This window comes from Microplitis mediator, chromosome 6 (genome assembly GCF_029852145.1).
Source record: "Microplitis mediator isolate UGA2020A chromosome 6, iyMicMedi2.1, whole genome shotgun sequence".
In the NCBI taxonomy this organism is placed as follows: Eukaryota; Metazoa; Arthropoda; class Insecta; order Hymenoptera; family Braconidae; genus Microplitis; species Microplitis mediator.
In genome coordinates, this window is record NC_079974.1 from 15,067,407 (window position 1) to 15,636,175 (window position 568,769).

A 568,769-nucleotide genomic window follows, 5' to 3' on the forward strand; every position below is an offset into this window, starting at 1 on the left:
TTATTAAATTATTAATTATAATAAATATAATTATAATAAGCTAATAGTAATAAAAAACGATTAATAATATATATAAATATTTAAATAATTAATAATGTAATATAGCAAAATTCATTAAGAGGAAAATCGAACAGTTTAAATTCATCACTTATTTTCTAATTACATTTGACATTTATAATATATAAGGATTTGGACAAACAACTACACAATTATAACGATTATATATTTCAGCGGTGTTCAATTCATTACGTATATTTTTTAATTTCATTCTTAATTAATATTTATATATATATTTATTATTTTCTTTATATATTAACTCAAGTTCGAACATATGAATTTTAATTTAAAGCCAAGATCTAAGAGTACGCTCCAGTTTTTCTTTGCAGAAATTTTTTTTTCATTCCAACATTAGTATTCATTCATTTAAATATTTCTTCTCATATGCGTTACAGAAATATATATATATATATATATATATATATATATATATATTATATGTATTTACATGTAGATATGATAATTATATTTCATTTGATGAAGTAAAAAGTTATTTTGTCAATTAAAAAATAATAAACGATGGTGAGAACACAGCATTGGTTTGTTACGATGTGTAAATAGTGCCAAGTGTTAGTACACTTTAAGTAAAAAAAATTATAACAACTTATATAGTAATAACAATAATAATAGAGCTACCAAAAGCACCTAGAGGCATCACAAAACACGAAATACTACTAGTTAGATGATTAATTGTCTTCAAGACCAATTAGTCATCAGTAATAATAAAAATAATATTTAAAAAATTATAATATAAAAAAGAAAAAAACGCGATAAATTTAAATTTTTTTCTTGGAAGAGATCTTCAATGGACGTTAAATAATTATTAGATAAAATATGTTTCGTAAGACAGTCGTTTGACGAGCATGTCTATTATAATAATTAAAAATTGTATACATTCGTCGTGATTTCGATGATTAATTAATTCATTAGTTATGTAATTATAATCAATTATAAATATTTTATTTTCGCGGACGTATGATTATATTACCAGACTTTCTATAATAATTAAACTCTGTATTTTCCACAAAATAAATATTATTTATATTTATATGTATATATATATTATACTATTTCATTTTTCTATAGCGCAAATGTCAAAAATTATTACGAAATTTTGACTTTTAATACTTTAAAGAGCAAATTACAATAAAAGTTTATTTATTTAACGGCCAACAATAGATATTTCTAGAGACTGAATTCACTATCATTTAAAATATATACATATACATGCATATATCATAAATATATATATATATATATATATATATATATATATATATATATATATGCATATATATTTATTTATTTATTTTTTAACGTATTTTTATACTTAATAATTTTTATTATTTTTTTATATAATTTTTTCATCTCTCATGATTATAATCATTAATTAGTTTTAATTATAATTATTTTCACAGAGAGAAGAACTTGAGAAAAGTTTGCGGTGGTATTGGAACATGAAGAGATGATTGATCGACATCAGCAAGTTTTTCTTGAAATGCCGGATCTTGATCAGCAATACAAGGATGACCAAGTGAGCGCCAAAAGAGACAGCGGCAATTCCGACAGAGTTGAATCATTTCCGCGTACTCTTCACGTAATCCGAAAGACCTGTACATCCAGCACAAAAAAAATTCATTCACTTGCAATAAACAACTCAGGCAATTAAAAAATATAATTTATCATCAATTCATCACAGATTCTTATCCGTAAATATTTAATTGCACGTAAATTTAGACTTGTTTCCGATCAAAGATCGTTCGGTAATCTAGTCGTTGATCTTAAAACACGATGGAATAATTAAATTTATTTGATAAAAGATAAAAGTAAAAATTGTTTTTCATTTTTTATACCTTCGTGCAATAGTGAATAAAGTCTTCCAATCTTTTCCTGGGTTGTTTTGCATGGTCGTGGCTATTTGCTGAGGAGTAAAGTGATACTGAGCAAGCTCTCGCCAAATTCTTTGCTCCTGTGCGAGTGCTGCCAGATGCTCACAAGCTTCTGACGAAGCCTCGATGTCTCTTGGATCACTCAAACGTAAAAGAACTTCACGTCTGCATTCTGCTGGAAGATCAGACCACTGCGGATGCTGCTCTTCATCAGGCTAAAAACACACGAGTCAACACATCAATCATAATCATTACTGCCGATATTAATTAACTATAGACATATTGTGACACCAGTGTACAGCAAAGCTCACCTGAGTGATCGTGATAGATGAAGCTATTTGCAGTATTCTATCCAAAGCAGCCTTGTGTTTCTCCCAGAGGACAACTGAACCCAGAGGTCGTCCGCCCCAGCAGCAGCTAGCGCTGAAAGCCCTGACACGTTCAATCAGTCTACGGAGTCTTCCTGTTTGCTGCTGCGAACAAGAAACCTCCAGAGTAACTTCTTCCAGCATATTGAACAGCACACGCTGAGCGCATCCACTGAGACCACCCATTGTGTGGCTGACCAACAGATCCAACAGCCGCACGATGTAGTTGAAACGTCGACAATCGTGAACCGCTGACAAAAAGTCCAGTCTCTTGAGTGCATCACTCAGTCCGTTGAATCCGGCGATCTACAAATTTAGAACATAAGAATAATTGCCATTGGCTTGCTCGCGCATTTCCATCCCATCTTTTTTTCTCTAATGCTCTTGTCTGCTTATTATTTTACTTTATTACTATTATGTTTTTTTTTTTTTTCTGTTTGAAAGAGAAAATCCGAGGGTATGCGTTGTGCGCGTGTGCATTGAAATGGGAAATCAACTATATTCACTTTCGTATCTATTTTAAATCTCGAGTTTCCTCTTGTCGCACATTTTTAATCCTCGTTATCCTGGCTGTTTGTTAAGCCAGAATAAGTTAAATATAGAATTCACGCCGGAAGAGTCACTCACCTCACGTGTACACTTCAGGGTAATGTGACAGTGAGGTTGGACGGCATTTTCTGAAAACACACAGGAAAAAAAGGGAAAATTTCCAAATATAATTAATTTTACTTGATGTATGTTTTTTTGTCAGCTTAAAAAAAAATTTTTTTTTAAGTGTTTCCAACCGGAAGTTACCTTTTTTCTTCTCTTTTTCTTTTTCCTTCTCACGAGCTTTGTCTCCATCTTTCTCGGTTCTAAAAAACCAGAAAAACGTATTATTATAACTTTTACGCAGTACATATTTACGAGAAAATTTTTTATTTTAAATGCTTCCAGCTCAGACGTTTTACCAAAACAATTTTAAAGAAACGCTGAAAAATTATAGACGTCTTTCAAATTATTTACTCATCCAATTAATTTGTTTTTTTTTTTAGTAATTAAAAAATTTCTAAGTTTTAATTAATAGTTCAAAGAAACCTTGCAATTTAAGTAAAAAAAATTCATGTTTAAATTATCCCACGCAAAAAAAAAAATAATTTACATAGCTGAGTAAAAAACCGTAGACATTACAAACCACAGAACGAGTCATGAAAATCATGGTCATGTTTTTATTATATATTTTTTTTTAATCTACAAAACAAAATGACGTCATTATTCTGGTTCATTGACTGGTTTACCCACGCGTGTTCTGCGTGAACAACAAATCAATGAGCTGATGATCAATTCTCATTAAAGCTCACTTTGATCTGTCCATATTGTATACAAAACCTAAGATACAATTTATTACTTTATAAAAGTAATTATTATTATTATAATTATAATTATTTTATTTTGTCGTCCAGAAGGTCTATAAAATTTTAAATAAAATTCTTATTCTCAATGTCAAATTATTATGGCGGAAGGGAACCTCGCAAAAGGTCACTAACTATCGAGGATGACCTTGGTTACTTCACTTACAGTTAACTCTAGGGAACCCCAAAGCATTTAAGTAGTTTAGTAGAGTATATATATATATAATGTATTATAAATTATTACTAATGCCATAGCATGCACACCAACACTAATTTGTGCATTAAAAATTACGCAACAACGAACGCTGACATTATCCGTCTCGACTCAATGATTTGTTTTGTCACATAATTATTTGCATATGCGATTACATTGAGAATCAATGGAGTAAAAGAAAATTTGAAAAAAAATAAAAAAATACACTGACATATATACAATTTTGCGGTTTCGTAGGTGGGATATTGCGCCATACGTGATACATTTAACATATGTAATATACGTAGTAAGCCAAGGGATAAATGTATAAAATAAATAGTAAAAAATGAGGAAAAATCTAAAAGTACAAGGAGTAATCCTAGAACTAGTGCAAAGCGAATTGTAGGTCATGACCTACTTTTTAATTTTAGGTCAAACCAATATCGGGCATCTCTCTTTGCTTTACATCAAGAAAATCGACAGCTAGTCGTCCAAGGTTCTGTCCCTCATCTTTCCCTTGTCTATGTTATTTTACTTCCATTATTATATTAAATAATAATGATGAAACAAACCATCAATCGATTAATAATGACATTAATGTATACACGTGTCGCCAGACCATAACGTGTTTATTTTTATTATTATTACTCTTAATTTTGCAGTCGATGTTGGAACTTGATGTAGGACAATCGTGAATTAAATCAAATAAATTTATTTTAAAAATGAAAATTATTTTTATTAAAAAGGTGTTCTAGGATATCGCGTCAGTAATTCCCAAAAGTTATATTTTAGTCACTAAGTTTAAAACCAAAAAGGTGTATAATATTTTTTTTTTTGGTAATCATATTGTAGACTTATTCAAAGCTGAAAATTTGAAAAAAATTTTTATTTTTAGAATAAGTTGACAGTGTAAAAAATTTGCGGTGTGAACGCGGATTAAATCCGGAGTGAATGTGAAGCGGATGACTGTTTATTTATTTAATCCCTTTGGAGTGAAATTTACTTCAAAGAGAAATTTATTTTAACATCAAACCTTCGAATCAGAGTGAATACGGATTTAAATAAAATCCAGATCGCTCCGGTGAAAAAACCAACTCCTTATTTACTCCGTATGCGGAGTGATTTTTTTTAAACTCCGGAACTCCAAGTAAATTCGGATTTGAATAAAGTCCGTAATCACTCCCAATTTTTTAGTGTACAATATGATTAGCAGTAAAAAAAAAATTTATACGCCTTTTTGATTTTAAACAGTAACTAAAGCCAAAAGGGCGTATAAAAATACGTCCTTTTGGAATTATTAACGCAATATGTTTTCACTCTGCAGATGTTTGTTGAAGACTAACTTATTCTTTTAATATTACTTCACACTGAGGTCTAACAACCTCTTCTATTTTCTACAAAAAACATGTCTAAGTTCCAAATATATATATATTTATATGAGTGCAATATGAAGAAAAACATATTGGCTTGCATTTATTTGGAACATGGTCCTCTCTCGTCGACCCAAGTACCTAAGGTCATAAAATTTCATCCATACTAGTATTCTTTTCCTCAAGTAAACATATACATATATGTAACAATATATATTGAATAATATTTCGAATAGAATATTTTAGGTAAGGAAATATTAAATAAAATACATGTTAGAATAAAGATGAATTTGTGTTTAGAAAATCCAACAATTGACAACTGAAATATTTTTACAATCTTCTATCGTATATCATTAAAAAATCTCATATTTGATTATAAATAATACGCGAGAAATTTAACTTTAGAAATTACTAGTTTGTACATGACTCCTTTATTTTTTTTATTATTTTACCTCAAGGCTAATAAACGTTCAACGAGATAGAAACGAATCTTGGTAGTCATTTCTCGGTTGTGAAAGCGTGACGAAACAACAACAAAAAAATATATAAAAAATAACAATTGTAATAACTGCCATTTGTTTTATTTACAAATAGCTCGTGTGTAATTGTCTGGACTGCTGGACTCTGATGTATAATTTACCTGACGGTCAAGTGCGGCTGTAGTTATAAATAAGTCAATAATTAATCTATTAAATAATTTAAACAAAGAGAGTACAGAGTAGTTGCAGTGAAGGGGAGAGTAATTGATCGATCTGACAGTTTACGCGCATTATTATTATAATAATGTATCAAAGGAAAGTTTACTCACGTTTAAACAAATACATACTTTACTTATGTATGTGTACTTTTATTAATCTTTATATATTTATATATGTATGCATGTATATCTATATATGTAGATGTACAGTAATTCAAATAGTAGACTTTTCCTTTTTCTCCTCTTTATATTCACAAGCTGCTACAGTATTAAATAAATTAAGTATCAGTACATATTGCAATATATATATACGAATGAAGAATATCATATATATAAATACGCGCAATATTTAGCGATGTTTTTGGAACGTATACAACTAACTGCGTCAGCCTAGACTGGAACAAAGGAATCGAATAATTTTTTAATTTAAATTGAAATTACGACATCACAAAACTCCAATACTGTAACTCACTGAGGGCCGCATTTAAATTTATTTAAATTTTCATTATCTATAAATAAATTTCAGGATTATTTAAACGTTAACATAAATGTGGAGGTGGATATGAACAAGAAAGAAGGAGGAAAAAGATGTAAACATTACGAGTTAGTAAACAAAGATGTCGACGATCGATTCAACAGCTGTATGCTGATATGTTGGAGTATATAAGCCAGTACTGAGTGGAAGACAAAGAAATTACATTGGAAATTAAAATCATGTTTACCGTGTACTTACATATTGTTTATTTTATTAGTATAGTTTTTTTATATTTAAATATGGTGACGTACCGTATTAATAATGACAGGGTTTTATTGTTAGCACACTCGAGAATTTTTTTCTTCTCCCATCCCTCGACGGTTTTAACCCATTCTTCACCAGGACTACGCCAGTCCTTGGAGATAAACGGCATAGTAATGGAGTTATTACTCTATCACAAGAGCCGTAATGAGCCCTTGGAGTTGAAGGCTGCACCGAGTTGATTTTATATTTTTTTTAAACCTGTCACCAACTCCAAGCAGTCTTCCAAACTCTGACAGCCAATTTTTATTTAAACTTTAAAGCAAAATTAAATTATTAAATTATAAACTTGACACCAAAGCTGATTTAAATTTAAAAAAAATGAAAACCGGTCAACACGAATAAAAATAAATATTTGTTAATTTAACTGGAGAAACTGTCACTGCAGTTGTATTTTTATGGCTGTCGAGTGTCTCTTGTGCATCACTCAGGGCTCAGGGTGTTCCAGCTTTGGTGTATGTTCTCACAAGTCTCGCGGGTCGCGGGCACTCCACAACTAAAAACAGTCTGCTGAGGATCTGGTATTGAAAGACTTGAAACTCTGTTGATATGGTACGCGCATGGCTTGCTGGTGTGACGTCACATCAGCTGGCGAGGTCGTGTTGTCTTTTCTCCAGTACTGTCAGTTGTTTAGCGCGCCATTATTTTGAATTTGTATATATTTTAACATTACTAAAATTGGTACATAAAATTACATATTTTAGTTTAAATGAATATAAATTTTATTTGATGTATGGATTTTATCATGTGCAGTTTGAAAAATAAATAACAAAAGTAAAAATACTAATGAGTGTGAATGTAGCAGATACATGACAATTTATAAATTTTAAATAAATAAATTAATTAATGTAAACAATGCGCGTACTGATTTTTCAAATATCTAAATACGTTTTTTTAACTTTTTATTCTAATTCGACTTACATTTTATTTATTTATTTATTTAAACATTTTAAAAATCGCCACTTGTCAGCTACGTTCACAGATAAAATATGAAAATATGAATGATCCTGAAGTTAGATGAGTGTGAATGTAGCATCCATAAGGCAAATTAAAAATCATTACAAAATTTTGAAAAAATGCGCATTTAAAAAAATTAATTAGTGCATTTTTATAATTATTATTTTTTAAATTATTTACTGTATTTATTTATAATTTTAAATTTGTCTGATGTCTGCTACATTCACACTCGTGAAGTTAGTAGACAATTAACAATTTTCAGATTTTTATTTCAAAAAACCAATGACAAAAAAAAAAATAATAAAAATATGCACATGTAGAAAATTTTTTAAACTACAGATGCAATTTTTTTTTTACAATTTATCGTTTAAAAAAAAATCCAAAAATTGTTAGACGTCGGCTAACTTAAGTTTCCTAAAATATGAAAATACAAGTAAGTTTTTAATTACCGTATCAAATAAGCCTGCAATTTAATAATACTGAAGATAGCCGACGTCTAATAATTTTTTAATTTTTTTAAAAACGATAAATCATAAAAAAAAAAAATTTTTAAATTGCATCTTTAGTTTTTTCGCATTTTCTACATTCGCATATTTTTAGTTTTTTTTTGCCATTGATTTGTTGAAAAAAAAATTCAAAAATTGTTAATTGTCTGCTAACTTCAGGATCATGATTTTTTTAATTTCAGATTAATAAAGTTTTGGATTTTAAAACTGCCCCTTAGTGTCTCAAATTTAAAATAGTTAAAGAAGAATTTGAATTTAACTTCTGTTGATAAAATGGTTTCTCTGATAAAAAAATAGTATCATAAAATTAATTCGAATGGTGAATATATAAAATTATATTAAATATTATAATTTTTTGGAATTAGAAGGCAAACCAATTTCAATATGACAGCTCATAACTCTATACGATAAATATCCATTAAAAATAACCAACTTCAGGTAACTGATGATCACCTGACATTAATTTCAAATGATTAAAAATAATAAATTACATAAAAAATTCTTATTTTATACTAATTTATTCTTATTCATTTGAATTTACCGCGTTCCCGGAGTTAGTTTTTTTTTTATTTTTCTTCTCGCGAAGTCTTCTGGTAAAAATTCCAACTAAAAAATTTTATCAAAAAAAAAAAAGGTTAGCGGTAAAAAATATCCACGTGTGTAGTCGAAGAAAAAAACTACCCATTTACTAAATAATTTTACAGTTCATTATAACAATTAATTACAAACAAGAAAATGTCCGAAGATGCAGACATCAAAACTTTTGAAGAAGCTGTGAAAGAAGTAGATGATATACTAAGATGTTTCAATGGATTAACTAGAAACGCAATAGTGTCTCATATTGTAACAACATGGTTGGCTGAAAGAATCGGTTCTATGCCAGGTTTGATATTTAATATCAATTAAAAATTCTTAATGACATTCAAATTAATCTGCAAGAATAAACACTTCAGGTTCATCGAATGCCGAGCAGAATCACTTGGAAGTCGCAAATGGCGCAGGCCAAGATGAAAATAACGACGATTCCGAAGTGTTGGATGACCCCATCATGGCTTTGGAACGCATCGTCGCTAGTTTGAAATCCAAAGTACCTCGAAGTGGAATTCTTCCATCAGAAACATTCATTACATCCAATAAACAAGAGGTTTATTATCAGTTATTATTTTTTAATTTAAATATTCATAGATTGTAATGTCTGCTATTTTTCTACAGAATTCTGGACCTGATTCTGATACGACAATTCATATTGACGGCTTTCTTTACGATGAGGAAGATCTAGAAACTCTTGAAGATGACGGAGATCTTGCTCGTTATTACTGCGAGGATTGCGGCTCTAAAAAAATTAAATTTTTGAGTAATTAATATTAATATACATAAAAAAAACCAACTTACTTGTAATTAATTACAATTACTATTTATTAACTTATTTTCTTCAGACATAATATCAAATTCAATGAATCGCGAGGAATTGTTTCATATCTTCAATGATTATCTCCCAACACTTGACGGGAAGATTGTTCTCGATGTTGGCTCACGTCTTGGTGCAGTTTTATACGGCGTTAGTAACAACTTTAATTACCCATCAGCATTACGTAACTCTAATTACATAAAATTACTTGTATTGTTTGTGTTTAGGCTTACGTATTCACCGATGCTGAAAAAATAATTGGCGTGGAAATGAACAAAGAATTTTGCGATATCCAAAACCAGATTGTCAAAGAATTCAAAATGATTAAAAGAGTTGAAGTTATTAACAAAGATATCAAGAATGCTGCAGACGTACTGAAATCAGCGGACGTTGTTGTCTTGAACAATGTCTTCGAATCTTATTTACCAGAAGATAAGCAAGCGGAGATGTGGAATTTTTTAAAAGAACACATCAAGAAAGGTGCTTTCATTGTGTCCCGTCCACATATTAAAGAAATATTGGATAAATTAGATGTCAATATTAATGTCGATGAGTGGGTAAAAAAAGTAGAGGGCACCGAGGGCAGTTGCCAGACCGAAATCAAATCAGTTACAGTAGAAATACCCTTGTCAAAAATAGCTTGCTATGTAGTTCTGTAGAGTGTGCTGTCAACTGATCCCAAAAATTTTATACTACAAGTGATCCCTACAAATTGATCCCCCTGACACCTGAATCCAGTGACATTCGGTTGAAAATGATAAAGATGAAAGTTTCGGAGATGGAGATAATGAAAATCTTGATGAAACTGATTAATTAGAAGATCAGTTGTCAATTGGATCTAGTTTGTGGGATCACTTGTCTGAGATTAGTTGTCATAGAACCCTGTTTTATAGAACTATCATTTATTTCAGTATATTTTTTAGAATGAATTATTTTTATTTACCTCATTATTATGTTACTCAATTAAAGAAGCATCTGGGTGGTATTTAATATAGTTAAAAATATCATAATAGCATCAACTATAAATATACGGAAGTCGCATAATAAGAGAAACTATTATTTTAATTAGCAGTGTCTGTGTGTGTCCAGCTGAGTGAAGTTAAATAATTATAATATTAATCCGTTATATATCTATACAACTGTTATATATGTATATATAGTATGCAATAGCATGGAGTCTTTATAAGTACCTAGACTGAAACGTCGAGCCCCTTCTCTGTATCCATGAGTAGGAGAAGTCACTGGCAATATGGTCAAGTTCAAATCACGGGTTCAGTCGCCAATTGACTCACTATGGAGCTTGCACTAAGTGTTTAATAATTATCATTTTTTTATTTTTCATTCCCTCAATTACGATATATTATTTTGTTAATTAATCAGCGCTAATACTTCAGAGACTAGAGCGGTTTTAAATTGTCCCTAGTGGTTGTGATAAAACGTTACAGTCAAAGTTTTAGGTAAGAATAATTTTTCTACCTGTTCAATAAAATTTTTTAAATAATTATTGTAAGATATTGAATTAAATTCAATTAAAAAATATGTACGTAATGTTATAAGTAGAGTTGGTTTAAATTAAATAAGTTTTTTTTTATAGCCAACTGTTGGCAGTTTATAAACTCATATCACTTGTTGTTCCGGTGGTGTAATTATGTCAAATGATGATAAACTAATTAACAGTTGTAATGATAAGTACAATCGTTTAACTGGAACACTAACTAAAGCATATATAAGTAACCTTCGAATTAACATTGACCCATTTACATTTTAACATCGGCCTCCACTTCATTAAATTTATCTAAGTTTAATTTAATTTTTTATATTTCATATTAATTTTTTTATTTAAAATAATCAAAAAAATTTTAATTAACTGCTGTACAGAGAACTAGATTTTAAATTTGCCAGCTTATAATATTTAAATAAAATATTGTGTTGTAATTTTTCGTAATTTATTGGGAATGACTTCTTGGCATTAAAGAGCAAGTGCGATAATTAATCATACTGATATTTATTGTCATAAAATGTCGGAAGATGAAAAGTTTAAAAAAAAAAATAAATAAATTACAAAGTTAAGGCAAAGAAAAATTATGATCATTAATTAAAATCACACGGTAAATGTACTTGAGAAAATATTGTACGCTCATCAGCGGACTGTCATGACAATGTATATTAATTGCATTGGTGAGAAAAGACGCATGTAGATATATATTTATATATATGCCATTTAAATTGATCACATTCGCTGTTATATTGATGCACGCGGATACCACACACTCCACGTGTTTGCTCACGATTACACAATACCATGGGGCTAAATGCAAACATTGCATACTTTAATTTATATTTATTTATACTTGGCATATATATACAAATAATTTATATCTTGAGCAACATTCTTTAGTGTGAAAAATAAACAAAGTAAAAATTTACGTGGGTCTTTGTCGGAAGGTTTTGCATTTAATTATCAGTTTTATCTGAAACTGTTTAAAATAAAACTGATTATTATTTAATTTACTGAATTCCTCAAGAAAAAATGAGTTCAAAAAAATTTTATTTTGTCAATACAATCAGTTATTTAAAACTAGGATTAAAAAATAAGTGCCTTATTAATATAAATATAAAAAGAAATGCCAAAACTTGTTCAGCCAAATGCTAATTATTAGAACTTGTCAATTTTGTACTGTGTAAAAAATAAAAATTATATAAATCATTATTGTTTTTGTCATTAAATTTGAATACAGTAATCGAGTAATGGAAAATTTTAATTAATTTTTCGATAAATAACAAAAAAACAATTACCAATTTAGACTAAATATTTAAAAGTAATCAAATTTGTATGATAATTAATTTTTTTTAGTCATACATCTAATTATCAAAGCAATAAACGAATAACAAAAAATATGAATGCTCAAAGTTAATTAACTAATAACTTGTTTACATTATACGTTAAAAATATATAACGTTATCTGTATAATTACAATTACAATATTATTTTTTTATTACACCTACAAGGACAGTTGTTATAATAAAGTTCTTATATTACTATTTTTCGTAATATATAATAAATATGTTTATATATATATACATATTAAAAAAAAAAATATTGATATTGATATCGACTTCTTCATTACATATATATATATATTTTATTAACATATGTGTGAATGATAATTAATAATATTAAATAAACATTAAAATTAAATAAGGAAATATGAATAAGTGACAATAATTAATGGATTATCATTACAATTTGTCAACACATGCCCGTTATAATAATTTACAACTAATGATCATCATTTAATTTATATATTTTTTTATAAATTTATATCAAATGTATATAATTACTTTCATTTTTTTGTTAATCTTGATATCATTGAGTGAGAGTTAATATTCAGGAAAAAAAATCTGAAAAACGGTTGACACTGGGCCAATTTCAAAACTTCCCGCTTTTTTTGAGCTCGAAAACGTCATTATTGATAAACTTTTGAGCTCTTCAAGCTCAAAAAATGGCCGGACAAAAGTAGGGTACCATTTTTGATCACTTTAAGCCCAGTTTTAGATACTTAAAAAATTTAAATAAAATAATTTTTTAAATACGCAATGACATAATTAATTTTAAAAATACTTACGAAGATACTTTTATTCTGTTGCAATGGAAATTTCGTTATTTAACGTAAAGTATTTCCTGTCCAAAAATGGAACAGTAGCCACAATTGGTAGTTCTACCCTAATTTTTGTCCGACGATATCTTCAAAACAAATCAATCCATTCACGTGTAGTTTTAATCAAACTTAGAAACAAATCGGTCGAGTAATTTACGAGTTATGCAACAAAAACTTGAAAAAAATGTTTATTTTTCGTATTTTTTGTAAACTACTCGACCAATCGACTCCAAAATCTAATCAGTTTAAGTCTTGGTAAGTCCTTTCGATTGCCGCCTTCTTTTTTAAATCGATTGATTCGTTCCAAAAATACTTTACATACACACACGCAGCCGTCCACCCGGAAATGATCAGAATAGTTCCCTAGGACATCAAAACGTCTGATGAAAACTCGATTTTCGAAAATCGGAACGAAACCAATAACTTCCTTTTTAAATTTTCGAAAATTTTAAATTTTTATGGCGGAAAATTTAAAAATTGATGTATTTCTTCATTCAGGACGACTAGATATTTAAATATATTGAATAGTCAGATTATATATGTATACATAATGATGATTTAAAGTGGTCAGAGGGCATTTGAATGGTTGAAATGATAATAGAGTGATTGTAAGTACTGATATTGCTGAATAAAGATAAAAAGAAAATGATAAATGATAGTGCACAATAGCCGCTCGAGTCGACATCATTCAATCAAAACTTTCTTGTTTCATAGTGCACTAGCACACATATAATATATATGGGTACAACATATAGTAAGTATAGTATCACGGTACTCTCTGACGCACGTATGACGTCAATGAAGTTGAGAGACAAGAAGTTTAGTTAGAGCATAGAGCGTGTACGGTTGATGATGATGATATGTCTCTTTTACTGAGTAGAATAACTTTAAATACAACTAACGACTCTTCTCTTTTTACTTAAAACATATATACATATACCTAAACACTTTAAGTATATATGTACGTACATGAATATGGACATAAAAACACTTCAAAGATTGTGTTGCCGTCCCCGTTTTTTTTTTATCTGTAATTTATCATCTTTATCTAGAGTTTGTGCGATTGAATTCATGTCTTCTTGAAAATTATCGAACCAATACATTAATAATTTCATATATATATATATACATATAAGCTAAAAAAAAAAATACTTTAACAAAGAAAATTAATCAGATCAGTCATTTGAATATTAAATAATATTTGTATATATTTAAAATAATAATACAAGTGTTACTCCAGATATCAAAGACCTAAATCACTTAGTCTTGATATACATAAAAATATATATATACATATATTTATTTTTTTTAAATCTACTGTGGAATTCAGCGAATTAGTCGTAGGTAAGACTCTTGTAGGTCACACGGATTTATTGTTTATGGTATTTTTAGATTTAGATTTAGATTAAAATAATATTTATCGTAATAATAATTAGAGGATTAAGAATGAGGAAAATTTAAAATAAACGGAAATAAAAATAAATAAATTTTAAGTAAATGTTAAATAATTTAAAATAAACATGATTACAGAAGCTGACAATAATCGGTATTGCGAATAAGAAGCTTATGAAAACCAGCACATGTGAATGTACTGCATATATATATATATATATATATATATATATATATGTATCTACAAAGGGGAGAGGCGTGAAAAATCCTGTGTAGTGCGGCGCTTGATGCCGCTGTTGCTGGTTTGCTCGCAATGGCTGCCATTGCCGGCTGGTTTAACTGTCATGACAGTAGTGCTGGCTCCTTGGTCTATAAATAAAAATAAAATAATACGGCATGTGGTTACATCAAACAATACACCAGCAACTAACACCAGAGTTGAGTACACAGACAATAAAATTAAATAAAAAAAAACCAGACGTCGATTCGTAGCGAACGGTGTCCAGTGAATTTTAGTCTGTTATATATTTAAATATTAAATTCTGCTGAACATTCTGCACCTAAATTATTTAATTATCGATGATAATACATTATTTATTTATTTAATTTATCAAAAATGTAATTTAACTTGGGATTATTGTGTAGTTAAATAGTGTGTGGAATAATAATAATAAAATAGTAAGTAGAGGTATAAGAATATGAAGTCGAAAACGACCTCAAAACCTCAAAGTGACATCAGTTGTGATTTGGATCCCAGCGAAGTTAACGAGAGCTACGATGAGTTCAATACAATAATGATACCGGCATCGAGAATTATCAACAAAAGTCCGTCTAATGACGAAGGCATTGAGCCGGATTCAGATCTAAAGTCACTGCATCAAGTCGGTGGATCCTGGAGCTTGGATTCCTCATCAGTTAATGGTGATGATGATTGTTGTAGACGTGACTGTAATCCCAATAACAGCCTGTGGCAAAGGCGTAGATCGAGAGCCCAAGTCACTCGCTGCTGTAGCTCTGATAGTGCTGTTATCAGTGATGATGATCAGAATCAGAATAAAGGTAAATATATATCTGCATGTTTTAAAAAAAAGATCATTGTTGTGTAATGTAACAGTATCGTGAGTGAATTATCTTATAAGGATGAGAAAAAAAATTATTTTTTATGATTTCGTTGGTTGAGATTTTGAAAATAAAATAAAAAAATATTTTTTTCCGCTGTTTTAGGATGGGATAGCTTGATAATTGGAGATAGAGGTGAGTGTGACTCGATGACGGACGAGAAGCCACGTTACTGGCGAACACCAAGTGTAGTAGTCAGTGATTATTCGGATTACTCGTATTTGGATGAGAAATATGAGCGCAATGAGTTTGATATTGAGGGAGGCACAAGTGATACACCTAGTCAGGCGAGCAGTTGTTCTTGTTTAGATTGCGACGAAATACGTGAATTTAATGATGATTTACATTCAAATTCTGTTGACAATCATCTTCTACGAGTATGCGGTCTTAGGCGACATTCTGATTCGTGCTGTGCGTGCTTGAGTACTCACAATAATATCAATTCCCGGTAAGCTTGTACTTTATTATCTTCATTTATTATATTTTTTTTTAAATTTACTAGGAAAAAATATTTACTGTTGATATATTTATCAATAAAAGCAACTATTTTTTCATTTTGTCAACGCCAATAGTTATGTAATATATGTATTATTATTTTTATAAAACAGAATTGATATCGAAAGCCGTAGGAATTCATGTCTCGCAGTGAGCAATTCACACTTTATAAAACTGGACACTAAAACGACAAGTACTTGTGCCGGTGAACGAGGATACGATAGTAGTATCGTTAATACTGAAGAAAATAAAACGACAATTGAACTTCTAGATATCCCGCCGATACGTAAAATCTCAAACTGTTCAACAAACTCGAGTCTGAGTGGGGACGACTTTGAGGTCACCGAACTGCAACCGTTAAAGAGGCCACAGGTGAGGATCATTTTTATTCTTTTTATTTACCTCTTTTTCTTCCTCAATTCTTTTATTATTATCATCGTTATTATTTATATTATTATTATTATTATTTTTATATTTATGAATTATTATTGCGGTAATCTTCCGCTTACATCATTAAATAATTACTTGTATTGCTTACAATCCTAGTCATTGATAGACAAGTTGTATGATGCATACATCTTGCCGGTATAATTACTCAACGCAATGTTTTTAATTCAAATGTGACCTCATTATTAAAGCTAATAATTGTATCTGTTATATTTAATCATCTGACGATTATCAACATTGCTAATTAATTCATTTGATAAGAATTAAATATACGCAAATCTTTACTTATTAATAAATTTAAACATTTTACTTTAATTACAAGTTAATTGTTAATTGTTAGAGCGTATTATTGTTCACATATATTTGTGTAAATATTTCATAACCGGATTTTAATTTTTCGTATGAACGAATGAAAAGACTGACCTGTAGAAACTCCGTTGACAAGCAAAGATTCTGTGCTTTAGTTCATTTCACGTAATTTTTTCTCGTGGTTGGTATCCGTAGCAGCCTATTCTCTTAGGGTTCTGTTCGGTATATTAAGACACACCTGTGCTAATATTCCAGGTGAATCAATCACACCATTGATTATTTTATTAAAAAAAAAAACGATCTATATATTTACAACGCAATTGTAAGTCCAGTAGCTTAAATAATTATAATCTTTGGACTTCATCCAAACTTCTTTTAATTCTTTTTCCTTGGATTGACTCCAACCTGTCAACTTGCGATGCATAGTAAGTTGACCAGATCACTGCCATATTCCAATAATGACCTCACCAAAGAGATACAATTTAACGGGCGTATCCTCTTGTGGAAAATCACCTCTCATTCTGATTATGTACCCCAGGTTCTTCTTGGCTTTCCTAACTACACTACTGATGTAGATTTTTTGGTTTTATCATCTAAAATTCGTTAAGGACTAATAGGATATTACACACCAAGGGAGGAAAGTAGGACATTCCAACCCAACAGTAGAATTACTTATAGAAAACACGCGCATTGGGACTTCCTACCTTCCCCTTAGAAAAATGTTTACAATTTTTCACCATACATGCACCGAAAGTTTAAATTCCTGCTCTGTTTAGAGGGAAGAAAGTCGTTCTTTTCTCTTATGAGAAAACTAATGATACCACAAACGGAGGCAAAAACTTAAACTTCCAGGTACAGATCTGGGAAAAAATTTTATGCACACCACGGAGGAAGGCAGGACGTCTCAATCCGCGTGTTTGTCGCCTTCGCCTTCGACTCTGGTAGACAATACTTTCCTCCCTTGATGTATAATATACTATTTCACCAGATCTGTACCTGAGAGTTTAAATTTTTGTCTCTGTTTATGGGAAGAATGGCGCATGTGCTAATTTTTATAATTCGTTTTCTTATAAAAGAAAACTACGACTTTCTTTCCTATAAACAGGGCAGGAATTTAAACTTTCAGCGCAGGTATAGTGAAAAAATATATTTTGTAAATTCAGTCCATCCATGGATGGGTTGTAAATAAATAATTACGTGTCCAATGATTATATCGTATTGTTTTAATGTCTACTGACTTCTGGCAATGACTCAATTGTCTCGCTTTCACCGTCTGCAAATTTAATACTACCAACTTTAGACTGATTAATAATCAATTTATAAATAAAAACAGACAAAAGACTTGAATTTATTTATATATTTATATAAATTTAATAGCTGCATAATTATTTTCTTTTATTGTCGGTTTGTTTTATTCTTTGCAATTAAAACTGCATTGTCACTTGACGTCATACACAAATGACCAGGGTATCGCACGACCACTCGTATTACTCGTCTAAATTTAATGTTGTCTTATTATTATAATAGTAATAATATAAGTACACTACAGTATACTCTGATGTTGAGATTTGATATGATTTATCAGTACGTTGTCAAAGTAATTTTATCATCGTGTTTAACTGCTTGAAAGCACTTGTAAAATGAGAATAATTGTAACCTGATATCTAAAGAGGACTTATTACATCAGACATTGTCAGTTTGTCAACGTACGAATATTTAATCAAAGCAACAAATAAAATAATAAGATTAATATTACATAATATATACAACCCAAGACATAGAAAAATAATTTGTCTTAAAAGCATTATAATTTTTTTAGCTAATGAGCAATTTATATGTCAAGAGTTTCGTAGTTTCTGTAGTAAAACATGACAATGTCAAGTAGAAGAAAATTAAAAAAAATATATACATGTATACTTTGTATACAGATCACTTGATAACTGGAAACAGACTTTTAAACAAGAAAATAGATGTTATAGAAACGTGAATCGCATTGCTGATGCTGAAGCATTGAAACAAATGTTGAACGAGTTTTTTTTTATGTACATTTTGATGTAATGACCAAATACCTAAGACGTTGGATAGTCAGCAGCCAGTGAACATAGTTTATTGGTCAGTTAGCTAGTAACTTTAGTAGTCAGTAAGTCAGTAAGTCAGTTAGTCAGTTAGTAAGTTAGTCGTGAGCATCGATTTATCCCCGCCGTAGTTCTGGTGTATTTACAACTGACAATCTCCAAGTCGTCGTAATAACTGTGGTGGGCCCCACGCCCACACCAGTCACTTAAAAATCTTAAAGTATAGTCTTGTTTAGGATATTGAAGTAGCAACATCCGTTTTTTTTTTAAATATTTAAAATATAATATATTATTTATTATGTTAATTTATTACATTTTATTTTATTTACACAAATACTTAAGTTAATTAACGACAACAACAATAGCCATTGTTATTATTAGATATATGTATATATGTATATATACGTGTTATTTAAATGATAATTAATTAATTATGGATGTGAATCATCTAAAAAAGGAAGTGCGGGTGTGATATAATTGATCTGCATTTGCGTATAACTTTTTGTAAAATGAAAAATTTTAATGAGCGCACGTCATTCATTACACGTTAAAATGAATGGTATAAAAATATAACGAAATTTAAAGCGAGAATATAAATAATTGAATTGAATTTTCTTAAATTTAAATAGAAAAGTTATATTTGTATAGAGATAAATTTGTTTAATTTAGTAACAACGTGTGGGGTAGAGAAGCGAATAGAAGTAGAGGATGAAACAAGTGGGGAAATTGAAATCTATAATAAGGTTTTAGTAATTTAATATAACACGGTGGCCCTCAAACGTTCAGTGTGAGTAATAATCCAGATGTGTTAACGTAATGTTTTATTATGAGAGGACAGTAGTCATGTGGTGAGATAACAAAATGTCGATAGAAGTGACGTGATTCTTAGTAACGGATGTTATGTGTATACTATAACTATTGATGGTATCCGTTTATGACAAATACAATACACGATTGTTGTTTTATTTTATCGGCAACTCTCTTTTTACGTTTTATGTTTCAATGAAATTGTGATAAAAAGTAGAAAGTTATATTTATTTTTTAATTGAAACGAAGACAATACAAATGAATAATGCCCGAAGGTAAAAAATAATGATTCATATTAACTATAAATTGTCTTGTTGATCTTTGAATAGTGAGTCAAAGCCGATACGTTTCTGATAACAAATAATTTATATGAATTGGCGATAATAAATTAATGACATCAAATAAATACTCACTAATTACTTGATTAATTAATAAAATAAAATAAAATTTTGTGAATCCCAGATTTCGAAAAACTATCTAATTATCGGTATCGATAATTAGTAATTAATTGATTGGATTTTTTTTTAAAACTTATCGAATATGGATAAGACTGACAATAAAATGGGCGACGAAAAAACTCCGAGGTCTTCACGGTCATCAAGTCAATCACTAACGACTTCTCCGAGTTTAAATCTAATGGAGCAACTGCTGTTAGCTAAAATGGAAATAATTAGTTTGACTGATCATGCTGATAATAACATTAACATTCACAATAGTAATAGTAATGTAAATGTAAATTCAAATAGTGCGGTATCAAAGAAGAAATCGTTAATGGTACGGGCTAATTCATTGGACAGTCAAACTAGTGCAAGTACATTATACTCAACATCGTCTGCGGATTCGCCTAATAGTAATCGTTACTGCAAATGTGATGATTGTTTACTTGGTATTGTCGACAAACATAAACGACTTATGCCTACTTCACTTAATCGTAAAAAGGTAATACCAATAAATAAATAAATAATAATAATAATTTGGCGAAACCGTTTCTATAAAAAATAACATCCTAGCATTAGATTCTATTCTATTAATGTATGGTATTGCGGTGCGTATATCGAATTGATATTCGCATGTAATCACTCATGCGAAGTATAGAATATATAATATTTTGTCAATTAAATAGATCAGGAAAGCCGTAATTCTTTTAATAACAAAAATAAAATAAACTAATCATTAAGTAAATTCACTATCAATAATAATAATTATTGACGCGATATCAAAAGACCAGGGTTCTATTCCTGGACTAAGTCACCATTTTTTCTCAGTTCCATTCTATTGTAACATTAAATTTACTCAGAATAAAAATTTATATGTAATGAAAATTATTATTAAATTGTCTTATAATTATATATGTTTATATATGATTTATATATATTTTTATCTATAGTAGTCCATAACTTTACCCCTTTTAGGAACAACTACACATATTATTACCATTTTTTGTTAGTTTTTACGTATTCTAGCAGAAAGAAACTTGAATATATATTATATTATATTCGTGAAGGTCCTGAGTGATTTTCTAATATAACAAAAATTTAATGAATAGTAGGTTATCTAAACCAAAAATATAAACATCATCATGACCATGCGCAATGCAAAAACAATAAATAAAAAAATAATAATAATTATAATTTGGGGTAAAACCGTTTCTATGAGAAAACAACATCCTTAAGAATTCGATTCTATTCTTTTATTGTATGGTATTACAGTGCATATATCGAATTGAAATTGATATTTACATGTAATCACTTATGCGAAGAATAGAATCTAAAATATTTTATCAAATAAGTAGATCAGGAAAACCGTAATTCCTTTAATAACAAAAAGAAAATAAACTGATTGTTAAGTAAATTCACCACCAACAACAACAACAATAATAATAATAATATTAATAATAATAATAATAATGAGCAACAACAATAAAAGGTTTTATGACCTTGCTTTCGCTTATTTATTCGTGTATTCAAATTAAAATTCTATTGTGAAATAATATTTATAAAAAAAATAATAATGATGATAATGATAATAATTATAATGATGATAATAATAAAAAATACAATAAAGCTAAAGATAGAACATGTCTTTTGGAGATTGTTTAATCAGTTACATATTTATATATATATATATATATATATATATATATATATATATATATATATATATATATATATATATATATATATATATATATATATATATATATATATATATATATATATATATATATATATATATATATATATATATATATATATTTTTGTGTGCGTGTTCATTTAAGATTAAAAAATTAATCGCAGTCAAGGAGAATGAGATTGACAACAATTGCCTTAAGGCTTATTATTAATTCTTTAGTTGAAATACTCATACAATGTTCAGTGTGAACTAAATTAGAAGTCATGTATATATAGATATGATTGACAGGTATATATTATTAATTACATTCGTGACTTATATTATTATTATTGATGTATAAAGTAATCAAATACTATTCACTTTACTTGGACGACGATTGAGTTTAGCTCTCGTATATTTTTTTCTCACAAGTTAACCAATCACCAATTAGCTGTCAATATTTTCTTTCCACATGTTGGACAATTTGCAGTCGTAAATGATACGAGCAGTAGAAAATTATTATTTTCTAATTGATAAATTTTATTAGACATTTACATTTGCAGGTAATGGATAATGGATAATTATATATTTATTTAGTTCAAAGTCGTAAATTTTTATTTATTCTGCAGTTAAAATTATATTCATTATTCATCGGACAATTTTTATTCCGCATTAGACAGGATACTTTTTTTATACAATTAAAAACTTTAAATTCACGCGATATATTTATATATATTGGATACTTGCCGTTCCAAATAAATTAAAAGACATTATTTTAACGACGAAGGTGACTGTGTAGAGATCAAGACGACGATTTACAAATTCGATTGCTATGTAATATCCGTGTGAGGTATATAATTGGTATATACGTCCATATGTGCAGCTCATTAAAAGTCTAGTGAGTTTGTTAAATCCCTGGAGGTAAAACTTTGGCGCATGTTACTTGAAGATACATTCATTATAGTTTAAATTTTTTAGTTTATTTATTTTTTATCCGTTTATTATACCCTGCCTCGCTACTGTGTTATTAGTGTCCCGGCAAAGTCAAAGCAGGTAAAAATTGATGTGCGTTTAAATTCCATGTCATTATTTATTGATAAAAAAATACATATAAATTTAAAATATGAATAAAATTTAATAAATGTTAATTAAAGGGACCGTAAATAATTATTTATCAATAACAGATGTCTTGTAAAAAGTTTTTTATAATTGATAAAAATTTTTTACTTTAATGCAAAAAGTTACTGAATATATGAAAAATTTATTGAATATTAATTATTAATTAATACAATTTCAATATTTTGTATATGGATAGAAAAATTTATCATTTTCCGTTTTTGTGGAATCAATAAAATTTTAAAACGTAAAATGATTGCAGTACGTACTCATTTACATTGTGAATGTAATGTAGGTTTGTTTTATTCTGCAATAATTAATCGTTGGCTGCTGGTATTTAAAACATAGAAAAAAAAAATAACCCACGTGTTGCTTTGGCTTAGAATTACGGCTTCACGAATAGTTAATTGGAAGTAATTAAATTAACTTAACGATTGTGATACAACAGTTTTTCGAAGAAATAGCGAAGTATTTAATTGAAATTCGACTAATTAAATGAGCAATTATAATTGGAGCAAATAATTATTTATTGGAACATCAATGTTACATATTTTCCAACGAAATTTTTTTTTTTCACTAAAATTTGAATAATATTTTTTTTTATTGAGTATAAAAAATTAGTGCCGATAATTTTTGAGTTTAAAAAAAAATTAAATCATCGTTTGCTTATTAAGAGATTGGGTTTAAAATTTTATAATAAAAATTAATCAGTACGAACCGTCTTTGAAATTAAACAGAGAAATTAGACTTGATATCTGACGGCACTAAAATTAACCGAAACGTTTTAAAAAATCTAATTGAAATTTTTTTAAATTAGCAGCACATTTGAAAGCGAAAGTTCTAAAAAAATTTATAGGGTTTAATTTCGCTCATTGTTGGCAAAAAAAGGAATTTCTACGCACAAAAAAGGCTTCTTGGCTCAAGAAAAATTTTGCACTATGAATTGAAGACAAAATTTTCTTAGAACTAGAAAAAATTTCTTGGCCCAAGAATTTTTTTCACCCAAAAAAATTTTCCTTTTCAATTTATAGTGCAAAAAATTTCTAAGGACAAGTAGAAATTTTCTTAGAGCGAGTAAAAATTTTTTGCGCCAAAAAAATTCTTTTCCTGCATGTTAGTCAAACCTCACAAACGGTTTGAAAAAAACTTTAGTAAGTACTCCCTCTTAATTACAAAAATTAACAAAATTTTAAACGCACGATCTAAGAAGTAACATATTATATGCTATCTTTGAACGCAGGTAGAAAATTTGTGCATCAATGCTAGTCAAAACGATTCATAGTTTGCATTCCAAAATGCGCTGCAGTAGCTGTAGCGCATTTTTTGACGTCATCCACAAGTCCTATGTACACTTAGTTCCATTAACCACCTGAACTCCTGTAGGGCCAGATCTACGTCACTCAAGGGTGTCTGACGTAAAAGATCTATGTAGCAAACCAAAAGCCTCCTCACTCAGTACCAAAACCTCTCTTGTACTGATCATAGAGAAAATAGTTTTCATTTCATCACATCCACTACAGCGGAAGTTTAAAATATTTAATTTAAAAATATTCGTAATAAGAATTTTATATCATCCGGCTTATATTCAGTTGATAGTTTAACTAGAATGTGTTTCACCGAGGTTATAGAAAAGGTAAAAAACAAAATATTATACAAACATCTATATTCTATATAAATTAACTCGTAACATGGATTGGATTTCACGTCAGCCATCAAAGGAATATCTATAGCATTAATTACATTAGTTGTAGAGTAATAGAGATTACATTAGTTAAGTAAAGTATAGAGTACTATCGAGTTGGCAATTGACTCATCTGTGTTCTCCATTAAAACTGATTACAACTTACACATACAAAAAACACCATAGCGGGAAAACCTGAATGAACCATATCAGTAATGTTGTCTTGCTAAATATAAATATTTTCCAGTATAATCCAGCACGTCACTAACTAATTTATATATCTCGCTTCCTCTTTAATAAAAAGCTAACTAAGCTCTCTATCAACCGCGATATAACTGGATTGACGTATTAGCGACAATTTCGGTAAATACATGTGCATGTACATGAGCTTATCGAGTTTTATTATAAGGACAGCTCCTTATACTAATATACGTGCATATATTTTTTTTTCTCCACCCATTTTGTTGTTGATTACTTATACCATCCGCACATGGAATCTGTCTAAGCTTTAATATATGTGATGTATTGATATATTTATAAAATAAATAAGAAAATACAAAATAAAGTTAAGTATATAAATATAACGAGTCCAAGTTGATAAACAGTTTTATGTATACACACTCTAGTTAATTACTTTTATTTGCCATTGGACACAATGACGCACTTCGGCCACTTCAATTACGTCAAATTAACCAGTTTATATTTATTAACAACAAAAGAATATCCTTATTGATGGTGAAAGTTTTTAAAATAATTACAATGACGTTCGATAGATAATTTTACCAAACCAGTTTGTGATACTGATATTAGCTGAGGTCTTGATAACTTTTTTTTTTTTTTTTAAAGCGATAAATTTATAAAAAAAAAAAAAATTTGAAAAATTGCACCTATAGCTTTTTTAATTTTGTACACGTGCATATAATTAGTTTTTTTTTAATTGATTTGTTGAAAAAACAATCCGAAAATTGTTAATTGTCTGCTAATTTATGATACTGACGTTATCCGACATCCAATAATTTTTTTGGATTTCCTCCGAACGATAAATTATTAAAAAAAAAATTGCACCTCTAGTTTTCTTTATTTTTTACATATGCGTATTTTTAGATTTTTTTTTTTTGTAATTGATTTGTTAAAAACAAAAATCCAAAAATTATTAATTGTCTGCTAATTTATGATACTTTAAGTTAGCTGACGTCTAAGAATTTTTGGATGTTTTTAAAGGAGGATAAATTATTAAAAAAAAAAAATTTGAAAAATTGCACTTATAGCTTTTTTAATTTTCTGCATGTGCATATATTTAGTTTTTTTTTTTTTTGACTAACTTTAAGGTCGTTCTAGTTTCCGGATCACAACCAGTTCACTAATTTCCCAATAAATTTTTTTTTTCCGTTAATTATAAAACTTAAAAATTATTTGTTATATATATAGCTCAGCAACATAAGCTGTTATATTGTTATATATTTATCTATCTAGTAATAATAATAACACTCGTTTCCATCATTGTATACCACAGCTGTCTAATTGCTAGTACGGGAAGTTACTCAAGTACGTCACTGATTAACTCATTAGCGTCAAGTGACTTAGATACTTATCTTTATTGCGAGAATTCTTAAATAAAAATCTATTTTTTTTATCTTCGTGCGTACATACATTTGTTCTTGGCTGGATTACTACCATTGGCTGAAGCTGATAAAATAAATACAAATAACTGAGATAGTAGATTCGTTATTTACGTAATAATTTAATGGTATCAACATATATATAAGTAAATGTATCGGGACAATTGTCATGACAAACGACTAGACCACGCACTTTTAGACTCGTGTAGTTAATATCGCTTTACAGTAATAGAAAATTCAAAATTGTTATTATATACGTACACAAAAGTCAGACAGTAGTATAAATATATATATAAAATACATGCATACATTATATACAGTTGAGTCAAGACAGGTCAAATCAAAAGTGGCACAACTGGCTTTCCACATCGTGAAATCCTGAAAAATAACGACAGACAATAATTATTATTATAATAAATAATAAATAAATAACAATAAAAAAAAAAAAATTATTAAAGAGGAAAAAATAATGAGTTGAAGATAAATCTTACAAGGTCATATATAACATGAACATCTTCACTTGACATATATATATATATATATATATATACGTGGGTGGGTGATGTCAATAAATATATATATCTATATACTTACGTATAGTTAAAATCAAATAAAAGTAATTTTCAATTGGTGAGAATCAGCAGCAGTAACATCATCGGAATAAGAGTAATAAAAATCGGAGTAAAAATAATGATGATGATAAATGATTGAAGTAGTAGTAGAGTGAAATGACTAAAAAAATATATAATACTATATACATACAGAGAATGATATAAAACGAAAAATAAAAAATAATTATGTGGTGGTTCTCAGATGTTGAGATATCGAGGAGACAGTGGGGATAAAATAAAATGCATATAAGCTAATATAAGTTTGGTATTGGTTGGTAGTTTGTTAATATATGTATGTGTGAGCGGTGGTGAGGACTGAGGAGGACAGTTATAATGTAAGTAAAAGACTAATAGCTCTTGATAGCAGCAGTCGCCGTCAGTGACTTCCGAGTTGAGCACGTGGCATACTTGTGGAATTAACGTGCTGGATTTTGTGTAATTGTTTAACGTTATTTAACTCTTGTTGTCAGTTTAAATATAGATATAGACATATAATCTGACTGGGTGACTACGTGATCTCGGTCAGTTAGCGATGCAAGACACTTGCGGTATGATGATTCCGACAATTGTCTATACGAAACCGAGTTTGAGTGACTGCAGTTACGACGAGGATAAGAGTAATGGAAGTGCTGCGGGTAGTGAGAGTAGTAAAAAATTTGTAAGACACAGGAGACCCTCGAGATCGCGAGTGAGACGAAATTCCCGCAGACTGTCGATTAATCGAGATGAATATTCATCATCTTCCTCGCGCAGTCCCTCGCCGTCTACCAATCACTATTTCAATGAAAGTTTAATTAAATTTTCTGGTGATGTTAATTTTGCTGATGATGAAGATGATGATGTTGGTAAAAATAAATCGGGTTGTAAAAATAATTCCACGGGGTATGGACAATATTTACAATTACTTCAAGTACCGCAGATTAATTCTTTAAATCTTGAGTGGGGCGAACCTAGTGGCGATGATCTTAGTTCTGAATGGGAGTCTGATTATTCTGAAGGCCAACATATTCAAATTATTGACACTAATCACACACTACCGAAGGTAAATTTCGTGAGAGTTTAAATTGCGTTTAATGTCAGGTCATAAAAAAAAAAAAAAGAAAAAAAAATAACATTTGTTGAACTTATCCCCGGCGATTAAACATTTGATTTTTTATTATTTAATAATTTTGTAATAAATGTGTGCTAACCCTGAGCCTTTTTTTGTTACAGAGCTCGGCATGGAAGAAGCTTAAGAATATCATACAGTGGGCCCCGTTTTTTCAGACCTACAAAAAAAAAAGTTATCCATGGGTAAGAATTGAATAATATTTCTTTTTTCTTTTTTTTTTTAATTTTTTCCTGTTGTTGAGACTTTGATTTTTAATTGTCTGATTTTTTTTTAAAATGGTAGATACAGTTAGCAGGACATCAAGGTAACTTTAGAGCCGGTCCAACACCTGGTACGATTCTAAAAAAATTGTGTCTACAAGAGGAAGCCTGTTTCCGTTTATTAATGAATGACGTATTAAGACCATACGTGCCGGAGTTCAAAGGTGTATTAGACGTAAGAGAAGAAGAGGGACATCAGAATCAAGAATCAGACATTAAAAGTCCCGATGACACAACTTGCAACAGCAACTCGATAGTGACATCGTATTTGCAGTTGCAAGACTTACTCGGTGACTTTGAGGAGCCCTGTGTGATGGACTGCAAGGTCGGTGTGCGAACTTACTTAGAGTCCGAGCTGGCAAAAGCCAAAGAGCACCCGAAGCTACGGAAAGACATGTACGAAAAAATGATCCAAATAGATCCTACGGCACCGAGTTTGGAGGAGAAGAGACTGCAGGGTGTTACTAAACCGAGATATATGGTCTGGCGCGAGACGATATCAAGTACTGCCACCCTTGGATTCCGAGTTGAAGGAGTTAAACTCACTCATGGTAGTTCATCCAAGGATTTCAAGACAACAAAAACTCGGGAACAAGTTACAGAAGCCCTGAAATATTTCGTTGAAAATCATCCGCATGCTGTTCCTAAATATTTGCAACGTCTCAAGGCCATAAGAGCGACCTTAAAAACTTCACCTTTCTTCGCAACACATGAAATTGTCGGATCAAGTCTTCTTTTTGTTCATGATTCTAAAAATGCCGGTGTATGGATGATTGATTTCGCAAAGACGCTGCCTCTACCATCGACGATGCCAAGTATTCGACACGACGCCGAGTGGGAAGTCGGTAATCACGAAGACGGTTATTTAATTGGTGTTAATAATTTGATAGACATTTTTGAAGACATTAAAAATTCAGAAAAGTTATAAATACAGTGATTATAAATGATAATTACTGACTAATTGACAAGAGAGACTTGAAATAAATAATATTTAATTTAAAACTCGAGGCTTTTTAAAATACAAAAGTCGATTGTGTGACATTTTTAGTTATCATTTAACGTTTTCGTGTTAATTAAATGATATATATTTAGCAATATAAAGAATATACGTAAACTCGTTAGTTCGATAGATTATTTATGATAGTTTACTTGAAAAAGTTGAGATTAAATAAATAAATAACCGAGAACATTTAAATTAATGAATAATTAAATGAAAAAAAAGTAAAATAAAAAACGGGATTTCAAGTTTCTCCTTCGAAAATAAATGTGACCTTATTAATTAACGCGGATCTGATATTTTATGCTAAATTACATAGATCCGAATGCACAGATAAGAGACCAAAGACGCGGTAGTTTGATTGCTACCTAGTAATTTTTTTTTTTTTTTTTTTTTTTTTTTTTATAATTAAATATCAGCTTCACAAGTACAGTAAAGCAATAATTTTTTATCGATAAATTTTTTTATACAATATCTATTAATAGAGTACTTTTGCTAGAGTAATTCATAACTTATTAAATTTTCTTAGTTAAAAAAAAATATAAATAAAACAACATAAAAATAAAGAAATAATGATTGATATAATAATAATAAATTTCAACAATCTCTTTTTACTAAGAGTGCAATAGTTAATTTAATAAACTATTTATACGTAAGATTTTATTTATACTTTTGAAATAATATTGCGAAATCGTCTCTGACCCGAGCGATAAAATGTATTTTATATTCACACAATGTACCACACACATTTGTAAATAAATTTTTTCATGTCATATTAAAAGAAAAAATTATTTTTTTATTCTAAACACTTTAAATCTTGATATTTAAAATTTCTCACACCCACTAATTGTCTCAATTGTTCATTATTTTTGGTTTTAATTGAATTGTTTACCACAATAATATATATTTATTATTTTAACTGGTAGCAAAATGATCTTAAAGCTCACTGAGCCTTACATTAAAAGGACACCTGGTCTACTGTATATGTACAATTATTTATAAACATAAATTTAATAATTATAAATTATTTTTATCACGGTGTGCTGTACGGATTTCTCGTCGTTTGTGTCGTCTGAATCGTTTGTTGCTGTTGCTGTTGCTGCTGTTGTTGCTGCTGTTGCTGCTGCTGCTGCTGCTGAAGATGTTGCTGCTGAGCAGTCGTCTGAGTGGCTGTGATAGACGTCGGGGCGATGACTCGGGCATACACAGCAGTGCCGGTAGTCTTAAGACCAGCGGGTGTCGGTATGACTTTCAAACCGTGCAGAGCTTTTAAGTTCAACATATGACTGGGTAAAATTATTGGCTGCTGTTGTCCTGCTTGCTGCGGCGACTGCTTTCCGAGCACGACACTGTTACCACTAGTTAGTCCCGTAACGACTCCTTTATTAGCACTCGCAAGGACAATCGGTTTACCCGCTAATTGAGCCGCAACCATTCGCACTGTCTGAGCACCCGGTGTTGAAGATTGCTGAGAACTCATAACTATTTTTGTTTGTCCTGGAGATCCTTGCGCTTGCGACACCATCTAGAACATTAAATAAATAATGATAATGACGTAGGTAATTACCAATTACTTATAATCAATTATCTATGAATAATGACAATAACTTAATGATGTCAACCGTTGATAGAGTGTAGATATGAGTCATTGATAAATTAAATGGAATTATATACGACAGTTGTGACGCACTTAAAACAAAATTATTTAAAATAGAAAGTATAAGAGTATTACCTGGTATTGGGTTTGAATCACTGGTTTACCCTGACGATTTAATTGCGTAGGAGAAGTTGTCGTCGCCAGCTTAAGGCCCTTCTGAGCGAGTAAACTTTCAACGGAGATGAGCTGTCCACTTCCGCTGCTCAATACTTTGGCAAGAATTTTTTGTTGCTGCTGTTGATGATGAGGTGACTGTTGAATTTGTACAGCTATGGGTTTACCGCCAATTTGGGCTATTATTCGTTGCATTCCTGGGCTCTGAATGGTCGCTTGTTGAGCCTGCGATTGTTGCTGTGATTGTTGGGTTTGCTGGTGCAACTGCACGTGCTGCTGCTGTTGTTGCTGTTGTTGGACTTGCTGCTGTTGCTGGATTTGTTGCTGCTGCTGTTGACTTATTACCAGTCGCTGTTGGAGCTGTTGATTTAATTGCCGCTGCTGCTGCTGCTAAAATATTAGTTTATAATTATATTTATTACGATTGTTTTAATATTACTTACCTTTAATTGCTGTATTTGCTGCGCGTGAGTGGCTGATGGTGATGATTGTTTGATAAATATTGTGGGACCTTGGAGACCATGGCTCGTCAATAACGATTTTATTTGTCCGGAGCTCACTAATTTTATTTGCGAAGCCAGCAAAGTTTTACCCGGCAATACATGCTGTTGTTGGGGCTGTTGTTGCTGCTGCTGCTTAATGTTGGCATTCTGAAGAATACTTTTGCCCGTTTGATTTGTCAAGACAGTCGGCTGAGATTGATTTTGAATTTTAGCCGTAGGAAATATCGCGGTAACACTCGGTGTCGACGTTCCCGCACTAGACGTCGTAGCCGATACAGTCTGTGCTGACTGAAGTACCGAAGGACCAGATAATCTGATAGTCTGTACACCAGCAGAAGTCGATACTTGAATTTGATGATGCGGAAAATGTTGATTCGATTGCAATAAACTCTGAGTAGCTGCGGTTTTCACAACAGTCACTGGCTTACTACTGATAGAACTTATTTTTTTAACCGTAGGAATTGGCGGTGCGGGTATTTGTGGTTTTATTTCAACTGCTGGAACAGTATCACGTTCAACTAACGGGCTCGGAAGTGGTGCAGGCGTAGAAAACACAACTGAAGGTACACTAGATGTTACCAAAGATGCAGTTGATGAAATAATTGCCGTAGGAATTGTACTTGTAACAGGTAGCTCAGTAGAAACTGATTGATCTATTCTAATTTTATCCTCCGGAATAACTCGTGGTTCCTTTTTAATAATCAACTGCGTTTGCACTGCAACCTTTTTCTCTTTTTTCGGAGTCAATTCTTTGATACCACTGGGCAATTGTTCTTTCCCATTCATTAATTTGTGACTCGGTTGCACAGCTTTATTACGTGAATTACCGCCGGGATTTTTCTTGGTCTTGGTCACTCCTTGTAGCTGCTGATGATACATTTCAAACTCAGACTCTGAACGCGCCCTATGTAAATACAACCATTCTTTACGTCGTGGGTAATAACGCACACAGGGATCAGTCTCATAATGAAGCCGATCAAGTGCACCAGACACCACCGAATTAAGATAATTATCTTTTTCATTACATTTCTCACCGTCACTTGGACTGTATTCTTTTATGTATTGCGAGTCTTTGAGTAACATACAGATATCAGCACGAGTACCTTCGCCATTAGGTAATCGGGCTGTCGCATCTCTAACTAGGGCAAGAATAGTAACGAAATTTGGACGATCCGCGACCAGTAACGAGTGTCCACGTGGTTTAGTGAGACCAGCACCGATATTATGCTGATAAATACCTTTAACTGGACCAACAACAGACTCGTAACCGTGCATTTTGTATGTAAATGCTTTGTGTGGTGATGCATAACGTAGTCTCTCCTGACGTTGAAATTCTTCACGCTCTTCTGGTGTCGATAGACGGACTTTCCAGTCAGTAGGACACAGTGCACGCGGTGGTTCTGATTCCGTCATAGCTGCCAGAGCCGCGGGATCTCCTATTGACTCAACAGCTGGACTGCCACTGCGTACACTATTCGTTCCACTGCCATTGCTATTATTGCCGTTGCCATACAGCGCAGGAACTGTCGTTGTCTTTACAGGAACAATCACTGGTGCAGTGTCAACAATTGACGGTAATTTAGGAGTACTGAGTACATTCCGATACAGTAAAAATTGAGTACAAAGAATTGATAATCGAGAGTCCGAATCTCTGCCAGCGCCAATCCATGCATAAATGGCTCGACCTTTGTTCTCTAAGTAAGGAACAAACTCTTGATCTTGTCCATGATCTAGTTCTTGACTGCAAACTAATTCACCAGCGAGAAATCCCAGAGCTGATGGAACTAACGCTGACCAAGAGTTTGACAGCGAGTACCAGTCATTCAATGGAGATATAGGATTATTTTGCCACAGTGTTACCGCATCTTTAACTTCATTTGTGTTCATCCGATACTCGCCTTTCGAAACAAACGCGTCTCTTAAAAGCGAAAAGAAACACGTGTGAGTTTCTTGCATTAAATCACCACTGCCATTTATTCTAATATCTTCTTCCTCAGCAGTGATCGATATGTTTTTATCCGGCAAACCTATAACACGATTGTCTTCGCACTGTACATCATCAAGAATATCAATGCCGTCACCCAGCTGTATTGGTATCTGCATCATATCAATATTCTCCAAGTCAAGTTCTTTCTTACTATGAAGATCTTCTTCTTCTTCACTTGGAATATTGGTATCATCCGGTAATATAAATTCTGACTTTATTTCCGTTCTCATATAATCCAGTTCTTCTAACTCTTTTTTTATTTCCGGAAGTGGCGGCAATGTTTCTGCTATCGATACCGGAGTTACAATTGTTGGCTTAATGTACTTTGGAGTGACAGCATTTACTTTTTTCTTAGGTGGTGACGGACTTATGTCATAAGAATCCGTAGGTTCTATTTTTACAGGCATGAAATTTGTTGAACGAACTATTTCTTGACATACTTTTGGCTCAATCTCTTTATTAAACACGTGATTATTGCCCTCGAGTGTATTATATATATAATTATTGCTATTATCAAGCTCAGTTTTAATTGGTGAGCTAGTTGGAATTAATTTATTGGGTATCACAGGCGGACACAAAGTTGGTTCAACTTTAACCCGTTTCTTGGACGAATTAATACGCACTGGATTACTAAATGTTAATTTATGTTTCTGTCCTACTTGAGCGCGCTGAGTTAATTCAGCCAGAACAATACCTTGAGTATTTAACTCTGGATGAACATCTTGCCGCGCTCTTCGTCGTTTATGAGCAATCAGCATATTGCGATACGAATCTTCATTTATTTCACGAACAAGAAATGAAGGATTGGGTGTAAATTCTTCACGCTGAAGCGTAGAAAAAACTGGCCGTATGTCTTCATCATCGTTATTTAAATGATTTGTACGCATCTGAGTTGCCTGAATTCCCGTACTCTTTCGTTTCTTCTTTTGCTTAGCATTCGGGGTTTGAAACTGATGATAACTTTCTTCATTCTCTGAGGTCGTATCTGCGAATCGCGCAATACCCAGCTCAGTTTTAACGGCATTCAATTCTTCTAAATAACGCATTTGAGTTTTTTCTTCCAGAATAGCTGGTGTCGGTTTACGCCAATGCAATTTTGACATTCGGTGCGACGTTGGTTGACTGAAACCCTGTTTGTAGGCATTAAGTAACAAATTTTCTCGTGATTTGAACAACTGGTTTGCCAACTCATATGTACGTTTACGTTCTTCAAATAGTAATCTTCTTTTCTGAGCTTTACGAACCAAACGTCTCATTCTTCTTATGTCTGGTCTGAAGTGACCGGACGAAAGATGAGTATGAAATGAGTCAAGTGGTGATACTCCAAACCTATAATTATATTTATTATTATATATTTAATTTATAACATCAATACACTGTAAAAAGTTAGCGGAGTGAACGCGGAATGGATGAGTTTTTATTGATTTAATTCCCTCGGAATGAATTTCATTCCAAAGGGGAGTTTCGGAAAATATTAATTATAAAAAAAATTACTAATTCATAGTGAGCTTAGGTCTTTGATATTTTTAAATTTATATTGAGTACGGAAATAATTACGAGCTCCCTTTCATATATTCGCGCGAAATGATTTTTAAAAATTACAAGCAGCTGATAATAAAACTTTAACTAATAAAATTCCACTGAGTCACAAACTGTCTTATGACTTACATCAACCCTACCACGAGATAACACTTCATATTGTACCGAAATATAAAATATTCCCATAAAAATTATGTCACTATAGCTATTCAATAATTTAATATTTTCACTATGTATTATACATATGAAATTATAATTTATTGAGTTGCTAAAACATTTTATAAACTAAAAACAATATTTCAAGTCTAATTATTAACATCTGAATGAATTATTTATTGAAATAATTATGTTTCTAATTAACAGCTGTTTTTATTAAGTATAAATTTATTTAGGTATTAAAACTCCAGGTTGGAGTGAATACAGATTGAAATAAAATCCACGTCACTCCGAAATCACTCCGCCCGTAAAAAAATTCCTATTCACTCCACATGCGGAGTGATTATTTTTACAACTCCGGAATTCCGAGGGAGTGAATTCGGATTGAAATAAAGTCCGTATTCGCTTCCGATTTTTGACAGTGTAATATTATTATTAATTAATAAAAAAATATTATTACCTGTTGATTTCTCTTTGAAATAACATTTTTAAAGTTTTTTCTTGCTCAGCCGCTACATCACAATCTTTAGGAAAAGTTGGCAAATACCGAGTCAGCGAATCACGTTGCTCTTGAGTTAAACAATCATGCCAAATATTAGGATAGTCGAGCAATTCATAAAAAATAGACGAATGCTCACAAAGATCTTGAGGTAATTTTATTTTACTTCTCGCAGCAATGCACGTTTCCCATCTCTAAAAATAAACAAACAAATAAATAACAGATAGAAAATATGTAGATAAATAAATTACATACAACTTCATCAACACTTTCATCTGGGATTTGATGAGAATTATCTTGATCATCGTCATCCTCATCTTCATCGTCCTCATCATCATCTTCTTCATCATCATCACCAGAACTATGTGTCTCAGAACCAGTAGTGTCATGATCATCGGCACTGTCATCAGTGTTGTCTGATGACGAACTGCTACCACTTGAACTACTAGTACATGTATTACTTCTTGATCCGTGATAAGACTCTTCATCTTCTTCTTCCTCAGCATTTGAATCACCACCAGCTGAACACTCATCATCAATCTGCAACAGACAAAATAATAATAATAATAAATAATTAATGAATTTATCATGCAGGAAAAAAATTATGAGTGTGAAGTAGCTGAAAATTGTCAATTTTTTTAAACTTTTGAATAAATATATAAAATGTAAAAATAATAAAAATTAAAAAATGCATATTTAGAAAAATGAAAAATCAGTATGCGCATTTTTTTAAATTTCATTGTTTTGACTATTTAATTTTTTTATATGTAATTAAAAAATTGTCGTATGTCTGTTACATTTACACTCGGATATTATTTATTCAAAATTTATAAGATTTCTCATGTCTGTTACATTGACACTCATAAAAAATTAATAAATAAAATATATAATTTCACCAACACAATTAATCAAAACTTATTTTTATTTTTATGTTTTGATTCAATGTTTTTATACAAACATTTACCTACTGGTGGTGGTTAATACTAGTATGAGTGTTATAAAAATAACACATGGTGATTACCAAAAATAATAATAATAATAGTTATAATAAAATAAAACCAACCTCCATAACTGACAAGTTATTTAATATGTTTTTTATCTTTTTGTTTTTTAATAAAGTACAATTTGCACGCGTTACTTTGGCGTTATTTCGTATCCACAATTAACCAACACTTGGACTTACACACAGACACAGACACGACACAAATACAACATTAAAATAAAAAATAATAATAACGTATACACAATCGTTGTCTTGTCAAGTTTATTATGAACAAGAGCTACAACATCCTGGGTAAGAAAATAACCTCGGATAATAATATTTATATACCAAATGATCTTTATTTTTTTATTGATCGAATTATTAGGTAATCTCACCGTTGGACGACCGACCTGTCACAGCCACAATACTCCTACTCCGTGAATTTTTCGTCATGGCGTGGAATGGAAAGTGTAAAGCAAACGAACCAACATTTAATGTTTAGTTATGTTGTAGGTATCTGTATTTGGTATCTGGTATATCGAATATTATACAGGAACATAAAGTGCGCACTCTCTACAAAACATTAACGAGACTCTTCGAACTAATTTTTACCGCGCGCTTTTATTACTTTTCATTTATTTTTGTTACAAACTTTTTTTTTCATGTACCCAATAAATAAATGTATTTTTTTTTGTGAAAAAAAGTCATATTTTACTTTTTTTAATTATTTAAAATTTAGACATTAAATATTTTAGAAAGTTATTGGTATTTTTAATTATTAAATTTTTGTGAGTGTGAACGTAACAGATATGAGACAAATTTTGAATTACGAATTAAAAAATTAAATACACGAAAATTAAAAAAATGCACATTGTACCGATTTTCAAATTATATAAATGCCCATTTTTAAAAATTTATTCGATTCACATTTTTGAAAAAGTCCATTCGATTTTGAAAAAGTCCAAAAATTATTAGTGACTTCAGTATCATAATTTTTATGAGTGTGAATGTAGCAGCTATGAGACGATTTTTAAGTTTTCAATAAATAAATAAATTAAATAATTAAAATAATGAAATTTAAAAGAATGCGCATACTAATTTTTATTTATAATAATACGCATTTTTAAATTTTTATTCTACTTGCTTAATATACTTATTGATTCAAAAATTCTAAAATTGACAGTTGTCAGCTCCATTACGCTTCTAAAATTTTTTAAACATTTGTTGATTCAAAAATTAAAATTTTTTTGAATCTGTTACTTTTAATATAATTTTTAAGCATAAATTGTACGTAAATTTTTTTCATGAAAGAAAAAAAAAAGGTTTTGATAAAAATTTCACCTCAAATAATTTAAAATAGTTTATTATTACTTGTAAAAAATAACTAGTCGTGAAATTAATTAATAAATTTGAAAAATTATTTATTTATTTCTTCGAATTATTTTCAAGTTGGCATAAAGTTGTTGATAAAAAGTTTTCCTTCCACAAATCCGTTCAATGAAAATATATCTTTAATTTGTATATTTTCATGGTTTAAATTTCATAACCTTTAACAACATCATGGCCAATAAGATAAATAGAAAAGTTGTAATTGGAAACTGATGTAATACAACTCAGTGTACATGAGTTCTTTTTTTTTTGGTACTGTAACGTAGTAGAGGGTAGAGGGCTAAATTTTAAGTGATGGTAAAATTAAAAATAGTTTTATAAGTAACGCAAAAATAGTTTTTTATTTTATTTAAGTGTAAAAAATAACTAGATGATTTTCTGATCATGTGCAGAAAATAGCAACGTTTTGTTATGGTCTTCCCCGGTCTTTCTGTAAACATCCCTGGAGAGAGTTTGACAGAGTGTGGAGGCAAATCCCGAAACGACACGTAATCCTCTTGAGAATGGGTATTGTTAAATACGGCATCGGCATGCTGCAGTCATTTGTATTCACTGGCAATCGGGAATAGTGAGAAATTGAGTACCTATAAAGTCCAAGTAAATATGGGGAAATAAGTCAGTACGAGATGGTGTTTTGAGAAGTGATATCGTCCGGACAAAAAAATCTATTGCGTCATCCTAAAAAAATTACAAAATATCAGTGTATTCATTTGTTTATTGGATTTATTCATCAAATTACCGAGGTAATAATTTGTTTATTTTTTTTTTCTCTATCAAAAATTATTTTTTTATTATGAAATTTTTACTTGCACTTTTTTTTTAAAGAAAATGATAATTTGATTATTTAAAAAAATTAAAATAAGTGTATTTGTTGTTTTTTATAATAAGATATTTTTTAAATTTAACAATTATTGGATTCATTTTTTTTTTTTTTTAATAAATTTAGAGATAAAAAATAATAGAACATTTAAATTGCACACCTCGAACGCGAAGCAGAGAAATAGTGCTCTATTGTCACCAAATTTGACACTTCAGCCATTTATGAATTTACTTGCTTAGTGGCATGTGGTCCAATCAGGACGATAGCCAAGAAGGAAGAAAAAAAAAGTTTACTTGCTTTTCAAATTTCATTATTTTTAGAGTAAAAGAAAAAGAAATTTTTTTGCTGTTTTCTAGACATTAAGAGATACTTTTTTTTTTTATATACATTTTTTTATTATGTTTTATGAGATAACACTATCTCTGGGTGAAAATTCTGAGAATTACTGAATTATACCACAGAGATTTGAATTCCTGATATATTTTGATTATTAGTTTGTTCATACTCACAGATATTATTTTCTCTCTAAAATAGACTCATAAAATTAATAATATTTATCTGGAGTAAACAGGCTTCAACATACTGACCATCAAAACACGTAGATAAGATTTTTTTTTTCTAAGGAATAGCGTTGATAAAAATAAAAGTTCAGTTACTCTTCCTTCAAATCTTTATAATAAAAATGATAAATTAAAAAAAAAAAATATTTCAAAAAATTGTACCTATAGTATTTAAAATTTCCTACATGTGCATATTTTTAGTTTTTTTTTTTTAATTGTTGCTAACTCCAAGATCATAAATTTTTAAAAGTAATCCAGAAGTTGCTCTGCATTCATTTCGAATTTTTAATCCGTTTCATAATTTAAATTTTAATTACTAGTCATTATTTATAAGTAAAATAATTAAAATTTTATTTTATTGCTCAACTGTTTTATTAAAAAGAGGAAGAAAATTATTAAGTAACTTGAGAATTTACCATTAAACTCGTAGCAATAATAATTTGAAAATTATTTTACGTAAAAATTTCGATTCAAAATTTAAAAATAACTTTCTAGCACAGTATTACAAATTCTATTTACTAAATTCCGTACTTAAATGTTTAAATTTTTTGTTACCCGTTCAGTAACAATTAAATTACTTTTATTCTACTTGATAAATTCAAATATTTGTTAGTAAGCAAGTAACTACACAAAAAACGCATTTTTTGACGCAAGAAAATTTTTCCTCGCTCCAAGAAAATTTTCGTTTTCAATTCATAATGCAAAAAATTTCTCCGGGAATAAAAATTTCCTTTGGGCAAGTAAAAATTTTTTGCGCCAAAAAATACTTTTATCTGTGTAGTAATTTAGTCAATAATGTAATTACTTAACATAAAATATTATTTATTAATTGAACATAAATTTCTGTTTGTTAAAACAGATGAGTACAAATCCGATTTCAATTCTGCAAGAATACTTGCAAAAAAATAACAATCCCCTACCGAAATATGATATGGTCAGCACTTCATTAGCTAATCACTCGTTCACATTTCGAGTGAGCTGCGATGTCAAAAAACAACCTTACACAGCTCTTGGTGAAGCTAATAGCAAACAAATTGCAAAGCATAGATCAGCTGAAAACATGATTATTTTGTTAAATCAAAACAATTGTGGAATAAAATATGGGCATTCTGAAGAATCATTTTCAACACCCGAGAGGAAATCCCTCGGGTCAACTGGCAGCCCATCTTCAAATTGTTCATCGGATTATTCACGGGAATTTAATCCTATTGGCGCATTACAAGTAATTTAATTAACAGTATTATTATTTAAAATATTTTAGTGATGCAATTAGTAGTTTGCAGTGTAAGCAGAAATTTTGAATAAAATCTAACTTGCATTGTTTTCGTTTTAAATTTAAATATTTGAAGAGTTTTAATAATTCATTCTATTTGATTCCAGGAAATTTGTGTGAAAAACAAATATGTACTACCGAGTTACAGTGAAGGTAGTTATGCTCAGGGTCACTCGAATTTCAAAATGACTTGTACTTTAGGGACTTACAAAGTTGAAGGTGCATCGAATGGTAAAAAAAAACAAGCCAAGTACGAATGCGCTAGAAAAATGTATGACGAATTAAAAAATATGTCAGAGGATGAAAAAAAAAAATATAAAATAGTAGGCGACAGCAGTGAAATGCAAGTTGTTAATGCAAATGATAGCAATAGTAAAAATACTAGCGCATGTAACTCGCGAGAATTATCGATCGATTCACCTGCTTCTACTCAACACGCGATTGAAAAAGCATTATCGTTATTTCCTAAATTAACTAAAAGTCACAGTATAATGTCCGATCCTAAAAAAATAAAACTCTCAAATTATCATTCTTATTTAAAAAGCTCTCTTGATCAAATTCAGCAAAGAAATTTTTTTGAATTTTATCAAACACTAGATCTACAAAAAATAAAAAATGATATTGATAAACTGTCAATTGTGCTTGATAAAATTTGTACTATTTTAAATATTGAAAAGGAAGAAGCTCTTGTTAAAACTTCGGATAATAAAAATTATGGAGTTGTAATTAAATTGAAAACTACTCCGGAGTTTTCAGATGTTGGCATAGGTAGTAATGCAAGAGAAGCTAGATTGTCTGCTTTATATCGTATCATCCGGACAATTTTTTATCTATTAATGTAATGTAGTAGATAATTTGGTGCTCTATCAAAGTCTTCATATCTATATTAATGTTTAAGTTTCTGCGATATTGATGTTAATTTTTGTTTTTTCTTCCAGTAAAGTAAGAAGTCCAATACCCGATCAGGGAACTAGTACCCGATCACTCATGTATTTGTGATCTTTCCTGAACGTGTAGTAGTTACTTGATCGGGTACTAGTTCTTCGATCAAGTATTAGTTTCCTGAACGTGTATTAGTTACTTGATCAGGTAATCGTTTTTTGATCGAGTACTAGGTTCGGGTATTAGGTCTTATACCTTACAAGTCTTAGTACTTGACGATAATTTATGAATTGAAGTTTTTAATGTCATAATAGACGTGATATAACAAATAATGTTTGGAAAATATTGCAGAACGTTAATTATCTATTATTTTGAAACAAAAATTTATTATTATTATTATTATTATTATTATTATTATTATTATTATTTTGTTTAAAATATTAACTGACTGAAAGATCATAGCAGCCTTTAAAATCAGCTTTTTGCCGACGTTTCGCAAACATTTCAGTTTGCATCTTCAGGGCTAGGTTTCCCCGATATTAATATCGGAGCAGTCTAGCCCTGAAGACGTCGACTGGAAAATTTGAGAAACGTCGGCAGAAAGCTGATTTCCGACGTTGCAATCATGCGGCAGAAATTATTACTTTAATTAATGTCGAATTTTTTGCACGATATTTTTCAATTTTTTAGTACAAGAATAATTAATGACGAGTTTGTGTTGTTGTTCAAAACTTTGAATCACTTTATAGACTAAATAAGCGATCAGATCAGACAATGAACTGCTGATCCCCACACTCGAACGTTAAATCTTGGGTATATTCTACTCTCTCTTGAAAATTTATTTGTTTTAATGTCCGAGACTTTTTGTTGATTTATAATGAAATGAACAATGTTAATTAGGAGCATAATATTTTAAAAAAAGCTAATAATTTATTTTAGTTTAAATTGGATGATTTTTTTTTTATGATATTTGACTCATACTTTTTGTTACTTTATGAATTATTAAATCTTATATATTAAGATTTTTTTATTTAAAGCATGACAAGGTCAAATTTAGAGATACTGAAATGAATTTTCAACGCTCAAAATTGGATAAAAAATAAAAAAAAAAACAATTCATCACTGTAATTTTAATAAAAATTTTTTTTAACAAATTAGATTTTTTTTTACTTTCATAGCAATAAACTGCTGATGTCTATTTTTTTTTTTTTTATTTTAAGTGAAATGAAATTTTGTTACTGCTGGTGTAGTATTGTTGACTAAATAATATTTAAGACCCATAAGTATCAAAGGAAAAAGTTTATTTAAAAGTTACGCCATTGATAATTTGATTGAAAAATAATAAACTTATTTCTGGCGGGAGTTTTACTTATGGGCCTTAAATTAAATGATATATTTTCGTTCAGAAAATTTCTTCTTCATTTTTTAATTACTATTATTAATACTACAGATTGCGTTTAGTTTCAGTCGAGTAGTTAGAGAAATTTCATGTTATTAAACATGTTTTAAACGCATTACTGAAATAACCAATGAAATATATTGACTTGAAAAAGTATGTGATTATGTATTTAAGAAATATTTATTAATATATCTATAATTAATAACAATGGAGATTGATTATGACGGTCAAAATATTTAAAAGTTTAAGTTTAAACTTCAATGAAATAAATAAATATATAATATAATGTATTGAATAAATATATGAACAACATATTACAGTTTTACATGATCATTATCTACTGGTCCATTATCATTTGACCTTACCATTGTCAACAATTAATGATCTGATAAAACTGTGATATATTTTACGATAGTTATACATATTTTATGTATTGAACGGTGAGAAAGCACAATTATTTTTTTATATAAACGTTTGAATATAAACGTTATGAGATTTAAGTTTAAAGAATATCGTGTTGGAAAATATATATTGATGTAAACGTTGAACCCAACTATGGGAAAATTAATGGAACGAATTTACAAGATGACAAATCAATTGATGTAATTTTATTTTGTGATGAAATTTAAAAAATTAAAAAACTTAAAAATGTTATTTATTGGATATTGTTTTTTATTTAAAATTTATACATTTAAATTATTATGGAAAAAAAAATTAATAAATGTGCACTTAGATAAGTGAAGAATCAGTACGCGCACTTTTTCAAATTTCATTATTTTAATTAATTCATGTATTTATATAAAATTTTCAAACTGTCTCATATCTGATACATTTACACTCATGATAAAATAATTTATGTAAAAGGTGCCAAATTTTTTAAAAGACCAGGACTTTATGAGTGTGAATGTAGAGAGGAGAGAAAGGAGAGAAGAATTAAAAATATAAAAATAGAAAAAACTCACATACTTATTTTCAAATTCTATACATGCGCATTTTTTAAATTTTATTCGATTTCAATTTAATTCACTTATTCGAAAATTTTTAAAACTGACAATTGTCAGCTACATTCATACCCATGACATTTAATTTTTTTTATTTTTATGATCCTGGAGTAAGCAGACAATTAATTATTTTTGGATTTTTTTTCCAAAAATCAGTTGCAAAAAAAATATGCGCACGTAGCAAATTTGAAAAACTACGCGCGATTTTTAAAAAACATTTTTTTTATAATTTATCAGTTTGAATAAAAATTAAATTATTATGAGTGTGAATGTAGAAGATATGAGATAATTTATAGATTTTGAATAAATAAATAAATCAACTGAAATAATGAAATTTAAAAAAATGCGTGAACTGGTTCTTCAATTCTCTAAGTACGCATTTTTAAATTTCCATTCTTCTTACATTTTATTTATTTATTTAAAATTTAAAAAATTGCCAATTTTCAGCTAATTTCACGCTCATAAAACTATAAGACGTCGGCTAACTTATGAGTGTGAATGTAGTAGACATCAAACAAATTTAAAATTACAAATAATTAAAAAAATAATATTTATAAAAATGCACTTATTAATTTTTAAATTTTTTAAACGCGCATTTTTTTTAAATTTAATTTTATTATTTTAATAATTTAAAATTTGTTTGATGTCTGCTACATTCACACTCATGACTAACTTCAGTGTCATTTATTATTTTTTTATAGTAAATAAAAATATCAATTGCCAGTAAAATAAATTTTCTCATTACCGACCAAGTTAATTGAAGTAAGTAACAAATGTAAAAAAAAAAAATATATAACATAACCAAACAACTTCAAAGGTATCTGATGTTTTCTGTTTGCGCGAAAACGTGTAAAGTAACTCTATAAATATATAGTTAAAAGGGAAATAAAAATCAACATCACAAATAACAAAATAATAATTTAAATAAATAAAATGGTGGTGATAAAATATATAAATTAATAAATAATAATTAAAAGTTAAGTGTAAATATGGCTGAAATAGCAAATTCCTCAGTATTTACAAACGGAGTTACTTGTAATACTACAGATTTACTTCAACGTGCATTCCAAGAAGTTATAAATGATGATGACCATGAATTCGTAACATTTTTAACTGATGGTGATGTTTCGCATACAATTCATCTCACCCAAGCCCAGGCTGCTGAATTGAATTTAAATTTCGAGGTTGATTCCTGTGCCGATGATCAATCTGATGATTTGAGTTATCAACCACCGCAACATCAGTATCAAAATAACGGACTAAATGAATACCACGATACCCATACTAATAATATTAAATCCACAGCATCACCAGAAACACCTGAAACGATTGATTACGAGACTGCGAGATGGTCAATTGATAACAAGTTGGACGGACATGATGCCGACAGTGCCAGCAAAATGATAACTATCAGCGATATCAATAGTCCAGGTGGTAAATCAATTGATTTAATTCATGAATTTGAAAATAATGCCCAGACAAATGTCCAGGCCTTGTTTGCTGATTCAGATTCTTCTAAAAAGTCGGATCTAGATCCTAACATAACAAATAATTTCAACGAAATTCAATTGACCGTTGATAGAAATAGTCAGAATTATCCGTCTCCAGTTACGTCATCTGCTCCTCAAGTTTTGCAAAAGCTACCAGTTGTATTCCCATCATCGCAATTTATTATAAAACCAGCTCAGACAATTTTGAAAACTGGTAAAAGTATACGATTAGTTTCTAATAAATTAAATACTAGTGGTAATACGTCTGGTAATTCTAATAGTAATCAACATCAACTTAATCAGAATTCAATTTTACTTCCTAAAGTATCAACACTACTTAATTCTCATATATTTAAAGGTACGTCTGTTGCTTCACAAATCGTACATAATAATTCATTGTCTGCACAGTTATTAACTCCGCAAATAATAACCTGCGATTCTTCAAATCAACGTATCAACAATTCCACTAGCTGTGCTAATAATAATAACATTAAAAATGGCAATAATTTAATAGCAAATGGTGCGAGATCACAAAATCTAGGCAACGCACAACAAATACGTTTGCTACCACGTGTTGCTGGTATCCAAGAAGATAATGCTCAGCAATTTACAGCAATTAGTAAAAGTACGGAAATAATAACTGGAAAATTGACGTCAGCTAATAGTTTAATCAGCAACAATAAAATATCTACGGGATTGTTTACATCCAAGTCGGTGCAGTTTTCTCCGCAAGTTTTAAAAGCCGGTGCTGGAAAACCGACGGCCCCGACGAAGCTGCCGATAAATTCAGCAAATTCGGGGGTGACTTTTCAAACTGGTACGCGTATTAAAACGCAGCAGACTTTCAAAACGATAAATCAGAGCGGATTGTTGCAACGAAATGGCACTTGTGTGTCTACACCGGTTTCGATACTTAAGCCACAGCCAAAAGTGGTGATTCCTAAGCAAAATATTGCAGCGATTAGCTCACAGAATATTTCTGGTGCATTAAATGGTGGTGATAATTTACAGAGAATTGTCAAAATGGTACCGCAGAGTTTGTCTATGAATAACATTAAGCGCGTGCAGAGTAATGATGCTGGTAAGAAACCAAATAACTCGGTATTGAATAAAGTAAATAATAAAAAGTCAAAAATTATGGGAACGTTTTCTTCAGTTACTGCTGGACAGTCTGATTTAGCTAAACCATTAGGTTCTAATGAAAATCCTATTCAAATTGTTCAACAAGGTCATACTTTTCATAGGTACATATATATATTTTTTTTTTACGATACTAAAGTTAGCAGACAACTAAACATTTTCGGATTTTTTTTTTTTTCAACAAATCAATTAGAAAAAAAAAAAATTTTAAATGAGCACACGTAGAAAATTTAAAAAACTGTAGGTGCAATTTTTTAAATATTTTTTTTTTTTTTTATAGCATGTTTGAAAAAAAAATTCAAAAATTATTAAACGTCGGCTAATTTCAGTATCATGTATTTTTTTTTTTTTTTTAATTAAGGTAAGAGACTCAGTACCTGATCAGGGAACTAGTACCCGATCACTCATGTATTTGTATATCTATACTTACTAAATTTGACTAAATATAGATATACAAATACATGAAGTGATCGAGTACTAGTTTCCTGATCGGGTACTAGTTCTCTGCCTTACATTCATTTGTTGATCAATTTAATTATTAAAATTTTATTTTTTAGCTCACAAAAATTAACACAGTCACAATTGAAACAAATTGCTCATGTATTACAGCAACGAAGTCAAGAGTCTTCTATTCCAAATGAAAAAATAGTCTATAGGTTTGTATTTGTCAAAAAAAAAAAAAAAAAAAAAAAAAAATTATTATTATAATAATGATAATTAATAATTAAAATAAATATTATCCGGGTTTTGTAGAGTCGTATTCCCAGAAGAATTAGATCTGAGGATTAGAAACCCCATGAATTTGTTAAAAACTCGTGGTGGTAAGCGAGGCAGACCTAAAAAGAAACCAACAAAATCTATAATAGTAGAAGACGACTCTGAGGAAGCAAAGGTAGAGTATTTAAAATATAGAATATTTATAAAAAATTATTGTTTGAATAAATAAAATAATAATAAGTGCAAATAATTTAGGACGAACGAAAGAAACACGTGGCGCGAACACGCTCTGGCCGGCTGTCCCGACCACCGAAGCATATCGTGCGTGACTACAAGCATCTCCATCATCTAGACTTTATGGAACCTGATTTAGATGATTCTGACGGTGGGTACAGCGACTACTGCGTCAGTACTGATAAGATTGACTCTGAAGAAGCCGCCAAGGATTTACTGACTGGCTACGAAGGTCCCAAACGTAAAATATCTGATCACTTCCGCTGCCCCACGTGTAGTAAAATTTATTTAGGAAGGACGCGGATGGCCAAGCACTTTGAGTTACACCCAGATCACGGTAGTCCTGAGCAACTTCCGCCGCTGACTGTGGAGCCCGAGCTAAAACAGTCGCCGCAATATCCCCAAGATCAGTTCAAACGCAAAGGCAAACGACGCGGTCCCTGGGCCTACATAACTCCGGAAGCTAAATCAGAAAGACGGCAAATAAAATTACAAGAAGCATTAGCTGCATGTGATAGTAAAGAGATACTTAAAATAGCTGCTAAACCAGTTTTAAATGCGCAATCATTATTTGATCTCATGGTTATTAAGTCAGACAATTGTTTGAAAACATTTCTCAGTGAATTAAAAAGTTTAGTTGATACTGCGCGTGAGAGAGTCAGCACAATGCTGTCACCGGAAAATGACGATGACGATAAAGATGAACACGTTCTTGAATTAAATGATGATTTGCTATGCGACACACTGGGATTAGTACCTGGTTATTACAACGTCAATGATGAAATATTTAAAAATTCCAATCAATTTTACAACACGTCATTTACAACTTCAACAGACGATGAACCTCCCGCTAAAATACCCAAATTAGACAACGATGACGGGAAAGAAAACATCGACGAGCGTCTAAATCACTTTGGCGACAACAATATTAATGTCAACGTTTCTAATTTTCTTACTGACCGTAAGTTCGAACCCGTCAGTACAAACTGCCCAGAAGTTCTCACTGCATTGACATTAATGCCCAGAAACTCAAGTCCCGTCAGCACATCAGACAGTATAAGCAAATCAAACAATGTGTCAACAAAATTACTTATATCGAATCCAGAAATTCAAAGTCAGATCTTAGATAATCCTGGGTTTCAAAAAATTCAGATAAATACTTCGAAGGATTCATTCAAAAAATTAGAACCCGCCAAAGATGGATTTACTCGTTTGAATGGCAGCAAACTGGACATCACCAACAGCCAATCATCAATGTCATCATTATCAACATTATCAACCTCATCATCAGTATCAACGTCATCAGATTTTACAAAATTAGATAATAATTACGAACAATCTAAACTAGATAATAATTTAACTCAAGCATTTATAAAATTAGAGCCAATTCAACAAATTGGTTTTGTTAAATTAGAAAACGGCAGTGTCGGTACTTATCAGCAGAAAAATTCAACACAAAGTTTTAAATTACAAGGTAATAATTACACTGATAATACAGCACAGAATAATTGTAACGAGAGTACTAGTAGTAATAGTAGTAGTACTAGTAGTAGCAGTACTAATACTAGTATCAGTACTAGTAGCAGTAATATTATAAATACCCAGACATTTACAAAAGGTTTTCAAAAGATAATACCCAAAATAATAACAGTGTCGTCGGCAAATGACAATACTGGTAATCAATGTAATAAAACAGAGGCATTTAATAGTAACGGTACTGATAATAAAGATATTCTTAGTAAATTTTCAAATTTACAAACGATAATAAATGAGAGCGTGGTACCGATAATGACAAATAATTGCGACGGTAATTTATTTGTTGGTACTGATAATATAGATATTAATAAAATAACAAATTATGATCTAGATTTACTTAGTAGTAATGGAGTTATTGATAAAAATTTAATGATTGATGAAAAATTAGTTGAACAATTGCAGCTGGTTGATCAGACACGTCTGGTTGATGAGCTGGTATCTGAAAGACTTAAAAATATAATGCCTGATAATATTTTAGATAGTAATTTAATAAGCAGTAATACTAATTTGGATACTGAACTTGATTTTGAGGCACTGAGCGAAGAATTTAACAGAAATACTAGAAGTTGATTTAAATACCTCGTATATATATCACATATTTTTTTATATTGTATACCTTCAAACTTATATATTTCTTACTCCATTGTACTTTATATGTAAACCATATAATTTATTATTATACAAGTGTTTTACTACGTCTTCAGTATAACGAGAAAAAATATAAGTATCTCATGCATTCGCAATATCATTTATTGTATTTATGAATAATATATTTATAAGTATGTAGGATTTATTTAAAAAAAAATACTAAACTTATATATTTTTCAATAGCTACTAATTTTATTTTGTAGAAATTAATGATAAGCGAGTGACTATTTTATAAGAAAAAAAAAAAAAAATTAGAACTAAGTTGTGGATTAATATTAATATTAACATAAATATCATTAATGATTAATAATCGATGAGGCAAATTTATGATACTGGAGTTAACCGATGTCTTATAATTTATGGATTTTTTTAAAAACGTCAAATTACAGAAAAAAAAATATTTTAAAAAATTGCACATGCAGTTTTTTAGATTTCCTACATGTGCATATTTTTAATTTTTTTTTTTGTAATTGACTTGTTAAAGAAAAAAAAAAATCTTAAAATTGCTAATTGTCTGTTAACTTCAGGATCATGAAAATTTAAATCTAAGAACTTGGAGCTACTGCTAATTCTGTAGATTTTTTTTGAGCTAGTCCTTAGCTGATACATGTGACAAATTATTAAATTTAAAAATTCATAAGTTAATCCTTCGTTATTATTATTATTATTATTTTTTATATTTAGATCTCAAATTAAATTATTGAGTTTAAACGAAATCTAAATTCGGAGTTTGACGAACTTCATTTTGGACAATAACTCATTTTCTGTGTATATATTTATTTATATACTTTATACTTTATAATGAATAGGATAGTTGTTAAAAAAAAAAAAATATGAATATATTTTTCCGAATTGTTAAGATAAAATTAATATTTATAAAAAAAAGTTCTGGTTATTTTTTATTTTTTTTGGAAATAGACACTACGTTGGTTTGAACTCACAAATACTTAAAATAATAATAGTGATGTTTATGGTAAAAATATAAATCAATGATTAAAAAAATATCTACATAAATTATTTAATTAGTATCAGAAAAGTGAGATTTTGTAGTTATTATTATTTATAAAATTTACTAGGCCTCAATTTATGACTTGAAAAAAAAGTTAAATGTAGACATATTTTCATACTAAGAAAATATTCCATCCATGTTATCTATCATGGTTTTAACAATAAGTTATTTGTAAATATTTTCATAAATTATAATTTAAAAAAAATACAAACGCTCAATGTTTAAAAAAAAAAAAATATATAAAACGTTTATGTATAAAATATGCTTACAGATGTAAAATGTCAATTCCATAAAATCTAACTTACAGGTGTTATAATTATAATTTAAACTGTCAACATGATTAAATAAAAAAAGTATGTTTTAATTATATATTTATTTTTATTTATGTAATTTTAAATAACTGGTCATACCTATGTAGCACACTCGGTTTTGTGAGATCTATAGGATAGAAATTTGAAGCTGTTTTTTGATGTACCTGAAGATAGTTTTGTTCCTCGGAACGTTTATCGAGGAACGAAAATATATAAGCCACCAAAATTTTGACAGCGATCAGAAATTTATGTCACCGAAAATAGTATATTGTACAACTAGTGCTGTAAGTTGTCGATTGCCCACGAGATCGAAGTTGAGCGCACGAACGAAGTGAGTGCGCTCATTCGCTCGAGTGAGTAATCGACAACACCGCACGAATTGAACACAGTTTTTTTTATCATTAATGCAATATAAGTACTATCTTAATGTTCGCGGTTTTATTCTCCAAGTAGCTTTTTGCTGATTCAACTGTTGCCGTGACATTTTTGTGGGTTAAACGATAATCTGCATGCGACAAGAAGTAAATTTTTTGAGTGCGACAAGTTTACTTGATAAAAAAAGGAAAAAAGAAAACGTAAATTCTCAATGAGTGCTTGAACCAACATCTGTATGATTTATTTACATAAAAACATTTGCCTTGAGACAAAAAAAAATTTATCTTGTCCTTTTAGAAGACATCTTTAAGACATCTTAAAGTTGTCTCTGTGCTACTTGGGTAATTAATTAATTATTACCTGTGGCCTGTTTCAACGAGTAAAGATTCTAGAGTAACATTTAAATTATGAGGTATCATTGGCTGATGGACCCAAGCCGCTAGATGTAACATTTTCCAGGAATCACTGTAACCATGAGCGACATTTTCTAATATTTTTCTTTTTAATCTAGCTTCTTCTCTATAGGCTTCGTAAATTTGTTCCACTGCTTTCTCTATTTAAATATTTAAATCATTTTATTAATATTAATACTTTAAATCCATTAGACTCGATAATTTATTAATAGAAAGTTATTTACCGAAATTTTGAGTTGTCCATATTATGAATAATTTATCATTACTGTTATGGATTAATGATACTGTTTTTATTTGAGATAATGCACGATTTAGTCTGACGACAGTCTCATCCTATAATTTAAAAAAACATTAGTTTTATAAATTTTGTAAGGTGATTTGATAATTTTCTAAATTAATCATTTAGTTTAAGTGATGAAATTATTTGAAGACTAATTTAATTATAATAATTATCAGTATTCGTAATTTGAATATTAAAAAAAAATAAAATTAGAGTGATGTTGTCGATATTAGTATTTAAATTTACCGCCAGTTTTTTATAATGATATATTATGCATAATTACAATATTATATTACAATATTACAATTACAATATTATATATATAAATGAATAATTAATAAAAAAAGAAAAATTTCCATGGGTAAAAAAATGTAATCAAATTTCATGATCTGCATTTTCATGGGAAATTATGACACGTAATATTATTGCTGGGAAATATTGACTTGGAAAATTCCGATATAAAAAAAATTCCAAATAAGTTCGACTTGAGGAACTTCAAAATTTGAAACAGATCAGAATTTCGAATAGAACTTTTTTTGAACTTTTGTAATTTTGATAGTAAAAAAAAAAGTTTGTCTAGGACTTTCTACAGGTGAATTTTAAATCAGAAAAAGAACGTTTTCAAAATATTTGTTTGAAAACGTATTTTTACTACATTTTACCCTCATTCTGTAAAAATTTCCATCAGAAGCCAATGGCCCCATGTCTCAAGTTTAGAAGTTCCACATGTTTAACTTTTTTGGAATATTTTTCGAAGGAATTTTTTTTACACGGGATTATGAGTGGATTTTTTTTTATGAGCCAACAATTTTATATAATATCAATATATATTTTGTTCTACTAAAATAATAAATTGATTACGATGCAGCTTAATATTGCAGCTGTTTCAATTTGCTTACTTTTTTTTTTAATAAATAAGGAAGAAAGATTTATTTATAAAATGCATCTTAATTTATTTTTCATTTGGCGGTCGTTCATGAATTAAAAAATAAACTGTATCCACACAATATTTTTTATTTACTTTTAAATATATAAGAAGTCTTGTGTTAAAATTTCCTTATACATTTTATCAAACGTAAAAAATTGAAATATTATTGACTGAAGCGGTTTGCCGTAAACTGGCCTCAGAAAATCTTAAAGTGATCCCTGATAGTTGATCCCATGACAACTAAACTTCTAATATATACTAATAAAATAATTGCTACTAAAATAGTGTCCTGGTCAGTGGGAGAAGTTATCAGATAACTTGTCGCGAATCAGTTGACATGGAACCAACTGAAGTTAATAATTATTTTTAGAAATAAGTCTTTGATTACAAAGATAAAAGTTACGTGCAATCCCTGATTAAAAAAATTCATTGAAAAGAATTGAAACTAATGTAATACTTCTGAATTTATTTTAATTCTCAATGTATTTACTGGTTGGAATTAATTGAGAAGAATTCGACGTCGTAAATTCATTTCAATTTTTTTTACTTCTAGACGAGACCAGAAATTTAGTTTTATTTACTGATTGAAATGAATTTAGAGAATTTTCAATATATTTAAAATTTTTTGAATTTTCTACGAGACCAGAAATCTGGTACCAGACTATTTGTTAAAAAACTGACAATAAAAATATTACCAATAGATTAATATCATTTTCTAACTGATCGCAAAGCTCTTGCAGCCCTTCTGGAAATGATTCATCAGTTTTAATTGCTGTTATTGATTTTATAATTGACAATCCGTGCAAATGAATTCCATTCCATGTTTGAATATCTCTATGAATATCAGCAGCTAAGTCCTTGATGATTCGTGGGTTTCCGGTTAAATTTTTCTGTGGAGATGCTTTGGGTGAAGCTAAAATATTTTTTTGTTTTTAATAAAAATGTAACGTTTATTTTAAAAATAAAAACTTACTTATAACTGGCAGAAATCGTTCCATGATTAAATTTTATTTTAAAATACTTTAAAAACAATAACATAACCTAATTTTTTCAAATTCTTTTCTATCAAAATATACAATAATAGTAATTAAATTTTGATTTTGTTAATTAATCATTTTTTAAATGCCAAAGTTTTAATAGAAATGATTTATAAAATAGTTAATAAATAATAATATAATAATAAACACTTTAAATTCTCCTCGATTAATATATTGAGTTCAGGTGGTTCGATAGTATCGATATTTTAGATTTAAAGTGCGCAATCGATTTAAAGCCCAAAAATCAAACACGAAAATTCTGTTTGTAAATGAAACCAAAAAAATTTATAAGTGAATCTAGCAGCCATGAGACATTTTATGAATTTAAAATAAATAATTAATTAATTAAGATAAAGCAATTTTAAAAAATACGAGTACCGTTTCTTCATGGATCTAAATACGCATTTTTTTATTTTTTTTCTACTAACATTTTATCTATTTGTTCAAAAATTTAAAAAATTTCCACTTGTCAGTTACGCTTATACTCATAAAAATTTACATAAAAATCGGGCTTACAAATTTTGAAAGGTTTTATTAATTAAATTTACGAATAATTGAAGGTAATTACGTTCAATTTTATTATTTACAAATAATTTCTGTACATTGATTTCATTTTTGATTTAATAATAATAATTTTTTTTGAGAATTTCATGAGTTTTGATAATTAATAATTTTTTATCAAAATTTTCTGAGAATCTTAATCGCAAAATTATAAAATTAAATTTTATACAAAAAAAAAAAAAACTTTAATTGTAATTACTTGAAATAATTAATAAAGTGTTCGGGAATTGATTCAAGACATTTTAAAATTAAAATCAATTAAATAAAATTTAGAAAGTAATTATTACTTTTGCGCATGATTAAAAAAATTCGATTGAGCGCAATCTGAATGTAATTTTTTAATTTCCGGTATTATTTTCCAATGTAATCTCATTCTTGATACTGAATATCCTTCAAAATAATGATCGGATGACTCGGTAATTTTTAATGAACGACAATCAAAAAACAATCATTAATTTAAATCCTTTTCAAAAATTATCATTCAATTTCCATAAAACAACATTCTTTTGAAAATTAAGGACAGAATAAATTAAAAATAATTTTTCAATCGTTAAAATCAGAGCTTTTGAACAAAAAGTTATTGAAAAGTGCAACATTTTTGAATCAGTTTTCCAACCGCGGAAAGTTTCCATTAGTTTTTTATTTGAATGTATATTTCCACTTATAATTCAAGTAGTTTTTGATGTTCAGATCATCAATTTGATATTTTAATAATTAATTATCAAGAATTACATTTACGTATTACAATAATTGCATTATCATTCGAAATGATAATTCTTGAAAGATTAATTTGTCTCGTTTGTTACAACCCTGGTTGAGAAATCCGATTCACCAATAGGATTTAATCGGAAATTTCTGATTGAATTTCATTGGAATGAATCGAAAATTTCCGAAAAATTTATCATTTTTCAATTGAAACCGATTGAATCCCATTCAAAATTTTTAATCAGAATGAATCGGTTCCAATCAGAAAATAATACGTAATAAAAATATTATTTTCCGATTGGAACCGATTCATTCCGATTAAAAATTTCTCATGGTATTCAATCGGAAAATATTATTTTTATTTTTATGCACTTTTTCCGATTAATTTCGATTAAACTCAGTCAGAATTCTTAACTAGGGAATTTGATAAATATTTATTTTAAAAAAGAGTGCGGTAATTTAAAAAAAACGGCCAATTTAAAAATACTGTAATTCAAAGAGTTTGCATGCGAAAAAAAAGTAAATCAGAGAAAACGTTAGTTAGTTCACATTGTGTATTGTATTGCTTTTGTTTGGAGAACGGTGATGTGTAAGAGAACAAGGTCACTTGGGTTTAATGCTGGCTGGTGTAGTCAGTGAACAAGTTGTCGAGGATCTCGTGGTACCGACTGTACTGACCGGTGCTACAGTTACATTTATCATTACTTCAATTTTAAAAAATAGAAAGATAAAAAAAAATATTAAAAAAAAAAAAAAAAGACAAAAAAAAATCCGCTTGAAAAATATTTTTCTACTTCACAAATCAAATAAAAAATTAATTGTCTCATAGATAAGTTATCAGCAGGTTTTAAATGATTTAAAGTGATAAGTTGTGAACAACAAAATAATTAAATAATAGCAAAAAAAGGGCAAATTATATTTAATAAGACAGTTTTGTTCAAGCTGGAGTATTTATACTGGAATTTTCTCATGACGCTCGGCCATGATCTGTAACTCACGTATGTCTGGTCAATTTCCCATCGTTTTAATTTGAAATTCCTTATAAATCTCATATTTTTATAGCAATAAATTATTATTACTTTATATATTATTATTATACAGTCATTTTGTTATACATTTATGTAAAAAGTTAAGTTATTAATTCACTGATATGATATATATTAAAATACTCAGTATAATAATTTATTAAGACAAATGTGTGACGTAACTAGAGTGATAAACGTTTTTGCGGTAAATGTTTTTTAGTTTGCCATCTGATAAAAAATATATATATGTATATGTACATGTATATATATTTAAAAAAATATTAAGTGTTTTGTATCTGATATTGAATCAGTTATAGCTTTACTAGCTGATAAAAACGTTTTAGTTGATTTAGATAATAAATTTTTTTAAAAATACAATAGACTTTTAAAATGAAGATGGAGGTACGTATTTATTTATCGATAATTAATTATTTATATTAATAATAATGATTATTTATTTTAATTGTTTATTCATTACATTTATTTATTTTAGGAAATTTAAATAAAATTTTTAAATAAAAATATTTTTTTTATTCAATACCTGGATAAATTGTCATGAACTATTGGCTTTCTGACCTTCGTATTATTGTAGACTATAATAAAAATATGACTTTATTTACATAAATTTTTTTTTCTATATGTAATGATCTAATGATAGATAGAAATAATTAATGCCTTTCAAAATAATAATGACATGTGTTATTAATTAAGAAATAAATAAATGATTTGTGTTATTGGTTTTTTTTTTTTTGCAATTTAATATTTAAAGGGAGAGGTTTAGAGTACAAGGTCCTTGTGCTCCTGATGCGCGACCAAGAATTACGATCGTTGAACCGACGTACATAATAAATAGTTTCAGTACTCGGTGGTTTATTGCTAGAAATATATATCTTATATTTAAATATTTAAAATCTGACGTTTAAAAAATTACTAAACATAAAAAAAAAGTTTAATGATTTACGTCATAAAATTAAATAATAATAATAATAATTCTGGGAAGTATTATCTTATCAATTGATAAATTTTGAAATATTGGCCGTCGAGTTCTCTGTAAAAATTAATTATAAACAATTATTTTTATTTCGGAAACGCGTACGTATCATTATAAAAACAGTTTCGTTCTCGATTGTGCCTATAATTGGATGACTTTCACCGGTTTTATCTTAAAAAATAAAATAACTTTGAAAAAGTAATGTATGTTATACGATTTCGAAGAAGAGTTTTACACTTTCGGCGGGGTTTTAAAATTACCAGGTAAAAAAAATTGAGGAGAACAGATGGTTCTTACATTTAAAGTATATATACATATATATGTTTATTATTCATGTATATATATATATATATATATGTGTAAGTAAATATTATATGGTGTAGGACATGTGTTTTTAGTATATGTGGATGTAGAAAGAGTGTCTGGCCCATTTTAGTTGGGAAGGTAACAGGCGCGAGTTACAGTTAGTTAGAGCGCGCGCTTCGTCGCATCTACACCACCGGCATTCCTGGACTCCAGTGGCCCGCGTCCATAGTTTGCTTTTTTATAAATAAATTTTATCCCCAAGACGCCAAACGTCTTTACTCCAAAGGTTTTATATTTACAATATTATAATAATAATTTAAATTTAAATGATCACTTACTATCGGTTATCGGTTATTAGTTAACGTTTTAGCAATTATTGATTATTGATTACTGATCATTGATCATTGATATTTATATTTAATCATCAGTACTTGGTTTTCAGTCTTTGTGAGTAATTTTTTGCATCAGTTATGGTCAGTCAAGTGACTCATGAACTTTATGATCGCGAGTGTGTTGGTATCCGCGGTGGGATTTTATGATTTAAATTTTTTTAACTCTTTTTTTTTAGTTTTCTTAAACATGAGAGTCAGTATGTTAAGGAGAGACTTTATGTGAACGTTAAAAAGAGTTATGGGTATTACAATAAACTTGCTAGAGTAATGCGTTGTATTGAGTCTGATTGAGAGTAAAAATGTATACTTCTTTTTGAGTTTAAGTTCAAGTAGTAAAATGATACTTTTTTATATTGCAGGTTGATCTTAGGAAGGAGCAGTTGAAGAAGGCTACAGACAGGATACAGCGTGAAATTGAAGAGGTCACTGAGCGTGAGCACGAGTTGAGAAACGTCGGAAGTATTAAAACAACATCACACGAAACTGTTGATTCTAAGGTAGAGAATAGTTTTTTTTTTCTATTTCTATTTTTATTACTGTGATATGAATAAGTACATACTGAGTATGTGGTATATTTGTACAGAGTAGTTTAGTTTTGTCTTGAGTGTATCGGGTAATTTGTATTGTAATTAATCTTAAAGTTTGCGTTGCATGATTTAGACAATTGACAATAGACGGATGTCTTAGCTAAATATTGACTATTTTCACTGGAATGTCATGTGAGATATTTTATTGTGAGAATGTTTTTTTTTTTGCTTAAGAAATTTATGGAGAGCGAAATGTTATTTATTTTGTCATGTAGAAATACTTGAGAAAAGAGTTATAAATAAGAAAACTAAACACGATTGTTTATATCTCGTGTAATTAAATTATATTTGATTAGACCTCAGTATTTTATACTCCAATTTTATCATTTTTTTAAACTCCACATAAATGTCTTTAGAAGTTTCTAATTAATAATTAACTACTTTGTCATTTTAAAAAATTTGATAAACTTAAAACACGTGGTCAGTTATTTATATTTTTAATTCTCGAGGTCACGTAGGATCGAGCCACGTAATAATCTATTAGAGTATTTACAGACTTGCCTCAGGTGTCCTCATGTCGATTCTTTACACGTAACATATGACAAATTTACAATATAGTTACAATGAGTAATCTTAGTCAATATAATATATATTTTTCTCACGTATTTAACGTTCATTGTACTCCAATCCTTGTAGTTCCATCATCACCATCATCATCATCACAGTAATTAACATAATTTTCATCAATTCATGGAATTGTTTCACCGGTCACCCGTAATTTATTTATCGTGATAAATAAAAATTTAAAAAACTAAATCTACATTGATAAATTTTAATTAGTGTCTTGTTCGATGAAAGCTATATCAATAATTGGTGAAAGTTTAAAAGCTAATTTAATAATATATATATATATATATATATATTTAAATAATTAATTTAACAGGTTCGTCGAATGCCACAAGCATTAATATCGGGAAAGTTAAAGAGAACAACGTCAACACCCCAGATATTGGAGCCGTCAGTGACACTGACGTCTAATAATAATAATAATATTAATAATAATAATAATAATCTCACACCCAAAATGACTAATGGAGTTATATCGGCACGTACGACACCGACACCACTGCGTTTTGCAACATCGCCAAGTCAAAAGGGACTGATGCACAGGTTTTTAGCGACACGTGGTAGAATTTTTAACAAAAATTCGTCACCACCTGCCGATTGTTTGACACCACCACCGACACCGACCATTGTCCTGAACCCTCAGAGTATTCGGGCTTTGAGTAAAAGTCTGGAAGTGAGAATAGAACCGGATGATGAGCCGAAAAAACCGCAAACTAGAAAAGGATACGTTCCGGTTGAAGAAAAAATTCAAAAAGAACTCAATGATATGAAAGAACGTGAAAATGAACTGAGGTATTTTTTTTAATATTAAATATTATTTACACTGTAAAAAAAACCGGGGTAAGTTCAGGCGGTGTAGGTGTTAAATTTCAACACCGGAAGCAGTGTTAAAATAACACCGCCGCCGGTGTAAATATTCTTTACCGGTGTTAAAAAAATTTCTTGGTGTTAAAATATTTTTTGGTATTGAAAATATTTTACTTTGTGAATATTTTTACTTACTCGATCACGAAAGATAAACAGTAATTTTATTAATTAATTAAATTATTGGTGATTGAAATGTTGGTCGTAAAATTGTGTAATTTTTAAACAAATTACGTATAACATAATTAATAATTTAAATAAGTACATAGCAAAATCGAAATTACCTCCAGATAATATTCATTAAATTTTTATATTTTTTTATGTATAATACATTTTTTTTTCTAATTTCTATATGTGGAATTTTTTTTTACACCGATTTAACACCGGTATTTTAACACCGCCAAATTACACTGCCTAGACCGGTGTTATTTCATTTTAACCGCGCGGTGTTAAATTGAGTACATTTTTAACACCGCTCTTTTTACATTGTATATATAAATAATTTAAAATATAAAATTTAATATAATAAATTAAATTTTTTAGGTTGATGAGGTCAAGGATGCTGGCTAAATCTCAACCAAACCTGATTGAAATTGGTAATGACAATGATTCAGATATTTACGATGGATCGAATTCACTGAGAAGTGGAACATCATCGAATACACTTAATGACGATGACTCAGATCGAGGAGAAAATAGAAGTGGGAAACACAAACCAAATCCGCGACGTCGTAGTACACTTATTGCTCAGTGGGAAAATCTCATAGCTGCAAATAAGGAGTCTTTGGAAAATGGAAATGAAAATGAAAATAATGTCTAACAATACATTATTGATATTTATTTATTAATTTTAATAATATCTATAATTTAGTACTCAAAAAATCAAGGGTAAAATATTTTTGGTATTTTTTCCAATATGGAAATTTATATACAGTATTAAATTATTATCCAATTATTCATCTTAATTACCTTGTTTTCCTGTAAAAAATTATTTTAACTGCTTCACGCTTGGTAATTAACTTCTTATTTTATTCTTTAAACTCTGCAACGACTTACAGAAAAAAAAAAAAAAAAAAAAAAAAAATGACGTTAGCGGGAGATAATTATTATTTATAATCAAAAATCGTGTGCAATCGTTAGTTAAAACGACTAAACATCGAAATTATTTTTTATATATCGATATACATTAGTCATAAATATAATTATTTCTATATATATATTAGGGTGGTCCTTATTTTTGACATTTTTGAATTTTTAAGTTCCCAGAGGCTTATGTGGTTCGAAATAAATAAAAAAAAATATCCTCAAAGTTTCAGGTCTCTATCTCAATTTTAACCCGTGCCGCAGAGCGATGTAAGTTTCCCCTTTAAATAACACGGGGTTTTTGGCATTGAACGATTAAATTTTTATTCCGGCTAAAGTATTTGTTCGAAAAATTTGAAACTCTGTAGACTTTATCCTCATATTAGCAGCTACTCCTCAGAATTTTTACAGATTTTCAGCTACTATAATTTTGGGGGTACAGCATGATGAAAAAAAAGAAAAAAATTATTTTTTTTATTTTTAGCTAAAATTTTTTTCAAATAATATATCAAATCAGTCTGCATCCTTATCAGAAGTTCTTACATTTTTTCATTCTCGCACCTAAGTGGGTGAACGGTATATCTTTGTTGCACTAATACAGTAATCAGGAACTTTGCATTAGTGTGCAGTAAAGGGTTCCTTGAAAGGATTTTTTAAATTTATTACGATTACCTCACAAACGGTTTCAATTACGGCAGAAATATTTCCTCAAAGTTTGAGCTCTTAACTCCAACGGAACCACGTGTCGCAAATTTTGTTTTTGTGATTTTTTAAGTTTATTATATTTATTTATAAAAGAGATCTATTTTATTAATAATTTATTATAGTTAGAAAATTGTAAACAAATAATTATTTCGATATTATAATGCACAAAACTATCAACCTTTTGTTTATTATTTATTGCTTAAAACAAATAATAAACTTAAAGGTGACCAACTTATTTAAGCAAATATTGAAAGAAATTTAATTTATTGATAATATTTATCAACTGTTAAACTGAGACATAATATGATTAGTGGCATTGATATACCGATCTCAGATATCAATTGAATGCATTATGTACTTTTGAAAAAGACACATTGTCAAATAACATAAACAAAAATATTTCTTGAAAAAATCACAAAAAAAATTTAGCGGTAACTCTTCCCGTTAGAATTAAGAGCTTAAACTTCAAGGGAATTTTTTCTGTTGTAATTGAAAAAAAATGCTCGTGATTACTGTATTAGTGCAACAAAGATATGCCGTTCACCCACTTGGGTGCGAGAATGAAAAAAAGGAAGAACTTCTGAAAAGGATGCAGGGTGATTTGATATGTTTTTAAAAAAAATTTTAGATAGAAATAAAAAAATTTTTTTTTTGTTTCTTTTCATCATGCTGTACCCCCAAAATTATAGTAGCTGAAAATCTGTAAAAATTCTGAGGAGTAACTGCTTATATTAGGATAAAGTCTACAGAGTTTCAAATTTTTCGAACAATTACTTTAGCCGGAATAAAAATTTAATCGTTCAATGCCAGAAACCCCGTGTTATTTAAATGGGAAACTTACATCGCTGTGCGGCACGGGTTAAAATTGAGATAGAGACCTGAAACTTTGAGGATATTTTTTTTTATTTATTTCGAACCACATAAGCCTCTGGGAGCATAAAAATTCGAAAATGTCCAAAATAAGGACCACCCTAATATATATAAATATATAAGTTATTTTAATATGAAACATCTGTAATTTCAATAATAAATTTCATGATAAAATAATTTAAATATCAATAAAAAAAATTTTAATTTTATTTATAATTATTAATTAAATACTTTAATTGGTAAAGTGATTTTTTAAAATGAATTTAATTAATAATAAGTGTAATTAATTATTAAAATAAATATAATTCCCGCTAAGCATGCGTAGAGTTTAAGAAAAAGCGCGTGGGTTGATGACGCGTGCGCTCTTTCAACGAATGATTAAATTACAATTGATAAAATTTTATCTAAAATATAATAATATAAGAAAAAAAAATATATAAATATAACTATTTGAAAATATTGATGTTTTATCTGTTAATTAAATTAAAAATTTTAAAAACTAACTTCCGTATTTTGAATTTTTAAAACTGAACTATTTATAGATTTTAAAGGAGATTACTAATGAATTATTATGAAACTAAGTTTGATGTTAACATAAAAGTAATTTTATTAAATTAATTGAATTATATATCGAGTTAACGTTTAGAGAAATAAATTTTTCTTAAATTAAACTGATAAGTGCAGCGAGGAATCGAATTTTTATCACATCTCCCTCTGTTATTTAAATCTCTCCTTATATTAAATTTTTTTTTTGTTAATTCGTCTCGTGAACGACGACGATGAGTATGTGCGCATTCTCCGTGAACGGATCGATGCTGGAAATAGCTCAGGCCGGAGTACGAGGTGAGTCGCCTTCGTCAAGAGCCCGAGCCTCCTTGGCTCTCTTTATTACGTGAAATATAAAAAATTAATTTACTAAAGGGCTCGATTTATTTTATTTAATAAAATAAATCTTAAGATAATAACCCAGCATTTAAATAATTAAATAAAAGAATACAATTGATGAAAAAATATATATAAAATTTAAAATCACAATATAAGTAAACCAAAGTGTACAGAAGATTTAAATTTATTTTTAACTGTCTATTTTAATTTTATTAATAATTTTATTGTGTCATTACTTTGACAATCGCTCGCTAATTTTTAATGCCGCTAATACTGTTTTGTGGACGATGATGTTAAGACAATGTGCAACTTATCAATGGGGCTCATGAGGCTTAATTTGTAAGTACTGATTTAAAAAAAAAAAAATTCATTATTTTTTCATTTTTTTTTTTTAATGGAGTTGATAAATTTTAATCAAATTTGAGTTTAAAAAAAAAAAAAATTAATGCCCTTGACTATCGTGAAGGTTTCCATCTTTTATGGGACACTTGCCAAGTTGTCAGTGACCCGATAATATGAAGAAATCGTTGAAATAGTCGCAGTTACAAATTTATCGTCTTACTCCTTTATATTACAGCGAATCGATTTCATTTTATTTAAATTTTCTAATCGGTATTTAGATATTCTTGAATAAAAAAAGTCATACACGCGACAATTGTTTCCCCTGTCATCTTTTTAAGCCACCCTCAAACTACATATTTTCATTGGCTTTGCGCACACACCCTGTCGCTTATCTTCGTGCTCAAACTCCGAACAGAATACGGGATCGATATTCTCGAAACAGCATGTTCGTAAATTTACCGAATGACGAAATGGGTCACTTTTAATTTTATCCATTATTACGATAACTTATTTTTTAACTCCAAATTTATTTTTACCCCCTATTCACTTTTTTCATTTTTACCTAAATATTAAAATCATTAATTAAAAGTACAAAAAGTTATAGCGTAAAAATTAATAATGCATCCGATACCTGATAATTAAATGTTTTATTTAATAGCTAATCCTCTGGTATTTGATATCGAGCTTTCTGCCGAACTGTTGCACCTTGTCCACCATCATGAGTAGAGTAAAAAAATATATATGTAGTAATTGATATTTATATTCTTCCTGTCATATATTTTTTATAAAGGATTTTTTTTTATTTTTATCGTAGGCGTTTATTTATTGTCTGCTGTGTCAATGGCTATTTTTTTTTTTTTTTTTTTTTTTCAAAATAATTTTTATTTTTGAATTTTCGCAGGCTTTGCAATTTTTATATTTATTATTTTAAAAAGTATGTCGTTATAATTATTTAAGTTACTTATAAAATATTGTCCAGTTTACGTACAATGTATTGAGTATATAATAAAAATATATAAATCTATATATGTATATTTATATTATATACTATAGAATAAATCGATTATGTTCTACTTTAGCTCAACAGGAATCCTTGACGATTGAGTAACAAAAGATGAAAAAAAAAACAAAAAAAAAAAAAAGAGAAGGAATTTTAATTGAATAGTTAATTATTTTTCAGAGGCCTCCCCCACGCCCTGGTAGCTTGTAGAGAATGCACAAGCTGATGCACAAGGGCTTAAAGAAGAAGAAGAAATCGAAGAAAGGAAAGAAAGGTGCCGAGGAGGAAGAGTTTGATCCCGAGGAGCTCGAACGTTACAGGCGAGAACGGGCGGAAGCCCTTGAAAAAGCAGCCGCCGAAGGTTCAACAGCAGCCGCCGGTTCCGACGAGTGGCAAAAATTTCAAGCTCTGACTGCTGGTGTCGATTCGATACTAAAGAAAACCCAGGGTGACTTAGATCGCATTAAATCGACGTCTTTTTTTCAACGCAAGGCGCCGGTCGTTGAGGAAAAAAAACCGGAAGTTGATCCGGAACTTGAAAAGGAACGGGCTAAACGCTTCATTGGTTTTGATAAGGACGGAAATCCTATTGAACAGGTCGCTGATAAAGAGGAGGGTAAAAAGAAAGAATTAACTGTCACTGAAAAGGGTTTCGTTGAGATACCAGATGATGATGACGAAGATGAAATCTCGGGAGATGAAGATATTTTTGATACAACGTACATCGATGTTCTGCAGAATACCGAAATCCAATTAGCTTACATACCAGACAGTCCGACTGAAGAAGAAGCTGGTGATGATCCATTTGATACGACAAATGCTGACAAAGTTCTAAAGACTGTTGACAAACACGGGAAAAAAGTTGTTAGTCTTGGTAACGCTGTTGAAGTACTTTCCGGTCGTGTTGATCAAGCCAGCGCTTGTAAAATATCAAGACCACGTAAAGTAAGAGTGCAAAATTTATTACTCGACGACGCTGAGGTAAGCGAACCAGTTCCTAGTGATGCTGGGGAACCTGGAGAGATTGTAAGTGAACCGATTCAAGTTGAAAGAACTTTGCTTGATGACGATTCAGATCTTCCGGATATACCTATCGATTTAACAAACTTACCGTCTATTTTACCGAGACCTGTAACGCCCGAAGTTAACGCGGGTGAGGGTGATAAGTTACTAGAAGGCCCTATAGATATATCGGAGTTTGAAGTCCTAAAGGAGAAGACTATTCTCGAAGAGATTCCTGATTTAGATGACGATTTTGATCTCGATGGACCGGTTGAGGCACCGGCTAGTTTAATTGAGGCCGATGACCCATTTGCTGAAAAAGAACCAGAGGCAATTCATGTTGAAGCTGAAATAATCGAAGCGAGCTTTGAAGTTGCAACTTTTGTTAACGAGGAAGATCCCTTTGATACGACATTTGCTGATAATTTAGTACCTGGTAAAACAGAGTTAAGATTTATTGAAAAGGAGCTTGAAGATTTACCAGAATCAGAGGTTACTATTTCGTTAACTGATCCGTCAGGTCTTCATCGCGATTACGAGACTGGTTTATTGAGTAAAAGAACAAACAAATCATTGGCAGCGACAACTGATTTACTCGGCGGTTCTTCGACAGATTTGACTCAACTTACTGAGCAGCCTATTGCTCCCGCTGAAGAATTTACTTACGCTGATCCATTTGATACCTCGGGTATCCAAGAACCGGCTCCTGGACACGTCGAGTTAAAATTCCTAGAAAAAGAACTTTTGGGAGATAAAAATAAATCCGTCGACAGTCTCGACGACGACGACTTTGATCCGCGTAAAGAAGAGACAGTTGTTAAGAAACCAGCAGCTGGGCCACCCCCACGTCCTCCAGCCTTTCATCCCCAAGTTTCAAACGTAAAAGTATCAGCAGTTAATTTTGAATCTGAAGAGGTAGCTGCGGTTGCTGCTAATCAAATACGCAAGCCTTCAAGACCAGAAATATTGGGTCTAGCTCCGGTTAAAAGTGTTTCCTTTGAATTACCGACTCCATCTCAGCGCCCAGACTTGTTGATTACCAGTGACGAGGAAAAATCAATACATTCTAAGCCACTGACACCGTATTATACACAAAAATCAATTGATGAAATTGCTCATGAAGAAATATTGCCCGATGAGGAGGGCAATGTTGATTTAGATCCATTCGACACAAGCTTCGTTGCCAAAGTAACTCCTGGTAAAACAGAGCTTAAATTAATAGAATCAGAGCTCTTGCAAAAACAGGAGACTAAATTAACTCACAGCACCAGCGAACACGACTTTAATCCACGGGAAGCTGGAAAAGTGTCAGCTGGTAGAAGACAAAGTGACTTTGGTGGCACTTCAGTGAGACCTAAGAGTCTTAAATTTGGTCAGGTTACTGAGTCGCTATTGGAAGACGGTACTGAGGTTAAAAGTGTTTATGAAATAAACGAAGCGGCGCATCGCAAAAAACCTGATCAACCCAAACGTCAAGAGAGTTTATTGGACGCTGAAGTTGATGTCAATACCAAAGCTCTGACACCGACTATTGAAAGCAAAGTATCTGAGGAAGACGAAGAAGAAATATCTTATGTTGATCCTTTTGATACGTCAATAGCAAGTAATATTCTGCCAGGTAAAGCTGAATTGAAATTACTTGAAAGTGAGTTAAGTAAAATACCAAATCAAGTTCAGCAAATTAAAATAAATCCAATTAGTGCTGATAAACTTTCACGAGCACCGCAATCAGCCACACTTGTAACTGAGGACGACGACTTTGATCCACGTGCTGGTGAAGTTAAAGTATCACAAGATTTCTTGTCATCTGACGTACAAGAGTCTGGTGATAAAGTTCTTACTCCTGTATTAAGTGAAGACTTTGAAGACGAGAGTATTGATCCATTTGACACAAGTTTTGCTAGCATTGGACCTGGCAAGACAGAACTCAGACTTTTGGAATCTGAATTAGTTGATAAATAATTAAATAATCAAATATTTAAATCACAGTTTAAAAATAAATAAATAAATAAATAAAAATGGATTCCAAAGGCGGAAATCCATTTCTGATGGATGATTATCCATCAGAACCAGTATCACAACAGTCAAATCCGTTTCTTCAAGACTTTGCTGCAGAATCTGCAGAACCAGCACCAGCACCAACAGTCGGCAGTGACAATCCATTTTTTAATTTCACCGCCGAGCAAAGTTATCAACCACCACAAGCTGACTCAACAAATCCATTTGCATTTTTTGAAGCCCCTGCTACTGAAGTTCAACCGCAGGAAGAATTCATCCCAGCAACAACAGCCGCTGACGTACAGGAAGCAAATCTTCTTGGTACAGATACACAAATAAATCTATTTACGGACCAAGTCCAGCCGGATTATCAACCACAAGAGCCAGCGGCAGTAGATTTTAGTTCACCCCCAAATGAAAAGGTCAAAGTTGAGCCGAGTAATGAAAAACCCACGCCCAAACGTCCTCCACCTCCACCAAGACCTGGGCCACCCCCAGCACCACCACGAAATACTAAAGATTTAATCCTTTCGGTGACTGACGCAATGGATGCTACTTCAAACCATTTACTGGACCGGCTCCAAGCAACACGTACGCCCAGTCCTACACTGATGCACTCACCCTCGCCCACGCCCGAGCACAGTTACGCTGATTTCCTTGATGTCGATAACAACATACCGGATTTAATGCCAGACGATACTCAACCAACCAACGGTAATCAAACGGAAAATATTCTCGATATATTTGATGGGCCTTCAGCTGAAATAACCGCAGCTTCTATTTTCTCAGCACCCAGCATGGGTATTGATACCAGTATTAGTCAACCTGCCACAGATATTTCGACATTCACTACAACAAATGCTAATCTAATGGCCGAGAATCCATTCGGTGAAGTAAATGAACCCAGTGTCGTTGATGTAGACGTTTCTTATGGCTCTGAAGCTGCTGTACCTGAAGATACTTTGGCAGAAAAGAGACAGTCAATTGATGTCGCGACTCCATTTACTGACATGACCACTGAAGATCCAACAACTGTTCCCGTTTCATCAGAAATTGACGAATCTCAATCAAATTTCTTTTCTGTAGGCCAATCCACTGTATCAGATATGACCAGCGCTCCTTTCTCAAGCACTCAGTCAGGTTTATTTGGCACGGAACCACTTTTTACAACAGCTTCAACTGCTGAAACAACTCAAGTACCCACCAGTACATCAACAAATATATTCACATCAGATTTACTCGGTGGTTTTGGTCAACCAGCTGACACAGTAGAAGAACTAACATCTTCGAGTCCTACACCGGCCTCAGAATTTCCCGTTATTGCCTATAAACCCGAGGAGTTGGACAGTTTTGCGGCGGCAACTGAACCAATTCAGAATAACTCCGATGCATTTGATGCATTTGCTAGTAAATTTGACAAAGCTGCTGAGCCTGAAGCTGGCGTTGATCCATTCATGGACGCTTTTGGGTCCGGACAGACTGCCATGGACACCTCGAGTGATGTCTGGGGTGACTCGTCAGCAGCCGGTTCCGAGGGGGCTGCTATCGGATTCGGCGAAAGCGAAGGCTTTGATTCTTTCCTAAGTATGACTGCTCCACCTCAAGAAGCTGGGGCGAGGATGAAACGTAACGATTCCGCGGATTCTGACGAGGCGCCCGATTTCAGTGTTTTTATAAAACCTAAAGAAGGCACTGAGGCATTCACCGAAGGCGGTCCAGTGCCTGTTTTAGCTCCTCCGCCTAAAAGTCCAATGAATTCGGCTTTCACCGACACATCCCCACGTTTCAATCCCTTTGATAAGTCTGCGGGTTTCGCTCAGGAAGCTGTTGTTCCTTCTGAAATGCCCCAGGTTCCTGAAATGACTCGTACTGATTCCCAAGTAAGTTATTTTACATAAATCTAAATTTATTTATTTACTTGCAATAGTAACTAATTAGTATGCAAATAAATTTACTTACTGATGTTGTTATTTTAGGAAACTCCACCGACTCCATTATTTGATGAAGATGTAAGTCAACCACTTGAAGATTTTCCCCGAGTAACTTATACTGGCGACGGCTGGGAAATGCACTTACGTCAACCGAATAAAAAAAAAATAACAGGCCAGCGTTTTTGGAAAAAAATATTTGTACGTTTAGTTTATCAAGGCGATGCACCTGTGCTTCAATTATTTAACAAAAGCGACGATAAAGATCCGTTTCAAGAGCTGCCATTGCTCACATGCTATTCAGTATCCGACATAGCAGCCCAGCAGTTTGATCAATATGGGAAAATATTTACCGTAAAACTTCAGTACATATTTTACAAAGAGCGACCGGGTGTCAGACCAGGGCAAGTTACTAAAGCCGAAAGACTTACGAATAAATTGAGCCAGTTTGCAGCGTATGCTATTCAGGGCGACTATCAAGGTGTGAAAGAATTCGGTAGCGATTTAAAGAAACTTGGGCTTCCTGTTGAACACGCACCGCAAATATCACAGCTATTTAAATTAGGGTCACTAAACTATGAGGATCTTAAGATGTTTTCTTGCGCTATTGAAGAAGCGCTTTTTAGGATACCCGCCCAACGCGATCGCGCGTTGACTTACAAAATGGAAGAGGTTCAAATAAATGTCGTTGATGAATTATACGTCGAGCAGAGTGCCGCTGGTCATGTGGATAAACAAATAGCGCGGGTGAGATTATTCTTCTTGGGTTTTCTTACCGGAATGCCGGATGTTGAATTGGGGATCAATGACATGTGGCGACAGGGTAAAGAAGTCGTTGGCAGACATGATATTATTCCGGTGGTTACCGAAGAATGGATCAGACTGGAAAGTGTTGAGTTCCACTCTTGTGTCCAGCCGGACGAGTATGAAAAATCTAGGATTATTAAGTACGTATACTTTGTAATAATATAATATATATTTTATTAATATTTTTAAATTAACAATATTTATTTTTAAATCCTTTTATTAATAAAAAATTAACACGTAGTTTTATGGATGTCTTTTTTTTCTAACTATTTTAAAAGGTTCAAACCACCCGATGCATGCTATATTGAACTAATGAGATTCCGGGTAAGGCCACCGAAGAATCGAGAGTTGCCACTTCAGCTAAAAGCTGTAATGTGTGTTACAGGAAATAAGGTAACGCTTTTTTCGTTTTTTTTTCTTTTAATTTAATTAATACTCACAACTATTCCTATTACTTTCTCACAATTTTTTTTTAACTGATGAACAAAATTTAAATAAATATATGAAAGAGTAATTAATTAATTAAATGAAATTTTGATTATCAGGTTGAATTACGTGCGGACATTTTGGTTCCGGGATTCGCGTCGCGTAAACTTGGGCAGATACCTTGCGAAGACGTGATGGTACGATTTCCGATACCCGAGTGCTGGATTTATCTATTTCGAGTGGAAAAACACTTCAGATATGGCTCAGTAAAGTCGGCTCATAGGAGAACAGGAAAAATAAAAGGTATTGAGAGATTTCTGGGTGCTGTTGATACTCTCGAGCCTCAACTGATGGAAGTAACATCTGGGCAAGCGAAATATGAACATCAGCATCGAGCTATTGTTTGGAGAATGCCTCGATTGCCTAAAGAAGGCCAAGGTATTATTATTTTTTTCAGATAATTATACATTTTAAATTTACTATAAAAAATTTGTGGAGTGAACGCGGATTAAATCCGGAGTGAATGTGAAATGGGGGACTGTTTATTTGTTAAATCTCTTCGAAGTGAAATTCACTCCGAAGAGGAGTTTTGCGGAGTGATTTTTTTTAAACTCCGGAACTCTGAGTGACGGAGTGAATTCGGATTTAAATAAAATTGGCTGAGTGCTTAGTAATTATTGGGTTTCTTATTTTTTTTTTTAGGCGCATATACGACACATGGACTTGTTTGTCGTATGTGCTTGACATCTTATGATCAGATACCAGAAAAGTTGGCGGAATATGCGTATGTTGAATTTACGATGCCTGCTACTCAAGTGTCACACACGACAGCAAGAAGTGTCAGTTTGCAAAATAGTGACAGTGATAATCCGCCAGAAAAATATGTGAGAAATCTCTCGAGACATGAATACAGGTATTTTTATGGATATTTATTTTAAATTTATCCTTTTTAATGAGACAAATATCTTTGAAATTATGCCCTGCATTCAAACAAAAATTGATTCTGATTTTTTTTTAATTCAAACAAAAATCTCGAGTTATTTTAATATATTAGGAAAATTTAAATAGAGCAAAAAAAGCAAACCGACCCCTGGACAAAAATAAAATGAAATTTCGTAATTTTCCTTAACTTTAAAAATTTTTTTAGGGATTCATCTTACCCCACATTAAAAATTTTCACGGCTGGGTTATACTTATAATTATTTGGGGACTAAATAAGAAGAAGTAGATAAAAAACTCACGCTATTGAAATTTTTTTCTTAAAGGGTCCACTTTACCCCTTCCCTTAAATTTACAGAAATCGAAAATTTTAAAAATAATAAAAAAATCGACTTCTATTTTTGTTTTTATATTTTTTTATGAATTTTTATTTTATACATAAATGTAATCTACGCATCCAGTCCTTGAAAAAGTCGTAGTCCCTTAGATAAAAATCTCAGAGTCATAAAACGTGAATAAATTATCGTAGAGCAATAAATCAGCATTAAAAACCAATATAAATTTATAATCTTTCAAATTTAAATTTTAAATTAATTATATGAGGATGTTAAACACAGAAAAGTACTTTGAGTTCATTCAAGATTTTGACAGTTCAAAAGTTAGCGGTCGTCTTAAGTAGTATACAGATTATTAATTATTCTATCCAATTACTAGGGTTGGCATTGAACACACGCAGGGAGAAGGACCAGGTGCTTACGTATCAGCGACTAAAAAAATTCCCGAAAGTACTCCAGAGACTCATGAAGAACCAGTTCACCCAGCGGCTGCTGAATCTGACTCTGATTCTTCAGAATAAATATTACTTTAAGTTACTAGGTATCATATAATAAATTAACAAATTATATATATACATATATAAATAAATATAATGATAATAAGTAAGGTAGATATCTAGGATAAAAAGAAATTATTATTTTTTCTCGTCAGTTTTAATGCTTGATAATGTAACAAGTAAAAGTACCAATTGCACACTCACTTATTGTTAGTAAATCAATTAATTAATTATTAATGCATAGGACAGTAATAATATTAAATTGAGTTGTGAAAAAAGTAAAAAATTAGTCAGTAAAAAGAAGACAATACACAGCTTTTTATGTTTATTTATTAGGGTGTGAACTTACGAACTATTCGATTCGAATTTTTTGAATTATTGGTGAGTTTTCGTAAATTTTTTTTTATAACTTATTAAAAATTGTTATATTTTTTCCAATAATTCAAATTTTTGTCAGCGATAAATAGAGCGTAGACTCGAATATACGACAAAATTAATTTTGGTTACTTTAAAAACTAAGCTCTCTATTAAATAAAAAGTTGAATATTAGAAAGCTGAGTGAAATTTTCTCCATTTGAATCGAGTGATTTTAAAAGTTACAAATAATTCGAAAAGTTACGAATAATTCAAAAATTCGAATTTCGAATCGAAGTTATATTCGATTTGATCCGAACGCGATTCGCACACCCGTATTATTTATAAAAAAAATTATTACCAGTGTTAAGTATCAATAAATCGTAATTTAATTTTCATAAAAGTTCATCAGAAATAATTAAAAGGAATTGATTTTAACTTTTTATTATCAATGTAAATGCATTTAAAATTGAATAATCCGGCCGCAATAATTTTAATTGTTTGCTAAAAAAAACAAAAAATATATTTCTTTTCACTTGCGTAACAAAAAGTATTATATTTATTCATAATTGTAGTAAATATAAATATCAATAAGTCATATCTTTGTTTTAAATTATGCAAAGTATATATTAAATGTTATTTAATTAATTTTATTGCTATATATTGTTGCTTGGTATGAAGTAATGAGAAATAATTATTTGATAAGTAGTCATAAATTTAAGTAATATATAAATAAATAAATATATATATATATATATATATATATAAATTAAACATTAATGAATTATTAAGATAGACTGTAACGAATTAATAATAAGTTTCATTTTTTAATATTATTTGACGCGTGTCACGTTACAAAGATTCTTGAAAGAACCCCAGCTAAGACCAAAGATGTGAATTGATGATAAGAATTCATTGTGTAATAAATACATAATGTAATTATATTAGTATAAATATTATTGCATTTATTTGGTGCTGTTTAAGTAATCAAATATATTGTTGTTAATTATTATATTATATTATATATTAAATGTCAAAGTATTATATTAATTAAGATATTTATAAAATAATCATTAATGTAATTAAACTACAAGTCATTAGTATATAAGTTTCAGTTACATTATTTTTTTTTTAACACTTTTATGTCCTCACTGAGGTCTCGGAGAGTGAACTCTAGTCAACCGTAATTATAATTAATATTAAGTAATATAATGTATAGAGTTAATATATAATTTTTTTTTAATGCTTAAAAGTTACTCTATCAAAAAAATCCATGTGAAATTGCATGGGAACCCATAGGAATTCATGTAGGAGTGTATGGATTTATATGAGAATCCATGTAGGGATCCACAGGTATCTAGATCTCCGTATGGGAACTTCACATAGGAAACTGGGTATTTAGATTCCATATAGAAACTAGGATAGATGGATTTCTTAGTAGGAAATTCATAAAGAAATCTGGATTTCTATATAAGCAATTTCTATAGAATTTAGGGTCTATCGTTTATATTGATACGCGCATGTGAATAAAAGAACAGATTGATATTCTATTGGCAGATATTTTTTTTTTCATCAATTTGTTTGTATCAATAACGTGACGCTTTTTGTTAATTTTTCTAATTCCTAATCCATACAAGATTCCCATATGGATTTTGACATGATACAGATTCCCATGGGAAATCATTGTAAAAATCCATATTAGATTCCCATATAGATTTGCCATGGTATGGATTTTCATAGGAACCCATGTGAGAATCTATACCGGGATCTATACTGGATTCCTATAAGAAACCATAGGCTGGATTCCCACATGGTTTTTTTTTATAGGGAACTGTGCAATTAATTACAAGAAATGAAATGAAATGAGCTTTTATGTTAAGAAAAAAAAAAGATACTTGACTCTGGTAATTAAATTATTTATAAAAAATTGGGCTTAAATAAGTGAGTGATTTATTTGAAAATAAAATGCTTGTTAAATAAAAATAAAAAAAAATGATTTTTGAAACTCGCTGCCATGACGGTGACGTTTTCAGCTCGTGATCTCAATATGTAATCGTACGTGAGAACAAAACCGCGTTGTATAGTTAAGATAAATTTATTAAATTAAATTGCATGAATAGAATTATTTATTAGAATATAAATATATATATATATATACATGAATTATTGATATTTATGTTTATTAAAATAAATATAAAACAACAAACAACAATCGAAGATAAAAAATATAAAAGGTGTTCTTATAAAAGTCTTCTGATTAAAATATGATACATGTATATTTAAATATTTAAAATGATAATATAAATTATTATTACTATTATGATTATGATAAATAATTATTCAAGTGTACGAAGAGTCTACCGATTGTTGTTATTCATATTAGACATCGACGTAATTATATAATTGCAATAATATTATAAAAATAAAATATATCATGCAATATATATACATATATATATATATTTTTTCTTTGCTGTAATAAATTTGAATGGAAATTTAAATATTCAATTAAAATATGTATACAGATAAAATTAATTTAACAAGTAAATGTATGTAATATAAATATACAAGTAATTATAGTATTTATCCGATAAAAATAAATAAAATCCAACGGTGAAGTTTCAATAACAAAAGTTACCACTCGTAGCTTCTTGTAAGAATGTTTTAATAGTTAATTAATTAATTAATTAATACAAATGTTTTGGTTTACTTTTTTTTTAATTTTAAATGACGAATTGAAGTGCAGACACGGCAATTTTTCGCCGGAAGACAACAATTTATTTTAAAAATTAAAATTACCAGTTCTGAAATTAGTAATTAAAATACATAAATCACATATGTGCGAAATAAATGTAAACAAGTAAATAAAAAATAATAAATTGTTGAGATAAGTAAAAAAAATATAAATTTAAATAAAAAATTGTAGAGTGTGAGTGTAAAAAATGTACTAATTATTTGTTGCATTTTTTTTTGGAATTTAAATCTGAGTGAGTTTGAAAATGTTTGAAAAAAAAAAAACTGGAAAATTATTGTTTAGCTTACGATTGAAAAGTCATGTATTTATGAACAATATGAAGTTGTTTAAGCAATTAAATTGTTTTATTTATTTGACTTAATGATAAAACGAAAAAAAAATTTAATTTAATTTAATTGAATGGAATATTTAAAAAATTAATAATAATTAGAAAGGATTTTTGTTTTATTTTCCGGCTTTCTCGTTTTAGTTTAATATTTACTTAATATATTAACCTGTTTTAACATTAAAACTTTCACATCCTGAATTAATCAAGATCAAATTTATCCTTTCTCAACAGTGCATCATTAAAAGTGTTTAATCGCAAACTTTTTATTATTTTAAATTAACATTAAAATAATATTACTCTTATTAAAACTATTACTTCTGGAACAAATTACATCATTAATAGATAAATTCTTAAAAATAATTAAATTATAAATTATCTTTCATATTTCCGTAATACTTTAATTCAGTGGATTACATCATTATTAATGTACTCGATAAATCTTTGAGAAAATTATTTCCTCATCTTTTTATCTCCTATTATATTCATTTATTTTATTTACTTGATCCTTTTTTTATAAATTAATCATGCAACCATATAGGTTTTTATTAAAACTTTTTTTATTACTGCCATCATAATCATTATTTTTATTTACCACTAAGTAGATTTGCCTTTTTTTCAATATCTCGTACACGTGCAGATAAATTGAATTTTTGTTGCACTCACATGAGTAATTGATAATTTCACAAGAGCTATTTTTAAACATAAATTTAAATTTTTAAATAAACGAAATTTAAATCAATAAATTATGAAACTTTAATTGTTTAATTAGTCATCAACTCATAAAAAAAATTAATGTAGGATTGTACGGTAACCCATAGGAATCTATCTAGGAAATCTCCCCTACTTCAGGAAAGTTTTATGGAAATATATACGCTTTTTATAGTAAGGTAAGAGACCCAATATTCGATCAGGGAACTAGTACCTGATTACTCATATATTTGTATATCTATATTTAGAAAAATTTAGTAAATATAGATATACAAATACATGGAGTGATCGGTACTAATTCCCTGATTGGGTACTAGGACCTTTATCTTATTTGTATCAATAACATAACGCTTTTTATCGTTAATTTTCCTAATTCCTAATCCATACAAGATTTACAAATGGATTTTGACATGGTGCAGATTTTCATGGGAAATCTCTGCGGGAATCCACATGGGAATTCATATCAGATTCCCATATGGATTAGGCATCGTGTGGATTCCCATAGGAACCCATGTGAGAATCCTTACCGGGATCTAAGTTGGATTCCCATATGGATTTATTTGATAGACCAGAAAATTTAATTTTTTTCAACTAGAAGCAAAAATTGATAAATTTTTTTCTCTTCTTTATCCTAAAAAAAATACTCCAACATACATGTCATATATTTTTGTTTAAAGTTCAATTTTTTTTATTAATTGACAAAAAAAAAATTTTTTCAAAGCATTGATCTTTTTCACTTAAAAAAATATTTTGAATGACTGAAAAAACTAAAAACTAAAATTTTTGACTGAAGACGTCAATATTGAATTTAAAAATTACAAGTTTTATCTGATAAATCACTAAAATTAAAAATTACCTGTTTCATTTTTTTTTAATTTTTAAATCAATTAATTTTTTTCGTTTTTTTTTTTTTCTATTCAAGTATACAACAGCCGGTAAAGATGAAACCGACATTAAACGTAATTTGCTACCACCTCCATGTTCTCGATATCACATGAAAGTTTTTTATAATCTAACTCGTAATAAAACCATCAGTTCAACTCAGCTGTTTCTGTTTACTAAACAAAGCGTCAGTTGAACGGTGGACGGCAAACTAAACGCTTTAATTTGTTCGTATCTCCGTTTTATTTATACTCTATAACACTTTATTAAATTTACAAAAACTAAACTATAAAATTTTTCCCAGCATTTAATTATACGTTTTTACATTTTATTTATCAAACGTCAAAAAGTAACCAGCAAATGTCAAGCTGCTGACATTTAAAAAAAAATAAATCTATTTAGAGCGCGATTTAAATCACATTTGAATTTTTTAAAAATTGTTATTCAGTTATATTAATATATTTAATATTAAATATATTAGTGTTGATATATAAAGTTACTAAATACAACGAGGGATATTTTTAAATCGTTATAAACAGTGAGTACTCATATATACATACATATATATTTATATTTTGTAAGAGTTAATATTTGGACTTTTAAAATCCTTGACCTGTCAGATTCAAAAAAAAATATTTATAATTATAGAAAGGTGATGTTTTTTTATAATAGATATATAAAATATATGAAGGTCTGTCTGTTCTTTTTCTCTATAAAAAATTTTATCGATTCTCGAACTCGAGAACAGTAACTTGGAGCTCGGTTCGATAGAGGGTAGTTTTCTTTGTTTCCTGGATAAAAAAAAAGTTAATAGTAATAATAATAAAATTACTATGCAAAGTATTTTTTATTTGTCGTTGTTGTTGTTGTATTCGAATTGTTAAGTTGTGTTGTAGGATTGACATGTGGTTATTATTTAAAATGTCTGAGAGCGCGTTAAATTAAAGTTTTGCATGAGTGATTACCACATACACCAAGTTCAGTGGAAAATATTGTTATGTAAGGTTACTGTGTGTGATTATTATCATTGTATTGTAATTTATAATCATTACACAGATTACTGTGGTATATTATTATACATTGGGTTATAGTATTGCGTTATTATATTGATAAAGGTGAGATTTCTACCCCTTACGTATTAAAATTAATTTATACTCGATTTCATTTATTATTATTATTATTATTGTTATTATTAATAATAATATTACTATTATTAATGATTGTGAATGTAGCTGACGATTTAAAATTTGAAAAATTTTGAAAAAAGTGAATTAAATTTTAATGTAAATCGAATAAAATTAAAAAAACGCGCATTTATGAAATTTGAAAATCAGTATGTGAATTTTTTTAATTTTTATATTTCTTATTGTTTTATTCCTTTATTTGTAATTTAAAATTTATCTCATATCTGCTACATTCACACTTATTATTATTAGTATTATTATTTAATGGTACCAAGAAATTTGATTAAAAAGAAAAAATAATATTTATTTAAAATTGTAGTTTGATTAGTACACTGCAAAAAATCCATGTGGGATTATATGGGAACCCATAGGAATCAATATAGAAGTGTATGGATTTATATAAGACTCCACATAGGAAACCATGGGTATCTGGATTCCCATAGGAAACTATGGGTACCTGGATTCCCATAAAGAAACTTGGATTTATGGATTTTTTAGTGGGAAATTTATATAGGAATCTGGGTTTCTATATAAGTAATTTCTATAGAATTCGGAGTATCAGGATTTCTATGTCTATCGTCGATTGATACAATTATATAAATCTATGCTGGATTGCTATAGGAAACTATATGGGAATCTATCCGAAGCCATGTGGAAACCCATATAGAAATCTAGGCTGGATTCCCTTATGAATTTTTTCGAAAGGGTAAATATATTTTTCCGAATATGAAACTGTAAATGTTACAGCCAATACTGGGATTATTAAAAGCTATGCAGTAAGAAACATAGTGCGGAATAACATAAAACAATGAGATTAAAATTTTAAAATGTAATTTTAATTCAATTGACTAAAAAATACTTAATTCAAAATTTAACACCGCGAAAAAAATGTAAGTTTTGTAGTTTCGTCAGAAAAAGTTGATACCCAAATTTTTAATTTTTTTTGACTAAATAAACGTAGATAATTTAAATAAATTTAAAAAAAAATAATAGTCTAATTAATAAGTTGGTTATTAACATAAATTATAAAAATTTATTTACTAACATATTTATTTATTTCGTCACGCAATTTAAAAATTTATTATTTGTAAAGAGAGATTTAGTTGTCAGTGCAGTAGTTGAATTGTACTTGTTTTTGTAATAATAAAATGAAAGTAATGAATTACGGCATTTATTCCTTTCTACTTCGTGTCAAATAGTTTCAATAAATAATAATTTAAATTTTGATTAGTCAAGACTTTGCGGTTTATTGTTTATGAATTTATTATTCATTGTTCTTTCATTTTGTTATTACAGTGCATTGCATTATATTTATTAAAAAAAAAAAAAAAAGGAATTTTTATTTTCATTGTTTTTAGTCGGCAAGCAAATAACTGATGTATATTTAAATTTAAATAAAAGTTAAAAAATGGGTGGATTCAAAAGAAGACTTAATATTTAATAATTATCGATATGGGTATTGAAGGATACGTATTTATACGGAGTAACCAGGATCAGTCGGCGTAACGGAGGACTCCCAAGGCCAATGGAGCATTGGCTTTCGTAAAACAACACCCGTATCTATCTATCGTTTCATTTTATTCTCGTGTGTGATATACATTTATGTCGAAAGCGCGCACTCAAATTACAATTGCTCGCCACGGTTATTTAGATGCAAGCACATATGAAAGCGAGAGTTTTAATGATATAAAAGTTATAAGACTAAAAAAAGAGGCCATTGCGCTCTGAAGAAATATATTTACAAATTTATTACTTAATTTATTTTTAATTATGATCCTGAAGATGAGTGTGAATGTAGCCTGCTACGCGGGCATCAGACAAATTTAAAATTATTAATAATAAATAGAGTAAATAATTAATAAAGTAAAATTGAAAAAAAAGGCGCATTTAAAAAATTTTGTAACTAATAAGTGCATTTCTTATAAATATTATTTTTCTAATTATTTACTCTATTTATTTGTAATTTTAAATTTGTCTGATGTCTACTACACCCGCACTCATTCTTGAAGTTAGAAGACAATTTACAATTTTCGGATTTTTTTTTCAACAAATCAATTACAAAGAAAAAAAAAACTAAAAATATGCATGTGTAGAAAATTTTAAAAACTACAGGTGCAATTTTTTTAAATATTTTTTTTTTTATAGTTTATCGTTTCTAAAACAAACCAAAAATTATTAAACGTCAATTTCATATTATCCTACGTCAATTTGAATACAATTTTTTTTTTTTTACTATAAAAATTAATTTTTCTTTAATAAGTAAGTAAATTAAAAAAAATTAATTCGTAATAATGAAATAAGAGATTTGATAGAAGATAAATCGCGTATAATATTTCCGGGTTTATTATTATTTTTATTCTTTGATTTACTCCGATATATTTCCCCACATCTTTGTACGCTATTACTACAAAACATACTGTTTTTTACCATATATATATATAGATGATATATCACCACACACATCTCTGCAATAAAAAATTCATATGCACGTTTATTTCTCAGGTTCATCGCGAATAAAATGAGCGAGCAAGAGACAGAATTAAGTATTTGTGTCGGTAAATTGAACAAAGGAACAGAATACGGTACGCAAGTTAAGAAAATATATATATACATATATAAATGTATATGTATGCATTTAAGTAATATAAAGAGAGAAAGATAATCTATAGCCTTGGAAATGAGTAACTCGAGTGTTGGTAATATTGTGCGCAGTAACTTCTATTCTGTATGAAATGTCCATACGTCACTCGTTTTCCGTACAATTTAACTTTTTTTGTATCTAAATGTATTTTTATCTTTTTTTATTAACTATCTCTATTTAGTATGAAAAAATAAATAATAAACATCAGCAGCAACAAAGAGCAATAAAATAACATTTTATTGCTCTGTAGTATTTGTAAATAAAAATGAATTAACGCAAACACACACACGATTATTTAGTGACTAGGTCACCAAATAACTTGTGTGCTGAATCGAGTTACGTATATAATTTGACACAAATAGGTCACTGTCTCCAGCTCTATTTCGACCAACAGTGACCTTGATGTTTATATAAAATTTGTTTCTTGAGTAGACAAATGTAGGTCAGCTAAATAATTTAAAATCTTATTAATTGGCGGGAAAAATAAAATAGAGTGGATATAAAATAATGATACTTAAGTTAGCCGACGTCTAATAATTTTTAGGTTTTTCGAAATATAAAAAAAATGTACTTATAGTTTTTTTAATTTTCTACATGTGCATATTTTTATTTATTTTTTTTTTTCGTAATTGATTTGTTCTCACTTCAGGATCATAATTTTAAATGATACTGAGGTTAGCCGACGACTTATAATTTTTGGATTTGTTTTTAAACAATAAATTATTAAAAAAAAAATATTTGAAAAAATTGCACCCATAGTGTTTTAAATTTTCTATATGTGCATATTTTTTTTTTTTCTTTTCGTAATTCATTTGCTGAAACGAAAATCCGAAAATTGTTAATTGCCTGCTCACTTCAGGATCATATAAAAAAATGTATAATTAATTTTGTTTAAATTATTTGATAAAGCCTTCACTGTTAACATCTCGGTGCATAGTTACATAGAATAGAGAGACAAGAGAGTGATTGGACTGGTTGGTAAGTTTTAGCTCGTTGGCTCGGGTATCTCGACCTTTGGGATGCAATGCAAGCAACCATGCAACCGACTAGTTGTTGCAATTAGACTTGAAGGCTTCTCTATTCTATCCCATCTATCCGTCAAGATTCGTCTGCTATACAGAGAATTGAGTAGAGTAAAACGTGTTGTGTTGGCGTTGATGATGTATGAGCTAAACTCATACCAGCTTCACATGTGAGATGCAGAAGCTGCTATTCAACTGACCTAGTCATGCTTACAATTATTTTATTTTTATATTCCGTAATGCAAATGCTTTTTTTTATTTATAATATTTATTATTCCATTCATTTTTTCGGAATTTTACATTTTAAAATCAATGGAATTTTTTTTTGTTCCGTTTTAAGTATCGATTAAAAAGAAATCCGATGATTAATTTTATATTTTCGACGCAATGGTTCATATAGATATAAATAACTGGCCCAATATCGTTTTTAAACGTTGTTACGTCGACGGTATTAATGTTTGTTTACTATACGATTGACTAAAAATAAAATAGACAGAAATAATTTATCAATTATTATTTTTTTTTTATATAAATGCTGCGACGCAAAAGATTGATAACGTTTTTTTTATCTATAATATAAAATAAAAAAAAAAAACGATTGTAAAAAGAACGATAAAGTCTGAGTTTATTGACTAGAAGGAAAAAAAAAAAGGTGGAACGAATGCTCGGTTAAAACAACAATAATAATAATCGCTGTGAAAAACAAAAAAAGTAATGATAGAATTTAATTATCAGTTGTATAGAGAACAGGAGAAAGAGAAATGTCGGTTGCATGACAGCTAATTGCATAAGTGGGCATCGATAAATCTCCCTATGGCAGCGTGGAAAATTGCTGATATCCGTTTTATACTTCAAAGCAACAAAAAATAAATAGATAAACAAATAATTAAATAGATACAACAGAAATGATAGAGGAAGAAACGCAGATGAGTAAAAAAAAAACAGAATAGTAAAAATCGACCGGAAAGTATACGGTCTAAAGTTTCTGTCAATTGGGAGTAAAAAAACTAGTGTGGGTTTTAGATTTTATACAGCGGCAATAGCCAGGAGTTGTCTGCACATGAGCATTTTGCTCGGGACACTAAATTCGCACATGTGAGGAAATAAATGCCCGATGAAGCGTAACGCGACGCACCTGTCGCCAATTTACGGGTACAAATGTTGATAATGATTAATTGACCGTTCAAATAATTATTTTATAGATTTACTCGCTGTTATAAAATGTACACTTTGTATTTTATTTTATTTATATTTTTCAAGGATGGGTTAAATAGATTTATTTTTAATTTTACAAACTCCCGATGATCTGTCGAGCCTATTTATAAATAATCAAATTAAAAATCGTGAACCTTGAAAAGTAAATTATAAAATATTTTTAGCATAATCCAGTCGGACCTCGTTATAAGACCATCATCATACCTTTTTCATAAATCAGGTATCACGATAGTTTGAGAGATCAACTAATAGTCTTATAACGAGGTCCTACTGTAAATAGTAATTGCTAAAATTTTTAAAAATATCAATGATCTTGAAGTAAGTATGAATGTAAATGTAGCAGAAAATTGTAAATTTTTGAAATTCTAGAAACAATGGAAAAAATGTAAGCAGAGTAAAAATAAAAAAATGCATTTTTAGATAAATGCAAAATCTGTTTGCGCATTTTTTTAAATTTAATTATTTTAATTAATTAATTTATTTATTTCAAATTTATAAATTGTCTTATGTCTGTTATATTCACACTCATAAGGTAGACAGTTATCAATTTTCGGTTTTTTTTCTGACTTCAATTATAAAAAAAAAAAAAGAAAAACTAAAAATATATGCACATGTAGAAAATTAAAAAATTCATAGGTGCATTTTTTATCGTTTCTAAAAAATTCAAAAATTATTAGACTTCGGTTTACTTCAGTATCATAAATATTAAAAAAAAATTACTATTTTTTCTAACGCTCCTACATTAATTACAAAATATAAACTTTGTCGATTAATTCCTTAATGGCGTAATTTATTTTAGTAAAAGTGGTTATATAAAATATAAATCTTTATGTATGTACATGTGTTATTAATATTTATTTATTTATAATTATTATAGACTTTTGTAAGCCTCAAGTCTTTATGACGATGTATACTTTCGCGTCACCCGATGCATTAAATGGCGCGCAGCATGAACAAGGAGTCGCTGTCACGATTCTAATGTGCCTATAACTCGGAGCAATGTACGCCACGGGTTCTCTTTACTTTAAAGTACAGAGCACAGAGGCTTCCTTCTTACATTACATTAGCTTCTCTATAGTTCTATACTATTATATTCAGCGATATGCTGCGCACTAGTATCTATAGATGCAACCAACTACAACTACATACTGCACTCTATATATATATATATGCAACTAGAAGTAGTTTTGCTATGCTAGTAGTATAAAATACTAAGAGTATGGTCATAGTGTTGTATACATTATAATAGTATACTACAGTAGTAAAGCAAAAGCAAAATGCCTGGAGAAAGTTAATTTCGCGTGGTATGGCCGTTGAACTGATTGCCCGACGTTACGTACAGACAGTTAAGTGTACGTGCATGTCGAGAGGTGCAAGTCACTAACTACCTTCACAATATTCTTTGTATGTGCATGCAAATATAATAAAAAAAAAGTAGTAGTAGTTTTTTTTATAACGATCGATAAAACAATGACCAGGTTGTCGAAGCTGAACGTACGGTATTGGACAATTAGGCCGATCACTGGACAATTAAATACACTCAGATAAAAAAAAGGATTTCTTGGTGCAAAAAATTTTTACTTGCCCTAAAAAAGTTTTCGCATTACGAATTGAAAACAAAAATTTTTTACGATAAGAAATTTTTTCGATGTTCTAGAAGTGGATCGATTGAATTTACTGTGAAAAAAATGAAATAAAAAAAATGTCAAACATAAGCCATTTTATAGTCAAAAGTAGGTGGATCCCCACTTCTCGATCAAAATTTTTCTTGCTCCAAAACATTCTATTTTTCTGTGGATTTTTTTAACTGTTAGATATTTAAAAACAAATGTGTAAATAAATAAATAAGAATGTTGGGTAAAATTTTTGTATAGATAAAAAATGAATACCGTTTCTATGTCTCGTTATATCAAAGGAAACGCCTCGTCTGGTATTCAACGACCTGGGAAATTTGAGAGAGGCTTTCCCTGGCGTTACTGAATAATCACACTGTGGAAAGTCCTCTCGATCCTCTTAAATAAGAAGCTGGAGATGTAAAAAATAAAATAAAAAGACGAAAGAATAAAAGAAAAAAAAGTTGTTACGACTAAACGAATTAAAGAAACGTAAATTACAGGCAACTTGCCAAAGTACGGTGGTAGATTAGTTTTGCTGGCGTGGTTTAACTCATCTGACGTAACACGGTTTAAAAACGTACGTCGAACTCTTAAATTTTTAAATAAAGTAATTTAACCACATGTTACTTTTATCTATTTCTGGTACAACGTCGCGATAGATCGCGCTCTTGAGTCTTGAGAGTAGAGTGGGTTACTGAATAAAATATTATAAAGATGCTTGGAATGAGAACAAAGAGCTAGAAAAATATGTATTTATGTATATTTAATTTAATAATCAATATATACATGTAACCTTGAAGATCTGAAAAGGATCGTGACCTCCTGGCCACATTGTTTTAAATCCTACAGGCGGTACCCACGATTTATTCCCACCCTGAATTTCATTTTTCACATTATTTACAACAACAATAACCATAGGATTAACATTCTTTATTAATTAGAATTGCGTTTTAATATTACACTTTTTTTCTTAAAAAATTATTTTATTTAAATTGATCCATATTCTGGTGATCCATGAGCCATCTCTACACACCAGCAAAGTGATTTATTGTAATTTTTTGTTGTAAACTGCCTAACATTGCAAGTATTAAAAAAAATAATAGTTAATTTATTCGTACACTGTAAAAAGAACCGGAGTAAGTCCAGGCGGTGTAGGTGTTAAAATTTTCGGTGTTAAATTTCAACACCGAAAGCGGTGTTAAAATAACACCGCCGCCGATGTAAATATTCTTTACGGGTGTTAAAAAATTTTTCGATGTTGAAAATATTTAACTTTGTGAATATTTTTACTTCCTCGTCCAAGAAAGTTAAACAGTATTTTTGTTAATTAATTAAATTATTGGTGATTGAAATGTTGGGCGTAAAAGTGTGTAAATTTTAAATAAATTACGTATAACATAAATAATTATTTAAATAAGTACATAGTAAAATTAAAGTTTCCTCCAGATAATATTCATTAATTTTTTATATTTTTTTATATGTAAGAGATTTTTTTTTTCATTTCGATTCGTGGAATTTTTTTTTACACCGATTTAACACCGCCAAATTACACCGCCTACACCGGTGTTATTTCTTTTTTACACTGCTCTTTTTACAGTGTATATGAAAGGAAAATAAATGTAAATATATTAAAAAATTATTATTATTATTATTAACAATAATAATAAATTGTTATGAAATATTATATTATTGAGCATTCACTGGCTGAATGACAAAGTTCGTTTATTTCTCAACCAGAATTATCCGGTTGGGATTTTCCTAGGCTTAGATTGTACATGTATGTATGTTAAGTCAACACACTGCAATAACTGATGTGTAGAAGTTTTCGCATGTCGCGTGGGCGCAAGACCCAGCCGGGATCACTCACACGTGCTTTATTCAATACTAGTAGAAGAATATGATGAGCTTGTGGTAGTGATACGATACGATAGTTGTATGTATGTATATATGTAGAGAACGAGTAAATAAGTAGTTGAATAGTCGTGGATGTAGTATTTTAGCTCAGCTAGATCAGCGAATAAGCTCGAGGGAACTGCTATACCGGTTTGTAACTGAAAAAAAAGACAATGCTCCGACCTTAGCCAATATGGTCAGACAAGATTCTGTATCTCTTTCATCTCGTTCTTTCTTTATACTTAATGTCTCCAATGTTGTTGCCCTCGACGTTTTACCATTTTATTTATTATTGTTTTTATTTTTCCTTCAAGTTCTGATGCTTGGAACAATTTATCCTTCAATTTCTATCAAGGGCATTTTCTTTGTTTATCATTTTTTTGATAGTTATATTTATGTGGAGGATTTTTAAAATTATCTCGGAATCTTTTTTTTTTTACAATGAAATTTTATTTTTAGTCGCCATTTGTAATTTAAATGTCAGCCATTTTGATTTTTGATATCCTCCATTTTGTTTGTAATAAAAACTTTTAATAAATGAATATATTTTAATAAAAATTTTGTGTAACATTTATTCAAAAATTTAAACAATTTATCAAAAAAATTGACTTAAATAGAGTTTTTTACATTAACGACGGATATTTGATTAATAAATTTTCTTTCTTTTTTTTTTAGAATGCTCTAAAGATGCCATCGCTCCTAGAGGCTCTGGAGTTGAAGTACGGGAGCACAGCTGGAGATTGCTCTGAATGTAGTTTGACAGATGAAGAAACAGAACTATCAGGATCACCAAAAAATGCAGCCCTATCTGTCAGTATATTTATTCCCAAAAAATCGCCGCGTCACACAGTACCAGCCTTACTAGTATTACAAGACTGCGATATCGAGTGCGCTGGTAATGACGCTGAAAAATTACGCAATAAATGCAAGAATGTCGAAGAACTAGATTTGGCCCAAAACAAATTATCACAATGGGATGAAGTGTTTGGTATACTAGAGCACATGCCAAAAATAAAATTCGTTAACTTGAGTTTTAATAGTTTAGCCGAGGCATTGGAAGTTAAACACGGCAGATATGAATCATTGCGTAATCTTGTACTAAATGGTACAAGAATTTCATGGGCAACTGTTCAAGATTTAGTTAGACTGCTTCTTAATTTGGAAGAATTACATTTATCATTAAATGAATTTAAGACTGTCGACTTGGAGCATCATAAGCCCGAAAATATAAATAAATCATTGAAAAAATTACATTTTACAGGCAATCCTGTTGAAAGTTGGTCAGAAATTTGCAAACTTGGTTACTCATTTCCAAATCTTGAAAGTCTTGTTCTTGCTGAGTGTCCTCTCAGATCACTGGCACTTGCCGAAGAAAATCGTAATTATGATGAAAGAAATTCGTCGTCTCAAGCAATACCAGCATTTGCCGAACAGTCTAAAGAAGACGAGAACGAAAATGTACCCACAGGATTTATGATGGAAAAAGAAACGGAACCTAAAGAAAATGGCGACAGATTAAAAACACCCGAAAAAATATTCGGTCAAGAAAATTGCACTTCGTACAACAGAAGTGAGAGTGAGTGTGAGAGTGGAAACAAAATTCCATCATCACATGATCCATTTAGAATGTTGAGATTCCTCAATGTCAATGGCACATTACTGTCAACTTGGGATGACGTTGAGCGACTCGCAAGATTTCCTGCTCTGAAATCTCTTAGAATGCAAGGCTGCCCACTTTTTGAGGTAAACAACAAACTTCAATTTATATCTTTACAATTAAAAGTTTGAAAGTTTATTACTTAATTATCTTTTACTCAGAGTCCTCGAGAGTACACAGAGCACGAGAGAAGGCAGCTGCTGATAGCACGACTTCCAAATGTAGAAACACTTAATGGCGGCGGGGTTATTTCCTCGCAGGAACGCGAGGACGCCGAGCGAGCATTTATTCGGTACTACATGGACAAACCGGAAGCGGATAGACCTGAAAGGTTTTTATTAATTGTTATAATTAAACAAGGCCATGTTGGTGTCGTATGATCAGTAATTAATGGCTGCTATTTTATTTTTATTTTTTCAAGGTATGCTGAGCTTGTCGGCATTCATGGGAAATTGGATCCGCTGGTTAATGTTGACCTCACACCAGAAAAACGTGTAAAAGTCAAGTTTACCTACGGCGATCTCGTTGAAGTTTGTTTATTATTTACTTACTACTAATTAATGTCGTTTCCAGTATTTTAATTATTTTATTATTTCAGGTCCGATGTGTTGATGTTTACAGAACTGTCTTTGAATTAAAGACAAAGTTGGAGTCAATGGTTAAAATTCCTGCCAATAGAATGAGACTTTTTTATGTTGATCAAGTAAATAATTTTTTTTTTAATAATCGGCGATTCAAAAAATACGTTCGCAATTATGGGGTAGGAGAGAGTGTCGCTTACTGTTACAAGGGGGTGGGGTGCGTCTAAGGAAACGTGACATTCGTAGCTCATAAAAAAAAAATTTTTTCTCGGTTTTTTTAAATTTTATTTTTGTGTTACGATAAAAAATCATTCATTTCCGTCATAATGGGAGGGGCGGTCTATTATTGACGCAATATTTACATGGGGATCGCAGAAAATGTGACATCGTGACAAAGGGAGGGAGAGAGTAAAAAAGATGAAATTTTGCGTAACGTATTTTATGAACGGCCTCTACACTGTAAAAAATCCGGAGTAATTACGGATTTCATTTAAATCCGCATTCATTCCGATTCAGAGTTAATATTAAAATAAACTCCCCGGAGTAAATTTCAATCGGAGGGGATCAAATAAATAAACAGTCATCCGCTTCGCATTCATTCCGGATTTAATCCGCAAATTTTTTACAGTGTAAGTTAAGATAAAAATAAAATAAAATAATTAATAATAAATAAAATAAATAGGTAATGAAATTACAATACGGGCCAGAGGAAATGCTGTATCCTAATAAGCAGCTGTACCGATACAACATAAGAAATGGGGATGAAATAATAATAGACAGCAAGCTGAACCGCTTTGTGTCTTCATCTTCGAGCACATCGTCCATACGGTCTTAGGATAAATAAAGTAAAGAAACTAAACAGCTGGATAAAGTTAACAAATATAATGTTCTGTCGTAATGAACATTATTTATCGTCAGCCGGTGTGATGACGATCGTACTTGCTGTGAAAAGCATAGCCGTTGTTTTCTCTTATGGACATTTAGGAGCACGGCAGTAAATTGATGATGATGGTGATGGTGATGATAAGAAACGTCAAAGCCAATAGTTTAGAATTATAGAAATTCTCAAGTGTTACGTTGGCTTTTGTATTTGTTACTCCGATATTATTGAAAATCGCATCAACTCTATATAAATAGATATTCATATATATATATATATATATATATATATATATATATATATATATATATATATATAAATATATAATATAACTGATACAAAGTTTAAGTTTCTCAAAATATATGAGACAAAAGATTTTGTCACACTTGTCCTCGAGTTTTATAATAATTTAAATACGAGTATTCTCGGCTGTCAATATTCTATTATATTGATATTGATTTATTAAAATATATAAAACTATTTTTGTATTATAATTATAGAAGCCATCCTACTAGACGCTATCGAACTAATTATAGTCGAGAATTGTCTGTCAGTTTATAAACTCGAGGATTTTTTTGAAAATTTTTTTCTGTCAATGTGTTAATTTTTTTTTTTTTTTTTTTTTTTTTAACTGTGGAATTGCAATCAGTTTATATCTAGATAATTGTAATTATAATCTGTTGCGTGTCCACGTGATTCCACTGGCTGTGACAAGTTTATTTAGTCAAAATGATTATAATAATCGCCGCCGCCAACAACGAATGTAATAACGTTTTATTATTATTATTATTACTATTATTTTTATTTAGAATTGATCGGTGTCGTAGGTCGTCTGGATATATTTATAAAAAGAAGTGTAAAAAAAACGTTGGATTAAATTAATTAAACCGCTTTCACGTCCGCGACAAATTACTGCCAGAAAAAAATAAACGCAGCAAATATTAATAATAATAATTAAATAAATGATAATGATAATTATTAACACATCTGTCGGGATGGGAACAAAGAAAGCGGTTTTAAATTTGAATAAAATCTATGGACAATCTATGATTTACTATTTACTATAAATAACAACGTAGTCACTACTTTTTGTGCCTAGAATTATTCAGACGTCTCTTAACGCTGCCCTGTAAATATAAAGTCGTCAGCCGTTTTTTTTCTCTTCTCTTTATAACAAAAATAAAACTGGGATAATTTAATGTGGACTTTGGAAGCAAGTGTAGGCGTATTTGGAAATTATCGGTACAGAAAAAAATGATTTTTTGGTGTAAAAAATTTTTACTCGCACTACGAAAATTTTTTGAATCATAAATTGGAAATAAAAATTTTTTTAGAGCAAGAAAAAATTATTTGGGACAACTAAAAAATTCTTTTGCTAAGAAATCCTTCTTTTCTGTGTTGCTGATTATCCCATACGAAAAAATATATATCCCGGCAAAATAGTATATATGCGGCTTATATACTTAGTATTGTATGTATGTTATTTTGCCGACATATATTCCCGGATATATACTTTTCCGCATGGGATAATAATGCCGCGAAAATAAAAAAATTTCAAAACTAAAATAATTTTATTTACTTTTTACTGGCAATTTTTTTAAACAATTACACGCATGCACATACGAACACTTGAATATCCTCTGGTAAATGTTAAAATAGCTTGAGAATTAATCAAAAATTTTAATTTTATGAAATAAAACTGAAATCAATAAAACTTTTTTTAAAATTTAAAATTTTTCATTGAAAATTAAAAGTAACAAAAATTAAAAATTTTAATATTTTCGCGCCATTGCGAAATTTAGCTTGAGAATTCCAAATGCACTACAATGATGATATTTAAAATTAACAATTAATCTCATAAAATTCTAAAACTAAATAGACTACGTAATTATATATGTACCCGTAATACGATTATTAACACGGAAACTAAAAGGTGTACGTTGATAATAGAGCAGGTGGAGTTTCAAGATACGATACAGGAAGTTCGCTCCCAGGTCTTATAAAATTGAATGAATTAAATTGAATTTTTTTTGTGCTGGCGCAATTGTACGTACTAACAATTAAATCATTTATAAGAATAAATATACAATAAGTATTGATAATTAATTACATGTTTTATTATTAACAATAGTGATAGTGATAATGATAATGATAATGATGATAAATAAATTTTTTTTTATGAATATTCAGGCTAGCAAAGTGTACTGGAGTGTATGGCTCCCTTGCGTAATAGTAGTACGTTGTCACATAACGTCAGGCGATGGTTTAGATAGTATGGTAGCTTTCGCTAGAGCATTATCATCACCCCTTGAAAAATACCACGAGCTACGAGGGTAAGTATATCCGGATCGATTGTCGAGCTTCAACCACTGGCGCCACATTCGAGCTCACGGCTGATAAAATGTCCAATATAGAATAACGTCGTGCTGGTTTAGCTTGCGCGTCGACTCCATGACCAACCACCCTATACATTCATTCTATATATATATATATATATATATGTACATGCTTTACTACACCCTCGCTTTACTTTTTTTCCAGTCGCGTACGAGCAGCGTGCGAGAGAGTGACGTGTGCGGAGTTACCACCGAGGGTACTCGCGCGTCGTTTAGTCGGAGGAAAGTGCTGATGCCCAAGTGCCTGATGATGAGTCTCTGGTCCTCGTAAAAATGTAAATAGAGTGGTCGTGTGAGAGGGGAGTGGGGCCTGGGGCTTTCATACTCTCTTATATTTTTTTTTTAAATCCACTGATATATTTGTTTAAAATAATTTATCTAAATGATATTGAACGGCATTGATTGTCGTTAGTAATCATAATCATAAATTATTTTTTTGTAACTGGAGCTAATTGTGAAGACTCGCTTATATATGAACAGACTAGATCGCACAGTATTTTGCGATAATAACGTAAACGAGGACGTTGTTGGATAAGAGATAATAATAATTTATAAAATAAAACATACAAAAAAGACAGATTGAGTCTGCGACAGCTATTAGGGCGAGCCGTGAGTCGTTTGTCGATGCACACATGGAAGGCATGGAATAGCCGATCGATTTAAAGTGCACCAGGAAGGGAGAATTAACGAGGGTAAGTTTAATCTCTGTACACTAATTTATGTTTTTACTTTAACATTGTATTTAAATACTATTATTTCAACTGTTTGTCTGTTTATTTATTTATATATTTCGATAATTTCATTGGTCGAATAGATTTTATTGTTTTCTTGGTTTGAGGGATTCGTTTCTCTGGATTTAAAAGTAGTCCTTTGATACTTATTTTTACAAGGACTCCCAAAGGAATACGTATGCATGTAGAATATGAGTAGAATGAGCAGGCGCGAATGCTGACCAAGGTATCATATCACAACTGAATGTTTCCTCGCGTGTGAACCCTCTTGATGTCACGCTTACACGGTACGGGTGGATTTTAAGTCAAGGGTGGCGCGAGAAGTTGACAGCCTTCGTCAGGCATCTGTTATCCTGTATGATTAACAATCCACGTAAACGCTGTTATATATTTTTTTATATATATAGGTAATTTTAAATTACGTTTGATTAACGTGGGCCAAATGTATTAATCGTAAGATCGATTACAATATCGTCGGATATGGAAATTGAGTTGTCGATGTCGACATCGTCGTCGTCTTGGTTGACTGACCTCATTTACACTTCGGTCAGGTCATGACGATCGACGTCACGAGCCAGGATTCAGGTCGACTGGAGGCTATTTCCTATATATGCCTCGGAGTTTCTGCTTTTTCTTCTTGGATAAATCCATTGATTTTTATTTATTTTATACTCTTAGTTTTTTTTTCTTTTTTTACGACGTTATTTATAATCTCAAAATTTAACTCGAGATTTTTCAAGGACAATTAATCCTATTAAATTCTCTAGCTCACTATAATTAATAGACAACCACTTTGTGTATGCATATAATTCTGGTTAATCTTTTTAATTATTTTTTAAATAATAATTTAATAGGCGCGTGCACTAGTTTAATTTTTTAATTAATATTAAAAGTGATTAGTAAATTTGTTTTGTATTTAAAAATTTGACGGTAATTTTTTTTTAAATATAAAATAATAAATAAGCTGCTTATTTTTGTTTTAAAAATATTATTATTATTTTTGTTGTTGTTGTGATGAAGCATTTAAAAATAATAGGGTAATTTTTATATGCAATTTTTAATAATTAAATGACTTAAGCCTTTTTTATCCCGGGTCTGGCAGCTGATTAGCTTTTTTAGTCTGAAATAGCAGTCGGAAACAGATAAAATTGAATGTGACATTTAAATTTAATTGTTGTTCAGGTAACAATCAAAACTAATTATATAAATAATAATTTTATTAAATTTACCAAGTGTACTAGTTGTTGAATTTAATTGTTTTAAACAAAATTGACTGCAAATTTAAATTCAATTGTTCTATTGAATTTTGTCTGGTTGATGCAAAACCATCAGGGACTAACGGACCAATCAAAAAAGAGAGAAGACCTATGGGTAAAAAGGGGCATATGAAAATTTGAAACTTTAGTTTTGCAGTATAGTAGTCTGCTATTATTGCAGTCCGGATTCATGAAATAAAAGTCGGTAAATTATTTTCGGAAATTTTGTTTTTAAAATAATATCACGATAGTTTTTTTCAATTATTTGTACATATATATTGTGTATATATACTTTACAGTGACAAAAATTTTCGGAGTGAACGCGGATTATATTTGGAGTAAATGCGGAGTAGAGATTTTTTTTTATTGGATTTCCTTGGAGTAAAATTCACTTTGACGGGGAGTTTATTTTAACCTTAAAACTCCAGATCGGAGTAGATGGGGATTTAAATAAAATTTACGTCACTCCGAAATATTTCCGCTAAAAAAAACTCCGTATGTGAAGTGATTTTTTTTTAAACTCCGGAAGTCCGAGTAACGGAGTGAATTCGAATTCTCTCTGTAGCTCGGAGTTTCGGTGTTTTTACAAAAATGAGAGTTTGTCTTTTCATCGGAGTGATTTGAATTTTATTTAAATCCGCATTTACTCCGATTCAGAGTTTTAATATTGAAATCAACTCCCTGGAGTAAATTTCACTCCGAGGGGATTAAATAAATAAACAGTCATCTGCTCCGCATTTACTCCGGATTTAAATCACGTTCATTCCCCAAATTTTTGACAGTGCAGTGTATTCAAAATCTATATAAAATTAATATCATGTGATATATTTTAAATTGGGTATTAATCAAGTTATAGTTAAATTGAAATTTAAATCAATGATTTTATATTTTTATGAAAAGTAAAAAAGGAAAATTTAGTCTAAAAAAAATTGAGTCAATAAAAAAGTGCATTAACATATAAAATTTCTCTATTTACATTTTTTTTATATTAGTTTTCCAAGTTTATATAATTTAAAAATTTTAAACTTGATATAGAACGTACGGGAGAACGAAGATTATTGACGTTAGATTCCGTACCTGTAACACAGAGCCCCGCGACCTTTTGGCAACTTTTTTATTGCTTTGCATGACCTTTCTTGTAAATTCTCTAAAAGTTTTATAAAAAAATGAAAGATAAGAAGTATCGAGGCTTCTTATTCTTATTCTCATTCTTGACTTTTGTTCGGTCAAGTTTGACAGTTTTTCAATGCACAAATTTAAAAAAAAATCAGGGATCTAATAGTATTCAAATTGTCAATTTGATTTATTTTTTTCCTATTTCCGCTAACAAACGAGGCCAATAGATTTTTTTTCGTGGTCCTTTTGTGTGCGACTGTATGTGTGTGTGTCATAAAATCGATCGCGATATGTCGATAGCCATTGACAATTTGATTATAAAATCATTACAAATGAAATTAAACAATTTGAAATATATGATTCATATATCAAAAATCAAATGCGCACTAAAAAAAAAAAATTTCGAGCCTCAACAAAATTTTTTCTCGTCCCAAGGAAATTTTGTTTTCAATTCATAATTCAGAAAATTTCTTGGGATGAGTAAAAATATTCTTAGGGCGAGTAAAAATATTTTACGTCAAGAAATCCTTTTTTTCTGAGCATAGTTATTTAATTAATGTTTTACGATTAATGATTGTATATTTTATTTTTAAAAATATTTCATCGCTACAATAACATGTTTATTTAAATCGTAATATTTACTAGCAACTAAAATTTACTTTCCTCAGTAAACATTAGACATAAAAATGTAAGACAATTTAAAACTTTTTCTGTAACTTTTGAACATACGAAAGTAAACAATTATTGTTATTGAAAATGTTTTGAATTGAATGTTGAATTACTTATTGCATACATATTAAAAAAATTTTATTTTACTCTGGACCTGAAGTACAAGAATATTATTTTTTAATTTAAAAAATGAGAGCATTTGAAATTCAAATCGTACATTGCCGCGATTTTTGAATTTTTTAAAATTTTTACTTTGAAATTTAAAATTTTAAAATCACGGCAGTGAATACTTTTAAAATTTTTTCTTTATACAATAATTATTTTCATAAAATATTTATTTAATAAAGTAATTGAATTTAGTCATCGGTGAAAAGCTCTCAAGAATCATCAAAATCGCTTCATTTAATAATTAATTAAGATTTTAATTAATGATATAAAACTTTCTCCTTTATATTGTTTTCAACTGTCTCAACTATCGCCGGGAATTCGTAATCAAGACTTTAAAAGTATCTCAAGACATTTATTTTTATTTCATTCTTCTTCCTCTACTTTTTCCATTATTATATTTTTCTATTCAATTATATTAATTTATTTTTTTTTATTTTTCTGTTTTCACAAAAAAAGAAAAAAAATTCTATTCAATATTCTAGAATATATAACGTCAAAGTTCTCTGCAAGCTTTTATATCCCTTCGCGATACTTGAAGTAATGTAAATATTATATAGTAGCTACACTGTACATATAATGAAATATAAATATTAAATATATATATATAGAAAAAAAAAAATCAGTTCAGATGAGAAAGAACAGCAAGCGCGTGCGTTCAAACTTTTATGTTTCCGTTCATGTTTAATCAAACATTTTTCGTTGCTACTTTTACATAATATAGATATATATAAATATATATGTACTTGTTACTATTATTAGAAAACTGTTTAGTGCACAGTAGAATTTTAAAACGCTAACGAAATGTGTTGTAAGTAGTCGGTCTTCATTTAACATTTAACAAAAATAGTTTAATATATATACATTAGAGGTGTGCGAATCGTATTTGAATCGAATTGAATAATTTAAATTATTCGTGACTTTTCGAATTATTTGATTTGAATCTGAAAAATTCTGAGCAGATTTCAAATATTTAATTTTTCTTTAATGGTGAGCTTAATTTTTTAAAGTAACTAAAACAATTGTCTTGTTAATTCGTGTGAGTTCTATTTACTTCTAGCAAAAATTTAAATTATTTTATGAGCAATGACTCATTGTACAGATAAACTCAGGATATATATTTGGAGGGACTTTAACGCTCTACAAAAGAAGTTTCTTATCCATTTTTTATAAATCCTTCTGTTCAAAAGTTCTTGAGGCTTGAAGTCAAATGTATAGTAAGTTTCGAGATCTTTTTACTTTTTCGAGGAAACTATCAGACTTATCACAAAATGTCACAGAATCTATTTTGTAGACAATTTATTCTCTACAAATTATCTTTGATAAAGTTTTTTCAAATTCCGCATAACTTTCTAGTTATTACCATATTAATGTCAAGCTCTTAAAAAAAATAGTGTTCTGATCGATTTCAAGAGCTTGACATTAAAATGGAAATAACTAGAAAACGATGCGGAATTTTAAAAAACTTTATCAGAGATAATTTGTAGGGAATAAAATTGTCTACAAAAGAGATTCCATAACATTTTGTGATAAGTCTGATAGTTTCCTCGAAAAAGTAAAAAGATCTCGAAACTTACTATACATTTGACTTCAAGCCCCAATAACTTTTGAACAGATGGATTTATCAAAATGGATAAGAAACTTCTTTTGTAGAGGGTTAAATTTCCCACAAAAATAGATCCTGAGCTTATCTGTACAATCAGCAAATGCCGAGGTATAAAATTCCAAGCTTAAAATTTTTTTTTTCCCAAGTTATTTAAATGAGAAATAGAAAATTGCGATGAGCGTCCTCTATTTTTTGATACACCCTAATATATATATAACATAGCTTTACGTGAGAAAATTTAAATACCACGTTGGTACTTAATTGTTTGAGCTTTGTTTCTTGTACTTTGTATTTTGTTTTCGTAATTTTTTCTATTGTCTTATTTTTCATTCTTATCTTAGTGAGTTTTAGTCAAGTGTTGAGCTTTTCCATGTTTCGCGAAGTCTCGAGGATTAATATACAAAAAGTAACAATGTAAATGTATACGTTTAAAAAAAAAAAATAACAACAATAGTGTCTCAAGTTATCTTTTCTATATTATTAGTGTCCTTTCATATTTTTTAATGAAAAAAAAATAGTAGTGAGCGTGTAATTAATTATAAAATAAGTCTAGAAGAGAGACAAGAATTTTTTAACAAAAAGATAAAAATAATAGGTGTTCATATTACTTAGTGTACTTAAAGTTAAATTATATTTTATATTTTACGCCGAGGTTCTAGGGATGTCGGGTTCAAAAAAATGCTTTAACATTTTTTTTTTAGCTTTAGACCTTTCAGCGTTAATTTAAACTGGTAAATTTTGTAATTGAAGTCAGATTCTGTTTAGAAGTTTAGAGTAATTATTGATATTTAGTGGTAATAAAGTGGAGTAATTATGCAGTAAGGTCTCATATATCCGTTGAAAAATTGAGGTACAAAAAATATCTTTATATATTTGTTATCATATCTCAATAATGTGACAATTGTAATAAATATTCAATTGACATTCAACAATGAAAACAACATAAATAATTAAATTTTTATATATTTTATATTCAAATTTTAATTGTTATTTTTTTGTCAGTCGTTTCATTTTGATTGTAATTGAAACAACAGCTATTTGGAACAAAAAAAAAAAACAAATAAAAAAAAATTTAATTCTTGAATTTTTAATTTTGAAATAAAGCTTGAGCTTTTGCTTTCCTCTTCAAAATTTTTGCAAACTAAAACCGAGGAAAGTTTTTTCCAAACAAGAACTTTTTAATTTTTTATATAAAAAATAAATGAGTGTGAATGTAGCAGACATCAGACAAATTTAAAATTATAAAGAAATAGGGTAAATAATTAAAAAAATAATATTTATAAAAAATGCACTTATTAATTTCAAGTTTTTTAAATGCGCATTTTTTAAAATTTTATTTTATTAATTATTTACTCTATTTATTAATAATTTTAAGTTTGTCTGATGTCTGCTACATTCACACTCATAAAATTAAATGAGTAATTTTGCATAATTGTCTAAAGTCGAATTATTTTCAAAAATAAGTAGTTTAGGTATATAAATTTACTATTTTTGCACACCTCAAGCGCGAAAGCACTGAGGATGCTTATGAACGGTTCTTTTTTCCGACTATTTTACTCACACAAAAATATTTCTACACTCTTTTAATTACACCAAAATGAATCGAATTATATACTATCATAGAGAGAATTTATAGGAACAATTTGAACCTAATATCAAGTCGATTCATTATTTTATTAGTTTAAAATAAATTATTTTAACTTAAGAAACCAGTGCTGTCAATTGTTACGTATAAAATTTCGTAAACACGATAACTCTCGATAGACACAATTAATCGGCCTAACTTTATTTTATTGTTTTTGTATTTTTTATCACAAGAACCCTTATCTAAATCCTCTTAATTTAATTGTAATTAATTAAAAACGTAAAACTGATTACTCACGGAAAATTTAGCTGCCATTTTTTTATTTTTACTGTCATTATTTTTGCCATTTTTTCTCTCCATCAACTACTGGCAGCTGCACTCAAGTAACAGTATAGGTTTGAAAAAAAAAGAGCGCCATCTAAGACAAAATGGCGGGATATTTAAAAAAAAAAATCGAATTGATATGACACTGAAATTAGCCGACGTCTAATAATTTTTTGATATTTTATGAAACCATAAATTTAAAAAAAAAAAAAAAGACTTCTAAAAATTGCACTTATGGTTTTTTAAATTTTCTACACGTGCATGTTTTTAGTTTTTTTTTTTTTAAATTAAATTGCTGAAAAAAAAATTCAAAAATTGTTGATTGTTTGCTAATTTTAGAATTATGAATTGATAATTTATAAGTTTAATAAAAAATTCATGATAAAAAAAATCAATAAATATTATAAAATAAAAGTAATAATTAAAAATAAAATGAGCGATTGAGGTGTGTACTTTTGGATTTTCCAACCTTTTTTTTTATGGATGAGTAATTAGTAAGGCGACCTTCGGATGTGATATTTCAGGTGCTAATACGATTGATGCTTTGAAATCTCTTGTAATTATCAAGAGACTAGTTCGTTGTATAACAGTATCGATTGTGTTTCAAGTAGTTTAAATTTATTTATTCAAATGTCTGATGATTTTTGCTGTTATCCATTTTTTTTTATAATTATCCATAGATGTCAATTAATAAATTTTTTTTTTAGATGCAATTTTTTCCCGTTTCATCAAAAATTTTATTTAATAAAAAAATAGTTAGTAAATGTCTAATTACTTATCGAAGTTTATCAAGTATTAAATTCCTCGTAAATTGAACATTGGGTAGAAAAATAAGTGTATTAGTGGAAGGAAAGTTTAAAAATGTAGTAAAAAAATTTAATTAAAGGTTTTTTCATCGAAGCACTTTAATAAAAATGCATTTAGTGTTTATATTTAATAGAAATTTTTAATTAAGGAATTATTTACTCTCCAGTGTAACGTAATTTATAAAATTCCGCATGAGATATTAAAGTCATTCCCTAGCATTAAAATTCTTAAAATTATTTGTCTAGTGTGAGGATAATTATGATAAAAAATTTATTGAATTTTCTTAGCGGGTATATTTAAAAAAAAAAAAAATAGATTGCATGTTTTAAATTTAGAAGATAATTACGTAATAATTAAGAATATTTAAGTAATTAAAATTTTTTTCTTCTATTATTACTTTTAGAATAATTAAAGTGACGAATTGAGAATGGCGTCAAGATTGCCAAGCAGTCATCAGAGGAAGCTGGGACCGGCGCCGATCGCATCGTTCGAGGATTTGTCCGACGAGGTGGAAAACGTGAGTTAAAGCTACAAAAAAAAAACTAACACACACAAAATGTATCAAGTCCTCACTGGCAATCACTTCTACCAGTCGCCTAAAAAATTCGCCGTGATGTCGTAGACGAAATCGGAAAAAAATCGAGAGTTTAATCCATAAATAATAACACGTCGGAGAGACAAATATGTACATATTGTAATAAAAAATTTCCGTCAAACTCGTCGGTCGATCGTCCAAGGATAAAAAGTTTAATAAATAAATCTATAAATCTTTATAGCATAAAAAGAACGCAGGGACAAAATTGAAAAAAAATAAAGAGAGAAAATATAAAGAGAGGGAGAGGGAAAGGGAGAGGGCGATAAAGGGAGGAGTTTGTAGCAGAGCCAAATGTGGAATTGAGGAATTATTCTTTAAATTGTAATGCAGGGAGAATCGACAACAGCACGAATGCCGGGGATTATTGAGGTGACGACTCCTATAACACCTGGTAGCTCACTCAAGACTCCCAGCACCCCGAGGATTGACATCAGTCGGGCCAGCAGTTCATCCCATCATGAGGACAGTAACAACTCAAGAGAATCTTCTCCCGAGAGAGAATTACTGGCAGGTCAGTTTGTTAAAAAAACATTTTTAATTACAGTCGACTACCCGTCATAAGCCTGGTCTAGGGGACGTAGGGGAAATTTTTCTTGGAATTTCAATCTCCCGCTACCATGCGTTTAGTTTTCTTCTCGACTACTCGTTATAAGCCTGTTTCATTTTATATAATTTTAAATGTCATATGTACGGTTTGTTACATACGTCAGTATCCCGATTTTTCTAGTGCTTATAGCGCTAAAATAAATACTTATCTTTTTACCCTAATAATAATTTTAAAGGAAAAAATTATAATGACAGCGGTATTAATTACAGTAATAATAATAATAATAATTGTTGTTATTGATCAACATAATGCTCAATAAAACTTGTAAATTGCAACAGAAGCTTCAATTGTAATTAATGATTACAATTATCAACAATAAATTATATTTTACTTAATATTGATTAAATTATCATCTGCGAAACATCGATAGTAAATTTTCATAATTAATTTTGATATGTTTTCCTATAGTTAGTTTATAATTTAGAGAATTTTAACGGCGGCTTATAACGGGATTTCTGGTACGAAACTCAAAAAAGTGGTTAAATGGGGGCTGTTTGGACTCGGTACCTGCTGATTGAGAGGAAGATGTTTATAACGGGTAGTCGACTGTATTGGATGAGACAAGCGACAGCAATTACGACTACGGAGTCATAAATTAAAAAACTTTTGGGTAAAAAGTCATTCAGTAAAAAGTAAAGATGACTTAAACCCGTATTTTTAATCCTTGGGAATTAAATCTTATCTTTTTTATCATGAATTATGCCAGATTTTAAAAATAACTCAGATGTTTTTACTGTAAACTTTGATATTATGTAATCCAGAAAGAAAATCAATAGGATTTTAATATTCAAATGGATTTTTAATGCACAGAAATTGCATATAAGATTTTTTTTTTTTTAGAAATTGCATTAACTTGATTTTTATTTTAGTTCTTAAATAAGAAATCGTGTAGTCTGGGTTCATTTATTTTTAGTTTATAAAAAAATTGCTGGAGCCTGGAGATATTAATTATCATAAATAGAATTTTATAAGAGCTAAAAAATGAATAGGAGCAGAGCCACCAGCCGGAACGACTCTGTCGTTGGGTTACAAAGAAGATGCCCAGGATTTGCGATCGTCTACAGAGGAACTGGACTTGCAGGATCCAGTTCACGCTCAAGATCTTAAAAGAGACTCAAAGAGAGCACGAAGGAAAAAAGAAGACGGCACACAATCAGAGTGTGGAATTAGTTTGAAACATGAACGGGAACGTAAAGATAGTAATTGTTCCGAGATTATTTTACTTAATATCAGTGGCAGAACGTCACGGCTGTCTTCCGTTGGGAGTCAAGGCTCCGGTGTATCCGGAAGACTCTCAGTTGTCTCTGCTACCTCTTCCAGGTAATATTCCAAGGATTTTACACTATTATCCTTGTATACATTAATTTTAAATTGCCATCGTGTTAAATAAATAAATTTATACTGACATCTTGTATTTCTAGATCACCCAGTCCGCACAAATGTCTCCTAGAGACGTCATTCTGTGGCAGCAAGCCCACGTTAGCGGAAACATCGATTGAAACTTCAAAACCAGAGACAGAAGACTTGGAGATTATGTTACTGAAGCGGGAGGCTGACACGACAAAAGCCCTTATTCCGGAGAGCATAAAGGTGCCAATGGTAGGCGGGAATCTAAAGCCTGATCCCCTGGATAAGCCAAGAAGACGGGGGTATGAAGAACGTAAAGAAATATTTAAACGTGAAGTCGAGATCACGAAGCGGGTCTTGGAAAAGGTCAACATTGAGGTATTTTTTTTTATTTTTTTATTTTCCTATCGCTGTCTTCAATTTAATCAATTAGCATTTAAATTAAAATTTTTCGACAATCAAAAAAATTTCTATATAAATTAGGATTCATAAATTTAAATAATAACTTTATTCATGTCATCTCTTCCATGTATAGAAGTAACTTTAATCGTGTAGTTAATTACTGTCCTGATCAATAAAGTAGATCACACATGAGTATTTTTTAATTATATTTGTAGATGTGATGAGGGAGTCAGCTATCTTCGTTAAGGCTTGAGGTTTGTAGAATTAACAGCAACAAAAATGAAACAAAAATAAAAAAAAGTTAAAACAATTATAAACAAAAATTACGTGCGTTTCTTTGTATATACATTTGTTTTTATTTGCAATTGTTCTTTGTTATTTTATTATATTTTTTTTTTTGTATCCCAGTTTATCCAGGCATCTCAGCACGTTTTTTTTTCTCTCATATACCTCCCGGCTCTTTGGTTTCATAGAGATGATTATTAAAATTAAAATTAATGTTCTGCTGCTGGTTTCACGTCATCCGTTTGTTTGGTTTTTTAAAAACTAAATAAATGAAATATAAAATAAAATAAAATATTAAAATTGAGAAAGAAGTGAAGCGTTTAATTAAAAGTTTATGCTTTTTTATAGGTTCCAATTATTAGGAAACCGCAGAAAGTTGAGGAACGAGATGTAAAAACGGGTGTTGAGGTACAGAAGCCAGTGACGCTTGACTTTAATGATAAGAGAAAAAAAGCTCAAAATTTTAAGGATGTGGTTCAGACAACTCCGAGCATCGGGAGTCTCAGTGGGAGTCCGAAACTCCCGCGGCATCAGAAAGTTCGGGAACTCGAAGGTTCGAGAACTCCAAGTCCTTCATCGGTTTCGAGAAAAAGTAGTTTTGCGTCTTTATTCAAAGTAAGTTTTCAAGTATATTCCGTAAGATGAATTGGTTTTTTTATTTTTTATGGGATTGTTTTTCTACAGACGCGGACGGAAGTTAATGCATTGAGTCCCGAGTCACCTTCGCCGACGCCGAGCGCGAAGCCTCGACGGAGCTTGACATCTAAGATTAAAGATACGACGGAAAGCTTGAGAAGTAGATCTAAATCCCGAGAGCGCACGTCTGTTGATAAAGGAAGTACGAAGAATAAAAATGTTTTTACGTCAACGCTGAGTATTTTCAAGAAACGTGAGAGGAAGAAAAGTATTCAGTATGACGGAGGCAGTACTCCGGACCATGAACTAATGGGTCATCCGTCGCTGGAGAGTATCGGGAATGTCGAGTTTAGATTCGAGGCGGATCGACCCAGTCGCAATGAAGATTCAATTTTTATAAGCTTGCATGCTGACTCGAGAAATTATGAGGAGGCTTTGCCGTCTGAGAGCGTGTCTATACCCATTGAGACGCCGACAAAATTGTTGGATGAGTACGAAAACGAACCACGGACAGGCAATATCGTGACTGAGGCATCGATCGAACATCAGGGCTCGGGGATAAGGATAAGAACTGAGGCGATGATTGAGTCGACGGGTCGCGAGGAAGTTCAGAGTCCCCTGCGGCCGAGCACGTCGAAAGATTCCCAGTTGTCAAAGAGTTCGTCGAAGGACTCGCGGGTCAGTATTCAAACGGCAAAACACATTGAGGTCCCGTCAAGACCTGGGTCTGCGGAGGTCGGGAAATCCAGCGACGCTAAGTCGGTCAGTGTTTCGAGTAGGGATTCCGTTGAAAGCAAGAGCAGGGTAGCTGGTGAACCCATCGTCAAGCCAAAGAGGAAAAGCAAAGAGAGTGTGTCAAGAGTTGAAAGTAAATCAAAAGTTGTCGAGAGTAAATCAAATGGTGATAAAAGTAAATCGGGGATAGAAATCGACGGTCTGTCGATAAATGAAGAAAGTCAATTGAGAATAACAGAAAGTGATAAAAAAAATAAAGTAAACGGAACTGAAAGCTCGTCTTGTAAGTTGCCGCCAGAGACTGATAAATCCTCAGAGTCAACTCAAAGATTATCTGAAAGTCTTATGGTTAAATCTCAAGATGGTTTAGTTAAGACACCGAGTGTAGTTTCTGATTTAGATCACAATAGTTCCGAGTCTGAGCGTGATTCCGAAATTGATTTTGTGAGAAATAAGGTAGTGAAAGTTGTTAGCGATGAGTTACCGGACGAGAGAAAGGGTTTGTTTAATGAGGAAAGTTTTGAAGAGGATCTTCCTTACGTGCCAACGACGTTGCCCATGGAGAAGAGTGTCGCCGTACCAATGCTGCCAGTAAAACAGCGGCTGCAAGAAGTAAGAACGATCCCAATAGAGCGGCCGAGATCTACAACTCCCATTAATCCAACTCTGCTCGACGAATTCGTTATGCAGACATCACACGACGACAAACGGGCTGACAAAATGAAGATTTCGTTGCCGCGGGAAGACAGTTTCAAATTAAAAAGTCCACGCAAGCACTCGATGAACACATTTAGTGAGTTTGCCGAGCGCGTGGTACCCGATGCTGTCAAAAGAGCCGCGGGAAAGTCACCGAGTCCACCGCCACCACTGCCACCCAGAGCACCCGCCGTTCGGCCAACGAATTGGGTTAATTTTGAAGAAATTCCTGAGCGCCGAAAAGCTCCCAAGAGGATCCAAACGATACCACGTCCAGAGGAAGACAGCAAAGCTGGTTACAGTTACGTCCAGCCAGAGGAATGTCGATGCGAGTGTCACGAAGAATCTAGAAGAGCTTCCCATAGAGAACCAACCGCTGGTTCCAGCATAAATACCGGAATTACTGCCAGCATTTCGTCGGCATCAGCGACTCACGGGTCCTCTGTAACCCGAACTTCGTCAACATGCAGCAGCAGCAATGGGGAGCGCGCTTGCAATGGCGATAATTGCACAGTTCCTACGAGCTCGGGTGATCGTGCCAGTATCGTGAGGTAAATGGATTGTGGTACGATTTAATAATAGCTAATAAGGGTGGGTTTTATTAATTAGTATTGTTTGATCACTCTGGATGATTCGTAGAAGTCTCTTTCTTTACTTTCAGTGACAGCTCTCTGGATCTAAGTCCCGTTAACGAGGATCCGATTGCGACACAAGCGCTCTTAGGACCCATGAAACCCTTCGCGATGGATCTTGACGTCGGATCAAATCGATCTAGTATCATATCCCAGGAAGAGACTGACGATATTAATCTGTAGAAGATTTAAACATTAACTGAAAATTTATTTTTATTTTATTTATTTCGGTGTTAAACTAAAAACCCGTGACAGTTTCAGGGAATTGATTTTATGATTGTGAATACACACTGTCTCAATAGCAGTTTACTAAACTCGACATTATTTTTGACGTTTAAAAGTAAAATAATGAGTCTGACCTAGATCTTTTGAGTCACACTGAATTTTTATGTTCTTTAAATGGATAAAAATCTAATGACATAAATGAAATATTTGGTAAAAAAATATATTATTTTTGAACAAAAGTTTCTGATGATTAAATTGGGTTAGCGGAGTGACGAGAAGAGAACGAAACATATGAAGGAAAAATATAATAAAAACTTTGAACATTTACCGGAAAATAAATGGCGAAATGGGTGAGTGAGTTGTAATAATCAATACTTGATGCTTGTGTTATTATTATTATATTTATTTATTTATTTATTATTGTTACTATTATAATTATTGTTGCAAGAGGAAGTTTAAAATTTGTTCACAAGCCAGACTTCGTCGTCTATTTCCAACCATTAAATTAATTTTAAATTTATACTTCTCGAGCAAACGATCGATTGACCCTCATCTCGCTGGCTTATTCTTTAATAATTTAAAAAATAACGACATATTTATTCTCGAGAAAAAACCCATGAAAAAGTAATAAACACACTGTAAAAAATTTGCGGAGTGAACGCGGGGCGGTTGAGTTTTATCCATTTAATTCTTTCAGAGTTAATTTCACTCCGAAGGAAGGTTTCGGAAAATATTAATTATAAAAAAAATACTAATACATAGTGAGCTTAGGTCTTTGATATTTTGACATTTATATTGAGTACGGAAATAATTACGAGCTCCTTTTCCATATTTTTACTCGAAATGATTTTTAAAAACTACAAGCAGCTGATAATAAAACTTGAACAAATAAAATTCCATTGAGTCACAAACTGTCTTATGACTTACATCAACCATACCACGAGATAACATTTCATACTGTACCGAAATATAAAATATTCCCATAAAAACTATGTCACTATAGCTATTCAATAATTTAATATTTTCGCTATGTATTATATATATGAAATTATAATTTAGTGAGTTATTACAAAATTTTATAAATAAAAAACATAGTATTTTAAGTTTAATTATTAATATCTGAATGAATTATTTATTAAAATTATTATGTTTCTAATTAACAGCTGTTTTTATTAAATATAAATTTATTTAAGTATTAAAACTCCGGACCTGAGTGAATGCGGTTGAAATAAAATCTGCGTCATTCCGAAATCACTCCGTCAATAAAAAAAATCCCAATTCACTCCTTGTGCGGAGTGATTTTTTTTAAAACTCCGGATTGAAATAATATTCGTATTCATGCCGGATTCACTCCCGATTTTTTACAGTGTAAAATAAAATTCAGTTTTTAGACCGATCGATTACGGTGGGCTAAAAATTTTAATTTTATTTATTAATTATAAGGATTTATCAATAAAAATAATAATAATTATTATTATTATTATTACGTAATAAATAAGAGAAAAAATATTTAATTGTAATTACGAGACCACTTGCGATGTTAATAGTTAATTAACGCGATTCGCGTCAAAGCCTTTAGAAAGTCCAACGGAATCCAAAAAATATATATATGAATAAAAATATAAATTTCTTGATATTTAACGACAATTTATCTGATAGCTGATAATACTTATCGGCGCAATCGGAATAATTAACGAAGCGACGCGTCATTGAGTGAACTTGTGAAAGATAATTAAATTGAATAAAAATATAATCAAATTACGGAACGGAAATTAAAATGAATTATCACTTGTTAAATATAGTTCTCATTAAATAATTGTACTAAAAAAAAATTATGAAACTTGACCTCTCTGCTCAACGAAAACTATTTTATTTTAAATTCGGTGGTAAAATAAAGTAATTTTAATCCATCCCACACCCACATTACCTCTTAGATGTATTTTCTACACAAAATAATTACACTGTGTTCATACGAATTAATTAAATTCTGGCTATACAGTAAGATTTGTCAATTCATTAAGATCAAAGTATGTAATTTTTCGATTATTAATAATTGCTATTATTACAATTACAATTATATCTACAATCACATGTCTAGAATTTATATGCTTTGATTTATGTTGAACATCATGTGCGCAAAAAAAAAAATTTTCTTGGCACAAGAAATATTTTTCTTCATACGAAAAAAAATAGATAGTACTGGTTACTGTTCTGCGCAGTAATCGACGAAGAATATAGGAAAAAATACAATTTAATATGACTGATTCATATTAGAACAGGAGTGTCATTGCTTAACATGTATATATACTATTACTTTTTAAACAGTAACCAGTGCTGTGCTACACAGTACATAAAACATATGACTGGTTACTGTTAAAATAGTCGTCGTTCATAGTTCAATAGTACACGGAGAAATTATTATTGTTTGAAATGCTATGATGTCATAGTAAAGCCGGACTGCGTTGATCACCTGCCGGAAATTGAAATAAACACATGCAAAAATTACTACGACCATAGTAAAATTTACGATAGTTACAGTAATTTGTGATATAATCGTCGTAAATTTTACTATGACCATGGTATTTTTGACATCTGTTTATTTCAATGTTCATAAGGTGGTCACCATGGTCCGGCTTTACTATGACACCATAGCATTTTAAACAAGAATAATTTTTCCGTGTATACAAAGATCTCAGCACAGCTCTTGTTGCTGTAAAGAATGCGAACACTTACTATGTACAGTCGAACTCCATTAACTCGGAACTTCCCCTTAATCTTGATCCCCACTATGAGCTACGGTGTTTCCCACCCAATGCTATACATTTGTATGTGTCTGCGTATATTTACATGTCATCATTCATGTAAATGTAAGAGCACATGCGTATAGTTTAGTTTTTAAGGGAGAGGGGGTATCCGTTAACTCGAAAATTCCAAGAAATTTCCGCTCCTCCGTAGACTAATTGTCCAAGTTAATGAAGTTCGACTGTAGCGAGAAGAATGGTTACTTAGTTCTTGTAGATCTCATTAACATCCAGAACAGTACTCAGTCCTGTTCTGACATGAACTGTTACTAACTTCATATGTGTCTGTAGTGTCAAGAATAGTAAAGACACATATGAATTTAATAACAGTTCATGTTAGAACAAGACCGAGTACTGTTCTGGATGTTAATGAGATCTACGAGATATAAGTAACCATTCCTGTCACTAACTAGTAAGTTCTTGCATTCTATACCGCAACCAGAGCTGTACTGAGAGGTTTGCATACTCTTGTCCTATGAACGACGACTATTTTAACAGTAACCAGTCATATGTTTCATGTACTGTGTAGCACAGCACTGGTTACTGTTTAAAAAGTAATAGTACATGTTAAGCAATGACACTCCTGTTCTAATATGAATCAGTCATATTAAACTGTATTTTTCCTTATATTCTTTTCGCAGAACAGTAACCAATACTATCTATTTCTTTCGATGTGAAGAAAAAAATTTTCTCGGGACTAGAAAAAATTTTTTGCGCCAAGAAATCCTTTTTTCTGTGTGGTTATAAAAAAAAAATATTTATGGTGTAATTTAATTAAAACTGAGACTGCGATGGCGATTATAACTAAAGAATAAAAATAAATATAATTTTTATTTTAAAATATTTAAAATTAAATATTAGAATCCAAAAAATATTTAAGGTACCAAAAAACAAAAAAAAAAAATATATATATAGTAATTATTATTTTTATTCTTCAGTTTGTCGACAACTCTCGCTTCCTACCACTAATTATGTATTCTACTAAAAAAAAAAAAAAAAAAAAAACAAAAAAAAAACAATAATAATAACAATACTCCGTTAAGTGATAATCCTGTTGGACGTTCAAATTGTACCTGTCGTTATTCGACGACCCGTTTACTTTGTCCACTCATTAACCAAAACACAAATAAAAGTAAAAATAAAACTCAACAAAAAATCATTTAAAATACATGATAGTATAAAATTATAATTTTGTCACTTACGTCACTAATTTATCTTTCACTAAAAAAACAAACGAGAAAAAATAAATAATTGGAGCGTTTCTAATTACTTGGTTATTTTTATTGGTCCAATTATTGAGATGAAGATTAAAATATATAAAAAAATAAATATATATATTCACATTATATATATATTCGAAAATTTATGTCGCAAGATATAAATAATTAAAAAAAAACAAAAAGTATCAATACCTGGGCCATCGAAGGGTCTAAGGACTTGAGAAAAAAAATACTTATTATTATTAATTGGTCCTCGTTGAACATTATTTTGTATAGTAAAAAATATCACAAAGTTTGAGGATCCTTTACCAAAATAAAATATATATCTATAAATATATATATATATATATATATATATATATATAATAAATCCATCATTGGCCTCACCCGGTCCTGTCCGAGTCTTCGTGACGTTTAAAAAGCGCCAGCCCGCAAACCGGAAAAAAAATATAAATAAAAAGGGTTTTTTTAATCGCCGCGCGAAAGAACACGAGACTGCCTCCTAGCAATACATATATGTATAAACATTTATGATTATTATTTTTAAAGACTTACGACTGTGAGAATTAAAGAATATTTAAATGTTTCTAATGTTATGTAAATAAGACTATCGAATCAACCAAAAAAAAAAAAGAATTAATAAATAAAATACAAAAGGTTTCGTGATTGTATCACGATTAAATTAAAATCTTTGTTTATGAGCGTTAATTATTTATTGATATTTTAAAAAATGTAAGTTATTTATTATTATTATTATTATTATTATTGTCATTTTTTTTTCTACTTGGACAGACAAGTGCGTCATGACGAGGGTGAAAATAAAAGGACTAAGAGTATTGATTTAGTTTAGTTTCAGCTTGTCGCCCTTTTCAAACTGAGACCTTTTGTCTCTTGGAGACAGCGATTGTTTTATCTTTACTAATTTTGGTGACTTTCTTTCAACTTCAGTTACTACGGGTCCATCTTCTTCACGGACTAATAACGCCGTTGTTCCTGACGACGTTGATGGTGTTGTTGCATTATTTTCGTTCAATGATTGCTAAAATAATTAATTTATTCAAATTTAAATTTTTCAGAAGAATTTAACTGTAAAAAATTTGCAGAGTGAACGTGGATTAAATCCGAAGTAAATTCGGAGTGAATGCGGAGCGGGTGACTATTTATTTACTTTCCTCAGAGTGAGATTATGATCCTGAAGTAAGCAGATAATTAACAATTTTCGGAATTTTTTTTTCAACAAATAAATTACAAAAAAAAAAAGAAAACTAAAAATATGCATGTGTAGAAAATTAACAAAGCGTTGCAATTTTTTGAATATTTCATTTTTTTATAATATATCGTTCTTAAAAAAATTAAAAAATTATTTGACGTGGGCTAACTTCAGTATCATGTAAGATTCACTGCGATTGAGCTTATTTTAATATCGAAACTCCGGTTCAGAATAAAATTCACTCCGAAATGGAATTTATTTTAATATTAAAACCGCGAATCGAAGTAAATGTGGATTTAAATAAAATCCGAATTCACTCCCGATTTTTTACAGTGTAATTAATTTTTATGACTAAAAATATCTTGAGGTATGACTTAATTATTATAAATATTTAAAGTTACCTGCATACAATTTAAAAAAAACAAAAAAGCTAAAAGTGCCAGAGCACTCAAAGCAGCACCGCTTCCACCTTTACCTCCGCCATGATGATGCCTAAGACAATAATTAAATATAAATATATAAATTATTATGTATCTTAATTAACAAATATATTTACCCATGACCGTGACCACGGCTGTGATGTGGAGGTTCCCAGCCACCTTGCCATCGTTCAAGAGGAACATGAGGGCCCTTTACATATTCTCCAGAACTCCCCCAATTAAACAAAGACTTGAAAGTCATTTTGATAATAAAAATATAATAACTGTTACATAAAAAAAGTTTTCACAATATTTTGAACGTTTATATTTAGTTTTACATAACAAATACTCAAGTTTATCCTCGTAGCTTTGTCACAAGACTGCAGTTTCATCACTGTTGTCATTATTTTCTTTTTAAATAATTATCTTTTGAGGAAAGAAAAGGTTTAAATTATTTAATGGTTTATGGAGACTCAAAGAGCCGTTAATTTTTCCAGGTCCTTGCTCTGGAAAAACGTTTCTTAGGTATGTCAGTAGATTTAAGTTAATTGTTCTCAAAACAGGTGGATATTTTTTTCAACTATTCCCGTTATTTTTATATGGACTCAACTATTTTTAAATTTTAAATTTATCATTTATTTTATTTGATTGTTTCAATAAATTCAACTAAAAAATTTGAATTTATATATTATATATTTATATTAAATTATAAATTTTGACAGTACGTGTAATTATAAAGAAGACAATTTCGGATGAAGACATTGGCTGCTTGAGCCAAAGGCGAAGGCTACCACCGCATTGTCTTCCATCATAACCTCCATCGAAAATTAAAATTTGAATATCTGTGACTTGTAAAAGCGCGCCAATATCAGACCGACAGCGTACGGAATAATTCAACTGGTAATTTAATTAGTTATAATTACGTACAACAATTTTGAAATTGACAACAAATAAGTGGAATTCGGATCAGATTGAAATAAAATAAAAAATTGATCACATATGCGCGGTAACTTTGAATTACTGTCCCGTTTAAAGAGAAGAAAATTTTGATTTTCTCTTATGGGAAGAGAAATTAAATAAATGGGAATATACTATAACTTTTTCTTAAACAATAACATAAATTAGAATTCAACTTAAAAAATTTAGTGAAAATAAATAGAGAAATAAAACGTTTTCTTCCTAAGAAAGAAATCGATGATTTTTAATTATCTCACATTGGTCTGAAATTCGTTTGATTTAAAAACTGGCTGATTAAAATTTGTAATTTCATTGCAATGTAAAACATTTTGGGAGTGAACGCGGATTAAATCCGGCGTGAATGCGGAACGGATGACTGTTTATTTTTTAATCCCTCGGTGTAAAATTTACTCCAAAGGGGAGTTTATTTTTTTATTAAAACTCCTAATCGGAGTGAATGCGGATTTGAATAAAATCCGTAATCACTCCGAATTCACTTCTGATTTGTTAGAGTGCAATTGATATGAAAATAAAATAAAAAAACATTGATTGAAATAAAGAAGAAACAAATTTATATGAAATAATTTTTTTTTATTGATTACAATCACACTACACGTACATACAACTTAATTACATTCTAAAATCTAAAAGAAACTAATTTAAATATTGTGTCTCCGTATAAGAAGAAATAATAAAAACAAAATAATATATACAGTTTAAAAAGTAACAACAATTTCGGGTAAAACAAAATACGTCCTGAGATACTAACTTTTTTAAAAAAGAGAGGGCTAATCCTTCATTAAAATTCTCAGCATTAATTAAATAAAAATAAATAAATTAATAGCGTCGAATAATAACATCATAACCAATTATCCATACGTCCAAGCAAATCTTCCTCTCGTGAAGAAAAAAAAATTTATTTGTTTTATTCTCGGCTGACGTAAACTAACTATCGATTAAATAATACCACGTGAATTAGCTTGTATTAAATACCACTATAAATATATATTATTTATCTAAATATATTTAATTCCTGTGAAAAAAATATATAGTGTACGCAATAAATTCAATCAAATAATAATAAATATAAATAATAATAATTAATTAATTAATAAATAAAATATAAATTAGCTTGATTCGTCGAAGTTTAGTTAAACTCAAAAACAAAAATTTTAAGTTTAGCTAAGCTTCGAAGTTCGCTCAGTCTACGAAAAAATGATATAAAATAATAATGGTAATTTAAACGTCGCGCGAAATTGGGATTAATGTTTTTTTTTTTTAATAATTGAATAAATTATTATCTAGTGCAATCGCATTACGAGTATTATTGACCTAAAGTGATGATGATTATGATAAATATATTCAGACGGCGTTGCAGTCCATGAAAAGTGTTCTGCAATCTTCACCAGATCTTCCACGTCTGCCAGCTTCGTAAAGTGCCTCGAAACCAACACCGCTCTGTCGTTGAAGAAGATAACTCGTGGCATATGAACCAAGTTGACAGAAGATCGTTGACGTGCCTTGACTGTCAGCTACACACTCAGCACTCGCTTCACATAACGCACGTTCAGCACATCCTCTTTGTCCTTCTTCTTCCATTCTGCCGACATTACTGAAGGATTTCATTGATCGCATGTAACCCTAACAATAATAATTTTTTTTTTTTTATTAATGTAAAGATGTAATTTATTGATTGAGAAACTGGTTAATTGGAGCTACGGTTTTTATGATGATTAATATGAATTCTTACCTTCAACATTGTGATTGAAGCGACGGCAGCCTCAGACATACTATCACGTTTACCCAATGATCGTGCAGTTAATGAACGATGGGAGAATGATGTTTTCAATGCGTCCAATAAATTCATCACAATATTTATAAACTGCTTGAAAAAAATAAACAAACCCAAAGGTCAATGCATTAATATAAATAAATAGTTTTTTTTTTTTAATGTATAATTTATTTTATTTTTATTAGTTTTGTGCATTTTATGAATATTTTACAAGTGTATATATATGAGGAATGTGCAAATAGTGTTCGAATCGAATATTTTTATTCCATATGAAATTTTTATAGAATAATTGGAAACTGAAAATTATTTTATTAAGGTAAGAGACCCAGGAAACTAGTACCAGATTACTTCATGTATTTGTATATCTATATTTAGTAAAATTTAGTAGTGTATTTACATGAGTGATCGGGTACTAATTCCCTGATCGGGTACTGGGTCTCTTATCTTATTTAAAATTTTTAATTATTCAATTTGAATAAAAATATTAATTTTTTAATTTCCATGTGATTAATTATTTAAAAAAAATTTTATGCCACCTATTTAATTTTACATTTTTTGAAATTTAAGTTCATATAATTTGTATATAAATATTGAATAATTAAAAATTATCAATTTTTAAAAATAATTTTTAAATAATTAGAAAATTTGTAAGTTCAAATTATTTACACATCCTTCATATACATATATCACGTCATTAATTCCAAAAGGACATATTTTTATACGGCTTTTGTGCTTTAGTCAATAAGTTTAAAACCAAAAAGGTGTATAATTTTTTTTTATTGCCAATCAATTTGTAAACTTATTCTAAAGCTGAAAATATTTTTTTAAATTTTTAGCTATAAAATAATTCTACAAACGATTGGCGATAAAAAAAAATTATACGTCTTTTTGGCTTTAGAGAATTTCCTAAAGCCAAAAGAGCGTATAAAAATATATCCTTTTGGATTTAGTAACGCGACATATTTTTAATAAAGTGTAGATTTGTAAAGAAGATTGAAGAGTATAAATGAAAAAAAAAATTTGATGTCTACATTAGAAAAATGGCTGCAAAGAGAGTGAAGAAATGTCCGGATGTCACGTGTTAAAAACCACTATTTATCTTGTCAGCTGTACCGTTACCAATATACCTGTATTTGATGATACAAGGCGTACTCTATTCCGCATCGTGTCAATGTGAAAGCAACATTGCAATATATAACGTTAACGTTAACACACAAAATAACAAGATACAATAGTTTATAGTATGTTTGTAATTTAAAATAAATAAAATAATGACGGGTAAAATTTTTTCAGCACTTTTCAAATAACGCAATGCAAACTATTACAAAAGTATTATTACAACTTAACTGCGTTATTATATAAAAATTGTGCATTGACCACGCGATATGTGACCAGTTAATTTGTTGTATTGAATAAACATCCATTTATTGATAGATAATAAACAATAATTTGATGGGAAAATTTAAGAATTTAAAACATTTTCATGAGGATATCAGCAAAATAGATACCCACCTCAGTAGCTTGTTTTGCCATGGTAGCGACCTGATCAGGATTTCTTCCCTGTCCTAGAAACGCACCCAGCACCGCTGTCAATATGCCCTAGACAACCGACACCAGGGATATTTTTTTTCTAAGTGATTGTCAAGATATTTATTTACAATAGATAGTCGAGACGCTTTTTCAACAATTTATTTTTATTTTTAATTTACTAAAATAAACTATTTTTTTTTTTTTTGTAAACTACATTTGTACACTGATTTTATTAAAGATAAAGCATGACTATTCTAAGTAAGTAATTGAAATATTTACGTAAACTATAATTACATAAATAAATATTATAAATTTCTATATGAGAGTTATCAAGATTGTTTATATTCATAGAGCTTGAAAGAGAAAATAAATAATAGAAAGAAGACATGTCGTGTAAAATAGATTAATGGAAAGTTTTAACGAGCAAGCGTGACAGATATTATTAAGGTAATTATTCAAATTTTATAATAAAAATTAGAATTGAGAGAAAAAGTGTCTCTAATACTAAGTGCAGACGTGTGATGTGAAAGCTTTTCTGTCTCTGTACACTACATATATATTTACAATGACCAAAATAAAAAGCATTGTAGAAAAGAAGAAAAATATAAATATACAATTTATTATTATTATTATTATTATTATTATTATAATAATAAATAATTTTGTTTATAGGACAGATGCTTTCACGAAAGAACGCGTTGTTTAAATATAAAAAAAAAAAATTTATACAAATATGTGCATATATAATATATTTCTTACCTGCATTGGGCTGCTCTGGTTGTCGACTTTGTCGATTCCATCTGGTTGTTGATTACCGCCGAGAATTGCCGTCAATACTTTTAATCCCATTGTCAAAAGATTTGCCCATGGACTTGAAGGTGCGCCATCATCGATGTCATTTTTACTTGGACCAGTAAATCCATTTGTTTGGCCTAATAACATTTGCATTATCATTCCCAACATGTTGGACCATGAGAAACCGGTTCCATTTGTTTCCTAAATAAATAATTAAATATATATTTCATTTTTTAATTACACGAAAACCTGGAAATGTCAGGGAATTATAAATATACTGTAAAATTCAGGGAAAAGTCAGGGAATTTTGTCACAAAGCTGGAAAAATTTTTACTTTCTTTTCTTTTGACTGAAAAAGTCCGATAATTTTTTTCCGGTTGAAACTTTTCAAAAAATGGCGCAACGCGAATACGATTGTAATACATCTTGAAAAAAAATAAGTAGAAATGGATTCCAATAGCGAAAAATTGAAGCAGAGAATTCAAAAGGCTGTTAGAAAAAAAAAGTCTTGATTGAAACCAATCGTCAGGATCTTCAAGCTATTAACATGCATTGACAAGTTAAAAAACCAAAAACATTAAAAGTATTGAACTCATAAGTTTCACTATATTTATTATTCGCGTACTTGATTAATATTTTGTTAATATTCTATAAAACGTTCTTATTTATGAAATTTATTCTAGTGAAAATGAAAAATTTATTGATATTTTATTATAAAGTAATAAAATGATTGATTATTTATTGAACTGACTTATACCATTTTATTTTGAATTAAATAAATATTTCCAATGATTTAATGTTACTACACACGGTCAGGGAATTTTTAAATTATTTGACCGGACTACCTGGAAAAGTCAGGGAATTTAAGTTTCGAAAATTTGCGGTCACCATCTAAATAAATAAATACCTGAAGTTGATTAGATCCAATGTCATCAAGATCATCTAACGCAACTTTCTTCATAGCATTTGGTTTTTCAGCAAATTTCCTTTCATCTCTTGCATTGACCTGCTGCTGCGGGTACTGCTCAGGATGATAAACCGGATGCTGTGGTAATGAAACCGCTTGGCCCAAGGTAATGGCCACAAGACAAAGAGCGACAAACTTATTGTATTGCATTCTACGTATCGGAAAAAGAAAAAAAACGTCAGATTAATTTGAAATTTGTTCGACAGACTTTCTCTTTACGGACGTCAATGACTCGTGTGCGTCAACCGATGACACATATTATATATTTTGAATCTTGGAATTGAGGATCCTGTTCAGTGGGATCGGTGGTCTACTTTATTTTTTTTTTAATACCGGAGGTAAAGATCGAGGATTTAATTTTTATTTTTTTGCCGCCGATAATTTTAGTTATTGAGTTTCATTAATGGAGGATTATTTTATTAATAAGTAATTTATTAAAGTTTTTGTATCATTGTATGTGATGAGAGTAGTCAGAAATCCTTGACCATGAAAGTGGGTCGGCTCGGTTAAGGCCATATGACGGTAAGTTCATAGCGATCACTCGTTAGCCCACTTCCAATCGTGCGGGTACATTGAACTTAACGTTAACCGTTACTCTATAATCGGGTCGTGACCTACTGTCGCTTATTATTTTATTTTTTTTTTTAATACAACAATTTTTTATTACACTAATAAATATTAATAATTAACCAAGTAATTGTGTTCTTTAAAACTAAAATTATTGTAATTATTGTCTTTATATTTTTTTAAAGTATAATAAAGTTAATTCATGAATAAAATAATATTTTATTACTCAATAGACAATAATATTAATTATGACAAATAAAAAAAAATACTTGAGCAAATTGAGTTGAAGAATTTGAAAACTGCAAAATAAAATAAAGCACACTCTAATACCGGTTGTTAAAAAAAAAAATTCAAATTTTTTCTTATGGAAAAATTTAAAAATATCAATTAATTTTATTTTAATTATTAAATTAAAGTATTTTTAGTCATTATTAATTATTTTAAGCAGAAACAATATTTAAGGCTGATATTTTTATTTTTTCTATACAATGTATTAATGGGGGTAATAAAAAATTTTAAATGGAAAATCCGAGGGTTAATAAAAAAAAAAGTTTTAATGTTTAAGATTAAAATGAAATAATAGTAAAAATAATTTAGCTGGAGGGTTGTTAGTTAATGTGAAAACTTTAGTACTCACTTAGGTATTTCCAGGTAGATTACTGTGACACTGACTCTCAGTTCTGAAGATGAAATTCCGCGAGGGTCTTCTATATAGCCTGCGTGGGGCACCGTGGGGATAAACCGTACGTCCAATGATGGCCCGACTTTGGTACTATTTTAAATGGAAGTGGCCAATCACTTATGTACCTGTCCATCCTCAGTCGAGCCTTAAAGGTCTACTTAACTCAACGTTTTTGTATTTATTTTATATTTTTTAGTCAATAATTAACGATATTCGTTAATTTTATCACTCAATCAACTACTTGTCTTTCCAATTAACTATTTCTGCTGATTAATTGCTAATCAATTCAAATATATATTCCAAATTCATTTTTATTTAAATAAATTTTACTTTTACCGAAAAAAAATTCAAATTTAAATTCCAAAAATTTGATAATCAATTAAGGATCGAATTTTAATAAGTTCATTAATTAAATTTTTTAAATTTAATAACAACAATAAATACTGTCTTACATTTATACTTTTCATGGTCTAAATATTTACTGGACAATTGGAAGAAAAAAAAAGTACCAACGTTAATTTAATTGTTTTTTATATCAAAGGAATTTATTAAGTACACTGAGTATATATAATATTTATATTTATAATTTACATCGTACGGTAAATAATAAAGAAAAGATTGAATGATTTAGGTGTTGAAAATTACTATCTCTATTGTATATATTTAATAATGATATTATTATATATATGTATGAATGCAACCGTTAACTCCCACTAGATTAAATATCAAATCTTAATGATACTAAGACAAATTACTGTTCGTGACACATCGTTATTCAGTGTATCCGTTGTATTTTTTTTAAAACGATTATCCAAAACAAAAAAATAATTCCATGTCACCGAATTAGTGGCCTATATAATAATAACTTGTACTCTTTTACGGAAATTAATTAGCCGAAAGAACTGACGGAAAAATGTAATAAGTGATGAATAAAAAATTTTCTTCGAATCCTGTAAAAAATTCGAGATTCTTCCCGATGACTCTCTCCATCTTCTTTACTTGCTTTACTTTCTTTTCTCTTGGCAAGTGTAAACAATGTAATACTCCACGCGTAGATGGTATTGGAAATTTGCCATTTCAAAATTTATTGTTTATTTCAATTTAATTATTAAATTTTCACGAGATATGTAAACTGATGGGTCCAAGAAAAATAGTTATCACTAATTTAAAAAAAAAATTTTTCCATAATTTATTATGAATAAATGTTTCTAAACTGTAAAAAAACTGGGCTAAGTCCAGGCGATGTGTTAAAATTTTCGGTGCTAAATTTCAACACTGAAAGCGGTGTTAAAATAACACCGCTGAAGGTGTAAATATTCTTTACCGGTGTTAAAATATTTTTCGGTGTTGAAAATATTTTACTTTGTGAGTATTTTTACTTACCCGATCACGAGAGTTAAACAGTATTTTAATTAATTAATTATAATACCTTCAGATAATATTAATTAAAATTTATATTTTTTTATATGTAATACATTTTTTTTTCTAATTTCTATACGCGGAATTTTTTTTTTACACCGATTTGACACCGGTATTTTAACACTGCCAAATAACATCGCCTACACCGGTGTAATTTCATTTTAACACCGCGCGGTGATAAATTGAGTCCATTTTTAACACCGCTCTTTTTACAGTGTAGAATTTATTGATGATTTTTTTTTAAATCCCAATAATTGAATTTTCCAAAAATAAAAAAGTTATTATTTTAATTAAAAGAATTTTTTTTTAAATTGATATTTAAATTTAATTTTTACAATATTCGATAAATGTTTGATTACGGATTGAATATAAAAGACATGAAAGCTGAAAAAAAAAGTAAAATTTAATTTGATTAATAAAATAAAATTTTTCAAGTATTAAGATAAATTATGTGATAAAAAAGAGAAAATTCGTCCTTGTTAACACGTGGGTGCTGTTTGGTCAATATAAAATAATTATTATAAAAAACTCATTTCCTGTCAGTGTACTCGTCCTTAATTTTAAAAAGTCATTGTAGGCACTAGTAAAAATTGCTATAAATAATGTTTATTATTACCTACAATATATTATATTCTTTACTCACTAGTTTATTGTAAACTAGTAGTTTAAATATTTACAATCATCTGGACATTAACCAGATGTTCACAAGCTATCGCTGGGACTGGTTAATGCACTCGGTATGCGGATTCAAATTAACGGGACGACTTATTTCTTTAATACACTGGAGTGTACTAAAATTAAATATGTTTTTAAATAAAAACAAACTGCTTAAACATAATTTAAGGATAAAAAATTTCGACCGACGCTCTCACAACTGATCTGCTTCATTGGTTTACATAATTTTCAGTTGTTATTATTTTTTGTTCGCTCAATTATTCCATTGGTATTTTATTCATTGATACTTTATTTTTCTTGTTTGTATATAAAAAAAATTTTTTATATTTTCATCAGATCACTTTATTCATTTGGCTCGTGGTGCCGAGAAGGAGATTCATCATAACTGTTTCACTAGCGGGATGTGAGATGCTCTTCTTATTAGCAGGATCTAGCTAATAGTTTCTGAACAACTTTGTGGCTTTACTCAATACTCAAGTCTGCAATCAAGACAGCTTGGAATCAGATTATTTTTTTAAGCGAACAAAAAAAAGAAAAGACTAGTAGAGTGTAGAAATAAACAATAAGTGCAGGGTAAAGATTAAGATTAAGATTGAGCTGGAGATGGAGATGATTGATTATTAAATTTACTACAAGTGTATACTTGATGTAATTTATAGGGTGTTTAATTTTATTTATTATCTCGATATTGAGGATCGATATGTCTAACGGTATTGCAATTATTCTAAGGGGATATAAACCTTTTTATGGTAATACTCGACCTATTTCTTTTGTATGCGCTTTTGAATTTTTGATCTTCAGAAATTATTTTAAGTCTTTTTAAAAATTTTTAAAAGATTTAAAAATGAATGGAAGTATTTTAAAATAGCCAAGGAATTTTTAAATATTTGATATTTACTGGTCATAAATTTTTTTTTTCGAACCTCAAGCAACAAAAATTAGTTCTACAGCCCGATGAAAAAAGATTTTATACAATTGTGTAAAATTATATACAAAAAATGGCCCGATCCAATTGTATACAACTGTATAAAAATTGTATACAATTCTATACAAAATGTATACAAGTCTATATAAATATATACAATTTTATACAAATTGTATACAATTGGATCGGGCCATTTTTTCTATCCAATTTATATATAGTCTATATATAATTGTATAAAATCTTTTTTCATCGGGAGCTTTTTATATTTTTAGTAAATGTTTTTGTTAAAAACGATCAATGATACAAAAAAAAATATTTAGAAAAATTACACATACAGTTTTTTAAATTTTCTACATGTGCATATTTTAATTTTTTTTTTTTTGGTAATAGATTTGTTGAAAATAAAATCCGAAAATTGATAATTGTCTCTTAACCAGAATTATTTTTACCTTTTTGATAAATTTCCCTTTTAATGCAAATTTAATCTAATTATTAAATATATTGATATCGCAAGTTACGTATTAACGCCTACAAGTCTTGGCATCTAATTTGATAAGAGAAAGGTGAAATTGAAATGAGAAGACTATAAATATATCCATATGTTAAATATACATAGCAATATTAGATGCAAGTAGTGAAGATAAAAATAATTGAAATACTTTTTTAAAAAATATCATGCTAAGAAATAAAGCGAAAGGTAACTGGTATATACTTTAAATTTAATCTCTGAGGAATGCGATCTTTTATTTATTTTCGAAAATTCCACTGCTAAATTATTAGTAATAATTCTCGTCGATTTATCTACGTCATTATTCTTCTTTATTATTGTTACTGTCAATAATTATCTATTGCCCACTTTGCCCATAATTACAGATGTAATGACCTTGCTGTGCTGTGATTTTTGTTTTGTAGACTAAGCAGATAGAGAAACAAATGATAGTGGTTCCACTTTTAAAGAGAAGTAAACTTATACAGCAGAATAAGAAGCTAATATGGAGGTTCTGTTACAGCTATTTGACACAGATAACTGGCTAGCGGGACCAGTCGTTCGATTTACATAACGATTCACAGTGTTACAGGTTACCGTGTAAAATTGTAAACACATATCTATATCATCAATACATATACATGTATATTACCTGTGTACACAAATCAAGTTACACTTTTTATGGCGTTTTAGAGGGGAAATATATAAATAAAGAAAAAAAAATATACAACCGAGTTGCGTACGACCTACGGTGGAATGCAAGACTATTATTAAGATATTCAGATTGGAACTCAAGAAATTTGACCTTCAACTGGCCTTGTACTTACTTATTACGGAGTACTTGGTACTTATTAATTATTCATTATTTCGAGTTAAATAATTAATCATTTTTTTTTTCATAATTCAATTTGGGGTTCAATTGATTGTTGAAATGTTGATCACTTGGTTATTCAAAAATTGATCCTGCAATAATTTGATTTTTAATATATGATATATATTTTGAATTTAATACGTCAGAAATTTGAAAATAACTAATTTACTTACTTACCACAAAGAAATATGATCTTGAAGTTAGCAGACAATTAACAAATTTCGGATTTTTATTCAACCAATCAAATCAAAAAAAAAAAAAACCTGAAAAAATGCGACGTTGGCTAACTTCAGTATTATAAAAAAACTAGTAGAGAAATTTAATATTTTTTGGGTTATGGTCAAACAAATTTTTTTAAAATTAGAATTTTAAATAATTAACTCGTAATTATTAAATTTGAATAATTGTGGATTATAAATAAGAATTTAAAAAGTAATTTTTTGAGAAATTATTCATTTTATATTCATTTTATAATTTATTTTATAACTTATAACTTAAAATTCCGATGATACTGGAGTTCGTCGACATCTAATAATTTTTTTATTTTTTTTAAAACGATAAATCACAAAAAAAATTGCACATAGTTTTTTAAATATTCTACATGTGCATATTTTGAATTTTATTTTTTTGTAATTGATTTGTTAAAAAAAAAAATCCAAAAATTGTTGATTGTCTACAAACTTCAGGGTCATAAATTCTGTAAATTTACATGAGTGTGAGAATTTATCGCGTAAGTAATAAGAATAATTAATTAATTATTGATGAAGATAGGAAATTTAAAGTCTACTTTTTAAGCTAATTAATAGAGTTATTGACACAAATAAATTATAATAAAATATTGAATTTTAATTTCGAAATTTCGCGCCAAGGTGGTGCTACTGCGTGTTGCTGTCTTCAACGTTTAAATATTTTTACTGAAGTGGGAGTGGTCGATGAATAGTAAAATCGATTGGTTTGTACCAACTGGCGGTCCAATAGAGGCAGTCAGTATCATCGACAATGGCAGTAGTAGTCCGGATCCTTCTTTACGTTTGAATTGAAACACAGTATTGCAGTTAAGTCGTGTAAAATTGTGCAGTGATTATAAAATTTATCTTTTGTTAATTTAAATTGTGCAAAGTGTCTTTGGTGTAGTTAAGTGTTGAGTGTTGAGTGCTAGTGTAAAGTGTTGCGAATTGCTGATGTTAATAACTTCTAAGTTCCTGACCAAAATCATCTGGCGTCGTCTGGTAGGAAATAGCAGTCAAGTGACGTTTTTTATAGCTGCAATGCACTTGGAGCAATTTGAATTAAATCTCCAAGTGTATTAGGACACCCTTCTGCACATTATTTCCCCACCAAGGTTTGTTCAAACACTTGCGTGTTTTTTTTTTAATTTTTTAAATATTTTTCTATCATATTCTGCCGTCATTTTATTTTAACGTACGAATTTTAATATATCTTCAATTTCTAATAATTTACTTTTCAAATATTAAAATTTACCGCGCAAATAATAAGAATAATTAATAAGGGTGCATTCCGAAATGCGCTATGCTACAGCTGCTAGCAGCATATTTTAGAATGCACCCTTAGATCATTGAAAAATCAGTACGCGTTTTTTTTTTAAATTTCAATATTATAATTAATTAATTAATTTAAATAAAATGCCATTAGTTGGTTACATAGATAACAGATGATCAATATTTCATTATCATCTATAAATAAACATAAAATTATCCAAAAAACTTCATTACCGACACAAAGACTTTTATAGTTCCCAAGATGGCGCCGCGAGTGACTCGCAGTTCTTTGTTAGAAAATAAGTGTTAATATCATTATCAAACTTGCAATTTGATATTCTCTATTAAAAAAACAAATTTAAAGATAAAACCTAAACCCAGGTATCAATTTTCAGAGAAAATAAATTTGTGCGTGAGTTTTAGTTTTAATCCAGGAAGTTAACCGGCACTTTTATGAATTCATTAAATTTTGAATTAAACCCGCAAAAGTATTAGCTTTTGTATTAATTGAATTTAAAAATCGTGTGGATAGTGTTGTTTAGGAAGTGATTAAATAAATAGTCGTGTAAATAATTGTTATAAATTTATTGTGTACTTTTCTGAGGTACTAAGTGTTTGAATTGAGGCCAGAGATGATGATCATACAAGGCGTGATTGAAGAGTTGAATTGCAAGTACGGTTTTATTTTATTTATTATTTATTACACATAAATTTTTTTAAATATATATATGTATATACGTGTGCATGTATATCTTGGATAATTTAAAAATAATATTCGCAACATCCGCATTTATAATATTTGTGAATTTAAATAAAAATGTCAGTTGTGTTTCAATTTATCTAAATTCGAGGTCATACGCCCACAGCAAAACGTCAATTTTTTTTTTTATATTTTTTTTAAATAAAAAATTTTCTATATTAATGATAATAATAATTTTATTATTTAAATACGCCTACGATATGAGATTAAAATTAACTTAAAAGTATAATAATAAATTTAAAAAATAATTTGGCGGCGATTTAAATTTCGTTCTCAGAAAAACCAACAAAACTTTTGGCAAAATTTCTAAAGTTCATGATCTGTAAGACGATATAGAAAATTCTCAGTAATTACTGCTCTTAACTTTATTATATATTTTATATAAAGGGTTTAAAAAAAACCATTAACTATTTTATTATATATATTTATTTATATAAAGTGATATATATTTTAAACTTGAATGATAGATTACTTTTTTCAAAGTATTTATTAACAATGAAGACTTGGGATTATTGACCTCTGCCGTGAGAATGATCAAGTGATTAGCATTTATAAAATTGTCATTTCCTATTCACTGAAAAAAAAAGAAAAAAAAAATATAAAAGTCTTTGGATTGGAGTATACATTTTTTTTTATTGAATAGAATTCGTGGAGTAGAGTGAAGTGGAGATGAGAAATACGTCTCGAGAGGTGTTTTTGTGGGATATATATATATATATATATATATATATATATATAAATATATGTATATATGTAACACAGGTGTCTGTTAGTAATTTTTGTTCTCATCCCTATTATATATTAAATAAGATTTGGTGAAAGTCTGAACGTATAGCAATTGGCACCCTGGGGTCAACAAGGCTGTCTTATTGTTATATTACACTATCATTCCAAGGGGATTTGAGGCACTTGTTGGGGATATTTATAAAAGACTTGTCTAGTAGTTGAGTACTTATATTTAACGATTTGCTTTCAAATTATTTTAGATTGCCGTTATGTCAATATCTATAAATGTGCGAACACATAAATAGATTTTTTTACTACTAATTGAGAAGAAAAATAAAAATGATCCTAAAGTGAGCTGACCATTATCAATTTTTGGATTTTCTTTTAATAAATCAATTAAAAAAAAAAGCTAAAAATATGCACATGTAGAAAATTTAAAAAACTATAGGTGCAATTTTTTCAAATATTTTTTTTTATAATTTATCGTGTAGTAAAAATATTTTTTCAATGCATTATTTGCATATAATTTATAGACATTATAATATTTCAAAATGTCACTTTCTTTATTTTTTTTTAAAGTAAATTATATTTGGACAATTGAAATAACAGAATTTTTATGGTAGTCGCAAGTAATTTATCTTTTATGCATTCAAAAATTATTAATTGCATATTTAACAATTTGTTCAAATTTAACATGAATTTTAATTTTAATTTTAAAAAACTAACTATGAAATATTTATGTATTTCTAAATACATAATTTATGCACTTTTTTTTTTTTATAACAATAAAAAAAGTTGTTGTAATTGACGATTTTTTTCTTTTGAAAAAATTGAAATGAATCATCGCCTTAACTTCATTTTTTTTTCTTGTTATTGGAAAAAAAGTGAAATTCATTAGATAAAGAAAAAAATACAAACATGTAATAAAATTTATCGTAATGAGTCACGACAATCGTTTCCATTAAAAAAAAATCTTTAACAAATTTTCCGATTATTAAAAAAAAAAAAAACAATGTCATGTTGCCTGTAATTAAAATTATGATTCCAAAAAAAATAATTAGATAATTAATGATTAAAATAATTTATTTTTAATCACAAAATGACTTGATAAATAAAAAAAGTCATTTATTTAAATTCAAAACAACGTTTTTCATGTGTGAGTGTGAATGTAGCAGACATCAGAAAATTGTTAATAAATAGAGTACATAATTAATAAAATAAAATTTTTTAAAAATGCGCATTAAAAAAATTTTCAAATTAATAAGTGTAATTTTATAAATATTATTTTTTAAATTATTTACTCTATTTATTTATACTTTTAAATTTGTCCGCTGTCTGCTACATTCACACTCATTTCCATGTTCATAAATATTTCGGGTCTCCCTAAAATGTAAAAAAAAAATCTCGCGATTTGACATTTTGATTTTTCTCCATGTCATGTGTTCCCTCTTTCATATTTTCGATTCCTCATATATTTTAATATTTAACTTTTTTTTTCACTCGAGATTTTATCCATTGAATAAACACTCAGTATGGGAGAGTCTGTGACGAAGGAAAAATATCATTTAGGTTTTTATATATTATTGGTCCGGTTGCTTTTACGGTTGAATGGGAAAATTCAGTGACCCTCGTAGGATTTCATTTCTTTGTTCGACTCTGCTGGAAATTCCAAACAAGGCTCCTTAAAATATATAAATTAAATAGCATAAATATGTAATAGTAACATAATTCTGTTTCTTTACCCAAAAAAGTTTCTTAGCCAAACAATGTCATTTAAAAAAATTCTTAAAAGTTTAAATCGATTTAGATAAAAAGAACTTTAAAGTTTTTGTAGACGATAAGTTTACAAACCGGCTCTATCATGAAACAACAACACGATGATTCATTAAAATAGCGAGCTATTATTTAGTAAACTCTCTATATATACAATCCATTGAATACAAAACATCAAAATACAATATACATGTATATATATTTATATATACATGTTTGTATTATCGTGATTTGTTAAAAAATAAATGATAGGTTAAAAATACTTGTGGCAAAAGAATTGAATCCATAGATAACCACCTCACCAATCATTTGTAATCCGTAATCTGCAATCGATTGAATAGTTACTTCCGGAAAATTTTTTTTCAGGAAATAACATGACTAACAATTAATCCTCTGACCCCTTATACTAATTTGTTGTTATTCTTTGCAATTCTATTCTCTTCTCACTCATATTAAATACTAACAAATAAAACACGTCGTTGTGAGTCACGTCAGCTTGTAACAGCCAAGGTCGACGATCCGCCCACCGCCCGTCGGGTTTTCTCTACAAAACATATATACATATATATATATATATATATATATATATATATATATATATATATCTAAACACATACATTAATGTATTCATATAATAGCGCACCTATAATATCATTTCAAATGAATCTCTTTCTTCATTCTTATTTCAAGCCTCAAGTACACAGAAATTTACCGCAAAAATACAATTGCATAAGACATTTTTTAAAATCTACATAACGGTACAAATATATAGATGTATATTATATATTTTTATTCTTTGAAATCCATTCAGAAAATTATATTCATTAAAAAATAATATAAAACACATTAACATAAATATGGAAAAAAAAAATTTTTTTTACGGTTAATTTAATGGGATTGATATAAAAAATAAATATTTTTTATTTATTTACCGTATTAAATTAAATAAATTGTGGTCAAGTTACGGTGTAAATTACCTTTGACCTGAAAGAAATAACAATTTCATAAATTTATAAGCTTATAGTTCATTTTGTCGGGCAAATCGATCACGTGTGACAAAGAAAAGTCTTTAGGTGGTAGCATAAATTTTTATTAATTAAACAATATTGACATTAAATAATTAGTTGATTTATGAATTATAATGTATCACATTAATATGATAAGAATAATTATTATGTATAGGGTATGGTAGTGCAATAGTATGAAAAGTTTGCGTGATAGAGGTAGTGGCGAATGGAATTTCTTGAATTCGAGTGTAAAACACGTGTGGTATGACGTGAGTCATCGTTCAGGTAAAGTTAGTGGGGTACCTGTGTGGACAAGCGCGAAAGTATTATGTAGCATAAGGCAGTACTGGGTGGTGAAAAAAAGTTCGGGTAAAGAGCAAGGTAAGAAAGAGAGAAAGAAAGATGTTGAACATTCTTGGTGTAAACCCATGAGTCATCAAATCCCTATCCCTTGTAATCTACCTGTTGGCACCTGTTGCATTTGACCTCTTTGCGCAAACTCTTAAACGCTTGCAATTTGTACTACAGTTGACATACTGCAGTTTATACATTGTAGTGAGCTTTTATTTATTTACTGTATAGCTTCTATTTGATAGATTACATTGATTTTAATGTTGCGCGCAAGACTTGTAAGATAACAGAACTTTATTTGCAAAAAAAGTTTTATGGAGGTTTAATTACTCGAATGATTGTTTAAAAATTTGGTAAAGGAGTGATAATATTTTTTTAGATTTCTGTTATTGGAATTTATGATACTGAAGTTGACCGACCTCTAATAATTTTTGAATTTTTTCCAAACGGTGAATTATAAGAAAAATATTTTAAAAAATTGCACCTATAGTTATTTTAATTTTCTATATGTGCATATTTTTAGTTTTTTTTTAATTGATTTGATAAAAAAAATCGAAAAGTTCTTAATTGTCTACTAACTTCAGGATCCTTTCAAATTTTTGTTAAAAAAAAAAATTTTTTATATTTTTTCTTTTTTCTATAAAATTTCATGTGGGTATCGAATAAAAGCTTATGACAGATTTTTTTATAATTTTACTTTTTATAAATTCCGATTAAAGATTATTCAAAGTATACATTTTTTTGAATCGGCTAAAAAAATTTGATATATTTGATTTCGTGTCACATTTAAAAACAAAATTATTTGAAAATTCATTGATTGCACAATAAGATTTAAAAAAAAAACTTTGATTTGACAAAAAAAAATTATTTATTAAAATAAGTGTGTAACTAAATTTAAAAGTAAGCACATACTTATAATAATTTATAAATTAGATCAATCGATATTTCCAATTTTTTTTTGTATACTACAGATTTAAAAAGATCAAACGGTTATTTGCTTATGGAAATTTTGAAAAGTCTTTATTTTATGTCTACAAATATTTAGATTATTTAATATAGATTAATATATCGATTCTAATATAACGATTCAAGTATATTTACTGTTTATTATTTCATATGATTTCGTTCCAAAGAAAATTTTTATTAAAAGTATTTAATTAAGTAAAAGATAATAAAATGATAAATGAAGTATGGCATTGAAAGAAAAATATATATATATTTTATCATTAGTTTATAAAGTTATTTAATCTAATCAACGTTTTTTAATTTATTTCCAGTCAAGCTAAAATTTATAAATTCATATCGTTATAAATGTACATAAATATTTATTAAATAATAGATATTAATATGTACATTAAAATTACACATTAATAATTTAATGAAAAGTTATTTTTAATAATCTCTATTGAGTAATTAAATCATAAACCAACTGACATTATTATATATATATATATATATATATATATATATATATATATGTATGTCTGTACAGATAATTTAATATCATTGATAAAAATATAATTAAAATAATAAATATTATGAACATTTAAAAAATTTTTTAAAACTGTAAAATTCGCTCGGCTTATAAATACATAAATATTTTTTTTTTAATCGTTTGGAATTTCCGAAGGTTGTTATCGGATTTCCGGGAAATATATAACGTGTTAAATTCTACGAAATAATAACCCACATGTTTGGTTGATTTCATTTTAATATATATTTTATGTAATATATGAGTATAGGTATTTAAATATATGTGTGGTCCACATTAGTGTTGAAATCTTGTCAGGTAAACACGCGAACGATCAAATAGATATAGTATAGTAAGCTAGAAAAGATCATTCTTAGAAGAGCATTGAAAAATATAACAAAAAACTCCATAGCTTAGAAAAAAAAATTAAAAAATTACGAATGTTTAAAAGTTGTAGAATAAATTTAAAGAATTCCATTCACAAATTACTTTTTATCATGTCTATTATCTGCTATCGTGAATTGTGTATTAATACAACTCACGAATTGATTTACATTTATATTAAATATTAATATATATATATATATATATATATATATATATAGATAGATAGATAGATAGATAGATGATTGATCTGATGTAAAAAATAATTGTCGAAATATTAATTTATAAAATAGTATGAGTCATATTTATATATCACATACATCTGTTTATGATGCGTTAAATAGTGTTGTCATAACATCTTTATTGTTTTTAATTTGAACATATTTACATTTAAATATGTATATAAAAAATATATGAATGTGTTGGATGTTCATATTTACGTGTTTCGAAATTCGTTATCGTAAATTATGAATTTTTATAGATTAATTTAATTGTCGGTGAGTTGATATATATGTTGTGAGTCATATTATACCTATATAATATAATTTAGCTTATCAGTAGGATCAATTTCTATCAAGTTAATGTAAAGTAGAAGTCGTTGACGGACGTTGATCTTCCGGTTCGCAAGATCTTGATGACTTTCCTAAGCTGAGTCAGACCTCAAATCGCGCCTGCCACAAATAATATCTTGACATATTTTTTTAAATTAAATACTTGACTTTTAATGAATCCTTTTTTTTACTTTTTTTTTTAACTAAAATTTATTCATGAATATTTTACGAAATAAAAAAAATTAATTAAATCATAATAATAATTAATAAATAAAATAAAATGGTTAATATTTTGAAAAATATTCAAATATTGTTTGTGTAGAAAAAATAAAATATGATTGTGATTAATCTGTTGGCCAAGACACCGATTAATGATAAGACAAGATAAGATATAGTTAATATTGAGAAAATATATATATTTTATTTCTAAAAATTAAATGTTTATTTAATACGATAAAATATAAATTTATAATAATAAATATTTGTGAATGAATCACTTGATTTAAATTAAATCCACTTTCTCAAGTACGTATATGGTAGATAAAGAGAAATGCTGCAATTGAAGGTAAAATTTCAAGGAGTATCCAATGTAGAATGTAGTAAAATACGTCATTACATTTCGTCATACTGTAAGTCTTACTGAACATCTGAGTATAACCAGTAAGCAGTATGGAGAAACCAGTTGATCGGTTCTCTCCTTTACTAACTCCCGTCATACACATGTAATATACTAATACAAACCAGCACACTCTTTTTATACACTAAAACTATATATAACTATCTCTCTCCCTCTTTTTCTTTGGGTTTTTCTCACTCTCTATTACGTATCCACTAAGAGCAGACTTAACTGATGTGATGCTGTGCTGAAACTTATAATATTGAAACAAACTACGTCAGAATTATAAAAGTGAGACAAGAAAACGACTTGATATTGAGTCACGTCCGCTTGCTCATACAAATATCTTACTTTTTTTTATTTTTATTATTTATTATTTTACGATAATTATCATTTCCGGAAATTTATAATTTTTTTAACCTCTCTTTTAAAGTCTCGATTAAAAAAGAAATTTAATTGAAATTTTCCCACAATTTTATTTTATAACGTAGACTGTAAAAAGCCGGGAGTGAATTCGGAGTTTATTTAAATCCTAAATCACTCTGTCATCATCACAAAAAAAGTCACTCTGCATATGGAGTAAATACACGGAAAAAAATTAATCGTGAATGCAACATGATGCAGTCTTGGTAAATAAACATGATGAAATCATGTTGCATTCACGTGATTTGTCATGTTTCGGTTACATGATAGTCATGTTGCGGTAACATGAGAAAATCATGTTGCATTCACATGATTTGTCATGTTTCGGTTACATGATAGTCATGTTGCGGTAACATGAGGAAATCATGTGGCATTCACATGATAATCATGTTTCGGCTACATGATAATCATGTTGCGGTAACATGAGAAAATCATGTTGCATTCACATGATTTGTCATGTGTCGGCTACATGACAACATGTGGCAGCAACATGATTATCATGTAGCCGAAACATGACAGATCATGTGAATGCAACATGATTTTCTCATGTTACCGCAACATGATTATCATGTAGCCGAAACATGATTATCATGTGAATGCAACATGATTTCCTCATGTTACCGCAACATGATTATCATGTAGCCGAAACATGACAAATCATGTGAATGCAACATGATTTTCGCATGTTACCGCAACATGATTATCATGTAGCCGAAACATGATAAATCATGTGAATGCAACATGATTTCATCATGTTTATTTACCAAGACTGCATCATGTTGCATTCACGATTAATTTTTTTCCGTGTAGGGAGTTTTTCCAGCGGAATAATTTCGGAGCGATCTGGATTTTATTTGAATCTTATCACTTCGATTCGGAATTTTAATACTGAAATAAACTCCAATTCCGAGTGGATTTCACTCCAAGCGAATTAAATAAAATACAAAGTCATCCACTCCGCATTCATTCCGGATTTAATTCGCGTTCCCTCCGGAAATTTTTAACGGTGTAATGAAGTAATTTGTTATTTTATTAATTAAATTAATTCATGTCTATACATTTGTTTAAGAAAAATATATATGTATGTTTATAAATATATATATGAGATTATAAAGCTTATAAATTGTGCAACAAGGATCCAGGTGCGACAAACTTTCCTCATATGCGATTTATAATTTACAATTCTTAGAACTGTAGACAACACATTGTAAATATTTTAAAATTATTATAATAATCGTGACAATCATAATAATAATAATTGTTGTTATTATCTAATAACATATATTGTAAATGTCAGAGTTGAATTATTTAAAACAAATAAAAAATTGCTGCAATTTATATATATATATAAATATAGTAGGTCCAATAAATTTGTTTGTGTAGCTCTCAAGTGTGTGGGCGTTCAAATCTCAAATGTTCGACTTGACTTACTAACATCTTTCAATTAATCAAGCGTATAAGTATACTATATATATATATATATATAAATATATATAGAATGTATATGGGGATAATAGCTAATCCACAAACATGGCGTTTGCGACAAATTCAAGAAATATAAAACAGGTTTGCTTGGAAATTACATCTACGTCATAAATAGATTTCTTTCTTAATTTAATTAAGAATTGTGACGTCTAATATATACACATATATATAGACATATATGTGGGCGATAAGTAATATAAGTAGGGCCTCGCCCACATTTAACGGTTTGTGGTTGCAGTTTTAGTTTTAATGCTTGCTCTTTAAAAGGCGTATACGTTGTGGCGTTTTCAAATCCTGTAGGCATTTTTTTATGATATCCTTAATCGTGAAAAAATTATCTTTTAAATATTTTTTATATAAATTTTATTAACTAAATTAAGTACACTGTAAAAAATTGGGAGTGAATTCCTCGTGTAAAAAAAATCGTTGAAAAAATGTTGAATATTCTAAACTTCAAAATGTGACACAATGACAAACTTTTTTTAAACGATTTTTTAACTTCTGGAAATACAAAAAAAAAATAAAAATATTTGAATTCATAATATAAAAATCATTTTAGACTCATTTGTAAACCTTTTTTGACGCTCCATTAAAAGTGCTAGGTTTCATAATTTTTTTCCATGCATAATAGGTTCAGAAAAACTGATTTTGAACTTTTTATGAAGGATTTTTGTTTTAGCATATCTTAATAATATCGGGATATTTATTGATTTTTCCCTTGAATTTTAAAATGTTTATAAAAGTTCGTCGGTGTGTCACGTTTTGAAGCTTAGAATAGTCGACACTTTTTCAAAAATTTTTTTTACACAGGTCGGAGTACGAATTTTATTTAAATCTGTATTCACTCCGTCACTCGGAGTGCTTTTTACAGTATATTTGAAACATATATATTTATATATATTTTTTTTTTTAAATAAAAATTAAATAAAATCTTAAGTCATATTTCAAAAATTATAAATTTTCTCATGAGATAAACAATATGATAAATATTTATATTACATCATATAAATTAATAATAATTTTTTTTATATTATACAATAAATGGAAAAAGTAAATACAATAAATAAAAAATAATAAAATAAAATGTGTTTTTAATTATGTACAATTATGAATAGTAGGTCAAAGTCATCGTTAAAAATTATAGTCACTCACAATTAAAATTTATTAGTGATGATTTATAACATAAAAAAAAACGTTAATGAAAAATAAAAAATGCGGGCAATATAATATTTTTAGACTCGAAAAATATTCAAGTGTTAATAAGATATTTTCACAGTCAATAAATTTACGGTGACATTAATAATCGAATGAATAACGGCGCGAGTATTTGAATCTATTGTCAAAAATACATGACATCTTTCATGTTTTATTAATAATAATAATATTTATTAGGTAACATAGGCCGGTTTACCCTCATGCTAGTATTCAATTCAAATTTAAATAAAAGCCCGTTAATAAACTGATGTTTAATGACGGACATGCACATCAGCTCGTGTCCGAATTCATAGCATTCGCAGAATAAACGCGATCTCTTTGGCAACCGGACGTATCGTTTCTTAGAGATGCTGGCTCTGCTCTCTCTGTACAAGCGAATATTCGGCCTACATAAAACCGAGCCAGCTCGATTCTTTGAAATCTCAACTCAACATACAACTCAACAATTATCGGTATCCTATTGCATACTGCATTATTTAACAACATGAATGCAACGCATATTTTTAAACATATATGTACATGCACATAAATTTAAAAAGAAAAATTATAATTAAATTCAATTGTATTAATCGCACACTTTATTGACTAGAAAATTTTTTTTCCTATCATTTGAAGGTTGAAATGAATTGTCGATGAAACTCGGTCATGACTTTACACTGCATATACAAATACTATAACAACATACAATGTATTAAGTCACTGTACAATTGTGTTACGTAATTCAAAAACTTAAAAGATGCCGCAGTATGCACATAAAACATTACTTAAGTGTTATCTTACATTAAATATTAACTAACATTGCTCGATTATTAAAATCGTTTAAAAATTTTTTTTTAATGAAGGGGTGGCGAGGATCGCGATACTTGAGAGTAATTCATTTTTATGGCAAATTTTGAGCAAATACACTGCGAAAATTTGGGAGTGAATTCGGTGTGATTACGAATTTTATTCAAATTCGAATTCACTCGGAGTTTTAAAAAAATTCACTTTGCATACAGAGTAAACTCGGAGTTTGTTTTTCAGAGGAGTGATTTCGGAGTGATCTGGATTTTTTGTAAATCCGCATTCACTTCGATTCGAAGTTTCAATGTTAAAACAAGGAGTAAACTTCACTCCAAGGGGGTTAAATTAATAAACAGTCATCTGCTTCACATTCACTCCGCATTCACTCCTGATTTAATAAACGTTCACTCCCCAAATTTTTTACAGTATAGAAATAGTAGTTTATCTATCGAGTGCGATCGTGTTTAAGACGCGAGTGTGTGAAGATTGGTACCAACACACGAGCGTCTTAGACTCGATTGTACTAGATAAATACATTAGTTTTTGTGACAGATATTTAAAATTTCTACATTTAGTGCCTATAAATGGCAGGTTATAAATCCGCGTTTATTTATTTGGTAAGATTGTTTTGAGTATTTGTTGAAAATTAGAGAGAAGTCGGTAAGTGGACGAATTAAAATGATGACAAATTTTATCACAAGATGGCTCGTTAAGTTACTTCGATATTTTTTGGTCGTTTGCTATCGCACATGTAACCAAAAAATATTTTTTGATCCGATGATGACGTCACTATTAGAACGATTAGGTATCTTTTTTACCAGCTGTACCTTATCTAATATTTTTAGCTGCCGGCTATAGGCGCTTAATGTCGTAGATTTCAAGTGTCTGTCACAAAAAAATTTTTTTTCAATTTGTCAAGTGTTCCATTTAACCCCAAAACGATCAAAATTTATGACGAAAATTTTCGCGATATTTCGTTAGATTTTTTGATAAATTATTTCTATATACTTTCCTTGAATTAATTCGTTGATAATAAAATAAAAATAAATATATATAGAATGTATGACAAAAAATAAATTTTAGTGTCAAATAAATTTTTTTTTATCATAAAAATCTAACTGCTGAACAGCAATTTTTATTTGCGCACTTAAGCCCGCTACAATGTGATTGCCACGGTATTAAATTTGAAAATAGAGTGCGAGGTTTTTTTATCACGATGTGATGGTTGTTGGTGTTTATGAGGAGAAACAAAGAGGAAGTTGATGGCGCGGTGTCGACGAGGGAAATCCTTGACTTTTAACCACCAATCGTAAATTCAACTGGCCACTGTAGACGTTTTATGTTCTCGCTTTTTAACTTTTTTCTTCTCATATATATACATATATATTTTCAGTTTATTGTTTATTTTGTTTTTCACCATTATTATATTACCACACATGTATCGTTGCAGTGTATTGTTAATCGTAAATTCGTTGAATGCTTTTCTAAGCCCACGCTCCAATGCCGTTACACGATAAAATTATACTTATTTTTATAATTTTCAGATTTAATTAATTTTTTAACAGCTTATTTACATAAATGTCATTTAAAGATTATTCATTTGTATTGAAAACGCAGGCGGAAATTAAATTTTTCATAATATTCAATATTTGAAGAAGAAATGCTTAATCGAAAAAAGTTTTCATGAATTTCAAGTCATTAAACTCGTTAATTTAATTTCAAAACAAAATCAATTATTCATTTTTTTTCATGTAAATGTTTATTTAATGATAAAAAAAATTTTTATTCGTAGAAAAAGAAATTTTTGTACTTCATTGAAATTTTTAGTTTCCGTAATAACTCGATGCCGTTTATTTCCTTTATAATAAAAGATTACTATAATTATGAAATTCAGTCCAAATTTTTTTTTTTTTTTTCAAAACCCGCAGAAATCAGAATTTTTGCAGACAAAATTTTTTAAACATCAATCAAAATTTGATTATCGAAGTTCTGGTAATAATTTAAACTTTTTCATAGATTTCAAAAAAATCCAATTAAAAGTACACGGAAAGAAAATTATGGCAGCGGTTCCCATAATTTTGTGAAATTTTTTCCTATACCATCATAGGAATTACGACCATAAATTATGGGAGCGGTTCCTATAATTATAGGAATGTTTCCCATAATTATAGGAACAGTTCCTATAATTATGGGAATGATACCCATAACACTATAGGAATGGTTCCTATAATTATAGGAATGGTTCCTATAATTTATAGGAATACTTTCTATAATATTATGGGAATCATTCCTATAATTTATGGGAATGGTTCCTATAATTTATAGGAACCATTCCCATAAATTATAGGAGCCATTCCCATAAATTATAGGAACCATTCCCATAATATTATGGGAATGGTTCCTATAATAGTATGGGAACTATTCCCATAATATTATGGGAATGATTCCCATAATGCAATTGGAATGGTTCCTATACCATTATGGGAATCATTCCCATAATATTATGGGAACCATTCCCATATCATTATGGGAACCATTCCTATAATATTATGGGAATGGTTCCCATATTATCATGAAAAAATTAATTTAAAGAAAAGTGTGGTAATCACTTCTACAATACACAGAAATATTATTAAACATAAAAACAAAAATTCAAATTTTGGAAATAAAAATTTAAATTTTGATAAAATCTCAAATTTTCAAAAATTGAAATTTTTTGTATAAATTCTCAAAAAGTTTATATTAATTTTAATTTGACATGATACTGAAGTTAGCCGACGTCTAATAATTTTTGGATTTTTTTTTTAAACAATAAATTATAAAAAAAAAAATATTTTAAAACATTGCACCTGTAGTTTTTTAAATTTTCTACATGTGCATATTATTATTTTTTATTTTTTTGTGATTGATTTGTTGAAAAAAAAAAAATCCAAAAATCTTTAATTGTCTGCTAACTTCAGGATCATAATTATTTACAGTTTATTAATATTATCATTTTTAACATTTAATCAAAAGCAGTTCACACTTTATCTTCATGCTTTATGTGTAAAAATTTCAAATTTTAAATTTCTTCGCGGTTCGTTGCGCATGCTCGTAGATGCTGCAACCAATCATATTCAAGTATAGTGTATACGTTATAAATTCAATGTGCTGATTAGCCGAAAACACAAAAAAAAATTTGTGTTTTTTCATACAAATATAGCGTCGAAGAAGCTTCATTTGAATCTCCCGATATCACGAGGGAAATTTCTACACTATTGCGCAAAAAAAAATTTTATGATATTATAGGGATGGTTCCCATAACATTATGGGAATAGTTCCCATAATATTATAGGAATAGTTCCCATACTAATATGGGAACCATTCCCATAATAGTATGGGAATGATTCCCATACCATTATGGGAACCATTCCCATATCATTATGGGAATGGTTCCCATAATATTATGGGAACCATTCCCATACCATTATGGGAACCATTTCCATATCATTATGGGAACCATTCCCATAATGGTATGGGAATCATTCCCATACTATTATGGGAATGGTTCCCATAATATATGGGAATGATTCCCATACCATTATGGGAATGGTTCCCATACCATTATGGGAACCATTCCCATAATGCATAGGAAAACTTCCCATAATTTTCTTTCCGTGTATATCAGTTTTTGATTTTCTATGTTGAAGACTCAAAAGTGAATTTCGCTTTAACTTTTTTGGAACTTATCGTCACATTTGTTTTAATTTTTCTTTGGAAAAATCATTACGTTAATTATAGAATTGGAAACCGGAAAAAAATGATAGCAAAAATCACCCGATAACCGAAAAGTAATAGTAGCGTCAAAAATTATCATCTCGTCCACTTTCCAGCTATATTACATTTTCATAAATATCAACACTATCCAAAAAATTAATATCATAATAATAAGTAGTAACAAAATGAAAAAAAATCAGTTTATCAATAAATAAATCCAACAATTAATACGACTACTAATACACTGATAAAAATCAGGAGTGAATTTGGAATGATTACGGATCTTATTTAAATCCGAATTCACTCCGTCAATCGGAGTTTCGGAGTTTTAGAAAAAATCACTCCGCATACAGAGTAAATAGGGGGTTTGTCTTTTCAGTGGAGTTATTTCGAAGTGATGTGGATTTTATTTCACTCCGATTCGGAGTTTTAATATTAAAATAAACTCCCCTTCGGAGCAAATTTTACACCGAAAGGATTAAATAAATAAACAATCATTCACCCCGAATTCACTCCGGATTTAATCTGCAAATTTTTTACTGCGTAATAATGTAATAAATTTTATTTATCAAATAAATATATAAATATATATATCATAGATAATTTGAGCAATCAATTTCACCATTCATTGACTTTATATCTAAACATATAGACATCAATCTTGATAATTTTTTTTGTTATCATCGTCTATATATTTATCACATATCTTTCTCTCGTCTTTCGGACGATATAATCCCGTAACGCGATTCTCTCGCGCGACTAATTCACCAAAGTGAGCAAATGCTTTCACTCAAAGTTTTACGATGGTTGTACATATATGTATATATCTTTATACATTAGTTAGTAGAAGTGTGAGTGAGACAGAATATGTAACAATAAAAGACAGCAATATACACATATATATATATATTAAAGTCTCGGACTCTGCAAGACCCCCTATAGTTGTTTCTCGCGTGGCACGCGTGCCTTTCCCTTTCATTTTAGTTTATACGGGGGAGGAGTATCTAGTATATGGCATAGTACAGATAGTACACAATATAAGGACGAAAGCACGTACAAAAGTACTAAAGAGAGAAAGTTATAGTCCGCACCATACTGATACCATTGGAAAATCAATACTTTGTTGGGGCTCGGGGTGATACAACTAAATTTAAGTTAGCAATGGAAATGTGTGTGCACGTGGGCAGGGCACCCCCTTATGGCTTTTTTCGCCCTTTTTGTTCTATTCCTTTAGCTTTACTCGCCAGCGTTTTACTTGGAGTCCGCTTCTACTTTACGAGTAGAGAGTGAGACCACGTAGACGACGGTTGTAAAACTCTCGTTCGCATATATATAGTTCTTTGTACGGATAACTGCACGTGGCCCCTCGTCAAAGGGGCGAGTGCATGTGTATACACGCACAAATTCACGTTTCAGTTTCTCTATTCTCCGTTATCGCTATGTATTATCTTTCTCTTTCTCTCTCTCTTTATTTTCATCTCTTTCTTTTTCTACGCCAACTAACGACGACTTAAGTCCCCCATATACTTTTATATTTCTTCTTGTTGAAAATTCCCCGCGCTCAAATTATTGCACCAGAGTGTGTAAATTTTAATCACCTTTTTTTTTTTTTACTCAACCAATACAACTTTCACTATCACTTTACTTAAAAATAAAATAGATTAATGGCTTTTTAATATTTAAATACCAATTAAATATTTATTATTTTATATTTACATAAATTTATATTCGTTTATATAACATATATTTTATAAATACAATACATTTAATTCAAATTTATGTGACAATTATTAATAATTAATTTTTTTTTTTCAATACAAGTGAAATTTAATGATCGAAATTCATGTAGGTCAGTTTAATAATTTTAAATTTACGGTTTTATGTAATCACTAATAATAATAATCAAGATAAATTTAAATAATTAATAATTGAATAAATTTGAATTAACGTAATTGCAGAAGAATTTGTTTTTCTACAATAAAAAATAAGTTATCGATCTCGAAGTACTCAAGTTTAATTGACGTACAGAGAAATAGGGATTTGTGCAATTAAATATATTTTAAAAATATTAAATATGAAAAAAAGAGGGTAACGTAAGAAGACACTGCAGTGTGTTAAATATGTAGACAATGGCGATGTGGTTAACGTGAGGCCCGCACGCACCACCATGGGGGTAAAGAAGGGTCAGCACGCGACCAGCTGCTGTCTTTCTGCTTTAGGGTTACGTTAATAATATAATATAAGTTATAGTTTAAGGTTATAGCAGTACAGAGTACCGTGAAAAAAGGGACCGACAGTCCCGGCTAAATATTTGTCTGAAGGGCTCTGGCCCCAAGGCGGGTCAATGACCCTTGTAGAATTTCTTTAAACATTCCCGACACACCAAAGTTATATATGGGCTTAGACACAATGCCACCGAGGCATTTCTTCGGCACCCCCATCAACGGTCCATCAGACGGATCTTCTTTTCTCAATAAAAAGAAATGGAAAATTAACATTTCAAAGACTTATCCCTTAGACCTTAGACCTCACAATTTTATGGAACATTACTTTTTCTTTGTTATTATTTAGATATGTGGAAAAAATTCGTGTCTTAAATATTTAAATTTCATATTATTTTTTTAAATTAACCAGAAAATTTTTTTTATTATAATAGAATTTTATAATTTTTAAAAATTAATTTTTGAAATTTATTAACTCATTTTTTATTGTAATTATTTTTCTACTTTGTATAGTTTTTTTTTTTTTTTTTTAATATAAAATGAAATAAAGGATCGTGATAAATAGATTAGTAGAAAAAAAAAAGAAAATAAAGCACATATGAGAGCCGCCTACGATCAGAGTTCTCATAATAATACACTAGACTTTGATGATGCATCTCCCTGTTCCTTGTTCTTGTAATATGCTCTCGAGACCCCAAGAAATGGTTATATTACAAAAAATAACAAACCAAAGAGAGTACTTTTACTGAGAAACAGTTATCCATTACTGTATACCATACTTATGTTAATGTAAAAGTGTTTTAAAACAAAACAATCTCAAGTACAATAGCTAAATAAAAAAAAAAAAAAAACACACACACACACATATATATTTTGTTTTAATCTTAGTTCCAAAAAGTTGTAACTCATAAATTTTTGATAATTATTTTTTTTTTGTAAAATTAAATTTTTAGTGGGTTCTTTGATATATAAAATATATCAGATTTAATTTGAGATCATTTTTTTTTTTAATATTTTTAATCCTTTTCATCATTTTTAAATAATTTTTAACGCTTATAAAATTTTCTGAGTATGTGAAATACAATTTTTTAGAATTAAAATCTACATATATGTATGTCATGTTCACTGTTCAAAATTCTTTAGTATTCACTGAATTCAAAAAAATTTTAATTACAGCCCTTAAAATAGTACTGTCAGTTTTGAAATTACTGTTCAGAATTTAGAGAAATTCGGCATATCAGCAGATAATGATGAGGAAGATGCAATGAAATTTTTGAAAAGTTACAGAGAACCAGTAAAATTTGGAATGTCATACAATTTTAACATTGAGTCCCCCGATAAATCACATACTCTGTACTATAGCTCTCTAAACATTTAATTAGATTTTTTTCTTACCATTATCTACTAATACGCCGAATTTTATTAAATTTTGGACAGTAATTCTAAAACCGACAGTATTGAATTCAAATTTTAAAAAGTCGCTTAGAAATATCAAAATATAAAATTTAAATTTGATCATTGCTGATAAAATTTCAAAGTTAAAGAAGTTTCTATGAAACGAATAGATAAGTTGAAAATTAAAACGAAAAAAAATCTTGCAGCTGAATGACAGTCTAAAAAAATATATATACATATATATATATTTACACATTAATTACATATTTATTCTGTACGTTAGTGTACTAAAATCAACATTGTCATCCATTCTCCGATTGTTAAATATCAGATTGAAATGACAATGTCCCTGGCTCACTGACCCTTTTAATCATCATAAACCTTCAAATCACCACGTAAAATGCTTATGGATATATGTTGCAATAATATATGATTACGTAGTTAATTTAACCATTTAATAAATTAATTTAAACGTATCAAATTTATTTTTCTCATATTTTATGACCAAGGATTTAAACAAAAAATATATGTATCGAGTATACATATTTATAAATAAAAATTATTATAAATAAAACACATTGTCGGAAACAAAATTATACTAATTCGATAATAAATAGCGAGATATAATCTCGACACTAGTATTTAAATTAAAAGTCTATGTTAGTTTTTTTGCAAATTGGCATTTGTCCAATCCTCCAAATCCGTCGCGCTGACTAATGTTTAAGAAACAGCGACATCAAACTCTTTGAGGGATTTTAACCAATCACATTGTGATAATAATAATGCCACCAATAATAAAACAATTGTGGGACGTTATTTAACAAGATCCACCCCTTAATCACAGTATATATATTATATATATTAGACCGATTCAAAAAATCGACTACTTTTTTATTTTTCAAGGTCACGCTTTCAAACGTTTCAATAGGGTAAAAAAAAATACTTTAAAATTAGAGCTTTTAATATCAACATTAAGTAATTCCTGATTGCAATTTTCTATTTCCCATTTAAATAACATGGTAAAATTTTTTTTAATTGTAGAATTATATAACTCGTCAATGAATAATTGCACCGAAAAGATCAATTCATATATTGTAGAATACTCTACAATACAAGCCTCTTATCATTTTTTGATAAATTAAATATTTCAAAAGTTATTCGAGGCAAAAATTGAATTCATAGAATTTTTATTAGTTTTCGACTTTTCTGGTGAAACTATCAGACATTACAAAATGTCATAGAATTTTTTTTATGGACCGTTTCATTTTCTACAAATTATCTATAATAAAGTTTCCGAAATTTTTGAAAATTCTTTAGTTAATTGCGTTTAAAAGTAAGTAAATAAAGTCGACCAGAATACGATTTCTTGGGACGATTTAACATTCAAATGCAAAGAACTAAAGGGCTTTCAGGAGTTTAGAAAACTTTGTAAAAAATAAGTTGTAAGAAGTGAAATGATCTACGGAAAACATTTTCCTATAAGTCTGATAGTTTCGCCGAAAAAGTCAAATAATAATAAAATTTACTATGAATCCAATTTTGACTAAATAACTTTTGAAAAATTAAATTTATCGAAAAATGATAGACCTTTTTTGTAGAGCTTTCTATTTTCAACAAAAATATTTATTGATTTTTTCGATTCACTGATTCCAAACAAATTATCTTTTACAAGCTGTTCAAAATTTCTGAATCCTCTACAGTTATATTCTCATTCAAAAGCAATAATCTCCAAAACTCGTATTATAGCTGACTTTAATTTTAATTAAATAACTGAAGAGCATTCAAGAATAAAACATATAAGTGATTATTTATGAAAACAGAGTAAGAACTTTATTTTTTTATAGAACTAAAAAAAAAATTACGGGTTACTTTGATCAATCATTGTGTCTAAATGAAATATAAACCATAATATTCTTACTATTTACCATCTGATCGATCTTTATTAATTCTCAACACCTGGACTTTGTGTGGGCGTTTATAATCCACGGAATTTTCTCATCCTTTCAATTTTATTTTTTACTTCTATTCGTATCACAATCTATCATTTTTTTTTTCTGAAACTGTCATAAGATTTCTTTTAATGTCGTTATATTTATCAACTTATTTGTTTGATATTTATTTAAAAATGATTGTTTCTAGAATTATGATAATTATTTACTTCTATGATGAAAATAGTTAAGAAAATACCGGAAGCAGTGAAAGTTAAATAAAACGGTATTAAATGGTTGGCAAAGCTCAGTCTAAATATTTACTGGTACATCAGCTTTGTAGATTGACGATTTGAACTAGTTCAAATATATATATGAAGTGGAGCGTTGTCTGTTTAAATATTTTCAAAGGTGTAACAGAAAATAAAATAATAAATTATTGATATTTGATTTTTTAAATATTTATTTATAATTATATAAACACATTAGCCTTGATAATAATTAGTTTGACTTTCATAACATTTAGCTGAGATGATATAAAAATCTAGGTCATTTAATTACGGCATAAGTATATTATGATTTAATCCGTCCATTTTTTTTAATATAAATACAAGACGTTATCAATTAAAAATCATTCAATTTTGTGAAATCAAGTTTTTATTTTTTGAATATTTTCGTAAGTATTTGAATTTCCATTAATATTTTATATATTTAATTTTATTAAAAGCTGTAATATTATTTTTCGATGAGTTGGAGCGGAAATTTATCTAACATAAATTTTTTCAGTGAGCAAAAACTTTTTTTGAAGCTTCTAAATAATGAATAAAATATTTATTATTTTTTTTATTGTATTAATTGGGTTTGTGATGATTGAATGCAGAAATATTTATCCTCGTTTTCGTTATATGGTTCATCCTGCAACATGTCAACCATATTCTCCGGTAATTTATAAAAATTTATTACAATTTTATTTCAAATACTACTTTGATGATATTATATATTATTAATATTTGTTATTTATATTTTTTATAGTGTGATTTTCACTCAGACTGCTGTGAAGGATGGAGTTGTCTCAAACCAAAAAATCATTTATATAAGTGTATTCGAACTCCGTCAATACCTCATATAGGATAAAAAAATAATTGTATTTATCTATGTATCACTAATTTTAATCTAGTATTATGTCTATAACTTTTAAAAAACACTAGTCTTGAATAAATTTAAACTATTTGATTTATTAAAATTAAACACAATAATTTATTTATTATTCAATAAGTGGAAAAGGGCCGAGAAAAAATGCGGCTATCGAATTTTGAGAAATTATTTGAAATTCTAATTTATTACAGGAATCACATTTTTTATTTTTTCAAAAATTGCTTTTTTTCGATACTTTTACTCTCGATTTATATCGCTCGTAATATTTCTTATCGAAATTTCTACATAAATCCATATTTCTTAATAATATAAAAAAAAATTACTTCTTTTTTTTGAGAATTTGGTTCTGCCCAAAAATAGAAAATATTTTTTTTCTTCATTATTAATTGGAAATTAGTTATATTGAATTTTTATTGAATCCATTCAAAAAGTAAAAAATTTTGCATTTTCCGGATTGAAATTTCAAAATTTCACCTCCTAAAGTCTTCTTTTATATATAATACAAATTACGCATAAATAATTTAGTCATTATAATTGTTCTCATGGCGCAATTTTTCGAAATTATGCTTTCATTTGCGGCGCAGGTCTGAACAAAATTCCTTCGATTCAACAGTTTTAATATTTATAACGATTCACCTACACGGGGAAAATTATGCAATAAATTTTACTTGTTAATTGTGAGTAAAATTGGGTCTGGATGAATGATTACTCTTCCGTTTCTAGATAGTGTTCAATTAAGGAGTAAAAACTCAATTAAGAGTAATTTTTAAATAAAAAAAAGAAAAAATAAATAAAAAAGAATCAGTTTTTATTCTATCCATATTTATTTCGTTTTTAGCTCGGATTCACTATAAACTGTAGGGTAAATTTCGACAAAAAATTTTTTCCGTGTACGTTTCTGACTTTCTGATGGAAAATTTATAATAATTAAGAATAATTATACATATTTCAATGAAAAAGAAATTTTTGCAAATAATTCCTGCTATTAATCTGTTTATGTTTTAACTTAAATGTCGTTTTAAGCTGACATCAAAATTAGTGTCAAGGTAATCAGAACAGCAGCTGTAATTTTCGTGATATAAACGATTGATTATTAATATACATATATATACAAATATATAAAATTTTATGATTAATGATAATTTGACTCAGTAAAAATTCATTTTTTTCTTAGATGAAGAAGACTCACTTTTGCAAGCGATGATACAAAAAAAAACTATTCGTTGTAGAGAATATGAAATAATCAAAATTTGAATAATAATTTTTTATCCTATGTCACGTCCGTTATTAAGTTAATTTGTTTAGTGCGTAACTGAAGTAAAAAAACTCTGTTCCACATCCTGAGGAAATTCCAATTCTTATTAATAATATCGGGGTTTAAAATAAAAAAAAAGTTCTTTTTAATAAAAAGTATTTTTTTGGTAGTTAATAAAATTTTATTATCAGTAAATCATAATAATATATAATATAATGACTTTTCAAGTATTTAACCGATTAAAAAAATCTAATTGTGTCAGTTAATCAAAGAACTCGCACGTTGTTAACACAATTACTACAATTATCAAGTGGTTAAGTGAAGTTAATTAATATAAAAATTGTAATCGTAAGTATAATTCATTTTATATTTATTAATTAAATTAAAATTTAAATAATTATATATTTAGGCATAGACAAATGAAAAAATACTAATGAACTTGAATTATTTTTAGATTTTTTAATTAATCTTTGAAGCAATTCTGTTCATAAAATATCACCTACCACGTCATCAGTTTTATTTTTTTTGTACTTCGATGTCTATTTATTTTTTGTTTAATTTAATTTTTATAATCGAATAATTTCAGTTTATTATTCAATGCGCGATTTAAATAAAACTGTGACGTAAAATTTGTTTTAATTAGTTAACAAGGTTCCAAAAATACTATTGGTTCAAAGATTTTGATGACTGATAATATTTTCCCCAGCAAGAATTTCCCAGCAATAATTTTCTATGTTAATTTACACCAAAATAAAAAAAAACAAATTAATTTGGGTTTTTTTTTTTTTCACGGGAATTTTACGATATTAATTTTTAATCTGGGATTTTCTAACCCCGAACATAATTTTGATAATTATTTTTATGAAAAATCAGTCATTTGAATTCGTAACAATAAATATCATCTTTTTTTTTGTTAATCTGAAGTAAATATTTTTATTTCAATAATTAAATTTTTAAACTAATTTTTTTTTTTTAATTTTCATAGATGGTGAATTTATGTTATATTATTTTAATTACAATTTTAATAACATCCATTGTCACAGAAAATGAATGTAATGTTATTAATGATCAACGATGCATGAACAAAAATTATCCGGTATTACAAATAATATTTTAAGTAACAATTAGCTCACATAAATAATAATTATTGATAATTAACGATTTCGTTTTATATATTTTAGTGCACTGATAGTGCGAAGTGCTGTGGAAATTTGAAATGCATAAAATACTCTACGGAATTTCGATCTTCCTGTAAACGATCAACAATGGCGATACCTAATATAGGATAATATATAACAATAGCAGAGGAAGGTGGGGCAAAACGGGGTACTTAAGGAAATACTAAGTTTTCGAGGACTCTAATACACAAATTTTTTTTGATTTTAATTATATTCAAAGTAAATAAAAAAAATTTCAGTTGCCGGTTAAACAAAAAAATGTTCACTTTTGCGGGCAAAATGGGGTACCTTCTAAGGTGAAAAAAAAAATTTCTCCATATTAAATAAATTTGATTAAATTAAATTTTTTTTTTGTAAGTAATTTACATAAAGAAAAATTAAATTTTACGCCATTATTGGATGCAAAAGAAAAAAAAACAAATTTTTCATAATTTTTATCATAAAACAGAAGCCATTAACAATTTTCGACTAACACTCGATTTTTGAAAAAGTTCAACAAAAAATATTCAAAATAATGCTCAATTCTATTTACAAAAGTGATTTTGGAATGTTTAAAAACATTTAAAAAATAATTTTTTTTTTTATAAAATTTTGGGAGTACCCCGTTTTGCCCCCCCCCCCTCCCGACCTTCCTCCAATAGTAATGATTACTTATAAAATGAATAAACTATTTTAAAATAACAAACTGTTTAGATTTTAAAAACTTTTAAATGTTTAAAGCAACGATTAAATTAATTATAAAACAAGTTTTCAAATTGAATGTATAATAAATATGAATAATGACCAATACGCGCAGTTGAATTGATTACAATCACAAAACCTGATGTTTATAATAATAATTATTATTGCAAACACATCTGCAGTGAGTAATACAATGACGAATCATTCAGCTTCATTGATACTCACTTTAATCGGTAATTGCTGTATATCAATTATGCTATACATATATAAGAAGACACGTGACAAATAATTGGCACTAAAATGCTTATTTTATTTTTGTATAAATTATTTAATATTTACTTTTAATTGATTGATAGCCAGATACTTTTACTTACGAGCTTATTAACTTAACAATGTCTATTATAATTTCATAGTTTACTTATTATTTATAATACGTAACAAATTGCTGATTATAATGATTTATGATACTCATAGTTCAGACATCAAGTCGACATTGTTACACCTTGAAATATGTGGGTGCGTTCGTAGTTCTCGATTGTAAAAAAAAAAAAAAATTATGAAACAATTTATAGACCCTGCATACTTTTCATTTTATATACATTAGTATTTATATATATTTATCTTAATAACAATAATAATAGTAATGAAGTGGAAAAATTAAGTCTTGATCTAAACTAATTTTTGATTTAAATTGTTTATATTTTTATCAGTGACATTTTAATTTCTAATGCAATCATCGCTAGGCTAAAAATTTGATGTAAACTTAATAATGATTTTGTAAGAAATCAAAACATCGTTGATGTAAATAACAAATTGTGTAAAAAATAAATTTAGATCAAGATTTGACTTAATTTTTCACCTTCAAAATTTTACAGTTATTTTTTTTAGTCAATAAATAAATGAAAGGAAAAAAAATGAAGACAAATAATAGAAAATGACATAATTAAAGAAAGTATAAAAGTAAATATAAGCATGTGATCTCATATTATTTACCAGTAAATTGATATTGAAAATAGACATGAGGGCATACACGGTATGAAACATATTTAGTTGTGTATATAATATGTAAATTGTCTTTACTCAATGATTTATAAGAAATATCAAAGGCTTTTCGATGGCATTTATTACAACTCACAATCTCAAGTACAGAAGCATTAAGTAGACATATTATATATATTGTCAGACTATCTGATTGTTGTTTTTTAAAATTCAAATTACATTTGTATACGGTTTTATTAATTATCGGCTTGTACCTACGTACATCTTTTAAATAGTTGGCCTTGTCATTTCATAATTTTTTATTAATTTATATAATTTTATTCGAGCTCCACTTCATTAAACGGGTAGATTGAACATTAGGCAAAAAAAATATTAAAAAATCTCAGTTTTCACGGAATTTAAAAAAACTAAATATTATATCTTTATACATGCATATATAGGGGAGGGAGGGGCAAAAGGGGGTACTTAAGGTGATACCAAGTTTTCGAGGACTCAAATCCGCAAAATCTTTTTTTTTTAAGATATTCAAAGTCAATAGAAGAAATTTTCAGCTACCGTTGAAAAAAAAAATTTTTCATTTTTGCGGGCAAAGTGGGGTACCCCCTAAAAAAGGTAAAACAAAAAAATTTCTGGATTTTAAACGAATTTGATTAAGTTGAATTTTTTTGTAAGTAATTTACATGAAGAAAAATTATATTTTACATGTTTATTGGAGACAAAAGAAGAAAACAAATTTTTAATAGTTTTTATCATAAAACAAACGTCATTAATATTTTTCAACTGACAATTGATTTTTGAAAAAGTTTACCAAAAAAAATTCAAAGTAACGCATAATTATATTTACAGAAGTGATTTTGGAATGTTTAAAAACCATTTAAAATATGAAATTTTTTTTTATAAAATTTTGGGGGTACCTCGTTTTGCCTACCCTACCCCCTTTTGCCCCCCCCCCCCTTCCCCTATATTTCATAATAATCGTTTAATTACACAACATAAAATAAAAAAAAACACAAGACGAACTCGAGAGCTCTTATAAATTTTCATTACGGCCCCAGTAAAAAAGTGAAATACAAATAATAATAATTATTTTCTCGTATAATAATTATCAAAATAAATTTATTTTTACAACTCCCTACAATTATATTTATATCTGCAATATACACGTTAATGGTTAAAATTTTAACGACCTACGAAATGTCCGCGGTTTAAATTGCAAGCGACGTTACGGAGATAAAAGTCTGCGGTGAACATGCTGAAGAATTTAATACGAATTGTTTTCATTTATTATCATATCATATATATAGACATATATACATATACGCATACATCTTGTAGTCTATTCCATCAAGTAAAATTCTCAAGGGTCTAAGTGTCATTCGGACACCCTCGAGATATTAAATTTTCATTTAATAAACTCACAACTAGTACACTATTACATATACTATATTTTCTATGTACATATATTTAATGTAACGTCTATATATATATATATATATATATATATATATATATATATATATATATATATATAAACTTGTTCCTCTTTATTACAATATATACAATAATAATATCCCTGTATATTATATTGAACCTCTTGTCTTTCCGTCTACCCACAATCGTTGTCTTAATTGCGCCAACGACTTAACGGTTATATTCTCTTCCCACATACTCGCTATTTATATATATATACATATACATGTGTCTGTGTGTTGATTGTCGATAGCAAAAATAAAAAAAGTATTTAAAATTACATTATTATTATATTTCTTTTGCTAAAATTTATGCGAAAGGTACAAATAACATATATAGAATGTCATAAATTGAAGGAGGATAAATGTATACACGTAGAAAAATGGCCCGGGTCAAAAACCGGGTTTGATTTTGACTAAGTTGTCTTACTTAGTACTGATTTACGCCAACTAAGTCAAATTAAAGTCACGTTGTCTTAGATTTGATTTAAATATAAGTTATTAAAGTCAAATCCATGTTAACGCGACTTTAATTTGACAAAGTTAACTTAAATTTTTGAGTCAAATAAATCAAATACAAGTCAAACTTGACTTGAACTTGATTTAGTTGTTAAATTTTTAAGTTAAAAAAGTCGTATTGAAGTTGAAATAAGTAAGTGTGGCCAAAATCAAGTTAAGTAAGTTAAAAAAATTATAGCAGTCAAAATCAAATCAAAAAAAGTCAAAATCAAGTTATTTTTCTGACCCGGGGGGCTTAAGAAATTTTCGAATTTTTATTATGCTGTCGACGAAACTGGAAACAGGAAGTCGAGTCGAGAAAAAATTATAATGCTATACACTACAAAATATTTTATACACTCAAAACTTAATCGTTAATTGCAATGGATATCATTTGTCTAAATTAGGAATTATCGTAGAAAATAAAAAATTTCTAGAGGCTCACAACAATAATTACAGATCATCATAATAATTTTTTGACGACTCAACTTCTTGTTTCAAGTTTGGTCGACAGCATAATAAAAATTCGTAAATTTCTTAAGAGAGTGAAATAGGTGATTTTCAAATGAACCGTTTTTACAGATAAAGATCCGAATTATTACTTATCGAATGAAATGCTTCTCGTTCGGAAATTTAAGTTTATATTTGAGAAGGGCTCATTCGCAATTTCCATTTGCTAATGTAAATGCAACAAAGACCATTTCGTTTGTTCACATGTGTGTGAGAAAGAGAGTAAATAGCATATCCTCTTTAAACCCATTTTTCTACGTGCACGGAAAAAAACGGATTTCAAAATTTAGATATAATTAAAATATGGAAAGTGAACCGAAACCATTAATGGATCCGATAGCTTTTACTGTTGGCATTTATGGGTGAAAAATTACTGTTTCATAAGTAGAAGATACAAAAACTTAAGTAATTTTTAATTTATGATGGCATATTTTACTTCTGGAATAGTAATTTTTGAATTTTGTCAAACGTAAAAACTATCGAATCCATTAACGATTTTGGTTCACTTTTCACATAGTAATTTTTCCTTACTGTTTTTCTGTGTATTCACTGAAATTAAAAATCCATTTATGTTTTAATGGTACTTTTAAAAACATATATATTATACTAATGACTCGAAAAGTGCCAAGTGTTATCTAGTTTTAAAAATCAACCGTTTAATTTTGTTTAAAGTGTCAAAAAATACATTTAATGGGCACGTGGAGATACGTAATACGGCATTGTATTTAATGGTGTGTGCGTAGTGTACCTAGGTCTTACTTTACTAACGCGTATTATATATATATATATATTTTAGATCGTGGAGGAGAAATTATGGGTTAAAACGTTTATGTCGAATGATTGCCGGAGTGGCTCCAGCCGGGCGGACAACACTAAAGTAAAACCAACCTAAATGCTATATACTATACTAGGTTCAAGTGGTATATAGTTTGCACTTTAGTTCATTACTCTAGTCCCAGACTGCCAAAGTAAAGCTCTAAACCTCTGTAAACTCTCTCAAGTCTTTATTATTATTAGTTTTATTATATATTTTACTGGGTAGTCAAATATTTATTTTAGTTATAATTTTATTATTATTATTGTTTTAAAATAAAAAATTTTTACTATATTCAGTCGTGGAAAAAAATTTTAATGTGTACCAAAATAGGCTATTACTTAAATTGTTTCAGTTTTTTATGACTACTCCATTTTGCCGAAAAAGAAAAAAAAATTTGTCTGACAATTAAAAATATTGTCAAAACAAATAATTTATTATTTAAAAGGATAACGGTGACCAATTTTTTGAATCAATTTTATTAATTAATAGAACTTCAAACCATGAAAAGACCAATTATGGCTTTTTTTTTGGAGTCCTAAAAGACACCTAAAAATTCCGCTTTTCTAAAAATTCTTCGTAACTTAAAAATTTACTTTTCAAAATTTTCATTATTTCGAAGTGAAAAAAAATTCTATTCACTTTTTTTAGTATGAAAAAGAGAATAGCTGACGTCCCTCGAATGTAATAGAAGTACAAGATTTAGTTATTTTTATTAAATAATTTACTTTTTTATTAAATATTTCTTAATGACAAATAAATATATTTGGTACAACTAAAAATGACAGTTGATTCAAATAATTTTATAATTTGACTTAAATATATAATTTATTTGTGGTAAGTAAATGATATATTTGTCGTAAAGATATTAAATTTGTGACGAATAACAGAAAATTTGGTATTAATTAAGCACATGGCCCATCTAACCTTTATTTTCAGCAATCGGATCATTTCTTTACTCCAAATAAATCACCTATTTCGGGCAATCAAATTGCTCATAATTGTATTATATCTTTCTCACAATTAAATATTTATTTAGCCATATCCAGATATACGATATCGTCGGCTCAAATAAATCTTTTTTTCAGTGTGGTAACCGTTTCTAGTACGTTTATGAAATATCATCCCATACCGTTATGGTAATGATTACTTGGAATTATGAAATATAGGCCCATACTTTCTGGGAAAAGTTCCCATAAGCATGGGAACAATTCCCATATCGCATGTGAAAGAATTATGGTATAATGATTACCATAATATTATGTTAATGGTTACCATAATGTTATTGTAATGGTTTCTATAATATTATAATAATGGTTACCATATATTATGGTAATGATAACTATATACATATGGGTGCCGTTCCTATAATCAACATTCCAAAAAAACCGGTTACCATGCATTATGGGAACCATTCCCATAGTATATTATAATTGTTACTATAAATTTCTCTCCGTGTACCAAAGTAATTTTTTTCTTCCCATTCCCATTCCGCCCGACTCTTCAGTCAAAAATTTATTTCATACCGTAAAAATGATTAATCCTTTTTATTTCTTATCGTATAATTTACTTAGTAATTCTTTACCAGTAGCTTATACTATTGGAAGAATAATTTTTTTATTAATGCTAAGGATAAATCATTTCCATTTTTCTTATCCAATGTAATAATTTTTGCGTGCAATAACTTTATTTTCTTGTCGTTTATGCCATCAAAATTTTAATCAGTATTTTTTTTAGTAACAAACAAAAATGTAAGTGGAGCTGAGGTAAACGAACCCAGCAATTTATCGTATGTATGTAGATTCACTTAGCATAACCCTCTAATTCGCAAACGCACCCAGCGAGTGCAGAGTTTCCAGGGTTGAATTTACGAGGTAGACAACGGGTGTCAGTCTCTGAGGGCCGTAGAAAAAGCAATAGACTATGTAGACCATATAACAAACACAGAGGACAGTCTTATTCAGTATAGATATATAGAGTTATATTAAAGTAGTATAGAGAGGGTGCAGACGGCGCCGGAGTTCCGACAACCAGACTATCGGGGGCCACACGCACGTTGACCGTGAACTAGAACCCGTGTCAATAATAAATCCATCTCACGTTTTTTCGTTCTTTATCTTTTTATTTTGTTTCATTTCTATTCATTCTCCCGTTAAACTCTTGCCCCATCGACCTTATCCGGATTTTTTCCGACCAGGAATTGCCGCGATCGATATCACGCGCAACCCTGCTATGCCATACGTGCACTGTTTGAAGGCTAGTGCTTTATCAGGCAGCCATGTTAGAGTTTCGCGATATAGATAAATGAGAATTTTAACGATCAAGATAAAAAGACGACCGACTAATTAGGGAAGAAATCGATAACTAAATAGACGTCGGTTTGAACTTTTTAAAGATTTTATACTACTCATACTTGTATAACAAGTAATTAACGATAGTTACTTTTTATTTTTTATGTAATGTCTTTTTAATGGTTAACTAATTGCACCGACGTCTTTTAAATGACACCAAATAAATTTTTTTTTTATTTTAATAAGATGAGATTGTTAAATGTTAAAAAAAATTAGTGTTCTAAAAAGATAGCATTCAATTGAAAAAAAAAAAAACTAATTTTTTTCCCTAATACACTGTAAAAATAACCAGGATAAGTCGAGGCGGTGTAGGTGTTAAAGTTATCGGTGTTACATTTCAACACCGAAAGCGGTGTTATAATAACACCGCCGCCGGTGTAAATATTCTTTACCGGTGTTAAAATATTTTTCTGTGTTGAAAATATTTAACTTTCTGAATATTTTTACTTACTCGATCACTACATTTAAACAATGATTTAATTAATTAATTTAATTATTGGTGATTGAAATGTTCGGCGTAAAATTGTGTAATTTTTAAATAAATTATATATAACATCAATAATTATTTAAATAGGTACATAGAGAAATTGATATTTCCTCCAGATAATATTTATTAAATTTTTAGATTTTTTTATATATAATACATATTTTTTTCTAATATCTGTACATGGAGAAAAAATGTCAAGTAAATATGCCTGTGCAGCATAGTAATGTAATTATTACTATGCTGCCATAGGCATATTTACTTGACATTTCTCTCCGTGTACTTGGAATTTTTTTTGCACCTATTTAACACCGGTATTTTAACACCGCCCACACCGGTGTTATTTCATTTTAACACCACTCTTTTTACAGTGTAAATGTATATAAATAAATAATATTTACAAAAAAAAAAAAAGACTAAAAATCAATAGAAACTTTTTCATTTATGGGAAACTAATAAAAGTTATAGGAAATAAAAAATACAAAAGACATCGGTCAATATTATAAAAGAAAAAATTGACGTGTGTCGAGGGTGCAGAAGTTTCCGTTCTTGCGACCCCCTCGTGCGTATGTATAATATAAGAACATAACAGGGAACCTAGTGGTGTAGTGCAGAATACCGAGTACTGGATCGATAAGAAACAAGGGGTCTGTCCCCTCAATACGTTACTCCTACACTCCAAGCACTGATTCTCATATCCCATATTCTTTAACACTCGTTCGTAAACTCGAAATTCTTCTGTACATGAGCCTTCACACATTTGAAATTTATATATCAAATAAACCCAAAACAGCCTTCATTTCTATATATTATTCGCTATATACTTTAGCTGAACAATTTTTATGTTTATCTTATGTTCTTGGGGTAGATCTTACCCTAGATAGTCTCCTCATATTTACAGTGGATCAATCTTCTTGTAAATCCATCTATAGACATATACATACATACATAGATATATATGTCAAAAAATAATTCCGTAAAGTACAAAATACTATTGGTAATATTTCTAACGCCTTTTTTTTCTGTGGTTGAAAAAACAATCTTTTCTTTTATAAAAGATGTCTTTGTTTCTTCAAAACAAATTGAAGTACACAGACTGCATTATATATAGTGTAAAAAATTTTTAAGAAAAAAAAACTACATACTACAAGTACTTATGTATTATGTAAGTACTTATAAGTAGGATGTACAAAATAAATCTGTGGTAGTTTATTGTTCATGTTATGTTACCCCAATGGTTTTATAGTGATTTTTGTGCTCTCTTATGTATATGTATATGTATGTATGTATAAATGTAGATGAGGGAGAGTATCATTCCCTAAACTATAAAAAGTCTCGAATCTTGAGGGTGGATCACAATTTGCGGCGCGAGATATGTTCGTAAAAAATTAAACGTAATTTGAAAACAAAAAGATAGATTTGAAAAATGAATTTTTATAAAATATGGCTTTTTTTTAGTGTGAGTTGTTCTTGATGGTAGTAATTTAGTAAAAATGTTGTTTTAATTTTTTAATCAGTAAATATATTTTTTACTTTACTAGCGTCGCGACGCTTGAGCAAACTTTTTTACAACGGCGCCGACGCGCCCAACAAGACGTGACTTGGATTAGGGTGATCGTATTTACACGCAGCTGGACGCGTAAAAAATAGAATCTAATGACGTGAGAGTGTGTAAGTGAGAAAGTGAGTGAGTGGAGATGCGAAATAAAGCCGAGAAATTTTAGCGAATATTCAAAGATTATGTTACAAGTTTTAGTTCTACGAGTTTTACTCCATGTGCAATTGACTATATAATGTATTGCTGAATAAAAAAAAAGTTGTTTATGTAGATAATAAAAATAAAACTGTGAGACTAGTTATTAGGTCTCTAAAGTTTAACGCGAGTGTGATTGAGGAAAAAAAACAATATTCCAGCGAGAAAGGAAGTGTGGAGTGACACAAAAAAGATAAGGCAGTTGCATTTGGCGCCACAAAAGTGATTCACGCGTCGCGGAATAAGAAACTCCGTTGGTTTTTAACACTACTAGCTATAGCTCACACTGTACGCTAATATATTTGTACTTTATTTTATTTAAATAAAAATTTGCTTATCTGCAATTTCATGATATGTCAAAAAAATATCTCACATATAATTTAATATTTTATCTGCTAAATGAAAAAATAAAGTTTCAAAGTCATATAGACAACATTACGTAACGCAATCGAATTTATTTTTAATGCTTTGAAATATTTTTAAACATTTGATACTTGCGGATAAAAAAAAAAAAAATCAACATTTAATAAAGTATGTCATTGAAAAAATAAAGTAATTAACTTTCTTAAAATAAAGCCAATTTAATTCAACATTAAATTAATTAAAAAAACAGCAAATTGTTAAAAAAGAAAAAATCCAAAGCATCGAGGCAGTAAAATGTCCATAATAAAATAAATGGATAACGTTTTAAAAATCCATAATTCTAATCATCATAAGCGTGTCGATAGTTCGTATTATTGATTCCAGAGGTCAGAAATTATCGAGCAGACCTTGAATTTAGGTGTAGTTATATTGAAAGGCACGTAGGCAAGAAAGACTTCCTCTGTATCGTTTAATTTTGTTTTGAATATACTTCCGCTTTATCAATCATCATGGAGTATCACAGTTATTATTTACATCAGCTAATCACTTATTACATACATATCACCATATACACACAACATGCATCAATACATCTATAAAATTTATCTTTCAGCATACCTATATTTATACATTAGACTGAGCCAACTAAAACCAGTATTTTGAATTTCCCGTTAAGAAAATTGCAAATTTTCAAAAAAAGGGAAGTTATTGGTTTCGGTCCGATTTTCGAAAATCGTGTTTTGATCAGATCTTGACGTTTTGAGGTCCTAGGAAGCTATTCTGACTAATTTCAAGATTATGTCCGAGTGTGTGTATGTAAATATTCTGTAACTTATGAGCGAAATAACCGATTCGGTTTTTTGAGGTGACGTTTGAAGCGGCTCGTTAATTCCAACAATTTGTGAGAAATTTATCGTATTCGTTACAATATATTCGGAGATATTCCAAAAATGAAATTTTTTCAAAAATGTTTTTTTCGGATAACGTTTAATCTACTCGATGAATTAATTCAAAAATTTAATCAGGCCTAAAACTTTGTAAACCGCGTCGAATGCCAACTCAACCATCAAAATCGGTTCAAAAAACTGAAATTTTCTTAAAAAAGTAACTTTTGAACAGTTAGATTTATCAAACAATTATAACACTGAGCGAAAATTTAATTTGAGCCAAATAAATAGATTTATTTGACTGCGAAGAAAATCATTTATTTCATACGAATATATACTTGTTTATAGTTAACGAATCTTGATTGAAAAAATATTCCAAATAAAGATTTGTTAACTATAAACAAATCATGATTTCATTAAAATGAACCATATCTTTGTCTCGAATCGGGTCCATTAAAATATGGGATTTATTTGTCTGAAACGAATCTTACTTGGCTCAAATAAATTGTTCTCTCAGTGAAGAGACCTTTTTTGTAGAGTGTTCGATTCTCTAAAAAATATATTATGGTCGTTGCAATTTTTAAATTCGTTAACGGAGTTATAAAATTTCAAAGTAAAAAAAAACATTTTCCACATGTTAATTAACTGGGAAATCTTATTTAAGCGTGCGCGCGTTTCGTAATCGAGTTGGAGGACCCAACTTGGACCAATTTTTTTGATGTTATAAGCAACGTAATTTTCGTATGGGACCGAAAAAAAACTATCGATTTTATTTGGCACAATCTAATCTGTATACATATATATATATATATATATATATATATATATATATATATATATATATATATACATATATATTAGGGTGCTTTTATTTTTGCGACTATTTTTAACTTCCCGCTAAGAAAATTGTAAATTTTCAAAAATTCGGGAAGTTATTGGTTTCGGTCCGATTTACGAAAATCGAATTTCCATCAGATGTCGACGTTTCGAGGTCCTAGGAAGCTATCCTGACTAATTTCACGATGATGTCCGAGTGTATGTATGTGTGTACGTACGTACGTACGTACGTATGTATGTATGTAAATATTCATAACTCTTGAATGGATGAACCGATTTTGATCGTTGAGGTGTCATTCGACGCGGCTTGTTAATGTCTTGAGGCCGTATAAATTTGAACTTAATCGGTAGGGTGCGTTCAGAGATATTTCAAAAATAAAATTTTTTCGAAAATGTTTTATTTGGATAACTTTTAATTTGCTCGATGGATTTATTCCAAAATCTAATCAGCTCTAAAACTCCATAAGTCGCGTCGAATGCCACCTCAACCATCAAAATCGGTTCATTCGTTCAAGAGAAACCGTTGACGAAAGAATTCAAAAAAAATTTTTTCCTTGGTTTTTTTGAAATTTCTCAAAAACGGCTGAATAAATCAATTTCAAAATTCGACCAGCTGTAGAACTTGATAAAACGCGTCGATTGCCGCCTCAACCATCAAAATCGGTTAATTCGTTCGCGAGATATCGTGGAAGAAAGAAATGCTAAAAAATGGTTTTTTACAAAACAATGGCATACAAAAGTAATTGCGAGCTCGAAGAGCTCGAAAATATATTCACAATAATGTTTTCGAGCTCAGCGAGCTCGGAAACAGCGGGAAGTTTTGGGGCTGGCCCGCAGGGTCAACTGACAGACCGATTTTTTTTTTTTCGCTTCCATTCCGAAATTTTGTTGGAAATACCCCCAAAAAAAATCCATGAGAGTTTGAGCCCTTAATATTAATATTAAGTACTCGACCACAGCGTGTGAAGATTTCCCATTTAAAATACACGTAAACTTGGGTTTTTATTTTTTAAACTTCTATAACTCCGCGGCATTTTATGATATCATCTCGCCCAAAGTCGCGATTTTCTCAGAATTAAATGCTCTACAAAAGTGCCCATTGTCGCGAAGTCGTTACTCATATAGGTGGGGTACTACGGACCGCTAAATTGAATTTTTTCATAGAATTCTTGTTTTTTCTCTCATTATCTCATAAACAACAAGACCTACAGAAAAAATGCAAATGACAACATTATAGGAAATTTAATTTCCTACAAAAAAGGTCATTAGCACCGAATCACTTAGATTGATATTTTTTGAGATATTAATTATTGAAGTTTACGCAGCATTGAATTCCCATAAAATGTCGAATCAAATCTTAGAAAATATTGATTTTTTATTTGACTAATATCTCAGAAAATATCAATCTGAGTGATTTGGTGCTAAGGACCTTTTTTGTAGAGAATTGAATTTCCTATAAAATTATCATTCACATTTTTTCTGTAGGTTTTGTTGTTGAGAGAAAAAACAAGAATCCTATGAAAAAATTCAGTTTAGCGGTCCGTACTACCCCACCTGTACGAGTTACGACTTCGCGACCACGAGCACTTTTGTAGAGCATTTAATTCTGAGAAAATCGCGACTTTGGGCGAGATGATATCATAAAATGCCGCGGAGTTATAGAAGTTTAAAAAATAAAAACCCAAGTTTACGTGTATTTTAAATGGGAAATCTTCACACGCTGTGGTCGAGTACTTAATATTAATATTAAGGGCTCAAACTCTCAGGGAATTTTTTTGGGGGTATTTCCAACAAAATTTCAGGATGGGAGCGAAAAAAAAAAAATAGTCGCAAAAATAAAACCACCCTAATATATATATAGATAGGGGAGGGTGGGGCAGAGTGGCCCCCCTGAAATTTTGATCAAAAAAAATTTTTTTTTTTTTTGCCTAATTACTATAAATCCGATATGTTTGCGCATTTTTACCCCTACGCATGACGTTTGGGGCAACATGGACAAGCCCAAAATTTTAAAAAAGTGATTTTTTCATATTTTTATCGTCAAATTAAAAAAAAAATTATTATTATTCCACATTTCTAGCCCTACGCATAACACCTGGGGCAAAATGAACCAGCCGAAACTTCCGAAAAAATTATTTTTTCATATTTTTCGGCTGTTTCTCTATGTTAGAGGCAAATTTGGTCACTAAAAATTTATAAAAATAAAATTTTTTTTTTTAGTTGATAAATTTTTGAAATAAAGTAAAACTATAGAATTGTTTTTTTTTTATTAAATAACAATTAGTAATTAAGGTAATCGAGAGTAAACGATTTATTACACCTTAAAAAATTTTTTTCGAGTAATATAAAACCGAAAATAGTTGTCAAGAGAAAGCAATACATTCTTAATGATGAAAACAATTTAAAAAAAAAAAAAAAAAAAAAAAAAAAAAAATTTTTATCACTTTTTGGAGGGGGGCCGCTCTGCCCCACAAAAAAATAATTTTTTTTTTCAGAATTTTGGCAAAATCTCCATAAATTTGTTCGAAATAGGACAAAAGTAAAGTGATCTTATGGTTGAAAGCCACAAAAAGTAATAATTGGCTTAGGGGGGCCGCTCTGCCCCACCGTCCCCTATATAGTTTATATGTTAGATTATTACATGAGTATTAGTCTCTATGTTAATATATAAATGAAGTTCTTGGTCTCCGGACGTTGTCGTTGGTTAGACTAATGTCAGCCGGAAGTGTGTCTAAAAGCCTTTGGACTTCACCTTTGTTTTCATTGGCGGTACCACAAACTTTTACGTCAATGCCTAGTTATCACAATGGTTAAACGCCGTACCGGATATTTCGGTTTATTCAACAATTTTGTCAATCATTTCAGATATTTATAAAATTATTTATTTTATCTCTTATTGTTATCATTATAATAATAATTATTATTATTATTAAAAAAAAATAATAATTTTATAAATTAATAAAATAAAATAAAAAATAACTCAGAGATTAATGACACGAATTTTAATGTGCTTATATTTATTAAGCCATCATACAGTACAGTGTACAGCTATATTTTGCGACAAAGCTTAAGTATAAATTTACTTTAAGAGCAAACAGGTGTTGTGATGACTATATACTCACTTGTGTGCAATACGCATGCTTATTCAAACTAATGCGACGTTTGTTAACGCACGAAGCGGTGCGTGATCTGACTGCGAGAGAAAAGAATTAATTAACTTATTAGTTAAAAATAAAAAATCTTTCTTTAAATAATGCATCACAGCAATATTATTTTGGTTAAAGCAATTAAGACTCACACTGTGAAAAAAAAAACGGGCTTAAAGTCCAGACAGAGTAGGTGTTAAAATTTTCAGTGTTAATTTCAACGCCGAAAACGGTGTTAAAATAACGATGGCGCCATGGCCACTGCAGTGTAAATATTCTTCATCGGTGTGAAAAAAATTTCCCAGTGTTAAAATATTTTACTTTGTGAATATTTTTACTTACTCGATAACTTCAGTCATACAATGATTTAATTTATTAATTAAATTATTGGTGATTGGAATGATCAGCGTAAAATTGTGTAATTTTTAAATAAATTACGTATAACATAAATAATTATTTAAATAAGTACACGGAAAGAAAATTGTGGCAGCGGTTCCCAAAATAAAATTTTTTCCTATACCAACATAGAAATTAGAACCATAAATTATGGGAGCAGTTCCTATAATTATGGGAATGCTAGCCATAACACTATAGGAATGGTTCTTATAATTAGGAATGGTTCTTATAATTTATAGGATTCGTTTCTATAATATTATCGGAATCATTGCCATAATATATAGGAATGAACTCTATATTTAATTGGAATCATTCCCAAAAATTATAGGAACCATTCTTATAACATTATAAAAATGGTTCCCATAATTCATGGGAACTATTCCCACAATATTATAGGAATGGTTCCTATAATGTTATTGGAATAGCTCCTATATCATTATGGGAATCATTCCCATAATGGTATGGGAATAGATCCCATGATATTATAGGAATGGTTCCCATAATGGAATGGGAACTATTCTCATACTATTATGGGAATTATTCCCATATACTATGGGAACCATCCCTATAGTAGTATGGGTACAATTCCTATATCATTATGAGAACTATTTCCATAATGCATAGCGAAACTTCCCATAATTTCTTTCCGTGTACATAGAAAAATTAAAATTTCCTCCAGATAATATTCGTTAAATTTTTATATTTTTAACTTCCCGCTAAGAAAATTGAAAATTTTCAAAAATTCGGGTAGTTATAGGTTTCGGTCCGATTCGCAAAAACCGAATTTCTATCAGATTTTGACGTTTTGAGGTTCTAGAAAGCTATCCTGACTAATTTCACGATGATGTCCGAGTGTATGTATGTGTGTACGTACGTACGTACGTATGTATGTATGTAAATATTCATAACTCTTGAACGGATGAACTGATTTTGATCTTTGAGGTGTCATTCGACGCGGCTTGTTAACATCTTGAAGCCGTAAAAATCTGAACTTAATCGGTAGGGTGCGTTTAGAGATATTTCAAAAATAAAATTTTTTCAAAAATGTTTTATTTGGATAACTTTTAATTTGCTCGATGGATTGATTCCAAAATCTAATCAGCTCTAAAACTCTATAAGCCGCGTCGAATGCCACCTCAACCATCAAAATCGGTTCATTCGTTCAAGAGAAACTGTTGACGAAAGAATTCAAAAAAAAAATTTTTTTTAGCTTTTTTGGAATTTCTTGAAAACGGCTGGATAAATCAATTTTAAAATTTAATCAGCTTTAGAACTTGATAAAACACGTTGATTGCTGCCTCAATCGTCGTAATCGGCCCATTTGTTTACGAGATATCGTTGATTAAAAAATCCGTCTATCGCTTGACCCTGCGGGCCAGCCCTAAATCTTCCCGCTGTTTTCGAGCTCCTTGAGCTCGTAAGCATTGGTCGAGCTCGAAAATACGTTTATATTCCATTGTTTTTGAATAAACCGTTTTTTACCAATTCTTTCCCCACGATATCCCGCGAACGAATTAACCGATTGAGACGGTTGAGGTGGCAATCGAAAGCTCTTATCGAGTTCTAGAGCTGATTAGATTTTTGAATTGATCGATTCGATAGTTTCCGAAATATTCACGAAAAACGAAAAAAAAAAAACGATTTTTTTTCATTTTTTCGTCGACGATATCTCTCGAACGGATTATCCGATTAAGACGGTTGAGGTGGCAATCGGCGCATTTTATTGAGGTCTAGAGCTGATAAAATTTTGGGAATGATTGGTTTAGTCGTTTCGACGATATTTGCAAAAAACTGTTTTCTACTGTTTCTTTCGTCGACGATATCTTTTGAACGGATTATCTGATTGAGACGTTCTTAGTGGCAATCGAAAGCTTTTATCGAGTTCTAGAGCTGATTAGATTTTGGAATTGATCGATGCAACAGTTTTCACAATATCCAGAAAAAACGAAAAAAAAAAATTTTTTTTTTTTCGTATTTCTCAAATATCTCAGAGTTTATTTGACTAAATGGTCTAATTTTTTTTTGAAAATCTAAGTTCAGAAGATACCTTTCGAATGCCGCAAGAACCATCTAAATCGGTTCATTCACCAAAAAGATATGAGAGGTTTACATCCACACACCCACACACACACCCACCCACCCACACACACACACACACACACACACACACACACACACACACACACACACACACACACACACACACACACACACACACACACACACACACACACACACACACACACACACACACACACACACACACATACACATACATACAGACATCGCTTTGAAAATGTCAGAATAGCATCCTAGCATCTTCAAATGTCGACATATGATGAAAACCCGGTTTTTAAAAATTGGGGTGAAACCAATAACTTCCCGAATTTTTTGAAAATCATCGACTTTCTCAGCGGGAAGTTAAAAAATAGTGAAAAACGTTTTTTTCGGATATCTACAAAAAAATTGAATCATTCGATATCAAAATCTAATCAGTTTTAGAACTTAATATAACGCTTCGATTGCCGCCTCGACCATCAAAATCGGTTAATTCGTTCGCGAGATATCGTGGGAGAAAGAAATGGTAAAAAATGTCTTTTTAGAAAACAATGGCATACCAAAGTATTTTCGAGCTCGAAGAGCTTGAAAATGTATTCACAATAATGTTTTCGAGTTCGTTGAGCTCGAAAACAGCGGGAAGTTTTGGGGCTGGCCCGCAGGGTTAACCGATAGACCGATTTTTTTATATGCAATAAATTTTTTTTTTCTAATTTCTATACGTGGAATATTTTTTACACTGATTGAACACCGTCAAATCACACCGCCCACACCGGTGTTATTTCATTTTGACACCGCGTGGTGTTAAATTGAGCTCGTTATTACCACTGCTCTTTACAGTGTATGAGTTTCCTGAAAAGTATATATATTTTATTGAAACTTATCGAAAATGTAATTTAGCTTGCGTGAATGATAATCAATTTTTTTCTCTAAAAATAGTTTAATAATTGGATTTTTTAAGCTACTCGATTTATCGACTTCGATAAAAATGTAATAACTTTTTAATGTTTTTATAAACTGATTATAAGCTACAAATTCATAAAGAAGAGCATTAGTTGAAAAAAGTTTTCAAAAGTGTCGTCAAGTCTACGGTTCAAATATTCAATATTTTTCATGTAAGTGTGTATTTTTATCAGCCTCTAAATTTTGACAGCTAAAATTTATTTATTTCTTCAACTCCATTGAATAATATGATTTATAAAAAATTAATTAGTTTAATTGATTTCACTAATAAGTTATCGAATCATATTGAATTTTTTCAAATGCTTTAATTTCGATAACTCTTGTTCGTAAATCATATCCGTAAGGAATACAGCAATATTTTAATGTAATATACGTTTACAATAAATTATAAGCAAATTTCATAAAGAATATATATTACTAACCATTAAATATTTTGCAGTTTATATTATTCTTGAAATATAACGATCAGACCATAATGACGAAAATTTTAATAATTTTTTTGATTGTCATGGCTGCTATCGTGGCGATTGAAAGCTGTAGTAGTACTGGAAAAGATAATGCTAATTGTCTGAAAGCAGGCGAGTCTGTATGTATGCATACCGTTTTCAAAAATTCGTCAATGCAAAAGTATGCGAATATAGTTAATTAAGATTATTAATATTTAAAAAATTTTCCATTATAGTGTGACCTGCAGAATCTTCGTTGCTGCGGAGAATACGTTTGCACAATACTCGTAGATGGTAAATGGTTGTGCGATGAACGTCCCTAATAATCAACATATTTGAAAACTATTGTCTACATTTATCATTTTTCATAAATCCGTACAATTAGAAGTTGAATACTAGCTTCGTAATCGATAGTTCAGTTAAAATACTATGAAACTATTTCAAAATATGTTACATAAGAAATAATAAAATGTTATTTATCAATCAAGTTTTGTGTACATTAATTTAAATCACGATCATGGAATTTTTATGAAATATTGTATCGTTTCGGAAAAAAAATTTTAAATCATGAACTCGCAATAAAAAATTGTATCTAAGGTAACAGTCATAAACATTATCATTTTGACTCGTAAATTTTCATTGTCGTATATGAATGTATACATTTATTCTCTTGAATATTTTAAATACATATTTTCAAGCCCCACAACTTGGAAATTTTTTAAGTTCTATTTTGAGTCGCATAAAATTTTTCTAAGTCCCATAATTTATTCAAAAAACAAAAAATATGGCCGAAAAAAGGCCGATTCAATTGTCGGCCAACTTTCAGCCTATTTATTAAGAATAAAGATTTTTCGGCGTGTTTTCGGCTAAACTTTGACCTCTTTGAATAAAATTCTATATGGCGTGATTTCGGCCAAATTTAGCCTTTTCGGCCAATATTTTTACCCGCGATATGCAAATTGGTGTTTACTCGACAAGGTATTATAATTACAATAACGACAGTTATTTCTTTTTAATATTTCCTAGCATTATTTTTAGATACTCTTCGAATTAAGTATAATAATAAGTTTCCATATTATCTGTCATGACGCACGATTCTGATTACATGTGTTGAATTTTTTACCTATAAATTAGACGAATTTTGATATAGAAGTGTCATTTAGTATCGATATACAGTAGAAGAATTAATTACAAAGATAACGAAAAAATTTCCAACTTTTTTAAAAGTAAGTATTTCAATTTATTAAATCATTTCTTTAATCAGTTTAATAGGTGAAACTTCACCACCAAATTTGTCATCAAACTGAAATTTATCATATAAACAATTTTTAAGAGATTAATTTATACGGATTAATATACATTTATATTTAGATATGAAAATAATTTAAAAGCCATCAAATTCTTTGTATAACAAAGCTTGTATATATATCACATTTATGAGTTAAAAATTAAATATTTGACATTCGGACCGAAAATTCAAATTTGAACTTAGTGCTACTTAACATGTGTTAGAAAATTTTCCCAATAAATTCGCTTGTTATTATATTCAAATTAAAATATTTAACAGTTACTATTGTACAGGCGAACATTCGGTTTATTTGTTTTAGCCGCTCTGATTACATTCATTTGCATTTTTGATTTTTTTTTTTGAACTCTGCCGTAAAACAATAATTTAATAATGGGGTTATACGTATTCCGAACAAGATGCCGAATTATCTATACATAAATTTCAACCAATTTCCAAATAAAAAATTCCAGGTCATTGTTTTTATTTGAGTCATAAAGAATATTATTACATCTATAAATTTATTTCCCGTTCTATATTTTTAAATATTAAGTAAAAAACTAAAGTTAAAATATCCATCTTTTTATAAAATTATTTTTAGTACACGTTGGAGTGATTGATTATTCAAAAATGTCAATTAAATTTGTTTTGGCTCTCCTTATCGGGATAATGACAGTTTCAAGTATTGAAGGTTGTTCTACTACTGTATGCTCAGGAAAAAATCAACCTGTATGTATTAATTGCTTTATAAATTTATTGTTAATTCTTCAACAGTAACAACTTAATGAATATAATTTAATTGTTTTAGTGTAACCATATTTTAAAATGTTGCCGTGAATATATTTGTGAACCAAGATTTATAGAAGACAACGATTCTATATGTAAAGAAAGAAGTGTAATTTTAGGATTTCAATAACTACACTGATAGAAGGATTTCTTAGCATTTAAAAAAGATTTCTCAGTATTTAAGCAATCAGTGTAGATACATATGAAATTGAATTTTATTTCAAGAAATTTATTGTAAGGATAACGAAACAATGGGCTAATAATAAATAACTTATTTACTATTAATTTGTTTTAATTATCTCACCATTCAGGTTATTTTGTTATCTATTAAAATAACTAAAAGTTGTTTTTTGATGCTTATATTTTATGTTGAAAAATTATCTGTATCAGATTTTTATTATATTTTTAAATATAGTGCTTAGGGAAACTGAAAAATTTGACTTCCTGGGTCAAAAAAATAACTTGATTTTTACGTAATTTTGAATATTGAAAATCAATCAAGTCTAGCAAGACAAAAGTACGTCAAGTTTAAGTTCCTTTCTTTAATAAATGAAAACAATAATTTAAGATATGAAAACTCATTTTGGTATTGACTTGCTTTTGACTAAGTTGTTTTATACTTAGTACCGATTTACGCCAACCAAGACAAATTAAAGTCACGTTGTCTTGGATTTGACTTAGTTAATTTAAATTTAAGTCAAATCCACGTTAAAATCTGACTTAAGTTTGGCAGTTAACTTGAATTTTTAAGTCAAATCCAAGTCAAACTTGGCTTGAGTTTGACTTAGTTGACTTAAATTTTGAAGTTAAAAAAGTCATATTGAAGTTAAAAAAAGTCAGTGTAGCCAAAATCAAGTGGACTGAGTCAACTGCAAGTCAAAACAATTATAGCAGTCAAAATCAAATTATTTATTTAACTGGGTATTATAATTGTTTCGAAAAAGGCGAGCCTGTATGTATATGCATACCGTATTTCAAATATCGTCAATGCAAAATTATGTGATTATGGTTAATTAAGATTATTAATATTTGAAATAATAAATAATAAAATATTATTTATCAAACAAGCTTTGTATATATAAATTCAAATCACGACCATGGAATTTTTTTCAAATATTTTATCGTTTCGAAAAAAAACTTGAAATCATGAACTCGCAATAAAAATGCATCCAAGGTAACAGTAATAAACATTATCATTTCGACCCGTAAATTTTTATTGTCATATAAATATACAAGTTGAAAAATTTCAAACAAAACTACAGTTCAAAAAAAAAATTCGTAAACAATTTAAAGTATAAAAAAAAAAAAAAAATTAATAAAAATCGTATATTACATTAAGAGTAATGAAAGAGTATAAACATAAACAGGAGAGTAGTTCAATCAATTCCAAGAAAGTGCAATGTGTGTCTAGGCCAGCACGCCTTTAGCGCAGCTTTGACATATTACAGCTTAACAACCGTGCGGGTGAACGTGTGAGAGCAATAAAAACTGATATATAATGATACATAAATACGTAAACGCGTGTACATATATTCAATACCAATAAAAACAAGAAAGATAAAAATGGATACATTAAACCGAGGATAATCACAAAGACGATCGACGAGATACGCGACCTTATCCTAGTAAAAATTTTTACTTCGAATCTTTTTATAAAGTTTTTTTTATCTCATTCACCTTTTTAACCTCTCGTATTTATTCATTTATCCAAATTTTCACAATACTTCTCTTCAATTACTGAAATATTAATTAAACAATTCCAAAATTAATTTCAAATTTATATGATCCTATTTGTCTTCTTCGACATCAGACTATATATATAAATATATATGTATATATATAATTATCTGTTTTTCTCTCGGTACGTTGTTATTGTCGTTCGTTATTTTCGGGCCGTGCAGTTTTGTTTCTCTCTACTAACTGGCAAGTTGGAGTATTCTAGCATTGGCAGTTCGCCAAATGGGATAAGTTTGGTATATCTGCACGGCTTCACGTCGTTGATACATCCTGTACTTTTTTTTCTTATCTTTGTGCAAAAATAAATTAATAAAATAGAAAAATTTTCACAAATAATCGATACCCCTTTATTTATGTGTTCGATTCGATATAATGAAAGTTTTTGATCATTTGATTCAACTATATCTATAGTTTAGAGGCTCTCAAGGTCAGCTTGACAGGCGAAGCCATTAAAAATCCATCAACAGAGATGGAAATATAGCGATTAATCTGATGATCCGTTTCCCTTATATTTAGAAGGGTTCTCTTGCTGTTTTCTACTGTTACTTGTGTTTATATTTATTCACGGCCACTTAACCTTTGTTAGTTTATTTATAATATATATATAGATATATTACCTTAGTTATTATTGTGTATCAAAAGACAAGGACTCATCATATCCTGGAAAGATTCTCACAGGATTGCCAAGGTTGGATGCATGTGGAACAAGACCTCGAGTAGCCCATTAGCAACAAAGAAATTTTACCTCGAGAATAATTTCTAGTTTTTTTTTTTAATATACTTCTAATCTATCTTATTGTCTGTATTACATTTATTTATTTTTTTTACTATTTCATTGTAAAGAAAAATTAACCTCAGGTTTTATGATCAAATATTAAGTTACATAGTAAATTCATTTAACTGTTTTATGTTTGAAAAATGATAATTAGTATCGTGATGTAACTTTTCTTGTTGCTAAATAATTATTTAACATGAAATTAATCTAGCAATTGATAATTTTGAAATTTCAATTTAAATTCAAATCCAAATAAAAGCTGATTTTATTTCATTTGAAAAGTTCCTATTAAATAATTGAAATAAAACTTTTGATAACTAATGTTAGATTTGAAAACTGTTTCGTGAACAATTTTTAGTGGCCCAAAATGTTTCATTATTTTTTTTTCGCTCTTTCAAAGAATTTTCAAGAAAAATTTCAGATTTATTTTTCACTTCTTCTACACTGTAAAAAATAAGGTACTGACATCAAACTCCCTAAGAGTTTGACAAATTTCATCTTCAGTGAAACCAAATTCGTTTGAACCAACGAAAACTAGTTTGTCTCAAGAAAATCATTTTTATTGAATGAAAATCTCTACTCGATTATGAGAAATTGCTTAAGCGTTTATGTTAAAAGTTTTCAAGTTTGACCGTAATTAAAGTAAAATTTGATTGAATAGTAAAATATATTTTAATTAAATTTTGGATGTACTTGATTTAAAAATAAAAACTTGTTAACGCAAACTCTTCAATTTTTAGAAATTTAACTGAAACTCTTGAAACGTTTAATTTGACAACTTCACTTGTTTCAATGAAACAAAAGTAGTTTCCCATAATACCGAACGTGTCGTGTCAACCGACAAGTTTCTTGGGGAGAGAATCCGACGAGGTTGTTGGAGTAATTTGACGCACTTACATGAAAACTGAAAAATATTCGACAAGAATATAAATGTATTCGTTACAAAATATTGAATTATATTTGACTGAAAGTCTTTATATTATCGATTAAATAGAAAAATTTATTTATAAAAAGAGTCACATATTTATCTCGTTTAGATCAATGTATAAGCAATTGACTGTATATATCCATTCAATATGAAAACAAAGTACTAGAAGCACAACTAAACTAAAAATTTCCTACAGGTTCCGTAGCGTAGCGGTAAAGCGTCTGACTCTCATATGTAGGGTACTGGGTTTGAATCCTCCGGATACCAATTCTACGATTATTTAATTTTTCACTAAAAACTGAGTGTGTCAGAATTATTTGTAAAGTGTTAATATAAATAATGTAATCATAATAATAATAATAATTATATAATGTAATTGTCCCAATACTTGATAAAAAAAAAAAAAAATAAATAAATAATAATAACAAAAGTAAAATCAAAAATAAAAAAAATGCAAAAAAAAAAATTTTTTTTAATTAATTATTGATGAAATAATTAAAGGCAATATTCACTTGGTTCAGATTACTTTTTTTTTTGGATCAATGCAATACAGCAATTTGAAATAATTCGATTTTTTATTGAATCAATTGCAAGGAGAGTTTCTACGGACCTAAAAAAATATTATTTTTAACACTAAAATTCATTTGCTTTAATAAAATTATGACTTAACTGAAAATTCTTCATACCTTCAATGACCTTACAAATTACTTTGAGTGAAATTTTTGATTATTTTATGTAAAACGAAAATCATTATTGTATCAACAGCATTCATGACTTGAACTAATTCCTATTTTTCTTTAAATGAAAAAAGCTATTGAGTTATATCGAATACTATAGAGTTAGTTCAAACGATTAGGGACCTTGCCTCAAGAAACTCTCAGTTGGAGCAAAATATACTGTCAAACGTAGAGGGCGGTAGACTCAATCGCTTGACGCGCTTGACTGTATCCAAACGCACGGAGTACTTGAGCCAAACGAATCTGGTTTGACGTCAGGAATCTTTTTTTACAGTGTATTCTTCTTTTTTAAGATAATGATGATTATTTCACTCTTTTTTTTTTCTAAACAGAAAAAGGATTTCGTGGCACAAGAAATTTTTTCTCACCTCAAGAAAATTTTGATTTTCAATTTATAATTCAAAAATTTTCTTGGGATAAATAAAAATTTTTTACGTTAAGTAATCCTTTTTTCCGTGTTTTATTTCAATCAGAATTGACTCCGTCGCTCAGAGTTTGGGAGTTTTTACAAAAAATTTTTCCGCATACAGAGTAAATAGGGAGTTTGTCTTTTCATTGGAGTGATTCGGATCATATTTAAATCCTTATTCACTCCGATTCGGAGTTTTAACATTAAAATAAACTCCGCTTCAGAGTAAATTTCACTCTGAAGGAATTAAATAAATAAACAGTCATCCGCTCCGCATTCACTCCTAATTTAACCCACGTTTACTTCCCAATTTTTATTGTATACACAGAAAAAAATAAATTCTCGATCAAAAGTAAATATTCTGATTCAAGAAAATTTTTTTGAAAACCTCAATTTTTTCAAATAAAGTAAAAATCTTCTCTGACCAATCAAATTATCGTAACTTATTTTTTTTTCTGTGTATTTAAAAATATGATAAATATCGCAAACATAATTTTGATTATTAAAAATTCGCTTAACAAAAATTTTTTAAAAAATTATCAGTCAATGCAGCCGTAGTTGTGTTGTTTCAGCTCACATATAACAAGTTTTTTAATCAGTAATATATTTTGTGAAAATAAAGTGCAGCATAATTTGATCTGCATGCTGTTTAAAGCCCATTTTGTATACATAAAGAAGCACGTGTGCTGGTAGTATGTCTTGCGGCCACCTGCGACGGATCGTTGTCATGAAACCTAAACGTCTTTCGTCACTACACCTTATACACTATACTTCTTTATACTTAAATATACTCAATGCTACACAGTAAAACAATCCTCTTGCCGTTAAAAAAATCCGCTTGCCTTTATTCGACCCAAGCCATTAAATATCCTATCGTATCAATACCCAACACTTAACATGTGTACTTAACTTATATATACTTACTTGGTAATAATAACTTTAAAAGCAAAGTAAAAAGAAAAGAAAAAAAATATCATTTGTCTTCTCTACTCCTGCAATACCAATACCAACTCAACAACAAATGTTAAAGCCATTCGAATTCCAAAAGTGAACGCATGTTAACTCTCCTCCGCTTGCGTACGTCTGAAAACGGAGAATTGGTGTCAACCGGAGACACCAAACAATTTATTTCCTTCTTTTTGGCTCGAGTTTAAAAGCCAAATGAAAACAGAACAAAGGATTTACTTTTTTATTTTTTATATTTTTACATAAAAAATATTTTTTTATTTCTTTCATTACAAATTACCGGAAAGGTGGAGTTTTTTAAATTCATAATCTTCTTTTTTGTTCCTTTAAATAAAAATTTATTAATAGCTAAAAATAATTTTTATATTTTCTAGAATTAAAATATTTTTTGTCCTACTAAATTTATTTTTGTATACTTCCCCCAATGTTATGATTCTCCATACAATATGTTAGCGGTCTCATATATAACATAATACATATAGATATTCGTTTAAAAATGGATGCCCCATGAACTTGAATTTTGAAAATTAGAAAATTTTGTATGATAAAATATTGCAATCAGAGATCTACTTTCATAATTTTTAGAAAATTTAATATTCGACAAAATTTTTATTTTCGAAAAAAGTAATAATTTAGTCGATAACAGCAATAGGCAGAATAACTTCTTGAGTATTCAAGATACAGCTTTTTTATATGGAAAACTTTTATAAGCTACAAAACGACTGCAAGCGCGGAATTATATTTTCGGCAACGGCTGAGTGGTCAGAATTGAAAGCCAAAAACAAAAAGTGACCAAGGCTAAAATTTTGAAAAATTTATACGCTGATAAATCAGAAGTTAGCCGATGTTTAATAATTTTTGGATTTTTTTCAAAACGATAAATTACAAAAAAAAAAATTTGAAAAATTGCACTCATAGTATTTTTAATTTTCTACAAGTGCATATTTTCAGTTTTTTACAAATTTTTTTTGTAATTGATTTGTTGAAAAAAAAAAATCCCAAAATTGTCAATTATTTGTTGTGTAATAATCAATTTTGATGTAAGCTTTGAAAAAAAAAGAAGAAATTTTGGTTGTAACAAGGGCACTTCAATAATATAAACATATATTTATGTATATATATAGATATATAGATAGATGCAATGGTACAGAGTAAAAGTATTATAAAGTGATGTGAAGACTGAAGAGAAGAGATAAAGAAGAAACTAAACCGGTTGTTTGGTTGGGCACACGCGTGTGCTCATATGCTTTTGCGCCTTATATTTCTCGACTCCCAGTTTAGTACTATAGAACATATAACGAGGATGGTTGTACCCATATCACACACATGAAAGAAGATGAGTTGAGAGAACTGGCCTACACAACACGCCAGAGATGTAAAGAGCCGGTGGTGTTTGGCAATCTTCCAAAAATTTTCCTCCGCTCTATTCCATCCTTTTGGAACAAACACCCGTGCAAATACGCGTTCTCTTTTCTCAGCTTCTGCTTCACCTGGCCCACAAAAAGTCTAAAAAAATATTAAAGCTAAAAAAATAAAACCAACCAACAGCGAAAAAAGACGATTTGACACCAAAACAAATTTAACACAGTCCAGATAGAAAGTGATTGACATTACAAGGTTCCATCTTTTCTCATCTTTGCTTCATTGATTGTTTATTATTTATTGTTTATTCTATTACCCAATATATAAATTTCATTATGTTTATATAAATACGAATATATGTAAAAAAAAACTGGCACTTGGCATTTCACCTCCAACTCTTTAACCGAGAAGTTTCTATGAAAACCTTGACGTTTATTTTTCCACATTGATTGATGAGGACATACATTAATACATAATGAATTAATGCTGTTTTCAAAAGAATCCGGAATTCAATTACATATTAAACAATTATTTTTTTTTTATTTGGATAATTAGCTCGTTAAATTTATTGCGAATTACTCGAGTAGAAAACATAGATTTTAAAAATAATATTTTGTCTTTGTTTATAAGCTATTTGTTAAATGTGTAAACTACACAAAGCGCGCACGTGCAAATGCTAAAAATAATTAAAGGTTAGTAAAGTAAGGAAAAAAAACTATAAATTAAAGTTTAGATTATAATCTGTATTAAAATAAACAAAAATAATTTTTATTTTATTTAAATAAAGTCCGACATTTTTATTCGACCCGCGGTCATTAATAAATATATCATTTTAATTTAATATTTGATATTACGTAAATTTTTAATGACTTATATAATTAAGTGACGAAAATAAATGTTAATTAAATAAAAATGATAATTATATTTTTTAAATTTTTAATTGGGGAATCTGGTCCAGTTACGACACTGAGTCGAAATGCAACCGATATAAAAAATTTTATATCGGTTCAATATTATTAGTTTCTTGGACTGCAAGCTAACGGGAAATTTTTAGCAGCTCAGAAAATAAAAAATGTCTTTTATTAGAAATTGAAATTTCACACGAAAAAAAAACAAAGGAAATTATTTTCATATACTAACGCGACATTGAATAGAAAACTGTATTTGAAAAAAATTTCTAGATATTTCATTTTCAATTGACAATTTTCCTAAATGGGACTCTCAGTAATAAATTTTACAGTTTGAAATTTACTTTTCATTCAGAAATTCAGTTAAATCCTGAAATTATTATTGAAAATTGTAATTTTTCCAGTTTTTCGTTCGAAGCGCGACGTAATTTTTCTTCATTTCCTATTTTCTAAAGTGGTCAGCTTGCCCCGCTGCTCAAATACTAAAAACGAATGTTTTTCAAAAAAAAAATTTTTTTCTCTGAATTCATATCTCAGTTTGCTTCAATACCTAATTTTGATTGACCCGACCTGCCCAACTAAACTTAAATCACAATATATTTCGAATTTCATGATATTATCGTTATATAATAAATCTATTATATAATAATATTAAGGCATAATAATTTAAAAATTATACATAATTTGAAAATGTCCGTCAATGTATGTAAGAAGAAAAGTGGATGACATGTAACCAAGTCACGTTTATATCTTTACCAAACCCTGTATACTATAAGCGAAGGACAAGTTTCATTCCATCCCGTTTACTTCGTAATATTTTTTTTTTTTTTTATATTAAACTACAAGAGACACTAAAGGACCACAATCAAGTCCGTCACAATTTTACCTTTCGTATTTCGCGGTCGTTTAAATACACAAGTCCAGCAGGCAACCATTCCGGATACCATAATAAATACAAACAACTATAACTACAGTATGTACATACAACTACGGTCATTACTATGTACAATACCAAAAGGGTAAAAGCCTTTTAGGTATTTCCCGTTGTTCGTAACACGTTTCATGCATCACGTTTTCTTTCGTAAATTTTAAAAATTAATTTTTCACCACAACGCATTAAATAAAATTATCTCAAACTTAACAGACAATTAGCGATTTTACAATTTTTTTTTTCAACATATCAATTTCAAAAAAAAAAAAAACTAAAAATATACACACGCAGAAAATTTTGACTGCATGAACTATCGGATGATCCTAAAGCTAGCCGACGTCTAATAAGTTTTGAATGATTTTTTAAAACGATAAATTTAAAAAGAAAATATTTGGAAAAATTGCACCTACAGTTTTTTGAATTTTCTAAATGTGCATATTTTTTTTTTATTAATTGATTTTTTTTAAAAAATCCGAAAATTCCCTGATTAAACAACTGAATTCGATCGAATTAAACAGAATTGAATTTTTAATTCTATATAATTCAGATGAATTCTGTTAATTCGGTACCTAACTTGAAAAAGAATTCTGTCTAATTCGGCAGGAAAACCAGAATTTATCCAAATTGAAAAGAATCTAAATAATTCTATTCTGTTTAATTTGAAAATAATCCTCGAATTTCTGGTTCTGACTCTGAATTAAACCGAATTGAATCTAATTAAAAAATTTTAAATCGGTTTTATTCTGTTTAATTCGAAAACAATTCTTGAATTCTTTTAAATTCTGTCTTACCGAATTTAACAGAATATAACAGAATTGAGCAGAATTAAAATTTTTAATTCGGTCGAATTCAGTTGTTTAATCAGGGTTGTTGACTGTCTGTCAATTTCAGAATCATAAGTTAGCGGACAACAACTTGCAGATTTTTTTTTCAACAAGTGAACTACGAAAAAAAAAAAAAAATTAAAAATATGCACATGCAGAAAATTTAAAAAACTAAAGGTGCAATTTTTTTATGATTAGCCGTTTTTAAAAAAATCTAAACATTATTAGACGTCGGCTCACGTCAGTATTATTAAATAAAATTTCTTACTCATTATATTATTATTTAAATATTCACTTGTCATTAAAATAATATAATATTATATATAATTTTTTTTCTGCATACATATTTATTAAATCTTTAATTCTTTGTTATTATTCTTTGTTGAGCTGACAATGCACCAATACCATGAGTGCGGGTATCATTGGCGCGTGTTAACTACGCAGCAAGTTAATCTCAGTGATAAGAAAATCTAGAGTGAGCATAATAGCAAAGAAAGGAACAAAAAGAATTAAAATTTAAAAATACAAGTAATGAAAGAATAAAAAGAGATAAAGGAAAAAAGTTTATGAAACTTAGTATGTATTTTAAACAAAGAGATCTTAACACGTGGTAGCTGGTTAGGTCAACTGCAAGTAAAACATTTAAATAAAGGGAGAAGAGTGATGAGAAAAGCGTTGAGATAAAAAGAGTATAAATTAACAGGAGTATAAGCGTGCGTGAAATACGTCGGGTAATCCCGGATGGTGCTTAAATTCTTATTCTTTTTTTTTCACCCTCTCTTTCTGCATTCTTCTTTTTTTAATACATATGTGTAGTATGTGATACTATATCCCAAAAGTTATCGGATTGAGAGAGACACTCGGTACAGGAAATAATTTATGTGTATTGTCGTAATGCCATTAATATGTGTGAGCTAGCGCAGGCGCGTGCAATAAAATATTTAAATATTCCTTTTTAATTCTATAAGTTTCGTTGAGTTGCTTTAAAGCTTCTTATTAATTTCATTTGATAATAAAAGAATTGTTGAAGGTTTTAAAATCTAAGTATAAAAATCAATTTATTAGAAAAAAATCTGAAAAAAAAGTATTCACTTTCCAATAAATTTTTCGGTAATCTCGGTCGTATAATATCAGCTTACAATTTCGTAGAGAACCTGCTTAAGAGTGAGCTGGTGAATTTTATTACCATAATTAGGCCCTTAGTTCGCTGTAAGAAAAAAATTTCAGACTTAAGTCTGAAAAAAAATTTTCGGACGAATTTTTCTAAAAATTTCGACTTTTGACCCATGAAATTTTATAGAAAATTGCAAATATATGACTGGAAAAATCTTTTAGATTGTAAAAAAAATAGTAAATAGAAAAAATTATTTGGTTTCCTATTTCGTAAAAAATTTCAAAAATACTAGCGAACTTTTGAAATTTAAATTAAGCGCTCTACTTTCAAGAGATTTTTTTTTATGCGCTAAATCATTTTGAAAAAAAGATATTATATAGCCTAGTATATATATATAAATTTAATAATTTCATATTAAATAAATTTTTTTTGTGGTAAAAATAAATATAGTGCGCAATTAAACGCTCAGAGTGTACGCAGTAATAAAACTGGGTAAAATGTGAGAAGTGTGTAGTAAGACAAAATGAGAATTAAATATATATATAGATATATATTGTATGTAATATGTAGAGTAGTGAGCCAGATGTTTAGCTGAGACAACAAGACAGACATTTCTCCTGTTAATTTTATTTTCTCTATCTTGCACACGTGTGGTGAATAAATGACACTCTACAATATATGTTATTATTAATATGGAGTATATAGAATATATGGCATATGTATGTTATTGTATAGAACAGAGAATGCCGAGTGTGAGTTTTGACTCGGCTTTAAAATGAGAAGTTAAAAAAAAAAAAGTTTTTTACTGAGGTAGAGATGATTAATATAATGCTGCAAAGCTCTTTCGAATAGTTGGGGAGAGATAAAATAAGTTTTGGCTTTAGTGAAAAAATAAAAATTAGGGGACAAGGTGGTCGTTACAATACTGTTGAAACTAAGAAGCGGTTTTTGCTTGTATTTTACTGTTATTATTTTTATTGAGATTACGATTAAAGATAAACTTGGGAAAAGTTATATTTGAGATCTCCGTCACAGCTTTACTTCTCATTTGTGGGAAAGATAATAATAATTGCGACAACGAGAGTCAGGAATGATATATTAAGACAAAAGGGAGTAAGGACAATGAACTTGCGTTTATATTACGCCGCAAATTTTTATTATTATTATTTTATTACTCGGATTATAACATCATTTACAAGTTTTAATATCAAAAGTAATTAATCAACAAATATTAATTACTTTAATTTTAACGTTTAGTGATCAAACTGACTCATAACTCTCCTTATTAGTTGTCAAATTTATTTTAGCTTTTAAAAATTAAATCAATCTTGAAATACAGATCAAAATATTTTTTATTACCTCCTCTGGGCTCATAAATTTTTTTTTTTTTAATTAACCGACATTCATAATTTTTTAAAGAGTTTTTTTTTTTTTTCAAAAACTGAAATTTCCAGTCTCATAGCTTTTTTTTACAAATTAAATAATTCAAAATCTATTGTAAAAAATATTACAAGAATCCGTCGATCATAAGCTTTAATTTGATACCCAATTTTAGTAAAAAAAAAAAAAATTTCACTTGAAATAAATTCCAACACAACCCGGGCCAAAAAAAAAGAATTTAAATTATATTTTTTTTTTCTAAATCGAAATTAAGTAGGTCAAGTTTTTTTGACCCGCGCAATTAGAAAACAATTTCTTTAAAATTTGAGATTCCCCAGCTTTGAAAAATAATTTATTAAACTTTCAATGCCAAACTTCATAATCGGGAGATTCTAAAAAATAAATCAAAAGTAAAAAATGACCGCGCGATTTTACAATCTACTATGGAGCCACAAAAAAAAATATTTAACTGAAGTATATTATTGAGTAAGGTACTATGGCTATTATGAATTTGATAATGAAACGGGGCCGAGAACGAGGAAGTAGCAAAGATCTCAAGTGGTTTCGCATCTCCTTTATTTTTTTCATTTATAAATTTTTTTTATCTTCAACACCGTGCATTCCATGCGTGCCAGAATCCCGTGAGGAATAGGGTCTAGCTGACCTTGTTTTTATACTCCCTCTACTCGGCTGGTTTTAAAAATTAAACTCTCTTTCCGAATCAATTTTCAAATCAATATAATTTAATTACATCTCTATTATCACTTCCATCCTTTCATCCACCGATCAAATATTTAATCCACGAGAAAATTTCACCTTCACTACCAGTCTAAGTAATCAACATTACAGTTCACCATAAAATAATTACTGTTATTACATTTTTTAAATTTTAACAATTAAAGAAATTAGTAACGAGCAATTAAAAAAATTTTCAAAACGTAAAAATAGGGAATAATAAATAATTGTAATGATTTAAAAAATTATTTTGGCCTTCAAACTTGAGTCTTAAGTTTCCCGTCGACCATGACAGCCATTTTTGTTTTCAATATCTCAGTGGCTTACTCAGCGATCCTAAACAAAGAAGAAATAAAACAAGTTGAGTTAACTTTAGTTAAGTATTTTTATGCCTGTATAGTTAACACACAAAATTAAGTTTACTGTGGTAATATTACGTAGTATTTGTATGGCAGTAGAATGTAATAAGAAGAAATAATAGAGTCTCGATAACTAAACAAGTTAAAGATTATTGTCGTCTTTATTTCACTTTCTCAAGCTAAATGCGTATTACACTTACATACAATACATTTATATATACAAACTTTAGTTTACTGCAATATATATGTATACAAATACATAGTATAGGTATTTTGCTTCAATAAGCACGCACGCAAGTTTTTATCTAATGTAAACTTAGTCGTTCCTTTTGTCGCTATCGATTCCATTTCGCTTTCACAGTTATATTATATACTCACTTACATTTACTTGGTCATAAACCCAAGACGTTAAAATTTTAAATCTTTTATTTAACGTTCTTAGATAGAATTAGCCAGATAATTAAACCAGCTCAAGCGAAACAATTATACATATACTTTTATTTACATTTAACAATAGCTGTCCGGAATATTTGTTCCCAAAAATTTAACCCGGTTCCTGAGTCAAAAAATAACTTGATTTTGGAGTAATTTTGAAAAATTGAAAGTAAAGCAAGTCTAGCAAGACAAACCCTCTAAAAATGAATTAGTGAAATTCACTGCGAATCAGTGGTTAGCGAATCACTATTTCTACAGCTATAAGTATATTACTAATTCAACCAGTGATGTACTTTTAGTTGGTTCCCAGTGAATATTCACTAATTTGAAGTGAATTTCACTGATTCATTTTTAGAGAGAAGGCTAGCCAAGTTTAAGTTCTTTTTTTTAATAAGGTAAAAATTTTTACTACTAGAAGCCGAGTACCCGATCAGGGAACTGGTATCTAATTACTCCATATTTTTGTATAGATATATTTATTAAAATTTAGTAAATAGATATACAAATACATCAGTGATCGGGTACTATAGTTATCTGATCGGGTACTAAGTCTCTTACCTTAAATGAAAAACATATTTTAAGATATCGTGTTACTAATTCTAAAAGGACTTATATTTTTATATGCCCTTTTGGCTTTAGGAAACTCTACAGTCAAAAAGGCGTATAATTTTATTTTTCATTGCCAATCGTTTTGTAGACTTAATTTATAACTGTAAATTGAAAAAAAAATTTTGAAAGCCAAAAGGGCATATAGCTTAAATTATATGTCCTTTGGCTTTCAAAAAAACTTTTTTTTCGATGTTCAGCTTTTGAATAAGTCTACAAAACGATTGGCAATGAAAAATAAAATTATACGTCCTTTTGGTTTTAAACTTATAGTGACTAAAGCCAAAAGGCCGTACAAAAATATAAGTCCTTTTGGAATTAGTGACGCGAATATGAAAACACATATTCGGTTGTGACTTGCTTTTGACTAAGTTGTCTTACTAATCGTAAGTACTAATAGTACTGTTTTACGCCAACTTAGTCAAATTAAAGTAACTTTGTCTTGGATTTTACTTAGTCGACTTAAATTTTTACTCTCTAAACTTGAAGTTAAATTTTCACTGATTTTCCCAGTGATCAACTAATTCACCAAATACAAGTGAATTTTACGCATAAATAGTGAAAATTTTACTTTTTACACAGTAGATTTAAAACATTACTTTATAATAAATACCCGTGCAAAAAAAAATTTGCTTCATTATGAATTTGATAATCAATAACTGTCAAGTTATAATTTCTAACAAGTATAGCTATAAAATTAGAAAAATATATTATAAATGTAGATTAGTTTAATAAATTCAATTTAATAATGCAGAGTAAAATATATTTTTTAGTTTATTTATTTTTCAACTCATTCAATAAACAAAATTTTTTTTGTGATAGCACAAACAACAAACTGTTAACAATAAATATAGATTTTTTAGAGTAAATTGTAATTTTATACTGTTAAATTTAATCAAATTAGTAATAAATGTCATTTAAGTTAAATAAAATAGTTCTTTATTTTTTTTTTAAGATTTCAGGTGTAAGAACAAAAAATACAATTATGAAATAAAACACATTTATCTTATAATTAATTCAATATGAATCTAGTACTGCATTGATAATAATTATTATCAAATTCATCATGAATTACTCCTCTTCGTTGTCTTAATTTTTTTCGATTAAAAAATTTGGAATCTTCTTCAAAGCTAGGAATATACCATTTGTATAATGTACTTATCACTTGTTTAAAGCAAAAGGTAATTTTGTACAAATTGCCCATTAAATTATTAGATTTCAGCTGTTGGTTACCTGTTAGATTCAGCTGTAGTAGAAAATTAGAGGATTTTTATAGCTAATTCATTATCAAAGTCATATTTGTTTCAAAATCTGAATTTGATTATCAAATTCATAATGAAATTCATAATGAAGCAAATTTTTTTTTGCACGGGTAATTATCATTAGAACTATTTACTACTAATAACTACAGTGAATTTCAATGTTTTCATAAGTGCATCATTTCACTGGGTAAATGAGTGTATATGCATTAATTCCAAGTGGTCGACTTTTAGCTGTGGCAAATAGTGAATATACACTGTGAATTAGTGATAATTCACTATTTCAGGTTTAGAGAGTAAGTTAAAAAAATAAAATCTAAGTCAAACTTGACTTGAATTTAACTTAGTCGACTTAAATTTTTAAGTTAAAAAAGTTATATTGAAGTTAAAAAAAGTAAGTAAGTGTAGCCAAAATCAAGTTATTTTTTTGACCTGGTTTGTTTCATGATCACTGATTGGTGGGTTTTAATTTTTATTTGTAGCAAAAAGTAACGAAGAATCAGTGAACTCGGTATTTTTTACAGTTGGTAAAACTGCTAGTGTGTAAATCAAAAAATTACTGGCCATTGGAGTAGAACGAAAAAAAAAAAAAACAAAAAACCGCGGGAATTCAATTGGCAATAGTCCACGCGGTTCGTGGGATTAGATTGGACTATTGCCAGTTAAAAATAAAGTAATATTTTATCGGTATAAATCGTTTGTATATAAGTATCTAGTAATTATAAATTTATTTTTTTTTTTTAGCAATGAAATAATAGAAAATTTATTTAAAATATATGCATACATTGGCATGTACACTGTGCAGTTTAATGAAAAACTATTTGCATCCGAATTACTTTTTTATTTCAAACCACGTGGCTTTGCTCTGTCGGCTTTTATTATATACAAGACGATTACTACGTTAATAAAAAAAATATAAAAAAACAATTGCCGAGATATTTGCATGAAACTGCAACAATAATGCTTGCAACGACAATAGTGTCTGGTATTACGAAACAAATGTACAAGAAGGACACACTGGGATCTGAGATCTTGGATCAATAATTTAAATTATATACAATTATTTTAGCGATTCACATTTTCTCATCTTACTTTTTTTCTTTTTTATTTAATTCCGCGGATTAGTTGCTTTAAATTAAACAAATATTCTATACCTACGCATTTATATTTGCTATATTTAAACTTAAATGATAGCCAGCAGTATCTAAATATTTCTCAGATATCTATATGTTCATTTTCTGGATATCGAAATCAGTCATAAATAATATCGCCTCGTTATCTTTGATTTATTAACGATAACCAAAGAAAATAAAATCCTTGAATATTTATTTATTATTATTTGTTTTTACTTAAAGTAAATAAATATTTAAATCTGTAAACAATTTTTTGTTCCAACCTTTATCTATATATATTTATAAAAATCGTTCCATTAAATATTTATTTAAAAGTTTCTAAATAAAAATTTTTTTAACAATAATTTAATCATAAAGCACCGTAGTAAAATGTTAATTTTCTTTGTCTTGTAAACAACACACACACACACACACACACACACACACACACACACACAACTTCCTCTTAATTATTATTGTATTCTTTCCTTATTGCCATCACCGCCATATCAACCGACCGCCGATCAGTCTTTGTGTTATAACATATATATGCATTCCATTGGATCCAATCCGTCGCGCAGCCGCGACTTAACTTTTATTTTATTTAATTTTTTTTTCATTTGTATTTATACCTCATTTTTATAAGTATCTGAATATAATATATAGATATAGTATGTATGTATGTAGAGGTTTTTTGCCCATGTATTATATTATACCGCATAGAACATATAACAATATATAAAAAAAATATATAAGACTAGTTCAAGCGTAGCACGTACGCGACAACTTGTAGACTTTATCTACATGACAAAGCCGCCCGCTTGTCTTTCTTAGCATTAACATTACATATTATACACATACATTTGTTTATTGGTGGCTCTTTGGCCTACATAGTTCCAACAATCGACACCCTGTCATAAATTTATGGATATACCTCGTAAAAAACTTTCAAATCATTAATACGCTGATTTCAATATTTTAAATACAATAAAGCCACTTATTTAATACGCTTTTACTTTGAAAAAGTGTATTATTGTTTTGAAAATCAAAAGTTTGCATTTTAAATGCCTCTTGAAATTTAAATGTTTATTATATTAGTGTTGAAAATATACAGTATATAGACCAGCCATTTTTTAAATTTTTAATTTCTCACGACTTGTAAGTTTGATTTCGTATTAGAAAATTATTTTCATCAAATAACTCAACAAATTTCCGAAGTCTTCGGGAAATACCCCGAAAAATTTATAAATTTATGAAACACTTGGAAAAAATGTAGAGTATGCCAAAAAATTTTCGCAAAACATTTCTGAAAATTCTAAAATTATCCGAAAAAACCCAGAAAAATTTCGACGCTGCTGAAACACTCGGGAAAATTGCAGAACATTGGAAAATTTTTTAATTATCTAGAAAAATTGTAGAATATTCCGAAAAATTTCAGACCACTTCTGAAAATTCTAAAATTATCTGAAAAAACCCAGAAAAATTTCGAAACTGCTAAAACACTCGGAAAAATTGTAGAATATTTTGGAAAATTACAGAACACTTTGCAAAATTATAAAACTGTCTAAACAAATTTTAAACATTTTCAATGCTTTTGAAAAACTGTAGAAAATTTGAGAATACGCTGAAAAATTTCAGTATTTTCTATAGATTACTTGAAAAAATTATAAAAATATCTGACGATTCAGAAAATTTTTGAATCTTCTTACTCTCAAAAATTCTAGGAGACTTCAAAACTATTTAAATAATTAATTTAATTAAATTACAAATTTAATCTTAATAAAACATCCAAAACTTAGCTCAAGTCAATTAGTAAAATTACTAAGGGTTAAAATATATTTCACTCTTTTTTTACACCACTTTTTTCCGCTCTTTATTTTCCATCCCATATAATTACTGTGAGAAATATTACGATTAATTATACATTCAAGTTTATCACTGCTGACATTAGTTTGCTCTCCGTTATTATTACATTTAACCCGAGAAAAAGCTGCTGCGTATTACGTTATTAGTAAAAATAATAAGATAATAAAAAATACCTTAAAGATGATGAGTGTTAAATAAAAAATATATAAAATATAAATAAAATGTGTATACATATATACTTATAAACTGTTTATAATACTTTTTTACACTAGTTAAATGTCCTCGGTTTTTTTCCCTTTTATGGACGAGCACATCTGCTAATGGACATATATACATACATATATATATTCAGCATATATATATATATATATATATATATATATATATATATATATATATATATATATATATTTATACATATATTTGTAGAGATCTAGGCTGACCTTCAACACTGATGATAGATTGACCTTCGTATTCGTGGATTCACTTTAAGTACACCCACAAATTTTGTAATAATTTCTTCTTTTTTTTTTAAACAATTCTATTTTTAAACTACACATTTAATGACTTTACTTTTATATAATTTTTTTCATCGTTATTATTATTTTAAAACGTGTAAATAGCAATTATTGTTGCTTAGAATAATTCACGAAGATGTTAATCTCAAGGATAAAAAATTTATTTAACGAGGTAGATATTCACTTATATCTTGTTTTCTTCATTACATATATATATATATATATATATATATATATATATATATATACTGTACATGTACAATAAAATATAGATACCGGACTTGTGCCCTCGATGAATCGAGACTCTTTCAGCATTACATAATAATGTCTGAGGTCCGAGTTGTTCCTCATCTCCATCGTAAATGTTTTACGTTATAATATATAACATATATATGAATATTTAAAAAATAAAAGTAAACAAAATTTTTTTATTGAATTGCGTAAATAATCTTGCAACTATTTATAAAAAAAATTTATTGTCTAGATGGAATCCAATGTTCATGGCCAGTAAACAATGATATGTTTATAATGCAATATTTTTTTATAAATTTTTAACAAGGTCATATGTATTATATTATTTATCATTTTATTAATTATTTAAGTGATAATTAATTTATTTATTTATGATAAATAAAAATATGTATATTATTTATTAAACTTAAAATTATATGGAAAATCTAAAAATAACTTTCAGGGCTCGTGTGCTTGTTGCGAAATTATTGTCGACCGTTGCGAATGAGAATCGTGGTTCTTGTATGATATATATATATATATATATATATATATATATATATAGTTTGTTCTTTCTCTCCCTCGCATTTAGTGTTTTTAATTTATTCGCGTGTGGCATATGGCTACAGCCAACCGAATGGAACAAGTTTGGGACTCTCTTCTTGTCCATGAACGTTACGACCTACGCCTCGACCCAGAGGCCTCGGATTTTTTTAAAACCAACTGAGTAAAGGCTCTATAAAGAACTTAAACCCATTGGCTTTATAATTTATTGTTAAATAAATTATTTAAAAATATTTTATTTTATTTACTACTAATTTTTTCACCAACTCGTTTGCAATTATCATTTTTTAATGCAAGACAATAATTTTTAAATTCCTCAATAATTTACACAGTCGTTATTTTTAAAAACTACTTTATTATTTATACTACCAGTAATTTTCCTTAAACAAAACTTTTATCGCCCGACAATAAATAAATTATAATTCAAAATAAATATTACCACATAACGCTGATTTATTTATCAATTTGCTTTGTTATGAAATAAAATTATGAGAACTCGTTTTTTTTCAACATTCAAATGTGACCTCTTAATATTTTATTAACAAAAACAAAAAAAGTCATTTTTAAATTTTTAAATAAATTAATTTTTATAAAAAATAACATATTTATTAAAACTTTTATCTTAACTACAGACAACACAACACAATAAATATAAAGTAATTCGTGCAAGTTTATTGTACAATTGCATAAGAATTATCCATATAAGCAAATCCTTTTCATGGGGAGTAAATATCAAGACCAAATTGGTTGAATTTACACAACATTTAACTGACCTATACATTTTAAACCATCAGAAACTCTATCGTGTTATCCTTCTTATGTCCTCATGATTTTATTTTAAACTACTTAGTTTACATTAGTCTGTATAAATAAACAAATATATATATACATACATATAAAGATACATTCCATGAAAGCCAAGGTGACAGAGAGAGAGCATTTTATTTTTCTTACCTTTTCAGACTCTCATCTCTAGTCGTCCTCAACCCACCAGTTATCAAGGTTTAACTTGTCCACTTATATATATATATATATATATATATATATATATATATATATGAATGTATGTGTATGTATATGTATATTCGATTAAGTCTCCAATACAAACTCCAATCATATAATATCTATATAACATATCTATAACTATATATAAATGAAGAAACTCGTCTCGCCGGAAGCTAAATAATCTCGAGTTTCTCTACTTCGTTGAGATGAGATGCGAATCCTGAGATAGATTAACGATCTGTCTGGAGACTTGATAACATTTTATCAAACTTCCATTTCAATATCATACTCAATTTCTTTTTTTTTTTTTCTAATAGAACAAAAAGAATAAAATACACTGTGAAAAATTGGGAGTGAATTCGAAGACGATAGTAAAGTTAGCAGATATCTGACAATTTTTAAAACTTTGAAGTAATAAATTAAAATGTTTATAAAATGAAAATAAAAAAATACATTTTTAGACAATTCAAAATTCAGTACATGCATTTTCTTAAATTTTACTATTTTAATTATTTAATTTTGTTATATGTAATTAAAAAATTGTCGTATGTCTGCTAAATTTATACTCACATATAATTCGTAGTGATGACGGATTTTATTTAAATCCGCATTCACTCTGATTTGGATTTTTTATATTAAAATGAACTCCGGGTAGGAGTGAATTTCACTCCAAGGGGATTAAATAAATAAACATTCGCTCCAAATTTACTCTGCGTATACTCCGCTAACTTTTTACAGCGTACTAATATATAAAATAATTATATAAATATATATACAATGTCAAAGATAAAATATCATTTGCTGCGTTTATTAATTTACATCGTGGGAGAAATATATATTTTACTCTGACCTTGACACACCAGGGCTTTTTTTTTAATACGTGGGAAAGAAGCTTGTTACACATGACAAGTTAATGAGATTATAATAATAATAATAATAATAATAATAATAATAATAATAATAATAATTTTAATTATGTTTATGTTTATTAATTTACAATAATATTTATTTGTTATTAAATTGATTAATATATTTTACGATTTAATTCATAAAATCATAGGCGTAATAGGGATGTGATTTTTAACGAGTTTGTGTTAAAGTTTAAAAATAAAATTAAATTTTAATTAAAATAATTTTTTTTTATTGCAAAAGAAAATAATATAGGCATAGATATTTTTTTTTTCTACGTCTTGTAATTGCAAGTAATAAATAAGAAATATGTAAGTGCAACGACAAATATATTTAAAGTTAAACACTTAAGTCAAAATAAAATACCGATATCGGTTTAAAGTCTTTAGTCTTTACTTGAGACGTTAAATAAACAACGATACGAATTCTTAGAGTTTATGGCACTAGAACAAGTACAGTAATGGGATAAGAACAAGAGGGAGAAGGAAAAAGCGGGGGTAGGAGGGAAATAAAGAGGGATATGGGTAACGGAGAAGTGTAACGCGGTTCTTAGAATTCTGGGGTTGATAAGAAATGTTGAGTGCCCTTCGAATATATATGTTATACATATGACAACTATCACTTTATGACATATATATTTATACTGATAATTAATGTATACAAATAATAATAATCATCATAATTATTAAAATTTTTTAATTGTGTGATTAATGAAATAAAGAAAATAAAATTTTTTTCATTTTTGTAATTAAATTTATTAAAAAATTTAATTAAATGTAGGATTTAAATTTGTGTATACATGTATAAATATATAATTATAAGTAATTAAGAAATAAAGGAAGGAAGAGACGAACCCAATATTAATATGTCAGAATGTCAAATGATATCTTTATAGTTAGATCTAGGACTGGGGCAATTGGTAGCAACCATCACTGATATAATTGTCCTCATTCCCGTCACTGCGTTCATCGAATATTATTAAATATATAAAAAAAAAAAATTTAATATTATAAATTTATTTTATGACATATTTATTTTGTTAAAACCATTTTCAAGTGGAGGAAAAAATTTGATAGTTGTAAAAAGTGAATTAAATTTGGCAATTTGATATTTTTATGGTTAAAAAACTTTTATTGGAACAAAAAAAAAAATTATGCTGTAATAGCTAATAAATGATTTCGTTTTAATAGTTCATGTGAAACGGCGTCCAATGACTGACATAATTAGATAAAAATTCAATTAGTTTGATAATAAAGTAATTTTTAAAAATTTATTGGCCATGAAAAAATGATTGATTTAAAGTAAAAATATGAGCTCTAAATTTTGTGATTTTATTTAAATACTAATATATTTTTTTTTAATTGAAAAATTATTAATTTAAAAAATAATTGAAAATTTTTTCAATACAAACAAAAATATAAATGAAAATTCTAAGAAATATTTGTACTGTCAAAAGTAATTTATGTTGAATATATCTAGATATTTTGAATTGAGATAATAAAAAAAATAATTGAAATGGATTTTCTTTAACCCTTCGTTGCTCGCGCTATACGGCGATTCCCCGCACAACAGTACTCAACCTAATAGAGTTGGCGTGAATACGAGTGAGACACTAGAGAAAGCGCGTGTAATGGAAGTTTAAATAAAAAAAATTATCTGACTGAGGAAAACAAAATTTATGTGTAGAAAAAAAAAGGTCAACGTTGCCAGATTTAAAATGCATAGAAAATAAACTCAGTGTAAAAAAATTTTTACAATAAATATTTTGAATACGAGAAAAAAAAAATAAAATAAAATGAACCGTAAAATTCGTAACTACAAAAATAGTTATTGAAATTAGAAACTACAATGTGGCTCAAAAAAATAATGTTTTGATTTTTGTCGTCACTCAATAGTTTATAGATTAGATAAAAAAATTTTTTGTCTCTCAAAATTAGTCTTATATCAAACCTTTAAAATTTCAAAAATATTTAAACTTGAACTTTTGAAAAACGACATTAAAAATAATAATGATAATGATTAATATAATAATTAATATTTCATTTCTATTATTAACTTTTTTGGTTCTCACTGTAGATTTCTCCTGTCATGAACTTTTCTCGATTGAGTCAATTAGTTAATTGCAATAATTAAGAAGAAGGGTTTGTCTGAGTTTAAATCATCACTGGAATTTATTTTCGTCTACTCCCATGTTTTTTATTACTATACTCACTTGATACTTTAATAAAATGAAGTAAAAAAAACGAAAAAAATTAACTTCCAACTACTCAGACAAAATAATACTTTTACTAATAAAAATTTCTTGATTAAACAATTCCATGATAATTACCCATAACATTCATTTTACCTCAGTAAACACACTGTAAAAAGAGCGGTGTTAAAATAAAATAAGACCGGTGTAGGCGGTGTTAAAATACCAGTGTTAAATCGGTGTAACAAAAAATCCACGTATAGAAGTTAGAAATAAAAAAGTATTACATATAAAAAAGTAAAAAAATTTAATGAATATTATCTGGAAGAAATTTCAATTTTACTATGTACTTATTTAAATAATTATATATGTTATACGTAATTTATTTATAATATAAATTACACAGTTTTACGCCCACCATTTTCAATCACCAATAATTTAATTAATTGATAAAAATTCTGTTTAACTTTTGTGATCGAGTAAGTAAAAATATTCACAAAGTAAAATATTTAACACCGAAAAATTTTTTTAACACCGGTAAAGAATATTTACCCCGGCACCTGTTTTATTTTAACACCGCTTTCGGTGTTGAAATTTAACACCGAAAATTTTAACACCTACACCGTCTGGACTTACCCCATTTTTTTTACAGTTTATACTTAAATCCAAGTGTATAGAGGGAATGAAAATAAAGAAAAAATTTTTTTTTTTAATATAATATGAATTTTATTTTTATCATGTTTCAAAAATAAAATTATTCGTAAAAAAAGTTCATCTTCATTTATCGATATATAACATATTTCTTGTGTAATATTTATAATATTTATAGTATTACATAATAATAATAATAATTACTATCAATAATAATTAATTAATTAATTAATTACTCAATTACATTATATTATTATTAAAATAATAATAAAGTAATATTTACTCTTATTATTAATAATGTTAAGCAACTATAGTGACGGTATCTTTAAATAGTTAAATTATTTAACTACTACTAAATTCACTGTTTAATTAACAGAAATAGTCTATGGGGTTGGTTCAATTCATTACTTTTTATCTTATATTATTTAATTAATATACATATATGTATATATATTATATATCTTATACACTAAATCACAAGTGGCTTTCTTTAAATTTACTTTCATACGTTTGTGCAACAGACGTTTCTCACAAGCGCTCGCTTCGTGTTGTTAATATCATTATCGGTTTCTCTCTTCTATTCTCCATATACAAAACACACACACACGCACTCTTATAAATTAAACATTATTTAATTATTATTACAATTACTCTGTTATTTGTTTATCATTTCAATTTTTAAATTACTCAAAAATACAAGATTTTTATTTCATATTTTCTTTTTACTTTCCATCTTTATTTTTAAAACGTACAAATAAAGGCACGCAGTATGGACTGAATTGCATTTAATAGTGCATTGCATTAAAAGAATTTAATTCCTCATTTTTTATGCTGCAAACGCACAGTTTTTATTTTTTTTTTAAATTTGTTTTTTTTTTTTTCTATTACAAAAAAAAAGTTTAACTAAATTGCACAAGAAACACAAATATTGCAACGATTCTTTTGATTTCCATATTTATAGTAACAAAAAAAATTTAATAATTTAAAAAAAATACTTTCAATAAACAAAAAAAATTATTAACCAACCAGTGTTTGAATTTACACACAAAAAAAATGCGGGTTCGTTAATCAAAACCGAAGGTTAAATACTCGTAACCTTATGACTATTTTTTATGCACTGTAGGCGTGAATGGTAACGCGTTAAATCCAAGACTTTTTTTATTTCAAAATATAACAGTTTGTTGAAAAAAGAAAAAAAAACAGTGTCAATATCAATATCGTAAATCTTTCAAAACTCAACATAATAATAATATTATATTATTAATAGCAATAATAATAATAATAAGTACAACGAAGGTCATTGTACTCTTATCCAGTAAATAATAACAGCCGTACATATATTAAATTACAAAGACCATTATGATTCGGATGATAATAAAAAAAAAACGTTTATGTATAGTCGATTCAAGTCTTGGACTAAATGCGGACCATTAACGTCTCCATTGTGTGTAATAATTAATCAGTTAATTAATTAATTAATCAATCAATTAATAATAATACTCATACAATAATAATAAACTAATAAAACAAAAAAAAATGAACCATTTTCATAATTTCTGCATATGGCTGTAGCATGAGAATTAAACAAGACTAGATGCGCGCGCAGATAATTTTGTAGTTAAAATTACTGAAATTGGTAATGACATCTAGTGGTAATAAAATTAAAACCATCTGTGTAATTGACGGTAAAAATTAATAAACTGTATCACTAATTAAAAAAAAAAATAATAATAATGAACATCGACGTTCTAATTAGCAAATTGTCTAACTTTATAATTCTGTGCAATTTTCAGATACTAATAGTCAGAAAAAATATTATTTGAGTGACCTAGACAAAAATATACATATACTAGATATGGAATTAATTTTGAGATAAAAAAAAATTTTTTGAATTACTTTTTTTTCGCATAAATGGAGGATTTTCTGAAATGGAGTAAGAAAATTTGCTAATTCGAACGCTGACATAATTTTGACTACAAAATCTGCGTGCATATAAACAAGAGTCCCCGTATTTTACAACTTACGTAACATCCAAACAAAATCATACACAGAAAAGAGAAAATAAAAAAAGTTCAACACGGAGACAACGCTCCCGAGAAACAATTCAATAAAACAAAATCAACGTTTTAATTTAATAAATAAATAAATGATAAACAAAATATATTTAAAAAATATATGTTCATACTGTAGATCAGATGTCTTTTTACTACATCATGTTCTCCAAAATGGCCACCGTCCCCTCTCGACTTCCATCATCGCACATTATTTTTTCCCTCTCCCTCTTTCTCAGCTAATATTTTTTATTCTCAATATATATTCCTTCTCTCTCGATCTTTTCAGCTCCTCCTACTAGAAAAAACGTCACAATCGCGTACGTGCAAGATAGCATGGACAGAGATAAATTCACTGGTTTCTTTTTATTACAATCTCTATATGTTATTATTTAAAGTAGATTAGTACTATTTTTTTATTTTTCGTAATATTCAGCATACCACTTAAAGGCACTTCCTTTTCACTCAGACATATTTAACTGACTAAAATCCACGTTAATCTTGCGTTTAAGATGACGTTAATTAGTGCGACTGGTGAATGTCTTGAGGTTTTAATTTATCAAGTAAAATTTTACGGTAAAAAATGATGTTGATTTACAGTTGATTTAAATTTAAATAAATTCAGTTGGTTAGAGCACTAACGTATGTCTTTGATAGCATCCAAAACCTCAAGCCAATGAGATTCTGTGTGTTAATAAGCTGATTTCTTCTTGATTTAATTATAATAATATAATACAGATATTCATTTAAATCTTAATATTGTACAGGTATACCGGCAATGTGACACCCAGAGTGCACGTGGTCCATCACCTGTTCTTTGAGACGGCACACGTGTTCCTTTAGTTTGTGTACGACGGTACTCAATTCCGTGTTTTCACCTTTGAGCAACTTGACCTTGTCCTCAAGCCTTGAAATTCTTTCTAATTTACGTCTTCGACACTTTGAAGCGGCGACACGATTGCGCTGCCGTTTTCTTTCTAATTTTATTTTTTCCTGACTCTCCATATCTATGGGTGACATTGGAGGCGAACTGCTGACACTCGGTACCGTTTGCGGCTCATCTTTTATCATTATCAAACTCTGAGACAGGGATTCCGTACTCTGGACACTACTGGGTGGTTCCAATGTCGTGTAAGTCGCGCCGTGAATACTTCCGGGTTCTTGAGAACTGTCGGAATGATGCAACTCATTAAGTGCATCAACAAAACCACGTGCGTACAATTCCTGGGCTTCGGTGACCGTTCGGGGAAAAAGAATTTGATTTGTTGGTGTTGGCATCGTCGTAACAAGACCGTCCTGTTGGGCGATTATTAATTTTTCTAATTCTGGGGAACCCAATTTCAACATATGAAGATCCGGTGAACTTAATACAGATGTACAATTATTAAGTACCGTTGGTAGTGGTCCAAGTCGTGGCCTTTTATTTTGTTGTTGTTGACGTTGTCCATTTAAATCTAACGTCAAATTACGTTTTAATTGTCCCAGATTATCACGATTTCCATTACCGTAAATCGGCTCCTCATAAAACGTCGGCTCCATCGTAAGACTGCGCACCATCGGAATTTTAAACTTTTATTTATTATTTAACCAAATGTTTTTTTTTTTTTTTTAACTTAAACAGTAAAACTTTTTTTAAGAAACAACTTCCGCTTTAACTCTTTTTATTCTCCAGCTTTTTAAAAATTTAACTCTTTCAAAACCAGCGAAAGGCCTCGCCTCGTTTAAACGTAGGCTGCTAATTCCCCGCCTATAAAAAAAAAAAATAGTTATCGTTAATTTAAAAATAATTTAGTAATTTTATAAAAATTTGATCTACAAGTTTGTTATAGATAATTATTTTCTAATCTATTACATAACAATTTGCAAAAAAAAAATTACCTGAGCAGGTTGTCAACCGCGAATCAAAAATTTATGTAACTCCACATTAATCCTTATTGTTATATTTGATATTTATATAAATGTCTGTACTAACAATATACTTTTTATACAATTACACTCTAGTAAATTCTATGATCTAGAGAAATCTTATTATTGGCTTATAATCATCCACGAGGTTTGTTGATAACACTCGTGTTAACAATGAGTCACTCAAAAAATTCACCGCTCCGAAAAAACACTTCACTTTTTCAAAAATAATAAATTATTTAAATTCCAGTTTATCATCGAGTGTTAAAAGACAAAAAATACCAGCGATAGTGATATTTATTGTAAACACACGCGTGTCATAAATCCGATGACGATAAAAATAACAAATAACAAACTTTGGATAAAACTTAAAACGTCGAACGCGAAGTTAACGGTGCGGTGTCTCGGCAACTTGTGAACACCCAAGTAAAACTACAGCCTTATATCTCGTGACTCACGTTATCTAAAAATAGAACTGACGTCAGGGTTCCGAGCTGTGATTGGCTGTTGGTGTCGTCAGTAAAGGGTTCCTATTGGCTGACGCGCGTGTCTTACCGAGAACCAGTAGAGTGGTAGTGAGAGGGCTATGGAGGGAGAATTTAAATGTCGGTGTCGGCAATGGATCGACACTGCTTAACTCTACTGTTCATTTCATACACAACTTCTCTCTCTTTCTCTTCCTCTCCTTTTTTTTTTGACTTGTTTTTATCTCACTTGCACTTACTAATTTATTTGTGTTTCTTATCTTTATTTTCTCTCACTCTCACTCTTATTCTTACGCTTTTATAAAATGTCTTAATATTAACATCTTTGTCTCTCTTTCTTCCTATATATATATATACATACATATTATTGTAAATCTTATTAGTTATTCTCTTACACTTGAGTTAAATCTTAGAATTTGTAAAAATTAATCTAAACATTAATTTTACACAGAAAAAAAGAATTTCTAGGCGCAAAAAATTTTTACTCGCCTCAAGAAAATGTTTAATTGCCCAAAAAATTTTTTGCATTAATGAATTGAAAATTGAAATTTTCTTGGGGCGAAAAAAAATTTTCTAGTCAAAAGAAAAAATTTTAGGGCGAGAAAAAATTTTCTTGAGTCAAGAAAATAAATTTTTGGGGCAAGTAAAAATTTCTAATGTCAAGAAATTTTTTCCAGTTCTAAGAAAATTTTTGTTTTTATTATAAGAAATCCTTATTACTGAGATTTTAATTTTATCATTATCTTTCTCATATTTATTTCAAATATATAAATATTTATGTAAATATATATGCGGATAAATGTATGTAATACTAAATTGCACTCTTTACCACGCATAATAACGTTAATGCAATGAATAATATGTTGCTGGCAAAAGGTGTGCGTTTTAAGTGATAAATTATAATATGATATTAACTATTAATTTATGATAAAAACTCTTAATAATCGTGTATAAATATGTAATTGTTTTGTTAATTATACACATATATTTTTTTTAATTATTAGATATTATAAAACAATTTTAACTAATATGTGAAATTGAGATAAGAATTTCAAAAAAAAAAAAAAAAAAAAAAAAATACAAGTTCTGGAAATGAATGGAATTCAAAAATCGTATGGATTTTTATTTACTTACATTAGGAAGGAGATAGAAAAGAATAGATTCATGTCTATAATATTCAATTTTTCGCTCACAGCAGGTAGTAAATTCAGTTGGTCAGTGTTATCGGGAACACCCGCGGTTTGACGGATTTATGACTCACTTTGGTTTAATTTCTAGGTATTCAAGTTTTTGCGAGTTCCGACTTGTCGGAGATATATTTACGATCGCTGGTATAGTTTTTCTATACTCTTTCTGTGTAGGAGATACGCTACTTTGTGATCTGGGGATAAAAGTTTTAGAATATAAAATTTTTAAAAGATATCTGTAATTGATTTTGTGTGATTTCATGTCGGAAACATTCTTATCGACTGTAGAGAAAAGCTGATGGTTAAAGCGAGAGTAATCTTATTAGCAATAAGTAATTTTTTTACGGTTGGTACAAATTTTTGAGAGGAAATTTGGTTTATATACGGGTGTTAATATAAATTTGATTTTTAAATAAATTAAAAGTTTATTTAAAAGGGGTCGGCTCTTTTTTCTTTATCACTCTGGAATGGATGAACGGCACTATCCTTGTTATACTTGCGCAGTAAATGGAAATTTTGTTCATGTTTTTTTCTTTTAAGGAGGGTCTGTACACTGTATAAAATTAACGGAGTTAACGTGGAGTGAATGCGGAGCAGATGACTGTTTTTTTATTTAATTCTCTCGGAGTGAAATTCACTCCAAAGGGAAGTTTGATTTAATATCGAAACTCCAGTTCAAAGTAAAATTCACTCTTATAAAGAGTTATTTTAATATTCAAACTCCGAATCGGAGTGAAAGCGGACTTACATGAAATCCAGTTCACTCAAAAATTACTTCGCTGAAAAAACAAACTCCACATTTACTCCGATTTTCTCTCAATCTTCGGGACTCCGGAATAAAGACGGAGTGAATTTGGATTTAAATATAATCCATAATCACTCTAAATTCACTTCCGCTTTTTTATAGTGTAGTAATTTTTATCCAAACTTTTCTCTCAAACAAAACCTCTAAATGCAAAATTAAAAATAAGTCTCGATGCTTTGACCTATAATTAAGTCTAGGTTTTTATTTCGCAAAAACTTTCTTTTGTGTAAGAGAAGAACCTGGACAAATTTTCCATTTACTGCGCAAGTGCAACATGGATAGTACAAAATAAAAAAAAGTAAACCAATGCTTCAATTTCGAATTAAATTATCACAGATTAATTAAAGAAATGAATAGAGCTGAAATAATAAAAACTTAAAAGTAAAAGTAATTAATTTTAAAACACCATAAACTAAATAAATAATAAATAAAACTCATTAATTTTTTAAATACAACGTACAATCTATTTATTATTTACAACAACATATAACTAATCCTTCATATATTATTTTTTATAATAATAATAATTCATATATTTATATACTTATATATATATATATATATATATATATATATATATATATATATATATATTTGTATCGTAATTTTTTAGTGGTCACATATCACGCTTTTTAAAAAATTTATAATCAAATAACGCACAGTGTTTATATATTTAAAAATTATTTATTACATAGTCGCGAGATTTCGATAATTGTTCTATCAATTTTAACATTTCCGGCCAGATTCAAATGTAAGATTTAAAGAAAAACTATAGTGACAGATTATTTTATTGGTCTTACATAAAAATTAGAGTATATATTATGTTTTTATTATTTACACCCACATCACACGTACATAAATAAACATACGTTATATATTTTTTTATAACGGACATACAAATGGGTGGAATCTTTTTTTTTAGTCATATATTTGTCAAGCAATCCAAGTTATATTATTATTTATTATATTTAATTAGAATATAGTCAATACGCTCAGCGTTCCTGCATTTTTTTTTACGGCTTTATTAAATTTTTTTTTATATTTATTTATATGTATATTTATTTTTAATTATAGAAAATTCGTAAAATTCCTATACTTTATGTATATAATTGCAAATAACTGGAAAATATTTGGACGCATATTATGCAAGCATACATCTATATATATATAGAAAAAAAGGATTTCTTGGCGCAAAAAATTTTTATTTGACCTACGGTAATTATTTTTTTCTTTTTATGATGCAAAATATTTTTTGCACTAAAGAATCCATTTTTTTCTGGATGTATATATATATTTATTTTTATACGGTATATGTGCGTATAATTTTTTTTTAGTGTGATTAATGTTTTTAATTATTAATTTTTAACATCAAGTAGTTGGCCATTGGAAAGTAAAGTTAGTTAATAATCTCGCCCGCGAGAAAATTTTATCGATACATACTTTCATATTTTTAATAAAAAAAAAATAAATTTGATGAATTTTTTTTTTAATGCTATTAATTATAACAATAGATTATGTATGTATGATACATTTTAGTTATTTATCTATATAAAATAACAGCCGAAAAGTTGGACGGATGGCTGTTATGCTTAAGTATCAAATTGTAAAGTATGGAAATATAAAAAATTAATTGTAAAAGTTTAAATAATAACAGTAATCGATAATTTTTTTAAGTCAAGCTTTTGGTAAAAAGTTATAAAGTGTAGATTTTAAGCATAATTTTTTGCAATTGCTGATAAACCCTGTTCTGTTACTTTATGTTTTCTTTTTTTTTTTTTTGAATAAAAATATAAAAATATGTATCGACTCAAACTTTAGACATTAAAATATTTATATTAAATGAGTAAATATATATGAGTAATTAGATTACAAACGAAAATTAAACTTTTTTTTAGGCTTGAAACCATTCATATAAATATATAAATATATATGATAATATTTAATGGCAAACAATAAATTTAATAAACAACACACTTTAAATATCATTTTATAATTTGATTTGAAAAATTAACTAAGAAACATTCTTATAATAATAACAAAAAAATACGATTTATTAAATTGGTTTTTTTCTTGTAAAAATAAGTACGAAAAAAAATTCATACAAATTTAAAAACTTATAGAAGTTTGAATCCGAGTACGCGTTATTTAATGTGGTCTGGTAATAACTTTTACTTTTTAAACTGGCAACGATTGCTCGAGCTGTTCAATTTATAAGAGCTCGATTTTATTTGTAATAACAATAGTTGTATTAAAAGTTGATTATTGAGAGGAAAAAGAAACTTCAATATGTTTATCAAGATCGAAATAAAAAAGTTTGGTCGAAAATTTTTTTCACAAAAGCGCCACTTTTTAAATCAATTGAAGTATAACTCACATAATTATAAGTTATTGTAAGAATTCAGGTCCATAATTATAATCAGTGAATAAATAAACTATCGGGTAATTAGACCAAAATAAAGGTTGATTATTTGTTCATTTTAGCGACGATTTGTTGATCTATAAGACACAATTTTCAATACAAGGCCTGAAGAAGTTGGGATACCCAACGCGGGTCAAAAAAAAAACTTGATTTTGACTTCTTTTACTTATTTGACTTGGCCTTTTATTTAATTAACTTACTTTTGACTGCTATAATTTTTTTGACTTTAATTTGAATTGTATATAGTTAACTTAAATTTTTAAGTAAAATCAAAATCAAACTTGACTTGAATTTTACTGAGTTGAGTTAAATTTTTAAATCAAAAAAGTCATATCGAAGTTAAACAAAGTAAGTGTAGCCAAAATCAAGTTAACCAAATCAAAAAATTCAAAATCAAGTTATTTTTTTGACCCGGAAACGAAACGTCGCTAAATTGGATAAATAATTAACCTTTGTTTTGGTTTAAATCACCTGATAGTTTATTTATTTATTGATTATAAATTGTGTTCTGTTAAGTATATGTAATTTTGTTTTTTCATTGCTAATTGTTCCAAACAACGTCATCATGGGTGCCGTATATAAATCGTATTGACAATTTTTTTATAATTCAATAAAATCAAATTAAAACCTCACAAAATTTTCAAAAAATTACTGTAAGAACTAACATTATCTTAATTATTAGTGAAAATTTTTCAAATCAGCCGTAAAATTAAAAATCAAACATTTAAATATAATATTCTACTAATTAAAAGTTCAAATTTTTTTTTAACCTTGTAGTTAATAAATTCAAACCTTGCACACAATAATCTCAAATTTGTATAAATTAATTTTTACCTAAAAACAATCATATATTTAAAAAAATTTAAAACCATTTAACATTTATGGTTCATAAATATTCGCTGATATTTCGATAATTTAAATATTTATATTTTCGTCTGTAATCAAACCAATATTTGTACGATTAATTAACATGGAAATATTTATGATTCAATCTTCTAGAATTAATATAAATATTTTATATATTAATGATGATAATAATAATTATCTATCTATAAATATACGTCCACATGAAATTTTGTATTATACATATTAGTGAATATACTTGTATATCATTCCCATGTACATATACACAATACATAAATATTAATCTCATTAATTATAAAAGTAACATACAATTATTAACATACATTTTATAGTTTGTGTATTTTTTTGGCACCGTTAACTACATCCACGAATTTTCAAATTTCATTTTTCTTCAAACTCTAATACTATAAGACATTTATAATCATAAATAATAATAGTGTGTTCAATGTTTTTTTTTTCATCCACTTAAATTTACATGAAATTGGCGATGCATATTGGCACGAACGCGTAAACAAATAAATATATGTATATATATACAGTTCAAGCTCATTATAAGCAACTCTCCTTGTCGCGCTTTTTGTTACGTCTTTGAAACTCCCCCACTTTTTTGGTCGCTCAAATTTCATGCCTTGCTGTTATAAACATCACTTATATTTTATATAAAATGTCAAAATTTTATAAATGCAGACTTGTAATTAAAGAAAATTTATATGTCATTATCTTTGATTTTTTTAGAAATTATTACTGATTATTTGACTTCTTAACGCGATGCGGTTCACATACGTAACGCATACATGTAGAATTCGTGTCAAAAATTAAAATAAAGGAGACGCTCTAATTTCGAATTTTTTCAAGAATTTTTTTCCCTACACAGAAAAAAAAAGATTTCTTGGCGCCACGAATTTTTATTCACCCTAATAAAATTTTTATTTGCCTCAAGAAATTTCTTGTATTGTAAATTAAGTAAAAAAATTTTTTTGGGGCAAATAAAATTTTTTATGGCGAAAAAAAATTTCTTACACCGGGAAATTTTTTCTAGTCTTGAGAAAATTTTTGTTTTCAATTCATAATGCAAAATATTTCCTGACGATTGCTTATAACGAGCTTGGATTGTATATATATTATATATATGTAATATAAATACCCGTTCACTTAGGACCTAACATACTTAACATTTACATACAAATATTCGATCAATGTAACGATATATATTTTATTATTATTTTTTATATATTTTTTTATCTACATTTATAATTACTTTCCGTAAATTCAGAGTTTAATTTCTTTTTTACACTGAAACATCTAAATAAATTTATTTATAACAATAAGTTCTGCTTATTTTATTTATTATTATTATTATTATTATTATTATAATTTTTTATTTAAAGACATCACGCGTCTTTCTTAAATGAAAGACTTGGCAGGCGGACGCATCTTTAATGAAATTGTGATTTTATTTTATTTATCTATTTATAATTATTATTATTATTAATAATATTTATCAAATGAAATTTATTTATTATAATAATCAAAATCACAATTTCGTGTGGACCCTTTCAAATAACTCCGGCCCGCTTTTTTAATAATAGTAACTATATTGTGTCGTTGGTTTTTTATTTTATTTATTTTTTTTTAAATAAATATATCCGTGAACAAGGCACTGCTCGTTAAAATTTATTCGGTTCGTATTTAAATTCTTATATTTTGAAATATATTGAGATTGTTTCAATTATACGCAGAAAAAAATGGAGTTTTTGGCGCAAGAAATATTTTGCACTAAAAAAAAAATTTTCTGAAGACTAGAAAAAATTTCTCGATACAAGAAATTATCTCTTGTCCCAAGAAAATTTTTGATCTCAGTTTACAGTGCAAAATTTTTCGCGCCAAAAATCCTTTTTTTCTGTGTAACTTTAATTTCATTTTTTCATAATGATAATTTTCAAAATTAAGATATAATAAATACCGTGTAGTTTTTAATTAATAAATAATTACACGTTCATTACTCAAATTTTTTTAAAGTATGGACAGAGTTTAATTTAAGCTGTGTTAATTCTCTAGTCGGTAGGAAATTTTTAACTATTTTTTTTTTATATATTTATATATTATTTATAATTTATAATTTCGCGTATAGTACAATAAAATTTCTATAGAAAAGTGTATCCTTTAAATTGCGAGAAAATTGACAGTGTCAATTTTATAAAAAGATAAAACAATAATTATAATTTTGTTACAATATATACAATTATTATTTTTATTTATTAGCAGAGCTCGTTCTTAAAATATCATTTTTTATTTATCAGTGGTAAATTTTTATTCGTTAACTATATTAGCATAATTTATATTTATTTTACACACATATATATATTTATATATTTTAATAACACAAATTACTTTCAACGCAATAGAGTACACTAACAGATATAATATTAACTCTACACTGAGCGGAAAAATCATGAAACTGTTCCTTGACGTTTATGGAAATTATTTTCATTTTTTATGAAAAATGGCCCCATATAATACGATGACGTCTCGTAAGTATGGGGGCCATTTCTGCAATTTAATGCCAACGGTCCCTATACATGATAAGAATGGTTCCAATATATATGGGGACATTTTTCATAAGTACGGTAATATTTCCTATAGTGTCTAAGGACCATTTCGTTGTGAGTGTTGGAACCGTTACTAAATTTGTATGGGAACCATTCTCTCAATGCATAAAAATGGCCCCCATAATATTATGGGAACGGTTCCAATAATTACTGTAATATTTCTTATAATGTATAAAAACAGTTCCTATACACCCATGGGAATTTCCATAATTTATTGGAACCTATGGTTTATTTTCTTTCTTTGAATTGTCACTTGATTAAATTAAAAAATAAATTCTTTACTCAAAAAAAGTATTCGTTTTTCTGCTCAGTGTAAACAGTTTTTTTTTACCAAATAAAATAAATACTCTAATCAAATTAATTAGCGTCTTCTACATCTTAAATCATAATTACATTATTTATAACATAATTGGTAAATTAATTACGACAAGACTTAAAAAATAATACAAAAAGTTAAAAGAGCAAATTAATCGTGTTAGAGTTAAAAAAACAATTACCTGGTGATCCAGTCTGAAAAAAAGTAAACGATCATCAAAATGATTCCAAATAAAAACAATAATAAAGACAATTATTTCCTTAACGTAGTAAGAAAATACAAAAATGGTCCGGAGCCCGCGTTTATAAAAAAAAGGCCAAAAAAAAATGGTTTTACCCGCCGGCCGCAGGCTGGCCGAGAGGAAGCCGTTACAAGGGGAAGCACTTGGTCTTTTTTTGTGTTACGACTGACCTACAATCGACCTTATCAATAGTAAAACTTTCCGGCTTAACACCGTCTTCGACAGAGATCCTCCCCAATCTTTTTTTAACTCGAAACGGCGTAGACCTCGGGGAAATAATTTCGTACAAATCGCTCGTCCTCCCTTGGATTTTGTCCCTTCTTTTGGGACTTACAGACCCGGTTTGATCAACCGGTATCGCAATATCGACATCCAAACAATTATTACCCGTTTCTCTGTCGTCACTTTTGCAAACTTTATTTGAAATTTCACTGTTTATACCAACAGGACTAGGACTAGGACTTGGACTAAGACTAGTCCGAGACTTTGATTCACCCGGTGGCGGTGACGAAGTAAAAACATCTGATAGACAATTTTTCGAGTCATAAATTATATTATCTGGATAAAACGAATCAATAGTCTCGTCAGTTGCCGACCTAGGAGTACGTGCTGATGCGAGGGATATAGCTCGTACATCCGGTTTAATTGGCTTAACATCATCAGCGTAATCCAATGACAAACATCGTTTTTCAAATAAAGCTGGTCCGCATGGATGCTCTGCAACACTTGTAATTACACAGCCTTCTTTATTGTTATCATCTATCACTACTTCGTTGCCGCCTCTGCCTCTGTCCTTATCATTATCTTTATGTTCCTCTTCCTTTATGTCCCACTTCTTTTCCTTATTATCAATCCTCAATACCGAGGGTCTGCGAATGCTGTTCTCGCGATCAACAGACAGACAAAATTCTTTATCAGAAAGTGAAATTTTCTTCGGTAATCTCGCGGGCCTCAAACAATCTAGCTCCCAATCTTTGCCCTCTTCCGACGGTGTCTTCAACAAACTTTTTATTCTTTTTAGTTCCGTCAGAAGATCCATAGTTTCTTGCGAGGGTTCGTGGAATATTCGTCTCATAGGTTTACGAAGTGACCCAGCAACGTCGGCCTCCTGATCATTTGTGTTGTCAATCCGTTCTTGTTTTTTCAATACTGACTTTGCTGTTGTCGTCGAGGTCGTCGTTGGTGTCATTGATGTACTCGAACAAAGTAATTCTTTGCTGTCATGCTTATCAGTTATTTCTTTAACCTGATTTTCATTTTTGTTCTGTACAACTTTTGACGTTTTATTATTTTTTATTTCGTAGACCTTTCCTACCTGTACAATGGGACCTATTGTAGTTTCCTTGGCAACAAATTTAAATCGTTCAGTAGCAATCGGAAAGTCTGTAACTGTCGTTGTCGTACAAGTTCCGGCAATAGCAGTAGTTGTTGTTCGCGTGCGTCTTTTGAAAGCAGCATAACTTTCGGCAGGTACATCTTGAAGTTCAAACTTGTCATGCAAAAGTTTAAATGTACCACGCAACATATCCTGACTGTTGTTTGATGACGGCTGACTATTTGCAAAAGGCGAATCACTACCACTTTGATACCCCAATGACGAAGCTGATGGAGCTGAACCCACAACTGTCTCGCGTGAATAAATTAAATTATCCGATGAAATACCGCGACGTTCATCATTCAAATGTCTGTAGTCCTTTTTATCCGTCTTGTCTAAAATATCTTCGGATATCTGACGTTTGGTCGTCGCAGTTCGGCTGCCGTAGTCGGACCCACCGAATTTCTCAATCGCGTCATTGAATGTTTGCCGACGAGTTTTAGACGTGATTATTAACTCGGCGCTTCGTGTCTTATCATCCAGCAGTTTAACTCGTGACAAATTTTCAAACTCGGGGTTATTTTTAGTCTGATTAGCGTCAGGTAAAATATCTTCAGAAGCTTGTCGGCGTGTTTTTGTTGGTGATTCGTCAAGATCTCGTGGTAATGACGAATTTTTTCCTTTTGCCGGCACAATTCTCACTGGCAATTGTGGCTCCGGTGATACTTTAGAGATACGACGTTTCGTTGGAGAGTTCGGTACTATAAGTGCTGCCTCCTCGTCGCTTATCGACATATCACGTGAACTATAATTACGATCGAGTGTGCGAGATTGCACTGACGATGACGGTTTGTCGTGTCTTATAACAGGCCAACGAGGTGAATTACTCAAACTGGCAGCGGCCCTTGGTGAGCCTAGATAACCAATACTACCACTAACACTACCACCAGCACCGCAAACATTTGCGGCACTGCTTGAAGACACGATTTCTCCGCTAGTAGTAACACGACATTTAACGAGTTCCGCGCCGTCAATAAACGTCGACTGTAATTTTGAACAGGCGGTATCTTTAGAACTAGAAATAATTTTGCTACAAGTATTGTCATCGAGAGACGGCAATGAACGTGGCCCAGCATCGACGACATCGTCGAGTGACGCAGCTCTTAGCGGATCACATGTGTCATTAATTATTGACGTGGTTTCATCAAGATCTTCTGTTTCAAAGGAATACATCTTCAACAAAAGACCTTTACCACTGCGTTTACGATCAATACATATATTATTAAGCTGCGGTTCTTCGACTTCTTCCTCTTCAACAACCAATATAACATCTCTGCTGGGCTCCTCACGGGTTCGTTCGATAGAGGGTTCAACAATTGTTTGCGTTCTGCGAATCATGGCACGTGGCAAGTCGCGCAAAGCTTCAAAATTAAATTTGTCTAACGTTTTAGAGGATCCAATTTTATCTAAAAACGGTCGCTCAACAGCTTTGCTTGGTCCTATTTTTTCTAAATAAGGTTTTCCAATAATCCTAGGCGCTATTTTAGATAAAAAAGGTCGATCTTCCGTTTTAGAAATACCGATTTTTTGTAAAAATGGCCGTCGTTTTTCTTTGTAACCGTCAGTGGTCGACGAACGATCGCTGAGACGTTCGTTGCTGTAATTTGATGAATTGTCGCTACTTTTAGAACGCGCGCGTTTATTTCTCGAGTTGTTTAAATTGAGCGGCGTTCTGGGTGTTCTTGGTGTCAATGAGGGGCTTGCGTCCGGATTGGGACAAGTTTCGTCGAGCAACGCAATAGCGTCACTTAAATCCATGTAAGCTTTCCTCGGGGCTGAAGATATAATTTTAATTGGCACGCTGTCGCTGTCAATGCTGCTGCCTCTGGTTGAATAGAGATCCGGTCTTGCTGACAAAGATGGATAATACTTATCATTGTTACGGGAGAAAGATGAAGAAGAGGGATACGAGCTGGTTTGATCGAAAGGCCGATCAAGTCCCTGGGTCGAGTCGGTGATTGAGTCGTCGATTGTTGTTGTCGTTGTGTTTGCAGTGGTGCTGAACCAGGGTGTCACACGCAAGTCCTCAGGCCTTATTGCCGGACTCTGTGGTTGATTTATTGAGTGTTGACGGTGATAAAGACCTTTTGCAACGGCGCCACGGCTCATCAACTGGCTAACGTATGACGGATCGGCAGTCGAACCCACAGATGATGCGTTTGCCGTTTGAAATAATTTCGGGGATATTGTGGGCGGTGTTTCTGTTGATGATATCGCTATCGCATGACGGTAAGTTAAACAGGTGGCAAAATGCGGTGGTGCTGGATGGCTCGTTTCAATTACAATACGACCTTGGGCACAAGGCACCACTGGCTCCCCGTCTGTTGGCGCCTCTTCGGGCGTTAATGGTAAGGCTGCTCCACGCCCGAACTCAATAAACCACAGCTCGTCCCTCAACTCGCTTTCTCACTTTTTTTCATTCATATCTTTATTCAGGTAGTGCAGCACGTAGTGAAGTACCAAGTCGTAACAATATTTGTACTCCGTCTGTAATTTAAATTAATAAAACAATTTTTTTCATTCATAAAAATAATATTATTGTTTTCGGTCGTTTAAATTAAAAGAGATTAAACTTAAAAGTTTGAATTGAAAATAAAAAAACCTGTCGAAGAAAAAAAAGTGATAATTAAATTTTTTTAGATAATATAAAAGAAAGTATTTTAATTCAAGTCTTGTTGAAATAAATTAATTGAAAAAGTATAAATCTATATAGCAGAGTCTCGAATTATAAAAGTCGAGTGCTAAAAAAAAAAAAATAAGTAATTAATGATGAAAATTCCCGAAATTGAGTTTTATTAATGAAAAAAAAAAACAATTTTTGTTCATGTTCAATAAATAAATGAAAATAATTACCATATTTTCAACGAGCTGAGGACGATGTCGTCGCACAGTCTTGACAGCTTGAAAGATATCAACTTCACCGTGCTGAATAACTTGCTCGATGCAGGCATTAGCAGCGCAATAAACACCGCAACGGCTTCTACCGTCGGGTGAAACCACAGCCACTGGACCATAATCTCCCTTTTGTCGCCAGCGTTCGACCATATTCATCAGTTCAACGAGGCTGTTGGTTGACGTTGGAACTGCTTGACCCATTGGCCAACACGTCAACTGAAATAGCTGGACCGTTTTAGGCGGAGCTTTAACTCCTGCCATCAATTCCGTAAGTGACACAATCTTCTTGTTTATCCTAAATATCTGCGGGCAAAAAATGAAACCGTTTATAATAAATAGTCGGTGATGTATGTACATATGTATATACGATACCCTTTCATCCTTACACTAAAACTACAGCCATAACTAAAACTCTAACACACCGATATCACTCTCATACTCCCACTGACTACACCCCCTCTTTGCCTTTATACCCTCGGCGCTCAACTATTACGTCACTTACATGCACGTAGTTTATATAATAATAAGTTTTGTAAAATATATATGTATAGATATCCAACACAGGGTAAATATACAACACGTAGTCGGTACTCACCCAAGTTTTAATGTTAGTATAGTGATTATGGCTAATATGATCTATTGTAAAGACAGGCCCGTACTTCTTCGAGTGTTTGCCTTCAGGCCAAAAGCTCGGAAAGTTTGTTGAGGTTGTGGGCGGTACACATAGGATTACTACTGCTGAACACTCGTAATCGTATACTAAGGACCAAAATTCACCGCATGTGTGTTTTAATGGCCATTCAGTAACTATGTATTCACGTGGTTTTGTGTAACCCTGAAAATAAAAATTATTTTTTTAAGAATAAAAATCAGGATAAAATAGTTTTTATCTACGATCTAACAAGACCACAGGTCAAAAAAAAAAATGATTACTTTTATATGAGAAAGATATCTGGAAATTTGGAAGAAAAAAAGTATTAAATAATTTTAACGTTCAAAGAGATCTAGGAAAAAATAATTTAGATCTGATCTAATTTAGACCAAATTTTTTCAAATTTTAGATCTACACTGTAAGAAATTTTCGAAATGAACGTGGATTAAATACGGAGTGTATGTGAAGCGGATGACTGTTTATTTATATAATCTCCTCGGAGTGAAATTCACTTCTAAAAGAAGATTAGTTTGATATTAAAGCTCTGAATCAGAGTGAATGCAGATTGAAAAAAAAATTCAGATCACTCCGAAATCGTTATTTACTCTTTTTGCGGAGTGATTTTTTTTAAAACTCCGACACTCAGAGTAACGGAGTGAATTCAGGTTAAAACAAAATCCGTAATCACTTTGAATTCACTCCCAATTTTTTACAGAGTGCATTGATCTTAGATTTTCTTAAAGTCATTGAGATCTTCATAGATCCGAAATCTGTTTTAAAATTGAAATTTTAACTTTGATCTACGTAAGATATAAATAGAATTCCGAGTTTGATTTATTGATGTCAAATGTGGCTGAAGATCGAAACGTTTTTCGCGGAACGAAAATAAAAAAACAAAATGAAATGTAAAAAATCTACTGGATCTAGATTTTTTAACATGTTTCGTATAAGTGCTAGTCAGTTGAAAAGCGCAGCCTCCTCCAAATACCCTGTCACCTTTAAGCAGTCAAATTAGATGATTTTTTTCATTTTCATTGCGCGAAAAACGTTCCGATCTTCAGGTACATGATGTCAAAGTAGATTCAAAATTTTTATAAATTATATCTATAATCAGATCTTGTTAGATTAACACGATCATTTCCCGGAAATGTTGAGTGTACAAAGTTTTTATTTGGGGTCTGGAAATAATTGGACTTGTATTTTGTTTTATTAATCGAATTGCAGCAGCATACCATTGACAGGGTTTTGGGATTGACACAAAAAATAACAACATAAACTATTACTAAATTATAATAGGCCAATAGCCCGTAGCCACTGTACTCCGTGACTGTTCGAGTATAGTTGCTCAATTTAGTTGACAAGTTTTAAATTAAATTATTCATCGACTCATTGACTTTTGAAACAAAAAAAAAAAAAAGAAAACTGTCAAAAAAACATTCAGCTTCAGTTAAATTATTGAATTCTTGTTTTCTGTTAATTATTCCCAAGTTTTTTACCATGCATTATATATTGACCGGAAGTCCGTCGTCTTTTCTATGCAAAATTTATTTCCACATTTTTTAATTTGTAACTTCGTTTGTCTTCCGTTATTTTAATTTTAATCATCATCAAAGTTTAATGCAAAAAATTATTTTCCGTCATCTAACGAATTAATTTAACGTCAGCGAATGCTAGAGTAGTCAAATAAAACGAAAACCGTCAGTATAAAAATTTAATGTTTTTTCAGCGAGCCTGAGTCCGAAAAATTCAAATTTATACTACAATTTTTAAAATACCCAAATTATGAAAAGACACGAATTCAAGTAATTTTTTTTCAAATGATTGGAAATATAAATAATTTTTTATTTATATAAAAAATATAACTGCCATGAAATTTATTTTTTCACAATAATACATCAGCTTACGATTGTCAACAACTCGTTGAAAAAATTTTCAGCGATTTTGATTATACAAACAATATATATATGGCGTATTGATTGTATACATACACAAAATAAAAATATGTATGCATATTTGTGTAAAATATACCCCCACAGTTATACTTTATAAATATCAGCTAAAGTAGTCATCTATATTATATTTGCTCGGTAAATATGTGACCTCTAAAATTTACACCAATACATTACATATATATTCAAAAATACTTCAAAACCGCACATTTATAATATTTCATGGGATGTTTATAGCATTTCTGCGGTATGTACAGGGTACTTCTATCGTACGTTGATACACGGATATAATTTCAGAGTAAAAATGAATGTAATACAAACCTGCATATAAAAAAAAAACTGATACCAATTTTGTATTACATTCAATATCCCCTATAGATTTCCTATACAATTGCGACCCACTTCCTGTATCGACGTTCTCATTAGCAAACTCCCTTCTCTACATTTTTAACAGAGCGTCTTTCCGACGTTTTCCGCTAGCGAATGTCACAACGCACATTAAGTTTATTTATTATTCTTTAGTTACAAAAATTAATGCACGGAAATTTCGATCGTTTCCCCAACGCTTAAAATTTTCGGAGAGCGAGAGGTTGAAAAATCAAACCGACAATTTTTTTTATGCACTTTAGCAGAGAAAATTTTTCTGAATAATAATATTTACATAATTTCCATGCTCAAATATTTTTTTAAGGTAAAAAAAAAAATGACTTTTTTCCGTTTTGTGTCTCGTCTATAAAATGAAAAAATAAAATATTGAGTTAGACGGTTTACTATCGAGAACGTCGATGTACTGAACCAAAAAATATATAAGTTCATACAAATTTAGTTTTTTTTTGCACGTATTTTTTTTTACTTTTTCGTATATTATTCAGCTACAGAATAAAAAATTTTTTTATGATACTGAAGTTAGCCGGGGTCTAATAGTTTTTGGATTATTTTAGTTTTTTTTTTTGTGTAGTTGATTTGTTTAAAAAAAATTCGAAAATTTTTTATCATCTGTCAATTTCAGGATCATATATTTTTGTAGGGTAATTTTGATTAAAACACTTTTTCTGTGCTATTTCTACAGAATATGTAAAAAAATAAGAACAAATCAAAAAAATTAATGAATCGATTTTACAGAGGATCGATTGCAATTTCGTCGCGTATAAATTTAGAATGGAAATAGCATAAATATACGTATTTTGTGATAGGGTTGCGGTAGATAGCCCGTAATACTGTCGTAACATACCGCATTTAGGATGTAGATACGTTGTATTTATACTTATACCGTAAATAAACTATATAGATGTATATAGAGTATTTATGTTGCATAATTAAAACCGCTGGGGCATATAATTGTTAGTGAGAAACGTAAAATGTGATTGTAGTTGTAGTTGTTGTTGTTAAATAGATCTTGTGCAATGACACTTTTAACAAGATGAGATAATCTCCAACCAAAAGGAAATTCATTATGTTGAGCAATTATACACATTGTTTGGCTTAATTTAGTAATTAAAATTTTGAATAATTACACTGAGAGACCAATTTTTTTGAGCCAAATGAATAAATTTATTTGACTGAACAAAATCATTTATTTTATTCAAATATATATTTGTTTATAGTTAACAAACCTTGTTTGAAAAAAAAGTCCAAATAAAGATTTGATAACTATAAACAAATCATTGTTTCATTCAAATGAGCCATGTCTTTGTCTCAAATAAACACTAATTGGGTCCATTCAAATATGGGATTTATTTGCCTGAAACAAATTTTATTTGGCTGAAATAAATTGTTCTCTCAGTGTATGATTGTTGCATACTTATATTATTATTATAACTCTGACATTTATAATAAAATCAAACAAAATTAAAACTTCCCAATCTTTGGATTATTATGACACTTTTTGTACTCACAGTTATATAATTAAGATTAATTATTAAGTAAATAAATATGAAATTAAAGTAGTAACTAATTATAAGAGTGAAAATATTGCTAGATAATTAATAATCCCAAATTATTAAATCATTTTTGTCACTATCACAATTGCATGTATATAAACATATTAGTTTAGACCAACGTTCGGCACGAATTTAATGCATGGAGCGCGCCTCGCTCAACTAGCCCCAAACGAGGCAACAAAGAAAAAGTTAAATTATAAAAAGATGGTAAGAGTTAAAAATAAATAATCATGTATAATCGAAAGAGCAATAATTTAGTTATCTTTGAATACTTGACTGATCACGAAAAAGTAATTTCATACGAGTATAGGAGTAAAATTCTGAAGGCCTGTTTTTTTTTTCGACGCAAAAAAAAACAGAGCTTTCTGTTAGTTAGTCTGAGCACCGGATGGCGATTGATAATCATGCAATGTGTTCTCCTTCCGTAACCTTTTTTTTTCACCATTTAAACTTTTGTCGTAAGTTGCTTAGTTTTCGAGATATTTCGATTGCATAACTTGCCCATATGATCAACTAGCCCCGCTCTGCACTATAAAAAAATTTTTAAAGTTCAATACTCAGTATTATTAAATTTTGGTCTGCAGCACTCAAAAGTTGAAAGACAAATTTGCGATAACGTTTTCAATGCAAGTTAAACTTATTAGAAGTGTCTCTTTGTATAGTGACGGGTATCAGAGTTTAATAAAATGGCCGCGAATCAGAACAAGGCCAAATTTATATGGAATGAAATTTGAATACTTAAATTATTATCGTACCTAAAATTTGTAATAATTTCATAAAATTCAAATCAAATACTAATATTTTGATAGATTTTCATAACATTTATAGATTTCATTAATTTAAAAAAAAATTAATTAAGTAATTAATAATTATTATTCATCGAAATGTTAAATTGTTAATTTATTTATCCCCGCGCATCTGATAAATTACTTATATAATTGAATAATTAATTTTCGATAATACTACTAGCAGTGTTTTAGCTTAATCGCTTTTAATCTTTGGGTTATTTTGTGTTTTTATGATCAGATAAATAAATATTCCAAAGGATAAAGTATCACGGCAATATAACAACTTTTAAAAGGATAAAATTTATTGAATAAAAAAAATTGTTCATTTTTTATTAACTTTAATATAAATATTTATTTTATAATAAACGCGATAAATATTTTTTCGTTATAAACATGATAAAGTTTTTATTACTAAAAAAAAAATTTTATGCCTTTTATATTTCATTTTTTATTATGTAGATTATGTTTTATCGTCACTAGAAGGGCACAAAAATATTAAGGCCAGAATAGAAAAGATATAAAGCATTGATATGATAATGGTAAATATACCGGACTATCTTTTGTAGTTTATCGATCAAAAATACTTTTTCGTATATATTAAGAACAGATGTTTTGCTGTACAGTATATTAAAAATTGATTGATGGAAATAAAATAACTCGTAGCTATTTGTATCCCATAAAAAGTTATTAAATATTTAGATTTACTGACATATATTCAAGATAAAAATTTTTTGATATTTTATTTCATGTAAATTACTTGTTTTCATCCCTGTGAAAAAGTTGCCTTTGAAATTTTTTGTTTTTATAAATTTCTATGCTACGCAAAAGTAAAAATTTTTACTTTTATCAATAAAAGATTATCAAAAAATATAAAAATAAAAATTAGTTCATATTTAGTAAAATATCGGATTTTGACTCGTTACTTTTTGAGTTAAACAAAAATTTACTGACGTGCACGGAGAAAAAAATATTGTTCTGAGAAGTATACTGTATAGTTACAGTAACAATACGAAAAAGTTATCTACTAGAATTTTACTGCAACAATCTTCTGTATCGTTCTGACAACAATACGGTAGATAGCTCTGAGACCTATACCGTATCGTTCTGACAGCTAAACCGTATCGTTCTGAGCCCTATCTGACGTCACGTGCGTTGCAAATGATATGAGACGTTTAATAATCTGTATCATTAATAAATAAATGATAAATAAATAATTTTGATTAAATAAAATAATTTATTGAAAGTCGTATAGGGCTCACAGCTTTCTAATAGATAGTTACAGGAACGATACGGTATTGTTACCATAAGTATACATAATGTTGTGGTAACGATCTATGAGTTGCTATACTTTAGATCGTTCGAGGAACAATATTTTTTTCTCCGCGTGAGATCGGTTTAGAGTAAAGAAAAATTTTCGTCTGGGAGAACTGAGTTTGAGCTCATCAATGAGCGGAAGGTATTAGTAGAATATTAACTGTATTGATTGGGACTTTCTAATAACCCTCCCGGATCAAAAATGAAACTTGAAGAAGTCGAAATTTAGAGTAGTTTTTCAGAAGACAAACTTGGTTTAGACTTAACTGGCTTACTTAGTCACGATTTAAGACGGAAAAGTCAAAATCAAGTCGAAATTGACTTTATTTCGACTTATTCGACTTAAACTACAAGGCCAAAAAGTTAAAATTAGGGTAAAACGTGAAAAACACATTTTACACTAAAAAATACTGCTTGCTATTGACGTGGTTCAGAAAATCAAAAGTAAGGTGAAGGACTTTCGTGCTTGAAGTAAAGACGAATAAGTTGAAACTAAGATCAAAAAAGTTCTAAAAGTTGACAAAAATTTAATGTAAATCGAAAAAGTCGAGATCTTACCAAAAAATCGTCGGCAAATCGATAACTTCAAAAGAGAATAAGTTCAAGCAACCCTGAATCAAGTTTTATTTTTGATCCGTAAGCCATTTTGATCACAAGTTGACGGAAATCTACAACCAAAAGTAGACGTCAAGTTGATTGCAAAAAGTTGACGATAACTTAAAGTAAGATTTTGCTCTTCAAGTTTTTTTCGATAACATTCCGTCGGTTCAAAAGTAACTTTTGCTCAAAGTTTTTTTCCCGCAACTTAAAGAAGAAATTCTGGGTTAACTTGCATCCCAATTGCGCCTTTAGATTCACGTCAACTTGTGGTTCATGTACTTATATTATAGTCAAAACTTGATGCAAACCTAAAGTTAACCTGACTGAAAGCTCTGAATAAAGAAATTTCGAAAAGAAAGTTCGGCTATCAGGGAATGAAACAAAATAAAGGCGTCTTTTTGTTCAGATAAAGAATGAGACCAAGTAAATCAGTTGCAATATATGCAGATCTGACAAAGAAAGGAAAAAGTTTGCACAGTGAGCATACAATGTAAAAAAAAAAAAAATAATTCAATGAATTTAAAATAACTAGTTTAGCAATAAATTCATCTAGTCAGCGGGAAAATAAATAATCGCCTGCCCGATAGTGTAATAGTAAAGGACTGGAAATCAGGTACTTTATTGCACTCATATAAATTTTATTTATAACTTTTTTTTTCCTCAAAAATTATAGTGACATTTTAAAAATTTATATGTATTATTTTCTTAAACTTTAATTTTATAATTTGTCTTTAAAACTTTAGAAAAAATTCCACTAAGACTGGGAAAGAGTTTTTACAACTTGAAAATAAATAAAAAAAAAAAAAGACGTTATTCAATCTTATTGGTTGAAAAAGTTTTCCAAGTAAGTAAAAACTAGTGCAAGTGGTGATTAATTTAATTTATCAAGTTCGCACCGGAAGGGTTTTAAAAAAATAGCTAAAGATTTAAAAAGTGAAAATATTCTTGACATGAAAAATTGTATCTTTTTATTTTTATTTAAATTTCCTTTTTTTATTTTTAAACAAATAAAAGTTGATAGTAAGAAAAAAACTACTCACGTCCACAAAAACAGCATTTATATAGTCGGTAAAACTATTGCCTTGAAAGCTCGTTAAATAAGGACGAAAATTATCAGCTGTAATATATTAAAACTTTTTTTATTACTATGAGCATTGAAATAAAGATAAAAATAAAATGTAAAAAAATACTTACGTGGAACAACCAAAACATCGCGATTTTTTTCTCTGTTGTCTGCACGATGTCCGCCAGCGCAATCACCAATCGTAAATCGTGGTGTTTGCTTGCAGATCTGTTGATACTCTCGTTGATACTCATTCATCTTCGTTATTGGATTCTTGACACTCTTCTGCTTCAGCCGCTGGGAAAGCTCAGAGACAGGAAACCACGAGGCTCCGCATATAACAAACTCCTCGAGGGTGTCGTAGACAAATTTATATTGGTCCTGCAGTAAAAAAATTAAGGTTGGAAAATTTAAAATTGCATAACTCACTTGCTCATTCAAAAAGTGACTTAAAATTGGGTTCGTTTTATTTATTAATAAATTATCTTTCAAATTGTCCGAATTTTGTTCTAGTTGGGAATATTTTGATAAATGTAAATATGATTTTTACGTGAATGAATCAGTTAGGACCGAGTAAGCGTAAGCAGAACAAATCTCATTGCTTCGCAATTGGGTTGTGCAAAATATTGAGGTTTAAAAAAAAAATCGTAAATTGTCATGAAAGATAAAATATATAAAATTATATAACTGTTCTATATTATTTTATACTCGTTTACATTTATTGTTCGGCGTTGCGGATAAACTTTATGCTCCAGTGGTTATATAGAAGCTGCGGTGATAAGATGGTGGTATTCTAAGTTAGTGTTGGTATTGCGAGCGAGTGCAAGCTCTAGTCTAACCAATATATATATATTTATGTAGTAGAGATAAAATAAAAAGTGGAGAGGTAGATATTGAGGATAGAGGACAGAGGATAAAGAATGAAATGAAAATAAAATTGATTTTAGTTTTGCTTTTTTACCAAACTTTCTATGAGTCCCCTTCTACTCTGACGAAGTTTCTTAAGATATCCAAAGACGTCAAAAGTGTCCTCTTCTTCAGCGAGTTCCATATTCGCGTCTATTGCTAAATATACTCCGGAACGTCCACCGCCGTCGCTAATTAAAAAAACAAAATTAAATTATAAATAAAAATTTTTTATTGTGGTAAATTTAAGAGTGATTAAATTTGAAATATTTAGGACGTGCTAAGAAAGATTTTAATTGCATGGCTTTAGAATTTAATGTGCTGGCTTACATCTATTTAGTTGCTCGTCAATTTTAGGGTATGGGTTTTTTTAAAATATATACAATAGGTTCTCATTTAGATGAGATTATTGGCGGGTAACATGTGTATAATTACTGGAAAATTAATTTATAGTTCGTGGTAATTAATAGTGAAAATGAGGGATATTAAAATTTTTTTGAAAAAATAATTTGAGAAAGGGAAAATCAGTCTCTAATAAATAACATTTGGGAGGAAAACAAACGTGTGGAGAAGATGGGCCAGCTAAAATTAAAATTTTTTTTCATATTTTAATTGAAATTTTTCTCAAATATTTACAGTAATTTTTACCTAGTAAATTTTTAATTTTTCTAATCAGTTTTTCTTATTTTGGTCCATAAGAAATAAAAATTTTGTTTTTCACGTGGTCCATTTTTCCCTGCATTAGATTTAATTGTAAAAGTGTTACTTTTTATACAATATATATAATGAAATTAAAAATACAAACGTCTAAAAAAATTTGAATAGTTTCATGTCAGTTCACTTTGAAATTTATGTCAAAAAATAAAATTTAATTATAGAACTAATCCGCTGATTGTATACTCATATGTATGTGGTTGATAAAATTTGAAAGACATATCAAATAATTTCTTTACCAAGTTCCAGACTTGAGATCCTCTAAGAATAGAACTATCTAATCGCCCGCCACTTACATCCTCGCTACTTAGTTATTAATAATAATAAATTAATAAGAAGACCGACAGTATCGCGTCACATGTCTGAGTTATTTAAATATTTCAACCCGTTTAATTAATTGTAACGTTCTGTTAATTTAAAGTATCCCCCAAACTAAAATGTGTGTTAAAAGTTTTCATTTATATGCATATAAGTTATAAAATATTTTATATCGCGATAAATTTTCTTTCAAACATTAAAACTTTTTTTATGACTAGGTATAAACTATTAATTTTAATTCTCATTCATGATTCATTAACTCATAATAATATCAAAGTATTTTTTTATCAACTATTTCTATACTAAAAAATTTTAATAACCATAAAAAAACTAAATTTTTTTTTCAATTACTCGAAAATAAAAAATCGTGATTTAAAATGAAAATGTAATTGTATACGCTGAAAAAAAAAATGCTAACTATCACCATTTTATAATCGGGAATGATTACCATCTGTATGTGATAATCATTGTCAAGCTTTTATGTTAACTATTACTATCGGAGATGGTAAGCATTCTTATCCGTGATGATAATCATTCCCATCTTAGAAGGCAAAATTAAAAAATTGTTCAGCCATAAGAAATATTACTATCTAGATGGTAACTATTACTATCGGCAATAGTAATTATTACTATATGAGAAACAAATAGTTAACATAAAAGCATGATAATGATTATCACATACAGATGGTAATCATTCCCTATTACAAGATGGTGATAGTTAGCACTTTTTTTTCAGCGTGTAAAAATTAATAGATAATTATTCTAAAGCTTTGATGTTAATATTAACAAATTAATTAAATTTCTAATTACTAATTAACATAATAACAAAATAATATTATTTCCCACATCCGCCTACTCATGGATTATAATTTATAATAAATCCATAATGAATAGACCAAAAGCACTGCGTCGGGCAGCAACTAAAAGGTTAATTAATTTTATCTTATTTCCGGTTGGTAGAGGCTCTGTTAAATGTAATATGCATATTATATATATATATTTATATATATATATATATATATATATATATATATATATATATATAGTATAACTAATATACTATACTTACTTGCAGTGTACCACCATGGGACCAGACTCGTTTTTGATAGTTGACCCAACGACTGCCCTCACACGCCGGCGAAATTCCAGTACCGCATTGCTAAAAGGGCACGTGTGTGAATGCCATTCCGTATAGTGGAATTGCAACAGCGTTCTCTCTTCCGTTACTTCATCTTTTTCATTTTTTTTGTACAATCTTATCGTTCTTATATGAAAATTTGCCAACTCTTCTTCTTTCAACACTGATACGCATATTCCTCCATATTCTTCGATTTTCTCTTTATTTGCTGGCCAATATTGTACACACATGACCTTTAAATATTTATCATTATAAATATTCAAAAATATTTATGTTAAAATTTAAAAAATTAGCTGTAGATATTTTTATATTTTATGTTACTGAAATTTTTTTCACGGGTTTTAATGATCCATCGTTAAAAAAATATCAAATTTTTAATTCTACTGAATATCAGAAAAAATCGAGTTTTCAAGACTCTCGGGAAATTCAAAGAATTTTTTTCAATTTTTTTTTAATTGAATAATTGAAAAGAAATTTTTTTTCATTTTTTCGGTCTATGCTATTCCGCCCAAAGCCGAAAAAAAAATTTTTAATGGAATTTCCGAAGCAATTAAATTTTTACTAAAAATTGAAACCTAAAATTTTCTATAAATCTCTTATTTTTCAAAAATGAAATGTCAAAATTATTACAATCGCCATGAATTTAAATTATGATTCAAATTTAATCGAAAATCTTTAACGCGATAATGATTGATTATAAATATCAATTAGTTATGCTAATTAGATAGTCATTAGAGTTAAAATAGACAATTGTAAATTGTAGTATTGCACATTCTGTGGACGGTCGTAGTTGAATTACGATGAGATGACTTGTGTTCAATATATTGTATATATTGTCTCTACATATATAAATATAGTACGATCCCTAGCCTATTTATAGACACTACAGTCTAGAATTAATGCTCGACTAATCAGCATACAAGGTGTTACGTCAATCAGGTTTGATGTACGATTGATCAGACAATCAATTTGCTCCGTCATTCTCATTTGGTACTCTCACAAACGTAATCGACAGCCCTTTCATAACAACCGAGAGTACAGCATTCGTGTAAAACGAAACATTAAATTTCTGATGTTAATGGAAATGTATCTGGACATGTTCATATGTGATCATTTGTGTATCTAACTGTCTCTACACATACAACAATCGTCAAATGAAATATTTTGTCCAATTAACATTAAGCATACAGCTGACGGTTGTTAAAAGCAAATTCTAATATTATATCTATACTATACCTTTATAAAATCAAATGTTTTAGTTAACATAACGATGCATGAAGCTCTTTCTTGCCAAACCATTCGCCAAAATTCAGTTACGGTAGTTTCTATGGGTCCCTGAGTCACAATGTAGGCATTTGGTTTCAGTAAACTCTGTAATTATATTTAACTATTCATACTTTAAACTGTAGGAATTATTCATTTTGTTTAATTCAATACACTGTCAAAAATTTTTTCTGAGAAAATGGCCCCTGAGGACTTTACACGGTCAGCTCGGTATGAAATTTTATTGGTCTGAAATATCAAGCCGTGTACTTTTAACACGGTATGAGTGTTTCCTATCACACCATTCGGTGTTATTACCTAAATTATTGTCAGATAATATCGCGTTACAGATGCCATAAGGGCATATAACAAGTTATATGCCCTTATGGCACCCCGGAACCATAAGGGCATATAAATTTTTTTTTTGCATTTCTGCACATTTCGGACGAAAATACATCGATTCCCGAAAAAAATTTTTTTTATATGCCCTTATGGCTCCCGGGACCCACCTCGGATGCCATAAGGGCATATAAAAAAAATTCTGTTATTTTTTCTAAGTCCAAGAAAATTTTTAGTTAGCAAAAATTTTGTTTTTGCATTTCTACACGTTTCATACAAAAGTACGTTGATTCCCGAAAAAAAATTTTTTGCTATACCCTTATGGCATCCGAGGTGGGTCCCGGGAGCCACAAGGGCATAGCAAAAAAATTTGTTTTCAGGAATCAACGTACATTTGTATGAAACGTGTAGAAATGCGAAAAAAAAATTTTCGCTTAACTAAAAATTTTCTTGGACTTAGAAAAAATAACAGAATTTTTTTTATATGCCCTTATGGCATCCGAGGTGGGTCCCGGGAGCCATAAGGGTATAGCAAAAAATTTTTTTTCGGGAATCAACGTACTTTTGTATGAAACGTGTAGAAATGCAAAAACAAAATTTTTGCTAACTAAAAATTTTCTTGGACTTAGAAAAAATAATAGAATTTTTTTTATATGCCCTTATGGCATCCGAGGTGGGTCCCGGGAGCCATAAGGGCATATAAAATATTTTTTTTGCATTTCTGCACATTTCGGATGAAAATACATCTATTCCCGAAAAAAAAATTTTTTGCTATGCCCTTCTGGCATCCGAAGTGGGTCACGGAAGCCATAAGGGCATATAAAATTTTTTTTTAGCATTTCTCCACATTTCGGACAAAACTACGTCGATTCCCGAAAAAAAATTTTTTATATGCCCTTATGGCTTTTCACCAGGACCTTTTGCCGGTATATGCCCTTATGGCATCTGTAACGCGATATAATCCGTTAAAAATTACCAATTAACATCGCGTTACAGATGCCAGAAGGGCGTATAAAAAGTTATACGCTCTTATGGCACCCGGGAACCATAAGGCCGTATAAAAAATATTTTTTTTTTTAAGAATTGACGTAATTATAATCTATAAGTAAGTATAATAGAGACAAAAAAAAAAAATTTTCCAAAAATCAAATTTTTTTTATACGCCTTTATGGCTCCCAGCGTCGGTACCGGGCGCTATAAGGGCGTATAAAAAAGTTTATTTTTCGAGAATCGACGTAAGTATGTTCTCAAAGTATGATACTAAAAAAAAAAATTTTTTCAAAATTTCATTCTCTTTCATACTTAGAAAAAAATTATTTTTTTTTTTAAATTGATATTTTTTTATAACAAACGAAAAAATTTTTTCTAAGTTCGAATGTTTTTTATCATTTTTATACTTTAAGGTCACAATCACGTTGGCTCCGGAAACTCAATTTTTTCGTCTCTATTATACTTATAGATCATAATTTCATCAATTCCCAAAAAAAAAAAATTTTTATACACCCTTATGGCTTTGCAGCGGTATATTTTGTAGGTATACGCCCTTATAGCATGTGTGACGCGATGTGTAGGTTGCAGCACTAGTTATATCATTATTATTAGTGATGTAGATTATATATTTTAAAATAAAATAAACTTCTAAATTTACACCAGTGGTGTAAAAGCTAATTCACACAGTCCGAAATTTAACACCGTGCGTCGTATAACTTTCACACCGGTAGTGTTGAAAATTTTAACACTAAATAATTCACACCATGGCGTGGACTTAAAATTTTTCACAGTGTATGGGGTAAAAGTATTTTTTTATTAATTAAAATAAGTATTGAATGTCCGAAATTGGTACTTCTACCCTATTTATTTTATCTAATACAACTGCGACTTCTGTTTCAAAATTTAGTAAGAGCCAAATTTAAAAAAATTTTTGACTTACTTTTATGTTAAAAAAATTAAAATTTTTTTTTCTAAGGTAAATTTAGAACAAATTGATAATTGACTTTCACTGAGATTTTTTTAAAACTGTAATTGCTGTAATTGATTTTCAAAAAAAAAAAAAAAAAAAAAAGTAAATGATACAATAGAAATTCATAGATATAAATTTTAATAACACTTGATATTGATATACAGTTAATTAAATATCAAGTTAACGTAATAATAATAATAGTAATAATAACAATAATTACTTACGTCAACGTAAGACGCATTGACATAATCAGAGTCTGGTTGTCCCTGTATCGTTTCCAGAACAACTCTATTGTAATCATCTAAAAAAACAATGAAATATGATCAATAACAATTGGTACAATATTCCACAATTATGATCAATATGATCAATAACAATTGGTATAAATATTCCACAATTAAATTATGTGCATTGAATAATCGAGCCTACTCAATTACATTTTTATTATGTTAACGTAAATAAATTCCAATAATCGACTAAATAATACCCTTTATTGACAATAATAATTTACTGACGTACGTCAATAACGCGATAATTATCGACCCCTCCAGTTTAATTGTTTTGTTTTTCTACTTCTATACGTATATACTCGTGCTTATTTTTATTTATGACTATAGAAGATGCTTGTGCCAGTAAAGGGCTTTGTTTTCGCTCAGTAAATTGACTCGTTTCCAAAAGTACGGCTCAACGAGGTCTTTATGCGTGTACCCATGCTCAAAACATCAATGAAGTGAGAACAATCACTCGTATAATTAACTTTTCTTAATTGGTTTTGCGTTTCCAAGAAATAGGAAAGTGTTGGTTAGATGCACCACTTGTTGATAGAGGAAATCGTTCAAGCTCATTACTACGTCTGACCTAGCCGTCTATATATCTACTCATTATAATTTATTTTCTTTTATCTTTCTTTTTATTCATCACTTTAACTTTTTGTGTACTACTATTATTTGTTATTACAATAAACTTTCCACTACGCCGTAAATTCGGAGTGATTACGGATTTTATTTCAATCCGAATTCCCCGCGATACTCATAGTTCCGGAGTTTTTAAAAAAAATCACTCCGTATATGGAGTAAATCGGGAGTTTGTTTTTTTCAGCTGAGTCATCTGAGTTTTATTTATATCCGCGTTCACTCCGATTCGGAGCTTTAATATTAAAATCAACTCCCCTTTGAAGTGAATTTCACTCCGAGGGAATTAAATGCACTGTAAAAAATCGGGAGTGAATCCGGATTTTATTTAAATCCGATTTCACTCCCTCACTTGAAGTTTAAAAAAAATTACTCCTTATGCGGAGTGAATAGGGATTTTTTTAAGGGCGGAGTGATTTCGGAGTGACACGGATTTTATTTCAATCCGCATTCACTCCGGTCCGGAGTTTTAATACTCAAATAAATTCATATTTAATAGAAACAGCTGTTCATTAGAAACATAATTATTTTAATGAATAATTCATTCAGATATTAATAATTGAACTTAAAATATTATGTTTTTAATTTATAAAATGTTTTAGTAACTCACTAAATTATAATTTTATATATATTATGCATAGTGAAGATATTGAATTATTGAATAGCTATAGTGACATAGGTTTTATGGGAATATTTGATATTTCGGTACAATATGAAATGTTATCTCGTGGTAGGGTTGATGTAAGTCATAAGACAGTTTGTGATTCAGTGGAATTTTGTTTGTTCAAGTTTTATTATCAGCTGCTTATAATTTTTAAAAATCATTTCGCGTGAAAGTATGGAAAGGGAGCTCGTAATTATTTCCGTACTTAATATAAAGGTCAAGATATCAACTTAGATACCTAAGCTCACTATGTATTAGTAATTTTTTTTGTAATTTATATTTTCCGAAACTCCTCTTCGAAGTGAAATTCACTCCGTAGAAATTTAATAAAGAAAAAGTCATTCACTCCATGTTTACTCCGGAAATTTTTTACAATTTACATATTTTTGTTGATCCGTTTGTTAAAATAAAAATCTGGGCGTCGGTTGGCCCTGCGGGCTTTTGAGCCCCAAAATTTCCCGCTGTTTTCGAGCTCAAAAAGTTCGAAAACATTAGTGTGAATACATTTTCGAGCTCGAAGAGCTCGAAAATGCTTTTACATGCACTTGTTTTTTTATGAACCGTTTAAGCTCTAACAAGTTACGTTTTATGTTAAAGTTTGAAAATTTAAGAATCGAAAATCATTAATGAACATGCGGTTTTCAAATTTTTAGTCCTGATTATGTTCAATAAAATAAATAAATTGAGGTAGAAATCAATATTAGTAATAAAAATAAAGATTTAAATGAGTTTTGAAAATGTTTTAAGAACTGTGTTTTTAAAATTTTTTTGTTGATAATGATTCAAACTAAAGAAAGAGTTGGATGAAATTACATGGGGATCGAAAGAGACCATAAAGACAAAGAGTTGGTATGATTTTGGATATATTTTAGTACAGTATATTATGACTTATCCGGAAAAAATAACATAAAATGTTATTTTTTTAACATTTTGACGCCGATGTCTTTTGAACTAATCAACCGATTCTAACGTTTAATGTTGCAATCGACGCGTTTTGTTGAATTCTAAAGCTGATCAGATTTTGAAATAATTTGGTTCAGTTATTTTAAAGATATTTGCAAAAAACCGTTTTTCACCATTTCTTTTTTTCCACGATACTTCTTAGACGAATGACCCGATTTTGATGGTTGGGTGGCAATCGACGCGTTTTATTAAATTCTAAAGCTGATCAGATTTTGGAATTGTTTAGTTCAGTTGTTTCAAAGATATTCGCAAAAAACCGTTTCTTACCATTTTTTTCTCCCGCGATAACTCTCGAATAAATTATCAGATTGAGATGGCTAAGGCGGCAATCGACGCGTTTTATTAAGTTCTGGACCTGATTAGATTTTGAAGTCGATCGTATAAGTCGTTTCTGAGAAATCAATAAAAAACTAAAAAAAAAATTTTTTTTCCGTAACTCACCAATATTTTCGAGTCTACTTGATCAAATGATCTGAAATTTTCAGAAAAGTTGATGGCCAACAAGCTCTTGCGACTGCCGTCTTAACCATCCGAATCGGTTCATTGGTAAAAAAAATATAGACCGGTCACACACATACATACACGCACACTCGCACACACCTACATACATACAGATACTCGGACATCATTCTGAAAATAGTCAGAATAGCTTCCCAGGTCCTCAAAACGTCGACATCTGATGAAATTGCGATTTTCGCAAATCGGGGTGAAAACAATAACTTCCTGAATTTTTCGAAAATCGTCGATTTTCTAAGTAGGAAGTTAACAATGAAAATTTCTTGGACTTACATGGAATACAACGTTGGTTCTGGTTTTTCTCCCTATTTGTTGGTTTCATCGCGTGCCTGCACAAATGAGTTTCTACTTTAGCTGCACTCTGTAAATATAAATCAAACATATATTTAAATAACACGGTTTCATATAAGTAGACGGTTAAATTTAATAAAATTATTTCTTTACACTTTTGTACAACCATTTATTTATTATTATTTGACTTTAGTTTTTTTAAACTGACTTGATGTTTACTACGTAATTTTTTACCACTGTTAGAGTATCTTTTTAATAAAATGTATATAATTAAACTATCCAATAAAGTTCATAGCTCATTCATTAATTTTATTCTTTTAAATTATAATTTTGAATTTTGTTCACTTAGCGTTTAAAGAAAAAAGTAATTGCACAGTTTGTGATATTAATTTTTTCAGTTGAACCGACGAGTTGTAAAAATAATTTAAATTTAATTAAATGATGGTCTTGAGCCAACGCAAAGTTATTGTCAGGCTATTTCGGGACTAAACTTTTAAAGGCCCGTAAGCTCCTTTTATCCCTAAAGCTTCTCTGATTGGTCCCTTGGTGTCCGGTGGTTCGCATAAAATAGAAGAAATTGAATAGAATGGATTTACGGTAAATAATTATGCGAACAACAACTTAAGTCTAGTTTCCTAAGCAACAATTTATTTTAAACCTTTTTTATGTGAGTTTCTGTGAGTTTTCTGTAAATATTTCGAGCCGACCGACCAATCAGAAAAAAAAATTTTGGAAAACGATTGACTTTGCGGGCAAGTCCCGAAATTGCCTTCTAAGAAATTCTATAGAAATCCTATAAAAAATCAACTCACGGGTTTATGTACAGAAAAAAAAAAATTCTCTATACTTCTATGTGCTAGCGGTCTTCCATAAGACTTGTCTTTTCCTCTCGAAGTCTGCAAACACCAAACCCACGCTATAGTTTTTGTCAGGATTACATTCTAAGAAATTCTATAGAAAATCGGGACTCTCTGGCTTATGCTGAAAAAAAATTTTTTTTCCCTACGTTCACATGCTAGCATTCTTGCAAATGATTTGTCTGATGTCTCCAAAGACTCAAAAATTCAATCGAGGCCGTATTTTTAGTCAGGATCGCCGTCAAAGAAAATATATAGAAATTCTATAGAAAATCGACTCACGGGCTTATGCTCCAAAAAAAACAATTTTGTCTCTGTACTTCTATGTGCTATAGCGTTTTATCAAAAACAATTTTTTAAATTGAAAATAAATTGGGAAAAAATTTACTCGTTCAAAAGATCACTATTATTTATTAATGATCAATGAAAAAATTATTACTATTAATTTACCATTGATACTCTATATTAGGATTCAGGAAATAAGTAATATTTATTTTTATTTCACTAAAGTATAAATGAAATAAGTTTGTTGGATTAAGAGATAAAATAATATATAGAATATATTAAATTTCAAGTTTTACTTCATATATACTCTATATAAATATTTATTAAATTGAAAATACAAACTCGAAATTTTGTATCTCGGAAAAAAAAAAACTTACTAAAACTTTTTCCAATTCTGTATGAGTTGAATTTAAATCATTGTCTAAAGTATATCATATGTTTTGTTACTGTAAAAAATTATAAAAGTTTAAATATAATTATTTCATTTCAATTTGTATTCTTTCTACATCTTATAGAAAAAAAAAAGTCTATACTTACTTTTGTCACGTAAGTTTCGGTCAATACCATTTGATTTAAAAGTTTCAAATTGAAATTAATTTACTTTAGCAATAATAAATTTTAAATTACAATTCTATTTTAAAACTTTTTTTCCATCTAATGTTTCAAGTTTTCTGCATAAATTTACAGTGATAATTGTAAATAAAGTTATATTACAGATTACTTGAGCTATAACTTTATTTCCAAAACAAAAAGAATTATTGATAAAAAAATAAAAGATTAATATTTAAATATTTATAATATCGGTTCGTTTTTTAATGGATCAAAATGTAAGAGACATTGAATAAAAAGTAAAAGAAAAAAAAAAATGAATTGACCATCAACAGAGTAGCAATTTCAAGTTAGCCAGAGGCAAAAGAGTGACATATACCAAAAGCTTTTTCGTGTTTTCAGTGATACGGTATCCGTCTGATCGTACGATCTAGTTGGTTGCGGTTACAGCTGTGACTTTACGCCCACCCTTAGCCATTTCTTTCCCTTTTACTTGGGTACTTGTGGCCTACAGCTGAATAAAGGGAAAATCGGGTTTTAACATAGATATATTCACCCATACATTTAGATCCAGGTTATTGATAATTTTTTATACTCTTTGCTTTTGTGTCTTCTTCTTCTCTTCTTTTTTTTCTATTTTTTTTATCTAATATCTATTGACTTTAATGAAAATTGCACATTGTGCATAAGTACTTATTAGTTAATGGATATAAATTTTTTTTCAATACTTCAATAAGAGTAATACCAAAAAAGAAAATATAATAACTGGAAAAATGAAAAGTGGTTACGTGGTCTGAATTAGTAATCGATTGTTTGATCGGGTAAGTTATAACTGAAAATAGTTTTACACAGTTTCATATAGAAATACATGTACACGAGTACTTGTTCAGTTTCTCGATTTACTAAAGAAAGTTTGAAATGTAGCCAAAGTCCTCGGCGATCCTTTCTAGTCGTCACGGGATTACGTGCGTGACAAAAAGTGGCTGCTCAACAAAGCCTCAGTAACAATCCCACCGTCTCAACTTATTCCAGTAGCTCACTTTTTTTTCTCTTTTTTCTTTTTTCTTTTAAAGTTTTTTTGGTCTCTTTATTTTTTATTTCACTTCCCCGTGGTCACGTTCCCGGCAGATAGGCTACAAGATCGAATATAAGTTTCGATATTGCTCGGTAAATTGAATGTGCATTAATATCATATATAAAATCATTGTCTCTTTAAAACTTATTTTATGATATATGTATTTTTTTGTTTAATTTTTTTTCTTCACCAAAACGTTGTTTTCATAAAACTTTTTACTTTAGCGAGAATTCATATTTTCGAAGGATATGAAAATTTAACGAAAAATTCTTTTCATCCATAAATAAAAATATACAGTAAACAAAATATAAGTCTCTTTCCCTTAATCGGCGGTTACTGAGTCCAAATAGCTTCTCCCACTTTACCTCTCTTTCGAGTATCGTACCAGAGAGCTTCCGTTAAAATTTTCGAAATTATAAACCAACAATAGAAAAATTGCTTGACCTTGACATGTTGAGAGTAGAGCATTACCTCAAACGCTCCGCGTTATGAGGCGTGCAATATAGACAAATTAATGATTCAAATTAACTACACTGTAAGAAATTTGCGAAGTGAAGATGGGTGAAATCTGGAGCGAATGTGGAATTAATGCGGGGCGGATGACTGTTTATTTATTTAATCCCCTCGGAGTAAAGTTCCTCCTCGAAAGAGGAGAAAAAAAGTAAAGTAAAAAAATACGTATTTATTATAGCACTATAAGTGCAAGAAAAATTTTGCATTGTGGAATGAAAACAAACGTTTTCTTAGGACTAGAAATTTTCTTGGCGTAAGAAAATTTTTCTTACCCCAAGAAAATTTTAGTTTTCAATTCATAATCCAAAATATTTCTTAGGGCATCTAAAAATTTTCTTGAAGAGAGTAAAAATTATTTGCGTCAAAAAAATCCTTTTTTTATGTGTAACATTTAAAATCATAAAATACAACAGGCTTATAACCGGTAGTCGACCGTAAAATTAACAAAAAACATGTAATTTTTTTTTTTCATATATATTTTTACCAAAGATTTTCATCATTTTCACCAGTTATCTTGTCATAAATGTTGAAACGTCGAAAGGTACTATATATTGATTTCTTGTCTTTGAATGCCAGTTCTATCGACACGCTACTCTATACTATGTACATATTACCATACATACATGCAAATATATTGATATTCACAACAAAAAAATAAGACGTCTAAAATAGAGTGAACAAACTAAGAAAAAAAAAACAATATCCCTATTATTTGTATTCTTACCGCGTACTATTTATTTTAATAATAAAACCTAAAGATAATCAAAGAATCTTTTCCACATGTATGAATTTTTTCACCTAGTGATTTTACACAAAAGACTACTGGAAATAGTTCAACTGTCGGGCTGCACATACAAATGAGTTTGAACGATATTCTAATATAATCCACCGTTTCAAAGTTTCTGATTTTAAAACTTAGAAAAACAAGTTTTTATGCATTTTCATGACAAATGTACCAACTTGAATATTACAAAACCCAGTATTTCTATGGAATAATCAAAAACATCAAAGTTGATATCCGAGTTCATAATAACTTTCTACTCTTTACTATTATTTGTCAAAATTATTTAAAAGTAAAAAAAAACTGTTCAATGATCGAAGTTTTTGTTATTATTTCATCTTTTATCTTTTTGAAACCCACGCAAACTTTTCTGTGATTTTAATACTAAAATCTGAAATATATTTGTCTATGTGAATATATAAGTACATATGTATAGGTATAGAGAGGATAATAGTAAGAAAAAGCACGTTCAATGACGACGACAAACAGGCGAGACGGAAAGCCGTTGCTATGAGATTCACGACTCGAATCTTGAGCCAAACGAGAAATCGATGTCGACCTCGATACTTCCTCTCTCTTTCCCTTTTGGTGACACTCTAAAAGCATTCTCGTAGGATTTTCACTCGACTTGTCTTCAATATATATATATATATATATATATATTATGTTTATCAAACATAGATTTATTTTATGTAGTACCATCTTCACTCTATTGGCATCCACCGGAAATAAATAAAACCTTTCAGTCTTCAATGGTTTACGTTCATTTCAATATTTAACGTGTCAGCTCAACTTGCCACATTTAAGTTTATTCGATGCTTCGAATAGATTCATCATTATAGATTGTATGTATGAAGATATATGTATATGTAAACTTTTGCATAGACTCGGAGATTCTAGAACTTGTTAAAGCTGCATCAAACTTTATCCAAGTTTCCAAAGCTGTTGGCACGTTCGGCATTAAGCGAACAAAACAGAGTGTGTTTAATATTCGAATTGTGTATTAAACAAATTATACTCATATATGTACATGTATAGAAGGTTCTTGTGTTCAAATTTACAACTAATAAATTCAATAATAATTTAATTAAACTCAAGATTTTTATATGCTAGGTATATTATTTGCCAACAAAACATTTTGGAGAGGTTCAACTTTCAGTTGTTGATAGTTTACTAACTGGCATATCACGAATTACTAATGGTTTGCTAACCGGCATCTCACCCGTGAGTTGATAATAGTTTACTAACTGCCGTTGTACTCTAGCAAGTTACTTACTCACTGTACATTCTAAGGCTATAGATTTTTTTTTTACGCATCCCAGCATGAAAAGCTTTGAGACAGTGACAAATACTGACCTACCGAATGATTTCTGTCGAATCTCGAACCCATTCTTTGACAAATTTATTTTTCTCTAACCGCAAGAAAAATGATTTACAAGAACTTTAGTAAAAGTTTAAATATTTGCCATCAATAATGATTTGTAGAGTAAATATATAGGGTGAATTGAATGTATTGTAGTTCTACAAGTTGTCAATCAAACAGCAATCAAGTATTTTCTCTATGTAATTATGATTAAAATCTAAATGATGTAGATAATATCATGGTGTCTAAAAAGCTCGAAGATTAAAGAATCGCTTAGTGATGGATGAGGGTAAGTTTGTGACAATGGCATGTCTGAAATCTTAGTGATTATAAATGGAGGAAGCCCTTTTTAGGATATTAAGGAGAAGTTGCGTCTTATCACGAAGCAACTTGTCGACCAATACAGAGAATTGGTACCACGGGGGGTCTTTCCAAGCCCACTTCGACTAGAGTTCTTTATTTCCTAATATGATAGTAGTGTTTGGCCCAAGAGAGGTAGGGACTCGTAGTGGCTGCTGGTGAGACACCCACACGCAAAAGGATCTTTGATCTGATCATCTATCTTAGGGTAAGCCAATAATGAGCTTATGCTCAATATTTCGCTATCATTATATTATAGTGGGTGATGAGGATGTTTCGAAATGCGTGTATGCCCAAAAGAGTGCGGAAACGGCCTCTCGTAAAACGGATGTGGACTTCGGGCCTGTTACATTAATTAATTCATCCACTCCACATTCGCTTCAGATTTAATCCGCGTTCACTTCGCAAATTTTCTACATATATATTTTTATTGATCCGTTAGTTAAAATAAAAATGAAAATTTATAGTTAAATTTTAAAGTAAGCAATATTTTTAAATTTATATAAATTTCATATATTTTGTATTCGTTTATAGTAAGCATTCAATTTCATGCAATTTCCTTTTATAAGATGTATATGAATATTTTATTTTCATCTACTAGTTTTTTTTTTTTCGTGTTTTTTACAGTATATAAAAATATTTTCACGCAATAAATTCTTTGAGGTTTTTATATAAGAGGTATGCTTAAGTAAAAAACATAGTAAGAACATAAAAAAAAGAAATATTGTTGGAAAATAAAGCGATAAAAAAATATAATAATAATAATATATAGTATAATATAATAATAAAACGTGTATATATAGATGCAGTTTATACATAAAGAAAAGGAGTGAAGTGTAAACAAATGTAAAAAGTACTCACCTGAAATTCAACGCGATACAATACTGGAAACTTCCGGCGTAATTCACAGAGCTTTGGATATTGCGCAAGAGATGTTGGTGCGGACGGTAAAGTCGTGCCCATATCGCTAAGTTCTTCAGCAGCTGTAACAAAGAAAAGAGAATACCAAATAAATAATTATGTAATTTTAATTATAATAAATTATCAGCAAAAAAAAAATATATCTCGAGTCTCTAGTGTTTGAAGAAAAATTAATAATTGGATTTAATTATTTTGGCGAGTAAACAATTAGGATTATAAAAATTATTTGTTTCAATGAATGAAAAAATGATTATTTACATAGAATTTAAAGCGCGTTTCGATAATAAATAAATGCCATGAAAATTTCACGGTCTCACGTTACAATTAGAGAGAATTCAAAGCACCCTGACCCACTTGGCATCGCGCAATAAATACGAATGAGCTTTCACGATCACAAAAAAAGAAAAAAAACGAACGAATGATTTTTACGTGATCTATTCATCCGCGATCTGTTTATAATAAAAAACTGCAAATAAAAAAATTTCAAATCAATAGCGCGATAATTAAACAAAACCTGTGTAGAAAAAAAATATATATACATAAAGTAAAAAAATAAAATATAGAGTAGTATAGCACCAATATTCAAATATTTTTCTTTACTATTAACTCTTTTTTTTTTTTTGTTTTTTTTTTTTATATAATCTGTTTTTGAACGCGAAAGGTGAATGTACTTGTTAAATTTCTACTCGAACGATTTCCAAGTTAAAACATCTGGAAAAAGTATGAACCAAAATAAATATACCGATGTTTATACATTTTTTTTTTCAGGTCAACGCTACACAAAATGAAAGAATGAGCAATGAATTAGGGATATGTCGAAAGTTGTTTGACCTATTATATTTACAAATCGGTGACTTTGAACTCAGGGTTATGGGAAAAAAAACTGAAATCGTAAAAACCGCCTTGACATAGTTATATTTGTTAGCTTGGGTTTTCTCCAACACGTGTATTCAATCAACGGATTGCTCTCACGTCTAGTGTCACATACATCATAAGAAATAAAAGCTTCAAGCCTAATTACACGACTCAAAAGTCCATTATCTTAATAATTATTACATATGACACATGTTTTTAAACTGTTTCAAAATACTTCAATGATATTGCCTTCTAATTTATGAATAGAATTATTTTAAAATTTTCCAACAATTGTTTTGAGTAGATTTCTCATAGAAATCTGGATATTGCATTTGTCCTTATGGTGGGATTTTTAAAGAATTTTGTCATAACCTATGTATGTGTACCTATATGGGATAAAACCCGGCTTGTGGACACGATAACGATTACAATTCCAAACGGAATTGAATGAAACTTAACATAGTTATTTTTTGGGTAAAAATCTAGTTCATGTTCAAAGATGAGCCAAATCGGTCGGTCAGTTCAAAAGTTGTGGGTATTTGAAGTTTTTCAAATTCAAAGAAAAAATAATCGTTTTTTGTCAATTTCTCTCCAAATAACTTTTGAGTTGAAAGCGATAGCTCATTTCTGTCAAATGTATCTGAGAGCTCATGAAATTAGCTTTAATTTTCTCTATTTAGCTGACTATTTCGACAATCATTTCAAATAGATCAAAGACTTTGAAAAAATTAAAAAGAAAACTTTATGGCTTCAACTCTCAATATCTTTTGAATGAAACATTGCAGATTAATTTCGTTCCCTCTAAAAATGAATCAGTGAAATTCACTTCGAATAAGTGGATATTCACTGGGAACCAGCTATAAGTATACTGGTTGAATTAGTGGTATACTTATAGCTGTAAAAATAGTGACTATCCACTGATTCGCAGTGAATTTCACTAGTTCATTTTTAGAGGGTTATTAGCATCTTGAAACTAATAAAAAAAGCTTCAAATCACACCACTATGACTTCATCTAAATGAATCTTAGCACACATATCGTTCAAGTTAATACTTAAATTTGGATAATTTATTTAAAATATTATGATTCAAACTTTATACCATGGATTTCTAATGCTGCTTACTATTATTAAAACATTTAGCAATTCAATAATGAATATATTTCGAGAAATCTACTTCTATTTCGGCTGCCGAATGGCCTTTTTCTTTAAATTGTATTTTTATTTATTATATTTATGTGTGTACAGTTGATGTCACTTGTGGACTATAATTTTTCGTTAATCGGCGTTGGGAAAATTCATTCGATTACAGAAGCGCCGCCGACCGGAAATGCAACTTTAATGAGGTCGAGAGTTCGGAGGATGTCTTTAAGCTCTCACTGAAAACTCAAAACAACTACTTTGCTGTACTTGTACACCAATGCTCCGTTTTCTCGTTTCTCGATTATAAACTTTCGAGTTATTCTCACTTCGCTAAATAGCTAACTTTTTAATGTTAATAAATACAAGTCAACGGCTTACTGCTGTAAGTCCGTGTACTATGCAATGGGATTTATTTTTTTTTACATCTATTGGAAATTGTTTCTGCTTTTTTTCAGAAAATGTACAGAGACTTCACCCATTTTGGTCGAGAAAGTTTTTTCGTGACTTTGGCGATTTAATTTTTTTTTTTGCCATGTCATCATTTTGATGACTCGAAAATTGAATTGAAAAAAAAATTGCAAAATCGTAATTTGATAATGAGTTACAGGAATTTGAAAACTGAAAACGTTCAACTCTAGCAGTCTGTGTTGGGTTCTCAAAATATCGTTTTAAGAAGCTCAGAGTCAATAAGATTTTGTCAATTTTTTCAAACTTTCGCGATTAATTAAAATGTTTAAATTCTTCAATATTACAAATAAGTATTTTTTTTAAGCAAAAATAGGTGAAGCTTAACTTCGAAACCTTCACCAATTTTTGTTAATTGCTTGTTTGAGCCAAGTTGTAAAATAACAAGAAACATTACAAAATTTAAATTTCTGAGCCAGTTACGAAAGTTTGAAACAAAAGAAAAATGAAATAATTAGCAGTCACTTTAAGGGACTTGACGGAAAATTTTTCAATTTTCAAACTTACACAACACTCGAAAATTTCTATTTTTACTTCAAAATCCCACATCTACTTATTTACGTTTTTTTTTTTAAATAATTCAATTAAAATGCTAAAAATTATAATAAAGTGAAACGAAAGTAATATATTTGTATCATCATTGACATTTTTGACGTCTCTGAAATTGTAAAACGTCCCATGCGAGATACGCGGAGGAGATTTGAAAACTTTTTCTCCCGTCACGATAAAATATTACTCCTGACAGGATCCCTGTGTGCATACAGGACATATTGAAGTCAGTTTTCTGTCCAGCGACACCGAGGCGCCATTTCACCCATGAATCTTTTTCCCCTATCTCTTTTTATTATATTCTTTGTTTTTCTTATTTTCACTTATTTTATTTTATTTTTATTTTATACATCTTCCTCTATTCTCTATTCTCTATTTCTTGCACCAACATCACACTCGAATAACAGTATATATATATATATATGTATATATATATATATATATATATATATATATATATATGTATATATATATATATGTATATATATATATATATATATATATATACATACATATATATGAACACATGCTGACGACGTATCTTGAGAAGCTGCTTATTAAGTTCGTTCGCGTTAGCTTCAACAAATATATACGATATATATCCATATCACATCACGTACATATATGTACTCTATTCTATACTCGTCTAACTCAATCTAAAAACAAGTCATATATATATCGAATACGTATAACTTCTGGCTCATCACAAATTTGATTTTAAGCAGTTGCGTAAATTGAAGCCAAGGTTTTTTGTCAATTATTATATATTTTTCACTATTAAATATTTCACTGTTGCACGAAAAATGAACTACTATTTATTTATAAACTTTCATGCGCAATTCAAATTGTCACTGATAGTATTAATTAAAAATTGTTGTTTAGTTAATTTGAAGACAAATTTAATTTCAAGTTCACTGCAATAGAACGTTTGTAATTTTGTAAAAGTTGTAGCTACAAGAAAAACAAAAAATAATAGGTGGATAGTAAGAAAAAATGAGTGACGTTGAAATAGTTAAAAGACAAAACGAACAAATGGAAATTAATGAGCTGTAGAAAGTCGGACAGTTGAGACATCTATATAATTTTCAAAGTTGGCGAAGCCATATTCTCTGTACACAAGCTAGCGCTTTGGTCTCATCTCTATACTACTTTTCTTGGCCTCAAGTATTTAAGTGTATATAACGGCTGCAAGTAACAGTATTGTACAACACTACATGCTCTGTACCAGCGCCATCCTCAACACGCTCGGGGCTGTAATTTCTCGTGGGTTGGGGTTGTGGTTACGCAATAACAGACGCCGGTTCATGCTTCATGCTGAGCTTCATCTCCAATTTCGTTCTATAATTTCATTACTTTATCTTATAGTCATTTATCTAATTAATTTTATTGGTTATTATCATTTGTTATATTTAAGTAGAACTTAATTTTTTTAACTCCCCGCTGAGAAAATTGAAAATTTTCAAAAATTCGGGAAGTTATTGGTTTCGGTCCGATTTTCAAAAATCGAATTTCTAAGAGATCTTGACGTTTTGAACTTCTAGGAAGCTATTCTGACTAACTTCAAGATGATGTCCGAGTGTATGTGTGTATGTATGTACGCATGTAAATATCTGTAACTTTTGAACGGATGAAGCAATTTTGATCGTCAATGTAGCATTCGACGCGGCTTGTCAATGTCCAAAAGCTGTGAAAAATTGAGCTTGATCAGTAGGGCTCGTTCAGAGATATTTCAAAAATAAAATTCTTTCAAAAATGTTTTTTTTTTATAACTTTTAATTCGCTTGATGGATTGATTCCAAAATCTAATTAGCTCTAAAACTTTATAAGCCGCGTCGAATGCCACCTCAACCATCAAAGTCGGTTCATTTGTTCAAAAATAATCGTTTTCGATGGAATTTCGAAAAAGTGTTTTTTTCTAATAAAATCCGAATTGTTGAACTAATTAATGACAGTTTTTTAACGTTATAGTGATTAAAAAACTGCGTCGAATGTCACCTTTAACGTCAAAATCGGTTCATTATTTCTGAAGATATTGCTGATGTAAAATAAACAAAAACACAATTACTACTCTCGAGCTTGAAGAGCTCACAAATGTATTAACAATAGTATTTTTGAGCTCTTGAGTTCGAAAATAGCGGAAAGTTTTAGGACTGGCCGGCAGGATCAAGCGGTCTTCAGAATTTTTATTTTTAATTGACATAAATCTCAATATTAATAAGAAAAAATATTTCTATAAAAATTGAAATTCGTAAAAGTCGATGCTTGCAAAAAATTAATTTTATTTACATTCACGTTTTTACAATAGTCAGCTAAAGATTTTGAGATATTTAACTTTGATAAAAAATCAACGACAAATTTAGAGCAACTTTATGTGTACAATTACAGGCGGACTAATAAAAATACAAATGGAAGGAAAGTACAGTTGATCGAACTAAAATTCGATTTTCTTGAATCAACATTTACTCGTATCGGTTGGACGTTGTCTAAATCCAACCATCGTTGGCTAAACAACTTATGCCGACATTCGGGGCAAAGTAGAGGCAAATAAAGTTTCCAAGGATATCGAGCTTTTTTTTTATTTTTCGTTAATTTTCTTGAATGTATTGAGCAGAAAATTGAATAAAGCCATGCCCGACCATAAATATAATAAATTTTTTCGAAGGATTTTATAGATATTGCGAGTATGCAAGAGTAGATAGGAAATATATTAATCATATGATGCATAATATTACATGGTGCTTTGAAATTCGATACTGAAAATATTCATCCATATATATAAGGAATATCACTTTATGTGACATTTTTATTTTACATACTTTATTTGTGATTTAATATTATGTATTGATTATTTATTTCAGTACAAATAGTTTATTGAAAAAATATAAATTGAATTTTGTAAGGAAATTTCATTACTTTGATATCAATATACTTTCATATAGATGAAAAATTTCATTATTAAATAATTTAACAAATTTATTGCAGTTTATAAGAAAAATGTTTAGTGACCCGTTTTGCCCTTCTTACATTTTTTTTTCAAAAAATTTTGGAGTCTGTTTTGCCTCGAGAAAAAATTAATTGTCAACATTAAATATATACACTGTCAAAGAAAGGCCATTCGGCAGCCGAAATGGACGGTAGATTTTCCAATTAATCTGTACAAAAAGTTTCATATACATACATATCTTGTGACACACGTTAGTGTATAAGTGTATAGTCATGATATGAAATTAGGCTCGTTTTCTAAGAGTGAGGGTAAAAAAGGACAAAGACTATTTTCGATAGAGAACTTCAGACAGTTGATTTGACAAAACATTATATAGGTAATGTACCAAACTAACCTTCACGTAAACGAAGTATAGAAAATTTAATTAGTATGAGATCATAATTGTAATCGCTTTTACGATGGCAAGACCAGTTATGATTATAGGACGTACAGGTACGATTGAAACATCATAAATAATAAAAGAAATACTTTTAAAATATAAAATAGCAGTGAATTGTATAGGTTATTTTGTTCACAATAAGATACAACTGACAAAATTGTATCATAATGGGAAATGCATAACTTATGTGGAATGAACACCATATTTTCAACGTTTTTTGATTCCATTAGAATTTTCAAGGCTATCAAATTATTTGAAGAAATGGTCAAAATATAAAGTTTAAGGTCATAAATTAAAGCTTGTTAGAGAAACTTTCACATACTTTTTATGGAAATTGTCTGTGAGTATTAGTTTTAAAATAATATCAGCTTGAAAGTGGATAAAAACTGATTTTTTCGAAAAATCGTGGAAATTTCAAACAGCCCTAACTTCTAAACTAATCGAACGATTGAGCCCATCTTCGAACTTAACCGTGATAATCGCCCATAGAATAAGTGTAGAAAATTTCATTAAGATCTGATAAGAATTGTAGACGCAATCGTGTCCTGAAAACTGCGTTATATCCCATATAGATACATAGATACATACACATATCAATTTTTTAACGAATGGTATTTTTGAACCCTACTCAACTAGTTATTATAGGTTGTGACAAAATTCCTTGAAAAATCGACCATGAGGACAAATATAATAGTTAGATTTTCGAAAAATCTATCTAAAATGCGGAGTGAACGCGGAGTAGATGACGTTTTTTTTTGTCACTTATTAAATTCGATCGAATTTTATAAAAAAAATAATAAAGTAAATTTCCCAACAATGAATCTTATTTAGCGTCACCATGATGTAAGCATCTATCAATATCTCGCGGAAAACCAGACTATCAACCCGAGATAAACTTGCGCAAGACATTTTTAATTAAGATTCTAGATACTTATTTACGCCAATCTATTTTATTGTTGGAAAAAAAAAGTTATAAAAATAATGATATCATTTCAAACAATCAATTAACGAATTTCGGTTTAACCGGACGCGTATTAATAACTTAAATGATTTCGCAGGTAATAAAAAAAGATCGATAAGAAAAAACTACAACGTAATAAATTTTTCGACATATTAAGCCGTATTTCAAAGTGATGAGCTAAAAAAAAAAATAGTTGAGCGCAGCCAAGTAAAAAGTGCGAGCTATTTAATAAATTGTGAAGTATGTTGAAGTGGATAATTATATTTGTTAATATAAATCTTAATTACGTAATAGAAACATGTCCGAAGGCTTGTGATAAATATACATACAGACCGTACATGGAACGGATTAAATATTTGGCGAAACTGCCGAACTCAAAAAAACTAAACGATCTTTCGCTTATTGGGACTCACTCATCACTGTCGTACAAAACGGACATGACAGAATTTCGAACTCAAGATTTAAATCTTCAACAGCAATTGAAGTACGGTGTTAGAGTTTTGGATATTGGTATTCGTCCAAAAAAAAATTTATTCGAAATAGATTTTTATTATAATCAACAACGAATAAAAAATAAATTCAAAATTGTTTTGCACGAAATAGATGTATTTCTTGATGATAATCCAAGTGAATTTATAATATTATTTTTAAGTCAAACATATAAAGCGTCACTGGATAAATCATATCAATATAGTAACTGTAAAATTATAAAACATTATATTTTAAAAATTAGGGGTGGAAAGCGACTAGTAACTAATTGGGCACTCAACGACCCTATTGGAATGTATCGCGGGAAAATATTACTTGCAAGCTTTGAAAAATCATTTAGGGGATGTACTTTTGATATTAGAAAAGAGTGTATGGTTCAAAACGACGATAAAATACCACGAAAATTATTAAATTATAATACTAAGTGGATGTATATCGGTCATTTAATAACCGAAAGCTACTTAAGATTTTTCAAGTGTTATATTAATGATATCAGCTTCGATGATGGTGAACACAGCCGCTGTGCGATTGCCAGAGATGGTGGATATAAAAATAATGATCACTGTATTTATCCAATTAATTATCTGATGGCCGAAAGTTTTGACAATCCAAGTGAAGTATTGAATATTGTTATAGCTGATTATGTTACTCAAGAATTAATTGATGCTATTAATGACAGTAATTTTGAAAATTCGTCGTGGCGAGGTGGGTGGGAGTAACTCATCGCTGTACGCAGTTGTAATTATCTATTTTTTTTTAATCATACGTTTGCGCGCTTCAAATGCCACTATTGTTGCTTTGAAATTTTTTAACGACTTGCTCAAGATAATCATATCTACTCTATATATAAACACGGCAATAAAATTACGAATGAACGTACAAGAAGAATAACTAATTACACGGCTAATAATGTTTTCCGTCGAATTCTCAGAATAGATTTTCGAAAAATGGACTGAAATTTCGTTCATTAGACATTTTTTACATAAGTTATATACGATACTACTCTCTGAATCTGTAACAGTAAAAACTATACTGAAAAATAGTGTATACGGGGTATTCCACGCCAAATCAGCCACTTTTGAACTCGACCCCTTTAGATTTAGCTGAAAAATTTTTCTTTTTCTACCCCATCAAAAACGTTTCTCATAATTTTTTCAAATTTTTTCACCCAACCAAAAAAAAGTTATAAATTTTTGAAAAAAACGGCTTTTTATTTTAAATAGCTATAACTTTTTAGAAATTCGACTAATTGGGACTTTTTTTTTTTCAAAATTTTTGTTTTTGTATGTACTTTTCGAAAAAAAAGACAAAAAAATTATTGCAACCTATCTTCATTGTTTTTTTATAGATTTTTGTAGAAAATTAAAAATTTTACGATGTTTACCATTTTTAATTTTTGATTTTTTTTTTTCCATATAAAACTTTGACATTTTCTGCAAATCCTCAAATTTTTTTAGAGTAATGTTTTTTCGATTTATATTTCTTATTCCCAATTTACAAACACAATTTATTTTAACTACACGGAGAGAAAAATATCGCCAGAATGACTATCCAATGTATCCTCAAATGACGTATCGTCAGAATAACGATTCGTATACCTAATTTAGGCATACTCTCATATTAATTTAATAATCTATAGTATCGTTAGAATAAAGATACGTATTTGGGTTAGGTTAAGTATTCGTTTATGTAATTTAACAATACGACGAATAGCCTTTGTAACGATATGTAGTTTCGTTGATATAGGTATCTGTATCGCCAGCGTGAGGATCTGTATAGCTAAATTGGCTATACGTATCATCGTTCTCGGTTGCCGAATGCCTAAATACAGAGTTTGCGCAATAGTCATGTCAGCGATTCATAAAATGCCTAAAATAAGGATACGGATCGTCATTTTGACGATCCACTGTGAGGATACTCTGTATAGCTGAATTGGCTTTACGGCGTATCGTTAAGTAAGATGACTATACAGCGTATAGCCAGAATAGCGATACGTATCCTTAATCTGGCGATATTTGTCTCTCCGTGTAGCCTTCTTTCTCATAACACCATGCTTAAAATTTTTGAGAGTGCTCAGAGAATTTTTAAATTTGGGAAAAAAAAAATAAAAACAATAAATTTAAATGGTAATCATCGAAATAATTTGAATTTTGTTAGAAAAATCAAGTTAAAAATAGAAGGACCGTCTGAATAAATTTTTTGTATTTTTTTCTGAAAACATCATTCAAAAACGAAGAAAATATAAGATGCTGGAAATTCAAAAAGAATTTCTTCTACACTCATTAGTTTATGGTTAAAAGAATTTTTTTTGAATTCCCAGCATTTGTTCAAAAATGGATCAAACGGAAACGTTTTCTTTTGTTTTCTCCGTTTTTGAATGTATTTTTCAGAAAAAAATACAAAAAAATTATTCAGAAGGTCCTTCTATTTTCTAACTTGATTTTTCTAACAAAATTCAAATTATTTCGATGATTACCATTTAAATTTTTTGTTTTTATTTTTTTTTTCCAAACTTCAAAGTTCTCTGAGCACTCTCAAAAATTTTAAGCATGGTGTTATGAGAAATAAGGCTAGTTAAAATAAATTGTGTTTTTAAATTGGGAATAAAAAATATAAATCGAAAAAACATTACCCTGAAAAAATTTAAGGATTTGCAGAAAATGTCAAAGTTTTATATGAAAAAAAAAATCAAAAATTAAAAATGGTAAACATTGTAAAACTTTTGATTTTTTCCAAAAATCTACAAAAAAACAGTAAAGATAGGTTGCAATAATTTTTTTGTATTTTCTTTTGAAAAGTACATACAAAAACAAAAATTTTGAAAAAAAAAAACGTCCTAATCAGTCGAATTTTGAAAAAGTTATAGCTATTTAAAATAAAAAAAGCCGTTTCTTTCAAAAATTTATAACTTTTTTTTGGTTGGGTGAAAAAATTTGAAAAAATTATGACAACCGTTTTTCACGGAGTAGAAAAAGAGAAAAAATTTTCAGCCAAATCTAAAGGGATCGGGTTCAAAAGTGGTCAACTTGGCGTGGAATGCCCCATATATACTATTTCAGATTTAGAGAGTTAAGCCCATATTCAAAAGAGTTAATTTGAATTACTTGTTGTTTAATAGTGAAAAATACTCTCTAAATAGGAATTAATGAAAATCACATAACAATCACTTATTGTAAGTGAAAATTATACCACTATTTGAATTAGTGACATACTTTTCACTAATAAACAGTTAATAGTTACTATTTTCACTATTTCAAATTTAAGAGAGATAGAGTAAAGAAAAAATCGATAACTGTACCATAAATTACAACATGATAGTTGGAAGTATGCACTTTTGGATTTTCAAAATTATTTTTTTATTTGTATCAAAAATACTAATTCAAATTTCTTTAGTTTATATGTACAATAATCAATTAATACGAAAAAAAAAAATTGGTTTATTATTTCTTTCAAATGATTCATAAAATACTTTTGAACTTGGTATATTTCCTTTACTTTGCTATATACTTTTTTTTCAATCAGTCAAATACAAATATAGTGTTGGGTCAATGTACTAAATAAAAAACAATTTTTATGTTTTAAAAATAATAAAAAACGTTTGATAAATAAATTAATTGTATATCTATTTATTTTAGAACATTATTAAAACATAAACCAGTGATAAGTAAGTAACACAAGTGAAAAGCAAGAAAATAAACCAATTCCTTTTTTTGAAAAAGTGTTCAATATGTTGAAGTGGCTTATATTTTTTACGGTGTTATATTATGTTATATTGAATCACTTAATAGAAACATGTCCTAAGACTTGTCAAATATATATATATAAACCATATATACAGCGGATTAAATATTTAGCGAAATTGCCGGATTCAAAAAAACTAAATGATATTGCACTTATTGGGACTCATTCATCGATGTCATATAAAATGGATAAAAAAAAATTGCGAACTCAAGAATTAAACCTTGCACAACAATTGAAGTACGGTGTTAGAGTTTTGGACATTACCGTCTGTCCAAAAGAAAATTCATTTGAAATTTATGATGAAAATACTTTATTTCTCGACACCGAATTCTATGACGTTCTGAGAGAAACAGTTATCTTTCTCGATGACAATCCTGGCGAATTTATAATAATATTTTTACATCAAATAAATCCTGCGCTCTTCAAAACTACGCCCGATCATAACAACTGTGAAATAATTGATTACCATATTTCAAATATTTGGGGTGGATGGCGGCTAGTAAAAAATTGGTCACTCTCTGATCACATTGGAAAGTATCGTGACAAAATATTGCTTGCAAGTACCGACGGATCTTTTCGAGGATGTACTTTCAATATCGAACATCATTGTCATATTCAAAATGACCGTACTGTAACACGGGATCATCCATACGATGCAGTTTTTCAGCATGATAAATTAAACTATATCATCCAATCACTAAGAGCCAGCAGTTTCAGACATCATAAATGTTACATCAACGACATTAGTTTTGATGACTTAATACACGATCGGCGTACTATCGCAAAAGATGCTGGATATGAGTACAATGATAATTGTCTTTTTCCAATAAACGAATTAGTTACTAGACTTTTTATCAATCCGCATAAAGTTTTGATTGTCGTTATAGCCGATTTTGTAACCCAAGAGTTAATTGACGCCGTCAATGACAGTAATTTTCCAAATTCATCATGGCGGGCTGGATGGAAGTGATAAATTATTTAATAATAAATTATCGATAATTAACAATCAGTTTTTCAGTTACATTATTAGTTATTTTTAGTATTGATGCATCCTTCTTCTGTAATCCAATTGACTAAATTTAAAGAGATCACAAAATTATACACAATAAATTGTCAACGATAAAATAAAAATTATAATCCTTGTACTTTGAAAATTTACGCATTTTAATTAATAAAATCATTCGATCGTTATTATATTTTAAAGCTAATATTTATTGTGTGAATCATTAGTTTTAGTTAGTAAATAGTCAAACATGGTTTATTAGAATTTCATAGCGTAACCACATACTTTGGGTTTCTACTCTGACTATTACGCTACTATGGAGAGTTGAAATATCGGTAAAGCTTTCTCTTACGTTCAGATATGGTTCATTAACAATATCGATCGGATTATTATCCGTTGGAGATCGCGGCCATTGATAACTCTCAACTTCCTTTTACTATGTATACATAAAAATATGTACATATATATTCCTTTAATAACCCTGGCTGATAGTTGACTTTTATCATTGTCAAAGATCACGGTCTTTGTACATTATTTTTTATCTAACTTCTGAATTGTTAATATTCTATATTTTTTACTTCATACATCGTTAAATAGAACAATAAAAGATAATAAATTTAAAGAAAAAAAATACGATATATTTATAAATATTTTCAAGTACCCGAGTCAAATAATAACATAAATTTGACTTTATTGACTTAAATAGATACTGAGGGGTCGTTAGCCAACAGCAAGTCAAAATCACTCGTACTAAAAACCATAAATCGTAAAAATATATATAGAAATATATTTAGAGTATCGGATAATATATGTGGCCAGTTTAACTATATTTTAAAATATGTGAATTTCCATATATTGAACTTTATATTTTTCCATCATATATATCTAAAGATATATTTTCTGCGATATATCATAAAATATATATGACATCTTCTTACGTACTCACATGTACTTGCAAAAAAATAACTTTAAAAATTATCAGAAATGGTTTACTGGATCTAAAAATGTAGAAAAATATTAATAAAGTAACATGAAGCTTATATGTATATTGTATACCATATAAAAATTATTATATTTTATACAATGTACTTTTCATCTAAAAAAAAAATATATTCATGTAATATGTTGTGAATTATACATTTACAAATACATAATTTATAAGATACAAATTAATATATAAAATATATATACAAAAAAAAAATGTATGAGTTCACGTAAGTGTGAAAACATTATTATATATGGGGCATTCCACGCCAAATCGGACGGTTTCAAAAATTGATTTTTCCGATTTCCTTAATTTTTTGTATTTTTTAGTACCCCTCAAAAGAGGCTTCCTGGTAAATTTTGAGATTTTTTTGATCAATGGTTCAAAAAATATTAAACTTCAAAAAAACCACTTTTTTATGGTTTTTTTAACATAACTTTCGTAATAATGGTCGAAATTCAATGATTTTTTTTTTTAAATTTTCGTTTTTAGATGGCCTTTATAGAAAAAAATACAAAACAAATATACAAAATGTTTTTAATCGAGATATTTGAATTATAAGTTTTCAACCGTGTTTTTAAAAAAAGATGTATCCTTCGATTTTCTTGAAAATTTTCTATCTTAAACTTCTATCCATTTTGCAACTTTTAAGCCCGGTCCGGTAGTGGGCCTTCCATAATTACTATTTTATTTAGATTTTTGAAAATTGAAAAAATGTTTTTTTCGCTATGAATTATTATCAATACCGATTTTTGACATTGTACACTTGTTTTTCTTGCATATTATAAATTGATTTCGATATTTTTTTGTTCTGAGTAGGGATTTAAAAGCAGTAAGTAAAAGTTAATGCTATTTATAAGCAGTTATAATAAATGTTTTTATTTATTAAAAAGCAACTATTTCGAAGCAAAACAAACATTAGATTTGCTATACAATAAAGCTAAGACCATTACAGGAGCTCAAAAATTCCATATAATTCTTCGAAAAAGCTACGAAACTGTATTACAAACGTTTTTAATTATTTTCGTGTTCTTTCGAAAATTTTACATTACCGATTGTTTTATAAACTAGAGTACTCATGAGCAAATATAGCTCCGTCGCTTTTTCGAATAATAATATGGAATTTATGAGCTCCTGTAATGGTCTTAGCTGTATTATATAGCAAAACCAATGTTTCTTTTGCTTCGAAATAGTTGCTTCTTAATAAATAAAAACATTTATTATAACTGCTTATAAATAGCATTAACTTTTACTTACTGCTTTTAAATCCCTACTCAGAACAAAAAAATATCGAAATCAATTTATAATATGCAAGAAAAACAAGTGTACGATGTCAAAAATCGGTATTGATAATAATTCATAGCGAAAAAAACATTTTTTCAATTTTCAAAAATCTAAATAAAATAGTAATTATGGAAGGCCCACTACCGGACCGGGCTCAAAAGTTGCAAAATGGATAGAAGTTTAAGATAGAAAATTTTCAAGAAAATCGAAGGATACATCTTTTTTTAAAAACACGGTTGAAAACTTATAATTCAAATATCTCGATTAAAAACATTTTGTATATTTGTTTTGTATTTTTTTCTATAAAGGCCATCTAAAAACGAAAATTTTGAAAAAAAAATCATTGAATTTCGACCATTATTACGAAAGTTATGATCAAAAAACAAAAAAAAAAGCGGTTTTTTTGAAAATTTAATATTTTTTGAACCATTGATCAAAAAAATCTCAAAATTTACCAGGAAGCCTCTTTTGAGGGGTACTAAAAAATACAAAAAAATTAAGGAAATCGGAAAAATCAATTTTTGAAACCGTCCGATTTGGCGTGGAATGCCCCATATTTAAACCGCTAAAATATCTATATAAGGAAATATGAGGTATTATATTTTCTCATATATTTTTATGTTGTAAATATACATTATACCATACATTTTTCCCATATATTTTTTTTTTCATACGGTCAATTGGGTTTTTCATTCATTTTCAACTCGCGTTGGGTGACCTACTTAGTACTCTCTTAAAATGAATCAGTGAAATTTCACTGATTCATTTTAAGAGAATATTCATTTAAGTCAAAAAAGTTCAATTTGGCTTGATTTTGACTTAAATTTAACTTCAAAAAGTAAAATCCTGGTTATTTTTTTAACTCGGGTATTTAAATTTAATTTTAAATTATTTTTTAGTCGTTAAAGTGATTCATCAATCAAAAACTCATTTAAATTTTTATGAAGTAATGTTAAATGTAACATCTGCACTTTAGGTAATTCGTTTTCCTTAGCCCTTTTCAAAGTTACTTTCATTCTTGTTAATTCTTTTTGTTCCATTGGTTCTAACTTACTTTTTACCTACTTCATCCTGTCACTCGTTCCGGTAATTGCACCAGGATTCTTATTATAGTGTGGTGGGAAATCGCGCGAGAGGACAATTCAGTTCATCTTATCCCGGATCGTTGGGCCAGATTGCTTGATTGCTCATACTGGAGGTTTCTACTAAATTTTATTATGCTTTTGGTAAATTATTCAAAGTTTTAAATATTCAAAGAATGTTGACGTTTTTATGTTTCATTGAAATCTGTAGCAATAAAATTCACTTTAAATTTTATTCATTTTATTTACAGCATAGTAATACTATTTTATGCTGTATTTTTTATTGCTATTTTTTTTTATAACTTTTTTCATGTTTTCTTACCTTTCTTGTTATAACATTAACCTGAATTATTAAAATTTATATTAACAACCAAAAGTAAAGAAGGAAATGAAATTAATGGTAAATAAACACAATGATATAGTTGACTACCCGTTATAAGCCTCTTCCCCTCAATCGGTAGGTACTGAGTCCAAACAGTCCCCACTTAACCCTTTTTTGAGTTTCGTACCAGACATCCCGTTATAAGCCGCCGTGAAAATTCTCTAAATTATAAACTAACAATAGGAACAAAATATCAAAATTAATTATGAAAATTTACTATCGATGTTTCGCGGACAACAATTTAATGAATTTTAAGTAAAATATAATTTATTGTTGATAATTTTAATCATTAATTACAATTAAAGCTTCTGTTACAATTTAAAAGTTTTAGTGAGCATTATGTTGATCAAAATTATTATTAATATTACTGTAATTAATACCGTTGTCATTATAATTTTTTCCATTAAAATTATTATTAGTGTAAAAAGATAAGTATTTATTTTATCGCTAAAAGCACTAGAAACATCGGGATACTGGCGCATGTGACGAACCGTAAATATGATGTTTGAAATCATATAAAATAAAACAGGCTTATAACGAGTAGTCGAGAAGAAAACTAAACGCACGGTAGTAGGAGATTGAAATTTCAAGAAAAATTTTCCCTACGTTCCCTAGACCAGCTGATGACTGTAATAACAATAATAACAATTTAATTATTTTGGAAAAAAATCAATAAAAAAATTCTACTTTTATTTGATAATAAAAAAAATATATATATAAAGTTAAAACTTCAATAAGATGGCATGTGTGCACATCTCGTGGTTCGATGCAATAACGCGAATATTGTCGATTGTATACATGACATCAATGACGCCCAGGGTCTTTCGTACGTTTATTTAGCAGTTTCGATACCCGATGCTATTTTTACTCGGTACATCCGTCGATCCGTACAGTCAGAGGGCCAAAAAGTATTCGAGATATTTATTTAATGCATTTTTGCAATTAAAGTCATTCATTAAATCAATATTATTTATTATTATTACTCATTCACTAAAAATATAGCAGTATATATATGTTTTTTTTTGTTTTGAGATAAAATTTCAAAAATATTTGCAGATATAATAAATTTGGTAATTGAGTGTATATTCATCAAAGTGTAATAGAGGCAGGAGACATGAGACACAAAGAGAGTAAATGAATTTTGTACGTCACATACGTGCTTAATGAGTTAAAGCTCCAAGTCTCGATGCTATGCTTAACGTGATCTGACTAATAACATAGTGGGCGAGAAAATACGAATGAAACTCTTGCGCTCCATCACTTGCTCGACAACATGAATTTCTAAGGCATTCGTTTATTGCACCAGATTGGAATTTCAAGTATATATATACATATATATTCATGTATGCACATCATTTTGTGCTGTTTCAATGTGAAAACTATTTCATGTAACTTTTTCTGAATGACAATTTTTCAGTTTTTTTTTTTTTTTTTACAATAAAAAGTCAATAATAATTTTTTAAAGTCGTAAAATTTTTTTTTTTTTGTCAGAAATAGAATCAGCTGGGATTCTTGATATTCATTGTAGATTTAAAATGCAATTATTTATTTTGACTCTAGATTTTATAAAAAAGTATTTTTTTTTTCCAATAAAATTATTTTATAATGAAAACTGAGATATAGCAGTAAAAAAAAAAGTTGAACAATGAAAAGAAACTATATTGAGAATAATGATCGATCGATAGGTAGATGTGATATTACGAGTCGTTGTGGAAGCCCGCAAGGGAAATACAATTATCGGCCAATCAACGTGTCTGAACCTCGTATAATATTACAACGATGAGTTTTGGCCTTTTCTTTGTTCCTTCTCGCAGTCACCGATACTCCAGATTTAAAAAATAGAGTTTTAATATTTAAATAAAAAACTAGAATGAATCTTCTGATCGGAAAAAAGTTATTTAGAAACGGTTGAGAAATATCAAGAGAAAAAAAAATTTATTGATATTTTTCATGTTTTTTTATAAAACACAAACAATTTTTTATGAGATTACAACCCGACAAAAAATGTAAACAGATCGATCTTGTAGAATAACAGAGGGAGAGAATGGTTATGAAAATAAAAGCGAGGACATGACGTGTTGAAGAGAACACACTAGTTGTCTCTCTTACTATATACGGGCAGTGTGTCACTTTAATTACGTCCCATCTATGTTATTTTTTTCTATCAAAAATATATCTAATAGGATCACTCTATCGCCGTAGCTCTGTCATTATTGAATTATTTTTTTTTATACATTTTTTTTTTAATAAAGAAGAAATAAGAAACTTTCTTATGATCTAATAAAACACACATACACATATATATATTTTTTTTTCTTAATATAAAATTGAGAAAAAAAATTTTGGCAAAATATCAGTGACCAAGCATAGACCGGAAATGATATTTATTCATTTTGATCTTGCAAAATATAACGAGTGTTAATAAAAAATAATAAGTACATATATATATTGAAAAATTTTTTAACTATAGTCTTAACGTGTGTTGTTGATACGTAGATATTTCTAGTGGCCAAAAATAGTTGACGCGGATCGGCCTCAGGGTCATCTGACGTCATTTTAAGAGTCAGATAGTTTCTGGCTTGTAACTTTTTTTTAATATATTTTTTAACTTTTCTACTTAATGAATTTAGTATAGTTTTTTTTTTCTGGTATTTGTAAAAGTTATTTTTTCAACCATACTTCCGCTTGTATTTTCGGTTGAAAAAATATATTTGCTAGAGAGAAAAAATGAAATAACAGGAAACTAAACATCGTCAGTACTGTTCTGTACGCAAAATTTTTTTTTTAACTAACGCTAAACCAGAGAGTAAATATTTTATTTGGTACACAGATTATTTATAACAATGATCTGTAATAGTTTCATTCGATATAAATATTTTAAATTACATTAGCTGAAAAATTACTCGAGCATTTAAATAAATGGCTGATTTTGTTTTCAACGTTAATTAAAATAATTAAGGTTGTAGATTTCGAAATAATTATCATGCTTTAAATTTTTACACCAAAGATATCTAATTACAGCAATTTTAAATAAAAAGGCGCCTAGAAAAAAAATTATTGCACACTTTTTTTTTTTTTCAAATTTATCAACATCCAATATTTTTAATTAAGTATCCAATTAATATTTTAATGACAAAAAATTAAAAATATTTCCAAGCATGAATAAATAATTTCATTTAAAACGAACTTCAAAGCCAATTCGATCAATTATCGAATGAAAATTTATTTATTAAATTTTTAAAGTCCTACTCAAAATAAAATTTTAATAAAATATTTATCAAAACGGCTACACTGTCAAAAATCGGGAGTGAAAACAGATTTTATTTTAATCCGAATTTACTCTGTCGCTCGAAGTTCCGCAATTTGAAAAAAATCACTCCGCATATATGCTTCTTATAAGGAGTGAATTGAGATTTTTTTTTTTTAGGGGTGATTTCAGACTGACGCGGATTTAATTTCAATCCGCATTCACTTCAGTCCGGAGTTTCAATACTTGAATAGTATATTAAAATTTTACACACTGTTAAAAAAAACCAGGATAAAGTCCAGTGTTAAAATAACACCGCCGTCGGTGTAAATATTCCTTATAGGTCTTAAAAAAATTTCGCGGTGTTAAAATATTTCACTACAGATAAACAGTGTTTTTATCAATTAATTAAATTATTAGTGATTGAAAACTTTATATTTTTTTATATGTAATACGGTTTTTTTTCTAATCTCTATACATGAATTTTTTTTTACACCGATTTAACACCGCCTACACTGGTGTTATTTTATTTATACACCGCGTGGTGTTGAATTGAGCCCATTTTTAACGTCGCTCTTTTTACAGTGTATGTTATCCATAGTGAAAACATTGAAGTATTTAATAGTTTTAGTGACATAGTTTCTATGGTAATATTTTATATGTCGGTAAAATATAAAATATTATTTTGTGGTATGGTTGACGTAAGTCATGATACTCATGACAGTTAGTGACCGTAGAATCATATTAATGATGGAAAATACAAAAACTATTTCTTTAATTTCATAAGAGTGAAAATTTTAATTGTCAGCTGCTTATAATTTTTAAAAATTATTTCACGTGAAAATATAGAAAGGTAGCTCATAATTATTCCCATACTCAATATAAATCTCAAAATATAGAAGCACCAACCTCACTATAGATTAGTAATGTTTTTTATAATTAATATTTTCCAAAACTTCCCTTCAGAGTGAAACTCGGAGTAAATTTTTTTTAGTGTAAGAATTATTTCCTAAATGACCAAAGTTTTATTTTATTTTCTAATTGTCAAAGAAGACAATTACACTAATCATACAAAGAGACAAAGAGAGAAATTTAACAAAGCTAACCAACGTACAAAGCTTTCCTAGTCCTTATCCTTCCAGCCTATGAAATACTAATTCTCAGACAATTAATTTCAGAGAATACCGAGAGAATCTCAAGGATATTGAGAATTCTCTAGCATTGAACCATTGTCTGTACATTATATATATATATATATATATATACATATAGGGGATAATCCCGATTGTTGCTTTGTACATTTCCGTCAGTAGTATTGCCCTGTGACAGGTCAGACACCTCGAGCTACTACACGAACCTAACATCAAGTACTCTACACAATTTCCTCAGTATAGCTCTACTCTTACAACTACTTATACAATTTACTGAGTTCACCCCTGTCTACTGCCGTAATATATCGCCATAAAGTTGTACATTTCCACTGTACAACCGTACATACGGAAAATCAATCATCATTCTATTTTTAATCCTCGTCTATTCACCTTTAAAACTCGTCGAGTCCCACATGATGGCGCAGTAAGAGACGATTTAATTTATAAAATACAATCTATAGTGCATACTGGTGAAATAGAAAAATCATGTTCCGATAGCACTTTCCAAACGCTTGTCATGATAAAACGTACAACATACAATTATATATATATATATATATATATATATATATATATATATATATATATATATATATATTTATTGTGTAGAAATCGATCCGCTCTAAATTAATTGTGAGTGATATCGTTGCATTCTTTATTGCCACTGACTCGACACAACCAAAAAAAAAAAACGAAAATAGACACTTATTTGTTGGAATTATTTATAAAAAATTATTAATAAACGTCACTTTATTTTTTTTTCTATCCATCTTATTCACATGTTTATTTAATTTTTATTTATTATTATTATTTTTTTTCATATTTTTTATTGTAGCTGAAGGTTACATTGCCGAGGTGAGGCAGATAAAGCCGACAGTAAATGAGGACATGTCACCACATGTTGTAAGTATGCGCACTTACAAACATGCAGTGTTGTAAAATACAAGAGAAAAAATTTATTTCCCTCTTATACACGTGCCTGTTATTTTTTTGTTTCATTATAAAGTAAAAAAAAACATTAAGTCCATTAAATATTTGAAAATTATTGTGAGGATTTTAAAAGAAAAACATAAAAAAAAAAAATTTTCCGCATAAATACTTTTTCATAGTATAAATAATAATAGTTCCATTAGCGCAATGAAATATTATTGCGTGTGAAATTTTTCATGTTGTATCCATACAGTACATAAATACTTTGAAACGTACAACGGAAAATTACAACCAACGACTAATGAAGAATAAATAAAAATAGAGTGAAAAATGATAGGGGTGGAAGTGTACAATCAATGAAGCGCCTTGGCTTTCAATTTACACGGAAATACATCGTCATACAAATATGTTATTAATGTCCCATGCCGTGAAGGAATGAATTGAACGTCAACAGGGATAAATTATGCATTGATATAAAGTTAAATAAGAGGGAAAGAAATAAGGTCACATCCATTATTTATTGAAATAATAATAATAATAGTAATAGTAATAACCATAAAGCTAAATTATTATTACGATCCATTGGCTTTGCCACATAAAATATAAATATATCAAATGCATCAGACATTTTTTTTTTTCATTATAATAAAATTCATGTAAATCAAATAATTTTATCATGACAATTGTTCAAAAGTCCGTTAATATTATTTTGTATATATACTAAATACTTAGTTCTTAAACTTGTAAAGATAATAAACTATATAAATAATATGAAGTAATTTTGTCGAAGATTAATGTCTTACTATCGCATCTAGTGTCACAAACATAGATAGAAACAACTCGGAGTAGCTTGAGTTTCAAAGTTATATATATATGTTACTCTATGAAATAGGTATCTGTGGCTTTGCGATGTCTCTAGGCACCTCCGATCTTTACGTACTAGTGCTTATATACTGTACTGATGTACTACATCGTAAGTGAACTTGCTACTTATGTACAATTTACTTGACTACTATATATAAGAGACAATGTATATATGTGTAAGTTAGATGCATTTTAGATAGACACTAGATTCTTGGACTTTGAATGCACTACTTGGCTTATAGTAGATGAATAATCAGACCACAGAATTTGCTGTTAATTCAGGTGTAGGTGAAACTGAGTATGATTTTCAGTGACTTCTCGAGTAGACCTCTTACAAATGATGGTTTACAAGACACTTGAGATGTTAAATATTTTGAACCCTTAATTGACTTTTTTATTTTTTTGTTTAATTTCTTTTTACTCAATAATTGGAATATAATTGAAATAACGGATTTAAAAGAAATATTAAAAATAGATAATGTGCGACTATCGAAGTGGATTTGAATTGGGGGAGTTATGGAATATTTTCAAATAGAGCATGTCATTGATTGAGAGAAAGGACAAATAGGAGGAATTCTATTGTTCATGTCTTTTATAAGAATATATATATGGACGTATACATAAGAAAGAACAAGAGAAAGCGAGAGGAAAACAAAGTTAGAGGTCTTACATAAAGCTTTCGAATCGCTGATGGGGCAAATTGGAGAAGAATAGGAATGGAATATCGTAAGAAAGACTTGAATATCCTTTTTCTCATGATGGGATTATACTCGAGCATTACCAGATCTATTGACCTCTTTTCGAAGCTAACTTACTTTTTTTACTCAGCCACGTGCTTCTCATTCCATCCAATCATTTATCCGGCATTTAAACAATCATCCTTATTTCTCTTATCAACAGAATCACTGCAGCAGAATTTAGTTATTTTTTTTTCTGCTATTGTAAAATTTTCTGGATTGTAAATAATTATTTTATAATTGAAAATAAAAAAATCTATATCAAGTTTTTCGTACACTCAGTTTTCCTTCTGACAGTAACTTCCTGTCGGATATCACAACTTTTTGTGTCTCGCCATACAATCCGTACTCGTACACTTGATCCCCACGTTTCTATCACCTAAGCACAATTGAGTCTGCTATTTTTTGTTGTGCACCCTCCGGAGATCGATACCCATATTTTTTTTCACCCCTTTTTTACGATAAAATATATTTCGTTTGAGCCATAAAAAGTAGGAGTTGCAAGTATTGGATATTTTTTAAAAGAATTTTTATATTGATTCTGATTGGTAGGACGTATTTCACTCTCATTCAGTAGTTTTTAATAGTGAAAATAAAAAATCAATTTTCCATTTCAATTTGCCGTGAACTGAGTGATGGTACGTATGAATAAAATATAATTGAGCTTGTGAGATAGGGTCGTGAGTAATGGAAATGAGGCTAAGAGGCTCGTTACTCTATACAGAGAGACTGCCGCGATGGTTTTCGTCAATGTATTAGCTCTGTCTCTTGGCATTAATTACCTTGTACAGTAAAGGATTCTACTCACGATGCAGATACTCTATATACTTATAAGAACACAATCAAAAAGCTTTTATCTCAGCTAATAACACTTAAACGTCACAGCTTTAGGTCGCATACCATAAATATTTAAACTTTAACTTCTCTAAGTGTCATAAAATATTTAAAAAATAATAGAATTTCCTTTTATGAACTTTTACATATAAAATAATTGAAAATTAATTTTTGAAAATTAGTGCACAAAGAAAAGTAATATATTATTTCAAAATACTTGAACTCAAAATATTTGAAAATTAATTTTTAAAAATTAGTGAACAAAAAAAAACTTGTAATTTAATATTTTAAAATACTTGAACCCAAAATAATTAAGCATTAATTTTTAAAAAACAATTTTTATAAATCATTGCAAAAAAAAAAATAATAATTTCATGACCTCAAGATAATTTATCTTAATTAAAAATAATAGCAACGGGAATTGATATTCCCGCGAGGTATAAAAATGATTAAAAAGTTTAATAATTATGCCACCAATTTGCTGATAATTTAATTAAAGAATATTATTTTCTATAATAACAATAATATTTTTATAAAAATTAAGCTTAAACATTATTTCCCACCAAAATAAATTTATTTATAAGGATAGTTAGTCAACTATTATCTTTATATTAAAATTCTTTTTTGCCTTTAATCAATTCTTTAATTTTAATTAAATACAACAAAGGGATCGTAATTACACATAATTGTAGCAGAACATTGATTACATTCAGCGGTATGTAGGTAAAAGCAAAGGAAATTTCGTAGCATCAAAAGTCTCAAAGACTTGACTTTCAAACTAAAACGTATCCAAGCTCTTGATTGTAGGATCTGATAAAATCTATATATGTTGTACATCTAACAAACTTTGAGGATCCTCTTTTTATTCTTCATCTCGATACCTTTCGAGTTCATCCTACCATTATATTGGATCTTTTATATGTATAATTTTTTTTTTTTTTATTGTTTGAGTTATATTTCAATTCTTATATGAAACGTTTCTATGCAATGTCAATAATAAACTTTTTATTGCATCACCGGTTTGATTGACTATTTAACTGTAATAAAAGTTTCAACAGCGGACAAAATGAATAATTAAACTAGTATTAATCAATTTTTTTTTATCAGTAATTTTAATTATACACTGTAATAAATTAGCAGAGTGGATGATTTTTATTTATTTAATTCCCTCGGTGTGAATTTCACCCCGAAGAGGAGCTTCGGAAAATATTAATTACAAAAAAAATTACTAATACATAGTGAGCTTAGGTATCTAAGTTGATATCTTGACCTTTATATTAAGTACGGAAATAATTACGAGCTGGAGTGATTTTTTTTAAAACTCCGGAACTCCAAGTGAGAGATTGAATTCGAATTAAAATAAAATCCGTATTCACTCCCGATTTTTCACAGCGTAGAAAAATAAAAAATTTAATAATAATAATAATAATAATGAAATAGTGATGATTTGAATATCCCGTATTATTGCGAACAATAACACGAAACATGTACAGAGTAAAAGCGTACTCTGGATTAGATCCGCAGCAAGTCTAAAGGGAATATAGAGGTGATAGAAATTCTACATCGGTAAAGGCGGCTAATAACCAAACCTCTGATTGCAAGGTAGAATTAAATTGGAACATGAGCGCATATCGGCCAGGAAAATAATTCAATTCCAATCTATACCGTGTGAACTATATTATTATATTTTCTTCTATTGGTAAAAAAAAAAAAAAAATTAAAAGAAATAAACATTAAATATTTTAAACTTGTGGTTTACCTAAGCCACAAATTAATTTCATAAAATTACAAAGAATTTAAACTTGTAAATGTTCACATTTTTTTTTTCTTTTTATATATTTATAAATGTAAGTAAAAAATTGATTGGTGTTTTACATAAAAGCGATTCCACTTCAAAGCTCCTTTTTCATGTAAACTTTTTTTTTACTTAATACTTTTTCAATAAAAAAATTATTCAATATAATAAAAATTTTCTGTTGTTAATTATTATTCCAGACTTTATCTCTTAAGTATATATATACATAAGTATATATATATATATATATATATATATATATATATATATATATATATATATATACAGGGTGATTCAGAATTACCTTCACAGCGGGAAAACTTGAATAGAGGAGACGATTCTAAGCATAAAGTTCCTTAGCCATTTTTCAAAATTCTCAATAGTTTTTGAGTTATTTAAAATCTAAATTGACCAATCAACGACATGCTTTGAGATTTAAAAAAAATTAAAAAGAATAATGAATAAGTTTGGCAACGCCGCAACAGTAAACTTCAAGTTATACACTATTTATTTAATTTAAAAAGTTCGATTTGTCACAGAAGAGAAACAAAACACACAATTACAACATAGAATATATTCGTATATTTTGTTTTATCTTTTCTCTTTTTATAGAAAGAATTATTAATGGAAAATAATGCTTTTATTGAAAATGAAGCTTTTGGAAATTCGAAAAAAAAAAAAAAATTACAGATTTTTAATTATATGATGAGCAAACCAGATTAAAAAAAGAAATTTGAAAACTAATTGAATTGTGATTTACCAGAATGAAAGCAATTTCAAATAGACAAATATATAGATATACACATCATTTTAAAATCTTTTATTTCGCTTGCTCTGTCTCGCTCAAGACTTTGCTAAGCGCTCATTGCACGTCATACTAAACATATTTGTAAAGATCTCGCGGATTGTCTTGTGAAACATGTTCCAAGTGATCTTTCTCGGCGATTAGCTATCTGACTATCTCGCTAATGGTCTTGCTGGTGATATTTCTTAGAATTTTGCTGGTGATCTTGCTGACCATCTGGCTGATGGTCTCCTGGTGGTCTTGCTGACCATCTTGCTGGTGGTCTTGCTGGTGATCTTGCTGGTGGTCTTGCTGGTGGTCTTGCTGAAGGTCTTGCTGATGGTCATGCTGGTGGTCTTGCTGAAGGTCTTGCTGGTGGTCTTGCTGGTGATCTGTCTTGTGGTCCTGCTGGTGATCTATCTGGTGGTCCTGCTGGTGGTCTTGCTGAAGGTCTTGCTGAAGGTCTTGCTGAAGGTTTCGCTGGTGATCTTGCTGATGGTCTTGCTGATGGTCTTGCTGGTGGTCTTGCTGATGGTCTTGCTGGTGGTCTTGCTGAAGGTCTTGCTGGTGGTCTTGCGGGTGGTCTCGCTGGTGATCTTGCGGGTGGTCTCGCTGGTGATCTTGCTGATGGTCTTGCTGGTGGTCTTGCTGAAGGTCTTGCTGATGGTCTTGCTGGTGGTCTTGCTGAAGGTCTTGCTGGTGGTCTCGCTGGTGATCTGTCTTGTGGTCCTGCTGGTGATCTATCTGGTGGTCCTGCTGGTGGTCTTGCTGAAGGTCTTGCTGAAGGTCTTGCTGAAGGTCTTGCTGAAGGTCTTGCTGAAGGTTTCGCTGGTGATCTTGCTGATGGTCTTGCTGATGGTCTTGCTGGTGGTCTTGCTGATGGTCTTGCTGGTGGTCTTGCTGAAGGTCTTGCGGGTGGTCTCGCTGGTGATCTTGCGGGTGGTCTCGCTGGTGATCTTGCTGATGGTCTTGCGGGTGGTCTCGCTGGTGATCTTGCTGATGGTCTTGCTGGTGGTCTTGCTGAAGGTCTTGCTGATGGTCTTGCTGGTGGTCTTGCTGAAGGTCTTGCTGGTGGTCTCGCTGGTGATCTGTCTTGTGGTCCTGCTGGTGATCTATCTGGTGGTCCTGCTGGTGGTCTTGCTGAAGGTCTTGCTGAAGGTCTTGCTGAAGGTTTCGCTGGTGATCTTGCTGAAGGTCTTGCTGATGGTCTTGCTGGTGGTCTTGCTGGTGGTCTTGCTGATGGTCTTGCTAGATGGTTAGCAAGACCACCAGCAGGACCACCAGATAGATCACCAGCAGGACCACAAGAAAGATCACCAGCGAGACCACCAGCAAGACCACCAGCAAAACCACCAGCAAGACCATCAGCAAGATCACCAGCGAGACCACCCGCAAGATCACCAGCGAGACCACCCGCAAGACCACCAGCAAGACCTTCAGCAAGACCACCAGCAAGACCATCAGCAAGACCACCAGCAAGACCATCAGCAAGACCATCAGCAAGATCACCAGCGAAACCTTCAGCAAGACCTTCAGCAAGACCTTCAGCAAGACCACCAGCAGGACCACCAGATAGATCACCAGCAGGACCACAAGACAGATCACCAGCAAGACCTTCAGCAAGACCACCAGCAAGACCATCAGCAAGACCTTCAGCAAGACCACCAGCAAGACCACCAGCAAGATCACCAGCAAGACCACCAGCAAGATGGTCAGCAAGACCACCAGGAGACCATCAGCCAGATGGTCAGCAAGATCACCAGCAAAATTCTAAGAAAGATCACCAGCAAGACCATTAGCGAGATAGTCAGATAGCTAATCGCCGAGAAAGATCACTTGGAACATGTTTCACAAGACAATCCGCGAGATCTTTACAAATATGTTTAGTATGACGTGCAATGAGCGCTTAGCAAAGTCTTGAGCGAGACAGAGCAAGCGAAATAAAAGATTTTAAAATGATGTGTATATCTATATATTTGTCTATTTGAAATTGCTTTCATTCTGGTAAATCACAATTCAATTAGTTTTCAAATTTCTTTTTTTAATCTGGTTTGCTCATCATATAATTAAAAATCTGTAATTTTTTTTTTTTTTTCGAATTTCCAAAAGCTTCATTTTCAATAAAAGCATTATTTTCCATTAATAATTCTTTCTATAAAAAGAGAAAAGATAAAACAAAATATACGAATATATTCTATGTTGTAATTGTGTGTTTTGTTTCTCTTCTGTGACAAATCGAACTTTTTAAATTAAATAAATAGTGTATAACTTGAAGTTTACTGTTGCGGCGTTGCCAAACTTATTCATTATTCTTTTTAATTTTTTTTAAATCTCAAAGCATGTCGTTGATTGGTCAATTTAGATTTTAAATAACTCAAAAACTATTGAGAATTTTGAAAAATGGCTAAGGAACTTTATGCTTAGAATCGTCTCCTCTATTCAAGTTTTCCCGCTGTGAAGGTAATTCTGAATCACCCTGTATACATACAACTATTCATATGTAGTCTATTCATAAACTTAATCCGATTACTTATAAATAAAAGAAAAAAAAATCCAGCACTGACTTGTCAGTAAATATATATACATACATATATATTTAGTAGTGACTAGAATATTAACAGCTCGATAAATTTTCACACATGTGTAGCTAACACGTAGTGTATTGGTCTGCAGTAATTCGACAATGAGTATCGCAAAACTACGATTCCCAGGCGTCCAGTAATCGGATTTGCTGGTTCCATTAAAACTTACTGTTCGACGTGAGCTTGAAGGAGTAGAAGAGAAGGGAAAGAGGATAAAATATAGTCAAATTACAAGTCAACCAATATGATGGTAGGTAAACAAAAGTTAAATTAAAGTGTAACAAAAAAATATGAATAAAAATATACAAGGCTCCATTAATATAATGAATAATAAATGCAAAAGGTTTTTTTTCTTTACATTTTTATTTCGAATTTAAAAATTTTAAAATAAATAAAGGACAACAAGAGATGAGGTGATACGATCGATTGGATATTCAGAGCAGAGATTCATGCGGTTCTATCTCAATTATATGACCTAGGACATGCAGGGTGTGGTCGACATCCGTAAGCTAAAGAGAAAATTTATCCTTTAAGCTTCAAAGTATACCGATCAATAGCTTTCAACTTTTTTTACGCGACAGAGAAAGATCTAACTAATTAATTATGTTACTTTTTTCTTTCATTATCATTATTATTATTATTATTATATTTGCAAAGAAACCTTAATTAGATGAGATCGTTTTAGAAAATTTTAAGAGAGTTGAAGATACGGGAAAGAGAGAGGGGAAGAAAGAAAATGAAATGAAATAAAATAAAATGTTGAAAAAGATGATAACATTTGTAGGAATGTAAGCATCCATGCGGAGATAAAAGAGCTTGTGACATGGATAGTAAAAGCTTTTGGATTCTGTTTCTACGTGAGAAATATATAGTCTTGTGTGGTCATACGTAATCCAGTTATTTATTATATATTCTGGCGTCTCAGTACGGATCTCATCGATTTTGCATAATCGAATGTGACTGGCTGACAGTGTTTGATATACTATGCATTCCATCTTCGCACTTGATAAATATAAATCGATGGAGAAGTAAATAGATTAAAAAGTTGAGGCTGAATTAAATATTTAATTTTAGTTTACTTCAAGTTTTATAAATTTGAAAATTCATCATTCATAGAAAAGTTGGTATTGAATAATAGATATGACGGAAGGGGTCAAATGGGCCACCAAAAAAATTTTGATCAGTGTCATTTTTTTTTTATTATTATTTCTACTTATTAATTGCCAAATAATTAATTTATATTATTATGCGCTTGTAAAATTAAAAACAAAAGTGGGGTAGAATGGGTAATTGTATTTAAAATATAAAGAAAATTTTTTTTTATTGAAAAATTAAAGTGGCCTAAATTTTGGGGGTTGTTATGCGTAAATTGGTCTATTTTTTTCTCTTTTCTAGCTGTTTCTAAATACATTTAATTTAAGTAATACAGATAGGGGAAGGAGGGGCAAAACGGAACAGGGGGCACAATAGGATATCTCCAAAATTCTATAAAAAAGTTTGTTTTTTAAAATGTTTTTAAACATTCAAAAATTACTTTTGTAAATACAATTGAACATTGTTTTGAATTTTTTTATTTGTTAAACTTTTTCAAAAATTGAATCTTTCAGTCGAAAAATGTTAACGACTTTTGTTTTATGATAATATGTATTGAAAATATTTTTTTTCCATTGCATTCAACAATTATATGGAATGTCATTTTTCATTACGTAAATTACATGTAAGAAAATTTAATTTAATCAAATTTATTTAATTTCCAAAATTTTTTTTCTCATCTTTTTTAGGGGGTACCTCATTTTGCCCGCAAAAAAGAAAAACTTTTATTCAACGACAGCTAAAAATTTTTTCTTTTCACTTCGAATGTCATTAAAAAAATCGGTCTATCGGTTGATCCTGCAGGCCAGCCCTAAAACTTCCCGCTATTTTCGAGCTTAAAAAGCTCGAAAACGTTGTTGTGAATACTTTTTCGAGCTCTTCGAACTCGAATATATTTTTGTATGCCGTTGTTTTCGAAAAAAAAACGTTTTTTACTATTTTTTCTCCAACGATATCTCTCAATCGAATTGACCGATTGGGACGGTTAAGGTGGCAATCGACGCGTTTTATCAAGTTCTAAAGCTGATCAAATTTTGAAATTGATTTATTGCGTCGTTTTTGAGAAATTTCAAAAAACTAAAAGAAAATTTTTTTTTTATTTCTTTCAGCAACGGTTTCTCTTGATCGAATGAACCGATTTTGATGGTTGAGGCGGCATTCGACGCGGCTTATAAAGTTTTAGAGTCCAGTTGATTTTGGAATCAAGCCATCGAGCACATTAAAAGTTATCCAAAAAATCACTTTTGAAAAAATTTTATTTTTGGAATATCTCTGAACGAGCCGTACCGACCAAGCTCAATTTTTACAGCTTTTAAATATTGACAAGCCGCGTTGAATGCCACTTTGACGATCAAAATCAGTTCATCCGTTCAAAAGTTACAGATATTTACATACGTGCGTACATACACTCGGACATTATTTTGAAGTTAGTCAGAATAGCTTCCTAGAAGTTCAAAACGTCAAGATCTGTTAGAAATTCGATTTTCAAAAATCGGACCGAAAGCAATAACCGAATTTTTGAAAATTTCCAATTTTCTTAGCGGAAAGTTAAAAATAAAATATTTAACGTATTCAAGTCCACAAAAACTTAGTATTTCTTCAAGTACCCCGTTTTACTCTTCATCCCTTCCCTATATACGTATATATATATATATATATATATATATATATTTTTAATTAGTAATTAATCATTTTTTTAGTATGATTATTATTGGTTTATTGTGTAATTACACAATAAGCTCAGTGAAATTGATTTGAATGAATTTAGTAGGGCATAAGTTCATTTAAAGCTTTATTGTCAATCTACTATTTATTAATCTGAGAAATATATATATTTAATTTTAAAACAAACAAATTTTTATTGAATTTTGAATACTTTTTATAATCTTGACTATTTTTAGAACAGAATAAAAGATAAAAAAAAATAAACAACAAAAGTCAAGTTAAAGAATAGTGGATAAAAAATGGATAAAAAACAGCTCCCGATTAAAAATGAAACTTTTTCAGTTTCGCAATTGCAATTAAAAATCATAAGGTTTCTTGGGAACCGAGTTAAATGACCTATCCACTTTCAACAAGCTCACAGATCGTTTTCATCTTTTTCTTTTCCTCGGTAATTTTAGATTTTTATTTATTTATTTATTTCATTTTTTTTATTCCATTTCTTTTGAGTACTGCGAAAAATTTTATTTACTAAAGTACCTTAGGATGCCTGTGGGTATTTGTAGAAATTGCAAGAGATCACCAGCGGGAAACTCTTGGTGTTTTATTTATTTTTATTTTTCTAGTACCTTTTTTTTATAGAAGCACTCTAGACTCGAGGCAAACTCGTTAGTTGGTTTAAGATTTTTCTATCATTTGTTCGCATTTCTCACTCATCATCTGTCTACTGGTGTCATAAAAAATAAATTGTCAATTACTATATAAAAGTATTCTCTTATTTTTTTATTAACTTTTTGATTGACAAAAAAAAATCACATTTCAGTTTTTTTACTTTTACAAAAAAATGATAAATTAACTTTTCACTGTTGGTATCAAAATTTAATTCAACTTTAATCAAATATATTTTATATCTAAATTCAGTCCACGACGTGAATGAAAAAAAAGTAGAACAAATTTTGAAATTTTCTGATTAGTCGACTACTCGTTATACGCCTCTTCCCCTCAATCGGCAGGTACCGAGTCCAAACAGCCCCTACTTAACTCTTTCTTGAGTTTCGTACCAGACATCCCGTTATAAGCCGCCGTTAAAAATCTTTAAATTATAAACTAACAAGAGGAACAAAATATCAAAGTTAATGATGAAAATTTACTAGCGATCTTTCGCGGATAATAATTTAATGAATTTTAAGTAAAATATAATTTATTGTTATTAATTGTAAATCATAAATTACAATTAAAGCTTCTGTTATAATTTAAAAGTTTGATTGAGCATTATGTTGATCAATAAAATTATTATTATTATTACTGTAATTAGTACCGTTGTCATTATAATTTTTTTCTTTAAAATTATTATTAGTGTAAAAAGATAAGTATTTTTTTTAGCGCTATAAGCACTAGAAAAATCGGGGTACTCGCGCATGTAACAAAACGTAAATATGACGTTTAAAGTCATATAAAATAAAACAGGCTTATAACGAGTAGTCGAGAAGAAAATTAAACGCACGGTAGTGGAAAGACTGAAATTCCAAGCAAAATTTCCCCTACGCCCTCTAGACCAGGCTTATGACGGTAGTCGACTGTACTGTCAGAAAAAATTGCAACTCGAATCAGTCAAATTCAAAACCCCCAAATTTCGGTTTTAATAAAAGCATTCATTCATTTTCTATCAAATGAAACAACCGAAAATTCACATGTAAAATTTCCAATTATTATTTCTTTATGCCGCCAAGTTTTTGACAGACGAAAGTTAAGAAAATAAAACTGAGATTTTTTAAAATTCGTTTATTTATTGGAAGAAATGATGGAAATTAATCAAGGAGGCATTTCGGCCAACTCAATGTAGATTAGAAACTAAAGTAGTACGTTAAATCACAGGAAACAAACTTTGTACTTGTCGCAGTGCCAACTACGGTCAATTACCGAATAGTCAGGCTCACTTGGGTTATGCTAATGGACGTTTACACGAGTGCTTTGTCACTATAAACATGATTTGCTCATTTCCAGTGACTCCTGAGATATTACACATTCGCGCATTTCATGTGCTCTGACATTAAAAAAATTTATTTCATAAAAAAAATTCAATTGCATATCCGAGGTAATCATCCTTTGACTCTCTTTATTTCAGCAAAAAATAAAAAAAAACCCAAGTAAATGTTTTGTATATCTCACGTTGAAATATAGACGTTCTCAAACTCTTATACCGGCGCTTGAAAATGGCAAACGGTCTTTGCGAATAGGTCTTTTAACGAGATCCTGTCGTCTAGTTTCCGCCTCAAATAACGCAATGTGTCCCCGTTCGATGTTAACGTGCAACCGAGATACTTTGAAAAAATCATTCAGTACTTTTCCCGCCACTAGGGAGAAATTTCAGCCAATGTAATTTTCTTTTTATATTACAAGCTTTCATTTCAGTTTAGTTTATATACTTTTTTCTTTTTTTTTTTACAACTTGGTGAAGTGCGTATTTTATATCTTTTTCTTTATAATAAAAAATAATGAAAAATAGTTACTTTACATTATTACTCGAAATAAAATTTCATTTTTGATGCTTTTGTAATAAGCGTTTTTTTAAGGTCTCCTAATATTGTTAAATCATGATAATCTTTTGATAAAAAATTTAATAATATATTATGTTAGTCCTTGAAAAAAAGAAAAAAAACTTTAAATCTTTTATAAAATTAGATATTAAAATTAAAAAATTTAAATATATAAATAAGTCATAATTTAAATTTATTTATCGCAAACTTCAATTGGCAATTAAATAAATTTATGAAAAATTGCATTTTTTTTGTGTGAAAAAATGTTTCTTTGTTTAATGAGATAAAATTAATATGAGCTAAGTGCAAGAAACGAAAGAAATAATGCTCGGTCAGTGTCATCCAAAATCTGTGTCAAGATCAGCTTTAAGTAGTGGGAGTAAGTGACTGAGAGTGAAGGAAAATTAACTAATATAATTCAAGCGATAGTTTGAACCACAGTATAAATATAGGGCTAAAAATATATACATGTAATATATATACATTGAGAATTGTCTGGAATTCACGGGATACAATATCACATGTTACATTTAATATATATTATCCTTATTTTACTGGACCCGTAAGTCTTACAGAGCAATTCCACGGAAATATATGTGAGTGCAGTCTGCCACGGGAATTTAAAATTGCAAGTGCATACAAGACATCAGTTGTCGGCTACACCCCCTTTAATCTCCCAAGCGTTTTAAATGTTTCTAAAGGTTTAATTGCATTTTTTATTATTTTTTTTTTTTTCAACACTTGCTAACCCAATGTAATTCATGGGAGCAAATAAAAACGAGTGATATATAAAACTTTAACTCACACACCGTTATAAGTATATATGCTCCTATATATATGCATTTAATTGCATACTAAAATCAATTTTAATTAATGCACTAAAGTCTTTCATGGCTTTTTTTAAACAAGTTATCATTTTTAATGATATGTGGGTGTTGAAAAGATAAATTGACCTTTCATATCTCAGTAAATACAAATTTATATTTTTATACAGGGAATCTGGGGTAAAATGATCTACTAATTCAGAAAAAATATTTATCTCGTCAAAGTAATTTTTTTTTGCTGTCCATTTTACGACCGGAGCTTTGTTTTGTTTCAATTTTCTCAAATTTATAAAAAAATCAAATAACCTGGGAAGAAAAATTTTTTGAGTGACCAAAAAAAAATTTTTGTCTGAAATGGTGTCTCCGGTAAAAAAAATTAAAAAAAAAATTTGTTTTTATCCTTAAAATTCAGTTTTTCAAGAAACTCTGCAACTTTTATGACCATTGGGCCTACATTGTAAAAAATTTTCGGAATGAACGCGGAGTAAATCCGAAGTAAATAAGAAGCGGATGACTATTTATTTATTTAATCCCCTCGAAGTGAAAGTTACTCCGAAGGGATGTTTATTTGAATATTAAAAGTCCGAATCGGAGTGAATAAGGATTTAAATAAAATATAGACCAATCCAAAGTCTCTCCGCTGAAAAACCAACTCCCTATTTACACCGTATACGAAGTGATTTGTTTTCAAACTTCGTAACTCCGAGTGAATTCGGATTTGAATAAAATCCGTAATCACTATGAATTCACTCCTGATTTGGGGGGGGGGGGGCGTCATGCCTCCTTCTGTTAAATAAATTATGGAAACTTATTTTGTAGTCGATAGTGATAAAATATCCCAGTTAATTTGATAATATTATAATAAAATTTTGAAGGAGGCCGTCTTACCCTCAACTTCTCTACTATAATCACAGAGTTATCCAGAAAGCTTTGAAGTAAAATGATGAAGTCTGAATACAAGAGAAGCGTGAAAGCGTTCGGGGACGACATAGTCGCTGCTTGCGATGGCGGAATTACTTATATATGCTCGTGTATTGACTTGCTAATGGTGACAAAATTTAACATTCAAATCACTAACATCTACTAGTGTTCGCCCGAGTGTGTTTTCTTTTTCTCTTCTTTCCTCTGTCTGATAGTCAGATAGATAAAACAGGGAAAAAGTTAAACGAAGAAGGGGCGTAAAAATAAAAAATTGAATCAACGCAAAGTTTAATTAGGTTTGGCTTTTTTTTAAATTTAATGTTTCAAAATTCGAAAATTTAAAAGGCAAGAGAAGTTATCCGAGAGTTGTTAGTTATAAGCTAGTTTAGCTGAAGTTGACTCACCGAATGAAATAAGACCGCTGTTGAGCATCGACAACTTTATCTGACTGGGTATCGAGGCAAGACTTGCACCAGTGTTGAGATGACGCTTACGTGGCGGTTTCTCTGGAGTTCGCGGTGCACTTCTACTTCGATGATGATGATGATGTTTTCTGTGTGAGTGTGAATGCGAATGTGAACCACCTGCTGTTGATGTTGCACCAGTACGATCTGATCCAACACTACCGAAGCCCACTACTGCGCCACCACTTGATTGTGTACGTAGAGAAGACATTTTTTTCTGTTAACATATTTTTTAAATTTATATATAACATATATATTGAAACAATTCAAATCTCTACTTCATACTTAAATTATGTCAGTTCATACGAAGACAGTTTGAAAAATCGACGAAAAAAATTCTGATTCGTAGAAACATTTTTTTGGTTTAATTTTTTAATTTTCCTGCAGCATTTTTTTTTTTTTTTTACTTAATCATAAAAAAAAAATAATTTTTTCTACTGAAAATTATCATAAAAAAAAATCACAGAACTCACTATTTTTTTTTTTTTTTTACATCAATGACTAAAACTTGAGGCTTTTAAGCTGCAATTTACTTGAAAGAAAAGAGAAAAAGAATTTAACGATTTTTCGCATTCCACTTCTTTAACCTGTAGCTTTTTTGAATAAATTTTAATACCAAAGCAATCAAAAGTGTCTTAAAAAAATATACCGAGCTTGAAATTGATTATTTTCATTCAACGCAATCTCAACAAAAACTAGAATTATATTATTTTTTTACAGATAAATTTATACATTCTTCATCTACTCTATTTGATAAGAACCTAAATAAAAATTTAAATTAAGTAAATAAATTTATTTTTATCGCGAATAAAAAAAGTGTAGCATTAGAAAGTGAATTAAATAGCAAGATGAACATTTTTTATTGAGTGTAATGTACGTCAGTTTTAATCCACTCAATAAATCATTATTTTATCACTTAAAATATCGACGGGCGTTTGTAAATGACCTACTTCATACCAAAGGTATTTTAAAAGATTACTTATGATTAAATAAATACAATTTTATTTTTTTATCTTCAAAAGTATCAATCAATTTTATTATGTTTAAATAAATTTTTCATTTCCCGCTATGAGAATTGAAAATTTTCAAAAAGAGGGAAGTCATTGGTTTCGATCAGATTTTCAAAAAGAGTGTTTTCATCAGATTTCGACGTCCTGAGCTCCTAAAAAACGGTTGCGTAACAGTTCAACCAAAGGAAAAATAACCGCGACAAAATAACTGACGACAAAATAACAGAATGACAAAATAACCAAATGACAAAATAACCGAATGACAAAATAATCGTTCAACACAATAACACCACATATTGATTATATTCAACCAACATATTTATTACATTAACATTTTACGTGACATTTTCCATTAAATTATTGTTATTCTTATTTGGTAATTATAACATACGTCACAAATATATTTTTGCAGTCATATTAATATAGACAAATCACAGTTATTTGATAATTACCAAGTATGCATTAGAACAAATTAAATACTACGTCGAATAGAATTCTTAGTTTATAACTATTGTATCAGTTAATAGTAAATAATCACAATCATATCATTTGTATTATCTTAACATATACTAAATATAATATTTTGTCATATTATTAGTTACTTAAAATATATAACATATGACATTTTTCATTAGATAACTAATTTCTTCAATTAATAACTATCACATGAATTTTTATCGAATCGTTACAATTATATCAGTAATGGAAAATCACATTTAATTTTTAGATTAAAGTAATCTTAAAGATTACGACTTATATTTGAAATATTTTATTTTTAAATTTAACATAAAAAAAAAAATATTGTTACATATCGCAATTTTATTAAATTAATCATCATTCAAAGATAATGATATAACATAATAACGTTAGATAGAAAACTATATTCAAAGTTTTCATAACAATTTTCATGTGATTGTGAGAGTGACACATGAATACATCCAAATTTATCCAGAATTTATCCACAAAATCAAAGTTTATACAAAATCCGTAATTATTTTGTACGTATTTATCGAAATATACGCCAACACATGAGCTTTTTACCGTTTTGTGCCCTTATATCATGGTTTTTGTGTGTGTTTATTCGACATTAGACCAACACATAAGCTTGTTATCGTATGCGCTAATAAAGTACGGAAGTTTCATACTCAACATTTGAATTTTTAGCAAATATTCCATTAAACGGTTATTTTGTCATTTGGTTATTTTGTCGTCGGTTATTTTGTCTGTGGTTATTTAAGCGTGACACCTAAAAAACTATTCTGGCCATTTTTAGATGGACGTTGACGTGTTTGTGTGCGTGTATGGATGTGTGGGTGCATGTAAACTTTTTTTGTCCAACGATATCTTTGGAACGAATCAACTGATTTGAACGTTCTTGGCGGCAATCGAAAGAGCTCACTAAGACTTAGAACTGGATATAATTTGAAGTCGATCAGTCAAGTAGTTCACGAGTTATACGAAAACTAAAAATTAAAAAAAAAAATTTGCCTGCAAATGTATTCAGTTCTAAGTTTTAATGAGCTCTTTCGATTGCCACCAAGTACGCTCGAATCGGTTACTTCGTTCCAAAGATATCGTTGGACAAAAATTATTTTTTTTCAGTGAAATGTATATATGGTTTTTTGGTCTAAAAATCTTTTGAGCTCGAAGAGCTCAATAATTTACGAGTAGCTCAGAGTTCGAAAACAGCGGGAAGTTTTGGAGTTGTCTTACAGGGTCAACCATTTTTCAGATTTTTTTTTTTATCAGTTCGTAAAAAAATTTTTAATAAATAAATAAATTATGAAATTAATAAACAAGTAATATTTTAATAGCTTGAATAACTTCAATAAAATAACAATGCAGTAGTAGTATGAGCCAACTGGCAGCAACACTCGTAATAATAATTTTTTTTTATTTTGCATATATGAAGAATATATACATTGTATTGTCTCGATTATTTTTTACAACGCAGTAAATTATATTTTACGGCCTTGATAACTTTTTCGTAATAAAATTAATTCTATTGGATACAAAATCTCTAATAGTGTAGTCAAAAACAATTATTATTTATTGAATTACTTTAGAAAAGTGATGCCAATTGGATTGATTACTGAGAAAGTTGAGTATTTCTTATCACTTTGCTACACACTGAAAAATATTGTGTACGTGCATTACTCGAATTATGTGTTGGTATTTTAACACAAATTTGGTGTGGACCGTTTTTAACACAAAAACGTTAATTTTAACACAATATTTTTACTGTGCATTAGAGAATTTGTTAAGGTATTCATCATAACTTTTCTAAAGAATCCTCTTGAGATAAAAATATTAAAAAAAAAAAAAAATGAATAGAAGATAGCGATGAAGTAAAGTCGTGACGACTTGTGAATTTAATCAACTAGTATCTGATTTTCTTTATAAAGTATCTGTAAACTTATCCGATAGTAAAATCGTAAGCTTGATAAATGTTTTACGAATTAAAACTTTGAATGCACTTTTTACTTTAAATAGTAAATAAATCTTTTAGAAATTTTTTTTATCTTTGAAAAAAGTACAGGATTAATTTTCAAGACGAGGACTTTTTTTTTTTTTTTTTTTTTTAATTTGAATTAATTTGGAAAATTATTTTTCTGATAAAAAAATTTTTACGTAAGTAAATTTTAAAAAAGTTTTATTTTATCTAAGGAATATTTAAATTCAAATAATTAAGGTCTAGTTATTTAGGATACAGAGTAAATTTACTTAATTAAATCAAAGACCGAGATAAAAAAAATTATAATTTATTCAAATTAAAAAAAAAACCCCTTAAGAGGGGTCCAAACTTTTTTCTCTGTCACACTCAAGTCGACAAACGGTACTATCTCTGTTGCACTTGCGCAGTAAATGGAAACTTTGTCCACGTTTTTCTCTTAAACAAATGAACATTTTTGAAATATAAAAACGTAGGTTGCTAGATTATAGGGTAATGCATCGAGCCTCGTTCTTCTTTTTGCGTTTAGAGGTTTTATTTGAAAGAAAAGCTTGGACAAAAATTGCTATAGACCCTCCTTAAATAAAAATGTAAGAGTTGAGGTGTGATTTGTTGAATCAACGAAGTATTTATAAAGTTTAAGAATTTTTAAATGTTTTAAACACTTAAATATTTATTTAGCAACACTTGTATTATATAATTTTTTTTTACACAAAAAATCGACAGTACTCTGATGAACCGCGGCTTATCCTGACGAGGTCAAGACCCTCGTTGTAAGAGAGATCCTACATCTTAGTGGGTTCAAGTGCCAGACGAGGACTTTTTCGCGTTCAAGGATATTCTGTTTCTTAGATAACTTCACGAAAACACAAAAAAAAAAGTATAAAAAACGTCCGTCAGCAAAAAAAGGAGAAGCAGAAAAAAGCCTGAAAATAATGACAAAGAATTTATAAAAAAAAAAGTTTCAAGATACCAGAATCTCCAATTTATTTTTATTAACCTTGTTAATCATTATTTTCAAGTATAAAAATTTATAACAGGAGTAAAATTTTTTTTTATTTCATTTGAAATTTATAATTTACGAGATAATAATTATTTAGGCGGAAAAATCAAGTAAATTGTGTAGGCGAATTGGATTTTTTTTTACGGTTCATTTGGAAACCAGAAAAATAACTCACCCACACAGCGGTGAGATCCTGCAATTCCTCATTTTACATACCATATGATTTGCCAAACTCGCGGATTATTTTTCACTAAAAAAACACGCAAACTATAAATAAAATTATTTATATAAATTTTATTATTGGATATTCAGATCTATTAATAGATTTTATAATTCTCAAACAAAAAGGGAAAAATAATTAAATAAACATAAAGCTTATGAAAAAAAATAAAATAAAAAATGGAATCACTTGGGCTTGACTTTTAACTTTTATTAATAACACACGTCATATATATCCCTATTGACCTTTCAGTCATAGAATCCGGGGAGATATAATTAATTATCAAGTGATGTCGTATTTTTAATATAAAAAGTAAATGAAATATTCAGAACATTTCAAAAATATTACTGTGGAAAAAATAACTAAGATCTACAAAGATTTATATCCCAAATTTTATATAGATCAATATAGATCTAATTTTTTCATTTTTTAGATCCATGTAAAACTTTAATATGAGGATGAGATCCATAGAAATGCAGACTTTTATTTTATGAGAGATTTTGGTGTTTGAGGTGGCATTTAACGCAGTTATTTAGTCTCTAGCGCTGAATAATTATGGGAAAAAAACAATGATATGTTTTTAATTCTATTCGAAAAACCACTTTTTCTAAATTTTTTCAATAACGATAGCTCTTAAACAAATGATTCAATTTTAATGGTTGAGGTGGTATTCGTTGCAGCTTACAGTTTTAGAACTGATTAAATTTTGAAATGAGTCCATGGAATAAGAAGTTATTTGAAAAAATCATTTTTTCAAAAATTTGTATTTTTCAAATAACTCTGAAGATACTGGACTAATTAAGTTTAATTCTTCAGAGATTGTAGGAATTAATAAGTCACCTCGAATGCCACCTCAACGATTTAAATTCGTTAATCCTTTCAAAAGTTATGGAATATTTACATATACATACTCAAGGCTATCATCTTGAAATTAGTCAGAATAGCATCCTAGGATCTCAAAACCTCAAGATCTGTTGTAAACTCAGTTTTCGAAAATCGGACCGAAACCAATAACTTCTTTTTTATTAAAACTTTTCAATTTTCTTAGCGGGAAGTCTAAAATTTTCTTTATTTCAAAAATACTGCTTCATTCTCTTCAGGTTCCCTTATATATATATATTGATCTCAATAAAAATGTCTGAAACTGCATGCATACAAAATGTATGAATCAGTAACCGGAGTGCAGATTAAAAATAAATGTTGAAATATATGTTTGCTTGTAAAGTTTCGAGTACGTTTAAAAGATAAATAGACTCAGTGATTACAAAATCACGGGTCATGAAAGTGGAAGGATTCCTGGCATGCCAAAGATTGGTGAATATTTCGGTGACAAGAAAAAAATTTGTTATTTATTCATAAAATTCGTAAAACTAGATCTATCGGATATGAATTATATGCGATTAATTTGCCGTCACCCCAGCGAATGATATCTCAATCCGCGAAATCTATACTACCGTTCGCCGAATAATAATTCCGTTATAAATTTGGTTATGCTGATCGCGACTGAATTAAACCGATGAACCAACTGCTCTTCTCATCTGTTTATTATAGATGCTAAGCATTGGAAAATTACGCGAATGCGATGGTTTATATAAATTTTCACTGTAATATTTGCATTGTCTTTATTGGATTTATTTATTACCGATATCAGTACACAACAGAAGTCATTATTTTCGTAATATGAACAACCGTACAACTAATTTTTTTTTTGAATCCCCTTTCAAAGAGGTAAATATTTTCTCTCATGTACTTCAAAGCGTAAACCAATTTTAAAATTATAAATATTATTATAATATTTAATTAAATAATTGACCCGAATTTATTGAGGTTTATGATTTACAAAATTTATTATACTTTCAACGTAACTCAACACATCATTTACAACTTTAGTATTTAGGTTTTGATAATTTATTGCCGTATAAAAAGTTTAATAAAATCATCATACAAAAAGTTGTGATTTAACAAGAAAATGTATCCTGAATTTTTTATAGTACCCATGTTACCTAGAATGTCTGAATAATATCAACATCCCTTGAAATAATAAGTATCTCAAATATAAATTCGTATCAATGATTCATAAATTTTTTTTTTCATTTCGTGTTTGATATTCTTATAAAAATGGTTGATACAAAAAAAGAAAAAAAAATATTGTTTCAATGATCTTGATGAAATAGAAGAAAGTACTGCGAAAGAATAAAGATAAGCTGTCACTCATAAAAATTTTAAGATAAATAACTGAGAGCAAAGTGGTCTGACCATATCTGAGACATATCTACTGGGAAATAAGGTGTAGTCTAGCAGGATTTTACTAGGATCACAAACTCTCACTTTACTTTAGTTGGCTGTCTACTTACAACATAAAACATACATCTATATCTATATATGTATGTATATACATACAAAGGCTAACTTGACATGACATATAGCCGTCGCCAATTTATTGCTATCGGTTAATATTTTTACGACACTTGTCTGACCTTGTTGGGATTAATCTACTTCTCATAAAAATACCCCATCAATTTTAAATATAAAATTTTATTTTTATTTACTGGCACCATTACTTGTTAATAAAAATTTTTCATCTTACTTTAAAACTTTTACATTTTACGTGACAAAAATACAGACCGAGAAATAAATAAATAACCCAAGAAAAGTAATTTATAGAAAAAAAAAAAAAAAAAAAAAAAAAAAAAAATCGAAGGGTAAAATAAAAAAATAAAATAAAATGATGACATTTGGCCCTCGACACTGACAAACAATCCTCGAAAACTACTGACCCCTCGATGTCGTACGCACACGTGTCATTCTAAAATACAAACCGCCGTACAATCAAGTGGACAAAATACCCAATAACCAAATTATCAATGTTTCAAAACCACGATAAATCGACAATACCAATCATAACACACTCAATTTCATTTTAAAAACAACCTCAAGCGTTATACTCTTATCCACCTTTTCCTATTCCGCTTCCTCTTTCTCTTTATTTCCTTTTTTTTAATTCTATAATTTTCCACAATATTATCACATACCTTTTGTAAGCCACCAATCACGTAATTATGCACTTAAATAAATAATAAACTTTACAAATAAACCACAGAAACTAAAAAAATTTAAGTTTATAAAAAAAATAATTATTTATCAAAATTTTCCAATCCATTGACACGTGTCCGAATGGTCAAAACTTAATTCCAAAGTTGAAACTATTTTTGATAATTAAAATAAAAACAATAATTATTTTTATTTTTTAAATAAAATAAATAATAAAAGTATGAGGCACAAAATAAAAAAATTGAAAAGACCGTACCGAAGACGCGGTACAAATCGCGGAATAAATAATTCCGTGGTTAGTACGATGTTACTTATAACCGGTTAGGTGGGAGACTGGTAAGTCCGGTGTATGTTAAAAGCTGCCGAGTCGTCGGCAGCGGCGTCGCGACGCTGAGGATGCTGGGTGGGTGGGCTGGCAGCCGGCACCGCCGCCGCCGGCGCGACGAGCTCGCGCTGTAGAGACTAGGGCTCTAACGCTTGGCAGGGCCACGACGGCGACGGTTCTTTGCGAGGGCGTGGTCCCACACCACAGACGGATCATTCTGCTCTCTACTCTTTACTTCTACACTCGGTACTACTCCTATTCATGTTATACCGCTTGTACTATGAGTTAAGATGAACCAAATAACCAACTTTATATTTTTTACTTGTTTTTATTCTATACCTCTGATTCTATCGACTCTATTTTAGCTCAATCTACTCCTCTTCTACGTCAATCCACAGAATAAATCAAATTAAAGACTTTGAGATTTAAATTCGAATCTCTTACTTTATAACTGCTACGTTCTTTCAAACAAATCTGAGGTCAGGGACTTGTTTCAATGAGTCTTTGAATTCTAAATATATATATATATATATATAGAGATAGAAAGCCTAGCAGCTCTATGTAATAACGAAACTTTGGCCTTGTCTAATTCACTACACAGATTTTTTGATCCTGAGGAAAGTCATACTTGTAAATATGTATGCAATTTTTTTTTTTATATTTTTTCTACCATCAAACATCTCTCAGCTGAGTCTTTACAAACCCGTGCGGTCAAAGATTGCCTCCAGGGACTTTGTAGGGACAAAAGTTGCGGATGAGTGTTGCGAAAGTGTAGAATCTAGAAGAAAACGACAAGTTGGAAAAATAAGGGAAAAGACGAATGCGAATAAAAGTAACAAAAATGAAGATAAAAAAAATAAACAAGTTGTCGAAAGGTTTATAAGAGTTCTCTTGTAGTATTTTAGAGAACTGCGAGTCTGTTGTTTGTATATTTCTTTGGTTTGGTTTGGTTTGTTTCATTTATTTATATATTTTTTTTGTTTTGTTTGATGACTTTAGCCGTTTGCAGGATTCCGATGAATTTTTTTCCGGTGCATTTATAATAATTGTGATTGTAAATAAAAAGCCGGTGGTAAATAAATTTAAAAGGGAAAAATGAGCTTTGGAATATTTGTTTGACGTTTTATTATATTTTAAAATTATTAATGGTTATATAAAAATATATATGTACTGAATTTATGTATATATATTTATATTTTATGATTGCATGTGAAGCCAAGGGCGTTCAAACCCGGAAATAATGGAGCACGTTGAGACTTATGGAGAATACCAAGTGAAAAGTCACTTTAGTGTTGAGTAACCAGATTTTCCTTTGCCCTTTATGGTTAAATTTAACAAAAGATACTGTTGTAGTTCTATGTGTTCTTTAACCCTGTCACGAAATATTTTTTTTTCCCTTATACTTTTTTACTTTTCATTAAAATTTTTTTAAGAGAACTAAATAGATTTTTTTTCTCAAGTTCATTTTATCCTTGTACTCACAAATTGATATTAGTGTTTTTTTTTTTTTTTTTTTTTTAATTTATTTACCAACCCGTTGAAAGAAATATATATGATAAAATTTTATGACCTTTCAAAAGTTCCAGGTAATTATTACAGTTTTAAAATGAAGTAAAAATATTTAATTAAAAATTTTTTTCAATCACTAATGAGTAGAGTGGGCTCACAAACTTTTTTATTTAAACTACAAAACCAAAAACTCTCAAACTCTAATAAGCTAAAAAAATATTTATTCGCATCATTAAATAAATTTATTTACATTTAAAATAAAATAAAAGAGAGTTCTCTCCTTAATTACAAAATCTATAAAATTAAATGTTCCAATTTATCAAGTATTTCAAAAGTATTCTTACATTTTCGTAATTAAATATAACTAACGACCACTAAAAATTTTTCCACTTTAAATATAGGGGACGAGGAGGGGGGGGGGCAAAACGGGGTACCGTTTTTGAGCATTATGTTAAGTTTTTTTTTGTTAAACTTTTCAAAAGTCGAGTGTCAGCCGAAAAATATTAATGACTTTTGTTTTATGATACAAACTATTGAAATTTTTTTTTCTTCTTTTGTATCCAATAATTATGTGAATTGTAAGTTTACTTTATATAAATTGCTTACAAAAAAAATTTAATTTAATCAAATTTATTTAATATCCAGAAATTTTTTTTTCACCTTTTTTAGGGGGTACCACATTTTGCCCGCAAAAATGAAAAATTTTATTTTTTAACAATAACTGAAATTTTTTTCTATTTACTTTGAATATCATTAAAAAAAAAGATTTAATGTATTTGAGTCCTCGAAAACTTAGAATTTCCTTAAGTACCCTGTTTTGCCTCTCCCTCCCCTATGTATACATATATATATATATATATATATATATATATATATATATATATATATTAGGGTGGCGCAAAAAAACCGACTATTTTTTTTGTTTTCGATCTCGCATGAAAATTTGTTGGTGTACGATGTTTTGAGAAGCCTCTCCAAAAATCAGCTCGATAAAAAATTTTCAAGAGGTAGCTCACGAATTTTGAAAATATCAAAAATAATCGAAATGCGGATTTTTATTTCTAAATTTTTTTCTTTCTCGTGGCAGCAATAGTTTGTATTGATGAAATCATGACTACGCTGAAAATTTCAGCCCAAAATTCAAATATTTAAACGTCGCTCAAGAATTTTGAATGTTTCCGAGTGCTGTCTTTTGGACGTTTTTGAGCGACCCTTAAATATTAATGATAAAGCTTCTCGATTTTTTCACCATCAATTTGCATGACAATGAATGAAAACATAACCCGAGAAATAGAAATAATAAGCATTTTACATACTTTTTTATTTTTTAATTCAATTTGTAGGTTTTTTCGCTTATTCAAAACTTACCAAATTTTATTGTTTAAGACTGTCCTGTATATTTTTGGTTATACAAAAGTTATATTTAGGTGAAATGACAATAATTGAGTTATAAAAAAGTATAAAAACTAATTCAAACTATTAGTTGCATATTATCAGTTAATATTCAAAATTCTTGAGCGCCGTTTAAATATTTAAATTTTGGACTGAAATTTTCAGCATAGTCATGATTTTACAAATATAAACTATTGCTGCCACGAGAAAGAAAAAAATTTAGAAATAAAAATCCGAATTTCCATCATTTTTGATATTTTCAAAATTCGTGAACGACCTCTTGAAAATTTTTCATCGAGCTGATTTTTGGAGAGGCTTCTTAAAACATCGTAAACCAACAAATTTTCATGCGAGATCGAAAAAAAAAAAATAGTCGGTTTTTTTGCGCCACCCTAATATATATATTATACTTCTCACATGAACTCAAATAAATCAAAATAATTTCTTTATAAATAAATTTTTTTTTCACAAACAAACGTGGAATTAAAACTGGCATTTAAAATTTTCACGTGGTCACTTTATGCTCGTATCTCCATTTAAATCTTTATCTTTATCTCAAAACGAAACGTAACATAAAATGTTGTTTGAGTATGGTACATTATGGACGAGTCAGTAACACGCACCTGCTGGTAAATGAAACGTTTAATTTCTCTGTAGCCTGTTCATACATCTGTACGTACAAATATATACTTAGAGTACTGTAGGATAAAATGTATACATACATATATATATATATATATATATATATATATATATATATATATATATATATATACATTACATCTAGTATGTAGTATAGAGTAGTTGTGGACCTGACCCAATTGGAACGAATCTCTAGCATGCATTGGTGATATCGCAATGTGAGGAAACATTTCGAGGTAACGTACCTTAGTATACGACTACATGACTCCCTATCTCTTATTAAATATATATCTACATACATATGTATATATCTGCATGTATATATATATATATATATATATATATATATATATATATATATAATTTTAAACGCTTCTGTTTAAACAGCGGGCAAGGTTAACAGTCGACCGTCGAATTTATAAATAGTCAGCCGTTAAGAATCACCACCAATGTCTTTTTTGTTTTCCTGCACAATATTATGCAATAACTTTTAATTATTACTCAACTTAATTGTACATTAAAATGAGAATTTAAAGTACAATTTAAGTGATGGAGTCGGACAGAGTTTTATTTCGTTAAAGCAACGTAATATTCGTAGAGATGAGGACGACAGTTGGGGGTGAGGCAGGAAAAGGGGAATATGTATATGTAGAAATAGGTATAGAGGAATTTTCAACTGTTGAATTGAGTGAGTGAAGTTTAGTGTAATTGTAACACGCGGGTAATACCAGAGTGGAAGTTTGTATTCGCGGGAAGCACTGGCAAATAGCCAAGAGGCCAAGCATTCCTTGGACTCATAAGCATCACTGATTCCGCAGTTATTGTACTGTGACAAAATAAGAGTCATCTGAATGTTATTTTCTCAGACTAATGCCATTTAAATAACCTTTATAGTACATTATTATAATCTCATGTATTATTTATTTATTTAGCTTTGTTATTACACTGAAAAAAATAATCGCTAGCTGCTAGCGATTTTTTTCGTTAGCAGCTAGCGATTTTTAATCGTTAGCTGCAAGCGATTATTTCGCTAGCGGCTAGCGATTTTTTCTTTAGCAGCTAGCGATTAAAAATCGCTTGCTGCAAGCGATTATTTCGCTAGCTGCTAGCGATTTTTTCGCTAGCAGGTAGCGATTAAAAATCGCTTGCTGGAAGCGATTTTTTCGCGAGCTGGAAGCGATTTTTTCTTTAGCAGGGAGCGATTAAAAATCGCTTGCTGGAAGCGATTTTTTCGCTAGCGGGTAGCGATTAAAAATCGCTTGCTGGAAGCGATTTTTTCGCTAGCAGGTAGCGATTAAAAATCGCTTGCTGGAAGCGATTTTTTCTTTAGCAGGGAGCGATTAAAAATACTATTTTTATCAGTTAAATAAATTTATAAATATACATATTCATATATAAATATATATTTATATATTCATATATATATATATATATATATATATAAATATATATATAAATATATATATAAATATATATATATATATAAATATATATATATATATAAATATATATATATATATAAATATATATATATATAAATATATATATATATATATATATATATATATTTTTATATATATATATTTAAATATATATATATTTATATATATATATATATATATATATATACATATATTCATATATATATATATATATATATATATATAAATATATATATACATATATTCATATATATATATATATTTTAATGATAAAAACAGTATTTTTAATCGCTCCCTGCTAAAGAAAAAATCGCTTCCAGCAAGCGATTTTTAATCGCTCCCTGCTAAAGAAAAAATCGCTTCCAGCAAGCGATTTTTAATCGCTACCTGCTAGCGAAAAAATCGCTAGCAGCTAGCGAAATAATCGCTTGCAGCAAGCGATTTTTAATCGCTAGCTGCTAAAGAAAAAATCGCTAGCCGCTAGCGAAATAATCGCTTGCAGCTAACGATTAAAAATCGCTAGCTGCTAGCGAAAAAAATCGCTAGCAGCTAGCGATTATTTTTTTCAGTGTATCGTTGATAATATGAATAATGCTAATTATTTATACATTCAAATAATGCATTTTTTTTTATCCTGGAATTTTTTAATTATGCATTTATGCTACTTCACATTTGGAGATTAAAATATTCTAGATTTTATTTTATAATTTTATTCACTAATCTGTGAATTGAAAAAATTAATTATTTTAGTTGTGTGAATTCAACTCTGCTATAAATTTTGAAAGTCAGTTTTTAAATCGTTCGAGTTTATGGAAATTTCTCATAAACGACTTGATGAATTGGCTCTACAATTTGATAAAACGCGTCAATTGTGAGAAGAATCTAGCACGTGTGCGTCAGATGTCTAACAATGATCTAGATTTGTCTTTTTTTTAACTTCGGGAATCCAATTCGTTGATGAAAAAAATTTTTTACGCGACCCGAAATAAGCTACTGTATCTCACAGCGGCTCAGAACACAAAGTCGGGCATTTTAGGGTCCGAACCTGCACCAATTTTGTTTTTTTGGGGGTCGAGTGACCCTAAAAGGATTCGAAATTACCTATAGGCATGATAACAAGAAAAATAAATCCAATTTGTTGATGGAAAAAATTTTTACGCGACCCGAGATGAGTGAAAGTATCCCACAGATTTAGATTAGGCTTATTTTTTTCAAGAGAGCACGTGTGCGTCAGATATCTAATATTCCCGTGTAAAAAAAAATTTTTGTTCATAATGAATTCAGATCTGAATTTAATCGTGAAACTCAGATCGTGCCACAAATATGACTTTCATCATGAATTGCTCCAACTTTTCGTCTAGTAAATCCGTATCGATTCTAAAATTTATTTATTACGTCTTTGAATTCGACTTGAGATGACTTCGATAGAAATTTGACTGATTCACTCCGAATTCACTCCCGTTTTTTCACAGTTTCTATTGTTAAATATGAGCTAACATCAGGATTTCAAACTTTTTTCATCCATCTGCAAATATATCGTTTTAAAAATGAAAAAAAAAATATTTTTTACGACTAAAAATAAGTGCAACCATAGGACTGAAAAATAAACGGACCGATTATGAGCTACAGCAGAAACCTTTTTAAAAATATTTAACACACAGTGTCACCAGATGGATGGACATGAGTAAAAATATAAAATTTTTCACTACACAGCATTAAATTATTACAGGAAATGGACATTTATGACAAAGGATCGTTATAAATAGGTCGGTTATTTCGTACAAAAGTACAGTCAATAATTCACGTCAATAAGGCAAATTTTTTTTTATCCAAGTTTCATTTTTGGCAAGTGAACAATGGGTGTCTAAAACAGATGAATAAATCCTTTTATCTTTATAGGACGAGAGTGGAAGTATTGAAAAGCTAAATGAAAATGTAATGTATTACAAACTTGACGCTCGAGTTGTTAAGCAGGACAAGAAATACAGAAATATACGAAAAAATGAAATCAAGGGATTTCTTTACATTTATTTCCTGTCCTTAACTCTATTTCGTTCCTCTTTCCCTCTTAAATTACATTTATTATTTCACTGTTATCATGGCAGTTGTCCAAACATGCAGTAGGAAATACGCTGAGCATTATGACAGCGAAAGTTTTTGTCATATGTCCGCTGCGGTAACATTTTAATTCATCCTCAGTCGTCATCGCAAAAAAACAATCCTCCATTTAATCATTTTAAATTCTAATATTTGTCAAACATTACTGCACTATATATCAAATTTATTTTCTTACTGAGTACATAGCACGCAGTAGTGAATAAACACGTCAAACGTATTCATATATAATTAAATATGTAAAGTAAATATAAATAAAGCATTTAACGAGAAAATTTCATTATTAAACTCGACCTTACAACGATTTTATTTATTCTTCACTTTATTCTACATTATATACTTTCAAATATTAGATATATTTTTTCCCATTTTTCTTTTCACTCTTTTTTTAAATCAACCTCACTTGAATTTACTGATTTTTTTTCTAAGATTCCAGAAGCTTCTAAGTCCACTTACTCAGAAACTATCGACATGACATAAAAAATGACCGGAATTTTTCTCGTTTTAAATTTAATAAACTTTCACGAAAAAATTTCTTCATTAATTTTTCTGTCGAAAAAATATAAGTAAAAAAAATTTAATTTCAAATTAAAAATTTTTTTTTCAAACTTTCTATTACACGATAAAAATTCTAAGCCTTCAGTTCTAATAAAATAATTATTTTACTTTAATTAGAAACAGTTTTTTTTTTCACACAAACAAATTTTTAAAAATCCCCGGGAAAACGATTTTTTAAATTTTATGTGAATGCGGAGCGGGTGACTGTTACAGTGTGAAATTTACTCCAAAGGGGAGTTTATTTGGATATTAAAACTCCGACTTGGAGTGAAATAAAATCCAGATCACTCCGAAATCACTCTACTGAAAAGACAAACTCTCTGTTTGCTTCGTATGTGGAGTGATTTTTATTTTAACCCTAATCAGTTGAACATGGGTCGTTTGTGTCCAAATATTCTACTGTAAACAGCCTACATGCCTCCGAATTTAAATGAAAATTTTTATTGAAAAAGGGATTTTCGGGGCTGGCAACAACTCTATGGCATAGTTACAAGTCCAAAGAAGACCTACGAATTTATTCATATTTTTCCTTAACATAGTTAAATAAGCGGCGGACGCTAATGACCCATGTTCAACGATTACGGGTGCTGAAAACAGCGACACCGGATTAGGGTTAAAACTCCGAAAGACAGAGTGAATTCGGATTTAAATAAAGTCCATAATCACTCCGAATTCACTCCGGAATTTTTATAGTGTAAAGACTGAAATTTCCTTTGAAATTATCATTTTTAATTTACAATTTAATAAATTTCCGTGCGTTTAATTTTAAAAAATTATTTTCGTTAAAAATTTATTAAAGCAGCGGTAATTGATTTTATAAATGATTACAAGCATCTGTTCAAAGTTGAATGATTTAAAAATTCAAATTTAATGGCTGGAGGAATATAGCAGGTAAAATTAATCTGCAGTCTCGCTATTGAAACTTAACAAATTTAAAAAAGATGTACTGACAAATAATGTCGTTACCATTGGCCCGTATGCTTATATTATTGTACGACAAAATTGTAATTCTATTACCTTCAAACAGTTCAAAACAAGCTATTAAAGTAAAATGAATATAGAAAACCATTTACATAAAAAAAAAAAAAAATCAAAGCCATCTAAAAAGGTCAGGAATTAAAATTTCACGTCGACTGCCCGAAATAAACTTTTTTTTCACGTAATTTTTTGATGCCTTCAGGCTCTATCTGTTTCATGTTATTCCGCAAATATGGAACTGAATGTATTTAATTGTTTTTTAAATGAAAAAAAAAAATAATCAATGATAAAATAAAGCAATGACTTTTTTTTTTTTTTTTTTTTTAATTAAAACTTTAATAACAACCGCTGCTATTGAAAATCCTATGGACGTCGTTAAAAACACGTATGCTAAAGTAAACAAAAAAAAATATATGTACTGAGAACGATCAAATATCAACATCAATACCCGTCTCTAAATTCTATTTCTCATTTTTACGACAAAAAATATTTACTATTCCTGTTTTATAAACATTTTTTTTTGCGACGTATTTTTAAAATCGGCTCCTTTATTCTATAATAACGATGATGCAACCAAGTTAAATTGACTTGGTTCTCATACTCTTATAGAGTGAGAAAGAGAGGTGTAGGGCAATATTATAAAGTTCGCAAAAGCTCAGCTCCATTATCGTCCACGCTTCATCGCTTCCGTTAATTGATGCACTATACAAAAGGTGTTAGTAAACCAACATTTTCTCAAACCAATTGACATCTAGTCAGTGTGTTACTAAATTTTTTTTACATCACTAGCATCCTAGCACTTTATAAAAAATTAAAAAAAAATCTATTAACGATTGAGTGACTCCTCTTTACATCTCCGCCAAAAATATCTCAGTCACAAAATATCTTATAAAAAAATATCGTGATCGTGATTATCATATATATAATAGTGTTTTTATATACAGTAACTAGTAGATCCCGCCCACTTTGGGTTACAAAAAATTATTGGAAATATAAAATATGTACTTTATACTAATGAGAAAATTTTTTTTAAATAATTGAATAATTTTTTTCTAATTTTCTTTAAAAGCTACATTTGAAAACGATAATTTTGAGAAAAAAAAAAAAAACGTCTCGATAAGTCAATTTTTAAAAAAGTTATAGTTAATTGAAAAAAAGCCTATTTTTTTAAATTCATGATTTTCTTTTTGGTTGGATTGAAAAATCTGACAAAATTCTGAGAAATGTTTTTGATCGAGTAAAAAAAGAGCAAAAATTTTCAGCCAAGTCGAAAGGGGGGTCAGATTTCAAAGTGGTCGATTTGGCGTGGGATGCCCCATGTATAATGTTCTCTTATTTTATTTGAAAAAAAGAACGATCGATAAACGATAAATTTTAGTGAAATAAAATAGTTTTTATCATAAAAATGATAATAATATACAGCTACAACCCTTCTGTGAAATACGAAAAAGTTTATGGTGCTAATTTCGAAAAAAACACCTATCATTTTATAAATATAGATTTCAGTGGAGATATTTTTTCATGAGATGTTTTTGCTGAGATTTTATATTCCGAGACGTAATTTCTAAGAGAAAATAAGGAGCCTAAAAATTAAACGTCAAAAAAATTATTTAAGATTATAAATGATTATATATTTTCAATTACTTAATATATTACAAAAACAAATTATCTATCGGACGAATTATAATTATTTTTTTTTTTACGTTTTCATAACTGTAATTTTTTTTTTTACCTTATTGCTACTTTATTTTAATTTAAATATCAATTGCTCAGCACAAAGGTTTTTTTTTTATATAAAAAAAAACAGTCGAATGTTAAAAAAAAATAATTATCAATCAAAGACTAAAGTCTATTATTATTAATTATTTTTTTATCATTTTTACCATTACAATTTACCAGGATGAGCATTTACAGTATTTACAAATTCGGATTAATGTGAATTGATGCTTGTTATATAAATGTATTTAATTAATATAATAATTATATTAACAACATTTAATTAATCAATTAATTAATTAATAATAATAATTATAATTTTTTATAGTCGATACATATTTTTTTTAATAATAGTCATTACAATATAAGTGCACACACATCGCCGTTGTAATGCTCAATGTAAGGGACGCAATTGTAGAATACTTGGTCTTTCTATCCACCAACTTACTCATTCAAAAAATTATCGTATAATTAATAATATTTAATTAGGCAATCGCGTCATTATTTATGATAAATATTAAATATTTATTCATCAATGAGTAAGATAATAATTTACGAGGTAATTATTATTGTTTTGTGTGGAAGAATAGTGAGAGTAATTTTATTTTACGGCGACGGTGTGGAAGAATTGGGACAAAGGGACGGTGGTCTGAGGCTGGCTCGGTTTTTGGACATAAAACATTCATTTTTTTTTTTTATTAATAATTGTTTAAATATTTTAAACGATTATTAAATCAACAATTAACGTAAAAATTATTTTATTTTATTTAATTACTTTAATTTTTAAAATACTCGGAGATAAAATTATTGAAACTGTTTTTTTACGGGAATAGACCCGATACATTTTGAGAAATATTATAATTATAGAAAATTTTGTGAATAATTAAAATTTTCGAATTATTTATAAAAATTTCTCTATAATTTTAATTATAAATCAATAATTTTGGTTTTTTAAATTAATTATTAAAAGTATAAACTTTCTTATAGAATTTAATTTTACCAGAGATGATTATCAAGTCAATAAATTATTCAACTAGGGTCTATATCAATTATTGTCCAAGCTTTTCGCTCAAACAAAACCTCTAAACGCAAAAAGAACGAGGCTCGATACATTGCTCTATAATCTAGCAACCTACATTTTCATTTTTCAAAAATGTTCCTTTGTTTAAGAGAAAAACGTGGACAAAGTTTCCATTTACTGCGCAAGTGCAACAGAGATAGTACCGTTCGTCGACTTGAGTGTGACAGAGAAAAAAGTTCAGACCCCTCTTAATTAATAAATCTTTCTCTACACAAAAAAAAAAATGATTTCTTAGAGCAAACAATTTTTACTTGTCCTAAGAAAATTTTTACTACAAATTTTTTTTGTATTATAAATTAAAAACGAAAATTTTCTTGCGCCAAGAAATAATTTTTCTCGTCCTAAAAAATTTTTTGCATTATAAATTGATAACAAAAATTTTCTTGGGGTGAGAAAAAATTTTCTCAAGCAAAAAAAAAAAATTCTTACGCCAAAAAATATTTTTTTTTTGTGTATTTAATGTATGACATATATTTAGTACTTTATTGTAACAGTTTCGTTAATTTTCTCTCCATGTAGATTTAAATGTTTATTTTTCTCAAGTGTTGTAGATATTCAAGTTTGTGCATAAGCATTAAATCGATGCGGTGGAATAATAATTTTGATTCATGAGCAATTAAGTGAGCTTAAATAAACAGTATTTTGCTAATCCATAATACAATGTCAATAATTTGTTCAGTTAAACAAATAAAACAATTAAATATTCATTGGTAATTAATACCGAGTGCAAGTAAATCGATGTTAAATTTAATATAATTTTATTCTATTAATTTTATAAAATAAAAGTATTTAAGAAAACAATCAGTTAATTAAAATCAAGTAATAATTTGAAATCTATCGAATTAAAATTTAAAAAATATTTTCATTTAATGCTCGAGGCTCTTTAAATATTAAATGGACTTAACTTCTGATGTTTAATAAAACAAATAATAAACTTGTGCAATTAAACTGAATATCTACAACAAATTATTAGAGGAAAAGTTATAAATTCAAAGTAATTTAATCATTTAAAACATTAAATTAATTTTAAAATAATCAACAATTAAAAATTAACTATAAAACCAATAAAGAGAAATTGTTTTAAACATCGCGTGTATTAAATAAAATGAATAACAAATGGACGTTTACAATAATGGTTCGGTAGTAATACGATGGTTATCGATCAGTCAAAAGAACGATCGATATTAAATGTCTCATTCGATTTTACGCGCTAGCTGCCTTGCAAAAACACCCGCGACAAATAAATTTACATTAATAAATATACAATTTAATTATAATTATATAGTAATAGATAATAATAATAATAATAATAATAAATAACAGACTTAATTACAAAGCGAATAGCGACAACAACACCGTAATTGATTGTTTACACGAATAATTATCAACTACAAATACATCAGAGACAATACGATTTAAAAGATTGGCAACAATTACCGATCGTGTTATCAAATGATAACTCGTCGGTTTATTTTATTTTTTTTGACAATAGATAAAATTTATTTATGATTTTATTAACGTATTTTTTTTTTTCTTATTTCCTTTGCTCTTTAAGCAGGAGTTTATAAAAAATGGACGTTATTATAAATTCTTTTTTTACTCAACGATTCAAGGACTCAATTTCTTTTTTTTTCTTTAAATTGTTAATAAAAATAATAATTAAATAATTATTTAATTAAATTACCTAGCCATCACCTCGTGAAAAATGATTGCTAATAGATTACTATGATAATAATTATGTATATATATATAATATATATCTATTGACGATAAAAATCATCAACGTCATAAAATAATAGTTGCGCAAAGAAATAATTAATTATTTTGATTTAAGTATTAAAATATAAAACGTAATGATTAAACATTATTATACAGTCAGCTACCCGCCATAAGTCTGGTCTAGAGGATGTAGGAGAAATTTTTCTTGGAATTTCAGTCTTCCCACTACCGTGCGTTTAGTTTCGTTCTCGACTTCTCGTTATAAGCCTGTTTTATTTTATATCATTTCAAACGTCATATTTACGGTTTGTTCCATACGTCAGTATCCCGATTTTTCTAGTGCTTATATCGCTAAAATAAATAGTTATCTTTTTACACTAATAATAATTTTAACGGAAAAAATTATAATGACAACGGTATTAATTACAGTAATAATAATAATAATTTTATTGATCAACATAATGCTCAATAAAACTTTTAAATTGTAACAGAAGCTTTAATTGTAATTAATGATTACAATTATCAACAATAAATTACATTTTACTTAATATTGATTAAATTATCATCCGCGAAATATCGATAGTAAATTTTCATCATTAATTTTGATATTTTGTTCCCACTGTTAGTTTAGAATTTAGAGAATTTTAACGGCGGCTTATAACGGGATGTCTGGTATGAAACTCAAAAAAGTGGTTAAGTGGGGGCTGTTTGGACTCAATACCTGCTGATTGAGGGGAAGAGGCTTATAACGGGCAAGCTTATAACGGGTAGTCGACTGTATAAAATCGATAGCTGGAATTTAAAACAGAGGCCTGATTGTTTATTCAAAAATAAATAAACCGGCCGTAGTTAATTAAAATACAAATGATAAAAAATAAATAAAAAATAATACTTATCAAATAATATTGCAATTTTAAAAAATAAGGAGCACAATGTGATGCGACGGAATTTCGTACTCTCTCACTCGTTCATTCGTTACTTTAAAAATTTATTATTTTTTATTATTTATTTATCAGACTAAAAAAACCTACTGATGTTTTTTTTATTGTTACTTTAAAATATATAAAATCTAAAACGCTATTTTCCAAGGACTGGAAATTTTTATTTATTTTTTTTTTTTTTACTAAGACGATTATTTAATTCTACGTCGTATAATTAGTAACGTATTGTCTACAATCGACAAGTCCTAATTTTCATTGAATTTTAAAAAACTCATGACTTGTTTAGTATTTTTGGAAAATAAAAATTCGTAACGAAGAGACTTTCATTGTTTTCTTCGCCTGTTTGTTTTTTTTTTTTAGCCTTTTTTTTTGTAACTAGACTTAATCAACGACATGGAGCGTGAGTGATGAAAATAGAGGGAAAAACTTTGAATCTAGTTAATCCGCTGGGAAATTTAGTCATGCTAACAAATGCCACAATTATCCGGATTCGATAATTTATTTATTTTTTTTTTATTATTATTTTTTTTTTTGTTTTTTAAGTAAAATATCTCTGTGAATTTTTTCATTTCATCTGTATTAATGTTATTGATAGTAACATCAATTCCCGAGGCAATTTAACTTGTATCGAGTTCGAGTATATCATTTTTTTTGGAGTACATGGAAATTTTTATTATTTTCGCAATATATTTTTTTCCAATTAATCACTTGCGTACGTATTTAATATTGAATTTAAATTTATTTATACAAGAAATTTGCGTCACCAAAAAAAATTTTGCATAACAAATTTAACTAGTATAAAATACCCAATTTCCAATCACCGTAACTTTAGAAACTAGTCTTCTAAAAAATTACTTTTGTCAGAAAAATTTTTTATAGATTCTAGAGTAATTAATTTTTAATTTGATACTTATAAGTACTAATTAAATATCATGTCAAAAAATAAAAAAATTCCACTACGATCAAAACAAAATTTCGTAAAATTTCTAGATCAGTCGTCACGTGCAGTAATTAATTTTCTCTGACTTTCAATTAAAATGAAAATTTAAAATAAGTGATTTAACAATAAATCATCTATTTAGTCGTTAAATTAATAATTTTTAATCTTAAATTCATTTTATTTATAAATAGAAATATATAAGGAAATTGGATATTAAGGGGTCAGTTGGTTACTTGACCCTAAATAAAATTTCTAAAAACTTTTCCATTTGAATTTAAAATTCAGTAAAAATTATTGTAAAAAAAAGTAAAAAATTTTCTTGTGAATAAAATTTTGTATAAAATAAAAAAATAAAAAGTCAATGACCGAATATTGAAAATGAATAAAAATATTGTTAGCGTAAAAAATATTTGAATTGTAAAAAAATTCAAATTTCATCTGTCAAAAATAATACCTCGATATCTCGCACGTGATACGTTCAATTTAAATTCCTAGTGACTGAATAACAATCGTATATTTTATAAATTTAATCAACACGATTAAGTTCCATGTACCCAAAAAAAGTTAAAAAGTAAAATAAATATATAAAATAATAGTAATAAACACGACAGTATTGACAAAAAATAATAATCATCACTCAGAAAACTTTGCTCCATATCTTAACCATTTTCTAGAAAAAATCTCTACCCATGTGAGGACGGTGTGTCTGTTGCATGCGAGGAGCACGACCACGTCCACCACCGCCACTGCCACCATGCCTACGAGTATTTCTTAATTCACGATCGACCTCCAATTCCTCTAACTTCATAGTAAGTCCTAGTTTTTGTTGGACAGCAAGACGTAGCAAATGATTGAGCGTTTTCCTGTCCTCCTCAGCAGCAGCCAGTTGCCTTTGCAATTCCTCAACTTGTGTTACATATTCCTCGCATCGTGCAGCGAACATTGCACGTAGACCTGAACAGGTTTATTTGTTAGCGGGTATTTTAATACACACAAGGTTTCTTTTTTTTTTTTTTTTTTTTTTTTTTCGATTTAAATAAAAAATACACAACAGGAACAGCTGCCACCATTTTATGATAAAGCCAATAATAAAACTAATGCAAATGAAAAAGAGGAAACCAAATGAACCTTAACCACATAAACAGGAAGTGAAAAAAAGGATCGAGGAATTTTGTTGTTAAGAAACTAAACGAAAACTATGAGAACTAAATGAAGATGAACTGGAGGAATATTAAAGTAATAAATTGGAATAAAAACCAAAACAAAAATAATAATCACATTATAATTTAACGCAATATCGTTCTTGATGGCAAATGTTAAGAGCAAGCGCCAGGTCAATTGTAAAAGAACTCGACATTAGTATCGCCATGTAAGCTAATGCTGAAGCCCATTATTAATATAAATGAAATAATAAAATAAATTAGTGACCATGTTAGAGGGGATCGGGTAAAAAATAATAAATTTAAAATAAACTTATAGAAAAATAATAAAAGATGAATAAAAAAACGACTTACTTGAGAATGTCGCTGCGTTTTCTTTCAGCCGCCTGAGTTCGTTCCTTAGTTTTGAAATAGTTTCGCTGACAATACTCTTTTCACTTTCGTACTTGCTCTTCAAATTGGTCAGCGCAACTTCAGCGGTATTTTTATTTGATTTTAGTACTGTTCTCAAAGTGGCTATTTGTTCTCGTTTTGCTGATAACAACGCCTTGAGTTTTATCACCTGCTCCTGTAGGTCTCCTTCGTCTGCTTTATTTTCATTGCCGGCTAAAAATAAATCCAGTGTCAGTAATATTTCATGTAAATAAATATTTTAAAAAAAATTATTATCTATATTATTAAGAGAATAAGGAAAATTTTGTTCCAGTCATATCTACATGATAGAATTAGTTATTGTTAATTATATTTTAAACTTTTGTAATCCTTAAAACGCTCAATTCATAAGATCTAAAAAAAAGTTTTTTAAAAATATCTTTATAAATACACATTTTATAAAAAAAATGAAAATGACCTTTTTTGTCAAGAATTTAATTTCCTACAAAATTGTTCTTATGATTTTTTCCTTTAATCTGTATATTTCATGAGATATTTAAAAAAAACCGCGAGTGTATCGAAAAATGAACTTTGATCGTACTGAGACATGTGTTCTTTTTACTTAAAGAAAAAAAAACAAATTCCCCACGTGTTTTTTCACTAAAAAGAAGCACTTTATGGGGCGTCTGAGGAAATTCAATATTTATATATATTTAAGAGAAAATAAAAAAAAAATTTAGTCTATGCCATGTCTTCTATGATAATAAAAATTAAAAAAAGTTAATTTGGTATCAGTAAAAAAAAATATATTAGACGACTGATAAAAAAAATTTGACCGTGTAAAGATTTTTTTTTAACAACAATCCCATGATTGTACAATCATCGAAATCAATAAGATTGCGAGTTAATTTTATAGTATAGATTTGAATAAACAGTTAAATTTAAATTATATTTAATAAATTTGGTAGTAATACTCGGGCAGTCATGTAGTGACTGTAGATTGCTTATCATTATAAAAATGAATACTTACAATTGTCAGTTTGGTTTCCTTTTAATTTTGACATGTCGATGGTATGTTCAACAGCATTCCTCAGATGTTTTATTTGATCCATCGCGGTCTCAATATGTTTGCCGATTTCTTTAGCTTTGCTGAGACTCTTGAGGTCTTTGATCGGTAAATCTGTCTTGGAAAGTGTTCTGAACCATTCAATTTTGCCATTATCTTCACTCTCTTCTTTCTCAGGAACAATTTTCTCATGATCAAGAATTACTCGCGACGGTGTCTCACCATTGACCGCGCACACGTGGTGATAAAGTTGCGCCAACTCGTCCGAAATATTTTGGAGATCATTTTGAGCAGTGTCTAAACAGCCTCCAGCTTCACAAGCGAGTTTTGAAAGAATTTCAATGTCTGACTCGAGCTGAGAATTCCGATGCTCAGTATCCAGTAGCTGTAATTAAATAAAAAAAAAAATAAATTGAATTATTAAATACTTGTTTATTTAAATTCAAATAAATATGACAGTCGAGGTATTTTATATTTATAGATTAATTATTGATGCATGCTCGTAAGCACGATACTCATTGGACAGCTGTATTCATTTATTTACAGTGTAAATAATTGCGTCTAAAATATTATTTTAGCTTTAAAAAGTATCGAGAAAATTTTTATTTTCGTTTTCTTTCGTGCAGACTCAATTTATTTTTTTAAATTTATTTGTTTCTTCGATATCATGGTCATCTACCTGATGATCTTTTTATTTTTATTTTTGAAAATTTAATTTCGAAAATTATAATAAAAAAAAATCAGCTTGTAAAAATAAAAAAATTTTTCGATCGTAAAGCACACTCTGATGCTTCGCATCATGAGTCGTGCAATTTCATATTTGCAATACTGAAATATATATGAGTATGAATGTAACAGACATCAGAGAAATTTAAAATTATAAATAAATAGAGTAAATAATTTTAAATTTGTCTGATGTCTGCTACATTCACACATAAATATATGAATTTAAAATTTTTTTAAACTTTTACCCCTTTTTTTTAATTTTTGTGCTTCCAATAGTAAAAAAAAATTTTTTTTGAATGTTATTTGATTCAATAAAAATTTGAATAAACAAAATTTTTTCCATAATTCAGAAAATTTTTATGCTCGCATACGTGAAAATTTCAAAATTAAATTTTTCAAAGATCATAAGGCTCGACACTGAGAATATTTCCCATTAATACTGACAAATAAATATGATTTATTCAATGATCCTGAAGTTAACAGACAACAATTCGAATTTTTATAACGACTTAATTTAAAAAAAAAAACTAAAAATATGCACATGTAGAAAATTAAAAAAACTACAGGTGCAATTTTTTCAAATATTTTTCTTTTTTTAATTTGTCGTTTTTAATAAAATCAAAAAATTATTAGACGCTTGTTAATTTCAGAATCATTTTATTCAAGTCTTAAAAATTCATCAAAAAACTATATCGATTATTTGAAATAAAAATAATCACTTATAGTTTACTGAATAATTAATAATTTATTTAACTGGCAATGAATATTAATAAGATAATAATATTTGTAAGCACATTCACTTAAAAGCTTAGTGAGTTTGCCGGTACAATCAATGATTCCACCTGCTTATCTCAGCTAATTTAATAAACATACATTTACGGAAGAATTATACTTGGCAAGTACACGATAAGCAAAATATTTTATCATCACGATACACTTGCGCTGCTTTGTGTTGGTTTTAATTATTTAATAAAGATAAAGATTACTGATGGTGAAGTAACGAGCTGATTTATGAATAGAGTATTAATAAATATGATATTATATTATATGAAGTATGAGTTAAAATATTTATACAAGATAAAGTTTATTTTTTATTTGTATAAGCGACACCTAGATGTTGTTAAGGTCACCGAGAAAGCAATTATAATTTAAATAATTATAATTATAATAATAATATGATAATGAATCGTTAGATAGGCAAAACATTAGCTAGAGTAATTATTATTATTATTAATATTATTAATAGGTGGTAAATACGTTAACAAAGGCCACAAGTTCCAACCTTTTCCTGAAGACACTTCTCTGACACCGGTATCTGCAATGCCATAATTTTCATACTTTTTTTTATTTTTAAATTTACCCACAACCAATTTACCTTCACACTAGTTTACTTTATTAAGTATTTTAATTTTAAATATTTATTATACTTAATACTATTTTTATTACCGATTACTTTTATCCTATCGCAAAATATCAATTGTAAAATATGAACTATCAAAAAGAAAAATAAATTATTAAATGTGTACTATAATGATCCTGAAGTCAGCAGACAATCAACAATTTTCGGCTTTTTTTGTCAACAAATCAATTACGAAGGAAAAAATTAAAAATATGTGCATGTAAAAAATTAAAAAATCCATAGGCGCAATTTTTAACTTCCCGCTATGATAATTGAAAATTTTTAAATAAAAGGAAGTTATTGATTTCGATCCAATTTTTGAAAATCGAGTTTTTAGCAGATTTCGACGTTTTTAGCTCCTAGGAAGATATTCTGACTATTTCCGGATGGACGTCCGTGTGTGTGTAAAATTTTTTTGTCCGACGATAACTACGGAACAAATTGACCGATTTGGTCAAGCCGTTTACAAGTTAGGGTAAAAGTAGGTAGCATTTGTCGTCACTGCTCCATTTTTGGATATTTAATCCTTTATTTAAATTGATGAAAACGTATTAAAAAAAATTTCATTGTAATAAAGGGATAAAAGTATTTTTGAACACATTTTAAAAATTAAATGTCATTGCGAGTTTTACAAATTATTTTATTTAAAATTTCCAAGTGGCCAAAAACAGTACTTCTACCCTATACGAAAAATAAAAATAAAAAAACTTTTCTTTTTTAAGTTTTTGTTCCTTAACTCATAAATCACTCGACCGAATTGTTATAGATTTTGAGCAAATTTAAGTCTCAACAAACTCTTTAGATTGTCACAGAGCACGTGGAAGTCAGTCGATTTGTTCCAAAAATATCGTCGGACAAAAATTAATTTTTTGTAGGAAAATATGTTTTTTCGGTCCAAACGTTATTTGACCTCGCAAAGCTCAAAAGTTTACCAATAATAAAGTTTTCGAGCTCGAAAACAGCGAGAAGTCGGCCCATAGGCTCAACTGTTTTTCAGATTTTCTTTTATAATTCATCGTTTTTAAAAAAATTCACAACTTATTAGACGTCGACTAACTTCAGTATCGTGTACTATACATGTAATGAATAAATAATAAATACATACCTTGTTACGGAGGTTTGTTAACTCCATTCTCAGCTGCTGTGTTGCATCGGAAACAGTCAAATTATCTTCAAGCTCAGCTAAATCCTTCTGCAACTGTTCAACTTCTCGTGCAGACATTGTACTCCACTGATGGTACTGCATAACAGCCTGTTAATAATTAAATAACATTAAATTTATATAACAGCCTTTTCAACCCATTTAATATTAATAACAGCCCATTAATATTTCAATAATTTTGCATAAAAATAATCCGGCAAAGATAAATTAAAAATTTATAGAGTGCAGCATAAATGTTTATTGTTCGCATTTATGACTGAACAAATATATAAGTAAATAAACCAACCCGATTCTCATTTTTTCTCATTCGTTAGTAAAAGTATTTTTTATCTCAAGTATTTGCATGCCATTGATAAATAAATTATTCGCTCTTTTTTAATTAAGTTTTCATTTAATTATGTCTTGTCATTTATATGGGAAATAAATCATTGGAACACACATATAATGAAGTGAAATATTTTAGTTTGAATTATTTTTATCAATGAGCAAGAAATCTAGATTTAATTAATCGTATTAAAAATTTAATTAATAGTATAATTATAGTACTGAGGGAATGAGTCATTTTTAGGGTCAGAGACCCGAGATGTAAATTTTTAAGAATCATAAATATAACCTACGAAGTATTTTTAAAAAGATGGATAAAATTGATTAATTAAATTACAGTCGACTACCCGCCATGAGCCTGCCCGTTATAAGCCTCTTCCCCTCAATCGGCAGGTATTGAGTCCAAACAGCCCCCACTTAACCACTTTTTTGAGTTTCATACCAGACATCCCGTTATAAGCCGCCGTTAAAATTCTCTAAATTATAAACTAACAGTAGGAACAAAATATCAAAATTAATGATGAAAATTTACTATCGATGTTTCGCGGATAATAATTTGATCAATTTTAAGAAAAACATAATTTATTGTTGATAATTGTAATCATTAATTACAATTAAAGCTTCTGTTACAATTTAAAAGTTTTATTGAGCATTATGTTGATCAATAAAATTATTATTATTATTACTGTAATTAATACCGTTGTCATTATAATTTTTTCCGTTAAAATTATTATTAGTGTAAAAAGATAAGCATTTATTTTAGCGCTATAAGCACTAGAAAAATTGGGATACTGACGTATGTAATAAACCGTAAATATGACGTTTGAAATCATATAAAATGAAACAGGCTTATAACGAGTAGTCGAGAAGAAAACTAAACGTACGGTAGTAGGAGATTGAAATTTCAAGAAAAATTTCCGCTTCGTCCCCTAGACCAGGCTTATGACGGGTAGTCGACTGTAAATTGAGTGAAAAATGAATATAAATAAAAATTACCTGAGTGAGTTTATCTATAGCCGTTTCTTCAGTTTGTTTTTCCGGAAGTTTAGAGTGTAAATGCTGAAGCGACTGAACGCGAGCCGCTAATTGAACAATTCTAGCAACAAACGACTGCAATTCCCCTTGGCTCTTTTCAACGGCATGCTGACTGTCTTTTAAGTTTTGTGAGAGGACACTTTTTTCCGACTCTGCCAGCTCCAGTTGTTTCTCCAATTTTTTAAGCTCATTCAAGTGAATTTCCGAAAATAAATCGACTTGTTTACTGGCAGCAGATGTCCCGGGTTCCTGAGTCTTTAAGTCAGCCTCGATCCTCCTCAACGCAGGGGAATCGTCTTCCCCGTCACTGCATATCGTCTGATCATCAGTTATTCCGCGTATGAGAGCAAAATTACTCAAATTAAAAATAGACTCGCTGTTCATACGTTGGTCTAACTCTTTTTTCAGCGAATATTTAGCTTCCCGCTCGGCTTGGAGTGATTCCAGTGCCTCTTCCATCTGCTTCTCAGCTATTTTTTTTAAATTGGAGAGCTCCTCGACTTGGCTATTGAGCAGCTCAACTTCTTCGCTCAATCTACGAATCTCGTGTTTCGCGCTTTCGAATTCTACTTGACTCGATCTCAATGTCGATACTTGTTTCTGCAGAGATATATTTTCATCTTCCAGTTCTGTGTAATCCTGAAGTAATCTCGCCTCTCGAAATCTGCACTCGCGTAATTCAGTGCGTAGATTTTTTCGTTCTCCTTCAGCTTGCTGATGATGTTTACCCACATCTTCGCGTTCCTGCAATGCATGATCGCGTTCTACTTGCACACGTTCCAACTCATGTCTTAACTGTTTTGTTTCATTCTCTAATTCAATTATCAACGTCTGTAGTGACGTTTCTCGTGCCGCTGATTCGCAGAGAAGACTCTCTTCTTGTTCAATCCCACTCCTGGTTGTCAATTTTGTCGTCGTTTGAAATTTAGCTAGAGCCTAAATTATTAAAAACTTTAATTATAAGACACAAAATAAGGAATTAGAAAAAAATATATGAAAAAACCACTAACCTCTTGAGTGATATCGAGCTCGTGTTTTGTGTTCTCGTAAAGTGCCTCGAGCTCGTTACACTTTTGTTCCAACGCAGACTTTTCTTCCAAAAGAGCGAGACCATATTGTGCTGATTGAATTTTTTCAGTCGACGCAAGGTCAAGCTCACGTGAAAGTCTTTCAATTTCCGCTCGTAAATCCGTCACTCGATCGTCAGTTATCGTGGCCATGTTATATTATTTATTTAGTTTCGCAATAATCAGCAAAAAAATTAATACTCCAACTTGGTTAGTTCGTAAGTTGGGTGTCCAGTCAGCAAATTATTAATTGAAATAAAAGTACCGTCGTTTAAAATAATAATTAATCGTTACCGTGAGTAAAAAATGATTATTTTAGTGGACATCAGGTAGCCCGTAGGTGACAATAAGTACCTGAGCATTATCACGCAGACGTTGATTGGGTAAAGTATTGGCTGATGATGATAATGATGTTAATTATTATTATAATTCTTCCTGGCACGTTCTGGCACTTTTAAGTATTTTTTTTTCCTCCCACGTACACAGCCCACACCCACGTTTTTTAAATTAACCCCCCGTCACACCCACTCCTTTACGACGTACCCGACGCGTTTACTCCTTTTTCGGCACTCACATGCTCCATTAAATGGACTCTTGTGACGGACGTGAATGGACACCGTGATCAGTGATCAATCGTCCAGTGCGATGGCTAACTTACGACGCCAGTACGTCAGGAAGCCAATACACTCTTGCTGGTTCACGTTCACGCTTCACCAGCGACAACCAGAACGAGAACATCGGTCGCTTTCTTTGAAAACAAAATTTTCGCGCGTGCGTAGATGTAGGTGCGCACTGGTTCTGCGCAGATTTGTTTTTAAGCGCGAATACTTAAAAAATTTGAACGGATGTCTATTACTCAGATCCCGATGACACGAATTGAGTGTTTACTTGCCGACCGTGAATTTTGAATCGAAAAGAAAATGTTGAATTATAAAATTTCGAAGGATTTTTATAGAATTTCTATAGAGATTCTATGGAAAAATAAGACCATCTAATAAAATCCATAGAAAATGAGAAAAATGACAAAATTTACTTTTGTCAATAATTATATTAATTAGATTAAAAAATATACTCGAAATTTTTTATTTTCCATCAATAATTTATTAATTATTCTTATTACTTGCGCGGTAAATTTAAATGTTCGAAAAATAACTCATTAGAAATGGGAGAAAAATTACAAATCGTAAATCAAAATGAAATGATGGCAGAATATAATAGAAATATTTAAAATATTAAAAAAAAAAAAAAAAACACGCGAAAATATCGTGCTGCTGCTACTACGTTGCACTTGCACAGTCTGCTGCTGAGCTGCAGCGCTCGTAGCATGTCTATTTAAATATTTTTATGATAATTAAAATTTTCACTTTTAATTATATTTATTTACAGATTAAAATCTTCATTCATTGATTATTTAATTAATACCTATGAAGAATAAGCAAAAAAATTATTTGAAAACTGTGAGATAAAACAAAAAAAATTATAAACAAATAACAATTCTCAGAATATTTTATTTTATACAGAATTGATTAGAATATAAATTCTTACCAACAATTTGTACTTCCTGTTACTGTATTTTACTATAAAATAATAATGACAGAATCAGTACAAAAATAATCAGTCTAAATAATTTATACAAAATATTAGAAGAGATTCACTTTAATTATTTCTAAACTTAGTACTTTAATTAGCAGCTGATACTTTAAATTTTTTCATTCTCTCTTCAATTACGGGTCTGAAGTGTCGAATGAGACCTTGGACCGGCCATGCAGCACCATCAGCTAGAGCGCAAATTGTATGTAATTCAATTTGTTTCGTGAGCTCCCACAGCATATCAATCTCATGCTCCTCCGCGTTTCCTTGGACAAATCTTTAAAAAAAAAAAAAGAAAAGTTAAATATAATTTAATTTTCACTGTAAACAAATTACTTACCGATGCATTATTTTGTTCATCCAGCTGATTCCCTCTCGACAAGGAGTACACTGACCACAAGATTCATGCTGATAAAAGCTAATAAGTCTCGCAATCGCTTTGATTACATCAGTTTGTTTGTTCATAACAATAACTGCTGCAGTACCAAATGAACTCTGCACTCTGACAAGGTCATCAAAGTCCATGAGAACGGTATCACAAACACTGTTATCAAATTTTAAAAAATTTAATTAATATTTATAGTAATTAGTAATAAGTAACTTCTTATTCTAGTATTACCTCTTCGGAATAATGGGAGTTGATGATCCACCCGGGATAACACCCAACAAATTGTCCCACCCGCCAATAATACCTCCAGCATGCCTCTCAATCAGCTCCTTCAAAGGTATTGACATTTCTTCTTCTACTGTACAAGGATTATTAACATGACCAGATATATTGAACAGTTTAGTTCCGTGGTTTCTTGCTCGGCCAAAGGAAGCAAACCATGAACCTCCACGACGACAGATGGTCTATAATTAATTTAAATAATTGATTAGAAGTTTTGGAGAATAAGGACCACTTTTGAAGGAGAGTGAATAAATAAAAAGTCATCCACTCCGCGTTCACTCCAAATTCACTCTGAGTTCACTCCGCAAATTTTTTACAGTGTACGCATTAATTTAAATATTAGAACTCTAAAAAAAAATAATATTTAAAATACATACGGGTGCAACAGCGACGGTTTCAACATTTGTTACAGTGGTAGGACATCCAAAAAGACCAACATCAGCTGGGAACGGTGGTTTCAATCTTGGTTTACCCTGTTTGCCTTCGAGAGACTCAATCAACGCAGTTTCTTCACCACAAATGTAAGCACCAGCTCCCCGTTGGACAAAAATATCAAAATCGTAACCAGAACCACACGCATTTTTTCCTATCAATCCCGCTTGATAAGCTTCGGCAATAGCCACTTGCATGTTAGAAGCTTCATTATAAAATTCTCCTCTAATATAAATATATGCAGCACAAGCTCCCATTGCGCGTCCAGCAATCAGACAGCCCTCTACCAATTTATGAGGATCATGTCGCATAATTTCCCGATCTTTGCATGTTCCCGGTTCACCTTCATCAGCGTTTACTACCAAATATTTAGGTCTACCATCTGAAGGCTTGTTCATAAAAGACCACTTCATTCCCGAAGGAAATCCAGCACCTCCACGACCTCTCAAACCAGACACTTTTATCTCATTTATAATCCAATCCGATCCTTTGCCAAGAATCTCTTTCGTTTTGTACCAGTCCCCTCTTCTAAGTGATCCCTTCAATCTCCAGTCATGTCGACCATATAAATTTGTAAATATCCTGTCCTGATCATTCAGCGGCCCTCCAAATTTCTGTTTAAAAAACAACATTTTCATTTATCCCAATCCATATGTCATCTAAATTTTTTTTTTCAAACAAAAAATCGACTATTGCACAACTTGTGCAATCACTTAAAAATTAATATTTAGCTAAAAAAAATTACTTTGCCTTCCGGTGCAGCATCTGCGAAACTTTTTATCTGCTGGTTACTCAAAACAACACCAAGTAGACCTTAAAAAAAAATTTTTTCTTTTATTGTTATAAGCCTGTCAAATTTTCAAGTGAACAAGTGTCAGGATGTGAGTAAAAATACTAATTATAAATATGAGTCCAGATAATTTGTAAATTTACAAGTATCATATTTAAAAAAATAATTTAAATTACAAATAATATAAGTGACATTTTACTCACTTAATTGATTCCTTGGAATCTGAGTACATCGAGTTATAACACCCGCCATTGCGCGAATCCTCTTGCGTACAGTAGTGCAATTTTATATTTCAGTTTATATTCAATAAAAAAAAGACGAGATCCCCTTCTCCTTTCTCTTTTGCTATACTAGATAGACTTGATATAAGTATTGCGCGAATTACATCAATATATTATATATATATATATATATATAGAGTAGAATATAGAATGTATGTATAGTAAGACGTCAGGCGCAAGCTCATGAATTATTTAAAAATACTTAAAGTTCAAAATAATATTTTAATTAAATTCGAGTATTCGAGTATTTGAAAAAATAAAACTTAATTTTCATAAAAGTTTAATTTATTTAAAAATAATTATAATTTCTTATTAAAAGTAGTAACAAAAATAATTTTATAAAAGTTGTTTACTAGATTATTTTAACGATATAATTCAATTGAATAAATAACATAAAATATAAAAATCAATAATTTGTTACCAAGGACGTTTTTTGCGAATTATATTTTTCATTTCTTCTTGTATTGATTCAGGCAAACCGTAACTTTTAATTTGAGGAACTATGTATGAGTCGAAGCGCTTCACTATAGATTTTGCAGATCTGTGTGGTAAATACTGAAACATATAAAATAATCATAGTAGTAATATGTAAATAAGTAAATAAATTATTGAAGAGTAATTAAAATATGTACATTATAACGGTACTTCATTTCTTCCCATACTTTTTGAGAGTTCCACTTATTAACAAGTTTGTCTTTGATTATATAATAAAGCAAGCAATAGTCCTCCCATTTTTCGAAGCGTCTTTTTTTCCTAAAATAATAATAAATATTAATTGTTATTTATTACAAACTCTTATATTGTAAAAAAAAATTGCAGAGTGAACTCGGATTAAATCCGGAGTGAAAGCGGGTTTTAATAAAATCCAGATCACTTCGAAATCACTCCACTAAAAAAACAAAGTCCCAATTTATTCGGTATGCGGATTAATTTTTTCTAAATCTTCGGAACTCCGAGTGTCGAACTTGAATAAAATCCGAATTCACTCCTAATTTTTTAGTGTAACTGACTGAAAATTATCTAATTCTCCAGCATTAAAATATTAACTTACGATTGATCATGAGAAATTATCCATCGTGATTGCGATTTCCCGTGAGACTCCAACCAGTTTTTAACTTCAGCACTTGAATATATATCTTCATCAAAATCACTCTTTAAATTTTCTTTATTTTTTGAAAATGAAAATGAAAATGCAACTGTCTTTTTAGTAGGAGTAGATTTAATATTATCATCACTATCGCTTGAGTCAGGTAAAGCATCCGGTGTTACTTCAAAACCCATAACTCTTTGGTGAGATCCAGGTTTTATTAGTGATTTGATATTTGAATTACTAGGTTTCGCTGCGGGGAAAATTGGTTCACTACTTCTCACATGTCCATCACGATTCTGAGGAATTTTTACACCCAATGATTTAACATTTGAATTTTCTGGTTCACTGTCACAATCAGACGACTCATCTACTATGTAAATTTTATTTTTCTTCACATTATCAACACCAACACTAGGTACTGGAGGATCATTTACCGGGTTACTTTTCTCATGTATTTTACTAACTTTGTTAATACTTCTGCAAATATATAACAATTAATAAATATGAATGTAGCTGATAATTGGCAATTGTTAAAATTTTTAAATAAACAAATAAAAATTAAAAAATGTGTACTTAGATAATTGGAAAATCAGTACGTGAATTTTTTTTAATTTAATTTTAATTAATTAATTTATAAATTTCTTTAACATTTATATTTTGTCTCATGTGTTACATTCACACTCGTAACAATCAATAAAAAATATATCTATTGTTTAAATTCAATTAAACGTCCGCTGTATTCCCAATCTATTATTCCAACATAAATTGTCATCTTGATGTCAAAATTAAATTTTGCAACAAATGACATCTGATATTAGCTGTCAAAAGTTAGAAATTATTTAATATAATTATAAGTAAATTCACTTACAAGTATAATTACATTATCATCTTGTCAATAAATATATGAATTGGAATTACAGCCTACGTTTAATTTAAAAATAATTATTGATAAGTATTTGTAGTAATGTAATTAAATTTTTAAAAAATTTAAATTTACTACCTGGAATTTGATGATTTATCAACTAAATTATTTGTAGACTGTGGTATTTTTTTTGGTGGTGATGGAGTATCAAAATCATCATTTTGGGAACTGTTGTTTGTATCATCACTGAAAAACAAAATATATGTATATATAAATAAACAGTTAATGTGAAACTGAAAATTTAAAATAAATAAAAAAAACTTTTTTTTTTCTATTAATAACAATTTATTAGGTGGATAAAAATAATCAAAACCTTATATTTGTTTCGCTTCCAGACTCATCCCTGTAAGTTTCATTAAATGAACCCCCCAACCATTGGGTTTCAGGGAAATATTTATCTTCATCTTCTTCTTCTTTCCAAAGATCTGGAGATTCGCAAGGACAGTAGTCAGGACCAAACATATTTTTATACTTTTTGTTTTAGTTAATATCGAAAAAATAACAAAATGATGGGTAACTGAGTATATTTTTATTCGTATCTGTATTTTGAATTTAGGTTAAGCAAATATATAGAGGGCATTCTGAAATGCGCCGGGAACAGCTGTAGCGTAAGCGCAGCGTAGTAGTAGCACGATTTTTGCGCGTTTTTTTTTTTTAATATTTTAAATATTTCTATTATATTCTGCCATCATTTCATTTTGATTTACGATTTGTAATTTTCCTCCCATTTCTAATGAGTTATTTTTCGAATATTTAAATTTACCGCGCAAGTAATAAGAATAATTAATAAATTATTGATGGAAAATAAAAAATTTCGAGTATATTTTTTAATCTAATTAATATAATTATTGACACAAGTAAAGTTTGATAAATTTCAATTTGAAATTTCGCGCCAAGTTGGCGCTACTGCGTGTTGCTGTATTCAAAGTTCAAATTTTCACTAAAGTGGGGGTGGTCGATGAATCGTAAAATCGATTGCTTTGTATCAACTGACGGTTCGATAGCGTCAGTCAGTATCATCGACAACGGCAGTAGTAGTCCAGATCTTACTTTACGTTTGAATTGAAACACAGTATTGGAGTTAATTAGCGTAATTATCCATAAAATTTATTGCTCATAGTCATTGTTTAATTAAAATGTGCAGTTTTTGTAAAATTAAAATTGTCCCAAGTGTCGGTAGTCCAGTTAAGTGTTAAGTGTTGCGAATTGCTGATGCTGATAACTTCCAAGTTCTTGACCAAAATCATCTGGCATCGTCTGGTGGGAAATAGCAGTTAAGTGACGGTTTTTTTAACTTCCCGCTAAGAAAATTTCAAAAATTCGGGAAGTTATTGGTTTCGGTCCGATTTGCAAAAACCGAATTTCTATCAGATTTTGACGTTTTGAGGTTCTAGGAAGCTATCCTGACTAATTTCACGATGATATCCGAGTGTATGTATGTGTGCACGTACGTACGTACGTACGTACGTATGTAAATATTCATAACTCTTGAACGGATCAGCCGATTTTGATCTTTGAGGTGTCATTCGACGCGGCTTGTTAATATCTTGAAGCTGTAAGTAAATTGAGCTTGATCGGTAGGGCTCGTTCAGAGATATTCCAAAAATAAAATTTTTTAAAAAATGTTTTTTTGGATAACTTTTAATTTGCTCGATGGATTAATTCCAAAATCTAATCAGCTCTAAAATTTTATAAGCCGTGCCGAATGCCACCATAAAAAATCAAAATCGATTCATTCGTTTAAGAGAAACCGTTGACGAAAGAATTAAAATATATATTTTATTAAAAATATACTAATAGTAGTAAAAAATTACGTACTAAATATCAAGTCAATTTAAAAAAACTAAAGTCAAATAATAATAAATAAATGGTTGGATAGAAGTGTAAAGGAATAATTTTATTAAATTTAACCGTCTACTTACTTGAAACCGTGTTGTTTAAATATATGTTTGATTTATGTTTACAGAGTGCAGCTAAAGTAGAAACTCATTTGTGCAGGCACGCGATGAAACCAACAAATAGGGAGAAAAAACAGAACCAACGTTGTATTCCATATAAGTCCAAAAAATTTTCATTTTTAACTTCCCGCTAAAAAAATCGACGATTTTCGAAAAATTCGGGAAGTTATTGTTTTCACCCCGATTTGCAAAAATCGCAATTTCATCAGATGTCGACGTTTTGAGGTCCTGGGAAACTATTCTGACTATTTTCAGAATGATGCCCGAGTATCTGTGTGTGTGTGTGTGTGTGTGTGTGTGTGTGTGTGTGTGTGTGTGTGTGTGTGTGTGTGTGTGTGTGTGTGTGTGTGTGTGTGTGTGTGTGTGTGTGTGTGTGTGTGTGTGTGTGTGTGTGTGTGTGTGTGTGTGTGTGTGTGTGTGTGTGTGTGTGTGTGTGTGTGTGTGTGTGTGTGTGTGTGTGTGTGTGTGTGTGTGTGTGTATATGTATGTATGTATGTGTGTGACCGGTCTATATCTTTTTAACCAATGAACCGATTCGGATGGTTAAGATGGCAGTCGCAAGAGCTTGTTGGCCATCAACTTTTCTAAAAATTTCAGATAATTTGATAAAGTAGACTCGAAAATATTGATGAATTACGGAAAAAAAATTTCTTTTTTTAGTTTTTTATTGATTTCTCAGAAACCACTTATACGATTGACTTCAAAATCTGATCAGCTCTAGAACTCAATAAAATACGTCGATTGCCGCCGCAACCATCAAAATCGGTTAATTCGTTCGCGAGATATCGTGGGAGAAAGAAATGCTAAAAAACGGTTTTTTTCGAAAACAATGGTATACAAAAGTATTTTCGAGCTCGAAGAGCTTGAAAATGTAACCACAATAATGTTTTCGAGCTCCTCGAGCTCGAAAAGAGTGAGAAGTTTTAGGGCTGGCCCGCAGGGTCAACCGATAGACAGATTTTTTTTAACTGCAATGCACTTGGAGCAATTTAAATTAAATCTACAATCGTATTAGGCACCCTTCTGCATATTATTTCCCCACCAAGGTGTGTTCAAACACTTGCGTGTTTTTTTAAAAATATTTTTATTTATTTTTTTTTTAATTTAACATTATCAATATTTTTAATATTTTGATTCATTTTAAAATTTAAATATACATAAAGTGCATTTCGAAATGCGCTACGCTTCAGCTGCTCGCAGCGCATTTCGGAATGCACCCATAAAGACGTCCACTACAGTTCAATTCAAATATGAGACAGGTGCCGGTTAACCGTCACATGTTATTGCTAATACTAAAATTTTCCGTCTGAATGAAACGCTTACCATCAGTGAAAATTAAAGATAAAGTTTAGAAATCCGGCAACAGGTGACAGTGTATGGATCTATGAGAAAGTTGCTGTTATTATTCATTTTGAAAATGGCCTTGATATTCACGAAAATTAAAAGTGCCCAAGTAGCACAGCGACAACTCTCGTATGTTGTAAAGATGACGTAAAAAAGACAAGACAAATTTTATTTTATATCAAAGCCAAATTTTTTCATACAAATAAGACGTACAGATGTTAATCCTCGGGGTAATAGAAAATTTGTCTTCTATTTTCTATTTTCTATCCTCAAAAAGTCATCCCATTGACAAGTCGTTCTGATGACTTATTTGGTAATTATTTGTAATTTACTGTTTACCAAGATACTGAAGTTAGCCGAAGTCTAAAAATTTTTGGATTTTTTTTTGGACAATAAATTTGGAAAAAAAAAAACATTTGAAAAAATTGCATCTATAGTTTTTTAAATTTTCTACATGTGCATATTTTTAATTTTCATTTTTTTGTAATTGATTTGTTGAAACAAAAAATCCGAAAATTCTCGAAGCAAGTTCATTTTTCTCTGTATTTTCTCGAGAAAAGTTTGAAAGAAAAGGAACTGAAGGCCAGAAAATTTATTTCTATTGTTCACGAACATCTGAAATGATAATTAGATCAAAATAATAGAATACAAAAAAAAATTATTTTTTACATCGGCCAGTAACTCCTGGTTTTTTTTTCTTTAAGAAGTGATTACTATAAAATATAATCAATCTTTTTTCAATTAAGAAAAGGTATCTAGAACAATACACAGCCGTAATATACTTTTATTATTTACCAACAATCATTTCTAAACCCGGTCGTTAGTAAATAACCAATAAATATTAAATAACTGTACAAAGTATATAAATCCAGGGTTCTTCACTTCTATCCTTCAGTTAAAATACGTCATACATCAATCAACAATGCGAATTTTCATGATCCTTACAATCTTCCTAGCAGTCGTGTATTCAAATCACTTGGATAATAGTAAAGAAAAATTTTTAAAACAATATCCCAGCTCAAGAGCACGATCAGAAAGTCTAGGACGTCTTCTTAATCATATTTTCCATGAATATTTCACCGGCTGCATTGTAATTACGATATACGACGATAAAGTAAATACCAACTATCCGGGATTAGTGAATAATTTAAATGGAGATTTATCAGACGTTTCATTCGTTCGTAACCATTTAAATAATTCCCTAGATCAATCACCCCTAAAATGTCAAAATAAATGCTATCACTATTTGATGTTTTTGAATAATATTTATGATATAACCAAAGTTTTATCTAAAGAATCAACAAACAAAGTGGTAATTGTGTCGCAATCAACACCGTGGATCGTTAAAGAATTTTTAAAAAGTTTTTCATCTAGATCTTACACTAATTTACTAGTAATAACTCACAGCATGAGCGAAAGAACAGAGGTAATGCTGAATAATTTCAAATTAATGTCTCAACCCGGATAAAAAAAATAACTTGGTTTTCACTGTCATAATTTTTTTGACTTGCATTTGACTTAGTTCACTAGATTTTGGCTACACTCACTTTTTTTAACTATAATATGACTTTCTTAACTTAAAAATTTAAGGGGGACCACTAGTGTGAAATTTTGAAAAAATCAATTTTTTTTTTTTTTGCTTATTTCGATAATTCATACCTTCAAAAATAACATACTAAAGTTTAAAGTGCATATCTCGAATAGTTTTTTTGAGTTACAGCCATCTGAAGAGCAGCCGCTAATCGGTTCTCGAAAATACATTTTTCAAAATTGCTGCAGTTATAATTCGAAGATAAATCACCCGATCGGTTTTATTCGAGTTGCAGCTTCTTTTATATATGTTTCTACGTACCATGAAACTCCAGTTTTTCGATCGAATCAAAAATGTAATTTTGGCAGGTCAAAAATCATCAAATTCTTGCGCAAAATTTGAAATTTTTTTTTAAAACTCTGCTTTCTTTTGAAGCGTTGGGAAATTGTAATTAACTTGCTGAATTTGGAATTTTTTGGTCCAAAAATTTTATCTAGTATTTATTATATATCCAAAAATATACCTTTAAATCATTAAAACATTCCATGCAATAGTTTTCTTTAAAAAAATTATCGAAAATCATCTTTTTATCAGGCGGTCACACTAGTGATCCCCCTGAAGTCAACTAAATCAAATCCAAGTCAAACTTGACTTGAATATGACTTAGTTAGCGTAAATCGGTACTAAGTAAGACAACTTAGTCAAAAGCAAGTCAAAACTAAATGATTTTTCATAAATCTATTTAAGTAGCAAGGATCATATTTATTGTATACCCACAAACTTTACGTCGACGGAAGCGGTGCAAGTTTTCCATTTCTTTTGACTTCATGGATTGGAGATCGTATGACACAAAAGGCAATCGATCTCTTTCCCAAGAAACTCAGCGGTGGTTTCAAGGGCCACAGATTACTCATTGCGACCGCCCACCAGCCTCCTTTTGCCATTAGAACGTAAGTTATTTATCATCAATCAAACACACGAGCATATACTTATTGTATTTCTTTACAATACTTATAAATCATTGAATCACCGTCTTTATTCTATTATTAACAAGTATCATATTGATTTAGGAATGTAATAACTGGGAGTAAAATCGATTGGGACGGAATCGACATACGTATGATACAATTGCTCAGCAAAACTTTAAATTTTACCGCCGACTTTCGTGATCCCGTTACAATTAACAGGTTTACATTTACATAAACAACAACTCATTCAACTTATTATTTTTATCTACATGTTTAAATATACATTAGCTCGTCTATTGACATTTATCATCCGATCAATTAATTATAATTTATGATGTCTAGTCCAGTTTACGCTGCCACAGCGGATGTTATCACCGGAAAAGCATCTGTAGCAGCCGGCGGTATTTACAAAACGACCAATATTACATCAGTCTTAGATACATCCGTGTCTCACATGGAAGATTGCGCTGCATTTATTTCTTCATCATCATTAGCATTGCCCAAGTATCGAGCTGTCATGGGACCCTTTCAACCAGGCGTCTGGGTTCTCATATGCATTGTTTACTTTATTGCCATTATCCCATTGACAATCAACAGTGATTACAGTCTGCGCTCCTTGATAACTCGTCCTAGCAGATTTATACACATGTTTTGGTTTGTGTTCAGTACATTTACCAACAGTTTTGTTGTTAAAAATCCTTTAAATCCTAATGGATTTGCTAAAAATTCGACGGCTCTTCTTATTGGTACAAAAATAAATTCAATTATTTATTTCTTTCAAAAATTTCAGTGGGTAAAAAAAACGCTGAAATTAGAGCTCTTAATGTCAACATTTACTTCTTGATTGCAAATTTTCCATTTTCCATTTAAATGACACGGGAAAAATTTTTATTTAATTTTGGAATTTTATAACTCACCAACGAAGATGTATGCCGGAAAGATCAATGTATAATTTTGTAGAGAATTCAATGCTCTACAAAAAAAGTCTCTTATTATTTTTTGATAAATTGAATATTTCAAAAGTTATTCTAGGTCACAGTTGAATTTATAGAATTTTTACTATTTTTCGACTTTTCTGGTGAAATTATCAGACTTATGACAAAATGTCATAGGACCTTTTTTGTAGACCGTTTCATTTCCAACAAATTATCTTTCATGAATTTTTAAAAATTTCTGAATGCTCTTCAGTTATTGGCATTCAAAAGCAATAAGCTCCAAAAGTCGTATTATGACTGATTTCAATTCTAATGCAAATAACTGAAGAGCATTCAGAAATTTTGAAAAGTTTGTAAAAGATAATTTGTTGGAAATGAAACGGTCTACAAAAAAGGTTCTATGACATTTTGTATTGAGTTTGATAGTTCCACCAGCAAAGTCGAAAACTAGTAAAAATTCTATAAATTCAACTGTGACCTCAAATCACCTTTGAAATACAGAATTATTCAAAAAATGATAAGACTTTTATTGTACAGCATTTAATTCTCTTCAAAATTATGTATTGATCTTTCCGGTATACGCCTTTGTTGGTGAGTTATAAAATTCCAAATTTTGTTAAATTTTTTCCCATGTTACTCAAACGGGAAACGGAAAATTGCAATTACCAAGTACTCAATGTTTAAGAGCTCTAGTTTCAGCAGGCATTTTTTTTTTACCCTACTGAAACTTTTGAAAGTCAAATCCTTGAAAAAAAAAAATAGATTTTTTGAATCAGTCTAATAAATATATAATATATTTTTAACAAGGTGTCTACTGGGCATTTACAATAATTATTACATCTTGTTACACTGGATCAATAATGGCATTTATTACAGTACCAATGTTTCCAGAATCAATAGACACTATTGATCAACTTCTAGATGAAGGTTACGATGTTGCAACTTTAGGTAGCAATTAAAAATTTCATTCGCTCTTTAATTTCTTGTTTCAAAATTAATCAATAACCGATTGATAATTATTACTTAGACCATGATGGTTGGGAAAAATGGTTCAATTGGACAACAATTGAAGATCCAGTTGCCGTTAAATTATTAAAATCTCTCGAATATGTACCAACAGTTACCGAAGGAGTAAGAAATGCAAGTGATTCATTCTTTTGGTCTTACACATTTCTCGGCTCTAAAATTGTTCTTGACTATCATGTACAGGCAGAATATACTCCCAAGTAATTTGAGTAATAAGAGATTGGAAATATTGATAGCTTAACAAGATGATTATTTATGACTTTAATTGCAGCTGGTCGACAAGAAGATCAGCTATGCATATCAGCAAAGAATGTTTGGTGAACTTTGGAGTTACTTTGGTATTACCCAAGGACTCGGTATACACTCATCCTTTTGATACGGTAATAATGCGAGTCCGACAATCTGGTTTGAGTCAGAAAATAATACGTGATGTTGAATGGGATATTCAGAGAACAGCCGAAGGAACTCGTCTTCCAGTAAATATTTTTTTACTTATTACTTATTATTTTAAATTTTAAAAATAAAATTTATGTAATAATAAAGTTGTTATGAAATTATCATAAAGATCTCAGAGGATTACAAACGACGAAAAGTAATTATAGAAGAGAGACAACTTGCTCTGGATGACACGCAGGGCATGTTCCTCGTTCTCGGAGCGGGAATCCTCATTGCTAGTCTAGTACTTTTAATTGAGTGCTGTGTTAATGGTTTTAAAAAAAAAGACACTGTTGCTGATACCACAACAACTTTTACGTCACTCGCTACTACACCGCGTATGAGTTTTCTGACAGTTCCGAAGCCTTGGGATATTGAAAGTTCAAACTGCCCGCCGAGACCTCGAAGATTCATGAGAGGTAGCATTTAGATAAAAGTTAAAAATTTATTATTACAACAAATCAAGTGGACTGGTATTTTTTATTAACTTTATACCTTTCATTACTTGTCAATATGTTCTTTCACTATCTATATATTTATTTATGTTTAAAATAACTCTTATGTCAGTCATATTGTGGGAAGATTTAAATAACTTTTCATCTTGGTATTAAAAATATGAAAATGTGGTTTACTGTTGACCTTTTATGTCATCATACAAATATTAGTTTTCAAAGGAAAATTATTTATTATTATTTTTTTTTTTACGTCTATTATCTAATAGTAATTAGGCATTAAAAATTTAATAGTTTTATTTTTTTAATTTTAGAAAAAATTCATTTTTTCTAAGCAAGTTTTTATTTTTTATTCTAAATTAACTAACAAATGTCAATTAAAAAATTTCTACAAATTTTAAAAATTCCTAAAAAAAATTTTTAAGCTAATCTGCAATGGAAAAATATTTTAATACCAATAAAAAGTATTTAAAAAACATAATCAGGTAGCATAGAAAATAAATAAAAAGTTTTCGTAAATAAAATTACATTTTATAGTCAATAAAATTGAAGTAAAATAAAATAACTGCCCAGTAAATTTTTATGATCGTTAATTTTTTATGCAGTGCAGCAGTTGTCTAACAATCAAATCATTTAGAAAAGTTGGCTGATAAATTTTATTGTTTTTAACTCAATTTAATGCCACCGCATATCCGTAATTTTTTTTTATTAATTTCTCAATAATTAATTTTTTAAAAACAATAAAATAATTTATTTTAAAACTTGAACAGATTTTCAAATATTTATATTAATCTATAAAAAAAAATACCTTCATAAGTTTAATTTATTTCACCATAAATAATACGATTCTTAAACTTTCTACTATTTTATTCACAATTACATTTAAATGCAGCCCAATACAACTGATGTGTCAAAGACATCCTTAATAATAATTATTTTTCCAAGAAATTAAAGTTAATATTAATAAAATAAAATGTCAGAATGACATTTATTTATTTTAGCATTAACGGAAATAAAAATAAATTTATCTATACTCGAAGGTAATAATATTTATCTAACATTAAAGGGAAGGGAAATAATAAAGGAAGTTTATTATCATATAAAAGAGGTAAAAATATCAACTAAAAACAACCACATTTTTTATTTATTAATTAATTACTTTATTTATTTAAATACACTGTAAAAAATTGAATCCGGAGTAAATGCGGAGTGGATTTAATCTCCTCGAAGTAAAATTCACTCCGAAGGGAAATATATTTTAATATTAAAACTCCAGATACGAGTGAATGCGGATTCGAATAAAATCCAGATCACTCTGAAATCACTTCGCTGAAAAATCAAACTCCCAATTTATTCTGCATGTGAAGTAACTTTTTTTTTAAACTCTGAACTCCGAGTAAAATCCGAATTCACTCCGCATTTTTACAGTCTAATTAATTTATTATTCGAATTATTTTAGCAGACCTTAAAGTGTTGAGTTAGTCATCCGGATTCACACGCACTTGATACATGTGTTATTTTTATAATAAAACCACAATGATTCCTCATCGTTTTATGTCCTTGTCACAATTCTCATAAGCCGCTGGGAAAGTAATGAAAGATGCATCAAAGATATTTTAAAAAGTGCATTTATGTGCGTGTGACAGCAATTACCAAGTCTACATTTCACTTTCAATTACCATTCCTATGTTTTATTTATAACAATAACACTTTTAAGACAACTTATGTCAAGTAGAACTGCCGATAAGATACAAAGACATCCGTAATGCAGGATAATAGCTGACCACAAGGTAAATGCTATGCTGAATGTCAGGGTAACTAGATTCAGTTATTTATATTTTTTATATTTCCATCATACACTTATAATTACTGGTATCTCTTCATCTCTTCGACACATTGGATGCCCTCGAGGCGGGTCTGCTAGTGTCCTCCGAACAGGATTTTTTATCCAAACTTCCGAGACATTAACGATAAAAATATATAAATAATATTTATCTGATATATTTATATGAGAATAAAGACTTGAATTAAACCAACTTACCCATTACTTTTAGAAGAACTTCTTTTAAACATAGCACTTAATTTTTTCTTCAAATTTTTCTTCTCGACTTTAGTTTCATCTATACTTGCTTCTGATCCCGAAGTCTAAATAAAAATATATAAATAAATCATCAAATTCCACTCATATATTGAAAAGAGCGGTGTTAAAATACCGGTGTTAAATCGGTGTAAAAAAAAATCCACGTATAGAAATTAGAAAAACAAATGTATTATATATAAAAAAATATAAAAATTAAATGAATATTATCTGAAGGTAATTTCAATTTTGCTATGTACTCATTTAAATAATTAGTTATGTTATACGTAATTTATTTAAAAATTACACAACTACACGCCCACCATTTCAATTATCAACAATTTAATTAATTAATAAAAATACTGTTTAACTTTCGTGATCGAATACGTAAAAATATTCACAAAGTAAAATATTTTCAACACCGAAAAATATTTTAACACCGGGAAATTTTATTAACACCGGTAAAGAATATTTACACCGGCGGCTGTGTTATTTTAACACCACTTTCGGTGTTGAAATTTAACACCTACATCGCCTGGACTTACTCCGGTTTTTTACAGTGTACTTATAACGACAAAATAATTTTTATTAATTTAATTACCTGTATAGAAAAATCGAAAGAACTGTTGGGATCGTCAACACTCGCAGACTTTGTTAGTTTCGTTGTTATTTTTCTAATTATATTTTTATTATATTTCTTATCCCGCTGAATCATTTCGCTCTTCGTTGATCCTCCAGACAGCCGACTGAAAATATCATTTATTTTATTTATATCAGAAAGAAAATATTTAATAAATAAACACTCGGGTATATTTACCTGTCAATACTCGAGTCTCTTTGAAGACTAAAATGTCGAGTATCAACTTCCGAATCTAATGACTGTATGCTCGAAACGTTGCTATCAGTTCCCCAAATCGATTGGTCGTTTTTTCCAGAGGTCTGTTCTAAAGATAAACTCTTACGTTTGAGAGTCGGTTTGGAGCGAGTTGACGTCGAAGAGCCACGTCCGCTGTCATCATCAATAGAACTAGATCTAAAATTTAATTCACATTTATTATTTTTACAAGCTCATCATTTTTTGAAAATTCATCCAGCTGAATAAATAAACAACTAATACCTCTTAGTGAGTTTTTTCTTCGATGAAACATCACTTCCAGCCAATACCTTCTTCGATTCTTGCAATTCTTTAGCTACTTCCATTAGTTTACTGATCGTGTACTCAAGTTTTTCTGTCTTGCCGCTCAAATTTATCGTAGCTAAAAAAAACATTCATTCATTCATCAATAATTCAAACGTAGATCAATAATTCATCTACTACATCAACTTATAAAAAAGTGAAACCTTTAATGTCTTCTTTAGACTCGAGCATCGGTGAAGATTCGCGTGACTTTGGTCCCTTAGTTCTTCGCGGTGGTGTCGGAGTATAATTATCCGGAGTTTTAGCGGCATCAATTTTGCCACTCAGCTCCGGGAACAGTTTCATTAAATCATCAACTTGTCTCAGCAAAATATTCATATTTTTCGCTTCTATTTGTTCCATGCGTCTTTTACTCATAATCAAATCCTTAAGCTCCTCTCTTTCTCTCTCGTGTCTCTCCTTCTCGCGTCTCATTTTCTCGTTACTTGTCCTGAGCTTCGCGTGGGCATCCCTTAGCTCCAGAAGGTCACATTGCAACTACATCAGTAAATAAACATTAAAAGTGACACAATAATTACAACTCCTCAAGCGTTAAATGAATTGATTGATAAAAAAAAAAAAGAAAAATAATAATGACAATAAAGTAAATAATTAACCTCGATCAATTTCTTCTTGCTCTCGTCCTTCTCTTCATCGAATATCTTCTTCATCTGATCCTGACGACGCTTGTTCTCCAGACGCTCCTTGTCACGCTCCCGCTCGACCTTTAACGAGAGACGAGTTGATAAATGTACGCCCACATGCAGACATACCCGGGCACTATCCACAACCCGATCCAACAACAAAGCTTCCAATACGATACGTACTATTTATACTTTTATTATTATTACTCTTGTTGTAGTTGTTGTTACCGTAGTTATTACTGTTGCTTTTGTTGTTTTAACAAACCTCACTACACGTTACTTGTTACTTACCTCGTACAATGTCTGGCGTAAATCCCTGGCAAGAGTTGCGGTCTCTTGTAACAGCCTCTGTTGTTCTTCTCGCTCTTTCTGCCAGGCAAGCTCGATCCGTGCCTTCAAACCTGGAATCTTTGTTCTACCGCTTGCTAAAATTCGCTCCTCCTCCAGCTGTAACTCAATATTTACTTATCATTTTTAAATATTTATTACAACAAAGCTAAATTATTTATTTTGCATCAAAAACTATTACCCATTCATTTAATATTTCATTTAAAATTTTTTTACCGCATGATTACTTAATTATAAATTTAATAATAATGATAATAATAATAAATGCTACCTCATTTATTCTTGACTGCATTTCAGACATTTTAATCTGCCAGCCAGATCGCTCAGACACTAATTCAGTCTTGAGCTTTGAAGCTTCCAATTTACTTTCTGATAGCTCGTCTTCCATCATACTGATCTGCTGCTCTAATGTAGAGACATTTGTACCGGTCGACTCTTCGTCCTGTCGATAATAAATAAAAATACTTATAATGCGACAATTAATACATTTATTTATTGCTAAATAAATAAATAATAAATAGAGAATGACACAGAGGGAAGTGACCTCATCTGATTTTCCAATTGATGTCGTAGAGGGTCTTCGTTGACGAGTTGCCTTGAGCTCGGCGATAGTCTTCTGCGCGCCTTCCATCATGTGCTTGTAAGTGTCCCTTTCACGTTTATAACGCGACAATTGATTTTGTATTGACTGTATTTCGTCATTTATTGCTTTTATTCTGTGCTCATAACGCATTTTACACTGTGCAAGATCTGTCTTTCGAGCCTTCTCCGCGTCGGCGAGCAAACTCTTGGTCTTTCGTAACTCGGCGTCGAGCGCTGAAGTGTCGGCTGATAAATTTCGTTGAAACTTATTCACGGCATTGTAATCATTTAATTTACTTGTCAAGTCATCGTTCTGAAACATTTTGTTTTTTATTTTTTTACTATTTATATAAATGTACATTATTGTTATTATTATTATAATTACTATAAGTACTCACTATTCTTCTTACGTCCTCTAATTGAATTCTCAAAGATTCATTTTCTTTTACAATCCGACTAATTTCTTCTTTGGATTCTTCTAATTGTCCATTAATTGTCGACGACCTCTCACGTTCTCGGAGCATTTCCTGAAATTACATGATAGCAACAACAACTTAATTAATAAATTATTTATTTAACCAGGACAAATTATTATTTTATTTAAGATCATTCTCAGACAGTGCCTCCACTTTTTAAAAATTTTTAATGAGTTCAACTGTCATAAGTATCCAAATTTTTGCAATTAATTAAAAAAAATTTTTACCGTTAATTGAAAAAAGGACAACCCTTATTAAAAGAAACGATTTGAAACGATTAGAAAAATTAAAATTTTAATACTTTTTAATGCTTTTGAATACGTTGAATACTTTTGAATCGCCCTTCTTATGGGAGTTTAACATTGCAAATCACAGAAAAAAGGATTTCTTGGTACAAAAAATTTTTGCTTATCCCAAAAAATTTTTCTTAGAGAATAAATTTTCTTGGAATAAGAAAAAATTTTTTGCGCCAATAAATTATTTTTTTTTGTGTAGTTGCAATTTTGCTGAGATATAGATTTTAAAAAAGTTACTTACAGTTGATATCAATTGGGAGTTAAACGAAATTTCAGTAAAATCTTCATGTCAATTTTGAAGTTCGAATTTTCAAATTTTTTAGGCTAAAATTTATCCAACAAATTTCATTCAACTCCTAATTGATATCAACTGAAAATAATTTTTTAAAAATTATATACCTTTAATTAATTGATAAAATTTCGATACTTACAAGAGTCGAAAGTCTGAAAATTTTTAACACAGAAGCACTGTCTAAAAATGCCCTTAATAATTAATTGCGTACCTCCAATCGAGATTTTTCTTTCGTCCAAGTGATTTCTTTAAGACGATTTGCTTCTTCGAGATATCTTACGCGTTCAACAGTATTTTCTAATTGATTTTTATAGTCTACCAATTGACTAAAATAAATAAAAAAATTTTAAAAAAATTACCATCCGAAGTTTACTGAACTCCGCCATATATTTTACAAAACAATTCATTATTTACCTATTTAAAATCTCAACTTGATTCTCCAGCTCTCGTTTCGCATCTTGCAAAGCTGCATGTTTTGTATGCAAGTCATCAAACAACTCCTGACCTTTTTTAATCTCTTCTTCTAAGACTACAACCCGAAAACAAATGTCATAGTAAACTAAGAGTTTAAGACAAAGTAAAATATATTAAAAGAATAAATAAATAAAAAAAACACAAACTTGTAATTTTTTCAGTGTATGTTTGCTTAAGCTCAGTCATTTTTTTAGCATTAGCGCCAGCTTTCTCCAAAGCTGAAATTTTTTTCTTCAAATTACTGAGTTCATTGTCTCTAGTCAGTTTATCTTCTTCAAGTTGTGTCTTAAATTTATCTCTCTCTTTCTTAACTTCGGCTAATTCAGCGGTCGCTTTGGCCACTTTCATTGACGTTGAAGATTTAATAGTTTCAAATTCCGTTTTCAATTTCTTCAACTCACTTTCTACTAATGACTTTGATTGCTCCAGCTGAAGAAAAATTAAAAAAAAGAAATTTTAAAGGTCAGTTAAAAAATAAAAATCAATTTTTATCAATTGAAAAATAAAAAATGTTTTTTTAAATTCTTATTAAATATTAAAAATTATAATAATAAATTACTTTGGCAGCATTCTTCAACATTCGACTTTCTTTTTCAGTTGACGTTGTTAAATCGTCTTGTAACTTCTTACATCGTTCTCTCTCAGCATTTAATTCTTTTCTTAATTCATTTACAGTTACTTCCATCTTAGCGTTATTTTTCTCCGATGACGTTGCTGTTTCTAAATCCTTTTTCAACTGTAAAACTTCATTATAAACCTTAAGCTTTTCGGCAGACAGTGATAGTAATTTTGATTTAAGTTTCTCTTTTTCATCTTGTAATTTTAATTTCTCCGCATCCCAAATTTTACGATCCGACTCTCTGCCCGCTGTCACTTCGTTTAGTTTTTTTCTCACTAAAAACATTAAATCCCATCATTACCCTCATTTATTTCATACTTAAAATCACACGATTAATTTAAAAAATTTAACAAACTCACAACTTTGTGGGTCACTTTTAGTTTCCGATTTATTCAATTCTTTCTCTTTGGCTAAATCACGCAACGCATTATCTAATTTCTGTTGCAACAATTCGTTTTCTTTTACTAATTTATCGAGTTTTAACGAACTGTCTTGTCCTCTTGCAGAAGGTGAATCAATACAAAGATTAATTATGTCACCAAAAACAGTATAAACTTCTCCTGAAAAGAAAAAAATTTGTTTGTCATGAAAATATTAAAAAAAAAATTAAATTAATACCTAATTCTTTTTCCACGTCCTCCAGCATCTTTCGTAACTGTACTTTGGATGGATGGTCATTGGACTTAGGCCCTCGGTTTTTAAATTCACCGCCAAGTTTTTTGAGGACCTCTTCAACTTTTCTGATCTAAAATAAAACAAATCATTTTCTAATTAAGGTAAAGGGCCCTGTTTCTGACACTTTAAGAGTGACAGCTGAGGTTATTCTATAAGAACTAATTTAAAATTCCATTTAAATAAACAGTAGTTTATATAATAAACAAGTTTAGAATTTTTAAATAAGGACATAAGTGAAAAATAATTATTTGGAGCTTATTAATAATTTAAATTAATGTTTAAAAAAGTGATGTTTGAAGACCTAGTTTCTGACACAAAGGAATTCTCAGAAAGTGCCCCCCACTTTTTAAAAACTTTCAAGTGTCATAAGCGTATCAAAATTTTATTAATTGATTAAAAAAAATTAAAGCATTAATTGGAAAAAAGGCAACGTAGTCGTCATTTCGCCGAGATATGAATTTTAAAAAAATTACTCTCAGTTGTTATCAATTAGGAATTAAACGTAATTTGTTGAATAAATTTTAGCCTATAAAATTTGAAAATTCGAACTTCGATATTCTATATTTAAAATAAAGTTGAAAGTCTCAGAATCTGGGACAGTGTCAATAATGGGGCCCTTTATTTTAATAAGACAAATTGAAAAGAATCGATAAAATTAATAAAGACATAAAACCTCGTCGTGTTTGTTTTCTAATTCACTTTTTTCGGCCTCTAACTGCTCAGTCTTGCGCTCCAGCTTTCGTAATTTGAAGGAAAGAATTCGGCAGTTTTTATTTGACTGCTCTAGAGTCTTCCTCAACCCTGTGTACTCATCGGCTTGTTCTTCTCTACAATATTAATAGCAGCGATTTGTTATAAAAAAAACGAAAGTAATTACTTAAAATGATTTGTGGAGGTAATAAATATAAATATCAATAAAATGTTTTTTTTCTTAAAAGTAAAAGTATAAAAATAACCTAAAGTTATCCTGCATCTCATAAATTTCCTCTTCCAATTCCCGTATTTCTTTCTTCATGTCCTCATTCTCATCCATAAGACTCTCGCAAAGAGTTTCTGCGGCCTTGAGCTTCGACTTGAGCTCCTCAGTGGCCTTTTCTCTCTCGCTCTTGCCACCTTTAGATTCACTGCCTTTTTCAATATTTTTAAGCCGCGCAAGCAGAGTCATCTTTTCCTCATTCAAGGCTACATAAATAAACAAAAAAAAATGTACATGTAATTTATCATTTTCATAATAATTTTCATCATTTAATTTTGAGTGAAATTAGTATTTAATTTCAAACCTTCATTCTTTGATTGCAATTCTTGAAGTGATTTTTGTAGCCTCGACATTTCAGTACTCTTTGGTGTTTTAGCAGAATCTATAGTCCCTAATCTTCGAAAAAGTATTTCGCTTTTCTCCTTTTCAACCCTCTCGCATCGTGCCTTCATATCACTTAGCTGAGCCTTGAGACTTTCCAATTCATTCATTTCACGACTATTATTATTATCTTTGCTATTTTTATCTAAATCCCTTTTAAAATCCGCCTTTCTCACCTAGATATCCAACATTAATAATAATAAATCATAATCTATTTCTACATTTATAATAATTATTATTAATAATTAAACATCACTCGTTAATAATAAATAATTTTTACAGTCGACTCCCCGTCATAAGCCTGCCCGTTATAAGCCTCTTCCACTCAATCGGCAGGTACTGATTCCAAACAACTCCCATTTAACCACTTCTTTGAGTTTTGTACCAGACATTCCGTTATAAGCCGCCGTAAAAATTCTCTAAATTTCAAACTAACAATAGGAAAAAATATCAAAATTAATGATGAAAATTTACTATCGATGCTTCGTGGATAATAATTTAATCAATTTTAAGAAAAATATAAATTATTGTTGATAATTTTAATTATTAATTACAATTAAAGCTCCTTTTGCAATTCAAAAGTTTTATTGAGCATTATGTTGAACAATAACAATTATTATTATTATTATTATTATTATTACTGTAATTAATACCGTTGTCATCATAATTTTTTCCATTAAAATTATTATTAGTGTAAAAAGATGAGTATTTATTTTAGTGCTATAAGCACTAGAAAAATCGGGGTACTGACGTATGTAACAAACCGTAAATATGACGTTTGAAATCATATAAAATAAAACAGGCTTATAACGAGTCGTCGAGAACAAAACTAAACGCACGGTAGTGGAAAGACTGAAATTCCAAGAAAAATTTCCCCTACGTCCCCTAGACCAGACTTATGACGGGTAGTCGACTGTATTATGAAATGAAAATAAAAATAATGACCATAACAAACTACATGAAATCACCTACTTTTGGCTCTACTTCTACGGGGTGTGCAAGCAATTAATAAATTAAATATCGAGACACACCTGAATAATAAACTCTACATCGTTTTCAGAATTACTAGAAGTCTTATCAATGACCTGCTTGATCTGGAGCTTCGCGGGTGGCCGGTCGTTGTTCTGAAGCGCCGTCTCATCAATGGAGTGACGTCGAAATGTGTAGCTGTCGGCTTTGCTCCCGGTGAAGCTTTTAGGTCGTGTTGGCTGCTTGTCCGACTCCCAGGTCGGCTTGGACGACTCGACCAGACTGGGAAGATCAATTGCCGAGCTCCATTCTGCTGAGACTGACGTTGTCACTGGAGTTTTTGATGAATTTTCGTCTTTTATCAAGTTTGACGTCGATGCCCAAGTTCTTCTAGACTCCGGACTTTCACTTGATCTATTTGGTGACGGTTCCCATCGTGACAAACTTGGTGTTGATGATGTATCTGTTTTTAAACTTGTTCTTTTTCCAGAGTGATCTTTGTAATCTCTGAATTATTTTAGTAAAATTTATCAGTTATTTTTTATATTTACAATCATATACACTGTAAAAAATTTTCGGATTGAACGCGGATTAAATCCGGAGTGAATGTGAATCGGGTGACTGCTTATTTATTTAATTCCCTCGGAGTGAAATTAACTCCTAAAGGGAGATTATTTGAATATTAAAACTCTGAATCGGAGTGAATGTGAATTAAAATAAAATCCAAATCACTCCGAAGTCACTTCGCTGAAAAACAAACTCCGAATTTATTCCATATGCGGAGTTAATTTTTTAAAAACTCCGGAACTACGAGTGAATTCGGATTTGAATAAAATCCGAATTCACTACCAATTTTTTATAGCGAAAGTTAAAAATAGTAAATATAGATATTTTTATTAAATTAATAAGCACCTGAGACATCTTTTGCAGCGAGTTGGCCATCGTACATGCGGATGAAAACCAAGTGGACACATAGAATCCCCCTTAACGCTCCCAAACGTATGATGCATTTTTATTTTAAATATTTAACTTATTGTCGAATAATTATAATAATAATAATGCCTATTATTATTATTAATATTAATATTTTTAATAATTCCAATTAATTTAATAATTGCAATCAGACTGCACAAACTCGCCATTGATTTAGGACTTAAACCCAGACTTCTATTTTCTATGACGCACCTCGTTAAAACAAAGTCTATCTTTAGATCTATCATAGAGACATTTTGAACACGCGCATAAGACTACATTAACTAATTAAAATATTTTCATAACAATTTATCAATAAACCGGATGTTTTTTTTCAAACTTCAAATTTATTCACTCACATTATCTACATACTTTTTATAAATAAAATAACTCAACCATTTTTTATCACATTTTAAACCATTTACTTTTTTATTTCCGTATCAAGTCTTCTTTTTTTTACCTTCATACATAATTATTTAAGCCATTATTTAAAACCGCGTATTTATTAATACTAATCCTACTATTAAATCCAAGATAAATGAATATATAAATTAACGCGATTACGTAACTTTCATAAGCGCACCAACATATTATTCGAAATTAGTTTCAATCACTTAAATTGACTATAAAAAAATTTTTTCTCGAGTATCTTAATCACTTTAGTTTTTAAAAATTCAAATACAATTTATAATCTCACATAAATTTATTTCAGTGTCATCGGTATATAGATATATATATATATATATATATATGTATAACGTAAACAAATTTTAGAAAAGAGATATGATAAAAATTCTTAAAATAATTCAAACTTAAAAATATTTAAAAAACAAAATTAAAATTACTTTAATTTATTAAAAATTTATTATCGTACTGAGACAGACGAGACATTTATTTTTTAATATTACGGATTATTAAATTTATTAAATGATTTAGTTTAAGTTATATATTTTATTAAGTTAAATACTGTATAAAAATAATGTAATAATAATAATATATGATATTATAACGTAAGAGTAATTCCGCGTGTCCCGCCATCAAGTAAGCGTGGTTGAACTGACGGGGGTTGCTATTACGGGCAACAGCTTACAGCTCAGCATCAGCAACTCAGATACTACGGACCACTGCATACATTACACATCACACATAACACATATACTAAATAAAAGCTAAAGCTTAAGCTCAAACTAAAACTCTCAGCTGTGTGGATCATTGGACTCGTGCCAAACTATATATTTATCCTCTAGGATATATATAGGTCAGCCGTATTCCCGCAAATTTTGTTAAATACTCACTCAGAGGCCCATTTCTACAGTCTAAGCTATCAATTATAGACACGTGACCTAATTATTTAAATTATAAATCATTAAATCATCATAAATTACCACTAATTGACAAGAGTGTGAATGTACCAGATAGAAGACAATTTATGAATTTTAAATAAATAAATAAATGAATTATGGCGTACGTTCGGGTGCCTGTTCTTGGCTGCTTAGAGCAGAGCCGACTAATACCGAAATAATCCGATTGTCAATTTAAAAATCAAAAGTTATTTTGTTCTGAAAATTTATTGACGAATAAGGTTTTTTTTTATATTTATTCACAGAAAAAAAGGATTTTTTAGCGCAAAAAATTTTTACTCGAAAATTTTTACTTCAAAATTTTTCCGAGCAGCCCAGAACAAGCAACCGAACACGCCATTAGTTAAAACAGAGAAATTTAAAAAAATGCGCGTACTGATTTTTCAGTTATCTAAATACGGATTTTTAAATTTGTATTATTTCATTCAAACATTTAAAAAATTGTCAATCGTCATATAAATTCACACTCATCTAATTGACATATTTATAAATAAACACCCTAATTACCCCAAAATTTCTAATTAAACTTTTATTGTTTAAATGTCATAATAATTTTTTTTTAAATTCAACAATTAATTTAAAAAATCATAACTATTTTTCTCACTATTAAAAAACTATTTCACATCCGTTTTACTCGAGAAAAATTTCCACAATTAGCTGTAAGTATTTTTAAAATTTTGTCAGTTACAACATCGGGTAATTTTTATCCTCAAAAGATAAACTGATAAATGATTAGCTTCCATCAGTAGTAATAGTCAATAATAATAAAAGTAGAGTTGAGTTATGAAAATAAATAATAATAACAATAAGATATGTTATAAATAATGAGCAATAATAAATTTTAAGACGGATATAAAGAAGTATAAAAGCCAGTAGTATCCGGCTTTTATCGTCTCCATGTACATTGGTATGGCCAAACAACAACAAGAAAATAAAGTCAAGTCCTGCTCCAGGAGTACAGCAACAGCAACAGCAACATCAACATCACCAGCAACAGGAACAGCAAGTAACTACATACAAGTAATATAAGCATGGTATGGGTTCGGTATATATGGAATGGCACAGCATGGCATGCAATACGGATATATACCGAGATACCAAACATAAAGGTAAAGGTAAAATAAAAAAGTAAAATGAAAATCCGCCGTTTAAACGCCGCAACAAGACAACAGTTCACTGGCCCTCTCCCTCTCACTCAGCTTCGCCAAAGGCCACTAGCTAAGCGCCTTGTCCTATTTCTGACGTCACAACTCCTCGACAGCAAGTCGTGGTCGTAGTCGTGGTCGTAGTCATCGAAGCCGTAGTTTAAGTCCTAGTTGATATGAAGTTTAAGTCATAGTGCTCGCGGTTGGTTTCATTACAATCGCGAATAGAACAACCAAACGTTGGCGAGTGTGAGTATCAGTATCATATTGGTTTGTAATGTATATACAAGTAGTATAAACTTGTTCTTAAAAGTATTGTGTATATATTAAATATATACGGGAGCAAGTAGTGGTGATGATGATGGTGATGGTGATGCTGATGATTGTGGAGGTGGTGGTAGAGGAAAGGCGCGAATAAACCAAATAGAAGGAGAAAATATTTTATTGCGCATGCGTAATTTAAACTCAAGATGGTGAACGTCTTTAGGACTCTCACTGACGGTTAAACTGTCCGCGGTGGTCCATTAGACGGTCGGTCATGTCTTTATTTTAATTTATTATATATTTTATTTATAGTGACCATTTAGATTTTATATATTTTTTATACAAATACATTTTTTTATTTATTTATTTCGAGTATTGAGCCAGTGATTGCTCAGTGACAGTGCCAAATTTTATATTTTTGTGTTTCGCGGGTTTTTTATTTCAAATTTATTTTTGTTTATTATTTTTAATGTGAGGTGGTTATAATTTTGTAACAGTAATAATTATAATTATTTTATATAATAAATAAGTCCAAGGATTATGGACGAAATTTGTGCATGTGCGTGGAGATTTAAATTTTGTTAATTTAGTTTTAAATTCCGTGATTCCAGTTCCTGTCAATTTATTGGTACGTTTTTACTCTGCTTCAATTATTAATATGATGATGATGAGAATATAAATGGAGGGTTAATTTGATAGTGTTTAAAATTTATATGAATAGATATTAAGTTTTTTTTTGGCAAAAAGAGTTTGTCGACCCGGGTGGTGGGTCAAATAACCAGTTTCTTCCAGTCGTTGAAATCTCCAACGAGATACCAACTCAGTATATAGAAAATATCCACTAGCAACATCGATAAAAGGTAGTTTTGTCCATATGGACATTGCGGATTAACTTTTAAAGAAATTATCTTTGCAAATATGGTATTTTTAAAGTCGCAACCAAGTGAAAGCCTGGAAATAATACAAAATCAGGGGACTATATAAGGATAATCTATATATCTATACACTGCAAAAAGAGTCATTGCTCTTTTATCCGCATACACCACTAACAGCATTTATATCTACTTATCTATTTATTTTTTTCTTATTCGTATTCTCATTCTCTCTCTATATATATATTTATTCTCATTTGCATCAGGCTATTTTTAGCGCGCATTACAATTTAGTCTTATCGTTCAACACGAGTACGAGTCCTTGCGGATAAGAACAACGCCGAGGAAGTTAAATAAATATAGAATAAGATTAAGGACGAGACAAGACAAGCAAAGACAAGGACTAAAGAAAGAGCACAAAAGTTTACCGAAAAAGAGGATTAAAAAAACAAAATAAATATAAAAAGTCGAGTTTGTTGCACTGGGAGTTCGAGGCGTGGCGGAGAGCTGCTTGAGAGGCTGTTGCTCGTCCTCGACAGCCTTCGCATTCTTCGTGCAAGTGAAAGCACCCGGACTTGGAGAGATGAGACGCCTGGTGTTGTCGTATTCACTTCTACTAGCGTGAGAAGACAGTCATTTCTCGTCATTATTATTATTATCACCATCATTATTATTTTTCATTAGTTTTCTACATAAAAAGACTATGAATTATTTTATTACTCTTTATATTCATTACAGTAGTAGTTTTTTAGCTTGTAAATATAAATTATAGCCCCACCATACAAAAATATATATCATGGACATGATAAACTTATACTGCCCGAAACGCCTTGCCTAGAAACGAGTCATCAAATTTTTTGGGAATTTAACTTCTGACGTTTTGCATCCGCGTGCCTTATTCCTGTCGTCATTTGCTTATTTTTTTAACATGTAAACTTATATGATATATTCTTGATCCCCTCTTGTGTACAAAACTTTTAGCTGTCTTGAAACAAACTACGTGCCCGATTCCCGTCTCTTTCTCCGTTCACAGCCCGCTATTACGAAATTCGCAAGTTATATAAAAAGCCTCGGGTGTCTCGCGTGTCTTTCTCTCATTCTTTCTCTTTGTTTGTTATTCAAGCCCGTTTATTAATTACAACAGACTAGAATCACACTTATAAACACACATATCTATATCTATATACATATATCTTCAAACAGCAACAAGAACTGAAAAAAAAAATTTCCCGCGTGAAAAGGGAAATTTAAAAACTAGATAAACGGATAAAAATGTCCAAGCGTGTTAGTAGTTTATTATGGCAGTCGGAAAAAATATATATATATATATCGGGCAACGGTGAAAAGTAATTGACGAACGGGGAAATATAACACAGGTTTATGAGTATGCATGTGTGTGGTACTCGTCTGAAGTCGGGCAACTTTTCCACTCTCTAAAGATAATAAATGCATACGGTATATAATGACCAGCCCTGGTTTATGCTAGACTCGCGGCCTTCGTGGAATGCCACGCTCCAAGAGATCTTTCCCGGCACACTTTTGCTACTTATATATATTTTTTATTATTATACTATTTTCCTACACATGTTATCATCGCAAGTTGTCGTGGTCGTGGTCGCGGTCGTTTCAAAATATATAACTTATTATTTATTAACCATATATATTTTCATACATACGAACGGATTTAAAAGACGAGAGAAGATGATATTTCCATCGATTGAAAAGGTCAGACGAGTAAATTCCGTCATGTTAAATGTGATGGAAGATGGAAGAGAGGGAATGGATTGGAAACTTTGACTGCCGTCGTGATTACCAATTACGAAATTATTTTATCTAGGTTATTAAAAAAATTTTAATATTTAATATTATTTATATCAATTTTTTTATTTTCACTTGTCTATCGTAATTAATTGATATATAACTAAATAATTCAAATAAACGAGAGCAAGAGAAAAACAAAAATACTTTCGTTTGTCTGTTATTCAAAGCGGATGTAATTGGATACAAAAGATTTTTAAAAATATAAAAAAAAATGTTGTATTGCGTTAAGTAGACAGATCGGTAGCTGTTCAATGGATATCCTTATCGAATAGTTTTGTTTATAGCAATCGGTAGTACGTATATACATGTGTAAACTAGTAAGTAAGTTAGTAAGTAGCTGAGATAACCGAGTAACTAAGTAAGTGTGTGTATACTTTTATATATATGTATATTTATGTATATATGTGTAGAAGAAATACGTAAGAGTGCGAAGGAGGTTTTTAGATGAAAGAGAACGGGGAATATATAGACAATGACTTTCGCGATACCGATTCGAGTAAAGGAAAAATGCACGCGAGACGGACACACAAACGAGCAAAGAGAAGATAAGAATAAGAACGTTCGCTACGAGGAAAAGTGTAGCAACCGGTAATTCCTTTCTTGAGGCTAATTATGCAAGGCATAAGGACTAGAATAGAAATGAGAATTTATATACTCTAGTCACAAGTCTACTTACTTGTATATATATGTGTGTGCTATGTTTAATATACATATTTTAATTTATTTGGAAATATCAGACCATAAATGTTATAATTTTTTTCATACCAATATTTTGTTTGTAATCAAATTGCCCAATTTTCTAATCCATTTATAGTTGTAGCCGTAGTTAATTTGAATTAAAAGTTATTCAAAGACATTGAGTGTTGAGTAATTTATCTAGTGACATATGTTAATTATTTATATGGTAATGTTTAATTTATAAATAATTTAACTGCTAGCTACAAATATTTTTAGTAATTACATTATTTAATCTTAAACATTAAAATTTAATTAAAAAATTTTTTCTTGCCCCAAAAAAATGTATGATACTGAAATTAGCCGACGTCTAATAATTTTAGGATTTATTTAAAAAGGCTAAATTTAAAAAATATATATATTTAAAAAATTGTACCTATAAATTTTGAAATTTTCTACATGTGCATATTTTTAGATTTTTTTTTGCACGACTCATGATGCGAAGCATCAGAGTGTGCTTTACGATCGAATTTGTAATTTATTTGTTGAAACAAAAATCCGAAAATTGATAATTGCCTACTAACTTCAGGATCATAAAAAATTTATGAGACTCAAATTAGCCGTCTAATAATTTTTGGAATTTTTTTAAAAACGATGAATTAAAAAAAAAAATTCAGAAAATTGCACCTACAGATTTTTTAACTTTCTTCATGTGCATATTTTTGGTTTTTTTTTTAAATTAAATTAAATTGTTGAAAGAAAATTCAAAATTTTTTAATTGTCTTCTAAGTTTTGCATCATAAAAATTTTTTGTCGCCCAAAGAAATTTTTTGTTTTCTTCGAATTCAAAATGAAAAAAATTTCTAGGGTCGACTAAAAATTTTCTTGAGGCAGGTAAAAATTTATTGTGCCAAAGAATTTTTTTTTTTATGAGTAATAAAATAATATAAATGATGTCCTGACTAAATTATCAGTAATATGAGAGATTTTTCCATATTAAGATGATTAGAAATAGTTGCATTATAAATTATTTGAGTTGCAGTATATAAGTACTTTGTAGATTGTCGCCTCAAGTGAGAACTCGGGACTGCACAAGTGCAAAGTGAGAGGCAGTTATTATTATAAATAATAAGACTAAAAGGAATTAAAGAACATAAATATATATGCGGCACTCGATAGATAGATATTTATATATTTATACACATATACCTATTTACAATATGTACTTATATATACACCGCGGTACTGCGGGCGTGACCAACGAGAAATTCTTTTGATCGTTACGTTAAACTAGAAAGTTTGACTTTCATGCTCCAACGATCATCGATCGCGTCCATCGATCCGTTTTACTTTTTTTAAAATTCATTTACAAATTTCGTATTACCATTACTACTTTTATATAAATTAATCCATCAACATATCCACATATATACATACATATTAATATAAATAATACATCTCAATACTTAATTCATGCAATTATATTATTTATTCCGAGTAAACGGTACACTGAGCAATTTAATCCACATGATAGTCGAGATTTCTAAGCCACTATCGCGGAACAAATTTATCATTCGTGTGTTGTTTAGAAAAAAAGGAAAAATAAAAAAGAAAATATAAGAAATAACTTCTTAACCCACTTTTTCTAATCTAACAACATATATATATATATACATATATATATATATATATATATATATATATATATATATATATATATATATATATATATATATATATATATATATATATATATATATATATATATATATATATATATATATATATATATATATATATATATATATATATATATGTTTCTTAGATATATTTTTAATATAAATACCAAACATCCGTTGTCCTTTTTTTTATTCATAACAGCTTACAATATTTTTTATTCTTCTCATTCTTCCTTTCTTTCATCGTGTTGGTCTTATTTATTTTACAAACACCGACGACACACAGATATAAACACTCATTCAAAAATGCATACTGCATGATACACAACTATTGTTGCGACGTTATAGCGGTACTTTTAAATTTTTTACGACTCTGTCCGCCTTGGGCCGTTAAACGCCACTAAATTTGTCTATACATACAATCATTTTTATTTTAAATCTCCAATCATTCTCATCACTATTATTATACCCTCATCATCATCATCATCATCATCATCATCATTACCATCCTAATTCTAATCAACAAATTAGCGCTTGGTAATTTTTTATTCAAACATTTCGTCACAATTTAACCCATTACATAATTCCGATAAAAATATACGGGAGTGGGGAAAAATGAACCTTAAGAGAAAAGGGTTCATATGTAAAATAAATATACCCCTTCCCCCCTAATAAAAAGTGTCTAATTATTTAACTAAATTGAGAACCTCTGCGAAGAAAACAGCGTAGGTTACATTACGTTACTCGAGGCGTAATTTCTGGCCATACAAATATATGTATATATGTATAATAAAAATTTTTAAGTTGTGTAGTCTATAGAGATCGACAAGTCGCGGTGTTAACAGTAGTGTGTTAGCACACACAACATATACCCACAGTTTGCTGAAAAAAAAAGTACCAATTTTATTAGTATTAGTACATTCTATTTATCCATGTATTTATTCATATATATGTATATATGACACTAACAACTGTGAAGCATATAAAGTTCTTCAGTATGGTAACGAGTGTTGTGTAGTGTGTGCTAACCCAGGTAACTTGCCAAGTAGTCACTGCATGCAGTGTTTCTTGCGCAGCCATTGCCCAAGGAAACTCTTAGGTTGTATAAATACATATATACATTATATATATATATCTTACACTCTCTGTTACACTCACAACCAGCCTTCGCATTTTATTACGAGTGAAAGTCGACGTTTTAGGTGCAGGCTTACCATTAAATATGCCGCTGTTACTGACTACGAGACAGCATCGATGTGTATCCTTGCTCTTATTACCTCACCGATATATTTTGTTGAGACTTTTAACTTTATACACTTACGGTAGATTACATTACATATTTTAAATTTTATAATATACTTTTTTATGTCGAATTTTAAAGTCTTACCGTGTAGGTTTTATCTACTCCTTTTTTTACGGCGATTCCATGATGACAGTTCGCAGTAGATACGGAACTGTATGATCAGCCTTTAAGGCTTTAATATTTTGTTATATAGGATTGTCGTCATATATATGATAGATGAGTTTTGAGTTTAATTAACAAGAAAGTTTATGAAATAATTATAAAATAAATGACAAAATGACACACAATAAATTTAAATGCATCAGACATACCGCGGTTGAGTTCCGAGGTTACACTTTCCAGTCTTAATTCCAGTTTCCCGCCAAGGGCATATCCAGTGCAAAACCTAACAATTCGTATCTTTTATTTTCATATTATAATTATACCATGGATATATATAAATAAATATGGATTAAGTTACTTATGAATCTTAATACGATTGAGTTATGAGTTATGTGGTGTAATTATTGTAGGAGAGAGTAAAAACAAGTATATTTTAATAAAACATACTATTTATTTACATAAATATTTTAAATTATTTATGATTCTTTGATTGAGTAATTAAATTCATGTTCTTAAAGTTCAAATAGTTATAAAAATATTAAGATTTAAGATAATGGTTAAATGTTACAAGAAAAATATATAAAGTTGATATTGATGGGAATAAAAATATTTGGTATTTTTATATTGAAGTATAAATTTTTAAGTGGGAACGGTATTATTTTAAATGGACTTACACAGAAAAAAAAATTTTTGGCGTGAAAAACATTTTTCATTATGAATTGAAAAAAGAAATTTTTTCGGACTAGAAAAAATTTTTTAGTGCAAGAAATGTTTTTTCACGCCAAAAAAATTTTTATTTTGAATTAAAATTTTAAAAAAATTTCTTGAGACGAGTAAAAACTTTTTTTCTGTGTATACTTTACCTAGCAATTAATTTATAAGTATATATAAATATTTATATATTTATACAACGAATTATTGTTTAATTAGTCTTCCTTTCTCTTTCTCACATTTATAAATCCAATTATCGTTGTCATATTTGTCATAGTTATTTTATAAATCTCCTCAGTAATGATTGATCTCAAAATATAATATTAAAAACGAAATAAAGGTCATGTGAGCTTGATTCATCTGTAGAACTGTAGACATCCGGTCTAATCATCCGGTGAAGAAATCATATATATATATAAAAAAAAAAAAAAAAAATATATATAAAGACAATTGCGAAAGCGTCCTTATAAAGATTCGTCAGAGTTTAAACTTTTGATAGTTGACTTGAGACACAACCGATCTTTCTCTCGATATATTTTACATATAAATACATATATTTTTTTAATTTTATTTTCGTGTGAGTGGATGGAAATGTCGAGGCCGAGATCATTTAATGTGATTAAAAAAATCGACGTATTATCCTGGGGAGTGCACGGCTCAAAAATCCCTCTCGGTTGTTAAGAATTTAAAAAAATAAATAAATAAAAGTCGCTATGAGTTAAAACTGGGTGTCTGCATATAAATAAAAAAAGTAAGAAAAAAATAAGGGGTAATTCAAACTGACCAGTTCTCTGAATGATTTTTAGAGTTTCTCGACATTGGCAGAGAAGGAGTAAGAGGAAGAGGAGTAGAGAGAATAAGATGGTGTCGAGGCGAAAAATTCTCTCTCGCTCGCGGGACAACCTCGCTGATTCCCAGTACGATGATCAGGAAGAGGAGGACGTTTGGTATAATTTAGATAAGTTGTACAAGGTGAGTCTCTTACACGCCTTCGACCTTAAACTTTTATTTTTATTTTAAAACACTTAGCACTTTTATATTTTTAAAATTCACTTAACTACAGGATCACATACAAGAAGTTCTGGACAAGTGGAACCAGATAGACGACGAAATATGGGCTAAAGTAATTGTCTTCGAAAGAAACAGACGAGTAGCAAAAGCCTATGCAAGAGCACCCGTTCTCACGGTCAACGGCTCCAACGACGGCTTCGACGGTTTTAGGTAAAAAAACAAAACTATATACGTTTTTATTTCATTTTTTTTTTCGCGAATTTCGATTGCCTGGGGACTAAAAATAGAGACGATTTAAACTGAACACCGAATAAAATATAAATAAAATTGTAATTTAACGTTACTCGACCTAGTTTTTAATTATTTAATCAAATTTAGAGTCACGTAGATCACGTCTAGACATTCGTGATAAGAATTTTTTTTGAGACACACTTTTCCTCAGGGCACATTACCAATTCCACAGCGCACACATTATTCAACATAAATACACTTTAATTTAATTAGTACACAGAAAACAATACAGCTTTCGATAGTAATTTTTTTTTAATTTATCGTTCACAGGATAGGCCTCTGCGGCTTCGACAATCCCATGAGGGATCCTAAGACAGAAGAGGCCAAGAGACACATAAACCAGGGGGTAAAAATAAAAATGGACGATCAGGGAAATATTCTTATCAAGAGACTGTGCAAAAGCAACGTTTACATAAAGACTACACACCCCGAAGACAATGCCGTGGGCGCGGAGATACTGAGAAATTCTCAGGGCGCACTGGAGCATGAAAAGCCTGGAAAAATATTTGATATGAACAAATATCAGACAAATTTGTCACGTGAAACAAGACGCGCGTATCCAGATCGTAAAAGACTTGAAAAACAGTGTCTCAGTGCGATTGTTTTTGTCAGAACTGAACCTGATTTACTGCAGTGTCCTGTTTGGGTTTTGATTGTCAATGTTGTTGGTCTGGATATGCTCAAATCTAAATTACCCCCAAGTAATTTATTTTTATTTTATACTTTTACGTCGATTAACTCTCTGGAGGCCGCCTTGGGTTAGCGATCGCTGATCAGTATTCCGCCTAAGGCATTTTTTATTAAAAAAAAGTCTTCCCTGCTATTATATCAAAGCTGGAGCTAGATGTGTTTTTAAATACTCACTTTTTTTTTGCATACAAACATTTAAAGTAATTATTTTAATATTTATTGGCCCGTAAAAATTATAGACTTCACCCAAGGTCCAGTTGAGAAAAAAATAATCGTCTCCAGCGGATTAATATCTAATTAAAAAATATTTATATAAATAATGATAATAATAATCGTTTTAATTATCAGTACTAGCACTGCAGAGGCCTGTGGACATAAAGAACCGCCCGAGAATCCCAATACCAGACGAAGATCCTTACAGTGTCGCTGGCGTGGCATCTTCCTCTGGACCAGGAGAATTACGGGACGCAGTCAGAGATCCACGACACGAACAAATTTACGGTCAGTCATCGGGTTATCATCCGCGACGTGCTGAAAAACCGCCGAAACTTCCTCCACGTGAGAATCTCTACGGCCAAAGCATTCCTAAGGTATTAGAAAATAAAATAACAAATTTTTTACTCGTTGATCACAAGTCCCCCCACCAGTTCAGACACCGATGACCTCAGAATTTATTGAATTCTTGTGCCTACTATCCATTATTATTAATAAAATTAACTGTTACAGCCTGACTATGACGACATTGAAGACGATTACGGCAGCAATGTTGTCAGACCGTTGATAGTTACCGAGGATGCGAAAAAAAATAAAAAGAACGACAGTAAAAAGTACGACGATCCTTATTACTGTGGTTTGAGAGCACGTGTACCAAATTTTGTTAAAATGGCTAAAAACAGCCAAATAAAAATACTTCCGGCTTATGGAACAGGCAGACCGCAACCGGCACCAGCCTCTGCGTACGTCGGTTACAACAGTAGTCAGTCACAGTCCTCACATATTTATGCGAGTCACGCACAAAACAAACGACCACCTATTATGTATCACGCCCGAAGCTTTGAGAGTGGCTTAGGTACGTAGTTTTTAAGCCGTACATTAACAGTAACCAGCATTCAGCTTCAAAGAAAATATGTATTTTTATTACAGTCGACTACCCGTCATAAGCCTGGTCTAGGGGACGTAGGGGAAATTTTTCTTGGAATTTCAATCTCCCACTACCGTGCGTTCAGTTTTATTATCGACTACTCGTTATAAGCCTGTTTTATTTTATATGATTTCAAACGTCATATTTACGGTTTGTTACATACGTCAGTATCCCGATTTTTCTAGTGCTTATAGCGCTAAAATAAATACTTATTTTATTACACTAATAATAATTATAATGGAGAAAATTATAATGACAACGGTATTAATTACAGTAATAATAATAATAATTGTTATTGATCAACATAATGCTCAATAAAACTTTTAAACTGCAACCGAAGTTTTAATTGTAATTAATGATAACAATTATCAACAATAAATTATATTTTACTTAATGTTGATTAAATTATTATCCGCGAAATATCAATAGTAAATTTTCATCACTAATTTTTATATTTTGTTCCTGCTATTAGTTTATAACTTAGACAATTTTAACGGCGGCTTATAACGGGATGTCTGGTACGAAACTCAAAAAAGTGGTTAAGTGGGGGCTGTTTGGACTCAATACCTGCCGATTGAGGGGAAGAGGCTTATAACGGGTAGTCACTACAGTGACTTGAAAAATTTTTTATTTGTTTTTTTTTATATAGATAATTATGATTAGTTTATAAGTCGAGATAAATTTTAAGTGATTGAACCTTTTTGGTGCTTTCAGACTCAGACGATCGAATAGACTCGCCTTATAATCACATTTACGGACGTTTACCCATTCCAACACGCGGTGTTATACCACCAGCACCCCGCGGTATGTACATCGGCGAGTGGGATTAAATAATTTAACTAATAACTATTAAGTACATCTCTCTACACCGTTATCTTTTTTTTTTTTTTTTTTTTTTTTTTTTTTGTACCTACAATCTTGTATATTGTTCATATACCACATAAATACTCATATTTTTTATGCCACCTTAATTGTTTATTAATTCCCGGTTTGAATCCAATTTACTCAACTATTAATTATTAATTAATTTAGTTAATTATTATTATTTTAATATTAATAAATAAATATATTAAAAAATATACAGATAATAACAAAAGACTTATATTTGTGCATTTTAATCTGTATTCACCATGACTTATTTTTTATCATCGTTCAACGTTATAAAAATTCACATGTATATATATTTAGTATTAATGAAAATACATAGCACGTATTTAATACGAGTAATCTGTACGAATGATAAAAAATTCCTGAGGCCTTAAATATGATAATAAATGCACCTGAAGACCGGAACGTTTTTCGCGCAACGAAAATGAAAAAATTATATAATTTGACAGCTTAAAGAGTAGGTCCGGGTGTGGGAGTGGCCTAAGATTTTCAGCTGACATTCCAGCATCTACATACGAAATAATTTAGAAATCTCGTCATCCAGTGGATTTTTTATTTTTCGATTTGTTTTCGTTGGGCGAAAAACGTTCCAGTTTCAGGTCCACGATAATAAAATATAATTAAAAAAAATATTATGTATATTATTGGAATTTCATTGAAAATGGATTTGATTATTAATAATAATAATATTTTTTAAAAAATTAATCTTTTAAATGTGAAAATAGTGTAAAGAATGTATGATCATGATCACTGTTACGTTAAGCCTGAAGTAATTGGATGAATAAAAAAAATAAAATTTATTATGAGATATCTAATATCCTCTATTCTTTAAGTCTTTAACTTTGTAAATGCGCACGAGCCAGTGTTCTGTTGTGTAGGCCTCTTCTAATGTTTCTAACTCAAAGTCTTTGTTTCCGATTTCCATATTTCTGACCCTGTCGTACCCGGATGGTTTACCTGAAAATGAATAATTCATTATGTATTTATTTTTTTTTTTATTCTTAAACGAGAGATCTGATAGCACTGAGAATGTATCTAAGTATTTTTTAATAATAAAATATATTAAACTTAATTTTTATTTATGATTTAAATACTCTCCCACTTTTCTCGTATCCCTTTTTTTTTTTTTTTTTTTTTTTGTTTCAATTAAAAATAAATTGACTTGTAGTTCAGCGGTTCCACGTGTTTTGATCATAAAAAATATTTCTTCCAAGTTATTTATGTTGTTTTTTTTTTAATTTTTATTTACGCGTCTACAGATTGATAGAAATTTTAGACCCTCCTGAAATCTCAATTTCACCAACAAGTTTTGTGTTCTGAACAATTGATTTTCATCAACCGACAGATAAGTAAATATGATTTTTTTTTAATTTAATCTGACAGAATAGAAAGTAGACATAAAAAAAAATTTTTTGATTATTTTAAAAATTTTGAACTTTAATAAAATCTTTAAAAATTAACATAATATGAAATTAAATCTAATTTTATTAAACTCACGTACTTTTAACCGAATCTAGTCGTCGCTTCATTAGAAAGTTTTAAGAGAAAGAAATTATGAAAGTAAAATTGTAAAAATTAAAAATACCATTTTTTAAGTAATAGATCGATTTCGTTTATCTTCGAATTTTAATTAAAATAAAATTTACATATAAATAAATAAATTTTCTGACGATATTTTTGAAACCTACTCAATAAACAAAAACATTACAAAAAGTATCTGCTTATCTTATAGTTATCTATCGATAGTTAAACAAAATTTGTTGAATAAATTAAAGCCTACAAAATTTGAAAATTCCAATTATAAAATTGCCATGTAGATTTTACTGAAATTTGTTTTCCAAATTTCGTTAAACTCCCAATTGATATCAATTGTGAGTAATTTTTTTTTAAATCTATACCTCTGTCTGAGAATGGCCTTAGTTATTTAAAAAAGTTTCAATACGCTAATGACAGTTGAAAGTCATTATATATTTTTAAAAAATGGAGACACTGTCTGAGAATGCCCTTAATAAAAAAAAAACTCACCTCCTTCAGTATAAACTTGTCCAAAACGATAATAACACATCTTGTACATTAAGCAGTTAAGTAAAGTCGGCGATCCATCTTTGTCAACTCTGAATTCACCTGAAGGATTATAATAATCCCACTCGGTAATCGATTTTCCTTCTTCAGTACTGCCACCAATGCGGACCATCCACAGGAACTTGTTAATATCTTCGCACAAAAAAAAAAAAAAAGAGAAAAAGACACGTCAATAAATTATGTAAATTACATAAGTTGTATAAAAAAAAAAAAGAAAAAAGATAATTATTACTACGATTATAAAGTCTATATTTGTAAAAAGTAAACTCACCATCAGACGAGTATCCCGTTAGTCCACCAAAAATGACAAGTACATAATTAACATCTAGTTCACGCATAATTTGATACGCCTTTTCTTCGGAACTAGCCATTGCTTGACCAACACGCGATATGTGAGTATTATTCCACGTATTATTGTCAACTAAAATAGTCCGATTAGCCATTGCCGTTATCTGATAGCCGTAATCCCACCATGACATAACTTTAGCGTCTTCTGGCGTATTCATACGTAACCAGTAGTAAGCCTCCCGGAAATCATCGAAGATCATGCGCCCACCGTCTGGAGATCGTGCTGATAAAACGATACTCGGTGAACTGTAGGCTTCGGCGGTGACCCACGTGCAGTGTAATGTGTATGAAAAAAATAGCATTCCTACTATCGCAATAAATAACATCGCTATTTCTCCTCGCAGTACATAATTATTTTCAAACTTGCGTGATTTTTTCTCAACTACTTTATTACTTTCAAGCTGCTTCATGTACGTTAATAGTAACGATGATACACCGATTCCACCTAAGATACACATTACAGGCGCAAGTACCAGCATCAAACGGACCATAACACCCGCGAAATAGAGACTAGTTACACCATAGAGTATAAGAAATATGTTTGAGTCTGTGAGTTTTGAAAAACAAATATATAAACCAGCTGGGAATAGAAATACGAGTACTTGGAGATCAAAGTAAAATGAACTCCATGATGTTGGCTGATGCTCGGACACTGATGCGATTATGGGGATATGATTTTTAGCGTATGAAGGGTCTAAAAGTGAGTAAAATCTACCCGTCCATGGTGAAATTTTGCCTGAAATAATTTAATTATTTATAAGTTAATAAAATTGTGATTACAGTCGACTACCCGTTATAAGCCTCTTCCCTTCAATCGGCAGGTACTGAGTCCAAACAGCCCCCACTTAACCCTTTTTTGAGTTTCGTACCAGACATCCCGTTATAAGCCGCCGTTAAAATTCTCTAAATTATAAACTAACAGTAGGAAAAAAAAGTTTGGTAAATCCAAAAGTGCACGACTCTTAATTCTCATTTACAAAAAAAAAAAAATTTTTTTCGATCGTAAAGCACACTAATGCTTCGCATTAAGAGTCGTGCAAAAAGAAAAATGTACGATAAAAGTTTCAAGGACAATATTTTTTGTTTTTTCCGTTCTATTACACTAGAAATTTCAATTTCGCTCCGAAAAATAGTCAGATGTATTTTTTTGCGCAGGCGCTACTGGTGTGACGAAAGTATATGTAAAAAACATATATAGATATACAAAATTAGTTAAGCTTTTTTTATTAATTATAATTAAACGGGCCGAATTTGATGGCCATTTATGACACAATTCTTCTTCGGCCCTAAAATAATCTTTAAAAAAAAAAGTGATCCAAATAATGGCTTTTTTATCGAGTTTTTGTGTTTACGGGTAACGGACACTTTTTCTACTGCTTGACGAGAAAATTTTTTTTTACATTTTGATGCTTTTTTAGTTATTTAATACATCAAATTGGTCTTTATAAGTGAAAAAATTAATCTTTATTAAATTCTCTATCCGATGATGTGTAACTTGTTTAAGCTCCGTGGACTAACAAGAGTAAACCAGTAAAAACAGAAGCGAAAAAGAGGCAAACTGAATTTTTCGATCGTAAAGCACATTCTAATGCTTCGCATTAAGAGTCGTGAAATTAAAATTAATGATGAAAATTTACTATTGATATTTCGCGGATAATAATTTAATCAACATTAAGTAAAATATAACTTATTGTTGATAATTGTAATCATTAATTACAATTGAAGCTTCTGTTACAATTTAAAAGTTTTATTGAGCATTATGTTGATCAATAAAATTATTATTATTATTACTGTAATTAATACCGTTGTCATTATAATTTTTTCCGTTAAAATTATTATTAGAGTAATAAGATAAGTATTTATTTTAGCGCTATAAGCACTAGAAAAATCGGGATACTGACGTATGTAACAAAACGTAAATATGACGTTTGAAATTATATAAAATAAAACAGGCTTATAACGAGTAGTCGAGAACAAAACTAAACACACGGTAGAGGGAGATTGAAATTCCAAGAAATATTTCCCCTACGTCCCTTAAACCAGGTTTATGACGGGTAGTCGACTGTATTATCGTTGTTTTTAAATAATAATTATACCTGTTATTGTTAAAATTCCACCGATTACACAAGAGATAGTCAACATTGAAGCAATAAGACCGCGGAATAATAATTCAAAGTCATTTTCAGATAATTTGCTACGCAAGTAATCAACGAATGCGTGAATTTGGCACAACCCAAAAACTCCAAGTGCCTAAAAAATAATAAGTGATAATTTATGAGCTGATAAATGTGTAATCAATGTAGCGTAAATAACTTACGAGCATGTGTTCAGAACTTTGAACCGGCTGAAAACCAACGAAGGCAATTTGCATTGACAAAACGGTACCAATACAATAAAGGATACTGTACGCGGTATAAATTCTGTGGGAAAACCGTCCAGTGACCATGAGAGTCAGCACGTGAAGTGGAATAAGATTTATAAGGAAGACATAACCACCCCAGGACGAGACCATGTAAAAGTAAGCGAGTGCTGCACATGTTGACCAAAATATGGCTCCAGTTTTTACGGCTTTTATCCACATGTAGTAAGTGAATAGCATACAAAATATAGCTATTCCTTCGTTGTCATAAGATCCGGCGACAGATCGTGATATGTATCCTGGTACAATAGCGATCATGCAGGCAGCAAATAAACCAGATGATGAATCTTTCAATTCTTTAGTTAGTAAATATGTTACTATTGTTGTGAAGCTCGAGAATAACGGAGCGAGAAATACGCAGACATTACGAATGTCTATTGGGATGTTTAACATTTGGGCAAGACGGTACAACGTCGCTGATGTTACCATCAGTCCTGGGTAAATTGTCCCTATAACATAATTTTTTAATTAATTAGTAATCATTAAGAAGTTGTAAAATTCATATTTATTAAATTTTTATTTTATTTAATAGTGTATAATGTGATGAGGGATGAAACAAAACGATTTCAGACCAGGGTGAAGTTGGCTGACATTACCTGCAGTCTGAAATCGTATTTCATCCTGAGTTACACAGTAGATTTTTCATGATTACCTGCATTGGAACTTGAAGTTTCAGTGTCAGTAGCCAGTCATAAACAAGTTAATTTGAGACCAATGGTGTGATCAACTATTAGCGTAAGCGTAAATTGTCAATTGCAATTTATAATTAAGCAGAAACTATAAATACTATTATTATCACACTAATTTTTATAAAACTTAATCACAGTCAGAACTATCATTTACGTAAATAAAATTGATGGTCTGAAATTACTATTAAATAAATGACAAATCAGAGTTTAAATTGTAAAAGCCTTCAGTTTGCGTGCAGAAACATTATTATGTTTCTTCCCAAGAGACGAAACAAGTTTGTTTCTGCCCGCTGACTGAAGGCATTCGCAATTTACGCGTTTGCTAATTTAATTCGCAGCATTGGACTGAAATTAGTTTCTTTTGACTGGCTGTAGAGACACTCAAACTTCAAGTTTCGATGCTGGTATCATGAAAATATATTTTAGGCTGTGAAATAAAAAATGAATGATCTTGTTATTAATTCTGTTTAAATTTCTGACAGTACGCTGTCAGTTATTATGTCTTTTGCCTTAATTTTAAACAGAAACGGCATCAACTATTTTTAGAATACCAATTCGGGCATAAATATGAATAAAAATCTACCTCCGATAATTCTTCCAAGTGGATACCATACTCGATCATCAAACCAATTATGAAAACTATAAAAACCCTCCTCCGCAAGGTACTTTGTCGTCCTGTAATTAAAGTAAGGATCGAACTCATGGATAACACTTTCGTATCTCAATACTGAGAACAAACGAGTTGCAAAAGCTGTAAACAATTTTTAAAAATAAATTAGTTTTTCATAAACAATTAAAAAAAAAAAAAAGTATTTTTTTTTTTACTTGTCAAAGCTTACATAAAACAGCAGCTAATGATAAAATAGTTAATTTTAAAAGTGTCTCGTGTTTTTGTGCTGAAAAACGTAAATCCTTAACTTTCACAAAGGCCCCCATTTTTATTTATTTATCTGAAAATAAAATATAATAATAATTCATTATTAATATAAATTATAAAAGTTGTTGATTTTAATATTAAAATATCTAAGGGGTTAATGTGCTAAAATTAATTACAAACTGTCAAAATAATTTTAAATATAAAAATTAAAAAAGTTTATTGATTTTTAAATGAATTCACATCGATGATCGCTATTTATTAATAAAATATTTGAGTTCGATTAATTAATAATGGTAACCAAATGTTTGAATAAGCGACACGTACACAAAACCGGCCGGCATAATTGTTATGTGTACACTTTTGTGCAATAGCGAATTATTTTTTTGCAAAAGCTATTTTTAGTATGGAAAAATTCTCTATTAACGTAAATTTATTTTTACTTTCTTTTACACTTACAATTATTAATTATTTAAATTTAAATTGTTAATAATACATTAAATTACATATATAATATCACTATATAAAATATTGTGTAAAAAGATAAAACATGAACACCACGAGCGTGGCATTCGTTGACGTGTTAACTTTGCATCAAGTTACATAGAGGGTGTTAGTATACAATTTTAAAATAAACAGATTTCTTCGTTTAAAAATTAGTTGATTACAATCCGAATCCAATAAATATTCCAAGGAGTCCATCAGTATTCGGAATTTGAAACTTTGACTTTTATTTTACTTTAAATTTTTATAGCGGAGAGTTAAAAAATAATCACTAAGTAATTATTTATAATAATTATATTTTAAACACGATTATTTGCGCGAAACACTTGCGTGTTTTTTTAACTTCCCACTAAGAAAATTGAAAATTTTCAAAAATTCGGGAAGTTACTGGTTTCGGTCCGATTTGCAAAAACTGAATTTCTATCAGATTTTGACGTTTTGAGGTTCTAGGAAGCTATCCTGACTAATTTCACGATGATGTCTGAGTGTATGTATGTGTGTACGTATGTATGTATGTATGTAAATATTCATAACTCATGAACGGATACACCGATTTTGATCTCTGAGGTGTCATTCGACGCGGCTTGTTAATATCTTGAAGCTGTAAGTAAATTGAGCTTGATCGGTAGGGTGCGTTTGGAGATATTTAAAAAATAAAATTTTTTCAAAAATGTTTTATTTGGATAACTTTTAATTTACTAGATGGATTGATTCCAAAATGTAATCAGCTCTAAAACTTTATAAGCCGCGTCGAATGCTACCTCAACCATCAAAATCAACCAATAAAAAAATAGTGAAAAACGTTTTTTTCGGATATCTACAAATATATTAAATCATTCGATTTCAAAATCTAATCAGCTCTAGGACTTGATAAAACGCGTCGATTGCCGCCTCAACCATCAAAATCGGTTAATTCGTTCGCGAGATATCGTGGGAGAAAGAAATGCTAAAAAATGTTTTTTTAGAAAACAATGGCATACAAAAGTATTTTCGAGCTCGAAGAGCTAAAAAATGTATTCACAATAATGTTTTCGAGCTCAACGAGCTCGATAACAGCGGGAAGTTTTGGGGCTGGCCCCCAGGGTTTACCAATAAACCGATTTTTTTAAATATTTTAAATATTTCTATCATATTCTGCCATCATTTTATTTTGACGTACGATTTTTAGTTTTTCTCTAATTTCTAATCATTTATTTTTCAAATATCTAAATTTACCGCGCAAGTAATGAGAATAATTAATAAATTATTGATGAAAATAAGAAATTTCGAGTATACTTTTTAGTCTAATTAATATAATTATTGACACAAATAAATTTTAATAAATTTATTAAATTTCAATTTTGAAGTTTCGCGCAAAATTGGCGCTACTGCGCGTCGCTGTATTCAACATTCAAATTTTTGCTAAAGTGGGGGTGGTCGATGAATCTAAAATTCGATTGCTTTGTATCAACTGACGGTTCGATAGCGTCAGTCAGTATCATCGACAACGGCAGTACTAGTCCAGATCTTCCTTTACATTTGAATTGAGACACAGTATCGCAGAATTATCCTTAAAATTTATTGCTCGTAGTCATTGTTTAATTAAATCATACGGGGCTTGTAAATTAAAATTGTGCAAAGTGTCTGTAGTGCAGTTAAGTGTTAAGTGTTCAGTGCTAGTGTAAAGTTTTGCGAATTGCTGATGCTGATATCTTTCAAGGTCCTGAGCAAAATCATCTGGCATCGTCTGGTGGGAAATAGCAGTTAAGTGACGTTTTTTTTTACCTGCAATGCACTTGGAGCAATTTAAATTAAATCTTCAAGTGTATTGGGACACCCTTCATATTATTCCTCATCAAGGTTTGTTTAAACACTTGCGTTTTTTTTTTTTAATTTTGTGAAAATTATTATTTGTAGTGTACAAAATATTTAGCGCTGTACAAATCATTGCCGTCATGACGTAAGTATGAAAATTATATTTATATTAATATATAAATAACATATATGATGTTAATTATTTATTTCGACATTTAAAAATAATACAGATAGCGATAAATTTAATATAATAATTTCATCAATGAAAATTTGATATTTAAAAAAAAAAATGTTGCAAAAGAATCTTATTAATGTACATACAAAAAAAGTCAGTAATTTTGATTTAAATACTTCAATTTTTTGAATTTTTAATTGCAAAGTTCATTCGGCACTGGCTTAGCCCGATTTACGCTGTTCTTAATTCCATATGTAAAATAAATAATGAGACCTGAAGCAAAAAAATTTTAATGAAATATTTATTAATTAATGCAATAAAGAAAAAATATTAATATTTTACTGACCAATTACCATCCATCCGGCAAATTGTACCCAAGTTATGGGACTCAAACCCCACATTAGAAGAAAGTTGACAAGAATACTTGTTGCGGGTAAAAATGGAACAAGTGGTACCTACAATAATAAACAAAAAATCGTTTAATTTTATTATTTATGAATTAATAGCAGCGTAATAATTTTTTAGTAACCACTTACTGAAAAGGGAATTTTTTTATCAGATGTTGGCTGACAAAAAATAAATATAAGTACAGTAATCATTGTGATAATTAGTATACTAAGTAGTAAAACTGCCCATGTCTCCATATCGATAACGTGGTTTGAAAATTTGATAATAAATCCCGCACACAAAAAACTAACGACAACTATAAATAAAAAAAAAAAATTAAATATGTGTCAGTATATTGAAACTACAGTAAATAGTAATTATAAATACCGTAAATTGTAACAAGACAAGATACTATTTGAGATGTGAGTTTTGTTGAAAATACTAAATTATTAGCATTTATTAATTGCTTTGCAATACATTTTATCGTCCTGGGTTCTTTAGTTTGTTGTTTTTTGTCAAATACTTCATTTTCTTTGTACCTGTAATTAGAAATTATTGAATTAAAAAAATACAATCAATAATACATACGATTAATAATTACCGTAAAATGAGAACACATGCAGCAACAATTGAATATGAAAATAAAGTTCCGAGACTCATCATCTGAGATAAATGTTCCAAGTCAAATATTGCTGAGATAGCTCCTGAATAATTGTTTATGAATATTAAATTTGGAACTCATAGTAATTAAAATTATGTTATTACCAGTAAAAAGTCCTGCTAATAAAGTTCCTGTCATTGGAGTATGAAACCGCGAATTTATTTGTCCCAACCATTTGTACAATAATCCATCTTGTGCCATCGCATAGATAATTCTTGGCAAAGGAAACAATGCACCAACTAAACTAAATAATTATAATAATAATATTAATTACTAAGAGTTTAAATTTAAATAGTATATTGTGTGACAAGGGATGAAACAAAATCGTTCCGATGCTGGTATCATGAAAATAAATTAACGTGTGTGATTCAATTTACCTCGTAGTCAGTCCGCAAAATGCGCCGACACCAACAATGTACGTGGCCCAGTTCCAGCCGACAGAATCGAACATATAAATAAAAGGAGCTTTATCATTTTGGTCATAATAAGGCAAAACTGTTGTTAGCACCATCGAAATTCCAAAATACGCCAAAAAAACAATAGTCAATGAAGCAACAATAGCTATTGGCAAAGATTTCTTAGGATTTTTTGCTTCTTCACCAGCAGTTGCTATACAATCAAATCCAATGAATCCATAAAAACATCTCCCAGCCCCAGATATTATTCCCAACAAACCAAATGGTGCAAATCCACCATTACCATAATTAACACCATTTTTTTTTGGCAAATTTTCGACGTTTAGTTTCCAATTCGTTATATCAGCTATTTTTAATTAAAAAAACAAAATATTAATTTGTAAATTCGTAGATAAAATTAGCCAGGAAAAAAAGTTTAGATCTGCCTAGATCAAATTTAATTAAATTTGTTATGTATGACTAAGTATGAACAGATCTGATTTTATCTGTTCAGATCAAAGTAGATCTAGACTGACATAACTTTCTGCTTAAAAATTAGCCTGTCTAGATCTGAGCAGATATAAATAAAATTCAGATCTAAACTTTTTGTCCGGGGTAGTCAAAATTAGTATCTAAAATACCTTTGAATGATCCAGCAATAATAACAAATAATACAATTGCTAAATTAATTAGAGTACAAATATTATTCGTAAGTGAAGATTCTTTCGCGCCAAATGCCAGAGCCACTGGAATAAAAATTTATGTTTAAATAATTAGACGTAATTAAATTTTTCTTAAAAACTCTAATTAACTCTGAAAAAGTTATAAAATAGCGGCTAAATTTCAATTAAAAATAAAAGAGTTTTTATGACTAATGAGAAATTTTTCAAAATTATTTATACTATTTCAGAATTTTTCAGAAAAAAAACAAGTTTCATAACTTTTTTTTTTTAATACCATCAGAGTAGAAATTGGGAGTGAATTCGGAGTGATTACGGATTTTATTTAAATACAAATTCACTCCAACACTCGGACTTCCGGAATTTAAAAAAAATTTACTCCGCATATGGAGTGAATAGGGAGTTTTTTTTCAGCTAAGTGATTTCAAAGTGATCTAAATTTTATTCCAGTCTGCATTCACTTTGATTCAGAGTTTTAATATTAAAATAAACTCCCCTTCGGAGTGAATTTAACTCCGAGATTTACTCCGCGTTCACTCCGCTAATTTTTTACAGTGTATTCATAATTTTTTCAGAGAAATATTTCCAAGGGAAAATAAATTACCTGAAAATGTAACTGTTATTCCAAAAGCAAGAAAATCCATGTAAGGTGACAAATAATTAATATCAATTTTAGCAAACGATCTGAATGCATTGCTGATAGTCTGCTGAGTAAATTCATCAATATGCCCACTGAGTGCTTTTACAACACTCGCAGCACCAATAACGTATTCAAGAATTAATGCCCAGCCGATGATGAAAGCCAGGAATTCCCCAATCGTCACATATGTGTAGACATAAGAAGATCCTGCCTTAGGAACTCTGGTACCAAACTCCGCAAAACAAAGTCCTAATTAATAATAATCCATTACCACCATCAGCATTTGTAAATTTATATATTTATAATAAAATTTAAAAAATATTACCAGCAAATATTGATGCTATCGCTGCAACAATAAAAGATATTATTCCAGCAGGACCAGCGTAATCTTTAGCAACTTCTCCTGCAAGAACATAAACACCAACACCAAGAGTTGATCCGATACTCAAAGCTGTTAAGTCTAAAGTCGATAAACACTTGAGTAATTTTGATTCAGGAGCAGAAGCATCTATTGTTTTCTTTCTTGTTAACGCGTTTCTTAATCCCCGCCATCTCAAAGTATTTGTTGACTCCGACATCTGAATAATTATATTTTTAATCTAATAATTATGTGGTTAAATTTATTTAAATAGACTAGTAATTTCAAGTTTTTTTTAAAATAATCCGTTAAAATTTTTTTAAACAGATAACAGCAGCACGAATCACTTTAAACTTAATACTCTACGACACTTTTCAATCATCTGATGAATTAAGTGTGTGCTAACCGGCGCATTATATTTAATAAATCCAATCTAATTGATCAAATAATTCTTCTCATCGCAAGTTCAACCACTCAGACACTTTCTATTAATATCTTCAATATACATACATTTTTTTTAAACCACTTATTACTATTACTATTATTATTTAAAAAATATAATAGTTATGTTATAACAAAACATACCTTTGGATAATTATGATAAATATTTGATTTTTGAAATTTTAATTAAAATTGTTTTACTTGTTGACAATCACAGTCTGTACACACTCTGAGGATATTTTAAACTGAACATACTTCGTTGACTTTAAATTAATAGCATGTAGATAAAGAATTAAGAATACTTAAAGTATTACATCAGACTTTTTGGTATTTATTTGGGCGGCAGGAGTAAATCGTAACTTCAAAGAATACACTTTCAAAAATGATAAAGTACTTTTCATACCACAAAGATAATGTATTAATTACCTGATATCTTTATTTTTAAAAATTATACACTGTAAAAAGAGCGTTGTTAAAATAAAGTAACACCCATGTAAGCGGTGTTAAAGTATCGGCGTTAAATCGGTGTAAAAAAAAATCCACGTATAGAAATTAGAAAAAAAAAATATAAAAATTTAATGAATATTGTCCAGAGGAAATTTCAATTTTGCTATGTACTTATTTAAATAATTATTTATGTTATATGTAATTTATTTAAAACTTACACAATTTTCTGCCCATCATTTCAGTCACCAATAATTTAATTAATTAATAAAAACGCTGTTTAATTGAAGTAATCGAGTAAGTAAAAATATTCACAAAGTTAAATATTTTCTACACCGAAAAATATTTTAAAACCCAAAATTTTATGACCTGAAGAGCCTGGACTTTTTTTTACAGTGTATATTTTAATTCAAAATTTTATTTTTATAGTAAATATCATGTTATTATTAATATTATTATTAAATATTTTTTTTTTATAAATATAAACTTTATATTTTTTTCAGTAGTTACAGGTAATTAAAAAAAAATTTCATTATTTTTTTTTATCAATTCAATACTTTGTGAAACTATAATTAGTAATATAACAGTAATCTAGTTGATAAGAAAAAATGATATTTATGTGACGTAACAAATTTTGGAATTTGGTATAATAGAAACCTAAAAAAAAATTTAATTAATTATTTTAATTTTATACAAATATTTATTAATATAATTTTTTTATTTTTTTTTTTCTAAATAAAATTTTGATACTTATCAATTTTATTTGGTAATTCTTAATAAATGAAAAAAAAAATTATATCAAATGTATCTATAAATATAACAGAATGTAACATTAGCTATAGATTGGCTAAAAAGTAATTAAATTTTATCACAAGTTAATTAAAAAATATATAAAAAAACAATTTATAAGAATAAACTTTAGTTAGTTTCATCTAAAACTATTCGGCATTAATTTTTTAAACTGAAACTTTAGTAAACGTAAGCAGTATTACGCTATTTATTCGTAATAAAAGAAAAAAAGTTTGAAATAAAAATATTTGATAACTTGCATTAAAAAAACATTAAATTTTAATTTTTAAATAACGAATACAATTTTTTTTTTAAGGATAATATTCTATTACTTTGATATAAAATGATTTCGAAGACTTTATTGACTTTTTTCCTTGGATTATTTGTTATAACAGCATCTGTGGGTAATATCACTCAAAATCATTGCAAGTCCACTGGTGATATTGTACGTACATTCATTAATAACTAATTATTTTTTTAAATTATAAATTAAATTGTGTGCCCTTTTGGCTTTCAAAAATTTTTTTTCAATTTCAAGTATCAAAATAAGTCACCAAAACGATTTGTAAAAAAAATTTGATTGAAGACTAGCTTTAAATTAACTCGAGGACACCTAGAAATTCCATAGTTTATAATAACTTTATAAAATTAAAAAAATTTAATAAATTTTGTTGTATATATTTATAAATTAAAAATATTATGTTATTTTTTAGTGTGAAATTGATCATGAATGCTGTTTGCCAAATAAGTGTATATCGTACTCAATATGGAAATTTTGCTACGATCAAGTGCTTGTTATTGATAAACATCATTAACATGTAGAGAATAAATGAATAATAAACCAAAGACTTTCATAAATTGTAAATCTTTGATATTAATAAAAGTTTTATTCCCAAAAAAATACCAAAATTTTTAATTATTGTTAAAAAAAGTAATTCAAAAATTGCACATATAGATTTTTCAGTTTTCTACCTGTGCACATTTTTAGTTCACTCCATTATTGGAGTTTTCGAGTTTTAAAAAAATCACTCTGCATACGGAGTAAAAGATAGTTTGTCTTTTTATCAAAGTGATCTGGATTTTATTTCAATTCACACTCACTCCGATTCGGAGTTTTAATATTAAAATAAACTCCCCTTCGTAGTAAATTTCACTCCGAGGGGATTAAATAAATAAACAGTCATTCACTCCGGATTTAATCCGGGTCCACTTCCCAAATTTTTTTCAGTGTGTATTTAGTTTCTCCTAAATAAAAAGGAACTTGGCAATCAGTGTCCTGGCCAAAGACTTACGATAGACATTTTTACTTCGGAATTTACTGATTTATAGAAGAGTTCAAAAGCGGTAATACGTTTCGATATATAGGAGAATTTTATTAAAACCTTTTTTGGAAATTCCAATAATTCTATAGAAACATTTTACTACAAGTAACTTTAATTAAATTGATTTTGGCTTCCGTGATCATAAATAATTTTAACTAGGACAACCCGCTGTTCGGATACGACCCCATTCTTTCAAAAATAATATTTATTACAAGTAATTGATTAAATGAAAACCATTCGAATAGAGATAAAAATGTCTTTATTAATTTTTTTGTTTGTCATCGAAGTATATAAATATAAGCGAATAAAAATAACCACAATATAATATTATTTTACACGAAATATTTTTTAATTATATAAAAAATTTATATATAAAAAAAAAAATATAAGACACATAAATGTCATAATTAAATAAATTAAAATACATATCACTTTATTAATAATGAATTCTTTTTTTTTCTTTCATTAATTGATAAAAAAAAAAGAATTATTTTCCACAGTAAAGAGTTTTCCAGAATAAAAAAATCAATTAATTATACACAATTATTTACAATTTATTATGATTTCCGGTGGGACGACGTTTGAGTTAACCAGAATTTATTTTTCATGTGATGATTAATGATTTAATTTTAAATATAAATCAATAAAATTAAAAAAAAAAACAATAATTATTAAATTATTTTATACAGTCTTTGAATTTTTAAACTTATTAAAATTTTAATTATCCTGATTACATTATTTTATATCGATGAATAATATCGATGACCATAAAAAATAACTTCAAAAATTTTATGGCAGTTATACATTATTATTTTTTTTTATCTGTCAACTACGATTGTTCTGTTTTCGTTTTGCATCTAAATAATATTATTTTTATGATACCAGCATCGAAACTTGAAGTTTCAGTGTCTGTACAACCAGTCGAAAGAAGTTAATTTCAGTCCAATGCCGCGAATGAATATTAGCAAACGTGTAAATTGTGAATACCTTCAGTCTGCGGACAGAAACAAACTTGTTTCGTCTCTTAGGAACAAACACAGAATATTACACACGTAAGGAGGAAAGTGGGACATTCCTCCTACCCATGTGTACGATTTCCTACCAGTGCCGAAGGCTAGTGTGGAAAACACGCGGATTGGGACGTCCTGCCTTCCTCCGAGGCGTGTATACAATTTTTCACCAGATCTGCACCTGAAAGTTTGAAATGTTGCCTCTGCTTGTGGCAAGAATGACGCATGCGCTAATTTTTATCATTTGTTTCCTCATGAAAGAAAAGAACGACTTTCTTATCTCTAAACAGGGCAGGAATTAAAACTTTCGGCACAGGTGTGGTGAAAAATAAAGTTTCTGCCCACTGACTGAAGGCTTTCGCAATTTAAACTCTGATACTTGTAATTTGTTTACTAGCAATTCCAGAGCATTAATTTTATATACGTAAATAACAGTTTTGACTGTGATTAAATTTTATAAAAATTAGTGTGAATAATAAATAGAATTTATAGTTTCTGCCTAATTATAAATTGCAATTGACAATTTACGCTTACGCTAATAGTTGATCACACCATTGGTCTCAAATTAACTTGTTTATGACTGGCTACTGACACTGAAACTTCAAGTTCCAATGCAGGTAATCATGAAAAATCTAGTGTGTAACTCAGGATGAAAGACGATTTCAGACTGCGGGTGATGTCAGCCAACCAGCCTGGTCTGAAATCGTTTTGTTTCATCCCTTGTCACACAATATACTATTTAAATGGCAGCCAATATTAGCATAAAATATAACGATTATAATTATTATTATTATTTAATAATAATATATCTATGCAAAAAAAAATTTAAATAAATTACATTCCATTAATTCGTTGTGCATTCAGGCCCCTAATTATAATAATATATTAATTTTAATTTTATCGTAGTGGTTTAATCTCAAAAAATTAAAAATTACTAAATAAATAAAATTTAAAAAAACAATAAATTTTTATATAAAATAAAAGCGCTAAATAAAATATTAATTACATACATATATATATAAAAAAAAGTTTATTATTTCTAATAAATATTTTTCCGGTACTGATATCATTTTTTTTTTAATATTCAGTACATTAATTTTATAATTTAAAAAAAATGGATAAAATCTATAAAAAAAATGACTTTAAAATATATATAGTATTTCTACGTGACTCTATATATAATCAGCTCGTAATACAGAAAATACTTGCAGCAAAACTCGTTGCATAGGAGTCATTTTACTCGACGTATGGAAAAACTACCTGGGAATTTCTATGATATATATCACTGGTATATTATTCACATTAAATACCAACACATTAATTGTCTACTTTATAATAATAAAGATCCATCAAAATTACCTCACTGATGTAAAGATACTTACATATATTTCTATATGCATGACTAAAAAAAAATTAGTAAAAAATATAATAATAGAATAAAATAAATAAATAAAATAAACATCTTAAGACGGATGTCGATGTCGTCGGGATACTTTGTCGGCCGAATGTTTCCAATTGGTCTGCCAACTTCTACTCCGCCGGTTCCACGAACTAATTTGAATAAACAAACAATTAGCTGTCAAAATAATTATCTAAAGACGTTATTACAAAACAGTTAATTGCTTTAAATATTATGTAAGCTTACTTTGAAACTTTTTTACGTCTCTTATTACTTCCCAGTTCGCTCTCGCGAATTATTTGCAATGCCGATGGTATAAACATATCTTCTGTTAAAACAAAAAAAAAAACAATTTCTTGTAATCATCATTTTTAATATTTTAAAAAATTTTAATAAGCAGTAAAATGTCCAGTTCTCAGTTCCGTTTAAAAAACAGTAAAAAAAGAATAGGGGCAACATGGACATGTAATTTTTTTTTAAAATAATTAATTAACAATTGAAAAATTTTTTTTCTCAGGGGGCCCATTTTGTCCCCACTCTTTTGTTCAAATTATTCATCTCGAAGTAATTTTAATATTTTGATGTTGCCAAGTATCATAACTATGATTTTTAAAAATTAAAACCACACAAGCTTATACGACTAAATAATAGTAATTTTTTTACAAAAATAAAAATTTTGTATTGAATAAAAATATTAAAGAAAGAGATGAATTAAATGAACTTGCAATGAGTTGCTGGTGGTAACTATCAACATTGCTCAGAAAATCCGAACAAGTTCAACGCCCGAGTTTGCTTGCGTCAGCGGCAAATTGTCACGTTTCTCACTCAGGTTTTTTAACAAATAAAATTATTTTATTAATATTTAAAATATCGGAAAAATAATTATCATTCATTTAATCGACACTCAAAAGTATAGTAGAAGAACTCATAAAATTTCAAAAGATTAGGAAATTTATTTTCTTTTCAACTAATTTTTTAATATAAATTGCGGCGCTGCGCTCATAGCGCGATGGACGAAGGGTTTAATGAACTGGATACTGTACTCTTTTTTAATAATATTTGAAAATAAAATAAGTTACCAAAAGAATTGCTGTACTTTCGTTTAGTTAAAAATCGTTGCTGCTGAATAGTATTAGTAGCAATGGCTTCCTTCGCACTGCCAACAGTACAATCCCTTGTTCCTTTGCAACCTTTCAAATGTTCCAATTGATCATGTAAATACGATCGTTCGGCAGGCGTCAAAGAGCCCAATCTATTCCATTGCTCAAACGGGTCAATTCTCAAATTATAAAATGTCGCAAAACCCGTTGTAAATTCACAGTAAAGAAAATTATGCGTTACATTAATAGTACGGACACATGAGTATGTATTATTATTGGCATTCATACAAAAACAGAACGGTCCAGCGTCCCACAGAGGTGCTGTACGCCAATGATCATTATCATGCTCAAAACAATTCATTTTTTCCGTAAGACATTCCTTCTCAAGCTTTGCTTTCTTCTTTAATTTACGTTCTTTTTTACGTAACCGCTCCTCCTTCAGTCTTCTTCTCTCCTCTTTGGCAATCTCCTTCTCGTCTTTCTTTGGCTGGTTGTCCGGCTCGCAGTAGCACTTATGACGTGACTCTAGCGGGTTATTTAGTAGCGGTGGAAGACGTCCGTTATTGCTCGTTGACGTAATGCCGCCTAGTTTGTGTTTACGATCAGGTGGTTCTAAAATAGTCACATCGATTCTCGCTGGACCTAGACCAGTGCGATTTCTAATAATCTTCAATGGTTTCTTAGTTGTCGTTGTCGTGGTTGTAGTCGTCGTAGCAGCTGTTGTTGTTGTCGTTGTTGTTATTGTTGTCGGAGTAGCAGTAGTAGAAGCTCTCGTAGGTGTCGGAGTAGTGGAAACCGATTGTCTGGTAGTTGTTGTAAAATCTTTGACCTGATTCTTCAAGACATCCATCGTTGATTCCTTGTCCTCGGTGATTGGCCAATTTTCTTGCGAGACATTTAAATTAATATTCAAAGTATTGTCATTAATACTATTAGTCAAAAGAGTATTATTGCTAATATTTATTTTATTTATTTTGTGATGATGAATTTTTCTTCGTCGCGGTTTCTCTTCTTCATCTACATGTACATCAACATTATCTTTATTTATCTTTTGCCTTCGTGAACTTTTTTTAGTTTTAATGGTCGTCGGGATCGTAGTCGTTCTTGGTAACTCGGTCGTTGTAATTTTCCCCAGAGTCGATGATTCATACGATCGATCTCGTCCCTCAGGTACTGGAGTCTCAGTGCTCTCGTCACTTGTAGAGCTAGATGTTGAAGTAAAACTAGTTGTACTAGAATAATAAACTTGTGTTGATGAGCCAGTAGTTGACACGGGTAGTTTGTCGTGTTTTTTATGATGCCGTGTATGGTTCTTATTATGGTGATGATGATGCCCATTATGATGATGATTATTGTTATTATGTGAATGGTGTTCGTGTGGATGTAAATCATCAACTTCAGCATAATCATCATCTTCTGGTATAAAATGCGGACGTTTATTCATTAAATGCCGTCGTATCTCTTTTAAACTTTCCAACTGCATTCTCATTTCCTTTATCTGTTTTTCAATGGCACGTCGCGACAGCTTCCATTCATTTGGATCTTGATAAACAGACGTCGTACAATTAACACCACCCTTTGGTAACACCAAGCACTTTGGTGAGCTTACTTCTGACCCATTTGACTGGCGTACTTGACTCTCTTTCAAATCATCCAGCTCCTCTTCAATGCTCTCCATAATCTTTGTCACATGCTCGATAGTGTCTTTCTTCATAACACTTCTCCTGACTCGCCGGTGTCTTTTAAGAAGATCATCAACATTTACAAATCCTCTAACTACTTTATTTAAACTCGTAAAGTCAAAATCGCTGACACTGTAGTCAGTTTTTACATCATCGTCATCATCATCATCATCATCATCATAATTATTATTATCATCATCAGCTGTTGTCTCTCCATTGTTTTCATTAATGCTATTATTAAAATTGTACTTCGCATACCCAACAAACTTGTCACCCATTAAATTTACCTCACGTTTACTTCGTTCGAGCAACCACTCCCGGTTAAGAAGTCTCAGCTCTTCAATAAAGTTTTCATCATCCTCTTCATCAATAGCTCGCCGGTCTCGTAAGTCTAGATCCCCATCCTCGTCACAACCATCTGATTTATATTCATACTCTACATCATGTTTTATTTTTTCTTCCTCGACAATACTTCTCTTGCCACGTCTACCGTTGAAAAATCCCTCAGCATCGTCATAAAGTCCGGCACGATTTTCACGAGGAAAGTCATTAGACTCGAGTCTCGTGTACACAACGCCGTTTGGTGTAAAGCAAGCACACTTTTTAGAAGATTTATGTACCGTAGTAGTGGTAATTGATGATGCTGTTGTCGTATACTTGCATTTGTGACGTCGCCAACGATGCCCTTCTTTCTCACATCGCCACTTTTGACCAGGAAGACAATTAGTTTGTGCCTCAGGTCTTGAACATTCGTATGCAAGACGCTCGTGCTTTGAATTTAAATTCAATGAAGGATTTACTCCATTATCTAGATGAACATCACCATCTGTAACAAAATTGTTAGCGTTATTTTTATCGGCAATGTAAGACATTCGTGCGAATGCATTCGCACATTTATATAAATACGGTCTATGAATAAATATATAATGTATGGATGATATGTATATAAAGTCAGACAGTTGATGTAGATGTGATATATGCATTTATAATGTATTCCCTCGCGTCTAGATATGCGTAACATCTGGCGTGACAGCTCGAGTCAACGCTAGAATGTATACCATCTACATGAGAGTTCGTCGAACGGCATCTGTTACACTCAATCAATCGAACTCTCAACTCTCAGCCTAACTCATACCACCCGTTCGCTGACTATATACTCTCTATCATCGCTCTATTCCATTACACATCCAACTGTTTGAATGTGTTGAACCAATAAAGATTTAATCAACTGAAACAACAGTAGCAACAATACCACCATCGCATACTACAGCAACAACAGTAACTACTACGTACTAGATTCGTCGGTAATTGAATCCTCTAAATCCTCATCATCGGAAATATCTTGATCACTTCCTGTATCATTCTCCAATATACGATCAGCCTCAAATTCAGTATCAGCATCAAGAGCCAGGTCATCTGTGGTTGATTCCAACATTTGTTTCGCCAACGTCGCGTTCTGTCTTCTTGCTTCACGTGCTTTTGCTTCGGCTATCGACTCTGGAGTTTCCCGGCGGCCAGATGATTCAATCAAAAATGTATCTGGCCATTTGAATTTAGTCCTCCTGCCGTGTTTATTTCTAAAATAAAATAAATTTTTTTAGAGTAATTCCCTCGTTTTTACTACTATTTACAGTTCAAATTTGTAAATAAAAAATAGTGTAGTTACGTGAGGAAAAGTTTTTTGAAAGATCTCCCGTCCATTTGAGGCGGCGTATCCACTCCGGCGATATCCAAAAAAGTTGGCGCCATATCGATATTCAAAACAATTTCGTCGACTCTGAAAGGTCATTAAATTTTATCTCTATTCATTAAATACTTATAACTTTTATTTTTATTTAACTTTTCGGCACACGAGCTGCTTTTTCTTAAAAGGTGAGCGCCCATTTTTTTTTTCTTATAAAAAGTTAATGCGCGGATAATTTCGCTTGAGGAAATCTTATATAGTAAGATAGATATATATATTTATATCCTGTATAAATATATATTATTTTTTTATAATCGTCTTTACTCTTTCTAGATAACGTTGAAGGCTTCGCGACGGCACTCTGCCAGAGGAAAGATAAATGGAGAGAGTGCTAGTAGAGAAGCAAGCGGTAGTATTAAAAGTAGACATAGAAGAAGGATATTCTGAAAGCCGGTTTAAAGCGAAGTATAAAATTCGTCTGCCAAAATTCATTTACTTTTTATATTTATTTTATTTGAGCTTTTTTTTTTTTAATCTTCTTTGCGTTCAATTCACGAAACGTTGCCGTAGATTAAATTTTGTGTACGGATTCTTTATATAAAAAGAACCGTAAGATGAACTTTGAATCATATGAAAAGGGTTTCTTCATTGGTTAAGTATTTTTTTTTATATATTTTTATAACCACCTAAATAAATGTTTATCTTCATCGTTGAACTATTTCAGCAAATCTTTACAAATTGTTGCGAGTTTTTACAAGAGATAGCTCTATATAGCTAATTAAAAAATAACAAATGAGTTTAACAGAGGAAGTAACAAAAAATTTTTTTTAAAAATAAAATAATACCATAAAACTAGATAGTTAGGAGTTTTGGATTGTTCCAATTAGTACGGCTAGAGTGAAGTACAAGTAAAACTTTTATTTCTGAAACAGTGAAATGGGAGTTTTGAGGGTAAAGAGCGAGAAGGAGAGAAAGCAACTGAGTAGAGAGTCATATATATGTATGGATGTATGGGTGAAAATTAAATAGAATAGAGATATATATGAAATGGATGAAGAAAGAAAGAGCGAGAATGAATAATCTGGCTGGTTGATTTTCGACGAGTAGCACGAGCGCGTACATTTCTCTTCCTCTATCTACAAGCTACAAACGAGAGAGCAGCTGGTAAATTAATTTGGCTAAATTTAGCTGCCAAACTCGGTGCGGAAACTACGTTATATTAAAGTTGATGTATCTCTCTTATAAAACAGGAAATAATATTTTGTTTCATGAACTGACGTTCCTAAAATCTTCTGTGCGTAATAAATGATACATCTTAAGAAATTATGTAATAGATATGTAGGAGGGGGGGGGGGGGGGTACTTAAGGAAACACTAAGATTTCGAGGACTTACGCTAAATCATTTTTTTTTTTTAATGATTTCAAAGTAAATAGAAAAAATTTTCAGTTGCCGTTGAAAAAAATTTCATTTTTGCGGGGAAATGATATTAAATGAATTTGATTAATTAAAATTTTTTTGTAAGTAATTTACATAAAGAAAATTTTTTATAAAATTTTAGAGTACCCCGTTTTACCCCCCTATATATGTGTAATGTTTTTAATACTTACACAGATCCAGGTGCAATTCCAGGCCCGCGAATAAGACACGGAACACGTACATCAAATTCAAATGGAAAACTTTTCCCTTTAATAAGCCCGAATTGACCCAAATGATAACCGTGATCGGATGTATAAATAATATAGGTGTTGTCGAGTTCTCCGAGATCTTTGAGCTCTTGGTAAATCTATAAAGTCAAGAGGTCATTGAATATCTTCTAATCATGCCGATGATTTATAATACAATGATGTATAACAAAAAAGAAAAAAAAAAGGTAGATATAAAAAATAAACAAACCCTCTCAACTGCCGCGTCAACACTCTGAAGTGTTTGCAGTCTCTTTGTCATCAGTAAATCAGTGAATTGTTTATGAATCGGCTGCATCTTCTGGGTCACCTGCAAAATCCACTGCTTGTCCAAATTTGGAGCATAATCATAAGCTGGAGTGCTAAAAAAATAATGAAATAATAATATTAATATGAAAACTGAAACAATGAAAAGTTTGTTTGTACAGAAAATTCAACAGTGGAATTAAATAAGCTCTACATTTTCCCAGAGTTTCATAATTTTTTTTTTAAGCGACTTTTTTACGAGGGCACTTTATCTAGACACTGGACAGGCTGTCTAGCTTCGCCACAAAGCTCTTTGTCTACTTCGTCGTATCGTGGCTTATATTCTCACTTGCTCTTGACGCACATCACACCCCAGAAACAAAGCCAGATATACAATACGTACAATAAAAGCAATGATTGTTATGTGAGTATTGGTAGTATAGTCGAAGGGAGAACTAGGAGGAGTAGCGTGGGAGTAAGACTGAGACCGACAGAGATGAAGCGAGAAATGAAATGTAATTCAACACTCACTGATGGGTTGTGACATTGAAGAAGAGTTGGGAAAATTGAGGTGCCGAGTCTTCAGGTCCATGGGGTGCTGGAAAGCTCGCCACAAGCATAACGGGTTTTCGTGCAAAATTGTGCTTGCTCTGACGTAAAAATGCCACGCTGTCATTTGCTATCAAATCCGGATAATAGTCCTTGCTGTACTCAAACCCGTGCTTTATCTTCTTTCCGTTCATATTGACGCTGTAGTTGTAGTACCGTGAGTTCATTATGAGGCCACCCCATTCACGCCAACCCGGAGGGATATACGAGCCATTATACTTGTTCAGATATTTACCAAAGTATCCTGGAACATATAATGCGAACAAAAAAATTTATATAAAGGAGAATCGTTGTTACTAAATTTTTTCATTTTTTTTTTTTTTATATCCCAAAATATATTCAATTCTTGAGGTGATACTTCGTCAGACACATCTCAAGACTTTTAAATTTCAATGGACCGTGGCGATGAAGGCCAACAAAGGCCACACACATAAATTTATCCACACATACATTACATGTATACATAAATATATATAATATATATCTATATAGGGAGACTTTGGCTCTCTGTTACTGTAATATAACGAGAGCTACAAACTCGGGTCATATATATTTTCTCTCCTTCTCACAAAACTTTTATTCTTCCTTTAGCTTACAGTATGCAGTAGATTTTTATCACGCCTCCTTTTTTCCTCATGTTGTTGCTTACCCTACGGCCAATTTCACCCAACACACTCTCCTCGTTGTCGTCATCATTCTCTTCGTCGTCGTAGTTCTTTGTTAATTTGTCTCACTTTAACCACTCGAGACGAGACTTTTGACACTTTTACTTTGGCGCCAGTACAAAACGTCACGCGATATTAATTAAACTATTTAATTAACTTTTAACTAATTAATTTACTTTTCGGGGTAGAAATAAACAAGAAAAAATTTATTTAACATAAAACCCAAAGTAAGTCCATTTAATTATCATAACCCTTTAATTAAATACCTTAAATTAATTAATTAGAGTAATTAATTACTTGAAATAAAAGACAAACCTGTGCGATATCCAGCGTTGCTTAAGTAAGTAGCAAATGAATGGGGCTCGTGATCTCGTTGCCACTGTGGACTGCTACAATTGTCATTATTAGTAAAGACTTGATGATTATGAACATAACGACCAGTTAAAAGAGAACTTCTACTTGGACAACACATGGGTGTTGTAACATAAGCATGCCGTAACTCAGCTCCTTCATCTCTAATACGTCTTAAGGTATTCGGCATAAAATTAAGTGACCCTATTTAAATAAAACCATAAATAATAATACACTTTAAAAAATTTGCGAAGTGGACCCGGATTAAATCCGGAGTGAATGTGAAGCGGATGACTATTTTTTTTATCCCCTTCGGAGTGAAGTTCACTCCGAAGGAAAGTTTATTTTAATATTAAAAGTCCGGATCGGAGTGAATGTGGATTTGAATAAAATCTAGATCACTCCGAAATCACTTTGCTGAAAAACCAAACTTCTTATTTACTCCGTTTGCGAAGTGATTTTTTTAACTCCGGAACTTCGAGTGACGGAGTTAATTCGGATTTATATAAAATCCGTAATTACTCCGAATTCACTCCAGATTTTATTTAAATTCGAATTCACTCCGATTCGGAGTTTTAGTATTCAAATAAACTGCGGAATAAATTTTATTCCAAGAGGATTAAATAAAAAAAACAGTCACCCGCTCCGTCACTCTGGATTTAATCCGCTTTCATTCCGTAAATTTTTTACAATGTGATAATAAATTATAATTAAAATACATACCGAGTTCAACATCTTGATCATCGGTGAGTATTAATACGATATTAGGTTTTCTTTCACGTTGATAATTTGGTAAAAATGCTGAATTGTGTTGCTGTTGAGTATTGTAATTAATATTTGAATTTGAATTAATATTTAAATTACCGCGGCTTCGTTGACCGCCGAAAACATCTTCGTTTAATAATTCATCGCGCCTGGCGTTTGATCCAACCACTACCGCGAGCAGCAGCAGCTCAATTGCCTGAAGCAAAACCACCATCCTGCTAATACCAATGATGATTGATTTTTACCTCATATTATTGTTTTTAAATTCTGCAATCAAATTATAAATACCGAGTTATTTACGCTGATAAAAAATTCAGATTTTTTCTTTTTACTCAGGCTAAATTATTTTTTACTTTCGTGGACTTTGATAAAAACAATTACGATAACGTTTATTGAATAACGCATCAGTTGAATATTGCATTCAATTACCGCAGTCGAAAAAATAAAAAAAGTTTTGAGTACTAAAATTATGACGGTATTAAAATAAATGGGTATTTTTTCGAGTTAAATAAAATAAATAAAATTTAAAAGTTATTTAACTTTAAAATTATTATAAGCACGTTTTATCTTAACATTAATATACATATTTTAAAAATAATTTAACGCTTTAATGAGAAAATTACACCAAGAAAATGTCTCTCTTATTTATCATAAAACTTTTAAAACTCCTATTCAAATAATTTTTAAAATCCTTTACGTAATTTTTTTTTTAAATAAAAAAAAATTATCTAAACAATAATTTGCATAAACAAAAAATATCACAAAAGGATCGAAGATCGTTTTGACAGAGAAAATGACGAAGCGTAAGAAAATAAAATATTCACACCAACAATGAAATTTAAAGGAACCTGACGACTCTATATACCAAAGTCCACTTTTCAAAAACTAATACAAAAGGATTCATTCAACAACAAGTGGCAAGGTACTAAATCCACTATATAGTAGAATGAGTCGGCAAAAAAAAATATTGGAAATCGGATTGCTGAAAATGGCATTGAAGGGACGGGACGTACGTCCGTGGCGGTCTGACGGTGTATCCAAGCTCTTCCTCTCGACGATTCAGCGATGTCAGGTAAGGTACTTACGGGGAACAAGAGGTATACGAACCGGTCGTCGGTTGGCCAAGACAGACAAGAGAAAAAAAATTAGAGTGAAAGACCAAAGTGGGTATATAAGAAAAAGCTTAAGAGCGAGAGAGATAAATAGACAGATATAGACAGAGATAGCTGCCATATCCTATATATATATATATATATATATATACATTTTACAAAAGCATCGGTATAGTGATACTGATGCCGCAGCATAGCATTCCACGTGCCTTGTTCTCTGTACTTGTTTTTACCAAATTGCAATTTGATCATGTTCCAAAGTACCAAGTGGACTTGTATTAATCAACGTGATGATACACGCGATGAAATTTTTATCTACTCCAATAGACTATCAGTAAAAAATATTAAACACCGATAGTCCATAGTGGACAGTAACCGGGTGCAAAGGTTTACCATAAATAAAAAAAAGTTTCCTGCTCCGGTATATAATGTCAAGATCTATAAATAACAATTGTTATAGACCAATGAGCATAACGACAAATGGTTTAATATTATGTAGCAGCAGTTACGAGTTAACGATACACGTAAACGCGGCAAACATTAATATAAGTGCAATAGTAACTAAACAACAGAGCTATTGTTTCGATCATTCAGGTCATGCTTAAACGTTTATACTCTATGTACTAACATTCCAGTACACAAGAGATAACACGTCATATCATGGTTTAAATAACGGTTTTACATGACACTGTGATATATATAATACATAGTCTGGTGGTTATTGACTTGACTTAACTTAACTTAAAGTTTATGCGCTTTAGTTTTATTTTTGTTGCAGGCCGCTTTTGCCGCATGAATAATCAAACCCATAATGATTAATTATACATAAAAATTTTTTTTATTATGGTAAATAAAAAAATGGGCATTAATGTATTGTATTGCACATAACACATTATGTTTACATACTATTGCGCAGAGTTTATTACAAAGATGTATAGATAATAATGTAATGGAAAATTGAATACAAAAGATGAATGGCCTTTTAGATGTCAATTGTTGAGAAAGTCGTTGGCCCAATGTCGCATTGCAGCCATCATATAAACGTTCGTTCAAATACTTCTGCTATGTTACTTATGTTAAAGGAAAATAAAAAAAAATGTTTTATTTATATGCCTATATCTATATATATGTGAATCGTTTTGGATGAGTGAGCGTAAAAATCAATGCGACATATCCTGCTAAATTATTATTATATATATTTATATTCTATATATAAATTTTCAAGAGATAAAATAAACCGGACTCGGTTATTCAACTGATACTTTATTTTAATTCCGAAATATTATTAAATGCAAATCTGTGTTTATTTTTTATCTCTAGATCTATATATATACTAGGATTATAATTATATATTTTATGTGGTAAAAAAAATATGACACTCGGCGGGATTTAATGGAGAATTAATAAAGTGTTACGGTAAGACTACCGTGTAAAGATTAATTTGAATGTACCCGATATATGTAAACAATGTGGAGTACATATATATGAATGTATGCATATATGTACATGTATATTTAAATATATACATATATAGGTATGCTGGATTTCCATTTCATGGCCAATTGACTTTGCATGCGAGCGGTTTGAATGACCCAATTCTACTTATCGTAAAATCTACTATTACCAAAATAATATATAAGTATTTTTAGAGATAATAAATTAACTTTAAATTTATAGCACATGTTTTATGTTTTATGAATATTGTATTTCTTAAAACATATATTATTTTTTATTTTGTTTTGTTTAGACTTTTCGCGGCAACTTTTTTTAAAAGACCAACACCTCGTGCGTCAAATATAATCTTGATGCTGACATTTTAATATTGTAAAAACATGGTTACAAATAGAAAAAAATATATATATATGTATAATATATATAAAAAACATACGGGTAGACACTCACCCACAAATGTTCGCTCAGGGACAAGTTTTTTTTCGTTAGTTGCTTTTATCTCGATAAATTGATGTGGGAGCGCGAGAATTGACACTTTACACTTAACTAATTTACAAAAAAAAAACTTAATTTATTTTTTAAATATTGCGTCTCTTATTTTTATTTATGTATTTCTTTTTAAATTTATCAATATCACGATAATGGAGCAAAAAAATTTAAATTAGTAAATTGGAGCAGCTAAAAAAAGTTAAATTTTTTGAATTCTAAAGTTCGGAGTTTAAAAATTTGAATTGGAGTAAATGTTAAATTGTTGTTGTTTATTATTTTATTTAAAAACACGTGGATAATTTAAAAATAGACCTAGCAACGCTAGGCTACGATGTGGCCTCGTCGATGGTCGCGACGAAACTAAAGCGTGAAGCCAAAGCCAAAGTTCCAGAGTTGACTCCGAGTCGAGAGTCGTGAGTATCTGATCTCTGAGAATGGAGTAAAGAAGAGAGAAAAGCATATAGTGGAAGAGGATGATGTTTAACGCAAGTATATACTCTCCTGCAAGTACATATTCAAAATATTTACGGGTATATATGTATGTTTGCATGTGTGACGATGGTAAAAAGAGAACTGGTATAGAAGGTATGAAATGGAAACAGCTGCTCAATCGTCTCGCAAACTATAAACTTCACATATATATATATTATTATATTTAACTATATACATAATATAATAGTGTGTATAAGTAATTGTATAAGTACAAGTATTTAATATTACATGTTAAGCTTATAAATACCGTGTACATATATATTATACTGGCGGGAAATAAATTTTTACTTAATAAAAAATCTAGCGTTTATATATGTGTACATATATTTTATATAAGCATGGATGGATCTTGGATATATAAAAGACTTTTTGCACTTCATCACCTGCAAAGGTTCTTGTATTATATAGCGGAAGAACAACTATTTGAGAGAGGAGAATAATCAGACGTTGAAGCATTTTATAAAAGTTAACACCTGGAAAAAAAAAGTATACCATTTTTTTTTTTAATTCTTTTTTTTTTATTTACTTAATGTATAGTGTAAAAAATCGAGAGTAAATTTGGAGTAATTACGGATTTTATTTGAATCCGAATTTACTCCGTCACATGATACTGAAATCAACTGACGTCTAATAATTTTTTGACTTTATTCAAAATGATAAATTGCAAAAAAAAAAAATGTATTTTAAAAAATTGCATCTGTGGTTTTTTTAATTTTCTAAGGGTGCATATTTTTAGTTTCTTATAAAAATTAACAATTATAAAAAAAAAAAAATAACCAAAAATATGCACATGTAGAAGAGCTAAAAACTATAAGTGCAATTTTTCAAAATGTTTTTTTTTTAATTTATCGTTTTTAAAAAATTTCAAAAATTAGTAGACGTCGGTAAACTTTAGGATCACTCCGTCACTTGGAGTTCCGGAGTTTTTTAAAAAATCACTCCGTTTACGGAGTAAATATGGAGTTTATTTTTCCAGCGGAGTGATTTGGATTTTATTTAAATCCGCATTCACTCCGATTCAGAGTTTTAATATTAAAATAACTTCCCTTTAGGAGTTAATTTCACTCCGAACCGGAGTTTCAGGAGTAAAATTCACTCCAAGGGAATTAAATAAATAAACAGTCACCCGCTTCGCGTTCACTCCGCAAATTTTTTACTGCGTATGTTTATGTGATATAAGTATTTATTTAAAAATTATTGCCTTTGTTTTTTTTACAGGATGAGATTATCTATAGAGATTCCGAAAATAAAGTTTTGGCTTCCGGGTAACGTGATTCAGGAGTTGAGGGAACTCGAACGGAAAGCTTATAATATCGTCAGGATGATAAGGATTTTAAAAGTTGATGCTTCAACATGGGGTAAAATTACCCGGGGGATATATTACTAGAAAAAATGAGGGGATGTTTTATCACAATGAGAATCGAGTAGATTCGTTAAATTTATTGGTTTACTTGATATATGTCTAGATAAAAGATTGTTTTTTTTTTTTTTATTTATTTACTTTTATTTTCAGAAGCGGGAGTAGTGGGAGCGGGATGCAATAAAGTGTTGGACGTTGATAAAATTGACGATAATTGAGTGATAAAAAAAAACGACATGTAGTAGAAAACATCAAACTATAATTAAAACAAAACTTTAGTAACTCGTAAAAATATAACATATATTTTTTTGAGCCATTTAACGGAGCCTGAAAAATAATTTGAAAAAAAAAAAAAAATGTTATTGCAACTAATTTAACGGTTAATTGGTTTTGTTCTATCGATTTTGTCGTATGATTTTATTTTCATGTCAATAATAACGGGGGAGATATCAATTAAGCGACGTAAAAAGAGTTTATTACATTTGATCGATATAAAAATACAGTTGACCACCCGTCATAAGCCTGCCCGTTATAAGCCTCTTCCCCTCAATCGGCAGGTACTGAGTCCAAACAGCCCCCACTTAACCACTTTTTTGAGTTTCGTAACAGACATCCCGTTATAAGCCGCCGTTAAAATTTTCTAAATTCTAAACTAACAATAGGAACAAAATATCAAAATTAATTATGAAAATTTACTATCGAAATTTCGCGCATAACAATTTAATCAATTTTAAGAAAAATATAATTTATTGTTGATAATTGTAATCATTAATTTACAATGAAAACTTCTGTTACAATTTAAAAGTTTTATTGAGCATTATGTTGATCAACAACAATTATTCTTATTATTACTGTAATTAATACCGTTGTCATTATAATTTTTTCCATTAAAATTATTATTCGTGTAAAAAGATAAGTATTTATTTTAGCACTGTAAGCACTAGAAAAATCGGGATACTGACGTATGTAACAAACCGTAAATATAACGTTTGAAATCATATAAAATAAAACAGGCTTATAACGAGTAGTCGAGAATAAAACTAAACGCACGGTAGTGGGAGATTGAAATTCCAATCAAAATTTCCCCTACGTCTCCTAGACCAGGCTTATGACGGGTAGTCGACTGTATGAATTTTCCGATGTCAAAGTTAATAAAAGTATAATAATAAGGTAAAGGATCGAGGAGCGTGTTCCCGCATCCGTGTACGAGCAACTATGTCAAGCTGTTTGGCCTTCCTCCTTGCGTCTTTTTTTATGTTTAAAATATCTCTTTCTTTATTATCTCAATCTTTCTCGGTATTTTAGGTCTCTCTCTAAACCGCGACGGACCCCGTACCGTTTGACGCGACCACCAAGAGACGATCAAGAGGCTCCTGAACTCTGTTTCGCGTCATGCATAATGCAGACATACGCGTTAGGGTACTTCTCTTGTGAAAGTCACCAGCATCCCATCATCAACATATATATATGTGTATACATATATATAAATCTGCTCTCTCGCTTTCCGTGGGAACTTAACATCTCAAGTAAATTGCGATTGATGCAACTTTTTATCTATTATTTTTTTATTTCCACTCGACCAATAGTCTCTTCCATCATCATCAAGAGTCAACAGTCGAGATTCACGACTCCCGTCTTATTTAAACAGAATCCATGAGTCATAGTCATTCGTGTATTTTCTTAAGCCCGCAGATACACACAAGAGCCTCAAGACTTGAGATAATGTAAGAGATTGGAGTGAATGAGCAGAGTGGATCTTTTGCAGCACGACCCGCTAAGTTGAGACGCGATAATTGTTTGTATCATTTAATTGGCTTCAAAGAACCATAAATTAATCAGTCAAGTCAACACTCTTTTAATTTGTACCGTTGCTATTGTCATTATTATATTTACAAGAACAATAGTTCCAAATTATCCTTTATTTGTCTTAGTTTAAATTTCCAGTACTTCATAATAAACTCCGGTGCATTGCACTGTCAATGAAAGAGTAAAGACTTATATATTCTTGAGTGTATTGTGACTCGAGAAAGCTGATTCAATTTTAAAATATATATTCCAGGACTTACAGTTGAATAGACATGAACAAGCTAACATGTATAAAAGCATAAAATACACACGACTCTTCTTGTATTACAAAGATCATGTTACTGTGATGCTTTATATACTCTTATAATATCTTGTTCGTATTAACACAATACAGGTGTAAGTGAATGACCAAGTAAAGGTGAAGATAAAGACCAAGACTAAGACTACGAAGGAGTAACGAACAAATAAAATACACAATTTGAGTTCGTGGTGTCAAAAAGTTAATCCGATAATAAATTATTTGGCAGTCAGTATATCGTATTTCCTCATAAAATTATCACCATACAAAACACATTATTCTTGTTCTTGTATACTATTATATATTTAAGACGATGTATAATGAGATATACTTCGTTGGTATATATTCAGTCCCGGATGAAATGATTATTGTATATATCCCTTTTTGTAAACGACCACGCGCGCCCTATCAGAGCCCACGCGACACCCATTACAGCTAATCGGCTATTTAGACACTCCTCCAACCTTTTTATTGTAATCTAAACTCGGCAATTCTTCAATCTATGTCTTAATATATGCAATTGTTAATATTTATATTTATATTAATAAATTTATTTAGTTTTTCGGCCTTGCGTTGTAATGCTCAACTCAATGTCACTTCGGTTCTTTCGTTGGCGGTCTAAGTGTTACACGTGGTGTAATCTTCACCGCGTTTATCTGATTGATCGGGTGGTCATGCGAGATGGGCATTTAGATTAAATTCTACGGATGAAATTTGTAATAATAAAATGTCGCTGTTTATGAAAAAAAAAAACATTTTAATGTCTGTGTATATAGATTCTTTTTTTTTATCTTTCTTGTAGAGGTCAACATTCGTGTCGCATAAACATACATTCATTTACATTTAGGTATGTACTTTTATTATATTTATAAACAATAAATTATTTTTTAGATATTTACAGTGTCAGTCAAAAATTTGTTTACAATAAAAGTAATCTTGTTTTTTTTTTTTTTTTTTAATATATATTTTTACATCACAATTCGGTTGACTTTAAATTACTAATTTATATTTATCGTACACTTTCTTTGACACTATCACTGGAAAAAAAAAATTAATAAAAATAATTTTTATTTTTTTTTACTTCACTGTTTGTTTCACGGGTTTGTTATTGGAATATTTATATAAATTTATAAACAAAATATTATAAAAACATATAAATTAAAATTTAACAAAACATTTATAACTGATCCACTATATCGTGATCATTAACAAACGGAACACGCGCCATGTCTTTTTGTAAATGTTTAGTCCTTTGTAATTCTTTAACAAAATACGAAATTGTCTTTTTCAGCCCTTCTGCCAATGATACTTTAGGCTCCCAATTCAGATACTTTTTAGCACGTGATATATCTGGTTTGCGCCGCTGTGGATCATCTTCGACAGCAGCAAGTCTTATTATTTTACTTGTACCCCCGATTAAGTCTTTAATAATCATAGCGAACTCTGTTAAAAAAAAAAAATTATTACAATAATGAGTTTTAAAATAAAAATTTTTTTTTAGGAGGGACAGTTTTGATGGATAAAAAAAAATTTTTTCTTGTTGTAATTTAAGTTTATACCTTCGAAAATATATGTGAGTTACAGTTATTTTAGTGAGAGTATCGGTCCTATTCTTACTGCGCTGACCGCGATACTAATGCATAGAAAGGGTCAATAAAAAAATTAAAAAAAAAAGTACACCATATAGAAGAACCATCATATGACCCAGGACTCAATAATTTTATGTAAGTATAAATATTTTAGAAGATATATAATTTTATAGTAAGAAAAATGGACTAAAAACTTTAAACGCGCTTTTTTCAAATTCGTTGCATCGATAAGTCGAACAATTATCAACCGATTTTCAAGTTTTCTTTGTTTTTTTCGTCTTTGCAATAGTTAAGGTCAAGCGTAGCCGATTTTTTTTATTTTGATTTTTACTATTTTTTAAGACTGCGTGAATAAATAAAAGGGTGAAAAAATGAAAAAATTTTCAATCAGTCGCCATTTTGCGAAAAATAAAAATAAAAAAAATCCGCTACGTACAACGATAAATACATTCATACAGATTTTGATGAAATTTTTTTTTTTTTATCAGATAACCCGTTTTCGAGAAATCGATGCAACCATGGAGGAATTTTTTTTTACGGCTCTTTAGCAACGCGGATAACTTTGTTATAATTTAATATTTTTCAATAAAATTTATGAAAACTATACTGAATATACACTTGACAAAATGAAAAAAACCGCGATCCCCATATTTTTTAATTATCCCGGTCAAAAAAATTCATCTATTTTTACGGCCGTCACAGTGGCTATCCCTCTTAAACAATTTTATTTATTTATTTATAAACAAAAATTACCTTCAATAGTATGTTCCACAGGATTACCAATATTTATTGGCTGGGTATAATTAGATGCCATAAGAGTTACAAGTCCATCAACTAAATCCGAAACATATTGAAAGGATCTGGTCTGTCCTCCATTACCATAAATCGTTATTGAATCGTTCTGCAGCGCCTGGAGGATAAAATTTGACACGACTCTGCCGTCAATCATGTGCATTCGCGGTCCGTAGGTATTGAAAATTCGCGCCACCCGTACTTTTATATTTTCTTGATGCATATAAGCGTAACTCAGTGTCTCAGCTACACGTTTTCCTTCATCGTAACAAGCTCTGGGTCCTAAAAAAATTCATTTTATTTATTCACTCATTAAATAAACATATAAATTTCCTTTTATCAAGTCTTCGATACCGACACTACGCTATCAAATGTAATTCCATTTTCATAAATATAAAATTCCGCCATGTTATTTAAATAAACATGTCTACAGCTAAATAAACATACCAATTGGATTGACATGGCCCCAATATGTCTCCGATTGCGGATGTTCCATCGGGTCTCCATATATTTCAGACGTACTTGCAATTAATACTTTAGCACCAACTCGTTTTGCCAGTCCTAAAAATAATAAGAAGTAGTTAATAATTAAATCCATTTATTTAAATATTCAATTAAAATTAATTGCTTACAGCAACACTCAACATTTAAATTAATAAACAAATTTATTTATAACTTTAATTTAATTATTTTAAATTATTCAATGACCTTATTTATAATCTTAAAAAAATTACATGCTGAGGTTTATGACCCTCGGTGTGACCTACTAATTTACTCTCAATAAAGAGTAAAATTTTACATCACATAAATCATAATTAAAATAATTAGATTCATTTATTAACATTTTAAATAATTCAAAAAAAATTATTCCTATGCTCTGAATTTTAAAATTCTCTATCATAAAATTATCCAAGTTATTTAATTGATAATTTAAATTAAAACTCATTAAATTATTTGAATAATCACTTGGACTTACAGATCGATAATTAAACCACTTGCTCTGAGAAAAATTAACAGAGTTAGCAGATAAAATCTAACGTACCGAGCATATTAATAGTTCCGATAGTATTAGTTTTAAGAGTCTTAACAGGATTATGCATATAATGAGGCGGACTAGCAGGACTAGCAAGATGATAAATCTCATCTACTTCAAGATAAACTGGTCTAACAATATCGTGATGAACCAGTTCGAAATTCTCATGGCCAACCCAGTGCTCGACGTTGCGTTTTCTTCCAGTAAAAAAATTATCCACAACAATGACTTCATGTCCTTCAAGCATCAACCGATCAACCAAATGAGATCCAACAAATCCGGCACCTCCAGTAATTAATATCCGTCTTCTATTTTTATAATTCAAAAATTTAACACTAGGAAATCTTTTCGGCACACGATTATCTATCTGAGATTCAATTTGATTTATTTTTTCTTCCAATTCGTGGATACGATTTTTCATGTCTTGGAGATCATCATTGTTGTTATTTACAGAATTTATTACTTCATTCTCTTGGTAATTAATTTCACGTTTATCATCTAGCTCACGATCACTTACAAGTGATAGTTTTTTTGAAATCGCCAATGATGGTCCATTTTCTATGTTGGATACTCCCTTATAAAATCCTAAACCTGTAACAAGTAAAAAATTATTATTTTGTAATCAATTTCAAATAAAATAAAAAATTTAATTAACATTTATATCAACAATAATAATTTATCACAAAATTAATAAATGTCACAACAGATATTTATAAATATATGTATATTAATATTCTGTATTCAATTTACACAAACAAAAAATGTATCATTTGTAATTAATTAATTAGCAGCAATGTAGGCGTAATGACTTTTTAATTGAGTGAAGTATAGATGAAATGCTATCTGATGATGATTAATAATGAACGAAACTTTATTGTAATAAAATAAATTTTGATATATATCATCATAAATAAAGATCGTAAGAGGTTAAAAAAATAATATATATTAATTGATCTCCAATGATTAGTGTAATTTATTTTTGAATATATTTAAAAAGATCTATCGATATTATTAAATACGATCTTGATTAAATATTAAAATGTAGACGATTAAAAATAATTAATTACTATGACATGAGTAATTAAAATTCACTGTTATAAATTTAAAAATTAAAATTCTATAAATTAGTTGATAAAAAAATGATACTGAAAGTAGCAGACATCAGAAGATTTTTTACTCTTTATGAATTAATGAGTTGTAAGTAAAATAAAATTTTTATAATTTGCACAAAAAGATTTTTTAAAGTTTTTCATGTGCAATAGGGTGATTAAAAAAAAATAAAATAGTATATTACACTACAAGGGCAGAAAGTTTAAAATTCCTGCCCGTGTGGTGTATACTATTTTTAATTATTATAAATAAAATAAATTGTTAATCTAATTACAAGACACAACAATTAATAAAATTAATAAAAAGCGATACATAGCAATTAGCAATAAGAGTTGATACAAAGTCACAAGTGTTTTTAATGACATTAATTCAGTGACTCAGAATTTAAAGCTGGTATAAAATTTTTTAATATTTATGTAAAATACAATAAATATCATTAATCAACCTGAAAACTGTATGCATAATTGACATGTCCCTGATAATAATTAAATTAAAATTAATGACAAATATAATTAATTGCCTGTAGATGACGTTGACATGTCGGTGATAATTATTGAACAAATAATTATGTTAAAATATTGATTGGAGTGAGTGGAAGCACTAGACAACGCATAATTTTTTAATTTTCAAATAAACAAACTCAATGTTAAAACAAACAAATTTTTAAAATGTATACATCAGTATGCATTTTAAAGTACTTTGATTTAAAAATTTTTTTGTTCTTACTTTCAAATTATTTTTTTAATAATATGTAATTTATTATTATTTACTTAAATTAAAATACTGTCAGACGTCTGCTATTTTCAGTATTATGGATTTGAATTTTTAATAGAAAAAAAAAAAAAAAAAAAAAAGAAACAAAAATATTCTACACAAGTTTTTAATTAAATTTAAAATCAAAATAAAATTGTTGATGATGATTTATAAAAAAAATTAAGTTAATGACATGTTAAATTTGTTTGTACTTGTCAATAATATTTACCTATTGGAAAATAAAAATAATAAATAAATGAGTGTGAATGTACTAAATACGAGACAATTTATGAGTTTTAAATAAATAAATAAACAAATTAATTATAATAATGAAATGAAAAGAAAATTCGCGTATTGATTTTCCAATTATCTCAATACGCATTTTTTACTTTTTATTCGAACTTACACTATTTATTTATTACAGAATTTAAAAAGTGACAGCTGTCAGCAATTTTCAGTATCATAGATTTGAATTTTTTATAGAAAAAAAAGAAGAAAATGTTCTACAGAAATTTTTAATTAAATTTAAAAACTAAATAAAATTTTTGATGATAATTTGATAAATAAATTTAAATTGCTGACATGTTAAGTTTTTTTGTCAATAGTATTTGCCTATTGGAAAATTAAAAAAATAAATAAATGAGTGTAAATGTACCAGATATGAATTGTAAATAAATAAATAAATAAATCACAATAATGAAATTTTAAAAAATGCGCGTACTGATTTTCCAATTATCTAAGTACGCATTTTTTATTTTTTATTCCAAATTACATTTTATGAGTGTGAATGTGACAGACATTAGACAAATCGTAAATTTTAAATAAATAAATTAAAATACTGAAATTTAAAAAAATGCGCGTACTAACTTTTCATTGATCTAAATACGCATTTTAAAATTTTCATTCTATATACTCAAAAAGTTAAAAAATTATCATTTGTCAGTTACATTCACATTCATTTACAATTTATTTATTTATTTATTATAAAGTTTAAAAAATTGACAATTGTCAGCTACATTCGCACTAATGTAAATAATTAAATAACAATGACAATTAAAATAAATAAATTACCTAATAATATACAGAAGACAACAAACCCAATTTGTTTCAATTTTCGTTGATTGACAACCATTATTAAATATCGTTACATATAAATAATTGACAGTTTATTATTATAAACATTATTTTTATTATAACCATTTAAATTTTCAAATCAATCAACAGTAAATATATTGTAATTTCAGTTATACTTTTACATAACTCATTATTTAAAAACAACTATTATAATTACATACTACATTATCTTTTTTCATTACAAAATATCACTTAAAAAAAAAAAGTAATTCTCAAAAAAATCCTACAGATACTGAAATTGTCGGGCAATAGATGGCGATATTTATACCAGCAAGTCATGACATCTAGTTGACTAAAATTCAAATGAAAGCCGCCAATCGATCGATAAAATAGAGAATAAAAACCATTTTAAAAATGTGAGTAAAAAAAAAGTAAAATACAAATACTACACTACATATACATGTATATATAACAATATATATACACAACACGCACCAGAGACTGGAGAGAGGAGAGAGAAAAAATATGACAGATGATTGTGATCGTGTGCGGATGATTGTTGCTGCTCGTGGTCGTGAAGAAGTTGTCGAAGAATAAAAGCGCCTCTAGAGTCTTTAAATAAAACTGAGTTGACTTAACTTACAATTATCTTTAACTCTCTTTAAATGACAATACAAGTTACGATATAAAAAGAGTATTAAAGTAATAAAAGAGCTAGAAGAGTGAGAGTAAGAGAGAAAATATATCATCACTGTGATTGTGAGGCCGACTATCAACATCATCACCATCATCATTTAAAAAGAGTCCTCCTTCACCCGTTTTTACATTTTTTTTTCTCCGTATATATTTTTGTACGGCATTATATATAAAGACTGCTAGTTTTTTTTGTATCGTGGCAGAGGCATTTAGTCCAATATTTTATAAAATATTTTAAAAATGGGGGACGTCATAGACTGCAATTTTCCTGTATGGGGCCTCTTGCCAAAAAAAGAAACTGGAGTTAATCAATTCCTTATTAAGTATCCAGAGTATGATGGTCGTGGTACCGTTATTGCTATCTTTGATTCTGGAATTGATCCTGGTGCTCCAGGATTACAGGTAAATAAATTATTTATTTTTTCGCTACAGTTTTTTAAAAATATTTTAATAAATTCCAAGACAGTAAAGTTAGCAGACATCTGACAATTTTTAAAACTTTGAAATAATGAAATAAAATGTTTATAAAATAAAAATAAAAAAATGCACTTTTCGACAATTCCAAAATCAGTACATGCATTTTTTCAAATTTCATTATTTTAATTATTTAATTTTTTTTTTTATATGTAATTAAAAAATTGTCTTGTGTATGCTACATTTGTACTCATATAAATTTCTTATATTTTACAGGTGACAAGTGATGGAAAACCTAAAATTTTAGCACGTTTTGATTGCAGTGGTGATGGAGATGTTGATACCAGTACTGTTGTACAATCAGAAGAAGGATTTATAACTGGTATTACCGGTCGTAAATTAAAAGTAATTATTTTTTATTTTTTAGCTTTTTTTTTCCTTATTTTATTTTTATTTTATTTTATTTATTTTTATTAATTATAGATACCATTTAATTGGACTAATCCAACTGGTAATTATCATATTGGTGTTAAAGAAGCATACCGTCTGTACCCAACAAAGTTACGTGAAAAAATATCTGCTGAACGTAAGAAAAAATATTGGGATGATGGTCATAAATCAGCATTAGCTGAAGCAACACGAAAACTTCAGGTAATTTATTTTAATTAATTAATCAAATAATTTATTTGATAAGATAATAACTTAATTAAATCAAGTGATATATATTGTAATTGAAAATAAGTAAAAAGCTAGAGAGTAAAAAAGTAGAATACGAAACCAAGTCATCCAAAGATAGTGATATGTCAGTGAGGACATTTAATCACCGGCAATAAAATTAGGCCGAGTGTATTTTTATCATTTGTCCCATCAATACTACTGACTATATTTGTAATTGGCTGTTTGATAAAAACAGCCGTCAGGTAGCCGTGATTGTGTAATTGATTTTGCTTAACGAATTGCCGTTAAACTTTATCTTGTATATATAACGATAATTAAATTTTAATATTTAGTCTCATGTTTCGTAATAACAATTTTTTTTTTATTCCTCCAGGAGTTTGAGGCTAAAACTCCAAATCCGACCAGTATTCAAGATAAATTAGTCAAAGAAGAGTTGGAAGCCAGAGTTGAAGTTCTGCAGAATGGAGAGAAAAAATTTAATGACGCAGGTCCGACGTACGACTGCGTCGTCTATCATGATGGGAAGATGTGGAGGTAAAATTTTAATTTTAAAGGAACTTAATGCCTAGTTATCAGTTGATTTATATATTAAATATTTTGCTACAGAGTGTGTATTGATACGTCCGAAGAAGGCAACTTGGAAGCAGGAATTCATCTCGGCGAGTACTCGATCACTCACGAGTACGCTCCCTTGACTCAGCAAGATCAGTTGAATATATCTGTAAATATTCATGACGAAGGAAATACTCTTGAAATTGTGGGAATATGCGGTAAGAAAAAAAATTAATCAATTAATTAAATACACAAGATTATTTATAAATACTTTATAATTATTGTAATATTTTTCAGCAAGTCACGGGACGCACGTAGCATCAATCGCTGCGGCGAATTTTCCTGACAATAAAGACATAAATGGTATAGCGCCTGGTGCTCAAATAATATCTCTAACAATCGGTGACAATCGTATAGATCCAATGGAAACTGGAACTGCTTTGGTCCGTGCGATGATTTGGATAATGCAAAAGAAAATAAAAGTACACGTAATCAACATGAGCTACGGAGAGCAAGTGCACTGGAGTAATTCCGGGCGCATATTTGATTTAATGAACGAAGTTGTTGACAAGTACGGAGTCACATGGATTGCAGCTGCAGGTAATTTCGGACCGGCTCTGTGTACTATTGGAACACCGCCGGACATTAATTCAACAAACATTATCAGCGTGGGTGCTTACGTCTCGCCGGACATGATGATAGCCGAGTACTCGCTGAGAGAAAAAATGCCGGGTATGCCGTACACTTGGTCATCTCGTGGTCCGATGATTGACGGCGGGACTGGTATAACTTTGTGTGCTCCGGGAGGTGCTATCACCAGTGTTCCTAATTTTACACTGAGGAAAAGTCAGCTGATGAATGGAACCAGTATGGCAAGTCCACACGTTGCTGGAGCCGTGGCTCTATTGATCTCAGGTCTTCAAGACAAACATTGTCCTTATTCTCCGTACAGTATAAAACGTGCGCTAGAGAATACAGCCTTGTACATCGATAACCTTGACTCGTTTGCTCAAGGCTCTGGGCTCTTGCAAGTTGAACGGGCGTTTGAAAATCTTGTCGCCAATTGCCAGGCAATAGAGCGCGATGTCAGATTTGCAATCAACTGCGGTGTTAACAACTCCAAGGGTATTCATTTGAGATCTGGCGTAATAGACCGTCCGAAAGATTGTGCAATAACTATTGAGCCAATATTCCTAGACACCGAAAATGTTGACGCATCCCGTAAAATAAATTTTAATTTACGGCTGTCACTTGTATGCGACGCTTCCTGGGTACAATATCCCTCTCACTTTGAACTTATGCACATGTCGCGTGCCTTTACCGTCCGTATTGATGGTGTTAAACTCCCAGAAGGTGTTCATGCAACGAATATACGCGCTTATGATGTTGAAAATGTGGAAAAAGGTCCGGTATTTTCAATCCCCATTACCGTCGTCCAGCCACTGGCTATACAAAAATTGATGAATTTACCGGATCTCCATTACTCGCGTGTCCTCTTCAAAGCTAACACTATTGTAAGACACTTTATTCTAGTCCCTGAAGACGCGACCTGGGCTATGCTGAAAATCAAAAGCACTGATAAAGAAAAGACTGGTAGATTTGCCGTGCAGACGGTGCAGTTGAAACCGCGCTTAGCTTCTCGCACACTTCATACCAATAAGATGATAAACGTCACCTCACAATCGGAATCCGTCCAGGGATTTGCCGTCCAGGGTGGGCTCATTGTCGAAGTTGTTATCGCTAAATATTGGGCGAATCTCGGGGAAATATATGTCGACTATTCAATTGAGTTTCATGGTATCCATATACTAGACAGTAATCTTACAATGCAGTCCGGTGATGGTATCCATCGTATGGAACTACGCAGCAGCTTGAGAAATGAAGATATCGTACCGAGTGTTACGTTGAAATCAATTGTTCAGGTGTTAAGACCAACTGAATACAAAATATCACCGCTTAGTGCACGTGATGTTATACCACCAGCTCGTCAAATTTATGAATTGCAGTTGACGTACACATTCCACATTGCTAAAGCTACTGAAGTAACACCGAACGCTGCTTATCTAAGTGATTTGCTCTATGAAAGCGAGTATGAAAGTCAACTGTGGATGCTTTTTGATTGTAATAAACATCTTATTTACTCTGGTGACGCTTTCCCGTGGAAGGTAAACTTAATTATTATTTTATTTTTATCTTAACTTACACTGTAAAAAATTTGCGGATTAAATTCGGAGTGAATTGCGGATCGGATGACTGTTTATTTATTTTATCTCTTCGGAGTGAAATTTACTTCGAAGGGGAGTTTATTTTAATATCAAAACTCCTAATCAGAGTGGAATAAAATCCAGATCACTCCGAAATCACTCCGCTGATACGATAAATCCCCAATTTACTCCGTATGCGGAGTGATTTTTTTTAAAAACTCCGACGGAGTGAATTCGGATTTAAATATAATCCGTAATCACTCCCGATTTTTTACAGTGTATTTATTGATTTATTGTTTTTCAGTACACGGTTAAAAAATTAGAAAAAGGTGACTATACATTAAAAATGCATGTACGTCATGAAAAAAAAGATCTACTGGAACGATTAGCAGACATGGCAATACTGTTAAGTCAAAAATTAAGTTCACCAGTTAATTTAGATGTTTATGCCAATCACTCGCAAGCTATTATTGGTGGTAAAAAAATGGTCGCTGCTACAGTACCACCAGGGCATATTCTTCCTGTTTATATTGCTCCAATGAATAATGAAAGCAAGTGAGTATTTTATTAGTATTTATGTATAGAAAAATAGTCAAGCAGCTTCGCGATTTATCAAATCAATTATTATTATTTATGATTATTTATTATTTAAGATTTAAATTCATTTTATTTATTTTTTTCTTTTTTGATATCGTTTATCTGACAATGCAGCAATGAAAACAAGTGAGTCTACGGAATTATTTGAATTTCAAATAAACTGCATTTAATTTCTTTTTATAAATTTAAAAATAGACAAAACTATTTTTAATTTATTGCTTATAATCCATCAATTTGCTTAAGACAGTACTAAAAAAAAAGTATCGTCTTTTATGTTCTTGCGGATTGTAATGAGATTTAAAAAAAAAAAAGAACTTTTTTTTTATTTTGTTTTCACGCGACGCATGGCTTCATTAATGACCAACTGCAGCTATGATTTATTTATGAATTTGCAAAATGATAAAATTGTAATAAAAACTATTTGTTTTATAAAAAGAATATCAAAAGGTGCAACTCTGGGTACTTATCTCCAAGGATCAGTAACTTTCTGCAAAGATGAGACACGTAAAAAAGTTGACTGTTATACATTTAAGTATGTACTCTCAGAGGCAGCTAAAAAAAGTCCGCCGGTTGTTAAGCCGGATGATGAAAAGGTCAGCAAGTGGGATGAATATCAAGATACTTTGCGAGACATCAAGTGTACATGGCTCGCTAAATTGGGTAAGTTATATAAAATAAATCTGTGCATTTATAAATTTCTTAAATTTATATTAAAATTAAGGGAAAGAGAGGTAAAACGGGCACCCATAACTTTCTGTTAAACTACTAAGCGGTAAAATGAACATCATAAAAATTAATTTCATAAATTTTTTAGGAGAACTCATTTTGCCTCTTCCCTTATATAATTTTTATATAAAAAAACAGCTTTAATAATTATTCTTTTTTATTTTTTATTTAGCACCATCAATAAGTAAGTCTAAGTGTCAAAAAAGTGTCCGAATTTTTAAAATACCATAAATGTTTAATCCACTCTCTGTTTTATTTTTTACGTTTCTTAATTAAATATTTTATAAATTTATTATGATCCTGAAGTTAGCAGACAATTAAAAATTTTCTAACTGTTTTTTCAATAATTTAATTTAAAAAAAATATGCACATGTAGAAAATTAAAAAAACTATATGTGCAATTTTTTTTTTATAATTTATCGTGTCTAAAAAAAAGACAAAAATTATTAAAGCAGCCAATTTCAGTATCATAATTTATTCAAGCATTCAGCAGCAGATTAAAATTTTAAGTCTCTGTAGCTCGATTTATATAAATATATATCCCCAGTCTTTTGTCGGACGATTTTATTGTTATGAATTTAAATAATTGTTAATTAATGATCAATGATAATTTAATTATTGATATTAATTTTTTTAAATTTATATTTTCGTCGAAATACAATAGAGGCAACCGAACACGCAACAGCTTTGTACAATGAATTAAGAACGTCATACCCAGAGCATTTACCAGTACACACTGCCATGTTGACATCGTTGGATTCTCCAGAAGCACGACGTCTACTTCCTCACGACGATCTCTCAGAAAGTGCTATTAGTTTTGCCGACCAAATGATTGACGTTGCGGACAAAGTTATCACAGCTATCGAGCAGGAAAAATTACTGGCCTTTTATGGTATGAAACACGATCAAAGACCGGATGCTATGAAAATAAAGTCAACGATGGACAAACAGAAGAATCTATTAATTGAGGCATTTGTTAAAAAAGGTTGTGCTTATGCACGACTATATATTCATGCGCGAAAACGAGGCGAAACTGAGGCTGCGATGCATCTTTCTACTGTAACACAAATTTGGAATGACGTACAGAAGTACGCAGAGCCAACGGATAGCAAAGTAAATGATTTTTATTTTTACATTAATTTACTGTCAGTTAACTGAAGATTCGATTAAACTTTTTTTTTTTATTTTGATTGTCTGCAGGTTTTAATTCTGTCATTATGGCACGCACATATTAATAAACATTACGGGCGTTATCTGAAGCTGCTGACTCGTTACTATGAAGAAAAACCAGTAAGAGACATTGATGAGAAGTTTGTTGAAATTACGAGGACTGTTGGTTGGGATCACTGGGCACGTCATATAACAACGAGCTTACCTACACGTTATCCAAAAGCATACAGACCGTTTTAATTAATTAATTAAATTAAAGTGCTAATTTTTATTAATAATAATTAAATAAAACGAATAATTAAAACTTATTTTTTTTTTCGGTGCAAGTGCAGTGATAATATTAAACTGCGTTATTAACATTATATTTTATTTAAACACTGTAAAAAATTTGCGGAGTGAAAGTGGATTAGATCCGGAGTTAATTCGAAGTGAATGCGGAGCGGATGACTGTTTGTTTATTTAATGACCGTGAAGTTAGCCGATACCCGCCATTTTAAAAATGAAAAAGCTTATAACTTTAGAAAAAAAAAAAATTTGCAAATTTAAAAAAAATGCTCGTGTAGATTTTTCAATTTTCTAGACGAGTATTTTTTTAAAAAGATCAAAGAATAAATACTCGAAGTACAATTTGAAATAAAATTTTAAGATTACTTATTTTGTATTCAAAAAGTTTTACAAACCTCATTACTTTTTGATTTTTATATATAATTTTTCAAAATCTAGACTAGTATTTTTTTTATTTTTCACTTTTCCAATTTTTTAATCTGGAAATTAACTGTTTTTGAATAAAATGTCTTGTAATTTTAAAGAAAACAAAAATTTTGAAATTTCGAAAAAATACTCGTGTAGAGTTTTCAATTTTCTAAACGAGTATTTTTTTTAAACGATCAAAAATACTCGAATTGTTATGTTAAATAAAAATTCATAAATTTATAATTAGTCAAAAGCTAATTTGTTTTTAAAATTATTAAAATGATTATAACTCGGAAACTATGGACTTTAGCGACTTGACTCATAGGACTTTTTTCAAAGGGAACAAAATTTCCTATAAAATTTCTATTGACATTTTTGATGTCCTTTCATTGGCTTATGTTCTGCAAGCCAATAAAGGTCAATTTCATAGGAAAAATGAGTTCCGCAACGGACACAAGTGAAACAGCTGAAATTACAGCTATAGCTACTTATAAGTAACCATGGGTACTTTTGAAGAACACCAAATGCCCTACAATTTGCGACCAAAACCGCCTTGATATCATGAAACACAGCTGAGTATTAGAAAGTTAAAAAAAAAGTAATTTAATTTACGTGTATTTTAAATGGGAAATCTTTGAAATCAAATGGCAAGTACTTAGCATTGGAATTAAGAGCTCATATTTGGTGAGAAATTTTTTTTTCGATGTAGATTGAGATTTTGCTTAAGCACTTAAAAAAAAAAACTTTCGCGGAAATGAATATATATATATAAAATATTATTTGAAATTTCAAAATTTGTAAACAGCGTCAAAACTTTGTAATTCTGTCGTAAGTACACTCTCGTAGTCATAAATACGGGAGCCTCCGACTATAAATTTTAAAAACAAATTAGCTTTTGACTAATTATAAATTTATGAATTTTTATTTAACATAACAATTCGAGTATTTTTGATCGTTTAAAAAAAATACTCGTTTAGAAAATTGAAAACTCTACACGAGTATTTTTTCGAAATTTCAAAATTTTTGTTTTCTTTAAAATTACAAGACATTTTATTCAAAAACGGTTAATTTCCAGATTAAAAAATTGGAAAAGTGAAAAATAAAAAAAATACTCGTCTAGATTTCGAAAAATTATATATAAAATTCAAAAAGTAATGAAGTTTGTAAAACTTTTTGAATACAAAATATGTAATCTTAAAATTTAGTTTCAAATTGTACCTCGAGTATTTATTTTTTGATCTTTTTAAAAAAGTACTCATCTAGAAAATTGAAAAATCTACACGAGCATTTTTTTTAAATTTGAAAATTTTTTTTTTTCTTAAGTTATAAAATTGCGAGTGTCGGCTAACTTCACGGTCATGTTTATTTAATCTCCTTGGAGTGAAATTCACTCCGAAGGGGAATTTATTTAAATATTAGAACTTCGGTTATGAGTGAAATTAACTTCTAAAGGGAATTTATTTAAATATTAAAACTCTCAATTTACTCCGTATGCGGAGTGATTTTTTTTTTAAACCCCGGGACTCACTTCAAATTTACTCCTGATTTTTTACAGTGCAAATAAATATCATCGATGTGTTGATTAAAAAATAAGCTCAAATTAACTCGAATTTTATATAATAATTTTTTTTTTTTTTTTTTTCGATTATTGATGTAATTTTTTTCGCATTGTATCGGTGCGAGTTATATATGGCAATCACTTTTTACAATATTTTAAAAAAACGATTAAAAAAATTTTAATGTAATGAAATATTTACAATGTCTTATGGTGACGTTGTATGTACATATATATATGTGCGCATACGTGTACTAATAATACTTAAAAATACTTAAGACAGTTATTCTTGGACGTATATACGACTTTAACTTTTTACATACTTAATCATGTATTTTTATTTACACATTTATTGTCATTATTAATTTTAAACTGCTCATACATAATTTATGTACATGAACAAGGACCCGAGTATAAATATTATTAAATGAGAAAAGATAAAATCGAAAAAAAAAAGTATTGACAATGCGTGATTTTATGTAATTATATAGTAAATTAATTATTTACGTGATAAATTGTTGTAAGATTGTATTGTCTTGATGGGCCGATTAATTAAGTGACGATTAATAAAGAAAAGAAATAAAAAACATTTCATTTTTTTTTTAGTTTCTTAATAATTAATTACTGATATTAAAAGAGAAGACTAAAGTCGAGGGTGGAAATTTATTTAGTAAATTTTTTTGAACTCTGAAGGTTTAATTTTTATTTTCTAAATCTTTTACAAACATCAAAAATACTTAAAGTATAAAAGTGTAAAAAATATATGCTCATTTTATCAAAGTGAGAATAACTTTCATACTAAGAAATAACAATAGAAAAATACTAGATGAATGAATACAAAAAAAAAATACACTTATGTTAATCATTAATATCACGACTTTGAATCTTTGAATTCAATAATATTCTTGACTTGGATTGAGAAAAAAAAATTTTTAAAGCTGCCCTCCAATACATCGAGTATTTGAACGGATATCAGATTTATTATGACGAACAGATGCATTACCAGGAGGTAATTTTTTTTCAAAATCATTTTCTGAATTTTTGTACTTCCATCCTAGCAATTGAGTTTTTTTTTGTCGTAAAAAGTTCACATGCCCTCGACTGGTAATATGCTTATCGGCATTCTCATAGCCATCAATAACAAAATCACAAGCCCAGCATCGCAATTGCTCGAAACTTAATGGAAAAATATTATTGGTGGATAATTTTTCGCAAAAGTCAGGTGACAAAGCTTCATTATCAATATCTTGATCTTTAATCCGTTCTTTAACATTTTCACAGTGTTTTATAGACTTTATATGTTCCAATCCAAGATACCACCGGTAAAATACTTTATCGCATAAATGACAATAATACTTATAACCCATTGGAAAAATATAATTTTTGAAACAAGTAACAAACTCATCAGCGGGTCTATACCATGGCATCAACTGATGCTCGTCAGCAGCATGATCTATAACTGAACTTTTAGGAACATCATTCTTACATACTTTGCATACAACTTTATCTCCCGGAGAGTCGGAAAAATTATGAAAGAAAAATTTTTGTCTACATAAATGCTCTTGATCCGTTATATGTTTCTTCCATAATTGTGTTATGGAACAAATAAAACATGTTAAGATTTTTTCATCATCGTCTATGTACATTGAGCAAATGTACTCTGGATATTTTTGAATCTTAGCTGTAGTTTTTTTATTTATTTGTTCTGGTAGCAACTCATGATTATCCTGCATCAAAGGAACTCTATAAAATATTTCATCAGTAGTCGCCTCTTCATTATCTTCATTATCTTGTTTTGTTGATGAATTTAAAGTACCAAGCTTCGAAGGAATATCTTTATAATGTTTCGTAACAGAAACTGTTTTTTCATACTCTTGTTCTGCTGATAATTGGCAGCCAGTGAGCTTCTGTCTTTCAATTTGATGTTGTGGATCAAGAACGTGTTCTTTCGCAGCTTTCGATGATCCAAAAATGACCTGGCATGTGTGACATTTCAACTTTGTATCACTAAATTGGAAAATCCCATTAGTGACGAAAATAATAATTTTATTAATTTTCCTTATAGGCATTTGGAAATTTTTACATTTTTTTATATTTCTCACCAAATTTTGATGATCCCGATTTATTGTATGATTTATTACGGTAAATAATGACGGTAAATTAATATTACATACATGACATACATAAACTTTATCACGTTTCTCGATAAAGTTTTCAAAATATGTAAAAAAATCGTTTTTTGATTCGGACAGTACAAATAAATGATTTTTATCATCATTATTGTCCCCATTTAAGTTAATCGGATCACTTGCTACAGCAAGAGAACCACAACGGATATTATTTTTGTGACGTTTAATATGATCATCAACACTATCATCCAGAAAAATAATATTTTTACATGAGTAGCACTTTAAATGTGAAAAATCAAATTTAAAAATGTTATTTTCCACAAGTACTTGACAAAAATCAAACGAAAATGAAGTATCGGCAACAATTCCACGGCTACGTCTTTCATGTATCCAAAGATTTATATGTACAGGATCGTCTATATGTTCCAGTATCAGAGTCAATGATAAATATTCATTTTCACATAAATTACAATAATAATTATCATCTGCACGTTTTGCAATAAAATTATCAAAATATTTAGGAAATGGTTCTGATGTAGAATCATTATTTGTCACTGTAACGATTGGGACTAATTTTGTTTTTCCTAATATTATTTCATGTAGTTTTACGAAATTACTTTGATGAGTTTCATTAGCAATGTGCGCTTTTGAATCCCTGTACCCTCCAATAATACACTGGCACAACCAACACTGCAGTAGCTTTGAATGAAAAGCAAAAATTCCATTTACAGTTAATTCTTTTCGCAGTGTTGGTGATATTTCTTTCACAAAAATGTTTTTTTTAAAATTACTCAGCAATTCTTGATGAAATATCTCATCGATGTGTGTTAATAATTCAAACCAATGATTAGTTACGAGATCACACAGATGACAGTAGTATTTAAACTGATCGTTACTTTTTACCGGTGATATGAAATTTTCAAATAATAATTCATGTTCATCTTCTGGTTTGTACCATGGCATCAGTTTGTGATTTCTTGCATGTTTTATAAATAAATAATTTGAAATATTTATCTTACATAATTTGCAATGAACACGACCGCCTGAGATATTGACAAAATTCTTCTTGAAAAATTGTTCTCTCATAGAATGTTCTTTATTTGTACAGTGAGTTTTCCTGAAATTTTTATTCTCCGACTCGTGGCATATATAACATGTTAATAATTTTTCATTATCAGCTTTGGATTTCGACGTTATATTTTTTGGATTTTTCTGATTGCTCGCCATCGTTGTTATTTAATTTTTCTATAAAATATATATCAATTATAATTAACCAATAATTATTACATTTCATATATTTAAATAGGTATCAATATACCACAATATTGCATTACGATTTTATGACTTACTGTTGACAATAGATTGTGATTATTTAATTTTTTTAGTCAAAAATAATTATTAACTTAAAATTTTGATTGTATTATTATTAAATACTCTTGAGAAATAAATTTGAACCATAGAATAGAAAATAGAAAAATTTATTGTAGCAATTTTGTTTAATATAATATACGCCACAGATATGAGAAGTCCCTTACTTTATCATCTATACATAATCTATCAGTGTTTACAACAATTACCTCGTGTTTTTATTTCCCCACCACCTGCTAAATATATTTACCACGTGCTTTAAGGTGAAATATTTGATTCATTTTCAATGCAAACTGTCGTGAAAATATGTTTTGACGGATCAATAAATGGTTCTGATTGGTTGTTTTATATATATTTGAATTTGTTTTCATTTGAAAAAGCAGCTTTAGTCTCGTGACAAAAATTGGTAGAAATTTATATTATCAATTCGTTATTTTTATGCTAAATTCATTTCAAATCTAGAAAAAAATTCAATCAATAATAAAAATTTAAAAAATATAAAACTTTAATTACGATATTATAAATTATATATATTTAAATATTAATGTTATTAAATTTGTTGGTGTATAATTTTCTTATCATTTAAATTTCAATTTCAATGATACTCACATTTCTTATTTGGTAGTAATAATTCGAAATAAACATCAATAAGAATAAGAAATTATTTTTCCAAAAATACTTTTATTAAATTTATTTTATTTTGATATTTAACAATAATATTATAATAAAAAAGAAAGAGGCTTAAGCCTAGTAGTTAAATTAAAAAAAAAAAAACTTTATCTCATAGGTACTTATTTTATTTTTACGCCAATGAAAATATTTTTTAGAATCAAATAAAAGTAGACTTATTTTTAATCACTTACTCTAAAGAATGAAAAACTAAATGTTAAATAATAATTCTTCATATAAAAGACAAATACTTATGTGAAAAAATATCTATTCTTTTTCATATAAATGACAAATATTTGCGTGAAGAAATATTTGTTTTTTAAGTGTTTAGTTTTTCTAGATTTACTTTATGTTGTAGAGTTGTAATATGTTTATTAACTTGTTTCATGTTTGAAATACAGCAATTACATGCTAAACACTTCAGTTCTTGAGGGTCATATTGAAAAACATTATGTCTTACGAAACGTTCGTAATCCCTTGTCCACTCAAAAGTTACATTTTCTAAATTTTCGATCATATTGACCACAAGATTTCTATGATTCGGATGATCGAGATGTTCCACTACTAAGTTATTTTCTGACGGAAGATCTATTTTACACACATGACAGAAAAATTGTTTACGACATTTTCCAATATAATTTTGAAAATACTCATAGTATTGTTTCTTCAATTCACGTCGTAATTTTTTTTGAAGCTTCTTCTCTTGACTCGAATTAGTTTCCATATTTTTTCGCCTTTGGACACAAGGATTTTTATCTTTATAATTTGAATAATTATTTTCAAATACAAATACTATCTGATGTCTTCTTCTCTTGACATGCCCTTTAGCTTCGGTAAACTCCAAAGGATCATTACATTTAACGCATATTAATGTTTTAAATGTATATGGTATTATAGAATTATCAAAAAATAATTTATAAGTTTCTGAAGAACAAGATTTATCAATGACAATTTTATGCTTATCTATTGTATATTGTGTGAGTGATCGATGTCTTACATCATCCATGTGCGCTATGGCCGACTCTTGAGTATGAAAGTAATTGTGACATACATAGCAATGGAAATTATTTGAATATCTTCCAATAAAGTTTTCAAAATATTTTAAAAATATATCATCTGTTATAGGTAGGGTTGATTCAACGGTCGCTGAATCATCAGAGCCTATACTTGACTGATCTGTGAAATTATTTATGTCAGTTTTCCCTTCAGAATCTGAAATTATTTCAGATTCATGGTAATTAACCGCGTCTGAAATTTTTTTTCCCAAATTATGTGAAGTCTCATATGATCTTGGTAACAACTCGGATTTTTTCTCTTGTAACTTGATCGTATGATCATCACAATCAATATGTTCACTAGCGGTTTCGTATCCATCAATGACGTATTGACAGGCCCAGCATCTTAACTGTTTGAAATTGACTGGGTAAATACTGTTGGCAGACAATTGTTCACAAAAATCCGGTGACAAAAGTTTTTTATTAATGTCTTTATCTTTTATCAACTCTTTGACAAGTTTTAAGTGACGCGCATCCTCTGTATGTTCTAAGGAAAGGTACCACCGACAAAATACTTTATCGCATAAATAACAATAGTATTTATAGCTCATTGGAAGAATGAAATTTTTGAAATAACTAACAAACTCATCAACGGGTCTGTACCAGGGCATTAACTGATGTTCATTACCAGCATGATCTATCACTGAACCTTTAGGAATTGTTTTTTTACACAACATACAAACAACATCGCCTGGAATATCTGTAAAATTTTTAAAGAAAAATCGTGCCCTACATCGATGTTCTGTATCTTTCTGGTGTTCTTTCCACAATTGTTTGATGGAACATATAAAACATGTCAAAACTTTTTCATCATCATTTTTATACTTAAAATGAATGTAATCTGGATACTTTTGGTCATCATTTTTAACATCAGTATCAGATTTATCAACTTTTGCGAGAAATAAACTGTGTTTTGCTTTATGACTCAGTCCATTGATGTGCTCAGTACTTTTATCAACTGGGATAGTTACTTTACATGAGTAACATTCTAAAAATACAGATTCAGATCCAAAGATATTATTTTCAACAAAGATCTTACAGAACTCAGACGAAAGTGAAGTATCGGTAACGATTCCTCGGCTGCGTTTTTTGTGTATCAAAAGATTCCGATGTACCGCATCTTCTATATGTTCAATTATCAAGCTAGATGATGAATAATTATTTTCACATAAATTACAAAAATAATCATCAGCCCGTTTAGCAATAAAATTGTCAAAATATTTAGGAAATGGTTCTTTCTCCGATTTAAAATTGTTCTCTGTCACTGTAACAATCGTTGGAACTAACTTGCGATTTCCTAATGTTATTTCATCGATTTTTACTAAATTATGTTGATGAATTTCACCGGCAATATGCTCTTCTAACTTTCGATACTCATCAATAAGACATTCACACAACCAACATCGCAGTGCAGTCGAACTAAAAGGAAAAATTCCATTGGAAGCGGATTCTTTGTAAAATTTTGGCGGTAAATCTTGTTCTTTATCTTCATCTACATCCTTATCTTTCAAGTAATCACTTAAAAATTGTCGATGCAAAATTCTACTGACGTGTGCCAATGATTCAGACGATTGTTCATACACAATGTTACATAACTGACAGTAGGATTGATCATTAGCCAGTGGTATGATGAAATTTTTGAAGTATATTTTAGCCTGGTCATCTGGATGACACCACAAGACCAACTGGTGATCATCTCTGGCATGCTTTATTACTAAAGCCTTGGGAATTATGCTGCCGCATAATTTACACGTAACATCATCACCTGGACAATCGTGAAAATTATCAGCGAAAGATTTTACTCTCATTTTATGTTTTATATCTCGCCTGTGATCTCTCCATAATTGTTTATTCTCTTTTTCGTAGCATAGAAAACATGATAAAATTTTTTTCTTTTCAGCTCTGGTTCTACTCGTTATTAATCTTGGATATTTTTGATCAGACATCGTTACTTTTCCTGCAATAAAATAAATTAGATAAATAAAACAAGCACATAAATTATTATAACTACGAGTCTTATCAAGCCACCCTTGATTTTTTATTAAAATATCAATTCAATGAATTCGAAATATTTCGCTTGACAATAATCGCATATGGTCAGTGAAAAAATAAATAATCATTAGTTTTAAAATCACTTTGCTAATAAAATATATACGAGGTTTAATACTCGAAGGGGATTATTACTCTACATATTTAATTGAAAAAAGAATTTTAAAATATTGATTTAAGAGAATTTTCCAAGTTCTTCATATTCATTTTGTAGTTTTTTTTTTTTAATCAACATTAAATTTGCTTATTTTAAAATATGAAAATTTTCAGCTGCCCAAGTGGCATAGAGACAACTTCAAGATGTCTTGTAACAGAACAAGACAAATTTTATTTTGTCTCAAAGCCAAGTTTTTTTATATAAGTAAGACGTACAGATGTTGGTCCTGGAAGCCATAGAAAATTTGTTTTCTTTTTTTCGTTCTAAAAAATCATTTAGAAGACATTTGTCATTCAATTTTTGTCGTCACTTATTTGTGTCAAGTCTTTTAAGCAGATATTTTTTCGGTGACATAAATTTCTGATCGTTTTATCAACATTTTTGTGCTTTATCGATAGATCAGAAAACAGCCGCAAAACTGATATCTTATAGATGTCATAAAGCCAAGTGTGTTACTTAGGTGTCTATTGATTTGAATGAGTGTGAATGTAACTGACAAGTTTCAATTTTTCAAATTTTATAATCAATAAATGAAATGTAAAAGTAAAAAAAATTCTTTAATTCGTTTATGATAATTGAAAGATCAGTACACGCTTTTTTCTCAATTTTATTATTTCGATTTATTTATTTATTTAAAATTTATAAATTGTCTCATGTCTGCTACAGTCACACTTGTTGATTTCATTATAATCATTTTTTAATGAGTATAAATCTCATGTTACATTGTCGTTTATTACTTACCATAGAAAATAACTTGTAATTATTGTATTTAATTGTTGAAGAAAAATAAAAAAACTTCCAACTGTTGATCGTATTATTATTGAATAGTTTGCAATTGAGTTTTAATTAACGAATAAGTAATAAAAAAATGTTTTCATACGGTTTCATATTACATAAACTGCGTCACGTATTCGGGAAGTACCGGCATTTGTTTTCTTATATTTTCTGTTGATATAAACATGGCAAATAGTCGCCCCATCAAAAGAATATTTTCTCCCACCATTTTTTCACGATTAATCTATCTAAGTATTTATAATAATTACCTCGTGTTATTGTTTTTATTTCCTCACCACGTGCTTTAAAGTGAAAAATTTGATTCACTTTCAATGCAACTATCAAGTAAATTTTGATTCATTTTCAGTGTAAACTGTCATGTAAATATATTTTGACGGATCAATAAATGGTTCTGATTGGTTGTTTTATATATATTTGAATTTGTTTTCATTTGAAAAAGAAGCTTTAGTGTCGTGACAAAAATTTATAGAAAATTATATTATCAATTTGTTGTTTTTATACTAAATTCATTTCGAATCTAGAAAAAAAACTCAATTAATAATAAAAATTATAAAAAAAAAAACTACAAAACTTTAATTACGATATTACAAATGAAATATATTTAAATATCAATATTATTGAATTTTTTGATGTATAATTTTCTTATCATTTAAATTTCAATGATACTCACATTATTTATTTGTTAAGGTAAGAGACCTAGTACCCCATCAGGGAACTAGTACCCTATCACTCATGTATTTGAATATCTATATTTACTGAATTTTACTAAATATAAATATACAAATACATAGAGTGATCGGGTGCTACGTCTTTCACCTTAGTAATAATTTTAAATAAACATCAATAGGAAGAAGAAAATTACGTTTTTAAAAATACTGTTATTAAATTTGTTTTATTTTAATATTTAACAATAATACTATAATCAAAAAGAAAGAGGCTTAAGCCTAGTAGTTAAATTAAAAAAAAAAAACTTTCACATAGGTACTTATTTTTAATCAATTACTCTGAAAAATGAAAAACTTTAAATCTTAAATAATAATTCTCCATATAAAAGACAAATACTTATGTGAAAAAATATCTATTCTTTTTCATATAAATGACAAATATTTACGTGAAAAAATATTTATTTTTTAAGTGTTTAGTTTTTCTAGATTTACTTTATGTTGTAGAGTTTTAACATGGAAGATCTATTTTGCGTACATGACAGAAAAATTGTTTACGACATTTTCCAATACAATTTTGAAAATACTCATAGTATTGTTTCTTCAATTCACGTCGTAATTTTTTTTTAAGCTTCTTCTCTTGACTCGAATTAGTTTCCATATTTTTTCGCCTTTGAACACAAGGATTTTTATCTTTATAATTTGAATAATTATATTTAAATACAAATGCTATCTGATGTTTTCTTCTCTTGACATGCCCTTTAGCTTCGGTAAACTCCGAAGGGTCACTACATTCAACGCAAATTAACATTTTAAATGTATACGGTATTATAGAATTATCAAAAAATAATTTATAAGTTTCTGAAGAACAAGATTTATCAATGACAATTTTATGCTTATCTATTGTATATTGTGTGAGTGATCGATGTCTTACATCATCCATGTGCGCTATGGCCGACTCTTGAGTATGAAAGTAATTGTGACATACATAGAAATGGAAATTATTTGAATATCTTCCAATAAAGTTTTCAAAATATTTTAAAAATATATCATCTGTTATAGGTAGGGTTGATTCAACAGTCGCTGAATCATCAGAGCCTATACTTGACTGATCTGTAGAATTATTTATGTCAGTTTCCTATTCAGAATCTGAATGTATTTCAGATTCATGATAATTAACCGATAGATCTGAAATTTATTTTCTCCAATTATTTGAAGTCTTGTATAGTTTTGATAATAACTCGGATTTTTTCTCTCGTAACTTGATCGTATGATCATCACAATCAATATGTTCACTAGCGGTTTCGTATCCATCAATGACGTATTGACAGGCCCAGCATCTTAACTGTTTGAAATTGACTGGGTAAATACTGTTGGCAGACAATTGTTCACAAAAATCCGGTGACAAAAGTTGATTATTAATGTCTTTATCTTTTATCAATTCTTTGACAAGTTTTAAGTGACGCGCATCCTCTGTATGTTCTAAGGAAAGGTACCACCGACAAAATACTTTATCGCATAAATAACAATAGTATTTATAGCCCATTGGAAGAATGAAATTTTTGAAATAACTAACAAACTCATCAACGGGTCTGTACCAGGGCATTAACTGATGTTCATTACCAGCATGATCTATCACTGAACCTTTAGGAATTGTTTTTTTACACAACATACAAACAACATCGCCTGGAATATCTGTAAAATTTTTAAAGAAAAATCGTGCCCTACATCGATGTTCTGTATCCTTCTGGTGTTCTTTCCACAATTGTTTGATGGAACATATAAAACATGTCAAAACTTTTTCATCATCATTTTTATACTTAAAACGAATGTAATCTGGATACTTTTGGTCATCATTTCCAACATCAGTATCAGATTTATCAACTTTTGCGAGAAATAAACTGTGTTTTGCTTTATGGCTCAGTCTATTGATGTGCTCAGTACTTTTATCAACTGGGATAGTTACTTTACATGAGTAACATTCTAAATATACAGATTCAGATCCAAAGATATTATTTTCAACAAAGAGCTTACAGAATTCAGAGGAAAGCGAAGTATCGGTAACGATTCCTCGGCTGCGTTTTTCGTGTATCAAAAGATTTCGATGTACCGCATCTTCTGTATGTTCAATTATCAAGTTAGATGATGAATAATTATTTTCACATAAATTACAATAATAATCATCAGCACGTTTAGCAATAAAATTGTCATAATATTTAGGAAATGGTTCCTCCGATTTTAAATTATTCTCTGTCATTGTAACAATCGTTAGAATTAACTTTTATTTCCTGATGTTATTTTTTCGATTTTAGTTAATCTTATATATTTTTGATTAGACGTCGTTACTTATCCTGCAATAAAATAAATTAGATAAATAAAACAAGCACATAAATTATTATAACTACGAGTCTTATCAAGGCACCCTTGATGTTTTATTAAAATATCAATTCAATGATTTCGAAATAATTCGCTTGACAATAATCGCATATGGTCAGTGAAAAAATAAATAATCATTAGTTTTAAAATCACTTTGCTAATAAAATATATACGAGGTTTAATACTCGAAGGGGATTATTACTCTACATATTTAATTGAAAAAAGAATTTTAAAATATTGATTTAAGAGAATTTTCCAAGTTCTTCATATTCATTTTGTAGTTTTTTTTTTTTAATCAACATTAAATTTGCTTATTTTAAAATATGAAAATTTTCAGCTGCCCAAGTGGCATAGAGACAACTTCAAGATGTCTTGTAACAGAACAAGACAAATTTTATTTTGTCTCAAAGCCAAGTTTTTTTATATAAGTAAGACGTACAGATGTTGGTCCTGGAAGCCATAGAAAATTTGTTTTCTTTTTTTCGTTCTAAAAAAGTCATTTCAATTAAAAAATCATTTAGATGATATTTGTCATTCAATTTTTGTCGTCACTTGTTTGTGTCAAGTCTAATAAGCAGATTTTTTTCGGTGATGTAAATTTCTGATTTTTTTGTCAACATTTTGGTGCCTTATCGATCTATCAAAAAATTGCCATCTTAAAGATGTCATAAAGCCAAGTGTGTTAACTTGGGTGTCTATTCCTTGATTTAAAAAAACGATTCAATTTTACTATTATATACATTCAACATTGAGTGAATCGTTTTGTTTGATAAGGATTGATTTCAATGAGTGTGAATGTAACTGACAAGTAGCAATTTTAAAAATTTTAGAATAAATACCCAAGTACATAGCACACTTGGCTTTGTGACACCTATGAGATAGCATTTTTGAGGCTGTTTTTTTTTACCGATCGATAAAGCGTCAAAATGTTGACAAAACAATCAGAAATTTAAGTCACCAAAAAAATATCTGCTTAAAAGACTTGACTCAAGTGACGACAAAAAGTAAATTACAAATAAGTCATCTAAGCGATTTTTCAATTAAAATGACTTCTTTCAAAAGGGCAAAAGAATACAAAATTTCTATGACTCCTACGGCCAACATCTGTACGTCGTATTTATAGAAAAAAACTTGGTTTTGAGACAAAATAAAATTTGTCTTGTCCTGTTAAAACACATCCTAAAGTTATCTCTGTGTTACTTGGGTAAATAAAATGTAAGAAGAATAAAAATTACAAAATGCGTATTTAGATAATTGAAAGATCAGTACGCGCCTTTTTTTCAATTTCATTATTTTAATTTATTTAAAATTTATAAGTTCTCTCATGTCTGCTACATTCACACTCATTGATTTTACAGTAATCATTTTTTAATGAGTGTAAATCTCATGCTACGTCGTAGTTTATTACTTACCATGGAAAATAAGTTGTATTGATTATTAATTAATTGTTATGTTGATTATTATATTTTATTATTGAACAAAAATAAAAAAACTTTCAAAAGTTGATGGTATTGTTATTGACTAGTTTGCAATTGAGTTTTAATTAACGAATAAGTAATAAAAAAAGTTTCTCATACGGTTTTGTATTACATAAACTGCGTCACATATTCGGGAAGTACTGGCATTTGTTTTTAAATATGTTTTCTATCATTCTCTTACTCAGTTTAAGGGGATACGCAACCGGACCTCTTTCTCACACTCAGAAAAATAAATGGGACTATCTTTGTTGCACTCGTTGAGTAAATGAGAATTTTAAAACAATTTTTCTCGGAGACGAATCAGAATTTTTGAAAATACGAAATTTTTAGCCCTCTGTTAAGGTTTTAAAAAACGCTAAAGACTCTCTATTTTAGGTTTCTAGTGTTTGTCCGTAAATTAAATTGAATAGAAAATCGGTTACCGTTACCCCTTAATAGGTGATGACTACAATAATTGACTGAATTATTGTTTTTATTGATGATTCTAAAGTTAACCAACATCTAATAATTTTCAGATTTTTTTCGAAACGATAAATTAAAACATAAAATATTTAAAAAAATTACACCTCTAGTTTTCTTCATTTTCTACATGTGCATATTCTTAGTTTTATTTTTTTTTGTAATTGATTTGTTAAAAAAAAAATTAAAAATATACACATGTAGAAAATGAAGAAAACTAGAGGTGCAATTTTTAAAAATATTTCTTTTATAATTTATCGTTTTGAAAAAAAAACCGAAAATGATTAGATGTCGGTTAACTTCAGAATCATATTTATTTTCAATGCAAACTGTCGTACAATCATATTTTACTTGATGAATAAATGCTTCTGATTGGTCAATTCACAAGTATTTGTATTTATTTACTGCAAGTTTTATTTGTTAGTAAGAATAACATTTAATAGCAAGTATAAAATTTTTTTTTTCAAAGTATTTTTATTAAATTATTAAATTTAAGAATGATATTAAAATCAAAAGAAAACAGGGTCAATGCTTAATTATACACAATTAAAATAACAGTTGTTATTATTTAAAATTATTAAATAACTAAACATGAATGAAAAATTTTATAATTATTTTTAAATATGGATTTATATTTATCTTTGTTTTTTTATTGTTTTTAATTATCTTATAGCTATTCTATATGAAATAAGGTTATATATTTCCGCACTTAGTTTTCAAAAAATTTAAGTTTTCTAATCATATCAACTATCAATTATAATTAAATCTATATAAACTATTTCTTATTTAAATTATCATCTCCATCAACTTCCCATCAGACGTAATAAATTCTCTTTACATTTTCAAAGAACTGTAGCTTTATCATCAGATGCATTACTCTGATCATGAGTTGTCTCAACATCATCTCCAGCTTCACATGAAGACTTTGCAGTTGTTTCGGACTCATCATTAGCAGGAGATGGACCACCAGTACTTTTTCTAGTCCCATGATAAATTTTATTTTTTCTTTCCAGCAATTCAGTTACTTTTTCAGTGAGTTTGCTGATGTGCTTATCACTGTCGATGTGTTTGTCATGATTTTCATAGCCATCAATAATATAATTACACACCCAGCATCGCAATAATGTGGAATCGAAAGGAAAAATCATGTTATTAGATAATTTTTTACAAAAATCAACTGACAGAGCTTCTTGGTTGATGTCTTCCTCTTTGATCTTCACAACTTTTCGATGTCTTCTACTTCGTGCATGTGCTAAAGCACCAAACCAGCGGCTATTGATAACTCTATCGCATAAGCAGCAATAAAATTTAGTGCCCAATGGTACGATGGAATTCTTAAAAAACGTAATATATTCATCAGGTGGTCGGTACCATGGTATCAACTTGTGTTCATCAGCAGCATGGACTATTATTGAACTTTTAGGAATATATTCATGTTTACAAAGCTTGCACATGACTTTGTCACCTGGACAATCAATAAAATTATCAACAAAAAACCGCATTTTGTAAAAATGTTCTCTGTCTTCCTTGTGGGTTTTCCATAACTCTGTGATAGAACAAATATAACATGTTAATATTTTATGATCATCATCTTTGTATCCATAGCGAATAAAATCCGGGTACTTTTGATCAGCTTTAGTTTTATTTTCATTCTCTTGTTCCGCTGGTTCTTTAAATTCGAAAGTAAGTTTTTGTTTACTTTCATGATCTGGATCACGAGAATGTTTTTTAGCGAATTTGAATGATATAAGTAAGCAATCACATGTATGACATTTCAATACTCTGGGATAAAATCGAAAAATTCCATTTTTTACAAATAACTCGCAAATATTTAATTTTGGTGGACGTTCTCTGTTTATTGTATGACTCAATCTTCTATTTATTATTGAATTTTCATGCTCACTGCTATTTATATGTGACATGACTGTAAATAATGATGGCATGATAACTTTACATAAATGACAAATGTAATTTTCATTACGAATCTCAATAAAATTATTGAAGTATAAGAGAAAATCATCTTGTAATTTTGCCGGTAGTGGACCTTCTTTTGTTGGACTACTTGGTCTTTTAGACATTTCTATTTTATTTATCTATAAACAAAAATAAAATTGATAAATATAATTAGCTAATGAAAATGATGTTTCATATCTTTGATATATACATACATATATATATTTAAATACTTAAAAGTAACCTATTACATTGAGATATTGCATACTTACTATTTAAATGTTCAGAAATAATTGACAGCTTTCAATTATTAATCGCATTGTTATTAAGTAGTTTATAAATTCGTTTAAGTGTAAATATAAATTTACCTATGTATATAAATAATAAGATGTCGAAGTTTGTGATGGGAATGAAACGTAAACGATAGAAGAGTTTGAGGGCAACGATGGCCCGCCCACTCATGTAAATAAATAGACCATGTTTTTTATCAGGGCGCAAGTCAGTGAGGGTATGCGATTTTGCGGTAAATTTAAAATCATACCGGAAGAGGAAACTGTCCGCAAGTTACATTATACAATGAGCCTCTTCCTGTCAGAAAAGAGGTTAAATATTTAGGACTATACCTAGACAAACGACTAACTTGGGCCAAACACACCAAAACCAAAAGGAAAGAGCTTGGACTCGAAGTACGATGTCTGTCCTTCTCAGAGACATCATTTTGTTTGCTATTTGAATAATTTTTTATAAGTATACTTATAGACCTTTTAAAAAGCCCGTAGATGCCAGAGTCTAATAATGGTCTAGTTTTGCCTAAGAACGGTCTAATAATGGTCTAGATTCTTATTATTTATGACTATTCCAGACAGCATTCAAGTCGGAATGACTGCTTTACGACGTCCTTTTGAAGGCGTCTTCAAGAAGTCTTATAATGACTTCTTAAAGGTGTCATTTTTAAGAACTCCTAATGAAGAGTTCTTGAAGACTCCATAAATAAGACGTCCGTTTTGTGACGTCTAAATGTATTCTTTTTTAAACTTCTTTATGAAGTCAAAATTAGGAACCCCTTAAAGACGTCATGGTAAATTCATACTGAAGTCTTATTTGCGAAGTCAGAAAAAAAAAAAACTCTTTTTAAAGACGTCTTACTGAGTTCGCTAGGTGGCTCATTCGACATCTTGAGAACTTCTTTAAGATGTTGATGAGACATCCAAATCATAAATAGGAACTCTTTCAGAACTCATCAAGATGTCATTTTTCTATCTGGGATACCTAGACAGACGACTAACCTGGGCCAACACACATCAAAAACAAAAAGAGCTTGAATTCGAGGTACGACGTCTACACTGGCTAATTGAAAAATTATCTAAGCTTTATCTAAATAATAAATTAAATATCTACAAAATAATCATTAAGCCAACTTGGACGTACGGTATACAATTTTCGGGGACAGCTAGTAACTCTAACTTGGAAATACTTCAAAGATTCTTGAATAAAACCATCAGGAACATGGTTAACGCCTCCAGATTGTCTCCAACGCCATAATACACAATGACCTAGGCGTTTGCCGACTACCAAACAAGAAATCACGAAGCTAAGCCCGTGTTAAGAACAAAGAGTAGAAAACCATCCCAACCCATTGACAACAGAACTACTAAACAACGTGATAAACAGAAGGCTTAAAAGATTTAAACCACTGACCTAAAAATTGTTTACAATAAAATAGTGGACGTTTACTAATACCTGTCTTATACACACACATCATAAAAATTATTTATTGTTATGTAATAATAGATTGTAATTTAAATAAATAAAAAAAAAATTTAAGTTATATTGTTGTTTTATAATATAATATATATATTTACCTATTTATTAGTTATTAATTTAAATAAATTTGTTGCGATGTCTCGTGAAAGTTTCATGGTGACATTTATGCAAGTGCGCCCCTCGTCCTGATGATTTATATGTGTCACCACAATAATATATTAGTTGTTATATTCTTATCATTGTTGTATAATATATCCAATAAATTAGACAAATAGCAACAACAATTTTTAATAGGTTTCTCATGAGAATAATCAAAGTAAATAAGAAAATCGTCTTCCAATTAAGCTGGAGATAAATTCTAGTAACTGCCATTTCATTTAATTATTCATGAAAAATAAACAAATTCAAATTATATATCAAATTGTCATTAAGTAGTTTGTTATTAAGATTTAATTAACAAGTAAGTATTAATAAGATGTACTTATACTGTTCTATTATCTATTTTATAGAAACTGCGTCATATGTTCGGTAAGTACCGGCACTTGTTTTCTTACATTTTGGGCATGTTCAGAAACACACTCTGGAAGAGAAATATTAAACTCCTGCGTTCAGAAATATCCTCTAGTCGAACCATAGATGCGATTAAACATTACAAAGGTACTAATCACACTTGGATAGAAAATTTTTCACCTCCAGAGTGTATTTCTGAACACGCCCTTTCTAATAATGGCATTCTCAGGCTGTGCCCCGAACCCCCACCATCAATTTGTAAAAATATTCAATGACTTACAATTGTCATGACCGTATTAAAATTTTATTAATCAATTAAAAAAAATTTTAAGCATTAATTTAAAAAAGAGCAACGAAAAAATTACTTACAATTATTAATTAGAAGTTAAAAAAAATTTGTTAAATAAATTTCAGTAAAATCTTCATGTCAATTTTCAAAAGTTGTATTTTGTTAGAGCGTAGGCGCCTATTATTTGAATGTAATGAATTAGTTTGAATTAATGTCGCTAATTAGCGACAGCTTGAAAATTTGACAGTAAAAAGTCGAAATTAAAATTTTTTTTATGTAATTCAACAACATGCGATTCAGTGACTCACCAGGCGATGATCTAGTTGACAGTTGGCGGGAATTTGAAAAAAAATTTTTTCAGTAATAGTTTAAGTAAATAGTTCATTTTTATGATAATTAATCAGATTATTAAATGATTAGGACTTCCTTGTAAAAGACGATACTGTATGAAAATGTAACTCAGGAAGAGTCAAAAAATCCACTGGGGTCTTAACTAAATTTTAAGTAAAATTACACAAGAGATAACTAAATTTATTACTTTCATTTCACTCTCAATAGTTGTATAACACTAAATTTTACTTCACTATTTAATTATTTAAATAATTAATTTATAATTTAATTAAGACGCGTTTTCATTTGTTTCTCTATTCGCACTCAAGTGGATAAACGGTACTATCTTCGTTGCACTTATACAGTAAATGGAAACTTTGTCCAAGCTTTTCTCGTAAACAAATGGAAGTTGTCAAAAAATTGAAGTGCACTTCGCTAGTTCATAGAGTAAAGCATCGGGTCTGTGTCTTTATTTAGCGTTTAGGGTTTTTATCTCAGAGAAAAGCTTGGACAAAATTATCTGAAAACGGTTCTTAATAATAAATTTGTACGCACGAAACACGTAAGGAATTGGCAGTTACCGCCGCCGTATTGGAATATCGTGCGCGTGCAAGTCGGCTAGAGACTTAATGGGTCGCTTCTATGGAAAAATACTAATCTTAAAAAAAAAAATCCACTGTGAAGCGCATGCGGTTTAAAAAATGCGCGCGCATTGAAGCCGGCATATTTTTAAAAATTGTTTACGTCAATTGTCAATTCGCCGGTAATTTTTAATTATTTTTTATATTTATCGGAAAGAAATCAGGTGTAATATTTGAATAATATAATGGATAACAATTTAGAAGCTATTGCAACGACTGAAAAATCTCGAAAAATAAATGTCATTAGTAAAGAGACAGTTCATCATATTTGTTCAGGCCAAGTAAGGTTAAGATTATAATAATTTATATATTTAGTTTATTAATTAAGCAATTAATAAATTAATTGACCAATTTCAGGTGGTACTGGATCTTGCTGTAGCAATTAAAGAGCTAGTGGAAAATAGCGTTGACAGCGGAGCAACGTGTATTGATGTAAAATTAATAGATTATGGTAAAACGTCAATCACTGTCAGTGACAACGGCAGCGGTGTTTTGGAACAGGATTTTGTAGGACTTGGTAAAGTTACTACTCAATTAATTTCATAAATATATAATTGGCTTCGGTACAAATCTACTTTGACACGAGTGAATATAGCAAACATTAGACAATTCATGACTTTTAAATAAATTAATTCAAATAATGGAATTGAAAAAAATGCGCCTACTGGCTTTTCATGGATCAAAATACGAATTTTTAAATTTTTATTCTACTTACATTTTATTTATTTATTCAAAAATTTAAAAAGTTTATGTCAGTTACATTCACATTCATTACTTTGACTACTAATGATTAAATATCATTTTAAGTTGAAGGTTCCGAGGAATATTTCGGATCCAGGTGGTTAGTTAATAACAAATTATTATTTAACGCAACGTCTTGCAAATATATTTTTGCTTCATCAGGGGATTATAATGTTAATGTCTGATTGTTACATTTAGAGCTATGATTTATCTATATATTTTATCTGTTATAATAAAAAGAATAGACATGTTAACAATTATGAGTGTAAATGTAACTGACAAGTAGCAATTTTTAAAATTTTTGAATCAATAAATAAAATGTAAATAGAACAAAAATTGAAAAATGCGTATTCAGATCAATAAAAAATCAGTACGCGCATTTTTTAAAATTTCGTTATTTAAAATTTATAAATTGTCTCATGTCTACTACAGATGTGGTCATTAATGCCTGGTACACTAAACGTAGCACAGCACTTTAGTTTACTGCACTTTAGTGTACCAGGCATTAATGACCATATCTGTACATTCGCGCTCATTAATAATTGTAGACTTATTTGAAAACAAATAACAAGGCATTCAATTAAGATCGACGATGTTGATACCTTACATTATGATTGTCTGATAAAGCAAGAATAAATTTACGAAACTTTGTATAAAATAATAATTTGTTATTAACTAACCCCTGGATCTAACATTCCTCGGAACCTTCAACTTAATTTATAAATTACGGGATCGGAACCATCAACAAATTTTTTTTTTTTTTTATCTCAATCACTAAATTTTTTTATTAAACAAATTTGATGAACCTCCAGTTTTATTTTCGATTGCCCTCAATTGACAGGAAATTATTTAAAAAAATAATAATCCTGAATTTAGTAAACAATTAAAAATTTTTTGATTTTTTTTTCAATACAACATTGAAAAAAAATCCGAAAATTGATAATCGTCCGTTAATTTCAGGATCACTAAAAAAAATCGATGAATTATAGGCTTGAAGCATCATACGTCAAAACTTCGTGAGTTTACTGATCTCCAAGATGTATCAACATTTGGGTTTCGTGGCGAAGCGTTAAGTTCACTTTGTTCGTTGTCAGACGTAACAATAACAACAAAACATTGTGAGAATGAGCATGCATATAAATTACAATTTGATAGAAATGGAAAACTGGAAAAAAAAGAAGTGTGTGCACGTGAGACAGGAACGACAGTATGCGTTAAAAATATATTTAAAAGTCTTCCAGTCAGGATAAAAGAGTTTGAAAAAAATATAAAACGTGAATTTTCAAAAGCTATACAAATTTTATATGGATATTGTTTAGTATCTACAGGAATCAAAATAACGTGTACTAATAAATTAGATAAAAAACTAGAAAGTCTTATCGTTGCAACAAATGGAGCTGATAATGTTTTGGAAAATGCTCATTGTATTTTTGGTAAAAAAAATCTAAATGGAATCAGTCTAGTGGATGTGGTACCGCCAGATCAAAGTATTAAAGAAGAATTTAATTTACCAGAGGATATAATTGTTGATTTTACATGGGAATTTTATATAAGTAGTTGCGAACATTCAATGGGTCGGGGGACACCAGACCGACAATTTTTTTTTGTCAATGGCCGCCCGTGTAATTTAACTAAAACATCAAAATTGATAAATAATTTATATCATAAATATAATAACAAACAATATCCATTTATTTATTTGAATTTAAAATTAAACCAACAGTCCGCTGACGTTAATGTCACGCCAGATAAGCGAACGATATTTTTATTACAAGAAAAATTAATATTTGCTACAATTAAAATGAGCTTACAGAGTAAATGGAGTAAAATGCAGGGTAATTTTAGTGAACAAACTTTAAATCAATTACAGGTGTCATTTAAACGTAATTTTGTACGGAAAAGTTCAATTTCTCCGCCGTCAAAAAAACCACTACTGTCATCGAGTAACTCAAATGAATACGATGATGGTTTGAATAATGAACAATGTAATTATGATTCAGTTTTAAATAGAGGAGAAAAAATAAATATTGTTGAAATAGAAAAACTACCGGATAGAGAAATAAAAATAGATATGGAGACAATAGTGAAGGCTGTTAAATTAAAAAGTGAATTGAAAGAAAAAGATGAAAATATAGATTACAAAATTAAATTTCGAGCTGAAATTGATACGGCTAAAAATGATGACGCAGAGGAGGAATTAAAAAGACAATTGACTAAAGAAAATTTTACTCAGGTAATTTGAATTATTTGTTTAAAATAAGAGACCCAATGTCCGACCACTTGTGAGATAAGTGAAAAAAAATTACGTGATAAATTCAGATTTTTAAATAATTATTTCATTAAGGGCATTCTCAGACAGTACCCCCCCCCCCCCCCACACTTTTTAAAAATATACAATGACCTTCAAGTTATTATCAATTAAGAGTTAAACAAAATTTGGAAAATAAATTTAAGCCTAGATAATTTGAATTATAAAATTGACATGAAGATTTTACTGAAATTTCTTTTCCAAATTTCGTTGAACTTTCTAATTGATATCAAATGTAAGTAATTTTTTAAAATTCTATACCTCAACGAAACTGCACAACGTTGTCCTTTTATCAATTTTTGTTAATTAATTAATTAATAAAATTTTAATACGGTTATGACAATTGAGTCATTGCATATTTTTAAAAAGTGAGGGGCACTATCTGAGATTGCCCTTAACAGTAACTTTTTTCATCTGTCATTTGGAACAATTATATAAATATATATTGTACTAAAATAGATCGGCTATTAGGTCTCGATAGCTATTGAATCTGTAAACTTAATCAATTATTGCTTGTTACTACTTCGTTATTAATTTTTTAGATGGAAGTAATTGGTCAATTTAATTTAGGATTCATAATAACAAAATTAGACGGTGATATTTTTATTGTAGACCAGCACGCAAGTGATGAAAAATATAGATTCGAAAAATTAAACAACGAAACAAAATTAAAAACCCAAAAATTAGTAATACCAAAGCCTTTAAATTTGACAGCTGTCAACGAGACAATATTACTTGACCACCAAGATTTTTTTCACGCCAATGGATTTACTTTTGAAATATATGAAAATGGTGATATTTCTCTCTAATCATCAGTTTAATTTTATTAATCATAAAATTTGTTAAAATATATCTGTGTTTTTATTTTTAGAGCAAGTTGGTAAGCGAGTAAAATTAGTGGGGATGCCAGTAAGCGGTAATTGGCAATTTGGACAAACAGACATTGAAGAATTGATATTTTTAATAAAAGAAGGCGACTCTGAAGGTATAAATAGTAATCTTCTTAAAGGAAAAATTATACGTCCAACCCGAGTTCGTGACATGCTGGCATCGAGAGCTTGTCGGAGTGCAGTGATGATTGGTACAGCTTTAAATACTTCGGAAATGGAACGTTTACTAACGCAAATGAGTCAAATGGAAAATCCATGGAACTGTCCACATGGTAGACCCACCATAAGACATTTATTATCTCTGAAGCTCTTACATAATTCTTAATATCAATATTAATAGTAACAATAATTATAAAAATAATTTATTTTAAACACTAATAGTACGAAAGATATTAAAACCAGAATGAGCTGTTGATATCAATGTACCAGGACACTGAGGATGCCAGTGTAATTCTTTAACATCTGATTGACCTTGATGAATAAACATTAATTGCGGTGGTAAATTTGCTAATTCATTATCACCGGTGTTTGATGAGTCTGACTCAACAGAAAGATCCCACTGATCAATTTGATCATCAGCTCCACCGGATGCGAATACTGCCGATTCATCTGGATGCCACTCGACAGTCGTAACTGCTGTCAGATGTTGTTTGAATGTTGCCACAGGACTAATGGGCTCAGATTTATTTGAAAACTGCCGCAAATCCCAAATTTTAACAGCACCATCGTCGCCTCCGGATACTATGAAACAGCTTTCTTTTTTGTTCCAAGAGATGACGTTTACGTCTGCTGAATGAGCGCCTGATGCGGTCAACATGCATGCCGACTGCGGACTTACTCTCGTATCCCAAATTTTAATGCTAAATTAATATAAAGAATAAATTTTAGTAAAATAAGAATGGTTAGTTTTTTTTTTTACGAACTATATAATATTATTTAATACCTTTTATCTACAGAGCAAGAAGCTAAGACATTTTTCTCACTAGGCGACCACTGGATATCTTCAACACTGTGCGGAGCATGTGAATTATAAGGTCGCTGATCAACATTCCAAGAGGCATTGCTAGGTCGCCAAAGATGAATGTTTCCTTTACAGTCTCCGGAAGCCAGTGTACCAGGTTCCGTAGGACACCAGTCGAGTCCATATCCTTCAGCCAAGTGACCTTTGAATGTAAAGAAAGGTTTCGGACCCTCGGCAAGTTTCTCAGCCTTTTTATTATAAGCCGTCAAAGTTGCTGGGCTCTCTAATGCCCTCAACTGCTCGTCTAAATCCCACAAGTTAACTCTACCCAACTCGCTCCAGCTCGCAGCGAAGGTCGCACCTGACAATTGAGTACAACGAACTCTATTAACACATCCCTGATGTTTTATAGAAGCGACACTCATCTTTGGACCATCATCAGCATCCTCGTCTTCGGAATCACTTGATTCGTCATCACTCTCTTTACTTTTATTGGTACCAGTTAAATTTGTTATCTTCATTACTAGAAGATTGTTCAAATGCGTTTTGGCAGCTTGAGTTCCCGCCAGTAGATACATAGACAGCGGATAATGTTCACGCGAGGATCCAAGATCATCGAGAATTACATCGAAACTCAAACAGGGAGCTCCAGTTTGCGCACTATGTAGCATACGATAAGCCGATTCATCGACGACCAATTGCTCATCTTTTTCCAGAGGTTTACCTGGTAAGTAAACTTCACTTTCTTTATTAACATCACCTTCATTTTCTTCGTCTTCCACTTCCTCCTCTACATCATCAGCATCCTCATCCATTGAATCGTCACTCTCATTGCTCTGCTCCATTTCTTCTGCTTTTATATCTTCCATTTTTCTTCTGCAACTTATTAATTTTTAAATTAAAATTTTTAATTTTTCAAAATTATTTTCAAATTTAACAAAAAAAAAAAAAAAAAAAACAAAAAAAATCAACTCACCTAACCTCCAATTTAAAATACTATTTCATATATTTTTATGAAAATTCAAATATTAAAAAAAAAAACTAATTTATTCACTAAATTATTTATAGATTTATTGTGCCAATACACAATATTTCAACACTCGAACAATAAAATTGTTAATTGTTTTTATCACGTGTTTATAAAAATACACGTGTTTCGTATGATGCCTGACTGAAATTGAGTCACGCGTCACGAGTTGGTACTGTTTCTTTAAATAAATTTGAAAATAGGTGTCAGCACTTTGAAATATAATCAATTATCGCCTCTGCCTCTCGAACTTGATTACTGGCTAGGCATGGGTTCAAAACTCAGTCAGAATGGAACAGTGGTTTTTACCACTTAATGACAATAATTAAATAGACCTCGTTTAGACAACAATTCACGCAGTCTTTTATCAGCCAGAACAAAAATAGAACATTAATTTTAATTTACAGATAGAGGAGATCCGCGACGCAGCTAACAGCCAGTTGATGTCAATAAAATATAGAAGTTTTATGGTTTTTTCTTTATTTATACCTAACATGTATGATCTTAATAATTAAATACATAAAGTGTGAAGTCTTTTGGTCCTGAGATTCATCTCATCGCCGATGATCCTGGCGCTAACAGACAATGAACAATTTTTGGATTTTTTTTTTCAACAAATCAATTACAAAAAAATAAAAACTAAAAATATGCCCATGTAGAAAATTTTAAAAGCTATAGGTGCAATTTTTTCCAATATTTTTTTTTTATAATTTATTGTTTAAAAAAAAAATAAAAAATTATTAGACGTTGGCTAACTTCAGTATCATTCATCGCCGACCTTTGGATTTGTTCTGGTTTAAAAAATGAATTTGATTTGAATTTGAATTTGAATTTGAATTCGACTCAGTTGACCGGATATGGGATTGCCTAAATCCTAATAATGGGCATGTTCGGCCGACCTAAGTCCTGAGCAAATTTACTAAGGACTTAGTAAGATTTCATATAGTAAATATGCTTTTACTATATAAAATCTTACTAAGTTTACTCAGGACTTAGTTCGACCGAACACGCCCAATATATATACCTATAGGTATATTAGGTAAGAGACCCAGTACCCGATCACTCATGTATTTGTATATCTATATTTACTAAATTTTACGATATATATCTATCTATACAAATACATGAAGTAATCGGATAGTAGGTCTTTTACCTTACACTTAAAAAAAAAATCAGCTTTCAAATAATTAGATACTTACTAATAGTAATTATAAAAACATGTACATTAGCATATAAATTTCTCTTTATTAATGTATAATAATTAATCTCCTAGCTGGGAGTTTAATACAATTTTTTATTTCTTCTTTAACTTTTGGTCTTTATTCTTTTTTTTTTTTTTCTAGCGTTCTGCATAAATGAATAGTAAGTAATTATGACAGTTAATAATTATTTTTTCTTTCCTTCTTTTTTTCATCATTTTTTTTTTGTTATTTTTTTTTTTTTTTTGTTTTTTTTTTCAATATATAAAATACAAGTGATAGAGTTATCGTTGTCACTGCAGTACAACATCGTCGCAGTACAAAAGAGGCGTTTTTATGATGATAATTAATGATGCAGATATAGATGGAGATGCTGATGTTGATGATGTGATGCAAAATACTCAGTATATTAATATTATAAAATGAAAAATTAAAATTTTTTAACATTAGCTATGTTTACTGAGATGAGGATCAGAAGTTGAATTGGTTACAAGCTGAATCGGAGTAGGCAGAGAATGAGGATGAAGCGGTGTTGGGTTTGTTGATGCACCACGTCGTGGATTTGTATTACGTAGACTGTGAATATATGACCGTTGGACGGGTTTGTGTTGTGCCAATTGTATCAATGCGTCAGATATTGTAAACCATTTTCTTTTCCGTCCAATGTTACGTGAATCTTCCCATTCTGGTAATTCTTCAGTGACTCGCATCACCCAGACTTGGGTACGGTGTTTATGTTCAATGTTCTAAAAAAAAACAAAGCAAAATTTGATTTAAATTACTTAGATCTTGGCAAACAATATCTTTTAAATTACAATAAAAAACATTGGCATCAAACATTTCTAAAGATAAATTCTTCGAAACAACACATAATGTTTTCAGTAATTAAAAATAAAAAGATAATGCTCTAGACTTAGATAATAAAATGATTTTTTAACTACTTTATGAACCTCAAAGACACCAAGACATCGTCCTAGATGTCCGAGGACACCAGCTTCTTCTCGCACTTCGCGGAGAGCAGTCACAGCTGGATCTTCATCAGGCTCGACACCACCTCCAGGTACTATCCAACTATCGGGTCTTCTGCTTGATGTCACCAGCAGCACCTAATAATAATAAAAAAAAATAAAATAAAATAATTAGCAATTCAATTGTCTAGATTAACAAAGTATTTAAACATATGGGTAAATTTAGAAGCATCAACAACAATGAGAGTGTTGATTGACTTGATTATTTATATAGATGTATGGAGCAGGTTGAGCAATATGATATATGTACAGACATATATTTATGATAGTAATAATAATAATAATGACAATAAGGTGAAAAAAAAATAATAAAAAAGATGCTAGTGGGCAGTGCCCTCTAGAAGACTTACCTCATCCTCGAGGTCGCTCTTGACGCAAATGCACGCTGCTCTACGTCTGTAGCCCTCAGAATCATAAATACGAGTAGAATTGGGCTTTTCTTTAACCATTATAAATTAATAAAACAAAACTAATATAAAAATTATAAGATTAAATTAATAAATGTCGTAATTATTTGTCAAACGGCCAGATTGGCCATCCTATTATGCCACATTATCCTAAGGATGTTTCGAGCCGACATTATCGACCTGTTTTTTTTTTTTTTCTTCAATTACACTTTTATAATTGTTTTAAGTTTATAATAATTTGCCAGAATTCGGCTTCTGTTTAAAATAAATTTTTAAATAATCCAATAAGTTTTATGTAATTATTAGCACTGATAAATGAGATAACACTATTCGAGACACAGTATTGTACAACTTGATCGAATATAACCTTAAAAGTTTCAAAGTCACCATTCAAGATGAAAAACAGCGACACCAGAGCTTTTTATGTTACCACTAAATGCGCATGTGTGACTTTTAATTTTAATCATTTTAATTAATGTCACTGTTGTATAGCCGCCAAGTTGACTATAGTTCGACGAGGTTCTTTTTAATTCGTCCTTCGGCACTTGGAGGCGTTCAGCTCGCGGAGAAAGTTATAAAATGAAAGCGCGCGATATTTATGTTTGAATTTGAATTTATATCAAATATTTTAGAGGTTTTAAATTTACTTGAATAAAACTGATGGTTTGATTGAAAGGAGAACAGTTATGTTTTTTTAAGATACTTTACACAAAAAACTTGTTACTTTATAAAAGATATAATATTCTAACTCTCAAAAATTCACCAACGTTCACGTTGCTTATTAGGCTCCGAATGAATTATATATCTTGAGTTTTTTTGAATGTCCCCGTTCTTCGTCTTCTCCAGGGATTCTTCTCTTCGGCCACAAAAGAGGGGGTGTATGAGTAGCGACGGTGGTTGCGCGCGCTGTTGTTGAGTCCCACCATCCCTCACTTTTTTCCCCTCTCAACAGAGCGAGTCTACGCAGACATTGACGTCACAGCAACTTAATTTTCCCGGGACCGTCGGCCATGGAGTCTCGACCTATTGTTTTCAGCTTAGGCCCAGCAAAATAATCCCTTAATTGGTTTTTGAATATTTTGGGAAAGTTTTGCCAAGGAGAGGTTTGTAGTCGTTAAATGTGAAATTAAACATCTGGCAAGGGATCCTCATGGGTTTTTCCAAAATATTAATTCATTTTATATTCTAAATTACTTTTGGACATAGCTCAACTGGTAGAGCTCAACTATGACCATTACAATAATTCTATTCGTATTTCAGTTTTTTTTTTATTTTATATCTACTTAAATATATAAGGTATTCGAAAATTCCCGCTTATACATGTAATTGTTTTATTTCCCCTGATAGCCACCTTAACTACAAGTTAACTTTAAGTTACTGCTGTATTCTGAAGGCAATTAAAAGGAAAGGGTTGGATGAGAGCAAGCAGTTACCTTTAAGTTGACAGTACATTTGTCTGTAACTTTGAATTCAACTTGACTACAAGTGTTACTGTCAGACAATGACATTAACATTTTTTTTATTTTTCCTATGGGTATTTTATTTGTTTATTTAAAAAAAATAATTTTTTATGATCTTGAAGTTAGCAGACAATCAACAATATTTGGATTTTTTTTCAACAAATTAATTAAAAAAGAAAAACTAAAAGTAGAAAATTAAAAAATCTACTGGTGCAATTTTTTAAATTTTTTTCTATGAGTATTTTATTTGTTTATTTAAAAAATAAATTTTTTTTTCAAGTCTGATACTTTCAGTATCATTTTATGAGCGTGAATGTAACTGACAAGTGGGGATTTTTTAAATTGTTGAATAAATAAATAAAATGCAAGTAGAATTAAAATTTAAAAAATGCGTATTTAGATCAATGAAATATTAGTACGCGCTTTTTTTTCAATTTCATCATTTTAATTTATTTATTTGTTTATTCAAAATTTATAAATTGTCTCATGTCTGCTACATTCACATTCATATCATTTTTGAGAATGTAATGATTTGTTACTTAAAATAATTCATAATTATTATTTAACAATAAAAAAAGCTATATATAGTTATATATAACTATGAATTCATATTTTTTTCTATATATATATATATCAATTGCTAAAGCTAGACATCAATAATATGACTTTTATCATTAAATTTGAACTTTTGAATTTATTTTAAAATTTTTTTGTTTAATACTTTCTCAGAATACTAGTTGTGTAATTTTTTATCTTTCATTCAATTCGTTTTGAATTTTGAAAATGCGATCACATGAAGTTTAAATAAAATATCTTATAATTTTTTTTATTTAAAAAAAATTCAAAATTATCAACTTGAAGTTTTTCACTGCATCAATTTTTGGAGTTCATTATATTAAAAGTTTTTGAAATATTTTTATTTTACATTAAATTAAGGAGGTATTCTGGTCTAGCAATTTAAAAAAATCGATTCTTTTTTTTAAATACATTTTCATACTTTCCAAATATTAATAAAAAAATTCGATAATCAAAATGTTTCTTTTTTTTTTTTATTGCGTCCGTAAAATCACCTCAAAATCTAGCCTCTAGACCAGAATACCCCCTTAATGTTCAAAAATTTTTATTTTTAAATAAATTTAATTATAATAATGAAATTACTCTTAATAAGAAAATTTTGATTTGAACTACTATCGATAAACAAGAAACTACTTCTCAACGTTGATATAAAAATCTCTAATTTTTCACTCGAGTTATAAATTCTTTGTTTTGAAACAAAACCAGCAACTGAAGGTTATAAATTTCATAAATCTGATAAACTTATTTGTCATTCTCATGGTGAACAATAACAATAGATGTAGTGTGCAGATGATTAGTTTGAATATCAAGTTTGTTTGATTAAAGTTTATTTAAACGTCAAAGTAATGATGACTACAAATAAATCAATTTTATCGTACTGTTGTTTATTTATTTTTATATTAATTAATCCAATAGAAAGTGCATCTTATCGTCCTGTTGTAATTATTCATGGAGTCCTTACTGGAAGTGAGAGTATGGAGCAAATCAGTGCTCGGATTCAAGAGGTAATTTAAATATTTTTATTTAAATCTCCATCACTCTACAGTATGTATATTTGTATTAATAATTTACGTAATTAAATTTGATTAAATTAATTACTAGTATACGTTGATATTATTTTTTTAAAGGTTCATTACACTAGTGTTATTAGTAAATTATTTTTAGACACATCCGGGGACACAAATATTTAATACGCCACGTTATGCAGGATGGAGTAGTCTAGAGCCAATGTGGCATCAAGTAGAAGAAATTGGACAAGATTTAATGGCAATTTCAGCAGCATTCCCTGAAGGCATTAATTTATTAGGATATAGTCAAGGTGGATTATTAGCTAGAGCTATTCTCCAGAGGTTTCCAGATCATAATGTCAGAACTTTTATATCATTAAGTTCACCACAAGCTGGGCAGTATGGCAGTAAGAATTTATAATTTATATTTATTTTTAATAAATTAGCGATTCTATTTACAGCAAACTTAAATATTGCCTTTTAAGAGCATTTTCAGACAGTACTTCCCACTTTTTTAAATTTTTAGTGACTTCAAAGGCCAGTTTTTCAAACCCAGTTTATTTCATCCGAGTTTCAATTAATATTACTAGTATATCTATACATTAATGCCATATATTTATACCAGCAATAATAATTTAAACTCGGATTAAAAATAAACCAGGTTTGAAAAACTGGCCCTAAACCGTCATAAGTATCAAAATTTGATCAATTAATTAAAAAAAAAAAATTAAAACCTTAAATGAAAAAAGGACAACGTAGTTGCGATTTTGCTGAAGTATAGAATTGGGAGTTAACCAAAATTCGGAAAATAAATTTCAGTAAAATCTTCATGTCAATTTAAAAATTTTGTCGGCTTAAATTTACTCAACAAATTTCATTTAACTCCAAATTGATGACAACTGTAAGTAAATTCTTTAAAATTCTATATGTCGGTGAAATTGCAACTACGATGTCCTTTTTTAGATTAATTAATAAAATTTTATGTTTTGTATATTGTTATTGTATATAATTAATAAAAGTTTATGACAGTTGACATTGCATATTTTTAAAAAGTGGAAAGCACTGTCTGAGAATGCTCTTAAATTTTTTTAAAACTTTTACTTATTTTATTAAACTTAAAATCATATTTTAATTTTTAAATAAATAGTTCATTTAACTAATCAAAGATGAACAGATTTTTTTTTCCAATTTTATTATTTGAGCTAAAAACTTGTGCAAATATAACCATATGTAATGTTTGCATTGAAATTTTTAATTGAAAAAAATTATTCAATTTGAATTTTAGTTTAATTTATTAAATTGTAATTAATAATTATAAAATTTATAATTTTCAGCAAAATTTTTGCATTTATTTTTCCCGGGCTTAGTTTGTGAAACAGCCTTCGAATTATTTTACTCAAGAGTTGGCCAACATACAAGCGTTGGAAATTATTGGAATGATCCTTATCATCAAGTAAATAAACTATAATTATTATTCTTATTATTTAATTATTGCCGGTTATTAAGGTTTTCATTATATTTATTTTTCAGAAATTGTATTTTGAATATAGCAAATTTTTACCATTAGTTAACAATGAAGAACAATCAGGAAATTCATCGGACTTTAAATTGGGACTTACAAAATTAAAAAAATTAGTTTTAATTGGCGGTCCTGACGATGGTGTAATCACACCCTGGCAAAGCAGTCAATTTGGTTATTATAAATTCAATGAAACTGTTGTCGAAATGCGGAATCGTGAAATATATCAAACTGATGCTATCGGTTTAAAGACCTTAGATAAAGCAAATAAATTAATGACTTACACAGTTCCCGGTGTTACCCATGACCAGTGGCATAAAAATATGACACTCGTAGATTTATATATTTTACCTCATCTTGATTGATGATTCATATCAAATAATTGTAGTATAAATTTTTAAAAACTTTATATATCAACAATTAATTTTTATAATACTGAAGTTAGCTATGATGCTGAAGGTAGCAGTCATTAAAAAAATTTATTTATTTAAAATAAATAAAGTAAATACTAGCAGGCAATAATTTTAAAAAATGCATGTGAAGAATTTTCAAAATTTTTCTTGTGGATATTTTTTAAAAATGTTTCTGATGACAATTAAATAAGTAATTAAAAACACAAAAATCTTCAGATGTCGGCTACTTTTAGCATCATAGTTAGCCGACGTCTCATAATTTTTGGAATTTTTTTAAAATGAATTAAAAAAATTGCACTTACAGTTTTTTGTAATTTCCTACATGTGCATATTATTATTTTTATTTTTTTTCTTGTAAATGATTAGTCGAAAAAAAAAATCGAAAATTGTTAATTGTCTGCTACAGGATCATCAATTATTGTTACTAGTTAATTTAATTTAATAGGCCTACAGAATCTTATAGTAAATTTTTTAACGATAAATTGTAAATTAAAAAAAAGACTGATGTGAAATTTACCAGAAAAAAACTCAGTTTTAAAAATAATCTGATTTGAAAGTACAATTATTGACACAAAATAATTTGTGAGACTAATTAATAATTTTATTTATAAATCTCAGAAATACTTTAACAATTTTAATAACAATAAATTGATAAAAATATATCGTAACCACTAAGTTAAGAATTTTATAACATTTATTTTATAATATGTACAAAATAAAATAAAATTCTGTACATAAAAAAAAAAAACCTTTACAATATCATTTATTTAAATCAGTAAAAAAAAAAGAAAAATAATTCTCATATTAATTATTATTTTATAGAGTAGACACTAATACTTTTGTGACAATTAAATCAACAATGGTAATTACAACCCATTAAATAATTGACTAGCAATTAATGAAAATTTAGTTACTGTTAACATTAATAAAAAAATAGTTTTATTATACGCTTACATATTTTGTTCTTTGGATTGATCTATTATTTTCCATACCTTAATAATCCAAGTATTACTTACAATTATTTAATTTATTTATCAATCAATAGTATGATTATTAATTATTATGAACAATCTATTTTTTTTATTGATAAATAAATACCGTACTAGTGTCTCTGTCTATAATTGTAACTATTTAAATAAAATAAAGAATTTTTTGTTCGAATACATTTTTTGAATCAAAAAGTTTTGACGTGAGTAAATCGACTGATTAAATCAAATGCCCACTTGGGTTGGTCAGCTGGGACCATGTGTCCGGCATTACGTACAAATATTTCAATTAAATTGTCTGCATGTTTAACATAACCAGCGATTTCATCACCAACTTTCCAGACGCTGCGTTGAGCTTTTTTGTAAACCTCGGCTCCAGGCCATTGTAAATTCTTTAGATAATTTATTGTGAGTGGGTAAGCAACAATAATGTCAAGCTGTCCGTTGTAAGTAAGAACTTTGTAGTGTTGAAGTAGAGCAGCAACTTTATCAGCTTCAGATCGAGTGATGTCATTCTTCAAGTGACCTTCAACTTTTGAATTTTCAACATTGAAAGAATAATTGCCGACGTGAATGGCCCGTCTTGCACCAACACTTTGTATCCACTGACTCATCCAATCAGATTCATTGGTGTCTTTAGTACGTAAATAATTGAAGTAAAAATTAAAACCAGTCAGGTTTTGAAATAAAGTTGGCGGAGAATTTAAATCACCGTCAAGAAGTTCATTAAATATTTCAAAGGCTTCATCGTATTTGCTCTGATTTATAAACGCTCGCCCCTTCTCTTCATAAGCATGGAATTTTTCTATGCCATTAAAGTCTATTAAACCCAACTGATAAAGATAGTCGCCGTAATTTAATTGATTTATTGGATCAGTGAGACCATTACCAATAGCTAAACCTTTTAAATTTATTTTAACTTTCGATGTTGGATTTTTTTCATGGATTGTGTATGACAATGCTGGAACATATTTACCGGCATATGATTCACCAGTTACATAAAAATCGTTACCCTGTAGTTCAGAGAATAATTTGAAAAATTGCACTAATGCTGAATGAAGATCTTCGCCGATTTGGGTTTCATTTCTTGCATATCCTTCGTCGTGATCAGTAAAACTGAAACCCGTGCCAACTGGATTGTCGATGTAAATTAAATTGTGTGAAATACTCCAGCTGTATTTACGCATTTGAAGAGTTTTATTTTCATCAACTCTAAATGGTCCATTTTCTGTGAAGAGACCGAAGAGTGAACTTGCTCCTGGACCTCCTTGGAGCCACAGTACTACCGGTGCAGTTCGAGGTTTTATCTGATTACAAAAAATTAATTATAATTTAATACGTATTTTTTTTTTAATCATTCCCTTTCATACAAATAAATTTTAAAGTTAAGCTCATAAAAAATTGGATCTAATTTTACAAAATTAACTTGTCTTATAATTTAGTTTTTTTAAATACTGCTATAAAATTGATAATTATCAGTGACTTATTATACAGTTTTAAATACACGATTACAATTTTTTTTTTTTCATATTTATTTATGTAAATCTGCAGCTGCGGTTGGTATAAAAGTAGATGATGGCGTGTTGTTATGCAACGGAGAAGAAGAAGGCGAAATAAAAAATTTTGTTACAGGAGCTTCAAATGCCGCTGGTACGTTCATTATTTGATTCATTTCTAATTCTTGAACGACATTAAATATTTTAGATTTCGCAATGTTCAAGTGATAGGGGTTCAAAGATTTTAAAGTGGGCGCTAATCCAGCAAGAAACGCATCCACTGGATGAACAGATTGCTGGCTTGTTTTTTCGTTTTGTTCCAGGACGTATTTCATTAAAGTAACTGATGCGGCTTCAGAGTTATCGAATTTTAATGGATCGTCGAGCTTTCGTTTTTTACTCGACTCTGACGACAAAGATTGTTTCGGTACATCAACATCACTATCGTCATGATAGCTTGGAATTATTGGAACTTTTTCCGGTGGTGTAGACTTAGATGTCGATATCATTTGATCTTGATCATCATACTCATCATTATAATCGTAATCGTTGCTGTCAGTGTCATCAGTTTGCTCAGTATCATTTTTAATGTGAGCGATGGTGTCAATATTTATTGCAACAACGTTATCTAAAATATCATCGGTGTCTCTTATTTTTATAAAAGGCATCAAAAAGTCTAATTGATCTTCATATTTATATTTTTTAGATTGCGTTACTTTTTCTTCATCTTGAGCAATTCTTTTTTTTAAGGATTTACGAAAATTATCTCTGATATTATTCCAACGAGCTTTACAAGCAACAACTGCAAGTTTTTATTGTTAATAAAAAATTTTCTTGGCTGCCCGTGTAAAGAAATTCGTTCCAAAAAGTCCGACATGTGGAACTTCTAAACTTGATACGGATAAGAATTTCGAGTGGAACTTTTGTAATTTTTATAGTAAAAAAAGGTTTATCCAGGACTATAAGAGAGAATTTTTAATAAAAAAAAGAACGTTTTTAAAACGCATTTATTAAAACGTATTTTTACTACACTTTACCCAGGTTCCGAAAAAGTTCCCATTAGAAACCAATAACCATAAGAATAAAAAAAAGTTCTATATTAGAAGTATTTGAACTTTTTCGGAATGAGGGTAAAATGTCCCAATTTGCACACTTGGCTTTGTGACATTTATATGATAGCAATTTTGAGGCTGTTTTTTGACCTGGATAAGGCACCAAAATTTTGACAAAACAATCAGAAATTTATGTCACCGAAAAAAATATCTGCCAAAAAGACTTGATACAAGTAACGACAAAAAGTAAATTACAAATAATTGTAAAATAAGATGAGTGTGAATGTAGCAGACATGAGACAATTTATAAATTTTAAATAAATAAATAAATTAATTAATTAAAATAATGAAATTTAAAAAAATACACGTACTGATTTTTCAATTATCTAAATACGAATTTTTCAATCTTTATTTCACTTACAATTTATTTATTTATTCAAAAATTAAAAAAAATTTCCAATTGTCGCCTATATTCACACTCATAAAATAAGTCATCAACGATTTTTAAATTGAAACGACATTTTCAAGACGGGAAAAAGAGCAAATTTTCTATGACTCCTACGGCCAACATCTGTACGTCTTATTCATATGAAAGAACTTGGCTTTGAGACAAAATAAAATTTGTCTTGTCCTTTTAACAGACATCTTAAAGTTGTCTTTGTGCTACTTGGGGTAGTAAAAATATGTTTTTAAAACGTTCTTTTTTAATTCAAAATTTGCTCATATAAAGTCCTAAAACTTTTTTTTTACTATAAAAATTACAAAAGTTCCACTCGAACTTCTAATCTGTCTCAAGTTTAGAAATTCCCCATGAACTTTTTTGTAATCTTTTCAAACGAATTTTTTTACGGGTGACTAGATAAAATACACGTATTAATAAATACCTGATTGATTTAATTTATCAGCTATTTCAGTCCATTTTTTTTCTTTATAATTTCCATTTAAATATTGTGAATGTGACATATCATAAAGTCCTCTAAAAGTCCGTACATATTTTATTAATTTCTCATCATCCATATTTAAAAAATAAATTAACAATTATTTTAAAACAGACTGCCTTGGTTGTTTTACAAATGAAATCAAACGCATATGTTACAATTTATAAATTTGTATATCAGTGTTACGTTAAAAATAAGTTTTAATAATTTCACAATCAGACATTAATCTTTATTATTTTTTATTTATCATTGAATAAATTAATTTTTAAAATACAAGCATTGATACTGATAATGATTAACACTGACACTGACATTAAAAGTATAAAATAATAAGTATAAATCAATAACGTTTTATTCACATCAGTGCACTGTTCACGGACGACGTGAATATAACGGATACGGAACTATCCCGACAAAATGCAACTTTTAAATTAATTATTATTTTTTTTAGTATTTTTAGGAACACAATGATTTAATTTCTTAAAAATAAGACATTAGATAATGCACTGCTGAAGTAAAAATTTAAATATCACAAGTTTTTATATATTTTTTAATAAATTAATTAATCAGCCATACTAATTACTGATTTTAAATCCATAAAATTTTTTATGAGCTTTTAATTTTAATAATAAAAAATATAAATTTTTTAAAACATGATCCTGAAGTCAAAAGATGATTAGCAATTTTCAGATTTTTTTTTTCAACAATTTAATTTAAAAAAAAAAAAACTAAGAATATGGACATGTAGAAAATTAAAAAAACTGTAAGTGAAATTTTTTCAAATAATTTTTTTTTTTATAATTTATCGTTTTTACAAAAGTTTAAAAATTATTAGACGTCGGGTAACTTTAGGATCATTATTAAATTTATAAAAAATAGTTTGAAGATTTAAAAATAAATTTACCTGAGCTGGGAAAAACCAGAAGAACATGTTCGAATTGAATTGTTTATTGACTGTTAAATATCCGGCATAGCTTCCAACATCTAGCATTTCTTTATGTTGAACAGTAGCTAATTTTCTAGCAACGTCAAATTTTTCTTTTTCAATGTAAGGAGTTAAAAATAATGGTTGCCCTGCATCTTCACCATCTTTTAGAGGATAACTTTTCAATTTTGGATAAACGTTTGTAAAGCCCTGAGTATTACTAAAATAATTTATACTGATAAATAGTACTACAATTAAACTATTAAATATTTTATGATAAGCCATGATAAATTTTTCTGATAAGTTTTTTTCAAGTTAACAAAAATAATCCGAGTATTTTTGAGTATTATAAATTATTGTGAAAAGCAATTGTGCAGTACGTGATTGTGACTTATTTAATTAATAGTTGAAAGAAAACAATGTGCTATTGGGTTCTATTTACGTGGAATGATGAATGACAATTGAGATTGAGAAATGAGAATTGTAATAACATTTACTGCGCACAACAAGATACGCAATAGATGTAGGATGGAAGATATAAAAGACAAAGACACTGCTGCCAAGGCGGTTATTTTTTAAAATAGTTATTTCCGTTGTATTCATTTGTAGTGCTATTATTTATTATTATTATGTCTATTTTTATTTTTGCGATAAAAATATATGATACTAAAAGTATGCAGACATTAAAAAAAAATATTTCTTTTAAATAAAAAAATAAAATAGGGTAGAGATATCGCTTTTAGATTTTAAATAAGATAATTTGTAAAAACGCAATGGCATTATTAATTTTTCAAATGTGTATGAGTGAGAATGTAGTAGACGATTATCAATTTTTTAAATTTTAGAATAAATGAATGAAATGTAAGTGGAGTAAAAATTAACGCAAAGTCCGTACGTGCATTTTTTTCAATTTCATTATTTCAATTAATTAATTTATTTTTTTATTCATTTCAAATTTATTACTTGTCTCATGTGTGCTACACTCACACTCATAAATGTGTACACAATATTTTTATCACACTAGTAATGTAAGTTTTTTTTTTAATACTTTTTCACTAATTGAAATAAAGTACTAAATGTTAAAAAATGGAGCAGTATCCAAGAATGCTGCTTCTGCCCTACTTATAGAAAAAACTTAAAAATTGCATATTAAAATCTTTTTATTTTGTAAATTTTTAAATTGTCTATTAAAATTACAAAATTGTTTAATGTCTGCTACTTTCAGTATCATAGAAATGTGTAGGCCATAGTTCTTAATGATAGTAAGAGCAGAATACAGTTTAAAATTTGATCAAAAATTTTCAATAATATTGAATATCAAAGATTTTTGAAAATCTTTATGTGATTTTTTCAAATAAATATGTAAATTATTAATTTACTAAAATTATACTTCCTGATTAGATGAAGTGATTAGAAAATGATTTGATATTATTGAATATAATTTAATTCGAATCATTCAAAATTATTTTAAATCCTACCCAAGTGGCACAAAAAAAGTTGCTGACTTTTTGTTAAATTTAGGGCGACAATTTGTTATCATGTAACCAATGGTTAACTTAAATTTAGCAAGAAGTCAACAATTTTTTTTTGTGCCACTTGGGAATTTTTCTGGTCATCTTAATTAGGATTCGTCAAGGTATACTTAGATAATACACACAATATAGAAGCATGCAATAAATTAATTTCTAAAGGGTAGTAAATTACAACCGACTTTAAGGTCACTCCAGATATTAAATTTTTTGTGAAAATTATTAAAGAGTCGATTTTTTTACCCAAGAATGGAAGCACGATTTCAGAATCACGATTTTTATCACATTTGGCTCTTCAAAGATTATTTAATCGAAAAGATTAGATTTCTTAACACTTTTTTGATTATTCAATCAGATTCTTAGAATGCGAGCAAAAATTTTTCTAAAGTTAACTTAAAGATTTAATGAGCCTGAAGTTAGCAGACAAACGAAAAATAAAATATTTGACAGCGGATATCTTTTGAACAATTTGAATTATATACAATTAAATGAATGGAATAGAATTCTATTGAAATAAACTAGATACGCTAGCAATTTTTTTTTTTTTTAGCTCACTGTTTTGGATTTATTCAAAATCAAAATTTTTAACAAGCTAACCTGACATTTCAAATGATCGGAATAACTTCATATTGTATTACTTTCTTAATGGCACTATTATCTAAGGGCGCCTTGGTTTTTTTTTTTGAAAATCGAAAAAAAACTTTAGCACGTCATAATTTTTGAACAAATCGTTGAAACGAAAAAAAAAAAAACTCACCTCTTCGTTTTTTTATTATCTAGAGGTGCAATTTTTTTATTTTCGAAAATTGCTGTCATATTTTGAAAAAATGATAAAAACAATTTTTTCGAATTTTTTAACTAAGCATATGAGTGAGAAAAATTATTTTAAAGATAGAACTAAACATGCCGTCTTTTTCTCTTTCCAAAAGCTACGTATGCATGATTTCATTTTTTTTCTATTTTAATTTAAATGGTCAATATGCTCAGTCAATCAAAATTTTAAGTTTTTTGAATTTTATACCTCGTTAATGGCGTTTTACCAAAATAAGCCTAAGATACATTTTTGTAGGGAATTTTATGTTCTACAAAAAAGGTCTCCTATGATTTTTTGATAAATCTATCTGTTCAAAAGTTATGGAAGCTTGAAGTCAAATTTATAGTAAATTTCGATGAGTGTGAATGTGGCCGACAATTAACAATTTTAAAATTTTGGAATAAATAAATAAAATGTAAGTACAATAAAAATTAAAAAATATGTGTGTAAATAATCGAAATATTAGTACCCGCATTATTTTTAATTTCATTGTTTTAATTTATTTATTTATTTACCTAAGAGATCGATTGAAGTCGAGCAAAACGCTATTTTTTTTAAGAGCTTGACAATAAAATGGAAATAAATTAACCGTTATGAAGAATTTAAAAAAAAATTTTAAAGGTTTATTTGTAGAGAATAAACCGTCTACAAAAAATTCCATGGCATTTGATGATAAGTTCGGTAGTTTCACTGGAAAAGTAAAAAGATCTCGAAATTTACTATAAATTTGACTTTAAGCTTCCATAAATTTTGAACAGATTGATTTATCAAAAAATCATAAGAGACCTTTTTTGTAGAACATAAAATTCCCTACAAAAATGTATCTTAGGCTTATTTTGGTAAAACGCCATTAACGAGGTATAAAATTCAAAAAACTTAAAATTTTGATTGCCTGAGCATATTGACCATTTAAATTAAAATAGAAAAAAAATGAAATCATGCATACGTAGCTTTTGGAAAGAGAAAAAGACGGCATGTTTAGTTCTATCTTTAAAATAATTTTTCTCACTCATATGCTTAGTTAAAAAATTCGAAAAAATTGTTTTTATCATTTTTTCAAAATATGACAGCAATTTTCGAAAATAAAAAAATTGCACCTCTAGATAATAAAAAAACGAAGAGGTGAGTTTTTTTTTTTTTTCGTTTCAACGATTTGTTCAAAAATTATGACGTGCTAAAGTTTTTTTTCGATTTTCAAAAAAAAAAACCAAGGCGCCCTTAGATAATAGTGCCATTAAGAAAGTAATACAATATGAAGTTATTCCGATCATTTGAAATGTCAGGTTAGCTTGCTAAAAATTTTGTTTTTGAATAAATCCAAAACAGTGAGCTAAAAAAAAAAAAAAATTACTAGCGTATCTAGTTTATTTCAATAGAATTCTATTCCATTCATTTAATTGTATATAATTCAAATTGTTCAAAAGATATCCGCTGTCAATTATTTTATTTTTCGTTTGTCTGCTAACTTCAGGCTCATAAGATTTAAGTAAATAAAAAATATAAGTACGACTATGTAGATTTTCAGCTGTCAATTTTAAGGGTCGGCAGTACTTACCAAATTTTCGGGTTTTAGATTTCTAATTACGTCTTGAATGTTTATGGGACTAAAATGATGAAAATCTTTTGAGAAAATTCGCCTTATGCATTTTTCCAGAAGCTTAAGAAATCGCCGTAATGATAATCGATCGATAAATAAATAGAAATTTGAAATTCGAGAGTTTGCTGAGTACAGTCCAGTCTTAAGATTACCAATAAATCGGTAGTTTTTTTAAATACTATATAATGACATGTGCGAATTTATTTCAACAGATTTCCATTATTTGATAGCAAGAGTTTTATTGAGGATTTGGATTTTCGGGACGATAAGCCCAATCTTACTCATGAAAAAATTTCCTTTGTAGTTTTTAAATCTCTTTTTACGCAAAATAAGTAAATTTATTTTGACGTCAAGTTGTAATTAAATTTCAAATTGAGTTCTTAGTCTGCCATTGATGGAGCAAACCTGACCCCAAGTCGACTATACTGTCCGATGATGAAGTAGAATTATCTTGATAGTTTCAAATATTGTCACTACGCGCGTTGTGTTTGTCAAAATAAACGTGACAAACACAAATATTTTCAAAATTTATAACAATATAGTGTAAAATAACAATTAATCGTTGATTGTCATAAAAATGAGTATTTTAGCAAAAGGATTCAACCTATTTCGTTCGCAAGTGGGAAAGTCCGTAGAAGGTATTTTTAAATTTATTTACGCATTAATAAACTTGTCCTAACCTTCAGAATCTTCATTTAATTTCTTTTGTTTTGAAATACTTTTAAATGGAATCTCAATAAAGTAATATTTTAGGATACTGAAATTAGCTAAAGTTTAATAATTTATGGATTTTTTTCAAAACGATAAATTATAAAAAGACATATTTTAATAAATTGCATATTTATAGTTTTTTTTTATTTTTTTGTAATCGATTTGTCCATATCGAGATCATAAAATATTATGATCCTGAAGTTAACAGACACTTAAGGCCTTGGCCGTACTTAAGGAATTTTTGAATTTTACTTTTCTTTTAATTTATAAATCAATTGTTACTACAGAAATTTTTATAGCTTTCGAAAAAATGTGTAAGACAAACTTTTTCGGAAGGTTTTCATCACTCGAGTGACGTAATTATTCTAAACGTAATTGGAAAAGTAAAATTCGAAAATTCGGTTAGTACTACCCACCCTTAACAATTTTCGAATTTAAGTCTGATGTTTTTTTTTTTAAAGTCATTTTTTTTAACATCTATAATATAAAAACTATGTAATAACTAATTAAGTTAATATAAGAACAACATAAGTTGTGCTATGATTGATATTTTAAAAATCTAACAATAAGTGATGTTTAATTTATACATTGATGGTTGGCGAGATTTACCATTGGTAACGAACTAACTCAAAACTAGTAATGATAAAGCTTTTTGTTGTTAATTTTTAAGCTAAATTAAAAATTTTATGTACTTGATAATATGACAAATAAAAATTTAACTTTTCAAAAAAAAAATTCGAATTTGTTTTTTCAGCATTTTAATTTAAAAAAGAAAAAAAAACTAAAAATATGCACATAAAGAAAATTTAGAAAAATCCAGGTGCAATTATTCAAATTTATCGTTTGTAAAAAAAAAATTCTAAAAAACCGTTCATAAAGCACCCTCAGCGCTTTCGTTGAGGTGTGCAATTATTAGCTAATTTCAAGATCATATTTTCAGTTAAATGACTCCGAAGTTAGCCGACGTCTAATAATTTTTTGATATTTTTAGAAACTGTAATTATAAAAATTTAAAAAATTGCACATATAATTTTTTATATGTGCATATTTTTTTTTTTTTTTTTTTTTTTTTTGAATCGATTTGTTAAAAAAAAATAAAAAACGAAAATTGCTAATTGTCTTCTAACTTCAAGATCATCCAGTTAATCATAAGTTTGAATGTTAGGATAGTAAAGCTAGCGGACATCTGACAATTTTTAAAACTTTGAAATAATAAATTCAAACGTTTATGAAATAAAATTAAACAAATGCATGTTTAGAAAATTCAAAAGTCAGTACATGTATTTTTTAATTTTATTGTTTTAATTGTTTTATTTTTTTATATGTAATTAAAAAATTGTCGTATGTCTGCTACATTTGCACTCATGTGAATGTTGCTGACAATTGTCAATTCTCACAATTTTAGAATAAATAAATAAATAAATAAAATGTAAGTAAAGTAAAAATTGAAAAAATGCATATTTAGATAAATGGAAAATCAGTGCGCGCATTTTTTTGAATTTCATTATTCTAAATCATTTATTCATTTATTTAAAATTTATAACATCCTTACTTCTGCTACATTCACACTCATCAGTTATATTAATCTCATTAAATTTAATAAATGTCTAATTTATAAATATTATTTTTACAGCATCAAAAGTATGGAATCTTACAAAATCATGTGTCGACAATGCATTCACAGGTAATCTCATGATATTTTTTATTACTATGATTGAGATTTATCTTTGTTTTTATTACCATTGGTCATATCACTGCCAAAGGGGAAATTTTAATAACAGTCCGTTTTTTAAATAAAATCTATTTTATTGTCTTGCTTCAAGGCTTTTAGAATTTCCATTATCTAAAATTTAAACAAATGAGGAAATAAATATACGACTCACTTGATATCTTTTATTTAAGTACAGCCACACTCATCATAATCATTGACAAAAAATCAATACAATTACAATGATGAATAAAAACTAGTAAAGTTCGAATGTAAGGAATAAAAAAGAATAAAAAGAACGTCAAGTCATGGGATTTAATCATTTGATGCAGCTTCTTGTCATTCACACTCCATGCAAAATGGACCCAGAGTCCTTTCGCAAAAGTATAAGCTTACCTCTTTTGATGATTCGTCGTCACACCGTCACACAGTGGAATAAAGATGTTTTTTTTAATATTTTTCCTTCTTTCTTTATGGTCACACTACTGTATAGTAGAGCATAGTCTGTAGAGAAGAAAAACCTGGCGCCCAAATGATTCTCATGCAGAATGCCCACTGGCAATGATCAAACATCGATGGGAATTCGGAAGGGGTGACATGTCCATTTGCGGTTGACCAGTTGTCAGAAAAAAATTCTATATAGTATTATATATAGATGTATAACGTATCTATACAGTTCTCAGGGAAATTTTCCGAGGTCTAAGGTTTTAGATCTTTGTATTATGTTTTTTTTTTCTATTCATAGACTTTTTTTTCGTATATTCCTTGTCTAATTTTTTGAAAAAAAAAAAAAAATCCCACAGTTATAATATTAATTTACTTTTTATATTTCTTTTTTTTTAAAGATGTCCTATGGTTTTTTTTTTAGAATCAAACTGGTTATGTTGCAGGATAATCTGGTATTTATGTCTTAAAAAAAAGTTTTATTTTTTTGTTGTTGTTACTAATAATGTAACAACGTAATGTCAAACGCGTAAATTTATGTGAATGTAGTATAGGTAAAATATAAAAGATGAAAACCAAAGAAAAAGTATAGTAATACTTCGGAGAATTAACGATGAATTTTTTCTTTTAAAAAGTTAAATCAGGGTGAAACGTATGACAAAGGAGACGCAATATAAGTATACACGTGGTGGTTTAAAAATTTTTCGCAATGTAATCTTACGCATTGATCTAAATGAAAAAGGGGTTTTGGCTTTAGGAATTGGTCGTGCGGTAGATAATAAGGCTTTTGCTGCTGGTCCTCTCTTGCCTCAGTTAAAATCCAAGTTAGGGCTAAGGATTAGCTAGTGCTTGGTTTTTGGACATCTGTCGTATTGACGGACGATGGTCATCCAGTGAATTCTCAAAATGAACAACACAATGGTGTGTAACGTCCAGTGTTAAATTTACTCGTCCGTCATCGTTGTATATCGACTGTGACAGCTTTACCGCGAAATGCTCAAAAAGTATTAAAAAAAATCATTCAACCTTTTGGAAATCTTGCATATTAATATTTATATTTATTATTTTTTTTTCCTTTTACTGGAATTTTTTTGTATGACCCAATAGAATACTTATAAAATCGCTCGCATATGCACGTTTCTAATTTTCAATAAAAGTTATAGATCTCTTTGACAATTAAATCGATTATTTATGGAATAATTTATGATTATTTATACTAGAATTCATTTGAAATAAATACAAAATTTTTTTACAATCATTACATATCGATAACTTTTTTCTAAAAAAATAAAGTTGAAATTTTTAAAGTTTTACAGAAGTCGCTAAAAACTCTTTGAGAGAATAATGGTTGAGAAAGGATAAATTAACAGTACATTGTGTGACAAGGGATGAATCAAAACGATTTCAGAGCAGAGTGAAGTTGGCTGCCCGAGCCGTAGGTTGACATCACTTGCAATCGGAAATCGTTTCATTTCATCCCTAGTCGAAAACAAGTTAATTTAAGACTAATAGTGTGATCAACTATTAGTGTAAGCGTAAATTGTGATTTGCAATTTATAATTAAGCAGAAACCAAATCAAGATTTTCTTGAGCCAAGAGAATTTATCTTGGTTAACGAAAATTCGTCTTGGTCGGAGAAAATTTCTACTTTATTCGAGAAAATTGAGGTTTTCGGAAAAAATTTCTTGAATGAATAATATTTACTTTTCAGTCGAGAATTCTTTGATTCTGTGTACAGACATTGAAACTTAAAGTTTTGATGCTGCCCAAGTAACACAGCGACAACTCTAAGATCATAAAGATGTCTGTTAAAAGGATAAGATAAATTTTATTTTTTCTTAAAGCCAAGTTTTGTTAAAAAAATTACACGTACAAATATTGGTCCTGGGAGTCATAGAAAATTTGTGTTCTTTTTCCTGTCTTAAAAATGTCATTTTAATTGAACAATTGTTTAGATGACATTTGACTATTATTTGTAATTTACTTTCTGTCGTCACTTGTGTCAAGTTCTTTGAACACAAATTTTTTCGGTGACATAAATTTCTTATTATTCTTTCAACATTTAGGTGTCTTATCAATAGGTCAAAAAACAGCCTCAAAACTCTTATCTGACAGATGTCACGAAAATAAATTTTTTAGTTGGCCAATGAGAAGATAAAACTTGTAATGATCTAACATATTGTAAAGATTTTGATAAGAAATAGCTGCAGTGAGTCACAAAAATTCGATTTTAAATAATTTGAGAAGAAATAAATTGCATAATGCGGACACGTTTTGATTATATAAGTTCACATTTTATAACTTTTTTGTGACAATTTTCATTAGTAAAAAAAACTTAAAAATTGCACTTATGACTAAATAATTAAATCTGATAATTATATTTTCATACATAATTATTAGGGTGTGCGAATCGGATCGAATAAAATATAACTAGTCGATTCGAATTTCGTAAAGTTTTTGAATAATTAGTAAATTTTCAAATCATTCGATACAAATCCAGAAAATTCTGTTTATAAAAAGTTTTTAAAATTTTCTAATTGTAGTTTGAACTATTCGTACACCTCCAATAATTATTTTATTTCCAGTCACTAGAATTTTGATATAAATCTAAAATATTACTTCTTATTAACTAATCAAAAATATTACTTATACTATTTGTGCCTGAGGATCCAATTAATTGTTTTTTTACATTTTAGATCACAAAATCGTTTACGTCAGAGCATATAATGAGGATAAAATTTTTAGTAACTTAATTAATTGATACGGAAAATTTTTTTATCTACACACAACTTCGATTAATACAATAATAAGTTACGTACAATTGTAGTTGTCTTATCTAATATCTTGATACCCATGATAGATATTATTATGATAACGAAACTCATACTAAAAAATAGTTTTTCGAATTAAAAACAAAAATGTATTTTTAAAATTTCTTCGAATAAACGTTAAGTTTAACTGTTGAATAATATAAGTGAAAGTAATGTAATTCTAAGTGGCATTCTTCGATACTTTTAGCAAATCTTTACCTCAGATTTGCATCTTTTTAGACACGTATAATCCATATTTTCTCCGCCTACTACGACGAGTTCATCTAAAAAAAAAGCTAAATCTACAAAAGAGTTGTCCACTTTCCAAGAGTTGTTATAAGAATTTTAGTGACCACCAACTGCGCGTCATCCTCTGTCTCGTCGTAACAATGTTACTTAATAAGCTTACGAGTGCACGGGAGAAAGATGACGAACATCCTGGAGATGAATGTTAAGGATAATATGTATACATGTATATCTATATATATATATATATATATATATATATATATATATATATAGGAAAAGAAGAAAATTTTAAGGGGTTGGACACAGCCAGTCTTTGGATGTCAAACTCATCATATTCCATATTTCTCGCTCTTATACTTGACACATCGGTTGCTTTTTTTTCTGTTCCTTCTTCTTATTTTACACCACCAGGCATAAAGATTATTTTGCGAAAGAGTTTTTATTTTTTCTCAGTATACCGTTACTGAAATTCTAGTATTTGTAACGCTTGTAAAATGGTCACTAGGTCTCAATCTTTTTATTTTCCAGTTCACACCTGTTTTTTTTTTTTTTTATATCTACTAGCAATGGAAAAAAAAAATAATTGATACGTATCCACATCATCGTTATTTTATTTTCGGTAAAAAAAAAAAAATATATTGGCCTCGAGTTGTGTACTTAAAAAATTATAAAATCTGAGTAATTAACAAGTTAATTACATGATGTTAATGTGGTTAATGAAAGACAAAAAACATAATTTAATTATTTATAATGATACATCATTTAAAAATGTTTACAAGTAAATTTTTTTGAGGTCGTTAACTTTTTATTTAATTGCAGTTACCCACTCTACTGAGTATCTTGGATTAATGTACGAATATAATTGAGTAATTTAATGATTTCAGGTTTGGCTGAGTTCAAAAGAATGGGCTCTTCTTTATTTCAAATGCACAAAAAAGGTCCTCACGTTAAAAAACGTAACAAACGTCGCCCTTTGGACGGTAAACCCTTTGCCAAAGGTGTCGTCCTTAAAACGCTTATTAAGAAACCAAAAAAACCAAATTCCGCTAATAGAAAATGTGTACTTGTGAAACTGTCTATTGGAAAAGAAATGGTTGCTTATGTACCTGGTAATTTATTTTGATTTTATTAAATACAATTATCGCCACAACTCAATTACATAAAAATTTACTAAAATCTACTGAATGAAACCATTTTTTTTTATCACGAAAAAAAAAATTTTTTTATTACCATTAATTAAAACAGTACTTAAATGACTTTGTATACATACTTCAATTAATTCATTTTAAAGTTAATGTTCTATCTAATCGACTGTCATGAAGTATAACTACGTATAACAAATTAATGCCATAAAATTTTTTAATTGCTTATCACACCATCTAATATTTTTTTATTGATAACAAATCGTTCATAAATTTTTTTTGTTTTCATATTTTTAGGTATAGGTCATAATCTACAAGAACACAACATCGTACTTTGCCGAGTAGGCCGACTAAAAGATACACCAGGAGTTAAAATAAAATGTGTCAGAGGTAAATATGATTTGTCTCATGTGATAAAACCTGAGCCGAAGTAAAAAAAATACATACGTTATTATATCAATAATTAGTTAATAATAAATAAAATATTAACAATACATTACTATAATATATTTGAATGTATTACAAAAATTGACCTTTGTTGACTTGGAAAATTTTAAATTGCAGTTATTAGATATGCGTGGCTTAATAATTTGACATGTCAGCGTGCAATGACAAATTCATTGACGACTGTTATGTTCAGGATTGAGCTATAAAATTATTTGAATAAGCGGTTCTCTGGATCAGTTCTTTGACACATATTTTTCAGCATACATATATACAGACTCCACTTTTCGATAGATCTACATTATACTAGACTAGTCGGTAGATATCACTTGAACCTTTATTCAGTTTTATTTACCGTTAGTTGAACCACGCGTACGTCCTTCCACGTCACTATGCATAATACATTTGTGTGTGCATCGGGTCGCACCCAAGATACAATAGAAAAAAGGGCTCCTATCCACATGCCCCTTCATTTTCAGTATATTACGGAAGGGTTGCCGATGCTCTCCACTCGCATCTGCACTTAGATCCACCCACGCGACCACTGTCCATTGACCATATGACATGCTGACCAATATCCTTAAATTTATACTTGGACATTTCGTTCTCAACTACTTTTATTTATTCGTTTTTCATATTTATTTTTATCTTGCAACCCATTACTAAATATCAATACAATGTTTGTAATGTTTATAATTTTTTTTTATCATCAAAGATTATCGACTAATCAGTTGCGGAAGATTTTTTATTTTTAAATACTATTACAGAACTTTAAAAAAAATTTTAACGATTGTAATTTTAAAAGTTAAAGATAATCTACTGATAATTTAAAAATTCATACGATTTTTTTATGTAAAATATTTGAAAATATTTTGATAAATTTAAATAAATAATTTTGGTATGAGAACCTCGGTTATGAGTTCAGATGATGGTTGAAAAAAGATGACGATGCTGTTTCTGGGTGACCACATTTATGAGATCTCATCTGCAACAAATGTATAGGACAATTCTAACGATGTTAAAGTCTTATTAGGAGGCGGGGTTCATAATTTAACAATTGTCGAATCATTGTTAATCTATAAAATAAGTTCAAGTTCAATCACACAAGTGCTTAATGTTATATGTAATTAGAGGTATCTTATCTGTTGTTTTTTACGCGCTTATTTTCTATTAATTTTATTTTATGCATGTGCATACTTAATCAATAATTTATTATTTGACTATAATTTCATTGAATACTTGGTAGAAAATCCACGTCTGATTATTTAATGAGTAAAATTAAAATTTATTTAATTGCATTACTCAATTTAATGATGACTGATGGTGACATAATCGAGTCATAAATTCAATAATACGTAAAAACATTAATTGCTTTTTTTTATCAGACCTTGACTGCCTATAAAATAATTGAACAAGTAATCAACGTTAAAATTGATTAGATTTCGGTATACTTATTATTATTTTTACTAGAGCAACGTCCCCTGATATCGATCATCGACAATAAATTAATTAGCTAACAAATATTTCAATTAGTTTTTAATTCAATTTTTAAAAATTATCGGAAATATTTAAAAAAAATTTTCCTACTAAAAATAAAAAAAAAAACAAAAGTTTTTTATGATTCTGAAGTTAGCCGATGTCTAATAATTTTTAGATTTTTTTCAAAACGATAAATAGTTAAAAAAAAAAATGTTTTAAATAATTGCACATATAGATTTTTTTATTTTCTACATGTGCATTTTTTAGTTTTTTTTTTTAATTTCCCGGTAAGAAAATCGATGATTTTCAAAAAATTCGGGAAGTTATTGTTTTCACCTCTACTTTCGAAAATCGAGTTTTCACCATATGTCGACGTTTTGAGGTCCTAGGAAGCTATTCTGACTATTTTCAGAATTATGTCCGAGTGTCTGTATGTATGTATGTATATGTGTGAACGGTCTATAACTTGTTAACTAATGTATCGATTTAGATGGTTGAGGCGGTAATCGAAAGAGCTTGTTGGCCATCAACTTTCCTGAGAATTTCAAATCATTTGATCAAGTAGACTCGAAAATATTTGCGAATTACGAAAAAAAAAATTTTTTTTGTTTACTTCAAAATCTAATCAGCTCTAGAGCTCAATAAAACGCGTTGATTGCCATCTCAACCGTCTCAATCGGTTAATTCTTTCGAGAGATATCGTTGAAGAAATAAATGGTCAAAAACGTGTTTTTTCGAAAAAAATGGCACACGAAAGTATTTTCGAGCTCGAAAATGTATTCACGACAACGTTTTCGAGCTCAAGGAGCGGGAAGTTTTGGGGCTGGCCCGCAGGGTCAACCGATAGACAGATTTTTTTTTTGTAATTGATCAGTTGAAAAAAAAAGTCCGAAAATTTTGAATTGTCTTCTGACTTCAGGATCGTAGTTCTTCAACTGAAATTTCATTTAATTATTTATCAAGACATATCTGATTAAATTTTTATATCAGTCGGATACTTCGTTTTCGTTTCTTTAAAAAGCGAATTTTTTATTGTTTTTCATTCTGTGTTTATAAAAACTCCTGAGAAAAATATTTTTAAAAATTAATTCAATATAAATCTCAATCATCATAAAATTGCCGCGAAATTATTGAATTAGTCGATTGAAAAATTTTGAAAACGATATTTAAAAAAAAAAAAATACAAAATAATCTTAAGACTTAAAGCTTAAAAAAATATTTAACTCTTGGTACTGACCCACAGTCGGTTGCTGCATTTCTCCTTAAAAATTAGCAACATATTATTTATGACGTTATTTTAAACATCACATCAAATTCTTGAGAATTTAAATAAATACTTTTAAGCCTAAAGGTTTCGTTTTTTTTTTGAGATAAGTAAATATTTTTTTTAATCTTAAAATAAACAGTTTTCTGCGACCCTACGGCCAAGTTTGACATAAGTATACCTTCATAATAGACAATCATAATTTAGTTATTTAAAATAAAACTGTCGAGAAGTTTGAATAGTTTTAAGAGTTAATCCTATACAATATAATCGAGTTTTTGGTAATCCCAATCATAAAATTACAAACTAGTAAATAGAATAAAAACTTTTTGGGTCGACTGTAATAAACATTTGTTTACCTGTGAAAGTAGGATTAGTTGTGGGAAATGCAAAAAAAAGTGTATACTGTCAGAACTTTATTGCCTTTTTGAACGTTTCTCTCGTTTGTATTTCTTTTTATTTTTAAGAGTTTGCGGCAACACTTAAATTGTGAAAAAAAAAAAAGAAAAAAAAATACCTATACCCACCTTACCTAATGGTTTTTATACTTTTATGACTATCCCAATAACTACCAACTACCTACTTATATTATCCTCTTTAGAGTCTACGACACAAATAAAAGAGACCTACATAACATTGAAATAGAAATATTGGTTCAAGTACGACAAAGCCTGTCGCCTTATTACGGTTTTCCACGACAATTATTTAATAATCTTTGTTCACTATTTCTGCGCAGTAATTTATAGGAAAGTTAAAAAAGAAAAGTTTTTAATTAAATCGAAAACAAATTATTTATTAATCAGTAAATTTAATGATTTTCCGGAATGGAACTAGATTTCTTATTATATTGAAATTTTAAAGATAAAATAATGAAATTTCAGTCATAACATAGAAAACAATCATGTAACTTTAAACCTTTATTAAAATTGGAATAATTATCATAAAAGACACAGTAAAAAAAGGAAAATATAACTCATTTTATCAGCTTTGACATTTTTTGTGCATCATAAGGATACACAGTAAAAAACTTTTCGTGTTTGTGTAAAGAAAAAAGTCTGTGTTAAAAATTTTATGTTAAATATTTTACATTTTTGCGTGTTAATTTAAAATCCTGCTTTTGTGTTGTTTGATCAGTTCATTTTTAACACAAAAAAATTTTAATTGAAAATAAGTAACATTTACTCAGTGTTACTGCCCTAACAAGTGTTAACACTTTTAAAATGTAACTTCAATATAGAGCGCATGTTAACTCATTAGTAACACAAATAATCTGTTGAATTTACCGTAATCACTTGTTAAGCTTATATACGGAGAAAAAAAAACAGTAATTTTTCCTATGTTGGCATAGTAACTATTACTATGTGGATTTTTCCGATGTAAACATAGAGAAATTCCCTTTGGAAATATAGTAAAAATTATTATGTTACATAGGAACTTTTCCTATAATGGATTAGAAAAGTTCCTATGTTAACATAGTAAAAGTTACTGTGTCAACGTAGGAAACATTCCTACGTCAGCATAGGAATTATTCCCATGTTAACACAGTAAATTTTCCTATGTTGCGTAGTAAATGTTCACATAGGAAAATTCACTATGCCAACATAAGAAAATTTACTATGTTAACATAGGAGTGATTCCTATGTCACAAAGGAATTATTCCTATGTTAACATAGTAAATTTACCTATGTTAGCATAGTACAAATTCTTATGCGAACATAGGAAATATTACTATGCAACATAGGAAAATGACCTGTTCTTTTTCTCCGTGTATACATATACATAAATTTTTATAAGTTTCAAAATAACATAAATGAAAATGGTAAATCCACGTGTTAAAGTTTTAGATATATTAACAGAAAATATTAACATTTTTTTGAGTTATTAATTTCTCGCTTCGAAAATTGCAAATTTTTTTTTTACACAAATAAATAATGTTAAAAAAAATTGCGTAAAATATCAATTTAACACACAGTCTTGTATTATTTTTTGTAAAATTTTTTTTACTGTGAAAATATTTCCCTTAAAAAAGTATTGAAGGAAAAAATTACGGAAGTAACAATTTTCGTTATCTTTTGAATTTTAAATGTTGACTGTTCCTGAACTAGTTGAACGATTCCGCTCATCTTCAAACTTGATTGAGATAATAGCTTATAGAATAAGTGTACCAAATTTAATTACGATCTGTTTAAAATTATGGGCGTTATAGTCACAACAAAGCGCGTTATATAACATATATGTATATGTATATATATAAACTTTTGAACCAATGGTATTTTTGGAATTTAATCAACGAATGATGATAGACGATGGCGAAATTCTTTTAAATTCCACCCTGAACACAAATGCAATAGATAAATTTCCATGAAATGTACCAAAAAATTAACAGTTTTTATTTATTTATCAAAAATAAAAGTTTATATGTTAAATGACAAAAGGACGGGTGTTACGGATTTGAAACTCTTCTAAAAGTGTGTCTCAAACAAATATATAAGTGTTCTTCTTTCTAGGCCACAACTCTTTACCGAAGGGCTTAGTAACCGGACACCGTTTTAGATCTTTAGCTTAAAAGTTTTTGTCACAAATTTTCAATAGCGGTTTTATTTTTCCTTTTCATCCTACAATGTATACACAACAAATATATCGTATTATTTTATTTTTTTAAAATCGCCACCGCTAACTGATGCTCTAAATTTTCACCGCAAAAATATTAAACAGTGAATTGTAATCCTTTTTTTTTATACATTAGTATTTATTATGATTGCCATCATCAAGATTACAATCGCAACAATGTCTGAAAAAAGTAAATAATATTTTTATTTTTTTATTTGTTATTTTGTATACATATACATACATCTATATGTTTGTGATGAATATTCAATATATTGAATAGTTTAAATGACTGAATGAATATATAAGAATGTATGCACGCAGTTGTAGGCGAGTCTCACTGGAGATTTGAACGATGGATGAGGTGAGGTGAGCACTGCAAAAATCCATTTATTTAAAGCAACAGTAAACTTCAGTATATATACAACTGTATGTGGTATACCGTTCAATGTATAGAGTATTATTAAGAAGTAGAAGAAAATATGAAAGAAAGTATTTATGAAAGAAATGAATTGAAGAAGAAATGGGCGTGAAGAAGGCCGGAAGTATGCAAATTGTTATAGTCTGTTGGCAAAACTTAGTCGGTGGTCTAAAATATTTTTTTCTTCTTCCTTTCGATGATAAATTGAAAAGTAATTACCCATCACACTGACCAATACATTTATTTACCAATCACCATGGGATTTTGACTTTAGTGCAACATATCTCTGCTCAAAATGTCTCAATATTTCTCACTTGCTGTTTACTATAAATATAAGAAAGAAATTCAGTTTTTTTCATCATCTATCTATCTTTCATTTTGAACGGGAACATCGCTACTGGATCTTTTCAATGATAACTATAACTATTATATTATATATTAATGGTTTTTTAAATATATATATTGTATATAACTGAGACATATATGTGTCCAGACCTCCCTGGGATAGCATTTTTCCTCTTTCAAAATTTCTTCGGCGCCAGAATGTCTTATTTTTATTTGTTAAAATATTTGCTGTTGAAAAATAATGTTTATTTACCAGCTTAAATATTAAAATTCTAGTATATATATTTTGACTAAATTTATGCAAATATTTTACAATATGACTTTTAATTTTAATGCGGCCTGTTAAAACTAGTCTAGACTAAACATAAGTTTGTAAATTATATTTTAAAAGTAATGTCGAGTTTAAGCTGGATTTTAAAAAGTAAATACTCTTAAGACATTAAGGAAATTTTTTTACGTCTACAGACATATGGGTTAACATGAGACGATACAAATTTCACAAAGCTAACAAACGAAATGATTACTGGAAAAATGGCGACGTAAATTATGTTGTCTACTTTGTTTTACCTGCAGTCTATAGTTTACATTTACGATTGTCGAGTGTAATTATATGTTATCTCCATAATTATATAGCTTACCCAAATACGCATTGTTCATAAATGTATATATGATATGTATGTGATATTCTATAATGCACAGATTAACATTATGCCCATATTTAGATAATTAAAATATCTTTAAAACCATATGGTGACATTGTCTTACATCTTGTAGATGGAAAAGAAGAATTTAATGACGTAAGAAATATTTCGAATTATGAAATAAAAACGAAAATTATCTTAGGACGAAAAACAGTTTTCGGTGCAAAAAATTTTTTCTCGCCCCAAGAAAAATTCGTTTTTATTTTATAATGCAAAAAATTTGTTGCGACAAGCAAAAATTTTCTTGGGACGGATAAAAATTTTTTACGTCATGAAATTCTTTTCTTCTGTGTATACACAGAAGAAAAATGGCGACAAAAAATGTATGAATTTTTATTATGATGTCGACGAAACTTGATACAGGAATTTGTCGCCAAAAATTATTATGCTGCACTATAATCATTATTATGAGCCTCTAAAAATTTTTTATTTTTTACTATAATTCCTAATTTAGATAAATAATATTCTTACAATTTATCAGTCAATTTTAAGTATACAAAATACTTTGTGGTGTATAGCATAATAATTTTTTGGCAACTCAGTTTCCTTTTTCATTTTTCCTGTCTCCCGTTTTCTCCGTAATATAAAACATAATATGATGTTAGATTTTAATAATTAACTTTTGAAATTTCTAAGAATAATTAATACAAATACACAAAATAAACTTTAATTTAAACATTACATAGGTTTGCATGATTGTCTAGAGTTAATGATAGTCATACATCCGGTATGAATATTGAGCTTTCGACTTTTATCTGCTTAAGTAGATAAGCATTAATATTTAAATTAAACTTTAAGGATGACGTATTTTTAAAATTATTTATTGACATAGTTATGTTAAGCCATTGAAATATAATACGTATGTACGTACATATATCTCATAATAATAACGAATATGATATGACATTACATTAAAATTAAAAGCATTAACTTATCCGCAAGATTATATTTGAAAATAAGTAATTACTAAAATTTTATAATTAAAATTTAAAACTAACATTTGAAACATTACGATGTTTATTATGATAATTTTATTTAATGCAGACTCATTCAATAACGATGACATTAAGCGTGTAGGTGAAGATTACATGTATTTTAAAACAAGTATGTAGTTTGATTCCCCATAATGCCTGAGGAAATTTATTTAAAGCTAGAAAAATCACGTAGGCCACTACGGCGCGAGCCATCGTTAATGATTTTTTACATAACGATATATTCATATCACTTAAATTACAAAACATAAACCTTAAAACTATTGTCCAACTATATTTCAAGTAAATACACAACGATAGATTTTCATATCACTTAAATTACAAAACAAAAAAAAAAATAAACCTGAAAAATATTGTCGATCGTTAATATTTTAAGTTAATGGAAAAAAGTCAGATAATTTTTTATCTTACTCCCATGTTTTTTAAATTCTATTACTGCGTCTTACATATTTTTGAGCGATGTAATGATATAATAATTAATATTTCGTATGTATTAAAATATGAGTCAATTATCCATATATATGTATATATATATGTATATATATATAGGAGTAGGTCATGGTATTTTTGAATTATTTATTATTTATTTTATTTAAAAATAGAAAAATATAGAAATTCAATTTGAAAAAAAATATATATGACAGTTGAGACATTTGAGTCGCGTTAAATTCCATGATCAAAAAGTATCAAATCTACCGTTAACTCTTTTGATATAGAAAAAATTTTAAGGGAGAGAAAAGTTGCAGATGGGGTGTGGAAAAGTGCATTGGCCAGAATTTTTATATACGTATATATTAGTATGTTCTCATATATACAGCTAACAGATCATCGGTAATGTAAAAGGAAAATATACAGTAAATATATATAACGGGTTGCGGTTGGTTGTGCACTATTCAAATCTGGGTTATATGGTCAAAAGAGCAAAAATTTGTATGGGTGGGAAAAACCTATATACTGAGTTCACCAGGTGAATAGGATGGCATTGAAATATTCTCAAAAATGAATACACATAACGGGTATATGTATAGAAGTGTGTATAGATGAAAAATAAGTTATCCTTTTGACAATAAAGGGCCTGTGCATATTTCAAGGACTAAATTTACCGTGATTAGACGACTGAGTTCACAATAACATTTTTTTTCAACTTTTTTAAAGAAAATACACTTTTTTCCGAAACTCGAAATAGATACATTTAATTTTTCTAGCTTATAATAAAATTTCGTAATAATTCCCGGAAATATTTAGCTTGTTAATTACTTAGTCATAGAATTAGTAAAATGATAAAGTTATTTTTATACTTATTTTTTTTTGTGAAAAAATAAATAATTTTCAAGAGAAATAATGTAGGCGGTTTGTTTGATATTCAAAACTAACTTTTTCAACATATGCTTCGAAGTTTTAGAAAACATTTTTGACCATTTACCCGATGTGGGTCAGGTCCATAAATTTCTGTCGTCTTTCCAGAAAAAAAAATTCTTGATTCGAGAAAATTTTTTTGAAAACCTCAATTTTCTCGGATAAAGTAGAAATTTCCTCTGACCAACAAAGGTCTCGTGGCGCAAGAAAATTTTGACTGTTTCCAAAAACGTTTGTTTTCCAAAATATTTTTTTGACTCAACTTTTTTTTCTGTGTACAAACTAAGCAAAAAATTTACTTTTAAGTTTTTCAAATTCAAAAAAGTTTACAAAATATACAAATGTTATTATTATTATGTTTTTTTTTTTTACTAATATTCATTTTAATACTAAAAAAAAATTGGGAAATTTGACTCCTTATAAATAATACGATTTTTTACATAAATTATATTGAATAATAGTTAAGAGTAAAAATGCGTATCATATTCAAATATATTTTATCCATATAAAATTCATAAATTTAGTAGTAATAATTTAGAGTAATATTTCATCGTCAGTTGTATAGACTGACTTTTATCAATAGAAAATATAGAAATAAGTAATAAATAAGGATTATATAAATGACCTAGAGTTAAAGTCATTGCAATATATACATCAGACATGCGTCCATTATTCAACAACATTGTGAATTTAAATGCTACAAGAGTTTAACAGCATCGTTGTCAAGAAACAGTACAAGAAGATACACCGCCTACGTCAAAGGATAAAATGTAATGGGTCTTGACGAAGAAAAAAAAGGAGTAGATGCGGGGAGGAAGTAAAAGCGTGTCAGTAGGGGCACTCGGACACACTTCTTTCCCAGCAAAATTTAAAAGTTAATAGCTTAAACCCTTTCGTCTGTTATTTGTCCATTTTTCGTAAATTCTACTCATGCAATAATTTACAACGTCTTTACGCAAATTTCTCAGTGAAATAACAGGAACTGTCTATTTTGACAACGGGTGAAGTATTGAAAATCTATGCATGTATAATACCAATAGAGGCATGAAGAAGGTAAAGGTCGTAGTGTAAAACCATAAATCATTTTAAGAAAACAATGGAGCTCTTGAAATATTGCAGAATAGTATCAAAAGGGTTAACGCTACTTTAGAGCTTCAATGTTACAGACTATCTTTACAAGATGTTTGGCTACCGAAATGACTTTTCGACTCGTTTAACTTTAGCAGTATTACCTGCTATATCCTTCTGTATATACATATCTATATATATATTTCTTGAGAGAATTAGTCAGCAGTCTACATAAGTACAGCTCTTACTGTAATAAGTCAAAAGTACGAGATTTAGTACACCGTGTAAAAGGATTTCAAAATATTTCTATGTATTTTTTTTTCTAACTCTATTTCGTATTATTTTGAACTAAAATTTTTCTATCATGATCAGAAAATTTTATTTTACGAATAATATTCATGGAAATTAAAGTAAAAAAATATACGTATTTTTATAACCGCGCGGAAAAAACGGTTCTGTAAAAATTACCGAAGAAAATCCGTAAAATTTACTGATAATATCTGTAACATCTACAGATAAAATATGTTATTTTTATGAATTCATAAATGTTATTTTTACAAATAATCTAATCTAACACTAGTAGATAAAATTATGTAAAAATCACATATTTTTTCTGTAGATCATACATAATTTTATGTAATATTTACTGATAGTTTATGTCAAATCTGCATAAGTATGATGATATCATTACAGAATAATTTTTTAATTTTATAAGTTTGTTTTTACAAAAAAATTTCGAATATTTCGAATTTTTTTTCTTCAACTTTAAGTTTTTGAGCAAATATTTAAAAAAAATCGCACACACACACATAAAGTAATACTTCTGTAATTTTTGCAACTTCACTATGTAATTATTAAAGCCTCAAAATGTAAAAATGACAGATTTACATTTACAGAACTCACAATTTAAAAATAACATTTTTTGTTCTGTAAATATTAGATAAGTCGATTACAGAGAAATTTATCTAAATTTTACCGACTTTTCTGTCATTTTTACAGAACTATTTTTTTCCGTGCGTGCAAAGAAATTGCAGTTACAATCATAAAATTACGAAAAAAAAGGGTCTTCTGTCATAAAATTCATAAGCGAATGAACCGGGATTAAAAACATAAATGCCAGCGAAAAATTTTCGGCTGCTTTATTCGTTTTATTAAAAGGAAAAAGGCAATATAATTTTTTTTTGTTTGGCTTGTAAAAATTCAGGTCTAAGTAGCCTTGTATCCAGATTAACCCTTGAAGGTAAATATGATAAATGAAGTAAGTTGTAAATTTAACTTTTTTTAAAAACAATAATAATATTTAAATATTATCATAATTCGGTGACATAAATTTTTAATAAAATGCTGATAAATAATTACACGTGTACATCATTCGTATTAAATATGACCAGTAGATCGTAGTGTTAATTAGACAGCGGTAACTTTATGACGCAGCAAACGTACGCTACCACTTCCAATAAATTTAGACACGTGCCACAACTATAAATTTCGTTTGCCTATTGGTCATTATGTTTACTCCCACTATTTAAAATATTTCGGTTTTCTTTCCTCAATTCTGGTTTCTCTGACTCGACCAAAGAAAGTGTCTCCTCCTACCCTATACTATATTGTGGTGGCTTCTCGCAAGGGTTGCTGTATATATAAACCAAGTAGCATCTCGACACAACTTAAACGACTGCTGTCCATCGGCCGGTGACCACTGGCTTCGTCAACCCAAGTCTTGCAATCGGTTTCTTGTGTTTTTCGTTATTAACTACGGAATAGTGGCCGTTTAGTTAAAAGTTTTTAAATAATTATTGAATTATTTTTGTTCATTAATAAATTATTTAAGGCAAAAATAATTATTGAATTTATAAAAGTGTTGTGAGTTGAGTCACAGTTCGATTCGGAATAAAAATTAGGTAAGAATTTCATTTTTTGTTAAATATTTAAAAAAAAAAAATTTTTTTTTTTAAATCTAAATAATTTACTACTTTTTATAAATTAAATTTCTATAGTTTTATCATATGAAATAATCAATTTTTATTGCTCTAAATTAGTTCAAGGCGTTTAAAATTTTTTTATTCTTCACAAGTGATTAATGAGTGTAGTTTTATTAAACTTGTAGAATTTAATATTTAGTGTAATCATAAAATGTGTACAGATAATTATAAATAATTAGTCATATGTTTAACATAAAAATATTATTTATAATTACAGCCGACCAAAACTCATCGCAATGGACACTTACGTAAATTCACCCGCGAAAAATGACCACGCACTGGATTATACATCAACTAAACAAGTATTGAATGAAAAATCCGAAGTAGCAGTTTTGGATCTTTCTTGTAAAAAAGATCAGTTGCAAGACAGTCAAATTGCCTCATTTAATTTAAGTCCAGTATCATTGGAAACTAGATCAGTATCGCCTCCAAGTGAGAGTACGAACGAGCAACATCATCAACATAAACATCAACCGCAGCAACATCATCATCACCACTATGATTATCACGATTATCAAAATCATGACCGTATTTCATCTGAAGAAGACGAACGCAAAAGTCCTGAAAGTCGTTCCTACATGGTAACGCCGCCTTCGGAGTCAGATTCACCTAAAAAATCAAGATATCACGCTATTTCACCTCAGATAAATTCACAACAAACCGCACTTGCTCAACATTATTACCCTCATTCATCACCAACATTGTCTGTTAATATTCCCATGATACCACCAGTACCGCAGCCAGTATTACCAGTACAAAATAACAACATTCCGTATGTACAACAAGCGCTAGCACCAACGACAAATATGCTAGCGATAAATCCAAAGTTATCCGAGCAAGCGTGTACACCTGACGCCAAGAAAGCACCGCGACCATTCAAAGCGTACCCTAAAGATCCACTGGCTTTGACTAGCCCGGCGGAATTTATATACGATCAAAATTCAAAAGAAGCTTACAGTGAGTTTCGCAAAAGGATGTTGGATTCTGTGAGAAAATCAAACGACGGTACGAATATTAAAATGAGGAGATTGAGCAAAAATTCAAATTTACCAACCAGTACTATTGATGATAAGGACATCGCTTACTGGGAGAGACGTAGAAAAAATAATGAAGCTGCCAAACGTTCACGCGACGCAAGACGGGCTAAGGAAGACGAAATTGCAATAAGGGCGGCGTTTTTAGAGCAAGAAAATATGAAACTCAAGTATGAAATTATTGCACTTAGAAATGAAACCTCAAGGTTACGTTCTATGGTTTATCCTAGTTAATAATTTGCGAACTCAAATCATAGATATAAAGTAGAAGTACCATTTGTGGCCACTGCGCCTTTTGGACATTTAATACTTTATTTTGAATAATGAAACCGTATTAAAAAAAAATTTCATTGCAATAGTGGCCAAAAACGGTACTTCTACCCTAGATAGTTCCTTTGTGAATATTAATATACAGTCCAAACTTTTTATAAGATTTCCCATACTTGTTCAAAAAAACGTACGGAACGTTTCCGTTTCAGTTTTCGTTACAAAACTAATTAATTAAAGAATGAATGAATTAATTGATTAGAAATCTAAAATCCGAAAATTCGGTTAGTATTTTTGATCTTTAGTCTTTAGTATTTTAGTCTTATAGCGAGATTCAGACGCAAATCGCTGCCAAGTATGATAGTGTAAGAACCGGATCCTAAAATTTTTTTTCCACCATCCCGACAGTCTTATAACGGGGTTGGACTGTAGACATTTCATAAAATTAATTTAGTGTACGCTAATTTTTGAAAGTTTATTTTATTATAAAAAGAAGTTCTTTCTTTTTTTTTTTTTTTTTTTTTTTGATTGAAACAAAAATGTAATAGATAATTTGGCTCATGTTCGTTACAAAAAACGGAGTATGATTTCCTACAATTTGATATTGTAATTTTTTCGTTTTATTTTCAAGAATGTTTTCTTTTCTTTCGGCGAATGTTAAATTAACTTAATGAAATTTAATTTTATGTGATCAATAAGCTGTCTGGTAAAGCTGTAAATCCAAAGTGTAGATACTTAAATTTATATATATATTTTTTTTTCTAATTTAAACAAATATAGATTTAATTTTTTTTTTTGCGATTAAGTTACAATACTTGAAATTTATTTCAAATATAAGTGACAGTAATTTATCAATAATAACAAAAACATTAGTAAAGAGTGGGAGAGATTTATTGTAAATAATTGACTGAAAGTAGTCTAAGTTAAAAAATGTAAATAATATGTATTTATAAGGAATAAAAAATCAAAATAATAAAGATATATCTTCAAATTAAATATTTTACTTGAATTTTATTTATAAATAGAATTTCTTATGTATAAAAATATTTATTTACATCATATATAACTTAAATATATATGTAATTTTAAAATTATACTAGAGGTAAAGCATCACTTAACTCCATTAAATCATCATTTTCAAGGATGTTGCTTTTTTGTGTAAGACTTTTTTTATGTGAATTCTGAATTACTTGCCGTGGAATAAACATTAATGATGATGTAGTTTTCGCTTTTGATGTTAATAATTGTCCATATGAAGGAGTTAAAGACATTGAACTATTCCCAGTTGCATTACAGTTATTATTAATTTTTCTTTTACACTGCGACGTAAAAGTTCTGAGTTTTTGATTTTTATTCAAATCAATTTTTAATCCTTTGTTCAAATTAATCTCAGGTTCTTTCAATGTTTCTAGATTTTTTTTATCCTCATCAACTTCCATTGCTGTTTCAAACTTTATGTTACTCTTTATTTTTTTTTGTGGCGCTTCATCGTATTTAAATAATTTTGAAAATTTATGAACATCACTGCAGTGTTGTTTTCTTTCTTCAGGATTTTTGAATTTAATGTGACAGTCTGAGACGTAACATTGATACTAAATTAAAAATATTAAATTAATTATTAATTATTTTTTCTCAATAGTTTGAATCTAAATATTTTTATAAATAATTTATGATGAATTTAAAAAGCCCGCTACTTTTTGAAATGATGAAAAAATAAATTCCATTTTTCTTTAAATTATACCATAGAAAATTTGATTTTAAAAAGAAAATGTATATGTTTCATTATCATGTAAAATCGTATCGATGCATAAGTATTTGATATTAATTTTAAACGTTTTCCGATGTATTTTTCCGAACTTAACGTTCATTTATCTTTTAAACCAACAAAGATAGTCACGTTTGTTTTTAAGAATACAGAAAAAAGTTTGAAAAAGGGAGACAAGTTTTTTAGCTGATTTACATAAACATCTTGAGGCAAATGGTTCCTCTGACGTTACTAAGAATCAAACTGCAGATTTGTGTAAGATTTTAGTACAGTCGAACTCAACTCGAATTCCATTATCTCTGAACTTTTCCTCAATTTTGACCTCGACAACGAGCTACGCTGTCTCACGGTAGTCGATTTTCAATCTAATTTAATTTACAAATAAACAATGGAAACCTAAAATGCAGAGTCTTTAGCATTTTCTAGAACCTCAATAAAGCACTAAAAAATTTGTATTTTTAAAAATTCTAATTTGTCTTCGAGAAAAATTGCTTTGAAATTCTCATTTACTATGTGAGTGCAACGAAGACAGTTTTGTTCATTTCCCTGAATGTACACGGAGAAATTGTTCTTGTTTGAAATGCTTATGGTATCATAGCAAAGGTGGACTATGTTGCCACCTATCAGAAATTGACATAAACATGTGGCGAAAATTACTATGCGTGAGTTAATAGAATTCGACTGTATCATAAATTACTATAACCATAGTAATTTTTGAAAAATGAAGTTGAGTACAGTCGAACTCGATTAACTCAGACAGAGTCTACGGAGGAGCGGAAATTTCCTGGAAATTCCGACTTATCAAATTCCCCTTCTGCTTTGAAGAACAAACTACACGCATGCGCTCTTACATCTACATATATGATGCATATATAAATATACACAACGCATAAAAACTTATAGTATCGGGTGGGAGACAGCGTAGCTCATGGTGGGGGTCAAAATTCAGGGGAAGTTCCGAGTTAATGGAATCCGGCTGTACCCTATATTTAAAACATCTTATAGAATTCAGTAGATTCTCACAAATTCTCATGAAGATTTTATGAGAATGAATGAGTTCTATGAGAAAATGCTATCGTGAAGTATAGATCTTATACCCTAGTGGCAATATTGATCAATTTTGGAGCAAATCTTGAGCAAGTCAAGGAGAATACAGCGAAATATTATATCTATATATACTGTGATTTCAAGATCTTGACTAAGATAGCTACTAGAGTACATACTATGAGAATCTATCATTTTTTTTTTTTAAGCAGGGTACCGTTCCACCTTAAGATACAAATTTATGGAAGACTTCCTTACGAATACTACTCCCTATCCATAAGTTCCCATAGAATCCCAAGGATGTATTGGTTTCTATGCGGATTTTGACCCATTGAGTGGATTCTATGGGAACTTTTGCAAAGGGCTACGGCACTAACATTAAAACGTTTAAAAAATAAACATAATCAATTTAAATTTTTAAAAAATCGGGAATCCCCTAATGTGACCTCCGCGAGGTAAACGAATATGTGTGTGTCTTTTTATACATTTTATCTGTTAGTTTTGAAATTTTAATTATCATAATGATTATTGTGTAAAGATGACTGGCATTAAAAATATTGTGATAATAAAAAATAATAAATGTGATAGTGAACATACCATAGGTTTTTTATCTGATGATACTTTAAAAAAGCTATCATGATTTTCTTCAATATGAATTTCTAATAATCGTGCATTAGCTTTTGTTTTTTTACATTCAGCGCAAGTATATCTGTGAAAACTATTGTAATGGATTTCAAAATCTAAAAGATTTTCGAATTTCAATTCACATCCTGGTGCATTGCATTTGAATTCTTTCATCCTGTCAACAAAATAAATATGATAGAATTATAGATATCGATAAAAGTAAAGACACTTGTCAAGGTGATTGACCGTAATAAATTGATGATAAATATTACAAAGATGAAATAAAATACTTACATTTGATGGAAAAATTGTTCCTCGTCATCAGTCGTTATTCCAGTTCGTTGAAAAACTTTACAGACTCTATGAGATTCATTTAAAAATGGATCATCTGTTTTTCTTACGCCTATTCCGATATTTTTTAAAAATAATTCATCAATTTCTGATAATTTATTTTCGATCATCATTAAATATTAATTAATTTGAACAATTTAACAAACTTATTATCAATAAGGTTTACGTGACTCTCCTTCACTTATCAAATGTCAAAGATAACCTCAACTTTACAAAATAATAGATTCGTTTGAAACTATAATTAATGTGATAATTCAGATAACAAATAACACAGTTTTTAACTTATAGTTGTCTTATATAAGGTAATAAATTATAAAATTTTAAATAATATAAATATTTATTCAGAAGATTGAAAGAAAATATTTAAAAAACTATTATGCTGTTGACAGTTTATTTACACTTTTCCATCCCGGTTTTGACACTCAAGGCGGCAAATTTGAATTATGTATAGGAGCCAATTTTTAGGGTGACTTTTCATTTAAATATCTACTGACGAGAAGAAATTTTGCTCATTCTCAATTTCTTAGTCAATATTAAAAGACTACTACTGCGATATTAACTATAAAGTTTTTTTTTATATATTATTTTTTTATTTTTTTATACATTTAAGGATATATTCTTATTTTATTTATAGTTATAATTATAATTAATTTCAATGCTCCTTTGCCAAATTGCCAATGATACTGAAAGTAGCAGAGATTTAAAAAATGTATTTTTTTTAAACATAGAATTAAAATATTTATAGAAAAAACTTTCGGAAATTGGAAATCAAAAATTTTTTGCGCATATTATAAAAATTGTATTTTATTTACAAGTAACTTGTTTATAAAAATTACAAAATCAAAAAAATGACTAAATGCCAACCCTCTACCAGTATCCAGTTCCACTATATAAAATTATTTATTTATTACTGGTATAAAAAAACAAATTCTAAAGAGGTGCAATTACACCTGTGCTTAGAACCAGTACATAGTATATAACAATTATACATAAATTATTTACAGTTTCTCTTACATATTAATAATACAGTGCAACGTACAATTAGTCAACTTAAGTTGCCAATAACATTATTATGAACTTCATAACTTGAAGTTAACAGTTACTTCATAACTTGAAGTTAAGTTTCAAAAACATTATTATGAATCATAACTTTTATTAGAGATAATAATTATTAGTTCTTATCCAATTACTGCACTTCTTTTTTAATTGCTTCTTAGTACACATTAAAGTTTTCATGCTATTTGGCAATCGGTTATAGATTTTAAAACATAATTTAATTTGATATTAATTTTCTTGCTGATTAAATGGCGTTAATGTCTAACCATTCATTTTAAATCCGTTGAATTATTATTTTAATAGAAAGTTTCAAAGATCTACTGTTATTTAATTTTGCGCACCTCAAGTGCGAAACCACTGAACGTGCTCATATTTACTTGTTTTTATTTATTTATTTATCATTTTCGCAAAGGCGATATCCGTCATGATTATTTAATGCTACCGAACTACCACAACATGAAATACGACAAATCGTTCTTAATGAGTGCAATTAGAATATAGAATGAGCTACCTAGTGTTTGCACGCAGAAGCCCACATTTATTGAATTCCGAAAAACGTGCTATGATTATTTCTTAAATAAAATGATTGCTAATTAATTAATTAATAAGATGATGAATGAAATGATACTAATGATACTAATCGAATTATTATTTTTATATCTATTATTTAATTATTATATTTTTATGTCTATTGTTTAACTACTATAGGGTAGAAGTACCATTTGTGACCACTGCTCCATTTTTAGACATTTATTACTTTATTTTAATTAAAGAAAAAGTATTAAAAAATAATTCCATTGTAATAGTGTGATAAAAAGTATCTTCGGCACATTTAAAAAATTAACTATGTCATTGCGTCTTTTATACAAATTATTTTATTTTTAATTTCTAATTGGCCAAAAACGGTACTTCTACCCTGTATATTATTATGTATTTTGGATGGCCGCAAAAAGTCTTGACTCTATGGCCAATTAAGTAAATAAATAATGATAATAAAAGTAGTAATATTTATTGTTTAATATATTTCATCAATAACCATCAAAGTCAAAATAAACTTAAATTATTACAAAATAACTCCATCTAATCAGTAAGAAAATTAATAATAATGATAAATTTCACTCAATGTACACTTACGGTGATAACCTTTTACATTGTAAGAAAATTAATAATAATTATTCATCTTGAAATAATATTACTAATAAAATTCATATAATAGGGGAAGGGCAATGAGGTAATTGACCCTGATACATTTTTTTTAGTTTCCTAATTTGAAATAAACAACAAGAAATCACTTACATCGCCACCTACTAAAATTAAATAATAAAATGTAATTAAATTTAAAAAAAAATATGCCATGTTTGTCATAAATTATTTGTATCCAATACAAATATAATTTTATCAAATAAAATTATTCAACACCTTTATTCTGACGTTTCACCTAAACAAGTGACGTCATCACAAAATTTTTATTGAATTAAAGAAGTAAAAAAAACTTTCTGCCGCCATAATCGTTTTCACTAACGCACGAGCTATCTACATATATTACAAAATATGTATTATACATGTATGTCATATCAATTTATATGTGTATTTATATAAAATAAGTCCGATAGTACCGGAGCTTATAGTTTTGTTGAGTAAAAAAATGTTAACATATAAATAAATGTACACTGATATAAAAATAGAATTTTTCAAATTCAAATAATTAAAAAAAAATATTTTATTGAGTGGAAGAAACCATACTTTAAATAGAACATAAAAAAAATAAAGTTCATAGGTAATTATTCTTATTACAATATCTATTTTTATACTCGCGGTTTTCAAATTAAATATATAACTTAAGCTCGCGATTATATAAACTGACAAAATTAAAGAGAATATATTTATATTTATATCTACACATAATTTCTTTTTTTTTTAGTTTACTAGGGTGATGACAACTCTTATATTAGGAATTGGAGTTGGTTTATTTGTCATTCTAACCTTATGGTTATCAGCTGCACTGATATTTGCAGTATCGTTTAGAATTGACAAAAAAGTAGGTGCTATTGCTATTACTGTTGCTGCAATAATTACAATTATTCTAGTGAGTGTGCCAAGAAGCTCAGAGTTTCCTTCTTCTTATCAAGAAAAGGTATTACTGCAATATTTATTTTTTAATAATTTAATTTCATTCATTTTTTTTATCAAACTAAAGATACTTGGAGATAAAACTATTTATTTTTATCTTCATTATTGAATTATTCAATGATATTTAATTTTCAAGTACAAATTATTACTTTTATTTTATTTTAATAATTCGTGTAATAAATTTGAATAATTGAAAAAAAAAAAAAAACATCTGGAAAAATCAATAGGTATCGGAAACTGATAACAAATTTATCATGAGTATTTATTCAATTAAACGATTTATTATTATTATGGAGTGTTTTATATTTCTCGTGTTTTTTAATTTAATTATTAAATAAATAATTCATTATTTTTCAATTGATGATCCTGAAGTTAACAGACAATTAACAATTTAAAAATTTTTTTTCCAACGATTTAATTAAAAAAAAAAAAAAAAAAAAAAAAAAAAAAAAAAAAAAAATGCACATGTAGACAATTAAAAAAACTACAAGTGCAATTTTTGTAAATATTTTTGTTTTTACTATGATTTGTCGTTTTTAAAAAAATTTAAAAATTATTAAACGTCGGCTAACTTCAGTATCATTTCAATTGATATAAATTTTATTTTTCAGCCTTATGATCAATTATTTGTCTGGAGAGTTATTCTCCTTACTGTACTAGTTGGCTCTTCATTAATTGCTTTATTTGGATATGTCAAGTATGAATTAATGGACTGCAAGAAACCTCAACGGATTGTCAATTGGATTTATTGAATAAAAAAAAACATAAAACTCCAAAAATTAAGACATAGATATTTAGTGGGTATTTATTTTCTAAGATTTTAAGAGATAAAATTTAGTAATTATACTGAATTAAGCTCAATATTAAATTATTTTAAGAAAAAAGTTAGTAATTAAAAGCCTGAAAATGCTATGCAATATTCGCAGCGCTGTCAAATTGACAACGCGAAATATTTCATTACTGGGAAGAAGTAACAAGAAATTTGAGATAACAGACAATACGGAATTTGTATCTAAAGTAATGAATAGTAATATACCGGTGATAGTTAATTTTCATGCTGAATGGTGCGATCCTTGTAAGATACTGACACCAAAACTAGAAAAGTTAATAGGTCCAATGGAAAATCTCAATCTTGCGATAATAGATGTCGAGAGAAATCCTGAATTAGTTCATACATTTGAAGTCAAAGCTGTACCAGCTGTAATAGCTGTCTCGAATGGTCTTGTTATTGATAAATTTATTGGTCTAGTTGATGCCAATATGATAGAAAATTTAATTAACAAGTTAACTGAATCAACTGCTAATACGTATAATAAAAATTCTTAAATTTTTATTGTACTTGATTTTCATTTTTTTACACAACAATTACAATTATTTTTATTTGATAACAAAACTTGCCATAGTGACTTAGTTCTGACAATGTTATGATCGCATACAGATAAAAAAATATTATGACTTAAAACAGAGTTTCTTGATTCGATAATTATTTTATTAATAAATATATTCCGCACAGTAAAAACTTATCGACGAAAAAAAATTCTTATTTTAACTTTGAGAACAAAAATTTTTTTATCGCGTCGATTAATTCTTGAGACAATAATAATTATAGTCATGATAATTGTCAATAAATAAAATTCTTCAATCAAGAAATATTTATTAGTAAAAATATTATTTTCTCAATGCACTTGTGTTAATATTTTCCGTGTTAATTTTATTATAATCTTTGTCTTCTAAATATTAGCATCAAAATATTAAATTATGTAAGTAATTAAATTTTTTTTTCTTTTACTAATTCATTATATTGGAATTAGTTCACACATTCTGAGATTGTTAATTTTTTTATTTTATATTTTATATTATTTTATTACCTGTATATATTTTTTTTGACGCCGTGAGTTCTGACGTGCAAAGAAAAAAAAATTCTTGGCTCAATAAATATTGTGCATTATAAGATAAGATAAAACTTTTCTCGCTCAAAAAAAAATTTTGTTTCAATTTATAATCAAAATAATTTTTTTGGGCAAGTAAAAATTTTTCGCACCAAGAAATCCTTTTTTTTCTGTATACGCAATAAAACCGGATAACTTTTTTTTTAAATTGAAATATAAATCGACAATACAGAAAAATTAAAAAAATCTAAATGACTGATTAATTATTGAATTGATTGGAAAAAATAAATGGCTGTGAATGTAGCAGACATGAGACAATTTATTAATTTTAAATAAATGAATAAATTAGTTGAAATAATGAAATTGAAAAAAATGCGCGTATGGATTTTGCGTTTATTTAAATATGCATTTTTTAATTTTTACTCTACTTACATTTTATTCATTTGTTATTAAATTTAAAAAATTTATAATTCTCTGATACATTCACACTCATAAGAATAATTATATTGTTGTAAAGAAAAATTTATTGTAAAAGTGTATTTAGTAATGGGTATTTTAGAAATAAACATAATTATAAAATTCTTAATTGTTACAACAAAATTGATCATGTTCCCGTAGTAAATATTTTTAAAAATCAATCTTGTTTTTTATAAAAAAACAAATAAACCAATAAGAATAATAAACAGTGTTTTTCTTATTTTTTTAAATTAATTAATTTATAATACGAATTAATTGTTTTCTAGTATTAAATAAATTATGCATTTCACTGTACTAAAATTAATTTTATTTCATTCATGCTCTTTAATAATTAAATTAATATTACAATATTATTTATTTGGTTTAAATCTATTACTTTTGTTCATCTGTACATTATCAATTATTTAATGTATCAAAGACATTTTCTGGTTTTATTTATAATAATATAATTATAATAATTAATAAGCATTTGACAATTATTTTAATTTACAGAATACTTTTGTCATTAAAAAGTGTCATAATATTTAAATGTGTAACTTGTTTAATCGATGTGCTTTAAAGAAGCGTTTATTATATAAATATAGGTAACAGATTGCACAAAATTGTTTAATTGTTTAAATTGAGACTTTCATAAATTTTAATAATTAAAAATTTATTACACAATTTTTTTAAATTTAAATAATAATTTATTATTACAATTATTATTTAATGAGAAAAATTTAATGATTAAAATAGAAGAGAAATAGGCCGATAAAACAACTATACAATTCTTTACTTGACTGTTTCTCTTCTTTTAATTAATTAATAAAATTTATCAACAGTTTTTATTATTATTTTTTGTCATTAAATAATTTAAATACCGGCTTTACCAACAATTGAGACTAGCTAAGGATTATTTTTTTCTTTTTTATTATCAGTCAGGTGTTACTTGTGACACCTTGATAAGGCAATGCTGTGATTTACTGATTTTATTTTAAATTATCGAACAAATTATTTTTTAAAAATTTTCATCTCCAATTAAAACGATACACAATTTTTCTAGTACCAATAATTAATAAAAGTAAATTATTATTATTTACAAAATAAATTCAATATTTTTTTATAAAATTAAGTAAACAATAATTGTGAGATTGAGCTTTTGATTAATTGAAATAAAAAAAAAAAGCTAACACGATATATATGTATAAAAAAATAACGGGTACTATAATTATTAATAAAAGTTAAATTAACATTTGATTACAGTAATGACAATGATTTTAACAGATAAAATAAGCGTCTGATTTAATAGATATGTCTTCCTTCGAGAAGATATTTTTCTATTTTATTTTTTATATTTTTAAACCTGGGCTTCTCTCTTACTTTTTCTTCCTCTCTCTTTTATTATTTTACTTCTCACTATTTAATATTTAACCATTATATTATCATCTTTAATGCATATATAAGTTTTAATGGCTATTTACAGCTTATTATTTATTAATATAGTCTTTTTTTTAAAAAAATGTAACAAAATGTAGAAAAACACGAATTACGTTATTTACAAATATTAATAATCGTATTATTTAGCATATTTTGTTTTTACACAATATAAATACTCATATATTATCGTCGTATTCTCTTGAATTAAATCCAACAAAAATATTTTAATAATCAATCACAACGAAGAGTATTTTTTACTATACATTTATATACAAATATTATTATTATTAAGCAATATCGTATTGTTGATAAGCAACGATGATAATCTTCATTCATTTTTAATAACATACATTATTATATTACAGTATATTACAATGCGTTTGGTATAATAACGAGTTCAGCAAAATCGTGCTGTCTCGTAAAAAAAAAAATGTCGATACATTGTAACTAAACAATGTTTATCACTAATTAATAATCACACATTTTGTTTTTTTTTCTGTACATCAACCTTGTTTTTGTTTTTGTTTTTGCTAAGAAATAATTAAGATCCCTGGAAGAACAACAAGATATTTGTCATGTAGTGAAACTAAACTTCAGCACCTAAATCTCTAACACCTTGTTCGGCAATCGGCACAAATTTATCATCTATTTTTACAAGTAAAATAACTTTGTCGACGTGTGAACGTCGATTTGGATCACGATGGTTAGGCAACCATCGGTGAACAACACAGCCCTCCATACCTCTTTCAGGCACCCAATGTTGCCAGCCTGACCTACCACCTTGTTGTCGCATTTTTTCATCTGGCCAAATAACATCGATACGTCTGCCGAGATTAATAGCATCGTACACTTGATTTGGATCCATTATTCTTACTCGTTGTGATATTTCTTCTTTGTCTTTACCAGAAAAACTTGTTTCGCATTTAGATTCTGTTTTAATATCGTTGTTACTCAATAAACCAGCAAGACTAGCTAGAGTTGAACTTGTTGGTTTACCAACAGACGCCAGCGATCCGCGATTACCACCTAGTGAACCTGTATTTGCTCTGCCTAATGATCCACGACCTGTTGATCCCCCTATTTGGCATCCAGAGTCCATCGATTGAGATCCCGAGGTATTGTGACCAGATTGACTGTATCCTAAAAATTATAAATTTTTTTTGGGTGAATAAAATTGAATTGTTGTTTAATTAAATAATTTAATTATTTTTACCAGAATGGATATTGTAAGTAGTCATTGCATAAACGCCGTCATTACCAAATCCACCGTCGTCTTGAGATCCAGTACCACCAGAAGAACATCCTTCGCCACATCTTCTTCTAACTCTGTAATAAAAAAAAAATGATTAATTAATTTAAAAAATATTTAAAGAATAAATTAGGGTAGAGGTACCGTTTTGGTCCATTTAGAGCCAGCTTTTGACACTTAAAAATTTTCATAAAATAATTTGTAAAGTATGCAATGACGTAATTAATTTTTTTAAATATATTCAAAGACACTTTTATCACTCTATTGCAATGGAAATTGTTTTTTATACTTTTTCATTAATTAAAAAATAGGCCACTTGGCATCCGAAATGTAAGTAAATTTCTCATTATTCCTTTATTTTAAAGTTTCAAGATAAAATTTAATTAAAAATTAACCGCCAGAAATAAAATAATTTGAAAATTTCAATTGCTACCTTTTCATAAATACTTAACCGATTTTTTAAACTTTCTAATTTGATCAAGATAAATGCCTGAAGAATAAGTATACGAAATTCCATAATTATCCGTTAAAAACTTTCAAAGATATAATGACATTTTTACCATAACACAAAAATGAATCATATAACTTTGAACCTTTATTAAAATTCGAGGCGAAATGTCATGGCGAAAGTCTTTTAAAATTCTACCATGAGGGCAAATGCAATAGAAAGATTTTTATAAAATCTACTAATAAAATATTCAATGTCCAAAAAAGTAGCAGTGGCCCCAAATTGTACTTCTACCCCATTTAAAAATAAATAAATCTTACTTTCTCCATAATTTTAGTACATTATTTTTAATGGTATTTAAACTAAATGGTCCACCAACAATAGAACAAAGCTGTTCATTTGTTTCAGCATAACTAGTAGTAAGCGGTGACACATAAATAGGATATCCAATCGGCTGATCACAGGAACTATTAATAATATTTCGCAATGCTTGTTTAGCATTTTGTATTGATCCTCTTTCTGGATTACGATTTCTCAAATAAACTAATTCTTGCTGTTGACCAGCCCACAGTCCACGTACGCACTCACGATTCATCTTGATAACACGAAAACTCAAAAAACGTTTATTCAGCATTATAACTTTGTATTCATCAATGCCATCATCAACAACATGCCGCAATGCTAGAAGACTTGGTGCTCCACTCAGTACAGCATTACGCCACAGAGGATCAGCTTCATGGCTGATAACTAAATGACGGTCATGATTATCGATTGCTTCATACAACGCTGCAGGATCGTCGTATTGTTCAGGACTCATAAAATGATCTTGATGTAATTTTAACGCCATCCGAACACCTTTAGCGACAACACTTTTTAGCAAATCAACGTCATGCAGTACCCATTCATCGCGTATTGATGTTATTCTAAAGTCACCTTTGAAAAGTGCATGGAGACCGTAAAGAAAAAATTCAACACTTGATACGGTATTGTGAGAAGCTGCTCCAAGTACACGTCTGCCTAAAAGACTCAATGCTAAACACAGTGACACAAGACAAGAATCACGTGTTCTTTCAAGTGTTTTATCAACTTTTACGGCACAAAATTGTATCCAATCAAGATAAACATTACAAAAACTACTTCTTGATATACCACTTGCACGAAAATCAAAGTCTTCATCAATATTCATATTAAAAACAGGATCCAAGTCGACAAAATTTTTTTCCAATGTTGGTTTAAGAGCGTCCGTAATATCTGTATTGTCAAGCCATTGTTTCAATTTAAACGACTTAATAACATAAAAAACAATACTTTTGACATAATAAGTAACAAGTACTTTACGAAAATCAAATACTTGAAGCATTGAACCCGCAGAATTATCAGATATTGAGTATCCCTCAAGTACATATTTAGCACTGGCAACTTCCCATGCGAGCCATCTTTGTCCAAATGCCGCATTCATACTCAGTACATTTGAAAAATGTCCCATTTCGCAGCAACAGCAGTTGTCATTTTCCTCAATACTTTCAGATATCGCTTCAACTTCACGCTGCTGGCAATAAGTCCCGCGGAATTCAAGCCCACGTAATTGAAAAGTCACTAGACCATTGGCTAATTGTATAACATGAACAAGACAATTGAGGTAGTCCGATGCCAGTAAAAAACAATCGCCCTGTTCAACATTACCCCATCTTCCAAGGGCTAAATCACCATAGAGGCTGTGCTGAAGAGATCGCGTCAGTTGTTCGTAAAATATTGAGTTGAGATTATTGTCATCAGCGCCAAGATTGCGTTCTAAATGTGACGACATGCGTGTGTTTGAATGATCAACTCGACGTGTTTTATAGTCACGTTCCCAAAATTTTAATGGTCTTACATAAGAACATATGAATATCGCACTGCCTAGTAACGGATTTAATGGTGTGCTGAGTATAGCTGAAATTGTTGCCTGAAGAAAAAGCATCGCCGAGTGTGGGACTGAAAAAGGCTGCGCAAATGCATGGAATGCACTCCCCCATGTTACTTGCCAAGGCGCAATATAAGTAACGACAAAACGTATCTTCAATAATAACTCATGAATTTTAGCGTACGCTATTGCTATTACGAAGTAATCCACGAGAAATGTTTCGCTTAAATCACGATAGTCATACTGAAAAAACAACAGTGAAAACGCCAGCACTAAATAACGTGACGACGGATCTGCATAAGCTGACCTGAGTGATTTTAATCCACAGACGACAATTATCAATGCGCCAACACTTTCGCCAAATTTGCCGACTATTTTTGACGAACAATCCGTCAATGCCCACAGGAAGACTATTGGGTAAAGTATATTTCGTTCGATAAAACCCAAGTAAACATAAATTTTTTCATACCACATTATTTTGACGGGTTCTCGCACTTCAAATTGCGCGTGTTCATGACTTCTTAATACTGGTCTTGCTAAACATAACCAGGGTAATTGTTTTCTTAACTGCGGTATTATATAATGCAAAATAAAACCAAGACAACTTACTACTCCCCAAAGTACATCATTAATCTGTGACTGCAATGCTGTGAATATTGTCGAGCAATGGATGATAAATGATAACACACCGATAACTATACAAACTATTAGATCGTTTTTCAGTCTCGCTTTTACGGTACTCCGTAATTTTTGTGGAAGTGGATCAACAAGTTCGCAATCTGTTACTTGTTCTCCAACTTTTATTTTGACATCTTTTTTTCTTCCTGTTGTTCTTACCTTAGGATCTTTATTGACATTTGTCGTTATTGTTGTAGCAGTTGTAGCTGGTGTTGACTCTTGTCTTGATGTATTTTCAATAACTTTGGCTTCCATTTCTTCTAGATACATTTCCGGTGGCCACAAATTTGTCTTGACGATATCCCATATCACACTGGGATCAGATGATGACCTACTCAAGTGATACGATATGGCAACTAGTAGGCCAGCAAAAATTGAAAACAAAATGTGCTGTGATGATTTCGGTTCTGTTAGTGCACCGTAAGCGAATCCATACAAAATCGCAACTGTTATAATACTGCGGGAGAGACTGTAAATTGATGATACAAGAGAAGTCGTAGCAGTACCGCCAAATAGATGGATGTCTAGATGCTCGCAGATGTACATAAGAAATGTATTTATTTGTGGAAAAAGTCCAAGGGAAAAAATGACCGGAAATACCAGTAAAAATATAAGTAATATATTTTTAACTTGATTAATTGTATCGTAGTCGGTTACACGTAAACCGTATACTTGAAAATCGGAATTCTTGAAGTTGTGCAGTGATTCATTGAGAATAAGAATTATACTTGAGACGATAATATAATAAACAGATCGTGAAAATACAATTATACGATTAAAACCGTGTGTCGGTGATGCAGCATCAGGCTGAACTGATTTTAATAACGAATACTGACATCCAGCAGTGACAAAGCAAAATATAAAAGCAAATATATCACGATAAAATCCTTTCTGCAGGATTTGTAATCCAAGACCAGCAACAGTGACTGCAAGAATTGTTGATATTGTAGTTTCTAAAACAGTTAAATTGCGGTCGAGTAAAGCTAATAAAGATAATCTGTCAAATCGTATTTTTACATGAGGAAATTTTCCTATTTTCCATTTGTAATAATGCCTTGTAGGCTTTGATTTAGAATCATTTGGACCATCTAAACCATCAATAAATCTATTCCATGATAAACTATTGTTCATATCAGTTTCTTGATGATTTGGTAATGGCAGTACTACCATTTGATTTTGGTTTTCAGGTGGCTGTGAATTTACATTTATGTTCTCCAAGAGATGATGTATCCGACAGTTACGTGTCGCACGCATTTGAAAGAAAAAATCACGTTCAAATAACATTCCTGGATCAAATACATTTGAATTACCACCCGTATTTGTTGACACAATATTCGCTGGCAATGAATTTTGGGTTTTTGTTTGATTATTGGCAGGACTTGATAACACTGGTGGAGTATCAATAATTAATGTTAGTCCAGCTGAATTCAAAGATAAACTACTGTAACTATTACTTAGTGAATCAGTAAGACAATTACCATCAAGAGGAATACGACGTTGTAGTGGTTGATGCAATTGCTGTTGTTGACTTTGCTGTTGCTGATGCTGATGCTGTTGCTGTTGTAACAAAGAATTTATTAATTTATCATTGAGACCAGATGGTATCGGCGCTGTTGTAGCAGAAGTCGGATCTTTTTCATCAAATTTATACGCAAACCAACGTCCATTGTCGTCATGAAAATAATGAATGGCACCTTCACTCGTATCATTATGATTTGTTGCAATATGATAGTCTCCATTGGATATCAAGCCTTCGAGAGCTGTAAAAACACCCAAGTTATCTTCATGCCTCGGTCTACGATAAACTCGTTGACGTTTCAGTCTTCTAGTTCTGTCTCTCCTTGATATATTGGGCACTGGAATTTCAATCCGTACAGCAGCCGGGGGATTATCAGGAGCATTTGATTCACTAACTTGTGTATCTGATTTAAGCAGAGCTGCCAGTAATGGAGGCGCGGGATTTGAAAGTAAAGTACTTAATTCGTTGTTTGAACTGGCCTGCTCAAATTGACTATTATCTTTTGTTTGTTTTCTATCACGGTCACGGCGCGACTCAATTGTCCGTCGTGGTTTATTTGCTGAAGCTTCCAATGATGAACAGACATTTAATGAATTATTTAATATTTCTGGACATGCTTTTGGACGGTTCTGCTTCGGTATCGCTCCTTGATGACGTTTACTGTCTGTCGCACTTGGCAAAGGTAACAGAGTTTTTCTAACTTCGTTGTCAATACTCAATGTTGTTGTACTTGAAGATCCAGAGTCTGGTTCTTTTGAGTGAAAATCTAAAAAAAATAAATATAAACAATTTAATTTTATTTATATAATTGTATCTACAGTCGACTACTCATCATAAGCCTAGTCTAGGGGACGTAGGAGAAATTTGTCTTGGAATTTCAGTCTTCTCACTACCGTGCGTTTAGTTTTGTTCTCGACTACTCGTTATAAGCCTGTTTTATTTTATATGATTTCAAACGTCATATTTACGGTTTGTTACATACGCCAGTATCCCGATTTTTCTAGTGCTTATAGTGCTAAAATAAATACTTATCTTATTACACTAATAATAATTTAAATGGAAAAAATCATAGTGACAACGGTATTAATTACAGTAATAATAATAATAATTTTGATCAACATAATGCTCAATAAAACTTTTAAATTGTAACAGAAGCTTTAATTGTAATTAATGATTACATTTATCAACAATAAATTATATTTTACTTAATATTCATTAAATTATTATCCGCGAAACATTGATAGTAAATTTTCATCCTTAATTTTGATATTTTTTCCTATAGTTAGTTTATAATTTAGACAATTTTAAGGGGGACTTATAACGGGATGTCTGATACGAAACTCAAAAAAGTGGTTAAGTGGAGGCTGTTTGGACTCAGTACTTGCCGATTGAGAGGAAGAGGCTTATAACGGGCAGGCTTATGACAGGTAGTCGGCTGTATTTATAAAAACTATTAAAACATCTATTCTATTTTTGTTGCAATAAATTATATTTTTTTTCGAGCAATGCAGCTTCCTAGGCGCTAGTTTAGGGATCATATAAATGTCCTATGTGTCCTATTGCTGTACTAAACAGTACCAGGATTCGACATCTAAAAGTAACTTACAATCAGTACTAGCTGTTTGAAGGCTCTCCGAAGTGTCCGTATCGTCAGAACGTGTGAATGTCCAATAAACTGGCAGCATGAATCGAGAGAATCATAGGTTTTACTCGAAAACACTATATTTATTATTATAAATTCCCGCAGTCACGGGACTTGGTCAGTAAACGCGATGATAATTAAACATTTTATCGAATCATCAAAACCAATTTATCATTATGGATTTATATAGCAACTAATTATAAATATTTACTGATAAATATTACTTACCTTTATTGGCCCAAGACTCAGCAGTACACTCATCATTCTCAAACAGCCAATCAAGCCCGACGATACTGCCAGAGTTAACGAGATCATCAACCCTATTAACAGTATCCTCGTGTATTTCTTTTCTTCTATCGCCATCTGACAAATCATGACTACTTTGACTGCCATTACTAAATCTTCGACTAAACGATGACTTTCCTTTATCTAGAAGAGCTTCTCGCGAATTTGCTGAGTCATTATCTATTGCTATTTCCCCATTAAATCTATAAATAAAATTCAATCTTTATAAGAAAATAAAATTAATTAATTATGTTTAAAATTTATGACACTAGATCTACATCTTACGGACCTAGAAAATCTATCATCGAAACCACCGGCACTTAAGCTTCGGTCGCGATTAGAGCAGGTACTACTATCACCTATTGTTTTTCTTGTAAGTAAAGGACTGTAAGAATCTCTAAGACTATAACCCCCGGCGCTATCATTAGCAAATTGTTCGTCACTTTGTTCGGCTATTGGATGAACTATTTCAGAACCGTAACTTAAATACGGTAATAGTTGAAGTTGATTTCTTTTTAAAGTATTTTGTGGTAATATCTAAAAATTACATAAATAATAATAATAATAATAATAATAATAATAATAATCAACATATATTTTTATAATAAAACTAAAAAAATAAAAATTTTACCTTCTTAGTATTTATTGTTTCTAAACTCTGAGGATGAAGAGGTAAATTATTGTCGTCAGAAGCATCTACATTTTTACTAGTAGCACCAATTGTTTCTAAACTCTGAGGATGCACTAGCTGTTGATGAAGTTTTTTCGCTATCACCTGATTATAAATAATTAATTAAAATAATGAAACTAAAATGAAGTAAAATAATTTTTTTTTTACCTCCAGTGACTGTGGATGTGAGGGCATTTTTATTTTATCCAAATCTTTTTTCTTTGAAATAGTCTCTAAACTCTGAGGATGATCTGTTGTAAGATGAGTTTCCATGGGTATAGAGTTAGATGCAAGTCGACGAACACTTTGATTAGACTTCCAATAAGGATAGTCTTCGCCATGTTGCTCCAATTCCAGAGAACTTGTCTGTTTAATACGACTTTCAGACCCAGTTTTGCCGAGTGTTCCCTGATTTGTATGCCGACTTTGAGAATCTTCAGATGCATGTCTACACAATTTACGTGTACCCGGACGATCTTTTATTTGTACAACACACGTTTGATGTGTTGATCGCCAATCTTAAATTATAAAATTGATAATCCATACATGAGTATGTATCACACTCTTAATCTATATTATTAAGAGAATAAAGAAAATTTTGTTCCAGTCATATTTATATGATAGAATTAGTTAATGTTATCAAGTTTGGTATCGTTAAAAAGAACGTGACTTAAATTTGTACCTTTTCATGGTTCAAACTCTTTTTCATTGCCGAGTATCATTCGAATTACATTTAAATTACGCGTAAAAAAAAGACGATCTTATTTATTTTCTTTAAATAAATTAATATTTTAATTATTCTATCACTGAATATATAACTATTATTATATATATAACTAAGAGAAAATAAAAAAAATTTAGTCTATGCCATGTCTTCAATGATAATAAAAATTAAAAAAATTTAATTGAGTATCAGTGAAAAAAAATATATTAGACGTCTAATAAAAAAAGTTTTGACCGTATGTAAATTTTTTTTCAAGAATCCCCTGATTACACAATCATCAAAATCAATAAGTTTGCGGGTTAATGATGAAATTTGGCTTATTAAATTTAAATGATAATAGAAATAAACAAAAGATTCTAGAGTTGATTTTACAGTAGAGATTTGAGTAAATAGTTAAATTCAAATCATATTTTATAAATTTGGCAGTAATACTTGGGCAGTCACGTAGTGACTGTAGGTTGCTCGTATTAATTTATTTATTTAAATTAACATACTATTGTTATTGACTTTTAGTGATAACCTTCCAACTAAATTAATTATTTATTTAAATTTCATCAATGAATTCCGTAAGTTATTCGTAATAAAGCAATAATAGTTTATTGTATCCTGACCCAATTAAATAAATTGACTCAATTTGTCAGCTAATAATAAAATTAAAAAAAAAAAAAAGAAATACCATTAATTTTAGTTCTCAGTCTTGGTTCACGTTCTTGCGTAGAAACTAATTCAGCGTCTTGGACATTTATACTAGTCACAGTTGGTTTACTCAACTGTTGTGCTTCTTCAGAACTTTCCGAGCTATTTTTTCGATGAATTTCAACCTTTAAATCTATCGTAGAATTTGGTTTATCACGATTATAGTCCGAAGTAATACTATCGGCGTCAGCACTCGGTGCATTTTGTTCGATGTATGAATTTCTCGATGAACATTCTACAGGAGGTGTATCAGTTTTCCCTGATAAATAACAACAGTATCATGACTAACTGCTTATAAATAAAACAGTTTAAAAAAATCAATAAACTATAATTACCATTTAATACTTGCAATTCAATGCCAAGATCAGCTTGATCTGAACACCGATCCTGGCATTTACTACGAGCCGCACGTTGCTTTTCGCTCTCTGACTTCTTTTGGCTTACACATGGTCCCGGTTCTTCCAGGTACTCGCTCGTGTCGTAAACACAATGAAGTGCATGATTCACACATTTTATTGTTCCAAATAGCATCAAGATAGATGCGCAGTATGCCAACCAAACGTAAAACGTGGGAGGTAAAAACTGTAATAAATAAAAAAAAATGATAATTTAATATCTCTAAAAAAAATTTTTATATCATGGACAGTAATAACTGAGCACACAATTATTAATCAATAATCAATTGACAGTTGACTCAATAATTTAATAGCTAAAGATAAAATTAATACTAAATAAATAAATAAAAAGAACTCACGAGATAAATAGTAAAGGGAAAACACAGTAAGAAGAGCCATACGTAAAGATGAAATGTATTTGAAAAAACATCTAGATGTGGATCGTAAAACCAGCCTCCTGTCAAGCTCGCCCAGACACCTTGTCTCAATATTTCTAACGATTGCGAACCCATGCCAGTGACCGTAGTACTTTTTCACCATCTTCCCATCACTTTGCTCTCTTTTAGCCTCAGTTTTTTTTTTACTTTTTGTCGTTTGCTGGACGTGTCGTAACACGTTGGTCGTTATAACTGACAATTTTACCTTTTACTCTTATTTATTATTTATCTCCTATTCTATTTATTATTATAATTATAATTATTGTAATTTTTATTTATTATTATTATTGTAATAATTATTACTCATTCGCACATAAAACACAGACGTTGAATTACTACTTGCGATTTTTCTAATTCAGTGAGATGATAAACAGAAAGTGATGATTAGTGAGGTTGTGCATTTTGTTATCTCTGACTGATAATCAATGGATTTCTTGCGCACACACGATATGTATTTTTTATCATCACCTATGAGCCATATGAAAAATCCAAAACCATCTCAATCTCAGATGTTCACGGCCATATAATATAGATATATATAATAACTGACATTTCATTGGTGGTGATTGGTAACTGTGTAGTACTTACATATGTGCAATGTGTATGTATATGACTAGTTGATCTAAATGATGATGCAAAACTGTGCGAAAACTTTAAAAGACAATAAACTTTACTCAGCGTTTAGTAGGTCTTGTCGTGAGGAGGCTCTTGAACTAAATTCCCACCCGCTACTTTTTTATCACTCGTCCAATCATAAACTTTTCATTTTATTACATGTTTATTTAAAACTGTTTTTCCATTGGTTAATTGTGAGTCATTATTGAATTTATTTACCAATCATTACAAAATTATTAAGCCACTGTTTACATGAAGTTTAAAAACTTTTTTGTTGACTTCGCCCGCTCCCACTCTCTTATTTTTTTATGGCTTCTACGCGCAATTATTTGAAGATGTTTTTTTAAATTGTTTGTAGAGGAAAATTTAAAATGGCATTTCGACAAACGTGGAGATTATTAGCGAAAAAATTTATTCCAGTTATGGTAGAGTATTAATTTTTATCAATAATTATTTACTTATTCACGTGGTATTTATTTACAGTCTGCAGGAATACTATTGGCACGTTGTGATGATAAACAAAAATTAGAAAATGAAAGTATAGTTAAAGTTAAAGTACCTAATTTAGATAAATTGTCGTATGATTACATGATCAAACAATCGGCAGTTGATGCTGTCAATAGTGCATCGCAAGCTTTGACAATTGCTTACACTGCAATTGAAAGTACAAGCCGGGAATACAGGTTAGTTAGTAATCATAATTATTACACTTGAGGCCGTTCTTAGACAGTGCCCCCACTTTTTAAAAATTTTCAATACAATGGTTTTTAACTGTATGAGTGTAAACGTACAGACATAATATGATTTTTTAATTAGATATAGAAAGATTAAATAATTAAAATAGTAAAATTAAAAAAAATCTATGTACTGATTTTTGAATTGTCTAAATGTAAATTTTTTTTATTTTTATTTTATGAACATTCTATTTTATTATTTCAAAGTTTTTAAAATTGTCAGATGCCCGCTAACTTTACTGTCTTTTCAACTCCGAATTTCATAATCGTATCAAAATTTTACCAATCAATTAAAACATTAATTTTAAAAAGGACAACACAGTTGCAATTTTGCTGAGATAGATTTAAAAAAAAAATTACTTACAGTTGATACCAATAAATTGGGAGTTAAACGAAATTTGGAAAATAAATTTCACTAAAATCTTCGTCAGTTTTTAAATTTGGTAGGGTAAAATTTATTGACAACTGTAAGTAATTTTTTTAAAATTCTACTTTAAAAAGCAGGAGACACTGTCTGAGAATGCCCTTAAAAAAAACTATTTTGATTATTTATTGAATAATAATTTATGTCTATAGATTATTATTATCACAATTAATGAGTCTTATGGAAGATACTCTAATTTATGAAGTAACTGATGAACATCACGATTTAATAATTGCTGCCCGATCAGAAGTTGATACCAAGAAAAAAATATTAACAGTAAGAATTTAAATGTGGATATTTAATTCCTATTGGAGCAATCAAATAAAAATATGATACTGAAAGTAGCCGACATCTAACAATTTTATTGTTTTTAATTGCTAAGTTAATTATCGTCTACAAATTTTTTAAAAAATATCCACAAGAAAATTTCTCCAAATTTTTCACATGCATTTTTTAAAATTTTTGCTTGTCAGTATCGACTTTTTTTTATTGAAAATAAATTTTTTAATGACTGCTACTTTCAGCATCATATACAAATTTTAAATTGTCATTAAATGTTGGACGTTTTATTAATTATATTTTACATGAACAATTTTTATCATTTGCTGATAAAATTAAAATATATTTGATGAAACTTTCAGGTGTTTATTTAATTTTTCAAATTTTTGTAAATTGATTTCGATAATAATTTAATTATCCAATAAATTAATAGGATTTAATAATACACATGGACTATATCCAAAGGATGGTTGAAGCGGTGTCAGTTGTCAGTCATTCAGCAGGAATGGATAATTTGGCAATGACTCTTTGCGAAAGAATGGATGATGCTCTCAAAAACAAAGATCGCGAAATCCGTGACAATAAATTATTAGAAAAAGAGTATTACAGTTTACAAGAAGAATGTATCAAAAAAAGGTGAGTAAATAATTAATCTCTTCATATACTTAATTTGTAATTTGAATTTAATTATTTTTCAGCTGAGATTGTTGAATATTTTCTTTTGGTCAGACAAAACTGATGTCTTGTACCAACACATCTAGACTAGACAATATAATATTTGTTGTTTAATAAAAAATAATGATTTTAATAAATGACAATAGTAAAATAAAAGAAAAAAAGTCTAATCTAATCTATTCGCTAATGGAAGAACATTGTTTCTTTGATGATAATGCATCTTCACTGTACCAATCGTCTATATGAATAGAGACAATATGACGACGTGGTACCATAACTAAACCAAGTGCTCGTGGTTCTGTGTGTTCTTCTGGGAGAAATTCCTCGCAAGAACCAAGAATTATATTAGCATCTCTGTCAGTACATAAAAATGCTCCTGTTAATACACGACCATCTGTTATTTTTACTCGTAAATATCGATTTAACCATGACCTCAATTTTTCCTTAGCACCAGGTTCTATGTTAGGTGATGTCTGTAATATTGTAAATATTTTATACATTAAATAGAAATTTAAATAAACTTTGATTTATAAATCAATTACATGATTTAATTAATTATTTAATAAATATTAACCTCCCCATTTCCTTGAACGGATTTATTTTCTACTTCTGAAGAATTTGCTGTTGAGTCTTTCATTTTAATTATAAATTTTATATCGTGAAATTAAAATAATCAGTCGCTGACTTTCAGTAAATATATGATACATATATCGTGGAGTAAATTAATTAACAAATCATTTTTAATTGCATAAACAATCTCTTTGTTGATTTAAATATATAGGTTAGAATTTTAGCTTTGACATGATGAGTTTGAAATTTGATTTATTTTTATTTGGCGAATTTAAAATTATTTCTCTCGATTTGTTTTTGAATTTTTTATGACACTAGCACTTTTTACAATACATTATTAATGTCTTTAAAAAAAGTTTATGTATTTTATTATTATTATTATTATGTGTAGCTAAAAAGTACTGCCATCTTATGTCAAAATTTTGAACCATCAGTTGCTTAGTCAGACGAGATTATTTTTTAATAATTTTACAAAACTTAAAAATTACGCATAAATAATAATAATAATTTAAATTATGATTAATGTAAATAAGTGATATTTATTTCAACAATAGTATTTAAATATAACAATTGAATATTAAACAATGAGTTAAGTTCTAAATGTCAAATTTATTTACTATAAATGTGACAGCCTTCAGTACTCGGAGTAGGTTCGCTTGATTTAGCTGCTGTCAATTGGCCAAATTGTATCCATTGTCAAAATAATAAATAAATTATTTATCATTGATTGACTGTTAATTAATATTTAAATTAATAAAAATGCACGACGCGTATGAATCAAGTCCTATTTTAAAACTAACTGTCCAAATTGAATCTATGGCAGCTTATGGTAAATTATTTTTATCTACTTGGTAATTAAAAAATTCATTTATCAGAAAAAGTGTCTATGATATTTGATATTCACTATTGTTACAGATGATAATTTATTAATTGGAACACGCGAAGGTCATTTATTAATATATAATGTTCCTTTAAAATCAAACGAATATGGAAAATTGGAGTTACTGAGATACAGTAAAAATTTCAGTAAAAAAAGAATTGTTCAAGTTGACGTGGTACCAGAATATAATTTATTAATCCTTTTAACAGGTATTTGAATTAAAGATAATTTAATTTTAGTAATTTATTGTAAAAGTATATTGGGTGACAAGGGATGAAACAAAACGATTTTAGACCAGGGTAAAGTTTGATGCCATTATCCGCAGTCTGAAATCGTGTTTCATCCTGAGTTACTTTTCATAATTACCTGGATTGGAACTTAAAGTTTTAGTGTCAGCAGCCAGTCATAAACAAGGTAATTTAAGATCAACTATTAGCGTAAGCGTAAATTGTCATTTGCAATTTATAATTAATCAGAAACTATGAATACTATTTATTCTTCACATGAATTTTTATAAAATTTAATCACAAGTTAGAGCTGCCATTTATATAAAGAAAATTGGGTAGGTGTCATTGAGACAGCAGTTTATTGGACAGAATTTTTAACATGCACATTCTCTTTACCTAGATTCCGCTTACTCAGAGTTTAATTATCTACAATTCAATTAGAAGCGACTGTTTTAAGATAGATCTTCTTTACACATAATTTTTGAATTTATAACTTATTATTTGGAGTTAGTTTTTCAATTCAAATTTTATATATTTACTGTAAATATATAAATATACTGGCCCAAAAAAATCGTAATATACGTAATAACGATTCTGTCCAATACTCTTCTGTCTGAATGACAGCTACCCATACAATTAATGGTCTAAAATTACTATTAAACCAATGACAAGTATCAGAGTTTAAATTTTAAAAGCTTTTAGTCAGCGGACAGAAACGTTATTTGTTTGTTCCCAAGGGACGAAACTCATATTTTTGCCCGCTGACTGAAGGCATTCACAATTTACTTGTTTGCTAATATTAATTCGCAGCATTGGATCTGCCTGGTTGTATAGACACTGAAACTTTAAGTTTCGACGCTGGTATCATGAAAAAATAATTAATTAAATTTTTTAGATGATATTATTTGCGTACACGATTTGAATTCCGTTAATATTCAACAAATAAATCAATTACCCAAAACTAAAGGAGCAACACTATTTGCTTTGGATGTTATTCGTGCTGGTAGTCTAACTGGAGTACGATTATGTGTAGCTGTTAAGAGAAAACTCCAATTATACTATTGGAAAGCAAATAATAATCAATTCCAAGATTTAGGTGATGAATCACGTAATGAAATATCATTGTCAGATGTACCACGTGAATTAGCATGGTGTGGAGAGACACTGATAGTAGGCTTTCATGGTTTGTCATACACATTGATAAATCTTGATGGTAAAACCAAAGAATTATTTCCCACTGGTAAACCACCGAAGCCAAGTATTACTAAATTATCCGATAGTTCATTTGCTTTGGGAAAAGATTCACAATCTATAATAATGAATACATCTGGAGACTTGATACAACATAATCCTGTTAAATGGACTGATTCACCAGCAGCTACAGCATGGGATGATCCTTATTTACTGGGAATAGTACATGATACTCTTGAAGTCTATACATTAGAAGGTTCGTTGCATATTCAGACCTTGATGGATTTTAATAAAGCCCGACTTTTATGTAGATGTAAACAGGGGAGAGTTTACGTGGCTTCGATTAGTCAAGTTTGGTGTGTTAGCTCAGTTGATGTTGAACAACAAATACGTAAATTACTTGAACAAAATCAATTTCAATTAGCTTTGAAACTTACTGTAAGTATTTACATATTGTTTATAATGATAGGAAAGTTTATTACAAATTTATTTTATTGATAAAAAAATTTATACTTTTAAGAGTTTATCAGACACTACAGAAGAAGAAAAGGCAAAACGGACGTATAAAATTCAAACTCTGTATGCTCATCATTTATTTTGTAATAAAAAGTTTCAAGAAGCGATGAAACAATTCCAAGAACTAGGGACAGATCCTTATGAAGTCATAAGATTATTTCCTCATTTAGTATCGCAATCGGGTAACGCTAATGATGTTAATGAACCAGTTGCTGGATTACCAAAGTTACAAGATCGTGATTTAGAAAATGGACTACTGGCATTAATTGGGTTTTTAACTGAAGTACGGCATAATTTAATGGGTGGTGCCGATTCCAAGGATAAAGACAGTAAAAATGAAAAAAATAAAGACAAAGATAAAAAAGCTATGACTGCTGTTGCAACTGAGCAATTATTAAAAATAATTGACACGACATTATTGAAATGTTATTTACAAGTAATAAATATATTTGTAACTTATTTATTTAATTAGGATTTTTATTTGTCAATGCTTCTTCAATTGTTAAGTTTACAGACAAATGATGCATTAGTTGCTCCATTACTGCGGCTCAATCATTGTCATCTTGCTGAAGCTGAGAAGACTCTTTTGATGCATCAAAAGTATCCAGAGTTGATTATTTTATACCAAACAAAAGGGCAGCACAAAAAAGCTCTTGAGTTGCTGGAGAAACAATCCAAGCAGAGTGATTCAAGTTTACGTGGAACTGAAAGAACAATTCAGTATCTTCAGCATTTAGGAAAAGATCATATGGATTTAATTTTAAAATTTTCTGGCTGGGTATTGGAACAAGATCCAGATCAGGGCTTGCGTATATTTATGGAAGATATTCAGGTAAAAAAATATCATTAATTATTTATCATTCTTATTGTTATTAAATATTATTTATGTATTAATTTATTTAGGAAGTGGAACAGCTTCCAAGACCAAAAGTTTTAGATTATTTACTCCGTTGTCACAAAGATTTAGTGATAACTTATTTAGAGTACGTGGTACGTGTGTGGGAGGATGAGAACCCACTCTTTCACAATGTCCTCGTTCATCAGTATAAAGAAAAATGTTTATCATCAATGAGTCTTGCTGCCACACCAGCAGAAAAACAAAATGGCGAGCATGTGCGACAAAAATTACAACAATTTTTAGAAAAATCAACTCAATATACCGCCGAAACGGTACTCATTCAATTTCCATCAGACTGTTTGTACGAAGAACGGGCTATTATTCTCGGTAGATTAGGTCGTCATCATCAGGCAATATCTATCTACGTAAATTTACTCAATGATGTACCAAGGGCAATTCAATATTGTAACAATGTTTATACGAGATACGAAAGTAAGCACAAGATAATTTACATAACATTATGATAAACAATTTTAAAACGTTCATAGCATTTAATTACAATATCAAATGTTTTTTTTAAAGGTCAAAAAAATACTGAAGGTGGCAAGTGTCAAGATGGGGCTGACGAAGTTTACGTGACACTTATTCAGCAGCTTCTTAAACCTGAGCCATTTTTTGTAACTGGTACATAGATATAGATGTTGAATTAATTTATTAATGATAATTAAGACCATTCTCAGACGGTGCCTCCACTTTTTAAAATATGCGATGACTTTCAACTGTCATTAGCGTATCAAAATTTTATCAATTAATTAAAACTATAATTGAAAAAAGTACAATTTCGCTGAGATATAGATTTTTAAAAAAATTCTTACAGTTGACATCAATTGGGAGTTTGAATTTTCAAATTTTGTAGACTAAAATTTATTTATCAAATTTTGATTTAATTCCTAATTGATAACTGCCTGTAATTTTTTTTTAATTTTATGTCTCGGCGAAATTAAAACTGCGTCGTCCCTTTTTCAATTAAGGTTTTAATTAATCAATAAAATTTGAATACGGTTATGACAGTTGAAATCATTATATATTTTTAAGAAGTAGGAGGCACTGTCTGAGAATGGCCTTAAAGGGTAATTGTTATTTAATTTAAGGTTCATCAGAAATACAAAAAACAGCTCAGCCAGATTTAGAAACAGCGTTAGAATTATTAGAACAGTATGCATCTAAAATAACTCCAATTAATGCTCTTGAAGTATTACCAGATAACGTTCCAATAGGAAGGATAAGACATTTTTTGGAAGCTAGTTTACACAATCAGTTGAGTGAAAGACGGAAAACTCAAGTATTAAAAGGACTATTACAAGCTGAACATCTTCAAGTACAAGAACAGAGGATGCATTACGAGTCTAAAAGTGTACTCATGACTGAATTTAATATATGTCCTGTGTGTAAAAAAAGATTTGGCAATCAAAGGTACGTATAATAATTTAAATTTATCATTCCATTGCACTAAATAATTATCTTTTATTTACAGTGCATTTGCAAGGTATCCCAATGGAGAAATCGTTCACTACTCATGTCAAGAACGTAAAACGTAAAAAATTAAGTAAATTTAATCGTGATAATAATTTTTATTATGTAAAATATATTATTAATTATTAAATAATTGTATATTACTCAATTTTATTAACTGAGATAATTTTTATGCAGCCTGAAAAATAAAAACAATTTAAAAATATCTATAATCTAATTAATAAAATACGAATAAGGTCATGATATTTTTGTATCTTCCGGGTTTATTTCCAGACTTACTAAATAATGCTCATATTTATATATTAAAAAACGGCAAAATATCTAACTTATCAACAAAAAATTTATTACTTTTCAATTGACAATAACAACTACAATTTAAATTTTTATTAATTTAATTTATCAAAAGTTTTATTAAAAACAAAAATTAAAAATTTAAAAATTTTTTAAATTTACGTGCAAATATGAATTTGTCCAATAAAAAGCCCGGGTAATAAACTGCTGAAGGATGGGGCGTGCCCGGTACAAAATCATGTTGATGATGTCATGATCGAACTTGTATCCTTACGCCGATGCGATATTACATACAATGTGTACATATACGAAAATTTACAGGAACGAATTAATTAACCATCGTACCCCACCCTATCTTCTGTCTTAATTAATAACTTTAATTAATTAACAATAATCCATACTGCCAACAAATATTTTATTACATTTAAATACTTATTTATTTTTCCGCCTCCAGAACTCAATACTCCAAAATACAAAAAAATTTTTCTCACACTTTTATTTTTAAAAAAGTATTTAAATTTAAATTATTTTCTACATAAATAAATTAATTATTATACAGAGATTGCAATAATTTATAAATTAATTTTTTTACCAGAATTTAAAAGGTAAAATAATAAAATTAAATATTTAAGTGAGAACTATTTTTTGAACGCGTATTTGAATGGCGTAATACTACAGTAAGTTGCGCGCCGGTTCAGTTGAGTGCGAGAGTGGCAGCGGTTGTACGGAAAAGCCGAAGAGAGTGTGTGTTATTATTATATATATCTTACGTTGGTTTTTTATTCTGGTTTATTGACGTGCATGTTTTATGTGCAAGTGAAGGTGTTAATTGGATTTTCGGTGTGTTAATAAAACCCGGTAAGTTTAAATATTTATGTTAAAATAATAAATAAATACAAGATTCAAAATCTACATACTACTAAGTTACGAGTTGACCAGGGGTAGGAAGCGCCGAAGCAATTTCTATGTAAAAATGGCGTGCTTTCGTCTTCACTCGATATTATTTTTGAATATATACATTTTGTATATATATTTTTTCAAACCCGCAAATGGTTTGTTTAATTTATTATCATTTATTAATTATAATTAAATTGAGTTTATTTCATTGTAGAGTGAAATGGTCGATAGTCAAGATTTTGTCTCAGCTTTGGTTTGTTGAAATAAAATTGTTTATTTTTAAAATTTATTTATGATATTATATATCTTGATATAAAACCAGAGAGAATACGAGATTCAATAGTATCAATAGACCTGTTCTCTCATATTTATTTCATAGATAAGAGTTATTTTATCAGAACTTTTTGATAGAGTACATGTCAAGACAACCTGTCCACCGGTGACCTAATTCACTCTTATTTCAAATAATTATTATTTTATTGTTAACCGTATCAATGCGATAAACTAGATTATCAATTTAATTATAACTATTAAATTTAGTTTACACTAATTTATTTAAATTAGCTTTCAATGGAGCATTGATGATTGTTATGTTAAATACATGTATATAATTGTGTCATGACAAATTTAGATTGAACTTGATATTTAAAACAAATTTATCTCGCAATAATATAATTGTCGTCGGGTTATTATTGTCTATGATTCAATATGATACTGAAGTTATGCGACGTCTAATAATTTGATATTGAAAGGAGAGACGTCAAAAAATTTTTTGATTTTTATAAACAAGTTGCTTGTAAATAAAATGTAATTTTTGTAAAATGGACAAAAAGTTTAAGATGTGAAATTTACGAGTGTGAAGGTATCAGACATGAGCCAAATTCAAAATTATGAATAAATTGAGTAAATAATTAAAAAAATAATATTTTGAAAAAATGCTATTATTAATTTTAAAATTTTTTAAATGCGCATTTTTTGAAAATTTAATTTGATTAATTATTTACTTTATTTATTGATAATTTTAAATTTGATGTCTGCTACATTCACCCTCATGTGAAATTTTCATGATCCTGAAGGTAGCAGACAATGACCAATTGTTGGATTTTTTTTACCAATTTAATTTTAAAAAAAGAAAGGAAACTACAAATATGCAGTAGGAAATTTAAAAAACTACGGGTGTAGTTTTTTTTATTCTTTTTTTTTTTAATTATTAGACGTCAGTCAATTTCAGTATCATAATAAATTTTTGATTTTTTTTTTAAATGACAAATTATTGAAAAAAAAAATATTTTAAAAAATTGCACCTGTAGTATTATTAATTTACTACATGTGCATATTTTTAGTTTTCTTTTTTTTTTTTTAATTAAATTAGTACAATAAATTTAAAAATTGTTGTGTCCGTTAACTTCAAATGATTCAATCACTTTATATATTTACTAATACATATATATGTGTGAATATATAAAAATATTTTCAAGATGAGAATATTTATCAGCGGTAATTGCGCATTTAATCGATTATTTTTTATTTTACTTCTCTATTAGACATTTTTCCAAGTATTTTATTTCTGATATTTTTATAATTTATTTATTATTTATCAATATATTTACCTATTCTTATATTATATTTTTTTTTTTTTATGTTAATAGTTGAGCTCGTATCCGATAAATTTACTTGAATATCTTTTACCTAGAGCATTGTTAATCACTGAAATATTTAAAAAAAAAAATACCTAAGGGAATTAAAAGACGAAATTGTTTACTATTACGAAACATTTTATGTTCGTGTAATATATGCGTGTACGTGTTACCGTTGATGTTTCATGCTCAGAATCAATGAATAAATTATTAAACGATCGGAGAAACAAGTCATCGGCTTTTTTTTTTATCTATATATTTTATTATTCTCTGTAACTGATATTATTTGAATTAAATTGAAGCATTTTTATAAAATCTCGATATATCACTTGTCAGTATCGTAAACACGAGTTGTTTATTTTAAAAATTTAAAATTTAAAAATAACTAGTTACCGTAAACCTTGAAATAATAGAGTAATACAAATATTTAAATACAATACCGGTTTGAAATTTAATATTTTCATTACAATAAGTATGTTTTCATTTTATCTATAATTACTTTTGTTATTTTAAATTATCATAATTATTAAGATGTTGAGATAAGTGATAAATTAATTGTTATCTTTGTTGAACTGATGACTTTTTCTCAGTATTTAAGACTAAAGAAAAGTATATTGAAATAAAATAAGCAATTGGATAAAGCTAAGACTCAAGTATCGCATTCCATTGCATTTAAATGTATTCCAAAGTGAAAAAGTTTACGAAGGAAGGTATAAAAATAAATAAGGAATGAAAAGTTTTATTTTTAGAATTTTAGGGTTTGTTGCACTTAATAAACTGCTTTCGCACCTTTTTCTATTCAAAGTTTATGAAAATCGAATTTTTTCAATTTTCAAAAATTCATAACTCAAAAACTATTGAGGGTACATTCGGAAATACTCTAGTTCTAGTGAGAGCTGAGCTTAGCGAAATTTCATAAGAGCAATTTTTGTTTTTACGTTGCTCAAAATATCTAAAAAAAAAAAAATATCTGATCGCCAAAAAAATATTTTTGAAACAATTTGCCTTGAAAAAATTGAATTTCCAGGTTTTCAAAAAACAAAAAAAGCGATATCCGGATTCGATGGGTCAAAATACATAAAAAAAAAAACCTTATTTTAGGCGGGGAATCCAAAATATATATGGAAAGGTAATGCAGTGCCTAGACTAAATTAAATTATTATTATTTTTATTTAAAAATAATTATAACAAGTGTGGTCATTAAAAAATGTATTATTTATACGTACAAATGTAAACAGTATAACGTTTCACAAACCACACCTTTCTTGTAAGGTTTTTTTTTTTTATTTAAATAAATTTTCTCCATGCTTTATCATATTTTTCACGGGTACGTAAACCCGCTCCACTTTTCCCCATCGACTCTTTACGTGTACTTTTAACGTTACTTGTCTACTAGTCAACGTTAACACGATACAATTATACAAGCTTATTATATACTTATATGACCACGCACCCTTTTTGTTTTCTGCCCTACATTTTTTTCAATCCCCTTTATTTATATATTTTATCTCAGATCCTGTTGATTAATTACGTCAACAGACTAACAATCTTACAATAAAATAAAATAAATTCACCAAAAGTAACAATGGACTTAATTACTTTTTTTTTAATTACAGTTCTTTTATTTTTTAGTCTTTTTTGTTATCACTTCCGGAGTAATGCGAGACTATACATAATTCCACTTCAAGTAAATGACGAAACTAACAGTCCAGATCAGTCGACCGTAAATTAACGTAAATGCGGACGTGACGTAGCCCCGTGTTGGGTTAGAATCACTACATCATATAGCCCATGTTCCGTTAAGACTTATTCTTCCCTGCATCGCTTTTAATTTTTTTTTTTTTTTTTTTCTACTCCAGAATAGGGAACGACCGCCTGGTATCCAGTTTCTTTAAAATTACTCTACACGTAGAGAAAAATATTGTAGTTTCTACTATGGCCGGATTGTAATTATTACAATAGCAGAACTTTTAACTGTAATTATATTCATATATTAACAATTTCAATATGTATAGTGATTTCTATCATGTGAGATGGTAACCATTACCATTTTCCGTTAGTAACATTAACAATTTGACGCAGTTTCGATTAGTCGTTTTTAATACCAACTAAGATAGTACTCTCCTAATAGTAAAAATTACTATATACACTGTAAAAAATTGGGAGTGAATTCAGAGTGATTATGGATTTTAATTCAATCCGAATTCACTCGGAGTTCCGAAGTTTTAAAAAAAATCACTTTGGAGTGAATTTTACTCCAAGTGGATTAAATAAATAAACAATTATTGGCTACGGATTTACTCCGCGTTTACTCCGCTAATTTTTTACAGTGTAGCATAGGAGAGCTTACTATATTCACGTAATAGTTTTTATTACACTGTAAAAAATTAGGAGTGAATTCGGAGCAATTACGAATTTTATTTAAATCCAAATTCACTCAGATTAGAACTTTTAATATTTAAATAAACTCTCTTTCGGACTGAATTTCACTTTGAACCGTAGTTTCATACTAAAATAAATTTCTCTTTGAAGTGAATTTTACTCCAAGGGGATTAAATCAATACACAGTAATCCGTTCCGCATTTACTCCGGATTTAATCCGTGTTTACTCCGCAAATTTATTATAGTTTAAATTAACATAATAGTAGATATTACACTGCAATAGTGAATATTAAAAATTTTTTTTCTCCGTGTAGCAAAGTAATCAGAATTTTTCAATATTAAACCTTTCTGATCAAAGTACACTTGAATAAAGAATAGCCAATGAAAAATTACAATTGAGAGCGTCGACAGAGCCAAGAAGGTCAGCCCAAATACTTGAGATTGACCCTTAGCCGCTCAGTCGTGACTTCTTACTTATTCATCATCACTACATTGCTTTTATAAATTCCTTTCTTTTGTCTCTCATGCGTCTTTATACTTTTTTACTTTGGTTGTGTCCAAGTAAGAGAAAGTATTAACGGTTAACGACCCTGAAGACGGGCTATTTTTTATTTTTTTCTTAAGTTACTGTCTTCCTTTCATTGCCTTACTTGACTATTGAGTATTGAGCTAAGCGACCAGTTGTAGTCGTCGGTGTCACGGCGAGTTTTCTGCTGGGGCTAGAAGACGTGGTACAGGTGTAGGTATATTAGCACATATGAATGATGTGACAAAAAAAGTACTTATTGTGAGTATTAGCGAAGTGGTAACATGGACAAGTATTAGTGCATGTATAGGGAACACACATAAGTAACCGGCGCCGCGTTGACTGCATCGGAAAATCAATAGTCGTAGTTTGTGTGAGTGTGTCTCGTCTCACCTTGGTACCTTAGGGTAAGATGGAGAGTAAAAAGAAGTAGACATGAACAAGATTTTTTTTTTCCTTAATTATTTCTGTTGTAATTTATTTAAAATAATAAATTACTTCTTTACTTCGATAATTTACTCCTATTTAAAGTTGCGAGAAATTTTTTAATTTAAAATAAAATTAACTTGGAATATTTTAAATTTATTGATTTTGTAAATTTTAATTTTACTTTAGTTATGAAAGATTTTTTTAGTAAAGAAAAAGTAATTAAATTTTGAAAAATCATATAAACTATTTATATAAAAAATATTTCCATGATAACGATGATAAGTAGTGATAAAAATTAAATATTTATACAGATTAGATTTGTAAATTAGAATTAATCTGACAATTAATTAATTGTTTTTTTTTATATTTTATATTAATTATTAAAAGAAATTATTGTTCTATAAAATGATTTTTAAATTTATTTTATTTCATGGCTGTAATTATGAATACTTTTTTTTTTAATTTAATCAGTTTTTTTTACCAGTAAAAGAATTACTGTTGTAATTATTTACATTAATTTATAAATAAATTGATTATTTACAGGCTTATATTGATTGAAATCAAATTTCAATTAATTGTAGCGTGTAAAAAGTTCTATGAAGAAAAGAAAACTTGATAGTCTTGATAAAAATAGTTTTGATATCATCAGAGTGACGTAACGAAAATAGAATACAGAAAGTGAAGAAATAGACTAATAGATCCAAGAATTTAATTTGTCGGAAAGAAAACTAGACAGTTAGTAAACTTAACCTTTACTTCCACGATTACGGTCTAGTGTCATTCACATCGTGATTCATTCCGTTACGCCCTCCCGGGCGTGTCTTCGCGTTTACAAACTTTCATCATCTTGTAACATAATGAGTCGCGGCTAGACTGTGCAGCAAGTACTTTGGTCATGAACTGAACCAAGAGATACATTTTATGTACTTAATATATTAAGTTTACTCTCTATTAAGTATGACGCCACTTATATAATTGCTTTAAATTCAATTACACTTATAATGTAACTGAATTACTAGATCTATCATTCTACTTCATTCATATATTTATATACTCTTGACTTTTACCATTGGGATAATGTGTTTTTTTATTTCTTCGGTAAACAATTTTTTTTTCTATCGTAATAAAAAAATTATGCACACTTCAAGCGCGAACGCGTATGTACTTACAATCGAAATTATTTTTTCGGTTAATTCACTCATGTTAAATCATCTCTACACTTTTTTTATTATACTGAAATGGGTTAAATTGTATATTAATCCAAAGATAATTTATTAAGTCGATTCATTATTCCATTGATTTAAAATTAATTATTTTAATCTAAGAAACCAGTGCTGTCAGTTGCGTATAAATCTTCGGAAATAAGATAACTAAAATATCAAATTGGCCTAATTTTTTTTTTTTAGCTTTGTATTTTTTCTCGCAAGAACCTTTTTGAAAATCGCTATCTAAATCCTTTTTTTTTTTTTAATTGTAATTAATAAAGAACTTGAAACCGGTAATTCATGAAAAATTTAGCTACCATTTATTATTTTTTTCTTTTTTTTTTCCTCCACTAACTACCGGCAACATCACTAGTGTGATCCCTAATAGTACAGTTTGCTTAGCAAAAGTTTACTTTACAAAAGTTTCCTTGAATTTTTCGCCAAATGTCTGTCAACTTCAGGCTTTTCCGTTTTTGACGACCATTCGTAAACAACTTTTGAAGTGAATTAGCATTCTAATTCGGGTATTAAATTTACGTCAAATTTCCTCTCAAGTTGTATACAAATTGTAGTCAAAAACGGAAAAGCCCGAAGTTGACGGACATTTGATGAAAAATTCAAGGAAACTTTTATTAGGGTTTTTTTTTAGTAACAAAAGTTACTTCTAAATTGAGGAAAAATTAACCGCGAGTTTTTCTTTCCAGCTTTTGCTGTCAAATTGTCAGCGAATTCGGGCAGCAAATTTCGGTAATGTCAATTGTCAAATTAATGTCAATTTCAAGCTTAAGTGGCTATTAGGGATATTGGGATTAAAAAGTAAAAATGCGACATTTAAAAAAAAGGCGGAATATTTAAAAAAAATTTTAATAATAAAAGTTAAACTGAAAGAAAAAACTAAAAAAATGGATTAAAAAATAAAATATTAATAATTATCATGAGTGATTGAGTCGAGCAATTTTGAATTTTCCAACATTTGTTTTATTAATTTGAACAATTATTTTTTTATTGATTAATTTGAAGTCACGGTAAATAATTTAAAATGCTGTACGTACTGATAATTTAATATCGTCAGTTGAACCTTGACTGGTACTTTTTTTTTTTTAACGATAATTGAAGATCAAAAATAACGAGTAAGTATGGGTGTGACATTAGCGGATCTTTAATAAACGTAAACGAATAATAATAAAATTTATGTTAGTAATCACATGGGTGATATTACTTTAGTACAAACGTCATTACTATGTGACCTAGATTAACTATAAACATTTGCCGTACACATTTTTAAAAGATTCATGAGCTTATGTAATACAATTAACTTTTATTTTTTTTATATATTTAATTAAAAACTTTAGTGTCGAATAAATGTATCAGAACAATACTATTATTCAATGTGAATTTAATTTGATTTATGTACTTTTATATAGATATCATAAGTTAATACAGATATCGTATCAGTATTTTTCAGTTAATCAAGATTTAAAAAATTTCTAGATTATTACTTACATAAAACTATTAAAATAAATTATTTAATTTGTCTCGGTAATTTGTAAATTATTATTTCGAGATAAAGAAAAAAAAAATTATGTAAAAAAATAAAAATACTTGAATTGAGTAAGTGAGGTCACTTGACGTTTCTCTCCATTTTTGTGTCATATAAAAAAAGTAGTTTTTCCTTGAAGAAATATCGCTTTGGCTTTTAAAGTTAAGACTCAGTCACTTAATGGCAGGAGGTATAAGAAAACGATGATGAGTAAAATACACTAGTGGCTATTCAGAGATGAGCAAAGAAACGACTGTGATATTTATAAAAAATATATGTCTATAAAGAGTTTAAATAAAAATATGAATTATTACAAGAACTGATGATTCGTTGTATCTTTGTAAGAAAAAAATTTTATTAATAGTTATCGTGTCAGACGTAATTAGTTTTAACCTGTGGTAGAAAAATTTAATATCGCTAAAATTTTTTTTTTTTAAACAAAAACTGATTATTAGTGTTTGCAAGTGCAGTAGTTTAAATGTAGGTGTAAAAATAGAAAATGCGGAACATTATATTATTTTTACGACCTCTAAAACAGGTAGGATAGAATTTATTAGTGTAGTGTATTCGATTATCTTAGCAAAGTATAATATAACGGCACACCTATAAGCCTAAGCATTTTAAATTGCCAGCACCGGTTGTATAGAGAAAAAAAAATTTTATATATATGTATATTTATGTGTGCGTGTGTATATTTTGTGGTTGTGATATCATAAGAGTGACGTAATCCCATCGTATGGTTGATGATGATGCTTTTATTTAAGAGAACGTTAAAGTGCCTACACATTCTATACTACACGCACGTCCAATACTCGCTGACATCGCCCTGTTTCACTCAATAATAATAATAATAATAATAATAATTATTATTATTATTATTATTATTATTATACTTACACTTGAGATAATTGAGAAAAAAATATATATATTTATTATTTATTTTTACATCCGAGTACATAAATTATAAATGAATGTAACAGTAATGTCATAGAGATTTAAATATCTCTTATTAATATTTAACTAAGATAAAAAAATAACATATTATTATATAATAAAACTGATACTTTTAAATTTGATTATTGATACGTCAGTTTTAATTATATTAATTATTTTTAAATGATAAATTATATTTTTGATTGTAGAATTTTTAAAAATTGATGAATGAATTTTTTTTGACAGGAGGCCCTTGGAAAAAGGGTTAAATAAAAGTGAGCTGTTGGTCCGATTGACAAAATGACGACCGACATCTCAGTGGTGCGTTCGGGATGGGACCCAACGCTTCAGCAAGAGATTGTCGACGAGTACGAATACGACGGAGGAAACTCAAGCTCGAGATTATTCGAACGATCGCGAATCAAGGCCTTGGCTGGTATGTATATATTTATATATATGTAACTGATTAAGAGTATTATTTAACAATATAATTACATCGGGTGAAACGTACAAAGTTTAAGATTTATTTATAAATTTATACGTACATCCATATATGAAAATATTATCATGTAGGCAAAAATAAAAACCACATCCTTAGATATTTTCTTATCAATAAAAAATCCAACGACATGGTCTAGAAATTTATTTCTTAAACCAGTAACGCACTAGACTTGATTGAGTTTACATTAATTACTTTTATTTATATTTTATTAATCAATATGAGCCAAAGATTATCTATAAGTGATTCACTTGAAGATTATTATGATAAAGTTGTTTTAGATTTACGGGGTAGTTTATTTTTTCCTGTAATTAAAATTTACGCCGTAGACGAAATATTAAACTGTAAAAAATCGGAAGTAAATTTGGAGTGATTACGGATTTTTTTTCAATCCAAATTCACTCGGAGTTTTGGATTTAAAAAAAAAATAACTCCGTATATGGAGAAAATTGGGAGTTTGCTTTTTGCAACGGAGGGATTTCGAAGTTTTAATATTAAAATAAACTCCCCTTCGGAGTAAATTTCACTCCGAGGGAATTCAATAAATAAACAGTCATCTGCTTCGCATTCACTCCGGATTTAATCCGCGTTCACTCACAAATTTTTTATAGCATAAAGATTTAAATTGCTTATGATTTTTTTTAATTTTTCAAAACTTATTTTATTTATTTTTTTTTAGGTGAACGTGAATCGGTACAAAAGAAAACCTTTCAAAAATGGGTGAACTCACATTTAGTCCGTTGCTCGAGTCGAATAGGCGATCTGTATGTAGATCTTCGAGATGGAAAAATGTTGATAAAATTACTAGAAATATTGTCAGGTGAACGATTACCCCGACCGACAAAAGGTAAAATGCGAATCCATTGTTTGGAGAATGTCGACAAAGCGTTGCAATTTTTACGTGAACAACGTGTTCACTTGGAAAATATGGGATCACATGATATCGTTGACGGGAATCCACGTCTTACTCTTGGTCTTATATGGACAATTATATTGCGGTTTCAAATTCAGGATATTACTATTGAAGAAACTGATAATCAAGAAACGAAATCAGCTAAAGATGCATTATTATTGTGGTGTCAAATGAAAACAGCTGGTTACCACAATGTCAATGTCAGAAATTTCACTACATCCTGGCGAGATGGGCTGGCATTTAACGCTATCATTCATAAGCATCGTCCTGATCTAATCCACTTTGACAAATTGTCTAAATCGAACGCTATTTATAATCTTAACAATGCTTTCAATGTTGCTGAAGACAAGTTAGGTCTTACAAAACTTCTTGATGCTGAAGATATATTTGTTGATCACCCAGATGAAAAGTCAATAATAACTTATGTTGTAACATATTATCATTACTTCTCAAAAATGAAGCAAGAGACAGTACATGGAAAGAGAATCGGTAAAGTTGTAGGCATTGCAATGGAGAACGATCGTATGATTCACGAATATGAAAGCATGACAAGTGATCTTTTACGCTGGATTGAGAGTACAATTGAAGCTTTGGGTGATCGTCGTTTCGCTAATTCACTTGTTGGCGTTCAGTCTCAATTATCGCAATTTTCAAACTACCGGACCATTGAGAAACCACCGAAATTTGTTGAAAAAGGTAATCTTGAAGTGTTGCTATTTACTCTTCAGTCTAAAATGCGGGCTAACAATCAAAAGCCATACACACCGAAAGAGGGTAAAATGATTTCGGACATTAATAAGGCATGGGAACGCCTGGAGAAAGCTGAGCATGAACGTGAGCTTGCTCTCAGAGAAGAATTGATTCGTCAAGAAAAATTGGAACAACTTGCCGCGAGATTTAACAGAAAAGCGAGTATGAGAGAGACATGGCTGTCTGAAAACCAGAGATTAGTTTCTCAGGATAACTTTGGTTTCGATCTTGCTGCTGTTGAAGCAGCTGCTAAGAAACACGAAGCCATTGAAACTGATATTTTTGCTTACGAAGAACGAGTACAAGCTGTCATGGCTGTTTCGCAAGAGCTTGAAGCCGAAAACTATCATGATATTCTTAAGATAAACGAACGCAAGGTCAATGTATTGCGTTTATGGAATTATTTATTAGAATTATTACGCGCTAGGCGTATGAGACTCGAGCTGTCACTTCAGCTTCAGCAAAACTTCCAGGAGATGCTTTACATTCTTGATAGCATGGAAGAACTTAAGCAGCGTCTTTTGACCGATGACTATGGAAAACACTTGATGGGAGTAGAAGATCTTTTGCAGAAACACTCGTTAGTTGAAGCGGATATTAATGTTCTTGGTGAACGGGTGAAGGCTGTGGTACAGCAAAGTCAAAGATTTTTGGAGCAAGATGAAGGCTATCGTCCTTGCGATCCTGCTATTATTGTCGAACGTGTTCAGCAGCTTGAAGACGCTTACTCTGAGCTCGTGCGTTTGGCAGTTGAACGACGGGCCAGACTTGAAGAGTCACGGAAACTTTGGCAGTTCTACTGGGACATGGCCGATGAAGAAAACTGGATCAAGGAGAAAGAACAAATCGTCTCTACTGGTGACATTGGACATGATCTTACGACTATCAATCTTCTTTTATCTAAACACAAGGCACTGGAGAATGAAATCCAATCTCACGAGCCTCAGCTTATGTCTGTAGCTGCCGTAGGTGATGAGCTGGTTCGCCAACAACACTTTGGTTCCGATAGAATTCAAGAAAGACTTCAAGAAATTTTGGCAATGTGGAATCATCTGTTAGATTTGTCAGCATTTAGACGTAAACGTCTTGAAGAAGCTGTTGATTACCATCAACTATTTGCTGATGCCGATGATATTGACATCTGGATGTTGGATACTCTTCGACTTGTGTCTTCAGAAGATGTTGGTAGAGACGAAGCAAATGTTCAATCATTACTAAAGAAACACAAAGATGTTACTGATGAGTTGAAGAATTATGCAACAACAATTGAACAATTACATCAACAGGCTGCTTTACTTGGTGAACAAGACGCTAAATCACCAGAAGTTCTCGAGCGACTTGCATCGATTGACTCTCGTTACAAGGAACTTTTGGAGCTTGCCAAGTTGAGGAAACAGAGACTTCTTGATGCTTTGTCGCTCTACAAACTCTTCAGCGAATCTGACGGTGTAGAGCAATGGATCGGAGAAAAGAACCGTATGTTAGATACAATGGTACCAGCTAAAGACATTGAAGATGTCGAGATTATGAAGCATCGTTACGATGGTTTCGAAAAGGAAATGAATGCAAATGCATCACGAGTAGCTGTTGTTAATCAATTAGCACGTCAACTTCTTCACGTCGAGCATCCTAATTCTGAAGAGATCGTTGTAAGACAGAATGAGCTCAATCAGAAGTGGGCGGAGCTTCGTGATAAGGCAGAAAACAAACGAGAATCATTGAACTCAGCTCATGGCGTACAGACCTTCCATATTGAATGCCGCGAGACTGTTTCATGGATTGAAGATAAAAAGAGGATTCTTCAGCAGACAGACAGCTTGGAAATGGATCTTACAGGTGTTATGACACTTCAACGAAGACTCAGTGGTATGGAGCGTGATCTCGCTGCTATTCAAGCTAAATTAGATGCCCTTGAAAAAGAAGCGCAGTTGATTGAAAAAGACCATCCTGAAGAAGCAGAACTTATTCGCGAAAGAATAACACAAATTCAATCTATTTGGGAGCAATTGACCCAGATGTTGAAAGAACGCGATGCGAAATTGGAAGAAGCTGGTGATCTGCACAGATTCTTACGTGATCTTGATCACTTCCAAACTTGGTTGACAAAGACACAAACTGATGTTGCCAGTGAGGATACTCCGACAAGTTTGACTGATGCTGAAAAATTACTTACGCAGCATCAAAATATCAAGGAAGAGATCGATAATTATATGGATGATTACACTAAGATGATGGAGTATGGCGAGCGATTAACCAGCGAAGCAGGAGATGGTGATACTCAGTACATGTTCCTTCGAGAGAGACTCAATGCTCTTAAGATGGGATGGGAAGAGTTGCATCAAATGTGGGTCAATCGACAGAATTTACTATCAAATTCATTGAACCTTCAGCTGTTCGATCAAAACGCAAGACAAGCCGAGGTTCTGTTGTCTCAGCAAGAACACGTTCTTGCTAAAGACGAGACTCCTTCGAATTTCGAGCAGGCAGAAAATATGATAAAACGTCACGAAGCTTTCATGACTACTATGGATGCAAACGACGAGAAGATAAATTCTGTTGTTCAATTTGCCACACGATTGGTTGACGAAGGCCACTTTGCTTCGGATAAAGTCAAAAAGAAGGCTGAGAATATTAGCGAACGTCGTAGCGCCAATCGTGAAAAAGCTAATCAGCTAATGGAGAAATTGAAAGATCAGTTACAGTTGCAAATGTTCTTGCAGGACTGCGAAGAACTTGGCGAGTGGGTACAAGAGAAACATATTACTGCCCAAGATGAGACTTACAGAAGTGCTAAAACCGTTCACAGCAAATGGATGCGTCACGAGGCATTCATGGCTGAAATAGCGAGTAATAAAGATCGGTTGGAACAACTTCAGCGTGCCGCAAATGACCTCATTCAACAGAAACCTGAACTTGAGAATATTATTAATCCAAAAGTTTCAGAACTCGCTGATCAATTTGAAGAACTTGAAACTACAACACAAGAGAAAGGTAAACGTTTGTTTGACGCCAATCGTGAAGTTCTTATTCATCAAACTTGTGATGATATCGACTCGTGGATGAACGAACTAGAGAAACAAATTGAAAGTACAGATACTGGATCGGATCTTGCTTCTGTAAACATTCTTATGCAGAAACAACAAATGATTGAAACACAAATGGCAGTTAAAGCACGACAAGTTACTGAGCTTGACAAACAGGCAGAACATCTTCAGACTACAGTTCCAGATGAAACGATGGAAGAAATAAAATGTAAAAAAGAAAAAGTTGCTCAGCGATTTGAACAGCTCAAGGCACCTTTGATTGACCGTCAACGTCAGTTGGAGAAGAAAAAAGAAGCCTTCCAATTCCGTCGTGATATTGAGGATGAAAAACTATGGATTGCTGAAAAAATGCCACAAGCTACAAGTAACGAGTACGGTAATTCGCTCTTTAATGTTCATATGCTGAAGAAAAAGAATCAATCACTTCGTACAGAAATTGAGAATCATGAGCCGAGAATAAATGCTGTATGTGCCAATGGACAAAAACTTATTGACGAAGGTCACGAAGCAACTTCTGAATTCCAGAGACTTATTTCTGAGCTTCACGAAAAATGGCGTGAATTGAAGGAAGCAATTAACGACAGGAATAATCATCTTCTTCAAAATGAAAAAGCCCAACAGTATTTCTTCGATTCAACCGAAGCGGAGTCCTGGATGAGCGAACAGGAACTTTATATGATGGTCGAAGATCGCGGAAAAGACGAAATTTCAGCGCAAAATTTGATGAAGAAACACGAATCATTGGAAAATGCTGTTGAGGATTACGCTGAGACAATCCGTCAACTAGGAGAGACTGCCAGGCAGTTGATAAATGACCAACATCCTCTAGCAGATCAAATTGCAGTCAAACAATCGCAAGTCGACAAACTTTATGCTGGTCTTAAAGATCTTGCTGGTGAAAGACGTGCTAAATTAGACGAAGCACTCCAACTGTTTATGTTGAATCGCGAAGTTGATGACTTGGAACAGTGGATCGCGGAGAGAGAATTGGTTGCCGGTAGTCAAGAACTTGGACAGGATTACGATCATGTTACCCTGCTGTGGGAGAGATTCAAAGAGTTTGCTCGTGACACTGAAGCCATTGGATCTGAGCGCGTGGCCGCTGTAAATGAAATCGCAGATTCATTAATTGCAACTGGACATTCAGATGCCGCAACAATTGCGGAATGGAAAGACGGACTCAATGAAGTATGGCAAGATCTATTGGAGTTGATTGAAACTCGCACCCAGATGTTGGCAGCAAGTCGTGAATTACACAAGTTCTTCCATGACTGCAAAGACGTTCTCGGAAGGATTCTTGAGAAACAAAATGCCATGTCTGATGAACTTGGACGTGATGCTGGTTCAGTATCAGCACTTCAACGTAAACACGCAAACTTTATTCAAGATTTATCGACACTTCAGAATCAAGTGACGCAGATACAAGAGGAATCAGCAAAACTACAAGCCAGTTATGCTGGTGATAAAGCCAGTGAGATAACTAATCGTGAAGCTGAAGTTGTTGCTGCTTGGAATAATCTCCAAGCTCTTTGCGAAGGCAGGAAAGCTAAACTTGAAGACACAGGTGATCTATTTAGATTCTTCAATATGGTAAGGACTCTTATGATTTGGATGGATGATGTCGTAAGACAGATGAATACTTCGGAGAAACCACGAGATGTATCTGGAGTTGAATTATTGATGAACAACCACCAGAGTTTGAAAGCTGAAATAGACACCAGAGAAGACAACTTGTTGGCTTGCATAAATCTTGGAAAAGATTTACTTGCAAGAAATCACTACGCCAGTGTACAAATAAAAGAAAAATTATCAGCATTAACAGATCACAGAAATGCTTTATTACATCGGTGGGAAGAACGCTGGGAAAATTTACAACTTATTTTAGAAGTTTATCAGTTCGCAAGAGACGCTGCGGTTGCTGAAGCTTGGCTAATTGCCCAGGAACCTTATCTCATGAGTCAAGAGCTTGGAGTAAGTGATTTATTTATTTAAATATATTATTTTTACAGTCATCAATTAAATCGCGTTATTGATTCTAAAAGGATATATTTTTAGTCCCTAAGTTTAAAACCAAAGGGCATATCATTTTTTTATCATTGCCAATCGTCTTGTACATTTATTTTATAGCTAAAAATAAAAAAAAAATTTAAACTTTAGAATAAGTCTACAATATAATTAGCAATTAAAAAAAAAAAAAATTATACGCCCTTTTGGTTTTAAACAGAGCGTATTCAGATCCTCCGCGCTGGCGTACTGGGGTGCCTGCTATATACCCGGGAAAATTTAAATTCATAATTGAATAAGTAAAAAAAAGGAATAACCAATAAAATTAAGGTATGAATTATCAAGTGTACTGATTAAAGTGAAATTTAAGTGAACAGATCTTAGTATTTCGATTATGAATGATAGTATCAATGTAAATAAAAAAAAAAATCGATCATTAATTAATAAAAAATATAAATGAAAATCGATTTTATCATGCTTTCTGTCTACAGTAAATGTGCGTAAGAAACATAAATAAAATTTATTTTTATTTAAGGTAAGAGACCCAGTACTCGATCAGGGAACTAGTACCCGATCACTCATGTATTTTTATATCTATATTTACTAAATATTACTAAATATAGATATACAAATACATGGAGTGATCGAGTACTAGTTTTCTGATCGGGTACTAGGTCTTTTATCTTATGTTTCTTATTAATTAATACTTTTTTTTGTTATTTATATTTATATTATTTATACTGATTATTCACAATCGTACAATAAAATTTTTTTACTTGAATTTTATTTTAACCCGTAGACTTGATAATTTCTACATTTTTTTTCTAAAAAATTTATTATAAATTTAAATTTTCCCGGGTATCTACACGGAAAAAAAAAAATAGTAGTGGCTACTCTCTGGGATAGTACTGAGTACTTTCTGTAAAAAAAAAATTTTAGACAGTACTGTATGCTATCTAGACTGTATCCACTACTGTCTAGACTATATCCACTACTGTCCGGGATAGTACTCAGTACTTTCCAGAGAGTAGTGGATACAGTCTAGATAGCATACAGTACTGTCTAAAATTTTTTTTTTACAGAAAGTACTCAGTACTATCCCAGAGAGTAGCCACTACTATTTTTTTTTTCCGTGTAGTGGGCGTCACAAGGCGTATAAAAATATAAGTCTTTTTAGAATCGGTAGCGCGAAATCTAAAATACATTTAATTAATATTATTTTTTTTACTTAAATATTACAGCACACGATTGATGAAGTTGAAAATTTGATAAAGAAACACGAAGCGTTTGAAAAATCAGCAGCTGCACAGGAAGAAAGGTTTAGTGCCTTGGAACGCTTGACTACGGTATGTTTTTTTAAAATAAATTACTATATGTCGCATGAGTCATTAACAATTAATACATTAGCACAAAGTAATTAGTGTCCACGACATTTAGCTAATTGATATGATAAATTAATATTAATTAGTTGTGTGCGTAACAATGCATGGTATTGTCATAAAATATCTTAGCTGAGATAAATATGCTTTTAACACTTGTATCATCATAACTATCTTAATCGTTGTATGTGTTTTGGAATGACGTTTAATGGGTTATTCTTAGCCTGAGATGGTGCACTGTAGTGACTTCTTATTGGGCATGCCACTGATGGAACTTGAACACAGGCTCACTTTTACTCCTCCTGAATATCCTACTATCTCTACTACTACCACATCCACACCCGTAAAACCTCCATCCACTATTACGAAGAAATGGAATCGTTCTTTTAGCAGCATTGTACATGACATCATCTTTTATTCAGATCGTTTTTATAGACCAATTAATAGATGCAGACGTGGGTACACGTCTACTGGAACTAAAATAATTTATCCAGTGACATTTAACTCTAAAGAATTTTTAAATATTCGAAATATCATACGTCCTAAATCTTTTTTATGGGATTCTGATTGGATTAGAAGTAAAAATAATTCTATTAGATCTGACAGCAATAATTCTTTAAGTCCAATTAAAAATTTTGATAATTTTAATGACTTTGTTTTTGATGAATTGGCCATTCATTCACCGAATAAAATTTCGGAATATGGTAATCCGATGTTTAAAAAATTGAATGGATTTTAAAATATATATGTTGTAGTTTATTATTCAATAAATATGTAAATAGTAATTTTTAAAAATATTTATACAGAATTATTTTTTAAAAAAATGAGTATATTATGTAATCTTAGTTATGTAAATTCTTTCTTCGTAATGTCCTTTCATTTCCACTCCTCAAAATGAATCTACAGCATAAATTAGTCTGAGGTAAGTAACTGCCTGTGCTTTTAAAAAATAGCTTATGTTTGCAAGGTGTATTGGACTTGAAAGTAACCCATGATTATCATACTTGACTAATTATTTTTGTTTTATAGTTTGAGTTGAAAGAATTGAAGAGACGAGAACAAGAGAGAGAAGAAGAGGAGAGACGTAAGAAAGAAGAAGCTGCGGCTGCTGAAGCAGCACGATTAGCTAAAACAACACCTGTTACTAGTCCTGATGAACCAACAAGTGAACGGTAATTAAAAATTTTTTTATAAAATGAATGTATTTAAAATTTTTAACTTCCCGCTAAGAATTTTGTAAATTTTAAAAAATTCGCGAAGTTTATGTTTTCATCAGATGTCGCCGCACAAACGATTTTAATCGGACAATTCGCTCTAGAGACTTAGAGTTTTAATTTTGATTTAGAGTTTATCAATAAAAAAATTTAAAGCAACATCGTTTTTAACATTTTTCTTGGATATTTTATACATTAACGCTCTAGTCTGAGTCAAAACTCATTTAAATTCTTATTTTAATCACTGATGACTTTTCGATGTCTTGAATTTTTTAAGTTCAATATAAAACGTACCTGTTTTCAATTTTGAAAATCCGAGATATTTTCAAATTCAAAATATTGAAAATAACGTTTTCGCGCTCAATAAGCTGAAAAACAGCGAGAAGTTTTGGGGCTGGCTCACAGGGTCCAGACTTTCTAATAGAATATCAAGATAAATTATTTTAAATTTTCATTTATTTTATAGGGTCGAAGCTGATGGTGTCACTAGTGGTGAGCGTGGCGATGACGATCATGGTAAGAAATTTTTAAATATAATTTTTATAATACTTAACAAATTGTCTGTATTAATGATTTAAATGCACGTTTGGGTACAGCGCGAAGTAAGATTTTAAAATAAGGAAAAATTTTGAACTGATTTACTCTGACTATCATGAAATACTAAAAGGATTTTATTAATTGAATAATTAAATTAAAATTTTAGAGTTAAAATCAACCTTGAACTATTGATAAATTTTCGTATTTAAAAAAATAATTTTAAAGTCTACAAAATATTTTAAAAAATAAGAAAAGAAAAAAGATATCTTGATGAAGCATGAATATTGCTAACAAGCACGTTTATTTTTGCCACTTACCCTTTCTCAATCCTTAAATTATAAATTAAATGATCCTATTCTCAATCCTTTGTCCTTTGATTCCTTAAATATTTCCCATTTTCCTTTAAAATGCGGCACGGAATGCACATACCGCAGTGGCACCGCGCAAGGCTTCTTCTACACGAACACCGCAATCCCAAGAAAAACCCAAGGAAGGTGAGTGTTCGGTAGAATATTAAAAAAAAAATTCATATCCAGTTTTTTTATGTTTTTTATTAAACATTTTCAATAGTAGTTTAGATATTTTTATTTCTTATTTATTTATTTTTAAATCACTTTTAACACCCGACATATTGGAATTCACTGACGTCCACAAGTTTTTTTAAGTTTTAATCTAAAATATTATTGGGTTTTTTTTATTTTTTAACAAATCATATTACATGTCACATTAAATACTTATCAGTTAATTACATTTGTCAAGGTAAATGTTCAATTAGTGATACCATTGTCGCTATTATTATTTCATGTCAATTATTTTTTTTTGTTATCAATAATTCAAAAAATGAATGAAAAATGAAAACATGACTAATTTAAACACTTATCTTGAAATATTAATTTTGTTTAAATATAAAAATATTTTTAAGAGATTTTATTCTTTTAAAATTATTTAATAGTTATTAATATGCTTTCGTGTGTGCAATAACATTTTTATTCACAGGTGGCGGAATCATTATCTTCAAATCTAAATCACTATTTAATTAATTGTTTATTATTATTACGATAATTATTAATATTAATTTTAATTATTAAACTAATATCTAGTCTAGTTCAAGTATAATATAAATTATAATTGGCTTTTTTCTTTAAACTGCACATAAATTTTACTGCATGAATTAAATTATTTAAGTATCACGCATCAGTATTTAATTAGCATATTTTTGCTTTTAATAAAAATAAGTGGCATGTTTATTTAGTAGCTTATTATTTAAAATTTTTTTTTATTACACGGAGAAAAATTTAAAGTAAATATTTTTATGTGATTTAAAAGCATCGGGATATTACTTTACGAGCCTAGTAATGATTACATTATATTACAATGTAACTATTACTATGCAGCTGTCTACGTATTTATTTTGATGTTGTACAGCTGCATAGTAATTGCACTGCAGTGTAATGTAATTACTACTAGGGTCGTAAAGTAATGTCAGCTATGATTTTTGAATCACATACACTGAGAGAAAAAAAATATTTTCGAATTATTGTATATTTTTACCACAGGAAATTACGCTATTGAAAATTTTGAATCTTTTATATTTTTGATGCAGAACTTTGAAGATGTCATTAAAAATAATTTTCTTAAGTCCATTTTCCGACAGTGCCTCCCCTAACCAATTTTTTTAAAATACTCAATGACTCAATCGTAATGACAGTATTAAAATTTTGATAGTTAATTAAAAAAAGTTAAAGCATTAATTGAAAAAAGGGCAACACAGTTACATTTTCGCCGAGACAGATTTTTAAAAAAATTATTTACAGTTGATATCAATTAGGAATTAAACGAAATTTGGAAAATAAATCTTATCAAAATCTTTATGTCGACATTATAATTTGAATATTATTTTCTCAGTGTTGGAATATTTACTTGAAATTTTCCTCCGTATACTTTATCATCTATATATTTTATCAAATGATTGATATTAATATCGAGTAAATTAAATTAAAATTTTTTTTTTCTATTATAATTTTAATTATGTCTATTAATTATTGTTTGTTGTACTGCAGAACAATAATATTGATTGCAATTTTAAATTAAAACTATGTAATGCATGATTTTGTATATTGGTGTGGTATAGTGCATGTTCAGAGGCCTCAGCGATTCTCTTCTGGAGATGTGACACGACCTATTACTCCAACAACTTCCAAATCTCGTGCTTCTGTCCCATCAACACCAACAAGTAAGTGTGAATTAAACCCGATATTCAACATACTGTTTACAAAAAATAGTTACTACTTTTTTTAAAGTCTTATTACAATCACTCACTTAATAATCACTTAATTACATATTCATTCTATACGTTTTAATAATTTTTTAATTTCTACGTCAATAAATTTTTTACCACCACCGTAAAAATTATTTTAGACCTTCAGTATTTATGGTTATCATAATATTTTTACTAGGGGTGTGCGAATACTTCGAACTTACAAATTATTCGTATCGAATCAAACTAATCGATTCAAACTTCGAATCGAATAAATCGAAATTTTTTCAATAATTTGAAACTCCGAATTTTTTTTAAATTCTCGAATTATTAAAAAATTTTCAAATAATTCCAAAATTTTTTTTTGAACGACTTACAATATTTTTTCCTATAATTCAAATTTTTCTGAGATAAATAAACTCTCCATTAAATAAAAATTGAATATTTGAAAGCTAATCAGAATTTTATCGATTCTAATCGAATAATTTGAAAAGTTACAAATAATTCGAAAACTTTCGGATAATTAGAAAAGTTTCGAATTATTCGATTCAAACACAATTTGCCGACCCCTAATTTTTACACATTAAATTACAAACTATAAATTAAATTTTTTATCCTCCATATTTTATTTAATTAAAACAATTTAAAAAAAAACTTAGTTCGAGTACTTAGTATTTATTTAGATGCATGTGCATGTTGCACGTAAGTAAATTTAAAATTCGAGCACGTTTAAGTAGATGACAAAAAATTTTTGGGAGCGGCGGTAACATGAAACGATAAACTTATTACAAAACCAAGCACATAAATATATCTATATATAGATAAGTAAGTAGTTAATTGAATTGTAATCCCAATATAAGCTCCTAAAGGTGGAACTGGTTCCGAACCCGGTACACTGCGACGTAAGGAACGTAGTCGCAGCAAGTCACCGTTCAGAAGCTTCCGTTGGAAAAAAACTCCCAAGTCACCGAGTTTAGATCGTAGCGGTGTGAGTGATGACGAGCACAGCTTCCACGGTAAGTTTGTCGTAATGGCCATGAATTGATTATTATCCACGACTAGAGATTATTATTATTATTACTATTATTATTATTCTTTATATTTTTAATTATCAAAAGCATCCTTTGAGCTCGTTATTTTTTCTGTTTGCTTTTACAATGAATGAATGAATGCTTACATTTTATTAAGCATGTCTTGAGCCAGATATATTTTACTTGAATTTATAATTAAATTTAATATTACTTTTATTATTTGAAAACAATTTCAGGTACTCAGTGATGCAGTTCACCGAATTAGATATTTAATTTAATTAGTTGATAGTATTAATTCATACCTAAATCATGTCATAGTCATATATTAATATAAATTATAATTTTTATCAGCAGTTAATTATAAAACGAATACTTATTTGAATAAAATTGTTAAATTAAACAGAGCAGAGAAGCCCGAGTGACGATGAATTCGAAGGGACACTTGTGCGTAAGCACGAGTGGGAAAGTACAACGAAAAAAGCAACAAATCGATCATGGGACAAAGTATATATGGTTGTCCGTGGACAAAATCTTGTAGCGTACAAAGATCAAAAGTCTTGCAAGGCAGCTCCGGATCAACTTTACAAAGGTGAAGCACCCTTCGATCTTCGTGGTGCTACAATCGCCGTTGCTAGTGATTACACCAAGAAAAAACACGTCTTCCGAGTCAAGTAAGTTATCATTTTTATTTAAGGGCATTCTCAGACAGTGCCCCCCCCCCCCACTTTGTAAAAATTTTTAATGATTTTCAACTGTCATTAGCGTATTCAAATTTTATTTATTAATTGAAGCAATAATTGTGTTGGGAATTTACGTATGGTAATCGTGAATGAAACAAATCAATTTATTAAACAAATGAATATTATATCTTTTATTAAAATACGCGCTCTAGGGTATGTCTTCACTCGTAAGAGATTTAGCTTAGATTAACTTATTCTTTTAATATTATTTAACACTGAGGTCCACCAACCTCTCCTCCTTTTGTATAACAAAGATCTCTAAGTTCAATATATATATATATATATATATATATATATATATATATATATATATATATATATATATATATATATATATATATATATATGAGTGCAAATGAAGAAAAACATATTGCCTTGCATTTACTTGGAACATGGGCCTCAATCTCTCGTCGACCCAAGTACCTAAGGTCATAAAATTTGATCCATGCTAGCTTTCTTTTTCCTAAGTAAACATATACATATTTTGAACTTAAATATATATACTACAACTTAAATGCAACACTGTTCGAAATAATATTTCGAACAGAATATTTAGTAAAGAGAAATAATTAAATAAAGTATATATAAGAATAAAGATTGATTTTTTTACAGAGAATCCAACAAATTGAAAAAAGGACAATGTAGTTGCAATTACGCCGAGACATAGAATTTAAAAAAAATTACTTACAGTTATTATCAATTAGGAATTAAACGAAATTTGTTGAATAAATTTTAGCCTACAAAATTTGAAAATTTTAACCATAAAATCGACATGAAGATTTTACTGAAATTGATTTTTCAAATTTGGTTTAACTCCCAATTAATATCAACTGTAAGTCATTTTTTTAAATCCATCTTTCAGCGAAGTTGTCTTTTTTTCAATTAATGCTGTAATTTTTTTTCAATTGATTGATAAAATTTTGATACACATCACAGTTGAGTCATTAAAAATTTTTAGAAAGTATGGGGGAGGCTGTTAGAGTATGGCCGTGAAAAGAAAAAAATTCTTTTATTATTAATTGAAATAATTGTTATTAACTTATATCGTATTATTTTATTTAGGTCACAGGGTGGTGCAGACTTCTTGTTCCAAGCTAAAGATGATGCTGAAATGAATGAATGGGTCACGGTATTGAACCAAGCTGCCCAAGGTGCTGCAGGAGCGAGTACATCGAGAGCACATACTCTCCCAGCACCAACTCAAGCTGAAACAAAACGACGCAGCTTTTTTACTCTTAAAAAGAAGTAAGTAATCCATAATTATTTTATTTTGCTCGTTATTTTTTACAATCTTACGTATTTATTTTTATATTTATTAGTTAATGACTGTATTAAAATTGTAAATAAGATCATAATGCACCTGCTGTTGTAAGTTCCTTATTCACTGCGTCTTCATTTTATTGCTATTTCATAAATGCGTGACATTATTTTATCATATTGTTTATCATATTCTCATTTTAAAATAATATACATTTTTTTGTCCGTATCGACTATAAGAGTTGCAAAATAAAAAGAAATAAAAAGTTACTCTTAATAAATAAATTTATTCATTATGACTAATGAATATACTTATCATGAGTTATTATCATTATTATTATAAATTACAAATACATGAGTAATGATTTTATAATTAAAAATCTTTCATCGTATGATAAGACTGATGAATAAGTAATTGATAATATTAATATTATTAAAATTTGTAACACTTGTCGATTTGACAATAGGTCAATCATCATTGAGCATCCCTTTTCGATCATATTGCATTTATCATATTTTTAGAAAAGCCAAAAAGTAGAAAGCGATTACCATGATCATAAGAAAAGTTCAATACACAATTGGAACAACATTTTTATGCGGTGAGTCGCACACCATTATTGCTCATAAACGTCGTAAATATTTTGCACGATATTTAAATCATATCCCAATTTTAATTTATAGTTATATTTATTATTTAAATTATTTTTTTTTAAATATTATTCGTTTTGAAATAATTTTATCCTTGTGATTTAGTTTAAGGCCATTCTTAGACAGAGCCACTTTTAAAAATTTTCAATGACTCAGCTGTCATAAGCGTATCAAAATTTGATCAATTAATTAAAAATAAAAAAAGTAAAGCATCAATTGAAAAAAGGAAAATTTTGCTAAGATATAAATTTTAAAAAAATACTTACAGTTGATATCAATTGAGAGTTAAACGAAATATGGAAAATAAATTTCAGTAAAATCTTCATGTCAATTTTATAGTTGGAATTTTCAAATTTTGTAGGCTAAAATTTATTTAACAAATTTCGTTTAATTCCTAATTAATAATAACTGTAAGTAATTTTTTAAAAATTCTATATCTCGGTGAAATTGTAATTACGTTGTCCATTTTTCAATTAAGGTCTTAATTTTTTTAACTTCCCGCTAAAAAAATTGGGAATTTTCAAACATTCGGGAAGTTATTGGTTTCGGTCCGATTTTCAAAAATCGAATTTCTAAGAGATCTTGATGTTTTGAGGTTCTAGGAAGATATTCTGACTAATTTCAAGATGATGTCCGAGTGTATGTATGTATGTGCGTACGTACGTATGTAAATATCTGTAATCTTTGAACGGATGAACCGAGTTTGATCGTCAAGGTGAATTAAAAAAAAATTTTTTTTTTAGTAATTATAAAATTTCTCTAAAACGACTAGATAAATCAATTCTAAAATCTGATCAGCTTAAGAACTCAATAAAACACGTCGATTCTTACCGTCTCAATCGGTCAATTCGTTTGAGAGATATCGTTGGAGAAAAAATGGTAAAAAACGTTTTTTTTTTCGAAAAAAACGGCATACAAAATTATTTTCGAGCTCGAAGAGCGGGAAGTTTTGGGGCTGGCCCGCAGAGTCAACCGATAGACGGATTTAAAAAAATTAATCCTTAGTGAACCTGAATTACGGTAAATTACCCGAATTTACTGCAAAATACCGTATTATTACGGCTAATTTGCTGCATTTTACGGGGATTCACGGCATTTTTACCGCAACACAGTGCAATATTTTACTTTACGGTAAAATTCCGTAATTTTGCAGTATATCTACACGTTTGCGGTGAAATGCCACAATGTTACCGCACATTTCCGGTCACGTACTGCATTTTTACCGTAAAATACCGCAGGATTGCCGCTGATTCACAGTTAATTACCGTACCGTTACCGTAAAATACCGCAATTTACCATCATTTGCCGTAAAATTCCGTATTTTTATCGTACTTTTTCCGAGTGCCGTAATTTACCGCAAGTCGGATCCGCCAGGGATTAATAAAATTTTAATACGGTTATGACAGTTGAAAATAATTGCATAAATTTAAAAAATGGATGGTACTGTCTGACAATGCCCTTGATGATAATGTCGAGAGGAATGTTCTTCCAATTGTGAATGCGGAATGACGTTAATTATTCTTCGATTAACCGAAGAATCAGGCATTTACGTGTTTCATATGCCTCAAAATATATTTTAATAAATCTTATATGCATACAATACAATACAATACAATATAATTAAACACATAATTTATTTATCTTTCTAGGTTGATTATTGGTATATGAAACATACTGATGCACTTGATAAACACTCCATTTTTATTAGGTGCCTGTTAATTTAAAATAAAAAATTCATCTATTATTTTAATTAGTTTATTTTATTATTATAACTTAATCATGCATCATTAGCTATCATTGTGTGTCATCATTCCATATTTTTTTAAATTATTTATCATAATTTTATTTAGTTTGTATTGGCTTTGTAGGAGTTGACATCATTCATATAATTAATATACGCAATGCTACATGGTATTTAACTATTTTTACAGATCTGAAGACTATCCGATAATTTATATCACGTTCTACTTAAATAATTACAATTAAAATAGATCCGTTAATATGTTGATTTTTTTTTTTTTCAGCTAAACTGGAGCGGTAGAATATTTACCGGAATGAGTTTGGACTATTATGCAAAAAGAAAAACAATTCAAGATGAAATGATAATAATGCTGCTATTTCGTCGCTCTACTATGTTAAAGCAACGCTAATAACAAATTATAATAAGATATAAACATCCGACTATATATATATATAGTCATAAGTGATTTAATTGTCAGATTTTAATTTAAACAGAGACTTTTTTTTTTTATTATATCGGCAAACGGCAGATTTATATTAAAATATTTATTAATAATTTGTCGTGTTTGACGTTTTAAAATATATATGCATATACATATTTTAAAACGACTTGCAATTGCCATAATGAAGAGAGTAATCTAACATCAAACTTTCCCAGGTTAGCGAGATTTCGATAAAAGTATTGATTTTGTTTATTTCTTTTTTTTTTTTTTTTGTAAAAAAATTTTTACGCATGACAAGATAAAGAATAAAGAGTAAATATATTTGGCTCTTTCGTGTTTGAAAAATTTTCTAAATGATTTATATTTATTATTAATTATTAATGTTAAAAATTTTTTATAAATGTTATTTTAAAATTTATCTTAACGACTTCATTTTGCAATAAATGCTTTAAAAGTATTTATATATTAGTAAAAACGCACAATTTTTCACTGAAATTTTAACCAACTATGAAAAATAGTGACGTAAGACTATATTAGTCGGTTTACTAGTTTATTTTTACAAAAACAAAAAATTAAAAAAATACATCTATATATATATAATTGACGAATGATATTTATAAAAGTTTTATTAATTGTAATTGTATCTTTTCTTTCATTTTAAATGCGTTAATTAAAGAGCTTACGTTTTAATGACTGCCATTTATTTTGTAAGATCGCTCTCCTGGGATCGTTTTATTATAATGATTAAATAAATGAAGATAATTAATAATAATAATAATAATAATAATAATAATAATAATAATAATAATAATAATAATAATAATAAAAAGTAAACTTTTAAAGAATGTTATATTACGTGAAAAAAGAAATAAAATATTAAAAGAAAAATAAATATTATTGTAATGACAAAGAGTTTCCTCCAATACGAGATCGTTAGGTAAAAAAAATTATATACAAATAAAATTCATAAGCTCTAGTTGATTCTCTCGATCTTTATGACTGTTTCGTATTATTGTCTTCGAACAAAACCGACACTATAAATAAATTAAATTATAAAAGATAAAGTGAAAAGTAATTATAATAATAATAATTAAAAAAAAACTAAGTGATTCACGCGAGCTTTGATGCATGCGATCGGACACTGCAATTTCTTACGACAAATAGCTTGAAAATTATATAGTTTCGAATTGTTATTTTTTTTTTTCTTTATAGTATTTATGGAATGACGTGTAGTGTTTTAATTTTTTTTAAATTGTAAATCATACTATATATAAAAACATAATTAAAAAATTAATTCGATTTAAACGGTAATTATTACCCTGTTATATTTATAATTCTGTTGCTTATTATTTTATTTTTCACGTGAATTTAAATAAATTTTCATTGAGCGAATGAGACTTAATCATACCCATATAATGACTGACAGATGTCATTATTTTATTTTAAATTTAAATTTAAAACATCACAATGCGCTCTATTTAAATATAAAATTGTCAAAAGAAAAAAAAAACTCGTAAACTAGAGCAATACGTCCGTTTCAATATTGAAAGAAACAAAAGCTTTTATTGCACGAAAAATATATATTTAAATATGCACAATATGTGTAAAGACAATTGGCTTTAATGTCGAATTATAATTTTAATTATTTTAATCCTTTTGCAATTTACGCGACATAATAATCGCTCTGTTTTTTATATAAATATAAATATTAAAATAATTAAAGTAGGATAAATAAAAATGGATACAAAAAAAAATTAATGAATATAATTAATATAAATAATATATAATTATAAAAGAAATAAATAGTTCGCTCTTTTTCGTTTTTAAAAGGCCTTCCTTGAAAAAAAATATCCAAAAAGAAACAAAAATTTTTTATTATTAAGTGAGAATGGATGTGTAAATGTTAAAAAATAATGATATATATTAATTGATTAATCTATAATTATTATTATAAATTAGTTTATCTTTTTAAAATTTTATTTCTACAACTGTGCAAATATGTTATCAAGCTTTTAATGTATAATCTTTAAGCCTCATGAAGTGGCAATTACCGATGTGCATAGAAGTGTCGCTAGTGCGAGTAAAAAAATTACTAAGTTGAATAAAAAATTATAATAAACATAATTATTTAAAATTTATGACACAGAGAAATAAAAAGAACTAAGGAGTCTAATCAAATTTTACAATACAATGATCCATTAAATTTATCAATTAACAAAAATTACGTCTTTCATTCATCTCTTACGATTCTGGTTAGTCGACGTCTAATAATTTTTGGATTTTTTTCAAAACGATAAATTATAAAAAAAAAATTGTACCTATAGATTTTTTATTTTTCTACGTGTGCATTTTTTACTTTTTTTGAATGAAAAATCCGAAAATTTTTAATTGTCTGCTTAGTTCAGGATCATTATTTATTATGATCCGAAGGTTACCAGACCATGAAAAATTTTTGGATTTTTTTTTCACCAAATAAATTGCAAAAAAAAAAAAAAAAAAAAAAAAATATGCACATGTAGAAAATTGAAAAAATTTCAGGTGGAATTTTTTTGAATATTTTTTTTTCCTTAATTTATTGTTTTTAAAAAAATCCAAAATTTTTTAGACCGGGAAATTTCAGTATCATTCATCTTTTTCATGTAAATTTAAATTTCTCAGTTTGTTTTTCTCAATTAATAATTACAATTTCGATTTAATATATTGGATTAAATTAATGAGTGAAAACAACAGTAGTATTTTCCACAACAGCTAATGCTTGAAGAAAAAAATTAACAACTGCATAAATAAATAAATAAAAATAAAACACTTGTAAGATTTTTTGGGTGAAACCCAATGGCTATGTCAAAAAACAATAAATTAATATACATATACATCTATGTGTATATAAATAAAATATCTAAGTAAAAATTTATTAATTTTAAGTTAGATAATAGGAATAAATAAAATTCTCTTATTTTATTATTAAGAGGATTAATATTCCTTGCTTTGCAATTGTATTATTAATTAATTATTAATATTATTATACTTGAATTTATCTTTGTGATTATTTATTTTAAAAATATTAACGATCAATCGAAGAAAGAAAACGTCATTTATTAAAAAAAACTAATAGTATCATAAATAAAAATAATAAAAAAAAAAAAAAAAAACAAGTACTACAGCTTGTGTCTTAAATACCATTCATTATTGTAAGATCATTTTTCTTCTTCAGCTTACTCTCCACACCCCGACGTGATTCTTCGTATTAAAATAAAAAGCAAACTTCATTAACATTAAACAATTAGATTATAAATAAATATTAATAATGTAAGTTCTTGGTAAATAATAATAATAGTAATAATAATAACATATATGAGAAGATATAATGTGAAGCTTGTGTAATAAATGGTTGTTGAAAAAAAAATTTTAGTAACATTAAAGTCAATACTGTAGATAACAGCAGGATATGCGAAAAAATATAAAGATCTATATCGTGAGATTGTTGGAGTAAAAAATGTCGTGATAATTTTATACGAGGGTCAGTGATCAACAGCCGGACTAGGTTTAAATGGACTGATGAGAGGGATCAGGGGCCACTCGTTGGTGCCATCAGGAAATGAAACCCATTATCTAATATACTTTTATTACATCTACAGCTTGTCGTTATAAAAATGCTCGCTCATTCCTACTCGTCTTCCCTCTTGCCCGCATCTTTCAAGAAAATAATAATAATAATAATAAAAATAATAATATTAATAGTAATAATATATGAAATAAAATAAAAAAAATTTTTCAGCGAATTTTTTAACTTATCATTTTACTTTGAATGCCGTCATTTCAGATAAAACACTGGTATATTTTAATCGTTTATCATTTAAAACTTTTTTTTATCTTATCTCATTTTTTAAATTATTCCCGCGCAAAGTTAACAAAGAAGCGGGTTAATATTTAAAGATATGATTGGTCAGTAGTTCAATGGACTTTATTTATTAAATGAGAATTTTTCTTTTATTTATTTATAAAACATTAAGTTGTTTTTTTTAAGCGCGTGACATTAAACAGACATTACATATATTTATAAAATTACAAGGACGTTTAATTTTTTTAGTTGCATACTTGAGTGACACAAATGTCAATGAAAATTAACTAAATCTAAATTTAAGTTGCTTAAAATTACTAGATTTAGTTAATTAAATATTGAAGCCAATAAATGTAGGTCATTAAATAATTTATTTAAATTTAAAAATCAATAAATGAGGACAAAAATAATATAAAGGAAATTAATTATTAATATAAGTTTTGAAAATATATAAAACTGCATGAAGTAATTGCGAACAAAGTTAACTTTAGCTCATCAACTTCCTTAAAGTTAAATGGCCAACAATTTATGAAATTGCATTAGCAAACAAATTTCAGCTTCATTTTAGATTCAAGCAATTTCGACGACCAAGTTTTACTAGTTTTTTAAATAGTTTTAACTATTTAACTCTCATTTAACAGGTAAGAATTTATTTTTAAAGAAATTTGAATATTATATTAAACAACTTTAAGATAAAAGATTAATTACGGTTATAATTAATGTTCTTTATAATTTTTAGTATGCATAAAATATATATTCTATCTCGAAAATACGATTTAAAACGATTCGTAATTTAATACTATCACTAGTTGCATTTAAAAGATTTAATAGTTTGAAATATTATTCAATTTAAATCATTTGTAATATTTTTAAATCAATTTTTCTGATTTTTATAATTTTCTACATGTATTTTTTCTTTTTTTTTTTTTATTAATTTGTTGAAAAAACAAATCCGGAATTGTTTATTGTCATAAGACTGAAGTTAGCTGACGTCTAATATTTTTTTTTCTTTTTTTTTTCAAACGATAAATTATAAAAAAAAAGTATTTAAAAAAATTTCACTTGTAGTTTTTTTAATTTTCTACATGTGCAAATTTTTATTTTTTTGTAATTGATTTGTTGAAAAAAAAAAATTCGAAAATTGTTCTCTGTTAACTTCAGGATTTTTCTAACCCAAGTAACACGCGGCTATGTGACGTCTATGAGTTAGGAGTTTTGATGCTGTTTTTTGATCTATCGATAAGGCATCAAAATTTTGACAAAACAATCAGAAATTTGTCATCGAAAAATCTTTGCTTAAAAGACTTTACACAAGTGACGACAAAAATTAAATGACAAATGTCTTCTAAACGATTTTTTAATCCAAATGACTTTTTTGGGACGGAAAAAGGAACACAAATTTTCTATGACTCCTAGAACTAACGCCTGTATGTCTTATTTATATAAAAAAAACTTGGCTTTAAGACAAAAAAAAATTTGTCGTCCTTTTAAAAGACATCTTAAAGTTGTCTCTGTGGTACTCAAGGATCATAAATCTGAAGTTAGGAGACAATTAGCAATTTTTGGATTTTTTTTTCCACAAATCAATGACAAAGCAAAAAAAAACTAAAAACATGCACATAGAGAAAATTAAAAAAGCTGTAGTTGCAATTTCTTTAAATACTTTTTTTTTTATAATAAGAGTATCATTTTCTGATCAATATATTCATAATTTTTATTCAAATTTTTCACTCCATCCAATCGTTATGGCAAATAAAAATAAAAATAATCATTATATGAAATCAATCAACAATCAGCTTATAAATATCATTTGAATAAAATATATATATAAATCATGAGCGTGAATTTCGCTGACAATTGGCAATTTTTTAAATTTTTGAATAAATAAATAAAATGTAAGAATGAAAATATAAAAATGCGTACTTAGATAATTGAAAAACCAGTACGCGCATTTTTATAAAATTCATTATTTTAATTGATTTATTTATTTGTTTATTTAAAATTTATAAATTGTCTCATATTTGCTACATTCACATGATTGCAATGTAGTAGACTTCAATTGTTATAATCTTGAAATAAATAAACAAAATGTAAATGGAATAAAAACAAATAAATGCGCATTTACAGAATTTCAAAATCGGTATGCATATTTTTTAAATTATTTAATTTTTTTATTTATAATTTAAAATTTGGCTCATATCTGCTACATTAACACGCATATATTAGTCTTCTAATATGGAAAATTTCTAATGAATGTGAATGCAGCAGACGATTGGAAATTTTTGAATAAATAAAAAAAATGTAAGTAAAATAAAAATTAAAAAATACGTATTTAGATAATTATAAAATCAGTGCGCGCATTTTTTTCAAATTTAATTATTTCAGTTTATTTATTTATTTATTTAAAATTTATAAATTGTCACATATCTGCTACATTCCCATTAATATATTTCTATTAAATTATTCCATTTAAATAAAGATTTACTTCTGGTAGAACTTGCAATTGTGTTCTTCATATAAATTTCATAAATTTTAATAAAAACAATTTCAATTGTGTTATGATTAATAACAAAAAATTAATGCGTATTCCTAAATTGTTAACTCATGCATGATAATGCACTTGCATATATTTACTGTTTATTGCATTAATTGTTTTTATTTAAGTGACTAACAAAGATGGAGATGACGAAGATGGAGTAAGAAAATTTTTGATGACGTTGATGACGCTTGCCAATAACTTTTTGGGGGTGGTAAAACGAAAAGAAAATATTTAAAAAAAAAGGTACAGACGGAGATAGAAACTAGCGAAGCTTCCAGTTTGGAGTATATTTTAAACGACAGCGCCACCGAGGTGTTTATATATTTCAATCCATGTATATTCAACATGCTAACTTGAGTTTTTAGAGTTTAGTCGAGAAAGTCAGTTCATACAAGATGGCCGCCCGGGTCACATCGGGTTTCTATCAGTTAACGCTTATATTACATTTATTCTTACTAATAAATTATAATAATGGTGAAAATTACAATCATAACACAAGGACATTATATGTTAACCGTGAGGATGAACCGACAATTAATAAAAGATCAATTATTGTCAATAAAAATGACAATGATTTTGGTGATGATGATGAGATGTCTTTTGTACGAAATCGTCGGGATGTACCGCAAACTTCAACACCGCCAGGATTATCCAATTCATCATCCAATATTACAGCCAAGGTAATTTTTAAATAAACATATTTATTTTTATTTTACTTATTCCTACTCTCATGTATATTATTTTTTAAAAATATTTATAACTTTATTTTTTAAAACACTAAAATACTTGGTTTATTTTGCGACGTATTTTTTAAACGTATGATGACATGACAAAAGTTGAATTTTTAAATGATTTTTTATTTAAATTTCATTTTGCGTTCTTATAATTATCGTTTGCCGTTTTTTAAATATGTAATTTAGTATTTGGAGTTTATTTCGATAATTAAACTGTGAGTTTATTTTCCAGCGAGACGTTTATTGTTTTTGCAAAGTAAAATACAAGCGTCACTAGATAAGATAATTCACCCTAAAATAATTATTTGAATTTATTTAAATACGTATTAGTTGCTAAGTACTATAATTTAAAATTAAATTTGTTAATTTTTAATTTAATTTTGTAATTGTATCAGAGCTTAGTACTAATTCGTTTATGAACGTCAATCATTAGTAATCAATTATACTCCAATTTAGTATAGTAAAGAAAATTTAGGTAATTGGAATAATTACGACGTAATTGGAGTAAAGAAAAATAAAGTCAGGCGTGATTAGTGTTTAATAATAAATATAATTATCTGGTATTTAATTTAAGTTTAAAAAAAAAAAATAAATAAATGTTTTTGTTTTAAAAACTTGAAATTTATTAGTTATATTATTATGTATCAGATTGATAACATTGTCAAGATTATTTTTTACCATATTATCAGTAAAATCTTAGCGATACTGTAATCTTTAAACTTGATATTAAATCAGCTGTTGAAAATAAACAGTATCTAATATTAAAAAGAAAGCAAGTAATATATATATAGAAATGATGAATTTTTTGAATTTCGTTAATTAACCGACGTTACTTTTGACATTAAATAAATATTGCAAAATACCAGTATTTAAATTTTATTTAATGAGTGAGAATGTAGCAGACATAAGACAATTTATAAATTTTAAATAAATAAATACACAAGGGCCAGTTTTTTCAAACCGGGTTTTAATTATTATTGCTGGTATATCTATATATTATTAATATATGTGTAATACAGTCGACTACCCGTCATAAGCCTGCCCGTTATAAGCCTCTTCCCCTCAATCGACAGGTCCTGAGTCCAAACAGCTTCCCGACTCGACCACTTTTTTGAGTTTCGTACCAGACATCCCGTTATAAGCCGCCTTTAAAATTCTCTAAATTATTCGATCGTAAAGCACACTCTGATGCTGCGCATCATGAGTCGTGCTATAAACAAAATTTATTTTAGCGCTATAAGCACTAGAAAAATCGGGATACTGATGCATGTAACAAACCGTAAATATGACGTTTGAAATCATAAAATAAAACAGACTTATAACGAGTAGTCGAGAACAAAACGAAACGCACGGCAGTGAGGGATTGAAATTCCAAGAAAAATTTCCCCTACGTCCCCTAGACCAGGCTTGTGACGGATAGTCGACTGTATATGTAATATTAGTATATAAGATATACTAGCAATATTAATTTAAACTCGGATAAAAATAAACTCGGTTGGAAAAACTGACCCTAAATTGAATCTAAAACAATGCGCGTACTGATATCTCATTTATCTAAATACGCATTTTGTAATTTTTATTCTACTTACATTTTATTTATTTAATCAAAAATTAAAAAATATCCCACTTGTCAGTTACATTCACTCATTCTATTTTGCGGGTATAATTTTAAAAATTTGAATATTTAATTATAAAATGAATAATAATAATAAAATTAATAATATTAGTCAGCGAGAAAAATAACCACTGATGCTCTTTGTACGGTACACGAACACATACAACCGCTAATCTTTTTAATATTGTATTGAGGCGGACAAAAGAATCATGATACATATATAATATATATATACATATCGTATGCTATTATTTATAATATCTTTTGTAATTTGATTCAGAACATAAATAAACAGTTTATTGTAACTCAATGCTTAATAGAGTTGATAAAAGAAAATTTAAAAAAATAAAAATTGCTCTTAAAAATAATAGAAAATTTTAATAAATTTATGTATTTCATATATTTATATCTTGCCAATCAATATGATATGACTATCAATTTACTTTCGCTACTCAAATCACTATAGGCGGGTTTCACTTTTCAACCAGATGAGAGTTAACTGACTTATTGGTTTATACTGGTAGTGATTATTATTATTATTATTATTATTATTATTATTATTATTATTATTATTATTATTATTATTATTATTATTATTATTATTATTATTATTATTATTATTATTATTATTATTATTATTATTATTATTATATATTACTGGCCCAATGCTGATGTAATGTTATATATCATATGAAATTAAGTGTAGTCTGATACTCTGTGTAATCGTGAATGCGAGTCATAAATATTATCATTTTAATTCATACTATACTTTTCATCAACTTCCGGATAATTTTGTTTTATCTTCTTTTTTTTTAATATACCGAGAATTAAAATAAATAATTATCATTTATTACCACACGGAAATAATAGTCATAGTATATATATTTTTTTTTAAACGAAAAATAAATTTAAAAAAATTTAGATGTAATAAAATTATGGTCCTGAATTTAACAGGCAATTAAAAATTTTCTGATTTTTTTAACAGTTTAATTAAAAAAAAAAAAAAAAACTAAAAATATGCACATGTAGAAAATTTAAAAAACTATAAGTACAATTTTTCAAAATATTTTTTCTCAATAATTTATCGTTTTGGAAATATTAAAAAATTATTAGACTGGTTAAATTCAGTATTATAATAAGATTTTAGTTGAAAGCTAATAAATATTACATATATATTTTTATTTCTAGTTGAATCATTTAGATGATCCTCATCAGCAACTTATGGTCCATTGGGTTGGAGAAAAATCAAATGTAATAATTTGCTTGGCAAGAGATAACACAAGCCCACGTGATAAACCAACGCAAAAATTAAATCCTAGTGCTGTTTACATCAGCTACGACTACGGCGATACCTTTGAAAATAAATCGGAATTATTTAAAATAAATTCAGATCCCGTTGAATATGCGACGCTTGATAAGTTTTACAATCATCCGAAATTTAATACTTATTGTGTATTTGCCGATAGCGCGAATAGCGTCATATTTACAACGACTAACAATGGTAAAACAATTAATAAAATCAGTGTACCGTTTCATCCAAGTGAAATATTATTCTATGAAGATAATCCGAGTTACTTTTTGGCGTTGGATAAAATTGATTCCAAGCGGATGCTGTGGATGACTAGTGACATGGGGAAAACATGGAGGCGTATTCATGAATCTGTAAAAGCATTTTACTGGTCAAATATAAATCCTAAAACAATAATTATTGTCCGAGATGAATTTAAAGACAGTACAGTAGTCGAGATGGATCTGACATTTGATCAAAACCAGAAGCGTGACTTGAGATCCGTTCTTATAAAGAATGTCGAAGACTTCCAGATAAAAGGCGATTACATGTTTGCTACCAAGAAGTCAGCAGTTGACCCGTCAGCAAATGAAACAAATCAGTCACTAGACTTGTATGTTTCTTTCAAGAACCAAACATTCGTCATGGCTCACTTCGACACCGAGGAGGAGAGAAAAGAATATCACATTGCTGATGTTTCAAACAACAGAATATTTGTCGCTGTTTCTCATACTGATACGCTGATAAATCTTTATATTTCTGAGGTGGTTGATCACACAATGGCCAGGTTCACGTTATCTCTCAAAAGAATTTTCACACATTTCCCAAATAGCACATGGAAAGGCAGTTGGGTGAATGAACTCGCCGAGGAAGCTTTCACTGATCTATATAAAGTCGAGGGCTTACGTGGAATTTATATCGCATCGCAAATAAAAGACACCTTTAAAGGTAATTCCGTTGGACCGGAATACCTAGAGTCGCTGATAACTTTTGATCATGGTGTTACATGGGATAAAATAAAAGCGCCGACAAAAAATGTTCCAGATCCAACTTGGTCATTGCATTTGAGCCAACGCTTCAGTCAGTTATATCCTGTAACACGTTCAGTGTCAATAATGAGTTCAAAGTCTGCTCCTGGTATAATAATGGCAACAGGTGTACTAGGATCAAGCTTAAAAGGTCATCCGGCTTTATATGTATCACGTGATGCCGGTCTTACATGGAAACAAGTACTCAAGGACTACTACTTTTTCAATATGGGTGATCATGGTGGGGTTCTTGTTGCTGTTAAATACTTCAAAACACGTGGAGAGACTCGGGATATATCCTACTCGACTGATGAAGGAACGACCTGGCAAACTTACACGTTTAATGATGACATGCTGCGGGTTTACGGTCTAATGACAGAACCTGGTGAGAATACGACTGTTTTTACGATGTTCGGATCTAATCCTGGACAGCATAAATGGCTGATCATAAAAGTTGATTTGCGTAATGCGTTTGAGAGAGAGTGTACTGAGGACGATTTTAAATTTTGGTCACCGACAAGCTCCGATCAGCCTGGAATGTCTTGTATATTAGGACGCAGAGAAGTTTACAAACGACGAGCCGCGTCTGTTAATTGTTACACGGGCGTTGACTACGACAGACCAACGAGTTTTGAAATTTGTCCATGTGATTTCCAGGATTATCAGTGCGACTATGGATTTATTAAAAGCGGAAATCCTTCTCACTGCATTAAAAATCTTGCTCTGGCCCATTATGACCCATACAAAATACCCGACTTATGTTTTCCTGGGGAGTTTTACAACAGAACTAAAGGATACCGTAAAATTCCTGATGACGATTGCTCTGGAGGTTACGCTAAAAAATTTGAACCTGATGAAATACCCTGTCCTATTGCCGAACCACAGGAATTTCTTTTGGTTGCTCAGCGAGAACATATTTCACGTATTGACATCAGAACTCACAATTTGGAAATTTTGCCAGTTCACGATCTGAAGAATGTAATTGCTATCGAGTACGACGTAAAAAATAATTGTCTGTACTGGGCGGATATAGTGAACGATACTATTGGAAGACAATGCTTCGGAGATGGTACGAGTGTTCCTGAAACCCTCGTTGAGACTGACTTGAGTTCGATTGAAGGAATGGCATATGACTGGGTTTCTAAGTTACTTTATTTTGTGGACGGAGTGAAAATGCGGATACAAGTCATCCGAACTGATCTTACGATGGCTGGGAGAATGAGACGCACTATTTTAGGATCAAATAATTTACAAAAACCCCGTGGCATAGCCGTGCATCCTATGATGGGTTACATGTTTTGGACAGACTGGGCTCCTGGCAATGCGTCGGTATCACGTGCCAACTTGGACGGTACTGATATTAAGCGATTGTTCACTAAAGGAACTGTCGAGTGGCCAAATGGTATCTGTATTGATTTTATTGCCGAAAGAATTTATTGGGTAGATGCACGGGAAGATTATATAGGATCGTCAGACTATGACGGTAAGAGATTTAAAAAAGTAATCAACACTGATGACAGAGTTTCACATCCATTTGCCGTCGCTGTATTCAAAGACAATATGTATTGGGATGACTGGAAACAATCGATGATTTTCGTCGCGGATAAAGATCACGGTGCCGGTATCACAACTCAATTGGGTACATTGTCAGGTCTGATGGACTTGAAAGTATTTGCTCACAGCGTTCAAACCGGAACGAATAAATGTGAAAATAACACGTGCTCGCATCTGTGTCTTGGAGCACCGAACGATGGATTTGTTTGTCTTTGTCCTGACGGTATGGTAATGACTGAAGGCAAATGCATGTGTCCTGGTGGCATTAAACCATTTGCCAACTCAACGTGTCCACGTGTTGCCAGCACATGCGCGTCAAATCAATTCTCTTGTGGCAACGGGGTTTGTATTTCTGAATTTTGGAAATGCGATGGTGACAATGACTGTGGAGATAACTCTGATGAAGTCAATTGTAAAAAAGCAACGTGCAGTCCAAATAACTTTGAATGCGACGAAGATAAATGTATACCGCGATTCTGGATGTGTGATCTCGATAAAGATTGTAATGATGGCAGAGATGAAGCCAATTGTACTTATTTGAATTGCACTGACACACAATTTAGATGCGATAATGGCCGTTGTATTTCTCACAGATGGCAATGTGATGGTGAGGATGATTGCCGTGACGGTTCAGATGAACGAGCTTGTAATAAGAGCACGGTACCAAATACATGTAAGACCGACGAGATCGGGTGTGCGGATCACACCTGCGTGCCAAAGACATGGGAATGTGACGGCGAAAATGACTGCGAAGATGGCTCTGATGAAAAGGACTGTCTGAATAAAGAATGTCACGATTGGCAATTTGCCTGCAATTCAACAGAAGAACCCCATCGGTGTATTTATAAATCCTGGGTTTGCGATGGCGATAGAGACTGTCACGATGGGTCTGATGAAGCTCATTGCCCATCTCTCCCACCTGAGCTTCCTACACCGTCGCTCCTGCCAACAAATACCTGCAATGACTGGATGTTCAGATGTAATAACACAAAGTGTGTTCCCTATTGGTGGAAATGCGACAGCGTTGATGACTGCGGTGATGGATCCGATGAAATGGGATGCGGACTCCCCGACGAACCAGAGTCGCCTTACGTCACTGAACCACCAAAAGTTGGTCGTGTTTGCAAAGACAATCAATTCCAGTGTTACGACAGACAATGTATTGACGATTCTTGGATATGCGATGGAACGCCAGATTGTAAGTTGGGAGAGGATGAATTACGTTGTGACCATGGACATATAGGCTGCCGCACTGATCAATTTATGTGTCGGACAGATGGCAATTGTATACCGCTAACAAGCATCTGCAATGGCGTAGTCGATTGCCCTGACCGCAGTGACGAGGTTGGCTGCAATATGCATCCGACTTCACCGGCAATTGCTTTCTGTCCAGCTGGCTCTTTTCCGTGTGATGAAAACAAATGTATCCCACTTGCGTATCACTGTGATGGTAAACACGATTGTATTGATGGCTTCGATGAAATTAATTGTGAAAAGAATAACTCAAGAGTATATCAAGTGATGGTGCTTGAATTTGACAGCAGATTGTCAAATGCCACGAGTTTGTATCTTAACTGGCACAAACCAATTCCATCAAACATAACACTGGAATTTTTACCCTCAATAGCTAAAACTGAACCCAACGCCAAGTGGAAAAATGCAACTAATTGGATAACCGATAATAAGTATCAATTTAATAATCTCGAGCCTTACACGTCTTACAATCTGACTGTATATGTCAGACAGGAGGGTCAGAATATTGTCTACCCGCCATTTAAATATTGGCCTGTAAAAACTAACGAAGGAGTACCATCTGAGCCTTGGAATGTCACAGCTGTTCAAAAGAATGGCACGCGAGTCGAGCTGTCCTGGCGACCACCCCAGCATCCGAATGGTATAATAACTGGCTACGAAGCTTACGTGACACCGCCGATTCCACCAGCACCATTTTTATTACAAAAAACATCTTATATATTTGATTTACCATTTGAAGCTGGTAAAGTTTATTCATTTTGGGTAATCGCTAAAAATCATTTCCACGATTCTAAACCATCTAGTGTAGCAGAACTGACATTTGACGGCGCTGCTAATATTGACGATATTCAAGACCTTAAAGTAATTGAAACAACAAACAATACCGTTCATCTGACATGGGCAGCATTGAAAGATGTTGATGGTTACCATATAACACCCCGAGCACCACCACCTTATCCGACTTACCACACATTAAATACAACAAAGAATGATTTCGTTGTTACTAATTTATCACCAGGTACTATGTACACATTTGAAGTAAATGCTATGAAGAAAAGTTACATTGGTAAAATTGTAATGATAACAGCAACGACAAAAGGTATTCCATTACCATCAGTACCAAATCTTGCTGCTGAATCAAAGAAACTTGATGGCACGACAGTTAAACTCAGTTGGGATCAACCTAAGAGTGCAATAAAAATAAGGTGGCAGTACGCTATTCATTATGCACTAAATATGCAAGATCTATTTAAAGATTACAAAAGTCTCACGACAAATAAATCGGCGTCAATTAAAAATCTTGAAGCTTGTGAGTCTTATCTGTTTGCTGTCGGTGTTCGCGGTGATGGCTACGGAGCCGGTCCTTTGAGTCAACCTGTTACAGTGTCTACGCACTACAATGTAAAAGCGCCGCCAAAGCAATTACGTGTTACACCAGCGCCGAAAACAACCGACTCAATAATTGTATCGTGGAGCGCAAGCTGTAATAAAATCGACGATCCGATTATCTACAGGCTTACTGTCATTGAGATGACACTCAATGAAAAGTCGACGGTAACATTGCCACCAACAAATGAAACTGTTATAAAACATACATTTGCGGGTATTAAATATGGCGGTAAATATAAAATAACTGTTGCGACAAATGTCACTGGTGCTATTGAAAGTCAACCGGTTATTTATCAAGCAGCGCCACTCACTCCGCCTCATCAAATTCGTGTAGTAGCCAAAGATGGTAAATTTACTGTGAGTTGGGATGAGCCAATGAATGATGACAATTTGAAAAATGATACTAAACGTCATTATCAAGTTCTTGTTAATGAAAATACTAAATCATTTAACGAGACAACTGCCAAAGTTTATAATGTCGATAGACCACCGTTTGTTTTTACGGATGCTAAAGTTAATTCTATGTATCTGTTTACTGTCAAGTTGATTACTGATGAGGGATACCAGAGTGGAGTCAGTGAAGTTGTTGGCGTTCAAATCCCATTGAGTATGTCGATCAAATCTACTATGGTGTCGTTCATAAAATACGTTGCGCAAAATTTTATCTTAACCCCCCCCCCCCCCCCTCCTCCCTTCCCTTTGTTGCACTGTAACATATTCTGCGATCCTCCCTATCAATATTGCGTCACAACTAGGGTTGTAAATAATGCATTACTTTTTGTAATGCATTAGCGATTTCATTATCCATTAAATTTAATTTTTAGATGGCGTAATTTTCTATTAACCATTAAATTAAATTTTCGAATGGTGGAAAATTTCCATTAGCCATTGAATTTAATTTTTTAATGAGAACGATTTAATGTAATATTTTTCCATTAGAAATTTTACAACCCTGGTCAAAAATAATAGATCTCTCTCCCATTATGACGGAAATATATACATAGAAATATTTATATATCTACGAATATGAAATTAATGTCTTTCTATCGTAACAAAAAACTAAAATTTAAAAAAAACCCAGAGAAAAATTTGCAAGATCTTCCTTAGACCCCTCACCCTTTGTCATAATAACCGACACCCACTCCCCCATAAGTGCAAACGTATTTTATTAACGGTCCCTATTTTTTATTATTTTTAAATATTTGTATTTGAGTATAAAATAATTTTTTTTTTTGTATTACAGGCGCAGACTGGCCTGGAACAATGAATACATCAAGCATACTCTCATTCGCAATACCAATCTGCTTATTGATAATCGCATTAGGTGCTGGATTCGCGTATTTCTTCGTGAGACACAGGCGGCTGTCTAATAATTTTACGCTCTTTGCTAATAGTCATTATGACACGAGACGAGGTCAAGCTACTTTCCCGGGTACCACAGATGCTCTTGGTAATTATTTATATTTCTCTTTTTTTCATTAAATATTTGGTTTACATTATTAATGCGCAGCTGGTTTTAAAATAAACTAATGGTAGCACAAGTTATTTTCATTTAGATCCTGTTTAATTATAATACTTTTATTTTTTACTATTTTTTTTTCCATTGTATTTTTTATTACTTTTACTTCACTACATGAGCCCAAGTTTAATTAAATGCTGCAGCTAATAAAAGTTACTTAATCTTTAATTAATAGTTTAATTTATTTCAAAACTTTTTTTTTTTTTTTTTCGTTAACTTTACGCGCTACTGATAAAAGTACATCAGCAAAGTAACTTAATTTGTTATTTTTTATTTTTGTTTAAGATGAAGAAGACAGTCCTGTGATTCGCGGCTTCTCAGATGACGAGCCTCTGGTAATAGCATAAGTTATAATAAATTTTTAAGTATATATATTGATTTTATATATATATACATATATAAATAAATATATATAGATATACATTAATTGTAAGAAAGACACTATGATTATTGACTACATTAAGTTGAAGTAAATGAGAAAAATGAATAGTAATTTAACTGCTGATCAGGTACGCATGATTATATAACAATATTTAAAATAATTTAAATATACCTTGCGCGATGTTTTGTCGCCTTTTATATATTATCTCATAAACTATAATAATATAACAATTTCATTATTTAAAATACGCTCGTTATAACTTTTGATTTAAATTATCGGTGACAGAGCTTCGCGCGACGGTTGCTCTGTATATATTTTTAAGTTTTCGTGATAGCAGTTTTTTTTTTCTTTACTATCATTTATTGTTATTATTAATTTTATTATTCTTCATTCTTGATTGCCATAATTATTAATTAGAAAGAAAAAACTGATAACGATTAAATAATGATTGGTATCAAAATTAAGTATTTTAAATTACGTAGTGTATTAATTTTTTTTTTTTGCGTTTTTATTAAAACTCACATTTGAATTTCGTCATAAAAAATTTTTCCATTGGGATCTGAATAAAAATTTACCGTCCGTAACTATTTATGATTTTGAAGTTCGCCGACGTCTTATAATTTCTTGAATTTCTTTGAACTGATAAATTATAAAAAAAAAAATATTTTGAAAAATTGCACTTGTAGATTTTTTACCTTTCTATATGTGCATTTTTTGGGTTTTTTTTTTTTAGTAATTGATTTGTTGAAAAAAAACATTTGAAACTTTTAAATTGTCTGCTAACTTTAGGATCATAATTATTTTCGTTTCTTGTTTTTTTTTTTTTATTTTGGATTAAAATAAAACTATAATTAATAAAATTTTGTATATTTTTTGATAAATTGTGTAAATTTTTTCAAATGAATTATTATGGTCAAGTCAGATACTTGTTTTGTAAAAAGTAAAATTAAGGAAAAAATAACAATCCCAGAGAAAATCAAAGGTGGCAAAGAAAATTAAAATGTCAAATTTTTATACTGAATAAAAATAACTTAAGAACATTTAATTAATTGGCATTTTTTAAAAATTTTTCATACAATTTATTACTAGACTCGTTTATTAACTTTTTTTTTTATTATGTTTCTATGACTGTAGAATTTGTATAAAGAATATACAATAATAATGTCAAATAATGTTGTTATGTTTAACGAACACGTGATTTTTTATTGAATAATTATGGATAAATTTTTCATGTGAGAGAATGTGAGAGAAAGTAAGCGATATAATTATAAAGATATTGTAGAGAGTATGTGAAATAAAGAGAACCAGTCGGTCGGATGTAAAAATAAAATAATTACTTTAACAATGACAGCTTGTTTTTTTTTTTTTTTTTTAAGCATTATTATTATTGTTTATTAAATAATTTAAATCAGGTGACAAGTATTAATGTTAAATTATTAATTTACATCTGCGCGCCGGTGGATCTTGCCATTTTAATAGTTATGATTTATGAGCAATATAACGAATTATTGGGGTCGTGCGAATCAGGTTCGAATCGAATCAACTTGAATCCAGGTTTTTATCGAATGATTTGAATTTTCGAATAATTTGAAGAAGACGAAGAATTCGAATTTTCTAAAAATTCGATAAAGTTGAATACAGTCGACTACTACCCGTCATAAGCCTAGGGGACGTAGGGAAAATTTTTCTTGGAATTTCAATCTCCTCACTACCATGCGTTTAGTTTTGTTCTCGACTACTTGTTATAAGCCTGTTTTAGTTTATATGATTTCAAACGTCATATTTACGGTTTGTTACATACGTCAGTATCCAGATTTTTTTTAGTGCTTATAGCGCTAAAATAAATACTTTTCTTTTTACACTAATAATAATTTTAATGGAAAAATTATAATTACAACGGTATTAATTACAGCAATAATAATAATTTTATGGATCAACTTAATGCTCAATAAAACGTTTAAATTGTTACAGAAGCTTTAATTGTAATTAATGATTACAATTATCAACAATAAATTATATTTTATTTAATATTGATTAAATTATTATCCGCGAAACATCGATAGTAAATGTTCATCATTAATTTTGATATTTTGTTCCTATTGTTAGTTTAGAATTTACAAAATTTTAACGCCGGCTTATAACGAGACGTCTGGTACGAAACTCAAAAAAGTGGTTGAGTCGGGAAGCTGTTTGGACTGAGGACCTGCCGATTGAGGGGAAGAGGCTAATAACGGGCAGGCTTATGACGGGTAGTCGACTGTAATTCGAAAAAGTCGAATTATTCAAAAGTTTTTGAATTATTTGTAACTTTTAAAATTACTCTATTCAAATCGAAAAAATTTTGATCCGTTTTCAAATATTCAATTTTTATTGAATGAAGAGCTTAATTTTTAAAGTAATCAAAGACTCCAATTTTAAATCGTTCAAAAGAAAACTGGAATTATTAGAAAATTTACGAATAATTCAAAAACTTACTAATCATTCAAAAATTTTCAAATAATTCGAGAATTTTTGAATAATTCGTAAACTTACGAATAATTTGAAAAAGTCGTAAGTTCGAACCATTTGCACACTCCTATGAATTATTTTTCTTACATTACTATTATTATTATTCTATTTTATTTTATTTATCATAACTAAGATAAAATGTCACTCAGTTTCTCTCATTTTATTAAAATAAATATATTACCGACCTCGAAAGTATTTAAATAAAGGTCGAAGAATTCAAAAAACCCAATAAATTAATTTGACACTTGAGAGATAATTTAGATTTTTTTTTTTAAAATAGTAATGTTATTTCATGATGATGTTCTATTAAGTTTTTTTTTATTGATTTCCATCGAGATCCGACTGCTATAGTAATGATAATATTTAAAAAAAAAAAAAGTCTGAAGAGTCTGCAGTAATAACGATTATAAATGTGAGAGTTAAATTTATATGAGAAGAATTTAAAAGTAGATAATGAACTGACTTTATTCAAATAAGTGAATAAAATTAATACGATTGTAGTCTGTAAATCTTGCAAAGTTCTTGTAACAGTGATCTAATATATTTGCGTGTAAATAAATAAAGTTAAATAAAATAAAATAAAATAAAATAAATAATTACACAATGTCATTATTTTATTTTACGATAATTAGTTTTTAAGTTAATTGCCACTATTTGAATGATAAAAAAATTTTCTTTTGCTCAACAGCATAGCAACAAAAAGTTTGTATTCAAAGTGTTTTCCATTAGATCATTTGCTTGCTGGTGACTGGTGACATTTGAATATTCATGAGTCAAGAGGACGTTTTGCATTTTTATGACCCAGGCCACATTTTAAACAAAAAGACACTACCGGGCTTAAGTAATTAACGTTGTTGTTGTTACTACTGTTGTTTGTTTTTACTCTTTGACATTTTTTTTTTTGTTTTAAACATTTTTCTTGTGCTGATATAACGCGGAAAGTAGAACGCGAACTATAATCATAGGGCTTTTAGACAAAATTGTTGAGGAATGTGACGTTGGTCCAAAAGGAAGTAGACATCAACTTTGTAACAATGGATTTCCGTTCAAATGTTTATATACCCGTTACACTTGAGTCAGTGACGATGATGATGCGTCTCATTAACATCCGTCGTTTTTATTTAACTTTTTTTTATCATCATCATTATTTCTCATACCTGTATATCTTATATATTATTCAGATGTAATTCTCATCCGTTATGATTATTAATGTAATATCTCGACGGGAGAGTGTGTATTTACCTGGAGATTTTTTGCCAGATGAAAATAGTTTTCCGGTATATAAAAGTTTTTCTATCGCACTTAGAACTTGATATTTTTTTTTTAATTTTAATTTTAATTTTTTTTTTTTTAAATTAAAAAAAAACTAAAAGGGAAATTGTTGACCGTTAAAGAGAGTAATTTAACTTGTTATTTTTTCATGTTGAATAAATTGAGAATTGGATTCGTTGAAGCATGAATTCAATGTTTTGACACTTTTTCAATTACTTTTTCATTGTCACGAACTTACGATTACGGTTCAGTGACATGCAAGCCGAGTTACGTTACTTTTATTTGTAGATGAGGTATATTTTTATTGGAAATTATTCATAAATGTGGAAGCGATAATCGATAAATTATTTTATTTTATAAATAACCGTACGCGCTTTAAATTTTAAATTTTTATTTTTATTACACGCGACATGTTTTTTGTACTGATTGAACTCATGAATGATATTTGCATCGATTATGATTTTGTTTAGTTTTATTATGAAATCTGATTCGTAATAAGCTTATTAAATTCGTCGGGTTGTAAATTTAAATTTTAATAGAGAGGTTGGTATAGACAATCGATGAAAGCGGTAAGTCTTAGTTTTAATATTTTTATAACAATTTGCCGGTAAAATTTGAAATTTAGTCAGAAATAGGATAGAGGTACCGTTTTTGGCCACTTGAGGACAAGTTTTGGACACTTCAAAAATTAAAATAAAATAATTTGTAAAATACGCAATGACATAATTAATTTTGAAAATGCGTTCAAAGATACTTTTATCTCACTATTAAAATGGAAATTTTATTTTATACTTTTTCATTAATTAAAATAAAGCATTAACTTCTACCCAATCATTTGTTAACATTTCTATTGAAATTTATTAAATTTAATGAATGATAAAATAAAAAAGTTGAATTAATTTTTAATAATTTTCACTTAAAAAATTTAAATGTTTAAAAGTATGAAAATTTTCAATCTAATTCATGAATGTTATTCGCATCGATTATGATTTTTACTTTTACTCTGTAAAAAATCAGTAGTGAATTCGGAGTGATTACGTACTTTATTTAAATTCGAATTCACTCCGTCAATCAAAGTTTCGGAGTTTTAGAAAAAATCACTTCGCATACGGAGTAAGTAGAGAAGTTGTATTTTCAGCGGAGTAATTTTGGAGTGAACTGGATTTTATTTAAATCCGCATTCACCCAGATTCGGAGTTTTAATATCAAAATTCAAATTCCTTGGAGTAAATTTCACTCCGAGGGGATTAAATAAATAAACAGTCATCCGCTTCATATTCACTCCGGATTTGATCCGCGTTCACCCTGCAAATTTTTTACAGTACATTCTAAAATCTGGTTCGTAGTTTCAAATTTTAATAATTTTGGTATAAATTCTCTTAGTAATTTATCGAATAATTTTGCTAAATAACTCCAAAAAATTTTTCATGACTTGTAAAACTATGAGGACATGTAAATTACTAATACTAATTACAATATTCATTTAAGATGATTGCGATAAGTTTTTCATAAATCTGTCAAAAGAAAAAAAATTTAATTAAAAATTTTTGAGATATGAAATTGAATAAAATCGCACTTGTGTATAACTACCATAATTGCACACCTCGAACGCGAAGCGGAGAGGTAGTGCTCTACTGTCGTCAAATGTTTTAAATTTATTATCAATGTACTGATATCTCACATATGTATATATATAATGTATACACAAATGCCGATCGTTCTTTATATTTTTATAAATATAAATATGCGTAATTAATTAAACAAATAAATTTACATTGACGTTTAAATTCATTTCATTTTAATCAATAGATCAGATGGAAAATTTTGAATACTAAAAGAAATTTTAATTAATTTTTCAATGAATTTTAAAATGTAAATTTATTTTTTATTTTTATTTTCACTATAATAATTAATTTTTTCAATAAAACATAAAATTATAATTTTTAATAATTATAACATAAAAGTAAAATAAAACGTCGTTTAGTTCGAGCTTATACACGTACTCGGTACCGTACAACTAATTGTTACGTCTAATTATTGCGCCGGAGGCAAGAAGCTCAGAACCATTTCTTCTGCGTGGGTGATTTTGTAACCTAGTAGTATACTTTGTTTTTCTATCGCTTTTTCAATGACTCATGTACTTTTTTATTCACTTTTTTTTTCAAATATATATCACAATTAAATCTAACATGTTGGATCCCCATAAAAAAATTTTTTTTCTCAACAACTTATCGCTACCATTAGTTTGTATTAATCATCAATTTTTATTTTTTTGTCTACTCTATTAACTTATTTAATATCTAAATAATTATATCCTTTATAGTAAAGTTTTAGTAACAAATCATTGTCAAAATAAACTAAATGTGGTAGCATAAAGTGTCGTTGTAAAAATAAAATATGATAATTACAAAGTAGCGTAAAATTTGTTGTGGGTGACATCAGTTTCTACTTACTGTTTTTTTTTCGCGGTGTTTGTACATGAAGAAGGTACAAGTACTCGTGGGAAAATAGTTTTGCAAAGTATCTATATATATTTATACACATATATATATATATATATATATATATATATATATATATATATATATATATATATATATATATATATATATATATATATATATATAAACAAGTAAGTTGAGATGTAACGAGAGAATAAAAATAATGTAAAGTGATACAGAAGAAAAAGAACTATAATAGTCTAAGGTACAGAATCTAAAGAAAAAGAAGAAGAAGAAGAAGAAAATGATGAAAATTAAAATTAAAAATAAATTTTTTATATCAATTCAAAGACAAAAAATTCGAAAGGGAGGAAAAAAAAAAACAAAATATAATTTAAATTAATAAGGAATAAAATATAATAAGCGTAGGAAAAGAAAGAAGAAAAAGTGTAGTACAAATAAGGAAAGATAATTATGGTGTTTATGGTCTAAAGAGTGCAAAAGAAGGGATTAAACCCCCACTATTAAAATGTGCTCTGAGGATTAAGAGAGGCATACGAAAGCGAGCTACATCGGGGGCGTTATTCGACATCAACTCTCAGTCCAATTCGAGACATCTACTTGTTTTAAAGTTCTAACACTCTAATATTAAAAGAATCATTGTTTATATATTTTACATTTTATGTCTGTATGCAACTCAGTTTTTTCACCGTCTCTGTGAGTGGTCAAAGTGATTTTTTTAAAAGTAATCTACTATATTTAATGTTTTTCATTTATTTTACTAATTTTTTTATTTATTTTCTTTTGCATAGACGGATAATTACAATGATTGCTACGAGGAAATGTAGAGAAGAAGGAAGTGAAATATAAAAAGTACATTATTGCAATATTGCTTACTATTTGTAACTTAATAAGAGTATTTAAATTAAAAGATCAGGAAATGACGTTTTTATAATTATAATAAGACATAGAAGACATATTAACAGTACACGCTATTCAATTACTTTATTTTATATGAGAGGAGACTGGTCAGCTCGTTAGGAGAGGAAATAATCATTAATTTCCGTGTAAGCTTCATTGAAATAGAAAAGGACTGATCTACTTATAAGATTTATTAATTAGATGTAAGAGTTTATGCAGATAACGCGATAATAAGGAGTTTATTATCTACTTTTTGTGATGCATAAGCGAAAGGTAAATTTTTTTTATAATTAATTACTTGTTGAGTCTATTAAAGTGTCAGTAATGTTTACATTTTTTTAATGTTTTTCAAATAGAAAAATTAATTTTGGATGTTATTGGAGTTTTGTTGTCATTAACGATCTGTCTAGTTCCACGTGGATTTAAGGCTACAATCGATGAAGGTAAGTCGTAGTGTTAATATTTTTATAACAATTTGCCGGTAAAATTTGAAAATTAGTCAGAAATACCATTTGATAAAATTTCTATTGAAATATTTTACGTTTAATGAAAGATAAAATAAAACAATTGAATTAATTTTTAATAATTTTCACATGAAAAAATACAAATGACGTCATGGCTTAACAAAACGTCATCTGTTCTAATTAATAATTTTTAAAAATATATTCAAAAAAAAAAGAAAAACGAATGAAAGTAATTGGCAATTAAATTGGCTGACTAGTAGTGAAATTTCATATCCTTTCTACTTAAATCTCACGTCTGTCAATTTTATCCTTTTGCAAGTTCATTAGTAATTGCATATCTCAATTGCGAAGGAATTCTGCCAACACTTACTGGGACCCAGCTGATTCACTCACGTAAAAATCATATTTTCTCTTATTCAAATATGCTCAACTAGGATAAAATTCGTACCATTCGAAAGATAATTTATTGATGAAAAAAACGAACGCGATTTTAAGTCACCAATAACTTAAAAAAAATGCAACCGATTGATTTATTTTATTTTTTATTACACTTGAATTCTCGAATAGAAGAACTCTTTTTAAAACTACTATCCAAATCTTTTTAGTTTAATTGTAAATAATAAAAACTTAAAACTGGCAACTCATGGAAAAATTTAGTTGCCATTTTAATGATTCGTTTATAATTGTAAAATCAGGAAACTGTTAACAATTTTCGGGTTTTTTATCTCAACAAATCAATTACAAAGAAAAAGAAAAAACTGAAAACATATACATGTAAAAATTAGAAAAGCTATAGGTACAATTTAAAAAAATGTTTTTTTAATTCATCGTTTTTGAAAAAAAAATCCAAAAATTATACAAGTGTGAATGTAGTGGATATGGGGCAATATGAAATTTTAAATAAATAAATTAAAATAATGTAATTGAAAAAAGTGCGCATACCGATTTTTCAATTATCTAAATACGCAATTTAAAATTTTTGTTCTAAGGTAATAGACCTAGTACCCGACCAGGGAACTAGTACCCGATCACTTCACTAATTTTTATATCTATATTTAGTATAATTTAGTAAATATAGATATACAAATACATGAGTGATCCGTTACTAGTTCCCTGATCGGGTATTGGGACTCTTTACCTTACATTTTATTTATTTGTTCCAAAATTTTAAAAATTGAAAATTGTCAGCTACATTTGCAATAATAAAATCCTCACACTTCAAATCATACAAACATTTACTTCATACACAAATTAAATTTTTAATAGATATTTAAATTATCAAAGTCTCAAGAGTCTGCGGTTCATTTTATTTTAATGAGTTTTTATTTCCGTATGAATGCCGTACACGGACTGAGACGCTTAGAATCTTAAAATAATTATTATTTAAATATTAAATTAATTAAAAGTTTTTTTTTAATATATTTAAATACCAGAGTAATTTAATGCAAGGACCAGTAGACAATATTGTTAATATTCTTCCGTCTTTAATTGCTTATTATGATTTAATAATTATTAATTATTAATATAATAATATATATACTATAATTACATGCAAATACAAAAGTTATAAGATATAACACTTTATAAAATGTGCAAGCTGTAACACATTATAGCGGGATTTTCTCAGCTGATTTATTTATAACCGTCAATCATTGAATGACCATAGATAAGTATACAGGGCCACGCGTTTCACCATACACTTCCATACTCTATAATTATTGTACGTGAATCAAAGATTCATGAACTTGAACGGTAATGCTTCCTAATAAAAAATACCGTTAAAATTTTCGAGATGATTTAGCTAAATTTCATTTTATTTTTAAATGTCATTTTTTAAAGAACTAACTCACAAATTATTACACCGGGTTTTATATATTTCGGATGTAATTATCCGGTTATTATTTTCTTTTATACTTTTTACATATCTCGCTATCTTACAACGAATACATTTTCATCGTGATATTTTATGACAATTACACCAGGTTTCAAATTTAAAAGTAAAGAAATTTGCTGTATCATCTAATAATTTTAAATGTGGGAAAATTATCATAATAATTACCGCTCCAAATACTTAAACACTCTATAATTATGATCGTTTTATCGCGGTATTTTTAAAAGAGAGAAGAAAAAAAAAACAATAAAATTGTGCGTATTCATTTTATCTTCATACGCGATATGGTTTATGATATATGGTGAAGTAGGTTACATTTTATTTGTTAAACCATAAAACAAAAATTATTCAGTAGAAAAAATTTAAGTTAAGAAAAATAAATTATTTTATTTTGTAAATAAGAAGTAAAAAGTATTAAATATTTTAAAATAAAACTAGTAGTTGATGGTTGATAATTAGTAGTTATACTTTTGAGTTTACAATTTATAAATAAAAAAATTTTTTATTTAGAAGTTATCATGTTTATTTACTATGAGCTCTACTCTAGAGCATCGAGGATGCGTTAAACGTGAGATTTTACTTAGAAATGCTGTGATTTTTATAGTAAGATAACTTATAGGAGTTACGCAATTTAAACTTATCCAAGTGAAAAGATAAATATATACATTGTTATAGATATATATTTATAGCTGCGTGTCGTTATCAGATTAATCTAAAAAATTTAACATAATTTAATAATTAACTTATAAATTTTTCAAATTATTATTTTAATTGAATGCAATACTTTCTTTTTCACTTACTCGGATAAATATTTACTGAATTTATAAATAGTTTATTATTGATAATTTAAAAAAAATAAAAAACTAATTACAATAAGAAGTATAATTTTTATGATGAATGTTTATCATAATTTTTTTACAAAGCTAGTTAATGGTAATGTGAAACGTGACGAATACTCTAATTAATTCTGACTCGTGTTGATGCGTTATTAATCCACCAGTGCCCCATGAAGATATAACACGGGAGGTATTATATATGTTGAGGGAGTTCCGCTATGTCCCACATGTGGATTCACGACTGCACAATATAAAGCTTGGATTAAAAGATTTTAAAAACAAATAGAAGTAATAACAATAAATAAAAATAAGGATTTTAATGAGACAAAGATCTCTTCTGATAGTTGTACTTGTTTGTTTCTTATATTCGTGTTTTAATCTTTATTATTATTTTACCTCCTCGTTATTTATTGAATTTCTTTTTAAATTTAATGTTTATCGTTTTAGTTTTTTTAACTGTGCCCATTGTGGGTTTAGTAGTAGAAAATGCGGTTGATCGTGAGGAATTACTCCCTCAGTTTAAGTGATGGTATCCACTTTATTCTAGATTCTTGGAAAAGGTTTAACGATAGTTAAGATTTATCTTTTTATTTTTTCTTTCTTTTTATAATTAAAATTTTTAATTTTCCAATTATACGAAAAAAAATTTTTTAAAGAAATTTTAATTGCTAATTATTATTATTTTAGACTTATTAATGAAAAAAAAAAAAAGTTGAAATAAATAGTGATTTGATGTTATCGATGTGTATCTAAGTGATTCCGACATGAAAAAAAATATCAAGAATACTTAGTCGTGACATTCGATAATTATGTTAATATCGATTATCTAGACCGCGATCGAAGTATTTCATATGAGTTTTTCTAACGGTATCAAATATTTCACCCACGTGCTACTGGTCACTTTTATTTATTTATATATTTTTTTTTTAATGTCAATTCTCCGTCTCCAGTTTTACTAAAAATGAATCACAGGATTTATAACCCGACAAACAAAAATAATTTTAGCAAAATTTTTTAAAACCATAAAGAACATTAACGTCCGCAGGCAAATAAATTATAATAATCGTCATCCGAGGGTTTTAATTTACATACATGAACATCAATACATATATAAATTTATAAAATACTAGATGAAGCTTCTCCAGGTGAATAATTTAAAGCGACTCTTGATGTTTAGTTGCTGGAAGCTGTTTCTCGACGGGTTGTGTTGGTCGATCTGACATTGAGTTTTCTGTGTTTACTATCAAAGCTGGTTGTGTATCACATATAATAGTGTAATGTTAACTTTGAGCTGATCGGGATTTTAGTAGTTAGCATACGTTGACGAAGGTTATTCAACCCGTCCGTTGGTTTGTTCTTATACCATCACAACACTTATATACACACTTAATACTTAACTATATATACTGGCCCCTTGGAATAACGGTTTGGGGAGAACTCGGACCTCTCCTTTCTGGTCAGGAGAGGTGCGTGCTAAGAAGGTACATGCTGGACATTCGGTCAGCCGTGCACAGTCAGTCGAAACATTGTCCTCAGCATTGTTTCTACAACTTGTTATCACGCGTGTGCGCGGATTTATTTTTATAGCTCTATCATCGTTTCCTTTTCAGTCCTTTTAATTTTTTTCAATCAATCAATCGCTTATTTAACGTCTTTTTTATTCGCGGTGTTTACTTTTAGGCAGTGTAGTGGGAGATAAATAATCGTCGATTATTGTAAGTTTAATTAATTAACACGAAAAAATTATTTAGTTTTTATATTTTGAATTTATAGAATTGAAAATTCTCTTTAGGATTTAGAGCAGTTCCTGATGCATCAGGAAACATGTATTACTAATTTTATTTTTATATATTTCAAATGACAGATGAAAATTTTTTATTTTTATTTGAATGTAATGTTCTATAGTAACGCGATATAAATTACTTAACATCTTTTATCCCTTTTATTAACGCATAATATTGAATAAAATATAAGTCAGTGATCGCGATAATACGCGAATCACCCGGGCGGTTCTAAATAGTCAAGTCTCACGATCTACATATACGTATATGTATATGTATATGTGTATACTAGTAAATTTATATTATTGTACAACATTGATTTACTTACACTCGAGTCTTTAAATTAAAATTCACTATATATTTATTACTATTCGAAGAAGGCAAATCTGTTCCGCTGGAATATTCCCTGTACCGGAAAGCTCAAGCGCATCTGCGTATTACAATTTTACCATTTGATCTAATCTTATCTCGATTCTATGTTATTATATAGCTATTTATTTTTTTTTCTTTATCTCTTATTCGCATTGAATTGAATTATTTAAATTTTTTTATTTATAGCCATAAATATATTCGTGTATAAATGTATTTTTATCGAGTATTTTATACTGTTATATTGACATATAATTCATTAATAGCCTTCATTTATGTTATATCTATATAATAAATTTATATCAAACATATCGTGAAAGAATTAAGGCGTGACGGCGAGACGACACATGCAAAACGGAGCATCGCAACTCAGGAACGCCAGTACCGTTACCGGACATTTATATATTAAAAAAAAAATATCAATAAAAAAAAAGAATGAGATAATATGAATTACGGTAGAAAATAATGAGGAGCTAAAAATAGTATATTATTATTATTATTTGCAATATAAAATGAAAACAAAAATTTTCTTGGGGCGAGAAAAAATTTTCCTGGAGCAAGAAAAAAATTTTTTAAGATGAAAAATCCTTTTTTCTGTATACAATTAAAAATATCGGATACAAAAAACATGAGTTAATAAGACGATTATTAAAAAAGAAACATTTCATCTTTTAATTTTTGAACTACCGGAAGTCCTGTTAAGAAAACATTAATATATAGTACAATCAGTTTAAAAATATGCATAGAAAACAAGAATGTTTTGGCTCAAGAAAAATTTTGCATTATGGAATGAAAAAAATAAAATTTTCTTAGGACTAGAAACTTTTTCTTGTCCAAAAAAATTTTTTCTTACTCCTAGAAAATTTTTGTCTTCACTTCATACTGTAAAAAATTTCTTAGGGCAAGCAAGAATTTTTTGCACCAAGAAATCTTTTTTTTCTGTGGGAGTTAAAATAATTAAAGGAGTAAACGAAATACTGCTTTTTTAAAATAATTTAGTGTTTTATTAACATATGTCCTTTGCTGGATTTTAATAATTGTATGATTTTTAATTTTTTTCAATTCGGGTTGTATATAAATATATGTCTAAGTCAGAAAAAAGTATATGAAAATATCTCAAGTTTGCTATTTTAAAAAAATATCAAATATATTTTAGTTACGGCATGAATAGAAAATAAAAAATTTTAACTACACTGTAACGACAATTTCAAATACGAGTATCGAATATTAATTACTATTGAATTTGTAGCTATTTGATATTTATAACGCAAAAAACATAATAGATTCTTATCATGCGTTGATAGTATCATTAAGCCATTTTTAAAAGATATTGTTTAGATGTTTACGTCTTTATTTCACATGCCACATATTTTTTTTTCAACGTAACAACTCTCGCAATGTACTTTTCGCGGTAAACACAATCATTTTTTTTAAACTCTTACTTTTTATAAATGTACCTTTTATTTATTATGTAATTGCGAAAATTTCGTCAAAGGATAAATTCTATTGCATTATTTGAGACATGATACTTAAAAAATATTTATTTTCAAGTACTTTTTTTTTTTGCATGTAGCTAATAAAAATAAATTTTAATGAAACTTTTTTTTTTTTTTTAATAAAATCGGTTACCTAATTTTAATTTACGATCGTAAATATAAATATTTTTTGAACCATAATTTTTTTTTGATTTCAGTGTGAAAATGCAAGTGACGACGAGTGTGTTACTCTGGGCATTGTTTACAATAGCCCAGACTGATGCAAGACCTCCAGAAATCGGTAAATATTGTTTTTTATTGTATGGAGAATTAATTTCATTTACACAAAAAAAAAATAATTGCGTACAAATACAATAATTTAATATAAAGAATTATAAATTTTCAAACATGCGTTCATATTTAATTTGAATCACCAAGCAACTAAAGAATGGAAATATAAATGATACTGAAGTTAGGCGACGTTTAATAAATTATGGAATTTTTTTTACAAAATGATGAACTATAAAAAAAAATATTTTAAAAAATTGCACTTATAGTTTTTTTAATTTTCTACATGTGCATATTTTCAGTTCTTTTTGTTTTTTTGTAAATTATTGAAATAAAATCTGAAAATTGCTAATTGTCTATTAACTTCAAGATCATAAATATTTCAATTTATAATAAAACATATTTTTAAATTACAAACAATTAATATGATAAATTTTTAATAACAATTGTACCAAATATTTCGAGTTATTTGAATTTTTTACCTTTTACATTTACATATTATTTAATCATTAAGCAAAAGACATGACATGAAACAAGTAAAGATAATAATCATAAAAAAAATTTCTTTTCTCTTGCAAACATTTTTATACCATAAATAGCATTTATAAATTTAATTTTAATTTTACTCAATAACTTAAAATTCCAATAAAAAAAAAAAAATCCTATCAACTTTACCTTATAATTTATAAAATTTCGATTGCATATCGATATTACTAAAGAAAAAAAAATAACGTAATCCACTTAAAATTACCGTTCGATAACGATAATCAAATTGCAGGTTCATCGGAAGTGTCTCGAACGGACGTGACGAAAGAACAAGTCGGTGATGCATTGCAGACAACAACAAAACCTCAAGACGTTGGAAGCAGCAGGTATAGAGCGTCGTCGGGTCGTACACGAAACATTTATGACTTTAATAATAATAATAATAATAATAATAATAATAATAATAATAATAATAATAATAATAATAATAATAATTACAATAACTTAAACCATAGTAATTTTACCCCGGGAATTATAAATAGTAATATTAAATTTAAATCATCTCGTCGCTCTCGTTTGCCAATTAATTGGATTAATTCTGATCCAATTACATCAACCCCAATACCTTTGCCCCAGACTAAAGAATCTGTTTATAAAAATCCTCGGATTAGAAATGAAAGTCGTTTTATTCATACGATTAGACTTAATCCATCTAATTCACTTTATCAAGACAAGCCAAAGACTAAAATCAAAACTACTCTTTTAAATTCTACAAAATCTTCTTCTACTGCTACTAAATTATCCACTAAAAATAATTATATTGTTATTAAGCCGAATTTATCTTTTACGATGATCAATTCAACGAAAACAAAACCATTGAGACTTAATAATAATAATAGAACTAATAATAATAATCATAAAGTCAATAAAACATCGGCTAATAACAATAAAAAATATTCGATAATTAAAAATCCCGTAATATCGACAGTTTATTTGAAGAATTGGCCAAACGATCCTCTCCGTAATACCCAGGATTTAATAAACTATCAAAAATATACATCACCTCATCCTACTTATTCAAATGTTGAAAATAGTCATGTTAATAATTCAAATCTTAAACCTGACAAACCAGTTTTATCGAATAATGATAAACTTACATTAAATTCATGGTCGTCATCGTCAAACTTAACTAATTACGAAGACCCGTTGTTACAACCTAGTGTACAGGAAATAATAAAGTGGCTTCAAATTCCCCCGTTTTCAACTCATCAGAATGTCGTTAGCGATCCAACGGTTGGGGACACAGTATCAAATACTTTTAAACCAAGTGTTGATTCAATTAAACCCGTTTTGTCATACGAAAATTCATATGTTAGTAACGACGAGAGTGCTAATGATTTTCATTTACCAGCTCCCTATTTAGATAAATTAGAAAACAATCCAAATATCCTTTATACTCTTGACACATTTGCTGTTGATGAGTTTCCAAGTCCACCAGAAACCCTCAGTAATAAAACTGAAACCTCAATAACTCTGGCGGATTCTTCAGTGGCATCGACTGATGCTCCAACTGAATCGTCAATCATTCAAAGGCCAGTCTTCAGGCCAGTGTCGGAAATAACTCAAAATACTGTCGTCCATATCATAAATCCATTGTCGAAGAAACCCAATGTGACAGTTAGTGAGGGTCAATTGTCTTTGAAGAATAATTCAAAAGTCCCGCCAAATGTTCACATTACATTTACGTCACAAAATGATTCTAATTCTGCAGAAACTTTAAAAGATACAAGTGTTGATAATTTATGTCCTACGATAACAATAAATTCAATAACTAAAGTTAATAATACTATTCAAAGTAAACAAGGTTGTACAGATCTTAATATTATAATTAACTCACAATTGCTCAGTACGCATACTTTTAATGGCATTGCGGATGGGGATGGGACGGGTGATGATAAACATGTTGATGGTGACGGAAGTTCCGTTACTTCGACTTTTTATCCAACAGAATTCGATTATTTATCATCAACGTCTGTCACTCCAAGTGTTACAGTGCAGTCAGATCCAGATCGTAATGACTTGTATGATTCCGCGGTTGTTAGTGACGATTCTGAACCTGAGGGACCTTACGATGTTAATCAAGAATCGAATGTTCTGATTGGAGACAGCGCACCAGGTGAGACAGCATTTTCGGATGATGTCGAAGGTACTGGAGAAGCTGCAGAAGGTGCAGATCCAGAGGTTGCTGGTCAAGTCGCTGATTCTCCTAGTAGTATTGCATCAGGTTCTGAGGCCGTTGGTCAATCGAATAGTGGATTCGCTGGTTCTTCGTTGAGTTCACCAGCTCGTCCTGGGCTTCCTAATTTAGGCAATCCATTATCTAATTTACCTGGAGCTGGTGGTAATCAAGGAGACAGTAATAGCGGTAACGGAGGTTCGACTTCGTTGGCAAATCTTGATGATGATGATTATGACGATGACGATTTCGAGTTCAGTCCTTCGGGTCTTGTCGAGAGCATATCTAATGTATTTACTTATTTAACATTTTTAAACCCTTTGAATTACGGAATCTTTAGTCTGGCAGCAGCTCCATTTGCAGCTTTTGCTGCGGGTCTTGTTGGTATGTCTGCTATATTCTTTCCCTGGGCTTTTGCAAATGGTTTAAATTTTGCACGAGCTGCTGATAAAGTAACTATACTAGTTAGACCAAGTTTTGAAGAGTTTGTAAAACAATCTATTAATCATTATCAGAAATTTCCTGAATGGAAAAGCAAACGGAAGAAGCGAAGGAGATGAATTATTTAATATTAATATTAATTTATTTATTTATTAATTTTTAATAATTACTTTGTATTTATTTATTTATGAAAACTATTTATTCTAAAAAAAAAAAATTATTTCATTGGAAAGTTTATTGTAGGAATTTTATTGGTGCATTATTATTATGAATAATTCTTTGTTGTTTTTAATTATAAAAAATTAAATGAAAAAAAATTTTGTAAATTATTTTGAAATTTTATTTGATAATAATTAAATTATTTTAATAAAAACAATAAAGAATTAATTAATTGATAATAATTAAACGTAAATAATTTAATTAGTGTTCAATTTCTGTACTTTAATTTTAAATATTTAAAAATAAGATTGAAATCTTTATAAATTTAAATAATAAATCGATATTTTTAAATTTAAATCTTCAAGTAATTATTTGAAATCAAACTAATAATTAGACAATAAATTTTTAAGTTTATTATTTTATAAAATAATGATATTGACAAATTTAAATTTTGAATCAATAAAAATTTTAATTTAATGACGTAATTATTAAAAATACAAATAATAATTATAAAATACTGAAATTCCTACAAAAAGTAAAAAAAAAAATTTACGTAATTAATTGATAATTATTCATTTATATTTATTGATAGATTAGTTTTGTTTGTCTGAGAATACGCAAGTGTAATAAAAAAAAAAAATTCTTAACATTTTAGGGCATTAACGCATGAAATTGTATTACTAATAAATAATAATAAAAATAAATAATAATAATTATAAGAAAAACTTTTATTTACTGTCATTTATATTAAAAATAAAAATAATAAATTTATCGGGTAAGTATCCATTTAAAAAATTATAAATCCAATCCTCTGTCCACTTAAAATATTTTTCTTTTATGCAAAAATAAATATAAAAAATTATGTTTTCAGGAACGAGGCTTCTGGTGCTGGTGTACGAAATTTTAAAGGCTATCAATACATGGATCAGTCTTTAAAAACCGTAGCAACGCAATTATTAAATGTATCCAATCCTGAAGAATTGCCAAGTTCGCCAGACAGCGGAAAATTACCTAAAATAGAATCAAAATTAAATTTATTGATACGTAAGCCAGATGACAGCATCCGAGAAACTTCTCCAGCCTATGAAATATTTAATGGCAATAAAAAAATATCAGAGACACACAGCTTTGGGCGACCCGCCAATTCAAAATTTAGTTTCTTCCAATTGAGTCATCCCGGCCAGGCAATGGCAATAACTGAAGAAGAGCTGGAACGTGAATTGGCATCAGCTCGTACGACGACACACAAAACACCAGTGACTACTGTCGGTGGTATATCGACTTGGATACTTTTAAATCCTCCCAGCACAACAGTTAAATCTTCAGTTACGTCTGCTAGTAATAAAAATCATCCCAATAAAACTACTGACCTAAAGACTTCATCATCTTCTGCTAAACCTCCATCAACTACCCCGAGAATTGAGACAAGTCTTAAGACAGCAGCTACAGAAAAAACTACACCCCAAGTATTTTCACCGATTGCCAATGCTTTGAAACAAACCACAGCAGCAACTGGAGCTAATAATAATAATAATAATAATAATAATAATAACATGGAAAAAATAACAATGATGGATTCAAACACGACTCCAAGAGTAGAAACAACTGACAGTTATAAATTAAAACCATCTGTTGGAGTTACAAATGCAACTAAAAATGACAATGAAGAAACAGCGAAAACTACAACGAAAAAAATAATACGTAATTCAGGTTCAGGATCAACTACCCCGAAATCGACGACTATAATAACGAAAACTACGGCGATGAAAGTCTCGAGACCAAGTTCTGCAAACCGACCGACTAAGCCTCCTGTTATCAGAAAACCATCAATTAAATCAAATAATACTAAGATCAGTATAAACGCAACATCAAAAATTGAGAAAGTTACTTTTAGACCCATTCAAATGATTTCAAATACTAAAAATTCTCAAGCTTCTAATTCAAAGCCCATGTTCGTAAGCAAAATTTCAGCGTCACTTTACACCAGTCCCGATACGACCGCATCAATAAATTCATCGGATATTATCAAAGATGAATTAAACGTAACTGATGTAAAAACAACGAAATCAAAGCCGACAAAAACAAATGTCTTGAAGGTACAACTAAAAAAACCAACTGACAGTCCAACGACCATTGAAATTGAACCGATTCAAGTGAGCGCTCCGGTGTTGACGATTGAAAAAGTCGACGATAAAAAAGTTTATGAAGAAAAAAATAGTGAACCAGCAAAACTGCAGGATCCAATTGATGTTAAATTTGATTTTAATCCCGAGTTGACTAAAATTATTGAGTCATCAACTAGAATATCATCTTCTTCATCTATTTCTTCTTCTTCTTCTTCTTCTTCTTCTTCATCGTCTTCTGAGTCGTCATTATCAACGACAACTAAACGACCTAAACATAAAAGAAAGAAGAATAAATTACGCCGACGTAAACCATCGACTACATCTGCCCCGATTTCTACATCAGTATCGATATCATCATCATCATCATCATCATCATCATCATCTTCATCATCATTATCTCCGATTTCAAGTGAAAATAATGAAGGTATTAATGAAGTTGAATCAACAGACGTTTCAATTCAAGAATCTAAAATTGCACCTGAATCAAAGGTGACCAATAGCAATAAAAATAATAATAATAATAATACAAAGAGTAATAATAATAAGAAGAAACAAGTAGCGAAACCCATCGGTACACAGATTTACAATTTCATAAGTAGAGAAGTAATGCCTAGTGTTGGAGTGATGTCTTTAGTTGGTCTTGGTCTCGGCTTAGCCTCTTACTTCCTTTATCCATTTGGAGGAACCATCGCTCGGAGGAACTACGAAGTTGAACCCAATTATAAATATAATATCCAAGAGTACGGTGGTAATTATGGTCTAAGTGAAGAAGAAGTTTTATCAAAAGTCTATCAAGGAATGAATAGTAATAATAATAATAATAACAATAATAATTATCATCATAATAACGCTAATAATAAGTACAATAATCCCGGCAGTGTTAAGAATCCGGATAAAAATTATTATAGATATCAAGCTTACGATGGTGCTTACACAGATTCTTATACGACACGAAAAAATACAGTAGTTGATTCACGTTTTTCAACTTCCGCAGTACCTGTTTACAGACCCGCACCGTTTTATGATAATCACAATAATCGTGATAATGAATTCAAGTATCCTGACTTACCCACTACGCCAAATTACTATGATAGACAAACGAAACCGCAGTTTATAAACAGTCAGTCAAATGGTGACCGTAAATTTGTCGTTGGTAATATTCCTAAAGAGTATCCGTATGATAATCAAAGACTTCCAGTAGTAACATCGACCTCAACAACGACAACTGAAAACACGGAGCAAACAGATTTTGAAAAAGAAATTGCGGAAAAATTGAATTTTGTTAAAAATCCGGTTACTGATAATTTTAGCAGCGAAAGTCAGGATAATAGTCATGGGATTGCCGAAGCCTCTGCTTTGAAAGCCGATGCTCCGCAGTATGATGATGTTGATATTACACCGACGGCGGTAGTTGTCGAACATGGCCCGAGAGCATTGAAATTTGAAACATTAAAGATTAGACGGAAAAGGGAATCAGTTATTCAGCAGATACCTGCTAGAAGTGAGACTGGAGATGCTGAGGAAGAAGATTTGAGCAATGAAATTTTGGATGTTATTGACTCTGTTATCACTACCGAGCAGATTGGATTCATGGGTAATGACAAAAATGACATTGGACAGAAGAAAAAAATAAAAGAGTCTAATAATGTCTTGGATAAAAACTCAAAAGATGAAATTGATGATTTGAATTCCGAGAATGCTGGAAGTATTAAGAATGAAACTAAAATTGAAACGAATTCGACGTTGAATGACGAAAATTTATCAGGAATGGATGTTACCGATGAAATGGTGACATTTAATTCAACGGATGTTAAATCACTTAATGGTACGGAAGTAGCGGATGAGAACGAATTCAATGGAACTATGGCTGATAGCATAATTCCTATTAAACCTATCGCGGAAAAATTTAATTTCTTTAACTTTGTTAAGACTATAGCTGAAGTTAAATTAAGGTTTGGGCTGACGATTTTGAAACATGCAAGTGAAAATTTCGCAAAGTATCTCGGTAACGTTCAGAAAAGATTAAATGGAGACGAATAATTTTTTAGGTTTTTGTTATTTAAATAAAAATTATTTTTTTAACTTTTTAACGAATTCATTTTCTGATTTTTTCGAGATAAAGTACATTTAGTCTGAGTAATTTCTACCCTGTCAAGATAATTTTGATTTGTTAAAAATATATTTAGATAAATAAATTCATCACAGGGAGTCAGGATAACCCAGACTGCAAAATGTCGTCTTGATAAATTCTGAATGAGTTCCTATTTATGATTTGGACGTCTCATCAACATCTTAAAGAAGTCTTTAAGAAGTTCTCAAGATGTCGAATGAGCCACCTAGCGAACTCAGTAAGGCGACTTTAAAAAGATTTCTCAAAGTTCTTTTTTCTGACTTCGTAAATAAGACTTCAGTATGAATTTACCATGACGTCTTAAGGAGCTCCTAATTTTGAGTTTATAAAGAAGTTAAAAAAAAGAATACATTTAGACGTCACAAAACTGACGTCTTATTTATGGAGTCTTCAAGAACTCTTAATTAAAAGTTCTTAAAAATGACACCTTTAAAAAGTCATTATAAGACTTCTTGAGGATGCCTTCAAAGAGACGTCGTAAAGCAGTCATTCCGACTTGAATGCTGTCTGGAAAAGTAAAAATCAGAACATTAGCTTTGATTTAGTTGGGCGTTTAGTCCTTTTATGGGAACTTTACCTTGTCCTGACTCCTTGTGATCTATTTATTTATTTGTTCAAATTTTTGGAAGTGATACAAAAGATTATTATAATATTTAGACCTTTTTTACCATAAAATTGAGTATTTTTAGATCATAACTCAACGATTACACATTGGAAAAATAAATTATTTATGTCGCATATAAATATTATTCTTTGAAACGGACAAAATTACTCAGGTTGACTGTAATAAAATGAAATTTTAATATTTATTTCATTTTGAATCCAGAATTAATGAAAATTATTGTAATATTTTATAAAAATAAAATAATATTTATAAAAATAAATCGTGTGCGAAGAAGTAGAAAAATATTTAAATAATTTTTTTTCGAAATTAAAAAATTCGTATCTAAAAAATGAAGAAAATTTTATAAAATTCGTTAAAAAGTTAAATGACTGATTAACCGCATTCACGAGTTTTAAAATTGTGTGTTGCACGAATTGCCAGTTTCTTAAATATATGTATTATAGTTTTTTTTACCATTTAAAATTATTTTTTTTACCTTTATAATTTTTTATAATGATAAATTTTTCTCCTTCTTTTGGTTTTAAGAAAAATTTATGTCTTCATAATTATTTTCATTGATAATTCGCATTTATAAAAGGAAAAAAGAAAAAACTATTTCTTTCAGTATTTGGGGATGGATGAACTATATGTTAATAAATGATTCAATAATTTATTACATTGTAAAAACATCATAAATATATGATATTAATAAAAAATAGATGCTAGATTTCAGTGTGTATCTTGTAAATAAAATATATAAATAATACAAATAAAATAACAATTTTTATCTATAAAAGTTTTTTTTTTCATACGTACAAAAAATATTTTATAAGTGAAGGATTTTTTTTTTTTAAGTAAATAATTTCTAAAAATCAATCATCTAAAATTAAAAAAATTATATTTATGACATCGATACTTTTATTTGAAAAAAATATATTAACTATTGAATAAATAAATATCATTTATATAAATATATAACAACAGCTATTATAAATAATAAATAAATAAATAAATAATCCAGACAATAATTGCTGACTACAAGAATAATTTCTACTCTCATAAAATATTTAATCTGGACCCAGACATCTTGAATAAATTATCCCGTAGCAACTCGATATCTTACGTCATCCGGATAAATTGTAAGAACATTTGATCGTTTTTTTCTTCCCAGCATAATTGGCAGCATCATACCCATGGTAGCAGGTAACATGCCAGCACCAACGGCCGCAAGTACCGCAGCATTAGAGGGTCTACTGACAGTCTGTCTTCTTAACGGTTTTTTCATAATAACAGACAATTTTTCGGCAGCGGCAAACTCTTTTTGGCTTTCGTCAACAGTCTTAAATGTTTTCTCAACCTCAAGTAGTCCTCCGTGCGACGTTGTTGTGTTGGTGCCATTAAGGGAAGGCAGGACAGTCAATCTTACCTAAGTTTCATATTAAATTTCACGTTGAAATTTTACAAGAAAAAGAAACAAATTTATTAAAAATTTCAATCCAATTTTAATTTAATTGGCATTGATAATTATCCCCAGCACAGACATCAATCACGTATCGTTAACTGATGATTATATGCAATCAATCATGTGTAATAAATAAGCGGAGTAGTAGAAAAAAATAAGTTAAGAGAAAAAAAAAGTAGTAGTAGAGTAAACATACATACATACATACATAAATTTTTATTTATATATGTATATAGAAGCGTAGCGTGCTGATGTTATTTAAATTGTACGACCAACCTGTCGTTTAGATGTCATCACAGGTACTACAGAATCATCCGGATCCGATGTATCTTTAGATACTTTACGTGTGGTTCCGTTTGCTGATTTAATAGCGTCGTCCAGTGAATCAAATTTCAATGATCTTTGACGCGAGTAACCGCGATTTGTTGATAACAATACCCACTGACCGTCTCCATTCGACGGATATGTCGGTGGATGATGATTTTCATACTCATATTGACCCGTAAAGTATGAGGGTTTGTGGGGTCGTGAAAAACCCGGTTTTTCATTCAATTGGTCGTATTTATTCTTGTGGTAATTTGGTCCAGGCCAATTGTTATTGTTTTCTTCATTATTGTATTGGTCATGGTAACGATCATTGTACGGTGATGAAGAGACACCCGATGGTTTTGGTAGTTGGTCATATTTGTCCCAATTACTTGTTGGGAAATTTGATGGTCTGTTGTCGGTAATGATGTCACCAATTATTGGATGATGATTGTTGTCATATGACGAGGATGGTCGTTCTGGAGGCCATTTTTGAGCTTGGGTTGAACTTGGTTCGTAATGTTCATTTGGGTATGGTCGGTATGTTGGTTTTAACTGTTCAGTTTCGTATTCTGGCCAATTTGGTTTTGGTTTATCATACCTATATGTAATAATTAATAATCAATAAATGAAGAAGAGGAAAGGGGGGGGGGGAAAAACGGGTACTTAAGGAAATACTTTTCGAGGACTCAAATACGCTACATCTTTTTATTTTTAATGATATTCAAAGTAAACAGAAAAAATTTTCAGTTGTCGTTGAAAAAAATTTCATTTTTGCGGGCAAAATAGGTACCCTTTAAAAAAGGTGACAAAAAATTAAATTTTTTTTTCTAAGTATTTTACATAAAGAAAAATTGTATTTTACATATAATTATTGGATACTAAGGAAGAAAAAAAAATTTTTTACAGTTTTTATCATAAAACAAAAGTCATTTTTTTCGACCGAAACTCGATTTTTAAAAAAGTTTAACAAAAAAAATTTTCGTTATAAAATTTCTGGGGTATCCCGTTTTGCCCCCATCCCCTAAATATTTTTTTATCGTTACTAAGAATGATAGTTTTTTTAGTTACTAAAATAAGTAGGTGATAATTATTATTTTAAAATTAATTTTAATTACCATGGTTTGTTGTTAGAGTAATGAGGTCGTGAAGATACGTAATCTGGTGTCCAGGGTTTTACTACACTGCTCGGTTTGTCCCATTTATTTGTTTCTTGCCATGGACGTTGTGAATTCGTATTTGCTTGCCATTTTGATATTTTACTTTTCGACCACGGAATCGCTTCTAAAGTTACCCAACCACTACTATCTCGATCGTCGTTCTGATTTCCATTGAAAAATTTATTTCTTTCTGATGTGTCATTGAAAGTCTATTTAAAAAAAAAAAATAAATTTATCTCCATATTTTTTTAAATTTCAGTATTGATAATTTTTCCATAATTCAAACTTAAGATTTTTTATTTACATTCTAATGGTGACAACTTGGAAAGTAATTTATTTCCCTGTTAATTATTTGAATTTGCAATAATTTTCAAACCAAAATATTTGGAAAAATTTTTAATTTTATCAATAAATATAAATATTTTTAGCAATAAATTTGAAGTACCTGTGAGTTATCAATAGCATCAGTAGTTCCATGGATCGTTACCGAATCTTCGGTAGCAGTTGAAACTTCAGAACTATCATCACCAATTTCCAGTGACAATTCAGTTGGTTTAATTGAGTGATGTAGATACCCGTAATTCTTGTCAGTCGAACTTTTTATTTTACTGGCATATTCGTCAAGAAACTTGTTTAGCACGTCCGGATCGAAGGTAGAAGTCTCAACAAACGAGTTTCTCCGATCGTGATTCGCTTTCAGCGTATCTCGGATCATTGACTCATCATCATGAAAAATAGCCCGCGATTTTTCTTGTCCATCCTTCCGGATAGCTCCAAAAAAATTAGTATCCGACGTATTTTTTTTGTTATTACTGTCATTTTGTCTTACAAGATAACGTGTGTCTGCACGTGATCCCTGAAAAACCAGGAATATCAAGAGCAGGATCAGACTCAAGTCCCTCAATGACATTTGTGTGTAAAAAAAAAATAATAAATTTATACTGATAAAACTTTTTCGATCACAAATCACTGACCGGGAACTAAAAGAAGTTACGATCGTCTCTTAAGGGTACACGCGTGTTACATAAACAATAACAATAACAGTAACCATGCAGCAATGACCTCCACTGTTGAAGGTCTGAGATGGCTCTGGGTCTCGGTCTATGTCCCCGTTTGCTTTTAATCCAGATCCCCACTTTCTTGTACGAGTGGTCCATTTTCTGTCTTGCTTTCTCATGCCTAGCGATTGTGTCTCCGTAAAATCTAACTTGAAGAGAATTGCAAGAGATTTAACAACAACTACAGTAACAATTACTCAAAACTCACTCTCGTGTCACTTAATTATAATCTTTATTTAAAATCACGCCATTCTTTTACTCTATTTTTTATTTTTTCGACTATCATTTTTTTATTTATTTATTTTCTGCTCATGATAAATTGACTTTTTTTATAAACTTTCTTAGGTGAGATTAAATATAATGATTATGATAAGTGATCAGTGAGTGATATAATTAGTTTGAAATGATACAAACTTTTTTAATGCTAAAATTTAATGTGACATACAAAAATATAATGTAGAGAATCGTCATCGTCATGGTCTAATTACTTGAATGCCAACTAGATATTGTAAAAATCTCTTATTTGACTTCGGAGATATTTGTTTGCAAGAGAAGTCGTGAGATATTGTATCGTGAGATTTTTTTATGTCTTATTCTATCGTGTTTGCTTGAATACACCCACTTGCATTAATATATAAAAGATGATCATGCCTCTGCATGTGGTTTTTTAATTGTTTTTTTTTAATGTGGATGCTACTTTCACCTTTCAATTTAATCGTTTGATTGGAACTGGTTTGTCAGATAGGTGGACTAATAATAGAATAAAAATGTTTATTTACTTTTTTTTTTATCAACATATATTACTTCGCGATAGGTGAAGATCATATTTCATATTCGAATTTACATTTTTTTTTTTAAATCTACACTGAGAAAAAAAATAACTTTTAGAAATATTGTATATTCTTCTTACAAGAAATTAGGCTATTGAAAATTATTAATCTGATATATTTTTGATGCGAAAATTTGGAGATTTCATTCGATTTCATTTTATTAATCGGAGAAATCCGAGATTAGCTCCATAGTGGGTAGAAATACCGTTTTGGACACTTGAAAAATTAAAATAAAATAATTTGTAAAAGGCGCAATGACATAATTAGTTTTCAAAGTGTATTTAAATATACTTTAATCCCACTATTAAAATGGACATTTTATTTTATACTTCTTCAATTATGTATTAAAATAAAGTATGAAATGTCTAAAAATGGTACAGTGGCCATGGTATTTCTACTTTATGCTGATCTTCCTTTTTTTTGGAGGACAGTAAATAAATTTGTATTTTCTTCTATCCAGAAAATTATTCTTCAACTTACATATAATTAATAATGTAATAATTTTCATTGATTTACTACTTAAGGGGATACGCTACCGGACCTCTTTCTCACACTCAGAAAAATAAACAGGACTGTCTTTGTTGCACTCGTAGAGTAAATGAGAATTTTAAAACAATTTTTCTCGGAGAAGAATTAGAATTTTTGAAAATACGAAATTTCTAGCTCTTTGTTAAGGTTTTAAAAAACGCTAAAGACTCTCTATTTCAGATTTCCAGTGTTTGTCCGTGAATTAAATTGTATTGAAAATCGGTTACCGTTACCCCTTAAGGAAATGATTATAAAGTTAGAAGAGAATTAACAATTTTCGGGCTTTTTGTTTCAACAATTTAATTAAAAAAAAAAAATATGCATGTGTAGAAAATCAAAAAAACTATAGGTGCAATTTTTTGAAATAAATTGTTTTTTCAATTTATCGTTTTTAAAAAAATCCAAAAATTATAAGACTTCGGCAAACTTCAGTATCATTAAGAAAATGTTTTTTCAAAAGTTAATTTCTTTTCAGTGCATGTATAGTTGATGAATACTCAATTTTTTTTTTCAAAGTTGCGCGCTAACAATTTTTAATTTATTCAAATAAATTTTATTATTATTCAATAACGAAGATAATTTTTTATTGGTTTAATTTAATAAGTAGAGTAATCACTCATTGTTCAGACAATTTTATATAAAAAAAAAAAAAAAAAAAAAAAAAAAAAAAAAAAAAAAAGTTTTTCTATAAAAAGTAAACTAATAAAACTATTTTAATATTAAATTCGTATGTATGATTTGTTATATTTTTATTTATTATATTTTAATAACTCGACTTTCTCGTATAAATTCATTTTCTCTCTCGGATGCACTAGTGAGTGCAATTTCCCTGGCAATGATAATGTTCAAGAATTGATACAAGTAATATCATACGTATATGTACATATATGTACAAATATATAAAGTAATATCTCTGTGACAATTTCGAGATAAATTTAATCCTTAATTTTATTTTTTCCTTATTTTCTTTTTCTTTATGCGTTTGAACAAGTAGGGCATATTTATGATGGGAGAGAAAGAAGAAAAAGTGAAATCTTATTCATAGAATCTTACAATTTATACTATCTCGTCGTCAACTACAGTGACTTTACTTTGGGCACGCACTTTGAACTCGCTTTCTGTACTGGATCTGCGTATCTAATAACTAAAATTTATTTACATCCGGAAAGTTTTTATTTTTCACAATAACCGGCAATTATTATTAAATATTTTCTTTAAAAATTTTATAAACCGACTTTTATTTTATTTATTTACTTTTTATCGTTACAATTATTATGATTATCATTTTAGATCATAAAAAATGATTTAATAATTTTAAAAATATGTTTAAGTATAAATCATGATTCACGACTTTTCTTTTCCCATAATAATAATTTTAGTATTAGTTTGGCCGAGAAATCGACACAAAGTCATCGCGATGATCTTTGAATTCTTTGTTTTAAAACTCAGCAAAACTTAACTTTAATTTTTATATTTTACTTCCGAGAAAATGATAATCATTAATAATATTTTTAAAAAATTAATTATCAGTAAACGGATAAAAATAATAAACAGCAAATAAATATTGGATTAAAAAAAAAATTTTATTGTATAGTTAAATAAAATTTGTTTGATATTTGTATTTAATTTAAAAAATCATTAAAATTATAAGCAATAATTGTTTAGTTGTTGTTCAATGTACTGTTTGGCCTACTCGAACCTAGGAATCAGGTCATACCGCTGTTATTACAGCAAAAAAGATCTCAGTGGTGCGAATGCTACTTTCATTGTCGGCCAATCCACTTACTTTGATGCTGCGATTGCTATAAGAAAACGATCTTCTTTATTCACACAACCAAGTAACGATTTTTCTGTTCGACTCTGATCGATAACAATAAAATATTAACAAAGATAAAATATTAAAAATAAAAGTAACGAAACAAAGAACACATTTACATTTTTAAATCTTTAATAACAATAATAATAACAACAAAAAACTTTCTAGCGAAATTTAGTAGAGTTGACCTGGTTCCAAGTGTTTGATGACCACTTGTCCTGTTTCCTATCTTCAAACAAAAATCATTTCCTTAACTCTTACTAGTAAAAAATAAAAAAAATGACTAATTACTTTTTTTTTCATGTACTTTTTCCTTACTTTATTTATTTATTACTTTTTTTTATTCAGCTATGAGTTAAGATGTCACTGCGTGATACTACAAATATTGTCAACTACTGGAACTAAATGTTTCTTAAACAAGACCGATGACTACTCTTTATGTCCATGTACTTATAGACATAAATTTATATTTTTTTAATGTCAGGCAATTGGATGTCGACGACGATTAAGACACATTATGTGTCTTTCGATGAGCTTCACGCTTTTTAGAAACCACTACTTCACAAAGAATAAAGATGCGAGAATACATGAGACACAGTTTAGTTCTTCAGTTCATCTAACGATAGAAGGATTGTCTTTTTTTTTTTTTTTTTTAATAACGTAATTTTACATGTGTACTTTACATATTTACTTGTTAACAATATCATTAAAAATTTTTAATAATTAATAGAAACCGGTGGTCTAAATAAGAAAAAAAAAGTTATTAATAATAATGTTAAGTATGAGTCAATTAAAATTTTTTTTATATTTGGTGTTAATTAAAAATATAGTATGCATTGAAAATTCATCTTCATTTCCCATATTAACAAATAGTTCAAAAGTGTCTGGAGTAAAATACAAAAGTTTTTTCCCAGAGTCAAATTCAACAAATTCCAGTAATTTACATGCTGGTAATAATAAAGATAATTCACCTAAAAAAATAGTGACACAAAAAATGAATTTAAAATTATCATCTGAAAATAAGGATAGTGATTTTCGGCCAAGTGTTCAATTAGCAACAATAGACAAATTGCCAGCAAATGTTGATGAAAAAGAATCACAATTAACTACAGTTAATTTATTACCAAGCAAGTCTGTGATTCCCATGACAAGTGTAGTCTATCATCCAGTGTATGAAACTCCAGTGAATGCTGGAACGGTGTTGGTACCTATTCTACCGTCGGCAAAGCAGCCGGTTAAATTTATTTACGATTATCAGAGACAACAAAATAACCAACAGCTGCAACAGCAGCAGCAGCAACATGATAATGAAAGTCCTGATGGTTCTGATGAAAGTAATAATCCATACCATCAGCTCTACGGTGAAAGTTATGTTCTCTTCCATCCGTCAGCCCAAGATACAACTTATGCTTCACATGATGGCTTAGATAATCATCACCATCAATCGAGTCATGAAGATCTATCTGACAATAATAAGCCCGATGATAATAGACAAGAAGATAATGATGAGGATGCGGATCATGAAACTCAGCAGAATCATAATTCACATCCATATCAAATTATAAACTATCAAAGTCCTTCCGAACATCACATCCCGCCAGAACAAGTTAATTTACAGAATCAAAACCAGCCGGATCATCACGAAATTCTTAGCGTTCCAGAAGTTCCCGGTCATCATGAGTCTTTTTCAGATACTTATGAACGGCATCCAAATTTGAATAAATTCCACTATCACCATCACTATAAATTACCAGATTCTACTTACGAAATAACTTACCCACAAAAAACTCAGTACATAGCAATGGACCCAATGCCTTATCATTATCAGTATGTTGTACCTGAAAGTAGTGAAATAGAAAGGCCGGAAATGCATCCGTACTATCATAATTATTATCAGCAGCATCATCAAAGTCCTGTTCATATCCACCACCCGGAAGTAGTCATTGATAAACCGGAAGCTGTTGTTTATTTGACATCGCATCGCGAGACCTCATTTACCCGCACTCGAAAGTTTCCTTATAAATATTATCAGCCCCACGAGCAGGGCACTGAGGTCCATTTACCCGATCAAGGATACGCTGTAGCGCCACAACACAAACGGTAAAGATTCACTTTTTTTTTTTTTAAACCGTTTAAAATATAAATTTATGGTATCGAATGTATACGTTTATTTATGATGACGATTAATAAATTGTATGTTATGTTTAATACATCCATAAAGGATTTCACCTTGGAACAAGATTTTTCATCTGATCGGTGCCTTTTTACCTCTTGGGCTTCTTATTGCTGCACTTAAACAGCCCAATGTCGTTAAGATTGATGGCAATACTTCGTAAGATGAATAAAAAATTACTTAAGACGTTTTTTTTTTAAATCTTTTATTATTATATTTATTTAATTTTATTATTATAATATATTATATATCGTTAATGTAAAATCACAGCAGTAATTTTATTTTGACATTTTATCAGGCAACCGAATATTGTATTATCAAAAGTGCGGGCCGTTCATCTTCCGGTTGAGCATAAAACATCGCTAGAAAGTTATGAAGAAGAAGAATACTACAAAGAAACAAGAAATAAATATGAAGATGAAGATGAATACAAAGATGCATGCGAGAATAAATCAATATGTGAAATAATTTTACGTGGGGCCAATAAAAATGCGGATATACTCAGTACTCTTCTTTGGAATTTGGAAACCAAGTATGTAATAAATTTTTATATTGAACAAAATTAATCCCCATGGAATAAACATTAATATATTTAATGTCACAAATATTTTTAGGTCGACTGAAGCTGCGAAAAATAATGAGCTTGAAGAAATAGTTGCTGCGGTTAAAAAAAAAGATTGTAGTTTTATAAAATGCTAAAAAAGGAAAAGTAAAAAAAAAAAAGTTGTCGATAGAATTTTTATTGACTTAATTTCTAGGAGTGTCACCAAATGTGGAATTTCGTAAATTACTTTTATAAATTACTAGAGACAAACTTGCGGTGTGATTACTAGTGAGTTTGTGTGTGAAAGTATTAAGTACAGTAGGATAGTTAGAAAAAAAAAAGCAAGAATGACTAAACTAAAAGTGTTAAATAGGAAAAACCCTTTTATGTCCCATTCATTTCTCTTTTATCATACTCACTCTTTCTTTCTTATACTTTTAACTTTTTTTTTCTTTTTAGTTTTTTATTTTAATCTTATTTTTTATCATTCGTTTATATTAGTCTTGACTCGAGCGCCAGTGAAAGTAGTCTCAAGTGGGTCAGACTTGTGTGCCAGTGTGGCCTGAGAATTCGTTCTCACTTATCCGGCATCACAAGAAGAGCTCGATTATCCCATCTCTTTAATGTATGAGTCTATACATGTGTAAATATACTGTGACCTCTCAGATGAGACCGGAAGCACAGGTCGGATACAAATAATTTCTCACCTTACTCTCGAATAATCGATTTCATTATTTCATTAACTAATTATGCGTTACACGCCACTAAGTCTCGTGCAGTATTTCATTTTTCATTCTTTATTATTTTATTATTAATTATTCTTTGCTTTGTTAATATTGTAATTTAATGAGTTTATTTACATGAATGTTTAGTATTAAAAAATAATTATGATGATCTATGTTTATATTTTTTTAATTGATTTCATTGTTTAATGAAACACATAAATGTATGATTAGTCACACATTAGAAAGTCATGATGACTGGAAATACGAGCGATTTAGGTTCCATTTAAATGAAAAATTCCGAGGATCTGACCACGGAACCGGTCCATGCGGTTAGTCGATAGTAGAAAATTCCAGACGAGTTTTCACCAATGTTTACATATCATCAATAGAGTTTGCATTTTTTTTTTTTATTTTATATAGAAAAAAAATTATTTGATACTATTAATTATGTTATAAGTATCAGTATGAGGTGAGTATTTATTTTTATTTATTTATTTTTTTTTTTTTTAGAAAGAAGAAAATATTGGTAATGATAATGAGCAATAAATTATAATGTAAAAATTTTTTTTAGGGTAAATTGAGATAATTTAGTTGAATTTAATTTTTCGGGTCAAATAATGGCATCTTAAAGTTTTCACTTGTATTCAAAGAAAGAATTAAACGGCTTGATTGTCTGAATTAAATAAATGTTTTTTATTTTTTTTGTTAAATAAAAAATTTTGCTTCCTCATGATATGAATTTTAATACGTATTAACTTTAATTTTTTTTTAATTATATGGATATAAATATTTTTATACATATGAGTAATTATAGTTACAATTAGTCAAGGTTAAAAATTATTGAGTATAAAGAAATAAAATTAATGAGAAGTGTGATAAGAAATAAATTAAATTATTTTTATATATTTTTTATTGGTTTTTAATTATGAATTTTATAAACTGATAAATTCTGGTCTTAATAAATAAATTTCTAAGACTATGAAAATTAAATATAATTTATAAGAGCATAAACAGAAAAAAACAATGTTTTGGTGCAAGAAAAATTTTGAACTATGAATCAAAGACAAAAATTTTCTGGAGACGAAAAAATTTCTTGGCACAAGAATTTTATTCTGGTCTCAAAAAATTTTTGTCTTCGATTCGTAGTGCAAAATTTTTCTTGGGACGAGTAAAAATTTTTGGCGCCAATAAATCTTTTTTTCTGTGTACTCTTCAAAGGAAGAAATAAAGAGCTTAATATTTTTTTTTTTTAAGAAATAAAAAATTCACTCTTTTATGATATGTATTAATACACGTTGTTAAGGTTAGTTAAAAAAAAAAACATATATTTATATATATATATATTTATATATATATATATATATATATATATATATATATATATACATATATATATATATATATTTGTTATCAATTATGATGATAAGTAGTCAAGGTAAAAAATTGAGAATAAAAAACAACCTTAATGAGAATAAGTCATAAAAATTAATTTTATGATAAGTATAATAAAAAAATAATTTCTATAAATATTTTTTATTGTTTTGTCAATCTTGATTTCAATAAACTATGTACGATAAGTGTAAATGTCAATAAATAAATTATTAAAACTATGAAAATTCCATACAGTCCATTAGAGTCAAGGAAAAGAGTAGGCTTTCATGAGAATCACACAATGGATACGAAAAAAAATAATCAGTCCTTGAGGATCAAATGAAAGTGATAAAACACGTACGTAGGTGTTTGTCTCGTATAAATTATTATGAAAATAGAGAACGTGTTGATTTAAAGGACATCGTATACTATTATCGCATTGTAATCGAAAGTTGCATTAATCGAAAACTATACGCCAATTTTTTTATTGCAAAGTATAGTAACATTCTATAAAAATAAATTTTAGAGATAATTGAAAATTAATTTTACGTAAAAAACTTATTTTAAATATATAAGATAAAAAAATAAGTTTTCACCTTTAAATTGTTCACATTCAGTGAATGTTTAATTTTAAAAAGTAATTAAAAAAAGTATCGTGTAACACTTGTAAGAAAAAAATGTATACTTTAATGGAAAGTAGAATCATCGATTATTAATTAGCTATCATAGATATTTACTACCAAGTAACCGTTGAAGATGACATTAATTGACGTGTCGTTTTTATAAGACTTATTTTAACTAATTACTTATCGAAGACGATATTGAATTGACCATGAAAAAGTACTTAAGTCACGACTGTTTACGGTGATTTATTTATTTTTCATTCTTTTCATATAAAATTTTTATTCACCCACTGATCTGATTGTTCACGAAAGTTGCGTTTTCTTTCTTCATTAAAAAAATAAAAAACGCTATCATTTTTTTTTTTTTTTATCACAATCTCTCTTTCTTATTCATCGCTTTCATTCACAAAAAAAAATGATTCAATATTATTTTTACATAATACACATAAAAAATGATAAATAAATTTAAATAAAAAAAAAAAAAAGTTAATCTAATCCCATCATAATGTATAGTCTCTAGTATAATAATAATTCAATGACTTTCTTATTTCATTTAAATCATAATATTACTATTCTCTAAGTATAATAATCCACTGACAGTTTTTTAGTTGATCATTTTATCAAAGTTATATACATCAGCTAGACATATATAAGAATACTCATTATTTAATTCTACCGATTAAATTTAATCGTCTGTATGGGGTCAGTGAGCATCGTCATCATCAGTAAAACTTTCACTCGAGGTCTCTGAACTTCTCTCTTCTTCATTCTTCACCATAAAAAGCCTTCTATAGATATATAAATACATACGTACATACATATATATATATTGCGTGATGTAGTAAGAATATATCTGGCGTGGACAGGTGTGTCTTTCGCACGCGTTTATATTTAAAAAGATTGAGTATGAGATCTGATGGATTGCCGCCCAAATAGTCGGCGATCAGTCATCCGAAAAATTGGATAAAAGAGATTATAAAAATGTACAACCAAATAAACTGTCTTGTCTTGTCTTGTTGAGAAGTTAATTAGTGGATAAATTAGTGTTGAACTTTCCCATGAACCAGATCGGTGAAATCTTTATTATTATTAATGTATACATATTTTTCACACTATCTATACTTTTATTATATTTATATGTCTTGTAAAACCATAAGATGATAATTAAAATAACATTTTTTTAAGTAACTATAGTCGACATTAAATGTTTCATTAATTACAA

General features: G+C 29.2%; 48 protein-coding genes and 5 long non-coding RNA genes across 105 annotated transcripts; 24 read left to right on the top strand and 29 right to left on the bottom strand.

The window, feature by feature from the left end:
- Positions 1 to 456: 456 nt before the first annotated feature.
- Positions 457 to 7,299, bottom strand: LOC130669523 (F-box only protein 32). Its single transcript, XM_057472474.1, has 6 exons — positions 6,752 to 7,299; positions 3,110 to 3,168; positions 2,942 to 2,991; positions 2,258 to 2,620; positions 1,911 to 2,161; positions 457 to 1,668 (listed from the first exon to the last, which is right to left on the bottom strand). The coding sequence occupies exons 1-6, from the start codon at positions 6,871 to 6,873 to the stop codon at positions 1,470 to 1,472; spliced, it is 1,044 nt and encodes a 347-aa protein (XP_057328457.1). The 5' UTR covers positions 6,874 to 7,299; the 3' UTR covers positions 457 to 1,469.
- A 1,546-nt stretch (positions 7,300 to 8,845) lies between these two features.
- On the top strand, positions 8,846 to 12,339 carry LOC130670244 (uncharacterized). The gene is made up of 5 exons (XM_057473545.1): positions 8,846 to 9,107; positions 9,178 to 9,368; positions 9,437 to 9,578; positions 9,661 to 9,782; positions 9,860 to 12,339. Exons 1-5 carry the CDS (start codon positions 8,960 to 8,962, stop codon positions 10,289 to 10,291), a joined length of 1,035 nt encoding a protein of 344 aa, XP_057329528.1. The 5' UTR covers positions 8,846 to 8,959; the 3' UTR covers positions 10,292 to 12,339.
- On the top strand, positions 10,949 to 30,230 carry LOC130670243 (inositol-trisphosphate 3-kinase B). Of its 3 annotated transcripts, XM_057473542.1 has the most exons (6): positions 10,949 to 11,089; positions 14,822 to 15,742; positions 15,908 to 16,250; positions 16,411 to 16,669; positions 28,287 to 28,367; positions 28,468 to 30,230. In XM_057473542.1, exons 2-6 carry the CDS (start codon positions 15,382 to 15,384, stop codon positions 29,371 to 29,373), a joined length of 1,950 nt encoding a protein of 649 aa, XP_057329525.1. In that variant the 5' UTR covers positions 10,949 to 11,089; positions 14,822 to 15,381; the 3' UTR covers positions 29,374 to 30,230. The 3 variants fall into 3 exon arrangements, with proteins under 3 accessions (XP_057329525.1, XP_057329527.1, XP_057329526.1); XM_057473544.1 differs by lacking the exons at positions 10,949 to 11,089; positions 14,822 to 15,742; positions 15,908 to 16,250; positions 16,411 to 16,669 and adding an exon at positions 19,520 to 20,874; XM_057473543.1 differs by lacking the exons at positions 10,949 to 11,089; positions 14,822 to 15,742; positions 15,908 to 16,250; positions 16,411 to 16,669 and adding an exon at positions 27,607 to 28,116.
- Positions 30,051 to 37,317, bottom strand: LOC130670241 (nuclear factor related to kappa-B-binding protein). 2 transcript variants are annotated; one of them, XM_057473541.1, is made up of 6 exons: positions 36,961 to 37,317; positions 36,153 to 36,437; positions 35,859 to 36,091; positions 31,657 to 35,032; positions 31,175 to 31,600; positions 30,051 to 30,967 (listed from the first exon to the last, which is right to left on the bottom strand). In XM_057473541.1, exons 1-6 carry the CDS (start codon positions 36,964 to 36,966, stop codon positions 30,476 to 30,478), a joined length of 4,818 nt encoding a protein of 1,605 aa, XP_057329524.1. In that variant the 5' UTR covers positions 36,967 to 37,317; the 3' UTR covers positions 30,051 to 30,475. The 2 variants fall into 2 exon arrangements, with proteins under 2 accessions (XP_057329524.1, XP_057329523.1); XM_057473540.1 differs by having other exon boundaries at positions 31,175 to 31,603; positions 36,961 to 37,316.
- Positions 37,318 to 38,409: 1,092 nt separating this feature from the next.
- On the top strand, positions 38,410 to 43,856 carry LOC130669950 (uncharacterized). Of its 2 annotated transcripts, XM_057473114.1 has the most exons (4): positions 38,410 to 38,565; positions 38,661 to 39,011; positions 40,508 to 40,870; positions 41,029 to 43,856. In XM_057473114.1, the coding sequence occupies exons 3-4, from the start codon at positions 40,508 to 40,510 to the stop codon at positions 41,761 to 41,763; spliced, it is 1,098 nt and encodes a 365-aa protein (XP_057329097.1). In that variant the 5' UTR covers positions 38,410 to 38,565; positions 38,661 to 39,011; the 3' UTR covers positions 41,764 to 43,856. The 2 variants fall into 2 exon arrangements, with proteins under 2 accessions (XP_057329097.1, XP_057329096.1); XM_057473113.1 differs by having other exon boundaries at positions 38,446 to 39,011.
- Positions 43,857 to 45,026: 1,170 nt separating this feature from the next.
- LOC130669697 (uncharacterized) lies at positions 45,027 to 50,975 on the top strand. 2 transcript variants are annotated; one of them, XM_057472717.1, is made up of 5 exons: positions 45,027 to 46,774; positions 46,850 to 46,937; positions 47,391 to 47,489; positions 47,587 to 47,725; positions 47,806 to 50,975. In XM_057472717.1, exons 1-5 carry the CDS (start codon positions 45,193 to 45,195, stop codon positions 49,888 to 49,890), a joined length of 3,993 nt encoding a protein of 1,330 aa, XP_057328700.1. In that variant the 5' UTR covers positions 45,027 to 45,192; the 3' UTR covers positions 49,891 to 50,975. The 2 variants fall into 2 exon arrangements, with proteins under 2 accessions (XP_057328700.1, XP_057328699.1); XM_057472716.1 differs by having other exon boundaries at positions 45,028 to 46,937.
- Positions 50,976 to 51,423: 448 nt separating this feature from the next.
- LOC130669702 (cyclin-dependent kinase 2-interacting protein-like) lies at positions 51,424 to 57,195 on the bottom strand. Of its 2 annotated transcripts, none has more exons than XM_057472731.1 (4): positions 57,154 to 57,195; positions 53,980 to 54,197; positions 52,301 to 52,409; positions 51,424 to 52,216 (listed from the first exon to the last, which is right to left on the bottom strand). In XM_057472731.1, exons 1-4 carry the CDS (start codon positions 57,167 to 57,169, stop codon positions 52,020 to 52,022), a joined length of 540 nt encoding a protein of 179 aa, XP_057328714.1. In that variant the 5' UTR covers positions 57,170 to 57,195; the 3' UTR covers positions 51,424 to 52,019. The 2 variants fall into 2 exon arrangements, with proteins under 2 accessions (XP_057328714.1, XP_057328713.1); XM_057472730.1 differs by lacking the exon at positions 57,154 to 57,195 and adding an exon at positions 54,258 to 54,546 and having other exon boundaries at positions 51,454 to 52,216.
- Positions 56,023 to 63,632, top strand: LOC130669701 (putative uncharacterized protein DDB_G0285119). 3 transcript variants are annotated; one of them, XM_057472727.1, is made up of 4 exons: positions 56,023 to 57,014; positions 58,661 to 58,798; positions 59,772 to 60,247; positions 60,863 to 63,629. In XM_057472727.1, the coding sequence occupies exons 1-4, from the start codon at positions 57,003 to 57,005 to the stop codon at positions 61,137 to 61,139; spliced, it is 903 nt and encodes a 300-aa protein (XP_057328710.1). In that variant the 5' UTR covers positions 56,023 to 57,002; the 3' UTR covers positions 61,140 to 63,629. The 3 variants fall into 3 exon arrangements, with proteins under 3 accessions (XP_057328710.1, XP_057328712.1, XP_057328711.1); XM_057472729.1 differs by lacking the exon at positions 56,023 to 57,014 and adding an exon at positions 57,626 to 57,866 and having other exon boundaries at positions 60,863 to 63,632; XM_057472728.1 differs by lacking the exon at positions 56,023 to 57,014 and adding an exon at positions 58,000 to 58,195 and having other exon boundaries at positions 60,863 to 63,632.
- Positions 63,633 to 63,827: 195 nt separating this feature from the next.
- LOC130670542 (protein stoned-B-like) lies at positions 63,828 to 76,619 on the top strand. Its single transcript, XM_057473960.1, has 8 exons — positions 63,828 to 64,201; positions 65,385 to 68,165; positions 68,222 to 70,084; positions 70,181 to 71,079; positions 71,218 to 71,332; positions 71,485 to 71,803; positions 72,068 to 72,278; positions 73,019 to 76,619. Exons 2-8 carry the CDS (start codon positions 65,418 to 65,420, stop codon positions 73,158 to 73,160), a joined length of 6,297 nt encoding a protein of 2,098 aa, XP_057329943.1. The 5' UTR covers positions 63,828 to 64,201; positions 65,385 to 65,417; the 3' UTR covers positions 73,161 to 76,619.
- A 1,700-nt stretch (positions 76,620 to 78,319) lies between these two features.
- On the top strand, positions 78,320 to 92,958 carry LOC130669700 (tubulin-specific chaperone cofactor E-like protein). Of its 2 annotated transcripts, none has more exons than XM_057472725.1 (6): positions 78,320 to 78,701; positions 88,410 to 89,477; positions 89,553 to 89,722; positions 89,813 to 89,921; positions 89,990 to 90,094; positions 90,655 to 92,958. In XM_057472725.1, exons 2-6 carry the CDS (start codon positions 88,422 to 88,424, stop codon positions 90,805 to 90,807), a joined length of 1,593 nt encoding a protein of 530 aa, XP_057328708.1. In that variant the 5' UTR covers positions 78,320 to 78,701; positions 88,410 to 88,421; the 3' UTR covers positions 90,808 to 92,958. The 2 variants fall into 2 exon arrangements, with proteins under 2 accessions (XP_057328708.1, XP_057328709.1); XM_057472726.1 differs by lacking the exon at positions 78,320 to 78,701 and adding an exon at positions 79,089 to 79,278.
- Positions 92,959 to 93,039: 81 nt separating this feature from the next.
- LOC130669698 (uncharacterized) lies at positions 93,040 to 111,499 on the top strand. 7 transcript variants are annotated; one of them, XR_008990234.1, is made up of 9 exons: positions 93,040 to 93,940; positions 101,911 to 102,024; positions 102,433 to 102,613; positions 103,699 to 104,029; positions 104,131 to 104,434; positions 105,092 to 105,358; positions 105,428 to 107,361; positions 107,472 to 110,644; positions 110,843 to 111,499. XR_008990234.1 is itself a non-coding variant. In XM_057472718.1 (9 exons), the coding sequence occupies exons 3-9, from the start codon at positions 101,935 to 101,937 to the stop codon at positions 107,623 to 107,625; spliced, it is 3,261 nt and encodes a 1,086-aa protein (XP_057328701.1). In that variant the 5' UTR covers positions 93,040 to 93,185; positions 93,394 to 93,940; positions 101,911 to 101,934; the 3' UTR covers positions 107,626 to 111,499. The 7 variants fall into 7 exon arrangements, 6 of the variants coding, with proteins under 6 accessions (XP_057328701.1, XP_057328702.1, XP_057328703.1 ...); XM_057472718.1 differs by having other exon boundaries at positions 93,040 to 93,185; positions 93,394 to 93,940; positions 107,472 to 111,499; XM_057472719.1 differs by lacking the exon at positions 110,843 to 111,499 and having other exon boundaries at positions 107,450 to 107,611.
- Positions 111,500 to 112,391: 892 nt separating this feature from the next.
- LOC130669703 (uncharacterized) lies at positions 112,392 to 114,176 on the bottom strand. Its single transcript, XM_057472732.1, has 3 exons — positions 113,455 to 114,176; positions 113,300 to 113,390; positions 112,392 to 112,727 (listed from the first exon to the last, which is right to left on the bottom strand). The coding sequence occupies exons 1-3, from the start codon at positions 113,577 to 113,579 to the stop codon at positions 112,530 to 112,532; spliced, it is 414 nt and encodes a 137-aa protein (XP_057328715.1). The 5' UTR covers positions 113,580 to 114,176; the 3' UTR covers positions 112,392 to 112,529.
- Positions 114,177 to 114,844: 668 nt separating this feature from the next.
- Positions 114,845 to 120,711, bottom strand: LOC130669990 (uncharacterized). Of its 4 annotated transcripts, none has more exons than XM_057473160.1 (6): positions 120,563 to 120,711; positions 119,299 to 119,509; positions 118,356 to 118,592; positions 117,579 to 117,665; positions 116,025 to 116,156; positions 114,845 to 115,915 (listed from the first exon to the last, which is right to left on the bottom strand). In XM_057473160.1, the coding sequence occupies exons 2-6, from the start codon at positions 119,506 to 119,508 to the stop codon at positions 115,637 to 115,639; spliced, it is 945 nt and encodes a 314-aa protein (XP_057329143.1). In that variant the 5' UTR covers position 119,509; positions 120,563 to 120,711; the 3' UTR covers positions 114,845 to 115,636. The 4 variants fall into 4 exon arrangements, with proteins under 4 accessions (XP_057329143.1, XP_057329142.1, XP_057329145.1 ...); XM_057473159.1 differs by having other exon boundaries at positions 116,025 to 116,159; XM_057473162.1 differs by lacking the exon at positions 117,579 to 117,665 and having other exon boundaries at positions 120,563 to 120,710.
- A 466-nt stretch (positions 120,712 to 121,177) lies between these two features.
- Positions 121,178 to 125,216, bottom strand: LOC130669302 (uncharacterized). Its single transcript, XR_008990152.1, has 4 exons — positions 125,162 to 125,216; positions 124,941 to 125,076; positions 122,643 to 123,180; positions 121,178 to 122,410 (listed from the first exon to the last, which is right to left on the bottom strand). It is a non-coding gene; the product is annotated as an uncharacterized LOC130669302 (long non-coding RNA).
- Positions 125,217 to 147,881: 22,665 nt separating this feature from the next.
- On the top strand, positions 147,882 to 148,528 carry LOC130669300 (uncharacterized). The gene is made up of 3 exons (XR_008990150.1): positions 147,882 to 148,005; positions 148,116 to 148,270; positions 148,362 to 148,528. It is a non-coding gene; the product is annotated as an uncharacterized LOC130669300 (long non-coding RNA).
- A 1,148-nt stretch (positions 148,529 to 149,676) lies between these two features.
- On the top strand, positions 149,677 to 151,780 carry LOC130669301 (uncharacterized). The gene is made up of 3 exons (XR_008990151.1): positions 149,677 to 150,087; positions 150,725 to 150,835; positions 150,921 to 151,780. It is a non-coding gene; the product is annotated as an uncharacterized LOC130669301 (long non-coding RNA).
- An 18,499-nt stretch (positions 151,781 to 170,279) lies between these two features.
- Positions 170,280 to 171,894, top strand: LOC130669299 (uncharacterized). Its single transcript, XR_008990149.1, has 4 exons — positions 170,280 to 170,550; positions 170,611 to 170,798; positions 171,459 to 171,586; positions 171,666 to 171,894. It is a non-coding gene; the product is annotated as an uncharacterized LOC130669299 (long non-coding RNA).
- An 11,579-nt stretch (positions 171,895 to 183,473) lies between these two features.
- LOC130669298 (uncharacterized) lies at positions 183,474 to 201,957 on the bottom strand. Its single transcript, XR_008990148.1, has 2 exons — positions 201,731 to 201,957; positions 183,474 to 184,785 (listed from the first exon to the last, which is right to left on the bottom strand). It is a non-coding gene; the product is annotated as an uncharacterized LOC130669298 (long non-coding RNA).
- On the bottom strand, positions 196,930 to 200,543 carry LOC130669297 (transcription factor Jun). The gene is made up of 2 exons (XM_057472102.1): positions 200,085 to 200,543; positions 196,930 to 199,953 (listed from the first exon to the last, which is right to left on the bottom strand). The coding sequence occupies exon 2, from the start codon at positions 199,761 to 199,763 to the stop codon at positions 198,960 to 198,962; it is 804 nt and encodes a 267-aa protein (XP_057328085.1). The 5' UTR covers positions 199,764 to 199,953; positions 200,085 to 200,543; the 3' UTR covers positions 196,930 to 198,959.
- Positions 201,958 to 203,181: 1,224 nt separating the features above from the next.
- LOC130670543 (uncharacterized) lies at positions 203,182 to 212,815 on the bottom strand (the record flags this gene model as incomplete). The annotated part of the gene is made up of 1 exon (XM_057473961.1): positions 203,182 to 212,815. A coding segment is annotated over one exon (3,651 nt), but the record flags the coding sequence as incomplete, so codon positions are not given.
- LOC130669900 (protein bicaudal D) lies at positions 212,761 to 307,177 on the bottom strand. 6 transcript variants are annotated; one of them, XM_057473049.1, is made up of 13 exons: positions 299,652 to 299,785; positions 274,984 to 275,260; positions 238,241 to 238,362; positions 231,579 to 231,666; positions 228,476 to 228,552; positions 225,926 to 226,060; positions 224,621 to 224,922; positions 222,575 to 222,710; positions 221,745 to 221,994; positions 221,591 to 221,667; positions 213,903 to 214,142; positions 213,266 to 213,610; positions 212,761 to 212,899 (listed from the first exon to the last, which is right to left on the bottom strand). In XM_057473049.1, the coding sequence occupies exons 2-13, from the start codon at positions 275,252 to 275,254 to the stop codon at positions 212,819 to 212,821; spliced, it is 2,124 nt and encodes a 707-aa protein (XP_057329032.1). In that variant the 5' UTR covers positions 275,255 to 275,260; positions 299,652 to 299,785; the 3' UTR covers positions 212,761 to 212,818. The 6 variants fall into 6 exon arrangements, with proteins under 6 accessions (XP_057329032.1, XP_057329031.1, XP_057329033.1 ...); XM_057473048.1 differs by lacking the exon at positions 299,652 to 299,785 and adding an exon at positions 282,761 to 283,127; XM_057473050.1 differs by lacking the exons at positions 212,761 to 212,899; positions 213,266 to 213,610; positions 213,903 to 214,142; ... (6 more) ...; positions 231,579 to 231,666; positions 238,241 to 238,362 and adding exons at positions 300,700 to 301,120; positions 302,744 to 302,776; positions 303,966 to 304,112; positions 305,343 to 306,317; positions 306,392 to 307,177 and having other exon boundaries at positions 275,051 to 275,260; positions 299,652 to 299,903.
- Positions 307,178 to 307,936: 759 nt separating this feature from the next.
- Positions 307,937 to 310,273, bottom strand: LOC130669903 (NADH dehydrogenase [ubiquinone] flavoprotein 1, mitochondrial-like). Its single transcript, XM_057473052.1, has 6 exons — positions 310,134 to 310,273; positions 309,886 to 309,953; positions 309,086 to 309,754; positions 308,658 to 308,890; positions 308,379 to 308,582; positions 307,937 to 308,315 (listed from the first exon to the last, which is right to left on the bottom strand). Exons 1-6 carry the CDS (start codon positions 310,180 to 310,182, stop codon positions 308,129 to 308,131), a joined length of 1,410 nt encoding a protein of 469 aa, XP_057329035.1. The 5' UTR covers positions 310,183 to 310,273; the 3' UTR covers positions 307,937 to 308,128.
- Positions 310,134 to 312,818, bottom strand: LOC130669904 (uncharacterized). Its single transcript, XM_057473053.1, has 5 exons — positions 312,537 to 312,818; positions 312,302 to 312,409; positions 311,263 to 311,778; positions 310,844 to 310,964; positions 310,134 to 310,766 (listed from the first exon to the last, which is right to left on the bottom strand). Exons 1-5 carry the CDS (start codon positions 312,683 to 312,685, stop codon positions 310,629 to 310,631), a joined length of 1,032 nt encoding a protein of 343 aa, XP_057329036.1. The 5' UTR covers positions 312,686 to 312,818; the 3' UTR covers positions 310,134 to 310,628.
- Positions 312,819 to 316,247: 3,429 nt separating this feature from the next.
- On the top strand, positions 316,248 to 321,041 carry LOC130669902 (ionotropic receptor 21a). The gene is made up of 8 exons (XM_057473051.1): positions 316,248 to 316,951; positions 317,807 to 318,006; positions 318,127 to 318,243; positions 318,367 to 318,770; positions 319,767 to 319,907; positions 319,987 to 320,185; positions 320,257 to 320,461; positions 320,551 to 321,041. The coding sequence occupies exons 1-8, from the start codon at positions 316,448 to 316,450 to the stop codon at positions 320,848 to 320,850; spliced, it is 2,070 nt and encodes a 689-aa protein (XP_057329034.1). The 5' UTR covers positions 316,248 to 316,447; the 3' UTR covers positions 320,851 to 321,041.
- Positions 321,042 to 322,021: 980 nt separating this feature from the next.
- Positions 322,022 to 332,947, bottom strand: LOC130669899 (trichohyalin). Its single transcript, XM_057473044.1, has 22 exons — positions 331,771 to 332,947; positions 330,921 to 331,365; positions 329,813 to 330,065; positions 329,489 to 329,714; positions 329,206 to 329,359; positions 328,476 to 328,602; positions 328,217 to 328,417; positions 327,798 to 328,132; positions 327,385 to 327,667; positions 327,179 to 327,293; positions 326,976 to 327,090; positions 326,099 to 326,227; positions 325,663 to 326,013; positions 325,390 to 325,560; positions 325,062 to 325,217; positions 324,744 to 324,851; positions 324,291 to 324,624; positions 324,067 to 324,205; positions 323,767 to 323,982; positions 323,551 to 323,695; positions 322,914 to 323,017; positions 322,022 to 322,825 (listed from the first exon to the last, which is right to left on the bottom strand). The coding sequence occupies exons 1-22, from the start codon at positions 331,866 to 331,868 to the stop codon at positions 322,753 to 322,755; spliced, it is 4,278 nt and encodes a 1,425-aa protein (XP_057329027.1). The 5' UTR covers positions 331,869 to 332,947; the 3' UTR covers positions 322,022 to 322,752.
- A 1,502-nt stretch (positions 332,948 to 334,449) lies between these two features.
- LOC130669433 (uncharacterized) lies at positions 334,450 to 346,854 on the top strand. Of its 5 annotated transcripts, none has more exons than XM_057472345.1 (7): positions 334,450 to 334,585; positions 342,570 to 342,735; positions 342,827 to 342,984; positions 343,336 to 343,766; positions 344,104 to 344,345; positions 344,482 to 344,824; positions 345,611 to 346,854. In XM_057472345.1, exons 2-7 carry the CDS (start codon positions 342,625 to 342,627, stop codon positions 345,724 to 345,726), a joined length of 1,401 nt encoding a protein of 466 aa, XP_057328328.1. In that variant the 5' UTR covers positions 334,450 to 334,585; positions 342,570 to 342,624; the 3' UTR covers positions 345,727 to 346,854. The 5 variants fall into 5 exon arrangements, 4 of the variants coding, with proteins under 4 accessions (XP_057328328.1, XP_057328327.1, XP_057328329.1 ...); XM_057472344.1 differs by lacking the exon at positions 334,450 to 334,585 and adding an exon at positions 334,620 to 335,228; XM_057472346.1 differs by lacking the exon at positions 334,450 to 334,585 and adding an exon at positions 340,656 to 340,746.
- Positions 346,191 to 352,789, bottom strand: LOC130669432 (dolichyl-diphosphooligosaccharide--protein glycosyltransferase subunit STT3A). Of its 3 annotated transcripts, none has more exons than XM_057472340.1 (8): positions 352,656 to 352,789; positions 352,162 to 352,272; positions 351,906 to 352,073; positions 350,532 to 351,082; positions 350,311 to 350,464; positions 348,138 to 348,950; positions 347,810 to 347,998; positions 346,191 to 346,741 (listed from the first exon to the last, which is right to left on the bottom strand). In XM_057472340.1, the coding sequence occupies exons 2-8, from the start codon at positions 352,256 to 352,258 to the stop codon at positions 346,596 to 346,598; spliced, it is 2,118 nt and encodes a 705-aa protein (XP_057328323.1). In that variant the 5' UTR covers positions 352,259 to 352,272; positions 352,656 to 352,789; the 3' UTR covers positions 346,191 to 346,595. The 3 variants fall into 3 exon arrangements, with proteins under 3 accessions (XP_057328323.1, XP_057328325.1, XP_057328324.1); XM_057472342.1 differs by lacking the exon at positions 352,656 to 352,789 and adding an exon at positions 352,524 to 352,640; XM_057472341.1 differs by lacking the exon at positions 352,656 to 352,789 and adding an exon at positions 352,376 to 352,483.
- Positions 352,790 to 354,693: 1,904 nt separating this feature from the next.
- Positions 354,694 to 358,520, bottom strand: LOC130669956 (cationic amino acid transporter 2-like). The gene is made up of 11 exons (XM_057473127.1): positions 358,376 to 358,520; positions 357,758 to 358,010; positions 357,397 to 357,681; positions 356,754 to 356,858; positions 356,095 to 356,479; positions 355,822 to 355,961; positions 355,658 to 355,760; positions 355,444 to 355,595; positions 355,206 to 355,372; positions 355,016 to 355,124; positions 354,694 to 354,942 (listed from the first exon to the last, which is right to left on the bottom strand). Exons 2-11 carry the CDS (start codon positions 358,008 to 358,010, stop codon positions 354,863 to 354,865), a joined length of 1,779 nt encoding a protein of 592 aa, XP_057329110.1. The 5' UTR covers positions 358,376 to 358,520; the 3' UTR covers positions 354,694 to 354,862.
- Positions 358,521 to 361,584: 3,064 nt separating this feature from the next.
- On the bottom strand, positions 361,585 to 375,400 carry LOC130670280 (extracellular sulfatase SULF-1 homolog). Its single transcript, XM_057473604.1, has 11 exons — positions 374,995 to 375,400; positions 371,939 to 372,247; positions 371,180 to 371,419; positions 370,122 to 370,443; positions 369,556 to 369,706; positions 369,270 to 369,445; positions 367,644 to 367,754; positions 367,271 to 367,554; positions 364,275 to 366,803; positions 363,442 to 363,523; positions 361,585 to 363,347 (listed from the first exon to the last, which is right to left on the bottom strand). The coding sequence occupies exons 2-11, from the start codon at positions 372,192 to 372,194 to the stop codon at positions 363,260 to 363,262; spliced, it is 4,239 nt and encodes a 1,412-aa protein (XP_057329587.1). The 5' UTR covers positions 372,195 to 372,247; positions 374,995 to 375,400; the 3' UTR covers positions 361,585 to 363,259.
- A 4,338-nt stretch (positions 375,401 to 379,738) lies between these two features.
- Positions 379,739 to 385,606, bottom strand: LOC130670283 (UDP-glucuronic acid decarboxylase 1). 2 transcript variants are annotated; one of them, XM_057473610.1, is made up of 5 exons: positions 385,338 to 385,606; positions 382,413 to 382,994; positions 381,818 to 381,931; positions 381,332 to 381,652; positions 379,739 to 380,432 (listed from the first exon to the last, which is right to left on the bottom strand). In XM_057473610.1, exons 1-5 carry the CDS (start codon positions 385,396 to 385,398, stop codon positions 380,167 to 380,169), a joined length of 1,344 nt encoding a protein of 447 aa, XP_057329593.1. In that variant the 5' UTR covers positions 385,399 to 385,606; the 3' UTR covers positions 379,739 to 380,166. The 2 variants fall into 2 exon arrangements, with proteins under 2 accessions (XP_057329593.1, XP_057329592.1); XM_057473609.1 differs by lacking the exon at positions 385,338 to 385,606 and adding an exon at positions 383,788 to 383,880.
- Positions 385,607 to 385,854: 248 nt separating this feature from the next.
- On the top strand, positions 385,855 to 395,214 carry LOC130670281 (tripeptidyl-peptidase 2). Of its 2 annotated transcripts, XM_057473605.1 has the most exons (11): positions 385,855 to 386,438; positions 386,727 to 386,855; positions 386,934 to 387,101; positions 387,502 to 387,662; positions 387,735 to 387,898; positions 387,978 to 389,845; positions 390,189 to 390,439; positions 390,918 to 391,141; positions 391,380 to 391,391; positions 391,872 to 392,320; positions 392,408 to 395,214. In XM_057473605.1, the coding sequence occupies exons 1-11, from the start codon at positions 386,277 to 386,279 to the stop codon at positions 392,615 to 392,617; spliced, it is 3,798 nt and encodes a 1,265-aa protein (XP_057329588.1). In that variant the 5' UTR covers positions 385,855 to 386,276; the 3' UTR covers positions 392,618 to 395,214. The 2 variants fall into 2 exon arrangements, with proteins under 2 accessions (XP_057329588.1, XP_057329589.1); XM_057473606.1 differs by lacking the exon at positions 391,380 to 391,391 and having other exon boundaries at positions 385,856 to 386,438.
- An 82-nt stretch (positions 395,215 to 395,296) lies between these two features.
- Positions 395,297 to 398,348, bottom strand: LOC130670282 (uncharacterized). The gene is made up of 2 exons (XM_057473608.1): positions 398,104 to 398,348; positions 395,297 to 397,999 (listed from the first exon to the last, which is right to left on the bottom strand). Exon 2 carries the CDS (start codon positions 397,979 to 397,981, stop codon positions 395,558 to 395,560), a length of 2,424 nt encoding a protein of 807 aa, XP_057329591.1. The 5' UTR covers positions 397,982 to 397,999; positions 398,104 to 398,348; the 3' UTR covers positions 395,297 to 395,557.
- Positions 398,349 to 398,908: 560 nt separating this feature from the next.
- LOC130670114 (uncharacterized) lies at positions 398,909 to 403,267 on the bottom strand. 3 transcript variants are annotated; one of them, XM_057473318.1, is made up of 3 exons: positions 403,096 to 403,264; positions 402,794 to 402,997; positions 398,909 to 401,803 (listed from the first exon to the last, which is right to left on the bottom strand). In XM_057473318.1, the coding sequence occupies exon 3, from the start codon at positions 401,790 to 401,792 to the stop codon at positions 399,111 to 399,113; it is 2,682 nt and encodes an 893-aa protein (XP_057329301.1). In that variant the 5' UTR covers positions 401,793 to 401,803; positions 402,794 to 402,997; positions 403,096 to 403,264; the 3' UTR covers positions 398,909 to 399,110. The 3 variants fall into 3 exon arrangements, with proteins under 3 accessions (XP_057329301.1, XP_057329302.1, XP_057329300.1); XM_057473319.1 differs by lacking the exon at positions 402,794 to 402,997 and having other exon boundaries at positions 403,096 to 403,267; XM_057473317.1 differs by lacking the exon at positions 403,096 to 403,264 and having other exon boundaries at positions 402,794 to 403,074.
- Positions 403,268 to 403,852: 585 nt separating this feature from the next.
- On the bottom strand, positions 403,853 to 407,635 carry LOC130669944 (uncharacterized). Its single transcript, XM_057473108.1, has 2 exons — positions 407,298 to 407,635; positions 403,853 to 405,860 (listed from the first exon to the last, which is right to left on the bottom strand). The coding sequence occupies exon 2, from the start codon at positions 405,764 to 405,766 to the stop codon at positions 404,705 to 404,707; it is 1,062 nt and encodes a 353-aa protein (XP_057329091.1). The 5' UTR covers positions 405,767 to 405,860; positions 407,298 to 407,635; the 3' UTR covers positions 403,853 to 404,704.
- A 677-nt stretch (positions 407,636 to 408,312) lies between these two features.
- LOC130669943 (uncharacterized) lies at positions 408,313 to 412,177 on the bottom strand. 3 transcript variants are annotated; one of them, XM_057473106.1, is made up of 3 exons: positions 412,021 to 412,177; positions 411,638 to 411,904; positions 408,313 to 409,915 (listed from the first exon to the last, which is right to left on the bottom strand). In XM_057473106.1, the coding sequence occupies exon 3, from the start codon at positions 409,898 to 409,900 to the stop codon at positions 408,665 to 408,667; it is 1,236 nt and encodes a 411-aa protein (XP_057329089.1). In that variant the 5' UTR covers positions 409,901 to 409,915; positions 411,638 to 411,904; positions 412,021 to 412,177; the 3' UTR covers positions 408,313 to 408,664. The 3 variants fall into 3 exon arrangements, with proteins under 3 accessions (XP_057329089.1, XP_057329090.1, XP_057329088.1); XM_057473107.1 differs by having other exon boundaries at positions 412,027 to 412,156; XM_057473105.1 differs by lacking the exons at positions 411,638 to 411,904; positions 412,021 to 412,177 and adding an exon at positions 410,048 to 410,249 and having other exon boundaries at positions 408,314 to 409,915.
- A 1,196-nt stretch (positions 412,178 to 413,373) lies between these two features.
- Positions 413,374 to 417,573, top strand: LOC130670366 (mismatch repair endonuclease PMS2). The gene is made up of 5 exons (XM_057473753.1): positions 413,374 to 413,590; positions 413,667 to 413,826; positions 415,040 to 416,283; positions 416,901 to 417,150; positions 417,230 to 417,573. The coding sequence occupies exons 1-5, from the start codon at positions 413,495 to 413,497 to the stop codon at positions 417,571 to 417,573; spliced, it is 2,094 nt and encodes a 697-aa protein (XP_057329736.1). The 5' UTR covers positions 413,374 to 413,494.
- On the bottom strand, positions 417,464 to 419,325 carry LOC130670369 (glutamate-rich WD repeat-containing protein 1). 3 transcript variants are annotated; one of them, XM_057473757.1, is made up of 3 exons: positions 419,191 to 419,325; positions 418,192 to 419,085; positions 417,464 to 418,108 (listed from the first exon to the last, which is right to left on the bottom strand). In XM_057473757.1, the coding sequence occupies exons 2-3, from the start codon at positions 419,076 to 419,078 to the stop codon at positions 417,616 to 417,618; spliced, it is 1,380 nt and encodes a 459-aa protein (XP_057329740.1). In that variant the 5' UTR covers positions 419,079 to 419,085; positions 419,191 to 419,325; the 3' UTR covers positions 417,464 to 417,615. The 3 variants fall into 3 exon arrangements, with proteins under 3 accessions (XP_057329740.1, XP_057329738.1, XP_057329739.1); XM_057473755.1 differs by having other exon boundaries at positions 419,186 to 419,325; XM_057473756.1 differs by having other exon boundaries at positions 418,192 to 419,091; positions 419,186 to 419,325.
- On the bottom strand, positions 419,186 to 422,372 carry LOC130670372 (diphosphoinositol polyphosphate phosphohydrolase 1). 2 transcript variants are annotated; one of them, XM_057473763.1, is made up of 3 exons: positions 421,814 to 422,372; positions 421,386 to 421,541; positions 419,186 to 421,181 (listed from the first exon to the last, which is right to left on the bottom strand). In XM_057473763.1, exons 1-3 carry the CDS (start codon positions 421,910 to 421,912, stop codon positions 420,882 to 420,884), a joined length of 555 nt encoding a protein of 184 aa, XP_057329746.1. In that variant the 5' UTR covers positions 421,913 to 422,372; the 3' UTR covers positions 419,186 to 420,881. The 2 variants fall into 2 exon arrangements, with proteins under 2 accessions (XP_057329746.1, XP_057329745.1); XM_057473762.1 differs by having other exon boundaries at positions 421,377 to 421,541.
- A 2,209-nt stretch (positions 422,373 to 424,581) lies between these two features.
- On the top strand, positions 424,582 to 427,413 carry LOC130670371 (lysosomal thioesterase PPT2 homolog). 2 transcript variants are annotated; one of them, XM_057473761.1, is made up of 5 exons: positions 424,583 to 424,748; positions 424,822 to 424,910; positions 425,071 to 425,320; positions 426,248 to 426,366; positions 426,444 to 427,413. In XM_057473761.1, the coding sequence occupies exons 2-5, from the start codon at positions 424,881 to 424,883 to the stop codon at positions 426,795 to 426,797; spliced, it is 753 nt and encodes a 250-aa protein (XP_057329744.1). In that variant the 5' UTR covers positions 424,583 to 424,748; positions 424,822 to 424,880; the 3' UTR covers positions 426,798 to 427,413. The 2 variants fall into 2 exon arrangements, with proteins under 2 accessions (XP_057329743.1, XP_057329744.1); XM_057473760.1 differs by having other exon boundaries at positions 424,582 to 424,910.
- Positions 427,414 to 427,425: 12 nt separating this feature from the next.
- On the bottom strand, positions 427,426 to 432,708 carry LOC130670367 (venom serine carboxypeptidase). The gene is made up of 2 exons (XM_057473754.1): positions 432,222 to 432,708; positions 427,426 to 429,138 (listed from the first exon to the last, which is right to left on the bottom strand). The coding sequence occupies exons 1-2, from the start codon at positions 432,525 to 432,527 to the stop codon at positions 428,020 to 428,022; spliced, it is 1,425 nt and encodes a 474-aa protein (XP_057329737.1). The 5' UTR covers positions 432,528 to 432,708; the 3' UTR covers positions 427,426 to 428,019.
- Positions 429,145 to 431,731, bottom strand: LOC130670370 (uncharacterized). Its single transcript, XM_057473758.1, has 2 exons — positions 431,264 to 431,731; positions 429,145 to 430,129 (listed from the first exon to the last, which is right to left on the bottom strand). The coding sequence occupies exons 1-2, from the start codon at positions 431,394 to 431,396 to the stop codon at positions 429,363 to 429,365; spliced, it is 900 nt and encodes a 299-aa protein (XP_057329741.1). The 5' UTR covers positions 431,397 to 431,731; the 3' UTR covers positions 429,145 to 429,362.
- A 3,750-nt stretch (positions 432,709 to 436,458) lies between the features above and the next one.
- On the top strand, positions 436,459 to 443,716 carry LOC130670373 (40S ribosomal protein S12, mitochondrial). The gene is made up of 4 exons (XM_057473764.1): positions 436,459 to 436,820; positions 438,527 to 438,577; positions 442,989 to 443,213; positions 443,544 to 443,716. Exons 1-4 carry the CDS (start codon positions 436,760 to 436,762, stop codon positions 443,678 to 443,680), a joined length of 474 nt encoding a protein of 157 aa, XP_057329747.1. The 5' UTR covers positions 436,459 to 436,759; the 3' UTR covers positions 443,681 to 443,716.
- Positions 443,717 to 455,274: 11,558 nt separating this feature from the next.
- On the top strand, positions 455,275 to 458,202 carry LOC130670228 (protein giant). The gene is made up of 2 exons (XM_057473525.1): positions 455,275 to 455,824; positions 456,123 to 458,202. Exon 2 carries the CDS (start codon positions 456,142 to 456,144, stop codon positions 457,171 to 457,173), a length of 1,032 nt encoding a protein of 343 aa, XP_057329508.1. The 5' UTR covers positions 455,275 to 455,824; positions 456,123 to 456,141; the 3' UTR covers positions 457,174 to 458,202.
- Positions 458,192 to 461,414, bottom strand: LOC130670229 (uncharacterized). The gene is made up of 3 exons (XM_057473526.1): positions 460,934 to 461,414; positions 460,613 to 460,814; positions 458,192 to 458,798 (listed from the first exon to the last, which is right to left on the bottom strand). Exons 1-3 carry the CDS (start codon positions 461,101 to 461,103, stop codon positions 458,298 to 458,300), a joined length of 873 nt encoding a protein of 290 aa, XP_057329509.1. The 5' UTR covers positions 461,104 to 461,414; the 3' UTR covers positions 458,192 to 458,297.
- Positions 461,415 to 463,467: 2,053 nt separating this feature from the next.
- On the top strand, positions 463,468 to 466,708 carry LOC130670231 (thioredoxin, mitochondrial). The gene is made up of 3 exons (XM_057473528.1): positions 463,468 to 463,823; positions 463,968 to 464,180; positions 464,788 to 466,708. The coding sequence occupies exon 3, from the start codon at positions 465,083 to 465,085 to the stop codon at positions 465,500 to 465,502; it is 420 nt and encodes a 139-aa protein (XP_057329511.1). The 5' UTR covers positions 463,468 to 463,823; positions 463,968 to 464,180; positions 464,788 to 465,082; the 3' UTR covers positions 465,503 to 466,708.
- Positions 466,709 to 466,844: 136 nt separating this feature from the next.
- On the bottom strand, positions 466,845 to 479,330 carry LOC130670226 (pecanex-like protein 1). Of its 2 annotated transcripts, XM_057473521.1 has the most exons (11): positions 478,527 to 479,330; positions 478,108 to 478,354; positions 477,753 to 478,031; positions 476,521 to 476,870; positions 476,314 to 476,457; positions 475,972 to 476,219; positions 475,626 to 475,885; positions 473,715 to 474,521; positions 469,976 to 473,624; positions 469,172 to 469,284; positions 466,845 to 469,098 (listed from the first exon to the last, which is right to left on the bottom strand). In XM_057473521.1, exons 1-11 carry the CDS (start codon positions 478,677 to 478,679, stop codon positions 468,545 to 468,547), a joined length of 6,804 nt encoding a protein of 2,267 aa, XP_057329504.1. In that variant the 5' UTR covers positions 478,680 to 479,330; the 3' UTR covers positions 466,845 to 468,544. The 2 variants fall into 2 exon arrangements, with proteins under 2 accessions (XP_057329504.1, XP_057329503.1); XM_057473520.1 differs by having other exon boundaries at positions 469,976 to 474,521.
- Positions 479,331 to 479,450: 120 nt separating this feature from the next.
- LOC130670230 (uncharacterized) lies at positions 479,451 to 481,491 on the top strand. Its single transcript, XM_057473527.1, has 5 exons — positions 479,451 to 479,644; positions 479,703 to 479,902; positions 480,530 to 480,653; positions 481,090 to 481,292; positions 481,355 to 481,491. The coding sequence occupies exons 1-5, from the start codon at positions 479,591 to 479,593 to the stop codon at positions 481,356 to 481,358; spliced, it is 585 nt and encodes a 194-aa protein (XP_057329510.1). The 5' UTR covers positions 479,451 to 479,590; the 3' UTR covers positions 481,359 to 481,491.
- LOC130670232 (N-alpha-acetyltransferase 38, NatC auxiliary subunit) lies at positions 480,099 to 482,270 on the bottom strand. Its single transcript, XM_057473529.1, has 2 exons — positions 481,906 to 482,270; positions 480,099 to 481,804 (listed from the first exon to the last, which is right to left on the bottom strand). Exons 1-2 carry the CDS (start codon positions 481,966 to 481,968, stop codon positions 481,508 to 481,510), a joined length of 360 nt encoding a protein of 119 aa, XP_057329512.1. The 5' UTR covers positions 481,969 to 482,270; the 3' UTR covers positions 480,099 to 481,507.
- A 51-nt stretch (positions 482,271 to 482,321) lies between these two features.
- LOC130670227 (vam6/Vps39-like protein) lies at positions 482,322 to 487,306 on the top strand. 2 transcript variants are annotated; one of them, XM_057473524.1, is made up of 9 exons: positions 482,322 to 482,730; positions 482,817 to 482,990; positions 483,904 to 484,637; positions 484,720 to 485,151; positions 485,230 to 485,547; positions 485,619 to 486,045; positions 486,136 to 486,237; positions 486,714 to 487,026; positions 487,088 to 487,306. In XM_057473524.1, exons 1-9 carry the CDS (start codon positions 482,661 to 482,663, stop codon positions 487,149 to 487,151), a joined length of 2,634 nt encoding a protein of 877 aa, XP_057329507.1. In that variant the 5' UTR covers positions 482,322 to 482,660; the 3' UTR covers positions 487,152 to 487,306. The 2 variants fall into 2 exon arrangements, with proteins under 2 accessions (XP_057329507.1, XP_057329506.1); XM_057473523.1 differs by having other exon boundaries at positions 482,323 to 482,730; positions 486,705 to 487,026; positions 487,088 to 487,305.
- Positions 487,307 to 488,062: 756 nt separating this feature from the next.
- On the top strand, positions 488,063 to 517,604 carry LOC130670179 (spectrin beta chain). 12 transcript variants are annotated; one of them, XM_057473419.1, is made up of 12 exons: positions 488,066 to 488,235; positions 497,173 to 497,362; positions 498,105 to 504,103; positions 505,378 to 505,482; positions 506,545 to 506,687; positions 507,196 to 507,245; positions 507,701 to 507,760; positions 509,398 to 509,499; positions 510,384 to 510,539; positions 510,958 to 511,225; positions 512,357 to 512,539; positions 515,224 to 517,604. In XM_057473419.1, exons 2-12 carry the CDS (start codon positions 497,227 to 497,229, stop codon positions 515,225 to 515,227), a joined length of 7,206 nt encoding a protein of 2,401 aa, XP_057329402.1. In that variant the 5' UTR covers positions 488,066 to 488,235; positions 497,173 to 497,226; the 3' UTR covers positions 515,228 to 517,604. The 12 variants fall into 12 exon arrangements, with proteins under 12 accessions (XP_057329414.1, XP_057329402.1, XP_057329404.1 ...); XM_057473421.1 differs by having other exon boundaries at positions 510,393 to 510,539; XM_057473420.1 differs by lacking the exon at positions 488,066 to 488,235 and adding an exon at positions 496,239 to 496,531.
- A 4,343-nt stretch (positions 517,605 to 521,947) lies between these two features.
- LOC130670182 (sortilin-related receptor-like) lies at positions 521,948 to 536,363 on the top strand. Its single transcript, XM_057473433.1, has 5 exons — positions 521,948 to 522,439; positions 525,297 to 531,228; positions 531,865 to 532,071; positions 532,426 to 532,475; positions 535,719 to 536,363. The coding sequence occupies exons 1-5, from the start codon at positions 522,155 to 522,157 to the stop codon at positions 535,776 to 535,778; spliced, it is 6,534 nt and encodes a 2,177-aa protein (XP_057329416.1). The 5' UTR covers positions 521,948 to 522,154; the 3' UTR covers positions 535,779 to 536,363.
- A 7,824-nt stretch (positions 536,364 to 544,187) lies between these two features.
- Positions 544,188 to 555,679, top strand: LOC130670544 (myosin-G heavy chain-like). The gene is made up of 4 exons (XM_057473962.1): positions 544,188 to 544,570; positions 546,699 to 546,781; positions 547,547 to 550,049; positions 550,962 to 555,679. The coding sequence occupies exons 2-4, from the start codon at positions 546,706 to 546,708 to the stop codon at positions 554,254 to 554,256; spliced, it is 5,874 nt and encodes a 1,957-aa protein (XP_057329945.1). The 5' UTR covers positions 544,188 to 544,570; positions 546,699 to 546,705; the 3' UTR covers positions 554,257 to 555,679.
- Positions 555,680 to 555,750: 71 nt separating this feature from the next.
- LOC130670184 (uncharacterized) lies at positions 555,751 to 558,989 on the bottom strand. The gene is made up of 4 exons (XM_057473436.1): positions 558,325 to 558,989; positions 557,838 to 558,088; positions 556,690 to 557,320; positions 555,751 to 556,377 (listed from the first exon to the last, which is right to left on the bottom strand). The coding sequence occupies exons 1-4, from the start codon at positions 558,787 to 558,789 to the stop codon at positions 556,048 to 556,050; spliced, it is 1,677 nt and encodes a 558-aa protein (XP_057329419.1). The 5' UTR covers positions 558,790 to 558,989; the 3' UTR covers positions 555,751 to 556,047.
- Between the last annotated feature and the right edge of the window lie 9,780 nt (positions 558,990 to 568,769).

Excerpts from the sequence above, each read along its gene's own strand:
- LOC130669523 (XM_057472474.1), bottom strand. The coding sequence starts at position 6,873 with ATGCCGTTTATCTCCAAGGACTGGCGTAGTCCTGGTGAAGAATGGGTT. Across the intron at positions 2,162-2,257 it reads CATCTATCACGATCACTCAG|CCTGATGAAGAGCAGCATCC; the intron begins GTGAGCTTTGCT and ends GTGTGTTTTTAG. Across the intron at positions 1,669-1,910 it reads TTATTCACTATTGCACGAAG|GTCTTTCGGATTACGTGAAG; the intron begins GTATAAAAAATG and ends CTGGATGTACAG.
- LOC130670244 (XM_057473545.1), top strand. The coding sequence starts at position 8,960 with ATGTCCGAAGATGCAGACATCAAAACTTTTGAAGAAGCTGTGAAAGAA. Across the intron at positions 9,108-9,177 it reads AAGAATCGGTTCTATGCCAG|GTTCATCGAATGCCGAGCAG; the intron begins GTTTGATATTTA and ends TAAACACTTCAG. Across the intron at positions 9,579-9,660 it reads TAAAAAAATTAAATTTTTGA|ACATAATATCAAATTCAATG; the intron begins GTAATTAATATT and ends TATTTTCTTCAG.
- LOC130670243 (XM_057473542.1), top strand. The coding sequence starts at position 15,382 with ATGAAGTCGAAAACGACCTCAAAACCTCAAAGTGACATCAGTTGTGAT. Across the intron at positions 16,251-16,410 it reads CACAATAATATCAATTCCCG|AATTGATATCGAAAGCCGTA; the intron begins GTAAGCTTGTAC and ends TTTATAAAACAG. Across the intron at positions 28,368-28,467 it reads AAAAAAAAAGTTATCCATGG|ATACAGTTAGCAGGACATCA; the intron begins GTAAGAATTGAA and ends TTAAAATGGTAG.
- LOC130670241 (XM_057473540.1), bottom strand. Across the intron at positions 36,092-36,152 it reads ATGAAAGTGTTGATGAAGTT|AGATGGGAAACGTGCATTGC; the intron begins GTATGTAATTTA and ends GTTTATTTTTAG. Across the intron at positions 30,968-31,174 it reads TGATTCAAACCCAATACCAG|ATGGTGTCGCAAGCGCAAGG; the intron begins GTAATACTCTTA and ends TTAATGTTCTAG.
- LOC130669950 (XM_057473114.1), top strand. The coding sequence starts at position 40,508 with ATGAGTACAAATCCGATTTCAATTCTGCAAGAATACTTGCAAAAAAAT. Across the intron at positions 40,871-41,028 it reads ATCCTATTGGCGCATTACAA|GAAATTTGTGTGAAAAACAA; the intron begins GTAATTTAATTA and ends ATTTGATTCCAG.
- LOC130669697 (XM_057472716.1), top strand. The coding sequence starts at position 45,193 with ATGGCTGAAATAGCAAATTCCTCAGTATTTACAAACGGAGTTACTTGT. Across the intron at positions 46,938-47,390 it reads CAAGGTCATACTTTTCATAG|CTCACAAAAATTAACACAGT; the intron begins GTACATATATAT and ends TTTATTTTTTAG. Across the intron at positions 47,726-47,805 it reads ACGACTCTGAGGAAGCAAAG|GACGAACGAAAGAAACACGT; the intron begins GTAGAGTATTTA and ends CAAATAATTTAG.
- LOC130669702 (XM_057472730.1), bottom strand. The coding sequence starts at position 54,282 with ATGGAACGATTTCTGCCAGTTATAA. Across the intron at positions 54,198-54,257 it reads ACGATTTCTGCCAGTTATAA|CTTCACCCAAAGCATCTCCA; the intron begins GTAAGTTTTTAT and ends AAAATATTTTAG. Across the intron at positions 52,217-52,300 it reads ATGGACAACTCAAAATTTCG|AGAAAGCAGTGGAACAAATT; the intron begins GTAAATAACTTT and ends ATATTTAAATAG.
- LOC130669701 (XM_057472727.1), top strand. Across the intron at positions 58,799-59,771 it reads ACGAAACTGTTGATTCTAAG|GTTCGTCGAATGCCACAAGC; the intron begins GTAGAGAATAGT and ends TTAATTTAACAG. Across the intron at positions 60,248-60,862 it reads GAACGTGAAAATGAACTGAG|GTTGATGAGGTCAAGGATGC; the intron begins GTATTTTTTTTA and ends TAAATTTTTTAG.
- LOC130670542 (XM_057473960.1), top strand. The coding sequence starts at position 65,418 with ATGCACAAGCTGATGCACAAGGGCTTAAAGAAGAAGAAGAAATCGAAG. Across the intron at positions 71,080-71,217 it reads GAAAAATCTAGGATTATTAA|GTTCAAACCACCCGATGCAT; the intron begins GTACGTATACTT and ends CTATTTTAAAAG. Across the intron at positions 71,333-71,484 it reads TGTGTGTTACAGGAAATAAG|GTTGAATTACGTGCGGACAT; the intron begins GTAACGCTTTTT and ends TTTGATTATCAG.
- LOC130669700 (XM_057472725.1), top strand. The coding sequence starts at position 88,422 with ATGCCATCGCTCCTAGAGGCTCTGGAGTTGAAGTACGGGAGCACAGCT. Across the intron at positions 89,723-89,812 it reads GAAGCGGATAGACCTGAAAG|GTATGCTGAGCTTGTCGGCA; the intron begins GTTTTTATTAAT and ends TATTTTTTCAAG. Across the intron at positions 90,095-90,654 it reads GACTTTTTTATGTTGATCAA|GTAATGAAATTACAATACGG; the intron begins GTAAATAATTTT and ends TAAAATAAATAG.
- LOC130669698 (XM_057472718.1), top strand. The coding sequence starts at position 101,935 with ATGGCGTCAAGATTGCCAAGCAGTCATCAGAGGAAGCTGGGACCGGCG. Across the intron at positions 102,025-102,432 it reads TGTCCGACGAGGTGGAAAAC|GGAGAATCGACAACAGCACG; the intron begins GTGAGTTAAAGC and ends ATTGTAATGCAG. Across the intron at positions 102,614-103,698 it reads CGAGAGAGAATTACTGGCAG|GAGCAGAGCCACCAGCCGGA; the intron begins GTCAGTTTGTTA and ends AAAAATGAATAG.
- LOC130669703 (XM_057472732.1), bottom strand. The coding sequence starts at position 113,579 with ATGACTTTCAAGTCTTTGTTTAATTGGGGGAGTTCTGGAGAATATGTA. Across the intron at positions 113,391-113,454 it reads AGCCGTGGTCACGGTCATGG|GCATCATCATGGCGGAGGTA; the intron begins GTAAATATATTT and ends TTATTGTCTTAG. Across the intron at positions 112,728-113,299 it reads TTTTTTTAAATTGTATGCAG|CAATCATTGAACGAAAATAA; the intron begins GTAACTTTAAAT and ends TAATTATTTTAG.
- LOC130669990 (XM_057473159.1), bottom strand. The coding sequence starts at position 119,508 with ATGCAATACAATAAGTTTGTCGCTCTTTGTCTTGTGGCCATTACCTTG. Across the intron at positions 116,160-117,578 it reads TGGCAAAACAAGCTACTGAG|CAGTTTATAAATATTGTGAT; the intron begins GTGGGTATCTAT and ends ATTTTTTTCAAG. Across the intron at positions 115,916-116,024 it reads CTTCAATCACAATGTTGAAG|GGTTACATGCGATCAATGAA; the intron begins GTAAGAATTCAT and ends TATTATTGTTAG.
- LOC130669297 (XM_057472102.1), bottom strand. The coding sequence starts at position 199,763 with ATGGTGCGCAGTCTTACGATGGAGCCGACGTTTTATGAGGAGCCGATT.
- LOC130669900 (XM_057473045.1), bottom strand. The coding sequence starts at position 306,601 with ATGGCCACGATAACTGACGATCGAGTGACGGATTTACGAGCGGAAATT. Across the intron at positions 304,113-305,342 it reads CTATAGATAAACTCACTCAG|GCTGTTATGCAGTACCATCA; the intron begins GTAATTTTTATT and ends AATTATTAACAG. Across the intron at positions 299,092-299,651 it reads AAACGCAGCGACATTCTCAA|GTCTACGTGCAATGTTCGCT; the intron begins GTAAGTCGTTTT and ends AAACCTGTTCAG.
- LOC130669903 (XM_057473052.1), bottom strand. The coding sequence starts at position 310,182 with ATGGCGGGTGTTATAACTCGATGTACTCAGATTCCAAGGAATCAATTA. Across the intron at positions 308,891-309,085 it reads AAACCGTCGCTGTTGCACCC|ACCATCTGTCGTCGTGGAGG; the intron begins GTATGTATTTTA and ends AATTAATTATAG. Across the intron at positions 308,583-308,657 it reads ACTCCCATTATTCCGAAGAG|TGTTTGTGATACCGTTCTCA; the intron begins GTAATACTAGAA and ends ATTTGATAACAG.
- LOC130669904 (XM_057473053.1), bottom strand. The coding sequence starts at position 312,685 with ATGTTTGGTCCTGACTACTGTCCTTGCGAATCTCCAGATCTTTGGAAA. Across the intron at positions 310,965-311,262 it reads ATAATTTCTCATGATCAATC|GAAAAAAAGACGCTTCGAAA; the intron begins GTAAGTTAATAT and ends TTATTATTTTAG. Across the intron at positions 310,767-310,843 it reads AAATGAAGTACCGTTATAAT|TATTTACCACACAGATCTGC; the intron begins GTACATATTTTA and ends TATATGTTTCAG.
- LOC130669902 (XM_057473051.1), top strand. The coding sequence starts at position 316,448 with ATGCGAATTTTCATGATCCTTACAATCTTCCTAGCAGTCGTGTATTCA. Across the intron at positions 316,952-317,806 it reads GCATGAGCGAAAGAACAGAG|CAAGGATCATATTTATTGTA; the intron begins GTAATGCTGAAT and ends CTATTTAAGTAG. Across the intron at positions 319,908-319,986 it reads TTACGATGTTGCAACTTTAG|ACCATGATGGTTGGGAAAAA; the intron begins GTAGCAATTAAA and ends ATTATTACTTAG.
- LOC130669899 (XM_057473044.1), bottom strand. The coding sequence starts at position 331,868 with ATGCATCATACGTTTGGGAGCGTTAAGGGGGATTCTATGTGTCCACTT. Across the intron at positions 329,360-329,488 it reads GAGATGCAGGATAACTTTAG|AGAAGAACAAGCCGATGAGT; the intron begins GTTATTTTTATA and ends TTAATATTGTAG. Across the intron at positions 323,696-323,766 it reads AGAGACTCGAGTATTGACAG|TCGGCTGTCTGGAGGATCAA; the intron begins GTAAATATACCC and ends TGATATTTTCAG.
- LOC130669433 (XM_057472345.1), top strand. The coding sequence starts at position 342,625 with ATGGTGTCGAGGCGAAAAATTCTCTCTCGCTCGCGGGACAACCTCGCT. Across the intron at positions 342,736-342,826 it reads ATTTAGATAAGTTGTACAAG|GATCACATACAAGAAGTTCT; the intron begins GTGAGTCTCTTA and ends ACTTAACTACAG. Across the intron at positions 344,825-345,610 it reads AAGCTTTGAGAGTGGCTTAG|ACTCAGACGATCGAATAGAC; the intron begins GTACGTAGTTTT and ends TGGTGCTTTCAG.
- LOC130669432 (XM_057472340.1), bottom strand. The coding sequence starts at position 352,258 with ATGGGGGCCTTTGTGAAAGTTAAGGATTTACGTTTTTCAGCACAAAAA. Across the intron at positions 351,083-351,905 it reads ACTTGGAAGAATTATCGGAG|GGACAATTTACCCAGGACTG; the intron begins GTAGATTTTTAT and ends ATTATGTTATAG. Across the intron at positions 346,742-347,809 it reads ACAAGTTTATACTGAAGGAG|GTAAACCATCCGGGTACGAC; the intron begins GTGAGTTTTTTT and ends ATTCATTTTCAG.
- LOC130669956 (XM_057473127.1), bottom strand. The coding sequence starts at position 358,010 with ATGTCGGAGTCAACAAATACTTTGAGATGGCGGGGATTAAGAAACGCG. Across the intron at positions 355,596-355,657 it reads GCATGTGTTCTCATTTTACG|GTACAAAGAAAATGAAGTAT; the intron begins GTAATTATTAAT and ends TTCTAATTACAG. Across the intron at positions 355,125-355,205 it reads ATAAAAAAATTCCCTTTTCA|GTACCACTTGTTCCATTTTT; the intron begins GTAAGTGGTTAC and ends TTATTATTGTAG.
- LOC130670280 (XM_057473604.1), bottom strand. The coding sequence starts at position 372,194 with ATGGTGGTTTTGCTTCAGGCAATTGAGCTGCTGCTGCTCGCGGTAGTG. Across the intron at positions 370,444-371,179 it reads CAACGCTGGATATCGCACAG|GATACTTTGGTAAATATCTG; the intron begins GTTTGTCTTTTA and ends TATATGTTCCAG. Across the intron at positions 363,348-363,441 it reads AGACGTAAAAAAGTTTCAAA|TTCGTGGAACCGGCGGAGTA; the intron begins GTAAGCTTACAT and ends TATTCAAATTAG.
- LOC130670283 (XM_057473609.1), bottom strand. The coding sequence starts at position 383,878 with ATGTCATTAAAAACACTTGTGACTTTGTATCAACTCTTATTGCTAATT. Across the intron at positions 382,995-383,787 it reads TTTATTAATTGTTGTGTCTT|GTTTAGGATTTTATAAGGGA; the intron begins GTAATTAGATTA and ends TACTTGTTACAG. Across the intron at positions 381,932-382,412 it reads CGGAACTATTAATATGCTCG|GACTGGCAAAACGAGTTGGT; the intron begins GTACGTTAGATT and ends TATTATTTTTAG.
- LOC130670281 (XM_057473605.1), top strand. The coding sequence starts at position 386,277 with ATGGGGGACGTCATAGACTGCAATTTTCCTGTATGGGGCCTCTTGCCA. Across the intron at positions 386,439-386,726 it reads CTGGTGCTCCAGGATTACAG|GTGACAAGTGATGGAAAACC; the intron begins GTAAATAAATTA and ends TATATTTTACAG. Across the intron at positions 387,899-387,977 it reads TGAAATTGTGGGAATATGCG|CAAGTCACGGGACGCACGTA; the intron begins GTAAGAAAAAAA and ends AATATTTTTCAG.
- LOC130670282 (XM_057473608.1), bottom strand. The coding sequence starts at position 397,981 with ATGGCGAGCAATCAGAAAAATCCAAAAAATATAACGTCGAAATCCAAA.
- LOC130670114 (XM_057473319.1), bottom strand. The coding sequence starts at position 401,792 with ATGTCTGATCAAAAATATCCAAGATTAATAACGAGTAGAACCAGAGCT.
- LOC130669944 (XM_057473108.1), bottom strand. The coding sequence starts at position 405,766 with ATGACAGAGAATAATTTAAAATCGGAGGAACCATTTCCTAAATATTAT.
- LOC130669943 (XM_057473106.1), bottom strand. The coding sequence starts at position 409,900 with ATGTCTAAAAGACCAAGTAGTCCAACAAAAGAAGGTCCACTACCGGCA.
- LOC130670366 (XM_057473753.1), top strand. The coding sequence starts at position 413,495 with ATGGATAACAATTTAGAAGCTATTGCAACGACTGAAAAATCTCGAAAA. Across the intron at positions 413,591-413,666 it reads ATCATATTTGTTCAGGCCAA|GTGGTACTGGATCTTGCTGT; the intron begins GTAAGGTTAAGA and ends GACCAATTTCAG. Across the intron at positions 417,151-417,229 it reads TTTTGAAATATATGAAAATG|AGCAAGTTGGTAAGCGAGTA; the intron begins GTGATATTTCTC and ends TTTTATTTTTAG.
- LOC130670369 (XM_057473757.1), bottom strand. The coding sequence starts at position 419,078 with ATGGAAGATATAAAAGCAGAAGAAATGGAGCAGAGCAATGAGAGTGAC. Across the intron at positions 418,109-418,191 it reads TCTTGCTCTGTAGATAAAAG|CATTAAAATTTGGGATACGA; the intron begins GTATTAAATAAT and ends ATATTAATTTAG.
- LOC130670372 (XM_057473762.1), bottom strand. The coding sequence starts at position 421,912 with ATGGTTAAAGAAAAGCCCAATTCTACTCGTATTTATGATTCTGAGGGC. Across the intron at positions 421,542-421,813 it reads AGAGCGACCTCGAGGATGAG|GTGCTGCTGGTGACATCAAG; the intron begins GTAAGTCTTCTA and ends TATTATTATTAG. Across the intron at positions 421,182-421,376 it reads GTGTCTTTGAGGTTCATAAA|AACATTGAACATAAACACCG; the intron begins GTAGTTAAAAAA and ends GTTTTTTTTTAG.
- LOC130670371 (XM_057473760.1), top strand. The coding sequence starts at position 424,752 with ATGATGACTACAAATAAATCAATTTTATCGTACTGTTGTTTATTTATT. Across the intron at positions 424,911-425,070 it reads TCAGTGCTCGGATTCAAGAG|ACACATCCGGGGACACAAAT; the intron begins GTAATTTAAATA and ends AATTATTTTTAG. Across the intron at positions 425,321-426,247 it reads ACAAGCTGGGCAGTATGGCA|CAAAATTTTTGCATTTATTT; the intron begins GTAAGAATTTAT and ends TATAATTTTCAG.
- LOC130670370 (XM_057473758.1), bottom strand. The coding sequence starts at position 431,396 with ATGGATGATGAGAAATTAATAAAATATGTACGGACTTTTAGAGGACTT. Across the intron at positions 430,130-431,263 it reads TGATAAATTAAATCAATCAG|TTGTTGCTTGTAAAGCTCGT; the intron begins GTATTTATTAAT and ends AAAAACTTGCAG.
- LOC130670367 (XM_057473754.1), bottom strand. The coding sequence starts at position 432,527 with ATGGCTTATCATAAAATATTTAATAGTTTAATTGTAGTACTATTTATC. Across the intron at positions 429,139-432,221 it reads TCTGGTTTTTCCCAGCTCAG|ATAAAACCTCGAACTGCACC; the intron begins GTAAATTTATTT and ends TTTTGTAATCAG.
- LOC130670373 (XM_057473764.1), top strand. The coding sequence starts at position 436,760 with ATGAGTATTTTAGCAAAAGGATTCAACCTATTTCGTTCGCAAGTGGGA. Across the intron at positions 436,821-438,526 it reads AGTGGGAAAGTCCGTAGAAG|CATCAAAAGTATGGAATCTT; the intron begins GTATTTTTAAAT and ends TTATTTTTACAG. Across the intron at positions 438,578-442,988 it reads TGTCGACAATGCATTCACAG|GTTTGGCTGAGTTCAAAAGA; the intron begins GTAATCTCATGA and ends TAATGATTTCAG.
- LOC130670228 (XM_057473525.1), top strand. The coding sequence starts at position 456,142 with ATGGACACTTACGTAAATTCACCCGCGAAAAATGACCACGCACTGGAT.
- LOC130670229 (XM_057473526.1), bottom strand. The coding sequence starts at position 461,103 with ATGATGATCGAAAATAAATTATCAGAAATTGATGAATTATTTTTAAAA. Across the intron at positions 460,815-460,933 it reads GAACAATTTTTCCATCAAAT|GATGAAAGAATTCAAATGCA; the intron begins GTAAGTATTTTA and ends TTTTGTTGACAG. Across the intron at positions 458,799-460,612 it reads CATCAGATAAAAAACCTATG|TATCAATGTTACGTCTCAGA; the intron begins GTATGTTCACTA and ends TTTTTAATTTAG.
- LOC130670231 (XM_057473528.1), top strand. The coding sequence starts at position 465,083 with ATGCTATGCAATATTCGCAGCGCTGTCAAATTGACAACGCGAAATATT.
- LOC130670226 (XM_057473520.1), bottom strand. The coding sequence starts at position 478,679 with ATGGGTTCGCAATCGTTAGAAATATTGAGACAAGGTGTCTGGGCGAGC. Across the intron at positions 476,458-476,520 it reads CACATCCACAGTCACTGGAG|GTGATAGCGAAAAAACTTCA; the intron begins GTAAAAAAAAAA and ends ATTTATAATCAG. Across the intron at positions 469,099-469,171 it reads TACTTACAATATCCATTCTG|GATACAGTCAATCTGGTCAC; the intron begins GTAAAAATAATT and ends TATAATTTTTAG.
- LOC130670230 (XM_057473527.1), top strand. The coding sequence starts at position 479,591 with ATGGCATTTCGACAAACGTGGAGATTATTAGCGAAAAAATTTATTCCA. Across the intron at positions 479,903-480,529 it reads AGTACAAGCCGGGAATACAG|ATTATTATTATCACAATTAA; the intron begins GTTAGTTAGTAA and ends TTATGTCTATAG. Across the intron at positions 480,654-481,089 it reads CCAAGAAAAAAATATTAACA|GATTTAATAATACACATGGA; the intron begins GTAAGAATTTAA and ends ATAAATTAATAG.
- LOC130670232 (XM_057473529.1), bottom strand. The coding sequence starts at position 481,968 with ATGAAAGACTCAACAGCAAATTCTTCAGAAGTAGAAAATAAATCCGTT. Across the intron at positions 481,805-481,905 it reads CCGTTCAAGGAAATGGGGAG|ACATCACCTAACATAGAACC; the intron begins GTTAATATTTAT and ends ACAATATTACAG.
- LOC130670227 (XM_057473523.1), top strand. The coding sequence starts at position 482,661 with ATGCACGACGCGTATGAATCAAGTCCTATTTTAAAACTAACTGTCCAA. Across the intron at positions 484,638-484,719 it reads AATTAGCTTTGAAACTTACT|AGTTTATCAGACACTACAGA; the intron begins GTAAGTATTTAC and ends TATACTTTTAAG. Across the intron at positions 485,548-485,618 it reads TATTTATGGAAGATATTCAG|GAAGTGGAACAGCTTCCAAG; the intron begins GTAAAAAAATAT and ends TAATTTATTTAG.
- LOC130670179 (XM_057473419.1), top strand. The coding sequence starts at position 497,227 with ATGACGACCGACATCTCAGTGGTGCGTTCGGGATGGGACCCAACGCTT. Across the intron at positions 505,483-506,544 it reads CCTTGGAACGCTTGACTACG|TTTGAGTTGAAAGAATTGAA; the intron begins GTATGTTTTTTT and ends TTTGTTTTATAG. Across the intron at positions 510,540-510,957 it reads TGACGAGCACAGCTTCCACG|AGCAGAGAAGCCCGAGTGAC; the intron begins GTAAGTTTGTCG and ends TAAATTAAACAG.
- LOC130670182 (XM_057473433.1), top strand. The coding sequence starts at position 522,155 with ATGGCCGCCCGGGTCACATCGGGTTTCTATCAGTTAACGCTTATATTA. Across the intron at positions 531,229-531,864 it reads TGGCGTTCAAATCCCATTGA|GCGCAGACTGGCCTGGAACA; the intron begins GTATGTCGATCA and ends TTTGTATTACAG. Across the intron at positions 532,476-535,718 it reads TCTCAGATGACGAGCCTCTG|CATAGCAACAAAAAGTTTGT; the intron begins GTAATAGCATAA and ends TTTGCTCAACAG.
- LOC130670544 (XM_057473962.1), top strand. The coding sequence starts at position 546,706 with ATGCAAGTGACGACGAGTGTGTTACTCTGGGCATTGTTTACAATAGCC. Across the intron at positions 546,782-547,546 it reads TGCAAGACCTCCAGAAATCG|GTTCATCGGAAGTGTCTCGA; the intron begins GTAAATATTGTT and ends ATCAAATTGCAG. Across the intron at positions 550,050-550,961 it reads CGGAAGAAGCGAAGGAGATG|GAACGAGGCTTCTGGTGCTG; the intron begins AATTATTTAATA and ends TTATGTTTTCAG.
- LOC130670184 (XM_057473436.1), bottom strand. The coding sequence starts at position 558,789 with ATGTCATTGAGGGACTTGAGTCTGATCCTGCTCTTGATATTCCTGGTT. Across the intron at positions 557,321-557,837 it reads TACTCTAACAACAAACCATG|GTATGATAAACCAAAACCAA; the intron begins GTAATTAAAATT and ends TATTACATATAG. Across the intron at positions 556,378-556,689 it reads TGATGACATCTAAACGACAG|GTAAGATTGACTGTCCTGCC; the intron begins GTTGGTCGTACA and ends TATGAAACTTAG.